Source organism: Pelodiscus sinensis, chromosome 6 (genome assembly GCF_052426305.1).
Source record: "Pelodiscus sinensis isolate ZL-2025 chromosome 6, ASM5242630v1, whole genome shotgun sequence".
In the NCBI taxonomy this organism is placed as follows: Eukaryota; Metazoa; Chordata; order Testudines; family Trionychidae; genus Pelodiscus; species Pelodiscus sinensis.
Genome location: NC_143057.1, coordinates 75,064,145 through 75,640,860, shown reverse-complemented (window position 1 = coordinate 75,640,860; position 576,716 = coordinate 75,064,145). Strand labels below are relative to the sequence as shown.

The window sequence follows — 576,716 nt, the reverse complement described above, 5'->3', positions numbered from 1 at the left end:
AAGCTGTTTTCACAAGCTGATGTTTGCTGTTTGTGACAGACGTAGCCTCCCTTTGCCTTGTGAATGAAAATCACAAGTCAACTTAAACTTGCAAAGTGGCCCACATGACATCAAAAGTTCTACTACCCTGATCTAGGGTAAAATCATTATAATTACACTACATGAAGTTATTGTTTACTCCTAGATAACTGATGAATTGAAGAGGGCTCATGACTGCTCATGCAAACCTCTTGTCAACTGAGCTACTCTTTATTATAAAAGAGAATATATTCTACAACTTTCTTTAAAACTGTCTAGCCCTCTTTCTTCCAGACAGAGCCTTCTCAACTAGGGATGTTAAGGACTAGTCAACTATCCAATAAGCAAATGCTAGTCAACTAGTGGCTTCCCTCCCACTTTCTGGCTCTACCAGATGTAGCAAATGGGGGGAAGACAGGGGTACTTCAAAGTGGCAGTGCTGTGTGGAGCCTGGGAGTCAGCTGGGGAGTCCCTACCTGATCCCGGGCTTCATGTGGTGCTATAGCTTTGAAATGCTGTGGTGGTGTTTCAAAGGGACAGAGCCACCCTATCAACTAATTGAATAGTTGATGTAAAAATGCATCAATTATTTGATTAGTGAATTACACAATACTTAACATCCTTATTCTAAACCCATGCAAACTGATCACTAAGGTCAGAGGAATATGCTGCTTGGCTCATTCTGAGGGAGCCTTAATGAGCTTAATGAGGGAGCACATGCACACACACTTTTATATGGATAAATCAGATAAGTTTGAGGGTTGTATCCAGGCATAATACTTACATAGACTGGTTTTTATGGCTGGGATAAAGTAAACAGTATAAAATATAAGTAAGATAGAGGTGAGAATAAAAATTTATAAATGAATAGAGAACAAAATGCAAACATTATGCGAAAGGAGTAAGAGGCCTAATATTTTGAGCCCTGAAACCACATTAAAGATCATACTGAATTATGGATATGGAATATGTCTTGTCCTGGTGCCTCTAAATACACCATGTGAATCAACAGGTGTGACCCCTTGTCCAGAATGGTTTTGTTACACTGATTTTTCTCAGTCTTGTTGCTGCTAAACTCACTGTTTGTTTGACATAGCTAGAAAAGGCCACTTCATTAGATTATCTCTCAAGGAAACTTATCTAAGTTCACTACAGACGCCACTAGCCAGCAGCTCAAGTGTCTTCCCCTACCTCTTTATCTGTCAACCAGCCATCCAGTCTGTTCTGGAGATTCAGGTTAAAAGATATCACAACTGATGTCTGAACAATGGATGGCATTGGGATTAAACAGGCAGGGCCAGTCACACTAGATAACATTATGTATAATGATCTGGCTACCAAACTTCTCAAATCTCAGTTGACCACTTTCCTGACCCTGTCCACCATGGCAGATACATCATCACCTCTCCAAATGCACTTCAGCAACAACTCCAATCATCTGGAATTTTTTTTTATTTCCTTCCAATTGGATTTCAAACGCTGGTTTAAGAGCCAAGCTGAATAATAACTGCATCTAGACGGGCGTGGTGGACTCCCAGTTCATGTGTGAATAGGCCTTGTGGCTCGTTCTTATGGCTCCCCACGTGTATTCTCAAACTTATAAACATTATTAACTAAGTGTTGTAGTGCCTAAAGTGCTTTTCAGATGAGAGCACCTGGCAACCCTAGATGCATTTAAAGGCAATCACCATAATAATGCTGGGGCTTAAAAATCATACAAACCAAAATCTAAACTCTTAGCCAGGGTGAACAGAACTGCCCTGCTCTGCAGAGACATTCTGACCACATTTTATATAAGTCATATCATTATATACTGATGTACACAGCATCTAGTGGTAATAAAAATATTTCCTGTCACTCAAATTCATATTTATTACATTTTAAAACATTTAGATAACTTCTCTCACTTTATTACACTTTTCCTCTTCCTAACTACTTCTCTTTTCTTTCTCATCAGATACCACAGTCCATCTTTTCCTTTGTTGCCTTCAGCCTAAGTTTCCAATTATTCTTCTCTCTTCCTGCTTATAGGCTATCTGACCTGGGACAAAGCTGATGCTGATAGTGTCACAGAAGTCATTGGCACTGCCATAAAGAGCTTATGCAGAGACTGCTAATACTGAGGATGATGCAGATATATGTGGTTTCATGTCACTCTATGCCAGGGTGGCAAATATCAGAGGGGTAGCCATGTTAGTCTGAATCTGCAAAAGCGATGAGAAGTCCTGTGACACCTTATAGACTAAGGGTATGTCTACACTAGCCTCCTAGTTCGAACTAGGGAGGCTAATGTAGGCATTCAAAGTTGCAAATGAAGCCCAGGATTTAAATATCCCGGGCTTTATTTGCATCTTCCCGTCCAGGCACCATTTTTAAATCCCCCTAGTCCGAACTAACTGCCCGCGGCTACACGCGGCAGTCAAACATTAACTTGAACTAAGTCCTTAGTTCGAGTTAACTGTTACACCTCATTCCACGAGGTGTAACAGTTAACTCAAACTAAGGACCTAGTTTGAGTTAACGTTTGACTGCCGTGTGTAGCCACGGGCAGTTAGTTCGGACTAGGGGGATTTAAAAATGGTGCCCGGACGGGAAGATGCGAATAAAGCCCGGGATATTTAAATCCTGGGCTTCATTTGCAACTTTGAATGCCTACATTAGCCTCCCTAGTTCGAACAAGGGGGCCAGTGTAGACATACCCTAACAGGTTTATTGGAGCATAAGCTTTCATGGGCAAAGACCCACTTCGTCAGATGAATGTAGTGCAAATTCCAGATGCAGGTATAAATATTCAGGCATAAGAAAAGCGTACCAATCAAGAGTAAGGCTAGAGATAACGAGGTCAATTCAGTCAGGGAGGATGAGGCCGACTTCTAGCAGCTGATGTGGAGGTGTGAACCCCAAGAGAGGAGAAACTGCTTTTGTAGTTGGCTAACCATATACAGTGTTTGTGTAATCCTAAAATGATTGTATCAAATTTGCAGATGAACTGTAGCTCAGCAGTTTCTCTTTGAAGTCTGGTCTTGACGTTTTTTGTTGCAGGATGGTTACCTTTAAATCGTGTACTGTGTGTCCAGGGAGATTGAAGTGTTCTCCTACAGGTTTTTATGTATTACCATTCCTGATATCTGATTTGTGTCCATTTATTCTTTTATGTAGGGACTGTCCAGTTTGGCCGATGTATATAGCAGAGCTGCATTGCTGGCACATGATGGTGTATATATTACATTGGTAGATGTGCAGGTGAATGAACCCGTGATGGTGTGGTTGATCTGGTTAGATCACTGGTGTAGATATGTGGGCAGAGCTGGTACCCAGGTTTGTTGCAGGGATAGGTTCCTGAGTTAGAGTTACTGTGGTGTAGTGTATAGTTGCTGGTGAGAATTTGCTTCAGGCTAGCAGCTGTTGGCTCCTCTATCTGGGAGGGAGTTAGGGTGTGAGAGAGGGCACAGGCCTGGGCCAGGGGTTAGGGTATAAGAGGGGGTGGGTGGCACTTACTTTCAGACCCTGGGCAGGCCAAGCTGCTGCCCTAACCTGCAGACACCACCCCCACAGTCCCCATTGCTCATGGTTCTCAGCATATGGGAGCTGTAGGGGTGACGCCTTCAGGAAATGGCAGTGCACAGAGCTTCCCAGATTGCTGTGAGGCAGAACTTGCAGCTCCAGCCTTGCGGAGGGGTGCCGAGGCTCAGAGCTTCCAGGCCTCAGTGCAGAGACTTGATGTGGGCCAGATGAAATTAAGCAAGAGACTAGATTCAGCCTGCAGGCCAGAGGTTCCCACTCCCTGCCCTATTCATTTAAAATAAAGAATGAAAATGTACTGTAACCCAAATAACTGAAGAAATAAAGTAAACTTATTTATTAAAATTATTTTTCCTGCTTTTCAGTGTGATTTAAAATAATGTAGTGTAATAACAAAAAATAAAAGCCCTGAAGAACAGTTAGTTCCACAGCATGAGGTACGCTTTATGCAAAATTACAGGGTTAAAAGTATTCTGCTATTCTAGACACCGGATTGGCTGAACGTCCCTAAGTGCTTTATAATCATAGGAGTGCCTGTAAGTGCACATATAAATATATAAGCTAAAAATGTTCGAAGTAGACCTTGACACAATAAACCATAACAGCTCTGTTATGGGGTAATGTGTCAAGAATCCCTATTTTAATAACTAATTGATTACATGCTTACCCTATTTGGTGATCATTATGTGTTTTGCTGGTAAGGACTATTGGGTAAATACATAATTAAAGAATTCTTGAAATATTCACTCTTGGTAATTTTGCAGCAGTAACAAAATACTAACATAAGAATGCAAAGGCAGTTCAGCTACAAAAGGCTACACTTAAAGGAAGCTTTAAGTCTCACTCAAACAAAGGCCAAAATGGAAATCAAAGGCTGAAATATCCAAGCTGACTCATTGGCTGTTGTGCGCCCACTCTCCCCACCTCCCAATATAAAAAAGAGCTGTGGGAGGCACAACAGTGTGAAGCTAGAATGTCAGACCAGGTTTTAACTTTACTTGAATTTCCTCATTTTTGTCAATTTAAGTGTGACCCTTATATTTTATAAATGTATTAATTTTGTACTTCATACAATTGGTAAACAAAAGAAGTGAAATTTATTCTATTAATCCACAGTGGAGAAACAGACTAAATGTTTCGATTATTCCACTTATTATAGTACACATAGAACAAGGCACCATGATCTGGCTCTATACATACTCTTCAACAACACCATGATGGGACTAATATAGTCACTTTACTTCAGCTTTGCACACTGATTCAGTGATGGAATAAAGTACTTCACAGATTAGCTTAGTCTGCAGCACTTAAAGGTCAGAATTTATTGTAATGTAAATCACAAAGCAATTTTATCTTGACAGAGATTACATACTGTTACAATATTTCTCACTGAATCTAGTGATGCGTTTGCTTTTTCTTTTGCAACTGCTGTGCAAATTGGACTTTAGCCCAGAAAAGAAAGAGATGGCAGCCTGCTTGGTTTTTCAGCAATAACTTAATTTTCTTTGTATTTTTCAAAGCTCCAGAAAAGTACTAAAAAATCCTTCCATAAATGCCAGCAAAGTTTACATAGGCATTAGACAGAACATTCACCAAGTTATTTTGTAGAATTACTGACACCTGACTCCTATGGTGCAGTGTAGATTCACCCTAGGTTAAAATAGGACACGTAAGTTGAGCTATGCAAATTGCATATCATATTTTGATGTTATTTTGAAATTTGGTGCTGTCTACACAGCACTTGTTTTGGAATGGTGATTTATTTCGAAATGTCCCTTTCTCCTCATGGAATGAGGTTTACAGGGACATCAGAATAGCGAGCCCGTTATATTTCGAAGTAATGAGTGCTTTCAAAAGACACGGAATAGCTATTTCGGGATACCTCTGGTATCCCAAAATAGCACTGAAGTGTAGAGGTAACCCCCGTGACCTAAGCCCAAAGATGCCATTTACACTTTGCTAAGGTACCACTATTTCATATTAAATACATATTTATTTTTAAAAGTATATAATGTTTATATCCAGATGAAAATTGCTAACCGCAAGAAAAATTAGAATTGAAGCTGCCACTTTATTCTTACTCCACTCCATTTGGCTTAACAATTGCCAGGACTTCGGAATACTGTACCTCTTACAAATTATTGACCCATATTTTGCCCCAGCATGTTTGGAGTACTGCTCCAGGTGCACTTATTACCTTGCACTCATATTCTATTCAAGTCCTCATTTGGCTCGGCAGTCATCACTGCAGTATTTGAGCATTGCCTAGTAGTACAATAAGAAATGAGAGTCATATCTGTCATGGTGTTCGTTCTCTTATGCTCTCTCCAACAGGAAAAGTGTGTGGTGTGTCTTGTTTTAATTTTTAGGTTTGGTGGAGGTTCAGTACCTCTGATGGGCAACAATCACATTACAATATGGATGGAGGTGTCTGCACAGAGGTCATTGTCAGGTATGAGAATGTACCGTTAGAGGGTTGACTCGTAAACATACCTCTAAGGATGTACCTATCACAACCAGAATTACAGTGAGCAATTTCAAGCCCGTGCACTGCTTCTTTGAAAGACTCTGTACAAACCATATAGTAACAATATGGTATAATACATATAATGGACACATAAGCATGATATGATGGCCTATAGATAAAGGAAAAATTTAATTATTCACCGGTTGAGAAGCAGATTTCATTGATTATTCATTTCACAAAGTATTACAAAACAAAGGGCCAGATTCTTTCCTGGCATAAATCTATTGAACTTACCGGTAGGCCAGCAGAGAATTGGCACTGGGCTTCCAATTACACGATACTCATTTTTCCTCCATGTTTATCTTTGTGACACATATATATGTTACTTACATTTTCTCTCATATGTTACTTACATTGTTAGATGTGTACTGGTTTTACAACACAAAACCAGGAGTTGTTTAATCCCACCCCAAAGGTTTTACAAATGGAAGACAAGTAGATTGGACAATAATTCCATATCCCTAGTTAGAAGTACATTTCCATAAACATAAATAAGGGTGTCGAGTAGAAGCATTCCAGAAACATATTTGTTTATATATATAGGGGTACAGGACATATTACAAGATTAAATTGTATAGCCCAGCACTGTATGGAAGATCATTATTATAGTTTCAATTTCTGGCAAGAAACTGTGAAGACTAATACACTGAAAAAGAGAATATCATCAGCCATCTCTCTTACAAAGAAAAAATGTGGGAAATTTTAAAGCTGTCACAGCTCTACTCTGATGTATTGATTTCTATCAAAATCTTTATTTTTTTAAAAAATAAACTATTTTAATATTTGAGAGAGGTGTTAAATGAACAACCTGGTTCTTCACAGACCAGATGTCGCACAAGCAGCAGAAAATGTGAATACTGAGTGACAGTATGGATACAATACTCTTCTTGCATACTGCATTGGTTAGATCACTACTGAAATACTATGCCTAGTTTTGGTGATTATACTTTTAAAAAATTATGGAAAACCTGGAGAGGGGGGTTCAGAAAAGAGTTTTATAAGAATGTTTTTTTATCTGGACAGCACAACTTATTATAATAAATGTAATGAGCCCATCCTTATGTAGAATATTGAAGAGAAAGTGAAGTGGCAACAGACTATACAGGTCTCCAGAGAAAGAAGATATTTTATACTAGAAGACGTTTTTTATCTAGCAGGTAAAGGCATAATACGATCCAATGACAATAGGAAAAATGTAAACTGGAAATAAGACACAAAGGTTTAAGAATGAAAGTAATTAACTATTGGAACAGATTACCAAGGGATGTGGTATATACTTTTCACAACTTGGAGTCTTGAAATGAGGGTTGGATGGCTTTCTTAAAGAGCTGCTCTGATTCAATGACAAGTTATTGGATTCAATTCAGGAATCACTGGATGAAATTCTATAGCCTGTATTATGCAGATCAGTCTAGATTATCATAATGGTTCCTCTGTGTTTTAAAATCTGTGTCTTCTACATTTGGTCCCATTTTTTTGGCCTAAAACTAATCTCAAGGGACTACCTATTGGAATGCAATTACAGTTCATTTTCAGTGCCAATTCATTCCTTCACATTTCTACAGAGAATACCAAATAAGGATGCCAGTTCTGAAAGTATCTTACTTCTCACATTGAATCCTACCAGAATCAGTTACTACTTTTGAGGAGCAAAGTACTACTCACTATGAATAAATACGTCACAATCTGACCTGAAGTTTTTAGAGAACTATTCTTCTTTCTCTTGACTCCCATGTTATTTTCTACTCCATCTTTTCAAAGCTAGCCATGTGGGAGCAGGCCAGGAATTTCAACAAACTTCTATTTGTGTAGAAAATACAAAACAAAGAAACAGGAGAGGAAAAACTAGATGACAAAATGGTAAGTTGAGAACCTTAGCAGAAGACAGTAGCATTTTCATGGATTTATGTACTACAAATATGGATTTGGATGGGAAGTTGAAAAAAGTTATATTATGTGGCTATTTGCATAATTGTACCATCATATTAATTTCATGACTCTGAAAATAACTGGATTTTCAGAGCCCAATATTGGTGTGCAGGGCTTGCACTTAAAATAAATGTGCCTACCAAATGAGAAGTCAATGTGCTGGTGATATGTATGGAAGTCAGGCCTGTAATTTGAAAGTCATTAAGACAGTGAACATGATGCTGTATTCACAGATTCGCTTGTCAAAGTACAATTACACTTTGTACTATTTAAGAAAAATCTATTTTTCTGTTCAAGATGCAGAGCTGTGAGCGCACATGTATGTTGTTGGTATAGCTACCATTCATTCTCCCTCAGCTCCCACTCAGGAGTGGGGTCTAGTTCTACAAAGGCACATCTACACTGCAGGGCAAAAGTTGAATTAAGATGCGCAACTTCAGCTCTGTCAATTGTATAGCTGAAGTCAAAACAGCTTAATTGGGCTTTTGGCGCTGTCTACACAGCAGGAAGTTGAAGAAAGAACACTCTTCCTTTGACTTCCCTTACTCCTCGTGAAATGATGATTACAGGAGTTGGGGTAACAAGTCCTCCTGCTCAACATTATTTTGAAATAGTGGTTTGCTGTGTAGACACACACTGTTATTTTGAAATAAGATCAGTTATTCTGAAATAACGCTGCTGTGTAGACCCCAAGAGTAGAGGAGGCAGCTGGGCTCTAGCTGCCCTTTTCTCTTCCTGATGATATAGCAACTAACAGCCAATGTAATAGCAGATCCACACACTGTGTCTCCTTAACTACTCTGATAAAATCTTTACAGCTCTTACAAAGGTGGCGTTATGTCTAGAGTCTTTCAAATCTGCAGATGTTTGTTTTATACTTATGGGTATCTGCATCAATGTTTAAAGAAGCAGATACACATTTTGCATCTAGAACCCTGCAAATTTATGGATAACCATGGGTATCCACATCTGGAGATGTCAATGAAAATATCCACAGCTCATTTTTACAGATAGATATGTATACGAATTTTGTATCCACATAGGGCTCTAATTATGTCAGTGTAGTAGGGTTCTTACAACCGTGGGAGGAATGCTGTACTGTAGACACTGATATAAATAGTTTGACATAACACAGTTTATGTTTACTTAACTATATATTGTAGTCAACCCTGAAATTGCATCTTAGTCTGCTGGTTTTGTAGATTCCTTTTACTGATTTCTACCTTTTAAATTAGTTTTTATTTTGAGATAGGTAGGCTTGGAAGGATTAGAATTTTGGGGGGGTAAATTCAGTGTAAATAGAAACAGGCAAAAAAGATATCGTCATCAATGATCATCTAAATATACATTCAAGAAAACTAGGAAATGCTGCTTGATAATGTATTAGAATTTTATTTAAGGATATCTACTTTCTGTGTTTTGACATGTAATGTTGACCAATTTGCTTTTTATTGTTGTAAGATTTAATTTTTTGAATCTCAAAGGCTACTGCCATTAAGTAATTATTGGCTGAGCTCATTATTGCCCAAACCTGCCCATAATTGATCACCATATGAAAATTCCATAAAAATAAACACTGATACTACCTACTGAAATTGTCTAAAAAAGGAATTCTGCAATAGGTAAAGAAAGGGTTATAAAATGCAACTAAAAGAGAGAAGGATATATATAGAGAGAGGATCTATCAAATATCACTTAACTGAGCTCTAGATTTGAGAGAGTACCACACTTATTTCTAATGAATAAAAAAGAAATACTAGTGAATAAACAAAATCTAAGTAATTCTACAAATTGTGAAACTGTATTGTTTCAAAATGTGGAGGACATTTCAATAATTTGCATTAATATACTTTTCAGCCTTAAATGCTAGTGTAACACACTCAAGCAACAAGAATATTTTGTATCTAAAGACGCAAGAAAGCACAGTAATTATTTTCTTGTTCTTTCTAGTCTTGTTTTTACATATTTGCTTGAGCAAACATTAAAGCAGACCTGGCTATGTTTGTATTTAGGGCATACTATTTATTTATAGATTTTATGTACTTCGAAGAAACAAAAACAAACAAAAAATACTTCTGAATGAGTTTGCCAGCACTCCTTTTGCATGCTCTCAATTCCACATAGAAATAATGTGTGTACTATAATTAATTTAAATACAAGTATCCTGTAGTCCTTCATGAGCAAAGATTCCTAATTTGTTAGTTTTAATATCATTCCCTTGCATGTAAACTCCCACTTTCCAAATTTAAAAGAAAAATAGTATAGCACAAAATCATTCAAATTGTAAAAGCACACATTAAAACCTGCAATCAAAGTAGGTTAACAGTACATTTAGGTAAATTCTATTTTTAGATAAGCCAATGCAAATAATACACTTTTCAGTTATTGCAGCAGAATTCTGATACATCAATCAATATACACTATACAATATACGGTCATGTAGAAATCAGGCTGAAAATAAATGGCTGAAATCTTACTATACTGTAATGAATTAAAAAAGACCATGCACATTTTTGCAGTTATGTGCACATTTTTGTGCACTGTACATATATAAAACCCTTATTTATATCACCTTTATGGAAATTAATGTCACTTTCTCCTTTGTTGTATTTTCAATCCTTTTTTTTAACAGTTTGAAATAAACACACCATTTTTGTTTCAATTTTAATGTGCGTTGCAACATCACTGATCTCAGTACAGCTGTGTAAAGACAAGTGCTGTTGAAGAGACAGCAAATGGAAAAGAAGACTACAATATTTAATAACAATGGCTAATTCAGTTCCTGTTTTAAGGTCTGAGTAACCTCTCTGCACTTGATTAGGTGAATTTTTTTCCATGGTTGCAGATGGAGATGCAATAGATCACAGCATTCTCCAAATCCATAGAAGAGTTGTAATTTAAATTAAGAAACATGCACAAATTTGTACCAGTGGGACTGTATTGATATAACATCACTCCTTTAGTTAAGTCAGTGCATCTTTGTCAGTATATCTGGGATTTGTATGAGCACAGGTCGGATCTTATCCAAGACCTCAAAGACCTACTGAAATGCAAAGAATAAATATTGTTTTAAGAACACTTCCATTCTGTCAGCCAAATTTTACATATTTTTCTATTTTATTTAGAGTAGTCTTTTTTTTTTTAACTCTCAACTACTTCAAAGTGAAAATTCTTAATATTTATTTCAAGCAAAAAAAAAAAAAATCTGTTCAGTGAACATGCAGGTGGCATGGTTAAAGAATCAAAATGCCAATAAGGATCAAAATACCAAAGTTAAAATTTCAATTGCCTCATCATACAGAACCTTTGCCTCAGGCACCTACATAACAGGCATGTGACATTTCTAAACAATTGGTTTGAGCATACTATAAAAAAAGCCAAAGAAAACTTCCTACAAAATGGGGTAGATGGCATCCAAAGGCATGCATGGAGCAAAAGGAGATGAGAGATTATACAGAGATTTGAATACAAGGAATGAGATTTGGTGCTGTGCTTCCAAGGAGAGGCAAAGTCAATTTTAATCAGCTTTAGCACCCTCCTGGTCCTGGGTTGCATTCAGTGCTTAATTTGTACCCAGGCTCGCCAGGGCTGAGCTCCAGCATCTCCATGCTGGGCAGTTCATAGCCCCAGAACCTCTGGGCTTGCCATATCAGCTATGAAAGTAAAAAAGAAAAAGCTTAACCCTGGCACCTCTTTCATTACAATGCACTCAAAAAGCACATCCCTAATTCCATCTCAGACCTCAACGACTGACTGTCCCTCTTCAGGAGGCCCAGCCACCTCTACCTCACTCCTTAACCTACCTTCTGACAAGCCTCAGGTTCATCCCGCTTCCCAGCCTCTTCCCAGCACAGAGTGGCCACAGTTTTAGCAGATTGAGGGCCCAGTCTCCAGCGCAGGACCTGGGTGCTGGTCACATTCCCAGCCATGTGAGGTGAATGGTGGTTACAGTTTGCCTGGGCAGCCTCACAAGTGTGCCGCTTACATGGGACCAGCTTTTTTCCCCCAAGCGACGAAACCCCCCCAGCACATTAAATCTTTTCACTAGCAAAGGGCTAAGGCAGTTAGACTGCAACTCTAGCTACACAGTAATACCAGCAAAACTGAGACAGCACTGAAGGCCTTCTGCTTCTAATATGCCTTCTATATCTTCAGTGTTTAGAGCTTCGGTGTGCTGCTCTGATCTCTTAGAGTACAGCTACACAGGAACATTATTTTGAAATAACTAGTTTTATTTCAAAATAACTTAGTCTGCGTCTATACAGAAGGCAGCTATTTAAAAATAATGTCAAAATACTGTCAAGCTGGCGGACTTCTTACTCTGAATCCTGTAACCTTCAGGCTGTGTCTACACTGCACCCCTTTTCCAGAAAAGGGATGCAGAGGAGACAAGTCGGAATTGCAAATGAAGCGAGGATTTAAATGTTCCCTGCTTCATTTGTATAAACATGGCTGCCGCTTTTTTCCGGCTCGGGGCTCTGCCGGAAAAAAGCCGCCAGTGTAGATGGTCTTTCGGAAAATAAAGCCTTTTCTGAAAGAACCCTTATCCTTGATTTTAAGAGGAATAACAGATCTTTCGGAAAAGGCTTTATTTTCCGAAAGATCCCCGTCTAGGCTGGCGCTTTTTTCCGGCAAAGCCCCGAGCTGGAAAAAAGCGGCAGCCATGTTTATACAAATGAAGCGGGGAAAATTTAAATCCCCGCTTCATTTGCAATTCCGACTTGTCTCATCTGCATCCCTTTTCCGGAAAAGGGGTGCAGTGTAGACACAGCTTCACTGTATGAGGAGTAAGGGAAGTCAGAGGAAGAGTGCTCTATTTCAAAATAAGCTATGTAATTGACGTAGGTCAACTTGCATATCTTATTTTGAGCTAAGCCCTGCTGTGCACCCTTATTTGAAATAAGCTACACAAATTGAGCTGTGTCAATTGTAGAGCTTATTTCAAAATTGGGAGCATCTACACAGCACTTACTTTGAAATAGAACACTCTTCCTCCAACTTCTCTTATTCCTCATACAATGAGGGTTACAGGATTTGGAGTAAGAAGTCCTACATTTTGAAATACCTGCCTGCTGTGTAGACGTGGACTGTCATATCAAAATAATGTTGCTGTGTAGACGTATCCTTACCCAATGTAAAAAGGCAGGAACTGTGTTGTGCCCAATTATCTAAATTTGATGTGGAAAATGGAGTGGAAAGGGATACCCAAAATAATCCAACTTTTAATTAATCTATCGCTTACCTGTAAGTTCACATTTAATTTGAACACTTGATTTAATTTTATTAGATAGGTCTGTAACATAATGGTAAGTGATCTCAGCTTGCAGATGATTCCTTGTAAAGAAAATGGTTCCCTGGTGACATTCTCGGGTTACAGTGTTCTTGGCATTTTGGAATGATTTGGTCTAGTAGCATATAAGTCCATTGGTATTCCAACTGGAATGTATGGTAGATCATCAATACTTCTGGGCTGCTACGTGTAGCAGCATGTAGAATTTCATCCTTTTGGATGTATGCTACACCACTTGCTTCCAGAGAAATGTGAAGTGTTCAAACCATTTCCTCCAGTTCTCTGCCAGGTTCCCTTCCATTATTTAATCAAGCATGTGTTACTGTGTTTCATCATTTCATGTCACCAAAATGTATTCCTTCCATACCCACAACTGAGATTAATGGACTCAGATAAAATTCAGCCCTGATACAAATTCATTCTTGATTGCTATTTAATTTTGGAAGTGGATAGTAAGGTTGCCTCTTGGCCAAATCACGTCCTCATAAAAATGACTTCTATTCTATTTTTTTACCCGCTTAAATAATTTTTTTAAAAGTGCTTGAAGTCTGCTATTAGGAAACATATATACATTCTCTGCATATGTTTGGATATAAATTTCAAAAAGTCTCTAAGTGACTTGGAAGGCTAAGTTCCATGAGTCACTTTCAAAAATGGAGCATAGGCTCCTAAGTCACGTAGGCACATCTGAAATGTGTACCTCTAATCACACAATTACATGGGAAGGTAAAAGAAGTAACATTTGGTAAAAGAATGCTAACATTGTAATAGCATTCATATTACATGGTCAGATAATACAATAATTAATATTACATATTTTGTGAAATTGTTAAATTATTTAAATATGAATCTTTAATTTGAAATCTTAACTTTCACTCTGCACTCTTACTCTGCACTCCATTACAAATTTTAAACAGTCCTGATGATATTTTAATGTTCTGAAATGTGTGAAATAAGAGGAATTGATCAAGCTAATATTCTTTCTGAAGAAAGGCAAAATGTTCAGGGCTTACACATTTATTGATAGCAATGGGAACAACAGAAAAAAAATCTGAAGCTTCAAAAAGGAAGCAGGCACTTCACCAAAATAAGACACAACCGTAAAGACTCTGCAAAGTATGCAATCTAAATACAATACAACACAAGGTGGCAGTATCAACAGACAAAAAAGGAGAAAGGAGTAGGAGGAGGAATCAGAGAGGAAAGTACAGTGTGACAATAATAGGATAACGCAGATATTAATTGAGCAGAGACATGTAAACATTTAGAGGTTTTTGCTGTGCTATTTGGCCAATTTTACCTTCCCTTAACTTTTCATAGGGAAAATATTTGTTTAGGATGGATCTGAATTAGTGTGGGATTTACCATGGCAGTGCAATGGCGACGTGCTATTCCATACATGAGGAACAGTATGGCAGAAGGCACAAATATTTGAGAGATGAAGATGAAGAAATATTGAGATTGGCATAACTTGCAGAAGTCAAGTCATGGGGCTATATACATGTCCGAGGGATTTTTAAAGACATTTAAATTAGTGGTGCAGAACAATGGCAAAACAGTGGAATGACTTAAATGAGGAGGTGACAGACTATAAAGGCTTTGACAGCAGCATCTTGAATTAACTTGTCTCAGGAAGAAGTTGCTGCTTATTTGACACAGGAAATAATTAGGATGAGGTAAGTCATTTTGCAGTTGAGACGAAGAAGGGATAGTTGTTTCCTCTTTTGTTCCTCCACATCTATGAATCAGTGTAAAAAAAAAAAAATTAAGGAATTATTATAAATCACAAACAATGAAATTTTCTTTTTAATTTTTTTCCACAGTAATGCTACCACGATAATTCAACATAGAAAATGTGAGCTATCTGTGTGTTTGGAATGTTTAGATTTTATTTGGGCTATACAGAAGTCAGATCTTAGTTGGCAAAAAACTATTCCATGGGTGGAAGAAACACATTACGATTTAAGATGTGTAGATATGGTTAGGGTTAAATGACATTTGGTTACAAAACTTCAGCCAGATACTTGATTTTGTTGTTATAACTTCAGATACCATTTAAGTTGTAACAATAGGTCCCCCTAGTGGATAAGAGAATAAATTTTGTCTTGCTTGAAAATTTCTTCTTGCCACTACACCAATCTTGATTATCAGGTCAAAACCCTTTCTCTCCCACTTGCACAAAATGAATGGAGGGGAATGTTTAATTAATACTTGCAAAGCTTGTTGATAATGTAAAGCATTTTGTAAGTATATGTACTTTTTACTGAATTGGCTTATTAAGCAATCATGTCACCACCCCAGCGTGGTATCTAATAGTGATGAAACTACCTATTAAACATATAACATCAATTACCAAAAATATTTATCAAAAGATAAAATAATTTTACTGGTGTAAAATTTGTGTAATAGATAAGCATTATGTTTTTGCAAAAATGAGTCGACTTCATAATTTAGTTTTGAATAGCACTTTCCAGTGTCATGATATTCAAGGCATTTCACGTAGTAATGAATTAGACATTGGTAATTCAGTGACTGCATTTGGCAAACATAGTGGCCACTATAAACAGCTATATCTAGTTCATGCACATTAGAACCAGCTTCATCAGGGAAGGACATCATGACCAGGAGATTAGGAGTTCTCTTTAGCTTTTCTAAAGAACTATTTGATTCCCACTAGGATAGATACCTAGGAAGTGATATTAGTATAGTGTTTCTTCTGAAGGACAAAATTTCTAATACTACTATTCTTCACCTCAACATGAACAACATTCCATATGAATCCAAGCCCTGGAGTGGAGCCTTATCGCACATCATTGTGACCTATGTGTCCTATCTTTACTGGTTTTTCAAATCTCCTTTAAACCAAATAAGGATCAACTTCATTAACTAGCAGTTTAACAAATTTAAAGGGTTTTTCAAACCCACACCTGCCTTTATTGCTTATATACAGCAGGTGTTTTGCGCTGTACTTTTTCCATTCACTGGTATGGCAGTTTATATGATTTCATCTTGTTTTGTTCTGTATATACTACAGTAAAACAGCTTTAATATTTTATCACCATATTTCAACCAAAATTGGCACTAAGTCCATGATAACAAAGGCAGTTGGTACATCTACATTTTAGAGGTCATGGAGGGCCTGTTAAATAACTTTCTCTCCTAAATCTGTTTACCTTCCCTAGCACAATCCTTAGGCCCTATGTTATAGCAATATTCCTTCCAGAAGGCAGAAAGAAAAGATTTGTCAAGACCCGACAACAGCATGCCTAAACCAGAGAGAGCTGGGAAATGCAACATCGAGTGCTCCGAGACCCTGCCAATCCAAGACACTTACCCAAACTCAGACTCCTAAATGGTAATGCATGTACTTTCTGGTCACAGACCTCCAGTTTGGTTTGGTCACACAAACAGAGAAACTGCCTTATCAAAAACTAATTTAAGTACAAAACTGATACAATAATTGATCCTGAAATAACGAACTTTTATTCAGAAAAACACCTCTGCAGAACAGTCAAGCTTATTTTTTTTAACTATTTTTCTGATGGCTAACAGAAAATTCATCACCTGTTAAGAATAGGCCTTTCTCACTAAAGCCATTCTCTAAATAATCCTATTTAAAAGCATGTTGGTGAGGAATAAACAGAGGTAGAATTAACCTTCTATCTGCCAAGAAAGCAGCGCTTACTCTTCTGCTAGAACCACAATAATTCTGTGGCTTTCAGGATAATAGTTACATTCTACCATCTTGGCTTTGAATTTCTTGCAATCAAGAACAAATTAGGAAGTATCTGTTTCTAGCCATGCCCTTTGCACACCTGAAGCAAAAGGGGGGTGGAGTAGGGTTGCCAGATGGTCCCCCAAAAAATACCGGACATACAGTATTTTGGTCAAGCAAAAAAAACCCAACACAGGCTACAAATTTTTTACAAGCCAAAAAAAAAAAAAAAAAAAACCACACCACAGGATAATAAGTACTTCCTCTCCCACCCCCCCCCCTTCTGATGGGCCCAGACTGGTGATTGCGGTCCCACCTCCCAGCTGGGACCCCCAGCCACTCCCCCCACCACCCCTAGGCTTCTGATATGCCAAGAGTGGCGATCGCAGCCCTGCCTCCCAGCCTGGGAGTCCCAGCTGGGAGGCGGGGCCGTGATGGGCACTGGGAGCCTGTGATTGTGCAGAAGCTTGGTGGGGGCGGGGGAGTCTCAGCCACGCCCCCTGCCCCCACCAGGCTTCTGTGCAATCACAGGCTCCCACCTTCCAGCCACACCCCTGCCCATGCCAGGCTTCCTTCCGGTGCGCAGCCAGAAAAATCAGAGAATACTGGACATTGCACATGTCTGGTATTCTGATTATTTTTTTTTTACCGGACAGAGTGCAAATACTGGACACCTGGCAACCCTAGGTGGGGGAGGAGTAGAAATTGCATGTGGCATTCCAAATGGATGCCTGTAAAATGAGACCTCACTTAGGCTACATCTACACTGTTTTGTTTTTTGTGGAAGAGGAAATGCAAATGAAGTGCTCATTTGCAAATCTTGCACTCATTTGCATATTTTCTTCCAATCCTTTTTGCAGAAGTTTTGTGGGGAAACCGCCCCCCTCCCCCCCCAGTGTACATGAGGCCATTTTTCGGAAAAAAACCTTGTGCAAGATCCTATAAACCTCATTTTTTGAGGAATAAGGGATCTTGCTCAAAAGGGGTTTTTTCCGAAAAATGGCCCCATGTACACTGCGTCTTTTCAAAAAACAACTTCCTCAAAAAGGATCAGAAGAGAATATGCAAATGAGTGAGTTTTGCAAATGAGCACTTCATTTGCATTTCCTCTTCCACAAAAAACAGTGTAGATGTAGCATTAGTGTTAGACACATTCTAAAATTATCACTTCCTACAGCTGATTAATTGCCAGTGTGATCCATCTTTGACTATGTCTACACTACAGAGTTTTTTTGGAAAAAAGGCCATTTTTACAAAAAAAAAAAAATTCGTGGAGCGTCCACACTTCAAGCGCGTTTTTGCGCAAAATACAGAGGGGTTTTTCCGGCATAGGTATTTCTCATTCTACAAGGAAGAACACCTTTTAGCAAAAGCGCTCTTTCACAAAAAGGTGTGTGGGGACAGGGAGGAGAGGTTCTTTTGTACAAAAAGAGGAAAGAAGAAAAAGGACAAGTGCCCTGGGGGCCATTCTGTGCATAGCAATCAGAGCTTACTTTCGAGAGAGCACCAATGCAGTCTGGACGCTCTCTTTCGCAAAAGTTTTTTCGATGCGCTTTTGCAGTGTGGACACACTCTTGCTCAGGAAGTTTGTGCTGAAGATCTCTTCTAATAAAAGCTTCTTGCACAAGATGCCTGCAGTCTAGATGTAGCCTCTGATACAGTTCTGCCATGCTAACATGGTATGGACTTGCTAAGAGATCTTTCTTACTCCTTTTGATACCATACATGAAGAAAGGGGGTGGGAGAAGAATACTGAATATATTGAGAGAACAAGTAGGCCAACTGACAAGAAAAAAAATTGAGATGCTGCCCCCTCCCCCAACCAAAAACAATACAGCAGATGTGGAGGTGCTAATAACTAGACACCTATAAAACCTTTGGCACTAGTGACCTGAGAGTAATGGTGGTGCTGTAGCATCAAGAAAACCCAGCAGAAACTGCACCAGTAATACCAAGGCAAAGAAAAAGTATTGAGAAAGACAGACAGGTAGAGAAGTGCTTAAATGATATAAAGTAACAACTAGTTGCGCTGGAATGAAAGCACCAAGAACAGGCACTGAAATACCTGGGGAAGGAGGGGCAGCAAAGTGTCAAGCTACCACTGGGTATCACAAGAGTCGGCAATAAGCTGCTTGAAGCTCCCATTGATTGCAGATCCCCATTCCTGGCCAACAGAAGCTTCCAAGCAACTGTACCTGCGACGGTGCAGGGAAAGAAAGTGTTGGCGGCCTGCCAGGAGCTAACCCTGGTGAACTGCATCCAGCCATGGACTGGTTATTACCCATTGCTGGTGTATTATACTCACCAGCACACTATCATTTCTTCATTTGCACTCTTCAATAGGTCAGCATCTGAGAGTCCTGAAGAGACAACAGCAACAGTAATAAAAATAGTAATTGTGTGTGTGCGGGGGGGGGCAGGGTCAAACTTTTAGTTTCTATAGGTTAAGCCCACTTCACGTACTAGGGGTTCCTTGCATCCTTGCACTTCCCACTATCATCACAAGTTCCCTATGTGTTATCTTCCCCTCCCCTCTATTTCAGTCACTCCGTACATCTTCCTCACCTCCTCTAGGATGAAGCTCAATAAGGACAAATGCAAGTACTCCACTCCACTTAGGAAGAAACAATCAGTTTCACACATACAGAATGAAAAGTGACTAAGGAGTCATAGTGGACCACAGGCTAAATATAAGATAACAGTGTGAGACTGATGCAAAAAAAGCAAACATGATTCTGGGATCCATTAACAGGAGTGTTGTAAGTAAGACATGAGAAGTCATTCTGCAGTCTGCAAACTATGCAGCACGTTGGTGTAGAATGCCCAACACGAAAATATATTGGCTCACTGGAGGATATCCACAATCTAACCAGCGGCGCTGTTCGCTGACTGGAGAGTTTGGATGTCCAACTTTGATGAAGAAATACAGCACTGAACACGATATTTGAAAGAAGTTGGAGTATTGTGTTCAGTTCTGGGCACATTTCAAGAAAGATGTGGAGAAACTGGAGAAGGTCCAGGGAAGAGCAACAAAAATGATTAAAGGTCTAGAAAACATGAGCTATGAGACAAGGCTGAAGGAATTGGGCTTGTTTGGTTTGGAAAAGAGAAAACAGAGAGAACATGATAGATACCTGAAAACTACTAAAAGGGTGTCACGGGGGGGCGGGGAGGGAAGGAATTGTTCTCTTTGGGCTCTGATGATAGGACAAGAAGCCATGAGCTTAAACAGCAGCAAGTGAGGTTTAGGTTGAACATTAGGAAAAACTTCCTGTCAGGGTGATTAAACACTCAAATAAGTTACCTAGGGAAGTTGTAGAATCTTCATCACTGGAGTTAAGATCAGGTTAGACAGACATCTATCAGGGATGATTCTAGACCAGCCGTGGCCAACCTGCAGCTTGCGAGCCACATGCGGCACTTCCAGTTCTAGTATTCTATGATTCTATCATGCTAGATCCCTCATTTCCTCCTCTGCCACATGCCATGAGCTCTGTCCCATCTTCCCCCATCATCTGCCTCAATTCCTGTAACTCCAAGGAACATCCTTTCTTCCCCCAAACAGATATGGAGCTGTGTGGGGGAGTCCCCAAATTCCACTATCCCTCTATCAGGGTCTCATTCTCTCTCAAAAATCAAAGACTCTCTGTGCTCCCCCTTCTAGTATCCATCAATCTATCCCTCTGACAGTCTTTGTGCCCCCAATTTGCCCTTTCTCCCACGCCAGTGCCAACAGCTTGAGCACTTCAATTCCTCATTACCAGATTTACCCAATTTTTCTCCCTATACAAGGGGCTTTGTTCCCTCTCATCCCCTCCTCTTCTCCCATTTCCTCTGCTATGGACCCTGTGTCTGTCCTTTTCCTTGCTGATCCCCAGCATCTTTCTTCCACCCTGCTTTGAAGGGACTGCAGGCAGCTGGTGTCCCCCACCATGGAGCAGGTTCAGAAAAGATAGAGTGGCAGGAAGGAATGGCTCAAGCCTCCAATCTGCCTTGTTTCCCTTTCTCTGGCTGAACATCCCCCACCATTCCACCTGTTAGGTGGCTCTCAAACGGAAAACAAATTATTTTCCTTCTGATTAGGGGCATAGTAGATCCTCAGAGTTAAACACCAAAATTAACAGACTAGTTAACCTCTTTTGAAACCTCATTTGGAACCAGAAGTACACAATCAGGTACCAGTAGGGGGGGCAGGAAGCAAATACAGTACTGGATTAAACTACTAAAAATAAAAAAAAATTAAATTGTTTTTGTAAAAAACTGCAGAGGTGCATGAAGCTGTGGCTCTTCTAAACAGATATAGGGCACCACTTGTTCCTCAATTTCCCCTTATGAATTTTGAGAAAAATCAAAAAACCAAAACGTTTTGCCTAGAAATCTTGGAATCAATACCAAAATGATGGCCTCTTACTAAATGTGTCACCACACATTCAGAAGGAATGGAACTTATCACTGAAAATGCCTTACCAAAGTAAGTTCAGGTCTTTTTTCGAAAGACCACTAAAACTATGTCTATAGTGAAGTGCTTTTTCAGTAATAATGATAAAGAACAATTCAATCCACCTAACATTGGCATCTATACAGGGAAAAAAAAAAAAAAAAAAAAAAGAACCAGTTTCTAGAGGCCAGGAATTCCAAAGATTAAACAGGCTTACACATGCAGTGGATATTTTAGTGGGCGCTTCATAGGGAAAAATTTATGTGCGGTGAAGAGCATTTTTGTTCCTTTTAAACAATACCAGATATTGCAGCTTCAGCCATTGAGCAAAACAACCAAACTGGTATGTGGATGATCCCAAACTAATAGAATTCCTCTGAAGAATGCTCGTTTACTTAAAAAGTCATGACTTTTTTTAAAAGTCAGAACCTCCATGCAATGGAGGTGCAACTATGAATATCCAGCACAAGAATCTACTCTAAGTCTTGAATATGCTTTGTCAAAAGTAACAAGTTAAGTCACAGTACAATTCAGTTTGGGATTAAAACAAAAAACCAAGGCTTTCAACTACCAATAATAAAAGAACATTTTATTAAAAGTGGAAGCTTGTCATCAAAACTTTATCAAAACTAAGGCCATAGCTAATTCTAACAAAGTCAACTTCAGAAGATTTGTATAATATGATTTAATTTAGAAATTTTATACAAAGCTATTTTACAAATGAATACTCAAACATGTCAAACTTAACACTGTTCACTCTAAAATGTATTGTTACAAATTACTGAAATATCAGCACATAAAATGTACATTTATTTTGGTCCTTTGAGGAAAATAATTTTTTGCATGGGTCCAACTACAGAAATAAATGGAACCATAAGATAGCAACTGCAATGTTAACAGCCAATAAACCTCTTTTTTTGCTGCAGAGTTTGCTTTCTTGTAACGTCACACGTCTCCAGTCATAATAGCAACAAACTCCTCCTGATTGACTGTGATAAGAGACAAAAGGTGGACAAACATAGAGGTATTAATGAAAAAATATTGTATGTACATACTGCATTCTTGTTTTGAAAGCTTCCTCATTCATATTCTTAGGCTCTGATTCAATGCTTATTGAAGTTAATAAACAGGTATATTGCAGAGCTCTGATTCAATGCTTATTGAAGATAATAAACAGGTATATTGCAGAGCTTGCTGTGAAATCTCCCTTGGAGCAGGCCCACTCCCTGGGAGGAGACTTCATTGAGTGTAACCGATACCATTAACTGATAAGCATCCTCTTATTGGATAAACAGTCATTTACACTCAAACACTCCTAATGCAAACTTGGTATAATAAACTCACTCCCTTCGATTCAGACAAATTGCAAGTAGGGATATTAGCAACTAGTCAACTAACCGATAGGGAGGAGCTTATTGGTTAGTACTATCGACTAGTCACATCCCCACAGCTGCGGCTCTGCATTTTACAGCACAGGGAATCTGGCTCTCAGAAACATTGGGTCAGACCCTATTCCGCAGGTCTCTTAGGACTCAGCATACAACCCTCTCCCCTCCCAGTTGCCACTCTGAATTTTACAGCACAGAGAAGTTTGGCTTCCCTGTGCTGTAAAATGCAGAGGCAGCTGGGGAGGTTATGCTGTGAACCAGCAAGAACCAGACAGTGCGCTGGAACTGACTACTTTTATTGACTAATTGAGTAGTTGATAAAAAACAAAAAAAACTCAACTACTTGGTTAGTAAATTAATTGCATTTTAACATCCCTAGTTGCAAGTACTATCTTTTCACTTCTCCTGGGGATTCACAGAGCATGGCAAGAGTTCCAGCATTGGTAAATAAAGCCTGAGGAAGGCGTGCGCGCAAGAAGCAGCTACAGGTATAAACATACCAGGTGTGTGGTGCTAAACAGAACACCAATTAATAGATTTTTTTTTTTTAAGAATGGCAATTAACAGTGTCATTTTGCTTTACAGAACTAAAAGAAACACAAAACCTTAAAGGTAAATGGAGTAATAGATAAACAGTATGCTTTCCATCTTTCACATGCATTCCTGTACAGGCAGTCCCCGAATTACGCGGATCCGACTTATGTCGGATCCGCAGATTCCTCCGGGGCAAGAAAATCCCCGTTTGTCTGGAGCGGCGGGACACCTGGTCCCGCCGCCCGCCTCCTCCGGGGCGAGAAAAGCTGCTCCTCGTCTCCCTGGTCTGCTGCGGGAGCCAGCAGACCAGGGAGACGCTGAACAAAGCCACGCAGGACCCGGGGCCGGACCCCCGGCGCTTCCGGCTGATCTGGAAGCGCCGCGGGTCTGGCCCTGGGTCCTCCACCGCTTTGCTCCGCGTCTCTCTGGTCTGCTGGGGGGGACGCAGCCAGTGCCCTCCTCAGCAGACCAGGGAGATGTGGAGCAAAGCCCCTGTGGTAGAACAGGTGGGGCGCTGCCGGTAAGTCCCACAGCACCGCTCCTTGGCGCTACTGGACCAACCCGGCAGCACCCCAGCTACTCTGCCCCAGGTGTCCTGATTCAGCCGCTGCTGATCAGTTTCAGCAGTGGCTGAATCAGGACGCCTGGGGCAGAGCAGCTAGGGTGCTGCCGGGTTGGTCCCAGTAGCGCCGAGGAGCGGCCGCGCTACTGGACCAACCCAGCAGCACCCGAGCTGCTCTGCCCCAGGCGTCCCCAAGTTAGCCGCTGCTGAAACTGACCAGCGGCTGACTACAGGAAGCCCGAGGCAGAGTTGCTCTGCCCCGGGCTTCCTGGAATCAGCTGCTGATCAGTTTCAGCAGCTGACTTGGGGACGCCTGGGGTTCTTAAGTTGAATCTGTATGTAAGTCAGAACTGGTGTCCAGATTCAGCGGCTGAATCTGGATGCCAGTTCTGACTTACATACAGATTCAACTTAAGAACAAACCTACAGTCCCTATCTTGTACGTAACCCGGGGACTGCCTGTACTTGAATATCTAGTGAGAAGAATGAATGGTTCAGTGGATAATAGAAAATGGAGACTTTCATGGCTAGGTCATTGTTTTGAATTCAGAAATGTCAGCAGTGACCCAAAGTAGTTACAACTCAATAATCTTCACTAAATAAATTGGTGGTCTCCATTCAATTCCTATTTACATCGTGTCCACATAACAAGTTACCATCACAACTGGTACCCCTGATGGCAACTTCGACAGAAAGGCCAAGGACTTAATATGCTTGCAGACTAAATTATTCTCTCAATCTTAAAAATCCTCTTTTCAAAGAGTGATAGAAATGTAGCCGTGTTAGTATGGTGTAGCTGAAACAAAATACAGGACTATGTAGCACTTTAAAGACTAACAAGATGGTTTATTAGATGATGAGCTTTCATGGGCCAGACCTACTTCCTCAGATCAAATACTGGAAGAAAATAGTCACAACCATATATACCAAAAGGATACATTTTTTTTAATTGTATCCTTTGGTATATATGGTTGTGACTATTTTCTTCCACTATTTGATCTGAAGAAGTGGGTCTGGCCCACGAAAGCTCATCACCTAATAAACCTTCTTGTTAGTCTTTAAAGTGCTACATAGTCCTGTATTTCTTTTCAAAGAAGCATTGAGGTCAACTGTGAAGATGCTGTGGGGAAGAAAGTCAAGGAAGAGGGAAGCTTTGCATTTACAACTTCATGTGCAGCACCTATTAGAAGGATAATTTGAGGATTTCAGCCCACAGAACTATCAAAGTTGCAATTTTTGAGTACCAAATGTACTTAAACTTCAAGGAAATCACAGGACTTTTGTATTTTATTACAGTTATAGTATTTAAAGATATTCTCAAAAGAAAGTACCCGAGAAGAGTAGCAATCATTATGATGAAGAAAACTAGCTACCACCATTACTGGTTTTCTACTGATAATAGAATATGTTCACATAGTCTATTTTCCCAATTCAGTTAAGTATTTCTTGATTTGTGTGGAAAGGACTACAATGTAGTTCAATTCAAGTGGCATAATGAAGTTCCATGTTTGACTCAAATTCCAATTTCAACTGCACCTTAACTAGAATTCTAATATACCAAGATTGATCTGGAGTTACCAGTAATCACGTTTAAACAAGAAAGAACCAACCTTAACTTTCAAGTTCCAAATGTTTTTGCAGAATTTAAATAAATAATAGTAATCACTGCTATTAATTTCTTGTCAACTGAGCATGTGTTCTGCAATGTCATTTAAAAGGCAAACAAAGAATGTAAACACTGCCTGCTTTCTAATCACTTCTCAAATCAGAACACATTTTAAGTTAAGAATGGGACAAAAATAACAAAGCAAATTAAAATAACTAGGCAAAATGAGTTTCGTTTTGTTCAGTCCAATACTTACTTTCTCCATCTCCATCTTTATCAAATTCTTCAATCATAGCCCGCAGTTCTTCATCACTCATGTTTTCACCCAGTTCTCTAGCAACACGACGTAAATTTCTCAAGCTTATTTTACCTGAGTCGTCATCATCAAATAATTTGAATGCTTTGAGTATCTCTTCTTGTGGATCTCTGTCTAATATCCAGTCTGTCACTAATATAAGGAAAATATCATTTATTTAAAAAATGGCAATTTCACAATGTCCCAGTTCAACTTTCTAAGTGAAGTTAATACTTTTCCTAAAATTCTGGCTTCTAAAATTAATTCACCTGTTCAGATTTCTCTTAGCTTTCAATCAGGCATTTTAAATTGACAATTAAAGGCTTAAACATTGGCATTTCTAGTTAGTTATAACAGTTTTTGTGCTGTTGCAGTTCCTAAGTTCAGATATGTTAATACCCCAGACTCATCTTTGTTTCATGCATTTCAGTGAATTTGTGTCAACACTAAATTTTAGGATTGGGCCAGAGAGGAATCTCTCTTCAAATACTGCCTCCTGTGAAGACAAGATGTCCAATTTGGATATTAAATATTTGCTGTATTTCAGTGGAAAGGCATCAGCTGAGGCACTGCATAGCTAGAGCAGCATTATTACAAAGCAAAAAAGAATCAGTCTGTAAGAGTCCTATTAAGCCAATAGCTTAAGAGGACAGTGAACCACTCTGAATCAATCTTTCTTTTTACATTTTCTAGCAAAAAGGCCTTAATGATTACTTCCCAATATCTACATTTTCAGGACGTATTTTATATTAGAGGAAGCAACAGTTAAAGATAAAAATCAACAACTAAGGAGGTGCTCAAACACTAACATGAGGCACATGGTATACCTAGCTTAGATAGACAAGAGTGTGTTTCACTCCCTGAATATTTATTTATAAGCATACATTCTTATGTATAGACTAATAATATTCAGGGAGTGAAAAGCTCGGGCATACAATGTAAAAAGAAATATAAAAGTTGAGGGTAGAGAGTCATTGGATGTATACTTTGATAGCACTTTACATTTTTTTTTTAGTTTAGTTCAATATACTTATGCTTAGTTTATTTATATTCTTGCTTACTTTATTCTTTTCTATTTTCCCCATATATCTTTCTCACTGTGGCACATCCAGCTACACTACAGGTTGACAAGCACTTTAACCTCATTTGTGCTTTTGATATATAGATCTTTCTCACAGCACCTGTCTGTAGGAGACTTAAGCCATGTCTACACAGAGAGAAGGTCGAATTTAGTAAGGTCGATTTTTAAGCAACCGATTTTGCAAAGTCAAAGGTGCATGTCCCTACGGTGCACATTTGATGTAGTACAAAGTTGCGCATCCCCAGTAGGGTGGCTACTGTTGACTTTGAGAGCGATGCACTGCGGGGTAAACTGCAATGGATACTTCTTGATGTGCTTTTGGGCATTAAAGAGAAGGTCTAACTAAGTTAGACATCAGCAAACACAACATTCCCTTTGTGGTGGCAGCCTGCTATGCAGGGAAATGTGCAGTCCGATCCAACAAGTGACTCCAGGAAATGTGGAGGACTTTGCCACGCTGGGGTTCCCCTGTAGTAGGGTGACAGATGGAATACACATCCCCATCTTGGAACCTGACCACTTTGGCAAGTAGTACATAAACTGTAAGGGGGTACTTCTCAATGGTGCTGGTGGGTCCCAATTTTTCACCGTCATCAATGTGGGATGGTCAAGAAAGGTGAATGACATGAGCATCTTTACCTACTATTACGTTGGAAATCTGCAACTTTCCCACCAGACCAGAAAATTATAATCAGACACACTGAAATGCCAACAAAGATTCCTGGTGATCCAGCCTATCCCTTGCTCCTATGGCTCATGAAGCTGCACAGGCAGCTTGGATCACAGTAAGAAGCAATTCAACTAAAGGCTAAGCAAGTGCAGAATGGTGCTAAAATCCTCTTTTGGGGCTTTAAAGGGAAGGTTTAACTAGGTTCGACTTCAGCGAATGCAACATTCCCATTGCGGTGGCATATATGTGCTCCATAATATTTGTGAAAGCAAGGGGGAAAATGTATGTCAGGGTGGAATGCAGAGGCATGGATTCTGAGCAGCCAGATACCAGGGCAATAGGAGGGCATAGCGGGGGACAATGCAAATCAGAGAAGCTTTGAAATATAGTTTTATGAATGACCAGTTTTAAGAATCCTTCATGTTGCTCTCAACAAGAGCCCCTGCATCAGTGTGTTTGCCTGTAATGCCCACATTCCTTCAATACAAATAATAAAGAGACTATTGTTCAGAAATCATGTGTTTTTTATTGAGGAAACATAGCAGGGACAGAAAAGGAGTCCAGGGTGGGAGCTTTGGGGGCAAGGGGAGAACGATCACAATAGAGAGAGAGCCCTTTGCTTCGTGATGCATCCCTGGGGGTTCAGTGTGAGGCTGCCCTTGACTCCCCCTTTCCCCTCTACCCTGTGTTCTAGGGCCCCTGGGAGGAGGCAACACTGATCTGCAAGGGCTGGAGGGGCCACCATGCGGTCCATCACATCCACTATGGATGACACACTCTCCTGATGCCTACTTCCCATTCCCTGCAAACTCTCCTTTCCTCATGCTCACATCACCTTCAGCAGCGCATTCCTCCATTCATTTACATACTCCCTGTCCAAGTTGGCAGATTGCCTTTGCTTCTTGAACATCTCTTCCCTAGTCCATTTTTGCTTGTGAATTTGTGCCAGGTGGACAGATGGTAGGGCCGGAGGAATGTGCTGCAAGCTCACTGCTGTAACAAAAAGTGAAGGGCTGACTTTACAAGAGAGACACTGTAGAGTGTAAAGTCTAATCTATTAGAATAAAATGAAGGTCTGTCTAAAGACAACAGGGATGTGTTATGTACAAGGCCTCAGTTATGTTTTTAGGCAGCCACTTTGCAGCAGATACATTTCAAAGTTCTTAGGGTAGCACCTAGCCTCAGTTCAGTGGCACGCATGGTAAAGGAGAGTCCAGGCATGAGCCTGTGGGTTCCGGGCATGACAGCAGAGTAGGAAAAGGGCTCACGTGATGCTCATGTGTCGAGCGCTTCCCCTCTAGCTTGCTGGGAGAGTGCAACTTTCCTTTTCCACAGAAGCAAATGGGCAGGAAGGGGGAGGTTGTCCAGGTGTGTCAGCAGAACAGCAAAGAAGCTCAAGCCATGCTTCACTGGGGATGAGAAAACAGAGGTTTACTGCAGAGACATCAGCTAATAGCTTCCCTTGCTTCATCCAGATTGCCATGTGAGACAAGATATTCATCTTCTCCAATCATACAGATGATAGGGAACAAATGCTGACAATGTGGCCAGAAATCTGGAACTTATGCTACAATAATGCTAGACCACTTGCTGCTTGGATTGGTGTTCAAAGGTGTCCTACCATGGAGGATGAAATAAGGCAGGCCTTGTGAGGAGGATTAAAGAGCTCCTCCTTGGGATCAGTGCCCAACTGTGAGATGTCCTGGAAGAAGAGGATTATTTCCAATATTATAAAAAAATTCTTGGCTCTCTGACCTCTATTGTCCCGCTCACCTGCTGATCATTCTCCTCCTCCACTCTATCCTCCACACTGCTGCCTCAGTGTCTTGGGAGGAATCCATGGACTGGCTAGGGAAGCTGGTCAGGTCCCCTCACAAAGATCACAGTTGCTCGCAGAAGCAGTGTTTTTGTGGCAATGCTCCAGACCGTCTGCTTGTCTCCTTTGTCTTCTGATTGAACTGTTTCAGCTCCTTTATTTTCGTTTGGCACTGCTGGGTATCCCTGGTGTTTCCTTTTTCCATTTCCTTTGTGATCTTGGCATAGATGTGTGTTACTTTTGCTGGTTTGTAGTTCTGAGAGAACAGATTGCTCTTCCCACACAGCAATGAGGTCCAGGATTTCCTGCATGCTCCATGCTGGAGCTCAAATGCAATCCTGCGAAGTCATGAAGCTCAAAGGCATGGAACTCATGGTCAGGTGTGCTGCTCACGTGTGTTACATACGCTGAGATCTGCACACCATGCTGGTCACACAGGAAACAAAATTCAAGTTTTCCCGAGTCTTTCCCTGTTCACCTGGAGAGAAGTAAAGTTCAAAGTTGTGACCAGAGCAGTCACTGTGGAACACCTCTGAGGCCAAGAACACCTATTTTCACAGCACTATGTCTGCACTACTGGAAAGTCGGCCATGCAAGATAAAATTTAGCAGTTACTCCTCATGAAAGCAGAAGTACAGAAATCAACTTTAACAGCCTTTAAAGTCAATCGAAGGGACTTGGTAGTCTAAACTCATTGTTTAGAAAATTAACCTATTGTGGCTAAGTTTGACTTAAACTCCCAGTGTAGACCAGGCCTGAGGCTTGTCTACATTAAGCAGCTTTTAGCAACAAAGCTGTGTCAACACAGACTTGTTGCTAAAAGTTGGTGCACGTGAATGCTGTCTGTCAACACTTTTGTCAACAAAATACTTCTAACCCTCATGAGTGACTTTCACTTAGTTGGCAGGAGAGCATTCCTACTGACAAAGCAGAATTCATACTTGCACTTGTCGTGACAAAACTTTAGATATTCAGAGGGTGGGGAATTTTTAAACACTCATGAACGACAAAAGAACTGGCAGTAAACTGCAATGTAGACATATCCTACACATACCCAGCCATAATCTGTTTCAGACTGATATGTTGGGAAAAGCTCTACTATGAGTGTATAGATTGATGGTCTTGTTTCAAATTTTTGTGGAATCCTCTTGATACTGAGAGAGAAGCAGTTGGGCACTAAAAAGGATGAGTATCTAAATGAGAGGTACAATACAAACTTCAAAAAAAACAAAAAACAGTAAGAGTAATTAATCATTTGAGTAAATTACCAAAGGTCAGGTGGATGCTCCATTACTAGTGATGGGAACAAGTCAACTAGTCGCTCCCTGCCCCCCCCCCCCCCTTGCTGCCTCTATCAGACTCCCCAGCTGACCCTGGGCTCCCTGTGGCACTGCCGCTTTGAACCACTGCAGGGAGTATGGGGCCAGCAAGGGACTACTTGTGTCCCCCACTGGCCCCATGCTCTCTTACAGCACTTTTGCCTTTGAAGTGTAGCAACAGCCCTGGGAATGTTGCTACAGCCCAAAGGCGGAAGCTCCCTTATTGACTAATAGAACAGTCAATGCAAATTGCAAATTCAATTAGCCAATTCATTGAAATTTTACATCTCTATCCATGACTTGAAATTTTTAAATTAAGATTGGATGTTTTTCTAAAAGCTATGCTCTATTTGAAACAGGAATAAAGTCAGACTAGTCCTTCATTCTGTTATACAAAAGGTGATCAAAATTGCCCCTTCTGGTTTTATAATCTGTGGAAAAAAAGCTTTGACCTCACATACACTCACAGTATATTGAGGAGGCTTTTACTAAATAAAACATTATGTTAATCCAGGAAGGCTTAATCAATCCTGATTATTTTTATCAAATCCATGTGTCAGTCCTATACCAGAGAGAAATGCAAGACAAAATAATATGTCATGTCAAAATATTTTTCTAATAATTGCTTCACCCACTTCTGGAACCAGAGAAAATATCTTTACACTCTTTGTACCTGCTAAGTCTTGTATTACAGGACTTGTTATTTATGACTTTCATTAAGCAACTATAAATACTTCCTCCCTGTTGGGGCTTACAGAACCATGAGGAACTTGTTATTGTTTATAGATGGAATGAAATGTCTGGTTTAGTGAACTTGACAGGAAAAAAATAGATCTAAGCTCACAAATTTATTATGGCTATGCAGCAAAATTTGAGTTAATTGATTCTGCTTTAAAATAATTATGTACAGAGGCATTATATTATCCAAATCATCTTAGCTGTCCTTTGACTAGGGATGTTACTAGGTAACCGTTTCACTGGGTACTTGTTAACTGGGAGCAGTCCTGCATGCCGCCCAGGGCTGCTGGTTCCCAGACCACGTGGGCTGGGAGCAGCCAGGCTGGAGGAGCCCAGCCTGCTGTGGGGACCATTCCACCCCAACCCCAGCATGCATGGGCTACTCCCACCATCCTCTTTAATCGATTAAATTCGTTTGACCAATTAAACAGGATTTTACATCCCTACCTTTGACCATAACAAATTAAGATTTACTTATCTAAAGAGCATGTTGAAACATTTACCTTTTTTTAAATTTACATATTTTGTACTTGATTGTATAAACCAAAATATATAAAGAACATAAGAATGGCCATACTGGGTCAGACCAAAGTTTCATCTAGCCCAGTATCCTGTCTTTTGACAGTGATCAATGCTAGTTGCCCAGAGGAAATAGGTAATCATCAAGTGATCCATCCCATCACCCATTCCCAGCTCTGTTTTTTTAATGTGGTTCATTCCGAAGTTTAAGCTAGTAAACAACTTTTGGTATGTAGTGAAGGTGATTAAGGTGTACTTCTTCTATAAGAAAACAATGTGGCTCAACTAATTTTACTGTGCTGTAAATTCTTGGATGAGAATTGTCCTTCCTGTATCTCACATTCTCCCACTCATTCCAGTTTGTTCAGCTAGATGAAGTATCCCGTACCAGTGAAGTAGTAAGAGCCAAGTCATTTTCACCAGAGCAGAATGACTCAGTTTAGAGATGAATTCAGACAAGAACATCATGCTGAAAATGGTGCTGTCCAGCTGAGCTGCTTCATGGCCTCTCAAAACAGGAATAGGGACAGAAGAAGAGAGATTGGTTGAACATAAGAGATAAGAAGAGGAAAAAAAAAACAGGAAAGCACATACATGAGAAGAGAAATTCCATCTCACCAGAAGCAACACCAGTCAGGCAAAAAATACTTCCTCCAAAAATAAATTCATATCTATATATACTATAAAGAGTAGGGAGGTATGAATCAATGTACTTAAGTTAGGAAAAATGAAAAAAGCCCCAAAACCATGTAAGAAAGAGAGAGAAAAAGAAAGTTAGCAATAAAGTTTCTTAAACATTTCCTTTTGGCAAATCAAGAAACCTATTAAAAGTTTATTAAAGTGAACAACTTCTGTTAAGATATATTCCCCCCCCCCCCCTTGAATCAACTGCAATGACAGTATCATATACCAGAGTTACAAACTGAAGCATCAACCACATGCCTCCTGTGGAGCCGGAAGTAAGCAATCAGGCAACAGTAGAGACAAAAACAAAACAAAACAAAAAAAAAGCAACAGTACACTACTATGCTAAACTACTAAAAAAGGTTCAGAGGGGAGGCGAGTTAGTCTGTAACTGGAAAAACCTCAAACAACGACCTAGACAATTGGCTGTTCTTAAGTTTTTACTAAAAAAAGGGAAAACTTAAAAAAATTGACAAAGTAAAGAACTTAAGAGGGTTAAAAGCAGCATTTTTCTTTTGCATAGTAAATCTTAAAAGCTGTAATAAGTCAATGTTAAGTTGTAGACTTTTGAAAGACCCATACTGTTTTGTTCAGTTACAAACAACCTGTTTCCAAGGTGTTCATAACTCTGAGGTTCTACTGTACTACTCTGTTCTGCACTTATTTCTTTAAGGATTTGTACATTTTTCAGTGCCCAACTACTTTTTTTCTTCCACATCACTGACTAGAATCCTACAAAATTCACAAAACAGCCATGTCTATGCTTCTGTAAAGCAGAGTTTTCCCTAAACATCATTTTAACCCCAAAGAGACTAGGGCTATGTACACTTCTAGTCTCATAGACTGGTGCTGTTGGAAAGCTCTACAAATAAAAAACACAAATGAGAACCAGCTGTGTTTTTAATAGTTTACTGCTGCTAGAAATGCCATGAAGAGACATATTCAAAGTGAAAATGGAAGGGAGCAAGATAAAACAATAAAAGGAACACACACACACACACACACACACACACACACACACGTGAAGGGCTACCGAAAAAAAGTAAGTCCTAGTAAGTGTCCCTTAAACAAGGAATCTCTAAAAAGAGTATTGGGGAAAAAATTATTCTTCTCTACTTACACCAGTCAACACAATAAGTAAAGCCCAATTTTTGTTCAATAATACTGTTAAGAAATGGACCAGGACAAGCTGCAGACTCCACATTAATACCATTTCTTATAACTAAGTTTCCCCAACCAACTTTCAATATATACTTAAAATCGTATACATACCAACTTCATTGAAGTCTTCAAAGGTGATTTTGCCTGTTGCATCTCTATCATAATCTTTAAGTATTTTTAATACGTCAGCTTTTTTTACATCAAAACCCAAAGCTCTCATTGCCACCTTTTGGAATAAAACAGATGTACAACAATATACCATCTTCAAAATATATATTGGACAGTTCTCTTTTTACATAAGTTAGTATCTTAGCCAAGATAAAATGTGGATGATTGGAGAAAAACAGACTTCAATACAGGCAGTCCCCGGGTTACGTACAAGATAGGGAGGTAGGTTTGTTCTTAAGTTGAATCTGTATGTAAGTCGGAACTGGCGTCAGCCGCTGCTGAAACTGATCAGTTTCAACCGCGGCTGAATCTGGACGCCAGTTCTGACTTACATACAGATTCAACTTAAGAAACCCAGGCGTCCCCAAGTCAGCTGCTGCTGAAACTGATCAGCGACTGATTCCAGGAAGCCTGGGGCAGAGCAACTCTGCCTCGGGCTTCCTGTAGTCAGCCGCTGGTCAGTTTCAGCAGCGGCTGACTTGGGGACGCCTGGGGCAGAGCAGCTGGGCGCTACTGGAGCAACCTTGGCGCTACTGGAGCAACCCAGCAGCACCCCAGCTGCTCTGCTTCAGGAGTCCTGATTCAGCCGCTGCTGAAACTGACCAGCAGCAGCTGAATCAGGACTCCTGGGGCAGACCAGCTGGGGTGCTGCCAGGTTGGTCCGGAGCGGCGCTGCGGGACCAACCCAGCAGCCCCCAGCTGCTCTACCCCAGAGGTACGCAAGAAAAGCCTGGTCTGCTGGGAGGGGGGGGGCACTAGCTGCACCCTCCCTCCCCCAGCAGACCAGGGAGACGGGGGTGGCGGGACTCCCAAGTCCTCCACGGCTTTGCTCCGTCTCCCTGGTCTGCTTACCTGGGAGACGGGGAGCAAAGCATTGGAGCACGCCCGCAGCGGGACAGCCCGGGCGCGCTTGAGCTGTCCCCCTAAGGGCGTGCTCCGCAGCTTTGCTCCCCGTCTCCCTGGTCTGCAACCCCTCCGCAGCTTTGCAAAGCCTCGGGGGAAGCCGGCGGCGGGACAGCCTAGGCGCCCCTGGGTTGCCCGAGCCCCTCTGTGGCTATGCTCCGCGTCTTCCTGGTCTGTAGACCAGGGAGACGTGGAGCAGCTTTTTTTGCTCCGGAGTACACGGGCGGCGGGACCGCTAGGTCCCGCAGTCAGTGTCCTCCAGGGCGAGAAAAGCCCCGTTCATAACTGCGGATCCGACATAAGTCGGATCCACGTAAGTCGGGGACTGCCTGTACATACAATCATAAATAAAACAAAGTGTTCTCAAATTAGTACTTATAAAAGACCACAAAGTGAAGCCAAAATATGTAAAATGTCATGCTTTTAGAGATTTTATAACATGTGCTAAATACATCTAGTGGGCAAGTTGATTGTTTTCCCTTAAGAGGATTGAGTTGCTTTCATAAATTAAGAGGGAAATGTTAAACTGTATTCTTTTATTGCAACTGTGAACATTTGTAAGAACAGTCTATAGCTAAATTAAGAATTTTGGCATTCACTCAAACACATTTGTCAAATCCATTCCCACTTATATACATCCAAATTCTACTGAAGATAAGGGTTATACAGGAAAGGGAGCTGCTTGGTCTTCTACGCCTTTATTCTCCAATTGTCATATCTTCAGAACCAACGCATAGAAGTCAAGTCACATAGCTAATCTATACAACTATTGAACCATTTCTGAAGTAACAACGGGGATACAAGTACTTCCTGTGAATCCTAACTGTACTGGCCAGAGGTATAAAACATCCACTCTCCACCAAAAGTCCCCAGTTCTCCTCCACCTTCAGAAGACCTGAAGTTTCTGAGTTTTGAAACAGATGTGGAGAGGAGTTATCATTTCTATACAGAGAACACAAGTTACATAAAATAAACAATCTTCTTTTCTTCTAGCATTGTCTTCACAAAGCCGCTATGGTTATGTCTACACTCCAGGGAACACGTCTGCTCTTCCGCTTTTTTTTGTGGCGCTCTTTCGAAAGCCCTGTCTTTCTCCTCCCATGAGGAAGAACAGCTCTTCCAAAAGAAGAGGCTTTTCTGAAATTTGGCCCAGTGTAGAAGAGCCAAATTTCAGAAAAGCCTCTTCCAAAAAAGCTATTGGAAAAAAGCTACGCAAATTGCGGAGTGCAATTTGCATACCTTTTTCCGATACAGCACTGTAGTGTAGACATAGCCTATGAGTCCAACTAGCTATTTCCTCCTAGAGAAGCCCAACTAGTTACATAATAAAAAAGCACTGCCTTCCCGAAAGCAAAATTCTGTATCCAGAAAATACTGATTCATAAAAATGTGCACCAACTTCCATTATCATCCCTACAATTTCCAAGAAGGGGGACTGGCTAACAGAGGTTGCAACTTTAAACTTCTCCTAGTTGTAGAGATGACCATCTGGATGAAGGCCTGTAGCAAGAGGGGAAAACAGAGAAAGATTCCCAATACCCTTACATAAGTTTAGAACACTAAATTTGAGTCCCATGGGTCAACACGTTCGCTGTTAAGAGGTTCCAGTTAGCAAATCCTGGTCCTAACTCCACAGTTCTTAATTTGCATCTTTCATGTAAACAAGTTCCTTTAAAAAACACACACACACACACACACAACCGATTACTATGATACAGCAAGAACTCTACATTTATTGTGCAACTATGGAGATCAGGTTGATTTCACTAGACTCTCCTACTTTGTTCTACTCAACCTGGAAAATCCCAGATCTGCAACTGTATAGCTACAGTTCCCTGTTGAAGGGATAAACTAATTTTTTTGCCAATTTTAGTGCTTCAACCATCTATGAGATAGTTGGGACTGAGACCCCTGTTACGCAGAATCCACATATTATGCCACTAATATGGGAGGGGAAGGACTGTGCATGACTATTTGGGTCTCACTCAAAATCCAGTCACTTTTGAAATGTAACCACTCCTTCACCAATGTAGGCGTGTCTAAATGTGAGCTGAGCTCTTTTAAAAATATAGGCCATCAAAACGTAAGTACAAAACAGAAGTTACCTTTAACTCATGATAATCTATTGCTTTATCTTTGTCTGTGTCAAACAACTCAAAAGCATCTTTAATTTCTTGCTTCTGTTCTTCAGTCAGTTCTCTTTTTTTCTTCCTTTTGGTTTTGTCTACTGCAAGATCATTCCTACAAGTTAGAGAAAATAAACTATTGTAAATAATTACTACTGATAGAATATCATCTTTAAAGCATTTTACAATTATAAATAAGGGCTCGTCTAGACTACATTTCTCTGTCGAAAGAGGAATGTAAATAAGCCCGATCAAAAGTGCAAATGAAGCAGAGATTTAAATATCCCATGCTTCATTTGCGTCTGATTGCTGTTTCAAAAAAAGGGGTTTTCGAAAGTGAAACCACACTCTAGACGGGTTCTTTTTGGGGGCGAGGGAACCCTTTTTCAAAAGAACCTGTACTCCTGAAAAAATGAGTATGGGCTCGTTTGAAAAAGTTATTTTTTTCCCCGAAAGAGGAATGTAGTCTAGACAAGCCCTAACATACCGACATATTCAGGAAGTAGGTAGATATTCTACCCATTTTGCACAATGAGCAAAAGGAGGAAGAGAGGCTCAAGTGACTTGCCCAATCGCAAAGAGAGATACATTGGTACAGCCAGAATTGTTTATTTATAAAAACTTGTAATATAGGCCATACCTCTAGTGTTCTAATACATACAGTATCCAAAAAACTAAACATCTAATGATTTTCCCATACAACTTGACATCTGACCACCCTAAATCCCCCATTCCAACTCTTCCAAATGCCCAAGAGAAACAAACAAGGAAGATTTACTGAGCATCCGGAATACTGACAAATCTGGCAAACGAAGTGGGACAGTGAACACCAGATTGGAATAACCATGGCAGGAAATGTCTTGTTAGTAGCTTCTCCCACAATCATAAATACCTGTTTTCACACAGCTAGAGAGGCAGTCTCTCAGGTCTGAAACCATTTCTTTAACAGGCAGTCCTTAGATTTAAGATGCAATTGGTTCCTTAAAATCTGAGTTACAAAATTATCACAACTCAAAACCACAATCCACTTGATTGTGGAACTGAGCATCGGAAAGTCGAAAAGTCAATTCAGGAACATTCTAAGGGCCTTCTATCATGAGCCAAACGTTGTAAATTGAAGACTACCTATATGTATTTATATTTATAAAAGATACCCACCCAATGCTCTAGGTACCCTTTCAGCTATTAAAATTACAGTATCAATATATTAGTAAACAAACTGCCATAAAACTTCACTTGTATTATGCTCCAAAATAGCAAATGGCACTCCAAAGAAATGCATAAAAGTAGCCATGTTCAGGTTAAAACTTTAAAATCCTAATCTCTGCTGGAAAGGAACTAAATAGTTAGTGAAGATGGTGCAGTGAGTTTCATAAGCTCAAACTAAACTCCTATATGCAGAAACCCCATTTTGCATTAGCTTCAACTTTATAATGATCTTAAGATGTAGCATTATGGAGAATGTATTATAGTTGTATCACTGCAGACCGTCAGATACTTGGCATGGTACAAGATGAAGCACAGTAGAAAGAGGATAGTCAGGAGAAAAAAAAAATAAGGGGAGGTGGAACTGGTGACCAATATGGTGTGCTGGTCTCAACCATGTCTTCAAAAGGCTGGCTTAGGTGATGAGGCCCCTTAGGGTGGCCTGAGGCCTGGCCCAAAATTGACAGTTTCCTTTTACCACTGCAGTTCCTCCTCCTACAGCTACCCTAACAGCTCTGCTGTGAAAAACAATTGCTGAGGATGCAGGCAGAAGTGCCTTTGCTTTTAAGCTGGCACCCACATAGCCGACTGACCCTCCCCCTCTCACAGAGGCAGTAGCACAGGGAGGCACGTGGGAACTGGTGCTCAGGGAGAACCAGCTTAAAAATGATTAATTACTAGTCAAATAGTCAAGGGAAATTCCATGGACTACTTAACAAGTAAATTAATTGTTATTTAGCATCCTTACTTCGGTGTGCAGGAGGGAGCTGCCACGGAGCAGGCTCTGGACAGGAGGTAGGGTGCAGGAGCAAGTTGGTGGTTCTGGACCATTCTGCATTTGCCTCGATTCCTGGCCAATGGAGGAAGGGGAAAAAGCCTGCAGTTGAGTGCAGGGACAGAGTTTTTCTTAACTACTGGCAATGAATGTGGATCTAGCCCAGGGAGGGGCAATGGTAGAGCACAGATCCACCTCCCCTTCCATCTCTTCCTGGCCAGGGAGAGCTGTCCCAGAATGCAGTGCTTTCGTAATCCTGTCTGGCTTCTTCCCACAGCAAGAAGCTGGGGGTCTTAAAGCTCAGAAAATGTAGTTGTACCTGTGCAAATATATATACACAAGAAAAACCAAGGTTTGCACCAATGAAACTCACTTTGCACTCTTACTATGTTTAGCTGCTGAAGAATTTATGTAGGATTTATGTACTCTAGCCATTGACATTTTTTTTATTTCAGCCTCTCGGCTTCTAAATTTAAGAATGAACTAAAACAGCTCACAGTTAGCTACAGAAGGTGGACTTGGAAAGGATGTTTAGAGCCATCCTTCATAGATTCTACTCTAAAACCAAAAGGGACCACTGTAATCATCTAGTCTGACCACTTATATATCATGGGCCATAGAACTCTCAAAAAAATAATTCTCCGAGCATCTATTTAGGAAAAAGATCAAATTTGATTTAAAAATAGTCAGTGATAGACTATCTACCATGACACCTGGGAAACTGACCCAATTTTACCCACTTCTTCTGCTGCAGGGTAGGCCTGTAAAAGGTTAACTGTGTAACTGTATGGAAACCGATGCTTATTGGTTAGCCATTTAAATGGTTTTACATTCCTAATGTATAGTACTATTTACTGTGCCGATAGTATGTGAAATGCCGACAGATAAGATATCTTAACACTAGATTCTGGATTTATTTTTGATGCCTTACCTGTTCTCGCCAGCAAAAGCAATTTATTCAAAGCCATTCCAAAGTTATGGCTATTTAAAACTAAATGTGTTTTAACAATGAAGTATTCAAAACAAAACAGTTCCAAAAAAAATCTGAATTGTATGGGTCTCGCACATAAACAGGGCAACACCCCTCATTAAATAACAGTCTGTAGAGATTAAGGGGCAGTCTGTCCATGAAGTCTGCATTAATCTTCTCGCAGGATCATCCTGAGCGGCTAAATCTTAGCTAATCTTAATGACTATTGCTCGGGGGCGGTTCCTGTCAGATGAAGACGGGGCAGGACACCGAGCGTGCAGGAGGAGGGCTGCAAGTCACCTAGCTGCTGCCATGCTCCTCGTCAGGCGCTCTGCTCGGCATCCAGCAGGACCCTGGGATTCTTTACTTCCTTGAAATGGGCAGGAGCCCTGCAAAGCCCTAAGCCCACGTCTCGTCGGAGGGGCACTGCCCTGACACAAGGAAAGGCTGAAGCAGGCAACAGCTAGCGACAAAGGACAGAGCTGGGACTCCAGCGCCCCAGTATAGGGCCGGGGGAGGGGCACCAAGCCGCCCCCCCAGTGAGCAACAGCGGCTTTTCTCGTAGCCCCCCCCCCGCTTTAGCCCACTGGGCCCGCGCGCCCCGCAGCCCGCAAGATGAGGCCTGGGGCCAGACTCCAGCGCCTCTCTCCGCCCGTACAGACCTGAAAGCCAAACTCATGGTTGCGTCCCCACCCCCGGCCGGACTGGGCTGGACCGGACCGGACCGGGCTTCCCCCGCCGCCACCGGCACTGGACACCAGCAAGGGCGCCGCTCTAGCTCCCCTTGGAAACACGATACAATGCAGTCACTAGTAGCGGTGCTCCCTTCTGTCGCTAAGCTAACTGGCTGAGCACCCGCTTCCTCCCGCCCTCCTCTCTATCGTACCCTCTTATTGGTTAAAATGCTTGCCAGCCAATGTGACTCTGCCCGCCTTCTATTTAGTTTGGTTGAGGTACGCAGCTTCCGTTTTTACCCAGAATGCCCCAGGGCTTTGCATTGGCGAAGGGACGATTAAATTTCAAAAGCGGTGGGAAATGGGGAGAGTCCCGGATGTATCTTGGAGACTCCGCCCTTCCGTTGTGGCGTCAGTCCACCCTGGCTGAGCTTTGCAGGCCCGCCTGTGAGTCTGCGGCGCTGGGAAATGGTAGATGGTCATGTCTTCACATCCAGACATTACGTGTTCATTCCCTCATATTTGGATGTGCTGTAACCACAAGACCATAATGTGCTACTGGAACAATAATAGAAGTAAATAATGCTCAGCATTCCCCTGCTATCTCACACCTATCCAGTGTAATCCACTGGAAAATGTGTGTGTTGTGGTTCCTTGTAGCACAGGTTGGTCTATATATTGAATAATAGCATTTTTTTTCTACCAGTTCCTTGTTCCACTTCAGTTTTAGAGCTGTGGATTGAAGGTTGCAGTTGCTGGTATCTGAAATAGATCTGTATGAGGGTGAAAATAGGACACGTACCAACTCCCGCCAGGCTGTCCTTTCCCCCTTCCCCCCCAGTGCTGTGCCTCTGTATCAGAGGCAGCAGTGCTGCGGCAGGTGGGCAGTCAGCTCCAATGGAGCCACCTGCCATCCCCTGTTGCCTCCCACCGAGGCAGCACTGGCGAGGGGGTGGGGGGGGGGGTAGATGGAAGCTGGTGCTTGGGAGGGAGCCAACTTAAAAGCCAGCTGCCCTTCCCCCCCTGCAGTGCTGCTGCCTGGGTGGGAAGCAGCTCTGCAAGAGCTGGCACACATGGAAAGCCAACTTAAAAATTGGCTCCTCCATGTACTGGCTCCCACTTGCTTTCTCCCTCCCCCCGGTAGGGGGAGGGGCTACTGTGGAGCTGGCACCCACCTCTTCCTGCTTCTAATACGGAGGAAGTTGGGAAGGTGCATGTAACCATCAGGAGGATTAAGCAGTGAGCCCAGAATTATCGGTAAATAGGTATACGCTAACATCTCTAGGTGAAAACTATGCATACATTTATACAAGTTAGTATGATAATCATTAAATAATTATCGGGATTATTTGATATTACAAAACATGCGATTGTTGTCCCTTTTCACCTGGTCAGCAGAAAGGGCCCTGATGATATTCCAGTTAGGAATAAAAATTGAAGGAATCTTGTTTATTAACAGGGAACATACAAAGTCCTGTGATTCTGTAGGTAGAATCAAGAATACTGTACAGTCTCCAAGTCTCTTTAGTCAAATCAGACCCAAAAGCGTGCTCTAGCTTTTTCCAGTCACACTGTACCACATGATCCTGCTTGTCTTTCTTGCTTCTCCTTCCCTCTCTTTTTGTCTGTTTTCTGTGTCTGTCTGATCTCTCTTCTTACTTACATCGCTGCCCAAAACAGCATTCAGCCAAAAGCCTTGAACGAGTTCACATATACCTTCTGTTTCGTGGGGGGCTTCTTCCATTATAGTGGTATTAATTGAAAAATAAATTCACACCTATTTATCTCAATGGGGTTTTAATAACTCAACCTATGACAAGGTTTTACTCAGTTTATAACAGTATTTAGAGGTGAATTTAGATTTTTTTTTGTTGCAATTATCTTTGGTTAATGGGAGCTGCCCTCTGATGGATAGAATGTTGGAGATTTAGAAAGTTTGTGAGAGAGCAATAGGTGGGAGAGTTTGCCAGAGTCCCAAAGATGATTCTTGTGTAAGTTCCAAAAAAGCTCAGAACTTAATTCAAAACTTCAAACAAGACTCAGTTCTCAGAGGTGAAACATTAGCACTAATAGGATGCCTCTGGGTATTGCTAATGAACCTTTTGCCTGCAGGTTCCCAGCTTGAATCTTGCCCAGCTCAGAAGCAATTAAAAGTTGCTCCTATTTAAAAGATGCTTGGTAGTCCCTAGATTAGATGAGTTTGGGGAGTTCCAGTGATGATCTTCTGTATCATTTACCATGTTGCCTGTTCTTCAAATTTTATTGTGAGTCTTTGGTGTAAGTCCTAGTTCCTTGTGTCAGGTGACTTGACAGAATCATTTATACCTGAGAAAAACCTTGAAAATATGACTAAAGTGTATCGGTAAGACTAAAAAATGAGAAAAAAAATCCCAAAATTATCTGAAAATCTCTCATAATTTTAAACTCATTTTTTGTATTTGAGGAACTGACTCAGCTTAGCTATTACACTCTCGGGCAAAGAATGGTAGTAAGGGTATGTCTACACTACCACCCTAGTTCGAACTAGGGTGATTAATGTAGTCATTCGAAGTTGCAAATGAAGCCCGGGATTTAAATATCCCGGGCTTCATTTGCATCTTGCCGGGTGCCGCCATTTTTAAATCCCCGTTAGTGCGGACTCCTTGCCCGCGGCTACACGCGGCACGGAGTAGGTAGTTCGAATTAGGCTTTCTAATTCGAACTACCATTATTGCTCGTGGAACGAGGTGTAACGGTAGTTCGAATTAGAAAGTCTAATTCGAACTACCTACTCAGTGCCGCGTGTAGCAGCGGGCACGGAGTCCGCACTAACGGGGATTTAAAAATGGCGGCGCCCGGCAAGTTGCAAATGAAGCCCGGGATATTTAAATCCCGGGCTTCATTTGCAACTTCGAATGACTACATTAACCACCCTAGTTCGAAGTAGGGTGGTGGTGTAGACATACCCTAAGATATTCAGGGCAGGGGCTGGGAGCTTGTCTGCATAAGGGGTTAATTAGCAACTTTTTGCTGTGTGTCACGTAATGCATAGTGTACAAAATTATATGCCTTCTGACAATGGAAATTACTGTGTACACATAGTGGCAGTTTTTGGTGAGAACTGAGGACATGGTGTTCTCAGAGGTTATCCAATGCTTTTTTGCTTTGCTGTGGAGCAGTGTATTCTGGGGAGTATGTCTTGGCTCTGTCTTTTCTTGTTTGTAAGGCCATCAGAACCTGGAGTTCCATATGTCACTGTTCTGTGTCCTGAGCTGGAGTCTGAGGGTAATTGCCTTTGGGAGCAGGTACGGCAGGGAAGAGTTGTTCTCAGTAGCTTGTATTGTCCAGGAATTGGATAACATGACTGGGTGTTGGTTTGCAATAGTATTGAATTACCAGTATGTGAAGTACTAGGGCACTTTGTCTTTTTATTGCCTCCGGGAGTTGCCTCTGCATATTATTTTTTCCCCATATTGTCTTTGGTAATGGCAGTGCTTTTTGTGGCAACTGTTATGTTGTCCTTTTCCAGTGCCATAATCTCCCAGGAAAGATTTTTGTCACATTGTTTCTCTGTCCTCAAACGCTGTCTCTATCTGCATTTTTCAGTTTTTTGGGTGCGGTCTGTGTTACAATGTCCATGAACATTTCATCATGATTTCTCTCTTTGCTTTGTTAGAAAAGTATGTAATGCCAATGCCTGTCTCGTGTAAAGTGAGAACACTAACCAGACTTCTTTTTCTCTGACTGCTGCCTTAGTAAACATTATGGCTATGTCTACACTGCGCATTGTTGCGCAAGAAGATATGCAAATGAGCTGCCATTTTCTTTTGCGCAAGAAGGAGCTGTCTACACTGCTCCTTCTTGCACAAAAAAACCCGTCTTGCGCAGGAGCCGTTCTTCCTGAAAATAAGCGGCAGAACGGCTCCTGCTCAAGAGGGTTTTTTAGCGCAAGAAGGAGCAGTGTAGACTGCTGCTTCTTGCACAAAAGCCCCTTGTGCAAAAATAGTGTCTCATTAGGTACGCAAATGAGGTGCAGCCAAGAATGCGCAATGTAGACATAGCCTACGTTTTTCTCAAAATAATGTTTTCATTATTTGAATCCAGTACTGCAGGAGGGGGAGGGGGGAAGGATTAGGCTAGTGAGTGGACCGCATGTGTAGCCCTCCATCTCAGTGGGCAGCAAATTTGTCATAATTAAGATGATCTCCTGGGATAAGGCAGTTTTGCTAACAGCATTTACGTACTTAGATTTTGTAGGGTATGCTGATTAAACCATAGTAGCATTTTGATTGGATGCAGAAGGAGCACACAACTCTCACAATCAGTGTTGCATGCAATCAGCAGGCACCTCACTTCATGTACCCTTGCTTTTAAGTGCATGTCACTGATATTCTGAAAATCTTAAGTAGTTAGGGCTTCATCATGAGATCGGCTAAGTATCTGGCTTCTGAGTCTCTACCATTTGGAAAAGGACCATGAGTGATGGAGGGACAAATAGCAGCATGGGCTGATAGCGGGAACAAGGCAGGAAACTGGAACTAATCTTCTAGCACTCGTCCACCTAGAATGGATGTGGCCATTTGGCAACTGGAAAAGAAGCTAGCATAACACTAACATAATTAAAAATATTAAATAAAAAAATTAAATATTAAATTGCAAAAATTAAAATAGATATACATGCCAAGGTGTACTGCATAGGATCTAATTATTCAATCTTGTTTAGGGTCTCAGAACAGGTCCAAGATTTGAACAGGTCCAATTTGCTCAAGGCAGATTGTAGGACTTTTGGAATATTATCACCGCTATTATAATAAGATTGACTACAGGAGCAAACAGACAAAATCTGCTGTGCTCCAGCTTATAAGGAGACAGAACATCTGGTCAACTTGATACCAGAACAGGAGAGGGCACACAAGTAAACAGATGGGTCATCTGGGTAGGATAAGCATTGGAAAATTGCCAATGCAGTTTGTAGCACCATTGCCTACACACGAACAATAGACTGAATTCATGTGATTTGCTGCAAAGTTAGTAAACTTCAAATGAGTCAAGAATTTGTGATAGTGTGCTATAATGAATTGCATCCTGTGTACACATTTTTCCCCAAATCATATTAATTTAATCTTGTTTAAACTCCCCCTGTAAATCAAGTCAGTCTCTTATGTGGCTGAAGAGTGCCAAGCATCTGGAACCTTAATTTTAGTTGGGTCCTCTAGAAAAAGCTCTGACTGTGGGTACCAAAATGAGGTCTTCCTCACTATTATATTGTCACATGAATTAAGAATGGGCTGGAGTTCAGAAATCCAAAATCTTTATTCATCATTTTTTTAGTCCAGGTGATGATTTTTAACCTTTTGAGGTTGGCTACAGTGAGGACCTCTTTGTAAGTATTCAGTTGTGAAAAGGCTAGATGCCTTAACGTTGTAATATGTTAGAGCCTTTCATCTCTAAGGCACCAGTCTTAATCTAGCCCAGATCAGTAGAGAATGAAGTCTGTGCCAGGACCCTCCTAGACTCTGCTGTGCAAGGGGAATGTCTTTCTCCTCTTCAGGAAGGGACCATGTCAGTAAGGGTTTTGTTTCATTTTATTTTATTATTTTTGCTTCTCACTAGTGGGTGGCCCCTGATTTTTCTGTCAGTGGCCCCACACCCAAAAAAGGTTCCCTGCCTCTGCTACATGTGATGTGCTTGGTGGATCTCTTTTCCTGTCCCCACATCACATACTCACCACAGGCTGTGCTCCTAAAGCATTGGTTCTCAAACTTTTTTTTTCTCTCTCTCATGGACCACTTGAAAATTGCTGTCTCAACAGACCACTAAATGATTGTTCTAGATGTTGTTTGTACCATTAGCTAACCAGTGTGAAGTATTTTAGATAAAAGCACTATGTAAAACTCTCTTAATAAACATTTGTTCTATAAATAGCTGCCACAGCCTTGAACGTCCTCCCCATCTCCTTTACTCTCCCCATTGCCCCTACCTACCTCCTATTTCCACCACCTCTCCTTGTCTCCTCCCACTTAACCCCTATCCCCTGCCCTGAAGGCCACCACTTGATCTTACATATGTATCTTCTCCAGGGACTTAGGGAGCCCATGCCTCTGAGCTACTAATCAGGTGGATAGTCCTTCATTTTCTTGTGTACCACTAACCAGGTTTTGGCCATCTGAATGCTCTGCGGATCACAGTTTGAAAACCCCTTAGAGATTCTCTGTTACTATTGAGTAGGGATGGCCTGCCTCCCTTTTGGTAGGTAAATTCTGCTCCCAGCCCTTTTTCATTTACAGGTTGTGGTCTTTGTCATATTGTTTCTCATTTTGCTTTGCCCTCCTTTGGCTTAGATGTCAGGGTGTCCCTCTCCCTTGCACTCCATCTACAGAGTGAACAAGCTGGGGCTTTAGAAAAGGGGTGGGGTAGGGCAAGGGTATCTGGGTTTCAAGTAGATCCTGGATTGACTCAAATTCAAAAAGCAATCTTGTGCTTAAAAAGGTTGGAGACCACTGATGTAGCCCTTTCTGTGCTCCTTCCATTCCCCTCCAATATTTTCCTCCTTTTCTTACATCGCTTTAGCTTGTTTAATATTTTCCCCTCTTATTCATGCACTAAGGCTACAGCAATACTGCCTTTTTCTGTAGAAGAGTATATGCAAATCACGCTCCTACTTGCATATCATCTTCCGATTCTTTTTGGAGAAGAGGTTTTGCCCATAAAAAGCCCCCTCTTTCGCAAGATCCTGTAAACCTCGATTTTTGAGGAATAAGGGATCTTGTGAAAGAGGGTTTTTTCTGACAAATGGCCCTGCCTACACAGGGCCTTTATCTGGAAAACCTCTTCTGCAAAAAGAATCGGAAGAAAATATGCAACTGCAAGCGCAATTTTCATATCCTCTTCTGAAAAAAAAAAAGGCAGGTGTAGCCGTAGCTTTACATTTAGAATGGAACCTAACCTCTAAACTACTGGAGTAGCCCCTGCGTGTTGTTGGCCCATGAAAGAACAGCTTGAGGAACCATAATGATTTTCAGAACAAATCACTGAAAATGCTCTTGAAGACCTGAGTGATAATATAGTTTGAGAACAGAGAAGCATTCTCCAGCTACTTAGCCCAATCTTGAAATTGCTAGTTGCATATATACTTATTTCCATGTTTTGATACACTGAGATATCTACTCCTTTTTTCAGCTTCTTTTAAAAATATACTGTTGTTCTGCCAGTTACCAAAATGACAACACTGGAAAAAAATTCCTTAAAAAAAAAAAAGAGGATGGCAGGAGTCTAAACTGTACATATGCAGCTAAACCACCAGATGGCGTGTCATCTGCCACATCTATAGTCACTTGTTATGAAATGACTGGTTAATCTTAATGAGTGAATAAATGTTTACCTGTGTTTACAATACACTTATAGCTTATGAACAATGACTGACAATTGTATCTCATAACTGCTATTCCTTGCTTATCTTCCTACAGGAATACTATAGTGTGGTTGTATTTTCTTTAAGGCTATATTAACTGATTTACATAAAATATGAACTGACCATTTAATATAAATTTATTGATGTGGAATTCTCTGTATGTTATTTAATCTTCAACTTATAAAATTGAAGTTTCATTATAAACCATTAGAAGTGTTACCTTTATAATTTTATATATTTATCAATATGTAACTGTAGTCCTTTCTAAATGTTTAAAAATTAATTCATGCCTTTTTTGGATTTTTTTTTTAGTTTTTTAAACTAATAAGTCAGTCATTTCCCCAGTTACTCTTATTTCTGTCCATTGCCTCTTTCAAGTTCCCACCTCCACACAGTGAATATAAACTGTTTTTGAAAATGGTTTAAATTTGCACTAATATGGCATGGAAGACAGGTATATTATAATTTTTTTTAGGAGGAGGGGAGAAATGGAGCATTATTTTTACTGTATAATCACAGCACATCAGAAGTTCAGTTATCAATTGCCTGGAACAAGGTTTGTCGTCTTCTATAACCAAATTACCAGATGCAGTTTGCCCTCTAATTTGATTTTGGTTGTATGCAGTCATGGTTCCTTCTTTGTTAGTTTCCATTAAAGCAGCTGTATTTGTTACTTGCTAAAGAGATGCTGAATTTTGTTAAACTTTAACCTTTAGAGTTGGTCAGCATTAGCCACAATAGTTATTGCCATTTATTCATTTAATTCTAAGAATTAGAACAGGAAGTTATGCATTCATGGGCTGAAACTGATGCATAATGTTCTATGGTTACTGTCTCTTGAAAATATTACTTTCTCTTTAAATCTAAATCCATAATTAATACTTTAATTTCCATTAATACTCCAAATCTACCATCCTTTTGTTTGTGCAAAGTTGTACTTCCTATTTGTGGGGATGCTTCCTACCAGCTGTCTTTTTCTAATAATGGAAGGGAATTATGTAATACAGTGTACATCTGTATGGATTTTGTTGGAGACATTTAAGATGCTCTTTTCTGTACAGATACATTATTGAAATATAGGATCCAGTCACCTCTTACAGCATCTGTCCAACATAATGAAATTTACAATGCAGTTTACATTAGGAGAGAAATGTGATTATAAAAATTACATTTTTAAAACCTCTTGCATTGAACAAAGATTTTATTTTTTCTGTTTTTCAATAATATATAGTAAAATAAGTGAAGACCCAGGAGCTAGTTATTCTACTCTATTCTGCACTGGCAGTGACTCAGCTGGAGTACTGTGATCTGTTTTAGAGGACTGGATTTACAAAAGATAGACAAATTGGAGAGAGTCCAGAGAAGCACACCAAGCATGATCATTTAGAAAACATGTTTTCTGAGGGAAGATTAAAAGTGTATGTGTTTGAGAGAGAAAAAGATAACAGTCTTCATACAGATTAAGGGCTATTGTAAAATGGACAGCCTTTTCCACTGAAGATAGGGAAAAAAATTGGCTTAATCAGTATGAAAAGACGTTTAGATTTAGAGACTGGGGAAATTCCTAACAATAAGGATAGTTAAGTACTGGACCAGGCATTAATGGCTGTTGTGGCATTTCTGTCATTATAGGATTCTAAGAACAGGATAAACAAACATCTTAGATATACTTGGTCCTGCTTCAGTTGGTGGGCTGAACTTGGTGACCTCTTGCAATCCCTTACAGCCCTATATTTCTATTATTCAAGACAGAAGAAAATTATAACTAGACACTATTATAATACTTTTATTATGAGTACAGGTATCCATGACAAGCAGTAAGCTTTTCTTGAAAATGGTCACAACCAGCAACAGTAAAGTTTTGATAAAAGACAGATCAAGTTTTAAGTTCTGTAAAAATCTCCAAGATACTGAAAATAAACTTGACAGACTTTTTACAAATAATATTCTAAATGCCCCAAATACTTAACAGATTTCAAACATTTAATCAATGTTAAAGGGACACTGTCAAACTCTTAAGCTCAAAATCTGACACACCCCCCCCAAAAAAAAACCCATTACCTGAAGGCTTCCCCCTCTCAGACATTTTATATTCAGGATATTATATGCCTAGCAAGTTATTATAAATGAAAACAGGTGCTACTTTAAGACCCACAAAACTATGATTTAGTACTGCAACAGCACCAATATACTATCGATTGTCATGCCCAGACTTTTTTCTGGGTCCACTACTGATTTAGGAAAAATGTCCTTTAACTTAGTGGAAGAAAAAATCTGACAATTATAGATACCTATAGATCAGGGGTGGACAAGATCTGGCCCGACAAGTTATTTGATCTGGCCTGTGGCCTGCTCTGCCCTCAGATTAATCAAAGCCTGGGGGGCTGGGGAGTGTGCAAAGTCATTTGCTGTTCAAAGCGGCTGGTGGCTCCTTCCCCCGACAGGGGTGCAGAGTAAGGATGTTAACTAGCAGTCAATTGACTACTTGACTAGTGGATAGGCATTTCCTCATTCCACCTTTGAAACATACAAGAGCCCCCGGTGGGGCTCTTGTACATTTCAAAGGAGGAATGTGGAACTCCTCCTGTAGCCTGGGGCCAGGGGAAGTCCCACTAATGCTGGGCTGCATGCGGGTGTCAGCTTTGAAATACACAAGAGTCCCCAGTGGAGGCTCTTGTGCATTTCAAAGCAGCAGCACAGCATGGAGCCCGGGGTCAGCGAAGGACTCAAAGTCCCCCACTGACCCCGAGCTCCATGCTGCGCTGCTGCTTCGAAATGCCACATGCAGCCAGGGTCAGCTGCAGACTCTCCAGCTGATCCTGGGGTCTGGCGTGGCCTTTCCATGGAACCTGGGATCAGCTGTGTGGCTACCCCTTTGAAATGCTGAGGCAACATTCAAAGGGGTAGCCCTGCACAGCTGATCCCCAGCTCAGCTGTGAGGGGCTGCCCCTGAGCCCGGGATCAGTTGTGCGGAGCTGTCACTTTCAAGTACCCCCTCTTTCCACCCTTTGCTGCCTCTATCAGAGGCAGCAAGGGGAGAGGGAAATTGAATAGCTGACTATCCGATAAGCATTTATTTATCAGATAGTTGACTAGTCTTTAACAGCCCTAGTGCACAGTGCCTACAGACAGACACCAGCCATTTTGAACAGATTGGCCTGGGGGTGGGGGAGCACGTTCAGTCTCTTCCCCCTGCCAAGGGCGCACGGTAATTAGAGGGAACTGCCCCTTTCTGCCTGAGGCCTGCCCCTTCTTCCTGAGGCCTCACCCCTTCCAGGCGGCCCAGTCCATGACCACCTACTAAAATTCGTGAAGTGGCCCCCTACAAAAATGATTGCCTATTCCTGCTATAGATGCCCTCTAATGCTTGCAAAATACCCCTTGAGGTCAGAATTTAAGGACTCTATAACAGGAAATAATTGATGCTGGAACACTTTTTTTTTTTTTTTTTTTTTTTTTTTTAAACACAGAAGTATAAAACATGCCTTCTTGGCTATTATTGAATCAAGGAGTCCACAAGCCTCCTTTTTCAACAGCTGGTACAAGCCACCCAGACAATTCAATGTATACCCAAGCTTCTTTGGTAACTACAATATGCTTCTTCAGACATTTTGAATTTTCTGTCTCCCACAACAGTTCAACTGCCAACTTTTCAAAATAATATTTAGACCACAATGAACATGAGGACAAAAGCAGCCACCAGCTGAAAAGAGAAGAGGCCATGATCTGAAGTTTATTTTGTGGCCTTTACTGAGTAATATCTTTTTCAGGCCCACTTTTTGCCTCTTTTTTTTCTAGTATTGAAGAAAAGTAGTGACTGGGTTAAATAGCTTCATTTCTGACAGTTAGTTTAGAAGCAACTATCATACACAGTAAACATTTCTAAATAAATGTGTTTTGCCTTCATTAAACCCTATCTGCTGTGCTGCTTTTGAAGTAAAAAGCCATGGGAGGAGAGATGATTTACATAAGACCTTTACTTCCATAATTTTCGGCTAATAGTGCTTATTAAATTTGTGGTTTGCAATGGAAATAGTAATTCTTTCTCCCAACATGTATTTTAGGTCAGAAAGGCCATAGATATTTTCATGAGTGAAGCCCAAAATATAATGTGTTATGGTTCCATAAAACCATCTCTTCATATAAAGTAAACTGCAAACAGAGAAGCAGGTTAATTTTTCAACTCCACTTAAAAATAGTGGATAAAAGAAATTTGCGAAATTGAGAAAAAAATAAATACTTTATCAAACATGGTAGGAAGGTAAAATATATATAAAAATAGACAGTGTCCGTTTAAAACAGTATATATATTATATTTAAATTGTTAAATTATTCACATGTAAACTCACTCATTTAAAATATCACACACTTCAGTTTTTAATGAAGTGATAGTATATCTAAGCAATTTTCACATATGCATTTTATCTGGTTTTGGAACAACAGATACTCAAATGCAATGCACTTTTCCAAAAATCAATTTGTACTGAAGCACTTCATAAACAAATAATAAACAGTTCAAGTTACATTCATTTTAAAAGTAATAAACTAAATGTACTGGATACTGAATTCAGTGCCTATAATAATAGGACATTGGAATGTTACAGTTAGAGCACTAACAGCTAAATTACATTTCAGCCATTAAAAATACACTTTAAACACAAATTGAGCCTTAAATATAATACCATGTAACAAAAAGTTACGTTTCAGGCATGAATATCAAAGTTTTCGTTTTGGCATATCACATGTATCCATCAGAATCATATAAAAATAAAACATTCCAAATTGCAGTCCAGTAGCATTCATAATCCATGTGCAAACATGCCTTAAAAAACCAAAACAATAGATGGATACATTCGCATAGCTGGAGCTTATTTTTATTTTGTAAGATAGTAAGCAAAATAAGAATCTTCTTGGCTCATTCATTATCAGTCTGCCTTTTCTTTAAGAACACACATCATTTGTTTGCTTTCTATCAATACTAAGTCATCAGCCATTGGGTTTTGTAATAGTTATTAACAAAATGAATTGACATTAAGATGTGACTCTAGAATTTGTCACACGAAGAGCTAAACTTGCAATGGACCTCATGGCACAGGTGGAAACTTTGTGACAAACTCCAGCATTTGAAATGTAGTTGGAAGCTAAACGATACAGCCTTTCAGCTCCAAAGGTGTTAAAATGCCCTGGGAGCACTTTCTCCACAAGACCTCTGTCCACTAATTCTATAAGACGCTCACAAGTTGTGACATAGTCACTTATCTTACTGTAGGGAAGCCAATCAATCATCGATCCATCATAAACAACATCTCCGCTGAACAATATCTTCTGATCTCTGTCATGTAAGCAAATACTTCCTCTTGAATGACCAGGCATATGCATTACAGTCAGCTGTCGGTCACCAAGGTTGATCACGTCCCCTACAGATTTAAATATATTAAGGAAAAATATGTATTTATTATTCATTTTAAGAAAAAAATCAACATGTATACAGATGCCTGAGCAGGAAACAAATTATATATGCTTTAAAAAGACAAAACATTGTAAAGAAAATGTGGAATAAAACTTCATAGTTCAGATTACCTGTTTAAAAATTAAGAAATGTGGGCAGAAAGAAACATACATTCAAAAAACTCTTATTTCCCAACTTTGGTTCTCCTGCATTTTTAATACCAATGATTTTTGTGCTCTTATCAAAATGTGTTATTTAATTATCACTCTGGATTCAGCCTACCAGGTCCTCCCCAGCACCGTCTCAGACAGCGCTAGTCCCCACTGGCACCGGTGCCTCTGCTTTTGAAATGTACAAGAGCCTTTTGAAATGTACAAGAGCCTTTTGGGGCTCTTGTACACGGCCAAAGCAGAAATGGTACAGGGAGCATAGGGTAAGCAGGGACTCAAGTAGTCCTGGCTCTCTCCATGCTCTCTCCATGCCCTCCTTGCTGCCTATATGAGAAGCAGCAAGGAGGGCCGGGGGGAGCCAGTTCCCCCCACCACCATCTCAAGGTGCCACCTACTCCTCCCTCCCCCCATCCATCAGAGGCAGTAGGGCAGGAGATAGGGGACGCTGCTGGGAAGCAGCTGCTGTCTGCAGGAGTCCCAGTGGGGAGCCGGGCTCTTACTACATTTAAAATGCAGAGCAGCAGCACGGGTAGCTCCAGAGCCTGTTCCTGGAGCTACCTCCGCTGCAGCTCTGCACAGCAGTGCTTATCGACTTATTGTATCGACTATGCGATTAGCTAGATAATCACATTAACATACTTAATTCAAAACAGATTAAGAATTTTCCACTATCACCATAACTTTTGGTGAGGGAATAAAATAGCCATTGCATTGAAAGTTTCAAAAGAAGTTCAGGTTGAAGATGTTGAACAAAACAGACCATTCAGCTAATTAAGCATTTGAAAGTTGACGTTCTATTAATTTTTAATAAATCTAGTTAAAGTGTTACAGGTTTAACTACAAGAAAAGGGACTGATATGACTTATTTCAAATACCTCCCTATAAACTGCTGATTAAAAAGAGTGATATTAACTGATTCTAAAGAAAATTCCAGTACCTTCCACAGCCTAAAGGATAGTAATCATGATACAGGACCTTCAAACTGACAATGGTTAAGCTAATTTAATATAAGAAGGATGTGCCAGCATTCATTAGTTGGACTCTTTGGTTTGAAAAGGTTGCCAATTTCCACAAGCATTCAGGGTTTTTTTCTGTGGCCTGAGGTTTGCTCAGCATCCCCCCCTTCCCCTCCCCCACACATGACCCCATCACTCTCCAGCCTTGAGCCCCCTCCCCAAGGCAGTATCCCCTTCTTTTCTCCCTCCTGCACCCAAATTCCCTCCCAGAGCTTGCATCTCTCATCCTTTCCAACATCCAAATCCCTCATTCCTGCCCCAGAGCCCACACCTCCTCTGTCAACCCAGTAAATGTGAGTAAGGGCTGGGCACCGGACATCAAATGATGGGACAGGGGAATGGGAGGAGGAATGGAGTGGGCAGGGCCTCAAGGAAGGGGTAGGGCCTCAGGGAAGGGATGGGGTAGATCCTAGCTTATCCTGACATTTAAAAAGTGGTCTCGTGTGTAAAAAGTTTGGAGACCACTGGTCTAGCAGTATTACCAACACTTCTACTGCTGACTGGACTCTTAGACATTTAGGGATAAATTAGAGCTAAATAACAGCACAGAACACTGACAGTCAGGACCAGTGGCTGTAAATAAGCTTTATGGAACTGTGAGAAACTTGGCTATATCCATAAGTGAGCATTCAACTAACTAAAATCATGCTGGACCAGAGAATGCCAGACTAGAGAGGTTGGACCTGTACCTTTTCCAGTGGTTCTGAAGAATGAATGAATCCCCAATCCTTCCCCTCTTTAGCCAGGCCTTCTTTCACCCATCCCCAATGCTGGTCAGCTGGAGGGAGGAACTTCTCCAACTTGAGGCAAAGTTAATGCCCCAATCTCCAATTTATCCTTTCACGGAGGAGATTCAATATGACAGGGCAAATATTCAAAGATATTTTAGTTCTCTCAAACAAACTTAATAAAGAAGACTCTTTAGTTGACAAAATGCAAAACAATTGGAAAATGCATGTAAAGTAAGACACACGAAATACAAATGAACCTAGATAGGAGTCAAATAAAATTAAATAATGGCTCTGGTAACCAGCTAGCACAGCAGAAATGAAGCTACAGGTATGTGCCTGTAATCAAGACTAAATTCCCACTAAACTGCAGGAGTACACAGAGGCTCAGGACTGCAGCGGAGAGATACTTTCCCCAAGCCTTGAAGCTGTCAGGGCTGGTGGAGAAGAGGAGGGCCCCTTGACACTGGCCCCAGTGCAGAAACCATAAATAAGACAGCTCTGGCTACTAGGTGGGGGACCACAGAACTCTGTATTCTTCTGCCTCTGCCCTGCTGGTGGGAACAACATATGCAGTGAACTGTAGAGCATCATGACCAACCACCACGATATCTTCTAGCCACTTCTGCAGCACAGCTCAGTGCCCCATGACAAGCAGACACCAGGCAGTCTGCTTTAGCACTGCTGCCCTGGTAATCCTAAGCCCCAACCCCTGCCCTGCCCTGAGCATCCACCAACACAGAGCTACCTCCTGCATCCCAAACCCCTCATCCCTGGCCTCACCCCAAAGCTCACACCTACAGCTCAGCCTGTACCCCTCCTGCACCCCAACCCCCAGTCCTGAGCTCCTGCCCAAACATGGAGCCCCACCCCCTGCATCCTAACCCCTTCAACTCCATTCCTTCCCTAGAGCCCACACTCCAGCCAAAGCACTCTTACTTACTCATGCATCCCCACCCTTAGGCCTGAGCCCCCTCCCACACTCAGAACTCCTTGGTCCCATTCCCTCCACATGAATTTTGTTATGTGCACCACTGTGAAGATGTGTTACATCACCTCCACATTAAGGATGTTAAAATGGTAATTTAACTAGTCGATAGGCATATTCCTCCTTTGAAATGCACAAAAGTCCCCAGGGGAGCTGTTGTGCTTTTCAAAACGGAAGCACCTGCAGAGCCTGGGGTCAGCGGGGGACTCAGAGTCCCCCATTGACCCCCGGGCTCCATGCGGCTCTGCCGCTTTGAAATGCCACACAGCTCTGCTCAACATTTCAAAGTGGCAGCACTGCCATTTTGAAATAGAGGCAACAAAGAGGAGACACTATCTCAGTGGTCCCCAACGCGGTGCCCACGGGCGCCATGGCACCCACCGACAACCTGGACCGGCCCTGCCCCCGGCACATGGGAGGCGCCGGCCCTAGGCGCACGACACGCACCGGCGCTGGGTGCGCGGCACTCGGGTGGCTCCAGCCCCGGGGCACATGAGGGTGCTCAGGCGCGCAGTGTTCGAGCGGCGCCGGTGCCGGCCCCAGGCGTGTGGCTCGGGCGGCAGCACCGGCCCCGGCAGCAGCACCGGCCCCGGGCACAAGGCGCTCGGGCAGCCCCAGCCCCGGCCCTAGGGCACACGCTGGCGCCAGGTGCAAGGGCATCCCAGTCCCCTGGCGTGCCCCCGGACGTGCGGCCCTGCCCCCAGGCGCTCAGCGCGTGAGTGGCCCCACCTCCCGGGCGCCTCTAAAGGTTGGGGACCACTGCTCTGATAGAGACAGCGAGGGGAGGGGAGGAATCGACTAGTCGACTTGATTATCTGATAAACATTTGCTTATCGAATAATCGACTAGTCCTTAACATCCTTACTGTAGAGAGGGCTGCAACATGAAAAATTCAGGGACTACTAGTTTAGCCACTTAAACTAAACTAGTAGGAGGGTCATATACTCATCTTAAACATTTCTAATCTGTAGTTAATGGCATATAAGGAAGAGCTCAAAGTTTCAGTATTCCCACAGCCTTGCTTTTTATACAATTTTAACTCTACAAATACCTCCTTCGCAGAGTTTAGAAACATTACCTAAATTGCTACATTGGGCAGGGGTGCATGTATATTTGTTTTAGCAATTAAAACACACTGCCCTACTTCAGTGAAAGAACCAAGTAATTTTAAAGTGTTTTATTGTTGCAACTATTCCAGGCTGGCCTTTTTAGTTAATATTTTACCATAAATAAAAAGTTATAATTTCTTATATACTTTATACAGCATTAAAATGAGAACAGATTACAATCACTTGAGGAACTGGAAAAAAATAATATCCAGCTCTCTCAGAAACCTTCATAATTAAAATACAATAAGATTGCATAGCACAGTTCCTTTTATTCTGTTCAAGAACTGCCTGGGAATTAAATCCAATTAGATCTCCAGTCTTCCTACATTTTTACAAAACTAGGCAATTTGTTTTGTTTGACATTTGCTATTAGCATTAAGAAAGACCCGTCATTTCACAGTAACTAAATACTTTATTTGCAGAAATGATAAGTAGCTCTACTACTCAGTAGGCTGAACTATGAAACTCAAAAACCCCCCCATGATTTCAGATATTTAGCAGTTCCTTTTCTTGTGGTTAGATTCCATTTTCTTACAGAATGACAATTGTAGTCCAACTAGCATCAGTGTGTAGCTCACTGCCAAAATCATAACTAGCAACACAGTAGATTTGAAACCTTATGTTTTACTTCACATTCTCTATCAGTTTTCTTAGTTTTTTTCCTTCCTCAATATCAAATAATTGGTTAAGATCCAAAATTTATTGGTCAAATAGTCAAGGTCCAGTCTCCAGAGAAAATACTAAACTAATAACTGAAGTAAGTAGCAAATAAAAATATTTTGAAGGTTGTTCTGAAGCAGGAATGTCAAACAGGCATCTGGCGGGCGGCCGCATGCGGCCTGATCTAAATTTTTTGTGGCCTGCCACTACATTTTTCTAAAAGAATAAAATGCGGCCCACTGGCCACTCGGAGCACGTGGCCAAGTGTAGATCACAGCCGGCCAGCCAGCTGCTTTACGCATGGTACCCAGCACATACTCATTGCTGTCCGGGCCGCTCTGCGCTCCAGCAACTGCTCATGGCCACTGTGCTGCTTGGCACATGGCACCCAGCACATACTCATGGCTGGCCAGCCACTCTGCACAGGCATCAAGCGCCTGCTCACAGATGGCCGCTGTGCTCACACCTCCCCAGCACCTGAGGAAGAAGTGTGTGGCAGTGGCGACACGATGGCTCCGGGACCCAGGTATCAGGTTGGGGAGAGGGGTGTAGGAGCCTTGGAGTGCCTGGCTCTGGGAAAGGGGGGAGGCATTGGATTAGAGTAGGGGAGGACTCTGGTGGAGTAGAGGGGGATTGAGTTAGAACGGGGGTATGGGAGTTCCTGGCTCTGGGGGAAAGGAGGGGGATATTTTGTTAATATTTTTTTATTCATTCCCAAATAAAATCATAAAATGTATATTCAATTTTATATCAAATGTCAATTTTTGCAATTGCATGAATATTATATGTTTATGCAAAATCTCAAACTTACAAAGTATCTGAAAATTTCACAGAAGCCTGTTCTATTTGATTAACCACGGTCTATACTTATTTTTATTTCTACAAAACAAGTTATGTATCATATAAAAGTTAAAAAGTACCTTACATTTATATTTAAACTAGCTGGACTTATCCAGCATTGCTCGGGAAATGAGAGAAACGAAATTTAGGAAAGGAAGGGACCCTGAGCCAGGGGACCCCCAGAATCACAGACGCTGAGGGCTGATGACTCCTGGCCCACACCTGACCCTCTGAGAGCAGCAGGACTTTCCTCCCCAGAGGACCGAGCAGCCAGCCCTCAGGAGAACAGTACACAGTCATGCGCCCAGTAGCAAGAAGATTTCTCTTTGCAAGGTTGGCTCAGGGATCCACCTGCCCAATCTTGGCAAGCAAAAGCTCAGAGCTCACATCTAACTCCAATGGCTGGAACCAGACCCAGAAGAGCCCCACTCACAGTATGAACAGCAGCTGGCTGACTTTACAGCAGTGTAACACGTTGAGGGTTTAACATGGCCCCTCCTACCTGCGATGCAGCAGGCACACGGATTTCTTCTGCTCAGATAAGCCCAATGAGCTGAGCAGAAAGGCTTTGGTTTTGGTTTCTGGATGGGAGGATGGTGGCAGGTGGTGAGTGACCCCGGGTGGAGTGGAGGTTACACGCAGGAGGGACGCCCCGTGCAAAATTTGAGGCTGCAGGTGCCACGGGGGGCGGGGCAGGGCAGGTGCCCGAGCCATTGTGCACATGGGGGTGGGGGCACTGCATGCCGGCGGGAGAGGGGTGGGAGGGGGGGAAAAAGAGGGTCGGTTATGTAACCTTGCGGGCAGGAGGGGGCAAGTCCTGGGAGGTTACATGTAGGAGGGGCGCCCCAGCTCCTGCCCAGGGCCACAGGTGCTGTGGGGGGCAGGGCAGGACCCCAATTGGGTCCAAAAGTACCTTAAAACCTTCTCCTGGATGAAAGGTTATCCCATGTAAAGTTTGGTTGCGGTAGCTCTTATAGTGTCCAAGTTATTAGCGCATAAACATTCTCCTTTACATATTAGATAGGGTGGTACTTGGGACAGATGTGATGGAAGAAAATCAGATTCTCTCTCTATGTGAGGCACAGGCTGGCAGTTAGGGAAGTGGCGGGAGAAGGGAGAGGAGGAGTGGGGCACTATCTGTGTGGAGCACAGATGAAATTTAAAGAAGTGGTGGGTGAGGGGTGGGAAGGAGCAGGGGGCTCTCCGGGTGGGACACAGGCAGGTAGTTAGGGAGGTGGCAGGGAAGGGAAGGGGAAATGGCAGCATGCAAAAGAGCCAACCCTGCTCCCTCTTCTCTCTCTCCGCCCCCGCCATGTCTGGCCCGGCACTGGTTTTAACCACCAGCGCCCTTTTCCACGCCGACATCCCTGCTGTCCCTGGGTCCACTTGCCCGCCGGTTTGCACGCCAGCTGAGGCACGCCTGCACCATGAGGGCGGTCCTCCGCATGCTGCCTCTGTGCTAGTGCCATAGGCCCAGAACAGCAGCAGCCTGAGAGCGCATTGCCGCCGGCGGAGCTAGTGTGGGGGGAAGTGGAGCCCCCGTCACACCCTCCCACAGTACCTTAAAACCTTCTCCCGAAGGAAAGGTTATCCTATGCAAAGTTTGGTTGCAGTAGCTCTTAGTGTCCAAGTTATTAGAGCACAAACATACAAACATTCTTCTTTATATATTAGATTAAAAGTTATTTCACATGGGCAAATAATTTTTCACAACAAATTGTGTTATATTAAAACAAGACCTGAAAAAAAATTATAAAATATACCTAAAACATAATCTATAATAAACAGTTATGACTTTCTGATAGAAGTACATTTTCTTTGGTGGCCCTGAGAGCTATCCGTTTTCGTTTGTGCGGCCCTCAGTAGGCTTCGAGTTTGACATGCCTGTTCTAAAGCATCTGACAATCCAATTTTGTCTCCGGAGCTATCTATTGACCATCCCTGCTGTACATGATGGAAGAATGCATCACCACATCTTCTCCAAACTTCTTTATATCCATAGTCCATTCATCTGCAGTAAAAAGACTTCCTGTAACAGAAGATGCAAGACAGGGAGGTGATGCCATTCCTGGCAGTACTATCAGCTCCTGATTTGCCTGCTTCCCATGGGAGAGGAAAAACACTTAGTGTGTGTTTTTATCTGGATTGCTAGAGCAAAGCATTATCACTTTCTCCCTCTAATCCCCAGATATCTTGCAGGAAAGTCCGAATTGTAACAGATGTGGAAGAATAATTTTTGCCTTATACAGTTGATAAATATCTTCCTTTAGTGAATCTCAGTATCAGATAATCTCTGATAATCAGAATCAAAAGCAGTAGCGTGGGGTGTCAGGTGGTAGCTGGTTCATGAGGGGAGCCAGTTTAGACGCCAGCTCCCCTTGCAGGCCAACTTACCTGTCGCCCTGCACTGCTACCTCTGAGACACAGGCAGTAACGCAGGGTGGCAGCAGCCTCTGCCCAGGGTGAGGTCTGAGCTCCCAGATCTAGCGGGAGCTGAAACTGAGCTGGGCTGCATGCCCGCTTGGCTCCTAATACACTTAAAATGCAGAGCTGCAACAGGGGTAGATCTTGGACTTGGCGCAAGCCGGTACTAAGCCAGGCTGCCGACCAGCCTGCTAAAAAATTTACTGGCCCAGTGTGTGCATGTGTGTGAGGGCGGAGATTTGTAGTCCATTAGTCCATAGCATTAACCAATAAACTTTTGCTTATCAGTTCATTAACTACACTGTTACATCCCTAATGTAAACTACCACCAAAAGCGACGAGGGGTCCTGTGGCACCTTATAGTCATAAATTAACAGATTTATTGGAGCATAAGCTTTCATGGGAGAAAGCTTATGCGGCCAATAAATCTGTTAATTTATACGATGCTACAGGACTCCTCATTGCTTTTGCATATTCAGACTAACCCAGCTACCCCCCTGATACTTACCACCAAAATCAAAATTCTTTCAGACTTATAGTGTTAGTAGTATTAAGTAAGATCTTTGGACAGGCATAGAAAGCCAACAAACCCAAAGCAACAACAACAAAAAATTCAAGCCTTTTAGCTGAATCCTGAAATACACTGATGTACATGCACTATAAACATACATCCTGATCACTTATTATAAATTAACTGATTACTATATGTGGTACAAACATAGATCACAAATGTGGAATGTAGCATAACAGATCCAGTGAGGATACCCCTTTACATAAAAATTGTTTTAGATTCAAGTACAATATACTAACACTATAAAAGTGATATATATATATTTAGATACATATAAACATGACGCAGTGTATATAAACCGATGTTCAGTCTAGAAGCATTTTGCACAACCCAAAGTTAAAGATGCAGATCTGAAACATGCACATCTATGGACACGCACTGATTAGACACAAACGCAGCATATGCACTCCTTCCCACAGACGGTAAGGCAGACATACCCCGATGTACTGTCACACCCAGTACCCCCCTCAAGTACTGTACAGATCCAACTCGCAGTGATGCACCTACATACTGTTGTCTGACAGAGACGCACAACTCACCCCAGCCCCACTTGACTTACACACAGACACGTAGCAACTAGTGACCTAAGTGTAAGCACAGGCACGTATACACATGCCCAACAGAAAATACCCAACTCACCCGCCTTATATGCCTCCCCACCCCCCATAGGGCAGGTGCCCTATGGAGTGTCTGTGCAGCTTTGCCCTCCCGCCATGGACATACCCCGCTCCCCACCCCAGCGCTGACCGCCCGCCCCTTACCCTCCTGCAGGACGTGGGTGGGCTGCACGGGCTGCACTCGGAACTGCCGGGCGCTCCAGCCGGGGCTGGGCGGCCGCACCACCTCGCTGTCCGACAGCCAGGTGACGGTCTCGTAGTTGTCCCCGCGCAGCAGCGCGCCCGCCTCGGCGCTGTGCACCGCCACCTCGTCGAACTGGTGCAGCCCGCCCGCGTGGTCGAAGTGCACATGGGTGGCCACGGCCAGCAGCGGCCTCCTGCCCCCTCCCGCCGCTGCCTCCTCCGCCTCCCCGGGCCCGGCGCCCGGCCCCAGCAGCCCGGCCGAGTGCAGGTAGTCGGGCAGGCTGCGTAGCCCCAGGCCGGTGTCGATCACTACGTCGCGCTGCGAACCCCGCACCAGCCAGATGTTGGCTCGGTTGCCGGACTCGTAGAACCGCTCCTGGATCCAGTAGATGCCGCCGCCCAGGGGCTTATGCGCGTACCACTCCAGCGCCGACATGCCGGGCCGCTGCGAGCCCAGCACTGCGAAGCCACCGCCCCCAGGAGGAGCCTGCGCGGCGCCCCACCCCACTGCGGGCTGCGGCAGCGACGCCGGGGGTGGAGCTGGCTGACACGTGTTCCCATCTTTTAAAATTGTGCCTGGAACTGAGCGCCCAGCCCCAAAGAACTAAATTCCCACAGTCTCAGTTTTAAAACGCCTTCATGTTTGATTAATAGCTAAAAATGGAGTCTGGAGTCCCATTTGATTTCTAGACAGACCCACATTTTTTCCAAGCTGGAGATCATCATTGGTATGACACTTGCAATGTAAAAATACCTTTTCTCAGTCTTTGACTTTTTTCCATCTTACTTTTGGCTTTATTTTTTGTGATGCAACTAGAATCTAATAATATTTTCAGTAATTCCAAATGGCTGGGTCAGGAAAAGGAAGAGGACGTGCTGCATTTACTTTCAACATCGAGGCTATTGGCTTTTCCAAAGGTGAAACGCTACCTGAAGTAGCATTCAAGCCCCCTCCGTTGTTTCCTGTAAGTAAAGAGAACAAGCTTAATTTTAAGAACAAGTTGCATGTCTGAACAAAGTGTTTCATGTTCATATTTAGGTAATGAACCGTTAAATGGATGGAAAAAATCTAATAAATCAGTTTTGAAAGTAGCTAATCCACGTCTCTGTGTGTTCCCAGAGATAGAAATCTCAACAGCAGAGAGAGACCGTTCATAAGAATTGAGGGGTTTACACTGTGTTGTCTTGGAGCTGCGCTGAGAGAGCTTTACAGATCCCATGTTCTCTAGTTTAGACAAGGCCACAGTGGGATGATTTTTTTTTTGAGACCTGTTAAATTGTATTGCTGTCCAGGAGATAACTAACATGATTAAAATATTGGTCAGATTAATTATGTTTAGCATAGATTGAACCATATTTTGGGAAGTGGTGTTGTTGAAATTGCTCTCACTGAAGTTAGCAGCAGTAAGGGCTTCAGAGCAAGTCAGCTAGCCTGAGACATTTGAAAGGGGGGGCGGGTGGAGTGAATGGTGATGTGCACCTTCACTGACCTAAAGTCAATTGAATTAGAATGTTATGTTTTTATGTTAAAATGTTTTAGATATTTCTTGTTTTATTCCTTTCCTAATAGAGGTTTTCATGATGGATATATTAAAAAGAAAGAAATCCTTTTTACAATTTAATTGAAAAATATGCATTATAAAGTTCTGAACATATTGTCAGAATGCAGTGAAACATATTTGCAAACTAGTATAATACATAATTGAACTCCTCCATAAGTAGAGGCATTTTTTCTGTAGTTTTATGTGTTGCTGTATGTGATGGATATTAATGCAATTATGTACCTTAATTTACACAGTCAACAGGTTTTAAGCCAGTGCCTCTGAAAATGGGAGAAGAAGAAGATTATATGTTGGCCTTGAAGCAAGAATTTAGAGGAAGTATGAAAAATACGCCTTATTTTATGCCAAGCAAAGATGAAAAACAAGGTTTGTTCTGCATAAATGTAAATCAGCAAAATGTATTTGTGTATGAAAACTGTAATAATTAGTCTTTATGTTCAAGCTGTAGTACTGACACTAAATAGGGACAATGACAACTTGAAAGTTACATTTTACTAAGAAACTTCTGCAGCTAGGAGAGTTACAAGTAATGTCTAAATTTGCTGTAACTAAAAAATAAACACCAGTCTCGGAGTGTAGCTATGTTAGGCTACGTCTACACTGGCCCCATAAAACGGAATAGTCATGCAAAGCAGGTAAGTCAGAATAGGGAAATCCGTGGGGGATTTAAATATCCCCCGCGGGATTTAAATAAACATGTCCGCTGCTTTTTTTCCGGCTTGGGGAAAAGCTGGAAAAAAGCGTCTAGACTGGCGCGATCCTCCGGAATAAAGCCCTTTTCCGGAGGATCTCTTATTTCCTCCTTATTCCGGAGGATCGCGCCAGTATAGACGCTTTTTTCCGGCTTTTCCCCAAGCCAGAAAAAAAGCGGCGGACATGTTTATTTAAATCCCGCGGGGGATATTTAAATCCCCCACGGATTTCCCTATTCTGACTTACCTGCTTTGCATGACTTTTCCGGAATTAGGGGCCAGTCTAGACGTAGCCTTTAGTGTATAACTTTAAAAACTAGTAGGCCTGTGACACCTTAGAGACTAGGGTTAAAATTAGATTAATCAACTAATTGAATAATCGATGGAATTTCCATCAACTATTTGATTAGTCGATAAGGGCTCTTCTGCTTTGAAATGTAGCAAGAGCCCACCCAGCTATTGATATATTTCAAGGGTGTAAGTGCCATGTGTGTTCCACATTTGAAATGCACAAGAGCCCCAGCAGGGACTCTTGTACATTTCAAGGTTGAAATGAAGGGAACCTGGGGCCAGCAGGGGATGCTGATTCCCTGGCTGGTCCCTGGCTCCATAGGGTGCTTCTGCTTTGAAATGTACAAGAGCCTCAGCAGGGCTCTTACACATTTCCAAGGTGGACCAATGCCACTGCACCCCTGCCTCCTTCCACAGAGCTGGAGCTGGGAAGAACTGGCTTTTATTGTATGTCGGCTATTCGATAAGCTTTTGCTTACATCCCTATTAGAGACTAACAAATATACATAGACAGTATCATGAGCTTTCGCGGGCAAAACCCACTTCATCAGATGAGCTGGAGAATTTATAACAGAAGAAGAAGAGGAGAAAAAATAGATACCTGTCAAGTGTAGGATGGGTGCTGATGAGGCTAATTAAGTGGGCTGGATGTGTCCTATACCTAGCTTTTGATGTAAAAATGAGGTGTTAAATGCAGGCAGGGCTGGCTTTATAATGCGACATTTAGATAATGTCATTGTTCAATCCCCGAAAAACATTGTCAAATATGCAGATGAATGTGGATTCCACACACTCTCTCTGGAATTGGCTAGTGAAATTCCTTTATAGAACATTGGCTACTTTTAAATTCATTAATGAGTGCCCAGGCAGGTTAAAATGTTCCCCTACAGGTTTTTGCATGTTACCATTTCTGATATCTGACTTGTGACCATTTATTCTTTGTTGTAGAGACTGTCCAGTTTGGCCAATGTACGTGACAGAGGATTAGAGGATGTGCTGTTGTATGAGCCCCTGATGTTGTGGCTTATGTGGTTAGGACCTGTGATGATGTCACTTATATTGATGTGTGGCTGCTTTTAAATCCATTAATGAGTGCCCGGGCAGGGCATTAATGAATTCCCAGGCAGGTTCCCCTGCACAGGTTTAGGTGTGTGCTGGGGAGAAGTCTTGTCTTCTCAATTTGAGTTGTTTATGCATTTGACAAACAAATATTGCAGGCAAAGTTGTAAGAATCTTGCAGTAACAAATGATCATATTTCTGTTTTTCCTTCCTATCAGCACACCTGACTTTGATTATCACAGGTAGTTAACTGATGAAAGGAGTATGTCCTCTCTTTTTTCTTTTCTTTTTTTGTATTAAAATGATCAAGTGTACTAATGGAATGCTTAAAATAGCTAAGGTGGCAAAAGAAAGACGTGGGAAAGGATATTGTGTTTTGACAATATCACTGGCATATAAGATTTTGTAGTGTGATTTTTTTTTTGTAATGTTAATATAGATTTTAGGCTGTGGAATACGTGATTGACCATTTTGATACAGGAGCTTAATTTTAATTCATGTTTATTTGGGATCTGACGGGGAATGAATGATGTATGGGAACTGGGGTAACATCCATCAACTAAAAATGAGAAGATATCACTTAAACACAACTGGAGTGAGTTGTCTAGGGAAATAGCAAAATTTCCATCTTTAGAGGTTTTTAAGCCAGGATTGACAAAGCTGTGGCTAGAATGATTTAGTTGGCCCTGCTTTGCTTGCCTGCTACTTATTGTTACTGTCAGTCAAGCTGAAAAATATTGTCCATCCCGTTCTTCTTGAATTTAGTCTGTGAATATTAACATTAATGATAACTTCTGAAACGTTTTAATTAGCCGGGAGAAGAGTGCCTTTACAAACTATGAAGGCCTGGTCTACAGCTAAAACTTAGGTCAACCAAGCTTGTTCAGGCATGTGAATAATTGTAGGTAAACCAACCCAAACCCCATTTTCCTATCCATTGCCTCCTACAGAGCTGGATTAATGGAAAACCTCCTTCCATCTCTGTAGTAAGTGTCTACACTATAGGCAGTCCCCGGGTTACGTACAAGATAGGGACTGTAGGTTTGTTCTTAAGTTGAATCTGTATGTAAGTCGGAACTGGCGTCCAGATTCAGCTGCTGCAGAAACTGACCGCCAGTTCTGATTTACATACAGAATCAACTTAAGAACCCCAGGCGTCTCCAAGTCAGCTGCTGCTGAAACTGATCAGCAGCTGATTCCAGGAAGCCCGGGGCAGAGCAACTCTGCCTCGGGCTTCCTGTAGTCAGCGCTGGTCAGTTTCAGCAGAAGCTGACTTGGGGACGCCTGGGGCAGAGCAGCTGGGGTGCTGCTGGGTTGCTCCAGTAGCGCCGCTCCTCGGTGCTACTGGACCAACCCAGCAGCACCCCATCTGCTCTGCCCCAGGCGTCCTGATCAGCCGCTGCTGAAACTGACCCGCGGCTGAATCAGGACCTGGGGCAGAGCAGCTCGGGTGCTGCCGGGTTGGTCCAGTAGTGCCCAGAGCGGCGCTGCAGGACCAATCGGCAGCACCCCAGCTGCTCTGCCCCAGGGTCCAAAACCCCAACACCATTTTGTACGCAGCTGCATGTTGATACAGCCGTGGCACTAAAAGGTGGGTAGTGTAGCAGCTGTCACAGCTCTTTTCTTGACAAAATACTTCTACCTCCAATAAGCAGCATTCACTTTCTCAGCCCGGGAGCTCTCCTTCTGAAAATGCAATATTCACACTGGCACTTGCGGTAAAACTTTAGTCTTTCAGGGTGGGTGGGTGGGTTTGTTTTTTGAACGCCTCTGAACAGCTAAAGTTTTGTCAGTGTAGACTTTGCCTACATCTTTTTTTCCCCTTTGTTTACTCGTGGGACAGTAAATTGAGGAGGCACTGCAGTCTATTTGCATTCTAAACTATAATACTGTAGGTGATGAGAATAATGAAGGAAACCTATGTTCAAAGAGTTGTGAATTACAGTTCTGTAAATGCTCTTTGTTCCCTTTAGCTTGGAGTTCCATCACTGATAGGACTTGTTCTATAGTTATCTGCTGAAAGTCTATGACTGGCATTCCAGCAGTTGGGTTTCAGTTTGCTAAGTAGCTATGGTTGGTTGAGATAAGTCAATGGTGCACACAGATTTTACCACATATGCTAGCAGTTACAATGATGTTCTTCCATTATGGATTTAAATTTTGAAATCAAAGCCACCAGTTTTTCCTCCCCTGCCATTGACAGTTTGAACAAAACCCCAACACCATTTACTTTATGTACCCCTTGTGGTCCCATCATTTTTAACCTGAGCTTTTGTTCCACTGTATCTGTTGTTTCTTGTTCTTGCACTTGCCCTGGTAAAAGACTAGAAACCCAAATAATGGGGTTCATATGTATAATTGATTTAGAGTTGAATGTACTATTGACAGGGCTTGATGAACCGCGGTGAAAGCTGCTCTCCAGCCCAGCACTGCACATGCTCAAGAGCCGCATTGTGCATGCGCAGTTCTCCATCTCCCACATCTTAATTTGTCAATGTATTTTGTGTGTCATGTAAATCTTAGATTCTGAGGTGGTTTGTTGGTACAGAGCCTATCATACAGGCCCCTGATCCCTTTTGGGGATTATTGAACACTACAGTATAAATTAATATTTTTTTATTGAAAGAATGTAATTTATTTTCTGTTTAGAGGCATTATGGCTTTAGTAATAAAGAGGGACTAACAATCAAGAGTGCCAGAGTTCTAATCCTAGATTTGGTTTTGTTTTATTTCTTTACTGAGGGGTGGCTTACCAATATGGGAAGGTTTTTCATTATAATCTAAGGTGTGGATTTGAAGTGATCTAACTATATCTTATAACTCTGTATATAGACATTCTTAATTCAGTAGTAGTGCATTTTTTCCAGTTACATTTATGTTGCTTGGGAAGAACCTTCCCATTAGCATACATAGAATCTTCACTGACATGCTACTGTGGCACAGTTATGCTGCTGTAGCAATTTAAATGTAGACAAGCCCTTATGCGCGTTAGTACAGGTCAGATCTCCCTTGTCTGGTACCCTCGGGACCTGAGTGATCCCAAACAATGGAGTTCGCCCGACAAGAGAGGGTCAAGGCTCCCTACCTGGTTGTAGGCTCTGCTTCCAGGTGAGGCTGCGCTGCCTGCTGCTGCTTCCAGTCCCCCACCATACCAGCCCCAGATAGGGGCCGACTCCACTGTCTCCAGCCCCAGCAGGGGCTGTGCCTCCCTTCCTCTCAGCAAGGGCCAGGGCTGTGCGTTGAGCTGACTTCAGCCCCAACCGGGGCTGAGCTCCCTGCTGCCAGCCCCAGCTGGGACTGCATTCTTGCATCATGCCAGCCCCTACTGAGGCTGTGCTTCTCACTGCGCCAGCGCCTCTGGGGTTGTGCTCCTAGCCACCAGCCCTGCTAGCTCTAGCCCTGGTTGGGGCTGTGCTCCTTGCAGCCAGCTGTCTGTTCTGCATTGGCCCCGCTGGGGCTGGGCTCCCCACTACCAGCCCAGCCCTGGTTGTGCTTCTGAATCCTGCCAGACCTTGGATGTTGCTGGACCAGAGAGTCCCAGATTTTAGAGCTTCAACCTGTAGTCCCATTGATTTCAGGGGAAGTGTTCATGATAATGAAGTTAATCATGTTCAGCAGTAACACAATGCAAGAAGTGTCTGCATAAAAGGAAGGTGTGTGCATATCTAGTCAAGAGAAGCATATACAAGAGTTTGGAATGCCTTGTTTTATAGCATGCAAAAAGAAATAGATCAATAACTGTAGGTTTTTCTTGTTCTCTAGGAGTTGAAAAATATAGTAAAAAGTATTTGCAAATGAGAAAAGAATCCATGGAATGGACCCCAGGTAATAATGTAAATTGCAATAGTGAAAATCTGGATAGATCTTGTATAATCTATACGTTTTCTTAAATGCCAGGTTTCTCCATTTTAAAACAATGCCAGTCAAATGGCATTTGCAACCTTACTAAATGTTGCATTTCTTGTGGAGGCCTAGATAAATGCTTTACCTCTGCAAACTTGACAAACCTGTGTTTTGAGCTGCCTGGAAAAATAAATGTGGCTTTTTCCTTTTATTTGCAACTCAGTGTCTCAGGTTTACATCTCATTCCCCCCCCCCCCCTCCCCAAATTCAATCTTGTGCTGCGGATTAACATAAGAAATTTAGTCAATGAAATTTTGGTATTGGTGACCTGAAGATTTGAGGTTTAGAATGGAAAGGGCATGTCAGCTTTATCTTCATAGCTTCATTACTGCTAACTATTAATGTGTAAAAAATTAAAGGTTACTTGAGCCACTTATGTCTGAACTTCAGTTGCTTTTTCAGGGCAGAAACTCTCTTTTGTTATATGGTCCTGATTCTGTAAATCACTATGACATAATTTCAAGTATATGTGTTGATTTTAGTGGGACTAGTTGCATACCAAAATTTTGAGCTTGTGTTTGCAGCATTAGAGCCTACATTAATTCTGCACCAAGCTCCTTTGGGAACTAATATAATACAAATAAATAATAATTCCTGTGTATTAAAATGATTTTCTTATGCAGATTGGAGAAGGCTCCCAAGAGAGATGAAGCCAAGAATAAAGACCAAAAAAGGTACCTGCTGTAGTTTTAAGGAACTATTCAGTACCTAGCAGTTAGGTGTAAAGAGACAGTTGTTTGAGCTGGTTGAAGATAAAACTGAAAATAATTTTTAAAACATTTTTATTAGCTTTTTTGGTCATTTGTTTTAAATATCGTTTGACTGGTGTATTTATTATTTTATTTATAGGATGGTTTCAAAACAAGCAAAGTCAAATTTTGATGTTTTAAGAAAATAATTGAACTTTAATAGAGTTGATGTTTCTGCTTTTTGTACTAATGTGTCTTTGAACACTGATGGGGTAGCACTGAGTGAGTTAAAAAATATTGGTATTCTTTTGCTATTGCTTTCAGAAGTTTGCAAACATCTTTAACCATTGTTTACCCACACTCCATTATTTGTTTTCCTGCTTGTGATTTGGTTGGTTCTTCTCTTTATTTAAGTTTTTGTATGTGATTGAATGTAACTTCTGGGTTTTTTTCCCCATTTTTCCTTTTCTGTTGATTTTCAGTTCTCTCTGGCAGAATTGTAAACCAGATCCTTCAACAGTAGTTAGAGCTGGTATTGATTGATCTTAAAGAGAAAAGAGTTTATTTTATGACATTTTGTAGTGTAAATTATATTTTTCAGTGTTCCCTGATATGCATGACTTTTATTCTGATTTTCTCTAGAGAACTATTGTTTTGTTGATGTGAAGCAACCCTTTGACTGGTACCTACATGTCTGCTGTGTATAATTATTTACTTTCATTACCCCTTTGTCCAAGTCTTTAATGTGTCATCTTTCAGTTCAAGGATAAAATAGAACACATAAAAGTGAATGTGAGGTAGTCATGGAGACTGGCACAGCTGGAAGCTTTGTTCCTTTTAAGAGCCTCTTGCAGAAGCCTGGTACTGAAGGTAGAGTGCAAGCATTCTACTGGAAATTAAAATCTTATTGTCAGAATCACCAAAGAAGAAACCAGTTTAGAGCTGATGTTCCAAGTGTAATTAGTGTTGCATTTATACAAACTGAGCCGGTAATTAGCTCTCTCACATCCTTAAGAAAATCAGCTGCAGCTTTGTTCCTTTGCCTAAGGGACTTCATATGATGACCATAAACATTAGGCTCAGAGTCACTGCCTATTTAGAATCATTTTTGCCATTAATTTCACATCAAAACTGACCATTTTCTCTCTTTAGTTTCAAAAGTCAGTAGAATAGTTTAACTTCTGAGAGCATAAGAAAGATACAGGTCCCTTTAACATTTTTTTGGAAACAGTACCAATGTTAGTATAGAATCTTTTCAGAAAACATATACTGCAGGGCTACGTCTAGACTGCCATGATTTTCCAGAAATGCTTTTAACGGAAAAGATTTCCGTTAAAAGCATTTTCGGAACAGAGTGTCGAGATTGGCACGGACACTTTTCCGCAAAAGCACTTTTTGCGGAAAAGCGTCCGTGCCAATCTAGACGCGCTTTTCCGCAAAAAAGCCCTGATTGCCATTTTCGCAATCGGGGCTTTTTTGCGGAAAACAAATCTGAGCTGTCTACACTGGTCCTTTTGCGCAAAAGTTTTGCGCAAAAGGACTTTCGCCCGAACGGGAGCAGCATAGTATTTCCACAAGAACACTGACAATCTTACATGAGATTGTCAGTGCTTCTGTGGAAATTCAAGCGGCCAGTGTAGACAACTGGCAAGTTTTTCTGGAAAAGTGGCTGATTTTCCGGAAAAACTGGCCAGTCTAGACACAGCTCAGAGGTTTGTAGTGGTCACTAATGCATAAGTACATTACATCATCTTGGCATATTCTGATAATTGTAATCTAAATAATCAAGTCAAATGTGTGTGTTTTTTGGTGGAAGGTAGTAGTTTTGGATTGGGGTTTTTTTTTTCCTCTCTTGGTTCAAATCAATTTTTTGATTTTGGAATCCTACTAAGGATGCAAAATCTCATTTAATTGGTGAACTGGTTAAACATGTTGTTTAATCAGTTAACAGATTAAAAGGGGAGTGGGCTGAAGGCCACCCATCCCCGCCCTCCGCTGGGCAGGAGTGGCGCCTAACTGCAGGCAGGAACAGCCCCTGCCTACAGGGAGCCCGCTGTGGCCAGAGACTGTTCCGGATACGGAAGAAGCTCCCTCCTGCGGGGCACCCTGGCTTGCCATGGACAGGGCTGTTCCAGATAACTGGAGCAGACCCTGTACACGGCAGGCTCCCTGTGGAGCTGGAGCAGTCCCCTACTTGTGGCAGGCAGGGAGCTGCTCCAGCCCCCACTGGTTAAACATCCACATCCCTACATCCAAACCAACTTGTTTTGTTCATACTAACTGCACATAGTTCTGGGAGAGACTTTTACTTCTGGATAATAATATAGCCATAGTTAAAGGGCTAGTTGCAACTCTTGTTTTCTCTCTTGTCTCTGTGCACCCATCATGTTTTAGGCTTCATGCCTTTACCTCCCATGAATGGACTTCTGCAGTTCTGCCACTTTAGATTATGCCCTTTGCTATATATGCTGTGTTTCAACTATGCTTACCCAGGAGGTACAACTGAATTTGACATCTGTCCTTCTGGAAGTTGTGGCTGGTGTATATAGTAACTGCCTCCAACACTTACCCGGAGAATTTCTTTTTAAACTGCTATAGTCCTTTGATCTTCTCGTTCCCCAGCCTTTCCTTTAGTGGTATTATTTTTTTCACAACCTTCAAGAGTTTTTTGGAAAAGTGGTTTATATTAAGCCATTTTGTTTCCTTTCTGTTTCTTTCTAATTGTGCTCTATAAAACTAAAATCTAAAACAGTATATTCAGAAACAAGCATAATCAGGTCAATACACAGTTCATAAATTATTATATAGCAGCTCTGCTTGCATCAAAGATGTACTATGTTGGATTGTTAGAGTTAAGCTAAAAATAATATTTCCTTGTTGCTGGTCTTGTGGGGATGTAAAATCCCATTTAATTGGTTAACCAGTTAAACACCTTGTGTAACTGGTTAATGGATTGAAAAGGAGGAGCTGAGGGGCCACTCCATCCTGGCCAGAGAAGTCCCTGCCTGTGACCCCTCCTGCAGCAAGCGGCGCTGCTCCAGATGAGTTAAGTGGCCCTTGTCTATGGGGAATGCACGCCATGGAGCTGCAGCAGCTTCCTGACCGCAGCAGCCAAGTAGCTGCTCCATCCTCCACTGGTTAACCGGTTAAACATTCACATCCCTACTGTCTATACAAAGCATTCCAGTGAACAGAAGCATTGTCACCAGCAAATGCTTCCTACATAACAGAATCTATATCTTTCTGTCAGTCTTTAATCTTTTTCTCAAAAGCTAGTCTATATAAAAAAAATCAGGTTTTATTCCAGTGTACTTGAAAACCACACACCCTTCAACACTTTATTATTTTCCTATTTTTATCGTTCAATAACTGAAGAGTAAGTCTTGTAATTTTTATGTTGTAATGGGAAGTTATGCTGTTGTCTTGTATAAAACAAAAGAATTTAATCCCTAGTACAAGTGCAAATTCCAGCTCCTTCTCTACTACGGCACTATGACTGCCATCTCTATAATTTTACAGTTTGGCTATTGTAGGTTATCACATGAAGAGGAATTAATGCTACAGCCCCATTTGAGAAATCCTTGTGTAATGGAGTAAAGCAGAGGATTTGGGATCCAAAGATCGAGTTATGTTCCTGGCTTCTCGATCCATAGACATCTTACTGTTTTTGGAAAGTTTGCATTTCTGAAAATTAGGGCCTGAACTGCTTAATTTCTATTTTGCCATCCCAAAAAATGGAACTCTCTTAAGAGTTGTTATTCTACAAAAAGAAATGCTTTTACAATGATGTAGTTTGCAACACTGGAGTTTTTAAAGAGCAGGTTAGACAAAAACCTGTCAGGGCTGATCTTGATGCTACGTGGTCCCGGCATGAGTGCAGGCAACTGGACTTAATAACATCTTGTGATCTCTTCCATTTCTAGTATTATATGATTCTATTACATAGCTGGGTTTAAAACAAAGTCTGCATACCTACGTAGAAATAAAAGCTCATTCTTTTGTGGAGTTTGGCTTTATTAACAAAGAATGAAATAAAGTAAAAGGTCAGGCCTTCTCTACAGCCTTTTACCAAGGATTTATGTGTCAGGACTGCTTAGCCAATATCCTATTTCTTCTTAAAGAGACAACTCTACTTCAGTTATATCCATATAATATGCAACCTGGTGTCAGCAGAAGCCACTGTGTCTTTTCTCAGCTAGATCAACAGCTGTTAAGATGGCAGGATATTTGAAGATGAGGACTACTGAACTGCTACAAATACCTGCTATGATCTTAAAGCTACATATTCTGAATAAGAATAAATGATAGGTTTCTAATATCTTTAAGATGATGGAACATGGCAATGAAATATTTTCTTCTGTACTTTCTTAACCAGCTTTGAATATGTTTGAAAATTATTTGACTGAAGCTCAGTATCACAATTTGGACAAAAGTCTATTCAAAGTTGAGTTTCAGATCTGCCTTAATTAGAAAAAAATGCATCATTTACATAAATTGGACTGTTGCAATTCAGTGGAGGATAAAGGATTTGCAAGTGTAAAGCAAGGATATAGCACAGATGTTAATAGTGCTGTAACCTCTAGTAGTGAATAAAGAGTATTATCTATGTAGGAATTCAGAAAGTACATTAGATAACTTATTATTTTACTTCAGCAGGTGGCAAAACGAAAAAGGCAAAAGTTGCCACACCTAAAAGTAATGTGGATTTGTTGAAAAAAATTGAGGTAAGACCTACTTGATGTAAAGATGCAGCTTCTCTGTATAGCTTCTGTTGCGTAATGCAAGCTGCAGAAAAATAATTCAATAGCTGTTATATCTCAATCATCCTGCATAGGGTGGGACATCTGACACTTAAGTCATTTATTTCTCTAGCCTTGTATTGCCTTGCTGACACACAACTGTATGGTGTTTGAAGAGATTGGATGAGGACTGTCTCTCATTTACCAAACTCTGGTGATTTCCCTCTATAAACTGCTGCTTTTTGGCCTTTTGAGCAAGATGTCTGACTGCTCATTTTTACGGGGGGGAATGTGGCAATAGGGAGCATTGGGGTGCTGTGAAGAGAGCAGTGAGAACTTGGTTCAGGACTAATGTCCCTTTTAATTTTTTCCATCATGGAAGAATACATTTTGTTGTTTGCACTGAAGTATGTATGGATGTGTACCAGCAATAGAAACACATGCTGCCGGCTGTAGACACTCTGCTAATCAGCTGGGCAGCATTTGATTCTCTCGTGGGTGTCCGCTCAAGCATTCAGCTTACAGGGAACACTGTTGAAGAGCTACCACCACCAGGAGAGAGAGGTCTGTCAGTGCTCACCCAATCTACCAATGCAGCAAATTAAACCAATAAGGAGAGTTGAGAAGAAAGGAAGTGTGGTGGGGGACATTTGGAACAATGGCTGGACAAATTGGAAGGAAATTTTAACCATAATCATGAAAGTATGTAACTATGTGTTGTACGTAGGGACGTGAATGAGCAACTGGTCAAACGGTTACCCAATAAACATCACCCTTAACCGGTGATGCTTGCCGGGTAATAGTTAACTGGTACCCAGGAGCAGCCTTGCCAGGCCCCACAGTGCAGGGAATCAGGAGCTGTGGTGACAGTGGAGGTCACGAGCAGCTGTGCTGTAGCAATCCCTCTCTGAAGTGGAGGCTGCTCTAGGCTGACCTCAGCCGGTCCAGGGAGTGGAGGGGTGTGCTCCAGCCCTGATGTTAAGAGGCTGAGAGGCAGAGTTGCCCTGTGTATCTTTTTCCTTGTCTGACTTAGTACAGAAGCACTTTGGAGCAGGTGTTATGTAGTGTTCTTTGTCTTATAATGCACAGTGTTTGCTTGCACATATAATTACCGTTTTGCCCTAAGATAATGGGAAAGAGAATTCAGCACTGGAGTACTGCACAAGATGTGCTAAAACATAATGGTGAGCATTTGATCTAATAAGTCCTATGAAACTCTTGGCATTTTGGTAAGTAACATAATTGCCTGCTATGTCTATACCATTGTTTGCTTAGTTGCAATACAACAAAACCGAACTCTGCATTTTATATATTGATAGTGTGCTGGGTATGTTGTTGGTAGAACATGTTAAAGAGTCTAACTTGTGACAGGAGTTGGAAAAGAAAGGTGACGAAGAAAAATCTGATGAGGAAAAAGAGAAAGAAAAAGACAAAGAGGGGGGTGAAGAAGAAGGAGAAGAAGAAGAAGCAAATGAACAAGAATATGATGAAGAGGAACATGAAGAGGTACTCGTTCCTTTTCTAGCTGTACCGTCAGGACCTGACTGGTCCCGAATGAGAGAATATGCTGGACCAGGGGACGTGTCCCCTGCCACCTGCCCAGAGCCAGACCCTATTTGTCAGAGGTAAAAATGGAGACAAAAATGATGACTGAAATGAAGTGTGCCTGCAGTGAAGCCTAATATAGGTTGGACACTCCCCAACCCCTGGACCGGGGGATGAGTCTCCTGCCACCGGCCAAGAGCCAGATGGCCTCCTGCCTCTGGCCCCCTCTACTCCCTTCCTAGCCAGGCTGTAGGTCATGCTGCCACTGCCCCCTGACTTCGAGCTACCATAGGCAGCTGGTGTTCTCCAGTCCTAGCACTAGCCTTGAGCTGTTGCAGATGACCGTGTTTCTCCAGCTCTGCGCTGCTGCGGGCAGCTAAAGTTCTTTAACCCCCAGCTCCTTGCTGTTGTGGGAGGCTGGGCTTCTTTGGCCCCATACTGAGTGGGCGACTAAGATTCCCTGGCCCCACACTGCTGCGTTCTGCCGGGCTTCTCCCATTCCCAGTTCTGTGCTGCTGCAGGTGACCAGGTTTCCCTGGCTGGGTGCTGCTGCATGCTGCTGGCTTTCTATGGCCCCCAGCCCTGAGCTGCCACAGGTGGCTGAGGCTCTCCCGTCTCCCAGCTCCATGCTGCTGTAGGCCGCTGGGGTTCTACAGCCCGAGCACCAGCACTGCTGTGGGGCTCCTCCATGGGCTGTTGTCCCTCCTGCCATTAAGCTCCTGGACCAGAGTCTCCTGCCAGACCATGGATATTGCCAAACCAGAGAGTGACTGATTTCAGAGGTGCATCCTGCAGTTTAAAAACAACCAAACAAAAAACACTTGATACATAAAATTTCTTACCCTAACAGCAGTTCTAATGATCTTTTATCACAAGCTGTGTTGCCTTCCAACTTGGGCCTGATCCTTCAGATCCAGGTGGTTGTAACTGACTTCTTATATGGTAAAACAGGGGTGTCCTTGAGTCTGGCTGCCCCCTCTGTTGTCTGGTTCCCTGCCTATATGTAGCTTTTGCCTAAGGCAGCAATCCTTTATGTTCAGTTTAAACTTTTTCACACTTCCCATAAACAAGTACATTATCCAAAATGGGCTCCAACATCTGGTGACCCGGCCATGGCTACGTTTACACTACAAGGTTTTTGTGTAAAAACGGCGTTTTTTGCACAAAAACCCGCAGAGCGTCCACACCTCAAGCACGTTTTTGTGCAAGAAAATCTACAGTCAATCGACAGAACAGTGGGCTTTTTGCGGTGTAGGAATACCTCCTTCTATGAGGCATAACTCCTTTTTGCGCTACAGCTCTTGCGCAAAAAGGTATGTGTGGATGCTCCACAGGGGTGTCTTGTACAAAAAGAGCCTATTCAAAAAAGCACAGGTTCTCTGATGGCCATTCTGTGAATGGCCATCAGAGCGTTCTTGCGCAAGAGCGTCCATGCAGTGTGGACGCTCTCTTGTGCAAAAGCGATGCACTTTGAGGTGTGGATGTGCTTTATGCGCAATAAGTTTTTGGTCAAGAACTCTTCTGCAAAAGACTTCCTGTGCAAAAACACTGCAGTGTAGATGTAGCCTATATGTCTTGTATGATCACCCATTGCTCACACTTAGAGGAAAAGCAAGACTCTTCACAAATAATTATCCCAAGTACCGGGCCATTAAGTTCTTTGCGTATTGCTAATAGCCCTCACTTAGCACATCTAGATTAGTAAACAGATTTAGACTTCATATATCTAACTTCAAATACAAGAGTGATACATGCAGACAAATTGAATATACACATTCATCAAATTATAATATTTCTAGTGATATGTTACATGAAATATTTTGCATAAGAAATATTCTGATTATGCATATTCATATTTCTAAGCATATTTCCAAAAAGAATATGAAATACACCATCAAAAAAATCAAAGACAGTTTTTCATAACATGCTTCAAATTACTTGTCCCTGTTTCCCAAAGTCATGGTGGTTGTTGGCATTTGAAAACAGAAGATTTAAAAAAAAAAAAAAAAAACCATGAAAGAAGATCCAGATTGTATTTCGGGCTGCACTGGAGTGTGAACACCAAATGGTTTGTTACCTTCCATAACTGTAGCTCCTCCAGGAAGAAAGTGATAGAGGCACCATACATCTGTCCGTGTATAAACAATCAAAGTTGAAATGTCCCAAAATGTAGTCTCTCATCAAACTAAGAAAGGAGGGTATATCCCAGCACGTTCTTCTTTCCGAATAGTACTGTATTCTCCTGATTAACGTTATGAAGCAATTTGCCTTATTTAATAACTGCACATTTTAATAATTGTCTTATCTACATCAGTGGTAAAGTATTTTGATCCATGTTATTTTCATTTAGGAAAACGACTACATTGCTTCATATTTTGAAGATGGTGATGATTTTGGTGCTGGCAGTGACGACAATATGGATGAAGCAACCTATTAGTTATTTGTATTAGATTGTGTCCTACCCTGGCCTTCTACATCCACTACAACATTTGCACCCAGTTGTAGATGGACTGAGCCCTCTTGATTCTTGATGCAGCTACATGGAGTTGGAATGCTGAGTTCACCCTCAGATGAAAGGGCAATCTTTTTTCCATTTTTGTGTACCTGGGTTGAAATATGGGAGACCTAGCTGCCATATTCCATTCTTCTCAAATACTTTGGAGCCCAGTATTTATCACTGCAAGGTTCTCTAGACCTCCCAGATAGGGAGTAGCATATATGACTTTGTATTACCTCTACGGCACTTGGGGAAAAAAATGCATTTTGACTGAATTGTGCCTAAGCAGTTGCACTTCACTACATTCTATGCATGAGGGGGATCAACTTCCGACTGAAGTTGGTAGCAAAACTTATATTGACTTATGTGAAACGGGGATGTGATCCTTCCTGAACACAAGCTGTTCCTACTTACCTGCTGACTTTCTAATAGAATTTATATAATTTCTGTATTCAGGGGATCAAAATATAAATGAACATTGAGCACTTTCATGAACAAACTAATCTAAAAGTACTTTGGTACCATGGCCTAACAAGGTAAGGAGATAATTTCGAAAGGCTCTTGCATTCTAATCAACAAATTTTCATAATTCATCACTTTGACAAATAGGGAGCATCTTTCTAACCAGTGCTTGCTGGGTGTGAGGAGACTTAATGAGATGACTTAATGAGAAGGGCACATGCTCCCAAATGCCACAGATGAGAGGGACACAGGCTAGCTGGTAGCTGGCAGGGCCAGAGTCCTTGGGCATCTGGGGGAAATCGACAGGGATCCTGGTTCCTGCTGCTGGAGTCTGTCCCCCTTCACCCCACACACACTGGCAGTGATGTGGGAAGTGAAGCAATGCAGCTGGAAGAGCAGAGCAAGCTGGGACTGCATAACAGTTTCCCCCTCTGCTGCTGGAGATCTGGACCTCCAACTTCACTAGTCCACCGGGCCTCATTGCTGAGGCAAGGCAGGAGCAGAGCAAGGGCAAAGAAGAGAGCAGGAACAGGGAAGAAGGCAGAGCAGAGGTGAGCCCATGTGAGATAACATTGTGTTTCATTAATTACTTTGTACTCAGAGAGGGGTCTGGGGCTAATAAATAGTTTCATTCATTTAGGGAGGTTTTGTTTCTGAGATTGAGTAAAGGAGTGGGAAGCTGGGAAATCATTATTTTGGCTCTTCTCTCTAGCCTTGAATAAGCCCTTTCCTATCTCTGCATCAGTTTCTCCATCTATTAATGGGGAAAATACTACTTCCTACCTCATAGTTCTGTTGTGAGAGTCAGTGTTTGTAAAAATGCTAGTTATGTAAATGTGAAATATTGGTTTTATTTAATTACTTCCCAATATAGCCAAAAATACAAAAGACGGGTTTAAAATAAAAAAAAATAGACTGTAAAAGACGGATACATATAATAGAAGAGTAATATGCTAATGTTTACTGATAGGGTGGTGAAAACAATACCATGAAATCTATAAATATTCTATATTTGAGGATGAATATGTTGTGATTACAATCCTTCTATTACAGTAATCTTGAGATTATTTGTAATAATGGTAGGTACATTTTCAGGTATCTCTAATATTTTTGTGTACCTAAGCACCTTAAAATAAGTCTAATTTTTTTAATGTTTTGTTTAAATTCACTCCAAATGAATAGAAAGCACTGAATCCTAAAATCTCAGCATAAACTGAAACGATCAGTCTGTTTGTTTATGGCCTTTGATGCCTTTTTGAAGTAGCCGCAGGAGCTATCTTCATAAAAAGAAAAACGTGGTTTTATAGAATGAACTTAGATTGCTTTTCTGTCAATCTGCAAGGAAACTTAAAGCTTACTCTTCTTGTTTTTGTTTCCTTTATACTGCTGTTTTTCCTCTGAAGTACTCACAGCTAGACTCACAACCCTGACTGAAATGGTGAAGATAAAACTAAAACAAAATTAACAAACTATTTTAGCTGATTTAAAGATTGTTGGGAGCTTTAGATTTTACATTTTAATTTAAAATTTAATATATAGGAATTAAAGGGGAAAACAAACTTTTTCCTTTAGAATTATTTATCTGGAAAATATCACTTTTACACTGGAAAAGGCTCTCTGACCTATGCTTTTTGTTGTCCCTGTTCAAACTGAAACCTGTGCTAGTTGATCATATTGGTCCTTTCTTCTTTGTTTCAGTAATTCCACTAGCTGGTCAATTAAAATGTGTTCTCATTCAAGGAAATGTTAAGTTTTTTTAAAAAAATTATCTATATAAAGTTTGTTGTTTGATGGTTGGTGCACACATTTACCAAACAATACTTTATTTCAGTGCTAACTGGATTCTGAAAGAGAGAGAGAAAATACACACACAAGTATTTACCTAGCCGAATGGTTGTGTAACTTGGGACATGACTGTATTTTTTTCCTGTGTTAATTAAACTGTTCTGATAAACAAAATGTGAAGCAATTCCAAAGAATGAGAAAAGTAAATACAATGCAAGGCACACCTCAATCAAATTAATATATACATTTATTTTTAAATGTTAAATTGCTACGTATGAAGATATAGCAAAACAATGTATAATGACATATTTCTGTAATATAAAATAGTTTGCTTAATGCAACAAAAATTTACTCGTCATTAATTAGGACTTTATGTTGAAGTTTATTTTCTTATAAATAATAATGCGGAGTTGAAGTCTAAAGTTTGTGGAGTTTTAATTTTTTTATAGTATGGTCTGCACACACACTGCATTTATGCACACTAGATTCCTCTGCATGCTTATGGTAATTTCTTTCCAGTGTTTTCTCTGCTTGTCCTTGCATGTGGGCTCCTGCTGCAACTCAGGGAGAGAGAAGCTCTACTATAATTAAAAACACCATGTTTGGAATACTCCACAAGTTTAGCTGGTAGCTGTAGCTAATATAATAAACACAAAAAATACAACTAGATGGAGCTGCTGTAAAGTGAGTGCGTAATTGGTTGGAAAATGTTCTCAGAGTAATTATTAGTGGTTCACAGTTGAGCTGGAAAGGTATATTGAGTGAGGTCCTGTAGGGATCAGTTCTGTTCAATACTTTCATCAATGATTTAAATAATGGCATGAGTACACTTATTAAGACTATGGAGGATTCTAAGCTGGGAGGGGTTGCAAGTGCTTTGGAGAATAGGATTGTAATTCAGAATGATCTGGAGAACTGGTCTGAAATAGGATGAAATTCAATAAGGACAAATGCAAAGTACTCCACTTAGGAACAAATTGTTCCTTCCTCTTTGTAACAACTAAGTTGTGTGCACACAAAATGGGAAAAAACTGCCTAGGAAGTAGTACTGCAGAAAGGGATCTTAAGATAATGGATCACAAGCTAACTATGAGTAAACAATGTAATACTTTTTTTTAACCAAATAGTTCTGGCATGTATTAGCACAACACCAGGGCTACGTCTAGACTGGCATGATTTTCCGCAAATGCTTTTAACGGAAAAGTTTTCTGTTAAAAGCATTTGCGGAAATGAGCGTCTAGATTGGCATGGACGCTTTTCCGCAAAAGCACTTCTTGCGGAAAAGTGTCCGTACCAATCTAGACGTGCTTTTGCGCAAAAGAGCCCCGATCACCATTTTTGCCATCGGGGCTTTTTTGAGCAAATCTGAGCTGTCTACACTGGCCCTTTTGCGCAAAGCTTCTAATAAGAAATTAGAGACGTAGAGACTTAGGGACTTTTGCCCGAACGGGAGCAGCATAGTATTTCCGCAAGAAGCACTGATTTCTTACATGAGATCATCAGTGTTCTTGTGGAAATTCAAGCAACGAGTGTAGACAGCCGGCAAGTTTTTCCGCAAAAGCAGCTGCTTTTGCGGAAAAGCTTGCCACTCTAGACACAACCAAGAAGTAATTCTTCTACTCTATTCCATGGTGATTAAGGCTCAGCTCTATTGCACCAAGTTTTGGGGACCACACTTCAGGAAAGATGTGAACAAACTGGAGACAGTCCAGGGAAGAGCAGTAGCAACAACAAAATAAAAGTCTAGAAAACAAGACCTATGAGAGAAGATTGGGGGAGTGGGGGGATGGAGTGGTTTAGTCTGGAGAAGACAGAGGAAAAATATTTTTGAAAAAATATGGGGGAGGGGAGAATCAAGGGGACAATTGCCCAGGGGCCTGAGTGATTTAATAGGCCCTGGGGGGTCGCAGTTGCTGCCTGCTCTGGGGAAAACCACAACACTATCTCTTGATTCAAAGCCACTTTTGATATGTCCCATGCAGGTTCTGGGAAAGGGGTACTGAGTCCAGGAACCCAAGAGGCATATAAAAAAATATTTGAATCAAGAGATACTGCTGTGGCTTTCCCCAGAGTAGATAGGTTGGGTTCAGGCAAGGAAGGTATGGTGTGGTGTGGCTGCTCATGGGCACATCCGAGTGGAGGGGGAGAGGAGGGAGGGAGAGAGACAAGGCTAATGTGGTCTCAAGCTCAGCTGGTAGGATGGGGGACATCTGAGCCTTCTTCAGGTGAAGGCAGGAGACCTGTGGCCCCAGGGAGAGAAGAGGAAGCAGCACTGATTTCTGCCCTGGGACCCAGAATTGCTGGTGGTGGGCCTGGTTGCTACACATTTTCTCCTTCTTTGTTCTCCTTAACCTCTGAGGCTAGGAGAAGAAACAATGGGCTTAAATTGCAGTAAGGGTCGTTTAGGTTGGAAATCAGAAAAAACTAGTGGATAAGCACTGGAATATATTACCCAGGGAGGTTGTGAAATCATCTTCATTGGAGATTTTTAAGAGCCAGTAGGATGAGACTGGCAGGGGTGGCTTAAATAATATTTAGTTCTGCCATGACTGCAGGGGACTTAACTAGATGAGCTCTTAAGGGTCCTTGCAGTCATATGATTCTATTAAGTTAGACTGCTATAGAATAATCATGTTAGCAATTACTTTTAAGTAAAATGTGCAGAAGTTAATGCAGATTTGTATCAAACAGTCAAAGATTACAGTATGAGGAAATAGTGACAGAGTGCAATCAGAAGAGAGAATAAACAGGAAAGACAAATCCCAGGAAACCACTTTATTTCATAGTCCAGCATGAGTCAGTAAGATTTAACATGTTCAGAAATGACTTTCCAAACAAAAACAAAAAAAAACCCACTATGCGTAATTGGCCAAGAGAAAGAATAGGGAATAGCTCCCTCCTGAGGCAGCAGCTGAGCTTCTTCAGCTAGCTTTTCTGGCGTTTCAAACTTCAACCCTCCCATGTCTAGATAATCCTTTCTGCAGGTAAGCCCATCTCCACAGATAGTTAAGACCCGAATGGACCATTATGATTTAGTGTGCTCTTCTTCGTAGTCCATGGAACCTAATCCAGTAATTACTAGACCAAGCCAATAGCTTCTGTTTGAGCTGTAGCATAACATCTAGGACAGGGGCCTGCAATCTTTTTGCATTCGGGACCTCTGCACCCAATAAAAGGGGTCCGGAAAAAAAAAAGCATGGCCCTTTTAATTGCCACTCCGCTCCTGCCACTCTCCCCACCCCTGCCCCATGTACAGGCACTGACCGGGAAAAGAAAATACCTGCTGGCCCGGATCAAGTTGCTGCTACCGCCCCAGCAGACAGTCCCGACCTGCTGGTTGCGTACCACTGTTCTAGAATATAACAGCCCCCAACTTAGAGTAACTTATCTTGTGCTTAAATTTTTAGCTAGCAGGAGCAGTCTAGTAGGAAGGTAATTGAGGGCCAGAACTACCAGTTCCAGACTGCCAGTAACCAAGAATCAGACCAGTGTTGAACATAAAGATACATTGGAGAGAGTACTTGAAATTGCATTTATATAAATGTGTGTGTTCAGAATGTGGAAAACGATGAGATGTAATGTTACAGGAAGATCCCTCCCCTACATCCACTCTGCTTAGGCAAGTTCAAGTCACCAAGACTTATGGGCTACTGCTAGACTGGCATGATTTTCTGCAAGTGCTTTTAACGGAAAAGCACTTTTTGCGGAAAAGCATCCATGCCAATCTAGACGTGGTTTTGCGCAAGAAAGCCCCGATCGCCATTTTCGCCCTCGAGGCTTTTTTGCGCAAAACAGTTTTCAGCTGTCTACACTGACCCTTTTGTGCAAAAGCATTTCCGGAAAAGGGCTTTTGCCTGATTGGGATCATCAAAGCATTTGCGTAAGAAGCACTGATTTCGGACAGTAAAACATCAGTGCTTTTGCGCAAAATCAAGCGGCCAGTGTAGACAGCTGGCAAGTTTTTCCGCAAAAGCAGCTGCTTTTGCGGAAAAACTTGCCAGTCTAGATGCAGCAATGTAGTTTACTGAAAGCAATATGGTTGTATTTTTCAGGGGGTCCTGTTGATCAATGAAAATACCTGCTTTGTGTGTGTGTGAGTTTTTTTTGTTTTTTTTTTTTTTTTACAGCAGACACTTTTATTAGAATACTCAGAGTTCCCAAAAATATGAAGTAAAAGGAGCAAAGGTTTAATAAGAGGCTTACATCCTCAGTACTGCATTGTTTCACTAATTACATTTTGATCCTGTATAAAATACTTTGTTATACAAAGACCATTTGTGGTAGTGTACTCCAAAATATAGCAATTTAAATAAAGTATTTACATATGCTAACAGTACAATATGCACTTAGATTAAAAATTGACTTCCTGAGCAAACACAGTTTTGTATTTAAATCTAAAGCATGATTCTTCTCTTGAATGCACCATGTAATAAATTGCTTTACAATTCTAACATCACTGTTAAAACAATTTTGACAGGAATCTGGCTTTACCACTTCACCTCTAACTATCAAATGTAAATTTGTGCTCGTTGCAATAATCTAGTTATTTACACCACAGTTAAATAGCTGATAAGATAATGCAGTGTGTGTTCTATAGTAGATTGGAAAAGAGACTGCAATAGATTGAGACTGCTCAAAGAGAAGCAAGCTGAAAACTGTATTAACAGGACTCCCATATTCATGGAAACTGTCAAACTCTGGTAAAATTAACCTTCTGCTCTTAAAAATGCTGTTATATAAGCCATTGTTCAAAAACAATATTTTTAAAATATTTCTTCAGAGGTGACTAAGATATGCCTTTGCTGTAGTACACATTATCTTAGGAAGAATTCATTGACAATAAGTCACAAGTCTTCTCAGACTTAAACCCTCCCCAAATGTGACTTAAATGTAAGATATAGCTGAACATAGGCTCAATATATAATGCAACACAACACAAGTAGCATTGTCTCTTTACCCGTAGTTTAACAATAGAGAACCTTTTCTGATTCCAAATCAAGAGTTGACCAGATCTGACAAACTATTACTGAACTATTAATTTAATATTTTGTTTTCTCATCTGTGTACGAGTCAGATATTGCATACTAGTTATTTTTAGGATCTTCTGAAAAATCTCAAACAAGCTAATTTATTGAGCTGAACAAGATGAAGTTATCTTGGGCTTCTTATTGTCATAAAAGGACCAATCTCTGACAGAGTTAACGTTTTGTAGTTCTAAAACTACTAGTGGCATAGGGGACAAGATGTAATTAAGGCAAGCAGTAAGATTACAGTTCTGTGCTCTAAATATATTTAGGTTATTCTATGCTGAAAGAGTTCCTGATCTTACATGGATATGATTTTTACCTAAAGTACCTTCAAAGCAATGTTGAATTCTTAGACGAAAGCAACCTCAACTATTTCGAAACTAGCTGCTTAATGTTTTGGCCATTGAAGCACAGTGGCTTGTATTTCTGTAAATTTCTAAAACAAATGTTAAATAACTCCTATTTGTATAACTAATTTAGTTCTCTCTCAAATTGTGCATGACCATCTTCTTCTGAGAGCTGCCAACTTTATACAAATATTTCAGAATAGCCCCAAAATAAAAATCCACAGGACCAAAGTATACTTCCACCTGCCATCAAATTTTAGATCACTTTAAAATGCAACTTTTGTAGTTGTCAAGTTTTACAACTTTTAAATAAATATAGCCAGTGAACCATGTTTACCTCATTTAACAAGTTGTTTGCCCTACTTAATCTATATTTCATTAGAATTTAAAAACCGAGAAAGTCCACAAATATTGCATCTTACAAATGTTTCTATTTCTCAGAATCACTTTGTTTATACTATACCAAGGGTGGGCAATTTTTAATGGGGGGCCACTCAAGACTAAGTGGTAGTAAGTGGTCAAGGGCTGCACTTTCTGTGGAGGGGATATGGGGTCTGGGACAGCGAGTGGGGTGTAAAAGGGAGCTTGGGACAGAGGACTGGGGTGCAGGAGGAAGTGTGGGATCTGTGATGGAACTGACCTGGAGGAGGTGGGGAGAGGATTTGGGTGGTAGCCTGGGCAAAAAGTTCAGGGGAGAAAAGGTGAGGGGTATCAGACAGGCTCTAGCTGGGAGCAGTAGCAGCTTGAGGCCTGCTGCAGCAGCTGGTGCCCCAGGTGGAACATGCGATCAGTGCCCCTTCCTGCAGGGCCATCAATAGACTGACGTCATCGGCGGGCACCCCAAGCGCCCGTGACATCATCATTAGGCGCCCCAGGCGGCAGCGCCCTATGCAGCGGCTGAGTCTGTCTATAGCCATGGGCCACCCCTGGCTGGGAGACATTCATCTAAGCAGCTCCCAGCCAGCAGCTCTGCTCCAGCACAGGGAAGGAGACTTCATTCGCTGTCCTTGCCTTCAGCCAAGTTTCTCAGCTCCTATTGACTAGAAACTGGCTAATGGAAGCTGGAGGATTTTGGTAGGGGATGGGGACAGCACACAAAGCTTTCTCCTCTCTGCCTAGACTGCATAGCACTTAGCACCTGCTGTTTAAAGCAGCTGCTCCCCCCTCTGCAGTAAGGGTGTTGGAGAGGCCGTCACAGACCAAATCCAGCTGCTTGGTGGGCTGGATCCAGCCCACTAGCTGTCGCTTGCCCACCTCTGTACTATACACTTGGTAAAAATTCTGTTTAAATATAATGGAGTATTTTTCCACAGGCTGTGGTAGCAAGAGAGCTTACTCATATCCTCATATGGAGGATAGCAGTGAGAACCTTGCTTAAAAGGGCAAAAAGGATGGGATTTAGTGTAAATTATAAGCAGTATCTTAAATCAGATTTTAAAACATTCATATATAGGAATATACAACTACCTCCCCTTTCCAATTTAAAGAAAATTTAGTAAGGTTAAGACCTATTTCTCTAGCTGAAAATTTTAGATGCCACAGGGTTTCCCTTTGAAGTGTTGTAGGAATGAATTGGAGAAACTGGATGCAGCTAACACCCACCTACATGTGCCTTCAGACACCTGAAAACACCAGTTATATTTCCTTAATGCAAAACAAAAAACAAGGGGGGAGGAGAAGAGAACCATGGAAGTAAGTGCCAGACCCCTTGAATTGTTTTTTATACAAGTAGTTGAACAGAAAAAGGCATGTTATTTAGTCAATTTCTAGTTATGCAAATGTAAGCAGCTAATTATTGCTTAGGACAAGGACTTCTGTCTCAACAACTGGATTGTGTTTAAGTGTCAGAGCATAGCCCACTTAAAGTGACCTCCAGGGATCCTCTGCAGTATTTATAAGTCTATTTGACTGGACTGTAGACAGAAAATGAAACTGGGCCTGAACAGTAGGCCTTACTTTTAGGAAAGGAAGTTTGCTTGTACTCAAAAAGAAAATTTAAATTGATGGTGTAATGACTGTCAAAAGATCTCCATCTTGACTACGGGGGGTGGGGGTGGAGGGGTGGTCCCAAAAAAGCAGCTTTCGGGGAAAAAGCTGCAGCCACCACTATGTAAATGAAGTGTGGGAAATTCAAATCCCCACTTCATTTACGATTTCGATATGTCTAATTTACATATCTATCTAAAAGAATGTAGTTTAGACGTACTCTCAGTGTTGTTCATTATGAAGTGGGAAGTCGATTTCTTCTGTTGATAGTCATTAAGATAGCCCCTCTAGCATTTACAATTCAATATTATAAACAAAGCATGAAAATATTTTTAAAATGTAACATGCTGAAACAGATGCTTTCAGGTACTCAATTTCTCATATTTGTCAGACCTGCAGCTTAACAGCAATCGTTAAACAAACCAGTTTATATTTCAATAGAAGGGTCTGTAAAGCCTTTCAAAAACATGTTTCCATACACCTGTATACTATGATCATCATCTCACATTAAACCTGCTTGAAAGTTTAAATGACCCACAGAATTATCTCCAATGTAAATATGGCATGTTCCAACAACAATTTAAATAAAGGAAGCAAAGCATCCTTGTACTTTAATACTGTCCATGAAGAAGGAATGTATACATCAGTAAAATCTATTCTCTGCATTCCAGATGCATTTTGCATTATACACTGTTTTTCTTCATCTGAAAGTTATGTTATATGCTTATGAACAACAGTATTCTGAGGCTTTCCATTATAATGCTGATGTCCCTCCTCACTCTCAATGTTCATAATGTTTGCTGGATTTATTCCATTTTCAATTTGTTTTGGTTGTGATGGTGGTGTGACTGGGGTGAGTGAGTGGGTAGATTCCATTGTAGAATGGTGACTAACGTCCACTTTCATTAAAACCTCATAATATAGGAGATAAAAAACTGGAGTTACAATACCAATCACTAACATTATCACTACTGCTGACCACCATCCTATACCCCAGTCTGCTCCATAATAGGGATCTTTCCGCTTTTTGGTTTTAGCATCAGGTTCAAAGCATATCTGTTGTGCAGATAAGGCAGAGACAACTTCATTAAGATTCTCCCTTTTTGTATCATTACACTTAACTATCTGTTCTATATCTCGATCCACCTCTTTCAAGAAGTTGCCAACTGTCTCATTACAGGAAAATGAATCAGAAGCTGGTGACGTTTCTTGGAATTCTGGGGAATACTGAGTGGAAGATGAAGGTCTCGAAACTTGTTTGCCTTTTGGAGAGCAATGTGTTTCAGTTAAGACGCTAAACTTTTTCACTGGAATTTTGATACATCTCAGCGCAAAAAAATCCTGGTCAGTGATGAGATTGTTAACCCTTTTGATGTCTGCAACCTGAAAAAAAATTTAAACAAAGCAATGTAGTTTAAACATTAAAATGTGAAGAGTTCTTCCCTCCCTGAGCAATAGTATGCACCCCTTTAAAAAAAATAATTTCATATTATAAATGGAACCGAGTAAAAAATAATTTGATAGGAGATAGGGAATAGAGTCCCAAATATAAACAATTTTTTTTTTTCGAAACAGACAAACTGAAGTACAAAGTGGATGGCAGGAATTATATTCCAATGCAAATAATCACTGACTCCTCTGAATTCAAGGGGAAAAGTCACTTAATCTGCATCTCACCTCTACACAAAAGAGATAATACTCCTCCCTCCCTTTTAGGAAATTATGACCATTAGCCTATAAGTGTTTTGCCAGTATAGATACTATTACTGTAAAGTGTGATTTGATTTTTGTACAGCTTCCATTAAAGTTCTTACTTTTAAAGATCACCCTCTTTCATCTAGTCTAGTTCTTCTGTCTCTACCTCTGCTTTACCACATGCAGCAACAAATATAACTCAAGGCATTCAATCTTCCTATCCCTCCTCTCAGAAACAGAAGAGTTTGCTACAAATTTAAGAGCTCCACTTACTAAGTCTTGTAAAAATAATTCCAGCACAGGTTTTATTTCCAACAGCTACAAAAAGCAGGCTTATGAATGAGTGGGGAAATAATGGTTAGAAAAGGGAGCAATTAAAAATAATTTCAGTTAAATCAAGTATTCAATTACTTAACTTGTTTAAGCTTTTCATTTTACAAGATGAAGTTTAGTCAAGCTTTGATTCTGCAGGCAGGCTGTCTTACCGCCCCACCAATCCCAAACAAAGAATAGAAGCAAAACATATGAGAACAAGTAAATACGGTTTTTTTCACCCAAGTTCTTGCAATTTTTTGCAACTACAGTCAAAATAGCTAAAGGATTAAAAGTTTACATTTTTTCCATGAAAAAAGCCATACAAGAACACCTCTGAGCATTCCTTAGAAAACTGTTTAGTAAACAAGTTATGAGCTTTTGAAAACCATATAAGCAAATGTGGCTCAGTGATTGTATGCAAGTTTGACTGCTCTAGTCAAGAAGGTTACCACACTAGTACAGCTAGTTTCTCCCTCTATATATAAAAAATATTTTCCTGCAAGCAACAGTGACGTCATTGATGCGCTGGATCCATTTTGCGGGGAAGTGTGCACACTGCTGTGTGGAGGGGAGCAGCATGCGCTTCCCTGCATGACAGATCTAGCACAGAGCCTTGAGGTGCTCTCTTCTCCTCCCCTCCCCCACACAGGAAGTGGGCACAGTAGGTGGCAGCCCAAGCGCCCAGCCCAACGCAGGCGGAGGCAATTTGTGTTGGGGCCCCAGAACCAGGGAGTAGAAGTGGAGCTGGAGACAGCTGCCACAGCCCCTACCCTCCTGCAGAGGAGCCAGAAGCCAGAGGGGATCCCAAGCTACCCCAAGAAGGGACCAGGGGAACCCCAAGCTATGGTCCCTGCTTCCCCTTTTGACTCTGCACAGGCTGGGGAGACAGAGTGATCTGAGGCAGGCAGTGGCGGTTTCCTCATTGGAGCAGCAGGGAAAGCCTCTGGTGCCTGGAAGCCGCGTGCAGCACAAAAAGTAGTAAGTGCCCTCCCCATCTCCTCATACCGAACCCTTAGCCTCCAGTGCCTCACGCACCCCCAGCCCACTCCTGCCCCCTTCTCCTCCAGCTGGACACCATGCCCCCTCCCCTCTGGGGGCACACCCTGCCCCCAGCCCCTTCCTACTTCCTCCCCTCTAGCCACAAACCCTGCCCAATCCGGGCCCAGCCCCCATCTAGCCAGTATCCTGTCCCTGGCTCCAATCCTGGGACAGTCCTTGCGCTCCAGTCCTCATCTGGCTGCAGGTAGGGCTGGTGGAAGCCCCCCCTCCTGCTACAACATGAGTAGCAGGGGAGGCCCCAATCCAGCGGTGGTGGACAGATCATAGCGAGCAGGTGAGTACTAAAAGAGAAGTGTACTGAAAACTCCCCTTAGCTGAGACAAGAAGTTTGCAGAAGCCCTTGGCTCTATACTACAAGAGTGGCCAAGAAGTTCAACACTCTGATGGGGAGAGGGAGTGTGAATCTCATGCAAATCAGTATTTCAAAACTGGCGATGGAACAAAATTAGGAGAACCTAATGCTAACATAAGTACATTCTCTCAGCCCTCCCACAGTACACAGAATGGGAGTTTAATGTTGTCTGGCCAAATACCTCCCAGTGATGTTATTTACATGTGTAGATACAGAGGGAGCAGTATGGGGTAGCAGCAGCCACTGTCCTGCTTGGGGGGGGGGGGGGGGAGAGAGAGAGAAGAGAAGGAGAAGAGCGACTGAGATCCCAGACTGGAACTGAGCTTAGCTGGGTTGCCTGCCCACCTGGCTCTGAATGCACAGCCACAGAGGGGGTAGAGTCCCAAACCTGGCATGAGCCAGGCTGCCAGCTAGCCTTTTAAAATATTTACGTGGGGGAGGAGTGGGGGGAAGAGTGAAAAGAGGAAAATGATGTGTGTAGTCTATAGCATTAACCTGTAAGCTTTTGCTCATTGTTAATCGCTAATCAACTACACTATTACATCCCTAGTACAGACTGCAGATACACTCTCACCTTCTCAAGACATGAAACATTTGTTTCCCCATCCACAGATACTAATATTTGGTAGCATTTCTTTATTCTTAGTTTTATTAGCCACCCCATTTGGCATTTCTTTGACTTGAACTTTCTAATACACATTTTAGTAATTATTTTAATACCTTTGTAGTGCCACACATTATAACTTATTGTCAAGCCCTGCAGACTTTCAAGTGTGTTGTTTGTATTGTGGGCTAAGGGAAAAGTTGTATCTGACTAAATTGCTCAGCCACAGACTATTTGAATGTGTGTTAATTCACACACACACACACACACACACACACACACACGAAAGCACGGTTAGATTGTGTGAAAAGCCCCACCACAGAGTTCCTTTCGCAAACCTGAAGAGTTATGTGCCCCTTTCACCCACAGAAGTTGAAACAAAAACGATACTATAGCATCTCACCCAGCTTGTCAGCCTTAACTTGAGCATTGCCTGATTTCTGAGGGCTTAACCGAGCCAGGTAACATTCGCGTTCTGTGGTTTCCGCAAGAAGCAGCATATTCCACTGCGCCGGGGCAGCTGGGGGCGGGGAGGGCAAAACGAGGTTTTTGGGGGCCGCTCGGTTAGCACACGAGACTCACCGAGCAGCTGTACTGCAGCGCAATCGCGTTCAAAGTCTCGCCTTCCTGGATGTCCTTTGTTAGCAGCACAATATCATCCAGCCGGTCCCTCGAGGTGCTTCGCCGGACCTTCTCTCGCCCCCTGGGGCGCAGCTCGGACACCTCCCCGTCCTCCTCCTGCGCCTCCCCGTCCGCCTGGACCCCGTTCCCAAAGGGGTAGGCGCGGCTGCTGCTGGCGGCGGGCAGGACGCCGGCTGGGGGCTGGCTCCGCCCGGCCATTCTCTGGGGAAGCCTCTAAAGACAACAAACACCTGCCGCTCGGGCAAACCTTTCACCGCGCCCCGCCGGCAGCCGGGCGCTACGCGGCTAGGGTATGGGGGGGGGGGGGGCGCGGAGACTCTGCCGCGGCCCGGGCCGGTACCTGGACCCTCTCGGCGGTTGCAGCTCCAGAGCGGGGGAGAAGTGAAGTAGAGCGCGGCCCACGGAGAACAACACTCACCTGTCGCGCCCCCAGGCGCTCTTCATGGCAATGGCGCCGGGCAGCCGCCACTCATCGGCTCCTTCCGCGCGGCTGGGCCTACAGTGGTCGCCACGTCTGCAGAGCAGCCCCGCCCCCGGAAACGCCCCTGGCCCCGCCCCAAGCACTCTTAAAGGGCCTGCCCGGTGGGCTTAACCGCGCACGCGCAGAAGACTGGCCGTTGATTGTGCCCTGGGGTGGAAGGGTGCGGGCAGTTCCCCTCTTTCCAGCGCGTCTCACGTCCAGGCACGGCGCTGAGCGTCTTACTCCTCGCGCAGCCCGGGGGCCTGGGTTCCCCTTGCCAAGCGCTGGGGCGGGGCAGCTGGAAGCGGTCCAAAGGCATGAGATTGGCCCCACGAACCTGGGGGCTTGCGAGAGATACTAGTCGGGGTGCGGTGATTTGACCCCTAAAGCGGGCAGGCCGCCTGGGCCCAAGAGCTGAAACTGCAAAGTTGATGCCTATTGTAAAAGGATGCTGGTTGGTCTGGAGCAGCGTTTCTTAATTGTGTTCTGCGCACGCTGGTGTGCCGCCCAGAACAACAGAATTAAAAAATGGCTACCCTTAAAGGGGCAGGTGATTTTTTGGTCAACTTTTCCCTGCCTCCTTCCCCCCCCCCTTTTTTTCCCTCAACAAAAAATCCTTAGTGTTCTTCCTTAAAAAAAAATGTGTTTGGTGTTCCTCGGTCTTAAAAAGTTCAAAAAACACTGAGCTGGAGTCTCCAGCTTCGACCTAGTCCAGATCTATCCAGCCAGGAATTGTGCATTGCCCCTGGGATCCCACTGCTCTTTTGCTCCTTCTACAGCTTCTCTATAGCCTTTTTTGGGTCTGGAATGTGTGTGTGTGTGTGTGTGTGTGTGTGTGTGTGTGTGTGTGTGTGGGCGGGGGGGGGGGGAGGATCCTGGGACTCTTCTGGGAAATCAGAATTGCAGAAGTGAAGATGGAAGGTATTGAGCGGCCAAGCCTGTTTATTACAGGTGAGAAAAGGAAGCTATTGGACATTTTGAGCTGTGCCTCCTCCTCTCATAAATAGTGTCCACTGTTCCCTTTGCCTTCTCCCCTACCAAAAACTCTTCTCAAGTCCTTTCAGGAGAGAGAAAGCTCTTCCCAGTTCCTGCATTAGCTCTGTTAAGTTTCTTTTACCCAGAAGGCAGAAAAGTGGGGAAGATTGACACCAGATGACACCAAGGTGGAGCTCCTGGTCAAAATCACCAAAGTGGCTTCAGCCTGAGCCAAAATTGTTATTCACAGATCACAAGTTGGCAACAATGGGTTGAACCAAACTCAGGGTACTCAACTTTGGAAGCCCCACGGGCCACAATTATACTCCCAGCACATGCCGAGGGCTGCAACTTAAGTGTGGTTGCATATGCAAGCAAATATATACAAATAGCTTCTTTCACACTGACAGGCATGAATACAAAGATTAAGGCAAGACTACCCAACATGCAGGCCTCATTTAAGTCAGTTCTGCTAATACTAATAAAATATTTCCACCCATATGACAGCACTTATACTGAGCAGTGACAGTCCAGGAATTTAACTACTAAAACATATATCAACAGAAGACCATTATATTGACTTGCTATTGTGGATGAGGCTTTTTTTTAAACAATTAACAAAATCATCCCAAGCGCAGGATTTAGTGGTGATAGGGGACTTCAACTATCCAGATATATGTTGGGAAACTAACACAGCGGGGCACAGACTATCCAATAAGTTCTTGGACTGCATTGGAGACAACTTTTCATTTCAGAAGGTTGAAAAAGCTAGTGGGGGGGAAGCTGTTGTAGATTTGATTTTAAAAAATAGGAACTGGTTGAGAATTTGAAAGTGGAAGGCAGCTTGGGTGAAAGTGATCATGAAATCATAGAGTTTGTGATTCTAAGATATGATAGAAGGGAGAACATAACATTAGAGATAATGGATTTCAGGAAGGCAGATTTTGGTAAGCTCAGAGAGCTGGTAGGTAAGGTCACACGGGAGGTAAGACTGAGGGGAAAAACAACTAAAGAGAGTTGGCAGTTTTTCAAAGGGACATTATTAAGCAAGCTATTCCACTGCATAGGAAAGATGGCAAAAGACCACCTTGGCTTAACCAGGAGATCTTGCATGATCTAAAAATAAAAAAGGAGTCATATAAAAATGGAAACTAGGACAAATTTCAAAGGATGAATATAGACAAACAATACAGGAATGCAGGGGCAAGATTAGAAAGGAAAAGGCACAAAACGAGCTCAGATTAGCTATAGGCATAAAGGGAAACAAGAAGACATTCTATAAATATATTAGAAGCAAGAGGAACACCAAGGACAGGGTAGGCCCATTGCACAGTGAGGAGGGAGAAACAGTAACAAGAAACTTGACAATGGAAAAGATGCTTAATGACTTCTTTGTTTCGGTCTCCACCGAGACGTCTGATGAAGGAATGCCTAACATAGTGAATGCTAGTGGGAAGGGGGTAGGTTTAGAAGATAAAATAAAAAAAGAACAAGTTAAAAATCACTTAGAAAAGTTAGATGCCTGCAAGTCACCAGGGCCTGATGAAATGCGTCCTAGAATACTCACGGAGCTGATAGAGGAGGTATCTGAGCCTTTAGCCATCATCTTTGGAAAATCATGGAGGACAGGAGAGATTCCAGAAGACTAGAAAAGGGCAAATATAATGCCCATCTATAAAAAGGGAAATAAGAACAACCCAGGAAACTACCGACCAGTCAGTTTAACTTCTGTGCCAGGAAAGATAATGGAGCAAGTAATTAAGGAAATCATCTGTAAACTCTTGGAAGATAATAAGGTGATAGGGAACAGCCAGCATGGATTTATAAAGAACAAATCATGTCAAACCGATCTGATAGCTTTCTTTGATACGATAGCAAGTCTGGTGGATAAGGGAGAAGGGGTGGACATGGTATACCTAGACTTTAGTAGGGCATTTGAAACGGTCTTACATGACCTTTATCAATAAACAAGGCTAATACAACTTAGATGGGGCTACTATAAGGTGGGTGCATAAATGGCTGGATAACCATTCTCAGAGAGTAGTTATTAATGGTTCACAATCCTGCTGGAAGGGCATAACAAGTGGGGTTCCGCAGGGGTCTGTTTTGGGACCGGTTCTGTTCAATATCTTCATCAACTATTTAAGTATCAGCATAGAGAGTAAGCTTATTAAGTTTGCAGATGACACAAAGTTGGGAGGGGTTGCAACTGCTTTGGAGGACAGGGTCATAATGCAAAATGATCTGGACAAATTGGAGAAATGGTCTGAGGTACACAGGATGAAGTTTAATAAGGACAAATACAAAGTGCTCCACTTAGGAAGGACTAATCAGTTTCACACATACATTATGGGAAGCAACTATCTAGGAAGGAGTACGGCAGAAAGGGAGCTAGGGGTTATAGTGAACCACAAGCTAAATATGAGTCAACAGTGTGACGCTGTTGCAAAAAAAGTAAACATGATTCTGGGATGCATTAACAGGTGTGTTGTGAGCAAGACACGAGAAGTCATTCTTCCGCTTTACTCTGCGCTGTTTAGGTCTCAGTTGGAGTATTGTGTCCAGTTCTGGGCACTACATTTCAAGAAAGATGTGGAGAAATTAGAGAAGGTCCAAAGAAGAGCAACAAGAATGATAAAAGGTCTAGAGAACATGACCTATTAAGAAAGACTGAAAGAATTGGGCTTGTTTAGTTTGGAAAAGAGAAGATTGAGATGCTAGCAGTTTTCAGGTATCTAAAAGGGTGTCACAAGGAGGAGGGAGAAAAATTGTTCTTCCTTGCCTGTGAAGATAGAACAAGAAGCAATGGGCTTAAACTGCAGCAATGGAGGTTTAGGTTGGACATTAGGAAAAAGTTCCTAACTGTCAGGGTGGTTAAACACTGGAATAAATTGCCTAGGGAGGTTATGGAATCTCCATCTCTGGAGATGTGGAGATATTTAAGAGTAGGTTAGATAAATGTCTATCAGGGATGGTCTAGACAGTACTGGGTCCTGCCATGAGGGCAGGGGACTGGACACAATGACCTCTCGAAGTCCCTTCTAGTCCTAGTATGCTATGATTCATTGTGGAGAGTGTTCCCAGTGGAGGCCATGTTCAAAGGGATCCACTTGCAGGCCATATGCTGAGTCCCGCGTAAACCCAGACCACACCTCAGGCCGCAAACCAATGGGCCACAGGCCGCATGCAACCCATGGGTCTCGTGTTGAGTAGCCCTGGACCAAACAGTGGAGATACACCTTAAACCAAAAGTTCAGAAATTCTGAGTAAAGAATCATAGGATTTTAAACAACACCACGTTTTCGACCGTGTGATTTGTCTTTTCATTTTGAACATTTAAGGTTCATATTTTTAAGCTTTTCTTTGCAACAAGGGGGGGCTAGAAACTTTCAAAGATGTGAAATACTCAAGTAATCACATGACTTCAGGCACAGGTCTTTAAGAAAAATGTTTGTGTTTCACAATACAATTGCAAGAGTTGACAACATGTGGCCAGTGTTTTAAGTGTCACATAGGAGCCAGTGCCAGACCAACAAGTTGGTTTTGTCATTCTTAGCCTGATGATGTACAAAATGAAAATAATGTATTGCCTATTATTTTTCTTTCCTTGAACATATCCACATATTAGAATTGCCACCATTAGGAATTTGCCTTACAGAGTAAATGTCAATGCATAAGACCATTATGACAAAATGTCATAACTGTTTCATAGGATTTTTAGAGAGGGTTGAGAAAGAGCACTAGCCTAATGTGGGAAAAGGAGTTTCTTAAGTGGATGATTAGCAGAGTTCCTGTTAAAATTACTTTATTAGAATACTTAAGATGTACTAGGTCATTTAGAGCAGTGGTGGGCAACTTGCAGTCCAAGAGATGAATGTGGGCCATCATGGTTCTATGTGTGGCACACAAGACATTTTTACTGTTGCCCATGCACAGGGTTGCCAGATTCTGATGGTTTTCCTCTGCATAGCTTTTTTTCCAAACCACTATTTTAAAAGTGGCATGAGCTTAAAGCAAGGACACATGAAGTGAGGCGTGTGCTAATTGCACACAACATTATGAGAGCCATGTGCTTTCTTTACATTCAATCAAAGTGCTGCTATAGTTCAATCAGCATGTCCCACAAATTCTAGGTACGTAAGTGCAGTTAGGAAAACCACCTTATCCTGGGAGACCATCTTGATTACGACAGTCTTGTGTCCAACTGATATGAAGGAGGGCCACTCATGCAGCTCACTCACTATTAGGGATGATAGCATGTAGTAGGGTTGCTAGGTGTCCGGTATTCACCTGGACGGTTTGGTATTTTCAGCTCCTGTCCGGGAAAACAATTCAGAGAATACCGGACACCTGAGATGTCTGGTATTTTCTGAATTTTTCCCCTGCCAGGAGGCGAAAATGCTGGGCACCTGGAAATCCTACAAACACTCAGCAATGCTTCTCTGGAGTCTTAGTGCTCAACAGCTCCCCTGTTCCTATCCCTGCACTCACTCTTAAAGGGAACATTCTGTTTTAAAGCTGCTTTATTTTAATTTTTTTTGGCTTAATAAGTCCTTGGTGTTTGTTTGTTTGTTTGTTTGGGGGGGGGGAGTTGGTGTTTAGTATTTTTGTTTCAGCCATCTGGCAACCCTACCGTGTAGTCATTTACATGATTAACTGATAAGCTTGGGTTTATCAGTTAATCTTAATGACTACATACACTCCCCCACCCTACACCCTGGTGCCTCTGTATCAGAGGCAGCAAGGGGAAGGAGAGGTAAGCACTGGTGCCTGAGAGGAGCTGCTTTTAAGCAGGCCTCCACAGATGTAGGCGCCTGCGCAGCTGCTTGCTCCCCTGCTACTGCAGTGAAGTGGGGGACAGGCAGGAGCCACTGCTCATTGGCTTAAAAGCCAGCTCCTCACAAACACCAGCTCCCAGGAAGCTGCCTGCCATCCCATCCCAAGCTGCTGCCTCTGACACAGGGGCGGGGGCAGGTGGCACTGTGGGAGCTCTTCCCATGTGTAAATGTGTAACTGCTGAAAATTTTAACATCACTACTAACTAGCCTAGATTGCCCCTCACTGATCTTGAGCCTCGTATAGGTGTCTTAATAATTTAATATAAATAAAATACACTGCAATGTGGTAATGTAAAACAAGTTGTGATACATTTTTTTAATTACAACAACATAATGATGTTTTGACAATAGATTTTTTTCATGGAAGCATTGCTCGAAGTACATTAATTTTTTTCCAGAAAGTCTGAGACAAAATTCTGTATACTAGTCAGTAGTATTCCTTAAGTCATTTAGAAACTCTTAAGGGAAATGATGCTAGTAAGAAAATCAGAAGTACCAAGCATCAATGGAGATTTTCTATCCTGAACACCAAGACAGAGATTGTGGAAAAGAACATAAACATAATGGGCCATCTCAGGTATATTGCAGAAGTGGATGTAAGCGTGATCTGAAGAAATGCTAGCTGGAAGGGGTACAGACTGAGGGTGTGTCTATGAAAATACAGCTTTCTCCTGCTTTGCTAAATATTGAGCAGATGGAGTGGCTATTTGTTATGAAGCAGATGGAGTGGTATTCTACTCACTGGAATTAACTTAATTTGTGACCCAACACCAGCTATGTTTGTATTAACTGCAGGGATAGTTAAAATATGGTTACCAATGTTTGTAATTTTGTGGGAATAGAGAAAAGTAGGACTGTGTTAAATTGTTCCAAAGGAAAGGACTTCACAGCAGAAAGAAACTTACTGAGTAGGGGCTCGACTTTCAGAGTTCTATGTGAGAGGGAGAGAGGAGACCACTTTATTGCGGTCAGGAAGCTAGATGTTTTTCCTTGTTTTGGTTGGTATGATCTGTTCCCCCACACTGTTCAAATAACGGAGTTGAATAGGAAAAACTTAAAAAACCAATGAATAGTCTAGCCCAGTGTTTTCCAATTGGTGGGGGGTTCCACAAAGAGTTGGCACTCCCTCGCCCCCTCTTAAAGAGACAGAGCTGCGTTGGGAATTGCGGCGACAGGGTGTGGGTTTTTTTTGTTTTGTCTTTTCAGTGAAATGCAGTGGCAGGGCTTTGTTTGGGGGGAGGGAGGAACACTGGTTTAGCAGCACTTTGAAGACTAACAAAACATGTAGATGATACAATCTACATGTTTTATTATTCTTCAAGATGCTGCTAGACTATTTGTTGTTTTTTAAGTTTTTCTAGTTACAGATTAACTCAGCTAGCCCTCTGAAGAGCTGAATAGACATCCTTAAGAGCCTCTTTCTTATGTTAATTGTGTGGGAATTGTGTTTCTTCTATCCTGCTTGGGAAGAGTTGAAATTACTGGGAGCTGAAATCACTGAAGACTAATGGGCAGAAATCACAGCCAAGAGGTGGATGGCAGTGGATTGTGACCCACAGCCTACAGAATGGAAGCAGAGCGATGACAGGATGGGTGGTGTCAGAGAGGTGCAACAAGCAGCCTGCAGGGCGGTGGCAAAGTGTGATTAGTGGCCAGCTGCGTGGAGCTGGACAGCAGTGAGCAGGCAGATGTCGAGTGACCAGCGGAGCGAGTAAGATGCCTCTTTATGTCCTCCCTCCTCTCCACAGTATGAGAGGTGAATTCTGCAGACGAATCTCTGAACTCTGGGTCTGTGAGTGGGGTGCAGAGAAAGGTTGGGCATGTGAAGGCAACATTTAGATTTGATGGACTTAACCTGAGTGGAAAAGGAAACTGCTCAACCTACTTGGAGTGGGACTTTTACTCGTGGTTTATGTTTCTGATCCTGTTTGTGGTGTTTTCCCAAATTAATACCAAGTTACTTCTCTCCCTTTTATTGAAAGTTTTTTTTCTATACCCAGACACTGTGCTTGTGAGTAGGGAAGTATTGCCTCTCAGAGGTACTCAGGAGTTGTGTGAGAATTTCCCAAGTTACTGGGTGGGGGTTCGGGCCAGTTCTGTGTTGGATGGATGAAGAAGAACCATTAGATATTGAACCTGGTCCTGGCAGCTGCTGGCTCTACCTAACAGAAGGGTATGATACGAGTAAAATATATGTCAGGCCAAGGAAGGGCACAGACAGTGTAGGAGTGATTCTGCACATTTTAAAGCAAGCATAGTGGTACACTGCAAAGATCTGCTAGCAGTATTAATGAACATTTTTGCATGTCCAGCACAAAGTTGGGAGTGATCAAAATAAACTAAATTATGGGCATTTTCATCTCAGCATTAGGTATAACATAACTCTAGCTACCCTGAGCCATCTTTAAATTACTATAACTCCCTGTGCAACAAGGTGAATTTCTTAAATGAACTTAGGAACCTAACAATGTTATGTTTCCCCATTGTCCTTTTTCCCCCCCTACAGAGTATATTTGGTAGCATCTTCTCAATATTTATCCAATCATTAGATTAGCTGTTTTAAGAGCTATTTTTTAAATTCTTGGTGTGGTCCAGATCCCAAACTGGTGGAAATTGTCATAACTCCTCTGAAGTCCCTCTATGGTACTAACAACTTTCATGCACCAGTTTCAATTGCTAGTCAGCTTACCTAAATGAATTTGTATCTGCCTCAATTTTCTCTTCTGAAATACAAGCAACAGCAAAAGATGGAAAGATTAAATCCTCCTCCAACTACATTACTAGAGCATGTAGGAAATCTTATGCGAGCTGACAAAATTAAGTTAATTATCTACAAACTAAGATTTTCTCATGGTATTGCCAGATGACAGAAAACAGTAATAATGAAGGAAGTGGGATTCAGCTATTAAGAGCTCTTACTGGACTCTTGGCAAAGAGTGTCTGAAACACCCACCACTCTGTAGAAAAAGCTTTCATCAATAGAAAGGAAGCAACTGTAGTTGTGGGTAACAGGGAAACTGATGACTCAGACTCCATTCATGTTGCTGAAAGCCTGTTTTATAAGACTGGTGGGTAGACCTTGAGGACACACTTCATACTCAATAACACCTACAGCAGAGTTTGATGATTGTTCCAACATACACTACTGATGGCATATTGAGTTGAAAATGGCATTTATTTCTTTAGTCTTTATGTGGTAGGGCTACTAGCAAGGCCAGGGCGGAGAATTCCATCATTTCTTTTATATAGAGGTGCACCATCAGGGAAAATGAGAACCACCAACGCAGCACTTTCCCTCAGAAAAAAAAGTATTCGAGTTTGCTTTGACCCTACTGCACCCCTGTCTGTAACCATTTGTAACTGGTGACATTTTCCCATCAGTATACAAAAGGACGGTAGGTTCACAGCTACTATGAATGCTAATGGGAAAACAGCCTTTCTCTATAATTCTGTAAGTTACTTTGCATATCCTAATAGCGCATATTCAATGAGCAACAAGGTCAGTGTTCATCACTACATGGCATTCCAAGTGCAACTGCAGTAGGCTCTCCATCTCCTTTCTTTTGGACATGTCATGTTTAATGTTACTTGAACAGAATATTGGAAATACTATCCTCCTAGGAACAGGAAAGGGAATACAGGAAATTAAGATTAGTAAATACAGTCATACTGGGAACATTAGAGGGATTTTAAGAAAGGAATTAAGAAAGAAAGGAAGTAAGGAATTGAGATGGGAACTGCCATGCGCGCTCTTGTGCAAAAGCAAGCTCACACATGTGGCAGTGTGGATGTTTTCTTGCACAAGATTTCTTGCACAAGAAGCCCTATGGCTAAAATGGCCATCAGAGCTTTCTTGCACAAGATGTTCTTGCACAAGAACCCTTGCGCAAGATGTTCTTGCGCAAGAAGCCGCCAGTGTAGAAATAGCTGAGAGGTACTTTGAAGAAGCTTCTGAGGTTTCCTGGGTAGGGAGGTAATGAGACCCTGTTAATACAAGGTTGTCTGGGGAAAAAATCCTAGGAGGCAGTGCTTAGCTAGAAAAGGAAAGGAGAACTATGCAGAGGCCAGGAGTAGGGACAAATAATAGGAAACTTCAGCAAGTAGTAAGCAATGAGAGAGGCTCTAGGAAAAGCAGCCTGGAAATCCAGAAGGGGCTGAGAACTAGTACTAGAAGACAAGCTGAAGTCTGCCTCTCATGTGCTATGACCTGTTCAGGTATTTTCTTTGAAATGTTCTTATATTAAAAGGTGACTACATCTGGAAGGTGACCTGACTGGAAGACTGGGGCATGGAAGCTGCAGCTGTAAAATCAGCATGGTGAATAGCAGTCCTGATTAGAAAAACTCTTGCAATGCCATGCTCTGGCTTGAGGGGTTCTGTGATGGTGAGTTCTACCCCATTTCAGGTTCCCTACTCACAGTGTGAAGGGTGCAGCCTCTAGCACCCTGTTATGAGCACTTATACCATGTCTCAGACTCCATTGTAGCTTACATATGACCTCTCCTAGAATGTCATCCTGAAGAGTGAGCCTTGTAGCTTACTTTTTCAAGGGGCCAACTGGTAGGTGTATCATAACACGTTGATGCTGTACACTGAAGTCTAATGCTTTACTCTACATCACACAAGAAATGCAGCTTTAAAATAAATCGTATACTAAAGCATTAATTAGGTTTGGGTTAGTGACTTTTGGGCCTGACTCAAATCCTGCTTTAGTGCTTGGCTCGCATTCTCCTTACGTCAGCTTGCTTCCTTTGACCTTAGCCAGTCTGATTCCTTCCTTTCTCCTGTCTGAACTTGCTGTGTCTCTGACCCTAAGCTCCCTTGCATCATTCTGAGAGTCAGTTTATATATTCCACCCCCACAACTAACACCTTGGCTTCTTAGTAACTTTGAATTTTACAAATTCAGATTAATGTGACACAGATACTTTGTCAGGGGTGGGAAACCTAAGGCCCTGGGGCCAGATGTGGCCCCCAGCGTGCCTGGATCTGGCCCCTGAAGCTTGGGGCTCTCCCCCAACACTGGATATCCGTAGGGCTGAAGCACACAGTCTATTAGCCTGGGGCCCTCAGGCTCTGGCATGTGAGGGGAATGTGAGGAATGTCTTAGAGGGGGGGCCACATCAGTGAGGGAGTTTTTTTGAGGGGTGTTGCTTCTCACTTGTGTGCAGCCCCCAAATGACTTTTCTGTGTGTCAGCAGCCCCAGGTCCCAAAAAAGGTTCTCTAGCCCTGCTTTATGTGGTGATTTGGGACTCTGTCATACTGAGAATCCTTGTCTAGCATCTCTTACATGTGTTGTGTGGAATTATAGAGAGGGTGCCCTATAAGGACACTTTCCCCCGCCCCGCCTTTTCTTCACTTTCTCATAGTGGAACAATCATTGAGCTGGAGAGAATGAGGATGATTCTATAATCCAGTGGTTAGAGTACCCATCTGGGAGGTAGGAGTGCCAGTAACCAGTGGGTGTCCCTGATCCTATTGCACTTTATCAGCAGAACACCGCTTTAGGAAACACGGAAGAAGCTCATGTCAAAATATCCTATAGCTAAGTCATTAGAGCACCTCTCCATAGAGGTAGAAGGCCCTTGTTCAAATCCTATGCGGAGTGGATAATTGAACTTGAGTTCTCTACATCCCAGGTGAGTGCTCTAACTACTGGGCAAAAAGTTAATAGGTGGGTTTAGAGATCAAATAGGCCCATATCTGAGAAGCAAGGAGGATTTTTTTTATCCTGTAAGCTTATTCACCAAGTGAAGTTAGGTATCTACCGCGCTTGATGGGAGTCTTGTGGACTGCCGTGAAACCTAAAGCCAGGATTTAGGCATCTAAGTACCTTGTGGATTGGCTATTTTCAGACTGAAATGAGAATAGAACAACTCAATTTTGCTAGTGCAGCATTTTAAATTAGTATTAATACTTATAGCTTTTTTAACAGAACAAATAGCAACATTTACTAACTTCCATATATTAAAACTATGATTTGATGTATTTCTCTATATTTTTATATTTTGTGTTTTTGCTGCTTTGCTTTTTTGTTAGTCCATCTGGATTGGTTCCTTTTGAATTAATTTTATTCAATTTCTTTAATTCAGTTTTGCTATGTACAAGGCTATGTTCATTCCCACATGATTTCTTCACACAACTAGTAGAATGCATTGGCTGCTTGGTATTCAATATCACAGATATTGCTGGGAAAAATCAATAGGTAGGCCTCTGATTGCAGTACAGGCAGTCCCCGGGTTACATGGATCCGACTTACATCAGATCCCTACTTACAAACGGGGTGAGGCAACCCCGCACTAGCTGCTTCCCCCCAACAGACCAGGGAGACGCAAAGCTAGCGCCCCCCCCCCCCCCCCCAGCAGATCAGGGAGACGCGGAGCGGCTTTTCTCAGCAGACACCTCAGCTTGAGAATAAAGGACTGAGGTAAGTGAGGTGTGGGAGAATAAAACTGAGCTCTGGAGAAATGTTTGGCTAGAGTTTCCCCTACAATATGTACCAGTTCCGACTTACATACAAATTCAACTTAAGAACAAACCTACAGTCCCTATCTTGTACGTAACCTGGGGACTGCCTGTACCTTTTTCAATATGAAAATCTCTCACTGACATCACCTAGCCAAATCCAGAGAAGCTGTAGGAAATTAGACTCCTTTAGTCTGATTAAAATTCCTTATCTTATCTTAAATTTGCTCAGTCGGTGAGACTCCACAGTACACATGAGGCCCACAGGAGCTCCACCTGCAGCCTGGGGACCCCCTGGCTGCTCCTCTCCCCCATACACTCTTGCACACTGGGACACCAGAATTCTGTACTTCCTACACCTCCCCCCGCCCCAGCATTTTTGGTGTATGAAAATTTGTGCTCCATCTCCCACTCCATCCCCATCTCCTCCTTCCCAGATCTGAAATGCCATGAACAGCTGATTTGCAACATTTTAGCTCTGGGAGGAAGAAGGGGATGAGTGGAATCAGTCAATTTGTGGATTCTGAAAGTGCTGGGAGGGAGGGGAAGAAGCAGGTAAGTGCAGGGGTCTGGTGCCTCTATGCATGAGATGTGTGAGGGAGGGGCACAAACAGGAGTGGTGTGGGGCTGCAGTTGGAACCTTAGTGGGTTGCAGGCTGCTGAAGTCCACTGAAGTAGAGGACCACTCATGCAGCCCACTCACAATTTGTGCTTGCCCATTGGTACTACTGATGTGTAAGGAAGTGTAGCTGGTGTAACTTATACAATGAGAGTTTTGAAAATTTGTACATTACACAGTTTGGGTATGTCTACACTACCACCCTAGTTCGAACTAGGGTGGTAATGTAGTCAACCGGAGCTGCAAATGAAGCCCGGGATTTGAATTTCCCCGGCTTCATTTGCATCTTGCCGGGCGCTGCCATTTTTAAATGTCCGCTAGTTCGGACTCCGTGCCGTGCGGCTACACGCGGCACGAACTAGGTAGTTCCTATTCCGAACTACCGTTACTCCTCGTGTTACTGCCTTAACAGCCTGCTTCATTTATGGTACCTTTGGAAAAAACATTGAGGGCACATTCCCAATTTCTATTAATTGAATAAAGCAATAGACCTTTACTATTAACATCATGTCAGAAAAATGATATTGTAAGCATTGTATTAAATGTCTTGCTTATTCATTTTTATTTGCTTTACAGCTGTTTCTCGGCATTGGGGGAAGGAGTAGGAGCAAAATTTATGAAAGAGAAATTCTGTGCTTCAACCAATTAAACTGGAATATTTGCACCAGGACTGATCTTTTAGGAGTTGATTACATTTTCTTACAGAAAATGCTCATTTTTTATATTTGAATTTCTCTTTTTGTATCAGTAGATCTCAATAAACTAATTTAGTTTAGTATAATTGTACATCAACGAACTCCAAATTCATTGCTACATTAAAATGTTTTAAACACTTTGTAACAAATTATGGAATTTCTAGTTTATATTTTATTTCTGAACATACAAGAGTTTCCACGAGACATAATAGAACTTTTTCATGAATTTTAAAGCAGATTCCTTTCTTCCCCATTCTAATACATCTTTTGTCTTTCTACTCGACTTGGCTTTTATATGGACATCAGAATGCTTCAGAAACCTTTATGTTCTCTTTCACTGAGTATTAGGCATGTTAATGCAAATATATTATGAATAATCCCTCCATAAGGACAAACAGTAATGCATCCCAGCTCCACAACAGGAAAGTGCCTACAAGATATTAATATGCCTAGCATGATAAGACACATTTAATGGGAAGAAACAATGAATTTATTTTATTAGTTTTCCTCTAACCCTCAAGTAATAAATCTTTAAAGCTTTCAATATTGATTCAATGAAATGAATGGCTGAATCATTCTGGAGGGGCTCTGCAAGTGGACAAATGCTTCCATGGTTACATTGTGCTATGCAGTGTGGTTATTGAGCTTTGTTGATTTCCTCCCTCTGCCATTGAAGTAAAATAACAAACAGCAGGGAAGCGCCACACATGGTGGGCATAACCTGGGAGCAGCTCTAAAAGATCAAGCCAGTTGATCTTACACAGACTGTAAACAGTACATTTTTCCTGATTTATGTAGTCATTATTTTAAATATATAAAGGGAAGGCATATGTTTCTTAGTGTTGAAGATAATATTTTTATCATTTGTGTGAACAACCCCACACCCTGATTTGATGTGCAATAAATATAAAAGACTATACGGGAACACTTTGTGTAACAGAAAGCACAAGATTTATTATGTTTTTCTAAGGAATTGTCTTAAGTTTACTTCTATATCAGGCAGGTTTAGTGCATCAAGATCGCCTGTAACTCCTCACAAATATGTATTAAAAGGGTATTTTTATTAACAAAAAGCATTCATGCAGTATCCTTTTATAGAGCTCTTTAGTATACTTTACAGAAAAAGATGACTAAAGGGTCCTTCTTGCACCCTGGGTATTCAGAATTTTTACCCTCCCCTCACACTTGCCTGAGTTTCAAAGGTGAAATTCAGCCTACAGATCTTACACATTTTAAAAACAATCTGACAAACAGATGTTTCCTTAATTAATAAAGCTGCACCAGGGCCAGAATTACAAATAGATGATGAAATCCTAAACACCACGGATGGATTTTATTCAGGCCAAAACTATAACTGAAACCAAAGAGAACAGTGTAGAGATGAGAGTATTCACATCCTCTTTTCATGGCTGTATAGTCCAAAGGCAGGTATATACTTTACTCCCTTAAGCAGTGGAGCAGCCAGCATGTTCTCTCTACAACCCTGAAAGTTCCAGAAAGTGGTGTTCTTCCTTGAAGTGTAGAGCTCTCATTGGCGATGAAACTCACATTGACTTCAAGGTGGGGGAGGAGACCAAGAAATGGGCAGCACCTGAAATTTTGGTCTGTAAACTTTAAGGGGAGGAAGTGAAAAGACTTAAATATATTTTTAACTTTAACTTTTATAGACTATTAGAAACTTACACTATTTGTAGTGCCACAGTGTACTTTTTCCCCCTAGTAGCTAAACAAAACACTTATCGAGGCTCCTCTAAGGCAAACTACACAGGAGTTCACGTGGAATTGCTTAATGCTTTTCTTAACCGGTTTGAAATATTTTCTGATCAAATGGAAAGTAAAAGTGATGTATGGGGGAGAGAGTATACAAAACTTACATTTATGTAATTTAAAAAGTAAACTATTGATAAGATGGTCAGACACAGATATGAACTGTATAACAGTTTGCCTTCAGAAGTAAGCTTACTGGAAAGCATTCATATTGGATTTGCTATCTAATTTTATGAAGTTCTTTGGTGTTCTGTGTCTGTTGCCTTGGCTTACATGAGGTGTTTTTCTTTTTTTTCAGTAATGCAATGGGTGTTTTATAAGAAAGCATTCTAAATTGCCATCTAGTATCTGCATTGTCAACGACATGCTGCAAATTAAGAGATGGACACACTTGACTGGAAAAAACAAAGCTGCAAGTTTAACAATAACCACACATGAGGGGCAGACAGGGAATTTTTGCCAAGTTCTCAACTTGCTGTTTCTCAGTGTGAACAGGAAAATCAGTAGGCACTCGGTGTGGTTTGAACAGAGGACCTTAGGCCTCATTATAAGACCAAACCACCTCTGCAGAGATGTCAGTCCTATTATGTGCCAGCATAATGATAAACTATGCCACCAACAGCTGAAGCTTGGCAGATGGAACAATTGAATCTGAGCTAGTAACAAAAAACACACACTTTAGAAACTTATATTTGAAAATAAATAAAAATGTAATTGTTTTTATTTCAAAGTATTTGGAACTTAATTTTTTTCAAGTCTATGATTGTGTGTGTGTGTGTGTGTGTGTGTGTGTGTGTGTGTGTGTGTGTGTGTGTGTGTGTGTGAAATTTCAGATGACGTGAGAACTTTTCATTTATCAATCAGCAGAAAATTGTGGCTTTTCATAACATTTCAGTAATGGTTATGATAAACTACAGTGAAATTCTACAATGTATCCTGGTCCTTTCTGGGAATCAGAGGACTACATGAATTTAATTTATTGCCACAGCAACCAGGTAGATATAAAGCAGTACTTTGTAGATATTACTTGTTCTGCCGGTATGTACATTGAAATCCTCTCACATTTTGGAAGGACTAGCTGTCTAGGGATGTGAGTGACTAGTCGACTATCCGATAAGCAAATGCATATCAGACAGTCGACAGGCTAGTTGACTAGTCGCTCTATCAGGAAAAGGCAGCAAGGGGGGGGGGGGAAGAGAAGAGGATGTTTCAAAGCTGCAGCGCAACATGGAGCCTGGGGCCAGACTATGGGCTCCATGTGGCGCTGACACTTTGAAATGCAGCCCAGGGCCAGCTGGGACTCACCAGCTGGCCTGGGCTGCACGCGGCATTTCAAAGCGGCAGCAACTCTTGGAGCACGGGGTTAGTGGGGTCTCCAGCTGACCCTGGGCTCCGCTTTGAAATATTGTGTGCAGCCTGGGGTTCTCAGCTGGCCTGAGCTGCATGCAGTGTTTCAAAGTGGCAGCATCACATGGAGCCCAAGGTCAGTTGGGGACTCCCCTGCTGACCCTGGGCTCCATGCAGCATTGCCACTTTGAAACACCACGTGGAGCCTGACACCATGCTCCCTGCAACGTTTCAAAGTGGCAGCACCGCATAGAGCCCAGGATCAGCTGGAGATTGAGTTCCCTGCTGGCCCATGCTCCTCGCGGTGCTTTCGCCTTTGAATTGTAGGCGAAAGCACCCTTATCGACTGATCAAATAGTCGATTTGCATTGACTATTTCATTAGTCAAATTGAAATTTTACATCCCTATAGCTGTCACTACAGACAATTAACCCTTTCCTTTTGTATTCTCTCTCCTACATTTGTCCATCAGGAAACATTACAACAAGAAGTTATAACATGAAGAAATAAACAGAAAGAATTACTAGACATAATCAATCAATCTGGTGCAAACACCTTGCCTGATTTGCTGTTTGTGACATAGCTGCACCATACCTTTACCTCAGCACCTACACAAGATCAGAATCAATAAGCTCTCCATTATCTGTGATGAGATACTAGTTATCTACCTTAAAGGTTATGTACAGGATGCAGTTAAAAACCTTACTTCTGGTCCATACTAGCTGACTTGGGCTCAGGTTTAGGGGCTGTGGTATAAACATTTAGGCTTGGGATGTAGCACAATCTTTAGGATCCTGGGGGGTAGGATATCCTAGACCTTGGTCTGCAAAAGAGACATAGAATGTCTATATAGTACCACAATTAAACAGCCCTTTAACCTAAGCCCTGTTCTGTGAACCTGATCCAGGTGGTACAGACCAGAAGTAGGTTTTTAATTTGTAGTTCAGCTATTACTCTAAGAAGTCATCACCCTGTCCTTTGTGGGTGATGAATCTGAGGAACTGTCCCAGATTGAAGTGTCATTAGAGGAGGTTTTGGAACAAATAGAAAAACTTAACAAATCTCTAGGACCAGATGGCAGTCATCCAAAGGTTCTAAAAGAACTCAAATGGGAAATTGCTGAGCTATTATCTGTGGTTTGTAACCTATCCCTTAAATCGGCTACCGTATCTAATGACTGGAAGGTAGCCAACGTGACACCAATATTTAAAAAGGGCTCTAGAGGCGATCAGGGCAATTACAGACCGGTAAGTCTAACTTCAATACCGGACAAATTAGTCGAAACAATAGTAAAGAATAAAATTGTGAGGCATGTAGAAGAACATAAATTGTTGGACAAAAGTCAACATGGGTTCTGTAAAGAGAAATCCTGTCTTACTAATCTATTAGGGTATAACTACACTACTACCCTAGTTCGAACTAGGGTGGCAATGTAGGCAACCGGAGTTGCAAATGAATCCCGGGATTTGAATTTCCCGGGCTTCATTTGCATCTCGCCGGGCGCCGCCATTTTTAAATGTCCGCTAGTGCGGACTCCGTGCCGCGCGGCTACACGCGGCACGGACTAGGTAGTTCAGACTAGGCTTCCTACTCCGAACTACCATTACTCCTCGTGAAACTAGGAAGCCTAGTCCAAACTACCTAGTCTGTGCCGCGTGTAGCCGCGTGGCACAGAGTCTGCACTAGCGGACATTTAAAAATGGCGGCGCCCGGCAAGATGCAAATGAAGCCCGGGAAATTCAAATCCCGGACTTCATTTGCAACTCCGGTTGCCTACATTGCCACCCTAGTTCGAACTAGGGTGGTAGTGTAGACATACCCTTAGAGTTCTTTGAAGGGGTTAGCAAACATGCGGACAAGGGCGATCCAGTAGATATAGTATACTTAGATTTTCAGACAGCCTTTGACAAGGTCCCTAACCAAAGGCTCTTGTGTAATTACATGGCCATGGGATAAGAGGGAAGGTCCTTTCTTGGATTGAGAACTGGTTAAAAGACAGGAAACAAAGGGTAGGAATAAATGGTAAATTTTCAGAATGGCGAGGGGTAACTAGTGGTCTCCCCCAAGGGTCAGTCCTGGGACTAATCCTTTTCAACTTATTCATAAATGATCTGGAGAAAGGGGTAAGCAGTGAGGTGATAAAGTTTGCGGATGATACAAAACTATTTACGATAGGCAAGACAGAAGCAGACTGTGACGGACTCCAAAAGGATCTCACCAAACTGAGTGATTGGGCAACAAAATGGCAAATGAAATTTAATGTGGATAAGTGTAAAGTAATGCACATCAGGAAAAACAACTCCAGCTATACGTACAGTATGATGGGGGCTAATCTGGCTACGACAAATCAGGAAAGAGATCTTGGAGTTATCTGGACAGTTCTCTGAAAACTTCCACACAGTGTGCAGCGGCGGTCAAAAAGGCAAATAGGATGCTAGGAATTATTAAGAAGGGGATAGAAAATAAGACCCAGAATATCTTACTGCCCCTGTATAAAACTATGGTACGCCCACATCTTGAATACTGTGTACAGATGCAGTCTCCTCACCTCAAAAAAGATATTTTGGTGGAACTTGCCAGAGGAGGCTGTGAAGGCTAGGACTATAACAGAGTTTAAAGAGAAGCTAGATAATTTCATGGAGGTTAGGTCCATAAAAGGCTATTAGCCAAGGGATAAAATGGTGTCCTTGGCCTCTGTTTGTCACAGGCTGGAGAGGGATGGCAGGAGACAAATCGCTTGATCATTGTCATTGGTCCACCCTCTCTGGGGCACCTGGTGCTGGCCACTGTCGGCAGACAGGATACTGGGCTAGATGGACCTTTGGACTTTAATCACCCTGACATCTGTTGGGAAACTAATACGGCAGTACACAGGCAATCCAGGAAGTTTTTGGAGAATGTTGGGGATAACTTCTTGACACAAGTGCTGAAGGATCCGACCAAGGGACGTGCACAGTTTGACCTTCTGCTCACAAACAGAGAGGAATTCATAAGGGAAGTGGAGGTGGGTGACAACCTGGGAAGCAGTGATCATGAGATGGTAGATTTCAGGATCTTGACCAAAGGAAGAAAAAAGAGTAGTAAAATACACATCTTGGACTTCAAAAAAGCAGATTTTGACTCCCTCAGGGTATGTCTACACTACCACCCTAGTTCGAACTAGGGTGGTTAATGTAGTCAATCGAAGTTGCAAATGAAGCCCGGGATTTAAATATCCCGGGCTTCATTTGCATCTCTCCGGGCGCCGCCATTTTTAAATCCCCGGTAGTTCGGACTCCGTGCCTGCGTCTACACGCGGCACGGACTAGGTAGTTCGAATTAGGCTCCTCGTTCCACGAGGAGTAACGGTAGTTTGAATTAGAAAGCCTAATTCGAACTACCTACTCCGTGCCGCATGTAGCCGCGGGCACGGAGTCTGAACTACTGGGGATTTAAAAATGGCAGCACCTGGCAAGATGCAAATGAAGCCCGGGATATTTAAATCCCGGCTTCATTTGCAACTTCGATTGACTACATTAACCACCCTAGTTCGAAGTAGGGTGGTAGTGTAGACATACCCCCAGAGATCTGATGGGCAGAATCCCCTGGGATGCTAACATGAAGGGGAAAGGAGTCCAGGACAGCTGGGAGTATGTTAAAGAAGCCTTATTGAAGGCACAGAAAGAAACCATCCCGACACGTAGCAAGAGACGCAAACATGGTAGGAGACCGGATTGGCTTACAGGGGAAATCCCTGGTGAACTTAAGCACAAAAAGGAAGCTTACAAAAAGTGGAAACTTGGACAAATGACCAGGGAGGAGTTTAAATGTATAGCTCAAGAATGCTGGAGGGTTATCAGGAAGGCGAAAGCGCAAATGGAATTGCGACAGGCTAAGGATGTGAAGGATAACAAGAAAGGTTTCTACAGGCATGTTAACAAGAGGAAGGTGATCAGAGAGGGTGTGCGGCCCCTAATGGATGAAGGAGGTAACCTAGTGACAGATGATGTGGGGAAAGCTGTAGTACTCAATGCTTTCTTTGCCTCTGTATTCACGGACAAGGTTGGCTCCTGGATTTCTGCGCTAAGTGACGCAAGATGGGATGAAGATGGACAGCCCATAGTGGGTAAAGAACAGGTTAGGAACTCTTTAGAAAAGCTAAACGTACACAAATCCATGGGTCCAGACTTAATGCATCCGAGGGTACTGAGGGAGTTGGCAAATGTCATTGAGGAGCCTTTGGCTATTATATTTGAAAAGTTGTGGAGATCGGGAGAAATCCCGGATGATTCGAAAAAGGCAAATGTAGTGCCCATCTTCAAAACAGGGAAGAAGGACGATCCAGGGAACTATAGGCTGGTCAGACTTACCTCGGTTCCTGGAAAAATCATGGAAGGGATCCTTAAGGAATCCATATTGAGGCACTTGGATGAGAGGAAAGTGATTAGGAATAGTCAGCATGGATTCACAAAGGGCAAGTCATGCCTGACCAATCTGATTAGCTTCTATGATGAGGTAACCGGCTCGGTGGACATGGGAAAGTCAGTGGATGTTATATACCTTGACTTTAGCAAGGCTTTTGATACAGTCTCCTACAATATTCTTGCCAGCAAGTTAAGGGAATGTGGATTGGATAAATGGACGGTAAGATGGATAGAAAGATGGCTAGAAGGCCGGGCCCAGCGGGTAATGATCAACGGCTCGATGTCAGGATGGCGGTCAGTTTCTAGCGGAGTGCCCCAAGGTTCAGTTCTAGGACCGGTTTTGTTCAATATCTTTATTAATGACCTGGATGAGGGGATGGATTGCACCCTCAGCAAGTTTGCAGATGACACTAAGCTGCGGGGAGAGGCAGATACGCTTGAGGGCAGAGATAGGGTCCAGAGTGACTTAGACAAATTGGAGGATTGGGCCACAAGAAATCTGATGAGGTTCAACAAGGACAAGTGTAGGGTCCTGCACTTGGGACAGAAGAATCCCAAGCATAGTTACAAGCTGGGGACCAATCAGTTAAGTAGTAGCTCTGCAGAAAAGGACCTAGGGATTACAGTGGATGAGAAGCTAGATATGAGTCAACAGTGTGCCCTTGTAGCCAAGAAGGCTAATGGCATATTAGGTTGCATTAAGAGGAGCATTGCCAGCAGATCCAGAGATGTCATTATTCCCCTTTATTAGGCTTTGGTGAGGCCACATCTGGAGTATTGTGTCCAGTTCTGGGCCCCCCGCTACAAAAAGGATGTGGACGCATTGGAGAGGGTCCAGCGGAGGGCAACCAAAATGATTAGGGGGATGGAGCATATGACTTATGAGGAGAGGCTGAGGGACTTGGGTCTGTTTAGTCTGCAGAAGTGAAAAATGAGGGGGGATTTGATAGCAGCCTTCAGCTTCCTGAAGGGAGGTTCCAAAGAGGATGGAGAGAGGCTGTTCTCAGTAGTGACAGATGGCAGAACAAAGAGCAATGGTCTCAAGTTGTGGTGGGAGAGGTCCAGGTTGGATATTAGGAAAAACTATTTCACTAGGAGGGTGGTGAAGCACTGGAATGGTGGTGAAGCACTAGGAGGGTGGTGAAGCACTGGAATGAGTCTCCATCCCTAGAGGTGTTTAAGTCTCGGCTTGACAAAGCCCTATTCAGGTTAATTTAGTTGGAATTGGTCCTGCCTAGAGCAGGGGGCTGGACTTGATAACCTTCTGAGGTCTCTTCCAGTTCTATGGTTCTATGATTCCATGACCCAGGCTATGTCTAGACTGCAGGCTTCTTTCGAAAGAGGCTCTTTCGAAAGCATCTTTCGAAAGAGCCTCTTTCAAAAGATCGCGTCTAGACTGCAGGCGGATCTTTCGAAAGAGAAATCCGCTTTTTCGAAAGAGAGCACCCAGCGAGTCTGGATGCTCTCTTTCGAAGACGGCCTCTTTACATTGAAGAACGCCTTCTTTCGAAAGAGGAACTTTCGAAAGAACGCGTTCTTCCTCGTAAATTGAGGTTTACCGCCATCGAAAGAAAAGCCGCGTTCTTTCGAAATAATTTCGAAAGAATGCGGCTTGAGTCTGGACGCAGGGGAAGTTTTTTCGGGAAAAGTCTACTTTTCCCGAAAAAACCCCTGAGTCTGGACACGGCCCCAGTGTGGCCCTTCTTATGTTCTTATGAATGACATTGCAGCTCAGATCTAAAAATAATGATGACAAAATATTCTATTACCACGTAGACTTTCTATTGTGGAGGAGGGGCTCCTTTGGAACACAATCCTTCATATGCAACCACTTAATCTAGGATCAAGACTCGCGTTGAGTCCCTGCAATCCTGGTCATAGGTGTGCTGAACAAAGCACCTGTCAGGAAGGGTGATTATGTTTTAGGATTGAGGTAGTGCTTGGATTATTTTTTTAATTGGAAGTGACACATGAGAAAATAGACGTAGGCAGGAAATCAGGTTCTGGAGGACTCATGACTTTGTTAACCATGGTGAGTAGTTCTGCTGTGTTTGATGGAAGTACTCCTAATGTATAAAATTACCCTCATGAATAGTTCTTTGCAAGCTTAGGATATAAAAAATTAAGATTCTTGCTTGTTATTTCTATAAAAATAAAAAAAATACATAAAAATAAAATAAATCCTCATTTGCCATTGAAATGAAAATATCTGATTTGAAGAGCCAGGAACACCCTTGGTTCCTGTTGACTTTAATAAAATTTGGTGAAGCTAAGCACTTCCAAGAGTCAGGAGACTTTCGTTTTGGTGCATAAATGGATGCCTAACTGTAAAGCATGCAGGAGTGAAAATAATAGCCTTATTGTTTATATAATACAGAGACCTGCTTATAAATAAAAACTGAGTGTACAAAAGAGAAAATGTTCCCTTCTGACCCTTTTCTTAGGCTTTCTGCATGCTCTTATATCACCTCTTGTCACTTTGTCCCATTGCCTTTCTGCTCTTTCTCCCTTAGTCCCTTTTCTTTTTCTGTTTCCCAATGCCTTCTTGTCCTCCCACTTCTTTCAGATGATGCCAGTAAAAGGAAAAGGCAAGATTTCAAAACAAACAAACTAGAGGCCATTGATGCTGTGGCGGCTGCTGCTTTCAATACTGGTTTACTCACAGAGCCATTTTTAAACCTGCACAGTTTAGCAAAATCAAAACAAAGACAATTCAACCAAACAAAGAATTCGGAGATTTACTTACTGTACCTTATTTAATGCTGTTAATGAATGGACAAAGTTAAGGCTGATCTGGAGGCAAAGTTCTATGAAATGCAAGATCTGGTGTAGGTCCAGTTTGACCTGATTGTTTGCTGCTGAGGCTCTCAAGAGTTTGGAGTGCAGTATGAGCAGCATGCTGAGCCCACAGAAGTGGGCACAGAGTGCTTAATTGCACACCACGATAACCGTTCTGATTGCTTGAGGAGCAAACTGACAGTCTGCAACGAAGAAGGTGTGACGCAGAGTCTTGCTGATGTTATATCTCATGTGAGAAAATCACAGAAAAATTCTCAGAGCTCTGAAAAAGATATAGAGGACTGTAATCTTCAGAGGTCAGGGAAGGAAAAGTTACAACCATTGTAGATCTCAACTTAGTTTTATTGGAAGCCTTGTAAAAATCTATATAGAGTGGGGCCAATCTCATGGCTTCGTGGATGGGAGTTTGGATCTCAAATTCATCCCTTGATTCCTGGTTCAGTGGGGAGCAATTAAATAATGCACTCAGGCCTTAGAGCAGTGGTCACCATCCAGTAGATCGGGATATACCAGTAGATCTTGGAGCCTCTGACAGATGATCCTGACTGGTTTGGGGGGGAAGCTATCAAGCATTGTCATTTCAGTTGCCCCTTGACCCACTGTCATGTTGCTCCTGCCCTCTTAGGGTACGTCTAGACTACATGGCTTCATCAACAGAGCCATGTAGATTAGTGTACTTGAAAAAGGGAAATTAAGTGGTGATTTAAATAATTGCTGCTTCATTTACATCAAAATAGCTGCTGCGCTGTGCCGATCAGCTGTTTGGCGGCACAGTGCGGTAGTCTGGATGCTCTGCGGTCGACAAGGGAAGCCCTTGTCGACCGTCCCGGTAAACCTCATTCCACGAGGGCTTTCCTTGTCGACTGCAAAGCGTCCAGACAACCACGCTGTGCCGCCAAACAGCTGATCGGCACAGTGCGGCAGTCATTTTGATGTAAAGGAAGCAGCGATTATTTAAATTGCCGCTTCATTTCCCTATGTCTAGAAACCTAATCTACATGGCTCTGTCAACAGAGCCATGTAGTCTAGACATACCCTTACTTGCAGCTGCCTTCCTGGGAGCCTCCTGCTTGCTGTGGACGGTGTGGGAGGGAGAAGAGGATGTGAAGGGTTCCTCCTCCTCCCCCCCCCCCCGACTTCAGTATCCTATCTCTACACAGAGAGAAGGGGATAGAGGGAGCTTGGCAATGCATATCTCTGTCACTCTCACACTGTGGGTATGTCTACACTACAGCATTAATTCGAGTTATCTTAATTCGAAATAGTTAATTCGAATTAAGCTAATTCAAAGAAATGCATCTACACACAAAAACTATTTAGAAATAGCATTTTGCTATTTTGAAATAGTACGTCCACACTGAGTGGACCCTGAATCGAAGTTATGGCTGGCTGGAACCAGTGCCAGCAGGGCATCAGGTTAGGACTTATGGTGTGGGGCTGCTGCCTGAGGCTAACTGAGCTCCGTTTCAGGATCCAGGAGGCCCTGCGGGAGAGCATCCACCTCGAGGAGTCCTCAGAGCCTCCCCATTTCTCCCCACCGGGGGCTTGTGTCCTGGTCCTCCCTCACGTCCTTCCACTTACCCCTCGCTAGCCCCCCTTCCTGATGTCAAATAAAAGACTCGTATGTTCAAAAATAGAAACTGGTTTTATTGAAAAAAACTGGGGAGGGGGAGGAGGGATGAACCTCTGGGGAGACTGGGAAAAGGAGGTGGGAGGGGGAAGAAAGAGGGTGGGAGAGGGGAGGGGAAAACTGGGAGGAGGGAGCTGGAAGGGGGAAGCAAGGGGAAGAAGGGGGAGAGGAAGCTCAGGGCTCAGGGTTGGGGGTCTCGCCGGACCAACTTGATTTTCATGCAAACCTGCTCCTGGGTTCACATGTGGCCTTTGGTGGCCAGGCTGGCAGCTATCCTGCCATAGACGGCCACATTCCTCCATCTAGTGAGGAGATCATGGATGTTGGGGGCATATCCCCCCAAAACTGAATAAGGTCCATGATCTCCACCCTGGACCAGGAAGGTGCCCACCTTCTCTGGGCCCTGGCAGGCTCCTGGGAGCTGGCAGACTGCTCCTGGGTAGTGGTGGAGGGTTGGCTTCCAGTGGCTTGGTGGCTCATGTTTTGGAGCCACTTGGTTGGGGGCCCTGGTGGCCACTGCTGGCTCTGGGCTGGCAGGCTTGGAGCTGGCACAGGAACTGTGGCCAGAGTCTACCCTTTTAATGACTACAGGGCTGGGGGAGAGAAGAGGAAGTTTTCCTGGTTGTGCCCAGAGTGGCCACCAGGGCACCCTGGAAAGGCTGGAGACCCCTATTTTGATATAAGTGTTTACACAGCACTTATTTCGAAATAGCTATTTCAAATCTGGTGTCATTCCTTGTAGAATGAAGTTTACCAAATTCAAATTAAGCACTCCGCTATTTCGAATTAATTTTGAAATAGTGGTTTCTTTGTGTAGATGCTATTAAAGTTAATTCGAAATAACGGCTGTTATTTCAAAATAACTTTGCTGTGTTGTTACCTACCAGCCCTGTGCTTTTGGGAGCCAGGGAGTGACATTCATGGAAAACCATCCTCCCCCCTTCCCCTAAGCCTTTGTTGGAATCAGACAAAGCAATGAAAAGGCCGGGGAAGACACACCTAAACTACTTCAGACAAGGGTGATAAAATTAAGGAAACACCCCAGCCTCATTTGCATTAAAGATGGAACAGAGGGACATCTCATTAACATACAGAATGGAGAGCAGCTCTTCCAAGGCAGGAACCGCAGTGAACTATGAGTCACAGAAAGCAGAGAAGCACTGCCTGATGGGAAATCCTTGCTCCAGCTGCTAATGAACCCAGGCCTGCTCACACCCAAATTAGTCATTATCAGACCAATTCTAGTAACAATCCTATTGACATCTAAAATACTGAAACTGCCTAGTTGCATTGTGAGCTCGTTCAAGGAATATCACCCATAACCAAGGGTGATCAGTCTCTATTGTCCCTCCTCTTTCTCTTTGAACTATCCCTATAAAAACTCCTATCCTTGCCCCAAGAAAACTGTTCTGATACCTGAACTTAAACTGCATCAGTTCCATTGAGACTTCTTCATCTCCTGTCTGATCATGCTGGGGACTCTGTCCTGCTTTTCTCCTGCCCTCTGGACCCCCGGCTACCATCATCATCTGGGAACCCCGATCAGTGCAAGCTCCGTGGAGTGGTGAGGTCTCTCTCTCTCTCTCTCTTTCTCTCTCTCTCAACTATCTCTCTAAGCATAGCCTCCTGCCCCTGCCCTGTGTAAACTGTTATATGGTTACCTAACGTTTGTAATCAGTTTCAATTTAGATTTAATATTGTAATTGTTAGATTTAATATTGTAACTTTTTGATATCTATTCACTACTCAGAAATAAATCACTTTCATTGTTAAGCTGGTTGCTTCTCTTTCTTTCTCTTTTGCTCACTCTTCCTTAAGGGGTATTGTTTTGGCTTCCCCATTCGCTCTGCAACAACGCTTGTACCCAAGCAAAAGATCCCTGTAGTGCCCAAAATCCTGTGGGGTTTGCTCATCGTGTGGTTTACCAGTGAATGACTGTGGTGTGAAAGTGGGGATAGGGGGTGCTGAACCTGGGGGCTTATGAGGATGGCACCTTAAAGTGCAGTTTAATCCAGCCCACGGAGTCCAAAGGCACATGAGGGTGCAGTGTGGCATTGCTGTGAAACCCAGCCAGCTGAATCCAGGGACATATGAGGGGGTCAGCTTGTGAGTGCTGAGTACCCAGTCCTCTCAGACGTGCTCTGTTAGTGGGTGTGAGTGTCTGTGTGTGTTGCCAAGGTGGCAAGAACCCCATCCTGAGGAACCTAGTTCCTGCAGGAGAGCTCCAGTGGGAAGGGGAATTGGCAGCAGGGAGAATTCAGCTCCATATGAGAGCACAAGCAAGCACCAACAGCACACTGATAGAACTGTTAACCTTCCCCCAGTCCCATAAGGGTAACCCTGATAAATGAGCATACCCCAGAGTATTGGGCAAATCTGGTAACAGTGTAGACATACCCAATTTACCTTAGAGGGAAAGTGAAGGCACAGTGCCTGTGCCAGCTCCAAGCCTGCCAGCCCAGAGCCCAGAGCCAGCAGTCACTGCCCCTGACCCAAAGGCTCCAAAATATGAGCCAGCAAGCACTGGCAGCCTTCCTAGTCTAGGGTGGAGATCATGGACCTTATTCAGTTTCGGGGGGGGGGATGCCCCCAACGTCCATGATCTCTGCACTAGATGGAGGAACGCGGCCGTCTGTGACAGGATAGCTGCCAGCCTGACCACCAAAGGCCACATGCTACTCTCTTCTCCCCTCTCCCGCCTCCTTTCCCCAGTCTCACCAGAGTTTCATTCCCTCCCCCTACCCCTCTCCGTCCCCCGGTTTTACATAAGAACATAAGAACGGCCGTACTGGGTCAGACCAAATGTCCATCTAGCCCAGTAGCCTCTCTGCCGACAGTGGCCAGTACCAGGTGCCCCAGAAAGGTGGACTGAAGACAATGATCAAGCGATTTGTCTCCTGCCATCCTTCTCCAGCCTCTGACAGAGGCCAGGGACACCATTTCTATCTCCTGGCTAATAGCCTTTTATGGACCTAACGTCCATGAAATTATCTAGCTTCTCTTTAAACTCTGTTATAGTCCTAGCCTTCACAGCCTCCTCTGCCAAGGAATTCCACAGGTTAACTACATGCTGTGTGAACTTTCTTTTATTAGTTTTAAACTGTCTACCCATTAATTTCATTTGGTGTCCTCTAGTTCTTCTATTATGGGAACTAATAAATAACTTTTTGTTATCGGCCCTCTCCACACCACTCATGATTTTATATACCTCTGTCATATCCCCCCTCAGTCTCCTCATTTCTAAACTGAAAAGTCCCAGTTGCTTTAACTTCTCTTGATATGGGACCCGTTCCAAACCCCTAATCATTTTAGTTGCCCTTTTCTGAACCCTTTCCAAGGCCAAAATATCTTTTTTGAGGTGAGGAGACCACATCTGCACACAGTATTCAAGATGTGGGCGTACCATAGTTTTATACAGGAGCAGTAAGATATTCTGGGTCTTATTTTCTATCCCTTTCTTAATAATTCCTAGCATCCTATTTGTCTTTTTGACCGCCGCTGCACTCTGTGTGGAAGTTTTCAGAGAACTGTCCACGATAACTTCAAGATCTCTTTCCTGATTTGTCATAGCCAGATTAGCCCCCATCATACTGTACATATAGTTGGGGTTATTTTTCCCGATATGCATTACTTTACACTTATCCACATTAGATTTCAGTTGCCATTTTGTTGCCCAATCACTCAGTTTGGTGAGATCTTTTTGGAGTCCGTCACAGTCTGCTTCTGTCTTGACTATCCTAAATAGTTTGGTATCATCCGCAAACTTTAGCACCTCAGTACTTACCCCTTTCTCCAGATCATTTATGAATAAGTTGAAAAGGATTGGTCCCAGGACTGACCCTTGAGGGACACCACTAGTTACTCCTCTCCAATCTGAAAATTTACCATTTATTCCTATCCTTTGTTTTCTGTCTTTTAACCAGTTCTCAATCTAAGAAAGGACCTTCCATCTTATCCCATGGCCATGTAATTTATTGATTAGTTCCCATAATAGAAGAACTAGAGGACACCAAATGAAATTAATGGGTAGAAGGTTTAAAACTAATAAAAGAAAGTTCTTCTTCACACAGCGTGTAGTCAACCTGTGGAACTCTTTGGCAGAGGAGGCTGTGAAGGCTAGGACTATAACAGAGTTTAAAGAGAAGCTAGATAATTTCCTGGAGGTTAGGTCCATAAAAGGCTATTAGCCAGGGGATAGAAATGGTGTTCCTGGCCTCTGTCAGAGGCTGGAGAAAGATGGCAGGAGACAAATTGCTTGATCATTGTCTTCGGTCCACCTTTCTGGGGCACCTGGTGCTGGCCACTGTCGGCAGACAGGCTACTGGGCTAGATGGACCTTTGGTCTGACCCAGTACGGCTGTTCTTATGTTCTTATGTCCTTTCCTGCTCAGGTTTAGAGTTATGGTTGGACACAGGGGCACCAGTTTAATAGTACCGTGTAGAGCCTGAGAAATCCTAAGGATGGCCCTGCCAGTTTGCAATAGGCCTTGGACTTTTTAGTGAAAATAGCTGCTGTTTTTTTTAATCACTAAAATTGGAGCTAACGGGGTTAAAGTTTTAGGATCCATCCTATCAGGAAGCAGGTATCAATTTTTTTTCTAGTGTTCTTGGTCTGAAATGCATTGGAGTCCAGATTTTTTTTCCTAGTGAAGTAGGCACAGTTTGGAACTTGGGCAATACTCCCCTTTCTGCCCCAGTGTCAGAGGTGCCACTTCGGTCATGTAGACAGGGCCGGCTTTAGGAAGTGTGGGGCCCAATTTGAACAATTTCAATGGGGTCCCGCAGCAATTTTCATTGAGGAAAAAAAAACCCCAGCACAAACCCCCCCCCCCCCCGCCAACACACACACACACTACCTGCGCTAAACTCACCGACGCACTCCTCCTCCAGGACCGGCAGATTTGTATAATTTTTGGTGGTGCCCCATTAACCACTCCCCTTGACCCCCATAACTATGTCCCAACCCCCATTAGCCAGAACCCCTGACCTTGCTACATATACATGTTCACATATTGCTGGAGCAGGGCCCCTGGCTCTGAATAGTAACTGGCGGCCCATGGTGCCCCGCACATTTCCAGGTTCAGGGCGCGGGGCCCCTTTAGGCGTGGGGCCCCATTCAGGGGAATTGGGTGAATCGGCCTAGGGCCAGCCCTGCATGTAGAGATGGCTATGCTTGCTCTCTGTTTAGGCAGAGGACAGATGGCAGCCACAAGCCCTGGTATCCATGTTTTTGGGACACGGATACACCACCAAGTATCAAAGTGTGGCCGGCTTTTATTTGTATTTATTGGTGGACCAGGAGGAGCAGTACCCGTTGATGACAATGTGAGTGTGGCTGGGTACGGGGTATACTCTTCGCTGCCCTTGCGGCCTCCGCGGAGAACAACCGAGTCTCTGGGGAAGGACGGTCTGGGAGGGCCACTTCCTTACACCCCCGGGCAGCTGCGCCGCACGCTGGAAGGGGCTGGTGCCGCTGAAGCTGGGACACGCCAGGAGCTGTTGGCGGGGGAGAGCTCGGTCCTCTCTCTCCCTCTCTCTCTCTCCCTCTCTCTCTCTCCTTCTAGGGGGTGGCAGGCAGCGGGAGGGCGGAGAGTGCCGGACGCAGCGCGGGGAGGCGGGAGAGGTAAGAGCCCGGGCATGCAGAATGTGCGAGTGACAGTGAGTGCGCGGCGGCTGGCGGAGTCCACAGGACGCGGATGTCCATGTTCCCGGGTCTAGGTAGGTGCGTTGTCTGGCTCTTCGCAGGGGGAGGGCGGGCCTTGTATTTGGAGCATCCTTCCTCCGCGGCAAAGCTCCCCTCCTCTGCTGTGGCCGCAGCACCTGTTGCCGCAGGGAGAGGCTTCAGGGGTTGTGGACAGAGTAGGGCATGGAGCTCCGTGTGAATGGCTGCTGGAAAGCGCAGTCTGCTGAGGTGCCTGCGATCTGGCGGCTCTTTCTCTTCTCTGGGCTCCAGCAGCTGGAGACAGCAGCGCGTCCCTGGGAGATCCCCGCTCCTGGGTTGTGTGTGTGGGGAGGAGGCGGTTAGAGCAGGCAGAAGAAACTCAGCCTGCTAGGTCCCAAGCCCCGGAGCGATGGGTATTTAATGCCACACCATCCCAGCAGTTGGACTGTTTTCAAATGAGTGACAATACAACCAAAACAGACTGGGGAGAACTTCCCCCTATATTTGTTTGCGCTGCCTATAACTCAGCAAAACAAAGCGGGGAAAATAAACCTTGGCCAAGAAGAATGAATGATGGAATTAATTTGCAAGTAATGACAATTAAATGGGAATGGAATAACTTGGGCGTTTAAAAAGAGTTTAGTGTTCTACAGCTTTGCTGAGGTGTTGTTTGTATGTATTATTGCGGACCCCACTTTGGCTAAAGCAGATCGCCACATTGCCTTGCAGATTTACAAGGAACTACATGCCAGACATTCATTAGACTTTTTAAAATGTGTCTCCAGCAGATTTACAAAATAGATATTGTGTGACATGCAAATTATGATTTTGATATGCTATTTGGACAGCACCCAAAAGTATGCTTTGTGCTTCTAATATATTTTGTGCACACACCTTCCGCATACATAGCTACTCGGAGCTATTCTGTCAGTTAAATGATAGCTATTTAGAAGAACACATACATTAGTACAGTATAATAAAACTCTCTCTCTCTGTGTACACACGTGTACACACACACAGAGAAAATAGACTACCCATCTTTTAAACCAAAACAACATATGCCACAAAGATGTACTGGTTGTTTCCATTCAAACTGTAAGCTAGTCAAAAAGCCAGGAAAATTAAGACATTTGTTTCTTAATCTTAATGCTATTTAAATACATAGCCATTGTGTTTACATTTTAATTTGCAGAAATCAATGACATCATATTGCGTTTATACCTGAATGAGCATGGTGGCATCTATAGTCAAAGTGCAGGGTTATCTGATCGTCTTATAGTTATGGGAGTTGGATCCTGTTCATATTGAAATGAACGGAGGAAACTGCCATTAGCTTTTTGGGATTAAGGCTGACCTTATTTGAGCTAACAAAATTATTTGGATCCACAAATAATATATTGGATATTGGACTGTAAACAAATGCATGAGCTTGAGCCTGGGATTCTAATGTAGATAAAACACTAATGGAAATGGTAGGGAGCTTTACTGGAATAAATATTTCAGAATGAGGCCTAAAATGCATCCTTTTGTTAACATTTTGTGCTTTTTTTTAAAATTAGAAGCATGAGCCAAATATAGGAAAAATGTAAAGCCCTATCCCATGCAAAGCATCCATTTTCTTTAAAATAGTGAGGGTCTAGAATAGATTATGTGATTGAGAGACTTGTTAGGTTTCCATTAAAAAGCCTTCTCAGATATTCTTTAAATCTTTACCTACTTGAGTAACTTAACTCACAAGCGTAGTTACAGAGGGCTTGATCTTGTAACCATTTACATCTATGTTTTTATTTACTTATGTGAGTAGTCTGAGTAACTTCAGTGCAACAACTTCCATGACTAAAATTAATCAAGAACAAAAGTGCTTGCAGGATCTGGCTCACAGATGTTAATTAAATTACTAATATGAGTAAAGTTACGACATATGTCTCAAAGCCTATAGAAATATACATCATCTATAAAACAAGTATGATAATTTTGTATGTATTGATAAACAAAATGTATTGTTAAACAAAAAAAAATCACCATTTGGAGTAGTACTCTACTTCCACAATTGTCAGAAATTATAACATGCGTAAAGAAGTGATTAATACTGTATTATTAGTGCTTATGTATTGTATTTTGAAATATTTGATACCTAACATGAATATAATTTCAATTAAATATTTTAAATATTAAAAGGAAATCTGTCATTGAAAGTGTCCTCTTTCAAAGTTCAATAGAGATAGACCTAGTAAACATGTCTTGAGCACCGTTGAAAATCTTTTAGCCTAAGGTGGGATTTATAGGTATTAACAAACTGTTTGCTGTATGTTGGATTCTTGATATTATATGATATAGAATGATAATTTAAGTTTAAAATAATTAAACTTCATTTTATTGCTGGATAACACTCTCTCTTTGCTCTTCCTGAATGCCTTTTGCAGTGTATTCTTAATATTACTGTCACTATATAAATTGCCCTGTAAGAAATATACACTATTATGTAATTAGGAGGGAGCAAGTATGAATGATGTGAAAACTTTTCATATGCATTGTACGAGACCCTGAACCAGCAAAGATTTAAGCAGATGCATCATGTTACACACATGAGTAGTCCTATTGACTACAGTGGCACTACTTGCTTGCTTAAATGTACTTAAATCTTTGTGGGATCTGAATCTTAGATTTTAACCAGTGTTGGATAGACTACTTCTTCCATCCAAAAAGGTACAGTATACTAGTTAAGCATTGTTTGCTATGTGTAACATCCTCATTGTCAAGTTCATATTTATAGATCTGTTGCTGTGAATTTCAGATGTTCATCAGAGTTCCAGCAATTTAGAGAAAGTTTGTGTTTTTCTCAAAGGACATGTTTTTTGATTGACCTGGTGAATAACTAGTAGGTCGTACAACTTAATTCAGGTGGGATATTGGTACCTTTTCACTTTGAGAATTGTGTCTTAACTTATGAATGAGCCTCTTTTTGTAAAACTTTATTTACATAAGAAATCCTGATGCAAGTTGTCCTATTAAAACTGAATATAAATTTTGTGCATGAATTAGGTTTTTGCAGGATTGGGTTTTTGGTAAGTAATAATTGCTAAGTGGCTATGGCAAGAGGCTGAGAACTAGCGATTCTGCAGTGTTTCAAATCTTAAAACAAACACAGAAACCTAAATACTGACTTGTTGGTGTTTTTATTAAAAATTATTAAAATTGTTTTATAACTCACTAAATTATTCAATTTGTTACTAATAACAGGAATAGAATATTGCTGTTGATTTAACCAGTGAAGAAGCTCTTTAAATATTTGAATTTATTTTGCAAAAATGAAATACAATGAAAGGCACAGTCTGCACACATTTTACATTTTGTGATAGTGGATTTTTAAGTATATTAAAAAGAATTTGCCACAGTATGATTTTTTGATATTTTGATATTAGCTGTTGTATTTTTCTCAAGTAAAATACATTTATGTTTATCAGAGTTTGCATTTTTCATTTGTACAAGAAGCTTTTCTTTCTCAAGCCACTTTTCCTGGCCTCATCTTATATATTTGAGGCTTTGAACTGTTTCAAGGTTTACTTTATTAGGGATTTAACATGGCCTTAATTCAACCATCTGTCATGGGTTTGGCACACCAACAGATCTAAGGTACTGGTCAGAGGAGAGCTGTAGAATTTCCCACATTTTTAAAGGTTAGGAAAAGAGCTACCTTTATGAATAGATTTTGAATAATTCTCAGCCAGACAAAGGTGCAGAAGTGGGGTAAAAAATGTGTGCTATTCTCTGAAGCACAAGGTCCTCTGTCTGTCTTTAGCTTTGCTGAAAAGCAATTAGCATTTCAACCAGCCAATTTGGTTACATGCAATGAAGTACTTGGGTTTGTAATTTGCTGCTCTCTGCTTGGTGCTGTTGAGAACTAGCCCTGTGTAATCCTCTCAAAGTACCTTTCTTTCCAGCATAGTTATTGTTGCTGGTCTTAAATAACTACTCATCAGATTTCCTTGTCTTGAGCTACATGGTGCTATCGGGTAAGGAAAATTAAATACCCAGTTAATAAGGGAATGATTATAATTATTAAATAGTCATTATTAAATTGTGGCATAGGTTAAAAGCTTTAGAAAAGCTTAACCCTCCCCCCAAAAATAACCCCGCCTTAACAGATATAATGTGAGGTGTCTTTGAACCCTGACAGCTTTTGCTTTCAGAGCTCCCTTTAGCAGACAGCACTCTATAATTTAATTGATTTTAAAAACAGATTGCAGAGATGTAAATGGTTAATTTATAGTATAGTTTGGAGATGAGCCTTGTATTAACTATCAATTAAAAAATGATGCAAATATATATTTTTCTTCTATGGAGAGGAATTATTTGGGGGCCTTTGTAAAAGACAGATTTATACAAAATCTTCCTTGCTTTCTGGTAATAACAAATGAAATATATTTAATCAAATAATTGATACACATATGGATATATTTGTGTAATTTAGCATAAATTCTGGATACAAGTTTTTACTATTCAAGAATATATTTCTGTTAGAAGTGATTTATTTTTGTGATTAGGTAACACATTAATTTGCTGTGTAGCTCATACATGCTTATTCCCTTGGAAGGAACCACAACACAAAGCAATAATTCTTTTGTCAGTTCACTTGAAATAATACTCTTTAATCCCTGTCACGAGATTATAATTCACTTCCCGTTCACCTTGCAAATATTTTTTCTATTAATTTATTATGTAAGAAGCAATAGTCAAGTGTTTTTAAAGCATTCCAGCATGTGAGATTAATTAATGACTCTGCACTGAAGTGTCCAGTAATATGCTATGCATGCAATATATAGCTCAGGCACGCAAACAGTAATTAGAAGGATAAATTTTGTCTTCACATTCACACTTCATATTTTAAAAACGTGGTATGTTTAACTTTTCATGGGGTAGGGAGAATAAGGCAGCCACTGAAGGTGTAGGTGTGTGTGTGTGGGGGGGGGGAATTCTTTTAGTGGCCTAATGGATGAGGCTTCAGCCTCTAGGGTTGAGTGTTGGAGCCTCCTCCACCCCAGCACTGGAGCAGCTGGGCAACCACCACTAGCTTGCCCAGGGCTGCAGGTGGCACCCACCCAAGGTAGGGAGGACAATCATAGAACACTAGAACTGGAAGGGACCTCAAGAGGTCATTGAGTCAGTGCTTAACCAGAGATTAATATTCCAGAGATTGATATTCCACAAACTCCCTAGGTAATTTATTCCAGTGTTTAACCATAGGACAAGGCTGCTAAATTCAAGGTACTAATGAAAATTATTCTGAAGTCCAAGGGCTAGATTTTCAGCTAGTGTAAAATGGCATAGCTCCATTGAATCCAGTGGAACCACATCAGTTTACATCACCTTAACTTCTGGCTCGGTATTTAAGAGTCTAATGCTGGGATGTGCTGAGCACCTGCAATTCTTTCTACAATCAGTGGCAGCTATGGATTAGCATCTGTAATGACCAGGACCATATGTATTTGTTTGGCTCAACTGTGGAAGAAGTCATATGAGAGAGACTACAACAAAATAGAAACTAAGTGTGAGGAGTGGGTGTTGCATGCTGTGGGAGCTAGGAGGCTCTTAGGATATGTCTAGATTGCAGCTTGACACTCACTGCTAGCCCATGCCAGCTGACTCAAGCTTGTGGGACTTGGGCTAAGGAGCTGTTTAACTGTGGTGGACATTAAGGCTTAGACTGCAGCCTAAGCTCTGTGACCTACCTACCTCACAGGGTTTTTGAGCCTGGGTTCCAGCCTAAGTGTGAATGTCTACACTACAATCAGCCCTATCAAAGGGAGTAGGAGGTCACATCGTGCTCTGGCTGGCAGCCCCGTCTTTGCTTCTTCTGCCTAAGGCCCCACCCTTCCAGGAGCATGGAGCCATACCCCCCCAAACTTGCTCAAAGGCCCATGGAAGTTGTTGGCTCCCCCGACTGCCAGTAAATGGTCTCTTCTCTTGAGCTTTGTGAGCCTGAGAGAGCTGGCATAGGCCAGCCACTAGTTGTTAATTGCAGTGTAAACATCCTCTCTCTTAAGTGAAAAGCATATCATCCCACTCCTTTTAAGAGGTAGAGTGCCACCTATGTTGTGTCATGTCTGGGTGGCCCTAGCCTTGTAAACTCTTGTGTGAGTAATTCTTACTGATGTGTAATGCCCACTGACTTCAGTGTGACTACTTGTGTGAAACAAAATTATTTGCATAAGAATAGGGTTTGCTGGAATAGGATCCTTCTATGGGACCTGCCTTTTGCTTCAGTGATAATTATCTACATGCAAAAAATACTACAAACTATATTATCAATTGCTGCAGTGCTTATAGCATATTTATCTATTGCAATATTGGTATTACTACGCTTCAGATAGAATATGTCCACGTGAAACTATGATCTTACTTGCTTCAGCGTAGATCTGGAGTAGCTCAGTTGAAATATTTGGAGTTGTACTGGTGTAAAGTTGGTGTAAATGAATCAGAACAAAACCCATAGTATGGTAATTCTTTGATAAGAGTATGTTGCCTTAGCAGATTTCAGCCAAAGTTTGTAATCCAAGATCAGATTTTGATGTTTGGTGTGAACATGGAGTAACTCCAGTTGGGTATATTTTAATGGAATTACTCTGGATTTAACTTACAATAACTGAAACCAGAATCTGCCCTTTAATACTCATCATGATTATTATATGGTTCTGAGTTTTGGAAGTAAGGCTATGATTAGGAAATCTGTTCAGAACAAGGTAGCCACATATATTTGTAATATATGCTCTTATGCACAATTTTCTTGCTTGCTTTCCATTGGAAAGCTAAAGAGCTCAATAAGTAAGTTTAGCACTATCTGTGGAATTGCCCACCATGCGTAAAGATAAGAATGTTGTAAGTTTTTGTAGTATCAGAGAAAAATGCAGCATAACTGAGATCCAATTTAGAATAATTTGCTGTGATCATAGGAACTTAGGTGCAAAAATGGCAATATTTTCTCATGAAAGGCTATGAATAATGTATGTGGGGGGGGGGGAAAGGAACTAAAAAGAAAATAATAGTAGGAAGTATCAGAAAGGCATGTATGAGTTTTGGTTTTGGAGTAAAACCATGTCATCAAGCTCCTATTCAACTAAAAACATCTTCAGGTACTAAGGCAGCACTTATATTGTGAAGTGAGGTAGTTTAAAATCAGTGTGTGACCGTCTTTCAGATTAATTAAATGCATACCATAGACTGATTATTTTTTTTTGTAAAATACTGTATGATGACAATAAACATGACTTATCAGAGTGAACAGAACAGGAGCGATACAATCTGATTTATTTATGATTCATGATGCTTTGGAAAATATCATAGGATTAATGAGTAATCTTTCTTATTTTACACTGGAGTCTGCTCTTCCTGTAGAAACAAACATGCTCCAGAAAATGCTATATTTAACTAAGAAACTCTTTGTTACCTGCTACATAGCATTTTTTTTAAAAAAAATTCTTTTTTTTAATTGAATGTTTAACAAGGGTATAATTTGGGAATTTATTGTCCTTAAAACTGTTCATTTTCTTTTGGGAGCTTTTTTAGACTCTCGATTTATATAAATACTTAGAATAAGCATACTGTAATCCTGGATATTAAAAAATCAATGTGTAATATCATTTGAAGCTATATTGATACTCTAAATCTTTTAGCTATGGCTCTGACCATCCCAAATTGACCTTTACAGCTGTTGGCTCATTTAAGTCCTATTGGCTTTCTGGGCTACAGAGTCACAATGGGTAGAGATTTGTTATATTCTCATTCTCTCCGCACACAGTAACAGTTGTGACAACATATGTTACATTTTAACATTACTGTATCTGAATCTTGTCTTGAAATTCCTTCTCATTCCTCAAAAGCATTACTCCTATTAAAGGATTAGAGCTGGCAAAACAGTGCTCAGCAAACATTAGTTTAGTAAATATTATGGAAAATCTACTGTCCTTTCATTATAAATATGAAAAGTAAAATATAAAATTACCCATATGAATATTGTACAATAGGTAAATATATATATAATTCTTCCTCTCCACCCAAATTTGGCTCTGATCCTACCAAAGGCACATGCTGAACTTCATGCATCATGAGCAGTATGGGACCAATCACAGTATGCATAGTTCAGTACATATGTAAGTTTTTGTAGCATCAGGGGAGTCAATACGTTTTTTATAAGGTACAATATTGTGAGCTCTACTGGCTCCTTAGATAATATTTTGATTTTCATGTGCTGAACTCTACAAGTCTTTTACTAGCTGTAATATTTTAAAGTTGGTTTAATATGCATAGAGATAAGTCATTTCTGGTAGGCTGAACATAGTAAATCATAGTTCAAATAATTTAATGAGGAAGAATTCTCACCTGCTGAATAATTGATGGTATGATTATGAAACCTCTCTTGTTCCACAGGAGTAATCCTATAGTTTTAGAATGTCCCCTAGTAGAGGTAATAGAATTCAAGTAATTCTAAACTTTATGACCTTGCCCCCTAAGGATCATATTTTCAGTATTATTTACTTGCAGCACACACCGTGGGAAGATACTTGCTAAGTCTCTGACAAGGTAACAGCTGAAGTGAAAAGGTCATGCAAACTCTTCAGCTGCTTATAGATGTAATTGTCTCAAAATTTACATAGATTATACGACTTTTCACATTCAAACTGTAACATATGCTCAAGAGAACATTTATGCTCTGGAGAACAATTCCTGTTAGAAACCAATAGACATTGCTTGTAGATTAGTAGTAGTCAGCTTTTTATAACTTAGCCTATCAGGTGCTTATACCTTCCATTCCAATAGAAATATATATATATATTTGGTACTGTTTTCATCCTCAGTTATCTGTTTTTTTTGTCTTTTGTTTTTCATCAGAACATCTCATTGTTAAATGATAGATAATAATAGGTGACTAATGTGGGTTACCTTCTTGCAGAGTCATAGTAATACAGGAATTGCCTTACTTCATCTGACCATTTGTCCATTTAGTTGAGCATTCTGTCCCTGTGTACACTACATGATACTTCTGACAAAGATGTAACTCTGCACCGAGAAGTTATGGGATAACCTGCCCATAGTGGAAGTTTTTTTTTCTAGTTCCCATTAGTTAGAGTTTCCCTTCCAAAACATTTTAAAGTTTTAAATCACATCTATGGAACTCTGGATCCTGTAAGTGCATATTGTTTGTCAGTGAGAGGCATCATTTCTAGGGTTGCCAGACGCTTTCAAAGAAATACCGAACATGGCTGGAAAAAAATTGGTGAACAAAACAAAAACAAAACAAAATAAAACAAATAAGTCACTGCGACGGTATTTTCTGCGGCAAAAACTGGACACCTGGTGACCCTAAATTTCTCTTTAAAGTGGCTCTTTTTCTTTGACACCATTTTCCTGTGCTTATAAGGGAAGATAGCGAGTGTATAGAGGTGTAGGGGGGAAGGGAGTATGAAGAACCTCCCTTATTGTTTGACCCATGCAAAGACTATAACAACAAGCTTGAAGGGGAATTAATTCATTGCTCCCTTCATACAGACATGGTGGTGAAGAGGGGTGAAATAGAGGAGTTGGGGTCTCTGGCCAGTCTAGATTCATAGATAATATTGACACTTGAGGGCAAAGGACTGATCTTGAAAGCCTTTACATGCAGAATTCTCATTTAAAATCCATGGTAGTTCTGCACATGGTAATTAAGGTTTAGTTCATAGTGAGCTGAAATACATCAAGCAAAATTTATTTTATTGGGTGAGATTCTTGTCAAAAATAACCAAACAGATTTCAAATGGGTTGTAAAATGTATCATTTGTTTCACTGGGATGATGTCTTCTGGATAATGATCACTGATTTTTTCTTCTGGATAATGTCTGCTTATGTGTTTTCATTACCCTGCTGTTCCCAAGATGGTATTCAATAGGGCTGAGTGAATAATGTAGTGCTAATCATTTAAAAATATTGTCTTCCTTTTCCTGTTCGTAAATTTTCTGTGACAAGACTGTAATTTTCTTGAGTTTATTTTTCAGAATTATTCAGTACATGATTTATATGAATTATTCTTGACCTGTAGCTTGTTTACAGTTAATCAAAAATACACAGTAAAATATTTATCCTGTTTTGACTGGACACTGATCACATTGATCCTGCAGTAAATTCTATATGGGCAGAGTCCTGGATCCGTATGATACTTGCTATTTCCAGAGATCTGCCTGGGCATAGTTCATTGCAAAATTAGGGCAATGGTATGTTTCTTTTACCTTACAGGATGAGCGTAGTTTTTAGAACCATGATCACTGTTTGAATAAATTCAAAGTGCACTCTCTGTGCCAATAACCATTCTTGTCAGAACTTTCATTCATTAGAGCACATGCAAATTACCATTTTACAAGAAAATCGTTGGTACTTTGTGAAAAGAAATCTAATACTAAAATTATAACATCGTTTTCATCAGCTGAAGGAACTGCAGGTAAAAACAAAAGCTTGTCTCCATTGGGGACCAATCCTACAGCATGTTTTCTTGTTCTGGGAAATGTTGAGCACTGTCAACTGTTATTGAATTCACTGACACTTAGGAATGTTCAACTTGTATTGGACTTGTCCCTGAGGAAGGGGACTCAACTCCAAATGAGTCTTAGAGTCTGTCCTAAGAGAAAGGGAAGTCGGAGGAAGAGTGCTCTATTTCGAAATAAGTGCTGTGTAGATACTCCCAATTTCGAAATAAGCCATTTTGAAATAAGCTACACAATTACGTAGTTCAATTTGAGCAGCTTATTTCGATTTAAGCCCTGCTGTGTGGATGCACCCTAAAAAATGATGCCACAAATAGGTGTAATTAAAAAAATATCTGAAAGGAATCCAGGAGAGAGGCTGAGAGGAACAGTAATGAAAATGTAGGTCAAATATATTCACATAAGATAGTTTAGAGTATCGGCGATCTAGACGGTGAATTCAAAAATGTACAGTAGGAAGTGGATTATGTTTTAAAAATGTGAGGCCATCATTTAGCAGGAAGAGTTATCTATACCTACAAAATATAGACTCAGGCCTGCATCACTGAAATCTGGTAACCAGTTTGCTTACAATTATGGCCTGTGCATGTTTTGGGCTTGCTTTTTCCAGTCCTCACTCAGGCAAAACTTATATTGGGAAGATTGAATAGAGACTGCAGGATTGGGCCCACTGAATGTGAGTAGTTTTGTCAGAATCAGGCACTATGTGAGTGGATGAGATGTAAATATAAAACCCTGCATGTGATAATTATGTGGCTCTTACAAACCCTAAGGACCATTTCAGTATCATATTTCTCCCTGAAAATATAAAGTATCAAATTATAATAAGTTTAATTAAAAATTAGTCAAATATGAAGTGTTGGCTGTAAGTCGGTGATTTTTTTAGATTTTTTCCCTACATACTAAACTTCTTTTATTCTTAAACTACTTTTTTTTTTCTTTTTGTAGGGATGCTCTCTGCTTGTTTATTAGTTAACCTTTTAGCATTATTCATCAGCTTCACATCTGGAGAAACAGAAGTAAAGTTTACTGGGCAAACAGAATTTGTAGTTCATGAAACTAGTACAACAGTTATACGTCTTGTTATTGAAAGGACAGGAGAGCCAGCTAACATCACAGCAATTGTATCGGTAAGATGCTGCCAGTTTCCTTTTTACATTCAGTTTGGATATCTGTATGAAATGTTTTCTTTTCTTTTTTTTTTAAACTGGGTAAGTGCAATGAAGTATGTAGGTAGTTACTTTTGTGGTTTCCTAGAGGAACTCTTTTGAGACAGAAATACACAATTGCTACAAGGCCATTTCCATTGGCTATACCAATGTCATAGAAATGTTTTCAGGTACTAAGAGCTGCTCAGAAATCCAGCTATTACTGATTTGCATTCTAGCTGGTACTTGAGAGTCCACTTCTGAAGCATGGGAAGAAGAGAGCTTTTCCTTTTCCAGTTTTTCTGAGCTGAGGGAGAATAGCTGTACCTGCTTAGTGACTTCATAAATTAGGCATGTGGCTTTATTACTTCAAAAAAGACCAATTAAGAGACGATAGAGAAGAAATTTGCTCTCTCAGGTGGAACCAGGGAGATCTATCTTGAGAGGCACCTACTATGTAAAAGTCAGGATATCATGATTTGAGAGATTAGATTGCATTTACAGGCAGTCCCCAGGTTACGTACAAGATAGGGACTGTAGGTTTGTTCTTAAGTTGAATCTGTATGTAAGTCGGAACTGGCGTCCAGATTCAGCCGCCAGTTCTGACTTACATACAGATTCAACTGAAGAACCCCAGGCTCCACGGCTTTGCTCTGCTTTGCTCCCCGTCCCCTGGTCTGCTTTGCTCCCCGTCCCCTGGTCTGTCCGCTGCCCGCGTGTTCCGCCGCTTTGCTCCCCGTCCCCCTGGTCTGCAGACCAGGGGGACGGGGAGCAAAGCAGAGCAAAGCCGCGGAGCACGCGGGCAGCTGACAGTCCAGAAGCGTCTGGGCTGTCCGCTGCCCCGGTGTTCTGCCGCTTTGCTTCCTCTCCCTGGTCTGCTGGAGACCAGGGAGAGGTAGGGCCCCGTTCGTAACTGCGGATCCGACATAAGTCAGATCCGCGTAACTCGGGGACTGCCTGTACATTGTTTTCTTCATTTCTTAGCTATTGTTAACTATAGGCCTGATTATTCAACACTTACTTGTGTTGAAAACTACCATACTTTTTATGCAATCTTATTTAAATCAATGTGAGAATTTGCAGAGTAGGTTTCACTATAAGTGAAGATGGTAGACTTGGGTATTATATGAAGGAAGGATGCGCAACTTTTCATTTTGCATAGATGTGGAGAAATGTGCCATATTTGTACTATCACCAAACATTGTACTCTTCTGAGCTCAAACAATGGATGGTGCATATTATTTGAGTTGAAAGAATTAGAAATTGATATTCCAGTGGACAGAACATTGGGTATAAAATCTAGTGGAGGCATGGATGTCTTTGAAAACTTCTCTTGTAAGATGGCAGAGTTCTGTAGTTTTTATATTGAAAGGGGCCAAGAGGCTTTTATAGATATTTTCACAAGCTTACACTTCAGTGTAGCTATTGTTAGTTTATAGATGTACTGTATAGCTATTGTGGTTGTTCTGAGAAAGATGATTGCATTTGTGGGGAGGGAGACTGGAATTTGGCACCCAGAAAAAGTTTCTGATTTCAGTTTGGTCCTGCCTAGACGACTAGAGAGAGAAGGAAAAATTGGCTAGAACAAGTGGAAAACAGTTTTGAAAAAGCAAAATAAAACTAAGAGATTGGAAAATAAAAGATAGCCCTCTATATTGACAATGTACTAGTTTATATCTTGACTTTAACTGTTGCATTTTAAATTAAAAAGTTGAAAGTTAGTAAACCAAGTACATTTCAAGAGTGGTAATAGGCTTAATTTAGCATGTGTCTGGATTATATGACATGCAGACATGCAACTTTGTTACTGTACTTTCACATATGTTAAGAGCCAACAGATTAGTTCAGTAAATGTAAGAAGTGAACATTAAAATTTCAGACTTTTTTAATTTTGAAAAAGTGTGACCACTCTTTAAACTGGCTGTGATTAGAAATCACGAATTGGGTGTCTTGACAGATATTCTACTTTATTTCATTATAAAAACTTTTCATCTGTGTGCATAAGTTCCACTTGTATGTTCTGTTGGCTCTGCACAGGTAGTTGGCACAGCAGACTCCAAAAGAATGCCTACAGACCACAAAACCAGATAATATGCGAAGGTGCCCAGCCAGGTTTCCTGTAAACAAAATGAAGTAATAGCTCCCTGGATCAAATGTTTACAGTTATGATAAAAATGTGTGCCCATGACAATGGATTTAGCTCAGTCAGTGGGATTTCCCACTTCCTCTTAGGCTAGATAAAGACTGCCCTCTTAAGATAAATTTTTGTCTTACAAGCAAACAAGTTATACGTCATTCCGTACAAGCAAGTTATACAATATTCCTGATGTATTCTACCCCTTACCTTGTTCAAGGTGGTTCTATCAAAACATTTCTGTTTATCCTGTGGTCATTTTAGGTCCTGTCCTGAATCTTGGTCAGTATGTCCCTGTTACCTGTGAGGAGTGTTTTTGTACCAAGATGTTTCTTAATGAGATAATGCATGGTCCTGCAGCACCTTAGAAACTAACAAAAATGTAGATGATATCATGAGCTTTCATGGGCACAACCCACTTTTTGCCCACAAAAGCTCATGATACATCTACATTTTTGTTAGTCTTGAAGGTGCTGCAAGACTATTTGTTGTTCTTTTAAGTTTTTTTCAGTTACAGCCTTTCTGAGGCTCTTAACTAGATGTTCTGTTACCATCTCTCTAGAATGGCCTGTGCCTAGCATCTCTTAAGTGTATTTCTGCAATATCATCCCTGAGTGTGCCAAGATCGGTGATCTTAACTTTGCTTTATATTAGCAAAATCTTGACCATTGTTGCCTAAACTTGCGATGCATGGAATTATAGTTTAGACCCTCTTTTTACTGCACTGTCTGAAAAACAGCAAATTAAAATGAGCAGAATGTACTGCAATTTCAGAAAAAGAAAAATTTAGAATAGTTCTTCTAGCAAGTGGTCTATTCACACTAGAGATGTATGGTCCTTTTCAGTAGTGCTTCAGGTAATACTTTTCCCACCATTTTGATGAGAGCTGAAAGCATTCAACACATTTGAAAATAATTCAACTTATTTTGGTGCCTAACTATGGATTTAGTTGACTAATTTTCGGCAACCAAGTTTGATAATATTTTTCTTTGTGTAATATACCAAAATGCTTGAACTTTTGGGCAAGTCTTTTCAGTGCCAGTCTAATTTCACTTTCCCCAGGAAACCCTTACAAACAGCTCCATTTGCATTGTTCAGACTTACAGTGCTAGTTTGGATGGTATCTTGAGGCATAGCAGCCACACTGGTTCAGTTGGCTTTCCCAGCTCAGTGCTTCAGTACTCCTAGTTATGTAGCCTGGATAACTTCGATGGTTCAAAGCAATGGCTTTCTAATTTGTCAAATGACAGTCCTGTTTTCAAGTGAATCAATGGGAGATTTTTGCCATTTACTTCAGTGGGAACAGGATTGGGCAGTTTGTGTTATTCAGTGTTAAGTGGCTGTGGTTTAACAAGAACATAATAATTTAAGAAATGTGTGTTTTGAAGTAGGTTGTGTGAAACATCTTTGTTTATTCATACCTGGTAAATGTTGAAATGAATAATGTATAATCATTCTTATAACTGAATGGGTATTGTTTGTTATTCCATACAAATGGAGTGACCAACAGGTAGTCCCTATGTAGTAATGGGAGCCAGAGAGTATGGTCCGTTTCATCGCCAGAATTCTATGTGATGCATATAATCTCCATTACCTTGGAGAAAGGGGGAAGATTTCTTCTGGACCCACAATCAGCATGTCACAAAACTGAGCATAGGGCTGTTGTATTATACAAGTATTTGTTATACTAATAATGTGTGGTGTAAATGTTCTTGTAAATATTATTTTAAATTAATATTCCTATTAAAAAAGTGCACCATTGCGTCAATGTGCAAGATAGTCACATATTGGAATGGAGTAAGGCCCCAATGAGATCATGACTAGCTATGAATAAGTGGTTTCTCAGCATGAGTAAAGGAAGCTGCTTATTATGTTGTTGTCTTGTTCCATCTGTCCAGAAATATGTTGGCCGATGGTAGTGAAGATTGAGGGAAGAGTAATATGTGAAAAAATTCATATGTAATATATGAAGCCAAGTTAGAAGAAAATTATAGAAATCAGAGGATAGGTTATTTTCATGTGTGTATTTCTTGTAGATTTACGGAGAAAATACAGGTGACTTTTTTGACACATATGCAGCAGCATACATACCTGATACGGAAACAAACAGAACTGTGTATATATCCGTCTGTGATGACGATCTTCCAGAAGCTGATGAGATGTTCGTATTTTACTTGACATTACAGGTAAGTGTCTTAGTTTATCTGTTTCACTAGAAAAAGAAAAGACTTTGGCTGCACCTTACTTCAATGATGAATTTGGCTCTCAATAGCTAAAGCTTAAAGTCTGAACAGCAGGCAACCAATATTCCTGTTCCATTTCTTAGCAGTTCCATGTACAAAACATGAGTTCATTTACCATTCCTGGGACATTATGCCGAGGCAATATAGTCCACTATGGACACTTTAAGAGGTCCTTTAAGATGGTTTTCTAGACCATTAAGAAGCAAAATTGTTAGGTTCTGAAGAAATGTCTTTCTTGCCCCAAAAGACACTGCTATAAGGAAAAGAGTGAAAAGTAGGTGGGGAAACAGGATGATCCTCATTGCTTCAGAAAAAGAAGACCTCCCTGGAAAAATCAACCTTGAACACCAGCTAGGGAAATCAATGCATATTGTTAATCTGTTTTAGAATAATGCAGTTATGGAGAAGCTTGTTCTCTCTCTCTCTCTCTCTCTCTCTCTCTCTCTCTCTCTCTCTCTCTCTCTCAATCCTTCTCTCTTTTTCTCTTTTAAAAGTGAATGGTGCATGCAAAAATTTGCAGTCACTACAGTTAAAATGAATCTTCATTTTAGTCCCGTGCTTCTTAGCACAAACAGTGGATAATGAATGTAAATACATGTTTTGCCCTCCTTTCCCTTTTCTTCTTCCTTACTTCTGCCCATCAGTATTTAACTCAGAAATATAACAGAAAATATAAACTGATCTTACAATGCTGTGATCATTGTGCTCATGACCTGTAGATTCATATATTCAATCTAGAAAGCTAAAAATAAAAGCTTTTTACTTTTCAGCATGAGTGCATACTTAATATCTAATTCTTTATTACTTTGGTATCATTAATAGATTGTCTAATAGATTGTCAAACTATTATTAATTTCTTCAAAGTTTCTTTTGAGTATTTTAATTGCTTAAGCAGACTCAGACACTCTAGAATGTGTTTTCCCATAAGTAGTATAAGTGATTCTTGTGCATTTTGTTGACTTGAATACCTTTTGCTTGGAATTTGTAACCTTCATCCGTGCCCCCCAAAAACACTAGCCAATCAAACAACTCCAAGATCAAAAGACTTACTCTCATGTTGAGTGAAAACATAGTTATTTAAAAACAAGTTCTTATTGAAACTAAAACTGCATTTTTAAAAATTGTCTGCATAGCTGGTTCATTTACCATATGTTTTGCTAATTTTAGAAACCATCTGCAGGAATAAAGCTTGGGTCACCGAGATCTGTTACAGTATCAATCTTATCAAATGACAATGCTTTTGGAATTATTTCCTTCAATATGGTATGTTTTTACAGTCTATGCCTTTATCATATTAAATAGTGTAAAGGGGTGATTTTCCAAAGGGTAGTGATGCACCTGCCTCCCTTGAAGGTCTGTCTGTCAGCTGGGCACCTAACTTCCATTTGTGAAATCAGTCCACTTACAGATTTCTGAAATATGGTTAAGTATATGTCATTCTAATGCTACTGTACGCTGTCAGACATGGTCTCATTAGGCTGCTTTCACACTGACTGGCTTGTGTGCCGGTCCTCCTAGAAGTGCAGCATGGGGTGCTGGAAAATGTTTTATAGTGCTGAGAGCCATTGAATTGAAAACCCTATATTATATAATTGAAACCCCTTAAATCCCTAGTTTCAGCACTTATAGTGCAGCACTTATAGTGCAGGGGAATGTGGGGGCTTTGGTGATTTTAAGCAAGTCAGGAACTCCATATAAGTTTAAGAATTGTAAATTAGTACCTATGGTGGAATTAACTTTATTTAGTGGTCTAATCATTTTGCAAGTGAGCTAAGAGAGTCTTCTTGTGCAAATTGGTGATGTACTATATTAATTGGGGGACCAATTTTGCTATCATTGACATCAGTGACAGAGCTCCTATTGACTTCACTGGTGCAGTATAAAGCTTTGTCTCCTTCAAAGCAATACTATGATATGTAATGTTACATGCTTTTTAGAGAGCCCAGTTTACTGCTAGTGTGAAATGATGGTGAGAGCTACTCCAGTACCTTATGTGAATATATACTCAGTTATGCCATTGGTGAATTGGACTCTGATGTATTGTGGTCCTTAGCATCTGTTATCACTGTTTCTATACTTGTATCTCAGAATCCTACAGGGACACCAACATGTTATAAATTGGTTAGTACTTCTGAAATACGGTGCTTGGAAGTGACTTTTGCATGCTTCAGACAGGGTGTCATGCTGCATTGTGGAGATAAGAAAGGATGATTCAGCCAGAATGCCTAGTAGTGTTCTAGAGCAGTGGTTTTCAAACTATGGGTCATGACATGTCAGGCATGGGGTCTCGTTTGAGGGGGATCAGGTAACTAGTGCTAAGGTGGGCTACCTACCTGTCCTGGCACCACAGATTGCGCAGCAAGCCCAGCTCGTAGGGGTGTGTGTGGGGAGTGTGGAAGAGAGTACACAGAGCTCTGCAAATTATCCTTGCCCTGAGCACTAGCTCTGCACTCCCATTGGCTGGGAACCTGCTGCTGGCTGCTTCTGGCTGCAGTGCCAGGAGAGGCAGAAGGCCTGCATTCGCTTCACTGCACTGCTGACCAGGAGCTGCTCAAGGTAAGCTCCTCCTGCTCCAGCCCTGATCCCCCCGCTAAAAGCTGGAGCCCCCTCCTGTATCCCAAAATTCTCATCCTCAGCCCCACCTGGGAGCCCACACTCCAGTCAAATTATGTTGGGTCCTGGGTATCTTCAGCTGGGTCATGAGAAAAAAATATTGAAACCCACTGGTGTAGAGCTATTCCAACACCTTTTAAAACATGCACTGCATGCTTCACCCTGCAATGCTAAGCTAGTTCTGTTGCCTTTTGTGGTGGTGGGAGCTGGACCATGACTATGCTATTATTCTAGTCCATTGATAGTGGTCAGTTCCATGCCTATGCTCAAAACCTTGATTGTGATTGGTTCTTGTGCATGGAGACCCTTTACTAATATACTAATAAAGCACAAGAGCCTTAGAGCCAGAAAACAGATTCCAGCCCAGACTTCTTTTCTGGATGAATTAAACTTTTCTGAGGTACGTTAAAAATTGTATTTGTAAAATAATAGAATTGGACTACATATGTAAATCAGAATCATGACACATACATTATGGCCTGTAATTTTAAAATGAATGTAATTATCTATCTGATAAATGATTTTAGAAGGGAGAAAAATCTGTTTTTAATTGGCTTAGGAACTTCTATAAATATTAATGATGCAAACCAAGAGCTTGTATATAGTGGCTATGTTTGTTTATAAAAAAAAGAGAAAAGAGCACTCGACCAGTGCTAATATTTTCATCTGAAGCCTTTCAAGCTTTTTTATTAGCTGAACTAATTGGTTGCTAAGAAATGTAATACCATCAATGAACCAGTATACAGATAAGATTAATTTGTCTATTGGAGTTTGATATTTCTATGGTAACAGTTTTCTTCACTCTCTGTTGAGATATTTGATCAATGCCTCATTGCCTTCCCTTCTCTTCTCCTTTAGTCTGCTTTAATCACAGTGAATGAGCCCAGAGGTAGAAATGAATTTGTGCCTCTCACTCTAATTAGAGAGAAGGGAACCTATGGAACTGTGACTGTGACTTTTGAGGTAAGTTCATTGAAACAACTTCATACCTCAGCATACTTTCCTTGAACTGGATGGTTAGAATCATAGTACTGCTATATGTACGAACATAGGAAAAAGACTAATTACTGTTTTCTAAATCTTATTAAATCTTTTCTGTAAAATTGGAGCATATTATTTGCCTCTTGAAAAACACTGCAATTAGATAAGCCAGTTATAATTTGAAGCACAGTTGTTGGGAGACATTAGAGGACAGTAGACCTTTTTTATAACATATTTACCTTTTCTTATATCATATTTACCTGGTAAATATACAATATTTGTATTTCAGTTATGAGGTTTAGAAAAAAGTTGAGGAGTAACGTTAGTTCGAACCAAGGGGTTTGATTTGAACTAACATGCCCTTGTGCACACTTTCACTTTCGAAACAGCTGTTGATTGGAGTAACGCGCTAGTGAGATCATGCTAATGAAGGATGGGATATTTAAATCCATGCTTCATTGACTATTTCAAATGTCTTCATTTGCATCCCTAGTTCGAACTAGGGTGCAAGTGTAGACATACCCAAAGAGTACATCTACTCAGCAACATTATTTCAAAATAACTAGTGTTATTTTGAAATAACTTAGTCCACATCTACACAGCAGGCAGTTATTTTGAAATAATGTCGAAATACTGTCTATCTGGAGGACTTCTGTAACCCTTATTGTATGAGGAGTAAGGGAAATCAGTAAGGGAAATCAGCTCTATTTCAGAATAAGTGCCGTGTATACAGCACCAAAACTCAAAATGAGCTACGCAATTGATGCAGCTCAATTTGCGTAGCTTATTTTGAGTTAAACCCTGCTGTGTAGACTCACCCTAAGAGCACATCTAAGCTACAAGGAAGATTGATGCTGCTGTGGTTGATCTTCCCGGGTTCGATTTAGCAGGTGTGGTATAGACCCGCTACATCAAACTCAAAGGATGCCACTGTCAGTGCTGGTATTCCCACTGCGTGGATGACACTGAAACACGTTGTAAGATATGTCGACTCCAGCTATGTAATGTGTGTATCTGGATCTGCGTATCTTACTTCAACCTCCCCTTGTAGTGTAGATCAGGCATAAGGTGTTGTTTTTAAAATTACAGAGTAACATGGCTACATCCCTGAGAGTAATTTTATATATCTTTAATATATAAGTGCAATGTAATGTATGAGGGTATGTCTACACTAGCCCCCTAGTTTGAACTAGGGATGCTAATGAGGGCGACCGAAGTTGCTAATGAAGTGCGGGATTTAAATATCGCACGCTTGATTAGCATAATCCCGGCCAGTCGCTATTTTGGAAACTGACTAGCCTGAAGTAACTGTCCGCATCTACACCCGGCAGAGAAGCGGGATTCCAAGATAAACCCCTCGTGGAATGAGGTTTAACAGTTAATTCAAACTAAGGGGTTTATCTTGGAATCCGCTTCTCTGCTGCATATAGACGTGGGCAGTTACTTCAGGCTAGTCAGTTTCCAAAATGGCGACCATCCGGGATTATGCTAATCAAGCGTGGGATATTTAAATCCTACGCTTCATTAGCAACTTCGGTCGCCCTCATTAGCCTCTCTAGTTCGAACTAGGGGGCTAGCGTAGACGTACCCTCAGTCTTTATACAATTTACTGTAGACTTGTTTATATATTAGTGTCAAATAATTTTTTCCCTGTATAGAATCAATCGGCATATAGTAGATGTACTTACTGAAGTATCAGCTATGTTATATTACATGTAAAAACTCTCATCCTGCCCAAAGCTGCCTGTAGTTTGATTAGATTTCATTTGTAACTTCATTATAACTAAATACAAATAAATAACTTATGTCACAAATCAGAAAATTTCCATAAAAGCAATTCCCATTAGAATTCTCTTTCAAAATTTAGTTCCAGATAGTGAATTTTGCATAATAAATTATAGCCACATCCTTTCAGCTATTCAAAAGAACCAGTTATGAATCAGTGGACACTAAAGAGCTCTCATGGGCCTGTATTGAAACAAATTGTTTCTAATTATTCTTTTGACAATCCATTCTTCCATTACTCTGATTTGTCCCATCAGACATTCAGCTAGATTGTCAGATTTTTTCAAAATAGCTCTTTTGCTGCAACTATTTTAATGGGGCTTGTGAAGTAAAATTTTCCTCTGTTATATCTAATAATTTTAGTTGTGAAATAGGAGATCATTGGAGTACTCAATGTGTCTTTTTGTACCTCATACAGCTTATGTTGAATATCAGACTGACACAATTATATTAGTTTATATTCCAGTTTATCCATAGTTACATAAGCCTTGAAAATGTCCTGTATATTTGTTGATCACAAACATAAATTTTTTGCAGGTAGAAGGTGGCCCAAACCCAGCTGAAGAAGACTTGAGCCCATCCAAGGACAATATTACCTTTCTTCCTGGGAGAGCAGTACTGATTTATAATTTAACAGTGCTTGATGACCAGGTAGGAAAAAGGTGAATTAATTGTAGAAGGTTTTGATATGCAGAAGGTGATGTTGTGTGGATCATGGCTTTGAATAATGAATGCACAAAACTGCTCAACTTAGCTAAGGTTTAATTATGGTTCTGCTCACAAAAATGACTTTGTAAATACTGGCTTTGCAGAGTTCTGCATTGGTTGTTTCTATCCACTTATCTGGCACTTCATCAACATAGTATCTGCACTTTTTATCCTTACAACACTCCTGTGAGGTTTAGATTATGTTTTTGAAGTTTGAGACAGTCTTTTTTTTTTCCTATTAGTGAAGCAAGTAGCACAATGGAGTTCTGGTCCATGACTGGAGCACTTGGATGCCACTAAAATACAAATTAAAATAACTTTTTTAAAGGAAAATATTATCCCCATTTTGAAAATGGAGCATGGGGCAGGTGAAGTGACTTGCCCAAGGTCACATACAAAGTTTGTGACTGAGCTAGGGATTGAACCCAAGTTTAAGTATAGTGCTTATCTGTTAATCTGTCCCTCCTATAATTATTTGTGAAATCTTCCATATCAGATGTTCTTTGTTTCCAAATAAAAATATATTTTTTCTAAATGGCGCCCTTGCAGACTCAGTCTATAGTTGGACAATCATCTTGGGCTCTTACTTTATTAACTATGAAGGTATAGCAAATCATATTAAGCCCTTATTTACAATTTTGTCCTCAGTGATGCCTGTACAATTTCATTGCCTTCAGTTATGATGCACAAGATGGAATAGAATCCAGCAGACGCTCTTCAGCTGTGTTGAGTCTACATAGCTAATGGGTGTAATCGGTTTGTCTCTAGAATAGCAGGTAAATCAGTTTGTCTCTAGAATAGGGTGACATTGTTTTGAGTGGACCTAGAGAGCTTGAAAAAGAGGATTCAGTTTTTACACAAGCACTTTTTAGAATAAAGCAGAATTTTAAGAACAAATAGCACCTCTATTATAATAAACCAAAAACCAATGGAGGCCAAAAGCATTCTAAATTTCTTGAACACTACATATTAGAACTGTTCAAAACATTTTCCATTAAAAATGATTTCTTCACAAAATGGCCTTTTCTTAAAATAGATATGTTCACGATTTTTTCATTTGTTTGACATTTTAATTTTTTTTCATGGAAACCACAAAAAATATATAGTTTTTTTCCTTCCCCTTTTTTTCCCTTCCCCTTTCCCTTCCCTTTTCAATTGCAAAATGAAGGGAAAAAAGGTGATAAGAGTATGACCAATGCCTTTCAGGGCAGTGCACATGTTAGAGAGAATGGGTTGGGGCTAGGAGGAAAGAGTTGGAAGCAGTCCAGAGTTAGTTTCACCAGATACACAGTGAGGAGCACGTGTCTCTCCTTTGTCTGTTTTAGTTCCAATAAAGCCTACTTATAACAGTCCAGACTGTGCCTTCTTATTATTATTACAAGAGAATGTAAACAGAAGATGGGTGGGAAAGGGACTGAAAAAGAGCAGATAAAGTGGGGAGAAAATAAAACCTGAATAACATGAGAGATTCAATAAATTCACAAAAAAATAATAAATAAAAACATTCACTTTCTAAACCCACAAAACAAAAATAGATTTGATTATTTTTGAAAAAATACCAATTTCTCTGACCTCTAATGATATTCATAGTATCAGAACCGTTCCTTGAGCCTGGTATAATCTGAGATGCAGAAACATCTCTTCCTGATAAATATTAACATTTCTTTATTCTATAATACCAATTTAGAACTGTTGTGCTGTGCTTACCATTATCTCCTTGTGGAGATAATGAAGATGTGATTATTTAGAACCATATTCTCAGAACTCTATGACTGAAAGCTATGTGTGCACAAGTGTTGCTGATAAGGTTGCACAGATGTAAATGAGGGCTTATTTTGGCCTGCAGAAATCTCACTTGTGATGATGCAGACAATGGAAAGAACTCAGTTGTACTCTCAGAACCTACACTGTGTGTGCAGGGCTGGTATTTAGGAAAGACAGCTTCGTATTTGAAAATTAAGTATAATCTTTTATTTGGATATAATTGAGAAATCATAGACAGGGCCCCACAATGACACTTTTAAACTAAAGAGTTTTCAGTGTAGAACTACACAATAATATGTATCTTTTTCTCATTCTGCTGACAAAATACCTCTTTTTATTGAATAGGATGGGTGTTTGTCTGGGGAAAATAATAGACTAGGAAGGACTGAGAAAACTTAGTGTCAAAATCTTTGGTGAAGTCATGATGATCCAATTAACTGACCCAATAGCTCTGACTTGCAGAAACCTCACTTACAGTTAAACAGTCTTATGTATTTTGGGTGTCTTTGAAATTCATGAACTTGGTTTTGCAGGAGACTATGATCATCAGTGGGCAAAAAGAAGCATAAAAGAATAAACTAATACCTGTGTTGGTGAGACACAATAATTGTTGTACCTCTGTATAGGAGCAGCATAACTTAGATTTTTCAGGTTCCAGTTTGAAAAAGGCTGTGTCAGTCAACAACAGATCAAGTTTTAGTGCCACAAGCAAAACAAGTTGTAAAATTGGCATTGGCTTTAAAGACAGCTACACACTGAGTCCCATAGCCCTAGAAAAGGATCCAAGGGTGGCCAATTAGCAAGTGTATATGAAAGAGAAGAAATACAGGACAGCAGGGAATTAGCACCTTTTTAAAGAGCTCAAAGCAATAATTGTGCTTAGAAAGGATTTGTCCACTTTATAACGCAATATTTGCTATCCTCAATAACTGTATTAATTTTGTACTAGAATTGCCCTCAGAAGTAAATACTACTTTATTCTTAAAGTCAGAAACAAGGAACAGACAGAGGACACCATTCTTTCCTCACCTACATGAGTGCATTCCCATTGACTTTACTGGGAATTTTGTAGGTCCATGTAGGAGCAGAATGTGTTCTATTTCTTTCATGTAATCCTACATGAATGGTGAGTGAGAGACTGAACTTGGTCATATCCATTTGCAACATTCAGAGAGATATTTTTCCTTCAGGCAATCTGGTCTAAATCACTGGTGAAATAATAGGGTTACTAAGGTTTAAACCTGGATAACTGAGAGCAGAGATTTTCTCATAGAGAAGCAGTTTGTAAAATGCTCCAAGCTGCAGATAGCCCATGTCCTCCATATTGTTTCTGTTTCCTCAGCATCTGGAGTTGGTGAGATCCAGTGTTTTGATTCAGACCCATCTCTGGTTTCAATATATTTGTGTTTTATTTATTGTGTTTATATTGCTAAAGTACAGAGTTCTGTTTTGTGAAAATGTTTAGACACAAGGTATTATTGAATGATCTGTTGGACTGGGCAAAGTTGCTTGTGCTGAAGAGTAAATAAGGGCAGTCAGACTGCTCTGCATATATTTAAAACATGAGTTATTCTTAACTGTTAATATTATTTTTCCAGATACCAGAAAATGATGAAATATTTAATGTTCATCTGAGAAGTGTGGAGGGAGGGGCTGAAATTAACACAACAAGAAATACGGTTCAGATTACTATTAAGAAAAATGACAGCCCTGTGCGATTCACTCAGAGTATTTATGTGGTGGCAGAGGAAGCTGATGTGCTAACAATTCAAGTGGTTCGTGGTAAAGATGACAGTGGAAAATTGATTGGCTCTGATGAATATGAGGTTTCTGTCCGTTACATCATCATAACTGGGAATTCCACAGCACATGCACAGCTTAATTTAGACTTCCTAGATCTGCAGCCAAATAGGACTATTGTTTTCCCGTCTCAAGTGCATGAGTCTGACATGAAATTTAAAATCTTTGATGATGCCATACCAGAAATTGCAGAGACCTTTCAGATTATGCTCCTTAAAGACACTCTGCAAGGAGATGCTGTTTTAACAAGCCCTTTTGTTATCCATGTCACCATTAAACCCAATGACAAACCCTATGGAGTACTATCAATCAACAGTGTATTGTTTGCTCAGATGGTTATCATTGATGAAGACCAAGCTTCAAGGTACTATAGATTTTCCAACTGTAGCTTAAGTGTCATCTTTTGGATTTATGAAACAGCTGGTTTTGGGGTGGTTTTTTTAGGGCAGGGGAAAATGTAGCTATTGTTTAAATGTTATATAATCACAATACATAATTTATAAATGTGTGATTGTTCAAATGTTAACATTGAAATAACATTGTTAGGGTTTTTTACATTCCAATTAAAGTTTTGTACAAATGTTTAGAAAATAAACATGGGCTCTGTAGCAGTATTCATTACCTAACATTACTTTATGTTAACCCCCAAAATAGTGAGAGTTGCACCCATATTCCACATTATTAATAATCTCAAGAAAAACCTCTCTGAAAGGGAGTACTTTTTATTTTTAGTAGTGATTTAGAACTAGCACATATTAATTATGGAGTCATTAAACTGTTCCTGCATTTTTAGCTGCTCTAAATGAATATAGATTTTGTGAGAAACAGAGAGAACTAGATATAATTTATATACTTTTTTCTTAAAAACATGAATAATAAGTGTATTCAGCCAAGGATGCAATATTTTGTGGGATAAGATGCTTCATACAGGAGCAGTATTTATGTAGTAATTACATTAATTTGTTTCAATCATTTGCTTATCATGTTAAATTTACAGAACTATAGTTAAAACAATAATTTATGGTGACATTAATTTAAACTACCTCAAATAAAGATCGATTTTTTTCAAATTTGGTTAATGTAATAGTAATAAGCATAACTTTATAAATTCTTAGTGTACCCCATTGATAGCAAGATAAGTATGTCCAGACCCAGAAACAGTAATGGTTTAATCTGCTATACATTTGAGTGAGTTTGTCTGTCTATGCATGGGTGAGTCTGTCTATGTGTCTATCTGTTTTTTCAAGAACTCCTTCTAAATGGTAAGAGCAAGGACAACCAAATTCATATACAGCTGCCCCTTGTCATAACTTAAACCAAGGTAAGGGTTTGGTTGAGTCAGCAATAGAGGATATACTCAGAATGGAATTGCTTCTCATAAAACCATACAGAAAAGAGGCAGAATCACTAGGCAGGTGAAAAGGGATTGGATGAGGACACGCCTCTTCTGCCTTCCTGTCTGGGACATCTCCCACTCTTCCAGGGAAGGTGTGGGGGGACTGTAGCTGCCCCCCAGTTTCTATGGGGATACATAAAACCATACAGAAAAGAGGCAGAATCACCAGACAGGTGAAATGGGATGGTCAGGAGCATGCCCTCCCCTGGGACTGCCCCAGCCCTGAACCTCTCACTCCCTAGGTGCCTTTTGGGGATAACAGAGGGACCTGAAGCTCCCTCCCCACCGGATTTGGACGGGAACCTTGGTGGCTGTTCACCTAATGGAAAATGCATAGTTTGCTCAGGAGTTCCGGGGACAGACGAACCTGAATCTGTCCCAGATGGCTATGCCCACTAAAGCTGCAGCAGCCTTGGAGAGGTGCTTCTCACCTGGTCCCAAGCTGCTGCTCTGAGAGGGCTGGGGTAGTCAGTCCTCTCTCCATGGGACAGCCTGCATACTGAACTCCTCATCCTCAGCCCCACTGTTTTGTTTTACAAAAACCGAAAGTTAATTGAGTTAAGGACCTAGCAAATTTGGGTAAATCATGCAGGCTATGTCTACACTGGCAGCTTCTTGCGCAAGAACTCTTTTGCGGAAGAGTTCTTGTGCAAAAAGTCTTTCAGAAGAGCACCTCTACACTGGCATGTGCTTTTGCACAAGAGATGTGCTTTTGCGCAAGAGCATCCATGGCAGTGTAGATGCTCTCTTGCGCAAGAAAGCTCTGATGGCCATTTTAACTGTAGGGGCTTCTTGTGCAAGAAATTCATGTTGCCTGTTTACACTGGCCTCTTCTGGAAGAGCTCTTGCACAAGAGGGCTTCTTCCTGAGAGGGAGCGTCAGAGTTCTCGCGCAAGAAACCCTGGTTTTCTACAGTACAGCGTCAGTTTACTTGCAAAAGAACGCATGGCCAGTGTAGACAGGTGGCATGTTTTTGCGTAAGAGCGGCCGTTTTCGCGCAAGAATGTGCCAGTGTAGACACAGCCGTAGTGTTTTAATATAGAAGGAACAATGATGATTTTGAATGAACTATGCATTCATCCCTAATATTTGTAGCCTGATATAACTTGTAAACTGACAAAAAAATAAATAAAAACAAAAACCCAAGGCTAGAAGAGATGAAAATTACTTTTCCACTTGAGTAAATCAGTCTAATAGGCTAAACCAATCTCAAGCTCATATTTTATAAATGTTTCTCAATATCTTATTTAATAAAAGTGAGTTCATGATGTACATCACCATACTACATATGGTTCATCAATAAATAGTCTTTGTGCTTAAGAAAAGTCTAAATCTAAATTAGGATAGCATTTTCAAAACTGTTAATCCGACTAAATCTTAGGATCTGACTGATCTCAAATGAACCAATTAAATCAAGACTAATTCCCTGAAGTCAGTGGAATTATATTAATATAAAACTAGTTAAGAGAGATCTGAATCAAGCCTGTAAAAAAAAAGACAAATAATGTATAAGCCTACATCATTTAGAGGATGGATAACTAAGAAAAACATCTCATGTTTAGGATAAGCCAGTATAAGTTTACTTTTTTTCACAACCACAGGTTTGAAGGAATCACAGTTGTAAGAAATGGTGGAACACATGGAAATGTTTCAGTTACTTGGGTTATAACTCGTAATAACAGTGATACTTCACCCGTGACTGCAGACTTCACTCCTGCCTCAGGGGTGTTACATTTTGCTCAAGGGCAGATGTTGGCATCTCTTCCTCTGAACATTATTGATGATGATTTTCCTGAAGAGGCAGAGCCCTATCTCCTTAGAATTCTAGCTGATACAATACAGGGCGGTGCAGAAGTGAGTGAACCAGCTGAGGTAAGTCTGCTTTTATGTGGCCCTTCAGAGAAGGGGGAAGGAAATAAAAATACTTTCTAGTTTAGATACACCTGATCCTTTAGAAAGACTGATGATTTGTACTTAAACCACAGAACAAAATTATTTGTGCCTATTTGTATTGCAGTATCCTCCAGAGACCCTAAATGAGATCAGGGCTCAATTGTACAGGACATTGTACAAACAATATCTCTGCCCATGGTTACATGACAGTGAGGCATGTATAAGGCCTGCTACAGAAGGGGCATTTTACAGTGGCTTAGTGGATGGGTTATGTAAAGCCACTCGGAGAGGGGGAAACTAACGTTAAAGAGTTCACCACAAGTCCCCATGTGGTCATATGTGTCTCCAGGCCCCTTTTCTTCCATATAGGGGCATGGAGTTTACTGCAATTCTGGGCTGTAATCCTGAGACATTTTTTTGGAAGCATAGGGAGATAGGCATAGTATTCAAACTATTAGTAGGTTGGGGCATGTTCTCCTTCTTGACTATGTTCACTCTTAAGCTCTATCCCTTACAAAGCAATACCATTCAATGGATGCTTGAACACTTCAAGGATCTCTGTGAGATTCAGTCCAGGAGACTATATTCAGTGATTTTGTAATTACACCTCAGTGGCCATAGAGGGAAAAGCAGAATCCTCGGCCAGGGAGTATGCCTCGATATAGCTCTTACACTAGTGCCTTTAAACACCTTGTCTACAGGGCACAATCCTTTTTTTCCACAATTTAAATTAATTGCTATCTTGGTTGCTAATTTCAGTAGAGAGACCAAGTATAGAATGGGCATGGGAACTAAGCGCTTTATTCTGTAGAGGTGGATTCATTGAATCATATTTGACACATACTGATGGTGCACTGTGAGAAAGTTCACACAGCCTCTGTTGTATATGTTCTATACAAAGGAAACTTTGATTTTTGGAGGTGTCAACCTGGCCCCTTTCATGAACACTATAAATTCACAGAAAAATAGATGTGGAAAATCTAGTGGTAACAATCAGAGCAACCACTGGTAGAACAATGAATAATATGGAGTATGTTAATGGTGACTTACTAATAAGGATATTTTTCTGTTCTTGTAGCTTTTGTTCTACATGCAGGACAGCGATGATATTTATGGTCTAATAGAGTTTTACCCTTTGGAGAATCAAAGGATTGTAAGCAACACAACAGGACGTTTTTTGTCCTTGAGTTTTGCAAGGCAAAGAGGAACAGTTGGAGTTGTGGAATTGATTTATATTGTACTGTACATTCCTGCTAGAACTGTGGATCTTGAGCATGCAAAAGATGGCATCCTAAATGTTTCAGGAAGAGGCATTCTTATCTTTCCAGAAGGGAAATCCCAGGACATTTTAAATCTACCAATAAGAAATGATGCATTTCTTCAGAATGGTGCCCATTTCCTCATACAGGTACATTGTATGCTAAAATATTTATCAATTGCTTTCAAAATAAAGAAGGGTACAATGTTACTTAGTAGCTTCTTACTTTTGTATGCACTGGGAATTACTGATACTGTATTGTAACTAGAAAACTTTTCTCGGGTATGAAGATGTTTTTTCAAGACATATCATGTAGATATGTTCTCAAATAATTATTTTGCTACCACAAATGTCTTTTCTGTAATCCCTCTATTATAGCATAATAAATCCATTAAATGTAGAATTCAGTAGTATGGAATTATTCATTGTTTTAGAATTTTACTGTTCTTCCTTCATTCCATGGCAATAATACTTTTTAAGAGATAAGTAAAATATATAATGAGTAACTTATATATAAGTTTTTATATCATTGTAATTATTGTGAAAAATACAGTTGAGTAGGTTTTGTGACATTTTTATGAGTGTTACAAGAATGATATTTGTTCCTTCTTTTTCATTTTTTGCTTTAAGGGCCTGATCTAGAGCCCATTCAATTCAAATGGGCCTTAGGTCTGGCTCTTTGTCTACTCTACACTCTTGCAAGAGTACCAGTTTGGCTCATCACTCAGACCCTAAGTCAACATCATAAGACAAAGTGAAACATGTTGATGTAATGTAAGGTTGTGTGAGAGATACCTACTTCTTGTTTTGTGAATACTGATAGCGCTAAGGAAGTGTGTGGAAGGTTAAGTTGATATAACTTATTTTCTGAGGAACTAGAAGAAGGTATAAGAAGTACTATTTGTACTGAGGTAGGGCATAAGGGCCAGTAGCCAATTTTGCAAAGTGCTGTATGAACTAAAGAAAAAGAAGCCAGTCCTTGCATGAAGTAACTAATATTGTAATATAAAACAAGAAAAAAAACCCCAGAAGGATATAATAGAGAGAAAGGTGGAATATATGGTACAGTGAGAAAAAAATTCGTCAGTATGAAAAGCTGTTGTACCAGCACACTGGACTTGGGGAGTGGTCTACTTTTGTTACTTTTCAAGATAGGCTCTTCTCTTCCATAAACTTGGCATGTGACTGATACTAATATATATTCTTTGGGACTAAATTAAACACAACAAGCCAAATCCAAAGAGAATGAGTAAGGGAATGTAAGTTAACTGTCCATAAATTGATATGAATCTAAGGGAGTCTATGCTGAAGAAACATATATGATGTTAGACTTGCTTCTGAGTTTAGCCTTTTAGTTTCAGTTTTCTTTCCAGGTTCTCTTGTGCACTTTATTTTCCCTTCTTTCTAATATTGTTTCTGGAATTAGGCAACTTCTTTCACTGCTGAATAGAGAACAACATTTTTCCATCTAAATTATTTTTTGGTAGAACACCTGAAAACAAGTTTCATCTGCAATGCCAGAATATGTGTGATTCAGAACTGCTGGCTTGGTGACTCATGGGAGTTGTAGTTTGGGTGCCTCATGCCCCAGACCATTCTGGGCCAAGTTCCCCAGCCAGACTGCTCATGATGTGTCATAGTAGCTCACAAAGAGGGGAGACCGTGGTGCATTATGAGAGATGTAGTCCAGCCAGGGATTCTGGATCATACAAGAAAAATAGGGCATTAAGCATCTAAACTGCAACTCTCATGAGACACATTGGAACCATTTCCAAATAAAAAAAAATTAGGTTTCAACCATGTTCCTACTGAGTTTTCAGATGAAAGTTTCTGGCTGACATTTTTCATATTTTGGACAACTTTTTTCAGTTTTTGTTTTATTTTTGCCAAGAACTTTGAATTTTCCCATGGAATATTGACAAACTTTTTGCATTTTCATCAAAATTTTAATTGCAACAAGGGAGATAGCCATTATGACCATATGGCATTCTTTCAATTTAAACTTTGATATCTCTCCTGGAGCCCTACAACAGATTCATCTGCCATATATGCTCCAGAGATGAAGCATATTTATCTACCAAACTTAAATGCAAAGGAAATTTTAAGAGGCATTGAAACGCAGTAGAAGTATGGATGTAGAAAAACAATCTAGTAAAAGATAAATACTGTAGAATTTTTCATGGTCATTGATCCTACGTGCACTTTCAAACTTTAGATCCCAGACTTCAGTGTTGTACATTTTCTATGAAACAAAAGGATCTTTGTGTTTAGATGAATAAAACAAGAAGGACCTTCTATAGTGCACAATTTATTTAAAAACTCATTTTGAAGCCAGCACTATTTGTCACTAAGACAATCTCTTCAAGTTGTGAATGAGCTATAAGCTAAAGGAGCATGGTTAGAATGAGAAGATTACAGAGTTTGTACTGTACACAATAGAGGAGTAACTCGAGAATGGGGAGAGGGAAGAGGAGGAGGAAATGAAGCTTGAATGAAGCTAAAGAATGGCTAGAAGAATTAGAGAAGTGAGCTGAACATTTTTCAGTGACATACCCATTTAAATAACCTACTGTAGCCAGAGATACGACCTTTGGCATGTTAAAGAAGACTAATGGGCTTTCCCAAATTCAAAGGATCCAAAGTATTGAATAATTCTTTGAGTGACTCAGTCAAGCCAAGCACAGATGCTTACGACACCCAATGATAAAAGCCATGACAACTCAAACACTAATTCAGATGCAATGTGAAATAAAGTAAATATTTTACCACTCACTCATTCTTCCTCCATGCCTCCCCCAAAAACTCCTGGAAAAAAACAAAATAATATTAAGTGGGACTTGGTGAATGGCTATTTTTTGAGGCAGCTAGTGGGAAAAGGAAGAATGTTGTGGTAACTTTCATTATAAAGTCATATACTGACTAAGGTTCTTAGCTATGGAACAAGTAATTGGTGGTGTAAAAGGCTATAAAGGCTGTAAAAATGTTGATGAGATGAGGATAGAGTAGAGGTGCAAATACAGAATTACAGGCAGTCCCCGAGTTACGCGGATCCGCCGCGGTCCGCCGCCCCCGTCCTCCGGGGCGAGAAAAACTGCTCCCCATCTCCCTGGTCTGCAGGGAGACGGGGAGCAAAGCCTTGGAGCACACCCGCAGCGGGACAGCCTGGGCACGCTTGAGCTGTCCCCCTGCGGGCGTGCTCCAAGGCTTTGCTCCCCGTCTCCTGACCAGCAGACCAGGGAGATGGGGAGCAAAGCCTCAGAGCACGCCCGCAGTGGGACAGCCGCGGCGCGCCTGGGCTGTCCCACTGCGGGCGTGCTCCAGGGCTTTGCTCCCCGTCTCCCTGCAGACCAGGCGCGCTTGGGCTGTCCCCCTGCGGGCGTGCTCCGCGGCTTACTCCCCATCTCCCTGGTCTGACCAGCAGACCAGGGAGATGGGGAGCACAGCCTTGGAGCACGCCAGCAGTGGGACAGCCGTGGCGCGCCTGGACTGTCCCGCTGCCCGCGTGCTCTGCGGCTTTGCTCCGCGTCTCCCAGGTCAGCAGACCAGGGAGACGGAGCAAAGCCGTGGAGGACTTGGGTGGTCCTGCCACCCCCGTCTCCCTGGTCTGCTGGGGGGGTGCAGCTAGTGCCTCCCCCCAGCAGACCAGGCTTTTCTTGCCTACCCCTGGGGTAGAGCAGCTGGGGGCTGCCGGGTTGGTCCCACAGCGCCGCTCCGGACCAACCGGGCAGCACCCCAGCTGCTCTGCCCCAGGCGTCCTGATTCAGCCGCTGCTGGTCAGTTTCAGCAGCGGCTGAATCAGGACGCCTGGGGCAGAGCAGCTGGGGTGCTGCCGGGTTGCTCCAGTAGCGCCGAGGAGCCTCGCTACTGGAGCAACCCAGCAGCACCCCAGCTGCTCTGCCCCAGGTGTCCCCAAGTCAGCCACTGCTGAAACGGACCAGCGGCTGACTTCAGGAAGCCCGAGGCAGAGTTGCTCTGCCCCAGGCTTCCTGGAATCAGCCGCTGATCAGTTTCAGCAGCAGCTGACTTGGGGACGCCTGGGTTTCTTAAGTTGAATCTGTATGTAAGTCAGAACTGGCGTCCAGATTCAGCCGCGGTTGAAACTGATCAGTTTCAGCAGCGGCTGATGCCAGTTCCGACTTACATACAGATTCAACTTAAGAACAAACCTACAGTCCCTATTTTGTACCTGTAATTACAACTTAATACTACTGTGGTAATTAATTCTCATTGAAAAATTTCCAGTGGAACAGCTTTCCATTGAAAGGGGGCTAAGTTGATGGAATTGAAATGTTCTGTAGGAATGTTTTGACTTGTGTCAAAATTTTTGACAGTGACCGGGGGCAGACCCCCTGCCTCGTCTTCTGCTAGCTTGCTTCCCTGTACTCTCTTGACTAATTACCAGAGACCTAGCACTTCCCATTTCCCTCACAGACCTCTTGTCACCTGCTGAAGAGCTGGAGCTGTCAGGCTCCTAACCTGCCCTGAAGTGTGGCTTTCTGGCAGCCAGCCACTGCTGGACATTTTGGAAAAAATCCTGTTTGTCAAATGGATTTTTTTTCAAAAATATCTGTTCTGTAGGACATTTCACGCTTCTGACTCTTCCTTGCAAATCTGAATGATTTTTTAAAATGTGAAATTGGAATTCTTATACAACTCTAATGATAACTGGTATGTTTTAATATATTTTGCATGTGTCTGAAATTTTAAAACAAAATAAATATGACTGGATGCATTAGGGGACATATGGAAAACAAAATGGCATGATGTCTCATGGAAAACTGAACAATACAGATAATGTTATGAAATGTTACAGGCTAATGACATACCCTTCTCTGGAATACTGTATTCATTTCTGGTTATCTCACTAATAAATCTGCATAGATATTATTCAAATAATAGGAAAAAAGATAAATGTTTTATAAACTAAGTTTGATTATATTTTAACTAGGAATTAACGCATAACTAGGGTGCTACTAGATATTTTTGCATATTCAAAACCAAATACAAAAATGAAGTTCCATTGACTGTTGGTCATTATACATGAATACAAAGGTGAGTAGAAAAGGGAAAGATTTTTAGCTATAAATTTCTCAATAAATAGAGCACTTTGAAAATATTTATAGGCCAAAAATCTCTCCTGATGAAATTGGCATGACTCCAATTATTTCAGCAGTTCTGCCAATGTACATAATCAGAAATTAAGTTCTTATACTTGGCATTGTTAGGATAATAGCCTACATTTCCTGTTAAGCTAGACAAGATATGATAGTGTTCTTAACCTACCCTGATACAAGCCACTATTGTTGTTCAACAGGCCTAAAGGATAAAGCTTATACAAGAGAGCATATGCTTTAAATCTCCATCACTGTCGGGATCTCTGCTTTTTCATGTTTAATTCTGAACCTCACTTTTTTGTTTGAGGTTGCTCTTTTGCTTTCTGATCATTTTGCAGACACAGCTCAAGATGTTTCTACATCAGTTTGCTTAGTTACCATGGAGTTGGCACATCCCAGTACTTATATCATCAGTTAAGAAGGGTCACATATAGTGCCCTCCATTTTTACTTCTTTCAGAAATAAATGGAAAATGCTGCCTTTTTGACAGTATTTCCTGTCGGTATTCTCCCCCAAATGATCACTGGAACTATCCTTGATAATTCCACAAGGAAAATTTATTTAATGAAGAGTACTGACAATGGGTGAAAATAATAACAGATAAGCCAAAAAAAGGCATGATTTTCAAAAATCACTCGTCTTTCAGAGTATAAAAATGCAGGCTTAATTGGATGATTAATTTTACTGCACAATTTCGGTTGTTGTATGTGTATTTACATATGCAAATGTCCAGTTAAGTTCACTATTTGAATGCTTAACATTTTTTAAAAAAATGGATCTTTGAAAGTTTACATTTCGGGTCTGAAATAGAATTTTTGTTCCTGTTTGTCTTTACCACATGGCTGTAAATTTGCTCCCTTGCTCAGCAAATGTCATGACTGACTTTCCTTCGTATCAACATACAGTACTCTAGCCTGCAACAGCTCCTGAGGCTATTATAGTAACCGAGGGACAGCTGAGATCTAGCCACACCTCTTTCCTCATATCACATCTCATATGTCAATATTCTGGAAATATGGTGGGAAAGGAGCCCTTGTGATGGCTTTTACAGAATCTCCCCTTTTCAATGGAGAATCCTTTGGAAGTTGGGGCCCTCGGCCAGGCATGGGGGCTTTATCTATCTCAGTAGTCTTGGTTCCCACCCCTCTCCACTTGAATGCTTTGTGATTCCTCCAATAAATTTATACCAGTATATTCATCACATACACGGCCAGATTAGAGAGCATCTGATTGAAGCTTATCCTTCTCCTCTTCAAGAGTTGTATTTTCAGCTTTGTACCTCTGGAAGGAGATTTACAGTTCATATGTAGCATAAAACCCAAATGAAAGAATAAGAGAAAAATCGCAAGGCTATAGCTAAAGATGCAAAATAATATATTGCCACATATTTCTGACTTAGAAAAAAACAGGGTTGTGTCCATTTGATATTCAAGAATTTCATTTTTTTAATTTTTGTTTTGTAGCTGCAAAGAGTTGAGCTGGTGAATATCATTCCTCCAATCCCATCTGTAAGTCCTAGACTAGGTGAGATTCGAAATATTTCTGTGAGGATTACTTCTGACATTGCAAATGGAGAAATTGGTTTTACTAGTAATCTTCCCATTATTCTTCATGAGCCAGAGGATTCCACTGCTACAATAGTAAGTTAGTCTTTTTTCATACTGTCCTTTTTTATTGCAAATTTCCTTTAAGGAAGTTTAATCTATTTTACTCACTGTAAACTTTTGAAAGTTAATGGGAGAGAAACCTTTTCTATAAGTCACATGTAATCTAAAACATTTCCCATGTTAGAAATAAAGGTAAGTTAGGAAAAGAACAGGTTTTTTTTCACAAAACACAACATTGTTTAAGACTTCAATGGCATTATAACAGAGAAGAATCTGGCTTGTGATATCTATAAACACATTTGCAAAGGGTTAATCTTTCATAGTCATTTTAAACAAAATATATTGAGGGATATTTTGTTCCCTTTTCTCTGATTCAGATCTATGTTTGTGGGTCCTGGACACGAAGAGGAAAAGTTAGTTAGATCCTGTAATAGACAGGAGTGCTGCCTAGCACCTGGTGACTAAGGGGTTAAACTCAGGTAGCTAAGAAAGGTTTTGGCCACGGGGATGGAAGAACCAATTGAGATAGAGTGTTGAAATTTGAATTGGATATAGATTATTTTTGTCTGCTTTATTTGTGTGGAAGAGAAAAACCAGGAGTTGAGAGACCCAAAATGATTTAAACCCAGGCAGGACTACCATGCCTCCAAGGAATTCATGGCATGGAAGTGGACTGAATAAAGAAAAGATTGGAAGTAAATAAAGGAAGTGTGGATTAAGGATGTTAAGGACTAAAAAAGCAAATGCTTATCGGATAATTGAGTCAACTCCCTCCCCTTGCTGCCTCTCTCAGATAGATCCAGCAAAGGGGTAAGGGAAGAGGGGTTACTTCAAAGCGGCAGCGCCACACGGAGTCTGTACTGAGCTCTGTGCGGTGTGCTGCTTTGAAATGCTGAGGCAGTATTTCAAAGGGGCAACGCTGCAAAGCTGATCCCGAGATCAGTCCCAGGATCAGCTCAATGCGGTGCTGACCCCTTTGAAATGCTGCCACGGCTGAGCTCGGGCTCTGTGCAGCACTGCACCTTTGAAACACCACTGCAGCATTTCAAAGGGGCGGCGCTGTTTTGAAACTCTGAGGTGGCATTTCAAAGTGGCAGCCGTGTGGAGCCCAGGGTCAGCTGGGGACTCCACAGCTGATCCTGGGTTCCAGTGCAGCATTTCAAACTGGGCAGAGCCCATAGTCAGCTGGGGGACTCCCCAGCTGATTCTGGGCTCTGCGCGGCATTTCCCCAGAACCCCAGGGTCAGCTGGGGAGTGCCCCAGCTGACTCTGGGCTCTGCGCAGTTTGAAATGCCACACTGGAACGCAGGATCAGCTGGGGATTCCCCAGCTGCCCCCGGGCTCTGCATGGCATTTCAAAGTGGCAGCGCAACATGGAGCCCAGGGTCAGCAGGGGACTTCAAGTCCCTTTCTGACCACAGGCTCCATGCAGGTGTTTCTGTTTTGAAACATATCAAAGCACTTTCCACTGGTCCTGGGCTGCACACAGAGTTCGCCTTCCTCCTTTGAAATGTATGCTCTTGCACATTACAAAGGAGGAATACAGACGTGACTATTGAGTAGTCAATGGAAATTCCATCAAATACTCGACTAGTAAATTCCTCGATATTTAACATCCTTAGTGTGTATCTAGTTGCGATCAGGGTATTTTCCTTTATTTTGTGGTTTGGTTTGAACTGCTGTGTGTCAATCTATGCCTCCACTCCCCATTTACCATCTCACATTGTTCCCAGAGACCTTTCTCTGTGTTTTGTTTTCCTTAGTTGCTCTGTAACATCTAGCAACCAAGTATGCTTTATCAATTTTATCTTTGTTTTGTAATAAAAATCACTTTTTTAAGGTGATGATTTGATTCTTGTGTCTTGGAATGTCTGTCTGTGTGTACCTGCATGCCTCCAACTGAGGGGTCAGCTACCAGAGACTGCAGCTTGGTTTTCTCTTTTCTTTTTTCAAGCTTTTTTGAGGCAAAAGAGCTTGAGGTACCCTTGGGAGTGGGTTCAAGTGTTCACCCCCAGTTTTGGAGATAAAAAAAATCACTTGATGGTGGCAACAATTTCCCCAAAATCTGTGGATTGTGATTCTAGGGCGAAGTTTTTGGTAACCAATGCCTGTAGAGACAAAGGATTTTTTTTTCTTTTGAGCTCTTTGCAGGCCCCCATCTTCTGCATGAGAAGTGCCAGAGTGGGGAAGAACCTTGACAGATCCACACACAGGAACTCAGAATTGGAGAGAGAGAGATCAAATTTGCCTCTTTTGTGTTTTGTGTGACTCAGCCGTCTAAATGGACTAACCTTTTCTTAAGGCAACATTTATAATATATAGGGATGAGTCTGAGCAGGGGATCAGAATATAAATTTCCCAAAAGTTTGAGTGTGTTCAAGTTAAAGAGTTTGGTTAATTTCCATCTCTGTTTCATTTAAAATATTGGGAATACAAGGAAAAATATTTACAAAAGTATGGAATAGAAAAACTAAAAGTTTAGAAATAAATTATGCTCCTGCCTGCTAGTAAGTTCAGTTTGTTTGCAAAGAAAATTAACTGTAGTCTTCCATGTAAAATATTAGCATTGATTCAGTGTGAAGACTGAGATATCAAGCCCTCAAAAGTCAGTATGCTCCTGAACTCTGCCTTTAATTTTCCTTCTAAGCATCTTGTCATCCTCATATCCTTGGGTATGTCTACACTACCCCGCTAGTTCGAACTAGGAGGGTAATGTAGGCATACCGCACTTGCAAATGAAGCCCGGGATTTGAATTTCCCGGGCTTCATTTGCATAAGCGGGGAGCCGCCATTTTTAAAACCCCGCTGGTTCGAACCCCGTGCAGCGCAGCTACACGGGGCACGAACTAGGTAGTTCGAACTAGGCTTCCTAGTTCCTAGTATCATCTTGGGAATGCTGCAAACATGTTACCGGTTTCTGAGAATGACAAAGAGGAAATTGAGGGGAAAAGTGGAGTATGTTCTATCACTGCTCACCATTTTGTCACAAGATTATATCATTACTTTGCTCTGTTTGAGCCAGTTAAGTGCACATTTCTGGGATTTTTAAAATGTTCACAAATGAGAGAGTGAGGTCTATTAACTTAATGGAAATTATTGTGCTGGTTGTACAGTTGACTCATTGATAAATGAAGCATGTCATTTTGCCACCTAGGGACATTATATTTTTTACGTTTGTAGCCACCCCCCAAAAGCATTTTTCAAGTGCACTAAGATTCATATGTATGTTCTAATATCAGGGAACATTATGTTTTTTTCCCATGCTTCCATTTTCTGTCATGATTATCTTAATGTCAGTCTTTCCGTGATTCTGAATTTGGATAGCTTTGTTAGCAGGTTTTTTTCTAATCTAATTAAAACTCTGCTAATTAGTTTAATCATATTCGTTGATGAGATGGTGCTAAAATAATGAAGTAAATACGTGGTAATGATCTTTAAAATCAATTTCTTTTCTTGAAGGGATGAGTACTGGCAATTCAGTCATACAATTTATAATACTAATGGTGCCTTACTAAATTATCATTAAATTAAGTTGTAAATAGCTTGTTTTACCTCCTTATTACTCTAACCATACATGATTGTATACATAAGTCAAATGAATATGTGAAATACATACTTTCACAGTTTTTCATTAGTATAACCCCTTTGACTTCAAAAGTCGTAGAGGGATAGCGTTGTTAGTCTGTAACTTAAAAACTTAAAATCCAATCAGTGGTCCTGTAGCGCCTTAGAAACTAACCAAAAAAGATATGTAGTGTCATGAGCTTTCGTGGGCACAATCTACTTCTCATTTGAAGAAGTGGGTTGTGCCCAAGAAAGCTCATGATACTACATATCTTTTTTGGTTAGTCTTTCAGGTGCTACAGGACCACTCGTTTTTGAAGTTCCTTTGACTTCAGTGGTGTTAATTCTAGAATTCACTGATGTAGATAGAAGAAAAATAAGATCGTCCATATCAACATACACATTGTGTAGTAGTTTATTAAGGAGTAGCTGATTAAAAAAAAATTACATCTTTTGGTTTCAGAGTCACAGGTAACTATGTTACTTTTTCAGGTTTCCATTGCTTTGCACCGAGATGGGACTGATGGACAAGCCACTGTGTTTTGGAGTTTGAAACCTTCTGGTCTCAATCCAAAAGAAGTAACACATGATGATTTAAGTCCTTTTAAGGGCTCTGTTATGTTTTTATCTGGACAAAGTGACACTACAATCAATATTACTGTCAAAGCTGATGATATCCCTGAAATGAATGAAACTGTAGCATTAACCTTGGACAGGTATTGTATCCTAATGCTATAAAAAGCAAATGAAATATCTTTCTTTTCATAAGTAATTAACAGTATTGAATTAATAACTATCACATAGTTCATGGAGTGTATTGGTAGAAACCCGATGGAGCATCATATCCTATATTAGTGTTGTGGATGGTTTCCATTTGTCCTGGAGGGTAATGTGCGAATATGTAGTCTCCTTCCTATCTAATTATTTGATTTTATATTTGCTATAGCAGAAATGTGGTTTTTAAGAACTGGTTAGACCATTAGGTACATATATCAACTCTGATCTCTCCATTATATTTCTATGAAAATAGGCAAGTACAAATCCACTTCTGTGAATGCCAAGGTATCCAGAAGTGCTATTGACACATAGCATGAACAGCTTCACAGTCCTTGAAACTTGGTTCTTGCTCTCATTGTTGATTTCCATTGGAAGTTCTACATGCTTTGAGATTACACAAAACAGAAGTTAGAATTCTAATGGATATTGTAAATCATATAGTAATTGTCACAATCCAGACAGTGCAATTTTTTTTAATGGGAGTTATGTTTGAAAAATATATGGTCACTCTCTTCCATGATATTTCTTATTCTTGGGAATTTAAACATGCTCCATCACTCCATGACAGCAGTAGTCTAAAGTCCCTTTCTTACAATCCCCTGCTTCAGAGTTTATAATCTCTTTTCAGTGATAAACAGTTATCCATGCTTTTGAACTTCCTCAGCGTAATGCATCTTGCTGCCACATTGATGTAAACATTACTAAGGGTACATCTAAACAGCAACATTATTTTGAAATAACAAGTGTTATTTTGAAATAACTTAGGGTATGTCTACACTACCCCGCTAGTTCGAACTAGCGGGGTAATGTATGCATACCGCACTTGCTAATGAAGCCCGGGATTTGAATTTCCCGGGCTTCATTAGCATAAGCGGGGAGCCGCCATTTTTAAATCCCCGCTGCTTCGAACCCCGTGTAGCGCGGCTACACGGGGCTCGAACTAGGTAGTTCGGACTAGGGTGCCTATTCCGAACTACCGGTACACCTCGTTTCACGAGGAGTACCGGTAGTTCGGAATAGGACCCTAGTCCGAACTACCTAGTTCGAGCCCCGTGTAGCCGCGCTACACGGGGTTCGAAGCAGCGGGGATTTAAAAATGGCGGCTCCCCGCTTATGCTAATGAAGCCCGGGAAATTCAAATCCCGGGCTTCATTAGCAAGTGCGGTATGCATACATTACCCCGCTAGTTCGAACTAGCGGGGTAGTGTAGACATACCCTCAGTCTGTGTCTACGTAGCAGGCAGTTATTTCAAAATAATGTTGAAATACTGTCAAGCTGGAGGACTTCTTACTCCAACTCTTGTAACTCTCATTGAAAGGGAAGTTGGAGGAAGAGTGCTTTGTTTTGAAATAAGTGCTGTGTAGATGCTCCCAATTTCGAAATAAGCTATGCAATTGATGTAGATCAATTTGTGTAGCTTTTTTCAAGTTAAGCCCTGCTGTGTAGATGCACCCTAAGATTGCTAAGAACAGACTAGAGGAAGAAGAGTGTAGTTGCTTCCCCATTGCTGTTCTCAGAACATGGCTTATACTTCCTGCCCTGCTCCCAAACAGCCTAATAAGAGCCCTTAATATATATCCTGTCCAGCTGTGCCCCTCTTTCCAGCAAAACAGATGAGCGTACTTGCTGTGCACTGGGCATCTGTCCCAGATCTTCATCAAGGACAGCCACAGCTAGCACCCAGTATTTGTATTCTCCATTTGGTATCTTATTTGAAAAAAATACTTGCAGCTTCCAAAGAGCTGAACGCTAGTCACCCATAGTGATGTAGTCATTTCACACAAGCATACAACAGGTGAAGAGAATCAAGAGAATCTCAAGTTCCTACTGAGCTATACAAGGTCAGTGTTCAGGAAGGCCATTGATCATGTGCTACTTCATCACAAAAAAATCCATTGCTAGGTCTGCTTTGAAGAAACCTGTAAGAGCTCCTTGTATTCTCCACCAGTTACTAATTGCATAAAAGACATGGACTCACTCAAGAGATGAATAGAGACAACTATCTCCCTCAGTTCTCTGTTTTTCTTTATGTGGGTGGCTCTGTGTGGAGCTGGTTTTGTCTTACGTGGCTCAAAAGGCCAGTGTAACTGAACTGCTGTGTAACAGCGACCATATTATAATGAAATTTAGCATCATTGTATGGGTGAAAATACCAAAGACATTCTTCAAAGTAGCATTTAACTTCAAAAAGGGAAACTACACAAAACTTAGGAAGTTAGTTAAATAGAAATTAAAAGGAACAGCCATAAATGAAATGCCCGAAAGCTGCATGGAAACTTTCTAAAACACCATAATGGGACCCAAACTACATATAGACCACACATTAAAAAAAAAAGGAAAAAAAGTAAAAATGCCACCAAAACTATTCAGAGTGAAAGAGGCAGTTGGGGAGGAGACATCTCCTTAAAAAGTGGAAGTAAAATCCTACTAAGGAAAATAAGAAAATGCATAAGCTCTAGCAAGTCATGTGCAAGATTATAGTTAAACAAGGCAAAAAAGAATTTGAAGAACAAGTAAAAGACACACAAACTAACAGCAATTTTTAAAGTTCATCAAAACCATTTTAAAGTGGTTTCTGAGGAAAAAAGAGTTTGCTATCTGAAGCTCAGGGCAGAGACTGTGGGAGAAGATGCAACTAGGGATTTGGGGAACTGATGTAGCATGATAGCGTGAAGAGGATCAACAGGGAATGAGAAGGAAGCAAAAGGGAAGGAAGCAGAAACAGATAAGATAGACAAAAGGAAGAGAACATACAAGGTGGATATCCCCAATTCTTTCAGCAATTGTTACATGCTAGAAGTCTACTTCTTACACCCCAATCACTCTGATCAATTCCCCTCCCCCTTCCTCCACTGTGACTTGAAAATTATGGCCATGATATGGAGCAGAATAGGACACTTTGTGGTTTAACAAACTTCAAAACTTTTCTGCACCAGATGTGCATTTCAGGCATTTCTGATTTGGACAGTGATGAGCGTAAAGTGTGTGCCAGCAGTAAGCAACTTTCTCCCACTGTTGTTGGGTCAAAGGTGAAGAAGCACAGAGATGGTGTGAACTGAGAACCAAGCAAGAGACAAAATTCAAATCTTTTTTGTGAACTTATACAGTCTATCCAGCAATGAGTTAATCTCCCTCAAGCCTGTAGTGAAATTTGGCTGACCAATCAACAGTCGCAAATTAGAATCAGCTCAGAGACTGTGTGCTGGAGAAGCATTTGTACTGGACCTCTTCCACATTCCCTCTCTCTCTTACACATACACACTTACATACCAAGGATAAAATATGCCATTATAAAATGAGTTCTACTGATGATTGTATGCATTTATTTAAATGTAGTTAATGTTTCTAAATCTAATGCAGGTTACATTTTTAGCAAACATACAAGATTTAACTACATCCATATTTGCAAAAGAAACTCTCAAGCCATTGCAAATACATTTTCCCTTTCCTTGCTCCACTATTTTTTATTAAAAACTACCCCTCCTTGCCTTCAGAAGACGCTTCAGTTAATGGATAGGCCTGTCAGTGTTACCAGAGTTAAACAAATCTGGGCTCTGAGGGTACATCTAGATTACATGCCTTTTTCGAAAGAGGCTTTTTCGAAAGATACTTTAGAAAAAGCCTCTTTTGAAAAAGAGCGTCTAGACTACAACCAGTACTTTCAAAAAAGCAAGCTGCTTTTTCAAAAGAGAGCACCCAGGCAGTCTGGATGCTTTCTTTTGAAAAAGCACAGTTTGCATTACATAGCGCCTTTTTTTGAAAGAGCACTTTCGAAAAAAAAAGCATTATTCCTCGTAAAATTAGGTATTCCGCAGTCAAAAAAACTGTCGTGTTCTTTCGATTTACTTTTGGAGGAACACGGCAGCAGTCTAGACACAGGGGAAGTTATTTCGAAAAAAGGCCACTATTTCGAAAAAACCCTGTAGTCTTCACACACCCTGAGAGACTTCAGTGTTGGGGATCCTTCTCTGTGAGAACTTTTCCCCAGGCTGTGTTTAAATTGTGGCACTGCTGGCTTACACATGTCAGCTGATTGTAACTACCACAGTACAGTATAATGTAGGAATAGACATTACTGTAGGAAGCCATGCGTAAAGCATGAAACAAATAACTTCACAGATTAAAACTAACATAGCAAATTACATCCAGAAATAAATTGGAGTTCAGTACAAATTATGAAGGTCTATTATATTATGTACGTTAAGAAATGAACAAATTGATGGGGAGGCAACCATATACTGCACCTGGTGAAGATTCTGAGTTGTGGGGGGAGGGGGGGTTCTTTTGCACATAACCTCTTGTTGAGTGCCAGGCCGTAATTCAGCAAGAATCTAAGGCAAAACATAAATAATACCAGATCACTGCTTTGGGAGCTGCATGAAGAAGAAAAGACCCTTATTTTACCACCAAGTACAAATGGAAAATAAAAGTCACAAAGTTCTTATGGTATCTATTTAGAAACAAATGCTCCTGCATTTTTTTGAAATCATATCTGATGTAATTTGGAAACTAGAACAATCTTGTGGGCATTATTGGCCCAGATCTTCAGCTGGTGTAAATCAACACAGTTTCATTGACTTCGGAGGAGCTATCTCAATTTACACTTGTTGCAAATTTGGCTGGAAGTATAGTTAGAAAAGTTTACAGTCTGCATTATAAAGAACAGGTTAAAACATTGCAGTTACAGAATATAAGTTTGTGAGCTTTCAGTCTGAAGTGTCTGATGGTTTTCAGGTTTTCAGTATAGCAGAGATGAATCAGTGGTGGAAATTCAGCTAATTGCAGAGGGACTATTGAAGGCTTCTTATGCTGATGAAGCTCCTTAATTCCAGTGCTCAGTTGCAGTTTATATGTTGTGAGAAGCCCACTGCACTGAGGTCCAAAGAAACACCAGCATACACGCTAATATTTTCTCCTTACTCAGTGGTTTGGCTTCACTATGCTTACTTCTCTTCCAAGAAAGCTGGTATTTTTATACAGAGATGTGTTCAAAAACCTATCATGAAAGGGATATTGTTTCCAGCATGACTATTCGCTCATTAAGAAATTATTATAACTTAAATCAGAAAAAAGCTTGGACATACATAATATTAAAAACTCACCTGGTGGTCAGGATATCTCACTTGTGTTCTATGCTTATATACATTAATCAACTTTTTGGGCTTAGCAAACTTGTAATGTTCTTCCTAGTATTTTCATTATGCTAATACTTTGGTCTGGAACACTTTTGTGTTTTGTGAAAGAAGGGGCAAATCCTGGCCTCACTGAAGTTAATAGCAAAACTTGCCATTGACTTCAGTAGAGTCAGGATTTCACTCCCTAAGCCTAACTGTAGTCTGTATCATTGTGATTTATGATCATATATAATCAGATGGGGATGTTAACACATAGTAAAAATACACTGTTAAAAATTGTAAAGCAGAGACATATTCAACCTCAGTTCTATTTGTTCTGGGCTAATCACTACAGTTTTGTTACAAATGTGTGATTAAAGTTGAAGGACTTAAGAGATTAGAAAATACTTTTCTTTTATATATTGTACTTTGGTTAATCAAAAATTGTCATAAATGAGACCCTGTTGAGCAGGGCTTATAGATGTTCTCATTCAGACTTTCCCTATGTTTATCTGCCAATATAGTCATTTTGGCAGATTGATGAAAAACCAGATCCTACTGGCAAGTAGACCTGAGATTAAAGAGTTTTTTTGTCTATTAAAGACACTAAGTAATTACAAACAGAGTTGAATAAAATTTACTCAGCTGCTGCGGTTTGTGAGCATGTATAGTGCTTGGCAGCCATCTAGCTCTTGGAGGAGGGCTTGGTAAGGAATGTCTTGAATGGGTCTTGACATGCTGATTGGTCATGGGGTCATCTCTCCTAAGTGGGAACTGCTGAACCCCTGGCTGGCATTTGTCAACAGGGAAGTGCCAAGCAAGTAGTGTTCCCATAAAGTGAACATTATTAGCTATTGGAAAAGGGAAAAAAAGGGTTAGTTTTTTTTTCTTCTCTTCTAAGATTGGTATTATTGAAATTCTGGCAAATGGCACTTTTATTCCTCTCCCCCTTTCTTCCTCTCTGTGTTGACAGGGTAGAGACAGAAAGGTTTGTCGTGTACTTTGGGTAAGTTCAGCGAGCTCTGTCTTTGTCTTCAGTGAATCAACACTTTGTTTTGAAAGTGGTTGGGTTGGACAAGACTCTGTCCTCTTTATCATTTCTTTCCCTCTGAAGAAGCATACCTTCTGCATCTCCTCAGGCAATGCATGCTGCTTTTGCAGTTTTGTTTGGTGACATGGGGTGCCAGCTTGAAAATGCTTCTTTATTTAGGGTCTGTGAATAGTAGATATTGTGAATGCATGGCTCAGTGTTTGATGTTTGAACATTTGATGAAACAGTAGATTAGTTGTTTAAAATCACAAGTTCAACTTGACTCAGTTAAATCACTGAACTGAGTACAGCTTGCTCAAACAAGTGTTCTTTAAATATCATAAAATAACTTATGGACAGTTATTTTCTTTTTAATAAACTGTGTATATTTGTAGTACAACTTTGTTTACTGACACATCAATAATTTTCATAGTTAACGAAGACAAAAAAAATCACAACTATTAAATACCTAATACCAGTTTTTATCTTGTATCCTGTCCTGTATCCTTACTTTAGGATGGGCTATGATAGGTAATAATCAAGAATCAGGAGCATTATTCTCTAGCAGGGATGTTAAATTTCAAGTAATTGACTAATCGAGTAGTCGATGCAATTTGCATCGACTATTTGATTAGTTGATAGGGCACCTCTGCCTTTGAAGTGTAGCAATAGAGCAATAGTCTGATGCTAGGGCTGATGCTACCCTTCAAAGGCAAAAGCGCTGTGTCGAGCATGGGGCCAGTGGGCCAGTCCCACACTGGCCCTGTGCTCCCAATGGCATTTCAAAGCAACAGTACCATGTGGAGCCTGGGGTCATCTGAGGACTCCCCCACTGACTCTGGGCTCCATGCGGCACCACCACTTTGAAACTCTGTGGGGAACCCAGTGTTAGGCTCCACGTAGCGTTTCAAAATGACATTGTCATATGGAGCCTGGGGCCAGCAGGGGAGTCCCCAGCTGATCCTGGGCTCCATGTGGAACTGCCGCTTTGAAATGCCGTGTGCTGCCTGGGGACACCCCAGCTGGCCCCGGGCTGCATGCGGTGTTTTAAAGCAGCAGTGGTGCATGGAGCCCAGGATCTGGCACCAGGCTTCACGTGGCACTGCCACTTTGAAGTACCCACTCCACTTCTCCACTCCTTGCTACCTCTTTCTGATAAGAGGCTGCAAAGGGGGAGGGGAGAGAAGCAACAAATCGACTTGACTATCCAATAAGTATTTGCTTATGGGATAGTTGACTAGTCATTCACATCCCTATTCTTTAGTGAATTGCCTTTGTGAATTTGTGGTTCAGTTAATTCCAAACATTTGATAAATTTTGATCATAAGTGAAGGTTAATTTTCTTATTTTAATGTGACATACAGACTGAGCATGGATAGGAGTTAAAACAGATGCAGAAATTATGTACTGTACATAGATCCTAATTTTCATTAGAAACAAAATATTGGAAAGGATCCAAATATATGAAAACTATGGACCTATATATTATCCAAATTCAAGAGGACTTTTCAGTGCATCCTTCATTGCCATCTTCTCTGATATCTTTTATGTCATCAAGCTTAGTGTCACCTGTAAAGAGTCTGATGTAGAGTTGCAGGGGGTGGGGAGGCAAAGGGAGGGTGGAAATACAAGAAAGTTCAATGGAGTCAGGATAACTGATTTATTAGAGGACAGGTAATGTTTGTTACAGAAGAGGTCACAATCACATGACAAACATCATTCTTCCTTCTGTTTGCACTTCATGGATCAACTTTTCCATTAATTTGTATTAAAATATTATATAACCAGAAACTTAAGTGTTTTTACTTAATTATGTAGGACTGGATTTGGTATTCATATCTGGACTGTTTGTGCCACTAGTAAGTTTAAAGGGCCCAGTCACTGGTCACAAATTGTCAGCACTGAACAGGGAACATCTTGCTGGAACAAACACGTCTGTGCCAATCCAGCATCAGTCACTACCCATCTTGGAATAGGAGGTGTGTCAGAAATGGCAGACTGGAGAGTGGGCATGACAAAGCAATGCTACCTATGCCTGTGCTGCCTATGGTATAAGGGCCATAAAAGGATCTTGCAGCAATGGCAAAAGTTATAGCTGCTAGGAAGAATCACAAACTCTTACTGGGTCCAAGACTAGCTCCCTGATGTCACTACATATCCCGCACCAAACATTGTTAAGCCAAAATGGTGAATCAAACCAATATCAAGAATCCAGTCCTGCTCCCATTGAAGTTAATAGCAAAACTTGTATTAATTTCAGCGAAAGCAAGGTAGGGTCCCATATGTGTGACTACTTAAGTAAGTATGGCTGTCAGAGTGTGGTGATCTCATGGAATAAAGTACAACATAGCACTAAATCTGACCTTTAATAATTCGTCCATATAAATGTATTTTCACTTCTTTCTCGGAGAGTTCTGGACACACGTGACCTTGTTAAATTCAGAACAACCATCATGATATGTTCAACAGAAAGTGAAGGTATTTTAGAATAATAAAAAAAGACAGATATGTGAAAACCTTCACATAATAATTGTTGTGATTACTTTGTTTAATCAATGTCACCATTGTAGTTAATCTTTCATGGTTGGGAGACACAACACAAATCTGCCAGAGTTTACCATATCATCTAATGAACCATCTTGTTAGTCTTTAAAGTGCTACATAGTCCTGTATTTTGCTTCAGCTACACCAGACTAACACGGCTACATTTCTATCAGAGTTTACCATGGCTCTGATATGTGCATATCGATTACATAGAATTGTGTTTGTTTTCCAAACAATACTGTCACTTGAAAATAGCTCTTTATCTTCCTTTTTCAGGGTCAGTGTGGAAAATGAGATTCTTAAATCTGGGTTTACGAGCTGTGAACTGATCATTTTGGAAAATGATGATCCCGGGGGTATATTTGAATTTTCTTCCTCTTCCAGAGGACCCTATAGTATAAAAGTAAGTTTCCATGGTAGACACTTGACCTTAAGCGTGTATTTGAGTACTGGGAAACTTCCTGAACTTCTGTTGTCCTTTTAAAGGAAGGGGAGTCTGTTGAACTACAGATTGTCCGCTTCAAGGGGACCCTTGTGAAACAATTTCTGCGCTATGTTGTAGAGCCTAGAGACAGTAATGAGTTCTATGGAAACACAGGAATTCTGGAATTTAAGCCCGGTGAAAGGGAGATTGTCATTACTCTACTAACAAGGATGGATGGGATTCCAGAGGTAAAAGAATTTTTGTACACTTCAGTTGTGTTCACATATTCTATAATTGTAACAATTAGTAACATTTCAGATGGGGTTTTCTGTTAGTTCTTTTCAGTCTTTTCCTTATTAAGGGACACAAATAGAGTGATTGTCTGGGCTATATAATTATCACATACATATGAAGTTGTTTTGAAAGAGATTATACTAATTGGAATCATGTGCACTTTGCACTGGTATGACACTTTTTGTTTAAAAGGTAGGATTTGTCCTCATGTCTTTGATCAAAGTTTCCTCTTTGTTCATTATTATGCAGCATTCTGAAGTTCGGTTGTCCATTTGATTGAGTCCTTTCACACTGGAAGTAGCTGCATTTCAGAGATGCTGTTTGAATATAGTATTTATAGAGCTTTGGATGAAAGGTGCCATGCACATGTATATGATGGTGATGATGATGTGTTTTTTTTGTGTTTTCCTATTTCTCTTTGACTCATTTGAAAAAAGAGCAACTTTCCCCTCCTAATCTGAAGTAGTGAGTAGGGAATTAGCAAATTAGTTTTATATTTGGGTTTGGATTATGATCAGGTTTTGGTACTAATTATTGGAAATGACATTTAGATCCCTGAATCCAAGTATCACCTCCTCCCCATAGAAAGTAGGGTTACAATTGCAACTTCCTTTCTCCAAAAGACCATGGAACTTTATCTAAAATCTGCTGGGGAAGGTGTCCAGATTGCCTGCAACACCACTCAATCTCCGGTACATTGTGTCAGGAGTAGGTGCTCTCACCTCTTTTTGGGATCATGAGAGGTTGTTGGGCAATAGCTTCCTCTCATTTTAAAGGAATAAAAATGAAACCAGCTGCCTTGCTAACTAGTTTGGTGGCAACAAGACAAACACCTGTCAGCTGATTAGTACCTGTATGAACCTTGAGTACAGTTCTGTGGACACAAATGAATGAATGTTTGATCAGTTTTACAAATGAAGGATTTTGTTCTTTTACACTTAGTACTGAATGAAGATTTTACTGTAATTATGAACTTGCCCTACAATCATTTCATCCTTTTGTACTCTGAGATGTAGTGCTCATGTAATGTGTTAAATTACCTTATTATGTCATATAACCTGATGACATTCCCTGCTTCCAGGGATTGAAACAGGGTGCTGCTTGTTATGCAGAAATTAGCACAGGAAACACATCCACTTTGATTTGCTTTTTGAAATTGTCACTCTTCTGGTCAGGTTTGTATCTGTGGACTGTAGTCCATTCTTTTTATGCTGTGCACCTGTATTATTCTTCATACTGAGTTTCCCTATTCTAGCTGGATGAACTCTATTCTGTGGTACTTAGTAGCCACAGTGAACTGCCAAGCAAGTTGGGAAATGCCACAATGGTCAATATAACCATTCTGAAGAATGATGATCCACATGGTGTGATTCAGTTCCTCCCTGATGGGCTAAGAGTAACAATAAATGAAAGTAAAGGAGAAGAAGTCTATGCTGGTAATTCCCTTTTTGTTCAAGCTATTGTGGTTTAATCATACTAACACTATGAGGTTATAGGAACAGTGATTGCTTTCCTAAGCAATGAGATCACTTACTGCTGTGCTGAAGGAGGCTTCTGTTTCATACACCTGCTTGTATGAAATGTGGATTTTTGCCTTCTTTTGATCTTTTCACTGAGAGACATATTCTCTCGATCTCTTATTCTTTTGCTTTGCATCTGCTTAAAGCTACATTTTCCATTTTTGTACTTTTAAACATAGAACTCTTTTGGGAGTCAGACTAAGACATATTTGCGTAATTTAACCTCCTTTGGTAAGCCTAGTGGAAAGGGATTCAAAATCTGGAATATAATTTTCTTTTATTCTTTCATTGTGCAGATGCCTGATCCTGCAAACACTTACTCCCAAGCTTAACTTTAAGCATCTGGATAGTCCTGTTAGTTTTAAAGGGTCTTTTAATCATAAATGCTGGGATCTAGCTATGCTCCCAGAAACAGGTTAAGCTCTGTTGCACAGATACTTGTCTGTGTATTTAGGGCTCAGATATATAAGTCGATAGGAAGTGCTTCCTACAAGGCTCTGATCTGCCCTTATGTTCCAATGATGTGACAAGAATTTAGGGTGCTTGGCATTTCACAGGAGATTATCGGTACAGTAAACTTCCGATAATCCGGCACCTTTAGGACCCAGGGGGTGCTGGATTATCAGATATGCCGGACTATCAGAAGGGGGGGCTATGAGGGGTCTGGGGTGGGGTGGGGGGATGCTACCCCAGACCCCCTCATAGCCCTCCCTTCTAATAGTCCGGCTCTGCCCCAGGAGTCCCCGATTCAGCCGCTGCTGGTCAGTTTCAGCAGTGGCTGAATCGGGGGCGCCTGCAGCAGAGCAGCTGGGGTGCTGCTGGGTTGGTCCGGTAGCGCCGACCCTTGGCGCAGCGAGACCAACCCGTCAGCACCCCAGCTGCTCTTGGGGACGCCTGGGGCAGAGCAGCTGTGGTGCTGACGGGTTGGTCCCAACCCCAGGTGTCCCCAAGTCAGCCGCTGCTGATACTGATCAGCGGCTGACTCCAGAAAGCCAGAGGCAGAGCTGCTCTGCCCCGGGCTTTCTGGAGTCAGCCCTGGTCAGTTTCAGCAGCGGCTGAATCAGGACGCCTAGGGCAGAGCAGCTGGAAGGCTGCTGGGTTTGTCCTACAGCACCGAGGAGCGGCGCTACTGGACCAACCCAGCAGCACCCCAGCTGCTCGTCCCCAAGTCAGCTGCTGCTGAAACTTATCAGAGGCTGACTCCAGAAAGCCAGAGGCAGAGCTGCTCTGCCCCGGGCTTTCTGGAGTCAGCCCTGGTCAGTTTCAGCAGCGGCTGAATCAGGACGCCTGGGGCAGAGCAGCTGAAAGGCTGCTGGGTTTGTCCTACAGCACCGAGGAGGAGCGGCGCTACTGGACCAACGCAGCAGCACCCCAGCTGCTCTGCCCCAGGTGTCCCCAAGTCAGCTGCTGCTGAAACTTATCAGAGGCTGACTCCAGAAAGCCAGAGGCAGAGCTGCTCTGCCCCGGGCTTCCTGGAGTCAGCCCTGGTCAGTTTCAGCAGCGGCTGAATCGGGACCTGGGACAGAGCAGCTGGGGCGCTGCTGGGTTGGTCTGGTAGCGCCAAACTTCGACGCTGCGGGGACCAACCCAGCAGCACCCCAGCTGCTCGTCCCCAAGTCAGCTGCTGCTGAAACTTATCAGAGGCTGACTCCAGAAAGCCAGAGGCAGAGCTGCTCTGCCCCGGGCTTCCTGGAGTCGGCCCTGGTCAGTTTCAGCTGCGGCTGAATCGGGACGTCTGGGACAGAGCAGCTGGGGCTCTGTTTTAGGAAAACTGAATCCCAGGTTGATTAATTTTGATTAATTCCCCTCCTCTGCTTTTTTTTTTTTTGGGGGGGGGGGGTGTTGTCTCCACTGCATAGTGGATCGACACTACACTGATTGATCCACCAGCAGTTGATTTATCATGTCTGTTTAGATTTGAGAAATTGAAGTCCCAGCATTCTCTCATTGACTCCAGTACTCAGCTAGTATGAGAGGAGAAGCTGGAGTTGACAGGAGAGCAGCCCCTGTGTGAAAGACACTGCATGAGTGTGTTGACTTCAGCTATGCTATTTGTATAGCTAAAGTTGCATAGGGTAGATCAATGGAAGAGAGAGGGAGGATTTAGTGTAGACAAGGCCATTTGAATTGGCTTTGTTAATCTGTTTCTCTTTGATTTTTATTGTTGGTTTATTCTAAGACTGAATGTTTGCATTTCATAGCTGCTTACAGAATTGTAAGAAACCAAGGAAACTATGGAAATGTCAGTGTATCTTGGGTTGTTGAACCAGTCTCTACCAACGACATCTACCCAGTGCAAGGAACAGTTTTCTTTGGAAACCAGGAATTTTCAAAAATCATCACCATTTACTCATTGCCAGATGAGGTAAACATTTTTTGTTAGGCTAGACCTACACTCACAATTGAGGTGTAACCCTATTCCGCCCTTCCCCACCGCCTTGAGAAACACAAACATTTTTCCATGGCAAGTGCTAGTGTGGATAGCATGCTGCTTGTTGCGGGTGGAAGTATTTTGTTGACTAAAGAGTCAGCAGACAGCGGCTCCACTGCTCAGCTTTTGGTAACAGGGTTGTAGTGATGTAGACAAAGCTTCACTTTACTTTGATGTGAGAACACTAACTGAGAAATGTGCTATGACTTTAAACCTTAGAAAGCAGAATTTTTTTGTTTTTAAAAGAACAGATCCATAGAAGAGGAAATCAAAATCCTCAGACAGCATAGAGGCTCTGTAAGCAAACTATATCAGAGACAGAGAAGGTGTGAATACCTTTAAACAAAAATGCTGGGCAGTGAAAAAAAATCAGTATAATGAAATTGCAACATATAAGAGGCTGCTTGAATCAAACAGGTATTCTTAAAAGGCAGAAGACCAGCCTAAAGGGAAGACAATGGAAAGAAACATAAACTCTGGAAAGTAGAATATTTAAGATAGCAGTCAGGATGGTTGAGAGGTAAGTTGAATAATAAGGAGACAAGAGCCAAAGACACATAAAAAACATGACATTCTTTAAATGTATTGGAAGCAGGAAATAGAATGTGTTTTTTTGGGTCTGCTGGACCAGAAGAGAAATAAAGAGAACAGTTAAGGAGAAAATGGAGGATATTTCAAAGAAGCTAGATCAGTATTCACCAGGGAGGAAATGAGACCTCTACCCCCAATCTACTCTTTTCAGATAAGAGTTAGAGTGAGGCATTAAAATTCACTAGTTCAGCAAAGCACTTATGCATAGAGTTAAGCCCCATTAACTGCAATGGGATTTAAACATAGGTTTGAGCATTCCTCATTTGCTGCTCCAAACCTGCAGAGGTTTCTGGTCCCTTTCTGTACAAGCATATGGATAGTTATTCATTGGAGCTCCATACACATATCTAAGGATGAGTAAATCAGGACTGGCTCTCAGAAATTACTCTGCTATCAGTTATTTAAATGTCTTCCTATTTGCATGAAACATTTACATTATATTACCGTTTCCTTCAGCTACCTGAAGAAATGGAAGTATTTATCATCAGCCTAAGCAATACCACAGGAGGAGCCAGAGTTGGAAACACAACCAGTGCAGTTTTACAGATCACAAGGAATGATGACCCCATATACTTTTCAGGTTAAAAATACATTTCTTATCAGTAGTGTACTTATTCCCTGGACAAAAGTTAAAGGTGAAATCCTGGTCCCATTAAAGCTAGTGTAAAAACTCCCATTGACTTGAATGGAGCCAGGATTTTACCCAGGTGCTTTATATTTTGATACATTGTTTTCTAGCTTTCTCCTCCAGGATGCTTTTTATGTGTCTGTTGTTTCTTTTTGATTTAGCTAAAACCTTTTCTTCTTATGTCTCACTGTTCCTTTTTTTTCCACGCTGGGGTGAGGTAGCTGGCCATTTCAATACCCTTCTGTGCTGAAAATATTGCCAAACTTTTCCATGTTTCCTTTCTATTTCATGGAGGAACAATTCTGCAATTTAACTGTGTCATATTAAGCAGTGGGGTCTAGCATAGGAAGCTAATGCTTTGAAAGATAATAGTGAATTTGTAATTTATACATTTCAGAATCTGTTGTGAAGGTTCAAGAAGGAGATTTTGCTCACTTTACAGTCCTAAGGAATGGATCTGCTGATGTAGCCATTACTGTTTTCTATGACACTGTTGATGGAGGAGCCATTGCTGAAGAGGGAGATTTCATTTCCAGTAGAAGGGATGAAGTTCTTGTGTTTGGTGTTGGGGAAAGGGAACACAAAATATCAGTATTTATTAGTGAGGATGATACCCCTGAAACGGAGGAAACATTTTACATCATCCTCTTTAATTCTACAGGTAAAAATAATTATTTGCTTTAAATACAATAACTGTTGCCTCTCTTGTTTTGTTTTTGCTGAAATCCCATATCTTGCAAAGAATTGATAAAATAGTACATACTCGTTACCAAGTTTCATATTAGGAAAGCAGACCTGTAAAATAACATGCACAGAGCATATTAGATTTATGCCTATATTTGCTCATGTATTGAATTGCTTGATTGAAATCTCCTAAACCAGCTGATATTGTTGATGGCATTTCTACAGACACATTCTGTAATTCTCTATTTGGGGATTTTAAACGTTTAAAATTAATATTTGGAAAATCAGACATGCTGTGGAATTGGCCACCAAAACATACTCCTAAAGCATTTCTTTATTGCAGAATGGTGAATTTTCTTTATAGCTGCAATGGTGTCAGGCATGTAATTGTTGTATGTGAAATTAAAACACAGAACTGCCCTATTTTGGGAGAATGGGACTTAAACAGGCCTGTGCACCATTGCTCATATTTTTGTATGCAGTTTACAAGTAAATGATTTTTTTTAGGTACATTTATGGTTTGTCTAAGATCTCATCTGTGTGTGAATAGATTTCAGGAATTACATAGTGAACTACGAATAAGAGTAGGTTTATAACATAAGAAATTATAAAACTTGAAAAATACTGGACTTCTTATCAAGATAACATGGTTTTAAATTGATTATTCCTTTAATTCTTGGACACTCATTCAAAATAAAAATGTATATATATTTGAAAAAAATCCCCCTTGTACTCTGTGTTGTAAAAAAGATGATGATGTTGTGGGAATCTTCATTCACATACTCACAAAAGCAAACAAAGAAAAATGTCACAACTTCTGAACCTCTAGATGTCCACTTATGATGGGTGTGGCCAAGTTTCCTGCCATCCCACAATGTTTGCTTACAGCCAACATTCCTGGCTCTCACTGGTCTGTACTGTATTTAGCTCCAATTTACCCCTACATGTCTTGTAAGAGTACAGTAATCAGTGGAAGTTTTGGTAATGCTGCTAGACAATATTGACCTCCCATAGTCCTGCATATTCTCTGCTTGTCAGTTAGGTCCTGAGGGACTAGGGAGACTCAACCTGTATTGCAAATGGTTCTGGAGGCAGGGGGATCAAAAAAGCTTGCGAGAACATATAGTTTATGCATTAATAAGATATTTGTGTGGTTTTTTCCTGATGGAAATGATACTGTGTTTCAATTCTATGAGATATTATACATATTGGCTCCTGTGGAGGTGTGCGTGGAAGCTGTAGAAGGTGTGAATAAAATTAGGCACAAAGCATAGTAGAAGTTAGTCTGATGCCTCTTTATTGTTTTGTGAATAAACGGGTAGGGGCATACCGAATATGTACATGCCTGGGGATGGGTAAGGAGGAGTGAGATTTTTATTGAAATCCGCAGACTATCTCTCCTCTTTTTGGCAATCGTTCTGTTATTAGCCAATAATAACATGGCAATCAGTGGTAGTGATTTTCTTGGCTCAGGGCCAGGCTCTGCATTTACTTCTATCTTGCACTTCTATAAACAACATTTACATTTGCCCTGTGCTGCAGAAAGCCCATTGTAATTTATTGCCTCTATTTTCTGTTATATGAAAATATCTCACATATTGCTAATGGATAAAGATGTGAACTTTTGTCATCTATTACATATGCTAGAAAATATTTGGAAATCATGAGAAAAACAGCTCCATTAATAATCACATTACATCAGTTTTCCACTTTTTATTTGAAATCCTATAAATTCTTGACTTTTAGGTGATACTGTAGTCTACGGGGCTGGGATGGCTACAGTTGTCATTGAAGCAAATGATGACCCAAATGGCATTTTCTCTTTGGAACCTATTGACAAGCTGGTGGAAGAAGGCAAGACAAATACTTTTTTGTAAGTAGTGTTTAAAATGATACCTTCTAAGAAATACTTTGTGATGCTCCAATGGAAATATTTCAGTCTAAGACACATACCAAGTTTGCATGTACAATAGCGACCTAAAGGGGATTTTAATTCAAAAGTCTTGATCAAAATAAATAAAATAAATAAATATTTAAGGAAATAAATGTTATGTTATAAAGTATGTTTTTATAATAAAACACATAGGTTATGTCTACACTGCGGAGCTACTTTGGAATACTGGAAGTATCCTGAAATAGCTATTCCATGTCTTTTGAGCAAGCCCATTATTTTGAAATATAATGGACTTGCTATTCTGATGTCCCTGTAAACCTCATTCCATGAGGATTAAGGGACTTTTTGGAATAGCGCTGTATTTTGAAATGTAGCCCTGTGTAGACAGTGCCAAATTTCAAAATAAGCTATTTAAAAAATAACTCAAAATAAGCTATGCAATTTGTGTAGCTCAAGTTGTGTTGCTTATTTCAAGATAAGGGTGCAGTGTAGACACACCCATATAGAAACCACTCAGACATTTGATAGATGAAGCGTGTATGTCAGTAATCATGACTACAGCCATCATATGGTTTGCTGATATATTTTCATATACTGAAGACATGAACTAGATGGATGATCAAGCCAAACATAACCCTGAAAAATAAATGCAACAACAACAAAAACCCAACAACATCCACCTACTAACCCAACTGTATTTCTTTGTGCAGCTGATGCTCATGTCAATGGGGAGTTACTGAGCTGATTCCCTGTATCTTGCTTTAAAAAGTTGTCTCTATTATTCACCATGGCTGTGTCTATACTGGCATGAATTTCCGGAAATGCTTAAAACGGAATACTATTCTGTTTTCAGTTTTTCCGGAGAAGGATCGTCTACATTGGCAGGCTGCTTTTCCGGAAAAGCCCTTTTTCCGGAAAAGCGTCTGTGGCCAATGTAGACGCGCTTTTCCGGAAAAGAGCCCAGATCGTCATTTTCGCGATCGGGGCTTTTTTCCGGAAAAGACTACTGGGCTGTCTACACTGGCCCTTTTCCGGAACAGTGTTCCGGAATAAGGACTTATGCCCGAGCGGGAGCAGAATAGTTTTTCCGGAATAGCGGCTGATTTTGTACAGTAGAGCATCGTTGCTTTTCCGGAAATTCAAGGGCCAGTGTAGACAGCTTGCAGCTTATTCCGGAAAAGCGGCTGATTTTCTGGAATAAGTGGCCCAGTGTAGACACAGCCAATATGTTTAGTTTATTTTGTTTTACCTGCCTCTTACAAGATGCCAGCTAAGACATCTCTGTAGGCTGAAATTATCCCTCTTTTGAGCTGATAATGAAATTCATTACTCTTGTACCACACAAGTGATATTTCCAGAAGCAGCAGGGGTTAAAAAATTGGGTTTGGTTGGCAGGTGGCCCTAGTTACCCTGCTAATTTGCTCAGGTTTTGTATAAGCTGCTGATTTCCCCAAGAATAAAGCTGGCAGGTTCCTTTGATTTGATCCAGTTTTTTGACAGAAGCATGTGGCTAAGACTTTCAGTAGAAAGGCCCTTGTGTTTATGTATTAGTCTGTTTAAAGACCTAATAAATTCAGCATCTCAGGGAAGTGGGACACTTGGATATTAAGCACCTGGTGTCTAGTAGGAGAACCTTGGTTCTGTTACACTGATTAATTCTTCTTTGTTAGTCTATAAAGTGCTACCAGACCATTTGCTTGCTGTTTAATTCTTCTTTGTAATCCTATTTGCAGAATGAGTGGGCTGGATTTGACAGTGTGTGAGGAATGTGGACTTAAATTAAAAATGAGGGTGTGGGCTAAGCAGACCACAATCAGCTTTTGATGAGACTGTGTTTAGCGAGTACACTGTAAATGTGTTCATTATATTACTGTCTCAGAGAGGTAGCCATGTTAGTCTGTAACTTAAAAAATGAGTTGTCCTGTAGCACCTTAGAGACTATAAAACTGTATGAATTAGTCTCTAAGGTGCTACAGGAGTACTTGTTATTTTATAACTGGTGCACCTATTGATGAAGACACTGTGTTTTCTTACATTTGTTGTGTTTTGCAGTGTCCTTTGGTAAATATACATTTTCATCAGGTAAATATATATAGGAGCCAAATTCTATCTTTGGTTACAGCAGTATAAACCTCCAGTAGCTCTTGATTTCAGTTTAACAGAGCAGAACTAGCACAGGGTGACTGAATAGGAGGAAACATTTTGATGAATAAAGATAGTCATCCAGCTACTTTCCAAGGCCACTTGTATATTCATTTTAAATACAAATCTCTTACCCGCTGCATGCCAAACAAAGCTTATGTAAATTGCTGTCTTGAAGAATCCATGATTTAAAAAAATAAATATGGAAGTGACAACTAGAGAGAGGCAGAAGGGGGTAGATAAAATAGTATCCCATTAGAAAAGGTTGAGCTTGGGTTATAAGAAGGAGCTGGATTTTTTGAAGGTCACTTGGTACAGAAGTAATAGAACTCTGTTCCAAACATAGGAGACAACATTAAAAAAGATTAAATAGAACACAGTCTATGAAACATGCCTAACTCCATGAAACATGCCTCCATCTACTATCTTGCCCAGTGACTATACAGCTGTCTGTAGCATTCTGCATTAGCTCAGGTGGTAGACAGTGTTCCTTCAAAGCTTCTTGGTACCACAGCTTCACAGGTTATTAATCAGCCCTGCCCAGTGAGAGGCTCAGGGCTCTGTGTATGGAGCTGACTGACTGGGGGGGGGGGGGGGTTGATTAATCACCTGTGAAGCTGTGGTGATGCAGCTTAGAGAAAACACTGGAGGCTGTGTCTACATTGGCACGATCTTGTGCAAAAGCAGTTGCTTTTGCGCCAAAACTTGCTGACTGTCTACACTGGCCGCAAGTTCTTGCGCAAGAATTATGATGCTTCCGCTCAGGAATAAGTCCTCTTGTGCAACTGTTCTTGCGCAAGAGGCCAGTGTAGACAGGCAATATGAATTTCTTGTGGAAGAAAGCCCTATGGTTAAAATGGCCATCAGAGCTTTCTTGCGCAAGAGAGCATCTACACTGGCAAGGATGCTCTTGCGCAAAAGCACATCTCTTGCGCAAAGGTACATGCCAGTGTAGATGCTCTCTTCTGGAAGAGTTTTTGCACAAGAACTCTTCCGCAAAAGAGTTCTTGTGCAAAATCATGCTAGTGTAGACGTAGCCTGGTGGTAGAGGCTTCTGTTTTGGTGCTGTGGATCTTGGGTTCAATCCCTACTGAATATCATGTTTGTACATCTTAAACTCAAGTTTGTGGTGTATGCAACATGCAGGACTCATCAAAGTAAAACTAAGTCACATGTTGGTGAAAGACTAGACCTCAAAAACTAGTTATATAGAATGGAAGAAAACAGGGAATTTGATTGCTTCTTATTGATTTGCCCTTTCAGATACAAGAGTTTCTGTGCTTAGATATCAAGTATCTGACATGCATCTGACGCATGCATCTGACGAAGTGGGTCTTTGCCCACGAAAGCTTATGCTCCTACACTTCAGTTAGTCTATAAGGTGCCACAGGACTCCTCGTCGCTTGTGCATAGATATGTAATTCATGTTTCTATGCAGCTTAGCGGTACTATAATGCATGCACTCTTATAGGCCATGCCATATATATTTTTTTAAATTACGTAATGTAGAGTCATGTACCTGAGAGTGGAATTGAATAATGAGGCTGCAGACTTTCTATAGTAGAAAAGATGTTCCTTATACTTAAAATAGCTTTGGATTATTTAGAGAACTGTAAATTGTGTTTGGATTGTACTGGCTTTCACCCAGATTTCTTTTGCTCTTGCTGACTGTTGGTACATATTTGCCGGAAAGCTCATTGTGTCTAATTCATTGCATAGGATTGTGAGGCATAGAGGACACTTTGGCAATGTTTCTTTGACCTGGCAACTGTTTGACAATGATTCTGCTTTGGAGCCAGGACAAGAGTTCTATGAAATCTATGGGACTTTGTGGTTCATGGATGGTGAAGGATCAAAGCCAATAACTCTTCATGCCGTTCCTGATAAAATTCCTGAATTCAATGAATTTTATACATTAAAACTGGTAAATGCCTCAGGTACTGTTCCCTACCCCATACCTTTTGAATCCAGAAGAATTTTATATCTTAACTATAGAAAATGTCATAGATATAACTCTGTTACTATCGTTTGCATTTTTATTGCTAGCCTATAACTTTCCAGCAGAGTTTTATTTTATGTCTTATTTTATTTTAGTCACTGTTTAATCTAATACAGATTCATGAGTATCATACAGGTATTCTGTCCCTTAATGATAGTTCTTATGGTAAATTTGAAACAGTCTGGCTGCCATTATCATTGGGTGATTTCTGAAATGCATCTCTTGATTAAAACAATTAATTAAGGGCTCCATTATGGCCAGGCTTTTCCAAAGTGATTGGTGACTTGGGGTTTATATATTTTTGGGTACCTAATTTAGGGGATCTTATTTTCAAAGGGAGAGTGCGCAGCATTTTCTGAAAATGAAGCCTCTCTAAAGCTTCTGGGGCTGAGCAATGGGTTCTCTCCAAACTACTTATTGCTTCTGAAAATGGTGGCATATGCATTTAAAGTCCCTCAGTGCAGAGGGAAGTGTAGATTCTTTGGGCAGCTGAATGCTATTGGTGCTGGTGCAATGATGGCTGCATAATCTTTCCATAATGTGTCTTGTCCTTGCAGATAAGTATACAGGTGAGTGGATGTGGCTATTTCGATTACCATGAGACACACCTGCTGCTTTTGCTAGTCTCCAAGACCATGCCCAAAATCCCCTTTATGTTTTGGAGACTTTCATGCCCAGAAATAATTGAAAATGTGTCTGACCCTGCTCCAGTCAGCTCCTACTGACATAGTATTTCAAGCAGGTCAGTGAACGATGAGTGTGAGAAATCTACATAGACCTTTCACTACAGATCTTACATTTAGTAGACATTATGATCTACAGGCATGATAATCATGATCATCACAATATAAACACTCATTTTATTGAATGACTGGAGGAGATACCGTGGAATAACTTTAATATCCAACTATGGATTGAATTTGCTTTGAATAGCTTTTTGAGGGCTGGAGGTAGTGAGCCAAGTTCTTCCCTCAGTTACAATATTATGTATCCTTGGTAACTTCATTATTAATGAAAAAAAATTGGCCCACTATTGTTATTAGATAAATCAAATGTAGGACCCCTGTATGGCTGATTTAACAGAAATGGGGTGAATCAATTCTCAGTAGAAAGTCACTCTCTGCATACTTTGCACCCAAACATTGTTGCACACGTATAATAATGCAGTTTTAAACACTAATCATTTATACAAATCTTTAATAACATTGAAGCAGTATTTGATTCATGGTACAACATTTTGAATGCTTCTTTTCTTTTGTTGCACAATTTTAGTTCCTTTAACAATTTTATTAAAAGCAATTTGTGGTTGCTTGAATGGATCTTTCATCAGATAGTGGTATCTGAGGCAGGTTCTTAAAGAATCCTATTAACTTTTGTTTTAATTTTCATCACGCAGGTGGGTCTCCAGGCCCTGGTGGGCAGTTATCTGAATCCAATCTTGCTGTAACTGTGACAATCCCATTCAATGATGATCCTTTTGGAGTCTTTGTCATAGACCCAGAGAGCCAGGACCGGGAGATAGTGGAAGATGTTCTCTCTGAAGATGATATCTCCTACATTACAAACTTTACAATTTGGAGGCAACAGGGTACCTTTGGAGATGTCCGGGTAGGCTGGGAAATATTATCCACTGTGTTCCCAGCAGGTCTACCACCCATGATAGATTTCTTATTGCTTGGGTCATTCTCAAGTTCTGTACAGTCTCAGCCCCACAGAAGGCGTCATCACAGTGGAACAGATGCTTTGTACTTCAGTGGAAAAGAGGATGCTTTTGGGACTGTTAACCCCGACTTCCTCTTTAGTTGGGATAACTTGCTTGCCAACTTTACATTTTCAGCCTGGGTGATTCCTAATGCCAATAGTGATGGGTTTATAGTAGCAAAGGACAATTGCAATGGAACCATGTATTATGGTGTAAAAATCCAAACAAATGAAACGCATGTTTCTGTCATGCTTCATTACACAGCACAGGGGTCAAGTATTACATATGTGGCTAAGACAACTATCATGAAATACGTGGAAGAAAATACTTGGTTTCATGTTTTGATTACTCTGGAGGGTGGTATGATTGAGTTTTACATTGATGGAAATTCAGTGTCTGGAGGAACAAAGAGCCTCAAAGGAGCAGCAATTGCTAATGGTGAGCAAACAGCCTTCATTATTTCTTTTTCTGTAAAAGTAAAATTCTGCACTAAGTAGCAAGTCCATTCCCACTGAAAAGTATATTATTAATATTGAAATAAAGCTACTATATGTGAAACTTTTTTTTTTATGAGAAGAAGTTTTCGTGGAGTTATAGCAGTACAACTTCCATTAAAGTCAAACAAATTAATGCAGCTGAAACTACAATATTTTGAAAATAAATTTTTTCATGTCTATTAACTTGCCTGAAATATTTTATAGATTTAATAGATTTTTTTTCAGGATTAGATTCCAATTCTGGGTGTAAGTTATGCATGCATTCGCACTAAAGCTTTACATGTTTATCATTTGTACTTCAGTTGATATAGATCAGTCATTTGACTTCAAATGATTGAATGTTCTTATGTGAGTAAAAGTCTTTAGAGGACCTTTCAATTATTTGAGTGATCTTTAAAGTTGCTCGTATTGGTGCACTCTGTACAATTCTGTAGTTCCTCAAGAGTTTGATCTAGGTCTGTTTTCTCCTCTTGTTTTAAACATTGTTTCTATTCTCTAGTTCCATAGTAGTGGAACTCATTATGACTTGACTTTACTTACCTTTAAAGTTCTGCAAATCTGTGGATATCCATTTTACATCGATAGGTATCTGTATCCTTGAATGCAGATATCCACAGCTCATATTTGCGGATATGGATACAAACTTTGTATCTATAACTCTGCAAATTTGTGCCTATCTGCTGATGTCAGTGAGGATCAGTGTTCCCTCTAAGGTGCGTGACAGCACAGCTTCACAGGTGATTAATCAGCCCGGTCCACGCAGCTGACTGACTGGGCGGGGCTGACTAATCACTTCTGAAGCTGTGCTGCTTCGCAGCTTAGAGGGAAGACTGGTGAGGCTATCGGCAGCTCATTTTTGCAGATGCAGATACGGATGCAAATTTTGTATCTATGCAGGACTCTGATTATCTCTAGCTGGCATGGAATATTTTCTAAAAATGTCATTCGTAAATGCCTATTTGGGGGACAATATATTAAGATGGCATCCATGCTGTTCAGCATAAGTTTATTGTTTTATACGTGGATGCTTAGACATAATATGGCAGTTACATTTTTAATGAGATTTTAAGAGCTAATATACCAAGATTAGACCATGGTGGCAGCTTTTCATTTGCACACTTTTATTATTTTGGGCAAAAGTATCAAAGTAATGTAAATGTTCATTTCTCTTTCAGGTCCAGGAATAGTAAGAGTTGGTGCAGGGATGAATGGTGGCAGCAGGTATACAGGATTCATGCAGGATGTAAGGCTTTATAAGTGTAAATTGTCACGAACAGAGATTTATGAACTTCATGCCACCCCAGCAAGGACAGATGTGCACCCCATCTCTGGATATTTAGAGTACCGGCAGGGAGAAACTAATAAGTCATTCATTGTGTCTGCAAGAGATGATGAGGAGGAGGAAGGAGAGGAGCTATTCATACTAAAGCTTGTCTCTGTGCATGGGGGGGCTCGAATTCCAGAAGAAAACACTACAGCAAGATTAAGAGTACAAAAAAGTGACAATGCCAATGGGCTGTTTGGCTTCACAGGAGCATGTATTCCTGAGGTAAGATGACTATCAAAAAGATGATGGGTGAAATTCTGTCTCCAGTGAAGTCAATTGACTTTAGCGATGCCAAGATTTCACTGTGTTGTTTTCAATGAATGGGAAAAAAATCACATGATTTTAAAATCTAGTGAACCACACATTTGTCATATTATGTACTTTCTTGCTGGAGAATGGAATTCATACTTATGACTTTTAAGGAACTATTCTTAAAAATTCATAATATTTCTGTTTAGAAAATAAATCAGCCTCTATTTACCAGAATAGTCATTACAGCATGAATTAATGACCATGACAATAACTCATTCTTCATTCATGTTTTTGAGACTAAGTTTGTGGTAACTAACCCGTCCTTTCTTTCTTGGGTGATATATATTCTAATGCTTTATTTACTTCTCAATGTGATATCCAGGATGACAGTGATTGTTGCAACTCTTGCAGTTTTATTACAGTGTTGTGATATTTGATGTTTTTCTGAAATCCCCGGCTCCTGGAGTGAAGTAAAATTTGTTATTAACAAAATCTTATGATTTGTAATTCAATCTCATGACTTTGGGGTGGGAAGCTCACAATTTTTGATCACTGGCTTGGCAGTAAAGCAGACATGCTTGGCTCTATCCTCCTTTGCCTCCCCTTTCTGTGTATCTATCCATGTTTCTTCTTAGTATTCTCTTCAGCTTACATCTGAGTAAACATCATCCAGCAGACCCTGGAGAAGAGTACCAGCTTCCCATAGGATTGCTAAGGAGAGTGATAGCTTGCTGTGGCATGGGCAAGAAATGAACTGAGTATCTACAAAACTGTAACAAAGTTCTGTCAAAATCACAAGTAAAAAACCAGAGATGCTAAGGCTTTTTTCCTGCAATCTCTTTTCATTTGAGTAGCTAAAGGTTACACGCCACAGTGGCTTTTGTTTGTGTCTCTTCTCCTGAACCTTTCATAAATACTTGCTTTACATCTTTTTTACCCCTGCTTATTGACAAGATCGTCATTATTTTCTAATTGCCTGTTCACTGAAGACAGTGAAATGACTAGATCAAACTGTAGATATGTTATCCAAGATTTCTAAACATCAGTGATCCAGATTGTGTTGTTACTACTTACTCTCAGTAGTCCCATTGAATCAGGCTTTTAGTGCTCTTTCCCAAGCTTAACTTCAAAGAATTTACCAAACAGCTGAAATATTATGTAGTATAGACCTTAATAAATCCTCACAGCAGGGAAGAACTTATCCCATATTCTGTTTAAAATATAGACTATTAGCCAGTAATTAACGTACTGAAAAACTTTGCCATACATTTAAAAATGTACGTATTATCATGATCATCCACTTTGATCTAATATTTTAAATGTGTTTGTCTTTCCACAATTTTTTTAAATCTGTTTTTCACTGGTTTATAGCGCAAAAATGGGAAACTAAAAACATCATGGCCTTACTTTTGGAATCTCTTATGACCTTTTTTTGTATAGCATCTCTGTTTGAAGCTTTGATGTTGTGCTTGGAGGACAATCTTGGTTTGAGTGAAAGCAGTTTGCAATTTGGACTCTGTTTTTTAAGTGCCTGCCATATGCTGTGATAATAGATTCCTTCAAGTCCAAATGCCATTGATACAATCTCATGCCACACACCATCACCCAAGCATGACACAAAATTAAAAATTAATAGAAAAATTTAACTGTTCACTACCCATCTAACATTTATTTCAGCAGGGAAGCTATCGCTAACGATTATGTGGCGAAAGTCTCAGGAGGTAGCCGTGTTAGTCTGTAACTGAAAAAACTTAAAAAACAATGAATGGTCCTGAAGAGACTAACAAATAATGTAGATAGTAGCATGAGCTTTTGTGAGTACAATCCACTTTTTCAGATGAATGGAGCAAGGGTTCCAGAGGTACAAATAAAATACACCATATATAGGTTTAACATGACTTATATACATATCTGTCTAATAGTGAACTAAGTTATGCTCAATTAACACTAAAAATTATCATACAGCATATAGAACATATTGCTGTTATTTATCTTAAAACATTTTAAAAGTATGGTTGTTTAATTATTTTCTATCATATACAATTGCAATTATTGTCTGAGAGATGTACGGGCAGTGCCAGTAAATATTCTCTGAATTTTAAAATATTTTATTCGTATATAGAATGCTGTGGTGCAGATGGATTTTTTTCATAATTTTCCTGTATGATGTTTGAGATGTTAAAGTAAGAAAAATGTTCTCTGTTTAGCTTAAGTAATGTTTCTAATTTTTGGAGATAGTCCAAACTATTTTAAAGACTAAAATGCTAAAGTAAATAAGAATTCATGAATATTGAATAGTATTTTTTTCTTAAGTGTTGTAGGGATGTGAAGTACTAGTCGCTCCGCCCCTCCTTGTTGCCCCTGTCAGAAAGAGGAGGGGGTACTTCAAAGTGACAGCACCACGTGGAGCCCAGTATCGCTGGGGACTCCCCCGCTGACTGTAGGCTCCGTGAGGCGCTGCTGCTTTGATACGCTGTGTGGACAGAGCTTGGAGTCAGTAGGGGCGTCCCCAGCTGATCCCAAGTGCCACTCAGAGCTTTCGCCTTTGAAGTGCAGCATCACTCTCTAGGGCTGTTGCTACATTTTAAAAACGAAGGTGCCCTATCGACTAATCGAATAGTTGATGCAAAATGCATCGACTATTTGATGAATCAGTTACTCGCAATTTTAACATCCCTAAAGTGTTGAGAGAGATCTTTAATTGCAGTAACAGGAGAACTGTTTTCTTGAAGACCTGATTATACTTAAAGGATCACTTGTATATTGATTCACATTGTTATCAATCTTATTTGTTTTCAGACTTCTGATGAAGGTTCCACTATATCGTGTGTTGTCGAGCGTACTCGGGGAGCTCTGGATTATGTGTATATATATTATGTTATCTCTCAGATAGATTCCACCAGCATTAATTACTCTGTTGCTGATTTTGCAAATACTAGTGGAACTATCACGTTCCTTCCTTGGCAGCGATCAGAGGTAAACCTGATCTTATTAAAGTTAATCATCGGCTCTGTGCATTTCTCCTGGAAAATACCTTCCTGGTGTGCTTTACTGGTTCTCATAGTAGGAAATGTTTCCTTCAGACAATTGTTACGGAACTTTATTGCATCTATCACTCCTTATAACTAAAAATGAAGTAACAGATGTATAGCTTCTATACATACATATAGATATTATATATTTCTGAGTTTACAAAAATTTAAGTATAGATGGACTTGAAATAAAACTGACACTAAACACCATTGAAATTGAAGGGAGTTTAGGTCCAAGACTGAACTTTGAGTCAATCTTATCTTTATATAAAAAGCTATTAATTATCAATTCATTTTTTAAAATTAGTAGCAGTCAAATCACAGTTGCCTAGATCAAGTGTTTGTGCCATCTGTTGCTCACATTATTCCCCCTGTGAGTTTGTGTATTGTGTTGTGAGAAGTTGTACGTATATTTGAGGAATAGGTAAAGGATTAAGATAGGGTATGGCTTTTGGGTATCTAATTTATCTATCTACACACACACACACACACACACACACACACACACACACACACACACATACATTTATGAATGTTATTTGTGTTACTTCTGGTAAAATACAATGATATACACTTTGGAAATTCTTCTGTCTACCCAAGTAGCTACACTAAAGTCTGTCTCAGAGGGGTAGCTGCGTTAGTCTGTATCTGCAAAAACGAGAAGTCCTGTGACACCTTAAAAACTAACAGATTTATTTGGGCATAAGCTTTGGTGGGTAAAACACACTTCTCATCTTATGAAGTGGTTCTTATCTATGAAAGATTATGTCCAGATATATCTGTTAGTCTTTAAGGTGATACAGGACTCATTGTGGTTAATGAAGTCTGTGTAAGGGACTGAGCCAGACCCATTGAAGCCAATGGAAATAAGCTATGGTGACTTTCTTTGTCTGCAAAAGCGACGAGGAGTCCTGTGGCACCTTATAGACTAACTGAAGTGTAGGAGCATAAGCTTTCGTGGGCAAAGACCCACTTTGTCAGATGCATGTAGTCTACATGCATCTGACGAAGTGGGTCTTTGCCCACGAAAGCTTATGCTCCTACACTTCAGTTAGTCTATAAGGTGCCACAGGACTCCTCGTCGCTTTTGCAGATTCAGACTAACACGGCTACCCCTCTGATACTTTCTTTGTCTGGCTGTACCAAAAGGACAGGAGACATTTGATGTGGTTTTAATTAGGCTGAAACTTTATTACTGGATATCTGGGACTAGCTGGCAGATGAAAGTGCACAGTACAGGTAACTCCATGTCTATTCCATAATTGCTCAGGATACTTCTGGCTAGCTCCCCATCTTTTTCCATACAGGTCCACTAAGCCAGTCTATTGCTGGGACCTTCCTTCTACACCGCCCCTCAAGGAGGTTTAAAGTGAGCTGTCAGGAAAGGGGATTGGTTCTCTGCCATACCAATCATAAGTGCTCCCATTTCTTTAATGAACACATCTTTTTTTTTAAAGTCCTTTCCCAAGCCATTTGTCCTGTGTACCTTCTTTATGATGTACCCACTGGACCTCTACCCCACACATACATAATGAGCTGCATCATGCAGCCTACAGCCCTTGAATCCATGGAGGCAAAAAACTTCCAACTCCACATAGATCAATTTGGTGGTAAGGGAAAATGTTCTTTGTCCCCCCCTCCCCTAAAGAATGGGAGGCTAGGAGCAATGCCCACCTTAGCTCTTGACCAAGTCTGGTATTTTACCAACTAAGGAGGAGACAGGGTAAGTGCTGCCTCAGCCTGTTTCATGTAAAAGGGGGCTTCATGCACAAGGGTACTCCTTTTAGAGCTGTTCACCCATTCAGTTCCCAGGGGAATGAGTCAGTGTCACCAGGATGGCCCCTCATTCCCTTTTTATAGCAGTTTTTCTTTTTTCCACCCATCCCAAGTCATAATGCACTGTTCCTTCCATTCAGCCAGCCATACAGTCTCCATCGCTTAAAGACATAGTGCAGTTGTTAGGACCTGAACCAAAACTCCACTAAGTAAATAGCTTACGTAACCAAAGGTAGAATTTGGCCCTCAGATTGTAATATCTGAAACCATTATGGCACTATTCAGATCCCTTTCTATTCTATTTCATTCATTGTCGAGACACTTTGTACAATATAGAAATTTGAAGTAATTCCAATAATTTATGAACAGTAATATGCAGTAATTGTGCAAATCTCTGTTGTGTTGTTGTGGGTCTATTTTGTTAGTGAACTGCAATCCCAAATGTAATGTTGTTGCAGCAACCTGGTTTGCTTGTAGTCTGAACTGGATTTAAATTGAGCTAGCAGATATAAGATATTGATCCATTAATCACTATATCTAATGTGAACTGTAGCTTCTTGGAGATGTTGGGATCTGTCAAGCATTTACTTTCAGTGTGCACAAAATAAATTAGTTATTTTAAAATATCAGAATAAATATCTGTTTGCTTGGTTTCTGAGTATTTTAATCTGTCTCCCTACCCCCCCCCCCCCAGAATAAAAAGGAAATGACAAAATTGTAAAGCCATATAAGTATATGCACATAGAAACCAGCTTCTTGTGATATTTTTAAATAATTAAATCCTATACAGTCAATCTGATGACTGCTGTTGATCTGCCTGTAAAATATTGGTGACATTTTCAAATATGCCTAATGGGAGCACCAGATTTTTTAAAAGAAGTATTTAAATAAGAAGTTATTTTTGAAAATAGAATTTAAGGTACCAAGTCAGGTGGTCACTTCTAAAAATTGTGCCCTATATTATTTCTGAAATGCTTGTGTCTTTTTTGTATGCAATTATTGTAAGAGTTTTACTATAAAATATTAGGTTGATTTACCTAAACATCGTGAATATTGTATACATCTTTTTAAAAGCTTCCATAGAAGATAAAACTAGATAAATTTAAGCATCCAGTACAATTTTGAATAACAGTTAGCAAAAATCTCATTGTAATGCAATTTTGACCCTTGGTATCCTAGTATATTTGTTTAACTTCTGGGTTGATTCTTCCTCCTTTAGGTCTTAAACTTGCATGTTCTTGATGATGACATTCCTGAGCTTAATGAATATTTTCGTATAACATTAGTGTCTGCAGTTTCTGGAGATGAAAAACTAGGCTCAACTCCAACCAGTGGAGCAAGCATAGATCCAGAGATGGAAACTACTGATATCAGCATCAAAGCCAGTGACCATCCATATGGTAACAGTGGTGAAAATTACATTTTTTGTTTCAAATAGTTTTGTGGGCTTTAGTCTCAACAAATGAAGAAGTTGCTTAACCTTGACAGATGAGGACACAGTGTGTCTTTGTCAAATTGGTCTCTTACCAAAGCAATAATTCATTATTTATGTAGCCAAATGGAATGTTTTTAAACAGTGGGCCATGTCCACTCCAATGGAACATGGAAACTATCCGATACTATATACAGGCAACTTAGGATTCTTTTGAATGGTCGAGTCCTCAGCCTGTGTAGTTGATTCCTTTTAAAGCCATGTCAGCTCTCTTTCCTGTATAGGGGATGAGGTGTATATGGTCAGAACACATTATACTTCAGTGGGCCTCCCTGGCTTACTGGCCCCCACAGAGACGTTAGAATCTGATCCAAATTAGAGTTGCACTTGAGCTGTTTTGACTAGCCTCAGTGCCAGTTTAGCTCCCTGCCATCCCACAATTGGAGAGAAGGTGGATTAGTCATTTTTGCCGCATCCCTTCTGAACTCCTACACAGCTGAGGATTTAACCTAATGCTTGTACACATAAAATTGTAAAGTTGCATTCAGCAGATGAAGTTAGCAGTGCTGAAAAGATTAGTTAATATTAAGCAGGTGGATTGATGACGACAAACCTTGCTCAGCAATGTCCATATTTGTAGAGTGTCTTGAAGGACTGAGAAATTATTTTGCTAGAACATAACAGTGTAGCAGTTTGTTGAGGAAATTGCCCGAGTAAGTAAATTACTGTTGTTCAGAGCAAACTTTGTGATATACAGTGTTGCTTCTGGGAGGAGCTGAATACATTCTATTTACGTTGAGCACAGTTATTTTGTCAAGATTTACTTGTCTATATTGCATATTTTTGTCAATGGAGAGAGATGCTTAAAATTGCATGATTGGAGCCCATGTTTAAACATTCAGATGTTTAATTTCAGACCAGTATAATAATAATATCTCTTAAAACAAATGATAGAACAATTTTTCTAAGTGCATGTATAAATGTAAATTGTTGTTTCTTGCATTCCTCAGGTTTGCTGCAGTTCTCTGTAGGGTTGCCGCCTTTGCCCAATGATAAAATGATTCTCCCGGCAACCACAGTGCCCCATATTACTGTTAAGGAGGAAATTGGATGTATTAGATTACTGGTAGTTCGTGCACAGGGCCTTCTTGGATCCGTTATGGTGCAATACAAAACAGTGTCACTGACAGCGTTCAGTCCTGAAGACTATCAGGTAAGTGGCACAGTCTGAAATAGATGACTGATGCTTATTTGAGAATTCAGATAGACCTGTGTGTGTCAGATATTTTTTCCCCAATTTTCTTTTTGTTCAATGTTCAGAAGGTCTTACAAAACAAATCACTTCACAGTTCTCTCATTGGTCACATCATGAACATTGTGAATGCTCAACTTATAGCATGTTTTGTACAAAAAACAGCAACAGATATTGTGGTGTTATCATGGTCACATCGTCATTAATTTGTTTCTTGTATATGGAGCTTTGATTTTCCTGGAACTTTTCCTCAAACTCTCTGATTCTGTGACTTGTCTTCGATCAATGGGGTGTGTATTAAGGATGTTAAATAACAATTAATTTACTAGTCAGGTAATGGATGGAATTTCCATCGACTACTCAACTAGTCGATCAGTACTTCTGCATTCCTCCTTTGAAATGCACAAGAGCCGCCAGTGGGGGCTCTTGTGCATTTCCAAATTGGAGCTCGGTGTGCTCGGGGCCAGCAGGAAGTCCCGCTGACTCCAGGCTCCATGCCGGAGCTTCTGCTTTGAAATGTACTAGTTTCTTGTGCATTTCAAATTGGAAACACCTGCATGGAGCCCAGAGTCAGTGGGACTTCCTGCTGGCCCTGGGCTGCGTACAGCATGCCAGTCTTGAAATGTACAAGAATCACCAGCAGGAAGCGCCTGCATGGAGCTGACTCTGGGTTCTGCGGAAATGTTGCAGGGAGCCCAGGGTCAGCTAGGGAGTCCCCAGCTGATCCTGGGCTTCACATGATGCTGCTTCTTTGAAACTCTGCAGTGGCATTTCAAAGAAGCAGTGCCGCACAGCTGATCCCAGGCCCTTTGCGGCATTGCCCCTTTGAAATGCTGCCGCAGTGTTTCAAAGGGGCAGCAGTGAATGGAGCCCAGGTCAGCTCTGTGCGGCACTGCCACTTTGAATCACTGAGGCGGTGTTTCAAAGGGGCGGTGCCACATGGAGCCCGGGGTATGGGCACTGTGTGGTGCTGCCACTTTGAAGTACTCCTTCTTCCCCCCTCCCTTTGCTACTTCTATCTGATAGAGGCAGCAAAGTGTGGGGGGAATCAACTAGTTGACTCGACTATCCGATAAACATTTGTTTATCCAATAGTTGATTAGTCCTTAACATCCTTAGTGTGTATTTCACCAAAATGAATGTTGGTTATGTTGTATAGAGGCTAATTGCCTTCAGGATGTACTCAGTGCCTTCAGGCCTAGGAATAATAAATGTGAGACTAACATATATTTGAGTTATCCTTATGGAGCAGATGAATGTGCTGTTTGGGAATAATTGAGTGGCACTCTAAGGCAGGGGCAGGAAAAATATGACACAGGCTGATCTGGCCCACAAAACCACCAGATCCATCATGTGGCCAAGTGGGTATCTTGAGCAGGCTCCCTTTCATGCCACACAACACAGCCAGCTGTGGGGGCCATGTGCTCTCCACTTGTCATGTGTCCCAGGGTTGGGAGCTTTGTGTAGCCCCGCATCCCCAGCAGAGTCTCGCAGCTCCCATTGACCGTGCTGTGGCACAGGCAGTGTATGGAGGACCCCCCAAACGGCATGCGGCACAGAGAGCACATGGTCCCCACAGCTGGCTGCTTTGAGCAGTGTTCTGTGGCACGGCCAGCAGGGAGCCAGCTTTAGTGTCCTACTGGGCTGCTGGCCAGGAGCTGCCTAAAGTAAGCACATCATGGTCAGAGCCTGCACCCGGCACCCCATTCCCTCTCCCCCCCTCCAAAACCTCTGCACACCTGTTCCAGGTCACAATCTTCTCCCACCACATACACCACCTCCACAATCCTTCCTGAAGGTCAGAATCCTCTCCTGCATCCATATCCCCTCCCAGATCCTGTACTCCCCCTGGACCCTGCACCTCCTTCTATATGTACTTAGTGGAGGCATACAAACCCAGTGATGCTCACGGAACGTATTTGCTCTGCAGTTACGCTAAAGCTGTCATTCTATAGCCTGTTAGAACATTTATACAGGAGGTGGGAAACCCAAGTTCAAGACCCTGATCCAATGCTTGTTTTGTTATTTATAGATAAAGAGACTTATACTATAATATACCAGCACCCACTGGCTACTGCACTTTCCTGCACTTTCCTGAACCTAAGTTCAGATCTATTCTCCACAACGGGTGGGGACTGGGAAGAATGAACCCAGATCGTCTACTTCACAACTATGTGCTCTAATCAGTAGATTTAAAGTTAAAAGAAAGGCAGTACCACTACATTTTTCTCTTTCTTGAGCTGTCATTTTTTGCTTTTGTTAAAATGCTTGAAATTGAAATGAAAAATTGAGTCATGTTGAAACAAAGCTTTTCATTTTGGCACTTGTGAAACATTTCAGTTTTTGGTTTTGTTGAAACAGTTTCATGTTCTTGAGACAAATTTGCAAATAGTTTCAAGTTAGCAGAAACTGCATTTTGCCCAACTTTAGTTTACACAGGTAATGTTCCCATGTGAAAACCCAATATATGTGACTGTGTCTGGATTGACTTGACTGATTTGAACAAAACCAAATCTAGTTAGGTGCCCTCGACCATGAATATGAGTCTAACTCATTTTTGTATTGAAGGGGCAAGACACTTTTTGGTGCAACTTTAAGATGTGGACAGAGAGGAAAAATATAATTGGTTGTATAAATAGTAAAACTTTTCAGTAGCAGAATGGAAGTCTTTCTTGCTATAAGAAGTTTATAATGAATAGACTTGAACAAAAGTGTAAAGAACCTTTTATATTTCAGAGTATTGCTGGCATCTTGGAATTTCAGCCAGGAGAAAGATACAAGTATATTACTGTTAACATCACAGATAATTCTATCCCTGAACTGGAAAAAGCTTTCAAGGTTGAGCTACTGAACCCAGAGGGAGGAGGTAAGAGTCACACACATCAACTTGTTGCATCAATATGCACACCCTATTTTGGATGCTGAGGGCTTATAATACTTACAACCTGCTCAAAAGGTTAATCTTCCCTGGTTGGTAATATTTTTTTTTTAAAAAGAGAGATTTATGTTTAATCTTTTTTTAGAAAATCTTTGATTAATTCATTAATCATTGCAGGAAACAGCCATGCCTTGAAGAAACTTTTCTTGGTTGAATTGTGTTAAGCAACTGGATGGTTGCTGTGCATCAGGTCACCTAAATAACTGCCATTTATTTTCTTTCAATACAATATTTTTCTTGATAATAGGAATTAGAACAGTACAAAAATATTAATAGGTGCCTGAAAATTAATCCATCTCAGTTCAGCAGTTTAAAAATATATTTAAAATAACGTTAACCAAACAGAGACAAATTAATTCCTTCCATCACTTACTTGAAGTTAGGGAAATTACATGTGATTAATTTGGCCCAGAGTTTATTCAAATTGTTTATAGTAGTAAAGGCTATGTGGTTGGATTAAGGGGCTCTGCTGGTCTAGCTACTTGATGGACAGTTGTTCGATATACTGAAGGACCTGTGAGAAGCTCAGGGAAACTTGTAGTAGGAGGGAATTACTCAAATGAATTCCAAGTTCCTGTATGTCTCCACCTGATGCACCCAGAGCACCCGCAGACCTCCATTTCTAACACAGAAATGCAAAATTATGAAACGTTCAGTCAAAACCAGGGCTGTTGACTAATCACAGTTAACTTATATGATTAACTAAAACAATTGTGATTGCGAAGTGAAATGTATTAAATATTTTGTGTGTTTTTCTATCATTTCAATTATATTGATTGAAATTACAACACAGAATTCAAAGTATACAGTGCTCCCTGTATTCTTTTTATTACAAATAAAGAACAAAATAAATAATACTTTTCAGTTCACCTTATGCAAGTAAATACTGTAGTACAATCTCCTTATTGTGAAAATACAAATTACAGATGTAGGTTTTTTTTACATAATTCAACTCCTAAAGAAAACAATGTAAAACTTTACATCCTGTAAGTTTACTCAATCCTACTTCCTTTCAGCCAGTCACTAAGACAAACACATTTGTTTACATTTATGGAAGATGCTGCTGCCCTATTCTTATTTACAGTGTCACCTGAAAATAAGACCAGGTGTTTTGCATGGCACTTCTTTAGCTGCTGATGCTAGGTATTTATATACCAGATATGCTAAACATTCATATGCCTCTTCATACTTTGGCCTTTATTCCAGAGAAGTTACTTCCACATGCTGATGATGCTCATTAAAAAACGATGTATTAATTAAATTTGTGATTTGGGGGAGAATTGTATATCTTCTGTTTTGACTGCATTCTGCCATATATTTAATGTTTATAATAGTCTTGGATGATGGTCTAGTCTAGTGCATGTTTGTTTTAAGAACACTTTCACAACAGATTTGAGAGAGTGCAAAAATGCTACCAATGTGAGATTTCTAAAAAAAGCTATAGCACTCAACCTAAAGGTTAATAATCTGAAATGCCATCCAAAAACTTTCTGGTGCTTTCAGAAGTTTTACAAGAGCATTATCTCCTGCAAATTGCAACCATACTTGTTTGTCTGAGTGATTGCCTGAATAAGTAGATTTATAAGCTCTAAAGTTTTACATTGTTTTATTTTTTTAGTGCAATTATTTTTTGTATATAATTCTACATTTGTAAATTCTGCTTTCATGATAAACAGATAGTACTGCAGTACTGGTATGAGGTGAATTAAAAACACTACTTTTGTTTTTTACAATGCAAGTTTTTGTTATCAAATATAAAGTGAGCACTCTACATTTTATATTCTGTGTTGTAATTAAAAACAATATATTCCAAAATGTAGAAAGTAAAATATATTTAAATAAATGATATTCTGTTACTACTTAACAGTGCTATTAATTATGATTGATTTTTGTAAGTGCTTTACAGCCCTAATCAAAAACAAAAAAAATGTGGTTGAAATGATGCTCAGTGCTTTGGGAGTTGTAGTTCAGATGCCATTATGCTCTGATTGACAAATGATTTTCTGCTAACCTTAGTTTAAAGCTCCAATAGAGCAACACCTTCTAGTAGAGGTTGAAATTCTCTGGTCCAGTAACATCCGGGGTCCAATCACCATCAATGTTCCAGGACCAGAGAGTCCCGGTGGAGGGCTAGTGCCAGGGAGCCCTGCAAACTGGTTAGGGCAGTAGGGCTTCCTGGCAGGGCAGTGGGAGTCCCATGCAGAGCAGTGGGGTTTCCTAGCAGGGTTGCAGGAGCCCAGAGGCTGCTGGGCTGTCCGGAGCAGGAGCAGAAGCCAGGCTTTGCAATGGGAACCTGGCACACGGAGGCAGTGGGGCTGCACAGTGCGGCACTGAGAGCCTGGTGCGTGAAGGTAGCGGGGCTGCCGGGTGCTGCAGCAAGAGCCTGGTGCACTCACAGGCGGTAGGGCTGCCTGGCATGGCAGTGGGAGCTCGGTGAACAGAGGCAGTGGGCTGTCTGGCGTAGTAGTAGTAGGAGATGGGTTTGACAGCAGGAGCCCAGTGCACAGAGGAGGTAACTGGGCTGCCCAGTAGGGCAGCAAGGCCAGCGAGAGGAGAGAGCCCACTGGGATAGCAGTGGCAGGGGGACCAGAAACGATCCCCTCTCCCCCGGTCTGTCAAATTACTCATCTGGAATCAGTCAGATTCCGAGTGTGCTGGTCCAGGGATGTTCAACCTATACAAACTTCTTTGTTGCTCCTCTAATATCTCTGAGTGCATACGGTCAAAGTTGCCTCTATCCAAAGAAACTCTATAAATTCTGAAGAACATCCTGGACATTTCCTTAACTTTCTGAGGAAAATCTGTAGATTTTCCCTTAGAATTTCTGTTTTTTCCCTTTAACAGCAGAACAAACATGAACATATTCTCTGAGGAAACTCAGTCATGTCCTCATTAATTGTATTCAGTTTTAATTCTTCTTCTTAGCTCCCTTTTACAAACCTACACTACAGTTTGTAGATCTCCTTTTTGTTTGTCTTACAGACTTCTTTCATGCTATGACAACTAAAATACTGGGCACCACTGTAGCTCTTATTATCAATCGTCAGATCCCTCATGGCTAATTTTCAAAATTGATTTTCTCATTGTTATCTTCAGTATGATAATTTTAAATAAATAAAATTAATGTCTCTGTGTGCTATTTCTGGCTTTGATCAGAGAACTGTCTTCTCTGTGTTATAAATGTATATATGTGTATTGTGTGTCTCTGTGTGCCCTCTTGAAGTTGCTGAACTCTTTAGAAATGATGGCAGTGGTAGTGGTGACGGGGACTTGGAATTCTTCCTTCCTGCTATCCATCAATATGGTAAGTATTATAATCTATCCTTTGCCTAGTAATTGATTACTGAAATTTCTCATCCTAGTTCTGTGATTTCTTATTCCTAGTATAACTCACTTACTTGGATTGGTTATAACTGAATTATCTCTGTCTCCCTCCTTCTGCATTTCAGCATAAGCAGAATAGTTCTAAGACAGCCAATGCCATTATTCTGTAGAAAGTAGTAGTTTCTGAACAGTTAAGGTTGCATCCAAATCCCTTTTTAAGCCCTTTGTTTTGTTCCTTTATAAATGTTGTTTCGGAAATTGATTTAGGTATATTGCTGCATTTGCTCTACAAGCAAAATATACGAAAAATTCGTTAAAATGCAGGTAATTAAAAAGTTATCCCGATCTGATATTTTGACTCATGCCTCACATGAATTATGTTCAGACATTGCAAAAAAGGATTAATTTAAATCATAAAATGAAACCAGACCTAAAAATATATTTTTTTGGTTTGTTTGAAGATGGGGAAAGTTTTGATTGCTTTCCTCCCATTATTTTTTAATGTATAAGTATGTCTGTGTTGCCTTGTTCACACCAGAAGCAGAAGCGTAGAAAGACAATAGGCAAATAGAGTGTATTCTTGTAGAATTTCCAGCCAGTCTAGAAGTTGAAATAGCTAAAAATTTTGGGAGACCACTTGTTTGTGTGACCTTTCCCATCCTGTTATGCAGACCCAAGGGCTGTGTCTAGAATGGCAAGTTTTTCCGGAAAATCATCTGCTTTTCTGGAAAAACTTGCCAGCTGTCTACACTGGCCGCTTGAATTTCCGGAAAAGCACTGACGATCTCATGTAAAATCATCAGTGCTTTTCCGGAAAAAACTATGCTGCTCCCGTTCGGGCAAAAGTCTTTTTCCGAAAGACTTTTGCGCAAAAGGGCCAGTGTAAACAGCATAGTACTGTTTTCCGCAAAAAAGCCCCGATCGTGAAAAAGGCGATCGGGGCTTTTTTGCAGAAAACCGCGTCTAGATTAGCCACGGACGCTTTTCCGCAAAAAGTGCTTTTGTGGAAAAGCATCCTGCCAATCTAGACACGCTTTTCCGAAAATGCTTTTAATGGAAAACGTTTCCGTTAAAAGCATTTTCGGAAATTCATGCCAGTGTAGACATAGCCAAGAAGTTTAAAGAAGCACCCAAACTATACTCAACTTATTCAGAACAAAAGTGAAAACCACATTATTCATTTCTGGTTTTCATTCCACCCCTCCCCACTACATATATATTTAAAGAAGCGCATGAGTGTGTGTTTATATATGTATACACTCACTTAATAAATATCTGTTGCACTTAGAATTTTTACTTTCCATGCTTATGAAAGAGTTTCTCAGATGCTATAAGTACTGGCTTTGTACAGTATCACAGTTCTCATTCTTACCCCCCCTTGTCTCCCAAATCCCTCTGTGATAACATCTTCCCCTAACTGTTCTTGTACGCTCTTATCATTAACTATGCTTCAGAACTCTGGGACTTTGGTTCTCAGTTACATTACATTTTCTGAGTACTTTTTTGTCACTTTGTACCTCAGGATGTGTGTGTTCTTTCTTGTCAACTGAAGCATCCAGCACAATGGGTGGCCAGCACTGCAATATTGAAATTGAAGATGATAATTCCATATTAATGTGTGTTTTTAACATCACTTTTTGAACGTTCCTATTCAAGCCAATAAGGGAATGATTTTTTCAGTATTCAAACATCATTTTGTGTATTAATTGCATGTTCAACTTGCACATGCAGCTGTCATAAGTAGCCATTCACAGGAGATCATTAGTGCACACATATGGCCAGTTAGATGTGAAAATGGCCATTTGCTTGTTTAGATATGAGTTCTGTGCACAATGGCCATAACTGTGTGCAAGTTAGCTGTAAAAACAATGTGGAATCCTGTGTCACTTTTAAAGGCTAGCCACTTTATTTGGGCATAGGCTTTTGTAGTTAAACACCACTTCATAAGATCCATTATCCAATGCAGACTAACACGGCTACTTTATGGGACAAGTTAGTTGTTTGATTTTATACACACAGTTTTGTAACTGGGTCCTGATAGTATCCTTAATTTTAGATCCAGAATAGTTTCTTTGTAAAATTTGTCATCCAAGAAATAGCAAGAAAATTTTTATGAGTATGCGCGCACACAAACTTTATATAAAAATTTCAAAGATAACTAGATGATTTAAATACTACTCGGTTAATTTTACTGGGTTTTGTGTCTAAATCTCCTAATTGACTGACAAATCCATTCTTTGCCTTTATAATGTAGTAGAAAAATAAAACCATGACCACTAATCTTGATTTGTTAAAGGAGTAGTTATAAAACTGGGCAAAAACTGTGAGCAAAAACTGCTTCACTACAGAGTTTAGCGAAGCATTCATGCAGAAAATATTTTATTTGTTGTTCTTTTAGCTTTTGATTTTGTGTAACTAAAGATAGTGGAAAAACTAAGTCAGCTTTTTTGGAATTTGTACTTATAGCCAACCTGGGAATAGCATCCCACATCATAGTGACCATAGATGCCTCTGATGATGCTCATGGTGTGTTTGAGTTCAGCGCTGAGTCACTCTCGGTCAATGGGACGGAACCTGAAGATGGAGACAGTGTAATTGTGCTTCAGGTCACTATACTTTGCTTTTCATCTGTTGCTACACAATCCTCTTCTATTATTTCCTTCACTAAGGTTTCAGTGATCCTTTATCACAGAGTTGTGGACATGTGATTCTAACTTGAACAAACTGTATGTCCTTTTCACAAAACTTAGTTAATAAACTGTCTCTAATTTATGAAGTCAAATTTATAATCCAGCAAGTATAATGTCTATAATAATCCAAGTATAATGTAATAATATATCAGTTAACAGATATTTTAAAAATAAAATTTCATCTGCTATCTGAAAGTTTGTTAAGCCTCAGACTTATGAACACCTCAGAAATGCAGGTTGTTCATAATACTGAAATGTTCATAATTCTGAACAAAACTTTGATTGTTCTTTGAAAAGTTTACCATTGAACTTGGACTTAGTACAGCTTTGAAACTTTACTATGCAGAAGAAAAATTTTGCTTTTAACCACCCTAATTTAAATGAAATAAGCACAGAAACAGTTTTCTGACTTTGTAATTTTTTAAACTTTCCCTTTATTTTTGTGTAGTTTATGTTTAATACAATACTGTACTGTATTTGCTTGTGTGTGTGTCTTTCTCTGCTGCTTGCTGCCTGATTGTATAATCCTGATTCCAAATGAAGTGCGTTTTCCAGTCGGATGGTAACACTGGTGTTTTTAGCTCTGAGGTTCTATTATACTATTCGCATATTAAAGAAACAAAATTGTTGATGGACTACATTATTTTCTTATGTAAATTTTAAAAGGGGGGTGAGAAATAGAGAAGATGGGAAATGCAGCCTAGCTGAGGCAGTAATGGTTATAGATTTCCATTAGGTGTTCATATTTAACCCATCATGTCCCAGTTTTGCAACTCTTTCAATAGACCGAGTATGGGATTTTGCTTTTTTCTACTTTTATACTACAAAAAAGTATTTACATTTTCATATTTTGCACTTTAGGTTGTCAGAAGTCAGGGGGCCTTGTCCTGTGTCACTTTGCATTGGATCATAGTCTGTGATCATACCGAAGATCTGATTTCTACCTGTGGCAATGTAACTTTTGATGTTGGGCAAAGAAGTGTAAATATAACCTTGCAAGTTTCACCTGATGAGTATCCTGAACTCGATAAAATGTTTTCTGTTTTGATCATCAATGTTTCCAGTGGTCGTCTTGGAAGTCATTCTAATGCTACATTAACTGTGCTAGCTAATGATGATCCACATGGACTTTTTGTCTTTTCGGAGAAAAACAGACCAATCGAAGTTGAGGAAGAAACCAAAAACATCACCCTAACAATAGAACGATTAAATGGTCTCATGGGTACAGTCATGGTAACATACAGAACTGTGGGTGATGATGAAAAGTCACCTTATCTGAAATCAAATATTGCCAGAGCCACACAGGAAAGAGACTATATACCCATTTCTGGATTTGTGATCTTCAAAGCCAATAAAAGCGAGGCTAGCATAACTCTTCCTATTTTAGATGATAAGGATCCAGAGAAATCAGAATCTGTGTTTGTGGAGCTATTCAACATTACTTTGGTGGAAAGAGTGCAGAATAGGCCAAGTAAGTGGTTTACTCAATAATTGTATGCATTTTAGAGGCTTGGTAACATCAGTAAAATGTAACTGATCAAATTGTAGTGTATTTACTATCCCAAAATGCATTAAAGACCTCTATGTGCTGTGTTTGGTGTTCTGTCAGTGTATTTTCCTTTGTCAGTATATCTCTGAAAATAATACGATTGTATTTCTTGTCTCTTTTGTGTTATTTTAACACATATTTTAACACATGGCCTCTCTAGCCATGAAAACTGCAAGGTTTGCCGTGAGCACAAGGTTCTGTTAAATCAGTCTCATTATTTTTGAGATGCATAGCATAGTGAAATGACTGATTAGAGATTTTATTGCATGTTAACTTTATACTTTGCTACTTCATGAACTTTAGCATGTTTTTTTATACAGAAAATGCATGCTAGTCAGCTATTGAGTGATATTTGGGGGACTATAGACTCATTTGCATCTCAGAGTTTCATAGATTGTCTAATTAACTCTCCTACTCATTCTTGATAATCAGGGATGCTTCAAATATATCTTAGTGGAAAGAGTGAACTGTCATGTATATTTCACCATAGGAACTGAAGAAATAATACTCTAATTGAGACTGTAGTGTGATTTCTACAGACCCTATAGAGAAATGAATTAATAACTAATGATTTGGCACAGTCTCACCTTTTTTCATGTATACCACTTCTGAAGCTGTGATAGAAAACTCATGCAGTAAGATACCATACTCTGAGGTTCAGAAATGTTATTTGTAATTTCAGTGAACAATTTCAGTGAACAAGATTTCTATTGGTGAGGCTGTGAAGTGTATACTCTGTCCAGCTATGAAACTTTCTCTAAACCTGTGGGCTACATCTAGACTGACATGATTTTCCGCAAATGCTTTTAACGGAAAAGTTTTTCCGTTAAAAGCATTTGCGGAAAAGAGCGTCTAGATTGGCATGGACGCTTTTCCGCAAAAGCACTTTTGGCGGAAAAGCATCTGTGCCAAACTGGACGCGCTTTTGCGCAAGAAAGTCCGGATCGCCATTTTCGCGATCAGGGCTTTTTTGCGCAAAACAATACTGCATTGTCTACACTGGCCCTCTTGTGCAAAAGCATTTGCACAAGAGGGCTTTTGCCTGAACGGGAGCAGCATAGTATTTCCTCAAGAACACTGACAATCTTACATGAGATCGTCAGTGTTCTTGTGGAAATTCAAGCAGCCAGTGTAGACAGCTGGCAAGTTTTTCCACAAAAACATCTGCTTTTGTGGAAAAACTTGTCAGTATAGACGCAGCCGTGTTGTTGAAGACTGGTGGTAACTGATTTAGATTCCATGAAACCCAATTAAGTCACTGAGAACTTTGGTATTTACAAGACAAGGATCCCAGACTATCTCTCACCAAGTTTCTGTTGTATTTCAGTTGTGAATTCTCCTCGCCTTGGACCCAAGGGTAATACAATAGCTCATATAATTATCAGTGCTAATGATGATGCTTTTGGAACACTTCAGCTCTCTGCTCCATCTGTGCGAGTTGCTGAAAACTACTTTGGACCAATCATCAATGTGACCAGAACTGGGGGAATATTTTCAGATGTTTCTGTGAAGTTTAAAGCTGTGCCAATAACTGCAATACCTGGTAAGAAAAGATTATTATACTGTGTCAAGTTTGCAATCAAATACACTCTAGCAAGGAAAATCCAGCAGTAGTAATGAGAAGTTTACTATACTCATTTGCTACTAAAGTAAACAATGTGGGCCATTTGCTGTATTCCAGCAGAAATAAATATTTTAGTTGTTAGCCATTATTAAAGAAACTATTAAGGGATATATCATTTATATGAATGTCAGTAATACACGTCTGTTTTATGAAAGGGGTACAGTCATTTTAAGGTTGAGCCAATTTAGTGAGTTAAAAGCAATTTCAGGATTAATATCTGCTTGCCAATTTTGGGCTTTTATAGATCCACATTTTCCTGTTGTACATCTCTCCAGATGTCTGAAAAATCCAAAGAGATAATGGAAGCTGTTTAACTTGGATCTTAATCCTGCAAACATTTATGCATATGAATAATCCTATTAAGCAAAGGGAACAAGACAAGCAATGTAAAGCCTTAGAAAAGCATGTTCTCTTTACTTTTTCTGCTGTAGTAATCTTTAATATTATAGACTCATAGACTCATAGACTCCAAGGTCAGAAGGGACCATTATGATCATCTAGTCTGACCCCCTGCACAGTGCAGGCCACAAAATCTCACCCACCCCTCCTAGAATAATCCTCTCACCTATATCTCAGATATTGAAGCCTTCAAATACTTTGAAGACCCCAAGATGCAGAGATCCTCTAGGTGTGATCTGTACCCCATGCTACAGAGGAAGGTGAAAAACCTCCAGGGCCTCTGCCAATCTACCCTGGAGGAAAATTCCTTCCCGACCCCAAATATGGCAATCAGCTAAACCCTGAGCATGTGGGCAAGACTCATCAGCCAGACACCCAGAAAGTTCTCTATAGTAACTCCTATCATCCCTCCATTGACCTATTTCCCACTGATAATGAATGGTCAACTAGATACCAAGATCCTGTTATCTCATCAAACCATCCCCTTCATAAACCCATCTAGTTTAATCTTGAAACCAGATAGATCTTTTGCCCCCACTACTTCCCTTGGAAGGCCGTTCCAGAACTTTACTCCTCTAATGGTTAGAAACCTTCGTCTAATCTCGAGTCTAAACTTCCTACTAGCCAGCTTATAACCATTTGTTCTTGTGTCCACATTGGTATTAAACTTAAATAATTCCTCTCCCTCCCTGGTATTTATCCCTCTAATATTACGATCATAAGAATGGCCATACCAGGTCAGACTAATGGTATCTTGTCTGCTGACAGTGGCCAATACCAGATGCCCCAGAGGGAGGGAACACAACAGGTAATCCTCACGTGATCCCTCCCCTGTCACCCACCCCCAGAGAAACAGAGGCTAGGGACACCATTCCTACCCATCCTGACTAATAGCTATTGATGGTCCTAACCTCCATAAATCTATCTAGCTCTTTTTTGAACCCTTTTGTGGTGAAGGCTAGGACTCTAACTTCGAAGTAGGAATAAGACCCTCCGGAAAAGGGCGCTTTTTCCGGAGGATCGGGGCCAGTCTAGACGCTCTTTTCCGGCTTTTTTAAAAGCCGGAAAAAAGCGGCGGACATTTTTATTTAAATGCCGCGGGGGATATTTAAATCCCCCGCGGATTTCCCTACGACGACTAGTGAAATTTACATGCCCCTTCCGGAAAAGGGGCCAGTGTAGACGTAGCCAGCTTGAATGGTGTTTTCACAGTGAGCAAATGGTTGCAATCTGTTAGCTAATTTTTTTGGGAAAAAGTGATTCTGGTCACCAGTGCCTCTTGGGACTCCAAGAGAAGTTGGCAATACAAACACAACTGCAAACTAGAAACTACTTTGATACAGTGGGCATATCCCATGCAACAGTGGGGGATTGGACAACACCAGCTACTGTCTCCGAATTCTTCCCCCATTTGCTAGTGTAATCTGCATCTTGCCAAAGCTGAGCCTCAATCATTTATCCCTACTGTCCAAACTACAGTCTCCATGAGGCACTAGAAAAGCAAAAGTACTGCACTGATGGTTCTGGAGAAAAAGGAGTTTTATTAGTTGCTGCATGCAACCAAGATAGGAATAACAACATTTAGGAGGTGTATTTAAAATGTTTCCTGAGGTAACAACTTAGTGTTTCTATGCACAGGTGAAGACTACAGTGTAGCCTCATCAGACGTTGTCTTACTGGAAGGGGAAACCAGTAAAGCTGTGCCAATTTATATCATTAATGATATCAATCCTGAGGTTGAAGAAACCTTTCATGTGCAGCTGCTGAATCAGACAACAGGAGGAGCCTTGCTTGGAGCATTGACTCAAGCAGTCATTATCATTGAGGCCTCTGATGATCCATTTGGATCTTTTGGTAATTTGAATGTCTTTATTCTCTGTTCTTTATCAAATCTGTTTAGACATGTCGCAGATGTACTGTATCTTCTAGGATGTGCTATGGTCTTACTCTTAGTTAAGCTAACACGGTGTATGTAGGAAATGTAATATAGCCAGGGATACCGGCCCTGAGGAGAGAATGGGCGAAAGCTAATTATAGCTTGATGAATGCTGTTTAATGTAGAACCAAGCCAAAATGAAACTTGTCATTTCAATTCAAATGGGAATGTTTCAATGTGATTTAACAGATTTCTTTTAATTCTATGGAAGAACTTTGATGTTTCTAATTTTATTTCTGTCAGGACAAAAAGAAATATCCAGAATTTCCAGCATGTTAGAAATCATATTTTTTTTATCAGCACACCTCATTGCAAATCTGGGGTGGATATAAGACAACGGGCAAAAGTTCATTTTTTTTTTTGGTATTTTGACTTTTCCTTGTGTTCTTCCTTCCTTCCTTTGTTTGTTTGTTTGTTTCCATTTTTGTAACTGCAAAAGAGAAAAAGACAGAAAGATGGATTTTTGTGTGTGTGTGGGGGGGGGGGGGGGGGGCATTTTGGGTATAAATGTTTAAATTAGTGCTATCTTCTTATTGTTTCTGTTCTTTCACTGGGAAGGATGATCAGAAGTGGCTGAGTGTCCCTTTTGTCCAGTTCTGTGTAAACATACAGTGAAACATTCTTGGTCATGTGTGGGAGTTTATCCATCACTTATCTGAACCATAGATGGACAAAGCTGGTAGACTTTGCACCTCAATGTCACAAACACCAATATCATATCAAACAAAATAAGTTTAAAAATAGTTTAATTCTGCAAAGTGTACAACATGGCTTCAGCAAAATGAACAAACAGTTTTAATGAGGAATTTGTTTGATTTCTTAAGCCTCAATGTTAATGATGAACAAATAAGTCTCTCTACCATGTGCTTCAGTGTTTCAGGTCAATGAACTCACTGTGGAAGAGCCAGAGTTCAACTCGGTGATGGTAAACTTGCCAATAATCCGCAATGCTGGGACTCTCGGCAATGTTACCATTCAGTGGGTTGCCACCATTAAGGGACAGCTTGCTGCTGGAGACTTGCATGTAGTCTCAGGTAATGTTACTTTTGCCCCTGGGGAAGGCCTTCAGATGTTGCTGTTGGAGATCCTGGCTGATGATGAACCGGAAATCCAAGAGGTGAGTTGAACTTCTAGACTCCATATGGAATGACACTTTCCAGAAATGTTTGTTCTGTTTTAATATAGTGATGAGTTCCAAAGAGAGAGATTTTATTCAAAACAAAGGAAAATTAAGCTGAAAATACTATTCTGGGGAAAGAAAACAGTTTTCAGATATACTAATTTATCATTGATTTATTCTTTGGTTCTTACTGTTGGTATTTTTCATCTATAAGATTCAATAGAACTTCAGACATATCTGTGAATAAATCAGAATACTGAAGCAATACAATTTTTCTTAGGTTTGATTTTCTAGTGAGAGAAACATTGGACCTTATTCACTGTCTAGCGGAACATCTTAGAATTATATTGAAATATGTAGGTGAAATGAAACTAAACATCTAGTTAAAATATGGATGAAGTGGTTAAATATGAATATAGATCATTAATCAATCTAGAGATAGTGTACTAGGAGGGTGGGATAGAAATTATTTCAAACATATTAATAAAGGTTGCATCGAGTATAGAGTGCTTTCAAATTTAGATGTTTTTTGAGTAATTTACTTTTTTGTTTGTTTGTTTGTTTGTTTGTTTGGAACATCTTTTGAAAGAATTTCCTATTTTGTTAGAAAGACTCAGAGGGGTAGCTGTGTTAGTCTGTAACTTTCAAAATAATGAGTAGTCCTGGGGCTCTTTAGAGACTAACAAATTTAATCTTCATCTCATCTGAAGAAGTGGGTTTTGCCCACAAAAGCTCACTATATTTATATTTATATTTATATTTATATTTATATTTATATTTATTTAATTTGTTTGCCTTCAAGATACCACAAGACTACTCACTATTTTGTTATAAGTTTCTTCTTAACTATTCTAGTGATGAGCCTGAAAAATAAGTGTTTCAATTTTTTTAAAACAAAGGCTTGAACATCACCCCAAAAGCAAAAAGAATTTTCTATCTGGTCTGGTTTACCGCTTAATCATTTATTTTATAGCATAAGCTCTCTCTTGACTCTCTGGCTATGTTTAGACTCTTTCAGAGTATCTCTTTCAAAACATCTTCCCTTTTTTAAAATAGAGAACCTTTTGCTCTACAAAAATGCCTATAGTATGTGTAATGCAGCAATGAGTATGATAAAAAAGGTAATAAATAAGATCTGGGGCTTTGGGTAGAGATGGAACTTTTTGCCCATATGGAACTTTTTGCACACAACAAATGCATGCACATTTTGCATGCACAAAAGTCCTCTGTATCAATTAATGGAATTTCTACATGTATGTAAATTTCACCAGTCATGAATGTTCAGACTACATCCAAAGAGATGTTATAGTTGAGATTTCCACTAGTGGGGATCGTGTTTTACAGACAGTTATGGTTACTGTACAGAAGACTTAGAAATAAACTTTTCAGTACAATCAAATTCTAGTTTTATACTAGAAACTGTTAGATTTCAATGTGAGGAGGCAGTTTCCCTGCAGCATATACCATGAATTTTTGTTATGGGCAGGAAATTTGTCCCTGACAGTTGTACTACTTAGCAGCAGCAGGGAGTGGAAATCTTCACTCTGTTTTAGGCAGGGTATCTTCTGTTTCAGGGATAATATTTATTTATTTCCCTTGATAATATGATTATGGCAGACATCTTCTATAGTTTTAGCTATGTTAGCTTCAACACTGTTGAGTAATAACTCTACCTTTTACTGTTTCCACTTATTGTGGTGAAATGCTGGATGACTATAGGGAAGCTGACAGAATCCCCAAAATGGGATTCCCCAAACTTTAGTGTGTAGATGGGAGTATAGGAACATGACTCAAATTGATACAGTGACAACTGAAGCTCTGCAATGCATTGCTCACCCAGAATAATATTGTGTTAGTCTTTTGATGTGTGTAGTTCTCTGTTTAACCCCTACCACTTCTAAAGCCCTTTAAATCAAAACACTTTAGAAATGCAGTGGCCTGTATCATAAACACTTGGATGTAATTGATGAGCAGTCCCTTGCCTGAGTGGTCTCACTGAACTTAGTGGGGCAAATTATTACTGTCCACTGATGGGAGTCACTAGTTCAGATCTAGCTGGTCCTAAATGATTTATCTTGATTTCACAACATAATGTTGTTAAAGTCTACATATATATATATATATATATATTTATATATATTTCAGATTATCCATGTACAGTTAACTCAGGCCTCAAATGGAGGTGCTATTGGGTTAGATGGCATGGCAAATATTATAATACCAGCCAATGATAATCCTTATGGGACAGTCTGTTTCCATCATGCCTTGTACCAAATTCAGGAGCCACTGGAAAGAAGTTTATTTGCAAACATAACTGTCAAGAGAAGGTATGTTTAATGTTAATTTTTTAATGAAAGTATTTGTGGTCCTCCTGTATTTTTACTGAGATTTCAACTCCATGGGCTTTTTCTTATATTCTTTCTCAAATATTGATTTGATTTCCTTATTATACAGTAATCTACTCAATTATCTTTGACTCCTATGCTTATGCTCTTTTATCTTTAACCAAATATGTTTCTTTTTAAATTTGTCTTATTAATTCTAAAAACATGTAGGTCAAGAACATTCTTTGCTACCAGGTGTCTAAATGGAGGATAAAAGAGGACAAGGCTCAGTATGACTCAGGCATGAGGGAAGGAGAGAAAGTGTTACTTCTATAACTTCTATGAATAAATAGAAGGAGAATAGGGCAGGGCAGGATAGCTCTGGCTTCTCTCCCTTGCCAGCCAGCAGAACTAACAGGTTGAAAGTGGAGTAAACTGCATAGTTGCAGCTATTTATGATTAACCACAACGCAGGGGCTGCGTCTAGACAGGCAACTGGCAGTTGCTTTTGCAGAAAAACTTGCCAGCTGTCTATACTGGCCGCTTGAATTTCCACAAGAACACTGACTTCCTATTGTCTGAAATCAGTGCTTCTTGCGGAAATGATATGCTGCTCTCATTCGGGCAAAAGCCCTCGAGGGCCAGTGTAGACAAAACTTTTCCGTTAAAAGCATTTGCGGAAAATCATGCCAGTCTAGATGTAGCCATACTGTAAAACACTCTAAGATGCCTGCTACCTCTAAATTATTTTAGCAGCAGATGCAAAGTGGATGCATTCTGAATGGTTTTTAAATTATATGAAACCATTGAACAATTTTTTAAAAGGCCGATAACTTACGTTTAAGTCACTCTTAATGTAAAGATCTACAAATTTAAGAAAACTTGTCTTCACTTGTTAACATGACACTCTTATTTGTCACCACACTTTTTAGTGAGGGAAGATTTGGTCAGCTGCAGGTGTTCTACAGCACTTCAGAGGTTGATATGGTAGCTCTTGCAATCGAGCAAGGCCAGGATATGCTGTCCTACTATGAATTTCCTGTGCAAGGGATTGGTGACCAGCTGTCAAGGACTACAGTGAATGTCTCAACAGCAAGTGACCCATTACGTACTTGTGCAATTCAGTGCCTAAAAGAACATGCATGTTTAGCTTTTATATTCTCTAGTGCCTCTGCATTTCCTTTGTGCTTTTGGCTAACATCATGGGTCAGCCCAGTAACCAACAGCTCTGGATTCTGGACCTACAAGAAAAATATCACCCAGGTGTCTTCTCTTTTTGATTCACAAGCCATTGCAGGCAGTGACTATGAATCAGTTACAAGTCAATGGGCCATAATATTGGAAGGGGAACAGTTTGCAAATCTCACAGTTACCATTCTGCCTGACAATTTGCCAGAGTTGGATGAGAAGTTTATTGTATCCCTTTTGAAGGTTGAACTGATGAACACCTCAGCCAGCTTAATAAACCAGCCAAAGATAGGACAGCCAAATACCTCCACAGTTGTCATAATGATGAATGGAGATGCCTTTGGAGTGTTTGTCATCTACAGTGTAAGTCCCAATGCAACAGCAAAAGGTCTATACGTGGAAGTTGAAGAATGTCCTCAGACCAATGTGCAGCTTATGATACACAGAACAGAAGGCAGCCTCGGTCAGGTTACAGTGGAATGGAGTGTGATTGGTGGAACAGCTACCCAAAACTTGGATTTTGTAGGTGATGGTGATATTCTGGTGTTTGCTGAAGGTGAGGCAACGTTAACATTCATCTTTTCCCTTTCTAAGTGGAGAAAAGTAGCGGGAGCTAGATTAAGTAGACACATTTCTTGACTTTTAAATCCAGGTGTTAATTAACTGCTAGGCTTTGCCTCCTGGAATACACTGTTGTGTGATAGATGTACATTTTCAAGCATATTGTACTATTTAGTAGTTCATCAGCTTGAGCCTAAAGATCCAGTCTCCTATATTTAAATATATATAATTGTAACATTTGTAAATATGATCCTGGACCACGGATGTTGCCGGACCAGAGAGTCCTGGACCAGAGAGATTCATGTGTAGACTTCTTTGCTAGTTATGTTGGTCTCATTGGCTAGCCTGGAAGTTAGATGCCAAGTCTATGTGAAAGGGTTGTGGGATGAGTGGATTGTTGAGTGCAACGCATGACTAAGTATATTCAAATTCAATTCATACAAGAGTGTACACCCTTTTATGCCATTTGGATTGTTATTCAAATGCTCAGACTTGGTAAGACTATTTAACTTCAATTCATTAGAGAGAATAGAATACACTGCTTTCTTTTACAGCTCTTCCCTTTTCTAAATGGAGTTAAAAAAACAAGCAAATACTGAGTGATTAAAGTATTCTGAGAACTAAGAAGCTAATTATTTGAAGGCTATTGGTTATAATGTACATAGTATGTTTAGTAGTTGTTACAGGGATACAGATGTACATAATTTACATATATTTTTAACTAGTTCCTACAAAAGAGGCTGATTAAGCCCCATTTGAAAGTACAGAATCATGGTGTTAGAAGGGTCATTTAGTTAACCCTCCCACCAAGATGTAGAACTTCTGTCTCCAGTATGTTGTTTGTTATGGCTTTGATACTTACATATTTTTCTTCGATTTTTTTCCTTACAGGTGAAACTAAAAAGGTGGTCACACTGACCATTTTAGATGATCCCGAGCCAGAGGATAATGAAAATATTGTAATCAGCCTGACACAGACTGAAGGAGGGAGTCGTATTCTCCCTAGCTCTGACACTGTCACTGTGGTTATTCTGGCTAATGACAATGTGGCAGGAGTTATTAGCTTTCAGACATCCTCAAGATCTGTTATTGGTCACGAAGGTGGGTTCCTCTTTGTGTTGACCCAACTAGCTCCATTTACTATCACCTTCCTTATTCATACTTTCTCTTGATGAGGACTTACATTGTTGGTCCATTTACCTGTTCTAGTAAAAGTAGTCAGAAAATCATTGGGTGTATGCAAACAGAGGACTAGCTAGCTATCCTGCATGTGTTCCATTGTAATTTAGATGTCTTTCTAATGTAATAATGAGATAGAGATTGGGTTCAAAATATGTTATCTAATTTCAGCATTGCTTCTCATTTGCTTTTTGAAGCTCACACCTTGTCACTCTTGTTTTAACATCTAGTAGCCCCTTTTTAACTTTCCTGTATATTCATTTTGTGCCAAATTCTTTACCTGGATGCTTCTCCTTTTGACTTCTCATATTATATAGGTATTTATGCATTGGACATAATATAATTTTATAAAATATAAAGACACTATTCAAAAGATATTGGGACCTGTTTAAGGGTTAACACATCTTTCCTCTTTTTTTTCCTCATTCCCTCATGAGCCTCCTGGTGGGTGAATAACCACTTGTGTATGTTTGTAGCCACCATTTTGGGGCGAGGGGTGTATCAGTTCTGTCTTGTTTCTGTGTCAGGATTAAAATAATGTCACATATATTTAAGAAGAACTATAAGGCTACGTCTACATTGGCCCCTTCTCCAGAAGAGGCATGTTAATTTCCAACTTCAGAATAGGGAAATCCGCGGGGGATTTAAATATCCCCCGCGGGATTTAAATAAACATGGCCGCCGCTTTTTTTCCGGCTTGGGGAAAAGCTGGAAAAAAGCGTCTAGACTGGCGCGATCCTCCGGAACAAAGCCCTTTTCCGGAGGATTTCTTAATCCTACTTCAAAGTAGACGCTTTTTTCCAGCTTTTCCCCAAGCCGGAAAAAAAGCGGCGGCCATGTTTATTTAAATCCCGCGGGGGATATTTAAATCCCCCGCGGATTTCCCTATTCTGAAGTTGGAAATTAACATGCCTCTTCCGGAGAAGGGGCCAATGTAGATGTAGCCTAAGAGTTTAAATTGGAAAAAAAATTCTGATTGGTGCCTTAAAGGGGCACATTGCATGTTTGATCTAGAGGTTTGCTGTATTTTCAGATGGTGATGATTGTCTTGGTTTATCTTTTGCTTGAATCCAAAAGAGCTACAGCATCATATCTCTAAAATTTGATGAGTGGTCTGTCAAGAGAAAATAAACAGACATTGATTTCCGAGAGAATGGTTTTATTGTATTTGTTGGGAAAAAAATCAGTTGAATTTTGTAAACCAAATATGTTGTTTGCTATACATGAAAGAACATCATAATTCTTCAAAAATTTTATATAGGTGGTTTATGTTGATTCTGTGCTGGTGTGTGCCTCAGTTTTCATCCTTTATTCTTCTGCATTAATGGTTCTGATCAGCATGTCGAACCAGCTGTAATCTGACAAGCTAAGAAGAGCCATCAATGAGCACAAGGAATTAACAGAAACTGTCTTGGTACCAGAGATTATGGTGACTTTCATGAATCTTTACAACTTGTTAAAGTTAATTTACAAAACACTAGCAACACTGGTACTTTGGAGCTGAAATGCTTTGTTATTACATTTGGAAACTCCACTGAGCACTGATTCTCCAACTACTAAAAGAACAAGAATGCATTAGCTTACAGCAAGAAAAAAATAAGCACATAGAATCTTTTGGTTAAAAAGAGTGAGCTAGGTCTTTATAGGGCATATGTAGAGTTTGCTGTTTGCTTTTTAAAACCTGTTTTTTCTTGTGCTGAAACAATGACTATTGATACGAGACACAGCAATACAAAATATGATGTTGTTTAATATTTTCTGTCTTACTGAATAATTTCACTATCCATCAGTTAAAACAAGTTACTTTTAGGGTAAAAATATACATCTCACCCATTTTAGGCAGTTCAGCGTCCATAAGCCACATACAAAAATTGAAATTGAAAAACTGAAATTTACCTAATGAAATGAAATTTGCAGTTTTCAGAGATCCTTTTATAGTTGGTCAAGTCTACTGAAGACAGAAATTGTATTCATCTTTTTGGGTTTGTTCTGTATATGACAACCAAAGATCTTAATATTACTAGTCAATAATGGACTACCCACAATCAGTAATAGTGTTCACTTGGATTTCAATTTTTAATCCAGTGTTTTGATTTAGCCTGATCATTATGAGTGTACATTGTACTGACTCCTACATCATAATTCACTTTTTGTGCTATACGATGATGATTCTTTCATTGTTTTTTATGATTTTGTATTGAAATATGCTGATTCTTATTTGTGCATTTTACAGTTGTGGTACTAAAATAACTAGTGTGATATACTTAATATTAATTTGTTTTGAAATGAATGTGCAAAATTCTCAGGATAAAATGGGTTTCAGTATTAAACAATATGATGTTCCTCATTGGAAACCATAGATCCTTTTGCGTATATGCAGGTTCAGTGCTCTTCAGAAACACAATCAGAATGTCATGTTAAATAGATTTTAAACATTCTTTTCTGTCAGATCGAGCAATGTAGTCACTTAATGCAGGATATGAACATCAGCACAATTTTAGGAGTTAACTTTCAACATTTGAAATGCTGATGCCTAAATTACACCTATTATTCTACTTTATTGGAAAAGGGCTTAATTTTATGTTTGTATAGTTTATATATATATATATTTTTTGCTTCTTTAAAATTGTTTCTACTGTGGTCTCCTAATAAATAATTTCCATCTCATTGCAGTGATGGACAAATATGGGGTAACAGTGGTTCTTCAGCAGAACACATCTAGGATATTTTTATGATGACCTTCCTGTCAATTTTAGCTGTATAATAAGTATTCTGTCATGAGGCTGCTCTAAATTACATGTCTGGATTGTCTGATCATGGAGGAGCCAATGTGGTGAAAAGCCATGTTAGCCACATACTTTTCCTTCCCTTTCTTAGCTGCATCAGGTTGAGCTCAGGTGCATCTTTGGATCTGGCTCCGTAGGTCTCATTTAGATCTCATGCAATATAATCCTGGAAGAGTTCTGTTAGTCAGTAGAATCACACTGGTGTGATAATGGCGTGTTTTGATGCAAACCAAACAAATCACATCAATAAAGGACACAAGTCCAAGCAGGCCACAAAGACTGGTTTTCCACTAAACTATTACTCAGAAAAAGGTAATCCCTGTAAAAAAAGAGAAGAGAATCTCACCTGTTCAGTGAATTAAGGATGTTAAGTAAGGGTTAATTGATTAGTCGAGTAGTCGATGGAAATTCCATCGACTACTCGACTAGTCGATAGGCCCTTCTGCATTCCTCCTTTGAAATGTACAAGAGCCCCCAGTGGGGAGGAGGAATGCAGAACTCAGTGTGCAGTCTGAAACCAGCGGGAAGTCCCACTGACTATGGGCTGCATGCAGCATGCCAGCTTTGAAATGTACTAGAGTCCCCAGCGGGGAATCTTCTGCATTTCAAAGCAGTAGCACAGCATGGATCCCGGGGTCACTGGGGGACTAAAAGTCATGCTGCACTGCTGATTTGAAATGCCACGTGGAACTGGGATCAGCTGGGGACTCCATAGCTGATCCCAGGTTCTGAGTGCATTTCAGCAAAACCTGGGATCAACTGGGGACTCCCCAGCTGACTGCAGGTTCTGCATGGCATTTACCCAGAACTTGGGGTCAGCTGGGGACCCTCCAGCTGATCCCGGGTTCTGTGACATTTCTGCGGGAGCCCGGGATCAGCTGGGGAGTCCCCAGCTGACCCTGGGCTCCACGCACGGCAGCACTATGCATCTGATCCCGGGCTCAGCTGTGCAGTGTTGTCCCTTACAAATGTGGAGGTAGCGTTTCAAAGGGGCAGCATCGCACAACTGAGCTGGGGATCAGCTTTGCAGCGCTGCCCCTTTCAACTCTGCCTCCGTGTTTCAAAGCGGCAGCACCACACAGCTGATCCTGGGCTCAGCTGTGTAGTGCTGCCGCTTTGAAGTGCCTCCTCTTCCCCTCTCTCCTTGCTGCCTCTATCAGATAGATAGAGGCAGCAAGGTGCAGGGGAATGCGTATCAGATAGTTGACTAGTCCTTAACATCCCTATTGTGAGTGGGAGTTTCAGATAGATGTAGAGATGCCTGGCCCTTTCTCAACTAGCCTTATTTTTTCTTCTGTTTTGCCCTCCAGCTGGGTTTGTTCAGAGGCAACCTGAACCATGAAGCTCCATGGAATTAACTATGCCTAGCAGTAGCAACAATGAAAGAAATTTGAAATAATTTATTTGAATATCTCTAGTATAAAGTGGCCTGAAAGTCATTTTTTGGCAGTAGAGATATTGAACAGAACTTGTGATGGCTGTGTTTATGTATCGCACCCCTAAAATATGGCTTTAGGAGGAAACATAATCTTAGTTGCAAGCATTTTCTTATATTTCAGTGAATAAGAATGATACAGCATATAACCTTGAGATAGATAAGAGATGTGTTGTATTATTGACATACCCAATGTCTTGATTCTCTAGTCTTCTACATATTTTCCTGTCTTTCAAAAGCCAATGCAATACTGTATGTACTGGCAAGCTTAAACATTGTGGATCTGAAAAATACTGTTAAAATACATATGCAGTATGTTTGTTTTAGAAATAAACATCTGTCATATCATGTATATGTATTATACATATGTTCACATGCCTAACTTCACATGCTAATATTTATCTTCGTGTTGATACCGTATGTAAAACCTCAAGCTGCCTTTTTACATTTGGGTTTATTTTTGTTTTTCATATGTTTTGCAATGATTGCTCTATTACTCATTAGCTTTTATTAAATTATCCATTAGAATGAATGCTAGAAATGTGAAAAGTGTAATTATTGTGCTTTTTATAAATTAACATTGACAACACTTCCAGTCAATTGATAGAGTATATCTTGAGAAATCATAGGAAGCTATTAACTTTTTGTGAAAAATTTCTTTTGTATTTTTAAAAACTTGTAACTGATGCTATTATGTAAGTTAATACATAAATGGAATTTACAGGTAATTGCAAGCATTTTTGTGCATGCATTGTAGAAAATTACATTACAGTACAACATTAGCAACATGTATATTTATTGCCAGTGAACTCCTAAAGGAATTTTTTTGTGTCATGGCTAGTACATACAGCATTTACTGTCTTGTGTAGTTTATGGATTGCCATTGTTATAGTGTTTTGTGCATGTTTTGATGGGTATTCATTTTTTCCCTTATGCTGTAGATGCTTTTTAAGTCCTAGCATGCATTAGATAGATCTTTCTGATACATTTTTCATAATTGAACTAAAAACAGAACTGAAAGGTTTAGAATTTGGATTTCTCCTTACTTTATGCTAAAAACAAACATGTATTACTTTACAGTGAGGCTTACTATATAAAGTATCAGTGGATACTTGAATATGTTGGTGTTGGAAAAGTTACCATGATTATGGAATGCATGCTTCTAATTCTTCTATAACTGATACACAACCAAAGCATTTTCCCGACAGCATATATTTGATTATATTTTTTCCTTAGGAGAACAATTGGAGTTCCACATCCTAAGAACTGCCCCAGGACTGGGGAACGTTACTGTTAGTTGGAAAATTGTTGGACATCACTTAGATCAAACCTTTGAAAATTATTTTGGAGTACTCTTCTTTCCTGAGGTAACCCCAAGCAGAGTAAATGTGTTCAGCAGCAAAAGCTAGAGATAATGAAATTAAAGCTGAAGTGGAAAGGAGTTAACACCTTTCCAAGTAATATTATTTCCTGACTGATATGATTGTTGTCTTTGAGATTCGAATTGATAGTTTTAAATTTGAATACAGGTTGTACCTCTAAAATCTGGGACTTTCTGATCCAGCAACATCTGTGGTCTAGCAGGACCATGAATATTGCTGGAACAGAGAGCCCCAGCTGGCCAAGTTCAGAAGCACAGCCTGGGGCTAAGTTGGTGTGGTGGAGAGTGCAGCTCTGGCGGAGGCTGGAGGCAGTGGGGTGGTGGCCAGGAGAGCAGCCCTAGTCAGGGCTGGTGTAGTGGGGACATGCTTGGTCAGGTCTGACAGTGGGAAGCACAGCGCCAATATGGGCTGGAGGCTATGGGGCTGGCATGGACATACAGCCCAGGACAACACTGTATGGGGCACAGTACTGGTCAGTCTGGGAAGCAGTGGGGCTGACCCCTGTCCAGGGCTGGCATGGTGGTGGGGGCAGCCCTGGTGAGGGCTGGCACAGTGGGCTGGAGCAGCAGGGCAGGGAGCAGAGCCCCAGCTGAGACCAGAGGCTACCGCCAGGGGGAAGCTGTGACCTCCCCTGGTTTGGTAAAATCCATCGTTAGGACCACTCAGGTCCTATGGGTGCTGGACCACGGAGGTCTGATCTGTATTTGAAATTTAAAACTTCTTAGAAGAAATCATTCAAAATGTGTGACAGATAATACCATGTGTTTTGTATTGTGATAACAAAACTTTTTTTTGCCATTTAAAATAAACAGGAGTCATTGAATCTAACATTCTACATTCATCTGCTGGATGACCATATTCCTGAAGAAAAGGAAGAATACCAAGTAGTCCTATATGACATCATCACTCAAGGTAATACAAAAGTATAGAATGATGGAAAGAGGGAAAGGCTGTCAATTTTCATTATTGTTTTAATTTTTTGTGACAGTTTAAAGCATTGTTGTGAAACTTTGTTTTCGTGTACTAAAATTTGCTCCTTCTTTATCTGCATACTAGCTGTAGAGTGATCTGACTAGTATGTTTTATTTATAATGGAGATTGCCTATCTCCTAGAACTGGAAGGGACCTTGAAAGGTCATTGAGTCCAGTCCCCTGCCTTCTCAGGAGGACCAAGTACCATCCCTGATAAATTTTTGCCCCAAATGGCCTCTGCAAGGATTAAACTCACAACCCTGGGTTTAGCAGGCCAATGCTCAAACCACTGAGCTATCCCTTCCCCCTAATTGATTGGTTTTAAAGTGGGTCCTCTCTGCCAGCAAATTCTGCACCCCTCTAAATAGGAGCAGAATTAGACCTAATAAATCTAATACCTTTTGGTTATAGTGGCTATGAAATAAGCCATTGTCTATTCAGCCACTATCTGCTCAGCCAATTCTTCTTGTCCTGTGACATGCAGACTTCCCCATTGACTGTTGCTTTCTGCATACAAGGAGGGCAGTAGATTCTGTTCTTGCTGTTCAGATTAGTGTGGAGAATCATCTAGGTCTGCATTCTCTCTGCATATGGTCATTATAAATCAAACTTTCATTACTAAAGAATGGCTAGATTGGCACAGGTGTTCTTGTTTCTAGATGCCTCAGTCAAACTGGGAAAACCAAACCTTACCCTAGAATTAGCTGTTATCTGAATGTACATTGGCTGATGTTCTGTCCTCTTATTTGATATTATCCTTTTATTAGATACAGCTTTTTTGTTTTTGTATTTGCTATGTTTGCTATAGAACATGTGTAGATCCACACTGGTTATAGAGTAACAACAGATTCTATCATGTTCTCCCTGATTCATATTACTGGGAGTATGATTGACTGCATGGCATAATGGAGGAAATAGTGATATTAACTGCCATTATTGCCAATATTGTTTTTTTTAAAAACCATACTTCAGCTGCCTAGTATTCTGTGTAGTTACACCATTGACTATTTTACAGGAGTTTCTTCAATGGGTGCTGCTGTTTTGGATAGCCAAGGGTATGAAGCTGTTTTGACAGTAGAGGCCAGTGACGAGCCACATGGAGTTTTGAAGTTTGCGTCTTCCTCCAGAATGGTTTTGACCCAGGAAGCAAACAAAACTATTCAGCTTTTTATCAGCAGAGAATTTGGGTCTTTAGGTTGGTGTAATTTCTCTAGATACAGAGGTTTTATGTGTCTTCTGCAACATATTCTTTTTTTTGTCCAGAAAAAGTCAGTGGGAGTCAGATAAATCAAAGGTTCAACTCTGTCTGTTCTCTTATTTTCCGTCTCTTGCAAAAAATGTAGTTGTAGGTGCAGCCAAAAGTTAGAAAGGACAGTAAGCTAATATTCTTGCTTTCAATTTTAGTCAGTCCCCTCTAAAAACGTATTCATATGACTTCCCCTCTGTCAGCAGGGAATGACTTTTCCCTGCATAACAGTGCTTCCTTGTGGTCTACCAACCCCTGCAAAAAGAACATAGTGGGGCAGATGACATCCACCTACAGAAGCCAACTATCAGAAATACAATATTACCACTTATGATCAATACTAAGTGACAGACTAACTAGTCCATGTGAAGAATCAGCTATCCGTTTCCTCTGATTTAAAAACAGTTGGACTAAATGGCTATTTGTGGCATGACCATCTACTACATGGCTACAACCTAATACATAATATACCACTGCAAAAATATCTGAGCAATCAACTGTAGACCACTCCTAAAAGAGAAACAGAAAGCAGCTGCACTCATCAAAAATAATCTTTTGAAAACCACTCATAACCCTGAACCAGATTTTACACATAATGAGAAAACAAAAAATGGTGGACATTTTTCATGAACTTAAAAGGCAATTTGACTCTGCTCATTCCTTCATTCCTTGTAATAGAAGGAATTAGTAATATTGGCCAGCAGGGAAAGAAATAAGGATTAAATAAACAGCACAAAAGGGATTAAAAGGCCCGGGATGGATATGTAAATAAAAGGGTTTCCTTTTAGTAAGCGGCAAAAAGAAAGTAGAAATGTTGCCTAGGATTTTCAAAGATTTCCTTTCAGTGGTATTTGGGTATCTAGCAACCCAAAGCCCCTTGAGAGATCCATTCTACAACACAGCATGGATGAAAGGTTGTAATGGCTGTACTCATTCACCTTTCTAGTGCAAATGATGCTGGAACACAAAAATTTGGGAACATATGGACTTAATGCATTGTGCCCATTAGTTTTACTGTATCAAACCCAAATATTCATAATTAGGTTTTACTCAGCTTTTTGATGTGAGGAGGGAAAGAAAAATCTCAACAAAATACCCACAAAACCAGTCTTTCCTTTGCAAATCATAAGTGTTTTAGAAACCCGGGCTTTTTTTTTTTCACAAGAGGGAAGAAAGATGATCTTGACATTAAGGCTCTGGATTGGTACAGGAAACCTGGGTTTTAATTCTGGATTATGTTAGGGTATGTCTACACTACAAAGTTAATTCGAACTAACAGACATTAGTTCGAATTAACTTTAATAGGCGCTACACTAGCGCTCAGCTAGTTCGAATTTAAATCGAACTAGCGGAGCGCTTAGTTCGAACTAGGAAAACCTCATTTTACGAGGATTAAGCCTAGTTCGAACTAGCTAGTTCGAATTAAGGGGTGTGTAGCCCCTTAATTCGAACTAGTGGGAGGCTAGCCCTCCCCAGCTTTTCCTGGTGGCCACTCTGGCCAACACCAGGGAAACTCTATTGCCCCCCTCCCGGCCCCGGACCCCTTAAAGGGGCACGGGCTGGCTACGGTGCCCGTGCCAGGTGCAAGCCTGCCAGCACCCAGCCAGCAGACCCTGCACCTGGCACGGCTCGAGCCAGCCACCCGATGCCCCCCAGCCCTCCCCCTCTTCCCGGGACCAGGCTGGCGGCTCCCGGGAGCTTGCCCGGGACCGCAAGAGGTGGGCACCCGCCTGGGCTAGTGCAGACATTGTGGACCTCGTCCACGATCTCCGCACTAGGCACAGGAAAGTGGCCGGCTAGGGCAGGAGAGCTGCCAGCCTGGCCACCCAGGAGCAGGTGTGCAAGAGAATCAAGGGGGTCCACTGAGACCCCCGACCCTGAGCCCTGAGCTTACAATGGCTGTCCTGGGTCAGACCAAAGGTCCATCTAGCCCAGTAGCCTGTCTGCAGACAGCGGCCAACCCTAGCGACCCTGGAGGGGATGGACCGAAGACAGTGACCAAGCCATTTGTCTCGTGCCATCCCTCTCCAGCCTTCCACAAACCTTGGGCAGGGACACCACTCCTACCCCTTGGCTAATACTACTCCATGGACCCAACCTCCATGAATTGATCTCACTTCCCTTTAAACTCTGTTCTAGTTCTAGCCTTCACAGCCTCCTGCAGCAAGGAGTTCCAGAGGTTGACTATTTGCTTTGTGAAGAACAACTTTCTGTTACTAGTTTGAAGCCTGCTACCCATTCCTTTCCTTTGGTGTCCTCTAGTCCTTCTTTATGGGAACTAATGAAGAACTTTTCTGTATGCACCCTCTCCACCCCACTCCTGCTTTTAGAGACCTCTATCCTGTCCCCCCTCCGTCTCCTCTTTTCTAAACTGAAAAGTCCCAGTTTCTTTAGCCTCTCTTCATATGGGACCTGTTCCCAACCCCTGATCATTTTAGTTGCCCTCCCCTCTCCCACCTCCTTTTCCCAGTCTCCCCCAGTTTTGTTCAATAAAGACAGATTCCATTTTGGAAGACACGTTATCTTTATTTTGTACATCAAGAAGAGGGGCTAGGGAAGGGTAAGTGGAAGGAGGTGAGGGAGGAATGGGGCACGAGCCCCCGATGGGGAGGACTGGGCTGGCTCTGCGGGCTTCTGGGTGTGGAAGCTCTCCTGCAGCCCCCCAATTATCCCCTCTCCCCAGATGGCAGCCTGCAGCAAGTGCAGCCGGGCTGATTGCCCGAGTGGTGTGATGTGCCCAGAGTGAGTAGTCTGGGCAATCCAAGCCAGGACTGCTTTGCAAGCGGGGCACCCCTGAGAACTGTCTGTCCGGGGTGGGGGTCGGGTCCCTTTAAGCACAGCCCTCGGCTAGCCTGAGACAGCATCTCCACGCTCTAAGTCCTCCTCTGATGCCCTGCCGGCACTGCTTCCGGCCATCCTTAAGCCCGGTTCACTTAAGGTCCACTTAATGTGGACATGCTAGTTCGAATTAGCAAAACGCTAATTCGAACTAGTTTTTTAGTCTGGATCCATTAGTTCGAATTAGCTTACCCTTACAGACTTCCTGTGTGACCTGGTACAAGTCATGAATGGCCTGATTCAAAGCACACTGAAAAAGTGACTCCCATTGGCTTCAGTGGGTTTTGGATCATCCCCTTAATCTATATGCTGGAATTGCTCATCTGTAAAATAGGATAATACTCTCTTCTTCTGCACTGTTTTGTCTATTTGCAGTGTAGTTAAATAGGAATTAAAATATAAAAACCTTTTTTTGTTCCAAATGTACTAGGTGTCATCAATGTTACCTATGCAACAGTGCCTGGATTGCTCAGTTTAAGGAATCAGACAGAAGGCACCTTGGCTGAACCAGGAGTTGATTACATACCTGTGTCTGGTTGGTTGCTTTTAGGAGAAGGACACACATCAGCTTCTATAAATGTTACTATTCTAGAGGTAAATCTTAATCCCTGTCATCAATACATGATTGTCCCTGACTTCAATGTGTGCACAATCTGGGTCTTAATTCCCGCTGTCTGTCATTTCATGCTATTCATTGTGGCTCAGAAGAAATAATGAAAGGACCTTTTTTTGTCCTAATGTTAAAACAGAAGGGTATAGTTTAATCACAAAAAGTGGCTACACCTAGAAACGCATTAATGGAATTAGACTTTCTTATTAAGCTTTAGTTGTAGCTACCTACAATTCTGAATAGTGTTCATTGCCTTCAGATTTATATGGACTGACTACTACATATTTTTCTTTTTCAGTGGGTTACTTCTAATGTTTTTTAAATTCACAATGAAATTTATGTTCAGGAATAGTTTTTTTTTCACAGTAGTGTCTTTTAAATGAAATATAATATTTTATTTCAAATATTATGAGGATCAATTTCAGACCAAATAATTGTATTTTAAGAGCATGGGAACAAACGAATAAAGTTTAGTATTTCAAATAATTGTGGCATAAGTTAAGTGTTGTTTTTTGGTTAACTAACAACTTAATAGATAATAAAATGAAAATTTACTGTGCTTGTGTTTTGCAGGATGATATACCAGAAGTGCAAGAATTCTTCCTCGTTAATTTAACATCAGTTGAACTAGTCATGAATCCTTTGATGTCATTTCCTCCCAGACTGGGTATAACATCTCTATCAGTACAGTATTTACTTCACAATGTATATGAATTGTAAATATGTAATAATGCATTGTATTGATCTTTAGCATAGTAGTATAATGGCCGATGGCATGGTCAAAATAAGAATAATGAAAAAGGAGATTTATGCAATCATTTTTAAGGTTTGCATTTCTTGGGATTGGGATTAATGATAGGGTGATTTCATCTGTTGTATATTATCATTTAATATCAATGTTTCTTAAAACCTATTGTCAACATGTGTCTAATGAGGAAAAGTTAACTTTCATATTGAAGTTTGATTCTTGTATTCTAATATGAAAATAGTTTGAGAAAACTTACTGTGGTATAGTTCACCAATGAATAATTAATACTTGACTAATTCAAATGTCTTTGGAAGTCTAATGCAGCATGGTGCCTCTGATGGATTGTACAGGTCAACAGGTGGAATCATTCATATGGAAGTCAGTGAACGGGGATTTCTAACAGAGCTGGATCAGAATCTTAATGTTAAAGAAATGCATTTGTTTGCTTTTAATAATTTTTCTTTGACCTTTTTCCCCTTTCTTTGCATGCCTGTAGAAATGACTGAGTTGATTCATTACAGACTAAAAGGTAAAACAAAACATCCTGTGTTGATTTGTGCAGGTTGAGCTGTGATTAGTTCACTGATTCAAAAATGTTAATATTTACTGCACAACCAAAGAGTAACACATGGGTGAGACAAATTATTTTCCAGAACTAAATTCAGTGACAGGCTATTTATTTAGTCTCACCCTCCATTTTTGCTGGAACTGAAATATGCAGCCTGAGTCAGAGACCAAACATGGAGCACTTCAGCTCAAATGACTGAAGTTATAGGCAATTAAAAACAGATATTTTATCAAATAAGTGAACATGAGAAAAGGTTGAAGCTGGGTGGAGAGGAATAGGGAAAGGATTGTGAAGGAGAATCAAGTTGGAAGTGTAGGGGATATGCGCAGAAGGGGGCAAGAAGAAACGGGGCCCAGGGCAAAAACCCTAGAGTGCATATTCCCCCAGAACTTGGAGTTAAACCCATTATTCCTCTTCCTCAACAATTTTTTCCTGTCTCTCAAGTAACTGTGAAACCTATTGATTATGTGTTTCCCATATCCTCTAGTGGCAGGTCTAGGATAAAGTCACTTACTACTAACTATTACTCAGTAAGCTTAAGTGATAAAGGTGTGTGCTATGGGCCTAAAGATCACAAACCTGCTGATGAACCACTCGAAGAGTGAATATGGTTCCATAGGAATAAATTTTATTTTTTCCATCATTATAAAGCTTAGGAAATTACATCAACAAAAGCAAATATTTTTTTAAAAATAAGGTTCTAAAATATATGCTTACATTAGGAAATATCTATATTAAGGTTGCATGTGCAGAACTGTTCTTTGAACAAGTAAAATGCTATGTTCTTTGACTATTGGCATCTCATATTGGATATCCAAAATCAATAGCCACATTTGATATAAATTTCTCTGTGCCTCAGTTCTCTATGTGTAAAATGGTTCTAATAAACTTCCTCATGTCACAGGGGTATCATGATGATAAATTTGTTAATATTCGTGGAGCACTAAGTGTATGAGTAATGATATCATAGAAATGTCCTTCAGGAAATTAATTCTGCATGCAGAACTGGGTTTGAATAGTATGTGCCACACATTGGACGCTGAAGTTAAAAGAAAATATTTGGAGATGGTTTACGAGAGATTACCGTTCATCCTGTGCATTGAATGAGGGATGGGTCCTTTGGAGAAACTAGCATGTGATCATATGCAACAATAGGCCAAATTAAGGTTGCAAATATAAAATTAATTCTGGTACTTCCTAATTTTTTAGTGCTTTGCTTGACAACTTAAATATTATTGTAATTTTTGTTTGTTTCTTGTTTGTATAAATCTGTGAGAAGACAGATGTCTAAGTATAGGTCAGTCTCTTTCTCTCTGGAAGATAGTTTTTCATTTCATTCAGTGGAGACAAGGTTTTCTTGGCTTATTTCCAGTTAACCTGTCCCCTCTGTTTCCCACTTTGTAGACACAAAGTTCAGTATATTCTGTGCATAAAGATTATTTAACGGATTTTTAACCAAGCCCTAAAAAACAAGTATAAATCGATTTTCTTCTTTATTTTGTATTTTGTCTTTAGATGCAGAAGGCTTGGCTGCTCAGGTTGTTATTGATGCCAACGATGGAGTGAGAGGAGTTATTGAATGGCAGAGTACCAAGTAAGTCTCATCTTCCATAAATAACCTAGTTTGTGATTATTTGCTTGAGTACCTATTGATTCACTCTTGGAAATAAATGGCAAAACTCTCAGTGACATCAGTGAAAGCAAAATCAAACATTTGGTGAGGCTAAACAGCCTTTAAAGTAATTTGAATTGGCTAGTGGAGATTTATTTTACATTGGAGAATCATCAGGTAGCTTGGAGCTCGCTCAGCAGTCCCTTTGCTATCCCTGGTTTTGGCCTTAGGCTTTGAACCAATTGGATGAGCCTGTGACTTCAGCAATGGAGAGAGGAGCATAAATGTAGTTCAAGCCAATTTCCATGTCCCTACCACTCCGAATTTCACTGAACACACCTAGGATTTAGCTCAAGATTTGGTAGGATATATGTGTATATTTTTGTATGTATATCGTGTTCTGCTACAAAGATTAAATTCAGCCCCCTGGGGATTTTTCTCTCTGTGTGCCCATCTGTTTGTCTATAGCAATATATCTTTTGGTGACGCTTACTCCATTTCTACACTAGCTTGAATGAATGGGATTTGAGGAATGTAATCTTCTTCCCCAAATTGTATTCAGGCTGTTGGGCTGCAGCACAACTTTTTAGTAGTCACTGCTCTGCTCATAGCATCTACTGTACCTCCACATCCATACATAGGTATTCCTTTCACTTTATACACATAAGCAAGGACTGTAACATAATCAGTGGAGTCAGAGGTCCCATTTCCCTATAGGGAATGTTACTGTTGAGACACCGGTGGAAGAGGAAACATGGAGTTAGATTGGAAGCAGATGGATCACATGGACACAGCAGATCACAGGATTTCGCTTGTTTTACTTAAATTGCATTTGGTTTCTTACTTCGTGAATGAAACAACAATTGATAGCCATTTCCCATCTTGCTTCCAGTGTTCTTATTGCTGATTCCTTCCGAACCAACATGGAGACTATACATGGGGGTGCAGAAACTTCTGTAGAGACACTCTTTTCCCTTTGTGTGGAGCATTGTGTAGATGACCCTCCACAATGGGCTAAATTCCACCATTAAAATAACATACAATAAAAATGTTATGTTAGACATATTACTTAACGAGTTAAGGGGCCTTTCTCATATCAAATATATTGAGTCATTTCAAAATGCAGTCATAAAAGCAAACAATGTTAGGAATCCTTAAGAAAGGGATAGCGAACGAAATAGATAATGTTATTGCCTCTGAATAAATCCATAATACGTCCACATCTTGAATACTGCATGCAGATGTGGTCACCTCATTTCAAAAAAGATACCCTGGGATTGGTAAAAGCTCAGAGAAGAGCAACAAAAATGATTAGGGGTTTGGAACGGCTGCCATATGAGGAGAGATTAATAAGACTTGGATTTTTCACCTTCCAAGAGGAGAGACTCAGGCCAGGTCTACATTATGGGAAAAAGTCAACTTAAGATACAGAATACCAGCTATGAGAATAGCATAGCTGGAGTTGACACTGAGGACTCTCCCAATAACCTCCCTTACACCTTGCAGCCTGGTGGAGTACCAGGGTCAAGAGGGGGTGACACTGGACCCACTAAATTGAACCCCTGGAGATCAAGCTTCTTATTGTCGATCTTGGGGTAAATGAAGAGAAGCCCGAAGGAGGAATATGATGGAGGTCTATAAAATCATGAGTGGTGTGGAAAAGGCAAGGAAGGAAAAGTTATTTACTTGTTACCATAATACAAGAACTAGGGGTCATTAAATGAATTTTAAAAGAACAACAACAAAAAGGAAGTACTTCTTCATGCAAGGCACAGTCATTTTGTGGAACTCCTTGCCAAAGAATGTTGTGAAGGCCAGGACTTTAACAAGGTTCAAAAAAGAACTAGATAAAGGATAGATGCATCAATTTGTTATTAGGCCGGATGGGTAAGAATGGAGTCCATAGGCTCTCTTTGTCAGAAAGTAGGAATGTGCGACGGGATGGATCACTTGATGATTATCTGTTCTGTTCATTCCCTCCACTGGTGGAAGACAGGATACTGGACTAGATGGACCTTTGGTTTGACCCAATATGGCCATTCATATGTTCTTACGTAACAATGATCTGACTTCTGTATTGTATACCCAAATTGCTATGTTAAAACAATATTATTAAGATTACAAAATGAGGGATTCAAATCTTAGAAAATGCCTGTGCCACCTTAGTTCAGACCTTTCTGCATATTCATAGGGATATTCTTTCATTATATGATCATGCATCATGTGTGTGTGTGTGTGTGTGTGTGTGTGTGTGTACAGGCAATTTACTAACCATTTCTTAGTAGGGGATTATATTGGCAATTTAATAAGAACCGAAGGTATGTAGCTAACTTAGTCACTGCTCTTTGTAATGTAAAGATGTTGTCCACAAGAGATTACAGATATCATCTATACTATAATGCATACTGAAAACTGCAAATTTACAATTGGTAGGAAGGTGGTGAATTGTGAACACTGCTTTGAACAACTAAGAATTGTTGCACTCTCTGTTAACTTTGTTGCAGTGTTCTGATTACTGCTGTTGCATACTACTATTATAAAAGGATTCTTGTTGCTCTTTTATTTTAGTTTTGAAATTGATGAAATCCACGGGAATCTGTCATTAGTAGCATATCGGAACAGAGGATCTTCTGGCAATGTATCTTTGTTTTTCTATGCACAGAATTTGGAAGCAAAACTGGGATTGGATTTTAATGTGACATCCAGGGTAAGAAGCAAACAGAAAGTACAATATTTATTCATTTCTTAAGTTTCCTTATTGTTGGTAATACAATTACTATTCTCAATTGGCACAATCATGCAAGGTGGTGAACTATTAGTCTTCTTAAATTGCATGTTTTCTAATATAATGAGAAATTATAAGAAAACAAGATTATATCTGCAAAAAGGGATGGAGGGCTCATAGTGGACCACAAGCTAAATATGAGTCAAAAGTGTGACACTTGCAAAAAAAGCAAACATAATTTTGGGATAAACAGGAGTGTTGTAAGCAAGACACAAGAAGTAATTCTTCCACTCAACCCAACACTGATTCGGCCTCAGTTGGAGAGTATTGTGTCCAATTCTGGGTGCACCACATGTCAGCAAAGATGTGGAAAAATTGGAGAGGGTCCAGGGGGTCCAACAAAAATGATTAAAGATCTAGAAAAAATGACCTGTGAGGGAAGACTGAAAGAATTGGGTTGTTTTAGATTAGTTGTTTGGAAAAGAGAACACTGAAAGGGAATGTAACAACTTCTATGTATCCAAAAGATAAAAAATTGTTTCAATAAAATGTACTTATTGGCCTTGATTCTGTTGAAAATCCTCCAATTCCTGTTTTAGCCAAATTATAAGAGGTGCTCAGAAATTGGGTGCTTTGTTTGCATTTTCCCCATTTTTTAAGGGCTCTGTAGGCCAGACTTGCAAAATGTTAAGTACTTGTTCATGTCACAAACTTGTTAAGGTATACTGTCTTATATGTTTCACTACCAGACTCTTTCCTTTGCTGATGGAGAAAGGTATAAATACATTGATGTCATGATTTTTGATGATGATATTCCTGAAGGTGATGAGAAATTCCAGTTAATATTAACAAATCCCTCCTTTGGGCTGGAACTAGGCGAGAACATAACAGGTAAATGAACCTTATTCTTATACCCTAGGTCTCTGTTGTTGTTTATTTTATAGCTCTGTAGTAAAAGAGGAACTAGCTGTTCAAACCCATTTCTCAAGGACTAAGCTGCACGTACTACATGAGTCAGGGAATTTGCTAATTGCCTAAGTAAGCTATACTGGTGGTTGTTACTGAGTGGAATAAAGTTGAAGTATGCTAACCAATAACGCTGCAACACGAAGCTAAGCTAACAAATCAAGACATGCCAAGTTAGATAAGAAAGTTAAAGAAAGTATAAAAAGGATGCTTAGCCAATGCCCGGGGTCGGCTTTGCTTTGAGCACTGAGCTCCTTGGCCAAACATTGTTTGCAAACAATAAAATTGAGTTGGACCCAGCCTAAAAGTGTGACTCTCTTCTGTGGGCAAATTAGACTAGCCTCCAGGGGACGAACCTTGCAATTTATGCAACAGCTCTTTTCATTTCTTTATGCCTAAGGAATCATTGTAGTCTTGAAACCATCATTTACCTGTTGCAGATGATGATTCTTGAAACCTGTAATGAAAATGATCTAACTGCCAAGGTTCTATTTAAAATGAGTGAACTATAAAACAAGACTTATGTAGAAATTAAGTTTTGTGAAAAATCATGCTGTACAGAGTGGTGCCTTTTTTTGTTTTTGTTTTGCAATATCTAGAGCTGCATTTACATTTGCCTCATGAGTAACTATACCCAGTGACTATACCCAGACTAAGGTATAAATTACCAAAGTCTATATTTAGTCAATTTTAAAACTATTATTTTTATGTTATTATCCTACATATCATATCTTACATCAGGCTATGTTTACACTGAAGGATTTTATCAGCAGAGAGTATGCTAATGAAGCACTCATTAGCATTTGTCACGCTGTTGTTTGCACATCTCTGCCAATGCTTTTTGTGCAAGAGGTTTTTGCTCAAAATCAAGCAGTGTAGACGGGTCCATTTTGCGTAAAAAAAATCCTTTTGTGGAAGATCCTGTATACCTTTTTTTTTTTTAAGGCATAAGGGATCTTGCGCAAAAGGGTTTTGTTTGCGCAAAACGGACCCATCTACACTGCTTGTTTTTGTGCAGAAACCTCTTGCACAAAAAGCATTGGGAGAGATATGCAAATGACAGCACCATAAATGCTATTAAGTGCTTCATTAGCATACTCTCTGCTGGCAAAAGCCTTCAGTGTAAACATAGCCTGGTGTAAGATATGATATGTAGGATAATAACATAAAAATAATAGTTTTAAAATTGACTAAATATAGACTTTGGTAATTTATACTTTAGTCTGGGTATAGTAACGTGGCTCATGACTAAGGTAGCAGAATCTTGCTTTTCATTACTAGAAATTTTTCCCATGAAAGCTTAGTACATTAAAAAGTTGGCAGAACCTGCATAATTCCTTTTGTCTAAAATCAATTATCATTACAGGAAGCGTCTTGTATTAATACAAAATTCAGTACAGGTTGGACCTCTCTTGTCCGGCACCTTTGGGGCCTGACTGGTCCTGGATGAGGGAATTTGCTGGACAATGGGAGGTCCCCTGACACCAGCCCCTCAGTGTCCTGCCCCTCCCTGCTGCTGGCTCCTTCAGCCTGGTTGGGCTGTCTTCAGGCCAGCCCCAGCCTCAGCTCTAGCCCCAGATCTGCTGTCAGATAGCTGGACAGCTCCAGCCCCACTGCCAAATGTCATGTTGCCCAATTGGACTGCCGCAGCTCCAGCCTAACTGTGGAGTAGCACATGGCCCCAGCTAAATTGATTCTGCTGTGCCACCACAGCAGGCTTCCTCTCACAGGTTGCTATGGCAGCAGCCCCAGCCCTGCTGCTTGGCAGTAGGCAGTCCCAGTCATGCTGCCGCCACCGGGGCTGGTGCAGCCCTGCCGCCTCCCAGGCTGATGTGGCTTGGGCAGGCTTCTCCTCATGGACTGCTGTGCTCCTGGCATTGCTGCTGGATGGCAGACAGTCCCAATTGCGCTCCACCCAGGCTGTTGCGGCCCCACTTCTAGCAGACTTGTGGGGCTGCACTGGGTTCCCAGCTGCTGGCTCTCCTGCCCCGGATCTTTCTCATCCAGGAACATCTGTGGTCATGCCAGATAATGGATGCTGCTGGACAAGAGAATCCCGGATTTCAAAATCTTATTATGATATCTGGTATGAATGGAAGAGGTACTTTGCTATATATTCTCTGCAAGTTTTAATGGTACAAAACCTCTCATACTGTCATGCAAAGCACTTATGCAGTAAGGTACTTCAATTATATGCCCGAGTTTAAGCATGTGAACAATCCATGGAAGACAATGGGGGATGACTTTTGTGCTTAAAAGGGGGCACTTATTATCCTAGTTGTATTGTAGTAATTAAACATATAACATTTCTGTTGTTTCTCTTTCAAAAGCCACAGTTACCATCCTTGCCAATGATGATGGTCATGGAGTTTTGTCATTCAATAACAGCGATCACTTTTTCCTAAGGGAGCAGTCTGCTCTCTACTTGATGGAAAGTGTTGCTGTACTGAACATTATTAGAGAACCTCCGCAGGGGATATTTGGCACTGTTACTGTTCAGTATCTTGTCAAAGAAATTAATTCTTCAGCTGCATCAATAGATCTGACCCCTTCACAAGGATATATCGTGCTGGAAGAGGGAGTCAGATTCAAGGTAAAATTGCAGGTGGCTATTACAGTATAAAAGAAGTAGGCTTTGTTTCAGCTCCTTGGGAAGCATACAAAGAGGTCCATATTTTATGTTACACTTGATTTCCTGTTGTATTTTGTTTTATCTCTTGTATTGTAGGAATGAGATGTCAAACATCATAAATATGTCCGTATGCTATGTGGAAATGTAGCAAAAATTAAGTATTCTAATGCTCGTTTCTAACCTATTATTACTTTTGGAATATTTATGTTTTCTTGCAAAAGTTCAAATAAATAGAACAATATAATGCATAGGATACAATCAGATAAACTGAGGAATAATTTCTTTGTGTATACTTGGCACATGACTGTATCTAAGATGCACATTTCAGACTATAGTAACAATTTACTTGAATAACAAAGCTAAAATATGATATATTATTTCATTCTGTAGAGTAAGAATACTTTAATTGCTTTCAGTTGCACAGAATACATTACTGGAAATGCAAGAAAATGTGGCAGTAATTTTAATGTGTGTCAAAAAGAAAAATGTAAATTCTGGTTAGGAAGAGAAGCTAGTCCGGGGGGGGGGGGGGAGGGGGGGGTAGGCAGCAGGCGTGGGATTGCCCCCACTCAAAAAACATTGGGAGGAAGTTTGTATTATGAGCATTGTTCCTCTAATCTTTTCCATTCGTGTGCAGATTTTTTTCCATTCATGTGCAGGACATTTTTTTTATCTGTACTAAGACATGTGTGAATGCACACCATTAGTAGAAACAAAAACCTAGCTGTGCGCACTCTACTAATCAGCTGGGTTGCATGTTGAATCTCTCCTGAACAGCCACAGAAGTGCACAGCTTATAGGGAACACTGATTACGAGTGGGTTTTAGAACTATTCAGGAAATGTTTTTGTTCCTGTGAAAGATTTAAAAAAAAAAAGTTTATTTTTCCTCAACATTGTTCTAAAATTTTCAGTTTTTTGTCAAAAGCCTGGAAATCCAAAACACCTTTGTTTATTGTCTGAAAAAAATTGCTTTAATTTTTTAAATTAAAATCCAAAAAATATAATAAAAATGGCATTGTTAACATTTCTATTCTGGTGAAAATGAAACTTCTTGACCAGCTCTTGTAAGCTCTTTTTTTATAATAAAACTGTTACCACTCTTAGACGATTATTAGGGACTATTGGAGCTTACCTCATGTAGAGCCTGGTGTATTCACAATAAAAGTCAAAGTGTGTAAATTAAAGCTGTTGTGATTGGACATAGAGAAGTGCACATGGGAAATGAATCCTATACCATGTAGAGCTTTTCCACAAGCACTTTGAATTGCATTTGGAATTGAATTAGTAGCCAGTGAAGCACACATGTTACGTGGAAACATTAACTCAGCCTTCTCAGAAGCTGGAGGCTCCTAATAATACACCCCAAATATTAGGGATGTAAGCGACTAGTTGAGTAGTCAACTATTAGTTGAGTAGTCGCATATGCTTATTGGATAGTTGAGTAACTACTCGACTACTTGCTGCCTTTTAAAAGCTGGTTTCCCCTAGCATCATCTCTGAAGGGAGAGAGGGCAGGGGAGACAGAGGTATAGCGGGGGAACCAGGTGCAAGCTGGGAATCAGCTGATTCCCAGCTTGCACCAGGTTCCCTGCTGGGAGCTAACTCCCCTGTAGCTCTGCAGTTCCCCCCCCTTTGATTAATCGTGTAGTTGATGGAAATTCCATCGACTACATGATTAGCTGATTAAACTAATTTTATCATCCATACAAAATATTATAGAAATTATACATGAGTTACCATGGCAAGGTCTGTATCTGAAATGTTACAGGTGCCTGGTTAGCTGCACATGTATTGGTGTTATCTATATAAGCATAAGCAGCAAAACCATGTACTTGCATAGGATACTGGAAAAAAGATGGTGCTGCATCCACAATTATACAAATTCTACAAAATTCCCCTCTGTTCTTCTGGGTCACCGTTTCCCATCATAGAAGTTGAACCTTCTGCAGAGGAGTGCCACTCTAGTCCTCTGGCAGGCACAGAGAAAGTTTCATGACTTCAGATACGCTATTTTTCCCTCCTCCTCTGAGTTTGTAAACACAAAGGCTGTGTCCAGACTCCATGCCTCCGTCGACGGAGGCATGTAGATTAGCGAGATCGGAAGAGGGAAATGAAGCCGCGATTAAAATAATCGCGGCTTCATTTAAATTTAAATGGCTGCCCCGATCTGCCGATCAGCTGTTTGTCGGCAGATCGGGAGAGTCTGGACGCGATGCCCCGACAAAGAAGCCTTTCTTCATCGACACAGGTAAGCCTCGTGAAACCAGGTTTACCTGTGTCGATGAAGAAAGGCTTCTTTGTCGGGGCATCGCGTCCAGACTCTCCCGATCTGCCGACAAACAGCTGATCGGCAGATCGGGGCAGCCATTTAAATTTAAATGAAGCCGCGATTATTTTAATCGCGGCTTCATTTCCCTCTTCCGATCTCGCTAATCTACATGCCTCCGTCGACGGAGGCATGGAGTCTGGACACAGCCAAAGTCTGTACTTTGGGTGAAGTAGCAGCTGCCAGCCTGCTTTGTCTTTCTGCTCCTTTGGGTCTCTAATGTAGATATCAGAACAACAACATGTAATAAATGTTATTTAGATTAGTTATTAATTGGCATTACTGTAGTGCCTAGGAGTGCCAGTCACAGATTGGGACCCAATTGTCCTAAATGCTATAACAAACACAGAACAAAGAGACAGACTCTGCCCCATAGATGACTTCACTCGCTGGATATAAAACTATCTGGTGAGTGGGAATCAGGGATGCGGTGGAGAGGGGGCAGAGTTAGAACAAGAAAGAAAAATAAATGCAAAAGAAGGTGGGAGGTTTTGTTTACTTTAAAGAAAGGAACAGAAAGGGAAGAGATATGTTCTCTGCTAAGTTTTCAAAGGTTAGAATCCACTACACTAGGCCCATTTTGAGCCTCCCTTCCACTGCCAGTGCTGCTTCATATTGCCCAGTTTTAGTAAGTGTTCATATTGGTGTACACTTTTATTAAGTACTGTAAAAGCACAGAAAAGATAGATGCTACCATGTCTTAGTGACTTAATCTACTTGTTTTGCTCTCAGACATTGTACATTTCTGCCATACTAGACGAAGAACCAGAAATGGATGAACATTTTATTGTCACTCTCTTCAGCCCAATGGGAGGAGCCAGACTTGGCACAAGAGTGGAAACTATGATCACGGTGTTACAGAACCAGGCCCCATTGGGTCTTTTTAGTATCTATCCTCTTACAAATAGGTAAAGTACACTAAATTCGTTATAAAGAGGATAATTAGTCAAACTTTGTAGACAAGATATTTCTTTGCATCTTTCTTTGGTGGATCTGTTTAAAAGGAAACAAGGTAATGAGCAATCCATGATTGTAGGAAATTGAAAATCTGTTAAATAACATTGCTTTTGTACCAAAGAATAGAACAAGATTAAAATAAATCTGTCACCAGAATATACAGCCCTGTCATAAAAAAAGGGGACCAGAGCTGGCCTGAATGTTTAGATTCAGATTGTCCTCTTATTCCTTCTATTTTAATGTTTTTAGCCATGTAACTTGTATCATTATTATGAATCTAAATGATCTTGCATGTGGTATGTGATGAAAGAGTCAGCATGAAGACCAACTTCCCTTTCCACTATTCTGTAACTGCATATTTATAATTACACTTACACAGACAATTACTATGTTAAAAGAACATTTATTCAAATTGCAGTGTCAAAGGAGCAATTCAAAAGTTAAGAAATGTAACATTTAATCTCACTACTTCAGAATTCTTGTGTCAATCTTTTCTCATTCCAACCCAAATCCCAGCCTCCTAGTCCAGCCGATTTCAGGCCCTTTGATCCCTGTATCCTTATTTGATCTCTTTTCCCACACCCTGTCCTTCACTTGCACCCATACCTGCCCACATTTTCCATCACTACCAGCTCCTAGTCCCAGTTTGCATTCCTTCCCTCCACCTTCCATACCCCAGTCTTTTTGCTCAGTCAGTTCAAGATCCTTTTCTCCACCCCAAAATCCTCATCTGATCTATCTTGATTCCCTACCTGCACCTCCTCTACCCCTCCCCATGTTTCCCACCCCTGCTGTCTCATCTCCTTCCTACCTCCTGATTCTCAATCTCAATCTCCTTGTACAGTCAGTCCCAATTCCCCATAACCTGATTCCTCATTTAATCTCAGTTTTTCCTCACTGGCTTCCAGTCCAGTCTCCCCTCCCCAATTTCCACAACTGCCAAATTTCTTGTTCCAGTCTGCTTTCCTCTTCTCTTGTCTCTGCTTTGGGCATCTTCCTTCTCCATCATGCCCTAGTCCTGTAGGGTATGAAAACACAGAAAAGACAGGCTTCATGTTCACAGTGCAAGTGTCCAGACCCAAGAGAGCCCACCACAGCCCAGAGCTGCAGTTCCTTTGTCCTTGGAGCATGTCCAGTGCACATGGAATCTTTGGAGAAGTCAGCTAATACAATCCAAGTCTCTAATGAGCATGTGAGAACTGGATTTTATAATTTGGTTATATGTGTGCTGTTTCTATGGGGATTGCAAAAGGCACATTCTGAAACCAAGGCCACCAGTGCACTAAATTTCAAATCCTAAGTGTAGAGGTCCGTGAGTCAAAGGATAGATCACTAGAAATTTTAGCATGACTAAAGTGTGTTTTCCCTTTGCCTCATTCCCAGAAAAGGCTGAACAATTCAGCTGAAAATTTTCAAAATACTCATCCTGACAGACCTGTAAATATTCATCCCAAATTATTGAAGTTTGAGCAAGTTATAAGCAGCTGAAACTAGGGCCTTGCAATGGGAAGTGGTGGACAGCCCTGATGGTGGTGCTGCTACCTGACTTATGTGCAAAGAAACTAACTGCCAGCGTTTTCTTTACATCACTGTTGTTTGTTTTACCACTGGGGCTGTGCTATGAATAGCTGTTTTTCAGAACGCCAATTCACACATTTAAAAGGAATTCCTGTTTCTTTATTTTTGCAATTCTAACATTTAGGATAAGTTCTTTGATGATTGAAGAATCCAACACTACTGTTTATTTGAAAGTATCCCGAAGTAATGGGCTCAATATGTCTGTGAGTGTAGAGTGGGAGACCCTGTCTGATACTGCATTTGGCATAAGTAAGTTCTTTCCTTGATGAATGTTACTTTTATTAATAATTAACATTAGTAAACTGGTCAAGGAGGTAGAGAGGCTAGTTTTGAAATATAAAATAGTTCTTCAGAGTTGATAAAATAAACTGCATTAAAAGATTTATTTCTCTGTGTTAAAATTCAGTAGATAAAATAGCTTCAATAGAACCGGTCCACTGACTGTCACTTCTGTCAAGAGTTGAAAGACTTCTGAAATATCATGTCAATGTATATGGAACAGTAATCTCACTAGACGTTTCTTAAATAAGACATGGTGGTAGTTAGTTTTTCCTCTAAACAGCACAGCCCTGCAGCTGATTAATCAGCCTCATCCCTCCCTCCCCAGTCAGTCAGCTCTGTGTCTGGATCCCTGAGCCTCTGACTAGGTGGGGCTGATTAATAAGGTGTGGGGCTGTACTACCAAGCATCTTAGAGGGCACACTGGTCGTAGTAGTATTACACAATGAAGTGCTCTTCTCCAGCAACATCCATGGTCCAGCATGATTTTTGTTATTTGGATGTCCACTTATCGGGGTGTGGCTCAGTTCCTTGGAGTCTCATAAAGTTTATTTACAGCCACCAGTCCTAGCTCTCAGTGTTCTGTGCTGTTATTTAGCACTAATTTACACCTATGTCTTCCAAGAGCCCATTAGGAACAGAAGTATTGTTAATGCCGTTAGACAATACTGACTTCCCATGGTTCAGCAAATTCTCTGGTTTGGCACTGGTCAGGTCCTGAGGGTGCCCCAGACCAGGGAAGTTCAACCTGTAGTATTAATATTCTTGTAGCACCCACAATTTGCAAAAATACTGCCCATGCAGTCAAGAAGCCTGTCTGTGTATGAATGAGCTTATATTATGAAGCCTAAGCCCTGGCATATGCTCAGCTTTAGATAGTGTGAATAATTCCATTGGCATCCCATGTGACTAGTTACAGCACTGAAAGATAAGCACTTTTGTAAATCTTTTCAGAATTGAGGCCTAAATGAGTGGGACTATTCATATGGGCAAAGATACATACTTGTGCAACAGTTGGCAGGATTGGAGTCCAAGCTTTCATTCTTGTAATTTAGTTCTGGCAACACATTGAAAATACGCAGTTAAACAGATCTACAAGCTATGGAAGTCTGACTTCTCTCATCTTGGTGATGATTGCGAACAATTCTTATGGGGTTTTTTTGATTTTTTTCCCCACAGGTTGCTTTATTATGATCAAAAATTCCAATTTGTCATTAAGAACAACATTTTGTCTATCTAAAATTTCCTGTATGAGGTTTGCGTGTTGTGTATATTAAAAAAAACATTTGCCTGTTCTCATTGTTTTAGCTTCTGGATGTGTTTACTCTAATAAAACACAAGTTTTGAGTGATGTCAGTGTTACCCTTACTGGCATTAGGTCTGAATTGAAAGATCTGATTGGAACCTCCCTCATGTATACTCTAAGAAGTAATATTTTAATGTATTTCAGAGGGTGGAATCAGTATACTGTCTGTCTTACAAAGTTTTGTGGAAGAGTCAGTCTCTAGCTGGTGTTTCTTTACATCAGGAGAGTCTTTATATGGTGTTCTGTTGCGGTCCTCCCCAGCTAGCTTTTCTTCTATTTATCAATGGAGAGGAGTTTTTGTCCCCATTGAGGTAACTTTTTATTTTACTCCATTTTACATGGATGGTGCTAATTGTATTAGTGAAGTCCAGTTACCTCAACACCTTTTTTATGGTTCTCTTCTCAGGACTTCAGTACACAAAATCCTCAAAGCTGTGTGACGTTTCACATCAACGGTGCTGCTTTTCTAGTGATTACTCAGGGAGGAACAGAACAGGAATCTTCCAACAATCACGTGTATACGTTCACATCTGGACTCAGGGTACTTCTGGTAAGATTTCTAACTTATTTTAGATGCTTTCAAAAAGCTTATTCCTAGGAGGCCTGTTTGGTATTGAGCTCCAGCATAATACTCATGCTTTGCAATGACATAAAACATGGCATTTTATAATAAGTTCATAAACTCTGTCAAGATGTTAATTTTTCATGACAAGACAAATGAATTTAAACTCTGGTAACACTGTATTAAAATCAGCAGGTACAACACTTCAAATGTTTTATTTGTTTATGCCAGAGATGATTTTGGCTATAATGTTTTCATAACATTTTCAAGTAGAAATTATTGAACATTCAGGGCTGTAATCACAGAATTTTTTTGGTATTTTAACAAAGTTTTGTATTGAATAACATTCTTCTGTTAGGCAATTAGCCATATACAAGGAACTTCAATCTCTTAACAAAGTTCTCCTGTCCTTGTGCCTTCTTTCCAGATACAGACTCTATCAGTTCCGGAAACCAGAGATGTAAAATATTTCACTGTTGACAGAAAAGATTATTTAATTATTGCCAGTCATATGACTGATTCCAAATCTGTACAGGTTGGACTGCTCTTACTTTTTCCTTTTTGATATGTGTGCTGTATATGTTCACTTCTAGAAAATACTAAGTGGCAATCAGTATTATGGAATATAAATACTGCTTGCTTTGCTACCCTGAGTGCTACAAAAATCTGAATAAAAATGAAGTTTACAGACTGATTTAGGTTTACTTTGAAAATTATTTTGAAAGTTGTCACTTATTGTGTAGTACTGGGAAGAAGCCAGTCATAGACACATAAGTTCTGTTATCTTCAGAATAGATAAAGTTGCATGTAACTTCTTTATATCCCCCATCATTGTTTCTCAACCTTCATATAGAGAGACCATCTGTAGAGATAGCTAGATAGGTAAGAGATAGATCAGTGTCCAAGCCCATTCAGTTTTCATCTTCTGGCTGAGGCTACCAAGAAGAGTACCACTGGTAGTAGGGATTTTGCAATGCAGTTGCTTGTCTGCTAGGAACTGGAATGAGAACACCGAGTGATTTCACTGAGCAGCCATTTGATGTTAATGATTCATAGACTTCAGAGGACAATTAAAATAAAGTCTTCAGCATGCCATCAGATTTGTTAGTCTTGCACAATCTGACTCTACTTTCATCTAAAGAAAAACCTTATCATTTCTCATAGGTTTTCCAGTGGAATGATGGCCTTTTTGTATTGCATCATCATCTCCCAATTTATGGAGCTCTGCACATGGTCCTATTTCACAGAGGAAGTTTTATGTACCTAGCAGTTTCTCTGTCAAACACCAGTCACCATCCCGTTTTGTATCAATGGTCAGATAATGAGTTTCAAAAACTTCAGCATGTGCCGGTAAATGGAATAACACACATGGAGGCATTGACTTCTGGCTCTGATATCTATTTAGTAGTTGCAAAAGGTATGTTGCATGACAGAAAAACATGAAGTGTACTAAGTGTATGCTGTTCTGTTTTAATGGGAAAGACACTTGGCTCAGCAGTGTAGCCAATATTTTATCTTCCGAGAAGAGAGGACAAAATTTCTCATTCAAATGTCATCAGGGACAATCACTGCTACAGTAAAACTCCAATAGTCCGGCATCCAATAGTCCAGCACTCCTGATAGTCTGGCATCAAAATGGCAAGAGCCTATTGAGTGAGCTTCAGCAAAAAATGAGTCACAAGGTAACAGCGGCAACAGCTGAACTGAGCAAAAAGGGTAAAAAAGGCTTAAAAAAACTAAAACATTACAGTATACTGTATATAGTATGTATAATAAAAAGGGTTAAGAACACTTTATCTACAGTATATAATGTATACAGAATATATATAACCATTTTATAGTACCTCCTGATAGTCCGGCATATCTGATAATCCGGCACCACCTAGGTCCCATAGGTTCCGGATTATCGGAAGTCTACTGTATTTATTGGGGAGACAGAAGTGTCTTAAAATATGTGCAGAATAAGTGAGATATTGATTTCCAATATATAGTTTTACTAGAAATATTGGGGATTACGAAATCCTTACCACTTAGTTGCTGTTAGCGTCCTCTGCAATGTAAGTGCTGTGCAGAATTCAAGGAACAGTAGCAGAGATTATTGTTATGCTGCAAATGTAGGACGCTAGACAGTCCTGCTTTCCTAATACACCCCTCTGTGTCCAGTGAAAAGGCTAAGGAAACACTTCCCACTTAACTGTGCATTCTCTTGCAGTTGTGCCCCAACAACCTTAACATTCAGTGGTGAGTGGGCGTCTACGTGTGCATGCACAGAAGACAATTGATTGCCAACTGTTGTTCTGGTTTTCACAGATATCTTCTGTTTTAAGCATAAAGGAATATAGGATAATTTTGCTCTCTGTGTTAAAATCTGGCAAATTCTGATGTTTTGATGGCAATCAACTTTGCAAATGTTCATTTATTGGTCAGATTCATTGTGTAGTTAAGCTTCATATTTATTCCCTTTGTAGAATCCAGTAATTCAAGTGAAGTTTTTATTTGGGAGACAGGACAATCTTCCTTCAGGCATTTTCAGTCCCTTTCATCTAATGCTGTAAACAAAATCCATGCCTTCATGCCTTCTTCAGGTTTAGGTAAGTTTTAGATAACTGCAGTCTTTGCTCCAGTAGTATCTTTTGCATTGGTGGTACAACCTTACTGAAAATAGTGCTAAGACCATGTGGTAGATACATGAAATTGCTGGTTCATCATTTTTCTGGTGATATGAATTAGCACCAAATGAATAAGTGGTGCACAAAAAGGATGAGACATCTTACAGCTCAAAATAAGAAAAATACTCCAGAAGTAGGACAATGTTGCAAATATATAAACATAATTACTTTGGTGATGCAGCAGATTTAATTAAGGTCTTCATTTGAGAGAGACTGCATTTAACTGGGTTCCTGATTTGACAGATCTCCAAGATGCTTGCAGATCTCTATAAGCGTGGAAGAATGACTTCTAGTGTATGGAGTAATGTTGACAGCGGATCTGGAAAAAACAGGCAGAAGCAGATGAGGAATGTACTAAATGTGACTACTATACAAATAATAATGGTGTCTGCCCTTTTCCTGGCCAGAGCACATTTGAGTTTTTGTTTAAATATGGTTTTTCACTGGAGTAACTTATTTGGTCTAGTCTGATCTCCTTTTCTGGAGTTATACTGAAATAAAATTGGTGTAAGTGGGTCAACATCAGATGTTTCTTTGCAGACATTCACTTAGTACTTGAAATGTAGTGGCTGAAATAAATGAGTAAAAATGCTAAGCAAATGTTCTTGTCTCAGACCTTGCAAGCAAGACTGGTCAGTGAGTTTTTGTGAGCAAGCACCTCTGGGATTCATCTGCAAAAACTATTACATTTCCCTCTGAGTTTTTCCTTTTTATTTTCTTTTTTTAAACACAGTCCATGTGCTACTAGCTGGTAAGGAGAGATCAGCACTGTATTCCTGGAACTCCGAAGTAAACCAATTCTCTCTAGTGCTGGAAGTACCTCCTGCTAACCATATCACTTCAGTTACTACAAGGTCACTTAACTCCAACAAAAATCTAATTGCTTTTTCTGGAGGTTCTTACATCCAGATTTATGAACTGACCACAGTCTCCAATGAGTCAGATTTTATACCTAGGTAGGTTTTTCATTTTATACCTCTCGTCTTGCAGCTCTTCATTTTAAAAAAAATGTTTCTTGTAATATTTGTAACTTCTGTTTTAGAGAGTACTCTTATTGATCTCACTAAGGCCTGGTCTGTACTACATCAGAAGGTCAAAGTAAGATACGCAACTCCAGCTACATAAATTACATAGCTCGAGTTGACGTATCTTATATCGCGTTTCCGTGCTGTCCATATAGCAGGAGGCTGATGGGAGCAAATGCTCCCATTGGCTTCCCTTACTCCTGATGAGAAGCAGGAGTACCAGCACCGACAGGAGAGTCCTTTAAGTTCAATCAAAGGCAGCATCCATCTTCTACGTAGAGTAGCAGTGGCCTAAGAGTGTTCAGCATAAAGGCTGCTACAAAATCCATTTAAATTAATGAGTGTCTCTTAATGGACTGTCAGTCATGCCCACATAGTACTTGCAGTTATGTTACTTTCTTGTGTTTATGTATAAAATGAATTTACTGTGGTTGAATGAGAATCCCATTCATAATGAATTTTTTATTTTAATTACTTTGAGTCATAGAGATAGACAAGTTGGATGAGGTAATATTACGATTAATTATTTCCTTTCTTTAAAGGTTTTTTTAAAGTCAAATTAGGTTTGAATCAATAAAATATATTAATTCAAACTCTTAAAATCACTTGATGCTTTTAAAAACCAAAGCTATCAAAGGCCAGTCTTCTATATTTCTTGATTTTGAACATATGACATGGGTGTTGTGCTACTTATACTTTATAATTTTTAACCCAAACATGAAAATTTATCAATTTAGGCTGTCTAACATTTATGGCTGTTTCGTATATTACAAACTTTTGTTGTTCTCTCTATCCCCTGGGTTAGTTATTTCCCTCATTTTTAAGATCAGTGTTTCAGTTTTAGTCTCTTGATTGATGTTTTAAATTATATGCAACCATATCAGTTTATATAACTCCCTATTTCTCTTTCATGATTATAAATAGGGCTGGGTAGTCTTCATGACAGAAAATGTGACAGGATTTTTTAAATAAAATGTCTTAGTCTTTGTTTTCCTAACAAATCTAAACCTTTACTACAGAAGATTCTTAAATTTATTTACAAACTTACTGCGTACATGTTCAGTGTAGTACAGATAGAATATAATTATAAACTTTCAAATAGGGATATAAAGATATATCTCATGATTTTTTTGTGTAAAAAGAATTGTTACCCCAAATATTGTTTTTCACTTTTTAAAAAAACTGAAACTATGCAAATTGTATTTCTTTCATGGAAAAGTGATGATCATTCCCCATTTTGCCATAACAAATTGCTCTTAATTATTTTGTGCATGTGTGTGTGTTTTTATGCTAGTTCAGGTGAACTGATATTTGAGCCTGGAGAGGTAGAAGTTGTGCTGGCAGTCAATATCCTTGATGACATAATCCCAGAGGAAGAAGAGTTCTTCACAGTGCGACTGAAAAATCCCAAAGGAGGTGCAGAGATTGGTGCTAGTGGTTATGTTAATGTAATTATTCCATCTAATGACAATGCTCATGGAGTCATTGCATTTGCTCAGGTAAGGGAACTAAATTAAATCATTACAATATAGATATACTTTGTCCAGAATCAAGAACACTAACATGTAGAAACTGTAAACAGAAAAGGTGATGGGCCTAATTCTCCACAGTCTTTCATCATTTTAATTTAGTGATGTTTACACCCCTTCAGTCTAGTTGTAAGTGACTAAATAGAGTGCAAGGTAGAACAAAACAGTTCCAGTATCTGAACTTTGTGGGATTTTCATTCTAAGTAATATAATCTTTAAAAGCAATGAGTAGTCCCATGTCACCTAAGAGCTTAATAAAAATATACAGTATCATCAGCTTTTGTGGGTAATCCCCTCTTCATGAGCTTTTGTGGGTAACCCTCACTTCAGCAAATGAGTTGGAGTGGAAATAACAGAATCCAAGATATGACAGCAGAAGAAGAAATTGTCCATTGTAGGACCTGTGTTACTGAAGCTAATTAAGTGGGTGGGATGTTTCCTATTCATAGCTTTTGATGTTGTCAAAGGCAGGAGAAATTGGCTTTGTAGTACATTAACCTGTTAATGTCTTTATTCAAGACAGTGTCAAATTTGTAAATGAATTCCAGTTCTGCAGTCTCTCTCTCTAATTGGATGGTGAAATATCTGTGTAGAAGAATGGCTACTTTTAAATTCATGATTGAGTGACTGGATAGATTGAAATGTTCCCCTATAGGGACATTTATGAAGAGGAAATTCATCAGCTTGCATTAAGAAACTCATACAGATACATCACAGCTACTCCTCTGAGACAGTATGATGTTTGTTAACATTAATAAAATCTGTTCCAGAATCCAATGTTCAAATGGCTGGAATATTGACAATTTACAGAAGTCTGTAGGACCTTTCCCCACGTTACAACAGGCTGGTTAGGCCTGGTCAGGGAGTGAGCTGAGGTAATTTCCAGGCCAACTCTGCTCTGTTCCTGTCTCTTCAGCTAGTTCTGATATAAATTATAAAATTGTCATATTGTTTTTTTTCCAGTAACTTCCATTTATTTTTGAAGGATAGCATTTTATTGTTCTGATATACTCAGTTTTACATGTAATTTCATTAATTATAAAAAGGCCAAATTTTGATTTTTAATTTATACTAGCAATTAGAAATGCTGTCAATTAGGTTTTCATTCTGAGCTCACTTTTAGTTAAAAATTTCAGTTCTCTCATTTTAGTTCTGAAACTTTTATTTTTGCCACCAGGATGTCTTTGGCTATCCCTCAATTTGAGAGTGATATCTATCACTCATTGATACGTTTTTAGCCCAGTTTGTGCCTTGCAGATTTTCCCACAGAAGTGTGGTCTTGGAAGAGACATAGGAGTTGGTTGGGATGTTGTGCCTTTTCTTTTTCTCCTTTGTCGCTACTCTGTCTCAGGAGTAAATAGTCTGTTCCTCTGAGAATCACTCCAGCTGCTCAGCTATAGGTTACCCAGACCTCAGACCCATAGAGAAGTGTGGAGATGACAACTTCCTTGTAAAACAAGATCTTGGTGCCTGTTTGCAGCTCCCTACCATGGAAGAGTAGTCTTCTAAAAGATGTGCTAGCACAGCAGATCCTGTATTTCATTTCTGTGGCAATGCTGGCTGTTTGGGAGAAGTGGCTTCCAGAGTATGGAAAATGGTTCACATATTCCAGCAGTTTTCTACGTTTGGCAATTTGTAGAACATAAAGGAGTTTGTGCAGGTGAAGGCTTAGTTTTCCCAGTGTTGAAAGAAAGACCCAGACTGTGATAAGCATTTTCAAAAAGATCGAGGGTACTTTGCAGATTGTTCTCTGAGCATGCAAGAATGACACAATCATCTACATACTGAAAGTCAGCGATGCTAATTCTTGGGATCTTAAATTTTGTCTAGAGATGTTGGAGGTTGAGGAGTTGTAGCCAGACAGGAACCCCCCTGTAACATCCATTTTTGCTTGCCCGAAGCATGCAGGGCCACAGAGCAGTAAAACAGCAGTCTTTGAAAGCCTTGGACAGGAGGCCCAGATTTGCTAGCTAACCCAGTGACCCTGGACAACTGTAAGCAGAGATACACCAATTGCTGATCTCGAGGCTGCAAGAACTGCCTTGGCTGGCACCTATATTGATACGAACACACAGCTGTCCGCGGGGGGAGGAATCTCTTGCCCACTAAAGAATGTCCAGTACTCACAATTTAGTTATCTCTCTTGCAAGTGTAAATTAAGTTGAAACTCCCTTGTAAGAACTGGCGTCACAAAGACAGACCAAGACAATTTGGCATCTTAGATAAGAAAGAGGATACGGGCCCCTATGGGTATAAAGATGGGTCCAGCAGCACATTTACTCTGAGCGTCAGTCTACCATCTATCTGCTGGTCGGGTTAGGTGTTTGACCTCCCGAGGTTCCATGGGGGCGCCCACCTCGTATTCGTCTTTCCTAGGATTTGAGGGACCAGCCCTGGCCTGATACACTGGAATTGAGAAGCACAGAAGGGGGTAAAAATTGTACCTGGTTGTGTCCTTTGTCTTAAGTGTACACATAGACTTAGAGCTCTTTAAAGATTAAGCTGTCACTTGGTACCATTATTTCTATTTTCTATCTTTATTTTCTTTGTAACCATTTTTAAGATCTATATTTGCTAGCAGTTAAGAAATAGAGCAATAGCCATCGTAACCATATGATTTATAAGCTTCTTTAATAAACCTGTAAGCTTTAACCTGACTCCTTCAGTTGCTGTAACAGAACCAAGCACAATTTAAAAGAACTTCAGCCGGTCATAAGGGACAGATACAAGCAGAGCTGGGCATTTGGATCGTGTCGCTTCCAGAGGACAGATCCGTAGGGGCATCTCTCAGCCTTCCCTAGGCTGCCCGCTGCGAAGGGATCCTGTATCCTAGCAGTTAAAATCTGAGATGTAGTAAGCTCTTCCTATAAACTCTGGGGCGTCTGTCAGCCTGTTGGCTGCCCTCTGCGAAGGGATCCTGATCCTAGCGGACTAAGACACGGACAGTAAACTCCTCAGGGCACCCGTCAGTCTCGCCTAGACTGCCCACTGCGACGGGGCCTTGTGTCCCAGCAGTTGAAGACTCGGGTGTAACACACACACACACACACACACACACACACACACACACACACACACACACACACACACACACACTGCCCTGATCATCAGCTGACAGAAGTTGGATGTCCACTCAGGAAGGTGGATTGTGGATGAGATTAGGATCCAGCAAGGTAAATGGAGAAGAATGTTGGAACAATGATAAAGCCTAGCTTGACACCGGTTCAAATGATGAATGACTTGCCCTGTGAACCATTGAACAAAATGGTAGCAGTCATTCCATCATAGAGTAGTTTGATGAGGGAAATGCATTTCTGTGGATGGCCAAACCTACACAGCACCTTCCATAGTGCATCATGATTGATAGTCAAGGGCCTTGGTTAGTTTGATGAATGCCATGAAAAGTTCTTGGTGTTGGCCTTTGCACTTCTCCAAAATCTGCTACGCCACAAAGATCATGTTGGTTGTGCCTCAGGCAGACCTGAAGTCACACAGTGATTTAGAGAGAAGTTCTTTGGCAAGGAGGAGAAGGCAGTTTAATTGGATCTGGGCAATTATCTTCCCTACAATGGAGAGCATGGGAATACTTCTGTAGTTCCTGCACAAAGATTTGTCCCCTTTCTTGAATATTGTAACTTAGGGTGTCTTCAGAGCTCATGAAGACATTGTTTAGAAGGCTCTCAAAATGCTCCTTCCAACATTGTTTTATGGCTGCATTGAGGAGGGTGGACCCACTGGGGAACGTAAAGGGATAGTGGCTTTGGAAATTGGCATATATATATAGGTTTTGTTGCTTGAAAGACACTTCTCAATCATTCTAGTCTACAAAACTGGATCTTGGAGACCTTGTCATGCCCTAAGTTGTTTTTTATGTCACATAGCCTCCTTTGTACTTTGATTTTCAGCAGGTGATAGGCTTCATGTTATTGTTGGTTAGAGGAATCATTTTGCCCAATTACAGAATGCTCCATTCTACTACCTAGAACAAAGATATTTGGAATGGTGGCAGTTCTTTATTAGCATGGAAACTATAGGATGGGGACAAAGCATTCTAAGAAAAAATACTAGAAGTCTTTATCTAAAAGGTATACTTTATTTCAAACAAAAGTCGTGGACTTGGAATTACTGCATGAAATTCAATGGGCTGTGTTATGAAGGAGCTCTTGTTAGATTCTCATAATGGTTTCCCCTTGAAAATCTACAGCTATCGGATGGAGGGTAGAGATATAAGCAACCTCCTTATCAGTGTGAAAGAGACCGTAGAGAACAGGATAAAGGAAAAGGCTTGGGAGTAGGTGGAGCAGCAGATGGAAAAGGAGTACCTCTAGCAGTGAATGGGTACTTTGTGGGATAGACCTGGGAATGCCACATCAAATTTCTGTTTCTAAAATGACCACCCTCAGAAAGATTCTGCTTTGGGAAGAAATCATTATCAAAGGAGACCTGGACTGAGAACATATCTTAAAGGCCAGGTTGTAAAGTAGTCATGCGAAGAGAAATAGAAGCCACAGAAAATCTGGAGGGAGAGTTGTTGCGCAGGATGTGCCTAGAATGCACCATTAAGTACCACAGAATCAGCTGGCAAGAATAAAGTAAACCCAGACTGGAAAATTGTATACATAGCAAGTCCTTGCTAAATGGTACATTAGAATATTTTTTTTTCAAATTCCAAACAGACTGAATCTGCCCTGGAAGTTCACCATTGTTTCTCCTTGTGGTGGCATATGCGCTCTGTCACAGGTGGGAGCCTCTGCCTGCGTGGGACGCCACCTGATTGGCCACGTGGTAGCTGGCCATCTCTACAGTTCACAAAATAGCCTTGGTCTCTGGGGAACCCTGAGTCTACAACCTTATTCCTCAGATTGTGTGACCTAATGGCCAAGTCAGTAAGGAGCCCTCAGTTCAGGGCAGCACGGCCCACTTCCTAGAGTAATGTTAGTGCTAACACCCTGGCAGGGAGACTCAGGCCCACCCTGCTCCACCAGGCCCCAACCCCGGGCCCTGTGAGCAGCAGCAGCACCATCTGCCACTCCCTTGGCGGGGAATCTGGCCAAAATTCGCTGAGTGTACCTGGATGGGAGAGGCTGCTCCTGCACCCTCCTTGGGTTACTTCCTACCACTGTGGTCAGATCCACATGTGGTCACTGGGCCTTCTATGTCTCTAGCATCACCTTCTCTCTGGAATTCTGGGGGCTTCGTTGTGGCTGTCTCCCTGGTGTGCGGTTCCCACTGCCATGGTTACTGGTTGCAGCAGCTCAGGAGCTCTGGTTGGAGGTCCTACTTCCCCCACTGGCCAGCCCAGACTGAGTTGCTCTGCTGTCTTATACAGCCCCAGCAAAACTTCCTCCACCCACAGGCTACGTCTAGACTGGCCCCTTCTCCGGAAGAGGCATGCAAAGCAGGCAAGTCAGAATAGGGAAATCCGCGGGGGATATTTAAATATCCCCTGCGGGATTTAAATAAACATGGCTTCTGCTTTTTTTCCGGCTTGGGAAAAAGCCGGAAAAGAGCGTCTAGACTGGCGCGATCCTCCGGAATAAAGCCCTTTTCCGGAGGATCTCTTATTCCTACTTGCAAGGGCTTTATTCTGGAGGATCACGCCAGTCTAGACGCTCTTTTCCGGCTTTTCCCCAAGCTGGAAAAAAAGCGGCGGCCATGTTTATTTAAATCTCGCAGGGGATATTTAAATTCCCCGCGGATTTCCCTATTCTGACTTGCCTGCTTTGCATGCCTCTTCCGGAGAAGGGGCCAGTCTAGACGTAGCCACAGGGTTTTAATCCCACCTATTACAGTGTGGGGTATGTGCTCCCTGTCACACACCTCTACTTTAAAACAAGTCTGGAGATGAAATCATTGTTGCAAAAAAGTTCAAACTTGGTTACCCAACATTAGGCCCTTAAACACAGGGCTGATTTATTTATTTATTTATTTATTTATTTATGTCCATGGGAGCTTTATAGGCTTAGCACCCCTGAAAATTCAGTCACTTCCAGAGAAGTGTGCTTAACGCAGTGTATACAGTGTTTAATATTTAGCTTCTAATGCCTCAAGGTAATTCTGAATGAGTTTTTTATATATAACATTTGATGATAGGACAAGAAGCAATGGGCTTAAATTGCAACAAAGGAGGTTTAGGTTTGAATTAGGCAAAACTTCCTGTCGGGACAGCTAAGCACTGGAGTAAATTACCTAGGGAGAATATGGAATCTCCATTATTGGAGATATTTAAGAGAGGTAAGATAAACATCTATCAGGGATGATTTAGATGGTGCTTGGTCCTGCCGTGAGGGCAGGGGGCTGGACACAATGACCTCTTAAGGTCCCTTCCAGTTCTAGGATTCTGTGATCTCTTCACATGCTTTTTAGCCATTCAAATAATGTAATTTTGTGTGACTGTACTATATTTATTGCTTTCCAGAATTCTTTGTCTAAGCAAGTTGAAGAAATGGAACAAGACAACTTAATCACCTTGAATGTTGAACGTTTAATGGGAACATATGGCTGGGTTTCAGTACAGTGGATAGCCAATGGGAGCATTAATGATATATTTCCAGCATCAGGAATGGTATGTAGTAATTTTTCTATAGTTGGTGAAGCACTGATTTAAAAATACTTTAGAAAACATCCAAAGTCCTAACTGTTGTCCCTTCAAGTGCTCAAGTATGGTAGAGAACCTTGTTCCTCCCGCTTCAGTGCATAGTGACCCTTCTTAGAACCAATCAGCTCTAGCACCCTGAATTCTTTGGACCCAGTTCCACCTAGTGGCGGGGGGCATAAACTGACAAATCCTGTGACTTCTAGGACATTACAAATTATAGATACAAGGAATCAAGGGCAAACAGATTATGAAGATATACAACAATTATTTCTGGAAAGGAATAAAGTAAAAAAAAAAGGAAATTGGTCAAAGAGGGCAGGCAGAGAATCAAGTATGTAAAGTAAAGTGTGTGGCAGAAGAAGTCATAATGCAGCTGTATTATTATTTTGAAATTGAGTTGTTCTGCTGACTTAGCCAGATTTTCAGAATGGGTGTTTGTAAAAGAGTCTCGCATAGTTTACCACCAACACGGCTAATGTCACCTGGTTTATTGGTCAAGCGGGACTGTCCGGTAGCCACAGGCACAACCCGCAACAGAAACCCGCCCTGTTCACATTCCTCTTTTTCTCCCCTTAATGCATGCCCGAGGCTGCCTCACTGGCCAACGGAGTAGGGGGATTCGGGCCCACCCCCTCTCCGAACCCCGGCCCAGGGCCCTGAAGAAAGGGACACACGGTCCCTCCCTAGCAGGTGGGGGAAGAGCCCCAAAACACACCCGCTCACGGGCTCCACGACCCCGCCCTGGGCCGCTTCCTACTCCGCCCTTCCTAAGGGCCCATCCCTGCCGCGTATCCCAGCTTCACCTTTCCTCTCTCCCTGACTCTCCGTTTCTCCCTCCTCCCTCTTTCACGGTGCCGGCCCTGGGTTTAAATCCCCCGCCGGCCCTGTTCCCGTATGTCATCTCCTCCACGCCTCCCAGCAACCCTCCTTCCCCCGTGACGTCACACGCCTGCGCCTCTCTAGCCCTCCTACTTGGGCCTCACCCAGAGGCTCTCCTTGCCTCTCATCGTTCGCCGCACCGAGCCCCGACTCGGCAGCGCGGCCCGCCGTCCCGGAGGCACGCCGGCTCTCCACCCCCCGGCGTGTCCATCCACCGTCACCACGGGCACCTCGAGTGCGGGGCGGGAGCGCATCGTCACAGTGTTTTAGACACTTCAGTCTCTATTTAAGGGATCCAAATAAAATAGTTTGATTTTCAGGTGTGCTGAAGTCATTGAGAGTTGTGGATACTCAGCATTTCGGATTTTGTTTTGCCCGAATTAAAGAGCTTACTTTTTTCCAAAGTCGTTCTCTCCGTGCTGTTTCCTGTCAGTGTTGCTAATCTCTCTGGATCCCTTTCAGTTATTTTTATGTCTTCAATGATGTCACACCATCTCCCACTGTCATTTGCATATTGTATTAATACTCTGTTTATGGTTTTTTTCACAAATTGATTTTTAGAAAAGCAAATGTTGATGAAAGTACGTGGAACAGGAGTATGGAATGAAATTACCTATTTTTTTAAACTTTTAGGTATCATTTTCAGAAGGCCAGGCCTTGTCCACAATCACCCTGACAGTTCTTGCAGACAGCACTTCAGAGCTTTCTGAAACTATTGTTATCACACTCACCAATGTCACTACAATGGGTATTAAGGATCCCATGAGAGGAGCCACCATAGATCCTAAGAGAGCACGAGCTACACTTAATATTTTGCCTAATGATTCTCCCTATGGTGTAGTTGGCTGGTATACGGAATCTCTCTTCACTAAAGTAGCAGAGCCTGAAGGTAAGTCTGTCTTATGTTCCTTCTTAGGAGCTAACATAATGGCATACAAAAGTCATCATCTTTAGAAATTCTGATACCAGCGATGGGAGTTTTTAATGAATAACATTCTATATTTTTAAAATAATTTAAATTTGAACAACAATCAAAAGAAAAATAACTTTGTGATAAGCAGAAAAAGTGAAACCACATCTGCCAAAACATCCTTAGAAATACAAAACTGCAGTTTTCCAGTGGATGTCATTTCATATACACTGTAACTAAAGAGTCTCCAATTATTTTTTGGAAGTTGATTGTGATGTTCACTTGTATTACTTTCACTAATAAATAGAATTGCTCCCTTATTTTGCTAAAAATTGGTGTCTTAATTTCTAGTGCAATGCATACAAATAAGATGACACTTAGTGGATACTATTGCCTTTTTACAAATTGCTACTTATTAAATATTTGTCTTTAAATGTAAGACTGTAGGTTTTGAGGGACACTTTGCCTTCACTGGTTACACATTTCCTCTTTTTAATCTGAAAACCTCATCACTGCCTTTAGATATTGTGAACTGTATACCACACATTTGTTAACTATAAAGCATTAATCAGCCAAATGGCTTGATTCTGGTGGCACCCATTACTATGACATTAGAAAATCTTGGAATGGGAGTTGGCAAGGGACATACCTGTGTTGCTATCATGCTGATGCTGCTCCCAAGGAAACTGAACTGTCCATGCACATTTTTCTGTGATTTGTGGTGGGGAAGTAAGTTAGGGGGAAAGGAGTGATACCTCTGCTGTGATGTTGGTACAATCGTACTAGAATCTGGAACTTTGCTAGAATCCTGCAGAGAGAGCTATTGTAAGTTGGCTTTATAGGCTGCCTGAACTTCATACAGAGCCACAGGAAAATTCTTAAAGTCAAGACCTGGATGAGGGGATGGATTGCACCCTCATCAAATTGGCAGATGACACTAAGCTAGGGGGAGAGGTGGATATGCTGGAGGGCAGGGATAGGGTCCAGAGTGACCCGGACAGATTAGAGGATTGGGCCAAAAGAAATCTGATGCGATTCAGCAAGGACAAGTGTAGAGTTCTGCACTTGGGACGGAAGAGTCCCAAGCATTGTTACAGGTTGAGGACCGAATGGCTAAGTAGCAGTTCTGCAGAAAAGAACCTGGGGATTACAGTGGGATGAGAAGCTGGATATGAGTCAACAGTGTGCCCTTCTAGCTAACAGGGCTAATGGCATAATAAGGTTTCACTAGAAGTAGAATTGCCAGCAGATCCAGAGAAGTGATTATTCCCCTTTATTCGGCTTTGGTGAGGCCACACCTGGAGTATTGTGTCCAGTTCTGGGGCCCCCACTATAGAAAGGATGTGGACACATTGGAGAGGGTCCAGTGGAGGGCGACCAAAATGATTAGGGGTTGGAGCGCATGACCTCAGAGGAGAGACTGAGGGACTTGGGTTTGTTTAGTCTGCAGAAGAGAAGAGGGAGGGGGGATTTGATAACCGCCTTCAACTTCCTGAAGGGATGTTCCAAAGAGGATGGAGAAAGGCTGTTCACAGTAGTGATAGACAGCAGAACAAGGAGCAATGGTCTCAAGTTACAACGGGAGAGGTCTATGTTGGATATTAGGAAAAACTGTTTCATTAGAAGGGTGGTGAAGCACTGGAATGGCTTACCTAAGGAGGTGGTGGAATCTCCATCCCTACAGGTTTTTAAGTCCTGGCTTGACAAAGCCCTGGGTGGGTTGATTTAGTTGGGATTGGTCCTGCCTTCGGCAGGGGGCTGGACTTGATGATCTCCTGAGGTCTCTTCCAGCTCTATGATTCTATGAGCAGTTATTGTTCATGTAGAACTCACATTCTTTCCCCTGACAGCTTATCACCACCACTACAGTTTCCACCTCTTCTCCCCCCCCCACCTTTTTACCTTGCTGTCAGGCTTCCAATCTATCATTTTCCTGGCTCCAATTTTTTTCCTTCCAACCACTTCTTTGAAAATAGCTTTTTTACTTGTACTCCTTCTGACTTAGGTACAGGACTTCGAGCCACGCTGTAGTAGTTCTGGTGTTTCTTGTACTCTGATGGAAAAACTAGTTTCCCAAAGGGGAGCTGAGTCGTCATTGAGTCTCCAAGAAAGGAGTGTGTTTCCTTTCACAGAGAATTTGAATAAAGAGCAATCCCTTACTACTGCCACCAGTGTCATTGCCACAGAGGTCATTTCCTATGTCCATAACAGTAGTGACTTCAGAATGATTTAAGATACATGAAGGGCATTTGAAATGGAGATGGAGGGAGGGGAGAACTGAATGAGAATGTGTATATTAAAGTAAAGGTTTTGTATAGCAAAATTCAATTCTTACATTTCTCCAAAAACTTTCCTCTTAAACTGCTCCCTACTGCTGTATTTTATGCAGATTCAGATGTCCCTCACATACTTTGAAACAGCTTTCATTACTGCATTTTTAGATAAAGAGTGCACTGGTTGTGATATTGAACATGAATACATGCAATAACATTCCACTGATTTCAGTGAGTGATTAACGGGATTATTCTAGTACAGTGAGATGAAGTAGAAAAACAGTGGGAAAAGGTTATAGTAAACATATTAATGGGATTTTACCAGAGCTAATAATGTTTTCTTTCCTATTTCACTTTACAGAGAATTCTACTATTGTTACTTTACAAATTCTTCGAGAACAAGGATTTGTTGGTGATATTGCAGTAAAGTTGAGTACCAAACCTAATTTTGCTCTTCAGCCCTTCAACCAAGCCACAGAGAGTCAGGATTATGTGATAGAAAAGGAAACAATAATTATGGCAGAGAATACAATCATGACTTACGTTACAGTGGCCATTTTGCCTGTGAGTAATTGAAAGAAGACACATTTTTGTTAGATTTTTAAGGACGATTATAGTGTTGGTTCTGTCAAGGGGTAAAAGGAAAAGTGTAACATGTTATAAGTGATGTCGGAGGAAAATTGGCTTATTAAATATCTATTTCAACAGAATCTGGATACTGGTAACTAGTTTGTGAACAATCCAAATTCTTTGTGTACTGTGTAACAAGTAATTTAATCTTAAGGAAAATTGTTTTTTATGGTGAATTTTAAATCCTTCCTGGAACATGTTTTGTGGTAAATTTGGGACAATTTCAAACTGTGTAAAATAAATGTATTTCACTTTGCATGCCTTTTAATAGATTTATTAGTCATATTTTAAAAAAGTGAATTTATTGGTTCCACTAGACTGATGACCAGAAAAGATTGTATTTTTATGGGATGTTCAAAGTCCTTCAGGTCCCCCTGGTCAGTAGTGTTTTCAGAAATCCTGTGAGGCAGGGAATTAGTTATTTAATTTCAGCTGCTGTGATTTTTACCTAATTCTGCTCAGTCAGCAGCCAGTCAGTTTCTTCCTTTCATAGTATCTGTCTTATAACATGAACTTTCAGTGAGGGTGACGTTTTAAAAACATTTTCACAGGATAATATTCCAGAATTGCAGGAAGGATTTGTAATCAATATTACTGAGGTGCATCTGGTGGATTCCTCCCTTGTGGGAGGGCAACCAAGTGTGAAGAGAGTTGGGTTAGAAGTAGCCGAGGTAATAATTGAAGAGAATGATGACCCCAGAGGAGTATTTAGTTACAACGTTACAAAGGTAAGACTGAATTTTAAACATTTAGTGTTGTATTCTAGTAGCAGGTTCTGTATTTTTAGGCTGCATTTAAAATTTGTTTTAAAGATTTCTAGCACTAAAAATCAGTTAAACTAATTATATACGGGACAAGAAATTTCTATACAAAAGTTTTCTTGTTGCTAATATACTTAGTTCATGAGAGCACTGGAATTCTAAAACACTAGGGCTTTGTCTACATTGGCACCCTTTTCCGTAAAAGGGATGCTAATGAGACACTTTGGAATTTCAAATGCCGCGGGGGATTTAAATATCCCCCGCGCATTTGCATGAACATGGCTGCCTCTTTTTTCCGGCTCAGGGATTTGCCGGAGAAGAGCGCCAGTCTAGACGGGATCTTGCGGAAAATAAGCCCTTTTCCACAAGATCCCTTATTCCTTTCAAGTAGGAATAAGGGATCTTCCGGAAAAGGGCTTATTTTCCGCAAGATCCCGTCTAGACTGGCGCTTTTCTCCGGCAAAACCCCGAGCCGGAAAAAAGCGGTAGCCATGTTCATGCAAATGCTGCGGGGGATGTTTAAATCCCCCGTGGCATTTGCAATTCCGAAGTGTCTCATTAGCATGCCTTTTACGGAAAAGGGTGCCAATGTAGACACAGCCTAGTGGATTATTATTCCCCAACTACATCATATTAACAATCTGATCTTTCAACCACCACGATAGTAATACATGTTACTGATTTGTCTTATAGATTTATATAAGGGGGCTAAATTATGACTTAGCTCCTCACCTCTGGCCACTTTTGAACATTTTGATATCAGCCTTTCTGCAGGGGGTGAGAAAGAAACACACTTGCCTTGGCAGTCATCATGTTTTCTGAATTTTCAGGATTTTACTGGAGTAGTTGCTGGTTATGAAGTTCCTCCACCACAGAATATACTGAAGCTGCCAGTTGTTCGGAAGGCTGGGAGATTTGGTTCAGTAAAAGTATACTGGGAAGCCATGCCTGCCAGCGCTAGCGTGGAAGACTTTACACCAACATTTGGAAACATTACATTTGCAGATGGACAAGTATGCTGTTGCTGAAAATATAAACATTCCCGAGTTAAGACATCTCAGAATCTTTTGAATTTGTTTCCTATAAAAGATATTAATGTAGTCTCAGAAGACATTTCTGCTTATGGTGTGAACATATACAGAGTATTTAACTTGAAGCTTTTTCATAGTCAGCCCTGTTTACTTCTAGACTCATAGACTTTAAGGTCAGAAGGGACCATTATGATCATCTAGTCTGACCCCCTGTACAATGCAGGCCACAGAATCTCACCCACCCTCTTCCAGAATAATCCTTTCACCTGTATCTCAGATATTGAAGTCCTCAAATGGTTTAAGGACCCCAATATGCAGAGAATCCTCCAGCAGTGATCCGTGCCCCATGCTACAGAGGAAGGCGAAAAACCTCCAGGGCCTCTGCCAATCTACCCTGGAGGAAAATTCTTTCCCAACCCCAAATATGGCGATCAGCGGAAGCCTGAGCATGTGGGCAAGACTCACCAGCCAGACACCCAGGAAAAAGTTCTCTATAGTAAATCCTATCATCCCACCATTGGCCTATTTACCGCTGACAGTGAAAGGTCAATTAGTTGCCAAGATCATGTTATCTCATCAAACCATCCCCTTCATAAACCCATCTAGCTTAATCTTGAAGCCAGATAGGTCTTTTGCCCCCACTACTTCTCTTGGAAGGTGGTTCCAGAACTTCACTCCTCTAATGGTTAGAAACCTTCATCTAATTTAGAGTCTAAACTCACTAATAGCCAGTTTATATCCATTTGTTCTTGTGTCTACATTGGTATTAAGCTTAAATAATTCCTCTCCCTCCCTGATATTTATCCCTCTAATATATTTAAAGAGAGCAATCTGTCTCCCCTCAGACTTCTTTTGGTTAATGTAAATAAGCCAAGCTCCTTGAGTCTCCTTTTATAAGACAGGTTTTCCATTCCTTGGATCATCCTAGTGGCCCTTCTTTGCACCTGTTCCAGTTTGAATTCATCCTTCTTAAACATGGGAGACTAGAACTGCACACAGTATTCCAAATGAGGTCTCACCAATGCCTTGTATAAGGGCACTAACACCTCCTTATTCCTACTGGAAATACCTCGCCTAATGCATCCCAAGACCGTATTAGCCTTTTTCACGGCCATGTCACAATGGCGGCTCATAGTCATCCTGTGATCAACCAGGATTCCGAGGTCCTTCTCTTCTTCCATTACTTCCAACTGATGTGTCCCCAGCTTATAACTAAAATTCCTGTTATTAATCCCTAAATGCATAACCTTACACTTCTCACTATTAAATTTCATCCTATTGCTGTCACTCGAATTTACAAGATCATCTAGATCTTCCTGTATGATATCCCGATCCTTTTCTGAATTGGCAATACTTCCCAACTTTGTGTTAGCTGCAAACTTTATTAGTACACTCCCACTTTTGGTGCCGAGGTCAGTAATAAAAAGATTAACTAAGATTGGTCCCAAAACTGGTCCCTGAGGAACTCCACTAGTAACCTCCTTCCAACCTGACAGTTCACCTTTCAGTATGACCCACTGAAGTCTCCCCTTTAACCAGTTGCTTATCCACCTCTCAATTTTCATATTGATCCCCATTTTTTCCAATTTAACCAATGATTCCCCATATGGTACTGTATCAAATGCCTTACTGAAATCGAGGTAGATTAGATCCACTGCATTTCCTTTATCTAACAAGTCTGTTACTTCCTTAAAGAAGGCAGTCGGGTTGGTTTGGCACAATCTACCTTTTGTAAAACCATGTTGTAATTTCTCCCAATTGCCATTAACTTCAATGTCCCTAACTACTTTCTCCTTCAAAAATTTTTCCAAGACCTTGCATACTACAGATGTTAAACTAACGGGCCTGTAGTTACCCGTGTCACATTTTTCCCCCTTTCTTAAAAATAGGACCTCTATTAGCAATTCTCCAGTCAAATGGTACAACCCCTGAGTTTAGAGATTTATTAAAAATTTTTGCTAATGGACTTGCAATTTCATTTGCCAGTTCCTTTAATATTCTTGGATGAAGATTATCTGGGCCCTCTGATTTACTCCCATTAAGCTGTTCGAGTTTGGCTTTTACCTCGGATATGGCAATATCTACCTCCATATCCTTATTTCCATTTGTTATGTTGCCATTATCCCTAAGCTCTTCATTGGCTTCATTAAAGACTGAAGCAAAATATTTATTTAGCTATTGGGCCATACCTAGATTTTACTTAACCACCACTCCATCCTCAGTGATTAGCTGTCCCGCTTCTTTTTTGTTTTTTTCCTATTTATATAGCTATAAAACCTTTTGCTATTGGTTTTAATTCCCTTTGCAAGGTCCAACTCTACATGACTTTTAGCCTTTCCCACTTTGTCCCTACATACTCTAACCTCAATAAAGTAGCTTTCTTTGCTGGTCCTTCCCATCTTCCACTCCTTATATGCTTTCTGCTTTTTCTTAATCACCTCTCTGAGGGTATGTCTACACTACCCAGCTAGTTTGAATGTAGGCATACCGCACTTGCAAATGAAGCCTGGGATTTGAATTTCCCGGGCTTCATTTGCATAAGCGGGGCGCCGCCATTTTTAAAACCCCGCTGGTTCGAACCCCGTGCAGCGCGGCTACATGGGGCACGAACTAGGTAGTTCGAACTAGGCTTCCTAGTTCGAACTACCGTTACTCCTCGTCCATGAATGCCTCCCAGTGGCAATACATCCCAAAGCCCTCCTTATAGCACCACTGTCTGAGCCATCTATTGAGCATCATAGTCCTGTCACACCTTAGTTGCCCTTCTCTAGAAAGAGGCAGAATCCCACTAAAGGTCACCTGAGCCTCGATTTCCTTAAGCATCTTCCCCAGCCTGGTGTAGTCTCCCTTGATTCATTCCAGGGAGAATCTAGCCGTATCATTTGTTCCTACATGAAGGATGACCAATGGATTCTTTCCTGCTCCCTTTAGGATCCTCTCCAACCTCACTGCCACATCCCGTATCTTAGCACCTGGCAAACAGCACACCCTTCTATTCTCTGGATCAGTTCTAGTTACAGGCCTGTCTATTCTTCTCAATAAGGAGTCCCCAATAACGGAGACCTGCCTTTTCCTGGTGTCAATCTGATTCTCTGGTCTATCTCTTGTTTCCTCTAGCTGCAAATCCTTTCCATTTTTATTTTCCCTTGTAATCCTCTTCAACCCATCCTGTATCCTCCTGGTGCTCATTATTGGTGTTGTCTCTATCAACTCTTCCCCTTTATCTATGGGACTAACCACTCTTCTCTTCTTCCTTGCCCTTCCATCTTCAGTGGCCACCTGCTGTACCCCTTCTTCATTCTCCAACCCGTTCTTGAGCTCTATTTCTCCTTCACTGGCCCATCTTTTCCTCTGCCTGGTTCTCTTAGTCACATGCTTCCACTGTCTATTTTCTTCACCCAGCAGCCCCCCCTCAGAGGCCTTTGATCCTGTTTCCATCTGCATGTCTAAGCTTTGTCCTTCAGCCACCTCATGCCTTTGCTCCATCATCTGCTCGAACCCCCTTCTAAACTTGACCAAAGTTTCCACCTGCATCTCCAATCCTCGGATCTTTAATGACACTATTCAAGAACTTATAGGGAAATACACTGATAAGTATTTGCTCCACTGAGGCCTATATCTTTATACCTCAATCAGTACAAAACCAAACCCCTATTTTTGTCTATAACTGGCCAACTCATAATTAGACCATATTTTGTGTGAACTTGCACAATGGATTTTTGTTTCTCATTAGCTGCATTGTTAGATTTCATGTTACACTTTAAGATACAAAGTGTGCACCTGATTTCATGTGGCGGGAAATTGACCTTGGCAAACAAAATTGTGCTTTGTAAACAATATCATGTTTAGAGCAAAATACAATCCGTTCTGTGTACTACTGCTTACTGCTTATGGAAGCAATGGTAAGCAGGAGCTATCCAGTCTAAACATATTTTCTGAACGTATTAGGGATATTAAATTTAGTTTAATCAACTAATCGACTAGTCAATTAGTCAAGCAGGGGCTAACCCCACTGCAGCTCTGCCTTTTAAATGAATTAAGAGCCATATTTGCTGCTGCTAATAGTCAACACCCTCTTGCAGGGCCTAGGAAAGTATGTGGACCCAAGCTTGTTCAAGAACAGTGCATGAGGCAGGAAGTGTCAATGACCATCAACAAAACACTGCTGTCAAATATACAAAGTGAAGAAACTGAAAAGTGTTTTTTTTCCTGTTCAATGGTATTCAGTAATATGATTTTGTAATTGTAGTAAGCCCAGGTCTTTTTTTGTCTAATGATGTTCAGTAATAATCTTTACTTGTAATAATATTAAGCCCAAATCATATGGAAATATGATTATCAGGTTTACAGTATTGTTTATGTCACAGTTTTCTGGGATTCAGTGTGTTAAATTCCTCACAGTTTTAATAGGGATCCAGAAAGTTTGTGTAAAATAAGTGTTTAAAACATTTCCAAATTCTAGTATGGTATTGTTTTAAAACCCATATAAGCAAGTTTCAGAGCCAAATTAAAATAATTTAATGATATTTTGCAACCTACAAAATCTAAATTTTCAGAGTTTCATTCATAAAATACAAGAGGCTGAATTCACTGTGTATCCCATAATGTTTTATTGATTCTTGTTTTTTTTTGCAGGCTGAAGGGGTGCTAGAGATCACAATCATAGATGACACTGCTATAGAATTTTTAGAACTGTTCAACATCACCTTGATCAGGGTGACAGGTGGTGCCAGACTTGGGGTTGACACTGTGGTGACTATTGCTATCCCACCAAATGATTCTCCTGTTGGAGTATTTGGGTTTGAAGAAAAGAATGTAAGTATGACTAGCATAGCACATAAGTAGGAAGAATGTTACATATTGTTATTGACAGCCAGCTATCAGCATGCAGTTTTTCCTTGAACATAGCTTTCAGCAGTACACACAGTTAAGTGTTTTATATTTGTACAAAATGTTGTGCTGTCCAGCATCTCCCACTAGTCTTTCCAGTGACTGAGTACAATTTCATAAGCAGGAAGTAGGCCTGAAGAAACCATTAGATATTTTTTATTCTTTTTTTTTTTTTTTTTTTAGAGGGGAAGGAGGAGTTTTTGTAAGGGAGGTGAAAGGCTGCAGTTAATGAGCAGAGTAGGAATTGTGCAAAAAAGAAAAACTAAATGGCCTGTGAGAGAGACTGTGTTGGATACCTGATCTCCTATCTTAAAAACACTGGCTTTTTCCTGATTCATGAAGAAAGAGAATCTATTGGCTTTTTCGTCTAATTGAATTTACATCCTGTTCTGTCATATTATTCCCACCTAATAATTTTGTGTGCATTTATGTTGGGCAAAGGTCTCAGGAGAAAAGTTAACAGGGACCATGGTTTAAACTGCAGGGGGAGTTTTCACAAATACCTTTGTCTATAATTTGCTTATTGTGTTTAATAGTCATAATTTTTTGAAATCATTGTTTTCCCTTTTCCAGTAGTATTCTAGTTAGGAAGACTAGGACTTGGTACCTGTGGTAGGTGCTTGGGAGAGCTCAGTGCTGAGTTGCCATGCTTTTAGGTCCCTTGTCTCATCTACTTTACACAGACTGCAGACAGTAGCTGCTGCATCAGTGAAGTGGGCTCCCCTGTGCAGTACTGACACTCATGGGGCACCTCCAAAGCATTTAAAAATCAGGTCACTTACTTGTGTGAGATTAAATGTGGATTTGGGATCTTAGCTTTAGGTAGGCAGTTTTGAAAATGTTGGCCTTATTGTGTAAGGCAAGAATCCAGCTTGTCTTTGTGTCTTCCCTATTGAAATCTGAGATAGAATATCCATTGACTTGAATGGCAGCAGGACTGGGACTGAAAATAAAAAGAATTTGAAATGTTTTTCTAATCTTCTTAGCCCCCTCCATATCAAGGTTTTCCTGTTTTGTTTTTTGGCAGCTGTACTGTTAGATAATTTACTTGTTTTTCCTGTGTATTAAATGCTGACAATTTGAGGCTTCCTCAGAAAGTCATAAAAAGATAAAGGTCCCATCTTTTCTTTTTTTTCTGGCAAATAGATTGAAAATTAGGCGGACACCAATTAGAACAAAGAGGTTGTAAGAACCAATTCGAATAAAGAAATGTATTTATTCACAGTGCATTTAATCAAAAATAACCGTACAGAGATTATGTAAATCCTTACACTCTGTAATGGCTGTCAGTCAGGACAGGAATACCTGATAACTGTACATTTGCCGTCCCACATGACCACTGTTATTTATCAATAGAGGACTCTGTCTATGAATAACTGACTTTGTTCCATTTCAGTGTTATAATAATTCCAGAGATTTCATGTAAGTTATCTGAGAATCTGTTGAACATAGCAATTATATTTTGCATCAATATTTGGTCTTATACCTCCAAGATACAGTTGAGACTAATATAGTTTTAGATGTCATCAATAGCAAGGGTTATAATCATTTCCCCCATGCAATGGTTATAAAACCACAAGCCATTTTTCTTAGCTCTTACATAGCTTCTCCTTTTCTTTTCAGGTTTCTGTTAAGGAGCCCCAGTCACTGGGAGACTCTGCTGCAAGTGTGTTGCTGACTGTGAGTCGGAGTCAAGGAGGACAGGGGGCAGTCCGAATGATATGGATTCTGGAAGAGGCAGCTAGATATGATCTCACTCCTCTGAATGGAACTCTTTACTTTAATGAAGTAATCCCAATATTTCAACATCCCATATGCTTATGTTTTCTTCTTGCACACGTGTAATTGTATGCTTCTCAGTTACTCACTTGTACTAGTGGAAGTTCTGTTGTACCATAATAAAAATCTGGTAATGTTGACAAGTCAGGTGCTTTCCAAACAGAAAAAAAAGGAATGGCCCATTCTCTGGAGTCCTTGGTGTAGGAAACATCACTCAGGGTGTGTGGGTTTTAAAGTGTTATAAATTATTTTTAAAAAGAATAAAAACTTTATAGAAATTTAATGATGACGATGGTGAACAATCATTCCATTGCATTAGCTGATGTACAAGAAGAGAGAAAACATAAATTCAGGACATATGCTTTAAAATATAACAGAAATTACCATGTAACCTTCAGACTTGCTAGTATTAGTTGGCTAAGATGGAGGTTTCATGGCTCAAGAGGGTCTTGAGACAAGATGAGTTTAAGTATTGTTGTTAATATTAATAGAGTAATTTCTGTCACAAACTATACAAAATGTGGAGCAAAAGAATGAATTCTGTTTCATTGTCTTCCAGTTTTACTTTATACTGAATGAATTATGTTTATTGTCCACATATATTGGCACTGGAAACTTCAATAATATCTTAGTGGTTTGCATATGTGCAACTAACTAGCACTTTTTTCAGCTTTTTTGCCATTCGTTCAGTAATCCTTTAATGAAAGTTTGCTGAGGCTGCCGAAAGCATCAGTAGTTCTAGTTTGCTAGAGCTCTTAGGAATATAACTCTTTTCTGAGCATAGTACTAACTTGAAAATTCTTGGAAATGTTCCACCAGCCTATAGTGCAGGCTCTGAAACGGAATTTCCCTTCTATGAAAAAGTTGGCATTTGTGGAAGCTAAAATCTTGGAATTCTTAGTAGAACCTAAATACTGCAAATTGTCAGTTTTGGAAATACTGCAGAAGGCCAAATACTGCAGAAGGCCAAACTCTTTTTGGCTTTTATGAAATGAAACATAAACCCCAGCTCCATGGATGACCACCTGCTGAACTCTCAGGATAGGACTGCCAGGTTACCCAGAGAGCCAGTTAGGTTGGGAAGCCCGGTAGCCAGGGGAGCTGAAGAGATAGCTATCTGGGAGCTACACCGCCTGAATGCCCATGAGGCGAGGCAGTGAAGGGTGCTGAGCCTCAGATGGGCTATAGAAAAACCAGAGAACTAGGCATCCTGGCTGCAAGGGATCTGAGATACTGGAGAGCTATGTAGGTCAGCAGGAAAACAGGTGGAGGGATAAGCCTGCCTGGTTTCCATAGGAAGTTTAATTGGAATGGGAATCACCAAGCTTCTGCAGATCTTGTCAGTTCTGTTGACTGTACCAAGTGCTGAACTTTCACCAACTTCAGTAGAAAGACAGACTCTCAGCTCCTACATCATCAGGCACATCACTTGATTTCACTTGAAAAATGTCCGCCAAATTCATTTTCCTTCTCTTTCCCATTCAGACTGAATCTAGGAAGACAATTGTTTTACAAGCAATACAAGACGGACTGCTGGAGGGAAATGAAATGTATATCATTCAGCTGGTGTCCACTGAAAATGCAGAGATATCCCCAATAAATGGTAAGGAAATAATGTTCTATTTACTCATTTGAAGCAGCTTCCAGTTATAATTCTGGAAGGCCCTTTCTGCTAGTTTTCTGTTTTGTAGTATATGTTTTGTATGACTACATACATACATACAGAGGGGGGGGGGAGGAGGGGAATTAAAAAATAACAAATATTCTAGTAGCACCTTAAGGACTAACAAAACATGTAGATGGTATCGCTCTCTCAGTCCTGCTTAAATGGTTTTACTAACTAGCTCTTGATTATATGGAAAAAAATCATTAAGGGACAGTTTTGAGATCATAGATTCACCCAAATTAATTATGGGCATAAGCTCTACAATCTGGCTATACAAAATAATTAAATGTTAAAAGTGCCTAAGGAATGGAAGCTTTTGAAAGAACAAAATTTAAAATGTTTAGTAAGTGTAAGGGAAAGGCAAATAAGTTCTATAATCCAAATATTCTTCATTGTGAGCTCCTAATAAAGGCTATAACTTTCTGTCTATACAAGGGCAGAATTTACTCCTAAATTCTGATTTATAAGTCACATTATCAATTTCTAAATGTGTGGTATAAACAGCTCATTTAAAGTATAATATCTTTCCCCACTACTCAGTTACATGTAGTGAAATCCTGTAATTTTTCTAACTCATCCTGGCTGTGTCTACATTGGCACCCTTTTCCGGAAAAGGGATGCTAATGAGACACTTCGGAATTGCAAATGCTTCGGGGGATTTAAATATACACCACGGCATTTGCATGAACATGGCTGCCGCTTTTTTCCGGCTCAGGGCTTTGCCGGAGAAAAGCGCCAGTCTAGATGGGATCTTTCGGAAAATAAAGCCTTTTCCGGAAGATCCCTTATTCCTGAATTTTCCGGAAAAGGGTGCTAATGTAGACACAGCCCCTGTGTATTGGGAAAATCACATAAGCTACTTGACTGAAATCCTGACCTCATCTAAGAGAATGTCAAAACTTCCCTTGATTTTACTGTTGCTAGCCTTCTATGCCTGTGTTTGGTAACTGGGATCAGACTCAATGTTCCCTCTAATTTTTTTCCATCCATGTATAGAATGCATTTTGTTACATGCACCAGTATTGAAATAATGTGTGGCACCAGTAGGAACAAAAAACCTAGATATAAATCACCCGCACATATTTTATTACATTATATAATACTGGAAGATTTACCCAGCATTGCTTGGATTCTTAACTCAATGGACTGCTTTTCTTCATTTAAATCATTGCTCTGGGTTGAGCATACAGATGGGGGATTCTGTATGCAGGCTGAAACTGGGAGAGAGGACTACCCCAGGCTTTTCTCACCACAGGAGCTTGGGGCCAGGTGAGAAGCACCTTTTCATGGCCACTGCAGCTCCAATGGGCACATCAAGGGGAGGGGTGGATGAGATGAGAATCAGACCACCTGAATCAGTTTTTCCATTTGAAATAAAGATAAAATAGCATTTTGCTATCATGGTGTTTTATGCATTGGTTAATAAAATATTTGTAGAGTGTTTTAAAGATTAAAAAGGTTCAGTGTTATGTGTAAGTGGTTTTCATTAATATTTCTTTTCTTGCTATAATCTTGTGTACTAACTTGTGACCGTACTGAAAATATTATTTGTTAAATATCAGGAAATCTTCCTTCCTCTTTCACAGGTCAGGCAACCATTGTTATTCTGGGGGATCAAGGAGCTTCTGGGGTGGTTGGGATAGCTCCATCTTCCAACCATATTCTCATTGGGGAACCCTCAGGAAAGTATAATGGAACTGCTTTTATTAGGTAGGTACATCATTGATTTCTCTGCTCATATGATGAGTAAACATTTCCTCTTAGTACAGGGAGCGGGGAACAATTCCCTTTCCTCCATTGTTGCTGAGCTTCCACATTTCCTCCAGAGGTGTGTGGGACCTGCTGGTATTCACCATTTCTGAAAATCGGGTCAATATCTATTTATTTTCAAAGGGGTTGCAAAACATATGCCAGCCTCAAGTGGTATCCAGCTGTGGTACTCAGGAGAGCCTTCAGGAACATAGGTGATGTCATGCATAAAAAGGAAGGATTTTTTTGGCAACCAAGACCACTGTAAGGCTCCATTATACAATTGTGTGTCACTTTTTAGCTACGGCTGCAGGTGTATAAGTCTACAGAGTGAACTGGGTTTTGTGCTGAAGCAAAGCATAACAATTTCATTGATTTTTATAACTGAGTGCCAGAGCACTGAAAGCCAATTTGTGGTCATTCTGTTGGGGGTGTTCTGGTGGAAAAGGCATAAGTGGCATTCCCCAGTTCTGCTGGAACACATATGCAGGAAAGAGTATCCCTCAAAGAGCAAGCTAATGCTGCTGGTAGCATTGGCAATCCCAAGGAGGTGGTGGGGACAAAACCATGATCTTTCCTTGCCCTGCAGTTTGTCAGGTTGACTACTGAGAGAAGTGCTGACATCAGGATTTTAAAGGAGCAGCAAGCAATATACTCCATGAGAAGTCTTTCAGCACCCTGAAGGTTTTCACCCCTTACAAAGGCAAAATTCTTACGTATTGTTCCCATTCTCCTTCCCTTCCATTGTGTATTTCATCTTCCTGAAAGGCACAGTTAAACACAGAGAACTCAGTCTTCAGCCCTGGCTGTGCCTACTTTGTGCTGCTACAAGGCAGGTAAAAAGCTGTCCTAAAGAGGCAGCCAGCAATCCCCTCCTAACACCAGGGAAGCTAAGTACTGCAAATACTACAGTGGTGTTATCTATCTGCAGAGATAAAATTGTCAGGATTGTAGCAGTGACCTATTATATTAAATTGAAGCTTTAGTGATACTGATAACATTTGACTGAGTAACAGATTGATAACAACCTAAGCAGACTACCAGCCATCTGTCACACAGATGAAATAAATGATATATTTCCTTTACATCTATGTATCTGTGTATCTGTTCTTTCTCCCAGCCTTGTACGTGGCCCGGGGATTTTTGGGGAGGTCACTGTATCTTGGAATATAACTCCTCCTCTGCAGAAGGAATTTGCTGAGATATCAGGGACATTGATGATGCGAGATAAGCAGTCTGCAGCTATTGTACTAATACAGGTGAGAAAGATCTAGAGCCTGAGTTATTCCAGTACTCTCTTTTTATTAGAAGCTCGTTAGCAGATCTAACACTGCAAATGTTTGAAACCCTTTCAGCTTTATTTTTATTTTTTGTAGGCTGTAGATGATAACCTTCCTGAGGAGAAGAGTTATTACCAGTTTCATCTAGCCGAAGTCAGTGACGGAGGACTCATAAATGAGTCTGCCAGCATAGCAAATATCACCATGGTTGCTAGTGACTTCCCCTATGGGCAGTTTGAATTTTCACAGGAAAATCTGCAGACGACAGAAGAAGAAAAATGGGTATTGAGTTGAAAAACTAAAATCCTTTAAAATGGAAGAATAAATCTAAATGTGAATTTTTAATGTTTTTGATGATTAATTTTTACAAATAGTCGATGGTAATTTCTAAAAGTGGAGACTGTTTTAGCATGTGTATATAGTATGGTGTAATATGTGATTTTGTGCTGTGGGCTTTGAGAGATTTGTGAAGTGGCTGTTCACTTCTGAATTGCGTGATTAATGCAATTTCTATATTTAATCTTGATTTGCTTTCTTAAATTATTTTATTTAGTAAAACTAATTGATGTGCTTTTTTTTTTTTTTTTTTGTAAAGTAATGCTCTTAGAAATGCAACAAGTAGTCCTGTGGCACCTTATAGACTAACAGATGTATTGGAGTGTAAGCTTCTGTGGGCAAAGACGCACTTCATCACATGCATCTGACAAAGTGGTCTTTGCCCATGAAAGCTTATGCTCCAATACCTCTGTTAGTCTATAAGGTGCGACAGGACTCCTTGTCGCTTTTGCAGATCCAGACTAACATGGCTACCCCCCTCTGACTCTTAGAAGTATATATAGCACAACAATACATGCAAAAAAAGTAAAACAAAGCTTTGTGTCTCCATCAGGTTAACATCACAATTGTTCGTTCTCATGGGTGTTATGGTCAAGTCCAACTCTGGTATCAGACATTAAGTGGAACTGCCGAGGAGAGCACAGATTTTACTTTCATATCAGAGGAGTTTGTGTTTGATCCAAATGAGACTAATAAAAAGATTTCAATTGAAATTCATGATGATGACCTTCCTGAAGGTCCTGAAGAATTTTCAGTAACAATTATCAAAGTGGAGCTCCTGGGAAGGTATATACAATACAAATATAAATAGGAGAAGATTAGTTACAGGCCCAAAAGTGAACTGTGTATATGGAGTCTTACCTGATTACTGCTCTGATTTAATAGTTGATTTTCTAATAGTGTAACCGTAGAGATATAGCTCAAACATATTTAGAGGAACACACTCATTTTTCCAATATGTATTACATTAATAAATTATCGATTGATAATTAAAAACTTAGTAGGTATTTCAGAAATGTAATAGCTATCTGGTTTTGGATGTTCCAGAGAACTACAGAAGGAAATTGTTCAGACATTTACATAGTGAGGGAAATGGAATGTCCTGTTGGAAAGTGAAATGTGTTTATTCATTTGGAATTAAGTTTAGAATGTAATAAATGCTGCAGACTTCTGAAAAGGCAAGAAATAATTTAATTTCATACTGAAAGAGAAAACAGTTTGTAACTGAGACAAGTATGAACATCTCGGCTGTGCCTATTTTAAGAGGAATAAGGGATCTTTCGGAAAAGGCTTTATTTTCCGAAAGATCCCCGTAAAGACTGGCGCTTTTTTCTGGCAAAGCTTCGAGCTGGAAAAAAGTGGCTGCCGTTTTTATGCAAATGAAGCGGGGGGGATTTAAATCTCTGCTTCATTTGCAAATGTGATGTATCTAATTTGCATCCCTTTTACGAAAAAGGGATGCAGTCTAGACACAGCCCTCTAGTATAATATGGGGATATATTGAAGGAAATGACAAAACAGAGATTTCTTCTTAATCTTAGCAGAAATAGTCCTTCATATCTTTACAGATGATGGAAAAAGTGTAAATAAATTAGAACCCTACCTAGAACTATATAGGAACCTCAGACAAAAACTTGTGAAATTAACTGTTTTGTAATTATAAGCTTATACAATAAAACACTACACTCAGATATATGGGCCTGCAACACTTCACTCTGTTGACAAAATGATACAATAGTGAAGTCCAAGACTGAACTAAATAAAAATCACACCCTATCAAACCTCACTAAGTCTCCTTACCATATAGCTCTTACCTTATGTTTTGAAAGAACCCAGGTCTCTGATGGGCTAATTGGCTGTCTTGTTGAATGACCAATGGCATTAACATTCCCATGAGCCATGATGACTGGCTGAAAACTCAGTCTATTTCCTGTAAATAAGTAAAATGTAGTATATTTGGGATAGTACTCTACCTATAACCTTGAGAAGGAGCGATTTTAATTTTTGAATAAATTTCATAGCTTCTTTAGCTCTGAATTTCCAAGGCTCGGTCCTCAAAGCTTTTCTTCCTAGTTGCAGAGAGTTTGCTGATGGAAACTTTTCCCTGTGAAGAATGCATTCTCTTTGGCCAAATCCCACAAATTTATCACTCCTTGCAAATCCTTCGGTAACTGATATTTTTTCGTGTAGCTTTGCCCCTTCTACCTCTGATTTAAATTTGGCCTCTGTCACTCAGTGCATACCTGCCCACTAAACTGCATTTATTGGTATGGAACTAAATTTTACCTTGTCCAGTACTCTATAACTTTGGTACTATAGCATTTTTGTCATATTCGTATGCAGGAAGTCTGCTGAACATATCTACTACTGGTGTCCACACTGGGGACACTAATGTTAAATCTTGATCCCAAAAGGGATCCACAAATGCAGATCATTAGGACAACAGTGTATTCATAGAAGCTATGCACCAATAAGGGGAGACAGCACTAGCAACAACAGTCTATACTTGAACTTTTGTAAATTCAGGGCTTTAGGATTTATCTTTGAGATATAGTTTTATTAATAGATAGTTTTGTCACTGCCTGTTCTCACAGAACTATCAAGTTACTGTTTCTGTACTTCTCAAGTGTTAGTGAAATTGCACATAAAATTAAAAAGACATGACTGTGGGGAGACTTTTATTTTCAGGGATGAAAAAATCCCCAACCCCATCCAACACATGTTCTGCTTTTGAAAGGCATAGCTGAGAGGTAGGGAACTGTAACAATAACTATAAAGGAATCAAAGTACTTGTGGAATGTACAAAGAGTCATACAGGCATTTGGAGCTCATTTCCTTTTATAAAAGCTAATGCACCTTTATTTTCCTCTCATGCTCTTGCTAGTGGATTTGATTTTGCTGTTAGAGAAAATGGACTGCAAGTGGACCAGCCCCCGGGGATAGGAAACACTTCCACAGTTCACATTGTTATAAAGAAAAATGACAATGCGGAGGGCATCATTGAGTTCGATCCATCGTATATCAATCAGCAAGGTAGGCTAACATGTAATGTTATGCTGCTTTTTAAAATATAGACTTGTGGCTACAACACAAGGCTGTTAGTCAAGGCTCCTATTTTTCTTCTTGGCTCTGCCGCAAGCTTCATGTGTTTCTCCGGAAAATGATTTAACTTCTTCAATCCCTGCTTTCAGGCTTTTTTAAAAGGGGAAGAATAGTACTTAACACAAATCTGTTCCCTCACCTGCCTGGAGGAATTATTTTTTAAGGAGCAAGGGAATAGTACAGGCAGTCCCCGAGTTACGCGGATCCGAATTATGTCAGATCCGCACTTACGAACGTGGCTTTTCTCGCCCCGGAACTCGCGGGCGGCGGGACCATCCAGACGCGCAGTGGTCCCGTCACCGCGTCCTCCAGGGCGAGAAAAGCTGCTCCGGGTGTCCCTGGTCTGCTGGGGGGGTCACCAGCAGATCAGGGATACCCCGCGCAAAGCCTTGGAGGCGACGGGGTCCCGCGCCTCTGCGGCTTTGCTCGGGAGCAAAGCCTTGGAGGCGCGGGACCCCACCACCTCTGTGGCTTTTCTCCGGGTCTCCCTGGTCTGCTCGGGGTGTCCCTGGTCTGCTGGGAGGGGTCCCCAGCAGACCAGGGACACCCCGAGCAAAGCCTTGGAGGCGCGAGACCCCTCCACCTCTGTGGCTTTGCTCCGGGTATCCCTGGTCTGCTGGGGACCACCCCCAGCGGACCAGAGACACCCGGAGCAAAGCCTTGGAGGCGCGGGACCCCGCCGCCTCCGCGGCTTTGCTCCGGGTCTCCCTGGTCTGCTGGGGTGGGGGAGCAGCTAGTGCGCCCCCCCCCCCCCCAGCAGACCAGGCTTTTGTTGTGGATGCCTGGGGTAGAGCAGCTGGGGTGCTGCTGGGTTGTTCCTGGTGGGACCTACCCGGCAGTGCCCCAGCTGTTCTGTCCCAGGCTCCAGATTCAGCCGCTGTTGAAACTGATCAGTGGCTGATTCCAGGAAGCTGGGGGCAGAGCAACTCTGCCTCGGGCTTTCTGTAGTTAGCCCCTGGACAGTTTCAGCAGCAGCGGCTGAATCTGGAGCCAGTTCCGAGTTACGTACAAATTCAACTTAAGAACAAACCTATAGTCCCTATCTTGTACGTAACCCGGGGACTGCCTGTATTATATTTTTCTTTAAGGAGAAAGGGAATAGTATTATATTTTTCATTATCAGTCATCATAGAAGAGAAAGGGCAAGTAGATTTTGTGCCTGGAGTGGTGTATTTTACACTCTAAGTAGGTATCATTCCAAAGTGGATGTTGTAAGACTTAATTCAATAGCAGTTATAAACCATTTGAGATCCTGAGAAAGAAATTGGTATAGAAGAGCAAAGTATTACCACTATGATTATTGTGACGTGTTACAGTCAAATGTTTGTATCTCATTATCATATACTTTTGAATGACTTACTGAGGTAAGTGAATCTCAGCTATAGCATGATGGAAATCTATAGAGGAACCCTGGAGATGACTTATTGAAATAAGTCTATGAAAATATCCACACCTTTATCATCACCACATTTGATTACTGCAATATAATGCTCTACTTAAGATTGTTCTTGGAGATTACCTGCAAGCTTCAACAAGTGTGAAATGTGACAGTCTCCCTACTGAGTTGAACAAGTAGTCTAAAGTATATTACATCTGAGTTTTGTGCATTCCACTAGCTAGCCATCTGCTTATGGATGCAGTTCAGTTCATGACTAGTAAAGCCTTACATTGTTTGAGATGTACTTTAAAACTATCTTGAATCTTTTCATGAACCATATTAATTGGGCATGCATTTATTTTTACATATTTCTGAAGATTGTAAATAACATAGTTGCTATAATTATACTGTACATTACAAATCTTTTATTAAGGGAACTATAAACAGACAAATCAAAATACATAGCAATGTGTTTTTCTCTGTTGTTTATTCAGTTATTAAAGTTTAAAATAATGTACATTGATTTTGATCCATGTTAAAAGTTGAGTGTTAAAAGAAGAACCTAAAAACATAAAACACTTACATGTTGTTCAAAGCTTCTCTGTCTACATGATTTTTAAAAAGTGCACATGATTGTGTTATGGGGAAGACATGATAATCAGTTTACTTATGTTATAACGTTAGTTGGTCTGTGGCTAATTTTCAGGAGCAGCTGGTTCAATTGCCTGAGTAGTTGATGCCCTTATGAGCATGAGTACACTAAGGACATATGTGTATAGTCACTTATATTGGGCTATACACATATGCTAAGTGGTCATTTATATAGTTTATGAATCTGCTTTGAAAAATTGCACTCTTATGTGCAGTAGTTCATTTTGAATTACTCTTGCAGTGGAAGAGGATGTTGGAATGATCATGATTCCTGTAGTGAGAAGGCGTGGAACTCATGGCTATGTGACAGCTGACTTTCTCTCTCGAGGTATTTCTGCACTTCCTAACGGTATTGACTACAGTGTCAATAATAACTCAATCATCTTTCTTCATGGCCAGAACCAGAGTTTTATCAGCATCTCTATTACAGATGATGATGAAAGGTAAAGGTATTGGATCTTTGTTTAGTTATTCATGTGTTAATCTGTAATTGTTTAGAAATCCAGGCTTAGCTAATTGCATGTTATGTACTTACACTTAGATTTGGAAAGAACACACCAATGAGTGTGCAGGGATATAAGAGAGCTCTTTGCTGCTGCTGTCAAATGACTGCATTACCTTTTATTTCATCTTTATGCAAAGAAAAAGAATAATCAACAATATGGTCACTGCTTCATGTGCATTTTAAAATATATATAGGTTGGACCTCTCTAGTCTGGCACTTTCAGTAGCTGACCAGTGCTGAACCAGAGAATTTGCCAAACAACCATTCAGTATTGTCTAGCAGCATTACCAACACTTCTACTGCTTAATCAGCTCTTAGAAGACATGTAGGATTAATTAGAGCTAAAGGAACAGTGCAGAACACTGAGCACCAGGCTGGTGGCTCTAAACAAACTGTATGGGACTGCAGGAAACTTGGCCACACCCATGGTAAGTGGACATCTGGTTAACTAAAATCATGCTGGACCACAGATGTTGCTGGACTAGAGAGTGTCAGACTAGAGGTTCAACCTGTATACAGCCAACAAGGCAACTTACTAGATTTTTGAGCTTTTCGTTTTACTCCAAGTTTTTTAATGTCTTAAAGACTCTGATCTCTTTGGCCCAGGGAGTTTGCGGAGCAGTTTGAAATCCAGCTGGTAGGAGCCACTGGAGGAGCAATCCTTGGACTCCACCTACTGAGCCAAGTCACTATTGCTAAGAGCGATTCCCCTAATGGACTTATCCGATTCCTTAACGAAAGCCAAATTATTCTTCCAAATCCCAGTTCATTGCAGACACTGTCCTTGGTGCTGGAAAGAACAGGAGGATTGATTGGAGATGCTCAGGTAGGCCTTGTCTTACAAAGCATTTATGTAGTTTACAATAAAAACAAGATATCATTTCCCTCTATAAAATCATGTTGAGATAAGGAATGTATGTAATTAAATTCAAGGGTTTTAAATGTATAATAGCAGTACTGTATTGCTACTTACATTTCCAAAGAATTGTACATTTGAGACTCTCAAAGTCCTTTATGCACACAAATGAATTTGGCCCCACTAAATCTATTGTAAAGTAGATACTATCTCTTTATTTATTATCTGCTTGAAGACCAGAAAATTAAGATGTCAAGAAATGAAGTGACTTGTCCCATGTCACACAACGAATGTATTAAAGAGCTGAGAATAAAACTTAGACGTGAATCTAGTCCCAAATTTATAGCCACATACCCAGGTGCACAATAGCCCAGAGCCCCTGTCAACATTCAGCACTACTAGCACTTCCCCTCCTGTCACCAATCATCAGAGCTTGTGAAGGGAGGTAGCATTGTGCCACTTGCATCAGTTCTGCTGCTCCTCTTCATCCTGACCCTGGCAGCTTCAATGGCATTTAAGTGACTCCATGACATCTGAGCCCCAGTCCTACACTTTATCCTCCAGACTGTCTGTCTTTGTCATTTATTGAGAGGTAGAATAATTGTTTAATATTGACCCTCATCTGGAACTACAAATACCAAGTGTTTGATTCTGCTGTCATACCAGCTTCACACTGGTGTGATTCCATTACATTCATTTACATTGGTTTAACAGAATGATCTGGTTCTGTTTACTTCAGTATACATATCTACAGCAATAATTTACTCTGATTGTATTTCCTTTTCTAAATATTTCAGATTTAATTGCAGCAAATGATCAGACATTATTTTAACTTAAATACATCAGTATGTTTTCCGTTCTGACTATTACACGTGGAATGCTTTCCAATGACTGGCCTGCTAAGCAAGTGCCCTCTCTATTTCTTCAAATCCCACCTCATGATCCATTTGCACCATGATGTTTTCCAGGGAAGACTTATTTTATTTACTTACTCATACTTACATAGTTTAAAAACCCAAACAAACATTCCTCACCCAAAAATCTACAAAACTCCACTTCTAAGTGATTTGGAGCTATCAAGCAGTGCATCTTATTCATGACCTCTCTTTTCTTTCCTTCCTAGTTTTCATTATGTTCTTTTCCTGTGTCTTTCCTTAAATTAGCCTACAAATCTTGTGAAGAACTATGCATGAGTTTTATTGTTTGCACTGTAAGAGGTCTCATTGACTTCAATGGGACTACTTATGACATAAAATTACACATGTGCCATAAGCTGTTGCAAGATTTTCAGGGAAGTAGAAGCTTCATGGAGCAAAGGTTTTATCTGGTGTGTTACTGCAGAGTATGGCAGGCAAGATACTAATCTTGAGTAGAGATTATGGGTTATACTGTAATAAGTTAGTAATAATGGAACATACTAAAATATACATATTTTTTCCTGTGTGCTCTTAATAATAGTTTCCATTCTTTCCTATTTATTAAAACCTGTGATTTTGAAGTTTTGTTTTAAGTAATACCTGTATTCAGAATAATCCTTCATTGCTTCTCTTCTGTCTGATAATTTTTAGAAAACACAGTGATTACAGAGAAGTTACAGAGATGTTAACTTACATTGTGTGTCATCTGTTCTCTTAGCAGCATAGTTGGACTATATAAGCATATACTTCTTAGTACAATAATGTAATACTGATACTTTCTCCCTTGGTTTATATTGACACAACTCTACAATTGAAACAAATGCTTTCCACAGGTTAATTGGGACATATTAGGACCCAATTCAGAAGAAGCATTATCCCTCCGGAACAGTGACATTGGGGACCCTGTGAATGGATCATTCTATTTTAGAGAGGGAGAAGGCGGTCTGAGAACTATTAGTCTGAAAATCTACCCTCATGGAGAAGTTGAAGTTCAGGAGGTCTTCATTATTAGGCTGAGCTTTGTGAAAGGTGAAACAGAAATAGACCCCAAGGCTACCAACATTACTCTAATAGTAAGTTGTTTCTTTTTTCCCTTGCAGATTGTTTTGCAAAAGTTTTTTAATTTAATCCAACAGATTCTTGGTTTGTCATTCAACTACTTCTTATGTCCTACCCAGCAACAGTGTTATAGAAGCAAGGAGGTAAAAGATCCATGAATCACAGCTAGTGTCTCTGCACCAATCTGGCCCTATTCCCTGCCACTTAGCTTTCTGAACTGCATTTTGTTTTGTTTTTTTAATTTAACCCTCTCTTTTCTGTTTCAGCTTCTAAATGTAAAAGGAAATCAAGAAGAAATCTAGTTACAAAAATAAGAAATATTGGTAATGGGTTGAGAAGAAAGGAGAAGGATGATAGCAAGGAAAAATCCTTGCTGCAGCTACTTCACAGCTTAAGGGTTTCTGATAAGTGAGAGGAGAATCCTATGAGGAGCCAGTGGGGAAATGCAGCCAGTGGGGAAACAATTTTTCAGGGCTGTGCATTGAGGTCTTGCTCATAATTACTCTTCTCCTCTTCCCCCACCTTTCAGGGACCAAGTTTTGTTCCTCAGTCTGTTCCGTCACCTTGCAGTGCTTCCTGTTTTTTCAGCTGAATCCTGCCTGAAATAAATCTCATAGTCTAATAAAGGCCCTCAAATAATCTGAAGGGGGAGGGAGAGTAGTGGGCATAACAAACTGTATATGTGGCATCAGAAAGTGCAAAGCCACAGCAAAGAAGTTTCAGATCCTGGGTAGCCACTGCCATGTACTTCTGTTGCCTCCATTTCACCACCTTGCACATGACCCTTTCTCTGCATCTCTTGTCTGAGTCTTACCTCTTGAATGAGATGGTATCAGGGGAAGGTCCAAGAACTTGCACTGACTTCAACTCTTTATTGGCAATTCTACGTGTGATGGAAGTAGCGCCTAAATCTGCAGCAGGGCTCAGTCTCTGTATGTCTTTCAAAAACTTTCTCCTGCTACCCATTTTGGTCCCATCAACCAAGTCAGGATAAACATGGCAGGCTTTTGGTCCCTGTTTTCTACTCCAGGCTTTCTATAGAAAGCCAGAGATTCACAGAGGCATTTTGGATAACACGTTAAGCCTTTGTACATATATGCTGACCAGTAGGACAAACACTTTAATTATTGGATCTCTAAGTAGTTCAGGGAAGCTGTCTGGGAATTGGCAGATTCATTGCAAGTTAGTCCACAGCAAATTACTTTTGCAACTTTGCCTTGGAATGAAGAAAGATGAATATGGATGACATGGTCTTCTCTACCTCCAGAAGCTCTAATTTATTATCAGTTTACAGTAACTTCTACCCGCCAGTCAGAGACGTCCTGAAGGTTTACTCCATTCTTGTGTTTCCCATGGCACAACATTAAACAGGACCTATACATAATTACTCTCTTAATATAGTCCTGCTTGTCTTTATGTGTTTGTGTGGCACACCTAACTAAAGGAAGTGCATGTCCTCCTTATGTGTGCTTTTAAGCCCTGTTCACAAGAAGTTAAAGATCTATGTCTTCCTCACTGTTGCTCGTACTGAGTTAAAGATCTGTGCCTGATGATGATGACTCTTTATTACCCATTATTTTTAATAATAAAACAGTTCTTGGAATCTCCCCAAGTTTATTCTGGATACTTAGTCCACTGAATGTATTGTTTTAGCTACACCGTGTCCTGATCTCACCATTGCAGGAGATGAAGCTTATCTTTCTAGATGACAAGCCAGCTCTGAAGTTCTAGTATCAGAAAAATTTAGGCCTTTTTTTAAGGTTGTTCCCAAGGACAGGATGCCATTAAAATCACTGTGGCTCAGTCAGTCAGATACTGTAGTCCATTAGCTTATGATCAGGCCATTCTATCTGGAAACTTCACAGGTTCAGAACTCACATCTCCCAACACTGTCATCTGGCATTATTAGTAGGAGCTGTTGAATCACTTATGTCTGACGTTTGTTGGTCATTAAAAGTACTTAGCTTCTCTTTCAGTGATATATACTGTCCCTGATTGCTGCTGTTGAGTAGAATGAAAGAAGAGGAACGTACGATAAGGGAAATTAGCCACTGATAATTCTGTTTATAATAGTTCTTTCTTCCTACATCCTTCCCCCTTTTCTTTGGAGAGTACCATTTGGAGTTTTCCCCCTGTGGTTTTAATATCTATTACTTTGCTTGAGAAGTCTCCAATAAGGAAGGAGAATGCATGGATTGATGATTATGTATTAGCCTTGATTGCCAGTTCTGTTGTGTGTGCATACTGTTTAAATATTGTGTTTGTGTGTGCATACACTGCATCCTAATCCTCCAGATATTATTTGGTGAATAAATATCACTAGTATTTGTTTAGCTCTGTTCACCAGTGTGCATTGTCTGGGATCTGGAGAGGCTATCTCTAGCAGGAAGGAGGGGGAATTCAGTCTCCAAAGCCATTAAATCAGTGGTGCCACTGCTGAGATTGCAAACTAGTGTTCCAATTAGTGTCCATTTGGATTCTGGTGAATGTTGTAACTTCTATTCACTAGGAGCTGGGTTGAATCCAATAAATCAGTTCACTTCCATTACCATACCAAAGTTCAGAATCAGAAACCTAGATGTGAAGTGTTCTGTGTCACACTACGCAGGTACCATCCAGTCCAACAATTGTTAATTTCGAAATTTCCTGCTGCAATGCGAATCCAGTAAGCTGCTTGTTCTGTCCTTCAAGACTAAAGAGGATGATAGATTCCCATCCTCTTCGTGATGTTAACACTACAAAAGAGAACACACTCAGATTCCTTAATTTCTCTTATTTTTAGTATTTATTTTCAAAGTCTTTTATCATTTCCTTTTATCTTTGAAGTCTTCCCAGATCATATATGTCATTTTAAAAAAGAATTGTTGGAAGCTGAGTAAAGCTTGACCAGTGCCTCTGTAAGCACTGCTAAGCAGAATAGAGTAATTAGCTTACTTTATTTATACATACTCCCATTATTACAAACCAAGAGGTCCTGTTTCCTGATAGCATAATATTACTGACTTGCATTCAATTTATAATCCACAGTAATACACTGATCTTTCTTTGTGACTTTCATAGGATTTTTCCATTAAACAACTGGTCTTAGTAGATTTAGTGTAGCTACCTATCTGTGGTGTTTGTTTGTTTGATACTAGATCATTTTATTCTGGAATCACGGCTCTCCTATTGGTTATTTTTCTTTTCATACATTCTCCATTTCAGCTGCCTCGGTACTCTCAGATTTGTTAGGGAAAAATGTTGGGATGGTTAATGGATTTGTGAGTTGTTGAATCCAGCATCAAGTTCCCAAGTGGTGTTTAAATTAAATAGTGTTATATTCCCCTGACCCATATTTTATTTGCTGCTTTCTAGATACAGAAATTTGGAGACCCCAATGGAATTGTGCAGTTTGCTCCTGAATCATTGTCTAGTAAGAACTATGAGGAACCATCAGCATTGAAAGGGCCAGAGAATATTACACTTTTCATCAAACGAGTCCAAGGCACTCTGGGGAACATACGGGTATTGTTAATCTCATTTGTGGGTACTTACAATATAATCCCAAGTCTTCATCCATTAGAATGCATATAGGAGAGCAGGTGCAATCCAGAGCTGTCTTAAGTCTTTTGATTGCTCACTCCTCATTCTGTGTTCATGTATTTCTTTTGGAGATGGCATAATTGAAGGAGGGGTTTGGCCCTACTAGTTAGTGTGTGGAGAGTCATGTCCAATTTCTATAATGATCAGACAAAATGTGAGCAACCAGTGCTCGTTTTGACACACTCTTCCCCCTTCTCTTCTGCTATGCTTATGACAGGTGAATATTTAAAAATACATTCTAAACCAAAGTAATATCTTTTAGAAAGAGAGCAACATACACTGCATCTTCTCAGACAACTGCATGCCATACAGCAGATGGAAATGGGCCTTTGTATTTTGAACAGTTACTAAATTACTTGGCAGTTGCCTCCTAAATTTCTTCAGAACTCTGCAAGCTGTTTGTAATATAATACCATGGACTCCCTTTTTGGTGCAATCATTTTTTGGTGTTCTTTTTAGAAAAAGTATCCATTATCTTATAAAATGGACATTATCTGTGGAATTTTCTTTTTAAAAATATCTGATATTGATGGAGAAGTAAGGGTTTTCCTGTTCTCATTTGGCTGGAATTCTTTACAGAGGGAAAAGATTAAAAAAAAAAACCCCAAAACCTAAAATAAAAATTTTGCACTCTACCGTAAGGAACATTTGGCCCGCTTTATATGTACCTGGAATTGTTTGCTGTATGTCTGCAGAGGTCAAAGACCCATATCCTGGATTTTAAGTACTTTGTCATTCTTAAAACAAAAAATACTGGGGATTCGAGAGACAAAGAACAGCAGAGGAGTCTTGACCATTAACAAGAAACTTTGAAAGAAGACCTAAAAATCCTGTAAAATAAATATTTAAGAATATCCAAAATGAACACCACCACGTTCAGGTCACTGAGGGAAAGCGGGGAAGGAGGGAAAGCAGATTGTGGCCCTGTTTTTGGTTACTTTACCTATTTCTTTTTTATATTGCCTTGTTAACTGTTGTACCTTCTGCTCCACATGCCTGACTGCAGAGGGGTTCCAAGTTAGTAAACAATGTGTTGTCACTTATTTCAGGTTCACTGGACGCTGAGTAGTGATTCTGATACTACAGGAGACTTCCTTGCCACTAGGGGTTCTGTCTCCATTGCTGACAAGCAGAATGCAGCGGAGATCGTTATTCATCTGTTACCAGATGACGTTCCAGAAGTAGATGAGAATTATGTGGTGGAGCTGGTTTCAGTGGAAGGAGGAGCAGATTTGGATCAGGAAAAGAGAGCTTTAAGATTCACTGTATTAGCAAATGATGAACCACATGGTGTGTTTGCCGTGTACTCTGATAGACAGTCAATACTGGTAGAGAGAGACCTGAGCCGGCACATTGAGATGAATGTAACTCGACATGGTGGGGCATTCGGAGATGTGAGCGTTGAGTACCGAATCTCATCTCATCGAGAACTACTAATGACACCTGAGAATACAGTAGGATGTGTGCTAGTGAGAGATGGTGCCAACTTTGGTGTGAAGAGAGTGCCAATAAGCAGCCAGGTCTGTAGTGTCCTTTAGACTTCTCTAGTGTTGTTACCTAAATATATGCCTACATCGTTTTTAGAATGTTACTGAATAAGACATTTGATGGTGATGAACAGTATATGTTGGTAGGGGGAGAGAGAGACATTTTTGATCATCTGGATTTTGCATTATTTATGGACAGTTGTGTTCAAAGAAAATGTGGTTTTCAGAATAAGAATGAAGTATAAAACCAAGGCTGTGTGTATTCCTGAGCCTGCACCTATATCCCTTTCTGTGCATCATTCATGTTTTCAGTGTTAAATTATGTTGTGTAGGTGCAAAACTTCTCCCGAGTATGCTTTCGGAAGGGGCTATTTACTGGAGAAAGCTGCTTGGTTCTGAAAGACTGAATCCTCAGGCTTGTAGTAGCCTCAACAGCTGGTATTTGCCCTCATATGTGGGTTGATGTGCATAGCTTTAAATACACTAGCCTCACTCTGCTCTGTGCTCTACATTTCCTATTCTGTGACTGAGTTCCAGAGCAGGTACTGTGTGAACCTATAAGAAGAGATAATCCCTGCACCAAAGACTTACTGGTCTCGTCTACATTGGCCCCTTTTCCGAAAGGGTCATGTTAATTTCACAGGTCGTAATAGGGAAATCCGCGGGGGATTTAAATATCCCCCGCGGCATTTAAATAAAAATGTCCGCCGCTTCAAAGGAATAAGATCCTCCGGAAAAGGGCTTTTTTTCCGGAGGATTGGGGCCAGTGTAGACGCTCTTTTCCGGCTTTTCTAAAAGCCGGAAAAAAGCGGCGGACATTTTTATTTAAATGCCGCGGGGGATATTTAAATCCCCCGCGGATTTCTCCATTACGACCTGTGAAATTAACATGCCCCTTTCGGAAAAGGGGCCAGTGTAGACGTAGCCATATTGTATAAAACTGCTGTTAGTCAGCCTTCAAGTATTGACATTTGTGTAATGATTTTGATGAAGATACATTTCAAACTGCTTGCAAGTATAATGCTTCTCAGTGTAGGGTCCTATTTAAAGGAGCTACAGGTGGTTTCTGTTACTTAATTGAATAGAGTAGTTTTCAGCTGAATAAAATTACTGGCTTTAACATTTAAATGGTTCCATTAAAGGTGTTTCTCTTACTGGGCTTGAATGTCACTCTGGAACTGACCAACGCAAGCCTGATCAATAGAAGTGCCAATTATGTGCCTACAATAATAGAAAGAGCAAAATCAGCTACTTTTCTCATTCCGGAAGAAGCAGCCAATTCTCAGGTAACAGCCAGGCTGCAGAGAAACAAGTTTACCACTAGAGGGCAAGTCCAAATAGTTCTGTTACTAGTGGCCTGGGTATTGGATTTTTATGCTGCTAACATTTGTTTTGTGATCAAAATCAGTTTAATGGCTGACAGCCATCACAGCTGTTACCTCTATAGTACATATCCAGGATCTAATAAACATTTTACAACACCTCAAAAATTTTATATATATAGTTTCTGAATGTATTAATTTTTGACACATTTTTAAAAAGGCCCTTTAATCTGTTAACTGTGAAAGTAGCTGGTATATCGTACTAGACATGTGTGCAGTTAATCAATGCCTGTGTTTTCATAAAGCTGAAGAATTAAGAATTTTAAGAAAAAAACGTTGAGTCCAGACAATAGCCTTTCTTTAGGTTAAGTAGTGAATCTTATATCTTGCTTAGTAGAATATGTCAAGAAAGATTTAACACTGTTTGCAAATATAAAGCTTGACACTATTGCATTGTGTTAGCTATACAGAGTCAAATTCTGCTCCAGCATATTTTATTGTGGTTATATGGAGGTAAATAATGACAAGATTGGTCCATAATAAAGGGTGCTCTGCCTCAGTTACCTTCCCAATATGCTGGAAACAGATAATATCATATCAATGTCTTACCTCTTAAATTCTATTGATATTTATATTAAATTATTTCAGATCTTTTGTCTTGGATCTTCCTTCCTTCCTCAATTTATAATTTAACTTTATTCACATAATTCTTTTGTTAAGCTTTCTTTATTACCATGTGGATGCCACTTATATTACCACTTTTAGAATAACCCTTTTAGCTCCAGTTGTAGCTCAAAAACAAAGCCAATGGCTGGAATGAATATCTGCTGAACAGTATCATTTAACCTTAGCCTTTTTTCATCAAAGTTACAACTGATAATTTATTTTCTGTCTGTATGCACACCTACAAACCACATAAAAGCTCCTTTCCAAGAGGGTTAAGGAAGCTCCTCCCCCCTCTCCCGCGCCACTTAAGAATAGATATCATGTACTTATTTATACATTGGCATCTTTTAACACAGAAATCTGAGAGTCCTGTTGATTACCTGTTTCCAGAACTACGAGTGAGTCTCAGAAATCTTGAAGTTAGATTTATATATAGTTATATTTCTACTAAACACACACACACACACACACACACACACACACACACACACACACACACACACACACACACATGCAGTATTAGATATTCCCATTTTGTTCTAATAGAAACATGTTATATGTTTCTCTAGGTTGGTTTTGAGTCTCTTATTTTACAACTTACAAACATTGCAAAAGGGACAGGCCAAGCTGTGATCATCAGAAAAGGAGTGTATGGCTCTGTAACAGTTAGCTGGACTTCTGGATACCCACTTCATTCAATCCCGGAGTTTGTTCATCCTGGCAATATTACACCTGGATTTGGTGAGTACTGTCATCTTATAGTATACTCAGAGCTACAGAATTTCGATGTCTGATTAGCTCCACTTCAGTTGTTGCTCTAATATTTTTGTATAGCTCATGCTCCCTTTTTTAAATAAGATATCATTGTTAGAATAAAAGGTATGGTCTGATTTTTTTTTCTGTAAGCAGTAAGGGTTCTTTTTGAATAAGGAAAACCTCATGTACACCTCAGTGTAGGGATGGGCAATAATTTTTGATGGGGTCTGGGAGGAGGTATGGGTGAAGGAGAGCATTCTGACATGGGAAAGAAGTGTAGGAGGGGATGCAGCAACTAGGAAGGAATTGTCACCTGGAGGAGGGGGGTGCAGAGGGTTTGGTTGATGACATAGGGCAGGAGGGTTGATCAGCTGGAACAGGGAGTTGGGGCGCAAGAAAGGGCATGGGGTGTCAGTGACAGGCTCTGTCTGGGAGGCATTTACCTTGGCAGATCCCAGCCAGCAGTCCTGCAGGATCCTGAGGCAGGATCCCTGCCTGCCAGCAGCTCCAGATCACTTAAAGTGTTTGTCTGCTCCCTATGGTGCTTTGCTTCAGAGGTGGGTGAGGTGGGGAGGAAAGGTGGTGGTCCTATTGGCCAGAGCAGAGAAATTGTGCTGGGGGCAGGGGCATCACATGAAGCCTCCCCCCCCAGTGCTAAGGTCAGAGTGCTGCTTAAAGTGGAGTGAGGCAGCTCTGTGCCTGAAGGTCCTGACAGGGCAGCCCCTGGGCCAAATCCAGCCCATGGGCTGCATCTTGCTCACCCCTACCTTAGTGAGATATGCACTTTGTTATATCTCTAAGAACTGCTTTATAAATATAAGGGGACTGTTAGCCCCTTACTAAAACTCTGTGGGAGTTTTTGGTTCGCCAGCTCCCAGTGTCAAAAGGGGAAGAGTCCATGAGAAATCAGGGCCCTGAGACTGACAGACCCCAGAGACAATGGAAAGCAGCCAACACTCCAGCTCGGCCTGATTGACAGGTAGGACAGGCCAGTGAGGAAAGTGAGAGGCCAGGCCCCGGCCTCCATGTGAGCTGGGATTGTTCTGGGTCTCTCTGAGCAAGGAGAGAGCTGAGAGACTGCTAAGAGGAGCAAGCGGTATGGAGAAGAAGTCCTGCAGCAACACAGCCAGGCACAGACAGCCCAAGGAGTGCAAGCTGTGCTGAGGGGCAGTTTTGCAGCAACAGAGCCAGGCACACACAGCTCAAGGAGCGCATACCCTGTGTTGAGCAGCAGACTGGCAGTACTCAGAGAGCCAAAAGGGACAGAGAAGCAACGCAAGGAGCTGAAGACTGGCAAAGCAGCACAGCTTGCGGCTGGGTGTGGTGAGCAGCTGGGACCAGCAAAGTGTGGGGAGAGGCTCTGGGCAGGGAGATATCACCAGCCAAGAGGCCCAGCAGGCCAGACTGGGAGAGGGGTCTGGCCACTTAGGGTATGTCTACACTACAAAGTTAATTCGAACTAACGGACGTTAGTTTGAATTAACTTTGATAGGCGCTACACTAGCGCTCCGCTAGTTCGAACTTAATTCAAACTAGCGGAGCGCTTAGTTCGAACTAGGTAAACCTCATTATACGAGGACTAAGCCTAGTTCGAACTTACTAGTTCGAATTAAGGGGTGTGTAGCCCCTTAATTTGAACTAGTGGGAGGCTAGCCCTCCCCAGCTTTCCCTGGTGGCCACTCAGGCCAACACCAGGGAAACTCTATTGCTCCCTTCCCGGCCCCGGACCCCTTAAAGGGGCACGGGCTGGCTACGGTGCCCGTGCCAGGTGCAAGCCTGCCAGCAGACCCTGCCAGCCAGCCAGACCCTGCACCTGGCACGGCTCGAGCCAGGCACCCGGTGCCCCCTCCCTCTCCCCCTCCCCCTCTTCCCGGGACCAGGCTGGCAGCTCCCGGGAGCTTGCCCGGGACCGCAAGAGGCGGGCACCTGCCTGGTCTAGTGCGGACATCGTGGACCTTGTCCACGACCTCCGCACTAGGCACAGGAAAGTGGCCATCTAGGGCAGGAGAGCTGCCAGCCTGGCCACCCAGGAGCAGGTGTGAATGAAAATCAAGGTGGTCCACTGAGATCCCCGACCCTGAGCCCTGAGCTTACTATGGCCGTACTGAGTCAGACCAAAGGTCCATCTAGCCCAGTAGCCTGTCTGCCGACAGCGGCCAACCCTAGGGATCCTGGAGGGGATGGACCGAAGACAGTGACCAAGCCATTTGTCTTGTGCCATCCCTCTCCAGCCTTCCACAAACTTTGGGCAGGGACACCACTCCTACCCCCTGGCTAATACCACTCCATGGACCCAACCTCCATCACTTTATCTCACTTCTCTTTAAACTCTGTTCTAGTTCTAGCCTTCACAGCCTCCTGCAGCAAGGAGTTCCACAGGTTGACTCTTTGCTTTGTGAAGAAGAACTTTCTGTTATTAGTTTGAAGCCTGCTACCCATTCCTTTCCTTTGGTGTCCTCTAGTCCTTCTATTATGGGAACTAATGAAGAACTTTTCTTGATGCACCCTCTCCACCCCACTCATGCTTTTATAGACCTCTATCCTATCCCCCCTCAGTCTCCTCTTTTCTAAACTGAAAAGTCCCAGTCTCTTTAGCCTCTCTTCATATGGGACCTCTTCCAAACCTGAGATCATTTTAGTTGCCCTCCCCTCTCCTACCCTTTCTCTTCCCCTCTCCCACATCCTTTTCCCAGTCTCCCCGAGTTTTGTTCAATAAAGAGAGATTCTATTTTTGACCACACGTTTACTTTATTTTGTACATCAGGAAGGGGGGCTAGGGAAGGGTAAGTGGAAGGAGGTGAGGGAGGAATGGGGTATGAGCCCCCGATGGGGAGGACTGGGCTGGCTCTGCGGGCTTCTGGGGGTGGAAGTTCTCCTGCAGCCCCCCAATTACCCCCTCTCCCCAGATGGCAGCCTGTGGCAAGTGCAGCTGGTCTGATGGCCGAGTGCTGTGATGTGCCCAGTGTGGGCACTCAGGGCACTCCAAGCCAGGACTTCTTTGCAAGCGGGGCACCCCTGAGAACTGTCTGTCCGGGGTGGGGGTCGGGTCCCTTTAAGCACAGCCCTCAGCTAACCTGAGGCAGCAGCTCCACGCTCTAAGTCCTCATCTGATGCCCTGCCGGCACTGCTTCCGGCCATCCTTAACCCCGGTTCAGGGTCCACTTAATGTGGACATGCTAGTTCCACTAGCTAATTCGAACTAGTTTTTTAGTCTGGATCCGTTAGTTCGAATTAACTAAGTTCGAATTAAGTTAGTTCGAATTAGCGCTGTAGTGTAGACATACCCTTAGAGCTTGAGGCTGTGTGGTCAGTGCCAGAGCAAGCGTATCCAGCCTGCAGCCCCCTGCAGCACATCCAGGGCCTCTAAGGGTCCTATAAGGAAGAGACTGTGGACTGTCCTTACATTCTGCAGACTGCTGTTTTGATGGCCCTGTGCTACAGAGCAGGGCTGTGTGTTCTCATTTACCCATTCTCATTTTTTCTTATTCTTTTCTCTTTAATCAGTTGATGTTTAATAAATTTTATTTGCTTTGAACTTTATGAAATGATCACTGGTCCAAGAAAGCATGCAGTGTGAAGAGAGCACCTCAGAGTGGGGACACCCTAACTCCTGCCCCTAGTGACTACAAGGTCAGGGATTAAGCCCCAGGAAACCTGGGCCCAGCCTTGTTGGGGTTTCGTGGACTCTGCTACTCAGGAGAGTGGAGGGGGAACCCTCAAGATCAGGGAAGCTGTGGGGTAAAGGAAGTGGGAGCGGGGACTCAGATCCTTTTGCTGGTCCATTTCACCGGGGTGGTATAGAAGCCAGGAAAGTTCCCCACAATAGCGGGACCATTCCCCCGCTTACATAAAGAAATGGCACTGTATTTTGTCATGCAGATTTCCGCTTCCCTAGATGGAGCAGGAGTATGATTAAAAACTTACATTTCCCTGTGTTCAGAGGTAAAATGGGGATTCCTGTTTAACAGTTTGTGAACTGTTGCTTCACTCTTTTTTTCCAGGTAATGTTACATTTTCTTATGGTGAACAAAGCAAAGTAATTTCATTTCATGTTACTCCAAGCTTAAATGGACCTGAGGCATTTGCTGTCCATCTAACATCAGTATACAGTAATGTGTCTGGTGGGGCTCACCTGAGGTAAGGGTATTACACACATTCTTGGTTAATTGCATAGACATCATAGATGGATGGATGTAGGCAATGAAAATTCTGATCTGGTTACAACCATTTGGACTAAGCAAAACCCAATCTAGTTTTTCTTCTTATTCATTAATTAAAGTATTCCAAGGCTGGCTCTGCAGAATCACACTATGTAAAATTAAAGATGCCATAAATAATACCTCTCTAAACCTGATCATCTATATTCATTTTCTTTCTTTCTCCTCTCCTAGCTCCTGGCTCATCACACCCTACAATCGCATGACATTGAGGGGAGCCATTAATGTAGAGAATATCTGTTCCCCTGACCCTGACTTTCTTCCCATTTCCCCACTGCCTCCCTAGTCTTCTGTGGAGTAGCTTCTGCAAGGTTTAAAGTGAGGGAAAATCTGTGGAGGAGTGGGTGGAGGGACTCTCTATTTCCATGCCCCATACCTTTCTTTGTGCTTTCTCTGCTTCTGGAAGTGAAAGTTTGAATATAGGCCATAATGATTGTTGTTCTTGCCTTAGCCTGCAGTACAAGTGGAAAGGCTTGAAAGTTCTTTACACTGACTTGTGCAAGAACACTCCCTTCTTACCTTCTCTGACACATTGTCATAACTCCTCCCTTTCCCCTCCATGTACCAAGCTACAGTAAAACTGCAATAGTCCGAATTCCAATTGTATGGCACTCCTGATAATCCGTTATCAAAATGGCAAGAGCCTAGTGAGTGAGCTTTGGCAAAAAACGAGTCACAAGGCAGCAGCGGCAGCAGCTGAACCGAGCGAAACCAGGTGGGACCAAGTCACTGCCACTGGCATTGTGTGATGCTCGACAGTGCTTGTGCTACAATAAAAAGGGTTAAAAACACTTTATATACAGTATATACTGTGTGTGTGTGTGTGTGTGTAACCAGTTTATAGTACCTCCTGATAGTCCGTCATATCCGATAATCCGGCACCACCTAGGTCCCAAAGGTTCCAGATTATTGAAAGCCTACTGAATTCTGCATAAGGAACTTTCTGGTATGGTAACATTTTTTACACCCAACTTCTTGCATCAAAAACCACTGCGTAAAATGCAAGACAACAGAGAATCAGACCCCATCATTTTTAATGGAGAACTTGGTGTTTCTTAATTCAACTTTTGTGTTTTCTTTTCAGATCAGGATTCACAGTAGCTGAAATTGAGCCAATGGGTGTCTTCCAATTTTCTCCAAACTCAAGACATGTTACGGTTGAAGAAGATGTTCAGATGATCAGATTGCATGTCCAAAGATTGTTTGGTTTCCAAAGCAACCTTACTAAATTGACCTATGATACTATTGCAGGAAGTGCCAAACTATTAGAAGACTTTAGACCTGTTCAAAATGGAGAGCTTGTGTTTGGACCCTTTCAGGCAGATGCTGTAATTGAAATATCAATAATCGATGACACTGTTTCTGAGATGGATGAAGTATTTTTTGTAAATTTAACTTCAGTTGAAGTTTTGGCAATAGAAAAATATAATCCTAATAGGAATCCACGTTTGAATCCCAGTTTTAGTGTTGCGGCAATTACCATATTGGCCAGTGATATTGTTCATGGAATCATCAGCCTTGGGCCAGGGTTTATTTATACTGAGGAAGACTCAAACAATAGCGCACCCAACACAGTGATGCTTCATATCAGAAGGACCCAGGGCTTTGCTGGTGATGTCAAAGTAACTGTTAAAACTTTTGGAGGAGTGAGTGCACAGAGTGGAATAGATAAATTTCCTTTTGAGAATGTTTATGGAAGTTCTAACCTTACATGGGCGACTGAAGGGATGGACTTTGAGGAACAAATAATATCTGTGACACTACTGGATAGAGAAAAAGAAAGCAAAGTGTCTATCAGAATTCTTGACGATGATGAGCCGGAAGGGCAAGAATTCTTCTATGTTTTCCTCTCAGACCCTCAAGGTGGAGCTCAGATTGTAGAGGGAAAAGATGAAGATGGGTTTGCAGGTTTTGCAGCAATAATTATCACAGGTAGTGTTTTTGTTTTCAGAGGTTCATTTGCATATATGCAATATAATTTAACATGTAAGTCTATCTAATTGAGTTCCTCTGGTAAATTCCATTAAGATTGGAATTCCTTTCTGTGGGATAGGCAAGGTATTTTGTTCTCAAACCTTGAGAATTTGTAGATATATGGAGCATTGTCTCTATAGTGCCTGTCAGATCCCACCTTTTTACCTTTTGCTACTTCTCTGCTTCTGGAAATGGAGAGTAGCATATGGATCATAATGATTATTGTAGATTAAATCTGCCAGTGAGCTAAGTGCTTTTCTCTGTGATTGCATCCTAATGCCAGAGGTTACTACCAGAACTCTGGTTTACTGTAAATAGCTACCATACATTTTCCCATATAGTTTGCACAGAGAGCTTTTTCATATATGAATCTTGAGGAATAGTTTGAGTTTAAAGAACTTTTATTTCATGTTGTTTTTAAACACTGTTTTTGTAGAGAGTATAATGTAGGGGTTGTGACAGGATAAGAACAGTGATAACAGGATCTTTAGAAATTGAAATCAAGCAACATACTTTTAATATTCTGAGGTGGCTCTTAGGGGCTAAGGATTTAATTGTGTTCTTGGAAGAGAGTACACAGCTAGCAGAAAAACATATCCAGGGATAGAATGTCAAATGTGTGTGCAATTACATGCTTCTTTTATATTCACAGTTACTACAGGGCAATGTCTAGACTGGCATGATTTTCCGCAAATGCTTTTAATGAAAAGTTTTTCCATTAAAAGCATTTGTGGAAAAGAGTGTCTAGATTGTTATGGTCGCTTTTGCGCAAAAGCACTTTTTGCAGAAAAGTGTCCGTGCCAATCTAGACGCGGTTTTGCGCAAGAAAGCCCCGATCACCATTTTCGCCATCGGGGCTTTTTTGTGCAAAACAGTTTTTAGCTGTCTACACTGGCCCCCTTGCGCAAAAGCATTTGCGCAAGAGGGCTTTTTCTCGAGTGGGAGCAGCATAGTATTTGCACAAGAACACTTACAATCTTACATTAGATCGTCCGTGTTCTTGCGCAAATTCAAGCGGCCAGTGTAGACAGCTGGCAAGTTTTTCTGCAAAAGCAGGTGCTTTTGCGGAAAAACTTTCCAGTCTAGACATAGCTCAGTTGTTCATGTACATGCACATGCATGCAATTTGCTATTTACAAGTCAGTGCCATAATTGCATGAATGCAATTTGTATTTAAAAAATTAATTGTATAATGTCATAGGTATGTAAGATGCGCTAAGCTTATGGTCTAAATTAAATGAGTGCCGGTAACAAGGTCAAGAAACAATATTATGCGGAAGTAAGGTGACAAACATGCCGTGCTGAACCAGTTCCGAAGTCTCTTACCAGTTGACTTTATTAACAAAAAGTCTGTTTCTTCCCCCGTGTAGAGTTATGCTATCATTATAGGGAGATCCTTAAGCATTAATGTATTTTTAAATGATTGCGATGGGCAGAAGTTATTCTAAGTCAGTGGGTCATTCTGTAAAGATGTTACAGGTGAGATTTTCAACAGTAAATGCTGGCCTGGAATTGGACACATTGAAATCAATGGGAGCAAAGCTAGAAAAACCCAAATGCTTTTCCAGACCTCAGTTTTCCTAGGTATTTGGCTGGAAATTAGCTTTCAAAATTAGCTATTTTCTCAGTTAAAAGGCAATCCTCACAATTAAAATGTATATGTTTCACTTGGGTTTCTAGCTAAATTTAGAAACACATGAGATATTTTATGTGTTTGAAGGAAGATGTTGTGGGTGCATTCTTTGTTCCTCCTGGTAATTTGGCTCTTCATGTGCTTGGTAGCATACCTTGAGTATGTTTTAAAAATTTTTTAAACAGTTCTACCTGTATTAAATATGTACAACTTATCCTCAACTTTACTTGCTTCCTAACCAGTTTAATGGACTGTTTTTATATAGGGAATGATCTTCAAAATGGCATTTTGGGATTCAGTGCAGAGGTACAAAGTGGCCTTGTGCTTGATGAAGATTCTGAAAACAGGAAGGTGCAGCTGATTGTTACAAGGCAACCAAACAGGTGCAGGCAATGGCTGACAAAAGTGCTATCCCCACATGCTGTAATGTGCTGTGTTGAAATCAAGGAAGCTGCTATTAGCAGAAGAGGTTATCATGGAATTTTATAATAAAACTTTAACTTCAACTGCTCTAATCATTTGTTGTAATTTGGTAAATTTTGCTTCATAAATTTAAAACGTGATTGATAGTGTACTGGAACTAAACAGAAACACGAGAATTAAATATTTCCCTAACCAATACACATAGCAGCTGAAATAAGAAATTAATTGTTTGATTGGCTAAAAAAAGGTCTCCAGACTTTGGTCTACTTGGTTACTATACAATAGGTCTGAGTAGCAGTATTTGTATTTAGTAAGATACATGTGTGCCAATATGTATATGTGTATTGCCACACACTGTATGTATACTTTTATGCATTATACATGCTCTCAAGTATACAAGGTGATTTTCAGACACATAGGAAAGTTAATGCCTGTTTCAGAATGCTTACAATCTAGGATCCCTGTTCATCAACGTACTTAAACACAGGCTTAACCTTAACCACATGGATAGACCCATGACTTCAGTTAAGCACATGCTTAAGTGACTTGCTGTGACCTATATCTAGCTTGCTTCCTGATAACTGACTGACATTGCTATGACTTCAATTAATATAAGAGGAAATAACATACAGCAAAAAGAAAAATATTTTTACTTCTGAAAGTATTTTGCTTTCCAGTGTTTAATTTGCATTATTAATAAAAGAAGAATGTATCTATCTGGTTTAGCTTCCCTGAAGCAGTGTCTGCTATTTTCCATGCATTTATCCTGTTTTGCTTTGCTCATAGGGCTTTTGAAGATGTGAAGATCTTTTGGAGGGTAACCTTTAATAAAACATCTGTTGTCCTTCAAAAGGATGGAGTAAACCTGGCAAATGAATTATTGGCTGTATTAGGGGTTACCACCTGCATGGCAGGCCAAACAATATGTGGCATTTCCATTGAAATAGAACCTGATAATGTGAGTAGTTTATTCATATGTATATAGCATCATGTCTTACTTACAAATATTTAAAAATGAGCCCTGATTGAGAGAACATAAAATTCAAAGGGGATGTCTGGAAGCCCTTACTCACTTTCTTTTCAGTCCTTGCACAAACTCCCATTTTGTTCAATTGCTGCTTTACCTGAGGAATGGCTAATTAAAAACTTGTGAATGGGCTGAGGACTTGGCCCTAGAGAAGGCTGCAGTTATTGAAGTTATACAAGAATGATAAGATAAAGGATTTTTCAATACTGTTTCTGTGTATTGTTACATTGTAAATGAACACAGGTATGGTACAAATTAACTATCACTTTCTATGGTACTAGTTAACGCTCACTATGAATTTTGAAGGTTGCAGCACCTGTCCCCTACTGTGTCTAGTTCAGCCTCAATTGTATTGATTCTGCCTGCTAACAATTGGATCGTGTTTTGGCTGAGAATAAGCTAGTATTCTCAAAAAAGTGTCAGAATTTAAAAACAAAGCAATATTTATAAAGAGACGGTAAGTTATAGTGTGTTCACTGCTCTCGCTTCATTAAAGAGCAAAACAAAATAAGTTGCTTTTTGCTTGTCCAGGGCTAAATTTTCAAAAGCTTCCTCTATCTTTGTCTGAAGCTTAATGCTTGCCTAAAATAGGAGTTGTACATGATATTTAGATATCTAACTAACTGATTTGTTACATTATTTGTACATTTGGGTACAAAATCAGAGACCAGTCGAGGCCCTATTGAAAATGTATCTTACTGTATTTATTATTTTATTTTCTAAACCAATCACATGCTATACTGTATTCAGTAAAACATTGAAAAATAACATTTTGATATTTCATAATCAAATTCTCTGTTATGTGACTATAGAAATACATCATACTGTATTTCCAGACTGTCGGAAAATGAGAAGTACACGAAGTGACACAGGAGAGTCTATTTTATGATATTTTCAGCCTAGAGTTGTAGACTTGGAAACTGTGAAAAAGCTTAGCCAAGCTTTTGAACCTTTTGAGGTTCATTCACACACCATTTTTTTTTCAAACACTTGAAACCTAAGTTCCAACTTGAATAATAATCACAATTAGTTGAGAGGGCAAAAACCTGTACTTATACAGACATGCAAATTTTCCACTTTCAATTCATTTAACACATGGCAGTGCACATTTTTTACAGCTACAAAAAGGAATTAAAGGGACTGCATATGTGCTATTCCATTAATTTTAAATTTTGACTTGTTTCACAGCATTCTGGAAGTACATGCGATATATCATATCATATATGCTGTTAGGCTATTGTATGGGGTTAGATGTGAAAGACTATATGACTTCTCTACTACTTGTTACATAGTGGTGTTCATAGAAGCACTACCTCTTTTGGGATTGTACTTTATCATCCTTATAATATCTTTGAAGTGAATGAGTAATTCAGTGCGGAGACAGTATAACAATAGGAGAACCTTTTAAAAAAGGATGGAATACATTCTTTACTGCATAGTCCTCTTAGAATTAATGAACATTATAATGATCTGGAAATTCTCACTTGTTTGCAGGTACCTGAATTTGAAACTTATTTTTTGGTTGAGTTATATGAAGTAAGCTCAGGAGCAGCACTAAACAACAGTGCAAGATTTGCATATGTAACTGTCCCAGAAAGTGATGCTCCTCATGGCCTGATATATTTTGCTGTGGGATCTCGTCTGGCTGTGGCTAATAAAAAGACCAGTTTAATCAGTCTGCAGGTGGTTAGAGACTTCAGTACAGCATTAACCATCTCAGTCAGTTATGATATGCAGGTAAGACTATTAGCCCTGGTTTACTTGGTCTAGGAAATACTCAAGTTACATGTTTACATCAGTAGTCATTACTTACATAGTTTAGCATATTTTGTTTCTCATCACTAAAATTATCTCACTTTGATCAGTTTATCAAAAGTAATTTTGCACAGTGTACTCCTAACAACCTCAAGAACTATGGTCATCCTGAAGTATTAAATAGGTCATTCATCACTTCCACACCTTGCTAAAGCTTTAAGACATGGATTCTGCCTCAGCAGATGTGATCATTTGTCCAGAAAATATTTAATCATAGAATCATAGATTACTAGGACTGGAAGGGACCTCGAGAGGTCATCGAGTCCAGTCCCCTGCCCTTACGGCAGGACTAAATACTGTCTAGACCATCCCTGATACACATTTATCTAACCTACTCTTAAATATCTCCAGAGATGGAGATTCCACTACCTCCCTGGGTAATTTATTCCAGTGTTTGACTACCCTGACAGTTAGGAACTTTTTCCTAATGTCCAACCTAAACCTCCCTTGCTGCAGTTTAAGCCCATTGCTTCTTGTTCTATCCTCAGAGCCCAAGATGAACAAGTTTTCTCCCTCCTCCTTATGACACCTTTTTAGATACCTGAAAATGGCTATCGAGTCCCCCCTTAGTCTTCTCTTTTCTAAAGTAAACAAACCCAATTCCTTCAGCCTTCCCTCATAGGTCATGTTCTCTAGACCTTTAATTATTCTCGTTGCTCTTCTCTGGACCCTCTCCAATTTCTCCACATCTTTCTTGAAATGCGGTGCCCAGAACTGGACACAATTCTCCAACTGAGGCCTAACCAGCGCAGAATAGAGAGGAAGAATGACTTCTCGTGTCTTCCTCACAAAACACCTGTTAATGCATCCCAGAATCATGTTTGCTTTCTTTGCAACAGCATCACACTGCTGACTCTTATTCAGCTTGTGGTTCTCTATGACCCCTAGATCCCTTTCTGCCGTACTCCTTCCCAGACAGTCGCTTCCCATTCTGTATGTATGAAACTGATTGTTCCTTCCTAAGTGGAGCACTTTGCATTTGTCTTTATTAAGCTTCATCCTATTTACCTCAGACCATTTCTCCAATTTGTCCAGGTCATTTTGAATTATGACCCTATCCTCCATATTAGTCGCAACCCCTCCCAGCTTGGTATCAGCTGCAAACTTAATAAACATACTTTCTATACCAATATCTAAATCGTTGATGAAGATATTGAACAGAGCTGGTCCCAAAACAGACCCCCTGCGGAACCCCACTTGTTATGCCTTTCCAGCAGGATTGTGAACCATTAATAACTACTCTCTGAGTACAGTTATCCAGCCAGTTATGCACCCACCTTATAATAGCCCCATCTAAGTTGTATTTACCTAGTTTATTGATAAGAATATCATGTGAGACCGTATCAAACGCCTTACTAAAGTCTAAGTATACCACATCCACCGCTTCTCCCTTATCCACAAGACTCATTATTCTATCAAAGAAAGCTATCAAATTAGTCTGACATGATTTATTCTTTAGAAATCCATGCTGACTGTTCCCTATTACCTTGTCACTTTCCAAGTGTTTACAGAGGATTTCCTTAATTACTTGCTCCATTATCTTCCCTGGCACAGAAGTTAAACTAACTGGTGTGTAGTTTCCTGGGTTGTTCTTATTTCCCTTTTTATAGATGGGCACTATATTTGCCCTTTTCCAGTCCTCTGGAATCTCCCCCGTCTCCCATGATTTTCCAAAGATGATCGCTAGAGGCTCAGATACCTCCTCTATCGGCTCCTTGAGTATTCTAGGATGCATTTCATCAGGCCCTGGTGACTTGTAGGCATCTAACTTTCTAGGTGATTTTTAACTTGTTTTTTTTTATTTTACCTTCTAAAACTACCCCCTTCCCACTAGCATTCACTATGTTAGGTATTCCTACAGACTTCTCGGTGAAGACCGAAACAAAGAAGTCATTGAGCATCTCTGCCATTTCCAAGTTTCCTGTTACTGTTTCTCCCTCCTCACTGACCAGTGGGCCTACCCTCTCCTTGGTCTTCCTCTTGCTTCTAATGTTTTTATAAAAAGTCTTCTTATTTCCCTCTATTCCCATAGCTAGTTTGAGCTCATTCTGTGCCTTTCTAATCTGGCCCCTGCATTCCTATGCTGTTTGCCTATATTCATCCTTTGTAATTAGTCCTACTTTCCATTTTTTATGAGACTCCTTTTTTATTTTTAGATCATGTAAGATCTCGTGGTTAAGCCAATGTGGTCTTTTGCCATATTTTCTATCTTTCTGACACATCGGAATAGCTTGCTTTTGGGCCCTTTACAATGTCCCTTTGAAAAACTGCCAACACTCCTCAGTTGTTTTTCCCCTCAGTCTCGATTCCCATGGGACCTTACCTATCAGCTCGCTGAGCTTACCAAAATCCGCCTTCCTGAAATCCATTGTCTCTATTTTGCTGTTCTCCCTTCTACCCTTCCTTAGAATTGTGAACTCTATGATTTCATGATCACTTTCACCCAAGCTGCCTTCCACTTTCAAATTCTCAACCAGTTCCTCCCTATTTGTTAGGATCAAATCTAGAACAGATCTCTCCCCCCTCCCCGGTATCTTTTTCAACCTTCTGAAATAAAAAGTTGTCTCCAATGCAGTCTAAGAACTTATTGCATAGTCTGTGCCCCACAGTGTTATTTTCCCAACATATATCTGGATAGTTGAAGTCCCCCATCACCACCAAATCTTGGGCTTTGGATGATTTTGTTAGTTGTTTAAAGAAAGCCTCATCCACTTCTACCACTTGGGTAGGTGGCCTGTAGTAGACTCCTAGCATGACATCACCTTTGTTTTTAATCCCTTTTAGCCTAACCCAGAGACTCTCAACATTTCCGTCTCCTATGTCCATCTCCACCTCACTCCAAGTGTGTTCATTTTTAATGTATAAGGCAACACCTCCTCCCTTTTTTCCCCTGTCTAGCCTTCCTGAGCAAGCTGTACCCTTCTATACAAACATTCCAATCGTGTATTATCCCACCAAGTTTCTGTGATGCCAACAGTGTCATAATTGTACTTATTTATTAACACTTCCAGTTCTTCCTGCTTATTTCCCATACTCCTCGCATTTGTAAATAGGTATCTAAGATCCTGATTTGACCTTGCCTCCCAGTTTTGCCCTGATCCTCCTTTCTCTCTGCCATTGTAGCCCACGCTCCCTCCAATTTCCAACCCATCTCCCAGGACTCCATGTTCTCTACTTACCTGCGGGCTTTGCTCACCTGTCCCCGTCGAACCTGGTTTAAAGCCCTCCTCACTTGGTTAGCCATTCTGTGTCCAAGTAGGGTCTTCCCCCTCCTCGAAAAGTGAACACCATCCCTGCTTAGCAGTCCTTCCTGGAATAGCATCCCATGGTCGAGGAAGCCAAAGCCCTCCTGGTGACACCGTCTTCGCAGCCAGGCATTCACCTCCAGGATGCACCTGTCTCTGCCCAGGCCCCTATCTTCGACAGGAAGGATCGAAGAGAATACCATCTGCGCTCCAAACTCTTTCACCCATACTCCCAGATCCCTGTAGTCACTCTTGATCCGCTCAGTGTCACACCTTTAATAGAAAAGAAAGAGGTTTTTTATCACTATCTAATTCATATCTCAGTTGGCTATAGTTACTTAAATCCAGGTAATATTCTTGAGATATTGAAAACAGAAAGTACTTTTTTTTAAATTGGGGCAGCAAGTCTTTTATGAATTGCAAAGACTTATGGCTAGTCTGTTGTTCCGATATATATCAGTCCTACTTATCTGTTGATGTGTTGATCATGTGGCCTTAAACTAGTTGTTGGTCTGTTGTCTCAAAAAAACCCCTATTATTGCTGACAGCTGATGGAGAGTCTCTTTTAGCTCAAGTGACAGAGGGTGCACCCAACATCCGTACAATTATGTGGGCACAGTTCCTGCTTGTCCATCAATAGCTGTGGTGCCACCATCAGCCTGTAAGCTGGCTAGAGGATTTACCCTAATTTTCCCCTGTTGCATCGGATGAGCACTTAGTCTGACAACTTTGGCTGACTATTGAGCCTAAAGGCATTATTGTGAAGAACTGTTCTCATACCGAAGTATTATTATGTATTGGCTGGTGTATATTAATAGAATTATAGAAAAACAGGGCTGGAAGAAACCTCAGGAGGTCATCTAGTCCAACCCACTTATCAAAGGAGAATCAACTCCAACTAAATCATTCCAGTCAGGGTTTTGACAAGAATGTATTCTAAGGGTGGAGATTCTGCCACTTTCCTAGGTAACCCATTCTAGTGCTTCACAAGCCTTCTAGTGAAATAGTTTTCCCTGATTTCCGACATAGACACCTTCCCCTCCTCTCTCAAAACTTGAGACAATTGCTGCTTATTCTGTTGTCTGCCATGATTGAGAATACACTGACTCCATCTTCTTTGGATCCTCATGTCAGATTCTCCTTCAAGATGCCATCAAAATCCCCCCCTTATCCTTATCTTCTTCAGTCACATTTCCTCAGTCTGTCCTCACATGTCATGCAGCTCAGCCCTCTAATAATTTTCATTGCCATCACTAGACTCTCTCAAATTTGCCCACATCCTTTCTGTACTGGGGGACCTAAAACTAGATGTAATACTCCAGATGTAATACTCCAGATGTAACCTCATTAGTTCCAAATAGTAGGGAATGATCACTTGCTTTGATCTGCTGGCAATTCTCCTACTAAATCAGCCCAATATGCTGTGAGCTCTCTAGGCAGCACAGCACATTATTGACTCATATCCAGCTTTTCATCCATTGTAAACCCCAGCTTCATTTTTGGACAACTGCTGCTTAATCAGTCAGTCCTCAGCCTGTAGCAATGCATCGGATTCTTCCATCCTAAGTGCAGGATTCTGCTCTTGTCCTTTTTTAACCTCATCAGATTTCTTTTGGCCCAACCCTCCAATTTATCTAGATCACTCTGTACCTTATCCCTGCCCTCCAATATATTTACCTCTCCCCCCAGCTAAGTGCCATCCATGTACTGGCTGAGGATGCAATCCATCTCATTATCTAGATCATTTAATGAAGATGATGAACAAAATGAGCCCCGTGACCAACCCCTGGGGCACTCTGCTTAACACCAGCTGCCAAATGGGCATTGAGCCATTGATTGCTACACACTGAGCCAACTTTCTATGCACCATAGCAATATTTCTTTAACTAACTGGCAAAATACTGTGGGGGTATGTCTACACTACCCCGCTAGTTCGAACTAGCGGGGTAATGTATGCATACCGCACTTGCTAATGAAGCCCGGGATTTGAATTTCCCGGGCTTCATTAGCATAAGCGGGGAGCCGCCATTTTTAAATCCCCGCTGCTTCGAACCCCGTGTAGCGCGGCTACACGGGGCTCGAACTAGGTAGTTCGGACTAGGGTGCCTATTCCGAACTACCGGTACACCTCGTTTCACGAGGAGTACCGGTAGTTCGGAATAGGACCCTAGTCCGAACTACCTAGTTCGAGCCCCGTGTAGCCGCGCTACACGGGGTTCGAAGCAGCGGGGATTTAAAAATGGCGGCTCCCCGCTTATGCTAATGAAGCCCGGGAAATTCAAATCCCGGGCTTCATTAGCAAGTGCGGTATGCATACATTACCCCGCTAGTTCGAACTAGCGGGGTAGTGTAGACATACCCTGGGTGACCATATCACAAGCTTTGCTAAAGTCAAGGTATATCATGTCTATCACTTCCCACATATCTACAGAGACAGTTATCTCATCATAGAAGGCAAATAGGTTGGCCAGGCATAACTTGCCCTCGGTGAATTCATGTTGACTGTATTTGATCACCTTCCTCTCCTCCAAGTGTTTCAAAGTGGATTCCTTTCCTTGTCTTTCCTTTTGTTTAATAAAAGGCTTTAATTTCATGCTGCATGAATGTAAGGTTTAACTATAGCAAATGTGTATCCAGGATTTGTTGTGTAGTAGCTGCTCAGAGTATTTTAGTGAAAGTTTATGGTAGCAGATTTTAGGAATCTTGCTAGGAAAAAGAACATGCCCCTCCTGTTCTGAAGCTGATAAATGGAAAAGACAAATGACTTATACTGCCACATATAGTATGCTTAGGCTAATACAGGTAGCTTGCCTGATTTCATGTGTATGGTAATACCAGTCCTGTAAAAATTGGGCTATTGAGCATTCATGACAGAGTGCCAAAGTGTGAAGAAAAAACTTTGAGAGAAGAAAACAAAGGGGAGGCATGAAGAAGGAGGCGTTAACAAGAAATATATGTTAGGCTCATTCCCACAATTTCTTTGAATGCTAATCATTTTTATCACCACTTATTTCCCTGTTTCCTACTGATTCTGGGAACCGATTTGGAGGGAAGCAAGTAACAATCACTTCAGTCTGTAATTGGCAAAAATGATTACTTGATTCTAGAGCAAGTCTGCACACACAGACAACCGCAATAAGCTGTTTAGTGAAATTAAAATGTTCTAGTTACCCAATAAATGTATTTAATTAGTCAGCATTTGCACTGTTCAGCAGGGATCTAATAGTTAATATTAAAATCCCTTTCTTTTGCATGAAGAGACATTTTGAAGGTTGCTTGAAGGGATCTTTTGTATGATGTTCAATAGATAATCCCAAAGCTGTATTTTGTTATAAATTTGAATAGTAGCTCAGAAAGCTAGTTTCCTCTTAAACAAGGCTATTACGTACCAGTTATAGAAAAGAAGGTTATGGCATATGGCAAAAAAGCAAATGGAAAAATAATGAAAAAGTCTGTATACCCTATGATACGTAAAACAGTAATATTTCAAGAGGAAATAAGTTTTATATAGAGATCTCCTAGTCATGTCCATGTATCTATCTTACATTTGTATTCTGTAATATTTCAGTGATGTAGGTCAAAGAAGAATGGTCTTATGGCCATGCAATCAGCATGGGACTCAGATGATCATGGTTCAGTTTCTGACACAATTCTCTATTGTCTGTGAATCAATTTCTTTCTGTAAAATCTGGATAATTCCTCCCTCCTCCTTGGGGCATGGCGAAGATAAATACATGTGTATGAAAGGCTCAGATATAGCACGGACAAATAACACAGAGGATTATTATTTTTATTATTATTGTAACACCTAGAGGCTCCAGTCAGGACCAGGACCATGCTAAGCATTGTTCAGATGCTTGTAAAAATATATTAATTAAAAAAAAATCCTACTTCCCTCTTTGTGGCCAGAGAAGATGCTGACATCCCAAGTGGAAATAGTACATTTCTGTTATAGAAAGAGAGAAGACAGAACTGAGGACATGTATAATATCCTTAAAGCAACATAGAGTTCTACTTCTTGCATGGTAGTGTATGCTGCATATGAAGGATTGAAGGAATTCAGGGGAGGTGTCGGAGAGAAACAGTAGTTCTGAGAAAAGAAACTGGATAGATCTGGAAACTGCAGTTGTATATTATACACCAGGTTACAAGCGGATCCAGGATTTGCCTAACAATTTTTGACTATATTAATGTGTTTCTGCCTGAGAGAAATCAATTTGACACCTTAATTGCTGTCTTCAAAATGTCTCTTAGATTCCCTTTGTGACTAGCCCTTAACTTAAGCATGTGTCCTTTGCATTTGAAGTCTGTTATCCCCTCTAGCACTTGTCTAGAATCATTCTTTTTTAGTATACTCTCAGAATTTCATTTGCCTCAGTTGTGCCTCAAGCTTTTTGGTGTCTACTTATTTACAATAGCTACCTCTCTCCTTAATGGTGTGGCCTCATGCTGCAGCCACTGAATATGATTAGCACCTATCAAAGTTACCAGGAACTGCTGATGTGCAGAAGCTGTAGAATTAGTCCTGCTTTTCTCACTTAAATAGCACATTACTTAGTCTTTCCTAATAGCTATAACCCTTGAAGCCCGTTATCCCAGATCATTGATTTATTCAAGACCAATCCATACAGCATTTAAGTTTTCACATGCCTGGTTAATAACAAAGGTCTGTGAGAACTGAGAGGCTTGCACTTGTTACTCCCTCCTCCCAATTTGTTGACGACCCCATCACAAAGTCTCTCACCTTATACCCTTTTACCCTTTTGGTTCAATAGAGAATGTATGTAGGGAAGATATTCCAGATTATCAGAAATACAAATTTAATTTTAACAAATTATATTTATATTTTTAAAGAAAAATGTGACCCATTTCAAATCCTTGTAAGCTCTTTGAGATTAAAACATTCTGTATTACTGTGTAACCTAGAATTCTCTTGTTTGGTTTCCAGGAGCTGAAAAGACCTGAAGCTGTTGGTCGCACTTTCATATCACCAGCTGTTGCAGGACAGGATTTTGCCAGATCTGAGGGCATGCTGACTTTTGAACCTGGACAGAGAAATGCTGTACTGGATGTAATGCTGACTCCAGAGACAGGATCCTTAAATCCATTTCCTAAGCGTTTCCAGGTTGTGCTTTCTAACCCCACAGGGGGTGCCAGAGTAGATGATGCATATGGTATTGCCAACATCACAATTGTCTCTGATTCAGACTCCCAATCAGTGTGGGGGCTGGCTGATCAACTGTACCAGCCACTTGATGATATCATTGTGGACAGAGTCCTTCAGAACTTAAATGCCAAAATTTCCACAGAAACTACAGAAGAGCAGCTCACTGCTGTGATGCACATTATAGATAAGGTAAATATTCACATGTCCCCCCCCTTCAAAATGACTAGTGACTTCCATGAGGATGTAATATCTTTTATGGGTTCTGAACATACCAAAATGATAATCAACAGTACTGATCCTTTTAAAGACACAGGGCAGCAGTTCTAACAGAACTAGTGGAACCAGGAAGGATTCTGCCTGTCTGCCACTGGACTAGTAATGATGGCTACCAAGAACTAAAAACCAAAGTACAAAGGCTAAAAAGCAGCCTAAGAATTAAATTACATATAAAAGCTCAGGTAGTCTTCAAAGTCAAGTTTCTCCCTTAGTGCAGTGGCATCAAAGAACTTGTTATGGCTTCTTGATTCTCAGGGTGGATCTGTGCTGGCCTATGAGCTTCTCTCACCACCACAATGATTCCCCAAGAACAGTACACCAGCTAGGGACTGCCAAAGAACACCATGTCTCTCTCATGCCCCCTGCATTCCCTTTCCTCTATACTAGGTCTTAGAGTTGTAGGTTGATAGAATATTTTGAATATTTTGTCAATGAACTAGCTATATGTTTCCCTCAAGAGATGGGCTTTCCAAGTTGACCAGGTTCCCAAAGTAGTGCATAGGGACCACAATTTACAAGAAAATCTAGCTTGAAGACTCAAAGTAGTACAATAATACTGATTAAAGCCCATATTCAATTGCATATGATTGTGGCATTTTAAGAATAGGATTGGATAGAGAGCTATTGAAATGAGGTTTTGCTTAGTCAAGAATTTTTGGGGAAAAAAAAAATTACACACAATTCTTTACTAATCTAACTATTTTGACAGTTGACTGTGTCCTATATCTTAGTGAGAGGAAAACCAACACAGTGAAAAAGCATCTGCAAAAAAGATTTAAGGTGCTTCCAATTGGCCTCTGTGTATGCCAGAATGACACTATCATTTGCATACTGAAGATCAGTGATGCCAATTTTCATGATCATAGAATTGGGAGCTATCTTACATTGAAAGGTTGGCCATCCATACGGTATTCAGTCCCAGTCCTGTCAAACATAATCATGAATGAGAATCAGGGTCACAGCAAGGTAAGTGGAGAAAAGTATTGGAGCAGTGACACAACCCTGCTTGACGCTAGCTCAGATGCTGAAGTCTCTGAACCATTACACAAAATGGATGCAGTCATCATAGAGTAGTCTGAGGATGGAAATGAATTTCTGTGGAGAGCAAAACCTACACAGCACCTTCCATAGAGCATCATGATTGATAGAGTCAAAGGCGTTAGTTAGACTGATGAATGCCATGAGCTCCTGAATCTGTTGTGCCACAAAAATCTTGTTGGTTGACATGTCAGTTGACATGGGGAAAACCAAGGTACTCTATTTGCTGTCACCTGCACAAACTATTCTTTGCACTCCACAAATCACTTTAAGTGGAGAACCCCTGATACCATTGTCCTTGTCTTGGGAGCCAGATCTCCCACTCCCAAATAGCCAGCCTTGATACAGAACTTGAATACAGGATCCACTGTGCCCGCACATCCTTTGGAAGACTACTCAAAACAAGATTTCAGTAAGAGGGATCTACAAACAGGCATCAAGATCTTGGTGTATAAGGCAGCAGTCACCCCCACCCTTCTTTACTGGTATGCAACCTGGGTAACCTACACACATCATCTCAGGCAGCTGGAGTAGTTCCAGCAGTGCTGCCTCAGGAGTATTCTTAGTTTCATCTGGGAATATCAATGCACTAAAATCAGCATTTTCTCGGCAGTCAACATCAGCAGTACAGAAGCATGTGCCATGAAATATCAACTCCGATGGACTGGCCACTGTGTATGTAGGCCTGACACTCACCTCCTGAAGTACATGCTGTTCTCTTAGTTAAGTCAGAGCAGAGAGAGGCAGAAGTGTTTCAAAGACAGACTGAAAGTACACCTTAAAAGGGAGGCATAAATCCCCAAAACTAGGAGAACTTGGCACAGAATGGAACAGTGTGTTGCTACACCATACATCAAGCCATAGCCCACTTTGAGAAGGACAGCTATGCTCATGTGATAGAAGTGACAAAGGAGGAAAGAAAGGGCTCAATACCCCAGCCAGTAGCCATATATCCCACAAGATTATGTCACTTCTGTGAAAAAATCTGCTGGATATGAATTTGGCTCCTCAGACACTTAACAATTCAGCAGTGAACCCCCTTGGCAGACATCAGTCGCACATCAAGGAAGAGCCAAAGATAGCTTGGTGACAATAAATGAGAAAAATGAAAACTTTAGAATTAAAATAAGAGAAAATTGAAAATTATATTAAAAGTGCACTCATAATGAGAACCTATTTAGCAGCAATTGATTTTTAATTCATACTGGCAAGTAAAAAAATCTGCCTTTTTACATGTAAGACTGAGTAAATCAAAGCAATAAAATGCTGTACTCAAAAACAAATGAAAGTTACTGAAAAGAAAGCAATGCAAGGCACAATTGTATAATTTGTTAAAAACTATTACTGTTTCTAATGTGATCTTCTGTATCTAAATTGTAGTCATGCTAGGCCTGAGATGTAATTCTAGAACTCCAGTCTTATGATGAGCTTCATACAGTCAGAGCCCTTTCTCACTTTCAGGACTGGGGCCTAAGATTTTATAAATTAACTTTTCACTCTTTATGACATTTCTCAATAAATAAATATAGTCAAGTAATTGAAACGTTTTATTTATTTTCCTAACATAGTTTTGGTATTGTCATAAATACTACTGCTTGAAAAATCAAGGAATGATTGTTTTTATACTCATGTAATGATACCATTTTCTTTTTTTGCCCCATGTTAGATAATGGTGGAAGGTGAAAAACAGGAGCTTACAGATAAAAGCCGCAGTCTTTTCTATGAGATACTCTGTGCTCTTGCTAGCCCAAAGCGTAAGGACACACGGGGTTACAGTCTGCTTGCTGAAGTTACTGAGAAGTTTGCCTTTTCCCTCTTGACTGGAGTAATATGTGGATCACCTGGTGAAAAGTAAATAATTTTGAATTTACAGAACATAGTAGAAATATCTGATAATATTCTGTAGTAGACCAACAATCCTTAATTACATATATTAGACTGTAGTGCACTTTCAGAGTAAATCTGATGAGGATTTGTCTCATCATATACAAAGATGTACAGCATTCTACAGTATTCTCACAAAGCACTGCAGTGGCACCAAAGTAAGATGTGATATTTTAGACTATTACTGCAGAATAGAATGAATAATTGTTCCACTTATTGGATCAATCTCTTGCTCTCTTTCTTTTCCAATAGAGGCAAAACCATCCTTGACAGCTGCCCATACATTGTAATAATGGCCCACCACTGGTACCCTCAGCAAATCAATGGACACAAATTTGATGGAAAAGATGGGGATTCAATCAGAATTCCTGAGCGCTTGTTGGAGGTCTCCATTGCCTCCTCTTCTCCTAGTGAGGAGAACTGTAAATTTGTACAGTTTACAGAATACAGCAGCCAACAGTGGTTTATAACTGGTGATAAAAGAACTGCCCTAAAAAACAAGGTATGAAAATGCAGTGGCTTCCTTTATGGGATTTGAATGTGTTTGTTGTTAACCCTTGATCAAAAGATGTTGAATGTCTGTAGTGTATCATGTTTAATGTCTGTCTGTGCATACAGATGTATAATTATATTTTGATGTATATTGAATTTTAATGCTGAATATATATTTATATTTTTATGCCATATTAGATTTTTTCAATAAGTTTGAAGGGTCAACGTTCACATCTATTGAAAGATAACAATGAAGTTATCTACCGAATTTATTCTGCGGACAGCCGAATTGTTCCACAAAAATCTCTGTGCCTCCTTTGGAATCAGGCTGCAGAAAGGTACTGTTTGTAAATCACAATTTAGCTTGTCAATTTCCATAATAAATCTGTGTGCACATGTGTAATGGATAACTGTTCAGATTGCCTTATGCTTTCCATTACAAAATCATGTCCATTGTTCTGCCTTTGAGTGCATGCCCTGCACCGGGCTGTTGGAGATTTTTTCTCTCAGTGATACCTGTCTGATGGCTTGAGCACTCTCTGTGGCCACATGCCACTGCATGCAGGTATATAGGAAGGGTCCATCTGCAATCCTCCTCAGTTCCTTTTTATCACCCATAAGGACTAACTAAGTGATTTCAGATTTACTATTGCCTCTTAAGTTATACACATTTTCTTAGAAATTGTAGTTAGAGCTTTAGTTATAGTTAGGCAGTGTTAGTTTAGAGTTCCAATTTTAAGGTCTTTAGTCTGACCAGTTTACATTTCAGTACAGTTAATGCTACTGGAGCCATCCCTTAATCTCTGGGGATTAAATCACATCTTAGATGCCTAATACGTCTGGGAGAATTTCAGATTCATGAACAAGGACCTTGTAAATCTTTTTTTTTTCTATAGTTGGTTGTCTGATAGTCAGTTCTGCAAAGTGGTTGATGACACTTCAAACTACGTGCAATGCTCCTGTTCTCACATGTCCATTTATGCAGTGTATGCCCAGACAGACAACTTGTCCTCATACAATGAAGCTTTTTTCTCTTCTGGATTCATCTGTATTTCAGGTCAGTTGATACAGCCTTATTTTTAATTAATAACTGATGTGATTTTGTTAAAGTAGAAAGTATTATAGTGAACCATCTTTACTGTAAAGGCATGGAAGTGATTGGTTAGTCTTCACGGACATTAAGTAGCAAAGTGCCAGGCATGCACTAGTACTGTAGTCCTCTAATGGATATGGATTCAAGAGGCAGCGATTCCAATTGTGCCATTGTTGGGATTGCTATATATTTTATCTTTAAATATTATAAATGAATTCAGTGTGTTAGTACAAAGTTATCTGCCTTGTAGCTCTATTCTGTGAATGTTGATGTCAACAGTGAAACTGCATCTCCATATCTGCAACTTTTATAAGCCATTAATAGCACTTTGCTGAAAATGTTGTACCTTCTTAGTGTAAGAAAGAATACAAAACCTTCATTGTGCAAAGAACGTTTTGGTATAAGGACAATTTGATGCTTCACGAACTCTCCATTCCTATTGTGTTGATGGAAGTTAAATAAAATAAATCAAATGAAACTAATATTCTGTGAGAAATATGAATGCAATGATCTGATAAAAGGATGGTCCCGTGTTCAAAATTTCAGCACCAAATTAATAGGCTGGAGGCAGTCATCTTGTTCAGATGAAATAACCTCCTCTTTGAATACTTTACATTCTCCTAATATAAAGATGAGGTTTTAAGATATATTTTACCTCAGAAAATTTTTTTGCAGTCAGACAGTTAAGACTATGAAAACTGTCTGCCCATCCTTCATAAAAACATGTGATGAACTCTTAAAGAGACATACATTCCATTTATGAGAGTGTAAGACAGAAAAAAACTGCACATTTTATTCCTCTGCCAGGAAATGAAGAGGCAAGGCACCTGGCGATCAAACATTTACACAAATTGTTACCCACCATTAGGTTAGCTCAGACTGTGCACTCTGATAAAAGAATATTCTAAAAAGCACTTGACATTTTATCACCTCCTTTCTCTGTGAAGTTGCTTCTATTGAAGGGACTTCATTAAGATAATTTAGGTGAGACTTGTAGTTATGTCTGGTAAACAAGTGGTTCTTCAAGTGATTACTCATGTGTATTTCAATATGTATGCCCCACATTCACTGCCATTGGAAATTTTTTCCCAGCAGTACCAGTCAGGTGGCTGAGAAGCCCCCTAGTGTGGTTCCTCCACAACTGTGTGTGTATACCCCTGCTGATCTGATGCTTGCTCAGTTCCTTCTTTCTACTAGTGATGGGCATTGGAGCTTCTGACCTCTTGCTTTCCAAGTCATTAGTCCCTACTGTCGATATTTTGTAATGATTTTTTGTAACTTAGATTGGCTTTTGCAGTCTTATTTAGTTTAGTTAGTTTGTGAGGGTTTCCCCTCCACTTGTTTATTTGTGCTCTTGAGGCATGTAGCAGTCCAGGGCTTCAAACAGCGTGCCAAGTGTGGAAGGCATATGCCAGAGGTGATCCACATGCTGCCTGCCTGAACTGCCTGGGAGAAGAGCATCTGCAAGACAAGTGCAACATTTGCAAGAGGTTTAAGCTGAGAACTAAAAGGGATAAAGATCAGCAGCTTAAAACTCCTCCTTCTGGAGTGGGCAGTTAGGCCACAGCCCCAGGACTCTCCCTTGACTCGGTTGGTGCTCAGTGCGCTGGCCTCGGTCCGGGAGACCTCAGCACTGCACTCTGATAAGTGGAGGCATCACTTGCGCTGATCTCCTTCACATAAGATGGGTTCATCCACCCTGCACTGGTTACACTCCCTGGTTCCACAGAAGAAGAAGAGAACCAGCTTGTGTCGCTCTCCCGCCAGGATGTGTAGCAAGACTCTGAAGTCGGCTTGTACCATGCTGAGCCTGCTCAGGCCAGGCCCATTGGTCCTGGCATAGTCAACTCCAGCAGCTCAGGGAGATCCAGCAAGTCCGTTGGCGGTGGAAGAGGACTTGGATCTTCTGTCCACACCAGATACTTAAGAGGCCACTCAGGATCTCATTGAGTTTATGGCACCAGCTGCCCCCACTTCTGGCACCAGCACTGCCACCTAGTGGGCCAACTTTGGCACTGCCTCTTGCATCTTCCGCCCTAGTCCCTCTGACACCACCAGCAGTGATACCGCCAGCACTGGTGCCTGTACCTGTGGCACTGCTTGCAGCCTCCTCCTGCAGGTCTGGCATCAGGAACATCTTCTGGAATATCAGCACTTCAGTACCACGGAAAACCTGTGAGCTAGCATGGACATTTACTATGGTACCACGCATTGACACCATCTGGCTCTGCTCACATGGGTCAGTGTTGGAATACACAGCCAATGCTGAAGTTGAGTCCTTTACATCCAGGAACTCTCGGTAGCAAGGGCACCATTTTGGTAAGGCAGGGAGGTAATAACCATCCATACCAAGGCTTGCTTTTCTGTGTAGTTTCTGTAGACAATTAATGCCAACATAGAAAATTTCCCTTTGCTGCATTCATTACTATTAATTGTAACATTCCACATGATAAAGAAATGAATACCAAATATTGCATGTACAGAACATTTGAAAATTTAAAGCACATACTTAATTATAAGCGCAATTTAATATTCTCATTTGTAGGGTCTTTACAGAATTGGGGCCTTAATTATTTAACAATTCCCGAACTATTTTGCCATCTAATATAATGATGCTAGTCTGGGATTCTTAGTATGATCCTTTTTTGTTGTTGTTGTTGTTCCCACAGGTTTCACTTTGGCTATCCTTTCGCATCTTTTCTGTACCAGATGTTCCATGTTTGCGGCTAAACTACTTACTCATATGATGGTTGCCTGTTTGGGTACTCAGGTAGGAGGGGGAAAAATCTTTGAAGTTTCTACATTTTGATCAATACAGACATTCTTTCTTTTCCCATTTCCCCATAGTTGCTCCTAAGACAGCAGGAGAGCTTTGCTTGTGTATTTTTAAAAAGAGAGAGAGAGAGAGAGACTAGAGCACAAGATGGCCCGTGTGCGTCAAATCGGAAATTGTGTTATGTGTCTAAAAAGTAAAAGGTATTGATAATTAAGTGGAAAAAGTAGGGAGTGAAAGGGTCACTGAAAGATCATGGAGAGCTAACATCCCTTCGCTGGAAATAATATGTGGGCTGTGCCTCTGCACAAGGTCACACATACCTAGGTTATGGGCAGAGGCAACAGAAGGATTTGGAGGAGCTGGACCAGCTGCTGCACTACCCAGGATCAGGTTGGGGAACAGGTAGGAACCATTAGGATCCCCACCGTCTCAGCCTCAAGCTAGTGCTCTCCCCCCGAGTCTTAGTAGCTCACTTCACTCCTCCTATTCATCCTCCATCTTCTACTTAAAGCGAGCTTCTGCACCTTCTCTTCAGTCAAAATTACACATTTCCAAGCAGCATTAAGCCATATAACTAACATATGGTTGGGGTATTTGTGTTACACCTGGTACAATTGAGTTCTAGTGGGTTTTTTTGGTGGGAGGGTGGGAACATAATGTTCTGGCTGAGATGACACAGTATCTGTGCTAACAATATGATTTATGGAAATAAAATAATGTAAGGGAGACCGAAAAAACATGGGAAATGCACAAATGTTTTATTTGTGTGTGTGTGTGTGTGTGTGTGTGTGTGTGTGTGTGTGTGTGTGTGTGTGTGTGTGCATATATACATATGTCTCTTATACTAACTTGTAGGAAGCAGTAAAGATAAGAATACAGTGTATTGAGAATAGACGATCTTATTTACTATTAACATTATTACACATCTCTTGGTATGATTTCAAATCAGTACCAAGTAACAGCTATCCTATAACCTTAGCTCTTACCCACAACAAATAATCACTTTGGTATTTTCTAGAGTTAAATTCCCGATGATTGATTAATGTATCTAAGACAGAGGGGGCCCTGCTGACAAAATGTAGGTAATTTGTCTGAAGTTGCTACAGTAGTCTGGATGAATAGGGTTTTTTTTATTTTTGGTGTCCTAAATTTCCTTTTTAATTTAACAATTACTGTTAAATAGCTGAATTTAGTCACTAGTCTCATTTGAGATTTACTTAGTGTTTGGTCTGTTAACACGATTTAAAAAAAAATGCCAGCTTCCTACAGAACCCATGACCTACTTGCTTAATGCCTCAGTAAAGGATCTACATTTTAAACAGAAACATTAATGTTTTATTGTAATTTTGCCTTGGTAAAAAGTTTAAAACTTTTACTGGACCAACTTCTATTAATGGATATCTTCTGTTAACAAAGCTGATCCAGTAAGTGATATTCCTTGCCCACTTTGTCTATCTACTTTTTAGTGAATTTTTCAAAAAACACTTTTACATATATCTCTTTAGCTGCCTGTTGGCAGGATTTAAGAGTACCTGGTTCAGCAGCTCCATATTACTGCATGTATGTTTATTTGTTTAACTGTTACAATACGGGGTTATTCTATATGGGGTGGCTACAATTCTATGAAATGTGAAAATTTTCTAAAATGTAATTATCAAGTATATAATTCCTTTTCCTATTCATCCTCTAGACACACTTGTTCCACCATGTTGGGGGTCCTGTGTGGGTGGGAATGATCAGCTGTAAAGCATCCAGTAAATGTGGGGTATAAGCATTATAATAATGGCCAGTGCTGCAGGGGCAGCTGCTCAACCATTTAGCTACTGCTTAGATAGGAAGGAGGGGCCAGCTGGAGAGCAGCCATTCAGAAGGAGAAAGAGGCTCAGGAGCAGAGGGAGAGAGGGTGGGAGCTGCTCAATAGGAGCCCGAAGAATTTCTCAGCTGTTAAGCAGCTGAAAGGATATTGACACCCACTCAATTGTGCTGCCATAAGCAGGCATGTGGTCTACCTATGGGGGGGGGAGGGAGAGAGAATGAGAATTAATGATGGATGTAACATAATTTACAAATATTTAAACCTGTATCCATATAATTGAAATGTTTTTAGGTAACCTAGATGGTTGATTTTGCCTACTAATGAACCTGTATTCTGGGAGCTCTCTTAAAGATACGATTATGTGACTTTTGAGCAGCTAATTGTATAAAAAAAGTCAGTGCTAAATGTTTAATATAAATACAAGAAGCATTTTATCAGAACATTGGTATTTGTATCCTGTTGATGTAGAAACATTAACCAATAGTGGGACTTGGATAACATTTAGTAAATATAGCATTGTGCCGACTGGATAGAAAAAAGTTGTAAGTGACTAGCATATCTCAGACTATGTATGAGTGAAAGCTTTGAGAGACAAGGGTAAATTATCTTTATATTGGACTCAGGTTTTATTGTTTTGTGGTCACCAATGTTTAGGAAACATAAATTAATGGTAAAAGGACCTTACATTTTTATATAACTCTATAATCCAATTTCAGATGTTACTCTCCAAACTAAAATTTTAGATATATGCATTCATATTTTTGGTATCCTGCATTCAAGTTTTGTCGAATAACTTGATCCAGGGAAGAATATATTTCTGGTTCTTAGCATTCTGTGGCAGTACATCACTTTGGATGTTAAAATTAGGATTGCAGTTATTTTCATTTGTACGTATTTGAATTGAGATACATTAACTATCGCAAACTGTAGGTGGCAGTCAAATCTTTTTTATTAAAGTGGCTGGCTAAACTTGCATTGACAAAACTGTTCCAGTTTCATGGTTGAACATAATTATTAATTGTTTCAGACAGTGGTACCCAAACAGTGATCAACAGAATTATTCCTGGTGACCACCACCTTTTATAATGACAGAGCCTTTGTAAGTCTTTGTGCAGTGACCTTCTGCATGTAGCAGATCACGTTTCTGAGAGTTAGTGCATCTCTGTTGAAAGACATATAATCCAAGGTCTTTCTAATATATATATATATATTTTTTACATCCAGGCTGATGTATAACTACATTATTGCAGAGTCTCTGAAACACATTCTTTCTTGAATTATTAATTTGTGCTAATGAGTTTATTTTCATTTATTTCATTAGCATTGTCCTAATATTATTGCATGTAACAAGTCTATATATGTACAGGATATGGGCTTTATTTTGTGGGGCAGGGATTAGAGCTTGTTCCTGAGAGGATCTGCTTATTTTGGTAAGTGGTTCAGAATATATATAAGAATTGGGATCCCCTGTTCTATCACTAAATCCCACCTAATCAATAAAATCCCTCTTTCAAAAGTTAAAGAAGCAGCTTTTAGGAGGGAGACACCCATATTACAGCCACATTATTCACTTAGTCTTACCAGTAATAGTCACTTTTAAATCACTGGGCTAGATTCATCCTGATATAACTCCACTGACATCAGGGGAGGTAGACCTGCTTTGTTAATGTGTGATCTGTTGAATAAACCTAATTAGAGATGGAATTGTTCAACAGTTTAGGATAAGATTAAAATACTTGTTTTATTTTGTAAGATTTCTTACAATTGATTACTTGTATGCCTTGTTATTGTAGTCCAGGATATCAGGGAGACAAGGTGGGTGAGGTAATGTGTTCTATTAAGTTGGCCCTGGTCTACATTACATGAGAAGGTTGAAGTAAGATATGCAACTCCAGCTACATAAACTGTGTCTTGCATCGCCGTCCACACAGTGGCAGACCAACAAGAGCAAACACTCCTGCTGGCTTCCCATACTTGTCATTAGGAGCAGGAGTATCAGTGTCGATGAGGTGGGCCTTTGAATTCAATCTAGCAGGTTTATACTACACCTGCTAAATCAAACCCTGGAAGATCAACCATGGCAGTGTCTACCTTCTGTGTAATGTAGACGTGCCCTATTCTTAGGGTTTGACTACTGCTGGAGGATGCTGGAGGAATTAGTTCCACTCAAAATTCTTTATACTACACTTTAGATTTTAAAAAGCATGCAGCAGCCTAATGTGGATTACTATGGTGGCAAGGAGTCACATGGAAGCAGAGGAAATTGTCTGAGATTCCTGGGCAGGAGGAGACACATTTGGCAATCTGGTAGTGAGTAGCAGGGAGAGAGCCAAAAGAGAAAATAAGGGAATCTGCTGGGAGGGGGAGTCACATAATGAGGCTAGGGTTCAAGCTCCCAAAACTTGGGGGAGGGATAGCTCAGTGGTTTGAGCATTGGCTTGCTAAACCCAGGGTTGCGAGTTCAATCCTTGCAGAAATGATTTGGGGCAAAAATTTGTCAGGGGTGGTACTTGGTCCTACTGTGAAGGCAGGGGAATGGATTCAAGGTCCGTTCTAGGATAGAGGCAATCTCCATTATAAAGTCCTTTTCTGACCCTGAAGTTCTACAAGACATTCTGCCATTAAACAATCTGTCATCTTAAAAAATAGCCACATCATACCCTTAATTCTTCATTCTTTTGCATTCCTCACCTCAAACAAAATGTATCTGGAAATATGGATATAAATATCTGCCAGTTATTTGAAGGGGATCAGGAGGGAAACAAACAAAATCCCTAAAGATTTCTGTACACACACATTTAACCTGGAAACTGAAAGTAAATACTTCTCTTAAAAAAAAGCCCCAGTAGATATGCTCAATTACATGGTCCTTAACACTGCTGTTATTTTAGCAGTTCAATTGAAGTGCACCTATTTTTCTATTGTTCTAGTCTTTAGAGCCATTGTGTTTTCATCTTGTCACCAAAATGAATCACTCTGGGAATAACTATTGAGGGTAATTCCAAATGTAACCTTTCTGTCAGACAGTTAATATGAGAGCTGGATTCAATATGTTTTGAGAAACTAAACTCATGTGAGTGCCCACCTGGAAACCTGAGAAAACCGAACACACCCTCTCTGGATATTCTTCCCCACTTGTAAGCTGTGAGGCTTTGTCCAAATAAGGAAATCTTTATCATGGGGAAGAGAACACAGTCATAACTTTTGAGAAAACACAGCAATATAAAATATATGCAAGTAAAGAGTAAAATAGCTATTCTCTTCCTTAATTCTGGCAGTAGTCTGACTCTCTTCCCACCTACCACTGAGTATCTCAGGCAATAATCTCTTGGTTGCAACATTTCACCCATACAACAAAGCTCACTTATGATTTGGATTAGAGAGCAACAGTACGCGAAAGGTGTCTGCAAATCTATCCCCTCACCCAAAGGAGCTCTTTGTCTGATCCTGTTTGGAGGCACTGTCACCTAATCCAATTTAAGATTTCAAATTTATTAAGGAGCTGAGTAGACAGGGCCTCTTCAGAGTCACTAAGCTCTGCTGTTGTCTTCTGCCCAGTCTCTTGCCATGAAATTCTCTGTGATGGCTCTTATGGCAAAGTTCTCAGTCTGCATTGTCTCTGTAGGAGTGGAGCCAAGAGCACAAAGACAGACTCTTGAGCATAGTTCTGTCTCTTAGAAATGAGCTCTTGACGATCAAGTTGAGGTTTTTGCTTTTTTTGAGCCTTGCTGGGAGCTCACTATCCCCCTAAAAGTAAATTCATCAATATTATGATGACTCCCTAAATGTTTCTAGAGAAAGAAAGCACTTTGGAGCTATGGACCTTTAAAATCCAGAGAAGACCCAATCTTAAATAACAGATAGCTTATATGCTGCAAAGGGAGAGTTGCTTGTGTCTTCGTCCTGGTCTGTCCTGCACCTAGAGGCTGGTGCAGGAGTAAGTAGCCGGGAATAGGAGGCTAGATGTCACAGCCAAAGTTAGGAATCTGTGCTCAGAGGCAGAGCCTGGTTACTTGGTGTAACATGTCGTGAGCTATATTACCCCCAACCCGGCGTCTTCTCCCAATGATTCTCGCGAGCATTTTTTAGTTCAGTAATCCCATGTTTACTTACATGTGTTCCCACATGCTTTGTGGCCAAATCCCCTTTCCCATAAGTTCACACCATGGTTTCAAATGAATCCCTCTTCCCTCAAGCGTATGCCCTCTTTAGCTCAACACGCCGGCAGAGGAACGGGGGGGACCTAGGCCCACCCTTGCTCCAGGTCCTGACCAAGGCTCCTAAAGATGGGGTAATCTTTCCCTGACTTGGTTGGTGGAGAGTTTCCCCTAAACTCACCAATCCGCTGACATCCACTCAGTCCCCTCCCCTCTCCCTGGGTTGCTTCCTTCCTCCCCAGCCTCTGTGGCATCTGGCTTCTCTGTTTAGTTGACCGGTTCCCTCTGTTCTCCCCCGTCCCTCTCTCTCTCACTCTCTCTTATATCTTGCTCCCCACATGCCCTGTCCCAAATGCCAGTGCCACGTCCCTTTCCTATCCCCAGATGCAGGGATGTCTGCTGATGTGGGCACATCTGCACCATCCTGCAGGCTCCGCCCCTTCAATGGGCCACTGCAGCTCACCTGCTGGGATGGCGTGGAGCCACGTGCATGCACCGTGGGCATGACACCACTCTGCAGGCTCTGCCCCCTCAGTGAGCCACGGCAGCTCTCCTGCTGGGGCAGCGCAGTGCTCTGCACATGTGCCATGGGGAAGACACCATTCCCCCTTTGCTGTGGTGCTCCCCACGGTACCTTGGTAGCTCCCTTGCCGGGAGTGCAGGGCGTGACCGCCCCGTCACACTTGGACAGAAGCTGGCTGGCTCTGAGGCAGGGAAGGGACTATGTCTGGAACAAGGCAGCTGCAATCTCCCCAATAACACTTTTAGCAACCACCAAACTGTGGCTGTGCCTAAAAGCTGATCATCTTGACTCTTCCCATCAGTTAGGTGATATAGCTAACTACATGCCAGCTGTGCCTGATCAGTCAGAGACTAGCTCTACTGTGAGCCCTGATTCTTGGCAGTCAGCTCTAGGTTAGGAAAAATGGTGCTGTGGAAGCATCTCTGCTACCTCTATTTCATTCCAAGATCAGGGAATCCATGCACTTAACTCTGGCTGAGTGATCTGGTGGTTAATGAAAAGAACTGATTCATATATTTAAGTAACTGAACAATCACCATCCTTTTTTCATCAACTGACACATTTGTATATCGGCTAATTTATTTATTTGTATTGGCAATGACTTGTCATTCTTCTAATGCCTATTTATTGCTGCTTTTGCCATTGTTAGTAATGATATTTTTACCTTGTTTGGTCCCCTTTTTCAGTTCTGAAAAAAATACTGTCACATGAATGCACAATCATTTGGTATCTCCTGCCCAACAGTTACTTCTACTTTGTCTCCTACTGATTGCCAACATTTTTGGATGTATGAGCAATGCCATGACATACATTTATGATGTTACTCCATATTCCTACACCTCCAGCTTTTTCACAATACTCTGTTCTCTTTGGAAACAGTTGTTGATGGTGTCAAGGATAATCTGTTTATCACTGTAAAGCACAGCTGCTTGGGATTTGTTGCCTTGCAGTTTATATAAACATTAGGGGACCACATGTGCAAGGAAATAGGCAACAGCATTCCTTTTTGCCTCACTGTAAAGCAAAGAGAGCTGCTGTCTCTACTCATTTGTTTGGTTTCTCTCTTGTGTTGATATACTTGAACTAACTTTTATCTAGCTAGCTTAGGAACAGGAGCAGGTAAGCCAAGGCAACGCAGGTTGCTGAACATGCTGTACAAGCCTTCCTGGAACTCTGGGTAATTAATTACTTGAGCACATATTGAAGTTTGTACAGATACATTTGAGACCTCAACAGTTCTATCTGCAGGTAGCAATGGAAATTTTACTTTTTGGTGGTTGTAATTTTGGGTTTTTTTCTGTTATTTTTTTCATGAGAGATAGTAATCAAAATAGCCTTAACATTTATTTCATTTTGCAAATACTAATGCAAACAGGTCAGGAGAGAGACAGTTTTTGTCAGATTTCATGTGAGCACACAACACACCAGCTTTAATTCCCCAGAGAAAATAAAACAATTGCGTGAAAAATGTTTAAATGACTATAAACATGAGCTTTCCAGAGACCAATACAATTTGGATGCTCCACACACCTTTTGAAACAACAGGTAATGAATGATTGGTTCAAGAATTTTTACAGTGTACTCAGCGAGAACTGTACATTAAACGTTACAGGTTGGACCTCACTGGTCCAGCACCCTGGGCACCTAAGCTTTCCTGGATGAGGCAACTTTCCCTGGCCTCCTCAGCCTGCTGCCCACTCCTTTAACCCCACTACTGGCCGGGTGACACAGCTGCCCTGACCCTACTCCCATTGCTGCTGCTCCAGCCACACAGCCAGCTGGCATGTAGCCCTGATCAGGCTGCTGACCTGCCGTGGCCCCAGATGGACTTCCCCTTCTGGGCTGCCGCAGCCCGGCTTTACTGCTAGCCAGGCTGCTGTGGCTCAGTCCCCACTGCCGGGAAAACACACAGCCCCACTCAGGCTGCTGCAGCACAACCCCTCTGCCAGGCCAGCATGCATGGGCTGCCCCTACTCTGCTACCACGGCCCTGCTATTACTGCCAGTCTGCTGAACACCTGCCTTTGCTGCCACAAGCCTTGCCTTTTGAGGGGCTCTCAGCTGCTGGCCCTCCTGCCCCAGGGCTCTCTCTTTCAGCAGCATCCGTGGTCCTGCCGAACAACTGATGTTGCTGGACAAGAGAGTCCCAGTTTAGGGAGGTTTAACCTATAGTTTATTTTCCAGGCTAACTTCAGGATGTATTGCCAAAATAAATACATCGTAAGTAGACAAATGACAAAAAAATCCAATAATTAAACTGACATGTAACCATGAAAAAGACAAATGAGACAGTACAGTTATTCAGATTGTAGTGTCAAGTAACATTTTAGTATAATTTAGCTATAGACCATTCTCTCTCAAGCTGTTTGTGTGTTGGATGAACTTAGAAAGTCAGGCAAACTAGGAAGCTGCAGGATAAATGCCAGCATGTGATTGTGCCTGGAATGTAAATCTATGCAAGAGAACACATCGATTTACTGTACCATAAAAAAACATAGTATGTGGCTATAGGTAGAATTTGCACAGACGTATTGCATGCCAGAATTTCAAAGCTCAGTGGGCTAAATCCTGCCCCACCCTCCTACTGATCACAGTCCAAGTAACCAAAGCTCAAACCACTGCAAAAATGCTGAGGTATGAACTGTTGTGTGGGAGGCAGGACTTGAAAGAAGACTGTATATCCTCTGCACTACTATGCCCCATTCTGAGGTGAGACACAAAGGTCAGCATGTCTGAGGACTTGAGGATTGTACAGTTGATTCATGGCCTTGAGGCCAGGGCGAAAGCTAATTAATTGGGGGAAAGATTGGGGAGGAATAGATATAAATACTGTAGTTTGAGTATTCTTCAGCATGGGGTGACCATGGAATTGCATTGGGTGATGTGGCACACTTTTTTGCTATGGTTGGGCAGGGAAGAAGACTTCATCCTTCAGCCCACCATAGGTCCTCTTCACCAAGCACACTTATTCAGGCTTTGTACATGGAAACAGGGTATGGTATCTAGCTCAGTATCCTGTCTTCCAACAGTGGCCAATACTAACTGCCCCAGAGGAAATAAACAGAACAAGTAATCAAGTAGTCTACTCCCTATCACCCATTCCCGGCTTCTCACAGAGACTAGGGACAAGATTTCCGCCTATCCTGGATACTGTCCATTGATGAATCTGTCCTCCATGAATTTATCTATGCTGTGTTCCCAGTCAGAGTGAGAAATGTTACAAACAGAGTAGTTGCCCTTGCTCTCTGACCAAGGGAAACAGCCAGCAACAGCCACATATGAATCTGGAGTTGGAGGAGGGCTGCAACCCCCTTTAACCCTCACTAAAGGATGCCTTGGGGTAGAAACTTAGGGTTGGGGCAGTCCTGGATAGGAAGGGGCTGCGCCCCTAGCCAGCCCCTTTCACCTGACCAGTGATTCTTTCTCTTTTCTGTGTGATTTTTATGCATCCCTGCATGGATGGGGGAACACTTGAGCCCCCTCCTGCACAACCAAACTCTTACTTTGCTTTAAATTATGGTAGAGGAAGCTGCTTACCAAATTTGGTAGTCCTAGCTCTTATCTTTTAGTGGGAGTTCTTGAAGAAACAGATAGATGGGCAGATTGATGCGCTCGCTCACAGACAGACGAACTCTCTCAAATATATAATAGATTTAACTTTAAGCACATGGCAGTCCCATTTATTGGTTGCTGAATTAGGGTCTAAATTTATTTAAAATGATTAAAATGTTTTTTTTACTGATAAAATTCTATTACCGGTACATATAGAACCTGAAAATAAAGAAAGAATAGATGGACACGTTATGTTAATAAATCATCATAAGAAAACATATCATTGCTTTTTTTGATAATAAAATATTTTTATTTGGTCATTAACAAAGAAACAATAACTTTACCTGGATAGATTAGTAAGATTAAGGCTAAATTTGTGTTATAGGAAGTCACTATCTTTTTTTAAATTTAGAATCATTATGTAAACATTGATTTATTTTTCAGTTTTTCAGTGTAATTTTATTTTTATTTCTGTTTGTTTGAGATACCTTTTCAATATTCAGAAGGCTTACATGCATCTGAAGTATAGGGGAAACCAGTACTGTTACTAATCCTGTCATAAGGCAAAGCCAAAATTTTTGAGGTGGCCACTATTTACCCATAAAGTTCATTAAACCTAGAGGCCCACTGTTGTGGCTGCTTTTTGCTGGTACAAAGTGCCCCCAAACTAGCATAGTTAGCCCAAAGATCATCACCCTTGTGTAAAGTGAACCTTAGATGAAGTATCTTGTAAACCACTCCCTCAACCTCTTCTGTTGTGTTAAGGGCTTGGATGGCTGGAACACCCTTAAATCAGTTTTTGAATGAAAAGGTGTTGATACAGCTATTAAAAGGCTTCTTCGTTGGCATGGTCTTTGTGCTTGTTGATTGGTTATTTTAAAAAAATTGTCACTGCATGGCAATTGGATGCTTTGTGCTTGCAGCTGTACTTGTGCAAATCAGAATCCCGTTTTGCACAACTATCACCGGAGTGCTGAAAGTAGTGAGTAACTAAGTGCTTCTGGAAATGGCAGTGGAGTAAAAAGTACAGTATTTAAAAAAAAAACCTACTTGACTAAAAGTTGAAGTATCACAAAAATAAATTACTTGAGTAAAATACAAATATCAAAAAATGTATTTGAGTAGTGGAATGAAGTATTTCTACTTAGTTACTTTCCACCTCTTATAAAAACGTAAGAATGGCTATACTAGGTCAGACCAAAGGTCCATCTAGCCCAATATTCTGTCTTTTCACAGTGGCCAATGCCAGATGCCCCAAAAGGAAGTGAACAGAATCATCAACTGATCACTCTCCTGTCATCCATTTCCAGTCTCTGACAAATAGAGGCTAGGGACACCATTCCTTACCAGTCGTGGTTAGTCGTCATTGATGGATCTAAGTTCCATGAATGTATCTGGTTCTTGTTTGAACCCTGTTAAAGTCCTAGCTTTCACAACCTCTTCTGGCATGGAGTTCTACAGATTGACTCTGCTCTGAGTGAAGAAAAATTTCCTTTTGTTGGATTTAAACCTGATACCTATTAATTTCATTTGGTGACCCCTAGTTCTTATGTTTTGGGAACAAGTAAATAACTCTTCCTTATTCACTTTTTCCATACCTATCATGATTTTATATACCTCTATCATATCCCCCCTTAGACTCCTCTTTTCCAAGTTGAAAAGTCCTAGTCTCTTTGTTGAATTCAGTGTTGATAAATGCAAAGTAATACACACTGGAAAACATATTCCCAAACATACAAAGAAAATGATGGAGTCTAAATTTGCTATTTCCAAGATCTTGCTTGAGTGGTGTCACTGTGTCTGTTTCTCTGAAGACATCTACTCGATGTGCAGCAGTGCTTAGAAAACAAACAAACAAACACACAAAACCCAGAATTTTAGGAACCACTAGGAAAGGAATAAATAAATAAACAGAAAATGTCATAATGCCACTATATAAATTTGTGGTTTGCCCTTACCTTGTGTGCAGTTCTGATCTTCCCATGTCAGAAAAGGTATGCTAGAATTGGAAAAAGTACAGAGAAGTGCAACAAAAATTAATAGGGACAGAGTTTAAAAACACTGGGACTGTTCAACTTGGAAAAGAGCTGACCAAGGGCAGATAAGATAGATGTCTGTAGTAAATGAATAAGGAAATATTATTTATCCCTTCACAAAACACAATCACCAAGGGACAGCCAATGAAATTAATACGTGCAGGGGGACCAACAGCTAGAGCTAGATTAAAACATGTCAAGTTTAAGAGGCCTCATTGCATTATCCCCCCAAAATGGAGTTTAGTTCTTTTTGTATTTAGAGGCCATGCTCTTGGAAGGCGTGGGGTCAGGGGCAACCAGTCCTCTACACCGCCCAGAGCACGATGTGCCCAGCCCTCAAAGCCACACAGAGCACATGGTGCAGTGCCCCATCATCACTAGGCAGCCTTAAGAACCACCCAGAGCATGGCATGACACTCCAGTGGCAATTTAAAGGGCTTAGAGCTCTGGCCATCACTGCTGCTGCAATAGTAGTGGCAGCCAGGGGCACCAGGCTCCTATGAATCACCAATGCAGGGAAGTTGCCCCCTTTGTCCCTCCCCCACTCCATTGTCAGGCCTGAATAGGCAGTAGATTTATAACAAATGTAAGTACATAATTCACATAGTGCATAATCAACCTCTGGAACTCATTGCTAGAGGATGTTATAAAGGTCAAAAGTAAAACTGGATAGAAAAAAATTAGGTAGAGTTCACGGAAGATAAGCTATTAGCCAATATGGTCAAAAACACACCACCATGTTTTGGTGTCCATGAACCTCTGATGCTAGAAGCTGTGACTGGATGACAGAGAATGGATCACTCAGTAAATTGCCCTCTTCTGTTTGCTCTTTCTGAAACATCTGGCACCAGCTTCTGTTGAAATACAGGATACTGGTCTCTGACCCAGTATGTTCATTCTTATACTCTTATTCTAACTTACATTTATTATAGTTTTCTCTGATTTTCTTTATTTTTATGTAGGATACAGAGCTACTTTACAAATGTGCTTAACTCAATCAATTTCTCTAATTTAGTTCCTATAATTTTCTATTCAGTATTTCTAATTTTGTCTGGGCACGGTACTAGACCAGACGTGTTCTCAATTAGAGGCCTAAAATTCTGCTTTCCAGTTGGTGTTCCTGCCTACTTGGTAAGCAACATAGATCTCTGTCCAAGCAGCACAGGCCTGTTTTCATCATATAAGAGATAAGATTTGCAAGGTTAAACAATAGTCTTTTATCTGGCAATTACAACATGATGTAGAATTTAGTACTTGAGCTTGTTGACCCAGTTTTTTTCTTAAGTTTCAGACAGAGTGAGGTAAATGGATTGTGATATGCACCTATAGTCAATTTAAACCAATTTGCTAGACCACATTGCTGAATGTAGTTTTAAATACAGTCGATCCTTTTTGGCTAAGAGGTTTACAAAGCTGTGTGACACAGTTGTCTCACTGGCAGACAGAACTGTTCAATAAATCAGATACCAATGATAAAGTTAGAACCATGGTATTAGCCATCTGATTGTTAATTGCATTCTTCCTCTTTCCCTCCATAAATATTTTCCTTGTGTTAGAATACCATTCTGTCTGTGCAGTCAGTGTATTATAGGGTGACCAGACAGCAAGTGTGAAAAATCAGAATACTTTTTTTTTTTTGGAAGGGGGAGTATGGTTGTGTATACAAGTAGGCTACGTCTACATTGGCAAGATTTTGTGCAAATACTCTTTAATGCAGGAGTTTTTGCTTTAGAGTATTTGCACAAGAGAGCATCTACACTGGCATGTGCTTTTGCGCAAGAGATGTGCTTTTGCACAAAAGCATCCGTGCCAGTGTAGACGCTCTCTTGCGCAGGAAAGCTCCGATGGCCATTTTAACCACTGGGCTTTCTTGTGCAAGAAATTCATGTTGCCTGTCTACACTGGCCTCTTGCACAAGAACACTTGCTTATTCCTGAGCAGGAGGGCTTATTCCTGAGCAGGAGCGTCATAGTTCTTGTACAAGAAGCACTGATTTCTTACATTAGAACATCAGTGTTCTTGCGCAAGAACTCACGGCCAGTGTAGACAGGCAGCAAGTTTTTACCCCAAACCAGCTGCTTTTGCGCAAAATCTTGCCAATGTATACAAATAAAGCCCCTAATATCAGGATCTGATCATCCTAGTGTGTTAGCACACTGCTCCTCTGTTCTTTCTTTCACAGTCCATCAGAGTAATTTTAATTGCCACAGTCTTCAATATTACCAGACTTCTGTAGTTGGATTTAGTTGTGTAGTAACTGTGTTTTTTACTTTTCTTCTATTTGAATACATGTACAGTCACCATCGTGTAACTGCTGTCTGCTTTTATAACCACTATACTATAATGTACACAATGCAATGTCAGGAGGAGTTTGTTGCCATGATGCATAGAAAATCTAGATCTAAACCCAATCTCACTGGGAGGCTGTGTCTAGACTGGCCAGTTTTTCCGGAAAATCAGCCGCTTTTCCAGAAAAACTTGTCAGCTGTCTACACTGGCCGCTTGAATTTCCATAAAAGCACTGACTTCCTACTGAAAGAAATCAGTGCTTTTTGCGGAAATACTATGCTGCTCCCATTCGGACAAAACTTTTGCACAAAAGGGCCAGTGTAGACAGCTGAGATTTGTTTTGCGCAAAAAAGCCCCGATCGCGAAAATGGCGATCGGGGCTTTTTTGCACAAAAGCACGTCTAGATTGGCCACAGACGCTTTTCCACAAAAAGTGCTTTTGCGGAAAAGCGTCCGTACCAATCTAGTGATAGAAATGTAGCCGTGTTAGTCTGGTGTAGCTGAAACAAAATACAGGACTATGTAGCACTTTAAAGACTAACAAGATGGTTTATTAGGTGATGAGCTTTCGTGGGTCAGACCCACTTCCTCAGATCAAATAGTGGAAGAAAATAGTCACAACCATATATACCAAAGGATACAATTTAAAAAAATGAACACATATGAAAAGGACAAATCACATTTCAGAACAGAAGGGGAATGCAGGGGCGGGAAGGAAGGTAAATGTCTGTGAGTTAATGATATTAGAGGTGATAATTGGGGAAGCTATCTTTGTAATGGGTAAGATAGTTGGTGTCTTTGTTGAGCCCCCCGCGGAGAGTGTCAAATTTTAGCATGAATGACAGTTCAGAGGATTCCCTTTCAAGTGCAGATTTGAAAGTCTTCTGGAGTAGGATGCAGGTAATTAGGTCGTTGAGACAGTGTCCTTTCTGGTTGAAATGGCAAGAAACTGTTTTTTCTTTGTGATCCTGTTTTGTGGGCATAGATCCTTTGGCAAAGTGTTTGAGATGTTTGTCCAATGTACATAGCAGATTGACACTTTCGGCACATGATAGCATAAATTATATTTCTGGATGCGCAGGAATATGTATACTTGATCTTATAACTCACTTGGTTAGGCCCAATAATGGTATCAGCAGAGTGATTATGTGGACAAAGCTGGCAACGGGGTTTGTTGCAAGGGAAAGTACCAGGGTTGGTATTAGTGTGGTATGTCCTGTGGTTGTTGGTAAGAATCATCTTGAGGTTAGGTGGTTGTCTATAGGAGACTGTGGGTCTGACGGTCTTTTCCGAAAATGCTTTTAATGGAAAACTTTTCCGTTAAAAGCATTTCCAGAAAATCATGCCAGTCTAGACACAGCCCTATTGTAATGTGCTGATTTTTAGTTGGATAGGGTTGAAAATTTTTTCCCTTGGGCTGGCTGCATTATTAGAGTACTAATCTAAAGGGCCTGACCAGTTATCATTTGTATAATGAGGGAAAAAATTGTATCAGGTTAGTCTTGTATCATAGGAAGGTAGTATTTGCCATACTGACCAGATACCTGGACAATGAGCTGTAGTTTCTTGCATCTGGATTCATCAGAGGCAGATGAAAATTCCTCTTATATAGCCTTGGAAATATTGAAGTTTAGGATGAAGGTTCATAAAGCTTGCTTGTGTAAATCAGTATACCTCCACTGATTGGACTCAAACTAATGTTCTGCCATTATATGTCTTCAGGCATTTAGTGTGTATGGTTGTCAGAGAGGACAGAATCTAGCTGATTTCCTTTGCTGGCAAAGGAGAATTATAGTATAAGTTTCAAGATTCTGTCCATTCCTATATCATGTGCTATATCTAATCTTTAACCTACCTATTAAAAATACATTTTTACTCAAGCTGCATTTATTGACAGTGTTGATCCTAGTGCCATCTAAGAGACCTGATATTAAAATATGTTGACTATCCATGTCTTTTGAAGCCTTGTACATTCCAACAGGTAAACTTTTTTTTTAAAGTCATGTCCTTTTTAATGAAACCTGATATGTAAAATTTTTGCCCTACCCAGTCTAAACCTAATTTATTGTTCTCGCATCCTTTTTCTGTGTCTGTTGCAGCAAAACAGTTTCCATTTTTTTCTTTAGTGAAATGAGTATTTCTGTTTTGATTGGATTGCAGACAGAATGTTAGGAATCATTAAAAAAGGGATAGAGACTATCTTATTGCTTCTATATAAATCCATGGTACTCCCACATCTTGAATACTGTGTACAGATGTGGTCACCTCGTCTCGAAAAAGACATTGGAAAAGGTTCAGAAAAGGGAAACAAAAATGATTAGGGGTTTAGAACAGGTATCATATGAAGAGAGAGTAAAAAGATTGACACTTTTCAGTTTAGAAAAGAGGTAACTAAGGAGAGGGGAACATGATAGAGGTCTATACAATTATGACAGGTATGGAGAAAGTGAATAAGGCAAAGTTACTTGTTCCCATAACATAAGAACTAGGAGTCACCAAATGAAATTAATAGGTAGCAAGTTTAAATCAAACAAAAGGAAGTTTTTCTTCACTCAGCGCATAATCAACCTGTGGAACTTGTGCTAGAGGATGTTGTGAAGATTAAGACTGCAACAGAGTTAAAAAAAAAAAAGTAGGTAAATTCATGGAGGTTACGTCCGTCAATGGCTATTAGCCAGGGAGGGTAGAAATGGTGTGCCTAGTCTCTGTTTGTCAGAGGCTGAACATGGATGATAGGAGAGGGATCACTTGATGATTGCCTGTTCAGTTCACTCCCTCTGGGGCATTTAGTATTGGCCACTGTCAGAAGACAGGTTACTGGGCTAGATGGACCTTTGGTCTAACCCAGTATGGCCGTTCTGATGTTCTTATGATTCTGAATGCCCTAGACATTCTGAGACAAGCTAGCTTCTACATTATGCAAATGTGTTACTTTCACAAGTGTCAAAGTAATTTTTATGTAGTGGAACCCCATCCCCAACCCTTTCCCAGAGCCCCCCTCCTCCCAACTCCCTGACCTGACTCCTGGACTTCCACCCACTGACCTCCTCACGCCTGATCTGACTCCTGCACTCTCCATCTCCTCTCCTGAACCCCTCTGCACTTCCCAAGCCTGACTCCTGCACCACCCATATCCCCAGACCTCTGCCCTAAACCCCTGTTCAACTCCAAACCTTGTGCATCCCACACACCTAAAACCTCCTGCCGTGAGCCTCCCCATGTATCCAATACCCTGCCCTGAAGGACTCGAGCAAACAAATGCACATTAAAGTAAGGTTTTCTCTTTCCATGTGAGCTGTTTAGTCAGCCTTGTGCATGAGAAATTAGATGTTCTTGCTTCATTATCAAATGAACTCAAATTTAGACTCCATGATTGTAGGTTCAAACAGATTCCTTTTGGGGTTTTTCAACAACCACTGAAGTCAATTGGAATCTATACTTTGGTGTCTTTAGATATTCTCCCCAATATCACATTTGGACCTGTAAACATAAATCCTGCTGGTTAAATAGTTCTTGAGCAGACTTCAGGGTTTTATCTGGTTGTGTGAATATTTTTAAAGTAGATGGTGCTTCATCTGTAGCTGTTATCCATAAGGTGCTCTTTCATTGGTTTCTGGAAGGTACTCTCTCATGTTTTCCCTAGCATACAAAAGAGAAGTCTTGAGAAAAGTTGGTGTTCTCACTCTTCTGTGCAGAGGACTTTGTTTTACATGAAGCCACTAAAACAATTTGATTGCATTAACTATGAGATTGACTTTTGTAGGTTGTCATCTTTCACTGTATGTAGATTTTAATAAAAGCTGGAATATTAAAAGGATGAGAGGATTAGTCAGGTTCACCCTATAATTCTTCTTGTGACCTCTAGCCTGGTTGTCTGCTCATTCCTTAAGTTATAGGGTTGGGGGGGGGGTAATACAGGGTTCCTCAGGATCAGCACTCTCTAGCTACATCTACACTGCTGCGCTATTTCAGGATACCAGAAGTATCCCAAAATAGCTGTTCTGCATCTTTAAAGCAGCCCGTTATTTCAAAATAGATTTCAAAATAATGGGCACGCTATTCCGGCGTCCCTGTAACCCTTGCTTCACAAGGTTTAAGGGAAGTTTCAGAATAGCGCTTTATTTCAAAATTTGATGCTGTGTAGACAGATCCAGATTTTGAAATAAGTATTTTGAGGTAAAGGTGCAGTATAGATGATCTCCAGGACTGGAATAGAAAAGTTCAAATGCTTTTTGATTATTGTGGGGAGGTTGTAATTTCTTCCTCAAGTCTGCCTGTCAAGCTGTCTGTATGTTTCAATGGTGCTTGTGTATAAAGATTTCTGGCACCATTTAGCTTATTATCAATACTAGGAAGTTTTGTATTTGTACTGATCTGAAGTCCTAGTTCTTCATTTTAAAAAAAAAAAATGTGTCTAGGAATGTGTCTGCAATCCTATTTTGGTTTAATATTCTGCTGCTATATTAAAGGATGATTTTACCTGATCAATGAGAAACAGAAACAGAAGTTCATGTGCATGTAGCTTTTAATTAGCTATGCATCATGTGACCTGAATGTACTTATCCTTAATATAATCAGCTGACCTGTTCATCTTCTATTACCAACCCAAATGACAGAATAAAAAGGACGGATTGATTCGTTTCTCTTTTACTGTGTTCAGTTAAATAGTATTTTCCTACTGGGAAAGTACAAGCATATAAACAGATATAGCCTTGGTACCCAAGGGAGAAAAGTGGAAGATAGATGTCAGAGTGATCACGTTCCTCCTTTACTTGTGGTAGAAAATGGTTCCCTTGAAAACTGTCCAGTTCATATTACACTTTCTAAAGTCAAATTTACCTCACTTCTTTTAACCTCACCGCTCTGCTTAAAGGTCAGCATTTGAAAAGCAAGTGACTAAGGTACCAATGTATCTTATGAATAGCCTTTTGGAATCAGAGCTGTAGTTTAAAGCTGTCCTCCCCTAAGTGCAAATGCTATCCCAGTGGGGGGACTACACTATATGAGTGTGCTGATTTCACTCCTTGTGCTTATAAGGGTGAATAAAGCCCCTGGATGACCAACTATCCCTATATATACAGCTCCTGGGGGTGAAGAGGAGAGAAAGAAAAACAAATAGAGTACAGTACTGGTCTAAAACCCTGGTATTGAAAATAACTTTAACTAAAAATATATAGGCAACAAATGTACAAATGCCTCTCAGCATATACGATATCTCAATTACTGCATATTGATGAATATCTTTGTATCCAAGTCAGTAATTTAATTTTGAACACAAATCATTTTTGTTGATAGCATGGTTTTATATATTAATGATCTGTACTCAACAAGCTTTCAGTAAGAATTAATTTAAAAGGCTAGGGGCATGTTAACTTGTCTCTGATAGGAGGCAGTGAGTATTATTTTGGATCGTTGGGGATTTTTTCTGAAGTTCTGTAGGCCCATGTCATCATTTAGAATTTATTTGTTTTTACTATTCTTTTGGGAAAGCTTTGGATATGAGTGTCTTTAGAAATTTTGAGTGGGATTTTCAAGAGCTCAATGTTGGTACATCTCAGGACTTGAGTCTTGGTGTTTGTACTTCCAAGTTTGGGTGGACAGAATAAACTTGGGTAAAAGGGGAGATTAAGGTAGATAGATGTACAGAATCATGGGCCAGAGGTGGGCACTCGAGGATGATTAAACCCATGGCACACCTTTAAAATATTAAGCCACTTTTCCTGTTAGATTTTTTTTCTGAAAGCTTTATTTTGTTTAATGATTACACTGGGTTATGCTGAGTGAAATTGACAACTTTTGTCTAAGCTGTTTAACTCACAGAACAGTGTTTAGTCTTTTATCATGTAGTTTTGTAGTAATATTTAGTATTGTCTGGTGTACTATGTGAGGATGGGGAAGCGAATATATAATTTGAATTGCTACCTAATCTTTTCAGGTCTCTAGAAGCAGAGGGAAAAAATGTTTCTATGTGTCTTTACATTGGATAACTATTATCAAAGACTCATGCACCACAGCAATAATGTTACTTACGTTATTGATACTTGTCCCCTAGGAACTGTACTGAAGTTACAACAGCATCTTTCATGAATTACCATGTAATTATTAGATGAAACTACTTGTGGTCACGGATAGCCCATGGAAGCATCTGTACTGGATGCCATTACCATTTTCCAAGTAATTTTCAAGTTCTTGAATCATTGGGTCTTAAGGGCTTAATGTGAAATAGGAGTAGGCAGGCCCAAAATTAAACCCAGATTTTAAAACAGGTTTAAAATTTTATTTATTTTATTTTGTTGTGTTAACTCACATGTTAGTGTTGATGTTGTGCACTGTTTGTTAAAGATGGTGTTCCATGGCAATCCTCTCCTGAAGCATTCCTTGCTGACATAGTAGGGATGCCACAGGCACGCTCTGCCTCCGTTTCCCTTCACTCAGGGCCCCATATGAACCCCACACAATCCAAAAGAGACTAAGACAAAAGTCCTGTTTGGGGGGTCTACCTTACTAAATTCAGATAAATTGGAATGAGCTCTCTCTTTGAGCTCAAGGATTGCATAGCCAAACTCTTTGAGGCTTGTGGTCACTGAGAAGTCCTTGAGAGAACTTCTCTTTTTGTGTGTACCTCTCTGAAGCTGCACCCTGATAGTCTTTTATGAGGCCCAGTTGCTTGTTATTCAATTAACTGCCTTGGTAGGCTTATTCCTCTTAAATTAGTTGATTGTTGGTAACCTGGGCATGGAATCCTCTTAAGGAGGCCTGCAACCCTGTGACAGGTGAGTTTAACTGACTGAAGTAAAATAAGAACCAACACAAACCAATTGTTTTTTCAAAACTATAAGGGAACCCATTGTAAATAATTGTGCACATGTACACTTGTTTTCTCGCTCCTGCTGGAGTTTGAAATGCTGAAATACTAATTTAGAGGTTCTTTGTACATAGAGCAAACCTTACTAGAATTAAGAATGTTTCACATCTCTTGCAAAATCAATTTCTGAGATTGCCTTGCCCAAATTTGAACCCAGTCTCTGAATTTTTACCTTCTTTTTCTTTTCTGTTCAGCCATACTCTTTCTTTTATTATGTAGATTTGATTGTATGTTTCCTCCAAAATTTAACTTGACTGTTTTACTGAATAAGATGTGTTCAAGTAATGCAGCACATGATATACTTCCTATCGAGGGATCTCTGTGTCTTTCATTTTCATGAGGATTGTCATAATATTCTGTGTCTTTTCTGTGTTCCTATTATGATCTTATCTCTCACAAAAAAGACCGAAGCAAAAATGATGCATAGTGGTACAGGAAAAATACTCCTTTTGTTGAAAATGAAACAATGTGGTTTGTACTTTGTGTCAGTTATTAATAGGATCAAGAATAACAACATAAATGACTTATGATTAATACAAGCAAGTCCAAGAGAATGGAAGTTTCCGTCAGAACTGGATGCTGTGCTGCTCTAGAAGGGAAGCCGAATCCAAACAGTTTTGTGAGAAACTAGAAAAAAAGGAAGCAATCCAACCTTCCAGTTAGTCAGTTTTGTTTGTTACACTGTGTTCAGTTTATATGTGTCTGCCAAGTTACATCTCATACGCACTGTTGAAGTCCTTAGAGACCTCCTTTCTATTCACATTCTACATCAGTAATAGCTGAAGGAGAGGATGAAACAGAAATGCTTTTGCAAATATTTGTAATTAACAATAAGAGATGTTAAAATTGTAAAAATTTAAATAACAATGCTCAAATGTTATATAACCCTATGCTTACCATTGTACCAATGGGAATTTCTCTCTTTTTTCACCCTAGATTCCTCTTAGGTTCTTTTATTTCATTTTTATCCTTCTGTTAGCAGCGTATGCTAACTTTCTATCAGAGTTTTGCAGACTTAAATGTGCGGTTAGATAAAAAAAAATTCTTTTAATTAAACATGTATTTCAGTATTGGGTATATCCTCACTCATTGGGTTTCAGGCTTCCTTGTATATTTCCTGGCTCTTTCCCTGGCACTCCCTAGGCTAGTCTTGCTGGATGTAGATAGGTCCATCTGGGTTTGTCTGAATGATCTTGCAAATGGCCTGTAAAATTGAATTGTTCAAAGACCGTTCCAAATGATTTCCTGCTTGGAGAGCAGCTTAGCCAGTTCGCTTTAGGGATCCCTTTATATGTGCTGATAGGGTCAAAGCTAGGTGGAGCTTGACCAAGCGTAGAATCTGTATTGCTTTTGTGTTGAGGTGAGAGCTGTTTGTTGTGTCCTGGTGGTTTATATGGGCAACTGTCATGGTGTTGTCCAACTGAATTAGTAGAAATTACTTTTCAAAGGTAAACTGCATCACAAACAATAGAAGATGATAATGTTAGTATAGCCTCTAAAATGATATACTGTAGAATGGAAGGCCCCCAGAGAGCTTTTGTAGACCAGCAACTGTGGCAGAAATTTTTATTTGAATAGTTTCCTTTGTGTATATGAGGTTAAGCCGATAACAGTTTTTCTTTAATAGGCAAAGACAGTTTTGTTGTGTATTTCAGTTAATATTAAATAAATAATTTTCCTCTTATTTAAATAATTCATTGGGCAGAACACCTGATTTTATAATTTCACGTAATTAAGATATTTTAAAAAAAAAGAGTCAAGAGTGCACTATTGAACTGATAATAGTTGTTATAGGCAGTATAAAATAAAAATATCTATCCCGTGGGATATTCCAAAATTTTAAAATCTGGAATAATGTTATGAAAGCATTTAAACATTTCTGTTTAGAAATGTCAAAATATTGTTTGATGGAAACTGTTGATTGAACTGAGATGAAACATTTAATTTTGGGTTGGTCCAACATTAATCTGTCCCCCCTTGATTGAGTTGCCACTGCGATAGTTCATTTGTCTTGTATACTTTTCTGTGTGTCAGGATGCATCTCTCATGGTGAACTAGGATCATATGATTCCCTTTATTATTTTTATCTCAAACAGAAGGGAGGCTCATTTCAACAGATTGAAATGTTTCTCATTCTGATCAAACCTGATCCAAAATAAAGTATGATTTCAAATTTTCCAATCAAATATTACACAGTGGAAATTTTACCATGGAAAATTTTGGTTTTGCAGAAGCTGCATTTTGCATCAAACAATATTTTGACATTCCCAACCAGTTTTAATAGTTATTATTAGCCCCATAAAAGTATATCACAATAAAATACAAATAAAGCTCAAACAGTTTACAATCTTAAATTAAGACGAGAACAAACAACAGGATATAACTAATCAAGAAGGAATAGTTAAAAAAAAAAAAGGAAGGACAAGGGAGAGAACAGTTTGATTTATGTGATCACTTGGGAGGCTAAAGTGCATGTCCTGTAAGCAACAGGGATGACGTGGGCTCCAGGATACTATAAATGGGGTACTGTAAAAGCAAACACAGCAGCTCTTTTCACTGAGCAAGAATATGAATGTTCATTAATAAACTATTACTTTTTCAGTGTTTTAACTCAATTAAATAAAATTTCATGTGTTAAAATTAATCTGCATCATAAAGATAGTGTCTGTGGGCCCAATTTTCTGTCTGTGAAGCTAGCTCTTCAAGTGAATGCATATGTGACAGAGGCTCATTGCAGATTGTGTCCTTGGGTGATAATTGCTGTGAAATTGCATGCAGTTTGGATCCTGCTTGAATAAGTCAGACAAGAAGTTACAGAAGGTTGTAAGACACCACAAGGACAATGGCAATTTTATATCCCGTGATATAATTAAACATAGGTAGCAATGTTGTATAAGAAAATGAATTAAAAGTATTGGCAGCAGTTCCTGGAAGAAATACATTTGCTCATTATTTCTGGCTTACTTAAGTTTAAAAAAATAATTAGAAATAAGGCACTATTCTGTAACCTGTATTGCTGGAAATGATGACAGTGTTAAATAGATTTTCTTGTTGTAAATAGGTCCAATTACAGCATTATTAATTATATTATTTGAGCACTCATTACATGAGACATTATTTAATAGGTTCATGTTAGTTTAAAACCTTCATTAAGGGTTTGCTGTGGGGCATTTGCAATCTTGTATTTTTCCATCCAGCCCATGTCATTTTTCCCATTGTCCTAATACTTAGGAAATTTTTGACAGTAAGAGTGAATTTTGGATTCCAGGCCCTCAGTGATGCTCAAGATTATGATAAGAAATTGGGCATATTTAGAGCTTCCTTCATCTGTTTAATTTTTTATCATATATGTCCTATTTGTCATCTTGAAGAGTGATGCTGTACGTCCTGTAGTGACCAGGAGACAAATTCCTGCCTTTCTTCCTGAATTCCATTCAATAGCAATGAGCTCCTATTAAAACTGACACTCCCTGCCTCATGTACAAGTATCATTTTGACTGCCAATAAAGGTCTCTAACGCCAATACCACTTCAGTGCTTCAGTTATTGTCACATCCGATTGTTCTGCTTTCAGTTAGATGAATAGGGAAAAAGAAATTTGGGAGAACAATGCACGAATTTGGGGTGAGCACGAAGCGTCGGCCGAGCGCCGGAGCATGCTCAGGGCAAGAGGACGCCCTGCTTGTCGGCGAGGTCGGCGGGTGACATCAATAGGCCGGAGGAGGGTCTAGCAGGCTGCTTCTGATTGCCTTAGAGGGAAGGTCCTTTGGCTGTAGTTGTGGCTAGAAGCTACTGTGCATCCAGCACACATAAGGAGACAGTGAGTAACTGGGCATCTTTGGGAAAATGCTGCCTGGGACAGACCTCAGAGATACAGACTAACTCTGGGTTCAAAGAGAGGCAGAGAGGCCAACCCTGTGAACCAGAGATGCTGCATAGGTTGGACCCACATACACACTACCTACAGAGAATCTCCATTACAGCTTCAGTTCTTCAAGCATGCCCACACAAGCAAGAGTCTGGGACTCTAAGTCCAGGGGTGTGCACACTCTGGGGTGGGATAAATATTGGCAGTGCAAATGGCAGCTAGATAAGTTCCTTTTACTTCTGTGTACTTCGTTAATTGATGTTATTCACTGTTAATTGGTTAAATCCTATTTCTTTAAGTTAAGTAAAGGTTGTTCATTCTAATGCAATCTATTAGATGTATATTATTTATGATTTGTAATTGTTGTTCTAGAGTTAGATCCAGTTTATTGTTGGAATAAGTTTATTCCTGGAGGTTCCTAAGGCACACAAGTAATTGTGTTACAGGGCCAGCCAGGTGGAGGCACCACCATTATATGTTCTTTATGAGCAAGGGACAGCAGCAAGGGAGTGGATAGGGTTTCCTCAACTAAACAATATCACCACTGGGGTACTCAGGATCTCCTTTTATGGTAAAACTATCAGGTGCCCAGGCACACCTCTGAGTGTGACCTGCTCCTGAGTAACCCGGGGAGGAAATGGGGGGTTACGCTTCCATTGCAGAACTATTCCTCACTCTTAATATTTGTTCAGCCTATTTCAGCTCTTCCAGTCATCACAAAGGCTGTTCAGTTGAAGTCTTTACCAACCACTGGTCTCTCTGATGGCTGTTGCTATGTTTTTCACTGTCTGACCTAACACTAAGCGAATAATTGTGGGTGTTTTTTTTCATTTTGGTGGACAAACTCATAGACTCTCAGTTGGCTTTTGTCACCTTTGACTCATATCTCAAAACTACAATTATTTCACTGATTTCTTCTAAGAGAAAATTGACAAAGGACTTCAGCCCTCCCTTCAGCTTGTCTTCTCTTCTCTTCCCATAATTATCTCCTGTCATAGATGCAAAAATGTCTTATCTGCTTTCCTCCCCTAATTCCTCCAGTTGCTCCAGTGACCCCATCTCATCCAAAAAAAAATTTAGTCTGTATACCAATTGACAATCCTCAGCCAATTGAAAATGCATTAATTTGTAATATTTGGCATATATTATTACATGTCTATTAAGTCTATAGCAAACTAAATCTACTCTGGGGGCACGTCTACACAGCAGGGCTGAAGCCTAAATAAACTACACAATTTGAGTTACGTCAATTGAGTAGCTTAAGTCAAAATAGTTTATTTAGTCTTTTGGAGCTGTCTACTCAGCAGGAAGTCCGAGGAAGAGCACTCCTACTCTGACTTTCCTTACTCCTCATAAAATGAGGACTATAGGAGTTGGAGTAAGAAGTCTTTCAGCTCGACATTATTTTGATATTATGTTGAAATAACTGCTTGTAGTGTAGACATGGACTATGTTATTTTGGAATAACATTAGTTATTCCAAAATAACAGTGCTGTGTAGATGTACCCTGAGTGAAAAAATATTATTACCCCCAGGTTAAGAACTAGAGGAAAAACTTTGCCCTGGTCTGCACTACAAAGTTAGGTTGACATAAAACAATTTACATTTACCTAACTCTCTGTAAACGTCTATACTAAAATGTAGCTCCCACCAACATAACTTGCCCACCACACGGATTTAATAACTCCACCTCTGTGAGATGCACAGCATCTCAGTTGATGTAGTTAGGTTCAACGCAGTGTCAGTTTTAGACATTGTGTTGCTTACATTGACTGTTGCTGCATTTCAGAAGCCATCCCACAATGCCCCACACTGACAGTTAAATCGGTTCAAGCACTCCTGGTGAGGGCATGCTCCACTGATCCAAGGAATGTAATGTGGGTGTGTAAAATCAATTCAATTACTGCAGTAGCTATATTTCGACTTAACTTAGGTCAATTTAATTTTGTAGTGTAGACTTGACCTTATTTGCTGATATTCTCATATTTAGTTCTGGTGTATCATCATACTACAGAGAATTCAAGAAAAATAATTATTTGACAAATGCAATAGTCTTTCTTTGAGGGATGGAAAGACAGACACAATTATGCACTTTCAAGTATTTTTTTAAAGTTTCATATTTTTCTTTCACCTTTAAATCTTGATCATGGGTTCAAAACATGTGCAAATGGTAAATATATCAAACATCCAAATTTTGTTTGTGGTGTTGAGTAAATCAGCAGTGGGGCTTCAGCTAGTGTGTGCACAGCTAGTATAATCCTATTTAGGTATGATGTTCTGGACAAATATGTCTATACTGCAACACTATTTCCAAATAACTAGTGCTATTCTGAAATAATGTAGTATGAGTCTACACAGCAGGCAGTTATTTTGAAATATTGTCAAAATACTGTCAAGCTGGAGGACTTCTTACTCAGATTCCTGTCACTCTCATTGTATGAGGAATAAGGTAAGTCAGAGGAAGAGTGCTCTATTTCAAAATAAGTGCTGTGTAGACACTCCTTATTTTGAAATGAGCTATTTTGAAATAAAAGATGCAATTGACACAGCTCAATTTGCGTAGCTTATTTCGAATTAAGCCCTGCAGTGTAGATGCACCCTAAGAGTGTGGACAGTATAGAAATATAGAAGAAAAATGTTACTTGATCAATATAGAAGAATAAGCATTATGGGACTAAACGGTTAGATTGTATAAATCCATGAACTCCATTGAGTCATTTACACTTCCTATTTAAAATGCATGACCTACTTCTAGTTTGTATTTATCTAATTTGAACTTCTAGGCATTGGATTTTGTTATACTTTTGACTGATAGACTAAGAGCCCGCTCCTAGGTGAAATCTTCAAGACTGTGATCAGATCACTTCCTCACACTCTCTTTGATGAGATAAGTATAGATTGATTTTAAGTTTCTGACTTAAAAGGTGGTTAATTGAAGATGTGTGTCTGTATCTCTTACATTGCTGTTGTAACCACTGCCAGGCAGATTTGAACTTCGGACCTCTGAAGCTTAGTGTAGGAGCTTCTACACTACAGCTTGAGCTATGAAGCTAACTGGCTTTGGGCTTAGGCTGTAGACCGCCCTTATTCTTATTTCTCGCTGTAAGTGGTCTAAGTGCCACTAACTACATGGGACAGTGAACCACACTAGGTGTGTGGGTTACACTATGAAAATCTCAACCATTAATTTAGAGAGTGTTGATATATCAAATATTTTTTATTCAATAACCAACATTGTTAATTTCATGGTAGTATAGAATGATTTAATGTTTATAATGGATTTAACTCATTTTCACATACAATCCACAGAGGCAAACTGTACAATAAAATTGTGACATTTAGAAGTAAAAATGACATGGAAAATCAAACTCATACTGTGTAAAAACTCAATTGTTATGGGTAATGCTATAGGAGAGTCAGTATAGTAGAAGGTGTTCTTTGGTTTTGTATGTGCACATTGTGTCCATTGTGGCCTTAGGGTGTTTTTGAGAATACCTCACAATCTGCACTCTGGCTATGAAAGATATAACAGCACCCTTTGCAAGGGTAGAAATATAAATGCTGATGTCCTGCTAGTCAAGTTCTAGTTTTCATAATTTTAACAGTAGAATTTAATTTCTTGGTAGTTTCAGATAGAGAAATTATTAATCATCATCCTTTGTATTATTTTTAAGAATCAGGCCACTTCACACACCCCATGAAATGGTTGAATAATCCACTTGCACCTAATGGCTTCTATATCTTCACCGTAGAGCTTGTAATAGCAGAGAAAGCAGTCTCTGGCAGTACCTTAGTCTTGGATTAAATTATATTTTTGTTAGGAAATCAGAAAGCTCTAATTTGGTGCTTGTCTAGTTGTCTACCTGGGGGCTCTCAGGGAAATTAAGATTAATTAACTGTGCATAAGTTAAAGCACATTAAGTGCTGTATGGATGCTCTCCTTCAGAAGTAAAGTGGTCATAATTCAAGATTCAGTGAACAAAAGCCACTTTACTACTGAATGATAGTAGTGTTGTAGCTGGGTTTTCCCACAATAGTAGAAAAAACAAGATTGGTGTACCTTTTATTAGATCAACTTCTATTGATAGTCTCTCTCACCAACAGAAGTTGGTTCAATAAAAGATATTACCTCCTTGCTTGATCATGCTTGTCTAACACTATGCTTTTATCAAGTGTTAATCATGATAGGCAATGCTAAGTGCAGTCTTCTGACTCCCTATTTGCAAATGTCTTATCAACAGTATATGGTGAAACAGAATCTAGGATACAGGCTAACATTATAGAGGGAGGAAACCTAGAAGTAGATAATCATAAGGAGAAGACTTGAGCTGAACTTTAACTTAGTGTTCATTTCTGTGTTAACAGAACAAAATTCCAGCAGACAAGTGAGCGATAGACTATATATAAGATAGTGATTGCATTTGATATGAGGTTTGGATAGGTATCTGGCTCAAAATAGCATATATGCTATTCATTCTCTAATATGTTCTGTATATATACAATCTTTCTTTCTTATCATATATCCAATTCTTTTTTTACCAATATTTTTCTCATTCTTCAAAAGTCTGTGCTCCTGAAATCTAGCAACTTAGTTTTGAGTCCCTGGTCTGTTTGTCTGTCTTTCTGTCTTTCTTTCAAACTACACAACTAGCTGCCTCAAACTAGACATTTCCAACTGTATTATGTTATGATTCATTTCTTTCTTTTTTTAAATAAGGTGTGCCAGTTTCTAACAAGGAGATAAAATAAAGCTCACTGTGTGTGCCAGTGAATGTTTCAGGAAAGGCTGGCACACCTTAAACGTCAAATAGTATCCATTAGCCAAGACCAACAATTATTATGTAGCATACCAGTTTCTGTTTATTCAATCTGTTATCATGTGATTTAATATTTCAGCAGTGTTTGCCATAGAGAAAAAGTGTGCCAGTTCTCAACTTATCTTTCTCTCATTTTTTCAAGAAAAGGTATTTTTAGAAAGGCTTTGTCAGCACTGCTGCATTCATTGTTTTTGATCAAACCGATTTTAATGTTAAACACTGACGTTGGTTCTGTTCTGTTGCAGCTAAGTCCTTTATAAAGCACGAGTACTTCAGTGAAAATCCCTATTAGTTTTCTTTTCCTCCCCTTTCTCTTTTAATATGTGCTTAATTTCATTCTTGTGTAAATAAAACAATATGTAGTGGTGATGAGGAGTCCTGTGGCACCTTATAGACTAACAGATTTGTTGGAGCATAAGCTTTCGTGGACAAAGACCCACTTGCCTATGAAAGCTTATGCTCCAACAAGTCTGTTAGTCTGTGAGGTGCCACAGGACTCCTTGTCACTTTTGCAGATTCAAATTAACATGGCTACCCCTCTGATACTTGACAATCTATAGTGATTAGTCCAGTCTGTTGCATTAGTCCAGAGGGCTTTTCCATAGTCATTCTTCCTTAGTATTGGTCTTGTGTCTGCTGATTAATCCAAGTACTATTTATCAGCAGACACAAGTGTCTATCTTTCTCTAATCTAAGTACTATTTGAGAAATATAGACACACATGCAGATATTAGCCTACTTCTTCTGTCAATTGTAGTTCTCAGTAGAATGTGTTGGTATTTACCCTGGTGTAAATGAAAAGAGAATTTATCTTTCTTACTGATCTCACTGGATGTGGCATCAGTCCATATAGTCTTTATTTTAAATATCAGACTCTCATTTAAGAAGAGAATAAATAAAGAGAATAATATACATTAATTTATTTTTCTAAAAGAAAGTAAATATCACAGAGGAAATATAATCATTACATAAAGATGTACCCTCTGTTACTTTCAGAAGGGTAGCCGTGTTAGTATGTTTCAGCAAAAACTATGAGGAGTCTGTGGCACCTTAAAGAATAACATTTATTTCAGCATAAGCTTTCATGGGCTGAAGCCCACTTTGTCAGATGCTTCAATCCTCTGTTGGAATGAAATGGCAGTTCCTTGAAAATAAAATACGGTACAGAAGGCATCTTTTCAAACTGAAAATGTTATAAAAGAAACTTATCATTGGCCATGTTGTGTTTTCATCTGGACAAGTATAAACCCCAAGTAACTTCATTGATCCTAGTAGAGCATAAATTAACAGATTTTGGCACTGGAACTAAAAATAGTGAAATTTAAGGAAAATTGAATCAACTACTAGTGAGTAACTTCTGGGGGGAAATTTCCATGACCAACATTTTGGGCATAAAAGAAAGAACTGAAAGTGAGCAAATAGATTTTTTTCATTCATGCATAATTCTGATTTTGGTTTGGTTATTTAGATCCATCATCTTTCTTGCTTGCATCCTTATCATCCATCTGCTGGGCTCTGGTAGGGTAGGGGAGCAGAGAAACAGGACTAAGACTACTGGGATTTCATGATACAGACAGCAGACAGTGCAGCCTGGAAAAATCCCAATAAGAAGGGAATGAGATGCTTGTCTCCACTCAAAAAGTGATAGAAGTGGAGACTGAAGTCTTGAATAGGTGTCTGTTGCTGGAACATAGAAGGGGAATACAGGTGCAGGCAACATGAACTATGTGACAGCATATAGAAACTATATTGCTTTCTCCTTTTGACCCTAGTGAATTTCTTGGTTTGCTTGCCATCACCACATCTCAACAGGCAAGAAATCATATTTAGTAATTGTCCTTACTATCATTGTAATTTAAACATGCTACTTTGCCTTTATCTTCAGCTATTCCCTTTCCTTCTCAGTGTACATCCAGGACCTGGCCAAGTATTGTTGGTGGTTCTTCCACAACATTCCAAAAAACCAACTGGTGAATCTTTCACGTAAACCTATGTCATCTTCTATATTGACTATAGCAATCTCTTCTTCCTGGGCCTTTAACACACCGTCTCCCCCATACAGTCTGTTCAAAATTCTGTTGCCAAAATATTATTTCTTGTTAATCACTTCAGCTATATCACTGACTTCCAAGAGTGTCCCAACTTTTGTCCTTGCTTTCAAAGTGCTATATTATTCATCCCTTGACTTACCTCTTGTATGTGGTCTCACTGCACATCCCTCCTGCCCTCTGCTCCAATGGATGTGATGCCAGGCTTTCTCTTTTTTCCTCCTGAGGACTGTTCTGTGACAGATATCTGCTTAAGTAGGCTTCTTGGCTGTTTTACACTGCAGGAAAGATGTAGAACATCTGAAGTGGGGGCTGAGTATATGGCACTGAGCATCTAACAGGGTGTACATAGAGCTACTTTAAGAGTCTCAGAAACAGGAGGGATACAAGAGATTCAGTGGGTCAGATAAACTCCTAAGGAGTAAAGAGGACAACTGAGATAGATAAAGGCATTCCAGAGAGAGATTAAAGGGCTTCTTTTCATCACTCTTTGCTCTAGAGGTAATTTGGTGGATAATAAAGATGGAGTCTTGTCAGCCAGCGAGGTATCAAAAAGGTCTTGCAACAAGCTGATTATTTAAATTGCAGTAAGCGACTGGCACCATATGGTATTTGTTTAAGGAATTTAGTGAGGGAGCTATAAACATATGTAATCTCTCATCTTAAAAAAATTACTGTTCTATATGGTAGCAAATGTACAAATCTTTATCAAAGGCCCTAGGGTTGATCTTAGAACTACAGATCAATGAGATTTGTTTTTCTACCATATAAACTCAGTAAAAAGTAATTAAATATGGAGTTAGAAAACACCTAGATGAGCATGATTATAACAAGGTGAGGTCTTTTCTTGATCCTTCCTGTTAGTGGATACTAAAAAGCTTTCAGATGTGTGTTGATTGAGCCCTGTTGATTCTCTCTGGCACATGAAGCTCAATTAATCCACGCCAGATATAAAGAAAAGTCAGTGTGGCTCCTCTGATCTGACTGTGAGGCTGAGGAGTCCTAAAGGAGGAAGCAGACAAACCTGGGAAGAGGGAGTTTGTTTCATATTAAGTAGTCAACAAACCAAGTCCCAGAAAAGAGGCAAGTTCTGAACTTATGTGGCCCACGTTGACTCTTTAAAAGGAGGATGGGAGTATCACCTACTCCTACAGATATGATAGGGATAAATTAGGTTTCTGTAAGAGAAAACTGTGTCTTTCCAGACTTTTACAATCTGTTGTAAAATTATAAGATTATAAAACAGTGGCTAAAATAGAACAAATTAGATGGATGTTTAATAAATACATCTTTGTTATGCACTTATTTCTTGCCGAAACTTCTCTTCTTTTAAGTGGTGCCATACTGCTTTTGCTTTTATAAAATAAATATTTAGTGGAATTGTTTACAGAAGCTATCTAAATAAAACAAATCTTCAAACAGAAATAATATATTTCTGGAATGAGAATAACTTTATAGTGAACTGCTAGTTGATGAACTAAGTTAACCAAACATTCTAAAACCTGGTTGCAAAAACATGCTACGGCTAGCCAAAATGCTTGTATGTATGAGAGTCTTGTTGACAGAGATAATAACTTTAGGCTATTTGGATTCTCTGTTGAAATGCTGTCAAGTTATGAAATGTACCTGTGCAAGGGTACAGTCATAGGCCGGGATGCAATGTTATAATCACAAGCCATGGAAGACATGTTGTCTTTCTATTATAGTGACCCAGGCTCTGAGATCCTCTGTACAGTTTTTTGTAGCGTAGATGTGATAGATTAACAAGTATCATGGTGGCAGAATCTAGTCTGATAGAGAGGGGCATTAAAAGGAATAGAGTCCAGACTATGTTCTTTATACTTAACATTGATAAGAAATTATTCACATAGATAGTCCCACTGAAGTCAAAGGTATGGTTTAGGTAAGTAGCTGCTCACATATGGGTGTAAAAGAGTCACAGTCTGGCCCTAAATGAGTATCTATACCAAGCTAAACTCAGTGTCTGAAACAGCTATAATTTCAGCTTTTTATAGGTGTCTTTGCTCAATTATTTTTTTCACTGATATTGTTCAACAGTTGCAATTCTAAGCTTAGTTCATTTCTTTCTTTAGTCAGGTGAAAAGGTTTCTCTAGTTTATTATGTGTCCATTTCCGTGGCCTGTAGGTACATCCAAAACAAAGCATTCTCCAGAAATGGCCACAGTGGGCAGCAGCAGTCATCTAACTTATCAAATGGAAGAAACCACCAATCACTGATAGGTCAAACAAATACTGAAAAGCTGAGCCAGAGGTGGGGAACCTTTTATGGGCCAGGGGCTACACACAAGTGAGAAGAAACAAAACAAAACCACAGCTATCACTCACCTGGTCCCTAAGGGTATGTCTACACTACCCTCCTAGTTCGAACTAGGAGGGTAATGTAGGCATACCGCACTTGCAAATGAAGCCCGGGATTTGAATTTCCCGGGCTTCATTTGCATAAGCGGGGCTCTGCCATTTTTAAATCCCCGCTTGTTTGAACCCTGTGCCGCGCGGCTACACGCGGCATGAACTAGGTAGTTCGAACTAGGCTTCCTAGTTCGAACTACCGTTACTCCTCATTCCAAGTGAGTCCACCCCACGGATGTGGCCCCCAACTGAGAAGCAGGAAAAAAAACACATTCCCCTCACTTGCCTTAAGTTCCAGCCCCACGGGAGTGGTGGGAAACCAAAGGCACCGTGGCTCAGGGCTTATCCCCGGGGCTGAATTAACTCTTCTGGGGTTCCAGGGTTTGGAAATTTTGTGTGCCCCCACTAAACTCTGGGTGGAGCCAAAAATGAGGGGTTCAGTGTGTGGGAGGGGCCTGCCAGGGAGCAGGCTGGGGGTATGAATGGGAGATAGGATGCAGAAGCAAGGTTGGAAATTAGGATGCAGGGTCTGGGCAGGAGGTATGGTGCATGAGTGTAGTGGGGGTGAGAGTGTGGGATCTTGGTGGGATGGGGCAGGGGACTGGGGCACCTATCTGGGATGGCTCCTGTGGGGGGGGGGTGGACTGCAGTCATTGTCCCCCCACCCCCATCCAATGGGAGTGGTGGTGGGCTGTGCCTGAAGGGACCATTCCCCTGTGCTTCCTTTCCCCTGCCAGACAGAGCACATGGGCCCCACATAGCTGGAGCACCAGTGCCAGCATACTCATGCCATTGTGGAAGGGGGGACTGAGCCCCAAGCGTTATGGGCAATAGCGTCCCCAACACTGAGCTAAGCCTTAAACCATATCCCAAAGGCAAGATGAGTCAAAATGCTAAAGAAAATTCTACAGTCAGGGACCTAGCACTTTTCAGTAATTCAAATGTAGAGACTATTGAAAGGAGTGCCTCAGATGATCTCAGCTATTGTAATGGTACATCGGGAAAGATGTGACTTCTGAGATCTTTCATGAGGTGTATTTTGTTGCAGAATTTAAGAAACTATATACTATTAGGTTGTTGGTTTCTTTCTATTCAGGCATATAATTGTTTCTTTTAAAATTGCAAAAGCCCTTTGAAAAACAATACTGATTCATAGGCATCAAGAGAATAAGGTAAAGGGGAGAATTCCACTTGAAAGAAAAATTCACATGTGGTCATCAACCATGGCAATTGTCTTTTAAAGTTGATAGGTTGTAGTTGTAAATGCATTTTATTTAACTTGTTCGCTCTGTTAAACACACAGACGTGCTAGCATCTCCAGACACAGACATACCTCTTCTCTAATCAAGTGTTGTGGGTATGGGCAAGTCCTCTTTGTATCTTTGCAGAGTTCATGATAAGGTCTGATTTGTTTTCATTCCCTTTGTGTTTCCAAGGAAACTAAAGCAGTGCAGGTTAATATTAGTTTACTTAACAGCTGGGAATATCATGTTAGATAGCAAAGTACATCATGTGCCCTAAGTGCTGGTTTTTGTTTTTGTTTTACAAACACAACCCAAGTTTTTGCTAAAATAAAATAGATCACTTTCTGATGGAATTCAAAACAGAAAATCTGTATAAAGTTCAGATTTTCTACAGAGCTGTTGATCTCAAGGAACATGGGCAAAGCATGGCAGAGGTGCTAGCATGAAAGAGGTTGTAGGTTGTTTGTTTTCCTCTTGAGTTGGCCAGCTACACTGGGTGATACAGAGGGCTAAGTAGGGAAATGCGGCTCAAGTAGGAATGAAGGGTTGGCATATTTGTGTGTCATTCTAGCACTCAAGTGGATGCAAGGACCAGATTGTACTTGACCCCTAAGGAGAACTGGGTGGCTCTGTGTGCACTCTCCTCCTATTTGCACACTCTTGGAGAACCAGCCATAATTTCCCCCTTACAGTAACATGAAGAAAAAAAGCTAAGACATTTCAGACTTTAATATTCTTCTTCAAGGAGTGTCCCTGTGAGCACTCCACTGTAGGTGTCTTGGCACTCCTGCACTTAGAAACAGAACTTTTTAGCAAGAGTACCCTCTGCCCAGGTGGCAGCCTGCATGCACGGCACTGCTTGCACCAAAGCAAATGTGTCAACCATCCATCTGTTCCTTCTTAGCCGCTCCCAGTTTGGTTGGAACATAGTAGTGCTCTCTGTTACACCTTAGATATTTACTTATAGAGTTACTTGATGTTAGATTGTCAAGTTCTAGTTTACGGTTTTCCCCTCCCAAGTTGCAAGTTTTTGAAAAAAAAATCTTGTTTCTACAGTTTATAGTTCATAAGCATTGGGATAGGATAGGCATGCCAGGCTCACCAGGATTGAAACAGTGCCTGACATGCAGAATGTCTGTCCCCATCTCAGATGGGCATGCCCAGTGTATCCAGTGCATGGACCAGGATCACTCACTGAAGAGCTGCAGCCATTGTAAGAAGCTCTCATCCAGGTCACTGAACATGAGGGAGCTTCACTTAAAGCTTCTCACCATGGACAAGGTAGAGAGGTCAACTTCAGAACCGTCAGCAAAACCTCCCATGCCTAGACCTCGCCTACAGCAAGGACCTTCTGCATCAAGGGAGGGGTGGGCCAAGAAAACAGCCCAAAGAAAACACTCTTCATCCTCACCAGAGGGGGCACTGAAGTGATTATCTTTCTAACCCAAGTCTCTATCACTTAAGGGGCAGGCTGTTGGGCATGTGCAGGTACCGGGGAAGTCCTGTACGGACAAACCCTAAGGGGCGGTCCCTGCCAAAAACATACACTCTGCAGTCTTGGTACCCAAACCAAAGAAAATCGCCACTGCACTGCTGGTACCAATCTCTGCGGTACCGACGAAAACAATGGCCAAACCACCTTAGCGCAGTGAGGAAAAGGGCCACTTTGAACATCTGGTACAGACAGCAGCCAAGTCGGTACCACCCCAGGTACCAAAGTCTCTCCAGTACTGACCACATCTAGGGTACGGGCAGGCTCTTTGACACAGTGATCGCAATCTTCCACAACGGTGGTACTGACCTTCACCACCAAAGTCTCTGATGACCCAGCAAGATCTAACAAAAGGATCGGTACTGGGCACACTGTTATTCGGTACCGATGCCACACCGACATTGTAGGGACCAAGCAGGTTTGCCATGCCATCAAACTCACCCCCCCCCCTTCTCCAGTGACCATGATGACGATGAAGAGATCACGTTCTTCATGACATTTGTTACCAAAGCCAGCTAAATAGATACAACAGCAGCAGCAGCAGCAGGGTCAGCCCAGATGTGGCAACTCTTTCCATGGATCCATCCCATTACACTCCTACAACCTTGGCAGGATGGGATCCCTTTGGTACTACAAAAACTTGAACATCAGCACCTCAACTGCTTTCACCACCCAGGCCTCAGACAGTGGGCCACAGATCTCGTATACCCACAAGATCTAATATCATATGAGGAGATGGAGAACTCACAGGAAGAAGACACATTATTTCCTTCATACATCTGATGAGACAATAATGCCCCCTCCACCAACTGTGGGGGAGAACTTCAAATCTTTCCAAGACTTATATAAGAGAGTGACTAATACCTTCGACATTTAATTGGTTGAGGTTCCTGAGACACAGCACAAACTGACCAATATACTACAGGCCTCGCCTTCATTGCAAATAGCCTTGCCAGTCAACTAGGCCATATTGGATCCAACAAAAATCTTATGGCAAACGCCAGCTTCTATCTCACCAAGATCAAAAAGATCAGACAGGAAGTACTACATTCCTGCCAAAGGGGCTGACTTTTTGTTCACCCACCTAGCACCAAATTCTTTGGTCATTAATGCAGCCAACAATAGGAGTAAGCAAATGCAATATAGACCTGCCCCTGACAACAAGGGATTGAAGAGATTGGACATTCTGGGCAGGAAATCATATGCATCTGCATCCTTCCAGATCAGGATAGCTAACTACATGGTGATGTTAACTAAGTACACAAACCACCATTTTGAGAAAATGAAAACTTTTATTGAACAGCTACCTGAGGATAGCAGGTCTTCCTTTCAGTCCAACAGAGATGAAGGCATCCTCACAGCTAGAATAGCACTGCAGGTGGCCCTCAACGTAGCTGATACTGCATCACAGTCCTTAGCCATGTTGGTAATCATGTGATGTCTCCTGGCTGCACTTCTCTGGATTCCCTAAGGAGGCTGTAGTGGGGCAGAGTGGCCGCCCACTGACACGGAGGAGAAGGAGCTCCTCCGGCCACGATGTTAGGCTGAGGCTGACCCCGACCAGTCACCTGACCGGAAGTCAGAGGGCGGGGCCAGAGCTATGAAAGCCCAGCCAGCAGCCTCAGTTGGTGCTGAGCCTGCAGAGGGACCAGCGGCTTACTCAGGGCTCCCGGCCTGGGAGTCGGAGGCTGAGGCCTGGCCAGGACCACCTACTTTCCTGGCCCAGCCTGCCTACCTTCGCAGACCCTGCCCAGGACCCAGAGGACCAGCCTGACCCTGTGCCCCAGCCCCTGCCCAGGCACCATGAGAAGCCGCTGCCAAGACCAGGGCCATGGAGGCCCCAACATAGCCTGCACTGGAGGCTGTCCAGATGCCTGACGCTGCCTGCCCCAGGAATCCAGCTGAGCCCTGCAGACCTGCAAGCTGCCAAGGACTGGGCCAGACCCCCGGGGCCCCAGGATGATGAACCTACCCTGGACTCCCTGTGTGCACCACTGGAACTCCAGGTACTGTCTAAGGGGGAGTACAGAAGTGTCCCAGGGATTGGTGGGGGCTGTTAAAGGCCCCAAGGCCGGCGCATTTCGGGCTGGAGCCCTGCTGAGCCCGTAGCAGTTTGTCTTGCTGCTCTTAGGGCCCTGGGCCGGGGCACAGTGAAGCGGGTGGGCCTGCTTCCCCCCACCACCACCCACCTATCGGGTGGCAGTCTCCCCCCTCGCTGCTGCCACAGACGATCAGCCTGTACCCCTCCTGAACAAGTGTGTGTGTTGTTGCCATGCCCTGAACCAAGGCTTGGCCTCCTGTATAGCTAGACGGTGTTTGCTGTTGCCATACCCTAAACCAAGGGCCTGCCCCCTTTCTAGCTGAACTGTGTTTGCTGTTGCCACGTCCTGAACCAGGGGCCTGGCCGTGCCATATAAACTTTGTGACTGTGTGCTGCCGCCCCTGAACCAGGGCTTGGCCATGCCTTATAAACTCTGTGATTGTGTGCTGCCACGCCCAGAACCAGGGCTTGGCCTAACCCTGAAAGGGGCTTCTGGGGACTTGCTGCCCATGAACTTGTGCCGTGGGGCTTGCTTAAAGGGACAGTGTAGTGGGGCAGAGTGGCCGCCCACTGACGCGATGGAGGAGGAGCCCCTCCAGGAAGCCAAGCTGACTACAGAGGTACAGAATACTGCTAAGGACATGCCATTTGAAGGTCAAAAGCTGTTTTCCACCACCGCAGATGCTACATTACATTCTCTCAGGGACTCACGAGCAACATTAAAGAACCTGAAGATGTATGTTCCCCAACCCAAAAAGAAACTGAACAGGCTATTTACACCCCAGGGCAGAGCATCGACCTTGTACTCCTCCTAGAGAGACTATGACCTAAGGAGGAGGCAGAGACGATAAAAACGCAGACAGTCACAAAACCAGTCTACCACATCCCAGTCCACCAATGGCTGGCAAACCTTTCATACAGCTAGTTGAGGATTTGACATTGTTTCCAACAATTGTTCAATACCAGTTGAGTCTGCAGCCTTTTTACCATGCATGGACCACTATTACAACAGACAGTTGGGTCTTAGAAGTCACAGAAAGGCCTTCTGGTACTCTTCATCACTTTTCCTCCAACCCAACCCTCTTCCCTGTCCCTCTTCAGGGACCTCCTCATGAGTCCCTGCTATAACAGGAGATAAATGGATTGTTCCAGATGGGGGCAATAGAGATCGTACCAAAACAACTCAGGGGAAAGGGTTTCTACTCAAGATACTTCCTCACTCCAAAAAATTCGGGCAGCTGAAAACCTATACTGGACTTGCGCAGGCTAAATAAGGATCTAAAAAAGCCATGGGAACACTGGCAAAGATCATTCTGGCCATAGAACAAGGAAACCGGATGCGGTCCCTCGACCTGCAAGATGTGTATTTTCACATAGCAATTCAACTGTCACAAAAAAGGTTTCTGAGTTTCACCATAAGGATCAACATTATCAGTATCCTGTCCTACTGTTTGGCCTGTCCTCTGCACCAAGAGTTTTTTCCAAGATTTTCCCTTACCTGGACGATTGTTTAATTGTAGCATGTACAGAACACAAGGCCACTCAATCCATCACAAAAACAATCCAACTGTTCAGAACTCTAGGACTTTGAATTAACACACAAAAATCATGCCTCACTCCATCCCAGGAGTTGGAGTTCATAGGCACCACACTGGATCGCATAAATGCATAGGCCCAACTACATCTGCAGAGGTTCCAAGCACTGGTAGCTCTGGCAAGAACTGTTATAGACATCCCTACTGTGTCGGCCAAGCAGTGCCTTCAGCTTCTTGGTCATATGTCTGTAACCACATACGTGGTTCTTCATGACAGGCTACACACGAGATATCTCCAGACATGGCTTCATACATGCTTTTGACCTCACAAGCATCATATGCAAAAAGCGCTGAGCCCCACAAAGAGGTTCAGAGAATCACTCGCATGGTCCCATTTCAGCAAACACCTCCATCTGTAAACAGAACCAGAGATGCGTCATTAGAGGGTTGGAGGGCCCACACCAATGAGCACCGCACCTGGGGCAATGGACACTGACAGACTCAACCCTGCACATCAACTTTGCACAGTGAGAAGAGCATGCAACTACTTTCTCCCATTAATCTGGGGCAAGTCAGTGAGAATACTCACAGACAACACCACCTGCATGCTCTACATAAATCGCCAAGGTGAAGCAAGATCATACCTGCCGCAAAGAGGTAGCAACACTGTGGCAGTGGTGCATTCATCACCAAATCACCATACTGGCAGTGTATCTCTCAGGTAAGCAAAATGTCACCACGGAATATCTAAGCTGCATATTTAATCAGAAATATCAATGGGAGATACATCAACAAGCCCTATGACCCATCTTTCTCAGGTGGGGCTTTGAAATAGACTTTGGAAATAGACTTATTTGCCACATTACACAATGTGAAATGCCCCAAGTATTGTTCCAGGTCAGGGCTGGGCAAGGGATCCATGGAGGATGCCATGATGATCAGGTAGTCTCACAACCTTCTGTGTCTTTCAAACACTTCTCCTTCTTGACAAGGTCATACAAAAAATAAAACAGGACACGGTCAGAGTCATCGTCATAGTTCCTGCATGGCCCAGACAGGCCTGGTTCCCTTACCTGTCACAACTGTCAGCGGCTCCTTTGGTTTCTCTTCCATGGTGAACAGACATACTATCGCAGGATCACAGCTGAGTTCTCCATCCAGACATGTACAAACTGCATACTCAATGGCACACCTGGTTAGAGGAAGTTCACAATATAATCCTCAATTGTCGCAAACACACAACAAGAAAAACCTGTTTGCAGAAATGGCGACATTTCTCTAAATGGGCAAACCAAAGAATACTGCAGTCTCATTCCACACAGTTGATGACAATCTTACAATACCTTTTTTCATTGAAGAAACAGAATCTTTCCTTGTCATCAATAAAGTGCACTAGGTAGCCATTTCAAGTGAGCATGAGGTCATGGATGGCCACACCATATTTTCTCATCCAACTACTACTAAGTTTCTAAAAGGCCTCACCAATCTTTTTTCCCCCAGTGCTGCCTTGGGATCTCAACCTCATTCTCAACATCTTGACCTGCTCACCTTTTGAACCCATGGCAACATGTTTCTTGACGCACCTTTCCATGAAAGTTGCTTTCTTACTAGCAATCACAACAGCAAAGAGGGTCAGGGAATTGGTGGCACTCATGGCAGATCCACCATTTACCACCGTCTACAAAGACAAAGTAGTCTTAAGGCCACATACTAAATTTCTCCCCAAAATAGTTTTATAATTCCATCTTAACGTGCCTATACAAAAATCTCATCTGGAAGCCAGCGCATCATGACTCTACTACTTGCATGTTCAGCAGGCTCTTGACTTCTACCTAGATAAAATGAAACAGTACAAGCACTCTCCTAGACTCTTCATTTCTATAGCCGGCCATTCTAAAGGTCCTGCAATATCAAAATAGAGACTTTCGAAATGGATAGCAAACTGTATCAAAGATTGCTACCATGCCAGTAACATGCCATTACCAACTCATTTGTGGGCACATTCCACCAGAGTGATGGCCACCTCTGTGGAATTCCTGCCTAACATGTCCATCAAGGCATCAACTGTAGACCAACATGGGCCTCTGTTCACACATTTACAAAGTATTATGCTATAGACCTTACACTTCACAGTCTACTACCTTTGGGGAGGCGGTCCTTGCTGCCATCCACTGCTCAAGTCCAAAGCCCCTCCTTCCAAAAACTGAAGGTATTGTTCCCTAGTACTGAAGGTACTGTTACCTACAGTGGAGCACCCACAGGGACACTCCTTGAAGAAGAAAGGGAAGGTTACTCACCTTTTGCAGTAATTGGTGTTCTTCAAGATAGGTGTCCCTGTGGGCATTCCAAGACCCGTCCTCCTCCCTTCTGCTTTGGAGTTGCAACATCTCTCCACAGTAGAGAAGGAACTGAGGGATGGTTGACAGTGCACATGCCTCAGCATGTTTGCTATGGTGAGAGCGGTGCTATGCTCTCTCATCTCAACCCGGTGGGGTGGTACCGGTGCTAAAAAGTTCCGATTTGAAGTGCAGGAGCACCAAGACACCTACAGTGGAGTGCCCACAAGAACACCCATCTCAAAGAACACTGCACAAGATGAGTAACCTTCTCTTTCTCTGAATTTCTGTGAAAACATGAAAAGTAATCTATTCTGGTTACACTTGAAAAGTTTCAACCATTTGGTTAGAATCAATGAATGTAAGTATTATCAAAATGGAAAATGCCAGTGGAGCCAGTAATATATCTCAAGTCAAAACATGTAGTACTCTAAAAACAAAACTTATTTGACTATACTAACAAGTAAGTTACATGTAATATTTAAGGCACTTGAGGGTATCTTCAAGATTGGCAAATCATGTTATATATGTAAAATAACTCTTGATTACACCAGTGCAATAATTTGCATTATAAGTCATTTGAGAGGGTGTTACAGTACATGAAATGCTTCTCCTTATCAGAAGAGCAGTTTCAGGAACACTGTGCATAACTGTAGACCAGCTTTATTACAGAAAGGGGAAATTATTGAAAGATAGATGTGGAAGACAACAGCTGGTATTATTGTCTGAATAAAGACAAAGTCCCAAGAATCCACTTTGATTCACCCAAGCAAGAGATAAAACCACACTATAGCATAGTCCTACTGATTTTATATAGAAACATTTAGACTCAGTATGTCTTGAAACATATTGCAGAGCAGCTAGGTCCTGGCAATTCAGTGGCAGAGCTGTTGCTGAGTGCAGTGGCTGTAATATTCTCACCTGCATAATCAGCTTTTAATGTTCTAGTTAGTGAAAGGATATTGGCAATGTCACTGAGGTTTCTCTTTCCAAAATTTTACATTGTCTTTAAGTTCTACTTGAACAAGAGTTTAAGATTTCATTCTCAGGATGACATCTCTCACTGAGGCTGGTTGAAAATTTCCAAATTAAAAATTTTCACATTAGATTGTGTAGCTTTAGACAAAACAGAAATTTTCCATGGGAAAAGATAGACTTCAGAAAAATATTCCATTGGAGAAAATTGAAATGTTTTTGTTTATTAGCCCAAATAAGCTTCTAGAAATCCATAGGCAAGCTTAGCAAAGTCTAAGGAGATAGTTTTTTAAATTGCAGGAAAAATCTGCAGGAACTTTTAACCTACTTTTATTTACATAATCTATTACACAACTTCTGTTAAACCTTCCCCCCCCCCCCCTTAGGGTGTGTCTAGACTACAGGGTTTTGTCAACAAAAGAGGATTTTGTCGACAAAACTAAACCTGCGTCCACACCGCCTTTGAGTTATGTCGACATAACGTCAGCAAAACTCAGCAGTTTTGTCGACTTATGTAAACCTCATTGGGTATGTCTAGACTACAGGGTTTTATCGACAGAAGTTTTGTCGACAGATACTGTCGACAAAGCTTCTGTCAACAAAGAGCGTCTAGACTACATCCAGTTCTGTCGACAAAGCGGCTTGCTTTGTCGACATAACAGTGTGGACTCAAAGGACAGTGTAGATGCAATAATGCCTTCTATCGACAGAACTCTGTCGATAAAGGGCATTATTCCTCATAGAATGAGGTTTACATACGTCGACAAAACTGCTGAGTTTTGTCGACGTTATGTCGACATAACTCAAAGGCAGTGTGGACGCAGATATAGTTTTGTCGACAAAAGTCCACTTTTGTCGACAAAACCCTTTAGTCTAGACACACCCATTCTACAAGGAATAACTTCTTTGTCGATGTAGTTCTGTCGACAAAACAGCAGTGTGGACACAGGGAAAAGTTATGTTGACATAAAAGGCCTCCAGGGAGAAACCCTGGTGGACACTCCTGCCACAGCTTGCAACTCTATTGTTCCTGCCCGTAGCCATCTTTAAAAGGCACAGACACCCAGGAGCAGCACTCTGGCAGCAAGCGAGCTCCAGAGCAGACCAGGACTGTGCTGCTCAGTTCTGGGTGAGCCATGTCACAGGGTCAAGCCCCCCAAGAACCCTGTGGCCCTTCAAGGGAATCATCCCCCCCGGGAACCCCAGAATCATCCCCCCGGGAACCTCGTGGCACTAAGCGCTGGGCACTTTCCTGGTCAGGGCCGGAGATAAAAGCCCTCCTGAGCCTCTGGGCTGAGGAGGACTCCCTCCATGCCATACACTCCACAAAGAGGCAGAACGCAGACACCTTTGCCCGAATGACAGAAGAGCTGGCCAAACAAGGCCACCATCCCCGCACACTGGAGCAGGTCTGAGCCAAAGTGAAGGAGCTGAGGCAGGGGTATGTCCGGGCCCGTGAGCACAGCTCCCGCTCCGGGGAAAGACCGCACTCCTGTGAGTACTATGAGGACCTGGACAGGATCCTGGGGGCAAGAGATCCTCTGCCTCCTGAAAGGCTCGTGGATCCGGGCTGGAGACCTCAGTTCTACAGCGGCCGGAACACCTGCTGAGGGACCAGGAGCTCCAGGAGGAGGAGGAGGAGGAGGAGAAGGAGAAGGACGGCACCCAGAGCACCCGGGAGCCAGGCACCCAGACACAGGAGGCCTCCCAGACCACCTCGGACACTGGGGAGGGAACATCAGGTGAGTGCTGTGAGGGTCCAACACACACAGGGCAGGGCAGGGCAGGTGGGAGCAAAGGGGACGGTGCAGTGCTGTGACATGTCATGCTGAGCAAGGCCCGAGGGGAGGGAGGGGGCACACCCATGGCTGCCCTCAGGGAGGACTGTGCTACCCCCCTGCACCCACACGGTTGCTAGGCACCGCTTGTTCCTGCAGGCAGGGATGCCACATGCAGGCTTGGGCTGTAGACGCTGGGACTGCCTCACAGCTGCAGTCCTCTCAGCACTCTGTAGGAGCCCCAACCGTGGCCTGACACTCATCCGTGCTGCTCAGCAATGGGGGATGCGTGGGGGCAGGTGGGTACGACGATGGCCTGCACACCGCCTGGGCTCCAGGGAGGCCATGGCTGCGGGTCAGGCCGCACCATGCCTTACTGAGACACACATGAGCAGCCTCTGACCCTAGCACAGGCACTGCCTGATGAGAAGGAGGGCATGCCCTCTTAGGGAAAGGGTGAGCATGCATGACTGACGACTTCCCTCTTGTCTTCAACAACCAGACCAGCTGACCAGGAGGGGGGTGCCCCACCTGCCCCACCACCCAGATGGCCGCAGGGCACCCATAGGCACTGGCGCAGCTACTTAGAGCTGGTGCACCAGCACGTTGGAGTCCTGCAGGAGATGAAGGACTCCATGGAAAGGAGGCTGGAGGCAGAGGTCGCGTGGCGCCGGCAGTTGCTGCTCGAATTTACCCAGCAGCGTAAGGGCATTTGTCTGCTCCTGCCCCTCCTCCTCAGCCCGCCGCCTCCTCAGCTCCTGCCCCCTTCTCTGCCTCAGCCCCTGCCATCCCAGCCCCACCTCCTGCCCAGCCCCCTTCTGTGGCATCCCACATGCACAGCCAGGCGCGACAAGGCCTCCAGAGCCAAAGCAGTAGGAGCTCGGCCTCCAGGCAGCCCCCTCGGCCCTGAGCCTCCCTCTCCCCTTCCAAGTTCACATTCCCCCTTCCCGCCAGTGACACAAACTGAGGGACGCATTTTTTTAAGCACTTTATTTTCTAAAACAGACATTTTTATTTTTCTCTGAATCAGAGTTATTTATTTTCATTTGTTAAAAAAACAACAGTTAAATAAAGTGTACTATAGTTTTCACCATCACCTATCTCCGTTTTCAGTGAGTGGGGACTAAGTAGAATGGGTGAATGTAGGGCTGAGAGGGGTTGCAGTGAGGAAGGCACCGGGGTATGGGGCAATCCCACATGTGGAAGGTCCTGGGGGACAATCAGGGGCCTCCCTGTGAGAATTTCTCCCTCAGGGCTTCCCGAATGCGCAAGCCCAGCTGGTGGACTTGCTGGTGGCAGTTGTCCGGGGCTGCCCAAACTGCCTCCCCTCCATCTCCACCTGTGTCCTCCATGCAGGGAGGAAGGCCTCCCCTTTCCTCTCTACAAGGTTGTGCAGCACACAGCATGCTGCAACCACATCGGGGATGTTGTGTTCCCCCATGTCCAGCCGCGTCAGCAGGCACCTAAACCTGTCCTTCAAATGGCCGAAGGCGCGCTCCACCTGGAAGCAAGCCCTATTGAGGCGGGAGTTGAACAGTTCCCTGCTTGCATCCAGGTGGCCGGTGTAGGGCTTCATGAGCCAGGGCATGAGAGGATAGGCCACATCAGCCACAATGCATGTAGGCATCTGCACATCCCCGACTGCCAGGTTCCTCTCTGGGAAGAATGCCCCAGCCTGCAGCCTACGGTACAGGTATGAGTTCCTGAACACACGGGCATCGTGTGCCCGGCCTGACCACCTGACACAAACATCAGTGAACTGTCCTTTGTGGTCGACCAGAGCCTGCAGCACCATAGAGAAGTAGCCCTTCCTATTGATGTACTGTGCTGCTCGATGGGGCGGGGCACGGATGGGGATGTGGGTCCTGTCCAGTGCTCCACCGCAGTTTGGGAACCCCAGCCCCGCAAATCCGGCCAGGATGGTCTGTAGGTCTCTGAGGCGGACGGTCCTGTGGAGCAGCTCCACATTGATGGCTGTCACCACCTGCAGAATGGGACAAATAAAAACACACAGAACAGGACTTTAGAGGGGTTGGCTCAACTGATAAGTGCTCCCCTCTTTGCCCCCCAGACACCAACAGCCCCCCCCAAGACAATCCCTTCCCCAACCCCTGACCCCGCACCTTGACAGGGTGAGGCTGAGAGAGCTTCTACCTCTGCCACCCCACCCCCAATTCCCTGTGCCTGGTCCTGACTGTCCCCTGAGAGTGACTTACCTCCATCAAGACGGCCCCAACGGTAGACTTCCCCACACCAAACTGATGCCCCACGGAACGGTAGCTGTCAGGGGTGGCCAGCTTCCAGAGTGCAATGGCGACATGCTTCTCTAGGGGGATGGCAGGCCACAAGTGGGTGTCCTGGTGTTGCAGGGCAGGGGCGAGCCAGGTACAGAGCTCCCGGAAGGTGGCCTTCTGCATCCAGAAGTTTCTGAGCCACTGATCGTTGTCCCACTGCTACAGCACTAGCCGGTCCCACCAGTCCGAACTGGTGTCCAGCCTCCAAATCCCCCTCTTCAGGAAAAAGTTGGGGGGCAAGGACAGCAGGGCTGCAGCCTGAGCGAGAGGCTCAAAGCTGGGCTCAGGATCCAGCTCTGCTGCCAAGGTCATCATGCTTTCCTGAGCATGAAGCAGAGCTTCCAGCAGCCCGGTGTGGGGCCATCGCCTGCCAGGGGCAGCTCAGGCTCCATGCCCAAAAAAGCTAAAGAACAAAAGAAACAAACAAACACAAGAACAAAAATGCAAACGAACAAACAAAAAAAGTCAAAACCCAAGCAAACAAACAAACACAGAAGCAAACACACAAACAGACAAACCAGATAATACACAACTATGGTGTCCGACAAAGCAAGGCAGCCAGAGCCAGGAAAACTTCAGCAGCTTTGCTTTCCATGTAAAGGTTGGCAAGCTAGAAGCAGGAGCAGAGGAACGGCTATCCAGGAGTACCCCTTTAAGCACGCGTCTCTGCAGAGAGCATGCAGCAGTGCCTGGGCTTTACGGCTGCCCCTGTGACCTTTCAGAAGCACTTCCGGGTGCCGCCTTCTGTTGACAGAGCGTCCCGCAGTCTGGACACTCTTATGTCGACAAAGCTGATCGCTTTGTCGACAAAGCGATGTAGTCTGGACGCTCTGTTGACATACGTTTTGTCGACAGATTCTGTCGACAAAACGTATGTCGACGTAAGCCTGTAGTCTAGACATACCCTTACTGTCCAGATATCTTAAAACCTTTTTCCTTTGTCTCCTCTTTGAAACCCCAACCTTAGAGACTGTTCCCTTCAATAAAAAAATTGCCACTAAGATCTGAATCATGTCTCAGATTTCTCATTTGGTTCATTTTATCTACAACTGCTCTGAGGTGCTCATCAAAAATAATAGTGTCTAAAAGCAGAAGTATTGTATGTAGTGACAAAAGAACACAAGCAGCATCTGGCATCAACTCTACTTAATGTTACTGCACCTTCCATAAATAAAGCTGGTTATTTGTGCAGATGCTTATGATTTTTAAGAACTCATATCTTGTTAGCTGCTGCTTTAAAATATGTCAACAACTATCTTCATTCTTGAATTGCATGGTAGTATGATGATACTGCTGCTGTGCTTTAGCATTAAGGTGTCAGAGTCACGTTTGTTAAACTGAGACCAAGGTATGGCTAGACATTATGAGGGCAGGGGCTCTTTATATTATCAACTGGGTAGGATATACTAGTTCAGAAAATGAAACTCCTTCATGCGTGATTATCAGATGTGTGAAATAACAAGTTTAGGCCACCTATGAACATCTGTTGAGTCAGATAGTATGATGAAGCTATGCTTGTCAAAAGAGAAACACGCAGTGTAACTTACCAAGGGTCACTGTTTTCTGACAGCTATGGTAGAGAAAACAGAAGTGAAAACAGCACTGGAAAATATCAGCAATGTCTGTCTGTAGGCTGTTTTCTGAAATGGTTGTCAATAGAGCTGTAAATGGAGAACTATTGGCACACACTACTGATTCCAAAAAAAGAATGTTGTTTTTCCCCAGACTAAGATGAGCTGTAATGTTTAACAACAAATAATGCGGGTATGGTCCAGTGAACTTCAACACATCAAGGACAGTGTTCTCAAATAATGTGACCTGGAAGAGGTGAGAGTTCAATTCTGGTTCTGTGGACTTTTGAAGCCAGTATATTCAATATGGAGTAAGCTTGTACACACGGAGAGAGACTATATTTTGGCTGTTCAATCAGGATTGCTGTTTAACCCCCGCTATAATTATATTACTTATTAATCTTTGTGATCTTTGGTCAGAAGAAATCTCAGAAGCCACTATATGACCCATGCATGGAAGGTAACATGGGTTAATCTTTTGTTTCCTCATACAGTCCCAAGTAAAAGGTATCTTAAAGAACAAGATAATAATACCTTATTTTTTATAGGGTTTTTTTCATCAGGATATCTCAAAGCACTTTACAAAGAAGGTCCATACAATAATTCCATTTTCAGATGGAGAGACAGAGGCACAGGGAGATGAAGTATTTGGCCCAAGGTCTTCCTTACTGGGTCAGTGGCAGAGATGAAAGTGAAGTCAGGTTTCCTGAGTCTCAGTTTGGTGCTTTGCTGCTATGAAGAGAAGACAGTGAGTGTCAACACTATTTCCTCATTAAAAATCTCACTAAGAATCAAACATTTTTGTTGTCATTCTGTTGTTTATTTCTATCTCCAAAACCAGATGGACTATTGAAACTTTGGCCAAAATCAAAAAGGGATTTATATTGCATGGCTTTGTGTTATCATTCGTTCCAGAAATACAGAACAATTATTTACTCAGGCTTTACCTAATTATTTGTCTGAGGAGGTTGTCCCAGGTGAGGTTTTTCCTGCAAGATCTCACTGATCAAAACAGTTCAAAGTCTCTTCTAATCTCTACAATTTTTAGAAAACAGTTCTGACTGCCAGAGATAAACGTCAGTTAAATCCAGCTTTGTGGGGGATTTTTTTTATGAGTAAATGAATCATGAACAATATTTATTTAAATTGATACTTGTTATTGACATAATTAATAAGATTTTGAGGTGAATGGTTTTTGAATGATTAAGAATATTCCCCAAGTCATCTCTGCAACGAAGAATGAAATATGAAACCTTTTTAACCTTAAAAACAAACTGAAATATTTTTGTTTATCAGTTGCTCAAAAAGTTGAACAAAAAGGGACGTATTCAGTCCAACTGGAAACAGACCCCTGTGGTCAGTAACTAGCTGTAATTCCTCTAGTGCTACACTATACTAAATTTTCACTTGAGGTCAGAAACTTGGTAATTTTCCATGTGCAACCCAGAAGTTTATACAAGGTTTATGATGGTGGCACTTATCCAGTGCCCCCTCATAATGGGTTTTGCCTATTACTTATTAACTATGGTAAGTATAAAGTTCTAAAAGTACTTGTTAAAGATGATACTTTTACATAAACTCAAATTTTCATAATCTTTGTTCTGAAACAATTATTTCTGTGAAAAGTATCTCCCTTGGGTATGGTGTTAAAGTAGTTCAATGTTAATGAGTCATAAAGGTTCTTCCTATAGTAGACCTTGTGGTGCTAAACATGTACCAGTTACATATAAATATCTTTCCTTTTGTTTTAAGGTATAAATTTACAAAAGAGTAAAGTGCACAGTTGAACACCTTAGGGAGCCATAAAGTATTAAACTGAAGTCTGGAGCTTCGATCCTTTTTCCGCAGGAAAGAAGACTTTTCCTTTGTATTGAGAGTTGGAACAGTAACACACAAGATCAGTTTCAGTACTTATGTATAGGACCCCTATTGTATAAAGGAGTAAAAGAGGGCTAAGGAGGAAATATTTAAAAACTGGTTTTCTGATCACAAATAGATTTTTGCAAATGATCTGGTTTTTTTTCATTCTGTTGTTTGTGTACTGTCTTGGGGGTGGACCAGAGAGGGAATGCTGCTTAAAGATCTAAATTAATGGAGTAAAATGATAAATCGTGAATTAATTAACTAACTTTATGTTCAAGCGTACTAATGAAGATATGAAATGCTTCACAATGGGGGATAGCCTCTAGATGCCTCACTCCAAAATAACTAAATACTAATACATAAACCCTATACATAAACAGCTCAATTATTTTTAATGGGCTTTTTCCTTGTTAATACCATACACATCATTGAAAAATACAACCACTCAGGTAAAACTGAAATTCATGTTAATTAATTGTATTAAACTAAAGCAATTAGTTTTAACATATCAGGAAAGGGGAAAAGTGATATGGAGTTCTTGTGAAATTTTTACCATTTTAGCCTTCTCTTGGGCCTATCAGTACCACTTAGTTCAAAAACATTGACCTGACTTGTTCACAGTCACGTTCATAAAATATAAAATATTGTCTTGGTAATTATTTTTCTCCTACAATATGAAGTACTTCAAAGAAAAGGACTTAGGAAAGATACTACCCTTCAAACTGACTTTTAGCAAAACTTGCATCCAATATGCTATGGCTTATAGGAAATGATGTATTCAAGATACAGCCTTTGTCAGAGACAAAGCACACTGGCAAGTAGATATCTCTGGGGATAATGGATAATATAGCTATTTCTCAGAGGTGCTGTATATACCTGACCTGCAGTAATCACTCCTTACTCTTGACCCTTCAGGGCTAGTGTCCCAATCCTGGTACTCAGGGAGTATAACAAGTAGATAATAATTGTCCCATACATGAATGTTCAGAGGGGAAAGAGCTCTCACTCAATCAGTCATGACCTCCCTCTGGCTTTTGCTCTACGTTTACTGAAGTGGGAAAATATTCCACATTCATTCGTTTCACAATGAAGATATGTTTTTCCTGATATGTTTTTCATTTTTTCAGTTAATTTCATTACTCTCAATGTGTATCTAAACATTTACTGTCTTTTGTGTTCTAAATCAGTTCAAATATTGTACATAGGTATTGTATTTAACTCTCAGTTATTGCATACAACCAAACCAATTTGCATATGTTCATATTTCTATGTATTCTCTTACATTTTCATGATCAGTGATGTATAATTTTATGATCAGTAATGTATAATTTTTACTAAATTACTTCTTTCCTTTATTGTTCATGTTGAAGATCTTTTAAAAATAGAAGTCAGAATCTCAGCCATTCTTGAATTACCATTAACTATGAATAATCTTGTTTGGCTGTCTCTTCTCACTTTTCAAATTCCAGTTTAGATTTCTGTTAAGCTTTCTGAGCAATCTTTTTGAGGCCATTTTTTATTTTTTGCATTCTGTTTTCAGAGAAACTGTAGCATGTGAAACCTTAATTGTAAAAACTTTTAGGATACCCCAACCTTCTTCCCTATCAGCTTATGAATTTTAATGTTTCATTCTATTGTAAAGGTGGCCAATATTTGGCCCACGGGTTGAACACGATTCACCAGGATTCGCCCCAGTGGTCTGCCAGACTCTTTATTTACCCAAATGTCCGCAGGTTCAGCTGCTCAAAGCTCCTGTTGGCTGCAGTTTGCCATTCCTGGCCAATGGGAGCTGCAGGAAGCAGTGAGCCTAACCGGCATTACTTCCCGCAACTCCTGTTGGCCAGGAACAGCAAACTGCAGCCAATGGTAGCTTCAAGAGGCCGAACCTGCGGACACTCAGGTAAATAAAGCTAGTTTGTAAAGTCTCTCTGGAAACTTCCAAAAGAGTAGAAGGTCTTCAGTCCATAGTTCAAGATGTTTCTTTTAGTTGTTTAATCCATAGAGATTTAACAGGGAATGGACTCAGGAAAGAGGAACAATGGAAATGTTTCAGGTGTCTTTTTATATCCTCCACCATGTGCATGGAAATTTACTGTTCTAAACAAAGCCCATAACCCCTATCTGTGGAAAGTTACTGGCCAAGATGGAGTCAAAGGTCACATGAGGATCTCATGCTCTTACAGGATTTGCTGAATCATGGGGGATGGCCTTTGGTTCCTTGCTCTCTGAGACATCCATAGGAAAAGCTATCTGGACAGGATGAGTTTCTTTGATGGTTCAGTGTAAGAGTGGAGTGTCCACACAGTTATCTAGCCCTGATGTAAATCCAACTTATGGTGGTAATCCTAGAATACAACACAGGTTTAAGATAGAGTCTATAGCTAATATTCATAACTTCAGATACAAAGATGGTACATAGATTTAACCAGGATAATCATACTTTACATGATACACTTTGTATAAGATTTATGGTAATTTTGTAGCAGTGTTAATATGGATGATATGAATGATCACCATAGAACATAAGGTCAGGGCCTATTCCAGTCTCCATTTGTGTGAGTTTCTGAAGTGTATGCTTAGAAGAACTGCATGTGATAGCCTCAGATTCAGAGATTCATTCATCAGTGTGCTGTGAGAAGGGTTGGAAATGGCTGCCCAAATAATGGCAGTTGGCATTTCTATGCCTACATGAAGAAAAGCAGGCTCTGATAGGACCCTCAGGTTAAAACAGACCACCAGGCTCATCTAGTCTAACTCCCTGCAGGATTTGTTGTGTCTTAAACCATCAAAGACAAATGGCTGGCTATCCAGGCTCTTTTTGGAAACCTCCAGGGAAGGAGATTCCATGCCTTCCCTAGGCAGTTTATTCCATTGTTCTACTATGCTTACAGCTAGATGTTTTTCCTGAGATCTAATTGAAACCTGCTATGCTGGAATTTGAACACATTGCCAATTGTTTCTAGTAGTTTTATTGCCATAATTTGGCTGTAAACCAAGTGACCTTGAGTCTACATTAGGTTAGCACAGTGTCTTAAAAGCTGTGTGTTTTCTTGGCATTTTGATAAAACAACACATCAGTTTCTGTGTATTTCAATGGGAGCAACTTTAGTAGAAGTTTATTTTTCCTTTCAATGTGTGTATGACCATCTCATCTGAAGAAGTGGGTCATGTCCATGAAAGCTTGTGATACTAGGTATATATTTTTGTTAATCTCTAAGGTGCCATATGACTATTCATTTTTAGTGGGAGTTTTGTCTCTATAATGATGGAATAATTTTTAAAAAATATTTTAGTGAATAGGTCATTTCTATCTGTATATTGGTTTAAAAAAATAAATCTTATTATACAAAGGGAATGGTTTTAGGTAAGGGAATGGTTACCCAAACAAGCAGTTTTTGAGGACGTTACAGATACCGAAATGTAGGTCTTCAGCAGTAATTTATTCCCGTGCAAAACGCTGCAATTTGAATTCAGACTATCTTCAGCCTGCACTGAGTGAAATGGACAAAGGAAAACCTTTTTGTTGAGTGAAGTGTGACAATTCTGCCGCTGCAATCATATCTCTGCATAAGGCGCTGAAACTAAGGGTGAGGGAGATGCTGTAGCCCCCCTGAGGACCTGGCTGCTGTGCCACATGTTGGAGTCTCTGCTGCCATCTCTGCATGCTGGTGTCCTAGCTACTGTACCATTCCTGGGGTACTGGCTCCTGCCCTACGTGCTGGCTGCTTCTGCTACCAGCTCTGCATGCTGGGGGTCTGCTGCCATCCTTACATGCCAGGGTCCTAGCTGCTGCTCCCATGCCGGCTGATTCTACTACTAGCCCCACATGGCTGGAGGTTCTGCTACCAGCCCAAGATCCTGGATGCCAGGCTCATGTGCTTTACTCCAGGCCTCAGCTGGAGGGGGGCCTCAGCTGGGAGTGGCCAGGGGTAAGAGAAAACTGGATTTCAGTACCCCTACTCTTAAAAATGTTGCCACTGTATCTCTGTACAGTAATGTTGATATTCAGTTGATGTTTTCTTCACCCTGGCAATGTGGCAAAATGTTTCAGTGGCAGTTTAAATCTTAACTTTTCACACCACTAATCATTTAAAAATTAAACCAATGTTAATAATTACCAGGCTTTAACCTAGTTTTAAAGCTCTCTCTGACACATTGCTAGCACCCTTTTTTTCCTCTTACACAATAGTTAGTTTAACAATATAATCTGTGCCTGGGTATGAGTTGACTTTGAAATTTTGGAGTAGTCCAGAGTTTGTCACGAAAACTTCCAGAGTTTGCCACGAAAACATTAACTCCTTGTATGCTCAGGTGCAGCTTCTGTGCTGTATTTTAGGGGCTTGTCTACATTGCCACTTTATTGCATTGTAACTTTCTCACTCAGGGGTGTGAAAAAACACTGCCTTCCTAACGCAACAAGTTAGTTTTCATCTCTTTATTCTTCTGAATCCTCCACCCTTTAGAAAAATATCTGTCTTTATGGATCCTCAAAACTACCGCAGTCGTTTTTATGTATCCTCAACACAGCCCCCAGTGGTCATTGCGGACCATAACTGTCCCTGCTTTCTATGTTATGGAAAACAATCCCTTTCCAGGCACTTCCTGTTTTCCTGGCACAACCTACCCCTGACTTTGCTTTAAGTTAAAATAAGAGCACTGTTACCTACTCCACTTGTGGAGGTGGCTAACTAAGGGTATGTCTACACTTAGTTCGAACTAGGAAAACCTCATTTTAGGAGGATTAAGCCTACTTCGAACTTACTAGTTCGAATTAAGGGGTGTGTAGACCCTTAATTCGAACTAGTGGGAGGCTAGCCTTCCCCAGGTTTCCCTGGTGGCCACTCTGGCCAACACCAGGGAAACTCTATGCCCCCCTCCCGGCCCCGGACCCCTTAAAGGGGCACGGGCTGGCTACGGTGCCCGTGCCAGGTGCAAGCCTGCCAGCACCCAGCCAACAGACCCTGCACCTGGCATGGCACAGAGCCACCCACCCGATGTCCCCCAGCCCACCCCCTCTTCCCGGGACCAGGCTGGTGGCTCCCGGGAGCTTGCCCGGGACTGCAAGAGGCGGGCACCTTCCTGGGCTAGTGCAGACATCGTGGACCACGTCCACGATCTCCGCACTAAGCACAGGAAAGTGGCCGTCTAGGGCAGGAGAGCTGCCAGCCTGGCCACCCAGGAGCAGGTGTGCATGAAAATCAAGGGGGTCCACTGAGACCCCCCGACCCTGAGCCCTGAGCTTACAATGGCCGTCCTGGGTCAGACCAAAGATCCATCTAGCCCAGTAGCCTGTCTGCCGACAGCGGCCAACCCTAGGGACCCTGGAGGGGATAGACCGAAGACAGTGACCAAGCCATTTGTCTCATGCCATCCCTCTCCAGCCTTCCACAAACTTTGGGCAGGGACACCACTCCTACTCCCTGGCTAAGATTACTCCATGGACCCAACCTCCATGACTTGATCTCACTTCCCTTTAAACTCTGTTCTAGTTGTAGCCTTCACAGCCTCCTGCAGCAAGGAGTTCCACAGGTTGACTCTTTGCTTTGTGAAGAACAACTTTCTCTTACTAGTTTGAAGCTTGCTACCCATTCCTTTCCTTTGGTGTCCTCTAGTCCTTCTTTATGGGAACTCATGAAGAACTTTTCTGTATGCACCCTCTCCACCCAACCCCTGCTTTTAGAGACCTCTATCCTGTCCCCCCTCCATCTCCTCTTTTCTAAGCTGAACAGTCCCAGTCTCTGTAGCCTCTCTTCATCTGGGACCTGTTCCCAACCACTGATCATGTTAGTTGCCCTCCCCTCTTCCAGCCTTTCTCTTCCCCTCTCCCACCTCCTTTTCCCAGTCTCCCCCAGTTTTGTTCAATAAAGACAGAGTCAATGTTGGAAGAAACGTTATCTTTATTTTGTACATCAGGAAGGGGGGCTAGGGAAGGGTAAGTGGAAGGAGGTGAGGGAGGAATGGGGTACGAGCCCCCGATGGGGAGGACTGGGCTGGTTCTGTGGGCTTCTGGGGGTGGAAGCTCTCCTGCAGCCCCCCAATTGTCTCCTCTCCCCAGATGGAAGCCTGCGGCAAGTGCAGCCGGTCTGATGGCCGAGTGCTGTGATGTGCCCAGTGTGGGTACTCCGGGCACTCCAAGCCAGGACTGGTTTTCAAGCGGGGCACCCCTGAGAACTGTCTGTCTGGGGTGGGGGTCGGGTCCCTTTAAGCGCAGCCCTCGGCTAGCCTGAGACAGCATCTCCACGCTCTAAGTCCTCCTCTGATGCCCTGCCGGCACTGCTTCCGGCCATCCTTAAGCCCTGTTCAGGGTCCACTCAATGTGGACTTGCTAGTTCGAATTAGCAAAACGCTAATTCGAACTAGTTTTTAGTTCTAGACTCATTAGTTCGAATTACCTTAGTTCGAATTAACTAATTCGAACTAAGTTAGTTCGAACTAACTCTGTAGTGTAGACATACGCTAAGAGTGTTGATACCATGACTGCAGTCTTCCTTCCTAAATTTCCTCTGCAGTCCTCCCTGTACTTTCCACTGATAAAACTCTTCTCCTTTACTCCTTGCTTTTGTTTTATTTACTAAAGGATTTACCAAGCATTTGTCAGATTCTTGTGGGGGCTTAGGGAAGACGGTGGGGGTGCAGGAGTCAGGACTGGGAGGAACTCACCAGCGCCAGCCATCACTGCTCTGGAAATAGCATCTCCCCGAGGCACCTGGGCTATACTGGTGCTATACTAAGTTCATGGTGGCTCCTGACGGGGGAGGGCTGGGGCTGTGCTGCCTGGCCTTTGCCCGCATGGTTCCTCCCTGGGAGAGGGGCCAGGGCCTGCACTGCACTGCCCCTCCCCAGCCGTCATGGCTGCTCCGCAGGGGATTGTGGGCCATGCAGCTCCTCAGGCAGGCATAGGTCTGCACTCTCTGGTCCCAGCAGTGGTCATAAGGAGGAAGAAGTGCAGCAGCAGGTCTCTCTCTCCTCTTGCACTGTGGCTGAGAGCTGGCAGGGAGGGATTTGTGACAGGGGGCCACTAACCCGTGGCTGGCCATATAGAGAACTCTGGCCCCAGCTGTTGCCTTGTGGTCACTCTGCAGTAGAACTGTCCCTCATAGCCCCCAGTGGTCATTGTAGAGCATAACTGCCCCTGCTTTCTGTGTTTATGGAAAACAGTCCTTTTCCAGGCACTTCCAGTTTTCCTGGCACAACCTACCACTGACTTTGCTTTAAGTTAAAATAAGAGGAAGCTGCATACTAAATTTGGTGGGTCTAGCTCTTAACATTTAGAAGGAGTTCTTGAACAAATGGACTCACAGATGGATGGACAGACTTATTGACAGATGCTCAAACTCTCTAGAATGTATATATTTATTTTGTATTCCTTCATATATGTTGTTACATGCTATGCCAATTTTTATTTTTATCAAAATATGAGTGAACTTTACATAAGAGAAAACTGACAAGAAAAAAAGAAAGGCAAAAGACATTAAACTGGACCAGATTGATTGGGGTTTAAGTCGGAATGGAATCTCCAACTCCATGGTAGTGTTGAGGATCCATAAAAACCTATCTTTTTCTAAAGGGTGTAGGTTTCAGAAGAATAAAAAGATAAAGCAGAAAGGGAGAGAGGTTTCATTGTACAACAATGGTTCCTCAAACAGCTTCAATCAGTCAATTGTTTTGAAAGCTATCAAATCACAGTGTATATGCAAGTCTTTTGTTCAGAGAATGCAGATACCACCCATTTCTATAAGGCCCTCTTTTAGCCACAAGGGAACCTACTACAGGCAGTCCCCGGGTTATGTACAAGATAGGGACTGTAGGTTTGTTCTTAAGTTGAATCTGTATGTAAGTCGGAACTGGCATCCAGATTCAGCTGCTACTGAAACTGACCAGCGGCTGACTACAGGAAGCCCGAGGCAGAGTTGCTCTGCCCCGGGCTTCCTGGAATCAGCCGCTGATCAGTTTCAACAGGCTGAATCTGGACGCCAGTTCTTACATACAGATTCAATTTATGAACCCCAGGCGTCCCCAAGTCAGTTGCTGCTGAAACTGATCAGCGGCTGATTCCGCTCTGGGTGCTACGGGACCAACCCGGCAGCACCCCAGCTGCTCTGCCTCCAGCTTCCTGTAGTCAGCGCTGGTCAGTTTCAGCAGCGGCTGACTTGGGGACACCTGGGGCAGAGCAGCTTGGGTGCTGCTGGGTTGCTCCAGTAGCACCACTCCTTGGCGCTACTGGACCAGCCCAGCAGCACCCAAGCTGCTCTGCCCCAGGCGTCCTGATTCAGCCGCTGCTGAAACTGACCAGCAGTGGCTGAATCAGGACGCCTGGGGCAGAGCAGCTGGGGTGCTGCCGGGTTGGTCCCGTAGCACCCAGAGCGGCGCTACGGGACCAACTGGCAGCGCCCCAGCTGCTATACCACAGGCGTCCGGAGAAAAGCCGCGGAGGACGGGGGCAGCGGGACAGCCCAGATGCGCTGCGGCTGTGCTGCTGCCCGCGTGCTCCGCAGCTTTGCTCCCCATCTCCCTGGCCTGCTGGTCTCCAGCAGACCAGCAGACCAGGGAGACAGGGAGCAAAGCGAAGCAAAGCCGCAGAGCACGCCAGCAGCGGGACAGCCGCGGCGCGTCTGGGCTGTTCGCTGCCCTTGTGCTCCCCGGCTTTGCTCCCCGTCTCCCTGGTCTGGGGAGATGTGGAGCAAAGCCGCGGAGCACGCGGGCAGCGGACAGCCCAGACGCACCGTGGCTGTCCTGCTGCCGGCGTCCTCAGAGGCTTTGCTTCCTGTCTCCTGGTCTCCAGCAGACCAGGGAGACGGGCAGCAAACCCCGTTCGTAACTGTGGATCTGACGTAAGTCGGATCTGCGTAACTCGGGGTCTGCCTGTAGTTATCTTTCATGAGAATCATTGTTCCTTGCAAAATTAGCTGTGGTTGAATGGAGGGGAGCAGCAGTTCTGGAAGGCAACTTCTACTCTCTCCCTTGTAACAGATGTGTATGCCTAGGATGGTGGCTGCCTAGGTTTTTGTTTAAAGGCAATGGGAGAAAGTGGCTATTTTGAACAAGGGCAAGACTGTTTCATGTGATCCTGTTGAGCTTTTAAAGAGCACTTAATATCACAAGATTTATGATGATATAGTAATGGTTGACATCTCGTAAGTGCATGGTACAGAGACGTACATTAACAATGTTGCAATAAATTGACTTTTATTACCATAGTTTAAATTTACATGTATAAACAAAGTTGAAATTTCAGGAAGAAGAGAATTGTTAGCTTTTTGGGAGGCACCTAGGCTGTGTCTAAATTGGCATCCCTTTCCGGAAAGGGATGCTAATGAGACACTTCAGAATTGCAAATTCCATGGGGATTTAAATATCCCCCACGGCATTTGCATGAACATGGCTGCCGCTTTTTTCCAGCTCGGGGTTTTGCCGGAGAAAAGCGCCAGTCTAGACGGGATCTTGCGGAAAATAAGCCCTTTTCCGGAAGATCCCTTATTCAAGTATTCTACTTGAATAAGGGATCTACTTGAATAAGGGATCTTCCAGAAAAGGGCTTATTTTCCGCAAGATCCCGTCTAGACTGGCGCTTTTCTCCGGCAAAACCCCGAGCCGGAAAAAAGCGGCAGCCATGTTCATGCAAATGCCGCGGGGGATATTTAAATCTCTGTGGAATTTGCAATTCCGAAGTGTCTCATTAGTATCCCTTTTCCGGAAAGGGGTGCCAATGTAGACACAGCCCTACAATATATAGTATAGGTATATTTTAATTGTGGGTTTTTAGGAAGAAGTATCTACTTTTTACCTGTGTCAATATAATCTCATATATTTGTTGAAAGTTGTCATGTCCAATTCCCTTAATATCTGACAATGAATTTATTGGCCTGGTATTTATTCAGTGGAAGATATGAAGCTCATGGTAACTTTCTCTCAGATTTACTGCATTCCCCCATTGTTTTCAATAGAAAATACATACTTCAAATGCTCTGCTCTGTCCGACAATAGCATGTGCTTCCAATGGCAGTGAACAGTTGTTTGGCCCTTATTCAGCCAGAGAGCCAGGAATGATTTTTTTCCCCTCAAGAAGAATAGGGGAGACAGAATCATTTATGCCTAATTTTATAAACCTACTTGCATGGTTGGGGTTGCTTGTTTTTAATATGCATCATGTAGTGGCTTATCTCAGTCCTTTTACTTTAAAAAACAATAACATGACCTTATCTTCGTTACCTGCTGTTTTCAAAATATACGTATTAGTAAATAATACTAACCAATATACCATTTCATTCAGGTGTACAGTTCACAGTACACTCGAGATTCTTGATCTCCATTAGGTCCCTTTACTGGGTATTATTTCATCTTCAATTACATTCATTCAACATTAGATTTGATCCATTTTCTCTGTTAATTTTATCTCCAATATGAACCCTGTTATAAACCTTTTCTGTGGAAGTAACAGGTCCTGGATACCATTGACTTGAATGGAAGCAAGATTGGACCTGGTCCCCAACAAACATGTTTTTAATCATCGGTGTATTTGAGAGACTGTAAATGTTTGCCCTATTGATTGATTAACTGTGAAGATAAAATCAAAATGGCCAAATTCAGTCATCAAGCTTGAAAAGAGATATTTAAAAAAATTAAAGATGGGCCTGAAAGTATAGATCTGGATCTAAGTTTTCCAAGAGCTAAGGTTTGCTCTAACATAGGGATTTTATATGGAATCATTTTTAATTTGAATATACAGTTTTCATCAGTTTTCATCTATTTCAGTTGATAGCTTTTATAATTATATGTTTAAAAATGAGAAAGTAAACAATTTTTTTTCAGTAATAGCATAGTTACACTTCTGTATTTTTATGTTTAATTCTGTGCACCAGTAGTTCTAGTGCATTGGAATTTGAAGGGTACACAAGTTAAAGTTCTGAAAGGGATACAGTAATCTGGACAGGTTGAGAACCAGCACATTGAAAAGCAATAGCCATACTTTACAAGGGTTTGCAACTTGCCCAAAACAAAAATGTATTAGGGTTGCCAGCCAGCTGACTGCTTATTGCCAGAATATTACAAGAATTCCCTCCTTGTTGCACTATGGTGATGATTCCTCATATAGCCACAGACCAATAGCATCATTATATTATAAGAGTGATTGACTGGCCTGCCTGCTCTTTGTTTATATGCTGTCTGTGCCTTTTTATTTATTTGCTGTTTTGGGGACAAAGCAGATGTGGAGATTGAGGTAAATTGCAAAGAGCTTTAGATCAAAACTTTGACAGCAGAATAAAATTACTTGGATATGGCCCTACTTAAGTAGGGAGTGACTTAACATGTGTGGTAAAACTATGTTTCTAAAAACTTTGCCAAGGCATGAACAGCACCAGTTCTGAAAAATATATAGACAAAAGTAGCTACAAAAGCTATAACATTTGCTGACTTTGCTGTTTGGACTAGAAGACCACTAGCAGCGAACAGGGCAGCAGCCAACAGGGGAGTTTGCCTGGGAAACATCCGAGAGGAGCTCAGGTAAGTGTGGCTTTTGGGGGGCTGTGTTGTGAGCTGGTGGGGTGAGTATCAAATTGTTTGTCTGTGAGCATTTGTTTGTGTGTTTGACGATTTGAAAGGAGCGGCAGCTAGAAAAGTTTGAAAAGTGTGAACTGAGAGTGCTCTGTTCCAAGTGGGCCTTCAAGATCTGACTGAATTATAGGCAAGGTTTTTGAGCCGGGCCTAACCAGCAGACTTAAAAGAAGATAGCCAGAATGAACAGGGCAGAAGCCAACAGGGGAGTTTGCCTGGTAGTTCACCCTGGGGGGAGCCCCATAGTGTTTGATGTTTTTTTCTCTTCTGCCCTTCAAGGGGGTATTTAAAACTTCTGAGGAATCTCTCTGAAGGAAGGCAGGTATGGATAGTGATAGGTCTGCTGTTGTTACATGCACAGCATGTGCCATGTCTGTCTTCCTCCTGGGAGATAGAAGGGATTTCATCTGCACTAAGTGCAAACTGGTTGACATTTTGGAAGAAAAAAAAGTACTTGAGGCCCAAGTATCAACCCTACCCTACGTTCCATCAGAGAAGATGAAGACCTCCTTGATAGAAGGCAACATTTAATACTGCAGGCACAGCAGGCTGAAGGGCCAGTGAGGGCAGTACAGAACAAGGAAGAAAACTGGCAGAAAGTAAACTCCAGGAGAAGAAAGCCAACTCAGATATCCCCACTACAGGTAAGTAACTGCTTTCAGGCTCTGCACAGGCATTACAGTGGAGAATGCTTTGCCAGGGACCTCTCAGGAAAAAATCAGAAGGAGACACCATCTACCGGAAGGCATGGGGTGCATAGTCCTAGTGATGGGAGTTCCACAACCACCTCCCCCCAAGAAAAGAAGATGGTTGGTGGTGGTCAGGGACTCCCTTATAAGAGGGACGGAGTCATCCATCTGCTATCCAGACCTGGAATCTCGAGACGTGTGCTGCTTACCAGGAGCTAGAATTCAAGATGTGACCGAGAGTCTTCCAAAACTGATCAAACCTTCAGATTGCTACCTCTTCCTGCTTCTCCATGTAGGAACTAATGATACAGCCAAGAATGACTTTGAGCAGGTCTCTGCAGATTATGTAGCACTGGAAAGAAGGATCAAGGAATTTCAAGCACAAGTGGTGTTCTTATCCATCCTCCCTGTTGAAGAAAAGGTCCAGGTAGGGAACATCGAATGGTAGAAGTAAATGCATGGTGGTGTCAGAGAGAGGCCTTTGGTTTCTTTGACTATGGGAATCTCTTCTGGCCACAAGAATTGCTAGGAAGAGATAGGATCCACCTAGCCAAGAGATGAAAGAGCATCTTCGCGGGCAGGCTTGCAAATCTAGTGAGAAGGGCTTTAAACTAGTTTTGTTAGGGGTTGGTGACCTAAGCCCTGAGGGAAGTGGGATATCAGGAAGAAACATAAGGAGGAAGGAGCAATGAAAGGTGACTCCTGATTCAAATGAAGAAGGTAGGACAATCAACTGGTTATCTAAGGTGTTGGTACACGAATGCAAAATGTCTGGGAAACAAACAGGAAGAATTAAAGCCTTGGCCTAGTCAAAGAATTATGATTTGATTGGAGTAACAGAGACTTGGTGGGATGACTTGTGTGACTGGAGCACTGTAATGGAAGGGTATAAACTGTTAAGGAAGAACAGGCGGGGGAGAAAAGGAGGAGGAGTTACACTGTATGTAAGAGAGCAGTATGATTGCCCAGAGCTCCATTATATGGAGGGAGAAATGCCTTTAAAGAGTCTATGGGTTAAGTTTAGAGACAGAAGCAACAGGAGTGGTGATGTGCTTGGTGTCTCCTAGGGTATGTCTACACTACCACCCTAGTTCGAACTAGGGTGGTTAATGTAGGCAACTGAAGTTGCAAATGAAGCCCGGGATTTGAATTTCCCGGGCTTCATTTGCATCTTGCCGGGCGCCGTCATTTTTAAAGCCCCGCTAGTTTGGACTCCGTGCCCGCGGCTACACGCGGCACGGACTAGATAGTTCGGATTGGGCTTCCTATTCCAAACTACCGGTACACCTTGTTTCACGAAGCGACCGGGGAAATATTTGGTGAGCTTAAACACAAAAAGGAAGCTTATAAGAAGTGTAACCTTGGATAGATGTCTAGGGAGGAGTATACGTATATTGCTCAAAAATGCAGGGGTGTTATCAGGAAGGTGAAAGCACAATTGGAATTGCAGCTAGCAAGAGATGTGAAAGGTAACAAGAAAGGTTTCTACAGGCAAGTTAGCAATAAGAGGGTAATCAGAAAGGGTATGGGGCCCTTACTGGATTAAAGAGGTAACCTAGTGATAGATGACGTGGGAAAAGCTGAAGTGCTCAAAGAATTTTTTGCCTCTGTCTTCACAGACAAGGTCAGCTCCCAAATCACTGCACTAGGCAATGCAGTATGGGAAGGAGGTGGGCAGCCCTTGGTGGAGAAAGAACAGGTTAAGAACTATTTAGAAACGCTAGACATACACAAATCCATGGGTCCGGAATTAATGCGTCTGACGGTACTGACGGAGTTGGCAAATGTCATTGCAGAGCCTTTGGCTGTTATCTTTGAAAAGTCGTGGAGATTGGGGGAGATCCTGAATGACTGGAAAAAGGCAAATGCAGTGCCCATCTTTAAAAAAGAGAAGCAGGACAATCCAAGGAACTACAGACCAGTCAGCTTTACCTCAGTCCCTGGAAAAATCATGGAGAGGATTCTCAAGGAATCTATTCTGAAGCACTTGGAAGAGACGAAATTTATCAGGAATAGTCAACATGGCTTCACCAAGGGCAAGTCATGCTTGACCAATCTGATTAGCCTCTATGATGAGATAACTGGTTCTATGGACATGGAATTCACTGGATGTGATATATCCTGACTTTAGCAAAGCCTTTGATACGGTCTCCCACAATATTCTTGCCAGCAAGTTAAGGGAATATGGATTGGATAAATGGACTGTAAGGTGGATAGAAAGATGACTAGATTGTTGGGCCCAATGAGTAGTGATGAACAGCTCAATGTCAGATTGGTGGTCGATCTCAAGTGGAGTGCCCATAGGATCGGTTCTAGGGCCAGTTTTGTTCAACATCTTTATTAATGACCTGGATGAGGGGATGGTTTGCGCCTTCATCAAGTTTGCTGATGACACTAAGCTAGAGGGAGAAGTAGATTCTTTGGAGGGAAGGGATAGAGTTGAGAGTGACCTAGACAGATTAGATGATTGGGCCAAAAGAAATCTGATGAGGTTCAACAAGGATAAGTGCAGAGTCCTGCAGTCAGGATAGAAGAATCCCAAGCATTGTTACAGGCTAAGTAGCAGTTCAGCAGAAAAAGATCTGGGGATTACAGTGGATGAGAAGCTGGATATGAGTCAACAGTGTGCCCTTGTAGCCAAGAAGTCTAATGGCATATTAGGTTGATTAGGAGAAGATTGCCAGCAGATCTAGAGTAGTGATTATTCCCCTTTATTCGGCTCTTGTGCGGCCACATCTGAAGTATTGCATCCAGTTCTGGGCCCCCCGCTAAAGAAAGGATGTGGACGCATTGGAGAGGATCCAGCGAAGGGCAACCAAAATGATTACAGGGCTGGAGCACATGACTTATGAGGAGAGGCTGAGGGATTTGAGCTTCTTTAATTTTCAGAAGAGAAGAGTGAGGGGTGATTTGATAGCAATTTTCAACTTCCAGAAGGAAGGTTCCGAAGAGGGTGAAGAGAGGTTCTCAGTAGTGACAGATGGTAGAACAAGGAGCAATGGTCTCAGATTACAGTGGGGGGTGGTCTATGTTGGATATTAGGAAAAACTATTTCACTAGGAGGGTTTTGAAGTACTGGAATGGGTTACCTAGGGAAGTGGTGGAATCTCCATCCCTAGAGGTTTTTAAGTCCTGGCTTGACAAAGCCGTGGCTGGGATGATCTAGTTGGGATTGATTTTGCTTTGGGCAGGGGCTGGACTCGACCTCTTGAGTTCTTTTCCAGCCCTATGATTCTGTGATAAGACTAGGATATTTTTAATGTGCTATTTACACACCCAGAAGCATGAATTCTCCAACTCTACTCCAATCAGAAAGAATTCCTGGTCTATTCAGCGTGGGAAAAATGTGTTCCCCCATTATTTCCTAAAATGTATTAAATTATATGAAATTCTTCATTTCTTGGAAAAAAATTAAACAACAACTTTTTAAAGTTACAGACTAACACAGCTTCCCTTCCTAGACTTTCATTTATTGGAAATGGCTTTATGGGAATCACCCTGAGGATCTGTTTAGTTTATTCAATGACTAAAGCATGACACAAAAATATAGAGGGTATTTCCACAGTCTCCACTTTCACAGCTTCTTAATTAGATAACACTTTCACTTTCACACTGAACCTATCTGCCCACTGAGAGGCACTCTTACACATTTTCCTGATGCTGAGAAGGGTCTGAAGTTGTCTGTTAATTTGTTCATGTGTTTTTGCAGCTATTCTGCTGGATTATTCTCTATAATGTGAATTTACTTAAGAAATGAAATGAAAAACTTTTTGTCAAATTACTGAATGAACATTCTATACCTGTAAATGTGCTATAAATAGGTAACCACAAAGTATTACATAAAAAGGTGAGAGTGTTTGTAAAGAAATATATAAAGTAGCTCATCATGTTAATTTCTTTAGCATAAATTCCATTTTCTTTAACCTCAGAATTATGAATCAGCATTTGTGACCATAAGAAACTTAGCATGGAATAGTAACATAAAATCAGGTTTGTTTAATAGGTAAACTTGTGTCTGTAATGAGGAACTGATTAAATGAGTGGCCATTAGAGGGTGTATATATATAGAAACTCTACTGTGGTGCATGTGTGTGTATGTATTAAAGTATCTGATTTAAACTATGAAAGATTGGGGTCAAAATTTGCCCGGTCTTACACCATAGAAGCTCCAGTGATTTCTTTTCAGCTATACTGTATGGATATTAGGAAATTTATGCAGGGGAGGAAATGATACTGAATTTACAGACATAGGCCCAGGTTTTCACCTAGCCCAGAATCAGTCTGGCATAAAAATAACTGCAACTAAGGACCTGGGCCCATGCAGCTCATGTCAGGGTGCATCTACTCTGCACTCGCAGGTCTCAATAAGATACGCAATTTGAGCTACACATCCCAGAATAGTTCTACAGTCTAGATTTACCCATAGGCTACGTCTACACTGGCCCCTTTTCCGGAAGGGGCATGTAAATTTCAGCAGTCGTCGTAGGGAAATCCGCGGGGGATTTAAATATCCCCCGCGGCATTTAAATAAAAATGTCCGCCGCTTTTTTCCGGCTTTTTCCTACTTTGAAGGAATAAGAGCCTCCGGAAAAGGGCACTTTTTCCGGAGGATTGGGGCCAGTCTAGACGCTCTTTTCCGGCTTTTTTAAAAGCCGGAAAAAAGCGGCGGACATTTTTATTTAAATGCCGCGGGGGATATTTAAATCCCCCGCGGATTTCCCTACGACGACTGCTGAAATTTACATGCCCCTTCCGGAAAAGGGGCCAGTGTAGACGTAGCCTTCAGTGTATAGCACAGATACACTTCTCTGTAGCTCTATTTCTCATTCATTTATCAAAGTTGTTGTTTTATGTCCAACCAGTATTTACAAACTCTGTAAATTCACAATTAAAAGGATGTTCTAAATTCTTCCAACAGTCTGAAAGTGTCACAATGGCATCAGGGAATTGCCAAGTTTGAGGGAAGCCCCATGTATCATGCCTGTTCCCAAAACATATCTCCTATCCCAGTAGTTGGATGAAGCACAAAGGAAACATAGGAGCCAAAGCTTGCATGATCTCGCCCTCTTCCTCAGGCCTTGGAAACAGAGGGAGGCAAAGCAATACAGCAGTGTTAGGCTGCCAATTCAGATCTCCTAAATGAATTTGAGTTATGGTACTATTTTTATTTGTATTAGCATGGCATGTAGAAGTCTGAGTCAAGGGCCAGGACCCCATTGTGCCAGGTACTGTACAAACAGAACAAAAAGATGGTATTTGTCCCAAACAGCTGAGCTCAGTATACGAGCACAGCACAGGTTTGTGTTCAAAATAAATAAATACATGCAACAATACAGGACCTACAAAGAAGGGCTCCTTATTTATCAGACATAGATCTGTATGGATGCTACTCTCAGCACTTTTAAAGTTAATTCGGTTCATTAATTTTCCATGTTTTTTTTTTAATTTGCTGTCATTAGTATGGTTGAGAGTCAGGAGAATTGGATGAGATTGCAGTGCTTAGCTTATAACAAATACATTCCATGTTCATATAACAGCAAATGTATAAAATGATGTTGAAGTTAAATGTTGAACAATCTTTAAATGGAGGGATTTTTGCAGAAGTCTATCAACAGACTGTTTCTGACTTATACAATAAAAGATAAGAGTAATATCCCTTTCTAGAAAGCTGAAGTGAGATACAGAACAAGTACTTTTATCTGCTTCTTGAAAGTTGATATTGTGCTTAATAGTTTTTGCTATATCAAAGTTACATGTTATTGTTCTCATTGGCCTATTTTCCTTGTATTAAAGGATATATTTACCAGAGCTGATTTTCCATATTCCTTCTAGGGTTTTGTTTTTGTTTCTTGGTTCCCCCATGCTTTGCAACATTATAACAGATCCACAAGAAATACTGTCAAATGTAAACAGTTTCCAGGACTGCAGAGTAGCTGGGCTGCATAGGAGCTCAGGGAAGGAATGTAAACAGAGCCAAGCATCCATCAGCCCACAAACAGCCCTTTTTAAAAAACTTAGATCTGTGCCTGGCTCTTTGATGCTAGTCCTATCTACAGAGAAATGGTTTCTTGTCTGTATCAGGAGTGACATGAGCATATTCAGTGCTTGAAGCAATTCCAGAAAAAAAGAAACTTACTACAGCACAGATGCTTTATCTGTCTCACTCTAAACATGGTATCTGTTATTTTTGGTCAGGATTCTTCATTGCACTCAGCATATTGTAATTTCACTGGATGTTTAATGTATAGCAATCTCATGTGGTAACTTGCCTTCTATCAATCAGTTAACTGATGAGTGGGCAGAATGAAACAGGCCAGTATATTAACCAGAGTACAGTAATGAAACATGATCATGTATTTTTTCAAAGGATAAGGTAATTTCATAGGATTAACTTGTTTCATATTGCACTAGACGATGCAATGCAATATATATTTCAGATTCTAGGAGCTACATATCCTTCTAAAAAGATCCATCTTTTAATCAGTTTGGAAATTATTTCCCCTCTACCTGTAATCTCTATGAGAAATGCTTTAAAATGAACCTGAAATGTTTCCAGTCACATTTCTAATCTGATATTATGAAACAGAAGACTTTTAAAATTATTGGTATGGATCCTTTGCTATTGCAAATTACCTTGTTTTTCTTATGAGATTGATTCAGTGGCTCGTATAATTAGCAATAATAAATATTAAATAAAAGTGGCCACAGGATTAAAGCTACTTCATATTTAATGACAAAAGAATTTATAAATAATAGGGTGGCAATTAATATAAAACAGTTTAAAGAATTTGCATTAAAAAGATGCTATTGTTGATCTTTGGATCACTGTCTTTTTATTAAAAGATATCCTGCAGTATTTGGCAATTTGTAGGTTAATTACATGAACTGCTTAGAAGCAGAACTGGTGCTCTGCTCTAACTGGGAACAAAAGCTCTGAGAGAAGATGCTGCTAGGGCTGGAACTAGCCAGTTTGAACCGGCACTAGTTAGCATTGACAGGGAGAGAAGGGTAGGAATCAGGATGGGGGAAGGGGAAGTACTCAGCAAAAAAGCATCTCATTCCAGCAGAATGTCTCCTTTCAAAATCTCTCTGTTAAAACCATTGTAGATTATCTCATTTGAATATGTGGTTCTGTGAAAAAGACCTGGTATTCTCTGTGCGCTCTGAGATGCATTTGCAACTCTGATACATTTTGACATGCTTTGTTTTTTGCTCTCTGTGCCCCTATTATTATATCACCAGGTAATTCAAATTTCTTAGTGTCAAACCTTTGCTGGAAAATTTTTTTTTAGTATAACGAACCAAGACTAGCTTCAAGGAGAAGGGATCTTATTTACACTGCTTTTATACTTGCACTGTCCCACTGATTTCTGAGGAATTACTCCTCATTTATTCCGCTTGAAGTGAAGTCAAAGTTAAGGTAATCTTTTTAGGATAACAAACAAATATGTACATCATTTCAGGCTGCTCTTCAGAGACAAAGAAATGCTCAGGTTATAGTGTGAACATTTTATGTTAGGACAGCTCTTGGTTTTCTTAAAATGGTTTTGTCTCCCCACAGAATCTCTCTTCTAAGTATCTTCCTTTCTCTTCAGCTGGCATAGGCAGTGTAATCGAAGTGCCACTGCATTCTGCCATCCCCAGCAGCCATAACAAACCCTCAAAGCCATTATCAGCTGGCATAAGTTGAGATGCTGTAACTGGCACCAGGGACTAGTTTGGCCCAGTACAGCAAAAGGCCAAAGACAGAATTTGGCTGCAACTGAGGATTGAGTCCTTACAAATGTCCTATGTTCTGCAAATTGACTGCTACAGAATTTACTCACTGCAGCCGTTACACTCCAAATTCTTAATTTTCAGAAAAAAAATTAGCATTTATGATTGTGGAGATTATACCCAGTTCACATTTTCAAAATTATCTGATGCCGTGATGCCTGTCTGAAGAGAATCTGAAACAATAGACCTAACAGATGTAAAATACTTTATTAATCTCAGTTGGGGCCAAAGCGTCTGGTTCTTTTGCAAGATGCCACCGAAGTCAGCTTTCTGCTGCAGAATTTCCTATTTTGATGCAGCCAGAGATCCACTAATTTGTTTCCAGTCTTTCTGCCCTGTTGGGCCCTGCCTGCAAGGCAATCTACTCTTCACTTTCCCCAGAAGAAGAGAAAATTGGTTTTAAGAGCGTGCTCCTTGCACGGTTCTATGCAGCTAGACAGCAGGGGGTCAAGGAGACAGAATCCAATATGCCAAGCAGGAAGCACTGTCAAGTATGCAGAGCTGCCGAGAGGACAGATGGGTATGGAAGGTCTTTCTTACTAGAATAGTGCCATTGAATTTGGCCACTGTGAATATATGGGGGACCATCCTTATTCTAAGGGTACTGAACATTTGAAACAAGGGACTTATGCTGTGATTATTTTGAACAATCATTTGGTATTGTCCTTGCCACTGAAAATAGTATAATGGTTCTGATTCTTTACCCCTTCCATGAGAAGAGCCAGTGAATTACTTCATCAGCCCACTCTATTTTTTGCATGTGTTTGCTATCTGTTTTCTCAGCATACCAGGTAATGAGGGAGTACTTTTTGTTGTTTTTCCCATTTGCTGTTTCTCAATTTCAGTGCTTTATTGGTAGAAACAATTCTTATCCAGGGTTTTTGAAACTGTGCACTAAGTTTTGAAATTGACTAAATAGAGCCCTTAGAAAAGGGGGCAATATAAAAGTGGGTCCTCTTCAGCTACTGCAATCAAGTAGAGTGCCCAAACAGATTAGAACTGCATCTAATTATCAGCAAACTCATTCCAGCCTGAGTTCTCTGGATTCAAGAATATTTTCCAGACCATTTTTAGTGTCTTGTATTAAAGGTCAGCTGTCTGGTCATTTTATGATACTGCAACATACTTGTCTTTTTGTCGCCAGTTATGGGACCAATTAGTTTTTGTTTAGGCACAAAGCAAGGCATAACACTGCAAGCAGTTTCACTTTGCCTGAATTGTAGATCAACAGAAATCCCCACCAGCTAATGTTTGTTAGACCCAATGCCTTAAATGTTTCCTTTTAATTTATGGTTTCTTTTATACAGCAGAGTTCAGTAAAGAGACTGATTTTTTTTAAAAAATGTATATGTAACTAGAAGATTTACCCAGTGTTGCTCAGGTCCTTAATTAGTTTTTGCTTTTTGGAAAACAAAATTAAAATGTACATGCTTTATTTAAATCATTGCTTTGGGGTGGGGCGGAAGATGAGGGGTTTAGTACGTAGGCTGCCTTGGTGAGATAGGACTACCTAAGCCCTATCTCACTGCAGCAGCTAGGGGCCAGATGAGAAGTGCCTCTCCATGGCTGCAGCAGAGCATAGCAAGGGTGTTATGCTCCTGGGGGCAAAGACAAAATTCCCCCTCCCCGCTGCAGCACGTGGGTGGGGCGCACTGCTGAGCCCGACCCTAGGGAGGGGGGAACTTGTACCATCTTTTCTTGCCCCCTCCAGTTTGGGGCCAAGCCCCTGCATGCAATAACCTGCCAGCAGAGATGGAGAAGGGTCAGGCTGGGGGTGGAGAGGAGGCTCTAGCTGGTGGCAGCGGGTGGAGGAGGTGCAGGCGAGCCAACGGATGACGGGGAGTGGAGGAGGATTCCCTTGAGTGGTGTCGGAGGCAACTGCCCCCCTGTTCTTTCTTGATGCACCACTAGGCTGCACCTCCAGCTGGTTCATCTGCGGGAGGGGTGCATGTCATCTGCCCTCTGTGCATGGTCAGAATGAGGACTGAAGCAAACTGTGCACTTTTCCCTTGCTCCCTGATAAAGGGGAACAGCCAACAATGTTCCCTTATGAATCAGAGGGTGGGGGGGGGGGGGAAGAGGGAGCTTCAGCCTACCTCACCTGCCCTAAAGGGCTCCTACGGGGTGGCAGTCCTGGAGGGGGTCATGCCCCCAGTCAGCACCTTTCACCTGCCTGGTGATTTTGTCTCTTTCCCCCCTCCTTTTATGAGAATCAAGCTCATTCCAGGCATATCCCATTTTCATGGCACAACCAAACCCTAAGAGGAAGTTGTATGCTGAATTTGGTGGTCCTAGGTCTTACCATTTAGGAGGAGTCCTTGGAAACACACACACACACACACACACACACACACACACACACACACACACACACACACACACACACACACACACACACACACACACACACACACACACACACACACACACACACACACACACACACACACACACACACACACACCCCTCTCTTCACTGTGTAGCAGCATATGGCAGATTGGCCTAGCTTTATATTAATGAAAAGCAAAAGGCACATCTGTTATGTAACTTAAACACAACCTTGATAGTTCTGCAAAGTGAGTTACAAAACTAATTTTAATAATTAGTCTAATATCAAATATACAATGAGGAGAATATTGTACATAAAAGAATCTCCAATAGGAAAAGTAAAATTCTCAATGGAAAGTAGGCCTAATTCAACTTGTGCATGCACTATTGGTTTTACCTTTCAGTTGGGCTCTAAGGTTCTCTATATTTCAGATATTAATCTCACAGCAAGGAAAAAGTCTCCAGTCAGATTTTTAAAAGAGCTTAGCACACAGTTTTCACTTAGGTACCTATAGAAATGACCAGACTTTCAAAATAGCTCCACTCCCATTGAAGTTTCTAAATTGAACTAATAAAGAATGGGGAAATAATTTGTAAAACTTTTCATAGAAAATCATCACTTTTTTTGCATAGGTGCCATCTTTATGAGGTACTGGGAAGTGCTCGACACTTGCTCCACTCTATGGTCCTTGCCCATTTCACCCCTATTTAAGTGGGGTCTGCAACATCTAGATCCCAATATCTTAGAGTTTATGAGGCTTCAGTTTGGGAGCCATTTACAAAGTCTGACTGAATTAAAAGTATTCAAATTCTGGGCCCATTTATGTTAAAATAATGGATTTTCTTTCTCTTAACATTTCATATATATCGCACACATTAAGGTTCTGCCAAAAAAATCCTATGATGAATAGTCCTGCATTGTTTCTTGGAGATATAATCTATATATAGTTTAGGGTTGTAATAGTGAAGTCGATTAACTGATTAACTTATAAGCAAAAGCATATAGGCTAATACTATAGACTAAATGCATATAATTTTTTTGGTGGTGCCCCATTAGCCACACCCAAGACTCATGTTAACCACGCCCTCTGTCTCCCATTAACCATGCCTCTGGAAGTAACATACTCGGGGCAAGGTGGACACATGACCAGAAGTAAAAGGTGTCACCTCCCTCAAAAGACTTTTCCCACCATCCTCCTACCAACAGAGATTAGTTTGGCCCCCACCAAACCTCCATCATGCAACTATCCTGCAATTGCATTAACCCAATGTGTGTGACATTAACTCGGGGGCAGAGAGGCTGGGGGAAGTGTTCCCTCTAAGGCTTTGTCTACACTCGCGGCTTCTTGTGCAAGTACAGCTATTCTTGCTCAAGAACCCATAGAGCATCCACACTGCCGCCTGCTCTTGCGCAAGGAAATTTACAGTATTTTGGTAAGAGAGGGCATCTTGAGCAAGTGCTACGCTGTTTTCTAACAGGTATAAGCTCTCTTGCACAAGAGGGCAGTGTGCACCTGTACTTAGTTCATGTGGCTTGTTTGGATGTGCCACTGTGGCACCCAAGTTATTAATAAATATTTTATAAACCTTTACCTTTTCTCTCTGCTGCCATGTCTCCTCCCCTTGCTCCATCAGCTCCCCTGGTGCCTGCTGCCCCCCAACTCCTCACCCTCCTCTGCTGTCCTGAATCCTGCCTTTCTCACTGCCCTCAGCCCTCCTGAGACCTGCCCCCCTCCACCAGCTTTTCTCTCCCCCCTGTGCCCACTCCTCCAGTAGCCCTACTCTGATCATGTGAGCTACCCTTCCTCATCCCCTCTCCTAACACCTCCCTCTACACACCTGCCCTACCTCTCTCCTCTGGTGCTAGTCCCTCCCCTGCAGGTGTCTGCCCTTCTGTTTCACCCCCAGAATCCCTTGGCACCTGCACCTTCCATTAGCCCAGCTCCCTCTTGGTGCCTCCCCCTTCCCTTACTGCCCCTGCCCCCTTTGCCCTCTTTTTCCTTGATGCCCACGCCCTCACCACCCTCTGCCCCCATTCCCCTCATGCCCCTGTGCCCTCACACATGCCTTGCTCCATCCCGGCCTTCCTCATGCCCATCCCTTCTTTCAAGCCTTCTCCAGGCACCTCCCACGCCCCCCCTAAGCCCCAAAGCCATTCCCCTCTCCTCTCCTAGCATCATCCTGTCCCCCCTCACTGACACCTCCCCTCCTGCCCTTTTCCTCATTGTCTGCATTTGGCCCCCTGGCATTTGTCTCTCTCCTGCACTCTATCCCTTGGTGCTTTCTCCTTTCATCTCCTTACCTGCCCCCCCTCTTCTCAGCACAAGCCCCTTCCTCTCTGACCCTTACCCCTTATTTTCCCCTCCTCCTCCAGCAGCTGCCAGCTGGTCTGTAACAGGGTCACCCTGACTGTCACCCTTCTGGTGCTCCCCCTACTCTGTCTTTCTTAGGTTTCTCAGCCCCCTTTTGGGCCACGAACCCCCACCCTGCAGTCTTTGGTTTCCAAAGTTCCTGCAGTCTCCCCATCACTTGGTGCCTGCACCAGGTCCAACTCATAGGGTTGCAAGGTGTCCAGTTTTCTACCGGACAGTCTGGTTTTTGGGCCCTTTGTCTGGTAAAAAAAAACCTAGAAAATACCCGACACATGCAATGTCTGGTATTTCCTAGTTTTCCAGTTGGGCGCCAGACTGAAGCCTGGCGACGGTGGGGGGAATGACTGGAAGGTGGGGCATGATCAGCACTGTGAGCCTCTAATGGGGGGGCTGGACAGGAGGAAGGGGGGTGGGAAGCAGAGTTATGACCTAACTTGTTTTTCATTTGTGCCACATTCAACACTGTACCCTTAGGGGATTAAGAACCTGATTTTACTAATTTTGTGGGCTTCATTTTTATGTTTTATTGTAAATCACAAATAACTCATTTGAAGTCAACAGTGTTACACTAGTGAAACTATTATCAGAATCAGGCCATAAACATTGAATATACTTGTCATCCTTCACTTCCACGCTGTGCTTGGTACTAATTTACCAGGCCAATCTTTCAATGGTGCACAAGACCCAGGAAGTAAAATTTTTACAAAGCAAGCCAGGTTGCTGATGCACACAATTTTAATACTGTTGAGGGTGGAACCCCTCTGAGTAGCTGCTTTTTCCACTTCCGTGGGTAGAAAAGCCATGGCTGTAATGGTAAATAGGCAAAGGTGTCCTGGCCCAGTCTCCTGAGTAGCTGATAGCATTCTCGCTGGAGGGGAGAAGGAAGAAGAAAGAAATTAGCAGCAGTTCAAGGTGACTCTGTTCCCTTCCCTATTAGGTAATTAAATGACTCCTTTGCTCCTTCCCCTCCCTGCAACATCTGTAAATGGACAGAAAGACTGTGCTACAATTTCCCCAAGCCAGATCTGTTCCATTCCTCCGTTTACTAGCTCCTCTAGTGAGAGAGCTAAATATAGTTCAAAAACTACTTTCCCCAAACTGATTTTAGCTTTGTCAACACTGGAAAATTGACCAAATAACTATTGCAGAATAAATGTCACTTTGCGGACTAATTTCTTCCCTCACAAAGCAGGATGTTTTTTTCTGGTCAAATGTCCTGTGTAAATGTGAACTCAAAGGGCAGATTCCAGCTAGATGACTATATATCTGTGGTAGAAGGTGAATAAGCAAATAAATCCATGAACCTGAACAAAGTCCTTGGGCCCAGTGAAATCTGTACTAAATTATATAAATGCTGCAGTCAGACTCTGGCATTTGTTTCTGGCAATAATACTTAATGAGTCCCTAAAATCAAATTTGCTACTTTTTTTATATCTGCTGTTATTTTAGAGATGCACTGAAAAGATAAAGATCCTGAAACCAGTGCCTAAATCAAATATGTTTCTTTATTTAGAACAGATGGTAAATTGCTTCTTAAAAAGCTGGGAACCAGATTTTCCCCCAGTCTTGTGCATAGATCCAACTGAGTTTTATATCTGCTGCACATAAATAAAAAAAGATTAAGAAACTATTTAGTACTATTGTCTCTGATAGATCCGATGATACTATTGTGGTTATTTTAGTGTAAAATTCTCAAAAAGTCTTTTCTTGAGTGCAATGATATTACCATTTTGCTGCTAACAATGTATTTGACTTTACATTATTTATTGGGTTAACATCAGTGATATGGGCCTAACAGATGCTGTTATTATTATTATTAATAAGAATAGTAATTTATTAATGAAATAGTCAAAGGGTTTTGTGTTATGACAAAGTACTAGACAGGGAAGCCTTTTATTTTATTCTTATTCTTTGCACTGTAGAACCTTTAAATGAGAGAAACCTGCCTTGAGAATGTACTGTATCATACTTACATTGACCATTTTTGTGACCACCATATTTCTAACTTACAAACAATCCAGTTATGTTTGCTACCTAAAATCTTTAAATAAACCCACTCTTTTCAGAGCTTTGGGGTTAAAAATATTAGTAGCACCTCAAGCATTATCTGTAAGACTTATGTGTTCTTTAGCATCTATTAAATACATTCACATATCAGGCAAAAACTCCAGGGCTATGTCTACACTGGTGCGATCTTGCGCCAGAATTATGCAAATGAGGCTAAGCGTGGAATATCGCTGAGCCTCATTTGCATACCTAATGAGCTGCCATTTTTGCGGAAGAGGCTCTTGTCCCAGAAGGAGCTGTCTACACTGACCCTTCTTGCGCAAGAAAAACCCTCTTGGAACAAATATTTAGTGTGCTGACCCTGGAAATGTTCTAGAACCTGCAACAGAGCTGGCAAGTGCTTACACTGCTAAGCTTCTATGAAGTTGGGTATTGTGGGACCTTTCCACCAGAACTGAGAGAGAAGTTATGCCTCAGAAGGGGATTCTACCACGAGAGGGATTCTCATGCACAATCACGCAGGCAAAATAGAAACTAGTAAAATATACAGAGAAGCATTGTCATTGATAAGCCTTTTTTAAAGTAACCATATAGATGTTTAATGTTAAAACTAAAACAAAAGAACTGAACCCATTCCTTCATTGTGAAATATTTTTCATGTGTCCACTAATTATGCACCAATTTGATGACTAGTCTACTGAAATAATTTAGTAAAAATTATTCATGCAACTGCACCATGGCTCTTTGTTCCAAAGTGTTTTGTCTCCATTCAATATTAATAATGCAGATTAAAATTAGCTATTATTTTTCTTTAAAGATAAATACATTATTATTATTTTATATATTATTTTAAATATTTCCTTTAAACTGCGTCATTTCTCTCTGTTGCCCAATGCAAGTTGAATACTAAATTGTTTAACTTTAACTACAAAAATTGTTTTGTGGTCAGAAAATCTACACATTTTAGTGATCTCTTTGTGAGTGTTTTTGGTCTGGCAGTTAAAATTAGAACAGTAGAACATGATTGCTAGTCTAACCTGCAGAACAACAGCAAAAGGTATGATTTATTAATAAATAATTCCAGGAGAGTACCCCTTTTCTATTTATTTAAAGAAGGTCAGAACAGAAGAGAGCTGATCTCTGAGAACATTATGGGTTTTTAGTAGGTCACTTAGCCTGTTATTGTTCATTGCAATTAATTTCAAGGAATCATGCAGTCAATTCAGTCTGCTGCTGCTTCTTCTATTTGTGCTATGTTGGCATAATAAGAGTTAAAATATGTTTTTATAGAAATACATGAATACTGGGATGGTAGAGGAATACTTCACAATCTGGAGCTTAAGAAATAAATTTAAAAAGAATAAAAGAAGCAGTTATCTTCTTTGTCAGAAAAATCTAACAATATTTTGTGTTAGAGCCAATTCCTTCAAAAATTTATTTACATAAGTAATTTTAACTGATGGGAAAAGACCCATTAAGGCAGTAGAATTCTGTCATTAAGGTTGATTGTGTTTGAGTATGGTTCCTTATTGTGGAAAGGAGCTGAGTACCTGGGAAAACGCATATCACATCAATGATACTGAAGTACAGTATTTCGCCATGATCAATGCTATCATTAATACTGTATCAGAATCTGCTGGTTGGATTTATGTGTGTGTTGCGCATCCTCCTACAGTTCGTAAAGGGAGTGACTTCTCCCAGGGAGGAAGGATCCCTGTCTCATGATTTTGAAAGGAGGTTCAAGGTGTGGGTGTTGCTCCCTGCCTGGAGGAGGAAGCTAAGCTGTTTCGTATTAACAGCAGGAAGGAAGCTATCTGTGTGCCCACTTCCTGTAGTAAATGCATATTGTTTTCTTGTTTATTAAACTTGTGCCTGTGGTGTTATTCAAGGGACTCAGTCTGCTTGTGCAGCTAATACACCAATAAAGCAATCGCAAATCCTGTAACAATACCAAATGTATCCAGAATTTATGTTCAGGGCTACACTAACTCCAAAAGAATAATATATTTTATTTCATTTTTCTTCTCAGGCCCTGAATTGTCCCTGTGCTGTTAGGTTCATCCCTTTGACTATGACCTGTGAGAGACAGCTGTCTGCTGAACTTGTTAAAATGTCTTGCAAATCATGCACAGGGGGTCTTTATAGAGTAGTGAAAAATGTTCTCTCTTTCTTCCGATCTAGCAGATAACATACTGCCTTTTCAGCACTCCTTGAAAATATAGGACTAAATTATGACTCTCAGATTGGTTTTCCCCAGCTGATAGCACTTTATGGTACTTATAGAATTCTAGGTCAACCCTTTGTTTTTCTTTCACATATCATGCTATATAGTGAACTTATTGAGCATTTACTCACAATGGCAATGAGAGCTACAAGTATCAAATATTTATGAAGGTGTTAATGTAATTTAGCTCATATAGTATCACTTAGATCTCTAAGGCCTTTTCAGCTCTTATTCTCCCTTCATGCCAAAAAGTTTGGTAGGAACCTTCTTGAGGTTGGCTGGTTCTAGTTGGCAAGAGCATGACACCTGAGTAAATCTCTTTCCCTACTGACTTTAAAACATATCTAAATCTGCCAGAGCCTATCATCCTCAATGTTTTCCTTGACTAAATGTAGCATTAATAAAATCCTTGATCTTCTATGTCCAAGGTAAGGAAGATTATGTAATTTAATGATTAACTATTTAATTTAAATATTAAAGTGAATAAATGATTCTTACTACAAACTGCTATATATTTATTAACTTTAAAATATTTTCACTACCCAACTGAGAGTTTTTCCTTTTCATAGGAAATAGAAATGTACAGTCATAGTAAATCCTCAAAAATCCACTATTTAATAAGAAAATTGAAAGGAATAGAAGTCCAGTTCAGAAGTAGCACAAAGTAGATTCCTGGATGATAAACTTAATCAGTTCTTAAAGTTCTTACCTAAAAAGGGCTAGATTTTTACAGCCCAGCACTTCAGATAATGCTCACAAAAATTATCTGGACATGTATACTAGACACCACTGACAACATTTACAGTTCTGTAATATTTATTATTGCACATTATTTATGGCATTCCTGCTATATAGAGTGGGAAATATTGAAAATAATGTGGTAAATGTTTCAGTAAGCTTTAAATAATCTGTTTTAAAAGGCAACTTTTTTGAGTATCTGTGCATATAGGGACATACTTATATGCTCATAGTGGTTTGATGAGAGTTGTACACATATAGGTGTCACAGGATTCATCAACATGGTTTATGGCCTCAATTTTGAGAATACGGTTGAAATCTGGACAAATTTTGAAAGAGTCTTCTGCTTTAGATCATGTGGATATTTCTGTCCATTTTATGCTGTATTCTGATCACCTTGTTCATTGTTGGTTTTTTTATAATGCTCCACATAGTGCAGTTTAAGCATTTATTTGCTCTCTTACATATTCTGCTTCTTACTTCACGTTCTCCTCCTGTTGTTTCTGTATTTCAAATATCTATTCTTATTACTTCTAAAATTTAACCCATCTACTTCCTGCTCGACTGTTGTGCAGGATCATATTAAAGAATTGTACAGCCCTCTGTATTATGGAAATTGGGCCTTTCTCCTCCCATCTTCCTTAAATTAGACAGAGTATGTGATAAGCAGTTTGAAAATGAGATTATTATTATAATCAGAATTAGAGGTTTCTCAGCAGAGAGCATAGAAGTATCACTGACAGTCAGGGCTGGATTAAGGGGGGGTGGCTAACTGGGCAGCTGCCCAGGGCACCAACCTATGGGGGGCACCTGATGGCAGCTGTAAGGGGTGCCGCGCGCCCAGGCGCAATGCACCTGATTGCAGCTGTAAGGTGCGCAGTGCGCACGGGGGTGGGGCCACGCATGCGTCGTGCGCCCGCTGCCTGGGGCACAGGAATGGCTCGAGCTGGCCCTGCTGACAGTGAAAAGATTTTTGTTCTTATGCATCTGTATTTTAAGTATTACATTAAAACCAGGATTTGAATATAAGAATAAAGTTGTATATAGCCTCAGACAATTAAAAGTGACTGATACATGAACACACAACAAAAAACATGGCCCTAACTACAGTGGTACAGAGGCTTCTTCTGAGATTGGAGGCTAATAGAAAATTCTGCTAAGTCACTAGTCTGGGTTTCACGACAAGTGATCTCAGTGGACACGAAGGCAAAGGTGTTCATTCTGGACTGCTCTATCATTGAGCAGTCAAAGGTTTTAGTTCTGCTTATCCTGAAGAATGATCGTTTTGTTTCTGCATTTGTAACTGGCAGCGTGGGGTGAATACGATGAGTGATGTCCACATCAGGTGGAGAGCTTTCAACTGCTTTAATGGGTTAATCAGTGTTTCGCAAGCTTCATTTTTTGTGAAGAAAAAGTATTGTTCAAACTCATTTTCAAAGGTAACTTTGAGATCAGATGGATATTTTGCAAGCAAACTGTAGCCACAGAATGAATTTTGGTGTGATTATTCCAATCAATTGTACAGCTTTGCATTTTTAGAGTTGCTTGTCCATTTTGTATCCATTAAAAAATAAGCACAGGTAGTGTGAGGTAGCATATGCTAAGGGATGGTTTTGGATGACAAAGCTGTTTTTAAATGTCCGCTAGTACACATGGCACGGACTAGGTAGTTTGGACTAGGCTTCCTAGTCCGAACTACCGTTACTCCTCATGAAAGTGTGTAGCTGCGCGGCACGGAGTCCACACTAGCGGACATTTAAAAATGGCGGCACCCGGCGAGATGCAAATGAAGCCCGGGAAATTCAAATCCCGGGCTTCGTTTGCAACTCCGGTTGCCTACATTACCACCCTAGTTCGAACTAGGGTGATAGTGTAGACATATCCTTAAAGAGGTGTTGTCCAGTAACATATTGTCAAAATTGTGGGGATTTTTTTCACTATAAATACAGGTTAAACCACAGATATTGCTGGATCAGAAAGCCTCACCTGGCTAGGTTCGGGGGCTGGGTTGGCAGTTGAGAACACAGCCCTGACAGGGACTGTTGGTAGGGAGTGCAGTCCTGTCCAGGCCACAGGCAGTGGGGCCAGCACCTGAGAGCACAGGCCCAGCAGAGCACCATGGAGAGTGTAAGCTGCCTGGGCTGTCACAGTGGGGAGCACAGCCCCATGTGGGCTGGAGGCAGTGGGATCTGTCACCCTCACCACGATGGGGAGCACAGCCCTATCCCCAGGTTGGAATGCAGCCCTGGTAGGACTGGGAGCAGGGGATCAGCGGGGAGCTACGCCGATGGCTAGGAGGGGAGCCTTGACCTCCCCTGGTCTAGCAAACTCTGCGGTTTGTGACTGCTCAGGTCCCAAGAGTGCTGGACCAGAGAGATCCTCTGAACAATGTTCAGAGTTGTGCTATCAAACACAGCTACCTGCAAATTACCCTTAACTACATTATAACTTCTGTTAGTTAATTATTTATAACATGTTTATGTACATAGATTTAGAGTAAGAAGTTGTCTAAACAGTAGCACTTCTTATTCTTCAGAGAAATAGCTTTCATTTTTCAAATGAAAACATGCCTTTTTCACATCACAAATTCAGTAGATTTAACCTATTCTGCATTTTTATGTGAACGATTAGATCATTTTAGAGACTCTGTTAACAGAAGTATTTTATTTGTAGAGGTATTCACAGGAGCCACGTCTGAAACTTACTGAGATCTGATTCACTTTTTAACATGATTTTTTTTTCTTTCAGATTTTTGGTTTGGTTTTGTGGCTGAAGTAGGTTAAAAACAAACAATGGAAAATAAAAGTTCTAAGAATAATAGTGTCTCTGTTAAAGAGTCATGATGCGGTTGGGACAGGAAGCTTAGCCATTTGTTGTCTAAGCTAGGATGTCTGAGAACAGCATAGGAGAGTACACCTTACTGCACTGTAAGTGTAGCTTGTAACTCATCTATAAGCAAAGCTTGTGACTCACCTGATTATTTATTAGGCCAGGATACTACTCAGTTGACCCTTGGTGCACTTGGTGGGTGAAGTTTTGAGTCTGAGGTTGCAAACTTGTCCTACATGACATCCTTTTCACCAGTTAATGTAACAGCAGAGTAGAGGTCATGATTTTGTCTTGTGATCAGATTTTATAACAAAACAATTGCTTTTGGAGAAAGAGAGGTGAGTGATCATACTGTAAGTTAGGTTTATAAATACATTTTATGTGCTGTTTTGAGAAGATAAAAGATAACATAAGGGAATATGCAGGATATGTTGTTTAGAAGTTTTTCAACAGGACAGTGAAATGCAAATATATGGGATGCTTGTGACATCACAAAATTGTCTACTCACCATGGCTCTGAACTTTATATGGTGAGCAGGCAGGAAAACAGACAGGGTTCCATCTATGTAAAGTTCAAATCCATTGTAAACAGAATCATTTTAAGAAATGTTTCATTGTCGAGGCTTTCTACAAATGTGATGTAACGTGAGAGTCAAGAAATGACAAAAGATTACAAAATCAGTCAGACTTCTGGTGGTGAGTCAATGAGAGTTCTGTTATTGATTTCAAATGACCTAAATTTCACCTGAGAATGAATGTTAAATACATTTATCCCACAACACATTCCATTACTATTTAGTTTCTGAATTGTGTGGTAGATCATTCTGGGTTTCATCCATACTGAAAATGAATTTGCTGATTATTAAATTAATGTTGATTGGTTCCAATATGTATACATTTGTGTCTCTTACAGATTTCGTTTCTTGCCTCAGCCTACATAAGTCATGAGCTCTCAGAGGAAAGCTGTTCTGCCCTGGGATCTATTACACATTACCTGTACCTTTGCCAATTCAGCTGGATGCTCATTCAGGTTAGTATCTTCCTCTTTCACTCCCAAAATATCTGCTTAAGGGCAGTTGACACTTGTGCTGCATTTCTGTCATTTCTTAATGTATTTGTCATTGTAGTCCAGTGATACTGATGAGGCAAAGCAAGAACTTAAATAACCCCTACTAAACCTAGAGCGAAATAAATAAATAAATTTTCAAATCAGGATGGAGCTAGATTCTACTAAGTCCCATTAATATCATAGCATCTACAGGCATTGTGCACTAAATCTTTCCATATCACAGTTTGAAAATGTACTCCGTAGGAAGTACATTATCAAAACTGAAGAAGCTGCTTTTATGACAGTTATGGCTTTTCTAAATGCATCTCCTACACATTGTTTAAAAAATGTCTCTTCAAGTTGAAATTTTAGTTGCAAGTTATACTTTTCAAAAGAATCAATGTGATTTTTGTACTTCATATCCATGTAAAATGAAAAATCTTCTTAATTCAAGTTGACATGTAGGCTATGTCTACACTGGCCCCTTCTTCGGAAGGGGCATGCTAATTTTGAAAGTGGAAATAGGGAAATCCGCGGGGGATTTAAATATCCCCCGCGGGATTTAAATAAACATGGCTGCCGCTTTTTTTCCGGCTTTGAAGCGTCTAGACTTAGAAGTAGGAATAAGAGATCCTCCGGAATAGGGCTTTATTCCGGAGGATCGGGCCAGTCTAGACGCTTTTTTCCGGCTTTTCCCAAAGACGGAAAAAAAGCGGCGGCCATGTGTATTTAAATCCCGCAGGGGATATTTAAATCCCCCGCGGATTTCCCTATTCCCACTTTCAAAATTAGCATGCCCCTTCCAAAGAAGGGGCCAGTGTAGACGTAGCCGTATAGCGTAATGAAAAGCAGTTATAAAGCTAAAGTGCTGCGTCGGCTGTAGTAAAAAAGTAAACCTGTTCACAAACGTGTCCAGAATTCTGAGACAGAAGATGTTAATTCAGACATGATATAAGTGAGTAAAACACTCATGGAAATCACTAAACTAAATCTAGCAGTTGTGTAAAAATCTCTGATGTAAATTGGTCAAAGCAACTGTGAGAGAAATCAGAGGAGGTTCCATCATGTCCACCTTGCAGATGTGTATTTAACACCACATGCCTCTCTGCACATGTGTGTTTGCAGTATTGACAGGATTTAGGTGTGTCATTTTTATAGTACGCAATGGCATATTTACAGCCCATTCACTCTAATTGCTTTGCTTTACACGCTGACCATCATACAGGATTGGGGCCTATGTAAGGACAAAATTCAGCCAAGATAAATTATGCTGTAATTATGTGCAGCTTTCTCCTTAGTAACAGAAAGACACAAAAAAGTCTTCTCCACTTCCTTATGCTTTGTTAAGAAGCTAAAAGGGAATAAAACCAAAAGGCCCACAATCAGACTCTCTACCTTGGAAGCTTCAGGGGGTAGCTGAGTTAGTCTGTACAGAAAAAAACAAGAAATGGTCTGATAGCACTTTATAGACTAAGGAAACATGTAGATGGTATCATGAGCTTTCATGGGCATAGCCATGTTTTGTTAGTATATAAAGTGCTACCAGACCATTTCTTGTTTTTCTCTACCTTGGGTTTGGCCAAGCATTGTGTCTATTAGCCTTAAATGTTAGTAATTTTGAGGAAAAGAAATACATAGTCAACCAAAAATATAGAATCAGAATAATCTTTTTTTGACAGCTGTTGCAAACTGGGCAGAGAAGCACCTTCAGTAGCTAAAATGCAGTCTGGAAATCATCAAAATGTAACACCAAAACCAAATTCAAGGTTTAGCAGAGCTACATTCTTTCAACACTACTTGATAGTGCAGAATGACAAAGTACAACATACCCAAAGTGTTTTCATTGAATACAAGCTGCCTCAGAAAAATCTTCTGTATATTCTGGCCCACAACAATCTCAAACCAAAACCTATTTACACACTGCAGCAAAAAGTATATGAGCACAATCATTACCAGGAGGTGTTGGAGATACATTGCCCATGTCCTTTGTGTGGAAACTAATTCCATCACTAACATAGCAATAAGACGGACACCTGAAAGCAAGTAAAAAATGAGGGTTTCCAAAAACATTGCTAATTGCAGCAGAAGCTGAGCTGAAGAGCCTGGAGCACAGCTAGGGAACCAGAAATGGAGAGAAGTGGAAGAACTTTGTCAGTGCACTAAATTCCAGAAGGCATAATGGATACTAGTTAAACTGAAGTTAGCATGAAGGGTTTGTATTGTTCCTGCTATGAGTTAAGGCTGTAGTCTCTGGGGAAGAGTGAGCTGCTGCATTTCACTGTCTTGTGCAAAGTAGTGAAGTCATACATTCAGCTTATGTGGGCATGTTTCTGTCCCTTTCTGCCTATGTGCGAACGTTACATAACGAACATTACATAAATCCTACCAAATGAGAAATAGTGACACACCACTCTAAGACATCCCTAAGCAGTGTGTGGGATAAATTTTCACTACTCTAGCTTCTCATAGAAGCGTATATTTTTATGTGCATGTATTTTTGGAAGGGCATATGGCCCATGATATCTATCAGGTACATGATGGTAAATAGTTTAAGTTGCTTTTCTTTTCAGGAAACATGAATTAACTGTATAATAACTCACAAGTACAAGAGAGAATTGAAGTGTCTAGTGGCTGGTGCACAGACATACCTAATGAATGGAAATAACATTTCATTATATATTATAATTATACATTTCCAGTGAGTCATAGAATTACTACAAAGTTCCAAAAGGAAGTTATTAACTATCATTGTAATTATGTTTATCTAACTAAATTGTATATTTTATTTATTGCAGCATAAAATAATATATCTAAATAAAATAACAGTTTGGTTTAGAACATTCTGAGTAGCTGGATTCCTGCTCTATTTTTTGCAATTTTTGGGGGGGAAAAGGTACTTGATCTTATTTTGTAGGGTTTTAAATCTCCCTTCTAGATACTCTCTTGTATGCTTCCAGGGCAATCAGTCAGTCTTCCTCTCTCCATCTCCACTGCACTTCAAGACTGACACTTTTCAGCAAGTCTTAAAGGGACAGAACAGTAAATTTAATTCAAAAGTGCCATGAGAAATTTTAAAAATATTCACTGTATAATTAATTAATATCAGTAATGTGCTTTTCAATCCTTGATTAATGGTGGTACAGAAATGCAAATTAATATATAAGTCTCTATTCCTGCAAAAGGGATTTACTCACATTGTGTCCTGTTGAAGTCATGCTGATCACTTCTGAAACCCAATTAATTTGTAATATGTTATTTTGCGGGGGAGGAGGAAGAATACTAGATGTTAGTTCCAAGCACAGACACTCTTTACATCTCTGCCTTCATGCTGAAGTTTTTCAGCATGAAGTCTTCACCACATGTTGAGGAAAAATCAAATATATCCTAGAAATAACAAGTAATTGTTCTTCCCAGTACAATTCTGTGATGGATTTTTTTATGTTGTCTTCACTTAATGAATAAGATATACCAACCTTACTGTGCAGGAAGATTTTTTTTTAATTATATCCATCTATCATCTCACAATTCAGACATTTTTTAACATTTTGAAACATCTTAAATTTTTGCATGAACTAGTTACCACTATTAATATTTAGGGAAATGTAAAGGAAGACTTACCAAAACATATGTATTCAAATTCTCACATCTTAGAAAAGAACATACACTTACACTTTTCTATTCATTAAAATACTGATATGAATTGTTGAACTTGATGGACAGTATTCCAGGCTGATTGTGCTAATAATTCACAATTGTTTAATGAAGCTACACCAATTTACACCAACTAAGGATCTAGCCCATAATTTATATTTGTGTAGCTACAATTTGAAAACATTAGAAATACAGGATGGATGGGTCAGATGTTCATATTTAAATGGTTATTTTCCCCCAAAATATTGAAATTGCAAAGCAAACAGCCTCAGGCTTCAATACTGGCCTAGGAACAGAATTGTAGGTAAAGTAGGTGAGGATTCTGATCCAATACACACTTCAATGGCTTTTGTTCATAGGGCTTCTCAGGAGCTCGTAGGAGAATATAAAGATGTCTCAGGGTGGTGGAAACATAATCGGCCCTTCCCTAGGGTTGATGTTCATTTGAGTGCAAAGGAATGAGGTAGAGTGGCAAGTGCAAATTACCTCCTCCACAGACCTGAGGATGAACTCTGTGCAGCTTGAAAGCTCATCTCTCTCACCGACAGAAGTTGATAAAAAAAATTTGTATCTCTAACCTGTTTCATAAATCAATGTGGGAGAATTTGGCCACTTGTTCTGAGTCATATAGCTACCTAACAGACAGATGTTTTAAGCTATACTAGTACACTCTGCCACGAGGCACTGACACCCACTAGCATGGCCAAAAATCTACGTATTAAAAACCAACCTATGTTGGGTGCCATGTTCTTTGGTATGGCACTGTGAACGGCAATGAGCATACGTTGGATGTCCTGTTCTGTACAGTACTGTTTGTTCCAGGGCACTCAGATTATGGCAAATCCTCGGTAGCAGTTCCTGTATATGACAGGCACATATAAGTAAAAGTATGCCTGTTCACACATTACCATAAGAAATCCTCTTCAAAATAATGTGGTTTAAGCTGCCTCTTTGGTAACTTAGTTGTACGCTTTTAAAACTGTTTTAAAATGTTGTAACTCTCATCTGTATTAACTAAATAACAGCCAGTTCCTATATGTGATATTCAAGGCCTTGATTCTGATCACATTCAACCGATGCACATCTGGAGAAATTCCTCAAAATGCAGTTGCAGTGGAGTAAAACTAGTGGGAGCAAGAAGAGTGTCAAGTCCCAAGTAATTGTGTCTCTTCCTTCCCCCCCCCCTTTTCTAGCATATTTGTGTCTGATTTTATGTGCATAAATCCACTTGCAGTCTCATTAAGGTCTCAATTCAGGCCTAAGGTTCCCTTACATGAATCCCTCCAAATAAGCATCAAAACCATTCCAAGAGAGGGGAGCAGAGGGAAATAAAAGTTATGTGTACTGAAACTAGCAAGTCCTTTACCTAATGCCTCCTTCCTGATAAGCTATACCTACTGATCATATGTAGCCCCATTTTAAAAATCCATACATAAAATGTCTTGCATTTTGCAAGTTAGCTTCATGAAATTTATTGTTTCATTTCAAAAGGAACCTTCAGTAAATTTAGTATTGTTTCATTAAGATTTTCCATTAATACATAATTGTTTTGTTTTGCACCTCAGAACATCCTCAGCTTGTGCATTAGTTTTTCCACTTGAGTGGCTGAGAAATGGACTATACTGCAGGACTGGTTACAGTTCCAACATAGCAACAGGAAAAGATTTGCTAAAATTAGCTCTACTATTTGTACTTCATTGATTTAATTTTGGCACACCAAAAAGAGTTGAAGGCAAGAAGCTTATACTTATCAAGATAAAAATGTCACTTCACAGTACATGGTGAATTGGCCAATCTCTCTTAAAACTTTGCAAAGACCATTGGACTAGTGTCATCCATGTGATAAATGAGATAAGATGAGATATGATGACTAAACAAATACAGCAACAAAGGGCAAGGGCATATGTTTAGGACTTCTTAGAAAACAATCTGATTTGCGTGACTGAGAACAATTAAGCTAATAGTCAGAATTAACAGGATCAGTGATCCCTAACTAAATATAATAGCATAAATCGGTTCAGTGGTTCCACTGTCAGAGTACATGGACTGAAGCATGGTTTAGGTGAGACCAGAAGATCACACAATTTGAAGATTTCTGCAGAAAAGTTCTCTATTATTGTTTGTTCTTTTAACTTTATGGAAGAAAGAAGTCCCTCTGTTCTTTAAGAACAAGGAATCTTCCTTTGCATAAGATGAAAAAGAGAAGGTTCTAGTATAGTGATTGACTGCAATAAAATGAGAGGGAAAGGGTTGGTATAAAAGCCTATCAATTAATAGAAAAAAAATCTTTGACAAATATTCTTTCAAATTCAGGGACTTAGCATTTTCTTTTGGTGAATATTTGACAACTGAATACACAAGCAATAATTCTTCCTGCGTTCTTTAATTATATAAATCACATGATTTTTGTTCTGTTCCCTGATTGCATAAAATATTATGTGATTAAATTTCAGTTATGCACTTAAAATTTGTTCTTCTTTGATTAGATATGTAAGGGAACAATGCCAAATAACTAACCAACAAAACTTACATAACTTAACCCTCTCAGCACAAATTGAATAGTTAATAGTAAAATTTACAGTTTGCCCCTGAAAACCAAGAATTTGGCTGAAAAAACTCACAAATATTTTATCCATTTGGTAATTTTGTAGTCTCTTAACAGATAATCTATGAACAAAAAAAGGGCTAATATTATTGTATGTATTATTTGCCAAACTTTAGTTAGTATTATCTATTTGAGATGAAGCAAAGAAATAGATTACCACATGTACAACACAGAAGACTATCTATACAGCTGCTATGAGGATTTATTATTAGAGAGTAATAACTTGGTATGCACACATACACAGTGTAATGCAGGAGGTTCTGGGAGCACTTCTGAGAGCATCAGTTCAGGGGAAAATGTTTGGATACAGGGCTACTTACAGTCCTCTCTATAAGGCACACCAAACCACTCACAAACAGCACTTCTATTCACCAAACTGGCTAGCAAGAATTCCCTAGACTTTCCATTTCTCCAGTGCCCATCAGTACCACTTCTTATACAGATGAGAGATCATGAAAACCAATGTCAGCATATGAAAAGTTGGTTCTGATCCCAAAGGACAAGCCACATTCCCAGGTCAATTTATTATACCTCAACAGCATACTGTTAGCTAATCCTTTAGAATCTAAAATCTAAAGGTTTTTATTCATAGAAAGAAGAGAGAGAGAAAGTTAAAATTGTTAAAGGAATAAAATTACATACATCAACTGCAAAGTTGTTGGTGCAGGCTTGTAGCAGAGGTCTGCTGATTTAAATCAAGTCTCTGGAATGCATCCGCTGTAAGGATGGGTCATCAGTCTTTTATTCAAACTTCAGTCTATAGCAAAGATCCTCCAGAGGTGAGAAGCCATATTGAAGGCAAATTGGAGGAACATCCAGGGCCCTTTTATATCCTTAGCCATGTGGAAGCTGTTCTCTGTGGAAAAATGTAGTTACAAAATAGTTTGTCACATGAGCAAGTCACCTGTCCATGCATGACTGAATTCTCTACAAGAAGAAGCCATTGCTCCTATGCTGGTATGAATGTTCACAGAGGAGCTCATCAGATGTGAATTGGCATCTCCCAAGGCCCATTGTGAGTCAAGTATGTAGGGCTGCCAGGTGTCCAGTTTTCATCCGGACAGTCCGTTATTTCTGGCCCCTGTCCGGTTTAAAAAAAACCCAGAAAATACCGGACATGTAAAATGTCCGGTATTTTCTGTGTCTCTTGGACGGAAGGCCAGCGGGGATATTCTTCTCCTGCTGCGTCTGTTGGGGGCGGGAGGAACGAGGAGCGTGGGGATTCTTAAAGGCACAGCTCAACAACTTTTGTCTCCTGTTGTTTGGGTTTTTTTGCTCAACCAAGTTTTTTTTCCTGCTATGTTCATTTTTGGTGAAAGCATCAGGCAAGCCTATTCACTGGACTTGTAGCATATGAATAGTATAAATAGATAAAGAGTGAATCATAAGCTTTTTATAGATACCTCACTTTGCCCACTTTGTACAAGATTTGTTGCAACTAACTGTGGTTGCAATAATGACCTGTGTGGTCATAGTTTAATCTGATAAGGTGTCACAATGTAAACTTGTCTGTGAAGAAGTATAAGCTAATTGAATTTTGTTAATTACTGCATTTGTAGGCAGTTAGCAATTTTGTTTTTTCCTTTGGTATAACCAATTTAAAACTGAAGTGAGGACATGTTCTTAAATGCTTTAGGTCTTGTTTCAGCAAAGCACTTAAACTTATGCATTTAGACTGCCTGTGTATTTAATTAGGTGAGTGCTTAAATATCTTGCGAAATCAGGGCCTTGCAAAAGGGTGTGTCTACATGAAGAAACAAGACTGGAATACTTAGTGTGGAATATCTATTCTTGTAAAACTATTCTGGACCAACTCCTTATGTGGATTCTTTTATTCTTCACTAAGGGATGTAATAAATACCCTGGGCTGGCCTCTGCCAGCTGACTTGGGCTCCTGGAGCTAGGCCTGAAGGTCTGTTCCATTGCTGTATAGACTTCTGGGTGCAACTGCAGCCTGAGTTCTGGGACTCTTCCAGCTTCCAGGGTCCTAAAGCCCAGACTCTAGCTCAAGTCAGTTGTCATGGGCCAGCCACTGTGTCTAATTGCTGCACAAAAGCACTCTTACTAAATGAAAAGAGTCTCACCATGAGGAATGAGAGAGTGAGATGATAGCTATTTAATTGCACACTTTGTCTATTTTGCACTGTGAATGTAAAACAAAATGATTGGCATTGGAAAATATCTTCCACGCTATTGTACTTTGGCATGCTGTAAAATTCTAGCAGTTAGTTTGAAGTGTTTTCTGTCTTATTTTAGCTGTATTCTGAGGAGACCTCTAGTATTCTACTCGGTCATTTTAGGTCAGAGAGATTTTGTATGTTCCTAGATTTTGTTTGATAATCAGCTGAACTTAAAAAAACACACCCTACACTAGTTACTTTAAAGCAGAGAAGGGGAACCTTCAGCCCCTGGTGGGCTGCAAGATGGTTTGTTTACTGAGAGTCTGCAGGCATAGAGCCCTGCAGCTCCAGTTGACATGGTTCAACATTCCCGGCCAATGAGAACTGTGGGAAGTGGTAGCCTGGCCTCCAGGTTCCCCACCCCTGTTTTAAAAACTGATGTGAACATGTGCTTCAGTTTGCTTATGTATTTGCATTCTGTTTCTCAACTATCTATGCTCATTGCATTCCTTTTTTTTTCTTTTTTGAGTTTTCCTCCCATGAGTTCTCCTCAATAGTTCATTCGCCCAGAATCCTTTTGGATTTCTGCCTAGATGTATGTGGATTTCACCAGTCCCATTAACAGCTGGAAGAGAGTAGTCAAAGATTTTCTTTCTCAGACAGTAAAAATTCATCTTCACTGTGTTTGATGAAGATGCAGAAGTAAGGGGATTCTGATCACAAACACCAAGCAAACTTACCATGCCCCAGATTACCCCAACATGTGAATAAGCCAAAGGAGAGCTACACTCAGTGAGATTCTCCTCATGGAGTTTCCTCCCAGTTCATCTGAAAAGTGAATGGGCCAGGTTAACTCTTTACGACCAAAGAAAAATTATTCAGTCCTCAGGCCACTTTGCAGATATCAAGATTCTTTTAGAATCCAGAATAATCAATGCATAGAACATGTCTGTGTTTTGTTTCATGGAACTCTTTGTGTAATCTGTGCAGTTCCTATTATCTGAATTTCTTCATTGTCAACAAGTATATTATATTAAAATACAATATGAATGACACTTCCTTGTCAAAATCATAAGCAGAATTGTAGAAGAAGCTTGCAACCTATACTGTACAAAGGTATTAATAAACAGCTCAGTTTATAGGATATTCAGAAGAGAGCAGATATTGCAAAATTGTATGTCACTGTTCTAGGTGAGTCTGTAGAAACTCAGGAAAACCAGTTTTTTTCAGAGTGGAAACTGAAATTGTGTTGGGCTAATTTGCGTGTAACCCCTTCTGGAAGGCTAATCTCAGGCTTAACTGAACCACAAAAGTAACTCTACTTCCTGGACAACAAATTTCTTCTGGTTATGGGGGGATGGGGAGAAAGGAAATAAACATGGATATTGGTGAAAATATAAATACACATTCAAAAGGGTATATAGTATACCATTCTGAATGTTTGTTCTATTTGGTGAAATGGTTAACTATTCCCTAAAATCTGTTGATTTAATGATTTCTGTTATTCCTTAGGCTGTTAATTTCTGGTATGTCCTGGTGATGAATGATGAACACACACAGCGGCGCTATCTGCTTTTCTGCCTTTTGAGTTGGGGACTTCCAGCTTTTGTTGTGATTCTGCTGTTAATTATCTTGAGAGGAGTCTATCATCAGAGCATGGTGCAGATATATGGCCTGGTCTACAGTGATCTGTAAGTTTTTCTTCAAGAAAATATCAACTGGTGACTGGACATTACATATATTTTCTTTATATATAGATGTACTCCCAGAATTACAAACATACGAGTTATTAACACCCAGACATCTGAACGCTCATCTCAGCCTCCAATCACCCCTACCTCTCTGTGGGGTCAGCACCAGCTTCAGCAGCCCTCATCCCCTCCCCATCCCATCCCATCCCCTGGCTGGCTTGAAACCACTGATTCTTTCCAGCTGCACTGGAGTTCTCCAGCCCACACTAATGCCACTCAGCACCTGTTGTGGTTGGGACTACGGCTCCAGGAGTTGGCATAGAGCCTTCAGAGTGGGATTGGCCAAGGGATCCCCAGAGATCCCCTTCACAATCTACATCTACTTCCTTGTGCTCCTGTACTTTTCTTATTTCTTAGTCAATTGTATTGTTTTTTTGTTTTGTTCAATTGCTAATATTGCAGCAGTATTATTTAGTATTTTTCATTGCAAATATACTGTATATCAGCCACATTCTGGGTTAATAAGCTTTTGATACCTTTAACCTAACCCGGGAGCCTCTCCACCATTTATAACATTATGTTCCGAGTTCCAAACAACTGACTTAAAAATAAATTTTTGGAACACAAATCGTTTGTAAATTGGGGGCTTCCTAGATATCGCCTCTCAGAACATTATGAGTAAATACATTAGGCACTTACATGTCTATGATGTTCCCTCATTAGCCGAGCTTCTGCAGTTCCCCTGAAGGGTATGGTGGTGATAAATGTCTACTGGGCAGAAGAAGAGGGGCTCTGCACACTTCACTTTCACTTTTAAAATATTTTTCTCCCTCAGATTAGTAACACTGTTCCTCCTCAGAGGGTGAATGATCATAGCCAGGGCATCAAATCTATTTTCTAAAGTGTCTGTATTTGTGAGTCTGGAATAAGTATTCTAAACTCTGAGATATTTTCAGTTTGAGCACAGTTATGGACACTAAAATAATACAGCCTATCTCAGAACTGTATTTAATCTCAGTAAAATTATCTTAATTAAAACAATACCTCAAAATGTCTGTCTCCCAAAGGTGATGCCAGAAGGATGAAACATTATTTTTTCAAAGCCAAGCTATTTTTTTTTTTAGTAAACTGCTTCAGGATATGAATTTATTCTGGAATACCAGGCCCGCCCCAGATACTTACTCATCACATGCCATAAATGAATGCTTATTGCACAGGAAGGCATAAATACACAGCTTCCTCTTAGAATACTACCAGGAATATGCTAGTTTCTCTGTTCTGCTGTAACTCACCACAATTCTTGGTACAATATCTGATGTACACATGCCATTTCTTGACATACGATTGATAATGCCTTTCAGTAGACTCTTCATGTACAGTTCTGAGGTTAGATCAGAGGAGCAAAACACAAGAGCATATCCATCTTCTGTATAAGAGACAGATACTAACTGTACAGTGTGTTCCATTTAGTTGCAAAGCATCAAAATGCATAGACTGGTTGCAGGAGGGATGATAAAATTGCCAGGCCTCTAAGCCAGCACTAAGCACCACCCAGACTTCACTGTACCCCTACCCAGTCAGCCCTTAGCACGACCCGGGCTCTGGTGGTGATATAAAGAGGTTCTGGCCACCACCACTGCAGAATTACTGGGCATCCTTTGCCTCCTCTATCTGCAGGCCTTGTTAGTTGGAAATATAACCATTCTTAATAACAAGATGTTACTACAGGTTGCGCATCTGAAAACAGGCACTTAGGTCCAGCAACATCTGTGGTCCAGCAGGACTATGGATGCTCCTGGACCAGAGAGCCAGGAGCCTAAAAGTAGGCGGGCCAGCACAGCAGCTGGGCCTGGAGGCAGCAGAGCTAGAGGAGCCCCAAAGCAGTGCTGGGGCCGGGGACTAGAGAACCATGTCAGTCCTCAGCAGCACAGAGCCAGGAACTGGGGATTCCCAAGTGCCAGCAGCAGTATGGAGCTGGGGGCTGGGGAACCCCAGGCACCCATGGCAGCATGGGGCCAACTGTAGAAGGCCAGCTACCCATGACATGGGATTGGGGGCCAGGGAATCTCGGTCACCTGTGGCAGCGCAGGGCTGGGGAAATCTGGCAGCATATGGCAGCCTGCGGTTGTGGCCTGTGGCAGCAGAGTGGACAGCCTGGCTGGGGAGAGGAGCCCAGAGGCAGGGGGCTGGCTGATTCATGCTTGTGGCAGGGGACAATTCCTCTGATCCAGCAAATTCTGTCATTTGGGACTGGTCAGTCTCCAACAGGTCCTGGACCAGGTAGGTCCAACCTGTAGAGGAAATGATGGTGAAGATGTTCTGCAAGTATTAGTCAGACTTGAAACATAAATTTGCTTGGAGCATATGCATACTTGTTTTGTTTTCTTTGCCTATAAACATCCACCGGAGTAAGTTTTACCTACATAGATGCTTCCAGAAAATGATTTTGAAAAGCATGTATTCTGTAATGGGATAATACATTCTTTGTATAGCAAACTAACAGATCTCCCAGAAATCTACTGCCAGAATACAAGACACGTAGCAATTAAATGAGCCAAAAAAGGTTCTTGTTCTAGCCTTCACAAGTGGAGACTGCACATATAGATGAAATGACAATGTGCAAATCTTTATGAAGAAAAGTAAGGTCATAAAAGGCTAAAGCCCTTACATATGACATAATGAGATAATTATTACCCTGAGATTTCTTAAGGAGCCTGTTTTTATTTTTCTGAGGTAGAAAATACGTAATTGTCTGAAAACCCTAGAAGCTCACTGAGCCAGGTAGATCTGAAGGTAGCAATATTAGGCTAACATGCTAAGCCTAACATGACTATGAGGAGTATTCTGGTATAACCGATGTTAGTGTTATGGAGGTATATCTGAGATTATAAATACTGTGCTTGTTAAATATTACAATCATAAATTATTTTAAAGGTTGTTATTACTTTGTATAAAGAAATTTCTCAAGGACAGAAAGAAGGATGGGGGCTGGGATGATAGATGTAATTTAATTTGTTTACTTTGAACCAGAATATAGAAGAAGAGAAAATAATGATATTTCAAAAGTCAGGGTCATTGTATAATAACTCCAACAACAGTGACAGAAATACAATATGTCTCCTGTGCTCTGCTCAAATAAGCTAATTTCCCATGAGGGCTGCAAGATTGGTTAAAATAATAAAAGTAACAGAGCCTGTATCTTAGCTCTCTCCTAAGTGCTCACCTCTTCAAGATCCTCAACTCTAAACAGAACGGGGTGACTGCAAAGACTAAAGAGCACCATTATTCTTAAAAAGAGTGCCACTGGCATGATTAATGTTGATTAATAAACAGTTGAGTGATTACGTAGAGGGAACCTAAGTTAAATGCCCAGATATTAATATATGGACATTGTAATTCATATGAGATAATAGGAGAGTGGCCACTTTGTATTACAATCTACACACATGCACAAATATATATATTAAATGACACTCTGCCACACATATAGTAACAGACTACTGTTTTTTGATATGGTAAACTATTTTATGCAGAAAGTGGCTATGGCTGTGACGGTTCCCCGTGCTTTATGAAAATTGGCTTCTGAATATAAATATGCATGCAGGTGTTTTAGACAAAATACCTCATGTAACCGATCATTTTTAACATTACAATCTGCTGGGTCTGTGCATCCTATTTTGGTGCATTTATCATTCTTGTATGTGAAGGAGAAATATAAAGTGTAAGTCTGCTTATAGTTTTAATTGTGCTAATGAGAACCATTACCAATGCCTCATAACTAAGTTGGTGATCAGCTCAAGGACACGTAAACAGCTTTCTTTGTCCTTTATGTCCAGAAAGACATGTGACCATACCACATGTTGTGAGTTCCATTTTGACCCTGGTATTTTTTCCATGAAAAGAGAGGATGTAAAACAAAGGGCTCCTGCCTTGGAGGAAAGACTTTTTAAGCAATCGGAAGCAATACTCTTTTTATTTTTGGATGGGTTTTAAAAATGCTTGGCTCACTCTAAGAGGAAGGAAAGAACTACTGAGGGCTGGAGACCCAAGTCAGAGTAAAAGTAAAGGTGTCACTGACCAGAAGTTTATGCCTGAAATATGAATAGCTCTGTAGGGTCATCAGAATCTGCTTGCACTACATTTCTTAGAGAATTAGAACTAGCTATGAATTTTCTTTTTATTTTAATTTAATAATTTACTTTGATCTATTTTTACTTGCAACCACTTAAATTCTATAGTTTGTATTTAATGAAAACACTTTTGTTTGCTATCAGGCCGAGTGTAAATAATTCTTACCTGGGGGGAGCAACCACTGTGCACATCTCTTTCATTAAAAAAGGAGCTTACCTGGTAAGCTTTTACTGTGGAGTGGTTTGGTTCTATTTGGGGGTTGGTTTCATGGTTGCTGAGCCCTAGAACTGTGTCCAACCAGAGCTGAAGTAGTTCAGTGTCTGTATTGCTCTGCAGGGGGACAGTTACTCCAATTTTGTGCCTTATCTGGGGGAAGACTGAGGCTCTGGTCCAGCAGAACAGGCTGGTGGGGAGTCACAGAGAGCAGGAAGGCAGGTGTCAGTAGCACGACTGGCACATCAGAGAAGAATCCCAAGTGAACTTCTATGACTGCACCATGTCACAGTGGCAAAAGGATCTTTTTTCTGTGTATTTGATCTCCTGGATCAGATGTTCACTATTGCAATATTGAATTTTCCCCATGGATAACAAAAGAGAAGCAGATGGCTACATGCTTAATGGTTTGCCATTGTACACCATAGTATAAGTAAATATGATATACTCTCTATTTTTAAACGGGTACATGTAGAATCCTAGAATTGGAAGGGACCTTGAGAGGTCATAGAAGACCTCACAGACAGGACCAAGCACTGTCTAGATCATTCCTGACAGGTGTCTGTCTAACCTGCTCTTAAATATTTCCAGTGATGGAGATTCCACAACCCCCCTTGGCAATTTTCACCAGTATTTAACAATTCTGACTGTTGGGAAGATTTTCGTAATGTCTAACCTAAACCTCCCTTGCTGCAATTTAAGCCCATTGCTTCTGGTCCTATCCTCAGAAGCCAAGAAGAGCAATTTTTCTCCCTCCTCATTGTAACATCCTTTTAGATACCTGAAAACTGCTATCATGTCCCCTCTCAGTCTTCTCCTTTTCAAACTAAACAAGCCCAATTATTTTGGTCTTCCCACATAGGTCATGTTTTCTAGACCTTTAATCATTTTTGTTGCTCTTCTCTGGGCCTTCTCCAGTTTCTCCACATCTTTCTTGAAATGTGGGGCCCAGAACCAGACACAATACTCCAACTGAAGCCTAATCAATACAGAGTAGAGCAGAAGAATGACTTATGATGTCTTGCTCACAACACTCCTGTTAATGCATCCCAGAATCATGTTTGCTATTTTTGTAACAGTGCCACACTGTTGACTCATATTTAGCTTGTGGTCCACTATCCTAAACCCCTTTCTGCAGTACTCCTTTCTAGACAGTCACCTCCCATTCTTATGTGTGAAACTGCTTGTTTCTGTCTAAGTGGAGTACTTTGCATTCATCCTTATTAAATTTCATCCTGTTTACCTCAGATCATTTCTCTGGTTTGTCCAGATAATTTTTAATTTTGACCCTATCCTCCAAAGCAGTTGCAACCCCTCCCAACTTAGTATAATCTAATAACCTTACTCTCTCTCTGCCATCATCTATTCTAAAGCATTGATGAAGATATTGAAAAAAACCGGTTCCAAGACCCCTGTGGAACTCCACTTATTATGCCCTTCCAGCATGATTGTGAGCCATTAATAACTACTCTCTGGTACTTGTCAGGAGGTAGAGGGAGGATTTAACAGCTAGCGAGATCATTGTGATAGGGTCTTGTTGATGAATTTGGAAGGGAGATTGGTCAAGTAAAAGAAAGGTGGATGGTAGTTGAAGACTGGAAAAGGTTTGTTTACTGGCATGTGTCAAATTGAAAGCATACATCTGTGGGGCAGTACTGTAGGTCACAAAGAAGGGGTTCAGGTAGTGGAAAAGCATATTATCTTAGCTTAGAGGGTACAAAACCTGTGAAAAGATGGGGGAGGGTTCATTACCTAGTAGTAAGTGAGGGAAGCAGAGCCATCCCATACATAGGATGAATCAAGGCAGCTGCCCCAGGCACCATGTTTTTGGGGCCTCATGGCAGCTGCCCCAACCATCCTACTAATGGGAAGGACCTGGGGGATGATAGCGTCCCGAAATGTGATAGGAGGAAGGCCCCCTCCTACAATCACTAGAGCATTGGGAGCCAGAGTGGTCCAGCAGCCTACCCTATTGCATGTGGCTTCTCAGCAGTGGCAGGAAGCAGAACATCCCAGATCCAGGAAGCAGGGGTGGGGTGGTTGCCCCAATCACCATACCTGGGGTACTGTGTGTGTGGTGGGGGGGAGGGATGCCCCAGGCCCCGCACCCCTCTTGGAATGGCCCTGTTGGCAAGTGATATTGTTTGGATCTCCCCTTCCAAAAATAAATATCTAACAAGTATTACTTCTGAAACTTCTTATTTTCATTTGAAAAAAGTCAGGTCCAAATGATCACAACTGCAGCTGTGCAAATTTGTCTATGTAGTAACCAGAGTTCTGATCAGGCCCCTGAAATCTGTGTGTAGTAGTGTCATAGAAATAGACTCATAGAAGTGTTGGGCTGCAAGGGACCTCAAGATGTTATCTAGTCCTTCTCCAGGTTCTGAGACCACAACAAGTGTACCCAAAGCAGTCTTAAAAGATGGGATAACTTATTCTTAAAAATCTCCAATAACAGAGACTCCATAGCCTTTATTTGAAGTTTATTCCAAAACATTAATTCAAATATAGTTAAATTTTCCTGTCGTCTATCCTAAATCTCTCTTTTTTTCAGATCAAACCTATTACAGTAAACTTCTGATAATCCGTCACCTTTAGGACCCAGGGGGTGCCGGATTATCAGATATGACGGACTCTTTCATGGTATCATCAGATCTTAGTGCTCCTTTTATGCTAAGTGGAGGACCTATTCTTTCCTTTGTCTTCTCTTTCTCCTAAACAACTTATAAACTTATTGTCATTTATGTCCCTCACAAGGGGACATTTTGTACTTTAGCCTTTCTGATTTTGTCTGTAGATGGTTTAGCTATTCTTTCCTACCCCTCCTTAGCAACCCATGTTTCCAGTTTTTGCAGGATTCCATTTTCATTTTCAGGTCATTATATAGTTCCATATTGAGCCATATTGTCCTAAAACTGTTCTTTCCACCTTTACTGTGCATAGGGATAGTTTGTTGTTGCACCTTTAATATTATCTCTGCTGGAAACTGCCAGCTGTCCTCAACTCCTTGTCAACTTAGATTTTTTTTTCCCCTAGGGAATATCACTTGCTAGTCTTCCGAGTTTGTTATAGTTTATTTTTTTGAAGTCCATTGTCCTTACTCGATTGACCTCATTTCTTTTTAAGATCACTTACACCCAAATTGCCTTTCACCTTCAGAATCATTACCAGTTCTTCCTTGTTAGTTTTCAATGTGAAGATATTTTCTTCTGATGCAGGGTCATCTGTCTCCAGATTTCTGTCAAGCCATCTAGCTTCTTTGCTTTTGCATGTCCTTGGCAGAGAAATACTAACTCTAGGCTTGAGAATGTTTCCAATTTTTTTTGTTTCAATTTCTAATATATATTTTAAGAGTCTGCCCTTTCCATTTATGTCCTAAAAAGAAAAGGTGATCCAGGAATTGGGATACTAGCTGGTGATTTGGGACAACTGAGTTCGGTTTCTGTCTCTGCCACAGAATTTATGCATGCTCTTTAGCAACAATTATAGTGCCTGATTTTCAAAAGTTTTTAGATATATGAGAATGCAAAGTCACCTACTGGAATTTTCAAGTGTCTACAGGCACCTAACTCTAATTGAATCTATTGACACATTTTTTGGTGTACCTCCAAAATTATATAATTCCAATTAACAATGTTTATGACATCAGAAGCAAGAAACTAAATAGGAAGACCCTTCAGAAAAATGCAATATAAATAGATTTCAGAAGGGTAGCTGTGTTAGACTGTTTCAGGAAAAACAACAACGAGTCTGGTGGCACTTTAAAAACTAACAAATTTATTAAAGTGCCACAGGATTCCTTGTTGTTTTTGTAAGGAGACATGCAAAATTATGTATGGAGGAGGAGATGCCTAGAGAATAAGCAAGCTAGAGAATTTATTCTGACTCTCTGCATCCATACCTCACCAGTTTCATCCCAAATATACTAGTGGTTATTCCAAGGAATAAAGTCAGATGTGCTTACTTAATGTTTATGTTTAGAGGGTTTATGTCACAGGATTTTACTAGCTGCCAGCGACTCTGTTTGAAAACCACGACAGGTACAGTTATAAAACCACAAACTGCCATATGACTTGGGACTGGAAACTAATCAGTCATTTATATAGGAAGTTCTGTTTTGGCACTCTGACTGAAAAAGGAAATAACCAAAAACCTAAGTAGTTCATCAAAAAGAGTTCAGTCAGTACCTCAGACAAGGCAACCAAGAGTGAAGCAAGTAAATAAAGCTTACTTGTCATGCTGTTCCTCAACAATAAACTTCCCCAATAATTTCTTATAGTAAAACATAAAACCCAAAGTGTCCCACCCTCCCCCTTCTGCATGTAGCTGCAAAACTGTGGGCCCTTTTTCTGCAAGCGGTCATAGTAAAGCTAGTGACACTTCATGCGGGCACAGAAGTTGCACTCAGCCACCAGCGCACAGTATCAGTGCCCAAAGTAATGCCTTTATGGATAAGCACTGGTTTTGATAAATATGAGCTTTTTCTTTTTAGTTCTAAATTCTCTAGATTTCTTTCTAAAAAGAGCCAATTTTCAATTGTGCTATTTTGATTAGATCAGTGAGTGCAGATGCTAGACAAATTGGAGTGTAGCAATTGCGTAGCTTATTTTGAGTTAATTTTAAAATAGAGAGCTATTCTGAAACATCTCTCAATCCTTGTGGAATGAGATTTACAGGGAAACCAGAATAAGGGGCCCATTAATTTGGAAGCTATTTCGAAATAACAGGCATGCTGTCAGGATGTGGAAAATGCTATTTTGGGTTACCAGTGTATGACACTGGCTACTAGAGTTGTAGACAGTGGGTGGGATTTTCAAACACTGCCGAAGTTAGGAGTGCAAGCTCCATTTAAGGTAGTTTCAGCAATAGCAAAATGGTAATATTTTTTATATGGGGGAAGGGTCCACTTGGATCTTTCACAGATGTAATCTTTTTATATATATATATATTATCCTCTTTATATATATTATCCAGGTGTGCAACGAACAAGTGTGATGGTTTTGCAAAGAAGAGAGTATTGATAAGGGGAAAAAGAGAAAAGGTCTTGAACCAGGAAATAGCCAAGCTTTGTGTGGGTGCAGGTGCTGCATGGCAGGAGAGAGCTAGAGAGAAACCCCAGAAGCTTTGAATAATGTTGTTGGTGGAACAGATTGTGACTGCCAGACATTACAGCTCGATGCAGGCCACCTATGAGGAAGCAGCAACAGCTGGGCAAAGGGGCATCCATTAGAAATACTGACTGAGCTTGGTTTGGAAACCCACAAATGCTTACTTGCCTGAGTAGAATCTAGACTGGAAAGGCTGCCTCTCAGTTGGACTATCAAGGACCTAGGAACTATTACAGCTTAATTTGAACAGGAGCTATTTAAGCATCTGCATCTAGGCTGTTTGCTAACTTTCCTGCCACTCCAGTAAAAACAGTTACCCCAATAATTACATAAGCTTGCATTGGCCTTCCACGAGATCAGCAGAAAATGCAAATCAACACAGACTTTAAAACCTCCGATGAATGGAGGAGTGGGTTAAGATAAGATTTTAAAAAACAAAACAAAACAGGCCCAAGTCTCTCTCAGGAGTTATACCTTTCCATTAGAAATTGTCACTAATGTTATCAGTTTGGTTTTCGGATCAATTCTAATTTACAGCTTGCTAAAAGTTGGCAAATATACCATTAGCATTACTTTTGCTTACACACACATACACACACTGTATCCTGAAACTGTTAAAAATAAAGTTAATTCTCTTTTTATTTTTTCAAACTGGGTTTGATCCTTTAAATTTGCTCAAGTATCCCTTTTTAATGTATCTCATTAAAGGTCTTGACATGTTCATTGGGTAAGGGAGAATGGATATATGGATGGCCTCTCTGAGGGTATGTCTACACTGCATTCTTCCTTCGAGAGAGGAATGCAAATGCAGCCGAGCGAAATTGCAAATGAAAGACGGATTTGAATTTTCCGCGCTTCATTTGCATAATCGCATCCGGCCGCTATTTCGAAATACCCTATTTCGAGATAAAAAATGCTGTGTAGATGCATTTATTTTGAAAGAAACCCCTTCTTTCAAAATAATCATTAAATCTCATTTTTTAAGGAGTAAGGGTTATTTCAAAAGAAGGGGTTTCTTTAAAAATAACTGCATCTACATGGCATTTTTTATCTCAAAATAGGGTATTTCAAAATAGTTGCTGGACGTGATTATGCAAATGAAGCATGGGAAATTCAAATCCGCCCTTAATTTGCAATTTTGCTTGGCTGCATTTGCATTCCTCTCTCAAAAGAGGAATGCAGGGTAGACATACACTTGCCTTCATCCCTTGAGGGTAAGTAAATTATAACATTATGCATGTACTCATTTCCTTAGTAAGACTGGTGACCCCACTTGGGTGGTGGTTGGTTTTAGAAGGAGGCAGTATGGAACCAAGGCTATAACTCTTATATTGGTGAGCACTTATGACAGTAATCTTGACTTCAGCATTGACGTGGGCATTATTGGTGCCATGGTATTACATTTAGAGAGAGTCGGTGTCTCAAAGTCATGGGACTCAAACTGTGAGGATTTTGAGCTAGAACTAACAACTTTTTTGGCACCCAGCCATTTTCACCTTACAGTATTTTGAAATGAGTAAAAAGTTAACACATGTGAGGTGAGGCATCTTTTCCGGATTTGAGCCATGAGGAATAGCTGTACTAGATGTACATTTTTCACATTGACTCAGGCTAGCATTATTAAAGTTTGTCAGAAATTTATAGTGGTATTTAATTGTAAATTGCTTTGAGATCCTCAGAGCAATATATAAATGCAAATTGGCATTGTTTATTAGACTCCATTGTCCTAGAAGAGCTGGGAACAAAAAATGATTGTTTCTTGTTCAGCAGGAGCATGAATTTCACCTTTCATCATAACTGCCTTTTCTGCTAACACAACAAATTGGACATGCAACACTCTTTCACTTCTTACCTGTTCACTCCTGCTCTGGGAAGTTTTTGATCCCTTCCCTTGTTATTACAATATATTACTTCCTCATTGCAAATGACACTTTAGCTGCCTGTCCTTGTTTCTGCTGCGAGGCTTGCAGTCTGTCCTGGGGATTTCTACCTTCTTGCTGTCTCCCTTCACTTCACACTATTGAATCATGCTATTTGTGGGTTAGATTTAACTAGGCACGTAAAGATTGATTGATGTGTGGAGTGTAGAAAGTGAAGGGATTATTTTATTTTATTTTTGATCATATAAGATAGTGAATAATGCAAGACATTGAGCGAAAATGTGTTTTTTACTGAGATTATAAACTCCGCAGGAATAAAAATCATCTTTCTGTTCTGTGTTTGTACACCGATATATGAATAGGGCTCCTAGAGGCTACCACAATACAAATAATGCATAATGATAAAAATAAGCTCCATACAGAATTGTCAACTAAAATTCATATTTTAAGGAAGAATACTGTCCTCTCACCCACAGTCACTGAGGGCACATCCTACTGCAGACATTTTTGGGTGCAGGTTTGATGGATCTATGACTATACAGATTCAATGGCTTTTCTCTCCCCACAGGTAAGGGTGAATACAAGTAGTACAGAGATGACTAGAGCCCTGAGCATGCAGGGGAGAGAAACAGTTTCTGTATCTCTGTTCTGCTGTCTAGAGAAGTGTTCCTCTTGGAACAGCACCATCAGTGGCAGCCTCCTTACTAATCCCTGAGTTCTCCCTGACACAATTTAGGAAGGCAGCAAGCCAGTCCTAGATATCAAAAAAGTTGAGAAACAGTACTCTAGGGGAAAGGCCCTGTCTTAACCTCTGCAGGTTTCCTCTGATCTGGGCCCCTTCGTTTGGGCATACTACAGGATATGAAGTAGCCCTTAGTGAGTAGCATGCAGGGACAATTGAGCTATTGTTTTAGATTAAGAGAATCCTCAATAAAATTCTAGCAGCTGCCTCAGCTGTGGGTCAAATGCACCTGATATGTCCTGACATTATGAGAAATCAAAGCTGTGATTATGAGAAACAAAAGAAGTGGTGCTTCTGATGGCTGAATACACCAACATCCCACATGAAGATGGATTACAAGCAATTAGAAACACTATCCCAGAGGACACACTGCCAATCTGACAGCAGACCTATGTAACTTTGTTCTCACCCACAATTATTTCCAGTTTGGGGACAATTTATACCTCCAGATTAGCGGCACAACCATGGGTACACGCATGACCCCACAGTACCCTAAAATCTTTATGGCTGACTTAGAACAACGTTTCCTCAGATCCCGTTCCCGCTTACCCCTTCTCTACTTACGCTACATCAATGACATCGTTATGATCTGGACCCATGGCCAAGAAACACTGAAGACATTCCACAGAAATTTTAACAACCTACACCCCACCATCAATCTCAGCCTGAACCATTCTGCACAAGAGATCCATTTCCTGGATACCATAGTCCAAATCACCAATGGTAAATTAGACACCACTCTCTATAGAAAACCCACTGACTCAGACAGTTACCTACATGCCTCCATCTCCCATCCAGAACACACCATACGATCCATCATCTATAGCCAAGCCCTTCGATACAACTGTATCTGCTCTAATCCCACTGACGGAGACCAGAAACTTCAGACTCTCTACCAAGCATTTATAAACCTCAAATATCCACCTGGAGAAATTAAAAAAAACAAATTGAAAGAGCCAGACGAATACCCAGAAACCATCTACTTCAAGACAGACCCAAGAAAACCAACAATAGAACACCACAGCTGCGTCTAGACTGGCATGATTTTGCGGAAATACTTTTAACGGAAAAGTATTTCCGAAAAGCACGTCTAGATTGGCACGGATGCTTTTGCGCAAAAGTGCTTTTGCGCAAAAGCATCCGTGCCCAGTCTAGACGCGATTTTGCGCAAGAAAGCCCCAATCACCATTTTAGCCATCAGGCTTTCTTGCGCAAAAAATTAAGGTGCCTGTCTACACTGGCCCTCTGCGCAAGTATTCTTGCACGAGAGGGCTTATCCCTGAATGGGAGAGTCAAAGTATTTGTGCAAGAAGCACTGATTTTGTACATTACAAAGTCAGTGTTCTTGCGCAAATTCAAGCGGCCAGTGTAGACAGCTGGCAAGTTTTTGCGCAAAAGCAAAATCTTGCCAGTCTAGACGCACCCTACTTGTCATCACCTACAGCCCCCAACTTAAACCCATCCAACACATTATCAATAAACTACAACCTATACTGGAACAGGATACTAAATTCCGAGAGGCTCTGGGAGACAGCCCCATAGTCTCCTATAGACAACCACCTAACCTCAAGATGATTCTTACCAACGACCACAGGACATACCACACTAATACCAACCCTGGAACTTTCCCTTGCAACAAACCCTGTTGCCAGCTTTGTCCACGTATTCTCGCTGATACCATTATTGGACCTAACCAATTGAGTTATAAGATCAAGAACACATATTCCTGCTCATCCAGAAATATAATTTATGCTATCATGTGCTGACAGTGTCCGTCTGCTATGTACGCTGGACAAACGTCTCAGACACTTTGCCAAAGAATCAAGGCACTCAACAGATATTAGACAGGATCACAAAGAAAAAACAGTTTTTTGCCATTTCAACCAGAAAGGGCATTGTCTCAAGGACTTAACTACCTGCATCCTGCTTCAAAGACATTTTAACACCAGACTTGAAGGAGAATCCTCTGAACTGTCATTCATGCTTAAATTTGACACTTTATACCTAGGTCTTAACAAAGATGCTAATTCTCTTACCCGTTACAAAGATAGCTTCCCCAATTATCACCTCTAATATTATTAGCTCACAGATATTTACTTCCTCCCTCATCCACCTTCTGTTCTGAAATTTGATTTGTCCTTTTCATATGTGTTCCATTTTTTTTATTGTATCCTTTGGTATGTATGGTCATGCCAATTTTCTTCCACTATTTGATCTGAGGAAGTAGGTCTGGCCCACGAAAGCTCTTCACCTAATAAACTATCTTGTTAGTCTTTAAAGTGCTACATAGTCCTGTTTTTTGTTTCCTCAAGACTCTGAAGTCCTATCAACTGAGAACTTAATAAAATAAAAAGCCAAAACCTGAACCCCGTTAATACTCTTGGTTACTATCTGTAATTTTTGGTTTGCCTAGCACTGATGTGCTTGGGGCACTACAATATACAATACAGTAAGTCAATCCATGTTCCAGATAATAGTCATGCTATAAGCTGAATGTGATGTAACATCAATGCTAAGAGGATGGAATGTAGACAGTTCTTGCATTGATCATAGATGTACAAGGCAGCCAAAAGGTTTAATTGTATAAGTGTATGGGGATAGAAAAAAATTCCTTAAAAGTAATTCCCAGGGTATTAGAATTGTAACAGTTAAGCCCTATTAAAGTTAAAAATGTTTCTGCTAAAACAGTTGCACCCTAGTAGGATCAAGCCACAACCTAAGCAAATCTTAATAGTAATAATAATAATAATAATAATAGTTTAATAATTCTGGGGATCTTGTTTCACTTCTTTATTTTCAAGGCTTATTTGGCCTTGACTTCTTGGTGAGAGGCTGCTCAGCAGCATTTTCCCAACCCACAGTCTGCGTCAGTTGAGTTTTTTGTTCTAATGATTGCAACATCCATGTTTTCTAACTAATTTACTGACAGCTGAAAATGAGGCTGCAATCAGCCCCAGTTGTTACTAGAAGTTGTAAAGCATTTTACAGCTCTTTCCAAGGAATTAAGTTGAAGATTCTGTTTATTAAATAAATGTATGCACTGCATTATAAACAGGATTGTTTGAGATGATTGGGGAACATTTAAAATGGTTGGCAGGATGTAAGGGTTGTCTGAACATCACATTGGAGTGGACATGTAATAAAGATAATAATACCTAATTCTTATACATTATTTTTTATCAGTAGATCTCAAAGTGATTTACAAAGAGGCTGATATCTCTATTTTACAGCTGGGAAGACTAAGGCACACACAGATGAAGTGACTTGACCAAGGTCACTCATGCCAGTTACAGAGGCAGAACTAGAACTAATGGTTTCTGAGTCCCAGTCCAGTGATCTCTCCAGTAAGCAGCACTGCTCTCAGAGCCTTGATTAAACACGCAAGGACACACCATTATATAATTTTGGTCTTGGCATTAAGTGTGGAAGGCAAAGTATCAAAGATTAAGTTTTGCCACATTGAAATTTTTGGTGAAAGACTCACTTTTCTTAACTTTTTGCAAGTGTTTTGTTTTGTTTTTTACCCAGCCCTCATAATGAGAAAGTATTATGACACAATTGTTACTTTTTGAGAGTCATCATATTCATATGCAGTTAGACATCTGTGGCACTTGCTTCTGAGTGGTGTCTCAATGCTGTCACATTCACCTTTGAAGAGGGTGCTTCTAAAATCAGGCACTTGCTGCTGACTACCAAGGTGTCCATATGTCCAGTTTTCTTTCAAAGAGCCCACTTCACAGATCTCATTGTTCTTCTCATTGTTCTTGGATCGGGCTTCCATCCCTTCTCAGATGGTTGCAAGTGCTCAGAGGTGCTTGCCTTTCATGCCTTATCCATTCACTCAACAGAGCAATCAATTAAGTAAAAGGGGGTACAAAGACATTCCCTTTACCTTACTTATTTTTAGGAACTTTTCCATAAGATAAAGTTTTTATGTTAAAAGACTTAATAAAAGTTCCTATGTTCTATACGAAAAGATACAAAGTTTCTATGTAAAAGGACTTAATACAGGGGTGGGCAATAATTTTTGGCCAAGGGCCACTTCACAAATTTTTGAAGTGGCCCGGGGCTGCCCCAGAAGGGGTGGGGCCTAAACCGGAAGGGACAGGGCCAGGATGCTTCTGGGCTTCCCCATCCCCAGACCATGATTGGTCTGGGGGTGGGGAAGCCCCTTTGCCTCCCCCTTTCCACTAGGCACCAGTGCCCCTGGCAGGGAGGGAAGAGGCTTCACATGCACCCCCACCCCCAGGCCAATCAGGAGTTGGGGGCAGTGGCGTGTGCGAAGCTTCCTCCCTCTCTCCCCCTTACCTGTGAGGAGCACGCATCACTTCAAAGTGCCACGTGCTCCTCGCAGGGTGGGAGGAGGCTTCGCATGCTCCGTGACTCCCAGGCCAATCAGGACCTGGAGGTGGGGGTGCTGCGCAAAGCTTCCTTCACCCTGCTCCCGCCCTGCGCAAGCGTACGGAACTTTGAAGTGCCACGCGCTCCTTGCAGGGTTGGGAAGGTCTGAGAAAACTTTGTGCAGCTCCCCCATCCCCAAGCCAATCAGGGCAAGGAGCACGTGATGTCTCCTCCCACCCCGCGAGCAGCACATGGCGCTTCAGAGTGCTGCATGCTCCTGGCAGGGCGGGAGGAAGTTTCACGTGCTCCCCCTCCCCCAGGCCCTAAATGGGGAGCGGCAGGGCCTCTGTGGGCCTAATCAACCTCCTTTGCGGGCCGGGTGCAGCCCGCGGGGGCCCTTTTGCCCACCCCTGACTTAATACAATGCCATATAAAAGGACTTGATACAAAGTTAAAAACTTCAATGAGAAAATGATTAATACAGAGATCTATGATTAATAGAGATGTATCGACATCTGGCCCGAGTGATTCCTAAGTTTCTGGTTCCAAAGCCAAATACCCAGTTGAGCTGCTAATGTTGAAAGGAAATTTATCATTCTTATTATTTGTTTTCTCGTAATTCACAGATACGACATCACCTCTATACATGACATAGTTCCAAATATATGTTAAAAGGTGTATGCATGAATCAGAGTATGTTTAACACATTACAATAAATGCCTAATATATTCCTGGGCTAAATTCTACCTTACCTTTAACAGAGAACAGAATCTTGCCAGTCACATATCATTGTATCTTATTTTTCTGTACTTGTGTTTCCTTGAAAGGACTTATAGAAATTGCTTGTGCTTTCGCTGTACCATTACGGCATATCACTATATTCTACAGCAGTTTTGGTTTGCAATTACAGGAAGCATATGGGCACAGTCTGTGTTTGTCACTACAGCCAGCTGCACTTCTGGGAACCTGATTCCAAGTGCTGTGCAGCCTCCTATATGACCTATCTGACAAAATCAGACATTTACCACTCTAGTTCACCTAGTGCAGTCATGACAATTCTTAAAAAAAGGAACCCAACTTTATCAAACTGGCTTTCACAAGCACCTGTAAGAATTAGGTTAATACAGACAGTGTCACCATGTTCAACATAAGGATTGCAAAGCAATATTTTCAGCATGTATACTACTACTGCCAACAGAGATCTTAACAAGCGAGACAAAACATGCAAATAATGAAAGCGAAGGTGCTAAGTTCAATGTTGGAGTGGGAGCAATGAGAACCTTGTGGCCTGACAAGTCCTTCTCTTTTCTCATTTTAATGTAAAATCCCCTCTGGTTGTAGACTGTAAAGGTGAGCTTGATTTAATGTTTAACGGTCTGCATATGGAAACATGTCCTTTTCCAGCTTATGCTCATACTGAAATGCTTCTTCATATGAAGAACAGATAGACAGCAGTGCTGTGATCAAGGTAACAAATGCGTCTCCCATGAAAGACAGCAGGAAACAATTTTCTTGCTATAGGACAATTTAAGGAATACAAAATTAAGAAATGTCACAAATGTAACCTGAAATAATAATTCTTCATTTCATATCTACTTCTAATTAATGACACGTGTGGGGAAAGAACACTAGCTGCCAACAGCAATAGTATCCTTCATTAAAATTCATAATTGAATAATTGTATATTGTTCCCCTTCAAACATGTTTCAGGATGCAAATAGAAAACGTAGGTACCAGAGTTTGCGTCTGATCTAAAAAGAAGCAAAAGGAAAGGGGATTCCATCTTTAAGGAAAGAGATGAGCCAGTGCAGCATCTAGGGAATGACATAGCCATGACTCAGGCCATGCAAGGCTTTATAGTTCAGTCAATACCTGAGTTATAGTCAGAAGTAGCTGGTGAAGAAGTGCAAAAAGTTCATGGTATGATCTACTTGTAGGAAATGGTGTAAAATCTTCCTGTTTCATTTTTTTTCCACCATAACCAAAATGGCATTCAGTGCATAAACTGCATTGCTTTGCTTTTCCCATCCTAAAATTGAAATAGAAGAAAATCTATCTCAAGTACAGCTTTCTGTAAACCATTAAGAAGAGTTAGGGAGGGATTCAATGAAGTCCACTAAACAAATCTATTTTCTAGGAAAGGTATTTAGAGACTGAAATAATCCGCAGAAGTACAAAACCCTATGGTAGGTGGATAGATGCATTTGTTACTCTGAAAATGTATATCAAGGCAGTACAAAAGAAGTAATGAAATGAAAGTAAAGAAAGTAAAGAAATGAAAATGCCAACAGCAGTCTTTTAAAAATACAATTCAGTGTTTGTGTTTTTCCTTAGGTAATAGTCTCCTTCAGTTGCTGCTCACTGGAAAGTTTCCCAGTACAGGGCTAAAGTACATGATTGTGTGTGTTAATGCACAATCTTTTATTTTCTCTCTTTGTGAGTGGGTCTCTAATACCCATATAGTTTTGATGTCTTCTTAGTATTTTGTTTCAAAGAAGAAAACCCTCCGTGTAAAATTAATTAGTGTAAGTTCTTATAGGAGATATAATGAGAAGACCGAGGGCTGAGTTATAATACCATAGCTGATGATTTGGGATCTGACTCAGAGAAAAACAGCATTGTTAAGTTGTTGGGTTCTTTCCACTCCCACCCCTTTCCTTTTGAAGTTGAGCTGTACATAAACAACAGCTATGGTAGAAATAAACAAGGAAACTGTTTTTTTCCCTTGTTGCACATTGGGTCAAATTTATTGATAAAGATGTTCGTATGAATACTTACTCAAAATTAATCTTCTAAGGAGTCAGTTCTTTAACATTTCAAAGCAACATCCTTGCACTTTACTTTTGTTTGTTTCTGTTTTCCTGCTTCACATTCTCTACCCTTTTTCATACTGAGTGGATAAAGTGGGTGAGATGGTATTTTTTTACTGAACCAGGTTCTGTTGGTGAGAGACAATCTTTCAAGCTATACAAAGCTCTCCTTCAGGTAGTAATACTGAGTAATAATTTATTCTGTGAGTAGCCCCCTTCATTAACATGGGGCTACTTGGAGAGTAATGCACTGCCTAATATATGGGTGGCAATATACAGCCCATGATATAGCCCATATCACACCATTCCTTTTTTGGAAGAAAACCTCATTGACATAAATAGAGATTTTTGCTTAAAAAGTGATGAAAAGTATGATTAGGACACTGAAGATCTTGGTTTGATCCACCTATGGATAAGGGAAAAGATATCCCTTTTTAATTCTTGCCTTTTCAGTCAGACTGACCCAGCTATTTGCCTTTTTGGCTTCTTTTGTTTGCTTTCTTGCTTCCTTGCTTTTTTCTTAACTCTTTCTGTGTGTAAAAAGCAACCAAAATAAAATAAAACTGAATGGGTGAGTGGGTTATTGTCATTCCACGTATCCTGGGGAAAAATGCAACCATAAAACTCTTTACAGTTTAGGGTCACACTTCAGTTTTGGATCCAAGGTGTTGTCTGTTGTTATAGTAGTTAAGGAGTTAATTGCCCTGCTGCTGGGTAGATTATTGTGAAAACAGCTGAGGAGCCTGACTCTGATCTCATTTATGCTCATTTTAAACTGGTCTAACTGCACCAAATGCCAGGGTAGCTTCCAATGTAATTAACAGCAAAATGTATTTAATAGAAATATGTAAAATATAAACCAAAACAGAATCAAGCACTTTATATCCACGGGTATTGTTAATCTTGGTGAATAGAGAAAGGTTACTTGAACCAGCTCACTCTTACCCTTCTGATCCAAATGAGGCAACTGTAAGTGAGCTGCATTCTGGGAAGTAGTATTCAATTACAGAAGTCTCAAAATGCAGTTAAGTAAAAGAGGTTACATATTCCGCAGCTGTTTTAGACCAGAGATTTGTGGGCAGCTTTTCTGATTCTGTTTACTTTGACCCATAAACTGTTGGCACACCCAAGCAGTAAGCGTTCCAGAGAAAATCCCCTGTCCATACTGTACAGCTATTGACTGAACTTGCTGTTGAGGACACAGGGTCATGTGAAAACGGAAGAAACAAATAGGTACTAAGCAAAATTTGGGTATAGGAAAAGTCCCAGCTTTTTACAAAATTAATGTGACAGTTTTATGGGAAATTCTTTTTCAGAACAAAATAACTGCTTTGTGGTATTATATAGGGTGATTTAAATAGTGTGTGCACGTTTTGTTTTGCTATAGTATTTTTTTCTTTTGGTAACTAGGATAAATTGAATGCTTGGGCTTGTTAACTTAACATCAAGATGCACATCTCTGTTCATGTCCTTGTTGCTATTGCTTTGTGTGGAGGGATCATGGCCTCCTGTTAAATAGCTTGTGTGACAACTAACATTGAGTGTAAAATCATTAGATATCATTGGGGTTAGTGAGATTTAACACAAAAGAACACAGTTCTTTCAGCCAGTGATGTCTTAAGATATACAGGGCTCCTCAGTAAATCTCAGAGCATTAATGGAAGAGCTGTCACAGTGGAGATTCAGTGTCTTTAATACTCTTTCTTTGTAATAATGCTTGCTCAAGGCTCCCATCCAGCCTATGCTGGAGCCAAGTGCTGCCTCTCCTCTTTAAAAAAAGATTTGGAGGTCCAGCATATTTTGGGAAAATCAATGGGAATAACCAGCAAAATGGAAGGATTATTTCTGCAGAATGCCAGTGGTTGGTAATGAAGCAGTTTTGTAAAAAATATTTCCATAAACTGCTGGTACATTAGTACAGTGTACATTAGTAACATCCAGGCATTATCAAATTGCACTTTTGTAAAATACTTATGAAAGGTACTTTTTTACAGCACGTGCACTATTCTTCATATTCTCTTTCTACTGCCAAGAGCAGAAAGGGTCTGATGCCGTGCTGAACTTTAAAAGTAAACTGCCTTTAATTGCCTGTTTCTCTCCCAAGAAAGGAGCTATAGTTTGAGCCAATGGTAGCGTCAGGCATTTGTATTAATGTTTGCTCAGTAACAGTGTGAGGCTCAAGGAGCCAATAGGAAGGCTTTGTTCTGTTGTTTTACATATAGTTCAGTGTGTATCTGTCATTTCCTGTTCACCATCTGGGAAAGCCAGATGCAGCTCTTTTGATAAGAGGCACTAGGTTCAAACTATCTGTTCTAGTCTTTCAAATGTAAATCCAAACTATTTGCACTAGAGCAAACTGGTATTACTTCTGTTGTAATGTGCTGTTGGTTTCTGGGCTACACTATAGACTATGTATACTGAAAATAATGTGGGCTGTTTAAAACCAAAAAACAAAGAACCTGTAATGCCACTGTCAGGAGCGGAATATTAAAAAGCTGATAGTCTCCTGAGGAATGCTTCAGCAGCGAGATCTAGGAGACAATGTTTTAAAGAAACAATGCCTTGCATGTTAAGGAGCTTCAGGGGGTAGCCAAGTTAGTCTGTTACAGAAAAAAAGCAACAAATAGTCTGGTAGCACTTTATAGACTAACAAAACATGTAGATGGTATCATGAGCTTTCGTGGGCACAGCCCACTTCTTCAGATGATCAGAGTTATCTGAAGAGGTGGGCTGTGCCCACGAAAGCTCATGATTCCATCTACATGTTTTGTTAGTCTATAAAGTGCTACCAGACCATTTGTTGTTTTTTAAAAGTAACAAGTTCACACTATCAGCAAGAACATTTGCACTTGAAACAAGTCTACACTAGAGTTTCAGCAAACAAACTTTCGTAATTGTTTAAAGTCCAAAGAAATGTAAAGATAAAGTTTATAGCTCTTATTTTTATTTAATTATTTTTATTCCTAACCAATTTCACCTGAAATTTCTTTTATTTTGCCAGTTGGTTTTCTTAAAAGTAATTAAATAGCTCATCTGATAAAGTGGGGTTTACCCCCAAAAGCTCATGATACTATATATTTTTAAGTCTCTCAGATGCCACAGGACTGCTCATTTTTAAATGGTTTCAGTATGTAGATTAGATACTATACTAACTGAAATTATCTATACATCTTTAAATTAATAGCATTTAGAAAGGGAAGTATAATTTGATGATCGAATTGTCACAATCTGCCACAGTAATTACCTAGCTTCTTTATATTTTACAACATCACCTCATTGTATAGCACATTATTATTCATGTCAAAAATTCACTAGGGTGTAAATGAATATATAGGTTTTTTATACTTAAGAAAGGTGATTTCAGTTTTTAGAAACTGCAGATTGAGTGTGAAATCTTGGTTGTACTGAAGTCAGTGGGAACATTCTTATTGATTGCAGTAGGGTCAGGGTCTCATCCCATTTATTTAGAACCTACTTTAGGACATACCCTTACTCCATACAATTGACCAGACAAACTCAAAATTAAAACATGTACATCTCTAACATGCATGTGTAATAGGGATGCGAATGAGTGGTTGACTGGTCGATTCACTGATAAACCTAGCTTTATGGTTAATCTAGTCGACTGCTCGCATTCCCCACCCCCAGTTGCCACCTCGGTATCAGAGGCAGCAAGGGGGGAAGGGAAGCAGGAGCTGGTTCTTGGGGAAATCAGATTAAAAGCAAGTTTCCCCCCAGCACTGGCTCCACGGTGCCACTATGTCCCCATCCCCCTGCATCTGCCTCTATCAGAGGCAACAGCACAGGAGGTGGGGTAGAGACTGCATCACGGCAGCAGCCCTATCCACAGTGGGGTCCGAGCTCCCTGCAGACAGAGACTGCTGCTGGAGCAGCCCCTGTTCACAGCCAGCCCGGTTTGTGGCAGCTTCTCCCGCCGTCTCCTCCCTTCCAGGTCCTCCACAGCAGCCTCTCTCCACGGGGAGCTTTGACCCCTCTGGACAGTGGCTGCTGCCACCCATCACAGATCCTCTGTGTCAGAAACAGTAGTGCAGGGCAGCGGGCAGCTGGTCCGCGATAGGAGCTGGTTTCTAAACTGGCTCCTCTCGCTAACCAGTTCTTGCCTAATGTCCTGAGCTGCTGCCTCTGGTTTTTGTTTTTTTGTTTTTGTTTTGTTTACTGCAGAGAACTTGAGCTCACTCTGTAATGTAGCATGGCTCATGTTACATGTCCAACCTCTGCTTATCATACAGTTCATCTGTAACCTGTTAAGTTGTTTTCAAAAAAACAGTGGCTGGGATTTTAAAAGGAGCTGAACTTAAGAATGGCCATACTGGGTCAGACCAAAGGTCCATCTAGCACAGTATCCTGTCTGTCGACAGTGGCCAATACCAGATGCGCCAGAGGGAGGAAACACAACAGGTAATCCTCACATGATCCCTCTCCTGTCACCCATTTCCAGATAAACAGTGGCTAGGGACACCATTCCTTCCCATTCTGGCTAATAGCCATTGATGGACCTAACCTCCATGAATCTATCTAGTTCTTATTTGAACCCTGTTAAAGTCCTGAAGGGAGTCAGAATCCCAGACTCCACTGAAAATCAATATTAGTTTTGGACCTAACACTCTTAGGCTCCCTTTGAAAACATCAGCTAGTGTCCTTTGGTCCTGATTCCAAATTGTTTTACTTTGTGTAAGGCTTGAGCAGAGTTAGGCCTACTTATATCAGGTAAATGTGATGGCCAGGGGTAGCAGGTTTGTATAATTTTTTTGGTGGTGCCCCATTAGCCACACCCCTTGACCCATGTTAACCACGCCCCAACCCCCATTAGCCACACCTCCGACCCCGTTAACCATGCCCCCTGACCTCCATTAACCATGCTCCCTGACCACCATTAACCACGCCTCTGGAGGTAACACACTCGGGGCAAAATAGACACATGGCCAGAAGTAAAAGATGTCATGTCACCCCTCTCGAAGGACTTTTCCCACCATCCTTCTATCAACAGGGATTAGCTTGGCCCCTACCAAACCCCCCTCATGCAACTATCCTGCAATTGCATTAACCCAATGTCTGTGACATTAACTCTGGGGCAGAGAGGCTGGGGGAAGTGTTCCCTCTAAGGCTATGTCTACACTTGCGGCTTCTTGCGCAAGTACAGCTGTTCTTGCGCAAGAACCCACAGAGCATCCACACTGCCGCCTGCTCTTGTGCAAGGAAATTTACAGTATGGCGTGGTAAAAGAGGGCTTCTTGAGCAAGTGCTATGCTCTTCTCTAACAGGTGTAAGCTCTCTTGCACAAGAGGGCAGTGTGGAAGCTCGGCAGGGATTTCTTGCACAAGAGATTCCTATGGCTAAAATAGCCATCAGAGTTTTCTTGCACAAGAGAGCATCTACACTGTCATGGATGTTCTTGCGCAAAAGCACGGCTTGCACATGACGGTGTGGATGTATTCTAGTGCAAGACTTCTTGCACAAGAACCCTTGCACAAGATGTTCTTCTGCAAGACGCTACCAGTGTAGACACAAGCTAAGAGTTTCCGGCCATGAGCAGAATGAATTTTGTGTTGTACATCAGTACTGAGTTCATGTGACTTGTTTGGATGTGCCACTGTGGCACCCAAGTTATTAATAAATAAAAACCCTTTACCTTTTCTCTCTGTTGCCATGTCTCCTCCCCTTACTCCATCAGCTCTCCCGGTGCCTGCTGCCCCCCAACTCCTCACCCTCCTCTGCTGTCCTGACTCCTGCCCTTCTCATTGCCCTCAGCCCTCCTGTGACCTGCCCCCCTCCACCAGCCCTTCACTCCCCCCTGTGCCCACTACTCCAGTAGCCCCACTTTGATCATGTGAGCTACCCCTCCTCATCCCCTCTCCTAACACCTCCCTCTACACACCTGCCCTGCCTCTCTCCTCTGGTGCTGGTCCTTCCCCTGCAGGCGTCTGCCCTTCTGCTTCACCCTAGAATCCCCTGACACTTGCACCTTTCCTTAGCCGTGCTTCCTCCTGGTGCCTCCCCCTTCCCTTACTGCCCCTGCCCCCTTTGTCCTCTTTTTCGCTGATGCCCACCCCCTCACCACTCTCTGCCCCCATTCCTTCATGCCCCTCTGTGCCCTCAGATGACTTGCTCCATCCCCACCTTTCTCATGCCCATCCCTTCTTTCGAGCCTTCTCCCAGCACCTCTCCCTCCCCTCTCTAGCCCCCAATGCCCTTACCCTCTCCTCTCCCGGCATCACCTTGTCCCCGCTTCCACTGACACCTCCCCTCCTGCCCTTTTCCTCATTTTCTGCACTTGGCCCCCTGGCATTTGTCTCTCTTCCACCCTGTCCCTTGGTGCCTTCCCCTTTCTTCCCCTTTCCCCTCCCCCTCCCCCTCCACACAAGCCCCTTCCTCTCCCACTCCTTTCCCTATTTCCCCCTCCCCCTGTGCACAAGTACCTTCCTCTCCAACCCCTTCCCTCTAGTTTTTCCCATTCCCCTCCCCTCTTCTACCTTCTGCCTTCCACCTTGTGGGGCTGGAGTCTGCGCTTGGGCCCCAGAAGTCCCCGGATTCCAAACCCAGAGCTAGGCCACACGGCACAATGCCACACCAAGCAGTTTTAAAGTCCCGGGCTGTGACATCACGTCATGCCTGGGCATCTCCCCGCTCACCTGTAAACACCGCACATCGCAGCAGAAGCTGGCAGTGTGCGCCGGCAAGGGGGAGCCAGACTGAAAGCTGCGCATGGCAGGGATGGTCCGGGGGCCGCGTGGGACGCTCTGGTGCTGGGGTGGGAGAACGTGTGGGGGACCACAGGTGGGGGCTGGGGCCCGCTCCAGGCAGAGCCGGGGGAGAGACCCAGCTCCAAATATTGGTGGAGCAGGGCCCCTCCCTCCCCCCGGCTCTGAATATTGTTGGATCATGGGCACCATGAGCCCATATAACTCGCCGCCCATGGTGATGGTCCTTGCCCTGGTTTCTGTATGCTACTCCAATAGTATTAAGAAAATTGGTAAATCCAGTTCTCTGAACATTAGCCTGGTGTGGAGAAATCCTCAGGTGCTAGAGAGACTCCATAGCAGCTTCTCAGCCACTCTTGCCCTCAGCTCCTTGTGCAGGCATCCCTGCACCCCATTGTCAAAATAGCTCCTTTAAGATGTTGGCTCTCAGGTGTAATTTAGTGTACCCTGGAAGGTGCTCCTATTTGTCCTGTGAACTGACTAATCTTTTGCTGGTTTTAGAACCAGAGGAGTATAAATGTGACTTTGAGCTACCTTTGCACCATTCAATTCAGTCCTTTGGCAAGAATAGTTTGGCTGGAATGAAAATCTGAGCTCAGTGTATCTATCACATCCAGACATTAAACGATTTCAAAGTTTTTAATTATGAAAAGGCACATAATCTACCTTTACCTGAGACTTGGTATGGTTGCAATTACTTTTCAGTGCTAAGTTTCATATACCAACATATCCAGTACACATGAATTTTGTGCTTCTATGTTTTAAATCTCAGTGTGGGTACCAGGGTCATTGTGAATGATGACTTGTTTGAAATGGAAAGTGCATGTGAGCATTAATACTCAGGATAAAGGAAGCTTCTGTGGCATTGTGGCTTGAAATTTTTTTTTTAAATCACGTCATCCATGGCCTAGAGTGGACTGTAAAAATCCAGATGTTTATACCATTATCTTGTTAGGAAAAGTTTGTTGCTTTTGAGACCGTGCTTGTTATTTAGCAAATCAAATTAGTATGTAATAATAAATTAGTTTTTTAAGGAATACCTGCTAAAATATACTGAAGAAAAGCAATGTTGCTTCATTTAATTAAACTATATTCACATATTGCCCTCCTGTCATACTTCAGTGGCTAATGTCTGCTTTAGTCAGATGTGCACAAATACTGAACACATAGACTCAGAAACAGCTTAGGCACAGGTACTAATTGTCACTGGTTTGGAAAGGATGACTACTCCATTCTTGCCAAGAGATTAGCTCATATTTAGATCTGCCTTTTGTTTTCCTTATTTCAGCCATTCAGGTAGGACAGTTGTAAGGTCCATGTGTGATTGATGAAATAAAACAATATTTCTTTTCCTTGGTATCGTTCAGTGGCCCAACTTGAGATACATGAGAGGGGCCTGGTTTTTTTCAAAAATTGTTGTACACCGAGCTTCTAGAAAGGTGCCTTAATTTGGACCTCCAAAAGTTGAAGCATTCAATAGCAGCAGTCACTTTTGAAAAACTTGACCGATAGTAGTATTTAGTTAGATGCTCAAGTTTCTCCCAAAAAAGTTATGTCCAAGATTGCAAAGTGATATCTTAATTTAAAGGGTCAAATGCTGGCTCCACTGAAATCAGTGACAGAACCCACTGACTTCAGTGAAGCCAGGATTTCTCCCTAGATTCCTTGTTAACATTCCTTCATATTAGCCAAGTATGCTGTTTGAAAGTGTTTGCTAACTGAGCACAGAGAACTTGTGTACATACTGGTAAACAAGCCTGTTCAGAGAGGGAAATCTTACTGTATGAATCAGGTCAGATAGCTAAGAACTGCTAAAGTTTAATCCCATACCCAACACTGTCTTCCTCTGCAGAACTTGAATATGTCCCCTCTGAACCATTTTCCTTTTTTATCTGTAAATTTGGGGTGGTGATACTTATACCAGTAATATGTGCAAAGGGCATGAACATGGACCTGGGATGAATGCCATTAGTACCCAGAATGCATTTCAAGCTTGCAAATGTTTTGTTAGCTTTTGGAATAGATTGAATATTTTGGGTGTGTTCATGAGAGCACAGTTTTCTTTTTTATATGTAGGCTTTGACATTTAAAAAGAGAATTATTTAATTCCTGCAACCAAAAACATTTTAACTGTAATCTCATATTCAAATGATCTGCACATATTTAGATAAAGACTTCCTAACCCATATCTCTTGTATAAGACACATCAGCACTGAAACTAAAGCTTTTGGTAAAATTTGTCCAGGACTGGAAGCTAACGTAAACATTCTCCCTCCTGCCTGAAGCTGTGTGTTTTTCCTCCTTCTATGTCTGTGATCTTGCTTTTCCAAGAACCTTTATTAAACCGTTTAGATTGTGTGATATGTTTGCTGATCAAGGCTAGGGATACGTTTTCTTATGTTCAAGGACATAGACTGGCAACTTTCCCATCTAATATGAAATAGGATGTGAATAAGTGTAAGTCGTATTTTCTGTGCATAAACTAGTATCTTTCTATGCATGTGCACTGAGTTAGAATTATCCACAGATTACAAAGGTAGCAGTTAAGAAAAATAAAGTAATTTTCTGTAGAACTATAATTTATATCACTAGTTGGCAATGTAGGCTCATGAGTGGGCAGATGAGTGGCCCTCCTTCATCTCAGTGGGACACAAGATTGTCTTAACCTAGACCAGGGGTGGCCCACCCATTAGAGACAAAGAGCCAAAACAGCAGTGGATGGAATGCGAAGAGCCATGTACCGGGGATGGGGGAAAGTTGTTGAGAAGAAAAAAAAAACCCTGTGCTGGGGGAAAATAGGTGCCGGTACGCCGTCCGAGAGCATACCGGCACAAAAAAAGGGGAAGGGGTGAGAGGTGCAAACTCTTGGAGAGAATTTGGCTTCAGGAGAAAGTAGAGAAGAAGATTCTGGCTCAGGGAGGGGGCTCCAAGCTGGAGAGAGTTGGAATCAGGTGGAGGATTGTGGTGCTGAGCAAGCCACAGGCTTGTGGCTGTGAGGGTGCACTTGGGTTATAGGTAAATCCTTAAATGTGTCACATGGGTATAAGAAAGCTAATAAGCATCCCTGTTTATTATTATCCTATTAATAAAGTGAATTACATCAACTGGGTGAAGAGACATTTCTTCTCACAGGTGCAATGAATCCGTACCAATTTCTGGACATATTAGAAAGAAAAAGCATCTTAACCCGGGCTTTGTGGATTCTCTTCTTAAAAAGAAATACAAGAGTGAAGCACAGTGGAGGGAAGTCTGTGTGCAACTGGTTCTGGTACTACAGAAAGAAAATTAGGAGATGAGCTATATGAAAAATGAACCAATATAGTTGGTTTATTCACCTTGTTCACTAGAAATGGGGAAGTGATTTAAAATGTTGCCCAGTACAAAATAAAAATAAAGTCAATTTGCTGAATGACTTGGCTTTTTTCATACATGTGCATGAATTCCCCAGGAACAGCTAGATTTATGCTGGATTCTCATTCATTGCCATGAAGTTGTTTTTAAGATTAGAGGACTTGACAATGACAGGAAAATCCTGTTGACATAAATGAATTCTTAAGATAAAACTTTGGCTCAAGCAGAGTCTATGAATCTGCACTTGCTAGGTTTGTCTGGCCCCAAAGTATCTTTTTATTGATGAAAATTTCCCATTGTTTTAAATGACATTAGTTTCAAGATATCACTGGGAGGTTGAGTCGGGAATGCAGGATTAGGCCCAATATCTTAATACAGTATGTGGCATTAACTTAGCTATTGGATGGCCAATTGGCGTCTGTTAGAGTTTTTGCTGTGAGTGGTGGGTGAGTTTTTCCAAGTATTTGTAACTTTTGCAGATTAAGAGGTGATACTCAGGAAAATGTGGGGAACATAGGTTTGTTCTGCATGCCAGTCCTACAATACATAAGATTTGGGAACAAGATGGCACAATCAGTTAGCTCTATAGTGACTGCCATAAAATGCAAAAATAGAGCCGATTAAAGCATATGCAGGATTTAAAGTGAGCAGAAATGCATTTGAAAACCACAGGGAAAGAACCTTAAACAAACCAAAGGCTTCCACTAGGATTATTGCTCAGGAAAAGAGCACCCTCACACTGAGGCAGTATGTCGACTGAAGCTGCCAATGATCATTTTATGCAGTAGGAAGTCACTGACCCTGTGGAAAAATATGAGGATTTTTATTGGTGAGATCAAATAGTCTCAGAAAACATTATTAGCAGAGCAAGTTGCAATTAAAACCTCAGGGCTCCAATAAAGAAAGAAAACTGGAATGTTTTCAGGAAAGGTTTGAATTTTCAGACCACCAGATTAGCAACCTGGTACATCAGAGGCAGGCAGTAAACATCACCCAAAATGAGTTCAAATAGCAAAAAAGCATTTTTAATTTGCAGTATGTTGCCTAGATACAGCTGGCACCTAATTTCTTGCAAATCCTTTTTGACAATTTTGACAGATTTTTCAGCAAGTAATTATTTGAGAACAAATTTTCCCATTATGAGACTTGCCTTGGGCCTGCAAGGGTTTATATTGTTCTGGGCTTCTCTATGCTTCAAATGCTTAGATTTTCATTCCAGCTTACATTTTTTGAGGAAGAGCAGACACACTCTTTCGGAAGCCCTGTCTTCCTTGTTCCACAAGGAAGAAGGGCTCTTCCGAAACAGGAGGTTTCTCTGAAATTTGACCCAGTGTAGACGGGCCAAATTTCGGAAAAGCCTCTTCCGACAAAACTATTGGAAAAAGGTACACAAATTGCAGAGCAGCAGTCTAGACATAGCCTGAGAGAAAAGCCTTTCATCATTGGTAGGTAGGTCAGTGGAAGAATTTTTCTGTCAATCTCGTATTGTCACCACCAGGAGAACTGAGAGGATAAAACTCAAATGTGCTATTCAAACTCCCTTTGTTTGGAAGGGAACACTGTGTGTCACTCCTATAATAGAACATCTTATAGTATTACTGAACTAATGCTTCTTAGTTAAATAAACTAAATAAGCCAAAAGAAGAAAACTATTTATATATGAAGCTAATTATTAGTATAATTACATAATTTGTTTTTAACAGAAAAAAATAACCTAAGGCTTTAGATTATTGGGGTGGGGATAATGGGTTACATTTGGATTTTTAGAAAAGACATAAATGTATATTAAAAATACAAAGGATTTTTTGAAAACATAACCCACACACATAACAATGTTTGTCCCTGGAATGGTGCTAACCCTGTTTTATTTAAGTTGGAATAATGGGTATGCAGGTTAGAGACCTGGAGTCACTGACCAGTAGGTGATGTTATTTTAATTTCCATGTAGACAGCTAATATAATATCCTCTTTTTCAAAGGAGAAAATAGGTCTGTTGACTTTATCACTCAGGCCACTGTGATTGTTAGTCCTGTTAAAGCAGTCTTTTCAGACAAACACGGAATGGGTTTTCTGTACTAGTTTAGCCATTGAGACAGTAGTTTGTGTATTTTATTCCATTTCGTGTTTTGGTCACCCAATTATGTAAACTACTAAATTAATTATTTAAATTATTTATTGATTGCTTGGTGTAGAGAGGGAAATGGCTAAGGTTGCCAGATGGTTTAAGAAAAAATACCGAATACCACCCCTCCCCTCCACCCCCAAGAAAAAACACTGGGAAAAAATTCTGTTGAGGGGGAGACCAAAGTTATTAAGAAAAGAAAAAAGCCCTGTGCTCCCCACCAAACGCAGCAGAGAAAACAGCAGGGAAAATTGTCCCCGCCGGGTTTCAATCTGAGGGAAACAGGAAATACCGGACATTTGCAGTATTTCAGTATTTTCTGGGTTTTTTTTACCGGACGGGGCACCTGAATAACGGACAGTCCAGGTGAAAACTAGACACCTGGTAACCCAATGGCTCTAAAAATTTTGATGGAGAGAGTCACATTTTTTTTAGATATTCTCAAATGGAACAAAAATCATAATGCACTATTTGAGAAAGGTATTTCCAAATGTATCTCTGATTTCTCATAGGTGCCACAGAAAAAAATTATCTTCCAAAGCAGGGATGGGGAACTTCTGGCCCATAGACCATATGTGGTTCATCAGAGTTAGCTGCTGGCAGATCACCAGATGGTTTGTTTACCTAAGCAGCTCCTAGTGGCTGTGATTCACCATTCGTGGCCAATGGGAGCTGTCAAAACTGGTGACTTGGCCTATGCTACTTCCTATAGCTCCCATTGGCTGAGAATGGCAAATTGCTGCTACTGGGAGCTGCGGAGCTCTGTTTCAGTGGACAGTCAGGTAAATAAAGCATCTGGTGGCTCGCCAGCAGCTAACCCTTATAATCCACATGTGGCAGCATGTCAGAGGTTTCCCATTCCTGCTCTAAAGAGATGTGGAGTAGGAGGAGGGTGTTGGCCTTTCATATCAGCTTTCAGAGGCATTCATGAGCTGTGGATCAGTTAAACGCGTAGAAATGTTTGTGAAAAAGTCAAGCAGATGGATACTGAAGGCTGACATCAGGGATAGATTGGAACAATGGGAAGATGTCATAAAGAATTGTGAAGGTAAAAGGAAGCAGCTGAAATCCTATACCATACATTTTTTTGGTATGCAAAATATGAAACATCTTCCAACATATAAAGGGATGGATTTGTAATAAAATACATAGAAAACATGTTTGCAGTATTTTTTTTATTTCTGTTGGTGAGACAAGCTTCTGAGCTACACAGAACTCCTCAGCCTTATGTAGCTTTAAAGTTATCTCTTTCACCAGCAGAAGTTGATCCAGTACAAGATATTACCTTGCCAGTTGTATGTTTCATACAAAACAGACATGTTTAACTTCATTGATTGAGTGTAAAAAAAAAAGTCAAAAGTGAGCTCTGAAATTTCAGACCTAATTAAAAATGTTTCTGTATGTTCCTAGCCCGCATTATTGATAGAGTAAATTTAGAACTAACACATGGAGGCATTAGCAAAAATGATACACTTGCATGAACTGTATGTGGTTTCCATTAACTGGGCACAGAGGAATGTGTCTCTTTCTCAGCCTTTAGATTGCTATCAGTATGTATGACTCATATAATTGAAGAGGAAAGGGTAAAAGTTTCAGAACATAAATATGATTTTAGAGGAGACAATATACGTGCAGAAAGAATTTTTTTCTTTTCAATAAACTTCTGAAAACCAAGATATTTAATAGCAGTCTGCCTTGTATTTTAAATGTGGGGTTGAATTAAACAGGAAAACATTTTGAGAGGGCGAATTAATTTGATACAGAAGAAAAATCATAGAATTTAACATAGTTGCACAGAGTTTAAGGCTGGAAAGGGCTATTAGATCATCTATGTGACCTCTTGTGTATCACAAGCCATTAAACTTTACCCAGATCTTCCTATATAAAGCCCAAAGCCTTTAGTTAGATCTCATATCAATATTCAGGAGATCAAACTATGTGCCACAGGCAGAGAAGGGGTGGGAGACCAAGCTGTCACCAGAGCCTGATGCCCATGCAATGGCAGGGAATTGATTAAGTGAGATATGTTCCACTAGTGAATGGTAGCCTGTGCTTCAGAGGGAGATGATAAAGCCCACAGATTCCTTCCTGACCTGAGCACATGAGCAAGACACATCAGCCAGCCATATAGAAAGAGTCTCTGTTTCACTGCAGAACACTAGTCTTCCCATCTGATGTGGCCACTCTGATTCTTCAGAGGAATGTGGAAAACAAACAAAAACCCAGCAGCCCAGAATACATCTGGCCAATTGTGCATGGGGTGGGGGGGGGGACACCCTTCCTCATCCTTCTAGGCAATCATCTGAAGGCCTGAAGCAGGCAGTTAGATTATAGTCATTATTTTAATGAAGAACGGCAAGTGTTACGAGCATGTTGAAGGCAATGTCCTTTATTCTGTTCTCCCCGTGGTCCAAGAAGGAAGGGGATAAACACAGGGACTCATAAGTAACAAATTTGAAGGTTAGAGGTCCAAGATATTATATCAAATTAGAAGGATTTAGCAGATCAGTGTTATATGTCTATAAAATAAATTTCAGGTTCAATATAAAGATAACAATGATGTGCTGCCAGACTATTTTGTTCAATGATCCTATAAACAGCTGCTATAAACAATGAGGTATAGTGTAGCTGAGCGAGTATTTGGGCTGACAGCAATTTAGTTCTTTTGTTGCTGTAGAAAGTAGTGAGGATCATTCAGCCCTGAGTGAGTATTGAACCAGCATGGCGCCCCAGAGTATACAGAGTGCCCTGCATGATTTGTTGGGCTAAATTTACAGAGCATGTGGATGGGTGAAAATTACACATTCTTCCAGCCCCTTTACATGAGTGCAGACTCCTTGTGCCTGCTAACAGGGGAAGGCAAAGGGGGCAATTGCCTTGCGACCCAAGCACAAGACTCCCAGTTGCTACTGCAGCAGGGACAGTGGTCAGAGCCCTTACACCTTTAAATCACCGCTGGAGCACGGTGCACTTCAGGCAGCACTGGGGACCACGGTAGGAGGGGCACCCTGCACCTTGCCTCCAGCCCAGCTCCTGCATGAGAACTATCCCTTCCAGGAGTGCAAACTGCCCTCCCCCATCTTTCCAAGGAACCCAGTGTGGCTGTTGACTCCCCTGAGACTCCCTTTAGGCCTCGTCTGGATGAATTGTTAGTGCATGGCATAATGCAGGGCTATTCAACTTTGGAGGACCTGGGGGCCACAATGATACTCAGAGCACATGCCGAGGGCTGCAGCTTAAGTATGCTTGCATATATTTGCGAATATATATGCAAATAGCTTCTTACACAGTGACAGCATAAATACAAAAATTAAGGCAAGATTACCCAACACATAGGCCCCATTTAAGTCAGTTCTGCTGATATTAATAAAAAGTAGTATTCACCCAATTTCCACCAATATGACAGCACTTTTATTGAGCAATAACGGTCCAGGAATATAACTACTAAAACGCATATTAACAGAAGATCATTATATTGACTACTTGTTTGTTTTGGCTCCTACCCACAGGCAGCATGTTGAGCCCCACGCAAACCTAAACTGCACCACAAGCCACAAATAAACAGTCTACGGGCCGCAAGTTGAGTAGCCCTGGATAATGGGATGTAAATCACCAGGGCATCAACGCCCACATGAACTAAAAGTTCCATGGTGCACGTTGACCTATCCTTTGCATTAATTGTTCATCTAGACAAGCCCTTGTTTAGCAGAGTTGACTTGACAAGCAGCAGGGTAGAAGTGAAAGGGTGCAGCAATTCCACACTTACTCTGAAAGCACAGACACTCCAAGAGTTCTCCAGGGGATAATGTAGCATCTCCAGTGACCATCAATAGAGCTTGAGCACAATCTAGCCCTATGGCCTATCCGGAGTTTATATAGTAAGTTAAGGTTCAGTTGTAAACGTTTGAAAGAAAAACCATCGTGTTTTGTTCAATGTTATAAATGTTTTAGAGCTCAGTCCCCAAAGTGTTCATAATTCTGAGGTTCTACTATATTTGTATTGGAAAGTTCATGTATGTAATTGTCCAGGTTGTTTGTAATGTTTATAAATGGTGGATGCTTTTTTTTCCCCCCTAGGTGCTTTATTCCAAATGTCTATGCTGCCCTCTTCACTGCTGCTCTCATTCCGTTAATGTGCCTAGTGGTGGTATTTGTGGTATTCATCCATGCCTACCAGGTGACTCCCCAGTGGAAAGCATATGATGACATTTTCAGAGGAAGAACCAATGCTGCAGGTAGGAAACATGGGAAGGATGTGAACGCAAACAGAAACACTGAAGACAATTCTGATTTAAAGTGGAATTCAATCCAGTGCAGAATATCTGCACAAAAACCCTGATTCAGTTAAATCCTTGTGAGCATGTGTACATTTAGGATATAATAGTCCTTATACGTCCATGTTTGAAGTTATGCACGTTGCTGAATTGGAGACAGTACTTTGCATTGCATATTGCATATTGATTGGACTTTTCTATTAAAATTATTGTTATTACAATGGTGTTCACTAAAGGAAATTCTAATGTCCTCTTCAGCAATTTAGGCCACCATTTTAATAACAGGGTATTGTGTGGAACTGTTTTCTTTTTATAGCGTCTTTGGATGAAATCTAGCTATAGTTTAAAGAGGTACAATTCCATAGACCACGCCTGAATTTGGCTATTAGGTTTTATAAACTCTCAAATGGTTCTTGAATCAAGTTTTATAAGTAAAGAGATTTTCATTTACCTTCTGAATAAGTTGAAAAAAGAGAGGAAGTGAGTCATTTCCAAATTAATTTCAAAAGTCCAGGATATGACACTGTACAAATATATACAAAGTGCCTTTGTTACATTCCAGTACTAAAAGCTACTGTGATATAGTTATACAATCTTAGCTAACTAAACAACTGTTTATTAAACAGGCAATTATTGTATGTATTACAGTATATATATCATATGAACATATGTCATCTAGTTTTAGAAACATAACTTTTGTAGTGCAAAAAAAAAATGAAGCAGAACAAAGTTGGATTTGTCTATCGCTGGTAAAATACCAGCTTAGCTAACAGAAAAATATATTTGTATATGATCCAAATGACAAACCATAACATGTTTCATAGGGTATGTCTACACTACAAAGTTAATTCGAACTAACAGACGTGATAGGCACTATACTAGTGCTCCGTTAGTTCGAACTTAATTAGAACTAGCGGAGCACTTAGTTTGACCTAGGTAAACCTCATTTTACGAGGACTAAGCCTAGTTTGAACTTACTAGTTCGAATTAAGGGCTGTGTAGCCCCTTAATTCGAACTAGTGGGAGGCTAGCCCTCCCCAGCTTTCCCTGGTGGCCACTCTGGGCACCACCAGGGAAACTGGTATGCCCCCCTCCCGGCCCCGTAGCCCTTAAAGGGGCACGGGCTGGCTACGGTGCCCGTGCCAGGTGCAAGCCTGCCAGCACCCAGCCAACAGACCCTGCACCTGGCACGCCATGAGCCAGCCACCCGATGCCCCCCAGCCCTCTGCCTCTTCCCAGGACCAGGCTGGTGGCTCTCGGGAGCCTGGCCAGGACCGCAAGAGGCGGGCACCCGCCTGGTCTAGTGCAGACATCGTGGACCTCGTCCACGAACTCCACACTAGGCACAGGAAAGTGGCCGTCTAGGGCAGGAGAGCTGCCAACCTGGCCACCCAGTGCTGTGATATTCCGCGTGTGGGCACTCAGGGCACTCCAAGCCAGGACTGCTTTGCAAACGGGGAATCCTGAGAACTGTCTGTCTGGGGTGGGGGTCGGGTCCCTTTAAACACAGCCCTCGGCTAGCCTGAGACAGCAGCTCCACGCTCTAAGTCCTCATCTGATGCCCTGCCGGCACTGCTTCCGGCCATCCTTAACCTCTGTTCAGGGTCCACTCTGTGTGAACATGCTAGTTCGAATTAACAAAACGCTAATTCGAACTAGTTTTTAAGTCTAGCTGTGCTAATTCGAATTAGCTTAGTTCGATTAAACTAATTTGAACTAAGTTAGTTTGAATTAGCGCTGTAGTGTAGACATACCTATATATACTTAGCATTACATGGCTTGTTTGTACTTTGTTTCTCTGAAGATAGAAAAGGCAGTGGTTTTTGTTTCTCCGTGAAAGGGCAAAATTCTCCCTTGGGATGTGCAAGGCAGTATTGTACTGGTCTCTTCTCCCAAGAGGTATATTATCAATGCCAAAAAGGGCTCCCACAAGTTCTGGGCAGTGAGGACAGAATATGTAATAAGATTACATATTATCTCATGGATCTCTGAAGAATATTTCTCCCTAAGCCAGCTTTATAATTACATGTTTTCACATGAATGAATTCCTTAGGCAGTTAGAAATAGGAATAGATCTTTAGGCTATGATAGGGAATAAACAGGTTGTTTTCCAATATAGACATACAAGTTTTTATGTTTCCATTTGTTTTTCTTATGTCTATTTTTACTGTAGACAATAGTCTTTGGACAAATTTGAGTTCCCCTGTACCCTTCTGCTAGTATCAGAGGTCCCCAGAACAAGGCAGGACAAGGTTTCACACTCTTATTTCACCAATTTTAGAGGCATTGCTTTTTCAAAGGCACAAAGCAACATTAAGAGATCATTGCTCTCTTCCCATCTTTCTAGAGGGCAGTGGAGGACAGGAATTGATTGTAGCAGTCAGGGAGAAAGAGACACGGGCATGTGAAATTTTTATAATTTTTGGAAAGGACTGTTTGCGCTAGTCACAAAAAGAACAATGTTATGAAGGGAAAAGCTAGTTTAAGATGATTTATTTATTATGTAAGCAACTCTGATCTTTTTGTAGATAGAAATTTGGTTTTCCTAGAAAGGAGAATTAAAGTTTGGACTGATTCTGATTATTTTGAAACCATTTTGCTAAGCCCTACTGCAAATAAGTTCCTCAGTAATCAGCTCCAAAAGAAACCAAATGGAAATTGTACACTGCTAAGCACCTCTCAGGAATGTTGAAGTATAGTATGATCCTGCTGACACTGAAGTCAAGGAAAAGGACTGGGTCCATAATTATGTAGTGCTGGAAAGAAGGATCAAGGAATTTGAAGCGCAAGTGATGTTCTCGTCCATCTTCCCTGTTTAAGGAAAAGGTCCAGGTAGGGTTCATCGAATCGTGGAAGTAAATGCGTGGTTGCACAGGTGGTGTCGGGGAGAGGGCTTTGGTTTCCTCAACCATCTGACCCTGTTTCGGGCACAAGGATTGCTAGGAAGAGATGGGATCCACCTAACAAAGAGAGGAAAGAGCATCTTTGCGGGCAGCCTTGCAAACCTAGTGAGGGAGGCTTTAAACTAGGTTCATTGGGGGATGGTGACCTAAGCTTTGAGGTAAGTGGGGAAGTGAGATACCGGGAAGAAACACAAGGAAGAAGGAGCTACAAGGGAGGATTCCTGATTCAAATGGAGAAGGAAGGGCAATCAACTAGTTATCTAAGGTGTTTGTACAAGAAAGCAAGAAGTCTGGGAAACAAAGAGGAAGAATTAGGAAGCCCAGGCTCAGTCAAAGAACTATGATTTGATTGGAATAACAGAGACTTGGTAGGATGACTCACATGACTAGAGCATTGTCATGGAAGGGTATAAACTGTTCAGGAAGAACAGATGGGAGGAGTTGCATTGTATGTAAGAGAGCAGTGTGATTGCTTAGGGAGATTGAAGGGAGAAAAGCCTGTTGAGAGTCTGTGGATTAAGTTTAGAGGCGGGAGCAACAGGTGTGATGCTGTGGTTGGTGTCTGCTAGTGGATGAGGCTTTCTTCAGACAACTAAGAGAAGCTTCCAGATCACAGGCCCTGGTTCTCATGGGGAATTTAATCACCCTGTCATCTATTGGGAGACCAATACAGCAGCACACAGACAATCCAGGAGAATGTTGGTTTTGGAGAATGTTGCGAATAACTTCCTGGTACACGTGCTGAAGGAACCAACCAGGGGCTGTACGTAGCTTGACCTGCTGCTCACAAACAGGTAGGAACTAGTAGGGGAAAGTCGATGTGGGTGACAACCTAGGAAGCAGTGATCATGAGATGGTTGATTTCAGGATCTTGACCAAAGGAAGAAAGGAGAGCAGCAAAATACACACCCTGGACATAAGAATGTAGGGGAGTAATCAGGAAGGCGAAGGCACAATTGGAGTTGAAGCTGGCAAGGGAAGTGAAGGTAACAAGAAAGGTTTCTACAGGCACGTTAGCAATAAGAGAGTGATAGGAAAGGGTGTGGGACCCTTAGTGGATGAGGGAGGTAACCTAGAGACAGATGATGTGAGAAATGCTGAACTACTCAATACTTTTTTTGCTTCTGTCTTCACAGACAAGGTCAGCTCCCAGACTACTGCACTAAGCAACACAGTATGAGAAGTAGGTGGACAGCCCTTGGTGGAGAAAGAACAGGTTAAGAACTATTTAGAAAAGCTAGACATACACAAATCCATGGGTCTGGATTTAATGCATCCGAGGGTACTGAGGGAGTTGGGAAATGTCATTGCAGAGCCTTTGGCCATTATCTTTGAAAACTCGTGGAAATCAGGAGAGATCCCGGATGACTGAAAAAAACGCAAATGCAGTGCCCATCTTTTAAAAAGGATAAAAGGATAATCCAGGGAACTACAAACCAGTCAGCCTTACCTCAGTCCCCAGAAAAATCATGGAGGGGATCCTTAAGGAATCCATTCTGAAGCACTTGGAAGAGGGGAATGTGATCAGGAATAGTCAACATGCCTGGCCAATCTGATAAGCTTCTATGATGAGGTTACTGGCCCTGTGGACATGGGGAAGTCAGTGGATATACCTTGACTTTAGTAAAGCTTTTGATATGGCCTCCCACAATATTCTTACCAGCAAGTTAAGGGAATATGGATTGGATAAATGGACTGTAAGATGGATAGAAAGCTGGCTAGATTGTTGGGCCCAATGGATAGGAATCAATGGCTTGATGGCTGTTTGATGGTCAGTATCAAACGGAGTGTCCCAAGGATCTGTTCTAGGGCTGGTTTTATTCAACATCTTCATTAATGACCTGGGTGAGGGGATGGATCTCACCCTCAGCAAGTTTGTGGATGACACTAATCTAGGGGAAGAAGTAGATATGTTGGAGGGCAAGGATAGGGTCTAGAGAGACCCAAACAGATTAGAGGATTGGGCCAAAAGAAATAACCTCTGATGAGGTTCAACAAGGACAAGTGCAGAGTCCTGCACTTGGGATGGAAGAATCCCAAGCATTGTTACAAGCTGGGGACCGACTGGCTAGGTAGCAGTTCAGCTGAAAAGGACCCGGGGATTACAGTGGATGAGAAGCTGAATATGAGTCAACTGTGTGCCTTTGTAGCCAAGAAGGTGAATGGAATATTGGGATGTATTAGGAGGAGTATTGCCAGCAGATCTAAAGAAGTGATTATTCCCCTTTATTTGGCACTGGTGAGGCCACATCTGGAATATTGAGTCCAATTCTGAGGCCCTCCTCTACAGAAAGGATGTGGATGCATTGGAGAGGGATCCAGCAGACGGGACCAAAATGATTAGGGAGCTGGAGCACTTGACCTATGAGGAGAGGCTGAAAGATTTGGGCTTATTTAGTCAGCAGAAGAGAAGAGTGAGGAGGGTTTTGATAGCAGCCATCAGCTTCCTGAAGGGAGGCTCCAAAGAGACTGGAGCTAGGCTGTTCAGTAGTGACAGAAAGCAGAACAAAGGAGCAATGGTTTCAAGACACAGTGGGGGAGGTCTAGGTTGGATGTTAGGAAAAACTATTTTACTAGGAGGGTTGTGAGGTATTGGAATGAGTTACCTAGGGAGGTGGTGGAATCTCCCTCCCTAGAGGTTTTTAAGTCTCCGCTTGACAAAGCTCTGGCTGGGTTGATTTGGTTGGGATTGGTCCTGCCTTGGGCAGGGGCCTGGACTCGATGATCTCCTGAGGTCTCTTCCAGTCCAATGATTCTATGATCATTAGGATGGGAAACTGAAACTGGACACAATTGTTGATTATTTAGGCTACGTCTGCACTCCGAGCAAGGGCTGTGAATTTCCTGCTCATATATATAAGCTTGTGCTAGCTGTCATCAAGCTAGTTTGAGTCTAAATAGCAGCACAGCTGCAGTAGCACAGGTAGCAGCAGCAGAGGCATTGAGTAGCTGAGCTGAGCATTTACCTGCTGGTTTCAGGAGGGCTTATATTTGGCATGATTTAGCCTTGCCTCTGCTGCCACTATTCATGCTATTGAGGCTACACTGTTGTTTATATTCATGGCAGCTCACTGAGAGCCAGCACAAGTTTGTGCCCATTAGCAAAGGAATCACACCTCTAGCTCATAGCCTTCAAGACCTGCTATATACAAATACAGAGGAACCATATAAATCAATGTGACTAAAAAATTGGCAGCTTAAAAGGGGGGGAAAGTAGCCCAGTATTCATCTGCTTTAGTGTGCAATTTGGTTAGTGCATCTTTCTAAATTTTTAAATAATTCACCAAAATAGTTGAGTATAAACGAGCCCTAGATAAGTTTTAATGCCCAGTTTCCAACCAAAAAAACCAAAATGCCCAGTTTTTTGTTCTAACAAAAGCTTTTTTCCTGGATGGACCATGTTTATTGAACAGCATGTGATGACACAGCTTTGATGCCTTAGGCATAAATATGCAATAGTATTTATCCGACTCAGATTCCACCTTTGAGAATGATGCCAGAACTAGTCTAAAGATTAAGACGCTTCTGTCCAGTAGCAAACAATAGAATAGATCCTAATAAATTATGACTTAGATATTTGTCTGCACTATTGAGAAATTTTTGTGATCTCCTTTTATTCTGAACTAGCAGCGTATGTCTATGTCCAGTATCTTGGCATAAGGCAGAGCAGCCTGAAAGCTGCTCTAAATTCTGGAAGTTGCCAACAGTCCCAAGAAGACAGTATGATAGCCAGGAATCAGTAGGTTGCATAGATATCCCAGCCTCAGTCAGGATGCAGGTGAGAGTGGGGCGTTTGATTTTTGGTTGATAACTTGTGTCCAAGGTTTGTACATAGCATCTATCATAGTATCTGGTACTGGAAGTTGTTGTTATTCATTTGCTATGTCCAAAGGCTCCTTTCAGAATACAAAGGAAAATGTGTCCTTTGCCTCAGATCTTACAGATTTGATTTAAGTGACTATAGTTACAAACTCCAATAAGAGTTGAGTGGGTAATAGTAAGATACAATATAATAAATTTATCACGTACACTCTCATTGTTCAGAGATGTGGTGGTTTTGACTATGACTCACATCTGTCTCAGTTCACACCAGATTAGTTCCTTTTCTGCAGGTGATGCTGCAGAAGCAAATTATTTTGTACAGCTCTTTGTAAACCTAGTTTGTGCAAATGGAAGTATTCTTACTAGCTCTTTGGGTGTTTTTGAATAATTTTATAACACATAAATATAAATGATGGCATAATTGTTTGTTTGGTTTTTGTGGATGGATTACTAATATCACTCTGCAAACTGACATTGTTTCCAGGTTTTATACATTGTCCCCTCCCTTGTAGTAAGTAGTCTTTAAGACTGCAGCTATGCAAAATATTCATAGCCAAAACCCCAAATGCATTTTCAAGTTTCATTATTAAAGTATGTCTCTTCAAGGTTCATTAAAAGGTTTGCTGATGCTTAATTTCTGATGAATATTGAGTTTCAACTAGACCTATAAATAGATGGGTTGCCACTGCTTTCATTCGGTCTTGTGAGGCTTAACTGGGCTGACACTCACAAGCTTTCCTCCAAAAAGGAACAGGGTTATTTCTCCTTTAATTGGAGTTGCTAGCATTTTCATAGGATCACCCACTTCACTCCTCATGGATCTTCAGTTGAGGCCTTCTAAAGATTCTCTTCCAAGAATTGCTGTATAGCATACTTCTCAGCCCCTTGTTGAAGCCTTTTCCATTTCCCTCTTTCAGTATGTAGAAGCAAAACAGGCTAACTGTCTGTTTGGTATCTGGAGTTTATCAGAGGGGTAGCCGTGTTAGTCTGAATCTGCAAATGCGGCGAGGAGTCCTGTGGCACCTTATAGACTAACCGAAGTGTTGGAGCATAAGCTTTCGTGGGCAAAGACCCACTTTGTCAGATGCATGTAGTGGAAATTTCCAGAGGCAGGTATAAATATACAGGCCAGGATCTATAGCTTGGCAGAAGAAGGAGATATATATGTTCTATAGTGGTAGAAATGTAGCCGTGTTAGTCTGGTGCAGCTGAAACAAAAAACAGGACTGTGTAGCACTTTAAAGACTAACAAGATGGTTGAATAGGTGATGAGCTTTCGTGGGCCAGACCCACTTCCTCAGATTAAATAGTAGAAGAAAATTGTCACAACCGTATATACCAAAGGATACAAATTTAAAAAATGAACACATATGAAAAGGACAAATCAAATTTCAGAACAGAAGGGGGATGGAGGCGGGAAAGAGGGGAGGTAAATGTCTGTGACCTAATGATATTAGAGGTGATAATTGGGGAAGCTATCCTTGTATTGGGTAAGATAATTAGTGTCTTTATTCAAATTTGAGTGTAAAGTGTCGAATTTAAGCATGAGTGACAGTTCAGAGGATTCTCTTTGAAGTGAAGTCTTAAAAGGTCTTTGAAGCAGGATGCAGGTAATCAAGACATTGAGACAATGTCCTTTCTGGTTGAAATGGCAAGAAACTGTTTTTTTGTTGTGTTTTTTTTTTTTTTTTTTTTTTTTTTTTGTTCTCGGCTCTCTTGAAATCTTAAGGCAGGGAAAAAAGAGTAGTCCATCACAGGGATGAATCAGAGAATCAGTGGGAAAGCAGGACACTCAGTCTTTGTTTCTCTTTTTCTATCCTCCAAGAGGAGAAGACACAGCAGACTTTAATAAGAGAGAACTCAGCAAGGTTCATTTGTGAATATTACCCTTTTTAGGGTTATATTAGTTTTATTAAAGGTTTCCCTTTGAGCTTTTGGTTGTATACATACTGGAAGTTCAGTGAAAAAATTAGAGGTCATCAAACTATTCTTGCTGAAGCTTAATAAGTTTAGGAAATTCTAGTAAGCTACTTATTTAGGAGTGCTGTTATTCTCCAAGGCTGCGTCTAGACTGGCAAGTTTTTCTGCAAAAGCGGTCGCTTTTGTGGAAAAACTTGCCAGCTGACTATACTGGCCACTTGAATTTGCGCAAGAACACTGACGATCTGATGTAAGATTGTCAGTGTTCTTCCGCAAATACTATGATGCTCCCATTCGGGGAAAAAGCCCTCTTGCGCAAATATATTTGCGCAAGAGGGCCAGTGTAGACAGCTCAGGACTGTTTTGCGCAAAAAAGCCCCGATAGCGAAAATGGCAATCGGGGCTTTCTTGCGCAAAACCGTGTCTAGATTGGCACGGACACTTTTCTGCAAAAAGTGCTTTTGCGCAAAAGCGTCCGTGCCAATCTAGATGCTTTTTTCCGCAAATGCTTTTAACGGAAAAACTTTTCCGTTAAAAGCATTAGCGGAAAATCATGCCAGTCTAGGCATAGCCAAACTGTTGCCTCCTAGAATGATTAATACAGTTTGCATCTTGTTTGTTCATAAATTGTGCATATACAAGTGACAACAGTGTCAGATTTATTAACTTGTAATGAAAATTTCTACAAGTAATTCCTGGGCTGCAGTGTGAGCAATTAATGAATAATTTGCTGAATATGGTTTAGTCTCTGAAGTCTGAGGGGTTTTGACTTGATGTATAGTTCATGATTTATTTTTCTTTTTAATCGTCTAAACACAATGCTTAGAATCACATCTCCAGTTGAGTATTCATGATTACAAATGTAAAACTCTTTCCACAAATATTTCCTAATGCCTTTATTTCCAAGTTTTTCTGTGACAGTTCATGCCAGCTAACTTATTTTCAAGAATGTTTGTAGAAAGTAAATACAAAGGTGGTAGGAGTACAGTTGAAGCTCATTCATTTGAATTTCTGTTATCAGAAGTTGTTTTTCAGTATTCACCCAGCTCTACATAATCACTTTTAATATTCAGCTTTCCATGGCTTTGCATTTGTTACTGAACTTATGTCTCCAATTAGCCAGTGAAATTCAATATATTAATACTATTGTTCCTTCAGATCATCTAAGAATAGAATATCTGAAAATTTAATACTGATTCTGCATGGACTTCAAGTCTAGCCAAGAACAATTAAGAGAAATTAGAGTCTTGCTGCCTGTTCAACAATCTAAGAGAGAAAGCACAACAAACAATATTTTTTAATCATTCTTTTTATTGACTTTTCAGTTCTTACAAAAATAGTAAACACTGCAGGCAGAGGAATAATAAGCACACAATAGGGCAACGTAATAGCAAAAATACAAACATTTAGGAGTGCTTGTGAGTGTGCTCATTGTATTCTTATTTGTTTTTCATAACAGCATATACCTTATGCTCCACAAGCAAATAAAAAAGAATATTTTGCATTAAAATTTCTGGTTTATTGATTCATATTTTAATTAACATTTTTCCTAGTGTTCTGGCTCAGTATTGAAGTAGGTGCCCTAGAGGGTCTTGATCCTTTCAGCAATTGTTTGCAGTGAGGCAGATTTAAATAATAATTTCAGGAAACAGTGATCAGAAAAAGGCTATTTTTTCTGTACAAACAGAAAAGGAACTTCTAAATAGGAAGGAAGGAAGGAAGGAAGGAAGGAAGGAAGGAAGGAAGGAAGGAAGGAAATTAACATTCTCACAACCAGCAGTTTCAAAATCAAAGGTATACCAAATTTTATATTGTATTTTATATATTGTCCTTTCTTAATTGGAGCTGAATTTTTCAGAAAGGCTTTCTTTTGATAGATCTTGAGACAGATTAGTGTAAGTTTATGTAAGTCTTCTATTTTGTGAATAGGAAAAACTTAAATAACCAATAGTCTACTCGCACCTTAAAGACTAACAAAACATGTAGATGTTGTAAAATTGTACAGTGCCTTCGCCTCCACTGTAACCTTCATCTTGAGATGACATACCTGGAAAGTGTCAGGAGAAATCCTTGCATGTGAGAAGACTAATCATGGAGAGCAATCAGGAACTGTCAGCCTGAATGATCTTCCATGCAAATGGAAGCACGGAAGAACAGTGAGCTTGCTGCAACCCAGGGAACCAGTTTTCTCAGTGTACACTCCAGGTGGAACAAAGCAACAAATCATCTGGTAATAAACTTGAAGCAGTGAGGTTACCTAACCAAATTTATAAAAGGGAGACACTCTCTCATGGGAGGCAGACAAAACCAGAAAAAGGTGTGCAGAATAATCTGGACTCCTTGGATGTCTCTAAAGCCAGGTCTACGCTAAGGGGAAAGTTGATTTAAGATACACAATTCCAGCTATGTTAATTATATAACTGGAGTCAAAGTATCTTAAATCATGTTTTGGCACCATCCACACAGCAGGAGCACATGCTCCCATTGACTTCCCTTACTCCTTGAGAGGAGCAGGACTATCGGCGCCTATGGGAGTGCCTTCTCATTTCAAATTAGGATGTCTTCACTGCTCATTCAAACCACAGGAGATCCACTGTGACAACTTCAGTCTTCTCTGTAGTGTAGACAGGCCCTAAGAAGGGATGGAGAAAATGAGTGTTTATCTTTCTAAAGATCTGTACATCTCTCATTCCTTGTCTTTGAATAACCTGTGATTCATTCAGAAGTGCCTTGCAAAATTCTGTGTTACTTGCTCTGACTGTCACAAAGTCTACAAAGGGTGAAACTTTAATCCAGAATACCCATGAGGATTGAGTCATAGAGAGGACATATAAAAGTTACGGGGGAGACTGAAGAGGTCCATATTTGTCTTGTGGACATAGAGCAGCTGAGGAGCAGGAGTACCAGAAGGGGTATCAGAATTGGAGTCTGTACCCAAGGAATATGCCTGAAAGGCTGGATATAGAGCCAGTGTGTCTGGATGCTGCTCACTTCCAGTATGCTTAAGAGCACATGGGATCCAAGGCTTGGGTCCCGTAAAGAAGTCTGGTGATGGTCTGCAAACAGGAGTTCAGCTAAAGCTATAACAAGTGTTATCATCAGAGATGGTCTAAGTGGTGCTTGATCCTGCCCTGTGTGCAGGGGACTGGACTTGATGACTTCTCAAGGTCCCTTCCAGTTCTATGATTCTACAGCATAACCTCTTAAAATTCACCAGGTTAATAAAGCAATTGTTTCTCATTTATGTCCTTTGCCACTTTTCCATAACATTATGGTAATTTGCTTTTTACAGGTTTTCCTCCTCTGCTGCTTTCCCTGAAGTTGAACTTATTCAAAACTGCTGCCTGATTGTTCATGATAACGCAAATGGCTGGTAACACTCCTAAAGCAGTGTTTCTCAAAGTGCTCCATGAAACCACTTTTAAAAACCTGTTAAATGACTGTGCCAATTTGTTTGTTTATTGGCACTGAGGCCACAGGGCCTCGCAGCAACTACTGGCTCCATTTTGCCATTTGCAGCCAAGCAGAACTGCAGGAAGTGGCAGTCCAGTGCACGCCGCTTCCTGTGGCTCCCTTTGACTACAAACAGCGAAATAGAGCCAATAAGAGCTGTGAAGTTCCGTTACCATGGCACTGGTAAACAAACAAATCGGTGTGGCCGTTTAACAGGTTTCTCAAAGTGATTTCGTGGACCACTTTGAGAAACACTGTCCTAAACAGAGGTTTCTCTGTTGGCATTCAGTGAAGCAGTGGAATGTTTTTCTAACCATCTGCTCACATAAATTACTTCTTAAGATGATACTCTAACACGTTTTTTTCAATCTTCTGTTCCCATAACTTGGATCATAGCCAACGCCCAGTTCGTGGCTATGTCAATTATTGCTGTTATGAATTCATTGTTAGAGAAGAGTGCTTGGATCTCTAAACTCTTAGTCTGGGAACATGCTTTTCCTTAATGTTCATCGCTTACCTTTATTTTTGTTAGTTTTAAAAACTATAAAGTGTGAGGAGATGTTGATGTAAATAGCATTTTAGAAGAAGGGACTGGTTAATGTTTACTCCACACAGTATCTTATGTGTTACAGATTCAAATTGTCCAAACAAGTGTACCCTCCCTTACAAAGTTGATTATGACTGGCAATCAAACATCATATTGTAGTAAATATAAAGTCTACAATGCTACAAGAGATCAAATATATAGACAAAATTGCATGATATTAAAGTGATTTGGGAATTATAGATTCATTTCGACTTGTCAGCACATGAGACAGGTCACCAAGCCTTGTGACAAGAACCAAAATGGGAAATACTGGTTTACTCCCTCTACTTTGCTCATCCCTTGTTTGCTCACTTTGTTTTCTCTTCAGTTGTCTTGTGTTGTTTACGCGTCTTCTCCTCCTCCTATTTGCTTTCATCTTTACTTTCTCCCTGTTTTTGCCCTCTCGTTTATAGTAGCTTTGGAATGTACAGAGGCAGCAGCTCCTAGCTTTGCCAGGAAGAAAGTGGTGATGGTGGCAGTAGGGGCCCACATCTCCTTCCTGTTCCTGTCACTGTCAAAGTGGGTGTGGCCTGTGCATGTGGAAGTAACTACACCCCATGAAGGGCATCTGCAAGATGCAGGAACTCCGCCTCCTTCTTCCAATCCACCTTCCCTGATAATAGGCACACTCCTCTCTGTTGGCCAGAGCATCACAGATACAGTACCCCACTTTACGGAATAAGAAGAGGCACTAAATAATTTCAAGTTACAGTATATAATGCACATCAAAGCTGTGCTGCAGCATGTCCCACCCACACTAATCTGCTGCTGACTTTACTGTTCCACCACAGCTTTCTGTTCTGTATTACTTGAGGTTTATTGCAGGAATATGTAGGTGGGTAGTTGCACTTTATTTGATCCTCGTTTGGTTTTAGACTTAAACCACTGTAAGAGAAAACATATGTCTAAAAGCACAAGTTTTTCCATAAAAAAACCACAGACATTTAGAGTCTCCAACTCCAAGACTTAACTGAATTCAGACCTATGTATTGATGCTCTTTTCTTACCCTATACCTATTTTTGCAAACTATTTAAAGCCAGCTATTTTACAGGTGCTTAACAGGTTTATTTGTCCTAGTTTTTGAAGCATTGTTTATTAGTTGTCAGAACTAAATGTCAGTGAGGTGAGCTCCAACAGGTATTGAACTGTAAATGCTGGTTGAGCTTCAGCATCATATTAATGGGCTATGATCTCATGTGCATCTCCTCATTGATAATGCTCCTGAATAATTAAGCTGAGGCTGTATTATAACAAAATTGGGTACACAGCAAGCAATAGACACCTGTTGTATCATCTTAAATCCACACACACAGATCTCAGAGCTTGTAATTATATTTATTATAGAGTTATATAGGTCACCATCTCAGATGGTGTCTATGGGATCTTGTTAGATTTACCGGAATTGATTCTGATTTTACTTAAACTGGTTTACATTGGTTTAACGCTGCTGCAACTAGTGTTGTTCTTGATATGGGTTTCTGGGGAAGTGACATTAGACCCAATCTCCCTATACTTCAAAAATATTTTATATTGAAATAGTTTAGCTATCCATTTTCTTAATCTTTTACTCTTAAGATATGTTGTCATTATAGATGTCAGGGTTTTTTTCTTATTAAAATTACTTCAAGCTGGTATTGCACATGCAAAAATCTGACTTGCACATACAGAAATGCTGCTTTTTGCATGCAGTGCAAATTACTTTGTTTCATCAAACTTGGTTTTCCAGTGGTAAAATTACAATGTGAATGAAAATAAAAAGCTACTATACAAGATAAGTTGTTTGAACCTATTGGGAATATTTTTGGACTACTACCTTGTTAGGCATAACTATGGGTCTTAGAGTATTACTGGTCTTTGTCTTCAGTACATTGGATTAATGCCATTTTGCATACTACCGTGGGCTAAGTTCATTAAAGGAATAGAAAGGTACTGTAAATGATTGCAAGATTGAGACCAAAAAAATGACATTTGTGTTCATTAACATTTGAACATAGATAAATAAATGAATAGCTGTACTGGTAACTGGTGGATTTCCATATTTATAGAAATGTGTTAAGTCGATAATAGCGCAACTCCTTATTTTATGTTTAAAAATAAAAATCTGATATTCTCACAAAATAATTAGTTCGTGCACTCTCAGATATTAGCAAATAGAACGGCCAAATATTTATATTTTTCCAAAATAATAATAAAATCTGGAAGTAATTATTCCCTGACTTGTTAGAAGATAGCCATGATATTGGCTGCCTGACTATGTTCATATGATTTTTCTCTTGCAACACAATAGGAAATGCAGGCAAGAAAGGCTGTTCATGCTCTTATGTATTCCCATTTACCTTTGTTTAGTCTTTCTCTTTTGTCTGTCATATTTGCTGACATGACATTAATTACATGGAGAAGGGGCAATGTTTTGCAGAACACTTCTGCAATGTGAAATTTACAAAACTGGGCAAATATGAACTTTGAAATCTGTCATGCGAACTGTCAACAGTAGAAGCCAATCCAGTGTCACTAGACTGTAAGAAAAGAATTGTATTTATTTATGCTGTATTCTGCTTCCCATTTTGTGAACTCTGTACTGTATTGCCATACCATTTCCTCAACGTATCTTAGATTCTGTGGACTACAAATACAATAAAACATATGAAAAGCATCTGGGTATAAGGTATCTAGGAAAACAAACATGTATAAAATACATTGATACTAGAAGATTTATCCAACGTTGTCCAGGTCCTTCAGGGCAGGGGAGTGGCAGTGGAGGTGTGTATCCAGGAGTTAGGGCAGGGCCTTGGAGATGTGGGGGGCCAGGGCAGGAGGCTAGGGGCATAGGGGGATGCGAGAGTGAGGGTTATGGGATGAGGAGGAGCTCACTTTATGGGATCCCATCTGGCAGGGCCGTCTCTCTTTCACAGCCAGCGGGGTCTTTTCTCCCCTTCCCATCACACCCCCCACAGCAGTCAGGGGCCTTCTCTCTCTCCTCAGCCCTCCTGGCTGCCAGAGCCATCTTTCTCTCTCGATCCCTCTCAGCTGCCAGGGGCCTTCTGTCTGCCTCCAGATCCGTCACTGCATCCAAGGGCAGGGAAGGTGAAGGATTTGGGACTACTTACTCAATCTGGAGGCAGGCAAAATGGCAGCATCCAACTTCTGCCAGCCACCCTGTTGATGGTACACCTTCACCCAGTGGTCTCATAAGTTTTCGAAAATTGTCTTAACTAGCATATCTTAGTATTTTCATACACTTCTATATTAGCATAGGTAATAAGAACATAAGAACATAAGAACGGCCGTACTGGGTCAGACCAAAGGTCCATCTAGCCCAGTAGCCTGTCTACCGACAGTGGCCAGCACCAGGTGCCCCAGAGAGGGTGGACCGAAGACAACAATCAAGCGATTTGCCTCATGCCATCCCTCTCCAGCCTCTGACAGACAGAGGCCAAGGACACCATTTTATCCCCTGGCTAATAGCCTTTTATGGACCTAACCTCCTTGCTGTATAGTTCTCTCCTGCCTCCCTGCTCCTCAGTGGCTACTCACAGTTTCACATCTCTCCTCTCTGTGCCCTTCCCTTTCCATCTTATGGGAAAAAGTCCTATTCCTGGCACTTCCTGTGTTCTTGGCACAACCAAATCCTGACCTTGCTTTAAGTTAAGATAAGAAGAAGCTGCATATCAAATTAGGTGGTCCTAGCTGTTTCCGTTAGGAAGTTTTTTCATCAAACAGACTCATAGACAGACAGACAGACAGACTTTCTAAAATATATTCTATCTGGATGTATGAATGGATGGATATAGATATTAGGCCATCAAGAAATATGTTTATAATTTTTGAAAACAGATCTCTTTATATCGTCTGTATTTTATGCTTACAAGCCAGATTCTGCAAACACTTTTGCATGTGGGTAAAATCAATATGTAAATGCTGTCTTTGAAGATACCAGAAATAGTTAAATAAATAAAGTTAATTACATCCTTATTAAGTCTTTACATTACCAAGGCCATACTCTTACTTATTTTGCAGTGTAAGTAACAAAAAATCTGTGACAAAGCTATGTTCCCAGTTCAAGGTGTCAGTGTCATAAATGATTTGAGTGTTTATATTTAGGATTTTTTCCCCATTTTAGGAAGTAAATCTTCCTTATTTTTCCTCCAAACTTCCAGGGTTTATCAAGAACTTCTCCACTTAGTTTACATATTTATCAAGGCCACATGTACACTTTCCCACTGAGAAAGCAAAAGTCCTTATCTATCTTATTTAATTGGCGTGTCTCCCCCTGACCCCCCCCCCCCCCCTCCCACCTCTTGTGCATCTTCACAAACAGCTTTACATCTGTTTGGTAAATCAACCAGTAGGTGGTGCTTTAGGTGAGGGACAGCACATATCCATACCTGTACTCCTACTTCCCCCTCTCCTCAAGACAAAGAGTGGCAACCTCACAAATGCAGGTTGAGCATGAATTCTAGTTTTAGTCTTTTTAGGCAAGATATTCAGGGGCACAAAGAGTAGTGAGAGAAATCTGAAAACTAAAACTGCTTTATACACTGGGAATGCTGACAGGTTTTTTTACTAGGTATAATTACTCAAGAACTATGTTTATGGTTTCCAGAGATCCCACTGGTCTTATACCTGTTTGCCCTGATTTCCATTACATGGCTTTGGGGAGGACTACACGTGGCTTACAGGCACCTCTGGATGTTAGTCTTCTTTGTTATCTTCAACAGCCTGCAGGTAAGAGCTTTTCCTTTCTACAATTCCGGATAATGTGAAATCCTTCATTGTGCATAATATCTGACATTTCAAGTTTTAGAAGTTGTATAGAAATGAGAAGCAAATAGAAGGCTCAGCAAGTTAGCACTGGGCAATCATTTCTAGGAATTGGGTTATTTTTAGAATGAATATATTGGATGCATATTCAAGTAACTGCATATTTATTCTAAAACAACAGCAACAATAATAATTCCACAGAAATTCATTGTATAATCAGTATGCTGGTAAGAAAACAAAACCTTTTCTGGACACAGTATAATCCTGTGGCAATAAGTCTAATGAAGCAATGGACATATCTGCAAGCAACTGCAAAAGTAAAATGAGAAGAATTTTATTTAAGTATCAGATAGAAAAAGTTTAAAATTATATTAAAAAACATTAATATATTTAAATTGAAACCTGATCCATGCTATTTGTATACAAATAAAACAAGATCTTTTCAGTTGAAAGATCAGTATAAACTAGAAGTCGTGTTTGAGTTACAAAACCCACAAAATGTATATGATATACTAGTACTCTCCTCTTGATACACAGCGCTACATTTAACTTCTGTTAATGCTGCCATTGGCCCTTATCCTACAATCACTTATGCACATGTGTACCTTCTCACCTGTCAGTAGTAATTCCATTATTACTCATGTGAGCAAATGTTGCAAAATTGAAAACCATGTATCAAGATTGTGAAAATGTCTGTAATTCCTACAAAAACAAAGGAAAAATTATGTAGCACTTTAAAGACTAACAAGATAGTTTAATAGGTGATGAGCTTTCGTGGGCCAGACCCACTTCCTCAGATCATATTCTGGAAGAGAATTGGCATGACCATATATACCAAAGGAATACAATGAATCATAAAATCATAGTATACTAGGATTAGAAGGGACCTCGAGAGATCATCGAGTCCAGTCCCCTGCCCTCATGGCAGGACCAAATACTGTCTAGACCATCTCTAATAGACATTTATCTAACCTACTCTGAAATCTCTCCAGAGATGGGGATTCCACAACCTCCCTGGGTAATTTATTCCAGTGTTTGACTACCCTGACAGTTAGGAACTTTTTCCTAATGTCTAACCTAAACCTCCCTTGCTGCAGTTTAAGCTCATTGCTTCTTGTTCTATCTTCAGAGGCCAAGATGAACAAGTTTTCTCCCTCCTCCTTATTACACCCTTTTAGATACCTGAAAAAAGTGAACACATTATTAAACCGACAAATCAGATTTAGTACAGAAGGTGGGGTGAGGGAGAAACAGGGAGGGAATAGCTATTTACCAGACAATGAATGGCTAATCAGGGGTGATAAGTGGGGAAGCTATCTTTGTAATGGTTAAGGTAATTAGCATCTTTGTTAAGGCCCATTCGTAAAGTGTCAAATTTAATCATGAAAGAAAGTTCTGAAGTTTCCCTCTGTAATCTGGTGTTAAAGTTTCTTTGAAGTAAGATGCATGTAGTAAGGTCGTTAAGATTATGTCCAAATAGGTTGACATGAAAAGCAACCGGTTTTTCCTTGTGAAAATATCTGATGTCTGATTTGTGGGCATTAATTCTTTGGCAAAGTGTCTGAGAAGTCTGTCCAATATAAATAGCAGAAAGACACCGTTGGCACGTGATAGCATAAATTATATTTCTGGATGAACAGGAATATGTGTTCTTGATCATATAACTGACATAGTTAGGTCCAGTGATGGTGTCACCAGAGTAAATATGTGGACAAAGTTGGCAACGGGGTTTGTTGCAAGGGAAAGTTCCAGGGTTGGTATTTGTGTGGTATGTCATGTGATCGTTGGTAAGAATCCTCCTGAGGTTAGGTGGTTGTCTATAGGAGATTATGGGTCTGTCCCCCAGAGCGTCTCGGAGTGTAGTATCCTGTTCCAGTATAGGTTGTAGTTTATTGATAATGTGTTAGACGGATTTAAGTTGGGGGCTATAGGTGATGACAAGTGGTGTTCTATTGTTGATTTTCTTGGGCCTATCTTGAAGTAGATGGTTTCTGGGTATTCGTCTGGCTCTTTCAATTTGTTTTTTTTTTATTTCCCCCAGTGGGTAATTGAGATTTGCAAATGCTTGGTAGAGATCTTGAAGTTTCTGGTCTCTGTCAGTGAGATTAGAGCAGTTGTGGTTGTACCTAAGGGCTTGGCTATAGATGATGGATTGAATGGTGTGTCCTGGATGGAACCTGGAGGCATGTACGTAAGTGTAGCAGTCAGTGGGTTTTCTGTAGAGAGTGGTATTTAATTTTCCATTAGTGATTTGTACTGTGGTGTCCAGGAAATGGATCTCTCATGTTGAATGGTCCAGACTGAGATTGATGGTGGGGTATAGGTTGTTAAAGTCTCTGTGGAATGCATCCAGTGTTTCTTGGCCATGGGTCCAGATCATAAAGATGTTATCGATGTAACATAAGTAAAGGAGAGTTAAGAAGGGATGAGATCTGAGGAAACGTTGTTCTAAGTTAGCCATAAAGATGTTAGCGTACTGTGAGGCCATGCAGGTACCCATGGCTGTGTCACTAATCTGGAGGTATAAGTTGTCCCCAATTTGGAAATAATTGTGGGAGAGAACAAAGATACATAGTTCTGCTACCAGTTTGGCTGTGGTATCCTCTGGGATAGTGTTTCTAATCACTTGTAATCCATCTTCATGAGGAATATTGGTGTAGAGAGCTTTTACATCTATGGTGGAAAGGATGGTATTATCAGGGAGGTTATCGATGTTTTGTAGTTTTCTCAGGAAGTCAGTGGTGTCTTGGAGACAGCTGGGAGTGGTAGTTATATAGGGTTTGAGGAGAGAGTCTACATAACTGGATAATCTGGTAGTGAGTGTGCCAATACCTGAAATGATGGGACGTCCGAGGTATCTAGGTTTCTGGATTTTGGGAAACAAATAGAACAATCCTGGTCGGGGTTCAGAAGGTGTTCCTGTGTTAATTTGGTCCTGAGTAGAGGTAGGGAGTTCCTTAACGAGATAGTGTAGTTTCTTTTGGTATTCTGAAGTGGGTCTGTAAAATGTGGTGTTGAGACAGCAAAATGTTGAAAAATAAGAATTCTGTTCTTTTTGGTTGTTATACTGTGCTCATCAGTGTAGGGTCAGAGAGCCTTTCAATAGTGTCCTAAGCAGTATAATAAACATCTGTCACAACTTATAAATATAGATTCATAATCCTTCAACTTCATAGTGTGGGAATTCATTAAATTAATTCATCACAAATCTGGTTTTTTCTTATTATGTTCCCTAAAAAATACATTTTCTCAAAAATGGTCCTTTCCTTAAGCAAGAGTCTACATCTTTCCAGAGTTCACATTTTATTCATCTATAGATAATTTGAAGGCTTAGCCTCCTTGTAAATGTGGTCAAAAAGTTTCCTCTGGCTTCCAGATTCCATAATACAGAGCTTATGCATGATATGAAGTGTCTAGCCTGTCCTTTGAAGATTTAATTTCAGATCCACTCTTTCAGAGGAGGCAACAAAAAAAAAAGATTAAATGACACTTAGTGGACTGTATTATGTCAGAAAAACTCTAAGAGGAACTTGAGTCATTTCCATTCTGTGAATTGATTGGGACCAACTACAACTTAAAGGTATATCTACACTATGGGATAAGGTCGAATTAAGATACGAAACTTCAGCTACATTAATTGTGTAGCTGAAGTCAAAGTACCTTAACTCGACTTTTGGCACTGTCCACACTGCAGGACGTTGAAGGGAGCACACTCTCCCTTCAACTTCTTACTCCTCATAAAAGCAGGACTACCGGCATCAACTGGAGTGCCCCTCTCAGTTTGAATTAGAGTGTCTTCACTAGACCCACTAATTCGAACCCTGGAAGATCAACAGCAGCAGCTTCGATCTTCTCTGTAGCGTAGACACTCTGTAGTTTAAGCATTTGTCAAATAATAAGCTGCTTTATACTTTATTTGTCATCTTATTATACATTTTACCTTATTTCAGCTTGAAAACGTCAACTGTTCTGCTAGTGTCTTTTCCCAGCGTAAAAGAGCATAAAAAGGTTCCAAAGAAACAGGATCTTCTTCCATGTTGTTGAAGAGATACAGAGTGTATAATAAAACAGTAGTAAAACAAAACAAAGCATAACACTGAATTGAGAAACACTTGCATAAATAAGTTCTTCTGTAAAATACTTCACATGTAGCTTCCAAAAAGGGCTCAATGTAGGTATTTTGTAAGGTCTTGTAAATTATCCAACTTGGCTGATTTATTCTGATGATAAACAGCTTTTGGGAAATACATTTGGTACAAATAACCAGCTATCCAGAACAAATTGTTTCCATTCACTTCCTTTGCTTTTTCTTTGCAGCAACTGACAGTTATATGAAATATCACTTGTTTCCATTGGAGCCGAGTATAGAGTATAAACTATTCGTGTACAGTGGAAAGGAAGGCTACTCCTTTCCCTGTAATCTCTAGAATAAAAATGTAAAGGCTTATTGGTGGGGACAATTGTTGATTTACGAGGTCAGTGAATAAACAGCAAACTAGAAAGGGAATATAGCTAAATTAGCTCTGTGCATGAAGGCCAGAACAAAAATGTTCAAGTTTTATGTTATCCTTTTACTCATCCTGCATACTTGGGTCACATGGGGAGACCAAAAATGAAAAGCTAAAGAGGAAAATGGATAAGAGCATATTTACAATATCTGGTGTTTTGAGTTCCTTGGCTGTATGTTCTTGATTGTTACTAGAGTGGCATCTGTGACACAGAAACATTTCTGTGTTCTCGTGTGAAAGGCCTTGGCTGCTTGTTCTCTTTGGTTGCAAAACACAGCAGAGAACACTTGCCTCCTCTTTGTGAATTTGATTGGCTAAGAAGAATGATTCAGAATATGCTCATGACGGTCAGGAAGGGGAAATTAAGATGCTATTTAAACGTCTTGTCATAGAATGAAATGGTTCAGATGAGGCATAATCTTGCACAGTTACAGTAATATAAGCTAATCTTTGTATTTTTCAAATGATTAATGGTTTTGTTTGGATATGTGACAGGCTGCTTTCAGTGTTTGTATGTGCTATTATAGGGTTGATCCAAAGCTTAGTGAAGTCACTGAAAATCTTTCCATTAATTACCAATGGGCTTTGCATCAGGCTGTTAATGTATTTGGACACTAACTCCTCATATCTTCCCAGTAGATGCATTGTTTTATCTTTGCAATTTCTCAGACACAAACCTGACTGCCTCCTTTTGCCATGAATTTTCCACTGGCACCTTCCTACCAGCTACTTTGTTACTCATGCCACATTTAAGACCTGCTATGGGATTCAGATGACTCTAGTGGACTCCAGGGGTATGTCTACATTGCAGTTAAATGCCAGCTGACTTGGGCTTTGGCTAAGGGGCTGTTTCATTGCAGACCTTTGTGATTGGGTGGTAGCCTGGGCTCTAGGATCCTCTAAGGTAGGAGGGTGCCAGAGCTGCTACATTTACAGTGTGATTAAACAACCTCTTAGCCTGAGTGAGCTGATGGGCCAGACCAGCCATGTTTTTTTAACTGCAGTGTAGAAGTGGTGTACGCTAGCTTTTGTGTGCCACTGAGTGCTTTGAGCTTTACAGAGTGGTACAAGGGACCTAGCATGCAGACTGAATCCTGCATTTCATCTTAAAAGATGGGGGGTGAGGGACAGTCAGTTAAGGTTACCACCTTGGTGGTATTTCTGGTATAGCTGGTTAATTCTAATTTAGGATAGATATAAACATTTGCTTCTGTGCCAGTAAAGCTTTAGCTTGCTCACAATGACTGATCTCACTTTAACAAACCAAGTGTTGCTGCTTTTGCTGCTTACTCATTCAGTGTGCTTGTAAGATAGAGATCCTTCAGTATTTTGACTAACTTTAGAGTAAGAAAGAAGCAGGACTATTTATAAAGGGCCTCTTTAAATGAAATTGTCCTTAATCATAAAAATATTTAATGTAGCTGGTTCTTATTTTTCAGGAACCCTGTTTCCTTTTCCTTAATTTAGGTTTTTGTTGCCCGTATGTATCAGTTGTATGAGTTATCATTACTATGCAATAGCCACTTTACAAGTGACTTAGTATTAAAGAGGCAAGGTTTAATAGAAGCTGTAAAGGAAAAACTGACTAAAAATAGAAGCAACAGAGTAGTTTCACAAAATATTGTTCATTTTTTGAAAACTTGTAGGTAATACACAAAGTTTTTATAGAGATGTTAGTAGACTTTTATTTTGAAGCATTTTTACTTTGTGGGAAACTTTTGAAGGAAATGCTGACTACATAATTTCCTTGCTAGAAAATTATAACTCAAATGGTTTCCCTATTTGAGATTTCAATAGGTTTTTCTGTCCCTAGTAAGGATAAAAAAATAATCAAATCTAAAAAAACTTTCACAAAGGAATATGGGGGGGAGGGAACCCTCAAATTACCCTAATCTAAACATTTCATTTCAATAATTTTAAACATTACTTTTCTATCAAAATTGAACTGTAGCCTTTATTTAGTAAGAATTAAGTACGATTTCAAAACAATAAGTCAATTTTAAAAAATGATGCTTTGTTTTTTTCCAAAATATTTTTGAATTGTATTTGTAATTTTTCAAAACTGACCCTTTCCTGCAAACAGTTTAGATTTCAGTGAAAATAAATTTAATCAGAAATTTCCAGATCAGTTTTGCCCAATACCACTCCAACTCCAAAATGTTACAAGTAAATTGTTACAAGTAAACCAGTTCTATTATAATCAATAATTATAATAAACCAGTAAATCAAGTCAAGATTGGGGGACGATTCCATCCTTCTTGTGAGCCTCATAACTAATGTTGTGAACATACTAAGCCATAATAGGTGTTTTCTCTGAACACTTAATCAGTTTAAGTGACTCTGCCAGTTCAGTGTTCAGGTTTTCCATCCACAAAAAATGTCATATGCAAAAGGCGTCTTTTCAACAAGTGTAGTGAAAAATGTTGAGAAATCAGTTTATTGCCAAATTTTGCAAAATGGCTGAATCATATGATTATCAAATAGTAAAAAAATGAAGTGATTAATATTAGATTAGTAATAGGGATAAAGGTGCACAAACTCAAATGAGAATGTTCAGAGCACCTACTCTAGATCTGCCAAGAGCTAACTACATGTGCAATGCCAGTTTAAGTAGAGTATACACAGAAATAATTCACCAAGCAGCATAGAGGAATTATAAAAATATAAGAAACAATACCAAAATTTTGCAAAGGGAAATGCACAAAGTGGAAGAGAGGAACAAAATACAAAGGAAAACCTGTGAATAATGTGGAGAAAAACATAATGGAAAACAGGCTGCATGTTCAGTTGTATGCAGTAAGTGAACCAAGAGTAATCATTGTTCCAAAGCTTACAAACAAAAAAAGCAAAGGGGAAAACGGCACCATGCTGAAGAAACAAGCAATGATTAGAAGATGAGATTTTTCATATATATAAATGAATGCCATTTGTAACAATAAAAAGACTTTTATCAACTAACAGTTTTCTTCCACTGTGGACAAGGTTTAATAACATTAAAATAATATTGAAAACTTGAAAAAAAAACCATGAGCCTTGTATTTCTTTCTTTAACTATATCAAGTGTTCATCTCAAATTCATTTTGCAAGAGATAAAATAAAGGAGGGGTGGAGAATCTCTAGCTCTCAGGCCACACTCATGTCATCAGAATTAGCCACTGAGAGCATCAATGCCTACAGATACTCAGGTAAACAAACTATCTTGTGGCCCAACAGCAAGCACACTATAGGTTCTCCACCTCTGTACTAAAGATTTTTTTCAGGTAACTTTCACTTATTTAGGTAAAAACAACAAGGAGTCCAGTGATATCTTAAAGACTTTATTATGGCATAAGCTTTTGTGAGTTCCAATTCACTTCATCGGATTCATGAAGTGGGGGGAAAAAAATAAATAGATAGTAGGAATACAGAGTTGGGAGTGATACATTAGGGTGGATGTGGATAAGAACGTGGGAATACCTAATGGAGAAAATTACGTATTATAATGAGAGAGCCATTCTGATGGTGTCAAATTTGCATATGAATTCCAACTCAGAAGTTTCACATTGCAACCTGTTTCTGAAGGTTTTTTGCTTGAGGATGGCAACTTTCAAGTCTCTAACTGTGTCCAGGGAAGTTAAAATGTTTTCCCACTGGTTTTTGTATGTTACCATTATTGATGTCTGATTTGTGTCCATTGATTCTGTTGCGTAGAGACATTCCAGTTTGTTCAATGTACATGGTAGAGAGGTGCATTACTGACACATGATGGCATATTAGTAGACATACAGGTCAATGAGCCTTTAATGGTATAGCTGATGTGGTAGGTCCTGTGAGGGGGTCACTAGAGTAGGTTTTGTCAGAGTTGGCAATGGGTTTGTTACATAGATTGGTTCTTAGGTTAGTGTTTCTGTTGTGGGGTGTTGGTTGGTGGTGAATATGTGTTTCATGTTGGGGAGGAGCCTGTCTATAAGCAAGGATTGGCCTGTCTCCCAAGGTCTGCGAAAACAAGGGATCATCATCTAGGATAGTTTGTAGATTCTTGAAGTGTTGGAGAGGTTTTAGCTGGGGGCTATAGGTAATGGCCAGTGGCATTCTGTTGCTTTCTTTGTTGGGTCTGTTCTGTACTGGGTGACTTCTGGATACCCATCTGGCTCTGTCAATCTGTTTCTTCACTTACCCAGGCGGGTATTATAGTTTTAATAATGCTTGATAGAGATCCTGTAGGTGTTTGTCTATGTCTGAGGGGTTGCAGCAAAAGTTGTTCCGTCTAAGGTTTGGCTATAGACAATGGATCATGTGATGTTCTCTGGATGAAAGCTGGAGGCATGTAGATAAGTACAGCCATCAGCAGATTTGTGATATAGATATATAGTGGTGTTTTATGTGGCCATCACTTATTTGCACTGTAGTGTCCAGGAAGAGTATCTTTTGTATGGGTTGATCCAGGTTGAGATTTATGGTGGGGTGGAAATTGTTGAAATCCTGGTGGAATTCCTCAAGGACCTCTTCTTGTGGGTCCCTATAATGATGATGCCATCAGTGTAGCACAAGTATAGGAGGGGCACTTGGGTATGAGAGCTGACAAAGTGTTATTCTTAGTCAGCCATAAAAATGTGGGCTTGCTATGGGGCCATATGGCTACCTCTGAAATTTGTTTGGGTAATAACATGTAACAGTCCCTACATTAGACTTTGATTAATCTTGACAATCCATTTTAAACACATTGTGTAATTGCCAAACTATGAAAAAAGAAAGTGTTTATAATGTCGATGTTTCAAAAATGTTATTGGTATATTTTAACTTTTCAGACTACACCTACATTACCGATGCTTGATACAAGAAACAGAGTCTCTGAAATGAAAATGTCTTTGTGAGACAGAGAATAAAAGTGCTTTAAAGTACCGTAAATAGACAGAGAATGTAGCATTTTTAATCAACATCTTTTTAAATTTAGGTATGCCGCTTACTCAGTTCGTTTTTACCAATGTTTCTTAGAGCCTTCCTGACATTTGTTATAACAATTTCCTGCAAGGGGAAAAAAACCTATTTCAGAAACAAGTTACCATTTTTTCTACTTCCATGCCTCTTTTTCACAAGACTCTGTCAGTTAATATCCATTTATCTAGACTCACCTGCAAAGATAGTACCAGTGAATTGAAATGTATTGAGTGATTTTTGTTGCTTTCATACCTGCTTTGTTGGGGTCTCTTGATTGTTACTGGAGTGGCATCTGTGACATTGAAACATCCCTGCGTTCTTGTGTAAAAGGTCTCCTTTGCTTAGACAATTGGCAGGTGAGGCTTTTACCTGGTGCACAATAGAGTGGCAGCAGCAATGAAAGAGTAAACATTTGGGGTGCATCTAGACTGGCAAGATTTTGTGCAAAGGCGCTTGCTTTTGTGCAAAATCTTGCCAGCTGTCTACACTGGCCACTTGAATTTGCACAAGAGCACTGACTTTGTAATGTACAAAATCAGTGCTTCTTGCGCAAATACTTTCCCACTCCCACTAGGGAAAAAGCCCTCTTGCGCAAGAATACTTGCTCAAGAGGGCCAGTGTAGACAGGGAAGAATTGTTTTGCGCAAGAGGAAAGCAAGAGGAAGACCAAGGACAGGGTAGGCCCACTGCTTAGTGAGGAGGGAGAAGCAGTAACAGGGAACTTGGAAATGGCGGAGATGCTCAATGACTTCTTTGTTTCGGTCTTCACCGAGAAGTCTGGAGGTGTGCCTAACGTAGTGAATACAAGCAGAGAGAGGGTAAGTTTAGAAGATAGGATACACAAAGAACAAGTTAAAAATCACGTAGGAAAGTTAGATGTCAGCAAGTCACCAGGTCCTGATGAAATGCATCCCAGGATACTCAAGGAGCTGATAGAGGAGGTATCTGAGCCTTTAGCTATGATCTTTGAAAAATCATGGCAGACAGGGGAGATTCCAGAAGACTGGAAAATGGCAAATATTGTGCCCATCTATAAAAAGGGGAATAATAACTACAGACCGGTCAGTTTAACGTCTGTCCCAGGGAAGATAATGGAGCAGGTAATTAAGGAAATCATATGCAAACACTTGGAAGGTAATAAAGTGATAGGGAATAGCCAGCATGGGTTTGTGAAGAACAAGTCATGCCAAACTAATCTGATAGCTTTCTTTGATAGGATAACGAGCCTTGTGGATAAGGGAGAAGCGGTGGATGTCATATACCTAGACTTTAGTAAGGCATTTGATACGGTCTCACATGATATTCTTATTGATAAACTAGGCAAATATAACTTAGATAGGGCCACGATAAGGTGGGTGCATAATTGGCTGGATAACCGTAGTCAGAGAGTTGTTGTTAATGGTTCTAAATCCTGCTGGAAAGGGATAACAAGTGGAGTTCCTCAAGGGTCTGTTTTGGGACCCGTACTGTTCAATATCTTCATCAATGATGTAGATATTGGGATAGAGAGTACGCTTATTAAGTTTGCAGATGATACCAAACTGGGTGGGGTTGCGACTTCTTTGGAGGATAGGGACATAATTCAAAATGACCTTAGCAAGTTAGAGAAATGGTCAGAGGTAAACAGGATGAGGTTTAATAAAGAGAAATGCAAAGTGCTCCACTTAGGAAGGAACAATCAGTTCCATACATACAAGATGGGAAGCGACTGTCTAGGAAGGAGCATGGCGGAAAGGGATCTAGGGGTCATAGTGGACCACAAGTTGAATATGAGCCAACAGTGTGATGCTGTTGCAAAAAAAGCAAATATGATTCTAGGTTGTATCAACAGGTGTGTTGTAAGCAAAACTCGTGAAGTCATTCTGCCGCTCTACTCTGCACTAGTTAGGCCTCAGCTGGAGTACTGTGTCCAGTTCTGGGCGCCACATTTCAAGAAAGATGTGGAGAAATTGGAAAGGGTACAGAGAAGAGCGACAAGAATGATTAAAGGTTTAGAGAACATGACCTATGAAGCCAGGCTTCATGAACTGGGCTTGTTTAGTTTGGAAAAAAGAAGATTAAGGGGGGACATGATAGCGGTTTTCAAATATCTAAAAGGGTGTCACAAGGAGGAAGGAGAAAATTTGTTCCTCTTGGTTTCTGAGGACAGGACAAGGAGTAATGGGCTTAAAGTGCAGCAGGGGAGGTTTAGATTGGACATTAGGAAAAAATTCCTAACTGTCAGGGTGGTCAAATATTGGAATAAATTGCCAAGGGAGGTGGTGGAATCTCCCTCTCTGGAGATATTTAAGAACAGGTTAGATAGACATCTGTCAGGGATGGTGTAGACGGAGCTTGATCCTGCCTTGAGGGCGGGGGGCTGGACTCGATGACCTCTCGAGGTCCCTTCCAGTCCTATTATTCTATGATTCTATGATTCTATGAAAAAATCCCCAATGGCTAAAATGGCGATCGGGGCTTTCTTGCGCAAAATCGCGTCTAGACTGGCCACGGATGCTTTAGCGCAAAAGCAAATCTTTTGTGAAAAGGCACTTGCCAATCTAGATGTGCTTTTGTGGAACTACTTTTAACGGAAAAACTTTTCCGTTAAAAGTATTTCCAGAAAATCATGCCAGTCTAGACGCAGCCTCTGTGTGCATATGTAAGGGCACTATTTTTACCACAATTAATGGGCACAGTCAGAACCTAATCCTGTATTCTTATGAAGGCAAAAAGTCCTCCTGACTGCATAAAGATTGCAATATCAGGCATTAAATTGGTGAAATGTCTAAAAGTTTTTTTTAAATTTAAATTAATAGATATAATTTAAATAAGTGCCTCTTAATTTATATAAGAGGAAAAAGTGCCTCACTTATATAACAAAAGGCAAATAGGACATGCAGGCTTTGATTACACTGAGAAAATATGTTCTTCTAAGAACCAGTTTAACTGGTTAAATTCTTAGAAAAACATTTTGCAAGTATACAGGAAAAGGCTTCAGATGGCTTACAAGTACTCTGAGAACCATTCGGAGAAGACTACATATTCAGCAGGATTAAGAACATTCAAAGCTGATTCAATCTGAACTGATTTAGTGACAGCAGGGACACTCCTTCTCTCACTACCGTTCCACAGTGCACTGGTGCTAGTGTAATGCTGGCAGACTCTGGTTGTCAGTGAGTGGAACTGAACATGGAATCTGTAGAACTTAGAACAGGGGTTTTCAAAGTTTGATTGTGGCCCCACCTGACTAAGCCACTGGCAGACCACAAGATTCTTTGTTTATCTAAGTGTCCATAGGCCCAGAGTATTTTCAACCAAGAGGAGCTATGGGAAGTGGCAACCTGGCCCACCCAGCTTCCCGCAGCAGCCCTTGGCTGGAAAAGACGAACTGCAGCTAATGGGAGCTGAAGGCTCTGTGCCTATGGATGTTTACATAAACAAAGTGTCTTGTGGCCTGCCAGTGGCTTACCTGGGCAGGTCCATGATCTAGCTTTGAAAACCCCAGGCTTAGAGTATGAGCCTCTACCATATGAGCGAAAAGCCTGTTAGCTAAGGCTATAGAGCAGACTCTATTCTCTCTGGGTATGTCTACACTACCCCCCTAGTTCAAACTAGGGGGGTAATGTAGTCATACGGAGTTGCAAATGAAGCCCGGGATTTGAATTTCCCGGGCTTCATTTGCATAAAGCCGGCCAGCGCCATTTTTAAATGCCGGCTAGTTCGGACCCCGTGCCGCGTGACTAGCTAGTTCGGATTAGGAAGCCTAATCCGAACTAACTAGTCCGTGCTGCGTGTAGCCGCGCGGCACGGGGTCCGAACTAGCAGGCATTTAAAAATGGCGCCGGCCGGCTTTATGCAAATGAAGCCCGGGAAATTCAAATCCCGGGTTTCATTTGCAACTCCGTATGACTACATTACCCCCCCTAGTTCGAACTAGGGGGGTAGTGTAGACATACCCTCTGTAAGTTGTCTTCGTGCCAGTAGGTGGTATAGCACACCCCTGGCAGAAGGTGTGTGAGTTAAACTAGTCTTTCAAAATCTTCTAGAATACACTGTTACTGGAACTGAGATATGTACTGCAAATTAAACTGTTTAGAATCGTGCTGCAAATTAAACTGTTTAGAATCGTGCTAGTGTGGATATGGGACAAATTTGCAAGAATTATTATCTACTTTAGCAAGCTTTGTGAGGATGTGCTGAACTGTTTCATCTTAAACTAACAAAGGGTTTAGTTTTCCAATGCAAAAAGGCAGAATACAGGGAAAAGGGGAAGAGAAGTTTAGTTAGAGCCTGATTTTCAAAGTTAGAGAGCTTTATCAAAACTCCATTCTCAAATGCAGTATTTAAATACACAAATGAGTAGATAGCTACATAGCCTAGATTATCATGTGCAGAAATGCACACTTATACCCCGTTTTTGCATCCTTAAAGTAATTGGGAACATTGCTATTGACCTCAATGACCCTGGGTTGGAGCCCTTAGTGACCACTAAGAAGACATAGAGTTGTGGGTATATTTGGATACATTAAAAAAAAAACTTCTCATTTGAAAATCAGTTCCTTAATCAGCTCTAATTCTGCAATGTTGTGTATTCTTATTGACATTTTTACGGGATATTTTTCACCCCAAAAAGAAAATGTCAGCAGTTAAACTTGAGATTTGAATAGAATCCACTTAATAAAAAGTCTCGTAGGGAACTTTCTTTCCAACACATTTGAGGGCTGCAAATCATTTGTGTCTGGAAAGAGTTGAGCAATTGTGATGCTGGAGCTAACCATAATTCGATGAAAATTGTTGAATTATGTTTTCTTTATTTTGAGCAAAATGTCAAGCATTATTCTTTTGCCTTGACAAAGGTCAATTGGATTTTTAAAAAACATCAAATCAGCTTGTACTGTTGGCTTATTATTAGTTTAAATCTTCAGAAGTGCTTTGCTGTTACAATAGAGTCACGGAAAATGTTAGTGACAGAGATGTGTTAGATCATAAACTGTTAGCATGGTAACCACCTTGACATATTTTCTTTGTTCTTTACATATCTTCAGGGAGGAGAGGAAGGAGGGAAAACACTTGGTTTCAGCTGGGGTATCCTCTTTGTTGCATGTTTGTATATGTATAAATAAGATATACAATGTATCTGAGTGCACATAATTGAAGGAGAGATCTCTTAATATTGTAACTGTGTTTTAAAAAAAATCAGGAAAGCAAACTGGAAATGGTGGGATTGACTCTGCAAGTTGCTGAGCCACCCTCAATTTTTGTCAGGAACAGGGACGGTTTAGTTGTTCCCAAAAGGCCCTCAGAAACCTGCAGAATTGGGGTTTGGAGTTTTAGCAGGGAACAGGAAATTAGGAATTTTAGTAGTCTGGGAATTCTAGTGAATGATACAGAGCCAGAAGCTCCTTTCTCATTCGTAGCAGATTTGAAAAGGTGGGAGGAACGTAAAGATTCTCTTTTGACCCTACATATTTCCATTACTGCTTTAATATTTTCATTATAACTTATTTAATTATATAGATCCTGTTTGTTAATAACACTTAACAAAATAAACTATACACTGTGGCTCCGTATTTGGTCTTTGCCATGTGATCCATAGCAGTGGCTACTTAAGCCTGTAATGAATACCAGTTGAAGTCAATGAGAGGGATACAGGGACCCATTCTCATGGATCGGATGCCACGATAAATGACCTGGCTCATTACCAATAGCAATGTTATGTGACTGCTCATAATTTTGTGACTTTTCAGAATCCCACACTAAAACTTTAGAATAGACTTGGGACACATTTTGTTTGGAAAATTTGGCAAATAGTTTTGACTGACTAACAAAGGAAAAAAAAACAAATTATGAAAAAGCAAAATCATTTTATTTGCACTGGCTGTGCTCAGTGTTTTGTGATCTCTGCTGCCCTGCAGGCATGTGCCACTTCCCCTTCAAACTCCAGGGCATATCTGACAGCTGAGTGTGCTGCACTCTTTGGGGACCAAACTAAAAGAGCAAATCATTGGAATGCTATCATTCTTCTTTGAGTGAATCCCCTGTGGGTGCACTACTATTGGTGATGGGTGATGGGTTGTCCTGGAGCCGCAGATCAGAGCATTGCAAAGGAGTTTCCAGTTGGGCCACGCATGCACGAAAGGCACCTTGTGGAGTTTGCGCCTTAATACCTCGCACACGCAGCCTGACCCCCTCTCCCTTCAGTTCCTCACTAACCACTCTTGGTCACGGATGGAGCTTGGTCTGTCACCTCACAGTGTAATTACCTTTGTAGTTAGAGTAGTTTACTAGTTGTTTCTCTCATATACATAGTTCTTGTTCTTCATAGTTAGTTTTAAAAAAAATTGTCAGGGGAGCTCGATATGACTCAGATCGCTCAGGAGCCCATGAAAGTCCTCTCTGTTTTCCCGGTTCTCCCCTGCTGCATTACTTTGCTTCCCCTTTCCCGTGTTTAAAAACAAAGAAAAAAAGAAAGAACGTTGAATATAACATGTTGACAAGGATGGCAGATGACATGCTCGGCTCACCAAAGTTTAAAAAGTGTGACACATGTTGTGACCCCATGACAGTGTCAGACAGACTTGCATCCTGCATTTGCTATTTGGGTGAGGTCCATATACAGTATCTCAGAAATGTGAGCACTGTTGCAGTTTGACAGCCAGGGCCAGAAAGGACAGGAAGGTGTGCCTCAGGAGGATCCTGTTTGAAAAGGCAATGCAGCCTTCAGAGGCTCAACAGTCTCCCCAGCCCCAGGAGGAGTCTGCCAAACCCAGGAAGGCTTCTAAGAAAAAAGCTTCCCCAGCACGATCTCTCCCTTCTACGCCATCTCCCAGGCTCAGCAAGGGAGTTAGATCAGGTACATCTGGTACCGCAGCACCAAGGCCCTCCACGGGTATGGGCTTGACGCCTGCAGAACTACCTTCGGCACTGGTCTGGGCATCTTTGGCACCAACTAGACCTTTCGAGCAAGTCTTGTCACCGACCTTGGAAACTCACAGGGACCTGGCACTGACCAAAAGCTTGGCACCGGCCACTAAGCCGATGTATCAGAAAACATCATGTGCGGCACCAATGTGCTTGGCACCGGCCCAATGCACGCCTTCCACTTCTGCAGGACTGGTGGAACAGTCAGTTAACGCTCCTCACTCAGCACAGATGGCATCTGACTGAGGACCACCAGCACCGGGGGTTTATGGAAGAGACTACTGCTCCCGCCCTGCCACGAGAGAGCCATCCCAGGCTCTGTCATAAGCCTGCGGCTCTCCTGGCCTTATCAGATCTCCTGTTTTGTCAGAACACAGCACCCTGGGGGATGAGGACCATAGGAGTGTTTTCTCTTTACAACACTCCTTTCCCACTGGATCATGGTCATACCATTATCGACACAGACCACGTCATCCTCCTTGGTATTCACACTGGCATACCTACTGTTCCACTATCCACATCCTGAGAGCACTGGGGTTCCTATAGACATTGATCAATGGTGTCATCCATGCTAGCTCCGACCAGGGGCCGTGTGCAGCTTGACCTTCTGCTCACAAACAGGGAGGAACTAATAGGGGAAGTGGAGGTGAGTGACAACCTGGGAAGCAGTGATCATGAGATGGTAGATTTCAGGATCCTGATCAAAGGAAGAAAAGAGAGTAGTAAAATACACACCTTGGACTTCAAAAAAGCAGATTTTGACTCCCTCCGAGATCTGATGGGAAGAATCCCCTGGGATGTTAACATGAAGGGGAAAGGAGTCCAGGACAGCTGGCAGTATTTTAAAGAAGCCTTATTGAAGGCACAGAAAGAAACCATCCCGACGCGTAGCAAGAGAGGCAAACCTGTAGGAGACCGGACTGGCTTACAGGGGAAATCCTTGGTGAACTTAAGCACAAAAAGGAAGCTTACAAAGAGCGGAAACTTGGACAAATGACCAGGGAGGAGTTTAAAGGTATAGCTCGAGAATGCCGGGGGGTTATCAGGAAGGCAAAAGCGCAAATGGAATTGCGACTGGCTAAGGATGTGAAGGATAACAAGAAAGGTTTCTACAGGCATGTTAACAAGAAGAAGGTGATCAGAGAGGGTGTGCGGCCCCTAATGGATGAAGGAGGTAACCTAGTGACAGATGATGTGGGGAAAGCTGAAGTACTCAATGCTTTCTTTGCCTCTGTATTCACGGACAAGGTCGGCTCCTGGACTTCTGAGCCAAGTGACGCAAGATGGGATGAAGATGGACAGCCCGTGGTGGGTAAAGAACAGGTTAGGAACTATTTAGAAAAGCTAAACGTACATAAATCCACGGGTCCGGACTTAGTGCATCCGAGGGTACTGAGGAAGTTGGCAAATGTCATTGTGGAGCCTTTGGCTATTATCTTTGAAAAGTTGTGGAGATCGGGAGAAATCCCGGATGACTGGAAAAAGGCAAATGTAGTGCCCATCTTCAAAAAAGGGAAGAAGGATGATCCAGGGAACTATAGGCCGGTCAGTCTTACCTCGGTTCCTGGAAAAATCATAGAAGGGATCCTTAAGGAATCCATATTGAGGCACTTGGATGAGAGGAAAGTGATTAGGAATAGTCAGCATGGATTCACAAAGGGCAAGTCGTGCCTGACCAATCTGATTAGCTTCTATGATGAGGTAACTGGCTCGGTGGACATGGGGAAGTCAGTGGATGTTATATACCTTGACTTTAGCAAGGCTTTTGATACGGTCTCCCACAATATACTTACTAGCAAGTTAAGGGATTGTGGATTGGATAAATGGACGGTAAGATGGATAGAAAGATGGCTAGAAGGCCGGGCCCAGCGGGTAGTGATCAACGGCTCGATGTCAGGATGGCGGTCGGTTTCTAGCAGAGTGCTCCAAGGTTCGGTTCTAGGACCGGTTTTGTTCAATATCTTTATTAATGACCTGGATGAGGGGATGGATTGCACCCTCAGCACGTTTGCGGATGACACTAAGCTGGGGGAGAGGTAGATACGCTTAAGGGCATAGATAGGGTACAGAATGACTTAGACAAATTGGAGGATTGGGCCACAAGAAATCTGATGAGGTTCAACAAGGACAAGTGTAGAGTCCTGCACTTGGGACAGAAGAATCCCAAGTATAGTTACAAGCTGGGGTCCAACCGGTTAAGTAGTAGTTCTGCAGAAAAGGACCTGGGGGTTACAGTGGATGAGAAGCTAGATAGGAGTCAACAGTATGCCCTTGTAGCCAAGAAGGCTAATGGCATATTAGGTTGCATTAAGAGGAGCATTGCCAGCAGATCCAGAGATGTCATCATTCCCCTTTATTCGGCTTTGGTGAGGCCGCATCTGGAGTATTGTGTCCAGTTCTGGGCCCCCCACTACAAAAAGGATGTGAACGCATTGGAGAGGGTCCAGCGGAGGGCAACCAAAATGATTAGGGGGCTGGAGCATATGACTTATGAGGAGAGGCTGAGGGACTTGGGTCTGTTTAGTCCGCAGAAGCGAAGAGTGAGGGGGGATTTGATAGCAGCCTTCAACTTCCTGAAGGGAGGTTCCAAAGAGGATGGAGAGAGGTTGTTTTCAGTAGTGACAGATGGCAGAACAAGGAGCAATGGTCTCAAGTTGTGGTGGGAGAGGTCCAGGTTGGATATTAGGAAAAACTATTTCACTAGGAGTGGGGTGAAGCACTGGAATGGGTTACCTAGGGAAGTAGTGGAGTCTCCATCCCTAGAGGTGTTTAAGTCTCGGCTTGACAAAACCCTGGCCGTGTTGATTTAGTTGGAATTGGTCCTGCCTAGAGCAGGGGGCTGGACTTGATGACCTTCTGAGATCTCTTCCAGTTCTATGATTCTAAGAGCTGATACCTAAAGAGAGAGGCCTGGCAGAGCTTGTGTTAGAGATAAAGCTAGATGGACGAATTCAGCAGCTTTGTTATCTATATGATATGTAAGGGTAAACTGTGGCTTTAAGATACACTCTGGAATAGGGGCCCCCTGCCACTGCATGGGAGTTGTTGGAGGTGCTGATCCTCAACAGGTGCAAAGCCTCTGGGAGTCAGGTCACTACACCACTATTTGGCAGTCCTTTTCAGAGAAAAGCTGAGCCCTGCCCTTTGCCACTGCTCCCAGTTCTGATCCATTTCAGAGAAGCTAGCTTGCAGGCAGCGCTAGACTTGGGAGTTCTAGCAGTCAATGGAGCACAAGAACTGTGGCTGACACAAAGGAAAAGTAAGGCCCTTGCAGATATTTTCCTGTGTAAGAAAATCCTTGCCCCAGGGCATTTTGGTCTTGTTACTTTGTTTAACATTAATATAACATCTGTAGACCTACCATTTTCGACCCAAGAGAGAGGTGGCTCACAAATGGGACTCTACTCCAGCCCCCAACTCCCAGCCTATTACATGCTTGGGCCATTATGCTCTGCTTTATCTGTCTATTCTTCTCCCTCACTTCTGAAATATGTGTCCAGATAATCAGGGCAGAGTTCCATGCACTAGCTTTAGGCCCACTGATGGGAAGGAGGGAGGAGCAAACAGGGCAACTACTCCTGGAACCTGATAATTCAAAGGATCCCACATGCTGCCGCCGCCGCCGCCACTATGAGCCCCAGACCACTTGCTCTGCAGGGGATGGAAGGGAGGGAGAGGTGTAGTTCTGGTGGCACTCATAGCCAGCTACCCCAGCCCTACCCTTCTCACTGATGTCCCACACTTTCCCACCACCACTCCTGCCTTGCCCAGGGGCCTAGCGAGTCTGTTGACTTGCCTGCTAATTTACAAAAGCACCTCCCAGGTTAGTGCTGCTTAGCACTCCTTGCGGGCCTTGCTTTTCAGGCTGAGCATGGAGGGCAATTGATTGGACTGGCTGAGGGAAAGGATAGGAACAAGCAAGCAAATTGCTATCTCACACTGGCACCTGGTCGGGAAGAATAAGGGAGATATGGTCAGCTACAAATAAGGGCAAGGAAGCAAAAAGAAGAAGAAAGCAAGGCAGCATTTCTTCTTGGCTAGTACTGTCTCTCTATACCACCTTACAGAGCTCATTCTCTGGCTGGGATTGGCAGCTCTCTGTATTTGCTTTATACTGGGCTTCTCTGTGCTGCCAGGGTAACTCTGTCAAGCACTATGGGTGGTTTTGCAATATGAAAACACGATCCTGCAGAGCCAGCCAAGGGTTACTGCCAGACCAGGGTTCCTGGAAAAAATGGACAGCAATCCACAACCCCACACACAAAGAGTGAAACCTCAAGAGGCCACAGTTTCATTGCATGAAAAAACCCCACAATAAAAAGCTGTTTGCTTTTTAAAATGTGAGAGCTATCCATTCTTGAACATCTCATATTGATTTCTTCCCCTAAGAAATGCTCCACAGATGGCAGAAGCAGATCACAGAACAAATCATATTACACTTTTTCTGTTCAATGCTGCAAGCATTTCTTAGGTCACTCTTGGCATTAATCCATCCAAGAAAAATAACAAGAAGAAAAGTAACTTTCTCTGTTTTTCCAAGTATAAGGCAAGCAAACAGTTAGATTGTGTTTCATGACCTACTGTATCTGGTGTTGACATTGGAAAGAGCTGTACTTCCAGCAAATGTAAGGAGTGTAGCAAGACACTAAAACCAAAACTTTCCCACTACTGAACCTTGAAATATGCGTATGTGTCTGCACGTCTGTGTATATATAAATTATATACAAATTGTGCTTGCTTACATCGATACATGGTAAGGATTTTTAATAGATAAGCAAATAAGTACAACAGGGCAGTTATTCAACAAAGGACTTTGATCCTCAATTCATTGTCACCTATCTAGAGTTAGTCAATGGAATTATCATTATATATTTTAAATCATGTTTTCATGTATATAAGTACTTTATCTCCTGGGCTGTGTCCAGACTCAGAGGTTTCTTCGGGAAAAGTAGCCTTTTTCCGAAAAAACTTCCCCTGCGTCCAGACTCAAGCCGCGTTCTTTCGAAATTAAATCGAAAGAACGCGGCTTTTCTTTCGATGGCGGTAAACCTCATTTCACGAGGAAGAACGCCTTCTTTCGAAAGTTCCTCTTTCGAAAGAAGGCGTTCTTCAATGTAAATAGGGCTTCTTCGAAAGAGAGCATCCAGACTCACTGGATGCTTTCTTTCGAAAAAGCAAGCTGCTTTTTCGAAAGTTCAACGTGCAGTCTAGACGCTCTCTTTCGAAAGAGGCTTGCAGTCTAGACATAGCCCTGGTGTGGGGCTCATGAGAGTTTACTGGTATCAGGCATTAAACATGCTGATGTTTGTACTTAAAAAGCCAAGTTTGGAAGTGTTCAGTGCCTTTGACATATGTATTTTGAAACAAAAATTAAAAGTTGCAAACTGGGAAACAAAATAAAAATGAGAGAGAGAGCCTTAAAATAGCATTTACTTTTTAAAATTCTAGAAGAGTAACTTAGCCAGCTAAATATCAGAGGGGTAGTCGTGTTAGTCTGAATCTGCAAAAGCGGCAAGGAGTCCTGTCGCACCGTATAGATGAAATGAAGTGTTGGAGCATAAGCTTTTGTGGGCAAAGACCCACTTTATCTGCATCTGACATGCATCTGATGAAGTGGGTCTTTGCCCATGAAAGCTTATGCTCCAACACTTCGGTTAGTCTGTAAGGTGCCACAGGACTCCTCGCCGCTTTAGCCAGCTAAAAACTTTCTGACGCAAGGCTTTGATGTCATATTCAGGTTTAATAAGTTTTGTGAGTGATAGCTCCTCTGTGAGAAAATTCCATGAACTTTTCTTTAGATTATTCCTTTTATTAACTTGCACTCCACTACTTTTCTGTTGGTTGAGTGTGTGTGTGTATGTTTGGTTTTGGGGGAATCCGCTAACCACATCAAGCCAGAGAGTGAATGGTTTCAGCGATGAAGCCAAAGCTATCACTGTTACCTTCAACTGCTTACATTCACCTACTCATCAGATATTGAAGGGCATCTGTTCCTTGTCCCCCATTTGCCCACACATCACCTACTGAAGGGAACACTCCTAGTCAAGAAAGTGTGAGCCACCTACTTTATAAATAAGATTTGCCTTCTGTTGCCTCTTATGCTGCAGAAAGGCAATGAGCGCCCACAACAATTTCCATTTAAAATTAATAGGAGAGGATACTCAATATCTCTCAAAATAAACCCCTTTGAACAGAGCTTCTCTCTACTTTGAGAGAGCATGCATAATAGGTTATACTCTACTCTTTACCCTGAGAATGGTGGCAGGGCCTTTCGTACACCCTTTACTAATGCCTTTTGGTAGTAGCAGTAGCTAAGTGTATCCTGGAGCTAGCCAGGTTTTATTCAGTTACCAGTGTAATTTAAGTAGCCTCGGAGCTAGGGATGTAAAATTTTGATTAATTGGCTAATCGAATAGTCGATGCAATTTGCATCAACTATTTGATTAGTTGATAAGGGTGCCTCTTAGGCGCCAGTAGGTTGCCCCAAAGCTGTTGCTACACTTCAAAGGTGAAAGCGCTGTGGGGAGCACAGGACCAGCGGGGGACTTAAGCAGTACCCCACTAGTCCCATGCTCCCTGAGACATTTCAAAGCGGCAGCGCCGCATGGATCCCGCAGTCAACCAAGGACTCTGAGTCCCCAGCTGACTCTAGGCTCTATGCGGCGCTGCCGCTTTGAAATGCTGTGTACAGCCCAAGCCAGCTGGGAACTCCTAGCTGACCCCAGGCTGCACACAGCAGCACTGCTGCTTTGAAGCACTCCCTTCGCTCCCCAGCCTTGCTGCCTCTTTCTGATAGAGGCATCAAGGGGTGGGGAAGCAACTTGTCAACTAGCATGTAAACTATCCGATAAGCATTTACTGATCAGATGGTAGAACAGTCATTCACATCCCTACTAAATTGCACCTGTTGCCAAGGGGTTATTCTGTCAGGCAGGAATTGCTAGACTACAAAAATCCATGTCCTATTTCCATTAGCCTTGCTTCCAACAAAGCCACCCGTGCCAGATGCTGTTGGAGAGGTGGTGGTAGTGAATTCTGAAGGCTATTTATCACCTATGGCAGAGCTACTCAACTTTGAAAGCCCCAGGGGCCACAGTGATACTCACAGCACATGCCGAGGGCCACAACTTAAGCATGGTTGCATACACATGCAAATATATATGCAAATAGCTTCTTTCACACTGACAGACACGAATACAAAGATTAAAGCTAGACTGCACAACATGGAGGCCCCATTAAAGTAAGTTCTGCTGATATTAATAAAATGCAATATTCATCCGATTTCCACCCGATTTGCACTTTTAATGAGCAATGACAGTCCAGGAATTTAACTACCAAAATGCATATCAACAGAAGATCATTATATTGACTTGCTGTTGTGGAGCTTGTTCCCAGTGGAGGCCATGATCAAAGGATCCCACCCGTGGGCTGCATATTGAGCCCGGTGTCAACCCAAACTGAACCACAGGCCGCAAGCTACTGGGCCTTGGGCCGCATGCGGCCCACGAGCCACATGTCTAGTATCCCTGACCTAGGGATTCCCCTTACAATTATTGGTGCTTTAGCTGCTTTCTGCCATCTAGCTCCTTTTGTGGCAGATCAAAGCAGTGTTGCTAAATCAATGACCTAGCTAAATTCTTAGCTATTTTAGTACCACAGAATACAAGTGACACACTGGTAACAGTGGGTGTGCAAGAGAGATTGGTGATCAAAATATTTAGGGACACTAACAAATAAGGAAACAAGGATGAAACATCACATGCACACCATAATAATAATTCCTAGCTGTTACCTAGCTTGTAATCTTGTAAGTCTGTCTTGATCACAACAAGGAAGCCTTCAGCACTAACCACAAGTTTACTTTATCCCTTTAAAAGCTTTCTGTCTTTCAGTAGAAGCATTTTGTGCCACTGTATCTTATTTTTAGGCTCTTTTATGGTTGCCGTTAATGTACAGAAACAAAACATTGTCTACAAAACATTCCAAGAAAGGGAATAATCTAGGAGTTTGGGGGTTTTTCCCCCTTTTTTAAATTAGGGACATTGATAAAGGCTGGCCTGATGTTCCTTACACAGCTTCTCAGATTGGTCTAAGTCTCAGAAGAAAGGTTCTTGTAGCAGAAGTAACTAACTGAAGGTCTTGCAGGAAATTTCCACACTTGAGCATCATCTTTGCTTGGCCACATGGCTGTTTAAGGTTGGTGCTATATCTTACCAGCTTCATGGGGAGATAAATGTTTCCATAGAGTGTACACAACTGTTTAGGATGGTAGGGAATTTCTACAATGAATTAACAGGGTTGTGTGAAGACCCAGCCAGGAGTGGTTTGACAGGCCTAAGAGCCCCTTTAGCATATACTTTCCTTTACAACAGTGCAAGTTGGTCAGCTTTTTAGTTACTTTTGATTGTGAGTATCCTAGTCTACTACTTGAACAAAAAATAAATGTGTGATGCTCACTTCAGATTTCAGCCTGATTTCAAATATAGCTATAAAATTCACTGACTTAATGTTATTAGTCAGGGAATTCCTTAGCCTGCGGGCACAGCTGACAGACACAAGCACCTGTCATCTCCAATCTGTTTGGGGGACCAGTTAATAAAGCAATATCCTTGGAAAGCAAGGGGCAATGTGAAATATAGGGTTATAAATATTTACCTACATCAAGTAAGGGTAGGAGTAAGGCTTTGCTGAATGTTATAAGATACAAAGTGTGAAGTCATGAATTCCGTTATTTATTCTCTTTACAGAGGCAGTCAATGTAGTGATGGAAAAATAAGAGAAATACATTGCTGACATATGTATTAGGAAATAGCCTAATAGCTGATGGGCCCATGGAGAAACAGGACCAGATTCTCCATTGATTGACAGTGTAACTGCTTGTGCTACCTTACCAGCAAATTCTGGTACTGAAGATGACACAAGCAGCTGAAGGGAGGAACACTGAGTGCAAAGATGATCCTCCAATGGTGTGGGGGCCTTTTTGTTGCTCCCGGTCTCTTCTACTAACATAACAGAGAAAAGAGCGTGTGGCCAAAGGGAAGGGGAAAGAGCAGGGTTTCAGTAAGCTCTGCCAGCTCAGCTCTGTTTTCATTCCTAGGGCCATTTGCAATCAGTAAAAGCTAGAGCAGCCCTTAGTCTGCTATAATATGGTGCAGGGCAACTAACACTCTGCAGAGTTATTGCAGGAGTGCATAAAGGTGAATTTTAAGCCACTTTTGTATGTGGTCCCCATTCATTTTGTTTCCTGAAGTCACATCCCAGCATTGGTACCGTACTGTATATCTCACCACTGCAATTTCTGTCTGGAACCAGAAATGCTGAAACACCAAAAGAGGCTCTCTGTGTGTTTCCAGCATGACCAGGAGTGGAAAGTAGTGGAAATCTCATCAGTGCTCCCATTCTTACAAGATTTGTAGCCTAATTTTGCATATTTGACAATTTTTTAAACTCTAAATTTTCTGTATTTCTCCAAATTGAATTGCTGAACCTGTTCAGATTTTTTTATTGTTGTTTAGCCATATCAAATTTAGGAGAGACATTATGGCCTAGTGGACAGCACACTGGTCTCGGACTTGGGAGACCTAGATTATAAGGCCTGCCTCTGTAGCTGAGTGGGCATAAGCAAGTCATTTCAATATTCTGTGCCTCAGTTTCTCCATTTACAAAACTGGATTGTACTGATGTTCTTTCAGATCTACTTATGACAACTACTATATTAATTATTATTAATAATCTTTTACAAAATGACACTGTGAACTCACCTGATAATTTCCTGTACTAATTACCCTTCATAAACAGTGCTTCTATATTCTGTTCAGCCATGTAAAACTTTGACATCTGATTCCCGGATGTGCCTCAGAATCCTCTGGACTAGTTCCTATAGCAACACAAGAGCTACAAAGATTCTGTTGTATAGAGACATTTGTTAGTACAAGGAAATGTGGAGAGCTGTGCATATGTTCATAATGAAACCTGACCCTCAGAGAAAATCTGCTTAAAGATTTGGCAACGCCTATGAACCTTTCAAGTAAGCCTGGGCCAAGTTGTGAATTAATATGAGCTGAATGCTAGGTGCCAAAGAGCAGTTTATGGTTTTGAGTGGAAACTATGCAAGATTGAATGGCTTTGCATGCTTGTACATTATTGATAGAGTTTCAGGTTTGTTTGAACTTGAAAACCCAAAGTGAAATTCTGGGGATTTGAACCTATATGGACAAATTGGCAAAATAAAACTACTGAATTTTGCAGTTACAGTTGGTGAACTTCATGGCACTGCAATAGGGAGGAAGCTGGCTAATTTTGGGAGGATTTCTCAAAGTGCTGAAATCATAAAATCAAAGAATACTAGAACTGGACGGGACCTTGAGATATCATCAAGTCCATTCCCATGTCCTCAAGGCAGGACCAAGCACCATCTTGATCATCCCTAACAGATGTCTATCTGACCTGTTCTTAAATATCTCCTATGATTGAGATTCCACAATCTCCCTATGCAATCTGTTTCAGTGCTTAACCACTCTGATGGGAAGTTTTTCCTAATGTCCAACCTAAACTTTCCTTGCTGCGATTTAAGCCCATTGCTTCTTGTCTTACCATTAGAGGTTAAGGAGAATAATTTTCATCCTCCTCCTTGTAACAGCCTTGTAGGTATTTGAAAGCTGCTATCATGTCCCTTCATTGCCTTCTCTTTTCCAAGCTAACCAAACCCAATTGTTTCAGTTCTCCCTCACAGGTTATGTTTTTAGACCTTGAATTATTTTTGTTGTTCTTTTCTGGGCGCTCTCCAATTTCTCCACTTCTTTCCTAAAATGTGGTGCATAGAACTTCACACAGTAATCCAATTGAGGCCCATTAATCAATGCAGAGTAGAGAAGAAGAATGAATTCTCGGGTCTTGCTCACAACACTCCCGTTAATACATCCCAGAATCATGTTTGCTTTTTTTGCAATGCTGTCCAACTGTTGACTCATATTTAGCTTGTGGTTGACTATGACCTCTAGATCCCTTTCTGCAGTACTCCTTCCTAGACAGAAGCATCAGGGGGTAGCAATCACTTCCCATTCCGTATGTGTGAAACTGATTGTTTCTTCCTAAGTGGAGTGCTTTGCATTTGTCCTTATTAAATTTCATCCTGTTTACCTCAAACCATTTCTCCAGTTTGTCCAGATAATTTTGATCTATGATACTATCCTCCAAAGCAGTTGCAATCCCTCCCAGTTTGGTATCATCTGCAAACTTAATAAGTGTGCTCTCTATGCTATTATCTAAATTGTTAATGAAGATATTAAACAGAACCAGTCCCAAAACTGATTCCTGCGGAATCCCACTTGTTTTGCCCTTGCAGCATGACCATGAACCATTGATAACGACTCTCTGAGAGCAATTATCCAACCAGTTATGCACCCATCTTATAGTAGCCCCATCTATGTTCTATATCTCTAATTTATTGATAATACATCCTCTTGGTTTCATACAGGTCTATCTCAAAAAGTAGAATGGAGATTTGAAAAGTGTACTCAGCTTTTGAACTGCTGATATGGAGCAAGTATCTTTGAAAGTGAATCTCCTATGCTGATGAGGAGAAATGTAGTTAGAACTGACCTTTGTCAAGTTGTGAGATACAACTCAAGCATTAACTATAATGATAATCAAGTATAATCAAGCCCTATGGTAGATGCTCATTGTCAACACACACTACTTCAGCAACAAGGTTGGCTCTAACATACAGAGAATGGTCAGCTACAAGGATGTGATGCTTTAGGGTTCAAACCATTCTGTGTCACCACCTATTCTGGATGCCTTAAATGCTCTGTTGCTCTAACTTAAACCCTGACACCAACAGTGTACCAGCATGTTGACTGTACTCTGTCTTCCACTTCCCAGTTTCTTTTTCAGGGACCCCAATACCCTTTTGTTTCTTATTTCCTCCAAATCATATTCCTATGTGAAAATCTGCTGAGGTTCCCAGAACTGTGCATTACTGTGTTGCCACACTCAGCCCCAGCAAGCTAAGGCACTATGTACACTGGACTTAAAAGCTCACAACACTGAATCTCAGAGCCCAGATAATTTGAGTGTAGGGCTAAAATAGCAATGTAGATGTTTAGGCAATTGTTGTGGCTACTCCAAAACTGATGCTTAATGAAGACAGAACAGTCAGTCTTGATGTAAATTATATCCATTAATTAAGATGCTCAGTTAACAAAGCTGCACTTTTCAAGCGACACTGAGTGATAAAGAAAGCTCTGATATTAAAATATGTAGACATACAACATACATGCCCAAAAATGTTGGGCCTTCAGTTACTCTGAATATTTATGCTGACTGGACAGATATGCCTCTAACTATCCTCTGTATGCACAAATAGCTGATTAGTATGAGCAATTGTGCATTTGTATCTGCAGTTTCATGACTGATATTTTCAAATAGCATTTTCAAAAGGCAATACCCATTATCAAAACACGTCAGACATAACACAATAGATCAGATGATGATTCTCTGAATGGTTTTATCATTTTCATTGTGGATTGTTCCTATGTGGATTACAACCTTCTTGCACATAAAACATGCAAATGTATCTGGTTTAATCAGAATAGTAATTGTCATAAGAGCAGTCTATACCTGTAAAAACAGGCAATGATAATCTCAAGCAGCAGTTCAGTAGCCTAACAGTGATGGAAAACTGCAGGAAAAGCAGAAGGCAGCAACATGAGGAACTTTCTGTAAATTAGTGAAAATCGCCAGGGAAGTTCACAAAAGAGTCAGCTAAGCTGAAAAAAAGCATATTAACCAAGAAGATACCACAAGGAGGAGCGGAAGCAGCACATGTGCCCACAGACAGCCACTGAAGAAACCACAGGCAGCAGAGAAGAAAGACCACCTGAAAGCTAAGCAGTGAGTAATGCAAACACCCACCACAAAGTTGACAAGCAAAGTACTGTAGAGGGCTGCCTGCCAAGAGCAAGCTAGCAATGTCCAGAAATAAAAGTTATATGGAATCTGAATTTGATATAACTGAACAAAACATGAAACCAATGAATATCACTCCAAACCTTTAAAAAAATAAAACTAGCAACTCATACTAACAAGTTACTTTAGTCAGCTTATAGGAAGAAACTGATCAAGTCCAGGTTGCTGCTGGATTTGGGGGCAACTTCTTTTGCTTACCAAGGGACCAGCCTCCTAAGCTGGGTAAGTGCTCTCAGCTGACAAACACTGCTACTATTTGTTTCTTCACCAGCCTCAATACAGGAAAAACCAGATCAAGGCAAATTTATGCACTAGGTAAAGAAGGAATTTGCCACTAAGGATGGGAGATCTGGTTCAGAGGAGAAAAATAAGTGGCCTGAAATTTGAACTCAAGTTTATCTTTAATAATGTTAATTTTCCAGTGCCTCTGCACTGCCTAGCTCTCTTGCCTGTACTAGAAGCAAGCAAGAAGTACTATACAACTCAGCCCAGTGTAGCAAACTCAACACATTTTGATAAGCATCTAACTTTTTCAAGCTTTCCAAATTCCAACTCTTTTGAGGTTTGCTTATTGCTGTTTGACGGCTGATGCGTTCCCCTGCCCCCCTTTGCTTACTCATGCAGCTTGGCAATTTACCTGGTCACCTGTGTGTGCTGGAAATCTCTGCATCCAGATCAAACATGAATATGTCAGTTATTTGGCTTGCAGAGCCTGTACTTTCTGAAGCAGTTAGGCTTGCAAGAGCCTTGATTTGGAAGAATTCACCTTGTGGTTCCCTAAATTCGTCAGCCATAACCGAATGTTGCCGTATTCTTTTCATTCTCTCATTGTTAAATAAATTGCTCAGAGTAAAATCCTGTGTAGGGCTGAAGCTGCTTAAAGCCCCACAGACCAATTTTTCTGCCCATATTCGGTTCAAGATGTAGGACTTGATGCATTAGCATGAAGGACTCACTGAAGTTCTGAAGCCACAATTGCCTCATTATAGACCCGTCTAATTGAGGCAAATGGCCAAATCATCACAGTAATGGGTGCATTTATCAGCCCAATTCCCACTCTCCTAGGCTGCTACTTCATCACTGCAAAACTCCGTTCTGTATGCAGAGTCTGCATAAATTCCCCAGATCCTGTCCACTGCCCCTGCACAGTAGAAACAAACCAGTTTCACTCCATTTGAAGACTCTGCTGCCACAGTGGGAAGGGTAGATATGCTCAATATAGCAAATACCCAGGGAAAAATAGCCATAAGGATAATGTATGGCATGGCTATAGTAATGGCATTGTCAGTACAACAGAATGACATTTCCTAGTCTGACTGATATAAATGGGATTGACTCCAATGACTTCAGTGGGGTGCTGCACAGATTGACACCAGCTGAGAACTGGTCCCTTTCTTGTAAATCTGTAATACTAAAAGTATGTACATTAGGCCAAACTATATGTGTGGAATGTTGCAGTAATGCAGCTGATGGCTGTTCATTTAAAATATGGACTGGGGCAGTGATGGGCAACCAAGGCTATTGAGTGGGCCACATGAGTGGCCCTCTTTTATCTTACTGAGCTGCAAAATTGAAATCGGGCATGTGCTCTATCCATGACCCCAAGCATATAATTAAATACATTTCACTTGATCATCCATCTTTATCATGCTTTTTCAACACAGGGTGATCCATTATTCGGGGCAAATTAAATTGCTGGCAAAAGTAATATAAAGAAGCAGAGGGAGCACCCAGCTCTCACAATGTTGTGTGTAATTAGTATGTACCCTCATGTGTGCCCTTGCTTTAAATGTATGTGTCAGTTCTCATTTTGCCAGGGGTTGCTTGACCCTCCCCTTCATTGTAGGCCCCACCCCTACTTTACCCCTTCTCTCAAACCCCTACCTGGCCTCTTCTCTGCCTCCTCCACTTAACGTGACTTGCCCCTTCTTTTGGTCCTTCCTCCCTCCCAGCATTTCCGGAGCATTATGAATCAGGTGTTTTGTGCCCTGCTTGTTCTACTCCCACTCCCTCCCAGAGCTTGAATGCTGCAAATCAGCTGATTTACAGTGCTCTGGAAGTTCTGAGCAGGTGGGAGAGGAGTAGGTAAGTGCAGGGCCCTCAGCGTGCGAGAGACGCAGTGGGAGAAGTGTAGGGATACATTTGGCCTGCAGGACACAGGTTGCTCACAATAATTCCATTTAAAAATAAGGAAGGCAGCAGCCTTCTTAGGTCTATTTTTGGGGAAAAACCATTGTAAAGAAAGGAGTTGTTACTGCTCTATATTCTGGTCTGTTCTCTGACTTTACATTATTAGTTGAGAGATCTTCTTAAAGCCCAGGTGTAATAGAGCTCATAGCAATAGCAGCCCAGTGACACAGAGCAGAGGTCTCAGGCAGTGCAAACAAAACCAGTTTGTGTTGGATGTATAAGGAGACCAATATAATGGGCCAGCCTTTCAGATATATGTGTGTTTGTGTGAGGATGGGCATGTACTGTGTGCTTCTGCTGAGAGCCAATCAATGACTGTACTGAAGTTGTTGGCTGACTTCAGCGACCTACTTCTTACTTTTCACCTTTCAGTGCAAGAAAAATCAGAGCTGCAAAAGCTCAATCTTTCCGGTGTCTTATTCAACAAAATAAAACCCAGAAACTAGTAAAACACCTTCAAATAATTGCCCCCTAAGGAAAGTCCCAACTCTAGAAATAACAAGATAAGAAACAGAAGTTAATATTGGTATTCCTTGTTCAGTGGAAAAGTGTGGAACTCTAGGCTATTGCAGAAACTGATGAGAAAAGTGGCAGGCATAGCAAGACACATACACACAAAAGTGGGGTTTAATGCTGGCATACTGCCACATGGTTGTGGGCATCCAACACCAGTAGGTAGCATTTTCAGTAACATGCATTCTCAAGGTGTATGCATGTGGGTCTTGATCTTATCTGGCTGAGTTGTGCTCAGTGTAAGGCCCAAGAGAGTGGGCAAAGCTGACATTGTTGCCTTTGCATAACTGTGATTTATAATGCTGCTGGAGGAAGGTTCTGTCCCTGGCATGATTCAGAGCAGAGTCAGGGCTTTTATAAATTCATTAATTGAAATGGTCCCAAAGGGCGGACTATGCTGATTGTGTGTCCCCTGAATATTCCTCAGATAGCTGTATCTGCTGGGTTTCTGGCTGCTCTGTGCTGCTGAAGCAGTGCAAGAAGCCAAGTGAGAGTGATCAGGAAGGCTATGAAGATCCATCCCATGTTGTACATGTGTAGTTGTTGTGGTAGATTCATAAGACCTGACGGGCACCTTATATTGAATAATCTTAGTAACAGGTACCCTATTTAATGTATGAGGTATATGTCCCAATAAAAAAACCCATAAAAAACAGGCTGTATAGTTTGAGTTCAGTATCACGTCCACATATAAAGTGACTCATCATACGTGCAGAAGAAGTGATGGCAGCAAGCCACTTGACACCTTTTGTCCTTCCTTACTTTCATGTTAACTACTTTTCTGCCACTGGTTGTAGCTTTGCTCTTCTGTTTCAGCAACCAGAAGTTGCACCAGCATGTCCCTTCTCCTCTGCCATGGCCACTGTCAGTAAGAAATAAGCGTCACCACAGCTGCAGTGTTAGTTCTAGTATCATCATGACATCTTCCATTCTAAGTTCGGGTAGTTTCAGCCTTACCCCCACACAGCACAGAACTAATTTGTGATATATGGAGGACAGTGGTTTTAGGCAACTTGTGATTTTTTGCACACAATATATAGAATGGTCTTTAGAACAGTGAGACCAGCCTTGTATTTATCAGAATTTTTCAAATTTCTAATAGAGATGACATTAGGTGCATGGCAGAACCTGAGTTGCATAAATGTCATGCTTTACCATTTTGTCTTTGATCCCCTGCTGGAGTAGTTGACTGATCTCACTGAACGGCTGCATTTTTTTTAAACCAGTTCACTTGCTACTTCCTTCCCCATCACCCTGTAGCTCTGGTAGTGTCATCAGCCTATCCTTTCCGTGGTCACTGCCTCCTCAGCAGAAACCATGTTCCCATATATCCCTAAACATATTGGAGTGAAAGTATGGAAGAAAATCTAGGCATCTGGCTAGAAGAACTTGGCTTTTGGAAAGTGACTTCATTGTCACTGAGAATGGTACCAGCTTGGGCAAATAACAAACATGGTAACAAAATCCATGTTTTGAGGAGTGCTTTTCAGAAAAAGCTGTAATGTTGTGGAAGATATTGTTGCCAATACATAGAACATTTGATGTGTGCATTTTTCTAATGTAATTTCAAAGCAAATAATCATCTACTACTGATATTTGACTTCTTGCTAAAATAGGCTTAGGTCAGTGTATTCTGGTACAGGTCTTGTCAGTCTTCCCAGCTGTTGGAACTCAGCAAGACCACCTGATTGCACAAAAGCAAAGTGAGTGCACTTCCATTTTCCAACAGTCAATAAGTGTAGTGAGGGTAATGCCTGAGATCCCTTTAGAGATATACATAACCACAGCGAGAGGAAGTAGCATCACTGTACCTTAGCAGTGTAGTTCTCAATGCTTACATGGGTCAGCTGACGCAGTGGAGGGGCAGAAGGGGGGGGGGGCGAAGGATGAGTCAAAGAAGGATCTGCCTTTCTCAGTTAGCAACAATTTTCTATTAAAAACTGAACTAAAAGTTTAGCAAATTAGGGATGAGATCATGGATTGATCATATTTTTAATAGGCAGTCCAGACTATTATATTACATGCACATACACACACACACTTCTATATCTGTATAGATGCTTATGCTTACACACACACACACACACACACACACACTTGTTTTTTTTAATAGGACCAGTTTCACAAAGCTGAAAATAAATGTGAGCCAATAAATTGAGTCAGAAAATTTTGAGTAATAACTGGGAGTCTTTTCAGAACACCTTGCTAGATGCGCCTAATTGAGGAAGAAGGCCATGATGGTTTAAAAACAACCTGGTTTAGAAGGGAAGTGAAGGCAGCTGTAAAAATTAATACAACAAATGGAATAAAGGAGAAGTTGATAGTAGTGAATGTGGTAGTTAATATCAGAAGTTAGGAATTGTAGAAAATAGATAAGGAAAGTCAAGAGGCCTGGATTAACTAATCTGTATGGGATGCATTTGCACGGGACCCCCATTTCAGGTTTAGTCTGGTAGCCCTAGATGAATGAGTGAGAGAGTTGTATTGCGAGCTGGCTCACAGGGTCATAGTGCCATTCTGTTTTCCATTTGCCATCAATAGTGTAGAAAGCAACTTGTCCACTGCAGCTGATATCAACACTACTATTGGCATCATTATGCCAGGCCTAAGGCAAGAGCCCAAAGGCAGAAGCAGGGCTAGGAATATTAGTCTCAGTACAACGTGGCTGGAGCTCAGGAAAAGTTGGGATTAGGATCAAGCTCTGGCTACATGTAGGGCACAATCCCTTTCCCCATTCCCATGGGGAGGGCAGCAGCTCACAGGCTTAGGCCCTCTCTGAAAGAAAAGGTAGGTAGTCCCCCATTTCTATAGTGTACAGGACCCCAAAAGTCTTTTAATCTGGCCCTGATAATCAAATGAGTTCTCTTCAAATGTCAGATCCATGAAGCTGATAAAGACAGACTGGTTTCAGTCAGTCTGTTACATGGGTGTGTACACATGCAGAAACTGTGTGCTCCCAGTCTTGTTTCATATTTAAAACTGCAAATGGTAGAAATTCCCAAGTATAACAAGCTTGATGAAAGCTCATTTACTACTTATAATCTCAATTACAAGTTTCATGCCTGTCGGGTACATTTCATATGTCTTGTCCTATTTTGTTTTTCCATAAGTCCTGAGGACAGAGAGAGACATTAAAACAATGCAAATTCAAATACCAGGAAGCCCTCCTGAATGAATCTTTTTTCGGAACTTATTAAACTTGTTCTCCCCTCCCTGCATTCATGTAATTTAATTCAGATGAGAAGCTAAGAGTCAGATTTCATTCCCAAAAGTTAAATGATATGATTTCTGTGCAGACAAAAGACACAGTTTTAACATTTTTTATGTTGGCTGCTCAACCTAAAGGTCAAAATTAGCAAGTTTTAAAGAACAGCCAAAGAGACAAACAGAAGAGGTCTTGTAAAAATCATTAATAAGAGCCACTGTTGAATTAGGGAGTAGCATGGAGAATTTCTTTTAAAACAGCATATTCATATCAAAGATGGAAGTAATGCAGTTTGTCTGAGACTGATGTTGGGGCAGAAATGTAAGGACCTAGTAACAGAACAAAAAACAATGGTTGTGAGAATAAAATAAGTGGTGAGCAGTTGCCAGCTTCTATTGTAAAGCAGTCCCTCAGTCTGTTTTCTCACTGTTGGGATGGCTGTGAAACTTTTTTGTGTGTCATCTTGGCTTCTCAACTGGATGAGTTAAACTAGATAATCATTTTTAATGACCCATTATCAGAGGCCTCAGGACATAATGTTATGCTTACTGTTAACTTCCAAGCCCATGCTTTACAATGCTACCTGCTCTTGTTATTCAGCGTATCATATCTCAATCACATGAACCATTGGCTGTTGGAGTGATAGGAGGCATCTGCTGTAGCGTGTAGAATCTTGTCATGATTCTGTGTTCTCAATCCAGGAATGCTTCATTTCACTGATGCTCTTTTCCCTTTGTTTTTTTCCCCAGGGTCTTTATGTCTTTGTGGTGTATTTCATCCTACACAACCAGCTTTGTTGCCCAGTGAAAGCAAGTTACACCGTAGATATGAATGGACATACAAGCCCAGGCTCTGCCTTTTTCACACATGGCAGTGGGATGCCCCCAGCAGGAGGAGAGATCAGCAAGTCTACTCAGAATCTTATCAGTGCTATGGAAGAGGTACCCGTTTTCTATACCTCATAATCATTATTATACATACTGCAAAGAGGCCAATTGTATAGCTGAATGGGAAAAGAGTGACATACATAGCTATGAATAACCTCGGGGCGGGGGCATTTTTTTGTTTTATGATTCAAGTTTGAATTGGGGAAAAGCGCAAACGTATATAACGATGATAACTTGTACAATAAATGTTGTTTTTAACATTAGAACTATGGATAACCCCCCTTCCCTTTTTTACATTGCTTGTTTTGCTCATTAGCTTTGTTATAGAGCTATGGATCATGTATATGAAAAGTAGGTCACGGCCAACATCATATACTTTTCAGGTTACTGTAATTCTCATGTAAATCCTCACCCTATTGAGGTCAATAGCAAAACTCCTGTTGACTTCAGTAGGGACAGGTTTTCACCTTTGATCTTTATGGATGTCACAGTTGGTTTTGTCAGATGTTGAGTTATATAAAACAAAAACAATTGAAATTCAACTTTTTGGGGGGATAGAAATTCTGTTTTCTGGCCAGATCTAGTTTTGGATTAGTTGGCAGATGGAATAAATGCTCCTCCAGCATTTTCAAAGACACATAATATTGTGAAGATAAATTATTTAAACAAATAAATAAGATTGTTGTGAAAAGGGTGTGAAAGAGTAGGGTGCCAATGAGGGGTATTATTCAGTGGAAAGGAAGAGGGTCTTAGATGGTGTGGAGTGGAAAGACAGGGTCTACTGAAGGATCACAGGAGAGTGGAAAAGTGAGGGCCAGCATTAGGATTTGTGGGGTCCTACATAGTACTATTAAACTGGTGTGCCCATGCCCAACAGCATCCTGGGGAGTATAATGTTTTAGAAATGTGATTTTATATTCTTTAGCAACACAATGAAATCTCATTAGAGGGGTAGCCGTGTTAGTCCATAACTTTAAAAGCGAGTAGTCCTGTGGCACTTTAGAGACTAACAAATGTATCGTGAGCTTTCATGAGCAAAAACCGCTTCATCAAATGAGATGAACTCTTGACACAAGCTCATCTCATCTGACGAAGTGGGTTTTGCTCATGAAAGCCAATGTTACTATATAGATATTTGTTAGTCTCTGAAGTGCCACAGGACTACTCATTGTTTTTATACTAATGAAATGTTTTTAAAACAAATTTTAAACTAAGGTCCTGTAGATGAACACAGTAAATTCAGAAACTGTCAGTATATACTCAGGGTTGGCAAATGCCTGTTAAATGGCTTCATTACCTCTGGAATAGCTCTTTCTCAGGTTCAGTGTTCTGCTACTAGGTCTGGTAGATTTTTTCACTTTTAAGCTAACTAGATCCTCTCCAAAGGAAGCAGAGCCACAGGGTAGGGAAAGAAAGAAGCAAGTAGGTGGACATTAAAACTCAGTCGTGCCCCAAATTTTCAGGTGCCTTACACAACTGTATATTCTGCACATGGGTAAGGTTGGCCCTGGGAAGAAGCAACCATGTTGATGTTCAAGGAAAGAACAAGCAGGAAGATTTTGAGTGAAATTTTAAAGTACTTCAATATGAGGTTCTCTGTACCTGAGGAAAATGTTCAGACAAAAGAAAAAGTTGGACAGTTTTTAAATCAGCTATCCTCTCCATAATGAACACAAAGCCAGCGTACTCGTAATCAACTATCATTTTAAAAGAAAAAGATTGAGCTAGACTTTCTACTGGAAGAGGCACAAAAAACCCTTTTGCTACTTGGGATGTAAAATCCCTATTAATCAGTTAACCAGTAAAACATTAGGTTAACCTAACCTAACCTAATCTCGGGTAGGGGACAACTCCACCCTAGCTGGAGCAACCCTCAAGCCCACGGGGCTCCTGTTCCTGGCACCTATCCCCAGAGTTTGGGCTGTGGCTGCCACTGGTTCCTGTCCCCAGTGCTGGGGTAGCCCTCTACACTCAGCAGGCTGTGGGTGGGGGGCCACTCTTGGGCATTGGTTAACGGTTACCTGGTAAGCATCACCCAGTAAGGGTGATGCTTACTGGGTAACTGGATAACTAATTACCCATTCGCATCTGGAGTTGCTACACCCCTGACCCTTCTGTAGTCGTGGGTTCAAACTATGGATGTTAAATATCGGTTAATTGAATAGTCGTGTAACTTCATGAATTCAACTATTCTATAGCAGCTAATGCGCTTCAGCCCCACTCCTAAGGAGTCCCCCCGCCACTCCGCACTGCTGCCTCTGTATCAGAGGCAGCAATACGGGTGCCAGACGGAAAATGGTCAGTGAAGGGAATCAGTTTAAAAACCAGCTCCCCTTGTGGATCAGCTGCCTGTTGCCCTGCACTGCTGCCTCTGATATAGTTCCCATGTGTGCCGGAACTGAGCTGGGCTGCCTGTCTGGCTCCTAATACACTGTAAATGCAGAGCTTCAGTGAGGCTAGGTCCTGAACCCGGCACAAGCAAGTACTGAGCCAGGCTGCTTGGCTGGTGTGCTAAAAAATGTACTAGTAGCGGATGGGGGTGGGGGAGGGAGAAATGTGTGTAGTCTATAGCATTAACCTATAAGCTTTTGCTTATCGGTTAATCAACTACACTATTACATCCTTAGTTCAAATCCATTCAGACAACTGGGGCAGAGAGTAGTTAAGAGTCCAAGTAGCCAGAACTATATATGTACTATAACTTTCATTATAACTGTAGTTTTGAGACTTTTTAACTTATTTAAGGTGCCAGGAGACTGGGAGAGCGCATCCTTGCATCCAGCTAGTCAAGCCAGTGCTACTTTTAAACAAACCCCACAAAATGGGAATGTCTTCAGTGCTTCTGGAGGATTTAGTAACAGCTCATTGGTGGCTGATGAGGAATCACAAGAGTTTGATGACTTAATATTTGCTTTAAAAACTGGTGAGTAGTGTTTTTTTTCTTTGTTTTTAGAAGTCTGTATGCTATGCTTTGTCCTCACAGAATAGCTTCCCCAGGAGTCACTATAAAAGGGCAGATCCAATTGCTACTAATACATTCTGAGTGCCAGTGCAAATGTAGAACCAAGTTTTTGTTTTGGTATGAATTGTTATTCTATGAACAAAACATAATGGGATATTATCATTAATAACAAAGGGAAATAGCCTACAAAACCATAATTTGAATCACAGTAAGCTTGTGTAAAACCTACAAAAACCAGGAAAGGCTGAAAATTTAACATTTTTCTCCAAGTACTTGAGGGATAAATCTACACAGCAAACAAAACAAAAACAAAACTCCCAGAAACAAACACACAAATATACACACAGGCTACGTCTATACTGCAGCCTTCTTCCGCAAAAGCTTATGCAAATGAAGCGTGGCGTAGAATATTGCCGTTCTTCATTTGCATAATTAATTAGCAGCTGTTTTCCCACAAGAGGCTTTTGCGCAAAAAGGAGCTGTGTAGACTTCTCCTTTTTGCACAAAAAAATCCTCTTGCACAAGAGCCGTTCTTCCTCATTTTTACAGTTTTTGCAGAAGAAAGCTGCAGTATAGACATAGCCACACAAAAACAAAAGCTAAAAACAAAAAGTCTTTATAGTAGGGTTGCCAGGTGTCTGATATTCACCCGGACAGTCCGGTATTTTCGCCTCCTATCTGGTAAAATAATTTGGAGAATACTGGACACGTAAAATGTCCGGTATTTTCTGATTTTTTTCCCTGGCCAGGAGGCGAAAATGCCAGGCACTTAACAACCCTACAAACACTCCCCGCCCCGAAACCCCCTACTCCGACTTCCAACACTCCCAGCCCCCTGACCCCAGCCCCCATGCTTACCTCGTTCCATAAGGCACAAAATGGCTGCTGACCAAGGGCTTCTCCTGGGTCTTAGTGCTATCCCCGCACTCACTCTTAAAGGGAAGTCTGTTTTGGAGGGTTTTTTTTTTTGCTCAACAACTTTGGTCTCTCTGACCCCCCCTCTTTTTTCCCCAGTGGTTTTTTTTTTTTGGAGGGGGTGGGGAGGAGTGTTCAGTATTTTTGTTTCAACCATCTGGCAACCCTACTTTAGAGGCAGCTGTCTTAGGTTTGCAAGGCTTGCACAATGAGGCTAAAAAAGCAGTGTAGACCCCCAGGCTCGGTCTGCAGCTTGGACTCTAGGATGCTCTCCCTTTACCGGGTATCAGCCATTCGGTTAAGTATATTTATACCATTTTATGACTCCCTCCAACTCCTATTAAAGAGTTTAGAGGGAGTGATTGAATGAATCCCATTAACTTCAATGGGAATTGGATTGACCCCTCAAATGTTAATCTTTAGATGATGTTCTCATTGAAATTCCTAGTACATGGTGTGGTACTCGATCTATATTGTGTGTTTATATAAACGTATTGTGTACTGTATCATGAGTAATCATTTTAAATATGAAAGAATACTATTAAAATATAATTCTGTATCTTGGATTCATGTCCTTTGTCTTTAATACACAGACATAGACAGAGTATATGTACAGTAAATTTAAACTGCCCTTTGAACATTTACATGTTTCCCATTTTTTAAAAAAGTAAACCCCAACAGTATGGTCCCTTCACTTTTGTCCTGTACATATGTAACACTAACCATTTAAAAGTCTTTATGTTCCCGTCTATACGTCAGAAACTCTTCGGCTGTGTCTACACTGGCCACTTATTCCGGAAATTCAGCCGCTTTTCCGGAATAACTTGCCAGCTGTCTACACTGGCCCCTTGAATTTCCGGAAAAGCACTGACGATCTAATTTAAAATCATCAGTGCTTTTCCAGAAAAACTATGCTGCTCCCGTTCGGGCAAAAGTTCTTTTCCAGAAAACTGTTCCGGAAAAGGGCCAATGTAGACAGCACAGATTTCTTTCCTGCAAAAAAGCCCGGATCGCGAAAATGACGATTGGGGCTTTTTTGCGGAAAAGCACGTCTACATTGGCACGGACGCTTTTCTGGAAAAAGTGCTTTTCGGGAAAAGCATCCTGCCAATGTAGACGCACTTTTTCCAGAAATACTTATAACGGAAAACTGTTCCGTTTTAAGCATTTCCGGAAAAGGATGCCAGTGTAGACATAGCCTTCATGTTTAATGTAGTGAAGCTTCCAAACACATGACTTTTAAACAGCCAATGTTACAGTAAATACTCACAAATGCACATTCTGTTGGTGCCACTTAATTTGTTATTTTTTATTAAACTATAGCAAGCCAGTCATTTTTCTGTGGAGAATTGTAGAATGATTCTAGAGGTTAGGCACAAAGCAACCAAACTAACACTAATGCTATACATTTCTCAATGGTATTGCAGTAGTATTTCTTTACTTTGCCCATTTTGCTGTTCATTTCCTGAACATGTACATTTTCACTGGATATTTTGTCACCCAGTCTACTAATAACTACTGAGGTATTTGGTTTTTGACCAAGACTGAGTGCCTGAAGTTAAATTCCTAAATCTATAATTAGACACCTAAATAAGTTGCCTGATTTTTCAAAAATACTAAGCACTGTGTTCCATTGTATTCAGGAATTTATTTTAAAAAATCATGGACTTTTTTTTGTTTTTTGTTTATTTTTCCTTCCATGTGCTTAAAAAAAAATTCATAGAAGATTGGTAATAAGTAGGGATCCCAGAAATCTGTTTACAATGGGAAAATATGGAATTTGCATTTTTCCAAAGAAACTTTAGTTTTAACATTTTGTGGAAAAAATAAAAACATAAAATAGAACCCCATTTATCTGAGCCTCTATTACACAGTTGCCTGAATCCCAGACATTGTCTGCCCTGGGCAGCTGGTGGTTCACTTAATATAAGAGATGGATATCAGAAGCTTGCATAAACAGGGTTTTATTGTATACAGGCAGTCCCCGGGTTACATGAATCCGACTTACATCGGATCCCTACTTACAAACGGGGTGAGGCAACCCCGCACTAGCTACTTCCCCCCAGCAGACCAGGGAGACACGAAGCTAGCGCCCCCTGCCCCCCCCCCCCGCCCCCCCAGCAGACCAGGGAGACGCAGAGCAGCTTTTCTCAGCAGACACCTCAGCTTGAGAACAAAGGACTGAGGGAAGTAAGGTGTGGGAGAATAAAACTGAGCTCTGTAGAAATGTGTGGCTAGAGTTTCCCCTACAATATGTACCAGTTCCGACTTACATACAAATTCAACTTAAGAACAAACCTACAGTCCCTATCTTGTACGTAATCCGGGGACTGCCTGTATAACATTGTGTTCAAGTGATGCCTATGTATATTGTGGCTAGAGAAATTAAAGTTAAATGTTTCATTTTAATCATGGAAAATTGGGGATTTTATGTGTTATTTTCATTGCAGGATTCCTGGTAATAAGATATGGAAGCTTTCATAAATACGGATTAAATACTGTACATGCTTACTACCAATAGTGATAATTGTCTTGCATTTTGCTTCAACTACCCCAGACTAACACGGCTACATTTCTATCACTGTCTTGCACAGTTACCTTGATTTCAGTGGGTCCTTTCACAATAGTAATCATAATTTTCAGTAGTAAAGAATGTACAGAAGTGGGTCTTAAAATATGAGAACAAAGGGCTGCTTATTAACAGTAAAAATAGTTTGCCTTAATTCAGCACAATTTTATTTTATATGAGAGTTGAGTCTCAGCCAAAACCTTGGTTATGAACAGCTCCAGGCTCTAGGAAAACTCCACTAATGGAGACCATAAATGTGTGGCTCTGGTCCATCACACAATACATGGCAGAGTTAAATAATACAGTTAAAACAGGGGTGATCAATAATTTGGAGGGGGGGAGCAATTCTAACAATTTGGTAAGTGATCAAGGGCTGCACTCTTCCATGATATTCTCCTTGCCTATTATACCCACACACACACAAACACCGCTCAAAGTGGCTGGCTGGTGTGGGGGACATAATGCATTTCTGCATACCGTGGGCCTCTTGAGGGAGACATGGCACAACCCAGGCAGCTCCTTTTGGCTGGTTTTCAGCCAGTGGGGGCTGTGAGAATGTGCTGGGGATGGGAGCAATGCACAAAGACACCAACCAAAAGGGTACATGGTGCTGCTTTTAGCAGTGTACAGGGGCTCGGCAGGTGCAGCCTGCAAGCTGTATTTTGCCTACCTCTGAATTAAAAGATGCAGGAAGAGGAGAAAAGCTACATTTTCCAATGAGACTTTTAAAAAATGGAGACTAAAGAGGTACAAGAAGGGTGATTTGGATGTCAGATCCTGTAGAGGGGAAGGTTCTGGCACTGACCATGATCAGATTGCATGCCAGGACAGAAGGTGACAATGCTAGAGGACCACAGAGATTATAGAAGGGAATAGAAAGAACAGAGTTCTTGAGCTAGTCTGAAATCAGATGATGAAAGTCCTTTAAAAATAGGAAGGGTAATTTTGAGCAGGATCCTGAAAGGAGTAGGGAACTAGTTTTGAGGTCTGAGAATGAAAGTGGTGTGATCTGTGTATATATGTGAAGAGGAAGCAGCTCCTCATACATGCTGGAAAGTTCCGACCTGGGAGACATACCAGAGAGGAATGAATTACCATAGCCAGTGCAAGAAGAGATAATGATAGGAATGGAGATTTCAACAGAGGTAATATTGTACATCAAGATACAGAAGCATTGTCTGGCAAATTTGCAGACATACAAACGATAGAGAGGAAGAAAACTTTCAGCAACAAGGATGGTGGCAAGGTTACAGACAATGGAGGCAAAACACATAATAGAGGAGAATAGTTATATTGATATTATAAAGAAAAACATTTCTATTTGATTCCTGTTAAATACTATCAAACAACCTTTTTGCAAACTCGAGACAAAGACATGAGATTGCATGCACATGGTGTTCGTCCTGCTCTTGTACTGTACAGAGCATTTTTGGTAATCCCTTTAGAAAAAGGTTGAGGAATATTAACAAGGTAGGAAAGCTTGCACTACTGCTGCCTTTGTTTTACTTGTTCTAAGGGTAAATAGAAGACTTCATTCCCCAAGATTGTCAGCCTAAAACCTTATACAGGTAGTCATAGTCATGCTGGAAATAATTCTCAGATTCTGCAAGGCTGCCCAGCATGAGAAGATAAAGATAAATATATCTTTACGATATATCTGCACTTCTCTAATCCTGGATTTCCCTTCATGCCTGAGTAATTTAGAGCAGCCTGAGGGTTTCTCTAATTTAGGCTAGCTGCTAATTACCTCAGGGATTGTTCGTCAGCCAGGAATTGGTGAACATAAGAAAACCTAGCTGTGACCTCTTGCCATCAGCCATGCCCCCTTGTATTGGAAGGAATAGTACAGGAGCCACTGTGGTGAGTTTACATCACCCAAGGGTTCCACTTAAGAGAATTCTCAAGTGATCAGTTAAGCTGGCTCCAATGCAGATTTGTGCAAGGGAATGAGAGAATTGAGTTTCAATACAATACAGTATCATCGAGTTTGCATAACTCCATGAACTTCAGATCTGTGCGAAGGATTAAGGAAAGATTACTCTAAGAAAAATAATATGAAAAAATGGTACTGCCTGTTGATGTATGCCTAAACCTTGTTTGTTTCCTGCTAGTAATTAGGTTGGTTTAAATGGTATGTTTTGTTTTATTTCGTTTGTGGTTTTTATAATAAATCAAAGGATTACACTTCCATGGGATAATGATAATTATTCCATAACTAATTATTGCTAAGTATATTAATTATCTAATAATACCCTTTCATTTTGGGCTAGATCACATTTTGCTTATGATTCCTTTTTTAGTGCTTAACGACTGAACATTTAGTGTTCAAGCTCATCTTGACAGTTTAATGAGCCCCTCCTCTTTCAGACTGATTCACTCTAATACATGGGGTTAGTGTAATTGAATTATAAAACCGTTTTAATGTGACTCCAGTTTAAGTGCAGATATGTTTCAGTCCTCCTATCTTGAAAGCAGCAGACTGCTGGATATCGGCATATTGTGTAAGGGTGGAGAGTAGTCAAAAAAGGATGGGATGAAGGAAAAACGGGTGTAGTCTGGCTCCAAGCAGTACATTATTCATAAATTGTTCTCCTTAGGCATAACTTTTAATGTTAGAACTGCATACTAGCCTTACTGACTTCTCAATTCCAGCCATATTCCCACCAATCACAAACACTCCTGCCTCTGCCTTTTAGTGATATGCAACTGAAGTCACTCCCTCTGGGCCTGATGCAGGTTCAATGCATAAAAGTCTCTACAACAGGCCTCATGTTTTGCTCCTTCTTCCTTCTCTTGCTTATTGTATTTATAAGTTGTTTGGAGAAGCAGGTCTCTTTATAGGGGTCATTCAGATGTAAGGGCAGACAACCCTTGGCTCATAAGCACTACCACAGCACAGCTAAGATTATCAAGTGGCTAGAGAACCAAGATAGGCAGTTTTATGACTCATGTTTGCAATGCTTAATGCAGTTTTGTTCGCTGCCAGTCTGAATTTGGCCCTTGTGCATTAACAATAACAAAAACTCCAAAATCAAAAAGTAAATCTATATTGAAATACAACAGATAATGCCACATAAGCTTCCCACAAGAATTTATGGAGTATAGTATAGAAATGGATCAATATTTTCAAAAACGATTGATAAGTGATGGCAGCCAAAATTAGTGTGTTCAACTTGAGACTTGGGTTGGGATCTCAAAACTAGAAGAAGTCATTTTTGAAAGAATTGGCTGAAATGTTCAGTTGTTTCACATTCCTGAAAGATGCTGGGATAGACTCCAGCTACGTCTAAACTGCAAGCCTCTTTTGAAAGAGGCTTTTTCAAAAGATACTTTCGAAAAAGCCTCCTTTGAAAAAGAGCATCTAGACTACAACCAGTACTTTTGAAAAAGCAAGCCGCTTTTTTGAAAGAGAGCACTCAGGCAGTCTGGATGCTCTCTTTAAAAAAAGCAGTTTGCATTACGTAGTGCCTTTTTTCAAAAGAGCACTTTCGGAAAAAGGTGTTCTTCCTCGTAAAACAAGGTTTTCCGTGGTCGAAAAAGCTGCCACGTTCTTTCAATTTATTTTTGAAAGAATGCAGCAGCAGTCTAGACTAAGGGGAAGTTTTTTCGAAAAAAAGCCACTGTAGTCTAGACACACCCTCTTTGTGAAACTACAGCCATTGCACCTGCAGTGGCAATGTTAGCTTCCCCAGCTTGTCTTACCAGTGCACCTCATATCCCATTTGAAAGGAAAAAGTCAAAAGGTGAGAAAAGGGGGAGAAGGTATTCTCCCTGCCCATTCAGTTAGCTTTGCTTCTGTCACCAACAAAGGTTGAAATGGTGGATGGGTACAAGATTCCACTAGGACCAAGGACTCATTTCCATTGAACCCTAACATTTCTCAATAGAGGTATGAATATTAATTGGTTACATATTACTGTACCATTCTCTGTATCCAGCCAATCCCATAAAACAAGATGTAATGTATAAGAGTGTGTGATATCTACAATTGATTTTTGTGTTTATTGCACATTGACTATAAAAGTGTGATGGATTCAGAATGTAGTATATGTATGTATAATATGATAAAAAATACCCTAGAGAATGTATAAAAGAGTGAAAAATAGCAAGTTAAAAAACACCCAATGTTTTGCACAGATATTATAGTGAAAGCTTGATCTGTGTGTAGGCAAATAGGTAAGATCAAACTTGGGCCCTTCATATGGAGCAATAATTAAAGAATGTTTAGTGTTGGGATTCATTGAATAAATGTTTTGACCAGTAGATGTCACTGGAGGGGCCTTGCTTGTTTTGCAAGCTAAACTGTAACTCTCAGTTACATGCTCTCAGTGAAATGATTATATCTAGTTCTGAAGCAGGAGGTGTCCTGAAGGGAGAACAAGCTGCCACAGTGAACTCTGCAAGCCTTGTCTTGTAAACACTCCTAGCCTTACTAATCTGGAGACCAACTGTTTGGTAGTTTGGCATTGAAACTCTAAATTCCTAAAAAGGATCCAGTCCTAAATATTTAGCCAGGAAAGTGACTCTTATAAAGGGAATTAATCTATTTTAAATACAATGATAGTGTTGTCTCCTTTCTAAAAGGATGCTGCATGACCATGTTCCATTTAATAATGTAATTACTCCAATACCAGATTAGTCCAGTATCTTGTCTCTGATAATGACCAGTGTCAGATATGCTTCAAGAAACTCCCACAATGCTAGAATAACATGCCTCTACAATAAATACCTTTTTTACACCATCAGTTAGTGGTTACCTGTTGCCCTGAAGCATGAGGGTTTGTGTACGGTATACTATTATTCTCATTAACCATATAAGTGTGTAATTCTTTTTGAAAGCCATTTATCTCTTTGTCTTAAAGATATCTGTAGCAATAAGTATCACACAATAATTGTGTTGTGCAAAAATAATTTTCAGTTGTCTATTTTACATGTGTTGCCTTTCAAGTTCTTGTTCTTGCATCACTAGAGGGCAATATGTGTGTCTGATTTACCTTCTGTATATCACTCAATATATTGTATGTTTCATTCCAAACTAAACAGTCCCCATCTAAGAGCAGATAAAAATGCAAGAAATAGAAATAAAAATATAGTTGTTCTTTTTCCTGTTTCAAAAGTTTTATCACTAAGGTACTTAAGCACATCTAACTTTAAGTGTCGGAGTAGGCCCACTGACTTTGATAGATCTACTCCTCAACTTAAGAACTTTGCTAATTCAGAGCTAAACTCCACAGCTAGCATTATGGTATTCCTTGCCCCTATCAGACAGCTTTTTATACCTCCCTCAGTCTGTAGTGATCTCTTTCCTGACTGAATTCAGGCATCACTCACCCAGAGTGTTGTACCTTCGTACATTTTCCTTTTCCCTGGGTTATTTGTAAATGTTCAAACTAGAAAGTAATTTCTGGTGTTAATCTGTTCTAGAGTTACCACAAATAATTTCACTGATGTGCAGTGCTGAATAAATCTGAATCTCAAGTCCTGGAAAGCTGGTCATTTTTATGTTTTGTTTACTGCAGTGTTATTGTGCATTAGAGGAAAGCGCCAGTTGTAGATTTAAGCAGAGTGAGTTAAGGATGAATGTTTAACCTGCTTTTTTAGCCATGTTGAAAGTGAACCCTGCTGAAACAGCTGAAATTTTTATTTTACCATCAGTGTGGTAGATTCCACCACTAGAAATTAATCCCCTAAGCAGAATCATCTGGGGACAATATTGAGTGCAACCTTAACCAGGTTTCCATTTATGCATGTGATGTCAGGGAAACTCAGCTGAACATCTTAATCGCTGTTCAGACCGTCGCATCAGGTACTGAAACATAAAAGTGACTTACATTGCAGACAAAGGCACGAACAACTGTAGGTGCAGAGATGTGCCCTCAGTTAAATGAGCCTATAGTCTGTGGGTGCAAAACTGTAGATCTTATCAGAAAATCTACTGTACTTATGTGGGGGAAGAGAAAAGCTGCTATAATAAGAAAAGCAAAGTAGGGTAGGTTTCCCTGTATAACAGAGTATGATGTCATTCTTCCTGTTTCAGTCCTCACTATTTCTTTCTTGGTTTTGTGTTTCAGGTGCAGGCCTCAATATCAGTGATAATGATTCCTACCGTGGCAGCCAAGATGGAGGTAGCATGGCTAACTCCCAGATTGTAGAACTTAGAAGAATACCCATAGCAGACACTCACCTCTAACACCATTGGTATTTTAAAAAAATCAAATCACCATATTTTTATATTTGCGTTTCCCTGCACTAAAACACTACATGCAGCTGTGTGGTAGAATGCTGTGAGCTGTAGTGGATGATTAACAAAGAATGGTAGGTTTTCTTTTTGTATATTGGAAAATAACCTGTACAACTTGGCAGTGACTGAGCATCAACTAGAAGTTGGCCCAGATTTGCATCCTGTAAGTGGATGCATATATTCCATGAAGTGTAGATTTTTTTAATTAACCTGTATGTGTAACACCATTTAATAAACCCAGTAGTGTTTATTTAATATAAACATGTCTGTCATTATTTGGATCTGACCACTGTCCAAATGAAAAATATTTCTGGAAGTTGAGTTGGTGAGATATAATTGAGCACGAGGGGATTTTATTGACACAGCCCCTCCCTGTAACATGCTCTTTGTTTTTTGAGAACTGACAATTATGAACTTCACAGAAACAAGTAAAGACGCAATGCTGGCTCCAGAGATCTTACAATTTAAATTCTGACATGATACAACATGTGAGGGTCAGAAGGCCAATTATAACCACTCAGTTACTCAGTAGATATATGCATATCTTGATGATAGTTCTGTTATACTGTTGTTGGTCTTTCGTCTTTTTTTTTTTTAAACAAAATTACTTCTCACACACCAGCAGAAAATGTGTAGGAGGACTTTCAATGAGTGTAGTTTTCTAATAATCTCTGTATAAAGGATTATATTCTAGCTGGTTTAAGGGTTAAGAATTGCATTACAAGAGAGTCAGATAAGTAATCTAGAGTTAAAAAACAGCACAGAGAAAAGTGATGGTGGTGGGGAGGGGTTTCTAATGAACAAGATACAATGAAAGTGACTGTGAATTCAGAAGGAGATGCTCAATAGTCTTATAAAAATCATTAATTGTGTGTTTCTGCACTTGAAGAGGGATGCCAAGGTAGTTTTCCACAGAACATTTGTTTTTAAAATAGTGTATTGTTGAATACAGTAAATTCTAAATAAGTTCACGCCCATGTCAGGAACTTGCCTGAAGGCTTTAAACTGAAACAGCTTTGAGCAACAAGTTCTCTTATTTAATAAGAGAGTTTATTATGCGACCATTTCTGAGCATTTTAAGTTTATTATGGGACCATTTCTGAGCATTTTAAGTTGAAATGCATTTTATAATTGCATTTTGCATAACTAAGTGACATTAAAGCCCTTGCTAGTCAAACTCTCAGTAAGAGGGTTGTATGGGATCTTTTACTAAAATGTAACCTTTATACTTTGTGTTCCTAAATAAAAAATAAACAAATTAGCTATGATAAGCTTGTCTGGTATATCCTGCTGTTGTTAGCGGGTTATTGTTGACTCGCTTCCATGATAAATCCCATATTTTCATATGCTTAAAACTTTGTGAACTTCTGCTTTCTGAAATTTTGCATGTTTGGTTTAGAAGGAAATTATTTTGGTAAGTGAGAGCACTGTCACTTCCATTATTTTTGGAGACCTGTGTGAATTCAAACTACATACTTTTAGTAAAAAGCTTAAATATGAGAAATAGCCCTGGGTGAGACTGTGGACAGAATGCAGGAGAGGTAATTATAGGGACAGAATATGTGTACCTTGACTATAGCTCTGCAACTGATCAGAAACAATGGAATCTGTTCCATGAATTTCATAACTAAATAGATGTAAAAACAATATCACATACATATTTGGTGGTTCAGTGGCAGGGAGAAGGCGTGTCTCCCCTTTTTTGCTGAAGCCAATTTCTCTTGAGTGTGACTATACAGCCTAGCAAAGAGGAGCCTTTCAGTTGCCATTCCCCCAACCCCTGCCACTGCTGAGGAGGGTGGCAGTGCTCCCCCTTCCCACTGTTCACAATCTGTAGAGGAGACCATCGTTGACCAGATAGGCCCCAATTCAGCAAAGCATTTACAGACACTGAACTGTGTATCTGCAGCAAATCTCTGAAAAACATGCTTAAATTTACACATCTACTTAAGTCACATTGAAGTCAAAACTCATGCCTAAATTTAACACACACTGTTGTTGAATGGGATCCTAAATCCTCTGATGTCTAGGTCTTTTGTCAACTGTTCTTGTGCTCTCCACATGACAAAGCAAGTGCCCATAGGGAACCAAATCCTGGTACTGTGTAAGTCAGCCGCAATACTGCAGATGAGGAGTTTGAGTATCTATGTTTTGGGCCACAATTCACAAAAGTCTCTTTATTTATGACAGAAGTCAATGAGACTTGAACACCATGTTAGGTACAGCAGAGACAGTTTTTAAAATTAGGTGCTTGCAACTTAGACATTCATCAGGCAACTTGCTTGGGGACCAGCCATACTGGATAACATTTATAAAATAGTGAATATACATATTTTTGGATTTATAATTTTGCAGTGTTAGCCGAGGGTACGTCTACACTACAGCGCTAGTTCGAACTAACTTAGTTCGAATTAGTTAATTAAGCTAGTTCGAACTAACGCATCTAGAACTAAAAACTAGTTCGAACTAGCGTTTTGCTAGTTCGAACTAGTAAGTCCACATTGAGTGGACTCTGAACAGGGCTTAATGATGGCCGGAAGCAGTGCCGGCAGGGCATAAAAGGAGGACTTAGAGCATGGAGATGCTGTCTCAGGCTAGCCGAGGGCTGCGCTTAAAGGGTCCCGACCCCCACCCCGGACACACAGTTCTAAGGGGTGCCCCGCTTGCAAAGAAGTTCTGGCTTGGAGTGCCCTGAGTGCCCACACTGGGCACATCACACCACTCGGCCATCAGCCCGGCTGCACTTGCCGCAGGCTGCCATCTGGGGAGAGGGAGTAATTGGGGGGCTGCAGGAGAGCTTCCACCCCCAGAAGCCCGCAGAGCCAGCCCAGTCCTCCCCATCGGGGGCTCGTACCCCATTCCTCCCTCACCTCCTTCCACTTGCCCTTCCCTAGCCCCCCTTCTTATTGATGTACAAAATAAAGATAACGTTTCTTCCAACATTGACTCTGTCTTTATTGAACAAAACTGGGGGAGACTGGGAAAAGGAGGTGGGAGAGGGGAAGAGAAAGGCTGGGAGAGGGGAGGGCAACTAACATGATCAGGGGTTGGGAACAGGTCCCAGATGAAGAGAGGCTACAGAGACTGGGACTGTTCAGCTTAGAAAAGAGGAGACGGAGGGGGGACAGGATAGAGGTCTCTAAAAGCAGGGGTTGGGTGGAGAGGGTGCATTCAGAAAAGTTCTTCCTGAGTTCCCATAAAGAAGGACTAGAGGACACCAAAGGAAAGGAATGGGTAGCAGGCTTGAAACTAGTAAGAGAAAGTTGTTGTTCTTGACAAAGCAAATAGTTAACCTGTGGAACTCCTTGCTGCAGGAGGCTGTGAAGGCTAGAACTAGAACAGAGTTGAAAGGGAAGTGAGATAAAGTGATGGAGGTTGGGTCCATGGAGTCCTATTAGCCAGAGGGTAGGAGTGGTATCCCTGCCCAAAGTTTGTGGAAGGCTGGAGAGGGATGGCACGAGACAAATGGCTTGGTCATTGTCTTCGGTCCATCCCCTCCAGGGTCCCTAGGGTTGGCCGCTGTTGGCAGACAGGCTACTGGGCTAGATGGACCTTTGGTCTGACCCAGTACGGCCATTGTAAGCTCAGGGCTCAGTGTCGGGGGTCTCAGTGGACCCCCTTGATTTTCATGCACACCTGGTCCTGGGTGGCCAGGCTGGCAGCTCTCCTGCCCTAGACGGCCACTTTCCTGTGCCTAGTGCGGAGATCGTGGACGAGGTCCACGATGTCCGCACTAGCCCAGGAAGGTGCCCGCCTCTTGCGGTCCAGGGCAAGCTCCTGGGAGCCGCCAGCCTGGTCCCGGCAAGAGGGGGTGGGCTGGGGGGCATCGGGTGGGTGGCTCTGTGCCGTGCCAGGTGCAGGGTCTGCTAGCTGGGTGCTGGCAGGCTTGCACCTGGCACGGGCACCGTAGCCAGCCCGTGCCCCTTTAAGGGGTCCGGGGCCGGGAGGGGGGCATAGAGTTTCCCTGGTGTTGGCCAGAGTGGCCACCAGGGAAACCTGGGGAGGGCTAGCCTCCCACTAGTTCGAACTAAAGGGCTACACAGCCCTTAGTTCGAACTAGCTAGTTCGAACTAGGCGTTAGTCCTCGTAAAATGAGGTTTACCTAGTTCGAACTAAGCGCTCCGCTAGTTCGATTCAAATTCGAACTAGCGGAGCGCTAGTGTAGCGCATAGGAAAGTTAGTTCGAACTAACGTCCGTTAGTTCGAACTAACTTTCTAGTGTAGACATACCCCTAGAGATGTAGGCACTACCAACAGGGGAAGCTTGTTATTCTGTGTGTGTGTGTGTGTCTCTTTATATGCCATTAAACGCAGTCTTCCATACACCCATATTAAATTGAAACCTACTTTGTGCAATCTGCTTGTCATGATAATATACATGATTTTTGTTGTTGTTGTGGAGGAGAATCGGCAGTTGAAGAAGTTTTGTGTTCTTCCTGGGTCAGTTTATGGTGAGAATTGGCCAATGCAGGCATTTCTCATCTGTCCACTAATGCTTTAATACAGAGAATAGTTCTGGAGAATGATTGCAACAATACTGCATGAGGCTTGCTCAGTTGCAAAGGAGTTAGTATAGTCAGAGATATTTTACTGGCCTGCAGTACGTGCACACAGATGGGAAGCTTATACAGGAAAAATGCTTGTTTGATTTTGACTCACAATCATAAATGCTGACATCTTGTATCACTTTGACATGTTGCCTAATGGGTCTGGTATGAGTTCACTGTAAATGTATCAGTATTTCTGCAAGAAGCTGGTATGGTGAAGCTAGTTGCAGAATTTGGATGTGCAGATACTGAGGAAATGCTCGTAGGGTGCATCGTCACAAGACTGATCTATTTTACTATGACAGACTCAATGATTTGGGAGAAAATGCAAACTGAAGGAATCCTATTTTCTGTTTGCTGAGTGTCTGAGAAACAATGAAGATTAATCTGAAACCACTGAAGCTGCATGCTGCTCTTCTGATCTGTCACACAGCCAGACCCTGATTGGAGCCGCTTTACCGCTAAAGTTTAGATCCTCCCTTCTGTTAGATGTAGAATGACCCCCTGATTATTCCCCTAGGAGCTCGTCCGTGAGGTGTGAAAGGAGAAGAGGAGCTGCACCTGCAGTTTATGCCTAGGTGCACCTTTCCAAGGCAGCCAGAAAAAAAATCTATTTTCATGCTAACTCATGTCAAAGCAACTCATCCTTCCACCAGATTCTGTGTGACTATATTAGCATAGTGTACATAAGCATGTGCAAAGCATGGGTGCTCTTTATGAGTTTATGGTGATTTACATGTTGAATCCAGTGCACAGTAGTAGACCTGATGGGGTATTCACATTTTTTAAAGGATGTTTGAGTTGGCTGGTGCTTCAGAGTCTTGCTGAGAAGACAAGTAAATAAATAAAGCAGTTATTATTGTTTTGCTAACTAGGGCAGAAAATCCTATTAGGAAACTTCTTAGAGGAAGCCATGAATTATTTTGATCTTACCTTAGCTGGTGTAAAATCCAAAGTAATCCACTAACTTCAGTTACTGATCTTGCATAGCAATTTTAAAATGTCCAGAATATGATTTTTAATCTTCAGAGATTGATAACGTAGTTAAATTCCATTCATGCCATACAAACCCTAGATCCCCCTAACATCCAGGGACCAGATTTGTCACTGATTTACATCCCGCAAACCCATAGATTTGCACATTGAAACATGTAGTCTTCAAGGATTATCTCTGGTATTATAAACTATATTCTTAACCAGAAACTTAATATGCTAAAGTTTTACCTCAAAGTGTGTTCTTACTGGTCACATAATGTGAGTATTGGACAATGTAGAGATTTCTCATTGGTCATCCAGTGACTTAATACAAAGCATAGTGTTGCACAATTGAGTCAATTAACAGGGATTATAGTAGAAAAACAGATTCAATTTAGGGCCAAATTCTACCATGTACAAGCACATAGCATCTGTTGATTTAACCATTGTAATCCGTGTTCTGTATGTTTGACTACGGCAGTAAATTCTGCTTTCAATAGCATGTTATAATTTAGAAGCAACTCTGAATCTACACTTACATTACCCATAACAGAATTTGGCCTTATGCTACTTTAAATTAATAATAAGGTGTTGTGTGTGTGCATGCACACATACAAGTTAGCTGTAGACAAAAGTTTAATCTTCTAATCTCAATGTATTTCCCTCTTTATTTGGTTTCACAGTAGGGAACTAAGAGAGTGTGTGTAGGTCATTTCATGGTTGATTTATCATGTGTGTACTAAATATATTGAAGCTACTATGTGCATCATAATGTTCAAACCGTAAATTGTCATTTTCAAATGTTATTGAACTAGCTAAACGAGACTAATTATTGAATACTAGGGAGTAAATATGTATCCCAGCCTCAATGGTAACTTGAAAGCCTCTGGGTATGAAAGCTTTCTAATAAACACATGCATTCACTGTAAACAGAGGCATCTACTTTATGCAAATACACAGCTATTAAATACATTTGACAGGAAACATCATAACTCATTAGCCTCCTGCTGACACACCCACTGGTGAGGCACCTCCATAATCATTGCGTTTACATCTGCAGTGAGTGGAAGGCTGAACACTTTAGAAGCAGGCCTTGGTCTGACTGACAAGGAAAGGTGTTGCTGATGGAATCATTTTGTCAGTTGTTGTTAAAGACCACCTAAGGGCAGGGCCAGCCCGAGCCATTCGTGCGCCCCGGACCCCGGGACTGCGGCGCTGCCCCCAGGAGAGTGGCGCATGCACGGCCCTACCCCCACTCGGTCCGGCAGTGCCGCACAGCACCCCTTATAATGGGGCGCCCTGGGCGGTAGCCCCGTCAGCCCGTAGCTTGGGCCGGCTCTGCCTTAGGAATGTCAGTAGGGACCCAGAAGACAGCAATGCAGTCTGGGAACTGTCAGCACACAGGCTGGGATCGTGTCTCTAACAACTCCCACCCAGACCTGTGGCTGAAAGGTAGCAGCTTAAAAAGGTCTCCCTGAATTTGTTGTGATAGTGTTTGGTGTCAAAAGCGCAAGAGAGGGATTTTCTAGAAGGCGGATGGATTTCAGCACTACATTTTAAGCTTTAAGGACACATAGCCAACCCCTGAAGTGGAAAGTGGTTATCACAGTTCAGAGTATTCAAAAATGCTCCCCAGAAACTCTAACTTCCAAAAGCCAATCCCTTCAATATAATTGCAGTCTCCAAGCAAAACAAACACCAAATGTCGTACTGATGAGAGACAAGTATGTGTTATAATACAGACACACAATCAAAACAATTATGGTATATGTGAATTTTATGTAACACAATCAAATTCAATGCAAATACCATGGCCAAAACACTATGAACATGTTGCTATTGAACTTGATGGGCATTTAGCACAGGTGTCCATGGGAATGGAATTAGGTACTAAATCTAGAGCTAGGAAACTTGTAGTCAGCAGGACTACGCTTTAGTGTAAGGCGAATTATAGTGGTTGAGCTCCACTGTATTCTTCCATCTCGGTCCTCCTTTCCTTCTCTTGTATTCTGGTCTCTCTCTCCCCCACCTCTTTACAGTTATCACTGCTAGAGGGAGTAGGTGCCCCAAAAGATAGGGGGTGACGGTGGCCCTTCCCCCACCTCCTATGTTCTCCAGAGTGGTTTCTCTTAATTAATAGAGGGTCATATATACAGCTACAAAACATGCCTGTATGGCTTTACAGGTACTGAGTGTATGAACAAATACTCGTCACTTTTAATCAAGGTGATGCTTTTTCTGCCCACAATACTTGTTCAATAAGGGTGCATCTACACTGCACCCTTATCTTGAAATCAGTTACGTACTATGAGCTATGCAAATTGCGTAGCTTATTTCGAGTTAATTTTTAAATTGAGCGCTATTCCAAAACGCCCCTTAATCCTCGTGGAATAAGGCTTACAGGAACATTGGAATAGCAAGCCTGTTATATTTTGAAATAACGGGCTTGCTCAAAAGACACGGAATAGCTATTTCAGGATACTTCCGGTATCCCAAAATAGTTCCGCAATGTAGATATAGCCTAAGTGCCCTGTGCCATGATAGCAGCACACTGCCGAGTGCCAACTCCTGACTGATTTACATCTTCTGCAGCGTTATTTATTTCCACGGTGAGGAGGGGGGGGCGGTGGAAGGAGTTTCCATACACACCATGCAAGGACCACACAGAATTTCCCTCCATGCACATAAGGGAGCATGCAAACAGCTCCCTCCTGCATGAGACCCCAAAGGGGAGAGTGAGGAAGGCACAGCCTTGGCTTCAATCCCTCTGAGTTGCAAGAGTGGGTGAGATAGTGAGCTATGCATCACCCAGAGTGCAGAATCAGTGTCTTAGTCTATGTGTGCCTAGCATTTGCAGGAAGAACAATGTATTGTAGGCATATTCCTCATAGGGACTCCCAACAAATGCCATTCTACTATAGACTTATAGAAAAGTAGAGGAATTCGTAAGTCGTGACTAGACTATTTATCAATGAAATATATATTGGAACAAAAACCTTCTCTGGTAATTTACTGCTTTAAATTCATGGAGTAAAACACTGAAACTCATGCCATGGGCTCAAGGTCCAGTTTGGAGGCTGGTGAATAATCATGCAGCTAGATTTTTTGGGTACAACACACAGGGCTTGTCATGAAACACTCCCAGGGCTCTGAACAATCTAAAAACAATTGCTCTTCCCTTAGACTGACCACTGTCAGGACCAGAGATGTGCGTAAATAGGAGCCTAGACCAGCCTTGTAATTAACATAACTACACCCATGGGAGGGGTTTCTTCAAAGAATTAAGCACCCTTCCTTTTAGATTTTTTCAAATCAAACATAAAACCTCTTACCAAATGCTGAAGCCAGGTCAAACAGAATGTCCCACATGTCAGTGGAGCAGCCCAAGCAGGAAAGGCAATGAGAGCAGACATGAAAAAGGTGCAGCACTCTATCTCTTAGCTAAGTTTCCTGTGCTTACAGGGTAAAATGTAACATGAAATTTGTCTCTCTGATATGTAAAAAGATTGCTCACACTCCACCTGCTTCAAGGGGAACTGTAATGACAGCTCAATATGTCATCACATGCTTACAAATGAATTATATGATTTATAAATAGATTTTGCTAGTGCCAAGCTTCCAAAAGGAACAGGAAACCATATGTCACTGCTAGAGTTTACATATAAACTTATGCAACTCTAGAGACCTTAGCTGACTGACCCATAGGTACAGGGGCAGTTCGTGGATGTAGGCAACCTTGGCAGTAGCCTAGGGCACCGTGTTTAACACGGCACCCGATGATGACGTCACGCCATTGAGGGCTATGGAGACGGGGGCGCCGATCACGCATTCCACCTAGGGCACCAGTTGCCGGCAGCTCTCCTTGAGCCACTCCTGCATAGGTATTGCCTGACATGCCATCCCTCCACGCTTCTCCTTCCTCATGCCTGGGATTCCAGCATTGCCCTGACAATCCAAGCACTCAACCTTGTTATGCCCACAATCCCAGCATTCTCTGCTTTGGAGCTGATCAGAGTCCTTTTCTGTTTCAGAAAAGTCCTAAATACTTAGGGCAGTGTTTCCCAAATGGGGTTCCATGGAACCCCGGGGTTCCTCAAAGTGAAAATAAGGGTTCTGCGAGAAAATTCCATTACAATAACATTTTATGATTAAAAAAATAATTAATACTATGTGATATTTTAAATATGTGCAATTAAATTAAATATTGATCTCATGACCTTGTTTAGCATTTGTTTATTATTATCCTTACTTATTTGTGGTCTACTTTTTCAGCTCCATATATTAAACTGTTATTAGGGGTTCCACAAAATTCTTTTGAGTTTAAAAGGATTCCGTGGCCAAATAAAATTGGGAAACACTGACTTAGGGTGTCACACACTCACACTCATGCTCTGTTCTCCTCCCCGCCCCCGCGCTCAGAAATGCTGATAAGAACAGTGAAACTGCTTCATTAATCCGGAGCCAGGGAGACCCTGCATCAGATTGTCTTGCAGCTACTGGTGAGTGTGCTCACTTGAGAGAAGGTAGAGCTCTGCTCAGGTGGAGGAGGGTCCTGAAGAGTGATGGGTGGGGCTTAAGATATGCTGATCTCAACATCACCTAATCTCTATTTTAGGAGAGGAGTTACCTACCATGCTCGTTTTGTGGAGTCCAGTCTCAGGTGCCTATCCCCATTCATTATATACGGAGCCTAGGTGCTGATTTCGGGCTTTGTGAATCCCACTGATTTTTTTTTTAGGCACCCAGATATTGGGTATGGTGATACTCAGTGTCCCCACACCAAAGTTTCTTGGTTGAAGCTAGTCCTTCAGCACACGTTCAAACCACTGGGCGTATGCATACGCTTACAGTTAAATGCTCTGCATGCTGCAGTATCAAACCTTTAATGCTTCAGGAGGTTGTGCCAATTGTATGTAGCTAAAAGTGCTGCATGTGGAATCAGACTAAGGATGAGAAGGAGGTCTGGGATTGGAGTGTAAAGTGCTGGTAGACAGATTAGCTGGAAAATCAAATTGATTCAAAACTTTGAAAGTAGCATGAAGGAGGCTAATAAATTGCCAGGGATCCATTGACTTTTACATGGAATAGCTAATGCAGAACTTCCAGTGATTTATATTAAAGATAAGCCCCTGAATATCAGAAAATTCTACAAAATCCCCAGGAGATGGACAAGTAATCCTTTGAGCCAATACACACGGTTATTGTTATGCCATTACACCCCAGGGACACAGACCTTGTTTTTGAACACAGCATGCTCCAAAGGAGAAAGTAAATGGAAAAACAACACCAACTTGCTCATTTAACCTAGCAAATGAGACTTGAATATGTCTGAAAATGATCTTGTATTGCAAAGGAAACAGAAGCTGAGGTTTATCTCCTCATCATAAAACTGATAACATGAGTCAAAGGCTTCTGACTGCTTTTCTGACACTGTACAGGGTACAAGGTAACCACAAAGGGAAATCATCGGGGACACTCTGAATAGATAGGGAATTAAAATATAGAAGTTAGCTAAGAATTATTGCTGGAAGCAAAGAGACTGAGATACAAAAATTTTAATAATGGATGTGTCCTTTAAGCCTAAGAGAAAAGGTAAGGTAAGTGTCCCTACTCTATTAGAGAATGCACTGGGTTCCTCTTTCTGTATACTGGGTTTTATCTCATATATACTGAATGTTGAAATACTAACATAATGGTATTTATTCCTGAGCAAAAGCTGTAGACATTTTCACGTGATCTGAGGAAAAAGATTACATTTTGATTACAGAATATATAACTACCATTTCATGCTCCAAAACAAGCGGCTGAATGGGAAGGAAGAGGAGGATATCCAGGCATGTGCATTAGGCTGAAGGTGCACATTTTTTTCACTGGGAAATGGTCTGTATATTTTAGCAATAATTTGCAAAACAACCAGCCAAAAAACTTGGCTTGCACCTTCACTATGTATCTAGTGGGATTTAGCCAGAGTTAAACTACATTCAGGGAAATCATATGAAGGTTGTTAGGAAGGTACTCCTGAGTTCCTATCTGACTATAGCAAACTTTACACTTTGGACTTGAAATCAAGTAAGGAACTAAAAAATGTTATATGCAATAGGGAGATATAAGGCCCAAGGCTCCTTTGCCCTACACAGATGTCAGACTAGCCATGGAGAGAGAGGCTATCTGTGCAATGACCAAATATCTTGGTGAAGCTTTTTAGGGCAACAAAGTTCTTTCAAGATTTAGAAAATTTTAGTCTTGTTCTGCTCTGTCCATTGCTTCAACCCCACCTCCCTCCACTCACTGCCCCCAACAAGTTTTCCACAAATGAAAGGACAATTTGTCAAAATATTATGATGATTTAAGCATTGTGCCTAGAAACAGTGATTAACAGGGAATCTGCAGATGTTGAAATGGATCAAGGAAATGGAATGTAGAAGCGTTCACTACTAACACCTCTCCTGAGACTGCAAAACGACATAAGCATTTGAGGTAGACAATTGTAATAGGCACCATCAACTCTCCGATGATAAGACTCAAGAGTCCCAAGGGTGCAAGAACATCTGCAGTTACAGGTCCTTTTTGCAAAGATTCTGTGGAGACTTTCTTTCATCAGTGCAAAGGAAAAAAAAATGCTCATGTTTCCACATAAGATAATGTTATTTTCAGTCTATATTGCATGGGGATGTTAACATGTGAAACAGAAATGCATGTGAATTTGAGAAGATGAGCAAAAACATGTTTGAGCTCCATTTGGGATACAATATTCAACAATTAAATATGGACCTGCTGAACCCTGACTTTTTAAAATATGAAAGAAAATAAAACTATATCACACTTAACCACAGGCTCCAGCAAAAATTAGCAAAATTTCCCATGTAAGGATTTTCCACAGTACTCATCATTGCAATAGGAACAGTCATTCTGGGAGAGTGCAATAGTCTGTGTACCTCAGTATCCTGTTTTCTGACACTGGCCAGTGCCAGATACAGCAGAGAAAATGAACAAACTGCATCAATTCTGTGTGATCCATCCCCTGTCATCGAGTTCTGACATAGGATTGCATTCCTGACTGTCTTGGCTAAAAGTCATTCATGGACCTATCATACATTAATTTAGCTAATTCTCTTTTAAACCCAATTATAGTTTTGGCTTTAAAATGTCCCCTGACAATGAATTCCACAGCTTGACTGAGTGGTTTGAAAAAAATACTTCCTTCAGCGTTTTAACTTGCTACCTATTAATTTTGTTGCATGACCCCAGTTCTTGTGCTGCGTGAAGGAGCTTCCCTATTCACTTTCCCCACCCGATTCATGCCTTTATAGATCTCTATCACATTCCTCTCATTCCTTTTGTTATTTCTTTTCTAACATGAACAATCCCAATCTTTTTCATCTCTCCTCATGTGGATGCTGTCCCTTACCCCTAATCATTTTTATTATCCTTCTCTATACCTTTACAATTCTAATAAATCTTTTTCTGAGCAAGGTGACCCAACTGGCCTGTAATTTCCAGGATTGCATCTGGAGCCTTTTTTTAAAAATTAGTGTTATGTTCATTATCTACTGTCATCTGTTACTGACACCTCAGTCTGGGGCTGTTCCATAGATTTGTCACCTAAAAGGAATGTGACGTATGGAGATCTGACCCGTATCTTCTGCAGTGGAGATAGATGCAAAGAACTCTTAGTTTCTCCACAAGAACTCTTCCTTGAGAACCCTATTCACACCTTGATCATGCACTGGTCCCATTAACTCTTAGGTTGGCTTCCAGCTTCTGATGTGCTTAAAAAAATTGCTGTTAGTTTGTCTTTAGTTAGTTGGGCTTTACATTCTCCTTTGGCCTGCCATATTGTACTTTTATACGTGACAGAATTTATATTCCTTTCTCTTTTTTCCTCATTAAGAGTGTGTCTAGGCTACAGGGTTTTTTCAAAAGAAGTGGCCTTTTTTCAAAACATTTCCCTTGCATCTAGACTGCTGCCACGTTCTTTCGAAACTAAATCAAAAGAACGCAGCAGTTTTTTCGATCACGGTAAACCTCATTTTACTAGGAAGAACGCCTTTTTTCTAAAGTGCTCTTTTGAAAAAAGGCATTCTTGAATGCAACAGGACTTTTTTGAAAGAGAGCATCCAGACTGCCTGGGTGCTCTGTTTCGAAAACGCGGCTCGCTTTTTCAAAAGAAGTGGTTGCAGTCTAGACGCTCTCTTTCGAAAGAGGCTTGTAGTTTAGATGTAGCCTAAGATTTGATTTCCAATATTAAGGATGTCTTTTTGTCTCTAGCTTTGTCTTTTATTTTAACCATGGCACCATTTACATTGGGTTTTTTTTTTTTTTTTTTTTTTTTTGGTCCTCTTACTTTTTTAAAAAATTATTTGGGGCATGCCTTTAGTTTGAGCTTTACTTGTGGTGATTTAAAAAAGTCTGCATGCAGTTTCCAGGCATTTTTCCTATGTGACTGTTTCTTTGAATTTCAGTTTAACTAGCTTCCTCATTTTTTTATATTCCCCTCTTTATAGTTAAATGCTACTGAAATAGGCTTTTTTTGTTGTTGGGTTTTTTTTTGGTATTTTTCCCTGTAAGGTTGTTAAATTTAATTACCTTTTTTTTTGGTTTTATTCAGCTGTATTCACTTCTTGGGCCAGACTCTGTGCCCCATATAGAGCTAAGTCAAGAATCATTCTCCGTGTGGGTTCGAGAAGCAGTCAGTCATTTTTGATTCCTATAAATTTATCTCTGCATTCCGTCCTAAGGTGACAGATACTTAGTCAATACAAGGAGAGTTGAAATCTCCCATTATGATTGTGTTTCATGCTTTGGTACACCCTTTGTGAAGGAAAAATCATGGTCAATCTCCCAGACCATTTCACAATCATTGTCACCATCCTCTTCAGGTGAGTGGTAGTATATGCCAACTGCTATACTCTTATTATTCAACAATGGAATTTATGTCCACTGAGAATCTATGGTACAGTTTGAGTTATTTAAGATTTTTACTTTATTGGCGTCTACATAATTAAGTGGTTCCTTCATTCTCAAAACTATACCCGCTACTGCCAAGTACAATATAAGCACTTAATCATGTTAAATTGAGACTATAAAAATATTAGTCATGGTATAATAAGTGTTTTAAGGCACTAGAGAAATGAATTGTTGCCAAGAAGACTGATAACCATATGCAGTGTAAATCAATAAATCGTAATTGCACTCTGTACTTTGACCTCCTCTTTAAAGTAGTATCCCAGTGCTGAATGTAAACTGCAGGAACTTTTGAGAATCAATTAAATAATTTAAAACAATAATTTTAAATGGTTTGTTGGCAATAATAATTAGTTAATAATTAATCCATATCCCAAACAGGATTTGAGTGAATTTGATTTAAGTGGCATCACATTAGGGATAAATTTGGCACACTGAATTTTAATATGAAGTTAATATTGATAAGGTGCTAAACATTCATGCTTACGTTATTGTCTATTCTTTCAACCTCCTGATGCATTATTTCTCCAATTCCCATAAGCCAAACAATGCATGCTAAAAACCAATTTACCTATTTCTGGTTACTGCATCTAAACTAGATATGTCATAGCAGACTCCAAGCCAGAAGCTTTGCCTATTAAAGCCATAATTATCAAAACTCTTATCAGCTGTGTCAGTTATCTTTTCAGTAGTTGAATATCATAGAAGGTTGTGATTTGGTTCAATTCTCTCCACCCCCGCTTTCCCACTCAACTCTGAACTCAGAGCCGCTTTATGGCAATTGCTGTTTTATTGTATCATATTTTACTAGCAATGAGAAAGAGAAAGTATATATTATTATTATTTGTTGTTGTTGTTCAAGTATTTCAGAAGCTTTGGTCACCATGTTATTTAGGCATCTTTTAAACTAGTTAAAAGAAACAAAAAATCATGAGAGGTGGAAGCTTGTAATCTATAGCCCCCAAAAGAATCTGACTGTCTCCTTGATGAGCTCTGATCCAACAGAGCTCGTTCAGAAGATGAGAAATGGAAATGGCAATTTAATTACTAGAAGAAAGCCTGGACAAAGAGGTGCATCTTGTATCTCTCTATGAATATGTCCCTACTAAGGCTTAGACAAATTTCCAGCTCGATGAGATTCCGGAGATGAGGCTACCATCTGCCTTGAGTTTCCTTTAGCTGTATCTAACAGATATACGCTCTCCACAGGTGGTTGTCTTAGTGGGTAATACAAGAGAAAACAAGTTTCAACAACCTACCCTGGAAGCCTATTTCAGTAACTATCTTTATAATTTGGTTATATACTAGGGAAAGCATCCCACATCATCTTTGGTGTAGATTTCTTATTGGCCTGCCTTCAGTGAACATGAAGAACATTTGATGCCTTCACTCGTTTGAACAGACCTTAAAATATTGAAACATTCTTACTAGGTACCCCCCTTCTGTCTTCTATTCTCAAGACTGAACATACCCATTTTTTAAACTTTTCCTCATAGTTCATATTTTCTTTTATCATTTCTGTTGTTTTTGTCTGGACCCTCTATAAAGTTTCTTTTAGGATAGTAGAGCGGGAGGGCAAAAATAGTAAATATTTTTGACAGTTTGACAGCACCCTACTTCTCCAATTTATTTTATATATCCAGCTCTAGAGCCCTAAAAACTCCATTCGTCCTGAATAGGATTTCCCCTGTGCAGAATGAATTCTGCTGAGTATCATTTAGTTCCTATCAAAAATGGAAAAGAATATTTTGCTCCTTTCCTGAAGGGCTGGTTATGTTGCAGGACTGTATTGTGCCTTGCACCGGTAGTACCTGAGGGTCCTGCAATAGCTCTATGCCCAGCTCTAGGGAGCCCGGAGTCTTTGTCCCCAACCCAGGTCTGCTCCTCCACACTGATTTGTCTGACCACCCTACCATAAGGAAGATAATAGTTCCAATTCCCACTTCAATATCCTGGCATGTGAAACAGAGCAAGTCATAAGAGCTGGCTACTAGCTTTACCTACTTTCACTTTCTTTCCCCTCTATTCTCAGGTCTGCAGAGGCATGCTTGAGGGGCTTCCACAAGCTCCTGAGGAATAAGGAAGCATGATAAAGGGTCTGTACTCCCTCTGTAAGTTCGACTAATACAAACCTTAACAAAATTCCCATCTGCCATCTAGAAAAAGCAAGCCAACATTGCCACTCCTGCCTGAACAGAAGAGGTCATTCAAAAGATTTCCAGTACCGCTTCCATATGTTTCTTCACGATGTATTAGAAATCTTTTCCTTATTCTCCACAATGAAAATAAAATGGGAAGTGTGTAAGGATTTACCATTAGATTTTGATCAGCCAAAGACTGAACTTGGGCATATGAACAAACTTGCACTGTGCAGTAAAGCTCTTAAAACATATGCAGGATAGAACAAAAGTTCAGTTTACCAAGGAGTTTCAAAAATTGGACTTCTGTAAACAGTGATTAGAACAATGGTTCCAAAGCATGACTAATTAACTTCACAAACTGACATGGCCTGAGGGAAAACATGCTTAGGTCTCAGTCCTGCACTGAACTGTCTGGCTACTTGTCTGAGGAAAGAGGCAAGTTTATTGTTTTAAAACTTTCTACATAGTTAATTATCCCTTAAAACTGTGAATCTCAACTAGGAACCTCATTGGCAAGCTCCTGCAGGGACAATTCTGTTTCCTTGCCCACTGAAGTCAATGGAGATTTTATGGGTGTAATAGGCCACCTGTGGTGGGCATGTGATGGGTGATATTTACAGGGTCATGGTTAACCAGTACCTGTGACCCATCTCTGTCATGGTATTGATAAATAACCCTAAATATATGTTGCAGAGTCATTTGGGATTCTCTATACAATGTTTTTGTGAGTGCTGTTGCACTTCTGTGCACAGGTGCAGCACTTGAATTTTAAAATAAGTATTTGTACAGTGTGTGTTTGAGATTAGAAACTGGCTCTAGCAGCATAATGAACAAACATCTTTACTGCAATCCAGTTCACAACTGAAGCACAGGCTTTCAGGCAGGAATTTCGGGGGGGGGGGGAATGCTTTTTTATAAATGTGGATTGCAAGGGTGTGAATGCACTCCATAGTCCCTCCAGTAAGCGAAGAAATCAGCCCCAGCCTTTCCCCAGCTGGTCTGAACACGGGGGAGGGAGGCTCAGGCAGTGTGCGCTGCTCTTGCCTTCCCCTGGCTGGCTGGAGCATGCTTACTTGGGGGACTATGGGAGAGGCCTGCATACAGACCTGAAGCATGATTTGCTTTCCATGACAGATCATTTACTTTTATGGGATACTCATTGCTTCATTGATCTGTGCACATATACAACATTCAGTGCTATGTGGGCTGTTCCTTTCTTTGTGATCTTGGCATTAACAGAAGTGGCTGCCCTATGGGAATGCAACCATAATGTCATGCCCTAGCCCTGTTTCCCTGGCAACTTTAGTGAAGATACCACTTCTAAGATCCTCTTGAGAGTATTTGAATGGCGGGGTCTCAGATGGAACACACACCATTACACACTCTAATGCCTGTTTTCTTTTTTCAGCAGAGAGTGAACCTGTAGACATTTGAGTTCTTCTGTTGATGGTGACAAAGCTTGGCAAATGTGAACCTGAACTCTTCCTGCCTGTTCTCCGGGGATGTCTGCTATGTCTCAGCTGGCCCTCCCCTCCCTCTTGTGCTCCAGAGAGAGCCTACTAGATTGTGGGGTGGTTCTTGGCTGGCTGCTGCTGCATTTGGCCATCTCTCTGGAGACAGGATCCTAGAACTTGTATGCTTCTGGGTTAACTGCAGAGAAGCAGCTGAATTTTTCCTTCCAGGAGCATGTGCATTCTCTGGGCCAGATGCTGGGAAGCAGACAGCATTTTTTCAGAAATCTGCATTCCTAGAATTCTGAGATCTTACGAGCTAGTGACAAACCTTATTTGATTCCTATGCTCTGGGGGCCAAATTTTCCGTTCCCTAATTGAACACAGCTTCATTGTCTACAATGGCCAGATTATGCTTAGTGATGAATTTGTATGCTGAAGCATGGGCTCCTCTAGGCCAGCTGCAAGGAATTAGCCTTTTGGTCTTCTCTTAGAAAGCAGACCCTTTCCAGCTATTTGTACTCCAGGGCTACGTCTAGACTGGCATGATTTTCCAGAAATGCTTTTAACGGAAAAGTATTCTGTTAAAAGCATTTTCGGAAAAGAGCGTCTAGATTGGCGCGGAGTTCGCGTTATAATGATGCGCTTTTGTGGAAAAGTGTCCGTGCCAATCTAGAAGCGCTTTTGCATAAAAAAGCCCCGATCGCCATTTTCGCAATCGGGGCTTTTTTGCGCAAAAAAAAACCTGGGCTGTCTACACTGGCAAAAAACTTTTGTGCAAAAGGGACTTTTGCACCGAATGGGAGCAGCACAGTATTTTCACAAAAAGCACTGATTTCTTACAGTAGGAAGTCAGTGCTTTTGCGGAAATTCAAGCGGCCAGTGTAGACAGCTGGCAAGTTTTTCCGGAAAAGTGGCTGATTTTCCGGAAAAACTGGCCAGTCTAGACACAGCCCAGGAGTTCTGGGCTCATATCAGTGAGACGCAGTAAAACAGCTAGTTACAGCTCTTCAAGAGTTTAGAACTCTGCAGTGCCGGCAGGCCCACATTATGATGTTTTGGAGCAAGCCTATGGTGATGTAGTGTCATGAGAGCACTGTTAAACTAGAAATTAAAATAGACTTTCAAATAAGGTACATCAGTTGTTTGTGAGCCACTCTTATACATTAAGTATTCTGCAGAGATTTAGGATGGTTACTGTACACTTTTTACTATGGCTGGTTCAGCCCACAGCGATGGCCCATGAGGAGGAGTGGACATGAAAAAGAGGCTTTAAGCCTCCCGAGTTCTGCCTGCTCCAGAAAACGTCATAAATTAGTGCACCCACTATGGTCTCTGTACTTCCATTGGCTGGGAAATTTCTCCTGGCTGCTCCTAGGGTGCAGCATGGTCTCTGGTGCCAGGAGAGGCAGGAAGCCTGCCTTAGTACTCCCACTGCACTGCTGACTGGGAGCTGCTCAATGTAAGCCCCTTCTGCCACAGCCCTGACACCCCATCCTAATCCCCACCCCGGGGCTTAATATGCAATCACACTTAAGTTGTGGCCCTCAGCATGTGTTGTGAGTATCACTGTGGCCCTCGGGGATTCCAAAGTTGAGTAGCCCTGCTGTAATAATTTGCTCCCATATTGTCAAACCCTGATTCCCCACATTAAAACAAGATGCATGTGATTTGTGTGACACAGCAAATGCATCCCTCAATCGAGAGGCAAGGCAATCTGGGATATCGAAGGAACTTTGCCTGATGGGACCCTTCCATATACTATACTTCTATGAGCTTGATCTGCAACCTCTTAACATGAGCTGTCCTTACTCATGCGAGTCTACAAATAGAAATCATGGACTGTCTGTGATCAGGACTCTTCAGGGTTATGCTCTAGGTCAGTCTAGGCTCAAGTTTTTATTGGTATAGCTGTCAGAAACATGTATACTTTTATTATTTTTTGTCAGCATAGCTATACTAGTAAAAGCTCTAGTGTAGGCACAGTTATTTGGGTTTAATGCACCAGTGCAGCTTAATTTGTTTTTGCTGAATTAGAATAAGCTATACAGCCATAAGTATTTTATGTGGTACTAATTAAAACAGCAACATTTTAAGAATTTGGTTAACTATTAGTTAACACTGTTAATTAATACAATGCTATTATTTGGGGCCAAAATCTGCCATTGGGTATACAAGGATCTCATTGTTTTCTATGGGAGCTGCCACTGAATGAAAAATTTGACCCTTAGAATCATAGAATTGTAGGGCTGGAAAAGACCTCAGGAGATCATCGAGTCCAGCCCCCTGCCCAAAGCAGGACCAACCCCAACTAAATCATCCCAGCCAGGGCTTTGTCAATCCAAACCTTAAAAACCTCTAGGGATGGAGATTCCACCACCTCCCTAGATAACCCATTCCAGTACTTCACCACCCTCCTAGTGAAGTAGTTTTTCCTAATATCCAACCTAGACCTCCCCTATTGCAACTTGAGAGCACTGCTTCTCGTTCTGCCATCTTACTCTACTGAGAACAGCCTCTCTACAGCCTTTTTGGAACCTCCCTTCAGGAAGTTGAAGGTTGCTATCAAATCCCCCCTCACTCTTCTCTTCTGCAGACTAAATAAGCCCAAATTCCTCAGACTCAACTCATAGGTCAAGTGCTCCAGCCCCCTAATCATTTTGGTTGCCCTCTGCTGAACCAGAATGCAACCACATCCTTGCTGTAGTGCGGGGCCCAGAACTGGATGCAGTACTCCAGATGTGGCCTCATTAGTGCCAAATAGAGGGGAATAATCACTTCTCTAGATCTGCTGGCAATGCTCCTCCTAATGCAACCAATATGCCATTAGCCTTCTTGGCTACAAGGGCACACTGTTGACTCATATTCAGCTTCTCATCCACTGTAATATCCAGGTCCTTTTCTGCTGAACTGCTTCCTAGTCAGTCAGTCCCCAGCCTGTAACAATACTTGGGATTCTTCCATTCCAAGTACAGGACTCTGCATTTATCCTTGTTGAACCTCATCAGATTTCTTTTGTCCCAATCCTCTAATCTGTCTAGGTCACTCTGGACCTGTCCCTACCCTCCAACATATCTACCTCTCTTCCTATTTTATTGTCATCTGTCAACTTGCTGAGGATACAATCCATCCCCTCATCCAGGTAATTAATGAAGTTGTTGAATAAAACTGGTGCTAGAACCTATCCTTGGGGCACTCCACTTGAAACCGATTGCCAACCAGACAACAAGCCGTTGATCACTACCCGTTGGGCCCAACAATCTAGCCAGCTTTCTATCCACCTTATACAGGCAGTCCCCGGGTTACATACAAGATAGGGACTGTAGGTTTGTTCTTAAGTTGAATTTGTATGTAAGTCGGAACTGGTACATATTGTAGGGGAAACTCTAGCCAAACATTTCTCCAGAGCTCAGTTTTATTCTCCCACACCTCACTTCCCTCAGTCCTTTATTCTCAAGCTGAGGTGTCTGCTGAGAAAAGCCGCTCCGCGTCTCCCTGGTCTGCTGGGGGGGAGGGGGGGGTGCTAGCTTCACATCTCCCTGGTCTGCTGGGGGGAAGCAGCTAGTGCGGGGTTGCCTCACTCCATTTGTAAGTAGGGATCCGATGTAAGTCGGATCTATGTAACCCGGGGATTGCCTGTAGTCCATTTATCCAATCCATATTTCCTTAATTTGCTGGCAGGAATATTGTGGGAGACCATATCCAAAGCTTTGCTAAAGTCAAAGACCCTTCTGCAAACAACTTTTAGAAACAAACTTCAGTTTTCATTAAACTTAATCAGACTACATAAACAGATCCACAAGGCATTCTCCTCTCTGACAAGCAAAAGAACAGGGATAAAATTCTATTCAATTATGTGGGCGCAAAACTGAAATAACTGCGTTGCCATCAGCTGAGTCACTCTGTAGTTACATGAGTGTAACTGAGAGTAAAATCTGTCCCAGGAGCTCAGAAAATGGATTATCTAATTTTAGGATGCTTCCTAAAATTGTGCCCCATGTGTATGTTTGGATGGAGAGGAGGGGGAAGTGAGGTGTGGAGAGGGGTATGGAATGGTGGAGAATAGATAGTAGAGAATGCAGTGTAACCAACCTTGGGCAGCCTATATTTGGTTATTAAACAATGGTATATTTTTTCCCTATGTCCTGCCAAATTATCTAACCTAAGTGTATTTCATTTGGAGATAAAAATGTGGCCCTATTTCTCCAAACAAATGTCCAATTAATATCCTTCAATTGTTGGCATCTCTAACAGCATGAACTTGTCCCCATGTGTCCTGTGATCAGCTTGACTGAGCCAAGAAGGTTATTAACCTTTTAGCATGGAATCCAATGCAAAGGTCATTGGCATACTATTCTAAGTCTACTATGTCAGAAAATGTTGTTGACTAGCAGAAACTGAATTATCCATATAACACTATAAAAAGAAGTTTGTGGATGATTACTGGACATCAGTATATCATTGTTTTTATTTGTTACTTAGATAAAAGGGAAGGAATATTATCACATGTTGTCAGAGTTACCAGGCCTTACAGATTAATCTGATAGGTGCGAAGGGGCAGGATCGAGAAGCAGCTCTTGGACTGGTTCCAAGCAGCTCTCGGACTGGTTCCAACTGCTCCAGTTGTTCTTCCTTTCACTGCTTTGTTTTGAGAATCACTTATTCTTTTTCTTCCCTTTACTCACTGTACACTTCTGGAACAATGCCTGCAAAGGGAGGGGAGGTAGGCAGGAGGAGAAAGGATGTTAAGAATGCAGAAAGACTGAACTTAGATAGTAACTCTTCTTTCCAAAGCTCAGTTATCTGACCCTAAATTAAGACTACCTGCACCTTCTTGCACTCACTGTCCCACAGAAAGACTACTTTGAATGCTGCATTAAATCTAGAGGACCGCATATGAAACAAGAGGATATCTGATACAGTGTTTCGAGCAGAGATTCAGGATACAGCCTTCTGAATTTTGTTCCTGCCTCAGTTAATTCACTTGCTGAAAGTAAGTGAATTAAGTCCTTTATATCTTGGTCTACACATCATAAAAAATCAGTACAATAATACCTCACAGAGAAGTCAGGAGGTTTAATAAATCTCTAAGATAAAGGCTCATAGGGCTCAGTTCAGCAAGGTGCCTGATCACATGCATAGTCCCACTGCAATGAATGGAGTATCCAGGTATTTAAAGTAGTGCACAAGCCTGAGCCTATGACAGGTGCAATTAAAGCTAGCCTACTATATGGTGGTGGCAGTAGTTGCCATCAGATTTAAAATTAGACAAAACAGACTTGGAAAAAGGTTTTATACTTACAGTCAGGTTTTCAAAAAGGCCTCCAACATTTTACAGGCAAATATACACAAACCTATTTAGAAGGTTCAGTCTGAACATGTGCCATCTGGACTGCTGTTTATGCATTTAGAAACTTTAGTCATGGTAGGCTTGAAAATTAAATAACACTAACAGATTCACCACAATCTATGGACCCTCATTAAAAACACCAAAAAGAACCCTTATAAAAAGTAAAAGATCCTGTTTGTCTCTTTTAGAAACCACAGAAAATGTTGTTATACACAACAATACCAATATATTATTGGTCAGATTATCAGCTGATGTATATGGGCCAATGTATATAAGCTAAGTATTTGGCCCATTCCCAGCGTATCTGACACCTGGATGCATTTGATTCTGATCTAGAATATGAAGGAGGCTATGATACATCATGAGCTGAGAAGACATCTAGTATGTAGAGGGACAAAAGAAGGACCCATTGTTTTCCATGTGTCAAACAGGACCAAAGACTATTCAAAGCTGTCAAGGAGGAACTGGAACTACAGTATTTTATCACAGAGACAAGGTATGGTATCTGTTCTCTCTTCTAAAAATCAGTGTAGTTAAACAAGATAGAAACAGGCATTGAAGTTATTTCAAAGATCTCTTGTACTGGCTGTTTGTACGTAAATTGACTGTCAAACTCCAGCAACTGTTGAAAGGAAAATCATACTTGCAGGGAAACAAGATCCTGTGAGATATTTTAAAAATTGAGAAAACTCCTATTGTTGTTTATGGTCTTTGGATCAAGGTCAGATTGCAATTTCCTATCTTGAATACTATAACTGAGCAATATATAACAGCTTACAGATTATAAAATTTTATTCAGACCATGTATTTGGTAGGGGAAAAATGATACTTTCAGTATATATTGAATTATAAAGTAGTTCTGATTTTAAAACTTATCTGAGATTGTTCTACTCTCTTGCTTGAATGATCTAAACTAGCTTGAGTAAAATGTTCCTGATTTTAGTTTTGTATTTAAATAATTAATATTATAATAATATAAGACATGATTTTTCATATCATAAGAAACACCTCTTCAGGTATTCTCATTAAATAATTAACAAAATGAAATTCAATTTCTGTAACCTTCATCAAATGAAAAAATGGCGTATTTAAACACACATACTCTCTCTCTCTCTCTCTCTCTCTCTCTCTCTCTCTCTCTCAGGGGGTCAGGTTCATTACCCACATTTCCTAGTAATTAGCAAATCATTTGCAGGATATCCCATTCCAGCAAACCTAACAAGAAATCCTTAATAGCTGAACGAAAATCAGTCTAGTCAACTCATATTTCAGAACGGAGTTTAAATGATCTGTTAGAGCCTTGAAGAGGACCCATGGCCTAATTTGTTTTCCAGGGAGCTGTGCCTTCTCAGCTCCCTTTTAAGTCAATGGAGATGGCATGTGCTCCCAACCTTTCAATTAGGCCACTGGAGTTTTGCAAACAAGTTTTGCTGACTCTGGAGATCGAGGCTGAAGGTCGAGGCTTAACAAGAAAAATCAATATACTAAAGGCTAAGTCTACGAGTCTTTTGCAATCATGCAACATTAAACAAATTTCAAGCACACAAAGATGTGTAGCTTTGATATTGTTCTTTTAATTGCCATTCCAGTCATTCAAGAATAGAGAGTTGACATGTGACTATCAAATAGTTGGTCAAGAGAGCCAGCTGATTCAACTAAAGAAGCTCTGTGAGGTTAGAGGTCCCTTGGTTCAATTACCATCTCTCTTTACAAAATTAATGGCCAAAACACTGCACAATGAAATGCTCCTCTATATCTGTTGTATTTATCTGAGACCAAAAAAACATGTGCTATGAAATAAGAGGTGTATATCACTTTAGCAAAAGAGAGCTCCACTCTTGCTTTCCTATTTCATCACGTTAGATCTGAAATCTAATGGCTATATTGGGCTTGGGGTTTTTTGGGTGAGGATGAGGGGGGGCTAAAATAGAACCAATATCCACATTCCTTATGCAGCAAATAGTGCACAACTGAGCAATGCATGTCAGGTCTGCACTGCAAACAATTTAGAATGATCTAATATTAAGGTGCAGAATTTCATCAAAACTTAGTCAGATGGCTCCAGTTTCACAAATGCTTTATATTTGTGTGAGGAAAAGCATATTCTGACTGGGGGAAAAAATGGAAACAAATAGTTTGTCCAGATGAACTCTATATCAACCTCACTTGGCTGCTTGAACAGGTGACTACTAGCGATGATGAAGACAATAATGATTAGATTATTTAAATTTTTCAAAGAACTACACATCCACTAATACACAACACAGCCATGCAAAGTTCTATTCCTCATAACCATGCACCTGAGCTGTATTATTTTTCTCATTCATTAACAGATCAGTATCAGTATCATTCATCAGTATCAGTGTTGGGGGGGGGGTGGCTTTACCCTGCCTCTGGAACTGTAGTTGGGTACGTCATGGACAAAGTGACCAAACCCCTCAGAGATGTCTAGAGAGTTGGCAGGAAATACTGCCTGTATGTCCTGCTACTGTTTCTCCTTTCTCCTTTGACAGGTGTCTGGAATTGCTGTGAGAGAAGGGACAACACATATGGAAGGAAAGGGAACCTACTTTCAATGCTGGGATACAGCAGCCTGAGTCTGAGCTTGGAGTTGGGGAATAGGCCTCGAAGGCAACCTGAACATGTGTTTTTATGAGCCTGCACATGTGAGAATCTGCCAAGGGGAAAAAGGTGCCTTAAATGAGGATGAAGGAGCCAGGGCTGGAGGGGCAGAGAAAACAGAATTCCTCGGAGTCATGCAGAGTTTATGTGATACTCCCACTGCCTGCTTTTTTGCAGTGACACGGGGGTTCTGTTCATGTTAGTATAAAGAAGTGTGCTGCAGTGATTCCTGGATGAACTCCTGCCTCCCTTGAACTTGAAAGAATATGAAATATCCTGGGAGAGAGGTAAGCTTCCTATCAGACACCTCACACTCTATTAACTGCAAACAATCAGGCTCCAGTGCTGCTGCTTGTTTGTGTTCACCTTAGGGTGGCTGACATCTCCTACATTGGCAGATCTTTTACTTCCTTAACTTGTTTATGAACCACATGGGTTCTATTCCTGCAATTCACAGCCAAGGATTATTCTTGGAAGAGTTAACTTGGCAGTCATTCCTGTGGAAGAACTAACCACTTTGTGTGTGTGTATCTTTCTTGTATTGAAAGCACCGGATGGAACATAATGATACAATAAACCTCTGTCACAGATACAATGAAAGCCTCAAGTCTGAATTCTCTGCCAACATGAGCTGTCTTTATTTTTTTGGAAATGGAAGGCAAAAAGAAAACCTGGCATCCTTAAACAATTTTGTAAGTTCACAAAGTGCAGAGCCAGTGTATGTCTGGAAAAGTCCCTCTTTCCCAACTGCAAAGTCTATATAAGGGATAAGGCACAGTTATAGGGAAACTCCGGGATTGCTTCCTTCTTGTGTTGTGACAGGTGGATAAGCCCCACAGCAGGGGTATGGGAAGGAGGCATGGTTATGTCCTTGTCACACCAACACCCTTAGCTCCGCTGGCCCACAGATCTAGGAGTTCTCTGGAGTCTTTCCACCATCCGAAAAATAGATTTCTATTTTCAGCAAGGTGGAGAGAGGTAGTTCATGCTATTAGAAGGAGCAGAATGTAACTGAGCGATGATTCCCACAGAAATGGATATTGGCTGTGACACATGATTGTCAATGAATACAGTAGAAAAAAACCCATAAATTGCAGAAAAAACACTCAAATTCCCATTTCTTGAAGATGTCTGACTCAATTCTGAGCCTTTAGCAAAATGTTAAAAAACTCAATATAACCTGTACAATCAAAGACACTGAATGATGGGACAGGTTGGCTCTCACTGGTCCAGCACCCTTGGGACCTGACCAGTACCGAATGAGGGAATTTGCCAGACCAGGGGAATTCAGTTTCAGACCCTTTGCTGATGAACTCCAGGCTCTCCTGGGTCCATCAGCAGACCCATTTGGCTCAGCTCTGGCTCTGCCCCTTCACCCAGCTGCCAGTCTGACTGGGCTCTTTTGCCGGCCTGGGGCTGCAGGACACAGGATTCCTGTCCCTGGGCCACCGGCCCTGCCCAGGCTCTGCTGATGGTCCAGCCCCACCACTGGGCTCTGTGCCTTGGAGGAGGCACTGCTGCTGGTCCGCCCCAGCCCTGGCCACCACATTCCTTGCCCATGGTCAACCACTGCTACTGGTCTGACCCCAGCCCCAGCCACTGGGTTCCCTGTCCCAAGTGCCAGGCTCCCACCTCTTCTTCCACCTGCCAGCCCCCAATCCCACTCCTGGCTGCTGCACTAGCGCTCCCCAGCCACTAGCGCTCCCCAGTCCAAGGGCTCTCTTGTCTGGCAACATCTGTAGTCCAGTAGAGAATCTTCCATATGGTATAGGACTTCAATGACTCTGGCCATCTCACTGCCCCTGAAAGGAGCTTACTATAGAAAGGGATGTGGCTATGGAGTATATTATCCATATGATTCATAGTTGCCTGGCTTAAAGAAGCTACAAGTGGCTGTAAGAAGGAAGATGTGCTTTGAGCCCTGGCCTCTGTTCTATACGTAGGCTTTTATACCGCATTCATTACCACTTATCTGAGCTCCTTCCAGTAGCACATTAAGTAATGTGATTAACATCTGTCACCTGTTGTTTGTTCTCTTGCCTTCTCCCAGCGGGAGAAACATTTGCAGTGGAGTAATTTGTTTTGCTAAGGTTTATTTCAGTACACTTGTTGCTATGTGTATATATTACAAAAGGCACGGTCAAAAGAAATGCATAGAACACTTGGAGAAGAATATGGCGAGGATTGTAATGGACCTTAGTTCCTGTAGGAGTTGATGCCACATTGTGGACTGCCCCCTGAGAAAATTTTGTCTCCTGTACAGAATAGCGTTACTGTTATTGTAGTGTGCTCTACTGTGCCAGAGGAGCAAAATTGTTGACCACAGTCTTCGTCCCAGAGATTCAGACAACCTTTTACATATTTGAAATTCTATGGGAAGCCAGTGTAAAGAGTGGAAGACAGGTGGAATGTGCTCATGATAGCCTGTGTCACTGTGGAGATGTGCTGCAGCATTTTGTACTAGTTTGAATTTCCGAAATGCTAAAGGCTTCATACTCCTTATATTGTATTGCTATAGTCCAGCTGAGATGTAACAAAGGCATGAATAAAGGAGGCCAATTTTTCTTCATATACAAGGAATGAACGGAGTCTCCTAGCCAATTGGACATAGTCTATGGACATGGCTATTGTGATATGTGTGTTTAATGTCAGAGAGGAATCCAAGAGTACTTCTAGTCCATGCACTGAATTTAAAAATTGCAGACACAAGCCTTCAACCAATGAAGACAACATCCTGGCTGCAAACTCCTCAAAATACTTTCATCTGCTTACCTATATTTTGCTCTACCATGGTGTGAACAATGGGTTAGCTAGTTGTATTTTTTGTAAATACTGTAGGCACCCTTTTCTATACGATTATCATCATGCTGTCTGCGAGGTGGGGGCAAAGAGTAAACTCAATTTTGGATGGTTTTACAAATCTCCAATACAGCAGAAATGAATCTAACTCAATTGCTGGTCCTTAATGAACAGTACACTGTACCCACAGCTGCATGTCTATTTCTGACACAATTAGTGCCATACATAATCCAGACTGACCAAGTTTAGGGGGCTCATGTCATTAAAGAAATCTAAAAATGAATAAAAGCCTACCTATGAACTGAGGGGAGACACTGACTAAGACAGAAGCTGTAGGGCTACAGATCATCTCACCAATACCCGCTGCTGTGGCATCTTAACAGAAAGCCCATTATTTCAAAATATAATGAGCTCGCTATTCCGACATACTTGTAAACCTCATTCCATGAGGCATAATGGACGTTTTGGAATAGTGAGTTATTTTGAAATTTGGTGCTGTGTAATCAGCCCCAAATTATTAAATAAGCTATTATGAAATAAGATCAAAATAAGATAGAAAATTTACATAGCTCAAATTGTGAATCTTATTTTGATCTACGGTCCAGTGTAGATGCACCCTGGATGTTGACAAAGCAGACAGTGCCAGACTAGAAACGTTCAACCTGTATCAGAATGTCTAATTGACTAACTGCACAAGTGAAAAAATTATTTCATATTTTCCCACTTGGAATTTATTTACCTTACTTCCACTCGCATTTCTGCATATATTCCTCTGCTTTATGACAATTTACCCATAATACTAATGAGAAGAAGGACCCAATACTGCATGTTGAAAGATCTTGTGATAGCAATGCAAATGAAGACAAATGTAGGTGACACAAACAACCCCACTAGAATTTCAAAAACAAGTGGATCATACATCATCCCAAGCTGTAGAAGACAATCTACATGAAGGCAACAACATGATATTTTTTTCTAGGCCTTTCCCTGGCTGCTAAGGTCAGACCACAGGAATTTATGATACTCGTAAATGTTTTTTTCTTATTAGTGACGGGGAAGGAGCCACCACTTGGTCTCTTGCAAAACTGAGGGTCATCAGTGAGAACAAAAGTTCTATTTTCTGGGACCGTGCTGACGCAAAAGGCTTGGCATATGAAAGAAATCACAAGCAGAAGACCCAGAGGGAGATGAGGAAAATGAGTAAAGCATGGAAAAAATGGGATTAAAGCAAATATCTGGCTATACTTTCATCCAGGGATAACTTGAAAATTCTTAATAACTTGTTTATGGTGTTTCTTTGTATTTAAAGTTACAGGGATTTATTCTGATAAAGCTCATCGGCAAGTGACTAATTTAACTCACATAAGTAGACCCAATGAACAGAAAAGTACTATTCACATGAGAAAAGTGAAATCTAGAGAAACTGTTTGCCTCTCCCTGTACTGAGTGTCGTGACCAGATACATTAAAACACTGTCAGTCTCCATGAAAATGGAAACATTTACAGAAGAGTCTTTTCCAGTTCTTTGAGATGACTCAACATATCCATTTTGCTGTGTATTATTGTGAAGACTTCAAGCAGTAACTAGAAACAGACTTCTATATTTAATGCCAGGAAGTCAAGACAACTAACATGCCACAACAAAATTACTGAAAAGGGATTTCCAAGAACACACTGTATGCAATCCCAGGATCCCTGTACTAAATTCTGTGTCCCTTGGGTAATTGCAATAAACAAAATACGTTTTTGATTCTTGTATCTTTGAGTCTTGAATCTTAGTAAATACCCTTCAAAATGCTTTTATGTATATCTTTGCATTTGGAAATATTAACCTAGTTATAACCTACTTTCACTTCATTCAGTCAGAGTAAAGCAAGAAGCAAACTCTGAAGATATTTTGTTTGTGAAATAGGAAATATTAGCCTTCTTAACTGTTTAATTTGAACATTTTCAGAATCTGAAAGAACACTAGCCCTGATTTTCCTCTGCCTTTCACTTGGGTTTGTCTACACTAGAGCTTTTAACTCGATTTAATTGATTACCAGGTAATTCGTTAGTTAACCCATTTGTAGACGTGTCTGAATACGTTTTCATGTTGCCAAAAATCATAAGCCATTTCCTTACCAACCTCAAATCATGAGAGTTCTAACAATAATAAACGTGGGGTTCCTTTTGTTTGCTTTCAGTTTACTCAAGGCATGTTTTCATTTCTGGATTTCAGGATTTTTCAATCTTCCCCTCCCCCGCCCCCACAGTCGTGCGGGCTACTAACTGTTTTTTAACTCCATGAGCTAGACATTTTAAAATAATAAAACAAAACAAACACTGCAAAAAACAGTTGTATCTGTTCACATGATGGTTTGACTGACTGAAACACCTTAATACCAGTGCAACTGAACGCACAGTAGTGGGGTTGCATTAAATCAGTTTAAAAAGACTGTTCTGGTTAAATTAGTTAATTGGTGCAAATACTGTGGGTACATAAGCCCCCATTAGGAGAAACATCCCTGTGTCCACTCTGCTTTTCTTTTCTATTGGAGCTCTGCATATTCTCATTATCCATATAGATTTTCAATCCTTCTTTGACAATACAATGTTCTTAGTCTCAGTGGTATCTCATGTTCAAAAAGCTAATTGTGAATTATATAAACCAGATGATTTCTTATCAATTTTGAAACTGTTTTTCACTCTGGGTATGTCCTCCCCTAAAAGTCAAAGTGAAACTCATGGGATACAAACTGAAACTGCTGATTTTTGCTAATTTTAGGACTATTATATGATTTCTTGATCTCTGTTCTCGGTGCATCCAGTTCAGTTCCACGAGCATCGTGCCTAAGTTTTAGAACAATCACTACAATTTAAACCCAAAGGGGAGAAAAACCACCTTACTTTCAATCCAGTTATTTTGGATGGAAAGCTGTTGTTCTCTCACTACCCTTCAGTGCTGCATTTAGAAAAGATTAATTCAAACTGTAAAATTAAAATGTGATGAGTGACAGTTCCCAGAAAAACAGCTGCTGCATTAGATTTTCATCATTGCAAGACAGATCAGCTGAATTTCTAGCCACTTTTTTTTCCCACTGGCACTGAGCCTCATAGATTAGAATTATTGTTTTTCTGCTAGCTATATTCTAACCCATTGGCTGACTTCATGAGCAAAGAGATTTAATGGAGTACAAATTGGGGACTATTCTCAGGCCATTTTGAGTGAAATTTTGTCCTCAGTAATACCTTGCTCATTGATTGAGAGGCTATCTGTGATATAGTGAAACCAGGTAATAACAGCTATTCTACAAAATCACCCTACACTGCTTAAAGCATGTTCTACTGTGTTCTCATTTTTAAACAATGTAATATGGAGTTCACAAAATCCTCTATCCAGATCAAAACAGTGACAGTAGTGTTTGTGTTGGCAACATTAGCAGTTGGGAAGTAATATTTAGACCTTGTTTTGTAATCAAGCTTTTCCCATTTTTGATGATGATAAGAGGCTGCTTAAAATGCATTCTGTGCAGTTGAGAGACTCAACCTGGTACCAGTAACACACTAAGCTGATGTACACACAATGAATTATGGTGTATATAGGAAGTAAGATCTTGTAAAAAGACTTGGAATTGAGTGGGTAGAAAGACAGGTGACAACAGTAAATAAATAGATACTATAAACATAGGTTTTACCAGATAATTATGGGGCAGAAAATAATCCATGTAACTCTGGACCAAATTCACTTACAACCCACTGGACATTTTTTATTGAAAAAAAAATAGTTTACTTTTATAGCGTATCACTTGTGTTCATCAGTCCTATACCCACAAGGACTGATCCTGAATGGGGAATCTCTGTCAAGCTACTATGGGTCTCTCCAAAGCCCTGTTCAGCTCTTCATGATCTTTGAAAGCCCCCCTCCTTTCTCTGTCCCCCAACATCTCCACTAGCTCCTGAGAATCCCAGTAATCTCTGTTTTATCCCTCACCAGGTTCATAATGATAAGAGAAGATGGCAGTAAATAGAAAAACTGATGAATGTGAATGGTATCGTCTTCTAAGTCTCATGTAGCTCAAACAATTTATTCAGGATAAATTGTGGTCTCTACTAGTTTTTCCAAAAATGGGATTTGTCTAAGGTGGGGTGCTATTAAAGTTTGTCAATTTGCTTACACTTTATGGGATTTCTATCTAGAAGGAATCTCTAAAAATGGGCAGAAAACAGGGCCATTAATGAAAGTAGTTAACATGACTCAGAAAATTCAATCATTGTCTGAAAATCTATTGGGCTAAATTTAGCAACTAAATGCAGTAATAAACAGAGGAATTGTAATCTTGCTCGAAGAAATGGGTAGCAACTCTATAGTTAAGGTTACATTGAAATTAATGAGAAATTTGAGAGGCACTGATTTGACCGTTTTAATGTTACAGATAACATAATATATCTCAGATTATTTACCATAAGCTCAGTTGCAAAATCCAAGTTGTAACTAATAATAATCAGTAATCAGTAAGTTAAGTCTATAGTTGATCTGGTCAACACAGATTGTTGTTTTGTTTGCCCTTGAAGTTATGATATAGACATTGCAAAACCAAGTAACTTATTTCTATCATTTTTAATTAAAAATATAAAGATAGAAAATTAAAGAATCTATAGAATATATTAAGTCTGCTGGGGGGTAACAAAGCAACAAATTTGATCTCATTTTTCCTTTTTACTATATTTCTTCTTTTTTTTTTTTAAACAAACCAACAAGCACTTTTCTCCTAAAATTAACTGTAATTGAAAGGTTAAAATGGAAGTCTTTATATTGTCAGCAAACTCTCTTGGAGATAAATCCTGAAATAAAGGTGCTAACAGTGGTATTTTCACTTATTGCCAACCTAGGAATCCCGTTAGACTCTTAAGTTTGTGAATATGAGTCACCAGCCTGTTTTATATATAGACAACAGGCAAGAATCCCATGAGAGATTAATATATTAGTAAAGCAACAAATCCTTTGAAATAGCCCTATAGCTTGGCAGGGGGAATGATGCTAGACATCTGAGAAAAGTGAATTTTTTTGTTGTATCCAAAAGGTAATCACTTTTAAGCTCTATGTAACTGAATATCATATATGTATTGCAAGTGAATAAGTATTTTGTTGATAAAAATACTATCCACTAATGGAAGTAGATCTAACCTAACAAAGTAATATATTCCTTTAATTGTCTAATATGTGATACCCAATGAGGACAAGCCACCTAACAAATAACCTGCATTACTCTCCCCTCTAAAGCATGCATCCCTGAGGGCATACCAGACCACTGTAATTTGACAGGATTGCCAAGAGTGGTATTTCCAGAAGTCATTATTTAACATTTATATTGTGGCAGTACCTACAGACCAACCATGTCAGATCTGATTACGCCAAACAGTGTGCAAACATATTGACAGTCCCCGCCACAAAAGAGCTAACCATCTAAAAGTTGTGTTTTTATGAAAACTCCTGTGAGGTAATTAGTTTTAATGTTGCTTACAAATTATGGCTCTTGAGCAGGGTGGAATGAAGGTAATTGCAGCCTCCTTTATTTAATAACAAAGGGTCCCCCAATGGCTCTTCAGGAGGTATTGGTTGCTTCTGAAAACTGAAGAAATTGGTAAAATGAGCAATGGGTAGGGGAGGGAAAAGTGGTGCACAGAGTTCTGGCAGTGTTGTTGGAAAACCAGGAGGGGAATTGTAATAAGGAAAACAATCCATCAATGTGAGAAAAGTGCTGCCATGTAAAAACTGAAGTACTTAATATGTTTCAGTTCACCTTCTCAAGCTTAAACTGCTATAGTCTGAACCTCTATAATCCAGACTTTTCTCATCTGGCAACATACATGATCCGGAAACCCTGGATGCCTGGGATTGGAGAACTAACAGGGAAAAGGTGGGGCCTCCAGAGCTTCTGGAGCACCACAAATAGCTTATTTTGCAGCATTCATGCTCGAGGGGGAGTGGGCGCAGGGATAAGGGGGCGCTCAGAGGAAGAGGTGGGACAGCTGTAGAGCTTTATGGACTGGGGCCAGGAGCCTATAGCCAGAGGCAGTGAATTCAGCCCTACACCTAACAGTGCAGACCAGGAGCCCACCACCTGCCCTGGGGCTTCATCCCTGGATCCCAACTGCAGGGTTCCACAATTATCTTGCCTCTTACCCTGAGCTCCTGCCTGTCTCTGTTCCATGAATGCCTCTGTTGCTACTGGAGCAGAGCCCTGCAGCCACCAGCAGCAAAGAGGCTGGCATTGTCCTCCCCTGGTCCAGAAAATTCCCTGGTTCAGTATCAGTCAGGTCCCAAGGTTGCCAGACCAGGGAGGTTTAACCTGTATCACAATTGATTGCAAAACTTTTGTAAATGAAAACAACTCAAATGTAGCAGCCATTACTATGGACAGAAGCATTTGTAGAAAAATAGATGCTCTAGCTGTGGGACTTTGAGCACCCTGTAATTGACAGCTTGTAACTTATAAGATGTTTATTTCCTTCATGCTATAATGTTGAATAAAATAAGACAGGGGCAACACAATAAGAAGTGATCCACAATGGGGAATGGAGAGCTTGGGGTATATAATGGGTCAAAGAAACCTTCTGCTGTAAGGTCATCAGTTCAAATCCAGGTCAGTAGTTACCCAAAAGTGTTGTTACCATTTCATTGCTGTTCAGTGAAACATGCTTACTAGCCTCAGTGTTGCACACAGTAGGCTAGTATGCCAGGATAATGCCTTTGCCATGCCTCAGCTGTCTGGCTGAGACTGCCTCTGGGTTATGTGGACAATGGGCTATAGAAAACTAATAGAACACATTATATTTCTATGTGGTGAAAGAGATTTCTCTCTCCCACCTCAGCCTGTTACTAACAAGTCCCTCCCACTGGGTGAAACCGATTGTTACATTGGCATAAAACTTATCTAGCAGTAGGGAAGCAGGCCTTGTTGGAACTCCAATTCAGCGCGCTTTTGGGGGGGGGGGAACACAACATTAGATAACTCAGTCCTATTTAACTACCGAACTTTGGTGGGGCAGTTGCCTCTGTCTGGTACCTTTTACGCACAATGATTTTTTTTAATTGCTGTTCTCTTGTGAGGGTCATTTGAGTCCAAGTGCAACAACAAAGCACACAGTTTCCCAGTTTTGATGCCTTCTGGCGATCTGAGTTTCAAATGTCTAATCTGGAACAAAGGCAGTGCAGGAAAACAGGGTGACTCAGTGTCTGAAGCAGCCTACCAGACAGCTAGTAAATAAGAGCTGAACAGACTTATCTGACTTTAGGAGCCTACACAATGATTTTAGTTGTGCAATTGGAGTTCTCCCTATTGCAGTGTGTGAACTTGCTGAAAATTGGAATAATTTAGTAATTGTGGGAAATCTTTGTAATTTAATATTTTTTTATTTCTGTTTAGGCCCCAGCTCATGTTCCAATGTGGGGAAGAGGAATTCTGTGGGGGATTTTGCTTATGGAGTTTCTTCTGCATTTTCCTATTGGCGGGTGGAATTTTTCATATAAGAAAGTGAGAGTGTAGGCCACTGTCACAGGCTGGACTGAACCATTTAAAAGGGAATGCTTCAGTTCACCTGTGCCTCATTAACAACTGTGATTGGGCTTGATAGAGGACAAATGTTCTCTATAAAGAGGCAGAAAGGAACAGGAAATTGTGACTAAAGAAAGCTGCAGAGAGCAGGAGATGCTGACTGGGAGAATCCAGAGCCAGAACTCTAGCTAGGAAGGGCTCCGAGTAGTGTCTTGTGAAGAGCAGTTTGGGACAGAAAAAGAGTTGTGTTAGGAGAAGATGCCAGGTTTGTTATTAAACCACCTGCAAGTACAGGTGATGGTAGCCATGATAAAAACAATGTGGAGTTCTTAATGTGTCTAGAAGAAGGAAAACTGAATAAGAGTGCTGGTGAGCCATCCTTCATCATGAGGTAGTGCCCAGGATGTAGTTCATGGGTGGGCAATAATTTTCACAGGAGGCCACTTAATGAATTTTGGTACATAGTCACAGGCTGGCTCCACTCTCAGAAGAGGCTGGGCCTGGGGCAAAAAGTGTGGGGCCTAGGGACTAGCCTCTAGAGTTGTCTGGGGCCGGAGGTTTTGAATTAAAAACACAACAAAGGGCTCTCAGCTCTTGCCCCCACTGCTACTACATTGCTTGACAGCCATTTGGGGGTTGCTGCAGCTATTTAAAGGGCTCACAGCTTCAGCCCATGCCAGAACAGCACTGTGGCCATGAGCCATTTAAATAGGCTCCTGCTGCCTGAGCCTCCACCTGGAAATTTGGTGGTACGAGCAACAGGATATAAATAGAAAGTGGCCAGATGCAGAATGTGGGCCAGATCAAAGTGTTAGGCAGCCAGAACTGGATCCTGGGCTGCTTCTTGCCCAAGTCTTATGCAGTTGGTGCTGTTAGAACCACAAATGGCATGGATGCACATGGGCTCCATCCTCATGGAAGCCTTCTGCCTCTACCCCACTTTAGCCATGCCCAAACTCTCAAACCCATACTATGGGCCACATCTGTTATCTGTGCGGGCTGCGCTGTGGGAAAATGGATCATCTTTCCTTTCCTATTGTATTTCTATGAGGTCAATAGGGGAACAATATGCATCTCTGTAATGCCAGCCTGCTCATTGCGTGCCCCCATATATTGTATGACTTCTTAGATCCACACATCCATCCAGTGCAACAATAGGGGTTGTTACTGAATGTGGCTCACTCCCCCAATTTTCCAGGATGTATTAGAGCTTCCAATTGTTATCATTTCAGCTTTTCCTACAAAAAGTATGTGTGTGGGGGGGGGGAGGAATGTGCATTTATATGATGATTTTGTCCTCATAATTAGTATTGGAAAAAGTTTCTTGTCACTAATGTGAAAATTAATATAATCATATTCATGCAAAGCTATAATTTTTTAAAATAATAGAGTACCACGAATGAAACAATTTCTAATTAGTCAATTGCTGCATTCCAGGACAATGATAATAAAACATATCACTTGTATAGTGCTGTTCATTTGTAGACCGAACATCTTACAAAAGGAGGCCAGTGTCAGCATCCCCATTTGATAGATGGAGAAACTGTGTGAGAAATAGCTTGCCCAAGATCTTAGAGAGACAAGGTGGGTGAGGTAAAATCTTTTATTGGACCAAGTTATGTTGGTGAGAGAGACAAGCATTTGAGCCACACAAGGCTCTTCTTCAGGTCACAGTTAACATGTCTCCCTGATAACAGGGCCCAACACAGCAGCAGGCATATTCCCCAAGATCTCTCAGCAGCTCTGGTAACAGAACCCAAATCTTCAGACTCCCAGGCAATTGCTCTAGTCCAGTGATCTCCAACCTTTTTAAGCACAAGATCATGTTATTGAATATAAGTGCAAGCCAGGATCTACCTCACACGCACATACCCTTGCCCTGCCTCCTTTGTGCCCCTTCTCAAAGGCCCCACCCTTGCTTACTCAGTCCTCCCTCAGTCCCCCATCCTTCCTCCCTTTCATCAAGCAGGGGCAGAGGGTTGGAATGCAGACTCTGGTCTTGGGTTAAGGGATTTGGAGTTGCTCTGATCAGAGCCTGGGGCAGGGAGTTGGGGTGAAGGAGGAAGTTCAGGGTACAGGATCTGTAAGGGAGTTTGGGTCAGCTCAGGGCTAGGGCAGAGGTTTGGGGTGCAGGAAAGGTTTATGACTGGAGCAGGAGTTCAGGATGCAGGCTCCAGCTGGACACTGCTTACCACAGGTGGTACAGTGGGGCTAAGGCAGGCTCATCTCTCAAAAGCAGCCTTCAAACGCCCTCCATCCCAGGCCCTATTGTGCCCCCCCTTCATTCTGTGGTGACAAGCTACAGGGTGAGGGAGGAGGCATCCTGACATCAGTGCCTGCTCCTCTTCCTTCCCTGCCCAGCAAGTGCGGGAAGGCAGAGGCAACTCTAAGGCAAAGGGCAGGAGGTGCACAGCAGTGTTGGGAGTAAAGTGCCAGCATTTGATAGCCTCTTGGCCAAACCAGTCAAGATCACCTGTTGGAGGCTCCAAGATCTACCAATAGATCCTGATCTACTGGTTGGTGACCACTGCTGTAGTCTATTCATTAGGACACACAGTTTATAGGGCTTAACAATGGGATTCATTAGGTAACCAAATCCTATTGAAAGTAAATGGTGGTTTAAGCACTCACATAATTAGGATTTCCAAGATGGCTTTGCTCCTTATTTTTAAATTCAGAAAATAAACCATTAAACACTGGTGATGAACCAATGTAAATAATAATTGGATTATGATTACTATTATTACAATTCATTTAATGAGCAATATGTTTAATTTATCATTGCAGAATTATTAATTTGGACATAGCTGTCTCACCTAAACAGCTTTTAGCTATGGGGGCTAGACAGCACTTAAATAGTCTCGACATGTCTATTGTACTTATTGTGCTGCCTTTATGATACAGCTGGGCTCAGTATTTAAAATAGTGAGACATGGAACAAGGCATTAGAAAATATAAAAGTTAATTGAATGAAATAATGATCAGCTTGATCCCGATAAGAAAATACTAGAGGTGTGTCAGAACTGAGAACAGCAGTAGGTAGGTGGGGAATAGATGCGTCTTCTACATCAATACAAAATGTTCTCTGCTATTTTACTTTGCCCCTCAGCACCAGTGCATTGTGCCAAGTGCACATCTGATTTGCATCACAACTAATGGACACGAGTGCAAAAGCTAATTATCAAAGGGATAGCAAAGGTAACCTTAGAATGCTGAGGCTTGTAACAAGGTGAAAGTTTATTGCAGAGGTATTATGTTCATTTTCACTATGCACAGTGTGCATACAAAGGTGATTTTTATTAATATTGCAGTCTTGTCACTCAAGAAATTCAGCCAATTGAATAACTTCAGATTATTCATGAAAACAAGACGTCTTTTAAACAAGCAGTCTAATCAATTCAGTGCTTACAACACACTGGCTAGCTCTGAAAGCCATGCTGCCCTGCACACAGACACTGGCAGGCAAATTAGATTGGAGGGGATTTAAACTAGAGTGAAAGAGTGTTGTTGCAAGGCAGTCTGTTATAGGCTAATGAAGAACAGCTGACAGACTGGGAAATCCATTGGCAGGAAATTCAGAGAGTCAGTGCTGAGTCATCTTCTGCCTTACGTGACAGAAGAGAGCGCACAGCAACAGTTGCTAGACTAGCACACAGCCTAAAAAAAGTGATCAGAAACTTCCAGACAAAACACCTCCCCCTTTCAGAAAGGACAGTCTTGTCTGGCAGTTCACGTAACACCACTTGAACAATTTACTCATGATATTGAAAACCTTACGAAATTGGGAATTTTACACTAAAAATGGCTACGTTTCACACATGGCAACTTGGATATCCTAAAACCACGTGTCATTTGCCACAAGAACACTGTTTTTATGGCTGCAAACTTGGACCTTTTTATTGTTTTCCTTTATAAAAAGAATTATGGAAAGACTGAATTAATAAAACAAGCTAGACTTGAATAGTATACAGCAGAGTTTTAGACTCTAAAAGTTGTAATAGGTGTGAAGTGTGTTTACAAAAGCCCTGTTAAAATGCCGTCTTTTGATTTGCTTTGCTGTCTATGGAACAGCACTATGTAAGGCTTTCAGCACAAAACTCCAAGCTATGCAACTCCTGTAGTTTAGGAGATTGATCTAAACTGAAATTCCAAGCAGTTTGAGAAATTAGTAGAGATTCATAAATCCTTGGACTAAACCAGGGGCAATTTTTTGACTTCTGTATCAAAATCTTTAAAACATCACCATTTTTTGTGTTAAACAAGATGTGGTTTGTTCAGACTGTCGAATTTCACTGAGATTTGGATTTGTGATATAAGGGTTCAAACTACCTTACGTGGACACCAGCTTTATGTAATTAATGGTGGTGCCCAGAACAGGAACAGGATAGATTGGAGCAATTACCCTGGGCCCTGCACTTGAGAGGTGCATACTTCGGGGGAACTCACGGTCCATTGTGGCCTGGGGAGTTAGTGAGGTCCTGGTGCCAGAAGCAGTGAGTGACCTGGCCCTAGTCTGCCCCTCTCCACCTCTTCCCGCCCCTGCTCCATTTCTGTCATGCTGCCACTCCACCCCTACCTCATCTCTTTTCCGCTTCTGCCCTCTCCCCTAAGCACATCAAGGACCAGTGGGGGTGGAGCACGTGTGGGAGAATTGAGGGCGGGTCACTCTCTGCTACTGGCACCAATACCCCAACTAATCCCACAGGCCACCCTGGACCCCAAGTCCCCCTGATGCATAGGGCCCCCCAAAGTGTGGAGCCCAGGTCAGTTTCCCCAGTACAGCCTAAGAACAGGACAGCTCTGAAAATAGAAGCCCAAACATTGTGGAGACCAGGTTCCTGTATAATGGTGGAACACAGGCACTGCAGGTCCATATAACTTGCATCCCATGCTCCCTTGTATGCGAACTGATTAAAAAGTTTGTGTAAATCTCTGGGGAGTGAAACTGCTTAGTTGCCTATAACTCTGTTTGGAGACATTATGTAAACTTCAGCTCCATGACTTGTAGAAAACATTTCATAAAAATCAATTAACAAAACTGTATTACTATTATTACCGTAGTGCTACAAGTACCAGTAATGGACCAGGACCCCATTGTGGTACTATGGCTCAGGATTTCAAAATCTCCATAAAAAGGGCCAAATTCTTCTCTCAAAATACTCAGCCCATCTTCTATTTTATAAATAATTTATATCACTCAGAGGCTGAAATCAACTACAGTTTGAACTTCTCTAGTCTGGCTTCCTCAGGACCTGATTGGTGCTGAACCAGAGCATTTGCTGAACCATGGGAGGTCGGAGGTCAATATTGCCTAGCAGCATTACCAACACTTCCACTGCTTACTGGGCTCTTAGATGACATTTGGTGATAAATTAGAGCTAAATAACAGCACAGAACACTGAGAGCGAGGGCTGGTGGTGCTAAACAAATGTTATGGGACTGCGGGGAAACTTGGCCACACCCATGATAAGTGGGCATCTGGCTCACTAAAATCAGACCGAACCTCGGATATTGCACAGAAGGTGCCAGACTAGATTCAGAGATTCAACCTGTATTTCTCTATATTTTATAGTCCATCTGTTGTCCATAGTTGTGGTAAATAACCTGTAAGGATTGGGTTGTTAAACATAGTGATTTATTTTATTTATGCTACCATCTTTACCCAAGCAGAGCTGGATATTTTCATACAATGCTAACTTTTTCAAAACATGAGTTGGGTTTGATATCTTTTTGGAGCGCCTAACTTGACACAATTTAAAGGAAGAAGCCTGATTTTCCAGAAGCAGGTTCTCAGAACTTCCTGAAAATGAGACTCCTTCAAGGTATCTCGAGCACTCAGAATTTCAGATCCCTAAAATTACTGGTCTGCTTTTGGATATCTTGGCTGTGTATTACAAATGAGTGGGCTGCTTCACAACTAATCTTTCTCTAAACTGAAACAAACTTCTTTAATGTGCAGAATCAGCAACACCTCATCTCCTTTTCTTCTTTTGAATTCCATTCCCTGCTAGACTCCATATACCCACCAACAAGCTAGCCTTCCATCAAGCCTCCAGCTTCCCTGTGGCCTCTCCCTTCTCTAGTCCTTCCTTCACTGGCTCATACAATCATTAAAGGATTTTTCCAATCGGACATTTTTCGGATTGCATTGCCCAACTGCAACTCTCTGCCATGTAAAAACCTTGCTTGAGTTCCAGAACTGGATTCATCTCACATTTTATTGCTCGCCAGAACAAGTAAGAATTAAAACTAGCAATTTTAAGCAGAGGGATAGCCAAAGGCACAATGTATTTTTAAAAATAGATATCATAGTGACCTGGATGACAAAATATGAGAGAAATATCAGAGGGCTAGATGTGAAGAGATAGAAGGGACACAGGGCCTACCTAGAGAATGTAAAAATGACAGCTCCCACAGAGTGGACTAAGGGAGAGGGGTTAAAAAAAGTCTTTCTGACCTGATGAAGAAAGGGGGAGAGAAGAGTTGCAGCTACTTGAAATAGAGGCAGAGGTCTAAGCAGAAATGAGGAAAAAAGGGGCACATGATTAAACATTGTACCTTTACAAATTTGGTTTCCCATTAGTGTCAAATAAAAGAGCTAAGGAGTTCTCAGACTTTCGGATATTGTGGGCCAATTCTTATCAGAGGTTGTCTTGTGGGCAAGTCATGGCCCCATGGTTTGACTCACCTCACATTACATGACATCCATGAAGTAACTACAACAATTGTGTATATAGAGAGATACTATTAGTAAAGCATGTAATACATTTTTGCTGTACACATTGAACCTCTCTAATCTGGCAGCCTTGGGAACTGACGAGTTCCAAAGGAGAGAATTTTCCAGATGAGGGGAGGTCAGTAGTGTCTAGCAGCATTTCCAACACTTCCACTGCTTATTGGGCTGTTAGAGGACATTGAGGGGTTAATTAGAGCTAAATAACAGCACAGAACACAGAGAGTTAGGAGTGGTGGCTGTAAACAAACTTTATGGGACTGCAAGAAACTTGGCCACACCCCTGGAAAGTGGACATCCGGCTAACTAAAATAATTCCGGACAACAGATGTTTCCAGATCAGAGAGTTCTGGACTAGAGAGGTTCAACCTGTATTTAGTTTGATTTAGCATCTGAAAATAATGAGAGCTAGCAGCCTGTGACCTATTGTCTCCATGGATCACATCAGGATGTGCTCCAAGAACCAATAGTGTTCCACTGGCTACCTCTATGAACCTCAGAAATAATCAGTAACATAAAACCCTATTCATCCTGAAATTAGATAATGGACCAGACTTTAATAGTATTTAGGCACTGCTGCACTCAGCTTTGGAATGCCTAACTGATTTAGGAGTCTACATCTTATTTTTCAGAGACATTTTAGGCACTTAGGAGCCCCACCAGGAATCTCATTTAAGAATGAGACTTAGACTGCTAAATATCTACTACAGCAATGCCTAAATACCTTTAAAAATCTAGGCCAAAGTGTTGACTTCTGCATTTATAAGTGCAGCCTGGATCAGAAATTTCAAAAATTTCTAGCATGGTCAAAACTAAGATGCATCAGCTACTGAATGTTACATAAAAAATACCTGCAAATAGTATTGACTGTTTCAGTAACTGAATAGCATTAGCTGAATAATACTTAATAATTGATGAAAACTCCAGAATGCCAACAATCAATCTTAAAGAACTTTATTTTAGAGAAAAATTACATATAAGATTTTCCAGGTATTTTTTCTTCTTACCTTTACTGTAGTGTCCAGGATTTTCTGTTGAGTAATATTCATTCAATGAGTGGTTGGCATGCCAGAGTTTCATCCAACAATTAACAAATGTTCATATAATATTGTTTAGCTGGCCATTCTTCTGCAAATACAGAATGAGTTTCCTAGTCATTATACTTACTTAGTGAAAGGCATGCTATCTAAACAAAAGGATTTAAAATGCAATTATGCTTTGAAAAGTGGGATTGTAAAAATAGATCAGGAAGTCTCCTATATATTACCTACCAAAGACTTCCAGATTGAAATTGCCCGTTTGAAAGTAAAAATGGCTTTCTAACTGCTAGCCTGGCAAGTCAGCCTGGGACTTAATATTCAAGGTGTGTTCTTTTCTTCTCATGTATCATCAGTAATAATTGAATTCCAATTGCAAAATCCTTAACTATTTTGTGGAGAGATGTAAGAGCCTGAAAAGAATCTCGTTTACCTTTGCTTTCACTTCCCTTAATACAACAAAAAATAAAATCAGATCTGCTGTGTAATAAGATTCTGTATTTATATAAGTGCATCAAAACATTTCAAAGAAAAGATCTTCTAAGAGTATAAAGTATGTAGAAAAAATTTGTCTTATTTTTCTGGGCTGAAATTCAAACATTGCATAAACGGACAGGTACACATATGCCAGACCTGCACTGGTGAGCAATATACATCTAATTTGTATAAAATACTCAGAGTTGCTCCCACCTCAGCAGGCTTAGCAAAGCTTCTATTGGTTTGGTTCTGGAAATGCAAATAGAAGACTGAGCCCTAGGTCTATAGAAAGACCTCAAAGATATAAACATCAGCGTTACGGACTGACTGGTCAACTGGACACCATATGAGATTGAAGCTATGTCTACACAGCAGAGTTATTTCAGAATTACTAATGTTATTCTGCAATAATAAACAGTGTGTCTACATAGCAAACCACTCTTTCGAAATAAGGGAAGCTGGAAGACTTCTTACTCCGACTCCTGTAACCCTTACCCTCATGGAATAAGGGCAGTCAAAGGAAGAGTGTTCTTTCTTTGACTTCCTGCTGCGTAGACAGCGCCAAAAGCTGAATTTGAAAAGCTATTTTGACTTCAGCTACATTAACTGTGTAGGTTAAGTTGCATAGCTTAATTCAACTTTAGCCCTACTGTGTCAACATGTCCTGGGAATAACCATTCAGGCAGCAGCACAGGAAACAAAAGCTGTATTATGCCAGTATTGCATCTTAAAGGGAGGCACATCTGCTTATATCTACCCCACCTCACTCTCATCCCCATGCATGGGGCAGCTACTTACAGCAAGAGGCTGGGGTTGCCAGCCCAAGACAAGTGGACCCAGTAGAGCAGCAGCAGAGCTGTGGTCTGTTTTGCTTCTCCCTGCCAGGAGGGGAACATGCTATTTTTAATTCTCCTCCTGCACCCAGAGGGGGGCATGCTGCCAGGCTCACTGTCACTCCCTTCCCCCTCCCTCATTAAGCTTGCAAACTCATGCCAGCACTGAGTAGGAAGTTCAGCTGCTACTGAAACCTGGCCTGGGGTGTCAGCCGCTGGATCTGGCATCAAAAATGTGCTTTGTTCAGAGTTATGGACAACCTTTATTCCCAAGGTGTCCATAACTCTGAGATTCACCTGTACTGCATTAGATCCAGTGCTTTAAGATACGGGGCACAAAGTCCAAAGGGGCTACTCTGGACCTGAGGCTAGAGTAGAAGTTCTGGAGTAGTTACACTGTTGCTGAGTGACCTCCAGGATGCATTCTTTCCAAACCTTAGAGATAGTCAGTGTCCAGCCTATTTACTCAGCCTTGGTGCTGCAGTCAGGATTTGGGGCTAAGTTCTAGCCACTAAAAATCATATAGGATTATTGAAACCAATTAATAATAATTTAATTAAGCGAGAAAACCAGGAGACTACAGCACCGTCAGAATAAATTGGTCTCCTGCTGTTAAATGTGTCTCATCATTTGTCAGAAATATATGGCCTCCGTTCCTTTTGAGTTTTCTCATAGTAATTACTGGTACTTTAATATTCTGATCATTTCTTTCATTGGTATGCTTTTATTGATGTAAAACATTTTAATCTTAAGCAAACTGTTGATGCCATTAGTTCTGTGGTTCATTGCAACCCTTCCATTGTTCTCTAATTATCAATGTTTTCATCTCCTTACATCACAGCTTTACCAAAATCTGGGAAGATTTTCAGTTTTGTGGGGCATTTCCCCAGCTCAGCATTTGTACATCAGCCTAGCTCTATGGAAGTCAATGAAGATACATATGCCCATATACCAGCTAAGGATCTGGTTCTGTGTTAATCCTGTTATTATAATTTTATGTTTAAATCTTGAACCTGAATGCAAATTCAGAATGGGGAAACAATAGCACCCAGGGAAATTAATCAGGACAAAACTGTTTTCACATATAAACAAACACCACAAATCACAGTGTAATTCTTTATAACTCCTATAATGTTTTGGAATTATAGTTTTAATTACTTCTTATAATGCTAAATGGATGGTTAAACCTTCTGTTTTGAATACTTCAGAGTCAGCCTGTGGTTTTAAAGACTGCCTGAACCAGGGAAAGGAGGAGAGCTATAAAGTTAAATGCACCAGGGTCAGTCAGTCTCATTAACACAAGTACTGGGATGGTCCTGCATACCCTACTCTGAAGTGGTTTCCATCATATACAGTTTGGTTCAATGGCTCTCGTGGTCCCACCATAAAAATTGTTCCATCACCCTTGCACTTACACACATCACATCAAACAGTCCACCCCCCTTATACATGCACTTTCATAGATTGCAGTGTGGGTTCCCCTCTGAGCCAGATGAATGTTGCTACCTGTAGCAGTCTGGAAGCAAAACCTCCTTTATCTCATTCCTCCTACCTCCTTCCTGTGCCCCCTTAACCTGTGACCTGTCCCTAAATGTGAACTGAGCATACGGGATGCCTTGTCTCACCCTCCCCCACTCCCACTGTTAGAGTACCCATAGGCTGTCACTATTTAATCCTTAATCTATACCAAGACGTGTGATGTTATCACACAGTTCGAACTAGCAGGGGTAATGTAGTCATCCGCAGTTGCAAATGAAGCCCGGGATTTGAATTTCCTGGGCTTCATTTGCATGAAGCCAGCCGGCGCCATTTTTAAATGCTGGATAGTTCGAACCCCATGCCGCACGGCTACACGCGGCATGGAGTAGCTAGTTCGGATTAGGCTTCTAATCCGAACTAGCTATACTCCTCGTGTACTCCTCGTGGAACACACTAATCCGGGAACACACTAATTAGGAAGCCTAATCCGAACTAGTTACTCCGTGCCACGTGTAGCCGCGCGGCACTGGGTTCGAACTAGCCGGCATTTAAAAATGGCGCCGGCCAGCTTCATGCAAATGAAGCCCAGGAAATTCAAATCCCGGGCTTCATTTTCAACTGTGGATGACTACATTACCCCCACTAGTTCGAACTAGCGGGGTAGTGTAGACATACCCTCAGTGAATAACTGTGGCAACAGACCAGACAGCCAAGTAAAATTTTCCAGCATACGGTGAGGGTATAAGCTTGGGCAATGATAATACGTAGCATTATTGTAGCACCTGCCATCAGAGAATTCCAAGTCATTTTACAGCGTTGATGCAATAACCTTTACAGCACTTCAGTGGGGAGCTAAACATGATAAAGTCATGCTTTCTTTTTTTTCCCCTTTGCTTTGCTCTGATGACCCATGGAATTCTTAAAGGAGGAGAAGGAGTTAAAATTGTTACTCCCAAGACTGAAACATTCTCTTTGTGACACGGACCTCCAGCTGTGCCAAACTCTGTCCTCCCCTCTTTTGGGGGGCAGTATCACAGTTCCTCACTCCAGCCACTTCCCTCAATGGCTTCTGCAGCCAGTTGTCTGGTCACTTAATCAGTGGCAAGGCAGGGGAGGGGTGGAACCTGTGCCCACCCACTTTTTCCAGGTCCTAGCCCAGGGACCCTGTAGATGGCAGCCATGTGCTGCATCCCCTCCAACCTCTCTGTATCTTTCTTTGAGCTACTTCCCAGTGCCTCCAAGCACCCTCTTTGCCCTTGCTTTAGGGCAGTGTTTTTCAAAGTGGTCCATGAATCCACTATGAGAAACCTGCTAACTGACCACTCCGGTTTGTTTATATTCCGGCTCCACAGCCACAGAGCCTCATGGCTCCCATTGGCTCCAGTCCTGTTTGTAGCCAAGGGGAGCCACAGCAAGTGGCGTGGGCTGGGCTGCCACTTCCCATGGACCACTTTGAGAAACACTGCTTTAGGGCTTCAGCCTACAGATTCCTGTAGCTTGGCAGGAGCTGCCTTTAGCTCCCCAGGCCTGGGCCTGTAGCACTACTCTGACTGGTGCTTGCTACCTTGCTACATGGCAGCCAATGATCCTCTTTCCTTGAGTTCTAGGGAGGGACTGAAGCTGCTCTGCCTGCCCAGCCCTGTTTGACTGCTCTTCACAGCCCCTTTCTGGTTGGCTGCCTCCTGAGCAATCTCCCAATGGCTCTATGAATCCCTTAGGGCACATGTACAGTAGGAAATTATTTCAAAATAACTCCAAAAACAACTACAGTAAACTTCCGATAATCCGGCACCTTTAGGATTATCAGAGGGTGCCGGACTATCGGAAGGGGGGGCTATGAGGGGTCTGGGGTGGGGTGGATGCATCCCCCCACCCCACCCCAGACCCCTCATAGCCCCCCCTTCCGATAGTCCGAGTCTGCCCCAGACGTCCCTGATTCAGCCGCTGCTGATCAGTTTCAGCAGCGGCTGAATCGGGGACAGCTGGGGTGCTGCCAGGTTGGTTCCATAGCCCCGAGGGGCAGCGCTACAGGACCTACTCGGCAGCACTCCAGCTGCTCTGCCCCTGGCTTCCCCGATTCAGCCGCTGGTCAGTTTTAGCAGTGGCTGAATTGAGGAAGCCAGGGGCAGAGCAGCTCCAATGGTCGGGCTGCCCGGAGCACGTCCGGGTTCCTGATGGTGCCGGACCATCAGGAGTGCCAGACCATCAGATGCAGGACCATCGGAGTTTTACTCTATTATGAAATAAGCATTATGCCTTGTGGAAAACGTGAGTTATTATTTTGAAATAACCAGCCCATTATTTTGAAATAACGGACTTGGTAGTGTGTGGCTGCTCCATTTGTTATTTTGAAATAAGGGGATTTATTTCAAAATAACTCCCTAGTGTAGATCAGGGCTTAGAGTCCACTATGGGGTTGCTACCCAATCACAAGGGCATCAAGTTATTTAACAACAGGGAGACATTAGTCTTAGGTATGGAAATGTTTGGTTGGTCGAGGCTATAGAACTTGGTTGTTTTATTGGTTCACATAAGCTTTCACTAAGCATCCTAATGTTCACATTTCTGAAGCCTTAAGACAGTTATACATCATTAACAGTTTTTGAATGTTTTTTTAAATTGCATAATTTATCCAATGGTGCAAAATGTGCTTCAGTTCTGACAAATCTAATTTGATACACAAGATACTCTTTTTAAAAAAAAGCTGAAACAGATGTTAAAATTGTCACTCTGATGAAGTTAGATGTAAATTCTGTCACTCTGGGAAAGCAGAATCACTAATCAGTCTCTTGTCTAGCAAGTAAATAGCTGGTACATGTTGTTATGCTATGGTGCATGCACAATTTTAATTTAGGACTTTTTAAAGAATTGCCATATGTATCTCTGCGAGACAAGATACAGAGACTGATTAAGAGCAGAGAAACACATGCTGTTATGTTGCAGAATATGAATGAGAAAAAAATGAGTGTTATGGTGACTAGCCTACAACTATGCGTACATTTCAGACAAAGAGCGAGAGAGAGAGTGCTGTGGCCCAATCCCATTCCCATTGAAGTTAATGAAAATATTGTCATTTGCTGCACTGTGGAAGGCAAGAGGTTCAGTTTGTAAGAGGAAAAGGAACAACCCCATCCAGATGACCGTACTTACAGTATTCAGTGAAAAGCTTCTATTCTGATGTATCTGAGGTGGATCTTTCTAAAGTGATCCTTTTTGGCTCAGGCAGAGGGACCTATATGCTCTTTATATTTTCCTCTTGGACCATGGTTTTTTGACTGGTGAGGGTAAATGGTACAATTATAAAAAAAAATACAAATCTGTTCAGATCAGACCTCTTTAATGTGTTGGAATTACATTGTTATGTCACGGGTTTAAATTGACTAGATTAGAATATTTTCAAATATTTATACCTTCACTGCACGGTATTCTCTGCTTTAAGAGCCCATCCCTAGTACAGAGAGCAAGAAAATGGCTTGACTCATAAACAAATAGCCAGGCAAAAAACCTGGCCCTTTGGCAGCCCACCTAGAGACTATGGGGGCAGCTTCCCATGGAAACAGTGTTTTCCTGAAGTACTTGTCTTCAGCCCATCCCTTGAGCCAGAGCATCTTTTGGCTTAGCATAAGAATGCATGGATGTATCCTGTCTGGATTAATTTGTATTGAATCTCATCGGTAAACCTTGACACAGAGAGCTAAAAATTGGTAATTAAAGCTGCGTCTCATATTTATTTTAGTGGGAGCTTTTTGGTGTACAGTATGTTTATTTAGAGGCCTAAATATGAATTTAGGAACCTTACTTGAGAGGTCTATTTTTTTTAAAATATTAGCCGAAATAGCAGCCTCTGAAGTCAGTGGATACTGACTCCTATCAATGACAGATGGATGGTTTTCTGTAACTCTGGCCCAGGTTTATGTGAGCAGGGTGCTACCACGCCTCTGGCCAGTCTCTACAACTAATGAGGAAATAATGTTTTAGTAACTGTAACTATGGGATACAATTGTTTCCTCTCTGGTGTTCCTTCTGCCATGATGCCCAGTTATTCTACAGCTCATTTTCCACTATATTTTAGCTAACAATACGTTTTCCTTCTTTCTCTTAAATGTTTCATCTTTGTGTTTTTTAAATGCTGTATATAGAGTCACAGCCTAGGCCTGAGGTAAATGGAAGAAACAACCATGAAAGAAAATGGTCCAAACTGAGCAGTGATGGAAACATAAAACCCTGGTGTTGATTATAGTGAGTAGAAAATGGCTGTTACTAAATAGTCGTATGGGTATAACTTTTAATATAATAGTAGCTACCACAGTCACTGGACAATGACCCTTATCACGTTAGATCAGTGGTCCTCAACCATTTGAGGTTGCCGGGCGCCAGAGGGCGTGGCCATTCTCCCGCCGAGCGCCAGGGGGCGGGGACACTTGCGTGCCTGGGGGCGGCCCCAACCCATAGCCGCATGCCTGGGGGCCGCCCCCCCCCATAGCCACATGCCCGGGGGCGGGGCCCCCCCATAGCCACGTACCCGGGGCCGGTGCTCCCTCCAAGGGCTGCACGCCCAGGGCCGGCGCTCCCCCTGCCAAGTGCCGCGCGCCCGGGGCCGGCGCTCCCCCTGCCAAGCGCCGTGCGCCCAGGGCTGGCACTCCCCCTGCCAAGCGCCGCGCGCCCAGGGCTGGCACTCCCCCTGCCAAGCGCCGCACGCCCGGGGCCGGTGCTCTCTCCCCCCCCAAGCACCGCGCGCCCGGGGCCGGTGCCCCCAGCAAGCACCCCGCGCCCAGAGCACGGGCGGCCAATCCGTGGTGCTCCCGGGGCCGGTGCGCACCGTGCGCCATGTGCCCGGGGCCAGGCCAGCCCCGAGCACTTGGTGGGTGCATACAAATGCCCCCGCGGGCGCCATGGCGCCCGCGGGCACCGTGTTGGGGGCCATGGCATTATATGGTATTAACCTTAGTAATCCTAGTCCAGACAGCTAATGAGGGCCAAGAAATCTAGCTATCTAGATAAAGTTCAGGCTGTTACTAACACCATTCTAATGGTAAAGTGGTACATCTTCCCTCTATTTGAAACTCAACTATGTAAAAGAAACATAACATGCTAATGGGGGATATGACAGGGAAGGAAATTTACAAGAAGCATGTGAATTAATGTGGGAGAGGCCTGATGAGAAAAGAGGAAGCAGGAAGCAATGATGATTACAGCCTTAAAATGCCAGTTGCCTTTTCTGATGTTTAGAGTCCCATGTTAGATGTGTATATATGTAAAAGGTGGGCTGGGGAAGGAAATGGCTGCTTGCTCACATAGCAGCTTTAGCCTAACTGACTCCTCTCATCAGTTTTGTGTCTGTTATATTTGGATTCCTCAAAAAGAGGGAAGTAGATGGAAAGCATTCAGTAGATCAAGGAAGCCTCACTGACTCTGCTGTTAAGAATTACATCTCTGGCTAGTTAAAAATGGATCATTTTCATTTTAGGTGGTGTTTGCATGTTCGTTTATAGCTAGTATCCCTGCCAAAGACACATTTACAGTTGTCGAAAGAAAATGGAAAACAACTGGCAGCTGACCAACAAACTCCTCCACCTCATCCCATCAGAGAATATTTTCTTAGACACTGTAACTTGGTTCCCAGTATTTTAAACTCCGTTTAATACACATGTTGAAATATGTAGCATGTTATTTGAAGTCAAAGAAAATACTGAAAAACAAATTGTGAAATTTCACTTGGCAGAGGACAGTTGCGTCATTGGCTTGCTTCTTGGCCTCAAGAGGTTTCCTAACATCTGAAAACATCATCATCCATGTGAGAGAGTTGACATTTAAGAAAGACTGAGAATAGGAAAGCTAAATTAACCCTTAAATGGCAAGGACATTTAACAACCTAGCAGTAATAGGAAGATGAGAGCCATGCTTTAAAAGAACAATAGACTTACTAATGAAGATCTGCAGAGCTCAGTACAAACAGCATGAAGGTGCTGCCATGCTTCAGTGCATAGAATAGTTTCTGGTTGCTTATAAAAGTTTGGGAAAAAATCCCGACACACAAGAGGAAGATGAACTGTATATCTGCCCTCTTGATCTCCATATAAGAATTAGGTATTATCACGGTTCTTTGTTGTTAGCATCATTTCTTTTGCAGGTCATTGCTTGTAGCAAGAATCTAATCTGAGTACATCATCGATTAGCCTCCTATAGTAAATTTTACACCTCTGATATAAAATGAACAGTGTAATTTGTGACAAGTTTTTCTAAAGACGTATTTTTCCTAATATCTCTTTAAATGTATATACTTTAAAAAGACACATCATTATTTTGATTACTAATGAATGATTTGATCTGTTCCCAATGAAATAAAAAAATTTATTAACTTAAGGGGGAACAGGAATAAATCTCCAAATACATATATGGCCAAAAATATTGATTAGAGTAGATCCCTGTGAAACTTGGTGCACTTGAATTTGATTCTGTTTAGATTTGCTCCATAAGTTACAAAAGCTTCTCTGATTTGCACAATGCAAAAGAATCCTGTATTTTGATGGTTCAATGAACAACGAGGTCCTGGCCAATGTCTGGTGTTCCTAGCCATTATGGAATACAAATAATAAAAATAATTATGAGCAGGGCTGGTGGCATCACTTGTTATTAATAATAGGTGGGTGTGACCAGCCCTATTCATTATTAAGGTTCCTTGGCACTTGCCATTATAAGACTCTGTTTTCAGTTTGGAGCTGTTTTAATATAAGCAGACTCTGATGCATAGCACTTGCTAGGGTTGTCTGTAGAAGGAAAGGTTTTCCTAGGTTACCATCAGGGGATGATAAGACCTTAGATAAGATAGATGTGGTTAGACTTCCTTGTTTTAAAATCCTTTTCTTAAATGCTGTGTATCTAGTGTTAAAATTCAATAATACTTTTGTTTTTAAGAAGGCTGTCTAGTCAACATATACACTACTGTTGTCAGGCTCCTGAAAGGAAAAACTACACATTCCCAAATAGGTTAAGAACCTAGTCTGAGTGTGGGATATTCCTGTGATTCCACCCCAGGGGAGGTAAAGGCAAGAGGGTTAATTCAAAGAGACCACAAAGGGGACAGAGGAGTAGCTAGCCGTGCAACTTCAGCAGTCATTAAAACAAGACAGTCTCAAGGTGCATTTCAGAGAGAGGTAAAACAATGAGAAAATGTTATATAATACTAAGGCTTTATTCATAAATGTTCCAATCCTACTACTATAGAAGCTAATCACAAAATCAAAGGCTATGTCTAGACTGGCATGATTTTCCGGAAATGCTTTTAACCGAAAAGTTTTCTGTTAAAAGCATTTTCGGAACAGAGCGTCTAGATTGGCACAGATGCTTTTCCGCAAAAGCACTTTTACGGAAAAGCGTCCGTGGCCAATCTAGACACGCTTTTGCGCAAAAAAGCCCTGATCGCCATTTTCGCAATCAGGGCTTTTTTGCGGAAAACAAATCTGAGCTGTCTACACTGGCCCTTTTGCGCAAAAGTTTTGCGCAAAAGGGACTTTTGCCCGAACGGGAGCAGCATAGTATTTCCGCAAAAAGCACTGATTTCTTACAGTAGGAAGTCAGTGCTTTTGCAGAAATTCAAGCGGCCAGTGTAGACAGCTGGCAAGTTTTTCCGGAAAAGCGGCTGATTTTCCAGAAAAACTGGCCAGTCTAGACACAGCCAAAGAGTTTATTAAAAGAAAAACACATTTAAGTCAGAAAACAATTTGAGAGGCTCAGTCCTCTGTTATCCTGAAGTCATTTTCCATCACTAAGATGAAAGTTTCTTGTGTTAAGGACAGCTCTCCTGAATTATCTGCTGTGGTGATCTTGGAACACTATAATAATGCTCATGATTCAAGCAAAGTTCCAAGTTTACAGAATTTTCCAGTTTTACAGCCATGCCTGTTTTATAACAACAGATGTCTAGCTATGGTTTAGGGCTGTACACCAAATATGTTTGCTTGGAAATATGAATTGTAAATACCCTTGAGATAATATGAATCCTTTATATGAGCAACTGATTCATTTTCAAAACAAAAATACAAATTTACTTTAGAATTCCTAAAGAATGCTCTTTTACTGAATCTCTTAATTTGCTAAGATTTAAAGAAGTGTAACTTCTTATACAAATGATCTAATTAACTGACTGTTCATGGCTATAAAATTACACGTGAGTTCAAACTTTTGCAGGATTGGGTCCTAATAAGATATATTGTATAATTTACTGTATTATACTATGCCTTCACATATTGTCGTTAGTAGTATCTATTTCCATCTTCCAAGCTAAAAAGGGTCAGGCTTAGTTGCTTCTTGGATGGGATGCCACCAGGGAAAACCAAGGTTTAAGAGGGAGGTCGATAATGTATCATTCTGTCTTCTGAGTAACAATTGAATCATTATAGAAGTGAGAGATGGAGAAGACCAATGGCTATTAATTCTTAGATACTTTTAAGCTAAATTATAGGAAACTGCCTATAGATCGTTATCTATAATTTCCTGACCAAATTTCTATATAGGTAATGACACTTTGACTATCAAAATCCCTGGTCTATAATAATTGGGTAAGGTATTCTTCATTTCTTGCTCCTAACCTGTTTTGTAGTACTATAAGTATAATTATAATGTTTATTGTGCTACATGCTAGAATCCTTGAAATGTGAGGCTGGAGGTGATCTTGAGAAGTCATCTAGTTCATCCCCTTACATTGAGGCAAGGCCAAGTATATTTAAGATAAAACTGACTAAAATGAGGTTGATTTTTTAATTCTCCATATACATTACTGAAAAAGAGACCCATTGCCTTAATATTACACACATCACACCTGATTGTAGAATGGAAATCTTTTGGGAAGCCTGGAAAACCTAAGAGTTTTCTACTTGTAGGATTTAAAATATTTTTCTCTCGACTTTTTGAAAGTTTTCCTAATGCAAATTTGGATCCTAATGGTATGGGAGTGAAGTTAAGGTTTGGTGGACAGGGAAGAGTATATTTACACTGCAAAAAAAGGTATGATCTTAATCCGAGTTAGTCAGGATTGACACATAGGGGACATGGGTCCGGGGGGGGGGGGGGGGAGGAGAAGAGGGAGGTGGAACATGCCTGCTCAGTGCCATGGGGACTAGCTAGACAGAGTTCTAGGAAATCCAGGGGGACTAGTGGGTGGGCCTGCCGCCTGCAGCAGAGATCCAGCCCTCCTATAATCACTGACTGTGGAGGGGGAAGCACAGCAACATTGCCCCAACTTACTGTGGTCTCTCGCATGTCCCTCGGGGGGGGAGGACCACCCTTGCATTCTGTCTTGAAGCCAAGCAACGTTGCTGGGGGAACAGAGCAAGCTAGGGGCCACGTTGCTCCACTTCCTCCGCCATTGCCAGTGAGTATGGGTGGGCCTGACGCTGCTACCATAGACAGACTCTCAGCCCTGCTAGTCTCCTGGGCTGCACAGGTTGGGGGGAAAGGCATGGCAGGGGTGAGGAGAAAGGAGAGGAGAAGGTGGAGCAAAGGCAGGAAGGGGCAGGGCCTAGTATAGAGGGGAGTTGTGCTGGCCCTTCCCAGGACTGTGGGGACAGGTGACATGACAGGCGGTCCTTTGTCCCCCATCACCAACTGCCCCGAAGTTAGTTAACTTGGTTTAAAATATCACTGTAGACCCAGCTCAGCTTTTAACTTGGGTTAGCAAGTTGAGTTAGTCTATAGAGCAGCCAGAGGATGAATATCAGTTGCTACCTTGACTTTAGACGTGGCGTTGTACTGTATTCACTGCTGTTTTACCCCAAGTTAGTCAACAGGGGCTAAGAACTGGGACATATTGAGAATTGTGTCGGAATTGAAAGCTACCATTTTAAGGCTACATCTATGCTACACACAACTTTTGATGGCACAGGGGGTATATATAGCTACATGCTTCAGTGAAAAGCAAGCTGTGTCTTCTCTACAGAGGTTACCTACACGTGTTAGTGAAAGGCTCTGATGAGGTAGACAGCGGGGAGAGACTGCACCTTTCCTTGCTGACTACCTGTCTACCAGAACCTTCCTTACTTCTAGAGTCTTTCCTGCAGTGGGGAAGGCTTCATCAGCTGAGAAGCAGCAGTACAGTATATTGCTAAAATAATATTGCAGATAGGAAGTTACAGCTTGGGTAAGTAGAAAAGGATGTAGGATATGTACTCAGGAATATACCCACACCCTTCAGTCCTATCTGCACTCACCTAGCTGTGCCTGACCACCTACTTTGATATTTAAACCTGTGCTAGGGGCTGCCCAAGCACACACACTACACACTACTGAAATAATTATTCAGTGTTGATGTAGCCTAACAGTGGAGGTCTTTCTGGTCCTGCTTGCAAGTGAGGTGTTTTGTAGGGATACCTGCAATTGGAATCCTTCTGGAAAAGAATCAACCTAGAACAAACTAGAATAACTTAATGCCTCTCTGCCTTATAGAATAGTTTGTTTTCTGTCTGGTTTTGATTCCTGTTATTCTGGATTCTAAGAATAAAAGTGGAATATTTGATGAATATAGGTATGCCATGAACCTTACAAAAACATACCTTTTTTGAAGTGTATCATAGAAAATTAGGGTTGGAAGAGATTGTTAGCTGTGTGGACATTGTTAAATCAAAGTGGAGTCTGTGGACTGAGACACATTTCAAAATGGAACCCAAGAGACTTTTGCTGCCAAAACACCACCTTTGCACACCATACGTGGCTATCTCACAGCACCACCAAACTGCACATGGCACTGAATCTGCATGAGGCCCCAAGGTTTTGAACTGGGGATTCCTTGCTTTTGCACTCGGGACCTTCAGAGTTTTCCCGCCTTGGGCTCTATAAAATCCAGATTCCTGAGGAGATCGGGTCGGCAGTTTCCCGTACCATCCTGGAGGAGAGACATTCCGTCATCAGAGACCGTGGTGAAGGCCCAGTCCAGTGACAGACCAGACCTGACTCCACTGCCATCCACAGGGTGCTCTGGCCCACAGCTGTAGCAATAACTTAGCTCAGTGAGCTTCAGCTACTTGCTTCTCCCCACACCATCGGGATTGTGACCACAGGGCTCCGTCCATCGTTCTGCGCCTGCTTTGACGAAGGCCCTTCAAGGCACCCAGAACTGCTCTGCCTGCTATCCACAAACAGTACACTGGTCCGTTGCAAAAGCAGGGACCAAGCAGTGAACTGAACTGTTTGCCATACCACCGCTAATACCGGAGCATCAGGACGTCTCAGTGTTCCTCCCCTGAAAGCTACCATCAGCTAAAGGGTTGACGGTCCTGAGCTTCAAGCTTCCTCAGACAGATTGAGTATTAAATTATATCTATCCTGTCTTCTATTATATCAGAGGGTGAGGAGTTGTTTTATCTGTTCAGTGTTTGTAATCCATTGTTTTTAACTTACCTGTTATCTGTTGTATTTCACAATACACTATTAAATTTGAACACTATACGTATCTGTGTTTATTCGGATTTGAGCCTAGAAATCTGCCGGTGACAGATACGGTG

At 41.0% G+C, this 576,716-nt stretch overlaps 5 protein-coding genes and 2 long non-coding RNA genes across 9 annotated transcripts; 2 read left to right on the top strand and 5 right to left on the bottom strand.

Annotated features, from left to right (window-relative positions):
- Positions 1–22,007: 22,007 nt before the first annotated feature.
- CETN3 (centrin 3) lies at positions 22,008–40,795 on the bottom strand. Its single transcript, XM_014578220.4, has 5 exons — positions 40,623–40,795; positions 36,989–37,124; positions 33,924–34,038; positions 25,786–25,977; positions 22,008–22,428 (listed from the first exon to the last, which is right to left on the bottom strand). The coding sequence occupies exons 1-5, from the start codon at positions 40,637–40,639 to the stop codon at positions 22,385–22,387; spliced, it is 504 nt and encodes a 167-aa protein (XP_014433706.1). The 5' UTR covers positions 40,640–40,795; the 3' UTR covers positions 22,008–22,384.
- An 8,988-nt stretch (positions 40,796–49,783) lies between these two features.
- On the bottom strand, positions 49,784–63,242 carry MBLAC2 (metallo-beta-lactamase domain containing 2). Its single transcript, XM_075932163.2, has 2 exons — positions 62,741–63,242; positions 49,784–53,441 (listed from the first exon to the last, which is right to left on the bottom strand). The coding sequence occupies exons 1-2, from the start codon at positions 63,213–63,215 to the stop codon at positions 53,056–53,058; spliced, it is 861 nt and encodes a 286-aa protein (XP_075788278.1). The 5' UTR covers positions 63,216–63,242; the 3' UTR covers positions 49,784–53,055.
- Positions 63,233–81,347, top strand: POLR3G (RNA polymerase III subunit G). Of its 2 annotated transcripts, none has more exons than XM_025189308.3 (7): positions 63,233–63,744; positions 64,578–64,707; positions 70,147–70,209; positions 70,911–70,961; positions 75,633–75,700; positions 77,087–77,221; positions 79,611–81,347. In XM_025189308.3, the coding sequence occupies exons 1-7, from the start codon at positions 63,625–63,627 to the stop codon at positions 79,695–79,697; spliced, it is 654 nt and encodes a 217-aa protein (XP_025045093.1). In that variant the 5' UTR covers positions 63,233–63,624; the 3' UTR covers positions 79,698–81,347. The 2 variants fall into 2 exon arrangements, with proteins under 2 accessions (XP_025045093.1, XP_089635448.1); XM_089779322.1 differs by having other exon boundaries at positions 75,630–75,700.
- A 4,823-nt stretch (positions 81,348–86,170) lies between these two features.
- On the bottom strand, positions 86,171–94,979 carry LYSMD3 (LysM domain containing 3). The gene is made up of 3 exons (XM_075932161.2): positions 94,450–94,979; positions 93,972–94,244; positions 86,171–90,747 (listed from the first exon to the last, which is right to left on the bottom strand). Exons 2-3 carry the CDS (start codon positions 94,227–94,229, stop codon positions 90,076–90,078), a joined length of 930 nt encoding a protein of 309 aa, XP_075788276.1. The 5' UTR covers positions 94,230–94,244; positions 94,450–94,979; the 3' UTR covers positions 86,171–90,075.
- A 30,652-nt stretch (positions 94,980–125,631) lies between these two features.
- On the top strand, positions 125,632–519,508 carry ADGRV1 (adhesion G protein-coupled receptor V1). The gene is made up of 91 exons (XM_089779321.1): positions 125,632–125,747; positions 137,151–137,332; positions 141,521–141,670; positions 142,895–142,990; positions 145,199–145,303; positions 147,644–147,757; positions 151,177–151,742; positions 154,376–154,646; positions 155,746–156,075; positions 162,503–162,679; positions 166,703–166,926; positions 173,076–173,108; positions 175,953–176,079; positions 176,163–176,348; positions 177,650–177,830; positions 180,116–180,279; positions 181,393–181,516; positions 181,962–182,225; positions 183,995–184,121; positions 188,004–188,221; positions 189,680–190,423; positions 191,658–192,031; positions 194,861–195,037; positions 198,089–198,269; positions 199,312–199,514; positions 202,290–202,419; positions 205,715–205,795; positions 208,282–208,421; positions 209,367–209,976; positions 211,382–211,597; positions 213,716–213,931; positions 214,886–215,130; positions 217,279–217,460; positions 218,390–219,201; positions 220,098–220,307; positions 225,843–225,973; positions 226,801–226,900; positions 227,976–228,155; positions 231,475–231,638; positions 232,228–232,321; positions 234,486–234,564; positions 237,151–237,289; positions 238,057–238,198; positions 240,604–240,866; positions 243,965–244,140; positions 245,892–246,016; positions 247,497–247,663; positions 247,759–247,902; positions 248,342–248,449; positions 249,079–249,331; positions 250,383–250,505; positions 251,317–251,539; positions 252,903–253,107; positions 259,556–259,702; positions 261,248–261,511; positions 264,161–264,361; positions 264,979–265,155; positions 266,019–266,201; positions 270,855–271,034; positions 272,733–272,897; positions 274,374–274,491; positions 276,141–276,264; positions 277,424–277,562; positions 277,680–277,865; positions 278,473–278,705; positions 280,804–280,952; positions 283,292–283,493; positions 284,162–284,381; positions 286,162–286,401; positions 289,742–289,891; positions 291,019–291,489; positions 292,599–292,742; positions 294,014–294,185; positions 298,202–298,337; positions 299,502–300,349; positions 302,290–302,407; positions 303,234–303,405; positions 304,969–305,211; positions 313,483–313,890; positions 316,682–316,866; positions 317,152–317,401; positions 317,590–317,729; positions 318,288–318,448; positions 321,154–321,254; positions 406,158–406,274; positions 416,181–416,359; positions 451,854–452,011; positions 469,339–469,460; positions 505,451–505,642; positions 508,334–508,511; positions 518,106–519,508. Exons 1-91 carry the CDS (start codon positions 125,726–125,728, stop codon positions 518,222–518,224), a joined length of 18,690 nt encoding a protein of 6,229 aa, XP_089635447.1. The 5' UTR covers positions 125,632–125,725; the 3' UTR covers positions 518,225–519,508.
- On the bottom strand, positions 338,649–371,096 carry LOC149524170 (uncharacterized). The gene is made up of 4 exons (XR_016349912.1): positions 370,842–371,096; positions 362,985–363,103; positions 353,372–353,507; positions 338,649–339,432 (listed from the first exon to the last, which is right to left on the bottom strand). It is a non-coding gene; the product is annotated as an uncharacterized LOC149524170 (long non-coding RNA).
- Positions 519,509–540,509: 21,001 nt separating the features above from the next.
- LOC142829748 (uncharacterized) lies at positions 540,510–563,824 on the bottom strand. 2 transcript variants are annotated; one of them, XR_012904490.2, is made up of 3 exons: positions 563,708–563,824; positions 562,403–562,523; positions 540,510–541,059 (listed from the first exon to the last, which is right to left on the bottom strand). It is a non-coding gene; the product is annotated as an uncharacterized LOC142829748 (long non-coding RNA). The 2 variants fall into 2 exon arrangements; XR_016349802.1 differs by lacking the exon at positions 540,510–541,059 and adding an exon at positions 552,620–552,736.
- Positions 563,825–576,716: the final 12,892 nt, after the last annotated feature.

What these genes read in the sequence shown, in the direction of transcription:
- MBLAC2 (XM_075932163.2), bottom strand. Translation starts at nt 63,215, where the DNA reads ATGTCGGCGCTGGAGTGGTACGCGCATAAGCCCCTGGGCGGCGGCATC. An exon ending in CACCCACGTCCTGCAGGAGG is followed by an intron (nt 53,442 to 62,740) that starts GTAAGGGGCGGG and finishes TTAAATCTGTAG; the next exon opens with GGGACGTGATCAACCTTGGT.
- POLR3G (XM_089779322.1), top strand. Translation starts at nt 63,625, where the DNA reads ATGGCTGGGTCAGGAAAAGGAAGAGGACGTGCTGCATTTACTTTCAAC. An exon ending in ATTTGTTGAAAAAAATTGAG is followed by an intron (nt 75,701 to 77,086) that starts GTAAGACCTACT and finishes AACTTGTGACAG; the next exon opens with GAGTTGGAAAAGAAAGGTGA. An exon ending in ATGAAGAGGAACATGAAGAG is followed by an intron (nt 77,222 to 79,610) that starts GTACTCGTTCCT and finishes ATTTTCATTTAG; the next exon opens with GAAAACGACTACATTGCTTC.
- LYSMD3 (XM_075932161.2), bottom strand. Translation starts at nt 94,229, where the DNA reads ATGGCCGGGCGGAGCCAGCCCCCAGCCGGCGTCCTGCCCGCCGCCAGC. An exon ending in CGCTGCAGTACAGCTGCTCG is followed by an intron (nt 90,748 to 93,971) that starts GTGAGTCTCGTG and finishes ATTTTTTTTCAG; the next exon opens with GTTGCAGACATCAAAAGGGT.
- CETN3 (XM_014578220.4), bottom strand. An exon ending in TGAAGACTTCAATGAAGTTG is followed by an intron (nt 25,978 to 33,923) that starts GTATGTATACGA and finishes TCCTTATATTAG; the next exon opens with TGACAGACTGGATATTAGAC. An exon ending in TAAAGATGGAGATGGAGAAA is followed by an intron (nt 22,429 to 25,785) that starts GTAAGTATTGGA and finishes CTCTTATCACAG; the next exon opens with TCAATCAGGAGGAGTTTGTT.
- ADGRV1 (XM_089779321.1), top strand. Translation starts at nt 125,726, where the DNA reads ATGTCCATGTTCCCGGGTCTAG. An exon ending in CTGATTCCAAATCTGTACAG is followed by an intron (nt 248,450 to 249,078) that starts GTTGGACTGCTC and finishes CATTTCTCATAG; the next exon opens with GTTTTCCAGTGGAATGATGG. An exon ending in AATGGAACTGCTTTTATTAG is followed by an intron (nt 276,265 to 277,423) that starts GTAGGTACATCA and finishes TCTTTCTCCCAG; the next exon opens with CCTTGTACGTGGCCCGGGGA.